This window comes from Lycorma delicatula, chromosome 5, assembly GCF_047948215.1.
Source record: "Lycorma delicatula isolate Av1 chromosome 5, ASM4794821v1, whole genome shotgun sequence".
NCBI lineage: Eukaryota > Metazoa > Arthropoda > Insecta > Hemiptera > Fulgoridae > Lycorma > Lycorma delicatula.
In genome coordinates, this window is record NC_134459.1 from 135,182,226 (window position 1) to 135,758,941 (window position 576,716).

Below are 576,716 nucleotides of genomic sequence, written 5' to 3' on the forward strand. Positions count from 1 at the left end.
GACATGCATTCTCACCGTATACCTTAAAAATTCGGCGATGAATTTCATAACAATTGTAATTTTTGCCCACAAAAATCGGACTACTGAACGCACTACTATGCTGGACGAAACCTCTTGAGGACACACCATATTGACAACGACTACACACGTACTGAATTTCGTATAGAATTGCTGCTGGGGGGATCGTGAAGACAACAACACAACCAGTGCTGCCACCACAAGACATTAGTATATTCCTTTCAGTTCAAGAACACGAAAAGAGTGTAATTTACTTTTTGATCCACCTCTCGTATTTACATTGATATATGTACTTAAATTGTTGAATAGTAATTCTGTGATTAAAATGTTTTATTTTTATTCTCAGCTTCAACCCTTCAGCACACAATTTCGTATTAAAATAGGTCTTTAAAGGAATTTTTTTAATACATAAATTAAGGGCCAAAGTATTATGTCATAAAATAAAATATTACGTTCTTTTTTATTTGCCGATAGTTTTTAACCATTTGGGAATGTGAAAATCAAAATAAAATTGTTATGTCAGACACCGGTTGATTCCTGTCCCATGTGACACATCATGTTACACGTAAAATGTCAAATCATATCTCTCTTTACTGTCTTTGTATTTGCACGTTTTTTTTTTCAACTAAACAATATTTTGTACGAAGAAAATAATATTAATGTATTTCGTTGAAAAAAAATCTTAATTATCAATTTTAACTTTATTTTATTCTAAATAATAAAGAATAAAAAGAAAATATATTTCAAGATTTTTTTTGTGCTTTTAAAACAAAGGTTATACAAAGTTGTGTATTATCATTCTATTACATTAATTAATTTCAAATATTTTTTTAATGGGAAATTTTTAAAGAAAAGAGCAGTTTAATTGTAATATTTCAATTTTACTCTAATTGCCACTATAGAAAAATTATCTATCAGAAACGTATTACTTTTATGTTTTATCATTTTTTTCAAACAAGTATTTCTCTATATTGTTGTGACAAACTTATAATTATTTTTCACTTGTATATTACAATTATAATGAAATGTACAGAACTTTTCTTTTGACACAACAACAACAAAAAAGAAAAGCATCATTTCACTATTGAATAGAATAAGGAAGACCCTTATTGATACTTCTTTTTTTCCCCTTTTATTTTCAATTATATTTTTCCGACGTTGTGCTTCCAAAAGAGAACATAGAAAGAGAAGTTTTTCTTTTTTCTTTATTTTTTGTTGAATAAATGACTAAATGAGCACTGGCTGATTCATGAGTAACATATTGAAAAGCTTTTTTTCATTATTCAATTCTGGTATCTATTAGCACAATGATGTTCAATTAATTCAGAGTCCTTGAAACATCTCCCATCGTTGCTGAAGAAGCACGTTTTGCAGTGAAATAAATTCCAAAAGGTTTCTAAGTTAAACAATTAGTTTAAATGATCAATTAACATCGTTTTCTGTTAAACTGTTTAAGAATAAAAAATTTTTTATTTTCTTCATTAAATAAATAAAACAGGATGGATAACTATAATTTTATTAAAAATTGAAAATTTTTTAATTATTAAATTAAATATTATACATACCAATAATATGTAATAAAATAATTATAATAAAATGTTAACATAATAAGAAGATTAGTATTTTAATAGTATTTTATATAATAACTATTTATAATTATTAATGAATCTTGATTTTGCTCAATTTCATTAGCATTATAAAATGGAACTATTATCAAATCAAGGCTTATTCAAAAGAAAATTAGTTATTTTCTGAAGGAGTAATACTTATTTATAAAAAAAACTTCACCAAGTAGATGAAAAACAAAGGGCTTACGTCAAACGAACATACAACTACTGATTAATTATTAATATCTAATTGTTTAAATAAGGTTAAGTAAATTTGTAGTTATTACATGAGTGCCAAAATACAAATATAAACTGCTGCCTTTTAATCTGGTTAGATATGAACAAGATTTAAAAAAAAACTACATGAAAGAGTAACGTATTCTATCTATTTTGTTAAATTAATTAAAATTCAGTTAAAACTAAAGCATTACTCAAAAAATACGCCCAAATAGGATACAGAATTATCAGAACTTAATTATTGCCTTTATAAAGTGAAAACCATAATTTTTCTTTTTAAAGAAAAAATTGTACAGATCACTAAGAGAAATTAAGTTAAAAAATATATCTATTTTTGGCTGTTTTTTTCTTATATACCGAAGAAAAAATACGGTCGTTGAAGTGATATATTTATATATATATATATATATATATATATATATATATATATATATATATGTATGTATAAAACATAAATATTAAACTTTTAAAAACTTTTATTGATATCTAATCTGTTAATGAAAGTGCATTTACTACCATGGATCTTGAAAATTTTCATTTAAAATGCATGATGTAAGGTAAAATTCAAGAAATTTATCTATGAAATACTTTATTAAAAATTGGTTGTATTAAAAAAATAATTATTCCAAGTCAATTAATACAATAAAATTATTTTTACGACTATATTTGAATTACGCAGCTGAACCTGTTTTATAATGAGTCATTATGAAATAGATTTTCATTTGATTCAGCTGTTCAACCAATCAAAAGCCTATTCTTTTCAATTACTGACCAATCAGAAGGAAGTATTGTTTAATGTATAGCTTTTTTTTGTTTTTTTAATTTGATTCTAATCTGAAATCGTAAAAAGCAAGCAGAGGTTAATTTGAAAGAATACTACTATGTAATTAAGTTTCTATATTATATTACACTGATTATTTTTTTTTTTTTTTAATGACGTCGGATTCTGAGGAAGAAATGTCTTTAACATCGATCAATATTAAAGATATTGCAGAACTAATTAATAATATAACCTATTGCTACAGAATTTTCTCAGCCGTAAAAATAATTCGGTATGAAAATATAATGGCCATTAATTCACTCTCGCGAATTTTACGACGCTCGTCAAGGCTCGTGTCGTAACTTACTTCGCATTCGTGCATTAATGGTTATTATTATAGGCTCGTTTAATGATGTATTATTATTATTATTATTATTATTAATGCTTTTATAACGATAAATACAATTTTAATTTATTTTATTTTAATTATTATCTTTGTTCTATAATTCCAATTTCGGAAATAAGTAATAAGTAATAATACTTATTACTTATTATAGTATTATTACTATAAAGTAATAAGTTTAAGTATTAAGTAGTAATATCAGTTTATAATTAATAATGACTCATGATGATATGTTTGTGTATTTAAATAGTTGCATAGGTTAAAAGAGATTTTTTGTACAAATTTATTAAAAAGAATATCACGGTTCTTTACTGAGATAGGTAAAATAAATTTAGTTTTACAAGGAAATTTACACATTAAGAATTATAAAGGAAGAAATACAGAGACTAGAATACAATAAGCAGATAAGATATTTATATAAATAATATAGCATGTATCACATATGTTGAGATTAAAAGAATTGTACTTAACAAACGGAAATGAAGAAATCCAATAAAAACAGGATAATTGAAATTGACAGTAGTAAGAGTTTTCTAATAAATAATTGATAACAAATATTATCATGACATTTTACAATTTAATAAAGAATTTTCTTTTAAATCATTAGTGTTATTCTTATTAATAAAATTTAAAAAAAATTTAATTGTATGGACATGGAAATTTTAATACCCACAACAATAAAAAAACGTTCAGTTTATTTTGAAATATTCTGTATGTAAAAATGGAATACTACTGATAATATTAAATAATTAGAAAAAAATATGAGTTTCAATTGTGAAAGTTTCAGGCCTGGTTAGGGGCTGTCTATTAATTATATAAGTAATGGAGAGGAATTTAACACAATCGTAATTTTATGTTTGGGAAAAAGTTTTAAAATACTTTTAAACATGATCTCTAATAAGAATTTGTAAAAATCGAATTAAATAAAATTATTTTTAAATAATTTTATTGAAAATCTCAAATTCTAAAAAAAATAAAGATAACTAAAAGGTCAAAATACTTACATTTTTATCGTTTGAATTAATTACTGACTACTAGGGAAGGCAAGAAAGTAATTTCGGTTTTGTAGTATGGAATAAAACTCTATTTTTTTATAGAAAGAATGAACTTTAATCAGTTACATATTTTTAATTTTTTCTCATTCTATTTTTCCATCTTTCTGGGTATTTCATAATTTTACACTCATAGAACTTCTGGTCATTGTTAGAAAAAAATTGAACCAAGTACGAGTTTAGGTTATCATCATTAGTAATAGTTTTACCATTCAAAGTTTTGCAGACTTTCAAATTAATGGTAATTTTATGGTACAAGATGAGGGCTGTATGGGGTGATGAGACGGCATTTTCCAAACAAGCTCCAACAATTTTCCACGAATTACCAAATTTGTGTGAGGCCGTGCATTGTACTGAACTTCATCAAAAAAAGATCACCCTGTCAGTTCGGTAGGATTACAAAGGTGCTGGTATTTTTAGCTGCTTCTAAGAAACCAAACGATTAATTCCTATGTTTACTGTCAATAACTAATGAAACTGGAGGTACAATACTGATAATAAGGTACAATAATGATACTGGAGGTACTGGCTAATGCCGAGGTTGTACACGATTCCTTTGCGATTTTCCACTTCTGGCCGTTTTTCATTTATTACATCCTCCAGTTTCATTAGTTATTGACAGTAAACATAGGAATTAATCGTTTGGTTTCTTAGAAGCAGCTAAAAATACCAGCACCTTTGTAATCCTACCGAACTGACAGGGTGATCTTTTTTTGATGAAGTTCAGATTTCGATGGGGCTTATGCTGATTCATTTCTCTTGGACTATGATCGTTTTCGATTATTTTTATTATAAATGATCCACTTTTCATTTCAACAAAGGGTTGATTTCATTGCGTTGGAGATGCATATCGCAAATATTTATTAGTTGCGGTAAGTGAATTTCTTTTAATTCATGCAGGACCCAAATGTTAAAATTCTTAACTAATTCAAGATATTTTATGTGATTTCAATACTTGTATGTGACTCATTTAACCTCGCTGCAATCTCCCTCATAGTTATATAACGGTCAGGTTGAATTATGGCTTTGATTTGGTCTTCATTAATTTCAGTAGATTTACCAGAACGTTCTGTCAAGCAATCAACACCAAAATTTTCATGTCTCTCTTTGTGAGTATGAAGAGCTTCTTGCCTTTACGGAAATAAAAAAATAAAATATGTCGAAAATATTCGTTTTTCGAATATTTTTTTTAACCATAATAACAGTAACTTAATCAACTATTTAAAAAAATGAATATATTTAGGGTAATACCTACATTACTTATCTCGAATAAGGTTGTAAAATACGTTCTCTTACAACCTAATGGTTCCTTACACTTGAAATGCCTCAGTAAGTAGCACTGTATGATCATTGGGGCTGTTAACTAAGGAAAATTGCTGGCTCGATGTCTCCTAGTTACGTGCAAAGTTTAAATTAATACTATATTCCAAGGAACGCAAGAGAAAAATCTGTCGCCACTAGCAAATCCTGTGTTTTTAGGGTAGGATAAGGATATACGTAAAACGAAATTTCGATACTGGTTAAAAAGGTCTAAAAACCATAATTTTACTTTTAGTTAAATTATTACCCTCACAGTGTAGAATGCTTAAATATTATTGTAATGGGTAAGAGAAATTAAAAAAAAATGATATATTAAGTCATCCATTTTTAACAGAGAATTTAAAACATATGCACGAGGCACGAGATAGACAATTTTTAGTTTTATTATGTATATTCATATAGTCATTCTAATGATTAAAACTTGTTGTCCCAAGTATTCCAGACTGTTGAAATACGAATTAATTTAGTTACATTAATGTATTGTGCTGTAGTAATGTATGTATTATGACATTGAGGGTCACCGATATCGACCGATCAATTTCATTACAAAAAAAAAAGAAAAAACTTTAATTTGGTAAATTTTATCAACTTTTCCTAGAATTTTTCTTCACATCCCACAAAGTAACTAAAACATTAGGAATTTTCAATATTTAATAGATTAAACCCTTTTAAATTAATTTATGATTTGATTTTAATGCATTAAAAAAGTGAAAAAAATCATTCAATAAACAATAAAAAATGAAACACCATTGGTATTTTATATGGAAACATAATTATATCCCAGAAGTGTTCAGCAGAAATTACAACGTAATAACACTAGAGAATAAAAGTATATACTGTTTGTATCTGTCACGTACGTAACATTGCTATTTATTGTACATGGATTACGAATCGATGTGGTAAAACGACGAAATGTCAGAAATACCAATCTAGAGCTAATGTTCTACAATGTACCTAAACTATTTTACTTCATATAACCTGGAATGTACAAAATCAAAGGATGTGTTTAGTACTGATTTCAATTATAATACCTTTGATTCATTACAGTATAACTGATCAGCAAAGGAAAGCCTCTAAGCAAATTTACTAAATTATTTACTTATGTATGTTACTTTACGTATGTTAAACTTAAGATATTTCAGCCAGTTTCAAAATTATTCTGTTATTTAGTTAACTTTTAATCTCGAGAAAGAGTTTTATGGTAAATTTGTTATTACTGGTTAGAAATTTTCAATTCCCTAATAATGAAGATGGATGATTGACAAGGAATATTAATAATGAAAGTAAGGTAATTCCTCTCTACTAAAGGGAATTTGTTTGTGTCTGTCTGTGTGTGAGTCCGTCCCCCGTAGATTAGCACCGGAATGTACCAATCACTAACGGAAAATCGCAAATCGTTAGTACATATCTCGTGGTGGTCTGGTGTAGTATACTTGTTATATTTATATATATATATATATATATATATATATATATATATATATATTAATAATTTTTTTTTTGTGACTTTGTTTTAATAAAATAATGAATTAAAACCAAAAAGTAGGCACCGGAATGTACCGATCACTAGCGGAAATTCCCGATTCATTAGTATCAATTTCTAGAGTTAAATTCCTAATTTAACTTTCGTTTTATCATTTTCATCATACAAAAAAAAATTTTTACACAAGAGATAATCAAATTTGGACACACACACACACACACACACACACATATATATATATATACACATACAGATTAAATGAACACAATTGAAAGTTTGATAAAACATTAACAAAATGAACATTACAGAACATCACAAAATTTCACCTTTCCCGTTCCCTTCACCCTTTTCCTTTCCCCTTCCCCCATTTTCCTTTTTAAAACTTTCCCTTTCTTCGTTACCATTTACTTTTCCATCATTTCCACCTTCCAATTCCTTCCCCATTTCTCTTTCCCTATTTCCCTTTCCCTTTACATTTTATTTTCTCATTTTCCCCTTTTTTATTTTTTTTATTTTCCCCTTCTTCCATTTTTAAGTTCTTCCCTTTTACCTTTTTCGATTTTTCCCTTTCTTCTTTATTCCCCGTGCGTAAATCGGTCCAGTAGTTTTTTAGTCTATAACGGAGACTCACATCAGAAAAATTGATTGGAATTGTAAAATTTTTAATATAGCGTGTGTTGGTTTTATATCCAACAGATAGCACGCTGTTTTTCAAAAAATAATATTTTTACTTGTCACAGTTGTGACATCTATATAATAGCACTAACTAACTATTTATGTACCAATAGTAGGTATACAAAAACACGCGAGAATTCGAATGCAACGTTGTGTCAAAAATTCAAAGCAATCGGTGAAGAACTTTCGGGGATTTTTACATTTTTAATAATATAGATTCACGCATTTTAGTTTTTATTTTATTTGTATTGTTATTTTTTTTTATTGAGTACAGTTACTTAGCTTTCTTAGATCATTGTACTAGTGAGTACAGTCAGTTTTGAAAATTGAGAGTATCCGAAACGCGTTAATAATTGATGTAATTACGATTAAGCTGAGAAAGGTAGATAATATTGTACTCAAAACAGAAGTTAGGACTATCGTAACAGAAAATATATATTAATAATAATTTTATGTTATTGCAACTTTATTATAGTATTATATTATGAATATTAATTGTTTATAATTTATTTAGTCGCCGATGCTACCTGAATATTCATTTAATAAAAAAAATCTTTAATAGATTTATATTAAGAAAGAAATTATTGATATAAATTCTAAGGAAAAATTCAACAATATTTAAAATGTTTTTATTTAGGTGAGTAAATTTATACTCTATGACAGTTTTGCTGTTAGCAAAACGAGCGAGTTATGTAGGTCGATGGGCCATCTCTTTTCTGGTATCACAATTTGACTTCCTAGTCACGTACGGCCTCCTAATGCAAAATGTCTACTGGAAGTCGTTTAGGCGTATGTTTTTTCGCTACATCTATTTTTTATTTCATTTTATTTTTTTAAGAATTGCTTGTAACAATTGGAAAAGGAGAAAAAACATTTATGATTCAATTATTATTTTTTTATGCTCATTTTATTAATATTTGTGTGCAATTAAAAAGATAAATTACTTTTATTTTTGAAAGTTATGCAATTAATTAAAACCAAAAAATGAATTAAACTTAGAAATTATCGTTATTTTTGTGTATTATTTCTTGTAAAATTATGCAAATTAAATAATAATTGGTTTTTTTCCACTAGTTTAAAAAAAAATAAAATCCCATGGTTACTACAAAAAAAAAATTAAACAAAATAAGCTAACATTTCCTAAAATGTATATTTTGTATGTCATTCGTAATTAACATATATTATTACATTGTATTTAAAACAAAAATAAAAATATTTTATTTTCATAAATTGCTTGTTTGGTGCACTTAATAAACTGCTTCGAACATCAGTTTTTGTACCTCCTTGTAGTTGGTGAATTTTTACTTATTAATTCATTTGCATCATGTATTCTAATATTTGTATGGATTTCTGTAATGATTTTTAACTGTCATAAATAAAAATAGAAACTTTCTGTTTGACCCATATGCTATTTATTTTTTTGTTCCAATACTTATTTTACACCAGACGGACAAATTTCAATATTTTTATTTTTTATAAAAGAGTTCCTCTGCTGAATCCGTTATCCCCGTATAACTTAAGTGGTAGATTTTTCAAGCGAAAAATTTGTTTTCCTCCATCGATAATTTTTTCACTTCACTCAAAATCATAGCTCACCCTCATTAGTATTTTTTTTAAGTCATCCTTCTATTATTTTTATCAAGACGCATTTTTTTTGGACTTTCTGTGATTCTGTCAACAGTTATTTTTCACTTGGAAACCGATTTTTAACTGTATAACTATATTTTAAATATCGTACAAAATATATAATATATAACTTATTTCAAAATATCCCGTTAAAAATGATTATTTTTAAAGAGAAATTTTGTTTAGTTATTTAAGTTAGACGTTTTGAATATGGCGCCAAACTAACTTTATATATATGGTATTTAGTTTCACGCAGGTTACTCGAGTTGAAATTTAAAGAATTATGAAAGGGTCGTTTATGTGTTTTAAGTCGGCTTTATTTTTTTAACCTTTTTTTTATTGCCTTGTACAGATCTAGTTCTTTCAAATATTACATTTACATAAGGATCTATATTTATGATCATCTAACAAATTTTTCTTATGACTATTTTCCAATAGAAACAAAAAGGATTAATAAGATACATGTTTAATGAAACGTTATGTATTGAATTGTAGGTTATATTGATTTCCTCAAAGATATTACGGTTGGTAATTTTTTTCAAATTCCGTCTTCATTAACTTTAAAAAGTCATATATGATTTATCATTGTTAAAGTTTGTTTATAAGACACCATGAGAAAAATGAAATTAAAATATTTTTCATGTTTCTTACTTTTTATATTATTTTTTTTTAATGAATTTACCCTTCTTTCACATTCAGATTAAGGGAAATCTAAAAAATAAAACAAAAAATCAAGATTAAATAAAGAAATAAATATAGCCTAATAATTTCATATTTTTTTATACCTCATTGAAAAGCAGTAAGGACAGTTTTTTCAGCCTTTTTATATTTCAATATTGTTTAGTGAAAAAATAAGATATAAGATATAAGGTATAAGGTAAGGTAAGGTAATAAGGTATATTCTACGGTGAAATATCTTCCTCTATTATCCGATCATTCCTAATTCGCATTATTTTTCTATTTGTTTACATTATTTATTTGACTGAAAATATTTTCATCGTCGTTGTCTTCTTTTCGATGGTCAGCTGTCAAGAATTTTTACTTTCTAATACAGGTATTCGAAAATGTAAACAATTATTCAATATCTGTTCATATTGGTTCTTTTGTTAAACATTCTATGCAGAACATCGTGGTATAATATCAAGAGGTATAAGTTGGCGTAAGTATCTCTTCTTGTTGAAACCGGTACAAGGCCAAATCCAGAATTTGAGAAAGACATAACCAAGAGTTTTTCGTCCATCATTGTCTAAAAAAATATAAAAAAAACTTAATTCTTTAGCGTACTGATTGTATTCTTGATACCTTTCTTATTCCGAAAAACGTCGACTGTAATTTTTTTTGTTTCTTTTCTGTTGTAAACTTTTGTGACGCTCCCACAAATGTAAGAGAAAGGAATCGTTTAGTCGTTGTCTTTTTTTACAACTAAAGCTACAGTGCCTTCTTTATATTAAATATTTTTATAATTATATTTTCCATTACCAATAATCATTAATAGTAACTATGTTTATATTAATGTTCAAGTCGTTTCGGAGATTGTTACACCATCCTCGGGAACAATGATATAATATACATTATAAATATTTACTTCATATATCAATAATTATAATAAAATAAATTTTAAAATAAATATAACAATTGATCGTCAAAAAGGTAAAATAAAGTCAACGTTATCCGTCAAGTTTGTATGAAGGTCTCAATTGTTATGCAATAAAAATAAGTTCTTTATATTGCATAATAGAATATTTCACCCTAGAGAAATTTTATGACTGCTTTCGTCATAATCATAGCGACGAATGACAAGCAAGATTTATATCAGTTCCTACGAAGGAAGCAGCATTCTTCGTGGACTAAGCCACTGAATGGATACTAGTATTACAAATAGCTGCATACAGGACAATAGCACGGAAAATCGTGTACGGAGGTAGAATTGTATCGAATTATATTACTCTAGAATGTTCAATAAATTAAATAGTAGATTTTCTGGTAATTTTATAATATATGTAGATTTTGTTTTTAGAATATGATGGAAATTATCATCTCTATTTTGTTTATTTTTCATAGAAAACAAATAAATATTTTTCCTTTGAACATATTTTCTTTTCTCAGAGTGGAAAAGAAACAATAATAATTAAAAATAATAAAAAGTTCTGTTTTAGTTATTTTTCTTTTGAGTTATATTTTCTATAATTAAAACATACCAGATATTTGTGTCCTTTAATCAATAGCCCCTGGTAAAAAATTATAAGGTAAGCAAATGTTTTCTCTCGTAATAAACTTCATTTTTAATGCTTATACTTAATTACATTCAATAATAAGGAAAAATTTTCATTATATTTTAATGATATAGAAAAATACAGTTTTAATTTCTTTAAGGCTTACATTTTTCATCATATTGTAAAATATGTATATCAATTCTTAGATTGGTTTGTCTATAAAGTATGCAATTGTATGTGTGTGTAATGTAAAATAGAAGCAATCAGTTAAATATATGTTACGTAACCATCAGTTATTCATAGAAATAACGTAGCCTTCGAAGACTAACAATTAGGAATTCCAAAGTATGCTTACGATTGAAGTGAGAAACAAACTCAGTTCTCTTCATTCTTATCCACGAGTTGAATATAATCCAATTTTGAATATCATAATTTTAAAACCTCTGAAATCCAAGTAATATTAACTGCATAACCATTCACTCTGTATAATTAGTTTTCTCTGTTCAGTACAGTGTTGTTATATAATTAAAACTCTTCACTTATGCCGTATATACTTCTGATGGTTTATATGACATTTAAATAAATTTAAAAAAATACATATATTTAGTTAAGTGATAAACTAATTTTTAATTTTTGTGGAAAATAGTGCATTATCTACTTTCTCCAGTAGTTGTAAGAGAGTATAAGAATTAAATGAATTTGAATAATATTATGAAAAAGTAAGGTGTGGAGTTAAAATTCTTTGTATTAAATTTCTTGCTAAATCCAGCTTCATTTTGTTAATCAGTTTTATGTTTATGAAAGTGCGTATAACAAGAAAACAACCGGTTATGATTCTTATACCTATATGGTTAGCTAAATTTCTTCATTTAAGTCCTTTTAATTTATTTTTATTTGATAATCCAAACAAATTGATTCAGACGAATGTTCTATTATTCTAATATATGAAGGAAGGATTATTTTAATATTTTTAGTGCAAAAGTCCTCCTAAAAAAAAAAAAACGTTTAAAAAATTTATTATTCGAAATATCAGATGCATATTTTATATTTTAGATTTTCCTGTTGGATATAATTCGTAACTAAATAAAAAATTTTTAAACTTATTTACTTATGAACACTACTTGAAAATTCTTAGAAACAAACCTTCTACAAAAATAAAAAAATAAAAGTTATTTGATATTTCCAAAAAAATAAAAAAAATAATCTCATTTCCCTCGACTCTCGAGTTTTATTTTAAAGTATATTTGCACTATCTACAATCTAAAATCGCTTCTTTTAAAATACATATTAGATAAGCAGTAAAATAAATTCGTATACATGATAATAGTTTTATTTAGAACTTTTGAATTACAAAAGGGTAATATGTATAATGAATAAATAAAAGTAAAAACAACATTATAATATTTTATCGACAATTTATTTGAAACAATTGGTAATATATACAAGATATATAAAATGTTTTTAATTCTATTATATACAGCTTTCTTGTATGCGATGCGATGCGGTAACCACTTCAGGCCCTACCTTATGGTTGTGCGTTGGCCGAACTACTACAGCATTGGTTGATACACCTTTATGAGCCCTCAATGTGCCACAATTACCTACCTGCATAAATTAACGACCATTGGAAATTAATGTAAATTGTTATTTATAATAATAATAAATAAATATATATATATATCTACAAACAGCAATAACAAAATTATTTAACATATAATATGTATGAAAAGATTAAAGAAAAAGTAAATGGCTTTAAAATAAGCCAAACTTTATAAACTTTAATAAAGTTTTTATTAATTATATTTAACTTCATCCTAATTAAAATTAAAATGATAGAAATGGTTATTTTTAGCTCTATATTTAAAAACGATTTCTTGAAGTAAAATAATAATGTAGTAATAACGAATAAAACAAGAAACAATATAATAGAATAAAACAAAAATTTTGTGGTATAGCTATAAACCAAAACTGTATTTATTTAATATAAATTTATTTTTAAATATATATGTGTTTGAAATATAATCTGTTTCATAAGTTATACAAAAAAAAAAATAATAACTAAGCATATGAAGTTAAATTATTTCTGGAAAAACCTTTCTGTTAAAAATTGATGGTTATTGAGATATTGAACACTTATTGAGATGGATATTTCTTACTTTGTATCCCACTGAGTCAGTCAATGAATTATTTTGTTAACTTGTAAAGTATATTTTTCTAAGCTTAAAGAAATTATGAATTAAATCAATTTTCAATTGTAGATTTAGGAATTAGTATGAAATTTTAAAAAGTGTTTCTAAGAGTATAGGGCTTTATGATAATAGTCAAATACGACCATATTTAGTAAAAGCTTTAAAATCTAGTATAACAGAAAAAAATTGAAAGTTACGTGATTTTATTTAGAAAAAAACAATAGATTTGTGAGTTAAAAATTAATGCAAACAGTTAGTAATTCTGCTGGTAAAAAATATAATTATAAGGGAGAATAAAATTAGCATATAATAAAATAATAATAAATTTAATAAATATGCTATAAATGTGAAGGTAAAAAATTAGCTCATAATAGAAAAATGAGCAAGTGCAATGTAATTGCAAATAGTTGATAGAAAAAATTAAATTAAACAATTGCAATTTAAGTTAAAAAAAAAACAAAAACAAAAGCATATATTTAAAGTGTACTGTTAATAAAAAACTATTTTAAAAGATACTACAAAAGAACTGAAATAAGTATGCCCATAAAAGTCACTAAAAAATTAAGTTCTTTTTCATAAATTATCATTTTATTTACGAGTATATTCAAAATAAATTTAAATGGGAATAGAAATAAATATTATTATTCATTAGCTTTCTGCCTTAGATGCTAATGGATTTAATAACAAGAATACATCTTCTTAATCAAAATCAAAGAATAATACATTAATTTATATAATTAATTAAAACAATCGGAGAAGAAGAAGAAGAAAAAGAAGTGAAATAATTTAAATAGGGTAAAAAATACTAGAAACGTTATTTAATTTGATATCGAATACTGTTTATTTTTAACTTAATTGTTAATAGTAAAACAAAATTATAAAATGGTTGCTAATAATTAAAATAAATAATAATAATATTTATTTGTAATTCTTTTTTAATGAAATCAAATATTAAAAGTTGGTAATATTATATAAAAAAGTAGAATTATATTATAGAAAATTCATTTTAATTTCCTTTTCCGATGATTTATATTTTTCTGGGATGTAAAATGAGATGTAAATCCGTATATTTATGAATGAAGAAAACTGTTTGAATGTTATAGAGCGAGTATAATGATAAAAATAAATTCCTAAAAGCATTCTTTAATAAAGTTATAAAAAAAAATTTTATTAGAAAAAATAAAAAATATATATACTGTAAGGTATGAAAAAGGACAATAAACATTCAGATAAGAATCTAAAATACTAACATTATTTGTCTGATTGTGTGGTATAACGGCGTCTTTGGCAGAATTTAGATGGTTTTTTTGAGTTTCCTCACCATCTCCTTCGTCTGATAAATCTCCTTCCAAATCTCCTTCACTAGAACATTCATCCTTTTTCCGGCGCCTTTGAGGTGGCGTTTTGTACATTTTCATAAATCCTTTAAGCGGTCGACGTTCTGAAAAAGAAAATATCAATAAAGAACTCTTTTATTATTATCGTAATGTTGATAATATATGAATATTATGGAGCAATTTAAAAACTAATATAAAAGAGAAAATAAAAAAAAAACATTTTATGAAATAAGTTACTATTTTATTAATAATTTTATGGTTTAAGATATTATTTAATTTGAAAAAAAAAATCATAATATTTTTCAAATACGTAATAATGTTTGTAATATATGAATATAATAGAGTAATTTAAAAACTAATAAAAAGAGAAAATAAAAAAAAAAACTTTTTATGAAATAAATTACTATGCTATTAATATGACTTCATGGTTAACAATACTGTTTCATCTGAAAAAAAATCAAATATTTTTTTCAAAACGAAGTGTGAGAATACTGTTTAAAGATTTTAAAAAAACATTTAGGAGACGATAAATTTTATATTTTTATTTATTAATTAAATTTCAGTTTAAGAAATTTACAAGTTTTTTATTTTCTTTCCCGGGATAAAATTTGAATTATATGTTATTGATTTGTTTGGACACATATAATTGTATATTTCTACGAAATAAATACAATTTTCGTTTTTCGTTAAGTCTATATTTATTAGGAAAACTAAGAAGACATGTATAATAATTTTTCTGTTTTATTTTATAGAAACAATTACATAATTTTAATAATACAGGAGGAAAATATTTGAATAAAAACCAATAGTAAAGTAATTGTTTTATTTTTAATAGGAAAAAACTGCAAAAACACGTTGAATACAAACTAGTTTTTCAAAGTTGACTATGAAAAACTAGATTAATGTACTAGATTAACGTAATATATATTAATTTATTTAACTTTGTAGACGGTGGTAATTGTTTCAACTATTATAATGAATGCTTTTTATGTGGATAGTATTCATGAAATTATTAAAAAAAAAATCTTATCTTATAAGAAATACCAGCAAATACTTAATGTAGAAATAATTGCACTCTAATTTCATGCATATAAATTACAAATAAGGATAGATAAAAATTATTAAATAACGGGTAGGTAAGCAATTTTAGATTCAATGAAAGAAAAAATATTAAAATATAAAAAAAATATTTAAATAATTTACACAAATATCAGATAGCTGTAATAAATAATAAAAAAATGAAGAAAGGATTTAGACATGGGTACCGACTTCTTTAAATCCCAATTTCTTTGATTTCTTTTGAGTGTAATATTAAAAAATTTCAGAGGTAGTTGTAATAATAGTCCAGTGATAAAGAAATTATCAGTGTGAAGAATTATTATCATTTTGGTAATGTGACTAAAACTAGAGATGAGTTAAAAGAAGTATTCAATTGTGTGGATAAGAAACAAAGATTTTGAATTATAGAATAGAATAAAGTTAATGAAATGTGGTAGAAAGTAGAATGATGGTATATGAAAATAAAACAAAATAACTTTGTTATTTAGGTAGTAAAATTGCAAACAGGGAGTGAACGATGTAAAGAAAACATCAGAAGCAGGTTTTCACATGATAAAAGTAGAGATTTTACATACAGAAAAGAGATCTGCTGTCATAAAATAATATTTTACTTTATATTAATAATCTCTATCTCTATATTAGTGAGCTGAATTAGAAATAAATTTAACAAAATATCTTTGGAAGTGAAACACTTTGATATAGAGGTATATGGGTAAAAGGAAAATCAATAAAATCTTTTGATATAGTTGAGAAAAAAAAATTGAAAATTCTCTTGTTTCCCGAATATAAAATTTAACGAAAGATTGATGTAAAGAGATATTAATAAGAACTGGAGAAGAGAAATGTTTTAGGTAGAATATTGTAAATTTAAGAACAAAGCAGATGAATCATGGTCATTGAATTTAGTTGCATGATGTATTGACGGGTTTTATTTTTGAAATCAATAAAAAAAGACAAAGAACCATTTATATTACACAGAAAATTGAGAATGTAAGAGAGATGCTGAGTCAAAGAGACCGATACAGAATGTAAAAAGTTAACGATTTTTATAAATAGAATGTTTGAAGTAATTGATTAAAACAAAAGCAATAGAGCCATAAGAAATTAATTAAAGCTGAAATTCTTATTTAGTTACAATAAGCTTCTGCTATGAAGATATAAGTTATCCCTATGACTGACCATCACTTGAAAGAGAACCATCTAACAACAATCCACAAAAGCAAAGAATAGCATAACAAACAATAGTACAACATAAATAATCCAACATTTGATAGTGGCTTTGAATGATCATTAGAATGTCCAGTCAACATTAACATTAAAACAACAAAATAAATAACAACTTTAAGTAGAACAATAAACGAATCGGTAACATTTAAACAGTCAAGAAACAATAAACGGGAACATTAAGCAGCCAAACCGGATCATCATAACGGGCGATCATCAAGATCAAGCACATGCAGCCTTTTTACTCTCCTAACGTCCTCGCTGTTGTCTAACAGATTCAAAGCCAGATGATTAATATATTTATCCAACCTATTATTCAATAATTTTCATCTATCCTAATTAGTAATTTATAATCATGAAATGTTGAAATTAGAGTGCAATTATTTCTACATTAAATTTTTGCTGGTATTTTTAATAAGATAAGAATTTTTTTAAATAATTTCATGACTACTATCCACATAAAAAGCACTCATTATAATATTTGAAATGATTACCACCGTCTACAAAGATAATAGATTAATATACATTACTATTAATGTTGAATACAGAACAAGAAATAATTGCTTTTATAAAAATAAATGCAGTAATTCTTATTTCATAAGTATTTATAAATTACAGTTAGATTTTCAATATATCAAACTAGCTTATGAAAAGGTGCCATGCCTGACCGGGATTCGAATCCGGGATCTTCGCATGAAATGCCGAGGAGCTACTTAAGCAGCCACAGAATAAATAACATATTATTTTTCGAAATATGATTATAAACATATTGAGAATCACATATGATCTTTAATAATAATTAAAATTCTTAATTTTATTTTTTTCTCTAATGTTAAATGAACCAAAGTTAAATACGTTTTTGTAAAATATATGTACATATATTTATGTATGTAAAAATACATAGGCCTACAGTATAAATTATATACTTTACAAATTCAAAACATAAACCTTTTCATAATAACAAAATTAGATGTAATTAATTTTTTCATGCTCTTAAATTTTGTAATTAAATCTCACGTAATAAATACATTTTTTAATAACAATGTGTATTAAATTAAAATCATATTTTGTAAACAAAAAAAAATTTTCAAGTTAAAAACTAGTGTATTAAATTACAAATTTATAAGGAAAATTTTAATAAAGTGGAAATATAATGCGTAATTTAAATTAAATATAGTAAATGAAATTATTATTATTAATATTTTTTGACAAGAGTTTTCAGTTAATAATAATTAGCAAAGTCTTAAAAGTCAAGTGAAGTTTTTTAGATTCTTTTCTTTATTATGTCCTATGTAATAAAATAATATATTATAGTGAGAGATATTTAAATATATACAACTTAATTAACAGTATACAATTTTAATTAAGTTTTAATCGTTTTTTAACCAATCAATTATAATATTTTCAAATATTTATTTTTATTAAGTCAATCAACCAATCAAATTAAATTTTTAATAATTTATGTTTGAATTTATTAATAATATTTATAATTAAAATAAAATGGAGTTAGATATCATGCAGATTATTATTATTCATTTCATTTTGAAAAATCGAATTAATTAACACTACAGTGAATAACCGCTTGATTTTTAACACTTAGCTAATAATTATTATATTATTAGTATTATTAGCTGTGATCTCTGTCCAAATTGTTATTTAATATTTTAGCTATGTTGTTATGGATCAGAAAAATTTATAAATGTTATGTGTATTTCTATTTAAATTTACTAACAAACAGTTATAGACGTTCTGATGATATTAGAAAAAAATACCAATGCCATCTTTAAGAAAAACAAACTAATTATACCCAGTCCTTATTAAGCAAATTTGAAATTGAAGTAATATTCTACTCTTTAATTTATTAGTTTCTTTTACCGTTACATTATTATTTCAACAACTAAATAAATATTCATTTATATTATCAGTAACAACGTTATTCTATTAAAAACAAAGTGTGGTGGTTATTTATTTAAAATTCTTACTCTCAGAGAAATAAAATATGAGTAACTTGTAGTTCATCCGGTGCTTTGCGTTTATTGCAGCTATGATAAAGACTGAATAAGATATTGTAATATAAAAAAAAATTGAATTAAAATGTTAAATTAAAACTATATAGCATATCGAATAATTATATATTGATATGAAAAATGTATATAGAAAGTAGAACTGTAATCAAAAGGGATATTAATTATATATTTAAACTTTGATTGATTTATTGGATAGCAAATTTAATGGGGCTTAAAATGATTTATCTAATTGCAATAAAGGAAGATATAACTGTGATAATAAATTTAGTAATGAACATGTACAGATAATTATATTAATTTAAATAGTATTGGATCTAACACTATTAAAAATGTAATAGGTTCTGTTTTTAACTGCTTTCAGTTATTTTATATTTGTTTGGTAGAAAAAAATTTTGAAGTGAAATATTCCTATAGGTTTTGAAAATACGAAAAGGTTACAAAAAGGTAAAGAAGAATTTAAATAAAAAATTCCTTTCGGCTCGCTCAAAGGAGGCGGTAGATTTCACCGGGGCAAAATAGGGGTAGGCGAACTCGGATTGTACGAGCTTGTATCAAACATTACTTTCCGTATTTTACAGTCACTACGTTTTCTCATTAGACTACAAGCTACTGCTAAATTTATCCAGACTTCCTTATTATTTTTCCTGAACTGCTTGACAGCACACCTATTTGAGGATTAGTGGATGATTCTAGGTTTGTCTCTTTGTATTAATAAAAAAATTAAATGCTTTCAGAAAGTTTTATTTAATAACATGTGTAAATGTAACAACAGTGATGTTGAGAAGATGATTTGAAAGTAAAATAGGTCTACATTACCCACATAAAGTAATGTCACTTGCAAAAATTAAAATATACATAGTACTAAGACACGGCAGTTTAAATGCGTTCACTTCAAATTCACTGAATACGACAATGGTTTCATATGTAAACAAGTTTCACATATTTAGCATATGGGAAGCCTCTTCTTCTTACAATTCTAACAATATTTTGGTCATCCCTTGTCGTAAAGGTTGGTCATATCAAAAATCGTTTCAGACAAATTTTTAGGTAATATTTAGAGAACTAACATGACCACTTTAAACGGATTCAATCCTGCACCTATTAAGGGAGCTATGTTTTTTGTCCTTGAAACCCTTTTAATTTCACCCCTTGGCCCTTAACCAAATAATAGTCGGAGCATTAAATAAATTCGATGCTTTACTTAGTAATAAAGTTATAGCGATTTTTTTTTTTTTAAATGCCTCCCATTTTCCACCCACATGGTCCGGTTAACGCTCATTAACGAACTCGACCGAGATTTTGTGTTGTTATATATGAAAGCAAAATTACGGCAGTTATCGCGTCCACAAGAAAGTGAAATATAAATATATAACTGATGGTCCTTTTGGGGTCTGGGGAATGTGAAACGCGAAGATATGTTGAAAATATTTTGGAAGTCGAATCGTGGTACCCATTACAATAGGTAGCTTTCTTATGAAATCTACCTAATATGTAAGTGTACATAATCTTTTAATTATTCTTAATCCTATTTATTTCTAATATTTTACGTAATTTATGAATTTTTAACACATATTACGTTTTATTATTAATTAAAAAGTAATGTATAAAACAGTGAGAAACTTCCTAATAAATATTTTAAGAGCATTAGTATAATAGAATATATTCAATGGGTATTAGAGTATATTAATATAATTTAATTTATAATAATAATTTAAATTCTAGTAGTATTATTATTATAAATTTATTTTAAAAAAGAATTTAAAAAATTCACCGTTGTTGTAATAGCGTTTTGGATTAAATATATTTAATTTATATTTTAATTATATATAATTATTTATATTACAAATATTTATTTTATAAAGCAATATATTTCATCTGCTGCAAACAGTCATATATGAAACTAGACGTGTATCCCTCGTGGTCCAGGTTGAAGCAGACGAGTCCCGGGCCAAACCGAAGAGCCCCCACGACAAGCCCCGGAGCTATTAGGCTCTTGGGCCACGGGACCGACCTCAGGGTTGCACATCCCTGCAGTCTTGGTTACTCTCATGGTTATGAGAATAATACTGATAAATAAAAAAGTATTCAGGCTTTATAGAAACCTGAAAAAGAAACTAGATTAACAAAAGACAGAACTATGAAAACTAAAGTAAACAGACCTTTGGCGAGGAAAATTGCATAACTTATTTACGTTGCAATAGTGACAGAAATTAACTTAATTTTTAATTATTAATTTTTATTCTTTAATGAATTTTTTTAATTGAAAACTTTACCACCAACGGGACTATGGCTTAAAACGTTTACTGAAACAACAGGAATGTGTCCTGCAAATATGAAAGGGGTCGGACGAGTTGGTTCTCTCGTGATGATGATATAAACGAATAGGCAGAAAAACTTTCGGTATTAAGGTATTCGATAAAATTATTTAATAATATTACTTTTTTTTCACTATGAATATATATCTATTTTATATATTTATATTTAACGTAATATATTTTATCATAAAATATAAATGAATGGCAATATTGTCCTTGAAACGCCATTTTTCCACCCCTTGGCCCTTATCCAATCAAAAGTAGGAACTTTAAACGAATTCTATATTTTACTTAATAAGAAAGTTGTATCGATACTTTCTTTTTTGGAAAAAGCCCCCTAACAAAGAAAACTTATAGGGTTTCCTTTCATTTCATTATAGCTCGGTAAATAGACATTATATGCTCTTTGAATTCATGAGAAAATTATTCTAGTATTAACACGAAAAATAACATTTTCTTTAACCATGATGAACATTTTTCTAATAATATATAAACAAAATTTAAAACAATAGCGACAATTCCAAAAAAAAATCGTAAGTAATAATTGATGACTAAATTTTAAAGTAAATATATTTGGGAACTTTGTTTACTGTTATCTCACAACCTGATGGTCATATAACAACATTGAGATCGTATAGAGAAGCAATACAAAATTTACCAGTATTATTATAGTATTATGGGATAAAAAAAAATAAATCAAAAACCCCATAAATCAGAAATAAAAACAGGGAATTAAGGTTTTAAAAAATTTCGAAAAATCAAGGCAATAGTATTCAGATAAAATAGTTTGTTTATATTAGTAAAAATATTTGTAAAGTATATATTATTAGCATTTAAGAAATCTCGGTGAGACATGGCATCTTTTCACACGCTACTAATTTCCACCGGGCTAATAATCATAGCTGTTGATGCCCGCTCTTTCATAGCAATGAGAAAAGGGGGAAAACTACCACTTAATTACGAAACACTATGTACAATTGAAATTTATTTATATTTATAACGTTAAGCGAATGTATAAGTTAGATTTCAACTTAATTGTTTGTGCTGATAGTGATGAATGTTTTTTTTCTTTCTTTTAACCTATCTCTATGTTTAACGTTTAAAGTTGTTCATTCTCTTCTGTTTCCTTGTAATTAATTATAAAATCCAATTTACTCCAACTGTAATATATTGACATCGATCTATCTTCTTTCCGATCTCTATCTTTCATACAGGCTTCATAATGTGATCTATATAATTCATCTCTAACAAATAAATTATCATTCATTATTTAAGAGATATGTAAAACAGATTTCCATTTGTTTGATACTAACTATTCGTAAAAATCTTTAAATGCGATATTTTTCTAAACATTTCTTTTTTTTACGTAAAATTATCATATAAAAATTCTTTCAATGTTTTTTTCTCATTAATAGTTGCACCGTGAATCGACGTAATCATTACAGTAAATCTAAGTTTTGGAAGCAAAGTACAGTTTAAATGCGGGTGATTGAAGTAAACTGTTGAGCGGTTGATTGGGGCGATACACACACGCGAACGCGCACACACACGCACTTCGGATTGATAGACGATTGAACATAGTGTTACACCGTAACGTTATTTTTCCTTCTCATCATTTACACTCCCACTATACCCTCTTACCACAAAAATACAACACCAGATGAAACCAAATGAGGTACTCCAAATCAACCATCTACGCTAACAAAATATACTTAAAGTACATTTGTAATGTAAAGGTGAAACAATCGGGAGAAATTTCAGTTCTGATCAGTGGGATTGAATATGCGTAATAATGTTCACTTCACCATCTGTATCATATAAGAATTTATTTTTATTCATTTTTTGATCTTCACTTACTTCAACTCTAGTTCTTAAAATAATTACTATTACTGCTGGAAGAGTTCTATTAAAAGTTTAGCAAATCTAGTAAAAATTTGGATACCCAATTCCAACGGTACACTCGGTTGAAGAGGAGATTTTCATAGGGGGCTGAGAACTATGCTTTCGGTTATCTCACAAAAAGAAATAACAACAACCTGATAGTCATATATCACCATTGAGATCATATAGAGAAGCAATAGAAAATTTTGAAATAAGGGTCAGTTGGGTAGATAAGCTAGCCAACTTATCAGTTAAAAAAGACTGTGCAAGTCAAATCCCTACAAACACTTCATTTATCTGATTATGAAAACAAAATTGGGGGAAATGTATTCATGGAAAATAAACTGAAACTGTCTAAATATAATTGAATTAAAGTTTGTTTCATAGTATCTGTTAAACTTCCGTAGAATAAGAGCTCTATTCCTTGCGCTTGAGGAGAGAATGGAGGTAGACCGCGAGTTATATAGCTCGATGAGGCGGAAAGAAAATGGAAAGAAATCTGGGATTGAAGAAATGGAGAGTAATAACCCCGAGCTTGTGAAGGCTGGCGAAGACTTGGGATGCCGGCCAAAACTTATTTTACTGTGATAAGTAAGATTAAAAAAAAAAAAACAATTTATTAGAGGGACATATGTTTTCTTAAGATGATATATAATCTTTATATTTCAGGACAATAATTTATTATTTTTTATTCAGTTATGTTTTTTCATTCGTTTTGCTTACTTAATGTTATTTTTCTGTACCTTCTAAGACAGATGATATGTAAATAAACAAAAACAATAAAAATTTGACAAAAAAAAAAATTACCGTATTTATTAGGAATGATATCTGGATCAGTGTCATCAGCTGGAGAACGATGACCAGGTGGAGGAGGTGTAGTAGTGGAAGCTATAAGGACGGCGCCATGTGAAGAATCTTCAGCATCAACTGCTTCCAATTTGAGTCGTGGTCGGCGTGCTTGTCGACGACGACATAAGGAAACAATAACTCCACACACCACAACTAAAAGAGCTATAGCTATTGCTGCCAATCCTGTTAATACAGGTGTCAAAGACATCACAGTAGAATTACCTGCAAACAAATTTAATTATAATTAAACAAAAATTAGTCTCGTAAATGATTAACATAAATGTTGTGTATCGATTAGTAGTTAAAGCGACTTCCGACAAGTGGAATTTAACCTTTGTTTATAATAGAACACATACAAAAATATACTATTATGTTACTTATTATTTTATTAATTTGGTAATTAGTAGCTGAATACAGCTGAATACTCAACTAGCTAATAATTGGAAAGTAATTTCAATGGCATTTCTCCCAGTTTCTCTTCTCTGAATCACCTAAACTAAATCATCAGAATTTAAATAAAAATTTAATTAAATTTTTAATTTAAATAAAAAAATAAAAATAAAAATTTAATTTAATTTTTAATTTAAATAAAAAAATAAAAATAAAAATTTAATTTAATTTTTAATTTAAATTAAATAAATCAGATTTAGTTTATTCCTAGAAACTCTACTCAGTATTAAAATTAAGTAGTAATCAAGTATTATATAAAATTATTTTCCAAGGTAAACTAAAATTAGTAGCTTAGAAATGTTTGTGGACTTTGAGAAACTGGTTATTTCAGGGTGTACCAACCAAGACTTGATTTTCCTGTATCATTTTTATAAATTATACCTCGTCTTAAAGACGGATATATTTCAATTTTATTGCTCCACCTACCTGACCAATTCAAATAAAGCGATTTGCTCTCTATCTGTAATTTTAGGTGTAATATAGGCTTAATTAGGTAATCATAAGGAAAGACTAAGATAGTTAATGTTTAGTAATAGAAGCTCTGTAAGATTACAAAGCACTAGAACGAGAAAGTTAACCCACAACTTAACCCCTTGGACTTTACTTTGTGATGGACTTTTGCAAGTTAAATTATGATTTTTTTTGTTAAAGAGCGGAACAGTTTGTAAGATAATTTCTGTTTAAACCTTGAAGAGATTCAGTAACAAAGAAACAAGAAATATTTCATTTCACTCTAAACAGGAAACAGTGACTGATGTTTTCATCAGAATTGCTGATGTTTTCTACCTATGTCAGGATAAATTCTTTATGCCAAACCCTTTAATCTACTTTTTTGATTTTGAATAAGACCCAAATTTTGGCAAGCGGGATCTTTAGTTTAACATTGTTTTGTATGCTTTCTTAACCATAATTTCCTTTTTCTCATTACCTAATTTCTAAGTTAGACGGATAATTTTAATTTGTAAAATTCTTTTTAAACCGGTGTAAAACGAAATAAAAAGTTTGTTATTATTATAAAAATATTTATGTTAAATTTATATTAAAATATTAATTAAATTTTAATTATTAATTTAAAAATTACAAAAGTTTTTAGAAAAAATGTTTTTCTACAATTTCTTCTTTTTGAATATTTTTCTATTTATTTTGTCTCAAATAGAACCAAGATTTACTTTTCCTGAGTTAAATTTTTCAAATGAAAACTCATTAGCTTTTATAAAGAATGAAGGTAGTGTATATTTTATTTTAAAAAATCTTTTATGTAATAACCTTTTGGAGAAAATAATCAGAATTGATTTAACAAGAAAAAGTAAAATATTTCAGGTTTGGTGAATGTAATTTTATACTATTTTTTCTTTTAATATAAAAAAAATTATTAAACCCTTTTTTTTTTTTTTAAAAATATTGAAAATATGATATTTAAAATAATACCACCCTGGCTGGTCGTTAGATATATATATATATATATATATATATATATATATATATATACATAATTAGGTGAAGTATCACTGAATGTTGTGTCAACGTTTTAATTATCATCAGTATAATCATTCACAAAAACATTATCGTTAATTGTTATTATGTATATGTAATACAATGAGGCTGCTGAATTCACTATAATATTCGGATACTTTTAGGAGGAATTAAAAATAAAAAGTTAATAGAAAAATTTGAGGTAGAGAAGAAATGTAATAATAATAATAATAATAATAACTCTGAGGGCTTATCTGTACCCCATCGAGCGCGTCCCTAGGTGGAGGACTGGGGAACGTTCCACAGATATTTGTAATAGGTGAGAAGTAAGATATCACCCACTTACAAAAACAGAGACCAAATCCGGATACGTCTGTTCTCTTAACGGGAAGCGTTTCGGTCAGCGTCTGTACCCGTAGCGGATGGCTGCACTTGTGTTGTCGGAGCCCGTTCTAGGGGATTATCCTGAGTATCTATTTATTTTATGATGGATAAATATGTACAAGGAAAATGACTGGGGCGGTAGGGTGCTGTGGGCTGTCACGTTTCAGAACCGTCAAGAAGTTTAACATGAAATAGAGAATATTAGAGCGAGTAGCGGCGCTCTACAAGACGGCACTACAAGACCGGACATCATAGTTTTCACCTAGACCAAGGTAAGATAGCTGAAAGAAGTGGGCAGCCACTGTTATTTAAACATCGCAGGACATAAGAATGAAATCTCACTAGGTGAAATTGTTTCTGGAATTTTGTACCGGCCCATTCAAACTGGTAAACCCAGATAACGCAAGAAATGGACAAGAGAAATTCACTGTCATGACTGTTGTGTACACTGCAACCAAATTGGAAACAATCCGCACAGGATATCAACCAGAGATCTAAAGACTATTCACCGAAAATACCCGTAATTGATAAACACCGTTACTCCATAAAAACTAGCTGATCAAAAAAGAATTATTCCAGAAGAAATTAGATCTCCTATATTCACGCCAATATATAGAAAGTCATAATTCTAAATAAAACTACAGTAATCAGGAAGTTTCTAAAATAGAAGAACGTGTGACTTGGTACATACCAGTCACATGATCTGAATAACTATAACGTTGAAAGTGAATAATATGAAATGATAATGTGAAATGATAATGTGAAATAATAATATAACGGATATTTTAATAACAGGGAAAATATTCATTCATTCCAGAAAAACTTAATTGAAACTCAGTTATATTTACTTTATACAGTTTTTCTATATTCCTTTTCTTATTTAAGGAGAAATACACACGTGTTTAGGTATTTTGTCTGTAAAGGTATTTTGTCTACAAACCGTTTTTTTTTCAAACGGGTGATCGCATTTTTATGTTAGATTAGCTTCAAAGAAATTAAATAAAGAAATAATAACAATAAAATAATTATAAAAATAACAATAACTGATATCAAACAAATTAAAAAAAAAATAAGTACTACTACTACTACTCAATTATTCTATAAAATTAGACTTTATGTAATCGAAATTTAATTAAACGTTTTTACCTATTTGATTATACTACGGTGCATACTATAGAAAAATTAAAATTGACAAAAGAATAGATAATTAAACAAAAATATGTTTTAAACGTAAATCGAAGTTTTTTTGAAAAATGTTACTATTTTTCGTAATTTTTACATAACAGAAGACGAAAAAAATCAAAGAAACAGAAAAGTAACTATAGAAAATATTACTAATTAACTAGTAATATGATGCAGCATATTTACTAGTATAATTAAACAATTTACTGTAGTATTGTTTTGTTTTACGTTTGCTTATATTTTCTTTCACACTCGCTTATATCTTAAAATTATTCATAAAATTAACTTCTATATTTTTTCTAAAGAATTTCAAACTAAATTTTCAGACAAATTTACACCAAATAAAATGAAATATAAAAATCAAGTATTAAAACTCCAATCATATTTTATATGCTATCATCATTTTCTTTATGCAACTAGAATTACACGACTGTAATTACATTAAGATATGAGGTAAACGAGTAGAAGAGCTAAGGCGTTAAATACGTGCAGAAATCACAACTTCTCTTGGAAATCATAACATTTGAATTAAATCTCTGATAAACTTCGTATTTGACATAACTGCAATCTTGCTTGGCTGAGCTTGCGTGCTGCTTTGATAACTATCTTCTCAATTAACGTTTTGCTGGTCCTTTACTAGTAGCGAAATGGAGGATTAGTAGGTTTAATAAATTCAATCTTCTTCAAAGACACACTAACTAATGCAGTTTCTTGCAATATATTATAGGTTAATTTAAAAAAATATGTTTTATATATATAAAATGTTAATGAATGATAGTAAAGCATTATTTATTTTTACACAAATTAAAATATATTTTTTTAGGGTAATATTTCATATTTTATGAGTTGTTATTACTGCAATAATTACTATTAAGGATCAGAGCCTAACTATTTTTAACATCCTCTTTTTACATAAATCAACTTTCAAGATTCATAAAATAATAAAATAACCTAATAAAAAACATTTTACTTTATTCCTTATTAATTTGGCTTAGTTCCCTGATAAATTTATACTAAATAAAAATGCTAAACGATAAATCATCTACAAAGTTTTTAATAAGATATTTTTATACAAAAACAAAAAAAAACCACTAAAAACATTCAAGAAAAATTGTATATAGAAACTGGACTCACTATTCATATTATTAAAAATATATTTAGAAGTGAAAAAAATTCCCTTAAAATATTTTGTAAAGAATATTGTTTTATATAAGCCAAACAAAAAACTGGAAAAGCAAAAAATTAGAGGCTTTAAATTTGAGGTGATTGTATATTTCCAGATATTAATCAATAAATATTGACAAAATACTGCGGCAGAGTTTTAAATAAAAAAATATTATCTGTAACAGTTTAAGACACACAGAGTTAATTTGTAGGTAGATGGTAAAGAATAAAAATCGATTATGTAAGGTAAAAATTGTTATGTGAGAAGCAGGAAATCAAAATAATACACTTTTGACTCTCTTGGAAACTCAATCAGCAGCGTCCCCGACTGCTAAACTGAAAGTTCTGGGTTTGATTCTTGGCAAGGTTCGGAAAACTACATTTTGAGGTCTCTCTAACAGTAGAAGAAATACGTTTTAAATATATATTTAAAGTGGAACAAACTAATGTAATAAGGAATTGGTAAAAAAATAATATACAACTATTTTTAAATTTCAACCAAAGCATAAAGGGTGGAGTCAGATTCAAAATTTAAAAAATAAAGTAAATTAATTCAGTTGCTCATACTATTAACACCTAATTGTAGTTTGTATAAAATCAATAAGAAAAATTAATTTATAAAAATATAATATTAAAATTTGATTTTTCAAAACCAAAGATCTTAATATTTTTACTTGTTTATAATGCCCATAAACGCCAAATTTTTTTTTTCACAAAATGTTAAGGATTGATTTCAAATATTTTGATAAAAAGTCGCTTCATAATAATGGTATCCGCTTTTTACATGCTTGTACAAAGAAGTATTGTAATCGCGAATAATCTCGGTTTTTAGATTTCAACGGAAATATCCATTTTGACCATACATGATTACATTTTGAGTAGTTTCGGCATGGCGTATTTCCGTATGTACATATACATATTTATCTCGCATAACTCAAAAACGATTAACCATAGAATGTTGAAATTTTGGATTTATGCCTTGTAACATCTAGTTGTTTACGTCCCCTTTTGATTGCAAGCGACTGGAACAAAAGTGTCCAAAAAAGCCAGAAAATCTGGATTCTGGACTTTTTCTTAACTACAGTAGTAAGCTCTCATTGAGAGATTTTCAATGATATATGTAGTACTTATTTTCAATCGTTTTAGAATTGGAGCAAAAAAAAATTTAATTAATGAAATATTTGGCTCATACAAGGGGAAGGCACATCGGTTCGAATGCTACTTCATTTTTTCTTTTTTGTTTTCATTTAAACATATTGATTTATTTATAATAATTAACCTCTGATTGTAAAACGCGTTTTGCAATAAGTAATAATAACAAAAAAAAAAAAAATGTCTAATAAAAAATATACATTTTTTATCGGCTCCGAGTAAATTCCTCGGATGTATAACTTTATTGACCTGTCTCCATCTTCAATTCAACAGACGGATTGGATTTTTCGGCTACCTGCAGGATATGAACAATTAATTGATTTGGAAGTGGACACATACCAAACTTAGAGCTGGCGATGTGGCGGCCAGGGTCAATGTTATTGCAGGTGTAAAGGAGACCCTTCCGTTGTCCACATGCCCCCTGCGATGGCAAGCATGTAGCAATGGTGCCCATGTATGTCGGTGCGTGAGCTCTGAAAGCTTCGGTGAGTAGGAGCCTAGAGTCAGTGCAGAGACTGCGCATCCGCTCTCTGCCAGGACATATGCCGGTTCCACCGGAGTACCGGATCGGACCTCCAAGGTTAGTAGCCCTGGAGTGGGGGTGTACCCCGGCGGCTAGCCTTTCTACAGAAGGGATCAATGTTCATGAATATTGAACAAACTAACGGGGCAGAGGGTGCACGTAAACACCCTCGTTTAGAAACCTCCGATTTGCCACAAGCGAAGAGGAAAAAGAGTAAGGAGTCAGATAAAATCAAGAGAGATACTGACAAAATCAGTAGGGAATTGAGAAAGTCGTTGTTTGGAAACAATGCTCACAAACCAAGATTTTTAATTATTACAAAGGAGAATGGAAACTTTCAAAAAGTTAGTCCATTTTAAATCGCAAGAGAAATAACAAATTGTGCTGGTGGATTGTAAAGCTACCAACTCACGTAAAAATTAAAAATCTTGACTTATCTGATAAAGAGAAACAGATCACTCCGTCGTGTAGTCACAAACCTAAAGAAATTGTTACAAGAATATCCGAGTCTACCGAAATGGAGGTGCAAGTTGTTATTGAAAAAGCACCAGACGCAGATGATATAAAAACTGCAACAATGGAGCCTCCAAAAGCTCAAAGAACAGCTTCGGTGAGAGCATATATTTCAGCTGGACCCAGCACTGCAATAGAGATAGAATCCAGCTCATCAGCCGCCGAAAGTGCATCACTTGCTAGTTTAGATTCAATCGCAACGATGCTTACAGCACCAATGAAGCTTTTATCACCTGATGTAAGCCGGCGAACATCATTGGCATCAGAAAGAGAAGACGATGGGATGCCATGTCCGAAGCCTCAGACACATTGTCATCGGAAGTTGAGGCCGTTCGCAGAATGACAAAACGCAAGAAAGGATGGCCGAAAGGAAAGCCTAAGAAGTAATTTTTTTGGATTCGAAGTTATAGAAAAATGTAATTTTTGACCTTTTTTGATTCATGAGAATGTGAATCTTTGAACTTTTTTTATTTTATTTTTTTTGAAGTGGGATGGGGCTAATGACCAAAGTAGTCGATGCCCCTAAAAACCTCAAAAAAAAAAAATATATATATAAATATATTTAAAAAAAATTGTGTAAATTAATTGGCGTACAAGGAAATTATTTGGTGTACACATCAGATATTTTTTTTAAGTTGACGGACTTCATATTGATATAAGTTAAACAAATGATATAACCCTTCATAATACATGTTTTTAGTACAGCAAAAATTCTTACAAATTAGAGATTTTCAAAATTGATTTTTATGATAATGTTTTATACATAATAAAAACTTGAAAAAAAATGGACATAAATATTGATTAACTACTACGCTTTGTAGAAGGTTCCGGATCACTGAAAATAATGATTATTTTTTTAAAAATTGGTTTCACTTTATGTGATCCCAATAATAAAATGAATTTTTGTATCTATATATATATATATATATATATTATATGTATCTTAAATCTAGCATAAAATCTAATTATTTAATATTAAACTAAGAAGAATGTTGTTTTGAAACATTGTTCCTTATTATATTTTTCATAAAATAATGAAATATAATTAGAAAATTAGAAAAATTATCCAAATAAAAGGCTACAATTTTATCCTTTAAGAAACGCTGACAGGTTACATAACCTATAAATCATACGAAGTTAATTTTTCGGTTTTACTATTGTTCTTTTGATAGATAAACAACAAATTAGAGTATAATATTATTATCATGAAACAATATATCTAGACGAAAATATATAATTATATTATGTTCGTGTTTGGTGTTATTAATGGATAGAAAACAAGATGTTGCTGAACTAACGAATGAATACATGCTGCGTAAATTCTCACACTTCAGGAAATAGTTTTTGACACGCATCCTTCTATAGAGCAGGGTGTTTAATAAACCATAGGCTACAGTTCAAAATTTTCACTTTATTTAAAAATTATACTTTTAGTTTTTTTTTTTATTGTAATTTATGTTGGATTTTTCCCGTATTAAAATAAACTTTCTTTTAAATTATTTTTTATTTATTCTTAATGAACTATGTAAAATTTTAACACGTATTATTAAAAATAAAAAGTAATTAATTTTATTTATACAGTCAAAATAATAAAAGAAATTCTTGTGCAAGTGAATTTATCCTAACCAAAAAAAAAAAACCCTGAAGTTTCTGTCTACAGCAAGCTTATTACAAATCCTACTGACAGCACGAACGAACGTGTTTTGCATTCCAACAATAGAAAGTATAAGAAAAACGAATATTAAAAAAAAAATGTACGTACTGTTATTAAATAAAACCAACCGTACTAATACAAGAAAAGCTTATAAAGTAAGTTTTAAGGTACAATTTTACATCCTCAATAAAGTATAATTTTAATATTTACAAATTAAGATACCTACAGAAGAAAAAAAAAATAATTTTCTAATAACATAATAAAAGATTAAATATTTCATAATCGCAATAATTTTTCCATATCTCATTACATCATATTATAACCTTCTAAAAAGTTAAAAATGTAGAGAAAGGCAAACTACAAAGCAAAAAGAATTGAGAAAATGGCCCCCATTGTTAATTTTAGTTCTTTATAAAATAACAATAAAGGAAAAAAATAAAATAAAGCAAAAGAAAAAGACAATTAAAATTCTAAGATTTATTTTTGGAATTTCTTTTGACTTTTAATAACAAAGGGAGTTAAAAGAATTCATTTATAAAAAAAATTAACAGGAAAATAAGAATGCAACAAAATATTAATGAGATTTAACTGAAAACGTAAAAATAATAATAATATAATAATAGTAACAATAACTTGAAGTCAATAATTGTTTTTATTCATTACTTTTATCTGGACGCAAAAAGAAATACTCTTTTGTACTGTATCTTTTGTTACTACTATTTATTATATTATTGTTTTTATTTTATTATATTTGTATTATCTATTTTTAGTTTATTATCTATTTATTTTTTTTAGCTTTGTTTTTAAATTTTGCTTCTCTTCTGTATGTATTGATTACGATTAACAATCAAAATGAAATTCACCTTAGTTTTAAATAAATGACATAACATTACATTACATGATGTATAAATTTTGTTTTTGCTTCTTTTTTTAATAAAGAATTAAATCTTAAAAATATAAAACTTATATCCAATAATCTAAAAAATAACAGAAATTAAAAAAAAAAAAAAAACATCTTAATATTAAGCAACAAAAATATTAAAAAGAAACCCAAAATAACTCAAAAAGAAAATGGAAATCTAAAACTGAATTTACATTTGAATTGTGAACCAATAAAAAATGTTATAAAAATATTTTATATTACTTATTTAAAAAAAAAAAAACTTAAATATTGACAATCTAAGTTGAAAGAAAAAGGTTATTTACCAAAACTGTCAAAAACATTTTCTATACGGATAAGCCGGGTTTTATTTACAGTAAACTTTTGAAAAAAATTAAAGTAATAGCTAAACGTAGTAACAAAAATAATACAGACAAATAAACGAGCGAATAATTCTTAAAAAAATATTTTTTTTTACCGGAACCTATACAGCAACTTGTTCTAACATACTGTCTGACTGATTCATTAACACCTAGCAAAACCTACTGAAGATAAATTGATGAAAATATATACGTGTTCTCCTTACGGTGTAAGTGCACATTAAGAAAATGTTTTGAAATTCCTAGTTAAAACTGTTAAAATTGAGTAACAATGAAATTTATATTACTTAATTTACAGGTAACAAATGGAGAGATATTAACTTAATTTTTGGTGTATGTAATTTTCATATAAATATCTAAAAACCAATTTCTATATTTTCATAATTCGACCTTGAAAGAGATGAAGAAAAGTAAAATTCCAATTCCGGCAATTTTAAACGAGATATTCGCTAGATTAGGGCTTGCAAATATTGTTCAGATAAATATCTAAAAATAATTTTCGGATTTTGAATTTCGATTTTTTAAAGGGTGCGACGGTGTACGGCGCGGCGGCTCAACCTAAACAGCCACTGTTATTGTATGTGTGTCTGATTGCACGTGTCTCCAGGTTACTTAACTAAAAAAAAATTAAATAAAAGTAATTAAACAATTTTTAAAAATGAGAAATGAAAAAAGTATAATCACCTTCTAGTGATATTTGTCGGGTAACTCTAACAACCGGGAAAAATACATTTTTAATCGTAATATTTTTAAGATGGAAACCCACTGTTTTGAAACCCACATTCTTAGATCACTCAAAGTTTCGGGTCATGTTCTGACCAAACTATTGCTCTGAAGAAATTACAACACACTAATATCTTTCATTTATCATTATTATTCTCACAAGCACAAATTTAATGAACACAGAAGGTTCTAAGGGGCAGTGCTCTCTGGCAATATAGTAGAGGGAACTATTCCGTATAGGTTTACAAGACTCCATTAAGTTTCACCCGAATCTGTTAAGATTTTCTTACGGTAAAGAGGATGAAAACATCTTATACATATGCATATAAACATGACCGGGCGCAGTACTGATTTACAAATTTTTTCTAAATCCGCTAAAACATCGGGACCCGTATCTAAGAAATTTAAAAAAACTAATTTCAGAACAATATAAAATAATTATTTTAAAATATTGTGTTCTAATCAAGAAATTGTTCATAAAAACACCAGAATTTGATTAACTTTACCATATTAAACCTACAATTACATCCTTAAAAATACTTATTTAACATAGTTAAAATAATTTATAAATAAAAAATGGATTTATTTTACCCAAATATAATTTCTACTATACATCTGGAAATGTAAAGATTGTTAAGAACCTTTATTCATATCAATCAAGAAACTTGCCCACAACACAACTGAAACAACACAATCTTCTTGATTACATTGTTCGAAACGGTTAGACTTCGTCTGTAAACATTAATCACTCAGAGTGCTGTACAGACAGTTAGGCAAGTAGTTTGTATAAATAAAATAAATAAGTATAGTCCTACTTTAGATTAAGATACACTTAGAAATTTATATTAGATTATCTACAAACAAGAGAATATTCCTAAAATAAATATATCTGCTAATAACAGATATATTTATTTTAGGAATTTATTAGAAATTAGTAAAAAACATGCTTTTAATTACATTTCTTCTAATTATTGTGTTTAAGAAAGTAGTTCGAGAGGAATTTAAAAAATTATGACTTAAGTTAAAAATAAAAAAAATTTGAGACCTGAAGTATATCGAAGTCTCATATAAAAATAATTTACTGTTCATAAGTATTGGGATTATAAGAAAAAGAGTAAGAAAATGTGTGACAAATAATTGCTAAACATATAGAATTGATCATTTTCTGATTGGTATATGTTTATTCACAATGATCCATATTTAAAAGTTAGATATAATACCTCTCCATCCAAACTGTATTTTTAATGACACCTTTAATTCTACAAATCATGTTTTTAAACTTAATTTTTCCATGTTGGTAACTCAGCTTAGATAATATTTTAAATGCTTAAAAAGATTGCATTTTTACTGCATTTTTTCTTTTCTATGATAAAATGAAGTCACTATTTTTAACAAAAAATTTCTACACCTTCAATATATTTCCTCACATGTCCTCATCTGTACACTCTGTTCATGTACTTTGAAATTTATCTTTTCTATTTACTTTAACTTTGTATCACATTCAATCTTTTCTATCATGCAGATTCAATGAGCTAGACTCCCAAATAAAATTTTATGACAACTCTTACTAGTATCTTACACTTTCCCAAAACTCTTTTCATTTTCTTGTCTATAGTACAACAAACTAGATGTCTTTTCCGTTCCACCTGAATTTAATATTATGTATGATTTTCTCTTCCAGTCGTTCAATCTTTACTTTCTGGGAACACAGAAACCGAGTTATTTGAAAGCTTCTAGATTTTTCAACTGTTTTCTGTACAATATCATATTAAGTTGTAGATCTAGGACTCAATATCTTAGTATCAGGGAAAATATCTCTCTCTTTGAGAAACATCTACCAATGTCTGCCTTTCGTATATGAGAATTAATTAAATGAATTAAATACTCATTTAATTTAATAATATATCATCTTTACATCTGTATGGAATTATATTTAATTTAATTTAAATTACATAAAATTAAATTTACTTTTAACTCAAGGAAGAAATATTGTTGACATATATTATCTTTAAATGCTATTTATCTTTGTTGTTAGTTTTCTTCCATCGAATCACATTTCTCACTGTTTTACAAGTGTCTAATTTTACGTTTTCTTTTCTTTACCCCTTGTCTACAAGGCAAAACACAAAAATCTCATTTCCGTTTATTTTTCTGACTATTCTGACAGAATTCCTAGACAGTTATATGGTGAGCGCCATGTATTTAAAGCTAAAATATCTGAATACCGTTTCAGCTAATCTGTCTTTCCTTTATTTATGTTGTAAAAAAAGTATATTTGTTTACTTTAGAATCATTTTCAGTAGATCATGGGCTATTCTATGAATGATTTTGTCTGTATGCAAGTGTGTGTGTGTGTGTGTGCGGACGCGTGTATATGTGAAGGCTTGCGATTTTATATAAAATTATAAACTGTAAACTATGTAATCGGTCATAAATAATGTATTAAATAATTTTTTTCCAAATATGACAGTTTGAACCTCATATCAATTCATTAATAATCTAAATTACGTTTTTAGAGAACTGCAATTCTTGATACTGGTTTGTCTTTAATGTCAAAATGTCATTTTTTAGTTATCTATTTAAATACCCTCTATGAATTAAATAATTATACGTACCTAATAGTGACTTTTGAAACTTTAAATGTTTAATGTTTATGTTATAATATTACAAAAGTTTTCTTTTTATTATTTTTTTGAATTAACCCTAATCAAAATATTGCCTAAGAATATGATCTCTGTACGTTATATCATATATATATTATTTAAAATCATTGTATTAAACAAATTATTATTGTTTACAAAAACTTGACTACATTGTAAAACTCCCAGTTCTTACATAGTATTTAAAATAAATTATCCACAGATTTTTTTTATGTTAATCAATTTAGTAACTTCCCAAAAACGACAAACGAGAGAGTTAGAAAGAATACAATTTTTAAAACAATGAGAAATATCTTAATGAACAATTGACATTTAATAAAAATAATATATTACATTATCGTTTTTATAAACTCTTTACGTATATCAATATTTTAGTATTTACAGTCTGCATAAAAGAAAATTACAATTTTCATTTCGTGAGTTCATTTCACCTCAGTAATGGAGGCAACATTAAACTAATTCATTCCTGATTTTCTTTAGAAAGTCTAGCATGGAATTCATTTTATTCGCAGATATGGCTAAGTGGTTCTCTACGATAGTGGCATCTACGTAGAATCTCAGGTATTTTACTTTTTTTGTGACATATTTTCTTCATTCAATCACTGAAAAAATTTATCTTTAAAGAAAATGTGGCAATTAAGAAAACTGTGACTCGCGATTGTATTACTTTTCCTTTTTTAAATTAGATTTGTAATCTATTTAATTCTTCCTTAATTTTGTCTGCAGTCAGATTGGGATTTCCGAGTACCTGGTCATTATTACTGTCCTTTCTGCTTGACGAACATATTTTTACGTATATTTTCTTATAGTTTATACAATACGAATGTAAATTTGTACAACTAATGGTTTAGAATAGTGATTCACAAATTGTGCGCCACGTCCTCTTCACAAGGGCGCCGCGAAATATTGTAAAAGCTTCATAATTAATTGAACCAAGACATTTATAATTATTAATTTAATGTTAATAAAGTAAAAAAAATAATGAAGATACCCAAGTTTTATTTCTTTTTATCTCTTATTTACGAGTAATCATAGTTTTACTTAGGGTAGGGCGCCATGGAAAAAGTTTAATTGAAAAAAAAGTGCCGCGACTTGGAAAAGTTTGGGAACTACTGGTTTAGAATTTTATAACTTTTCTTCTTTGAAAAAAAAACACAGAAGATCAAGATTATTTAAAAAATAAAAATATTTAATACAGTTATGACATTTAATTGTGACTTGTATCAGGATGCTTACAATCATTTTATTTGTAAGAACTTAACACTGTGTAAATATTATAAGCCTTTAACAAATATAACAATCATGATCAATGTTGTTTTTTTTATTTGCATTGATTATTTGGAAAATAATGGTTATAAGCTTTAAATAATAAAAAAGACAGTTTTATGAAAATTGTTTTATTCATAGAAAGAAAATGAACGGAAAGATTTGAAAGATTATTAGCCTAGAGGATATTTACTTAATTAAATATTTTAAAAAACACAAGAGAATACGAAATATTTAGGATATATAAACCAGAGAAAAGTTTAAATCTGACAAAATATAAAAATAAATTTGAATATTCAAAATTCTTAACGCGACGAATTTAAGTTTAATTTTTTAACTATGATAATATTACAAAACTGTAAAGAAAATAATTTTTAAATAAGCTGCAAAAAATTCAGTAAATGAAAAATTAATGTAGCAAAATGTAATGAATTATAAATAATAAACAAATATTAAAATCAAAACAGAAGAAATACAAGTTAAATATTTCTATTCCAACGACACTTATTTTGTGACTGAAACAACCAAAACACAACGAGTACTTTACGTGTTAGAGAAGAGCAGTAGTAAATTTGCAAGTCTAAAGTCGTGGTGCCTCTGTAAACATCTATGACTTTGCATAAACAGCATACATAAAAGATAACAATCCTTCCGCCTCTATTCCTGTGTACCATAATCTCATCCGCAAAACACTACCTAAGACAATTCTGATGGCATTATGCTTATGCAATTTAAAATAGTTGCAAATTTATATAATATGATACAATATTCTGAAACATATTTCATATTTTCTTTAAGGTAAAAAAGGAAAATATTAAAATAACTTAACTATATAAATTTAAATTTCTGATATAACACAAATATTTTTAAATAAAAATTTATCTTCCTTCCCACATTCTCTCTTTCCCTCAATAAATAAATAAATAAATATATATATACATATATGTAAACTGTATAAAGCGTATAAATGCTGATAACATACTTTGGATAACATTTATATGTTATCATATTTCTTAAAAAATAAAATAATTAGGTTTAATAAATCCGAAATCCTTGAGGTGTAATTAAAAGAAAATTAAGAATCAGTATTCTTTTATACATAAACCGTTAGATTACAAGGATATAAAGTAATATTTAAGTATAATTGCAATTTTAAAAATTTCAGTATTATTTTAAATTATTTAGATAAAATTTAATAAAACTAATCAATATGTGGTGTATAAATACATAAATAAATAATAAACATCAAAAGATTAGCAAAAGAGTGTTTTCTGTTATGCATCCCGCCCACTACTTTTTGTTATTTCTAGCGAATTTATATAGATTTATGAAGTAATTTCATTTAAATTATTATACAGAGTGTCCCATATAAAACGCAACCCAACCTTATATTGGTAGGTATTGAAATAATAAAAAGGCATGTGTAAATGTAAATGTAATTTTTATTATTACCATCCATTACCTTACATTTAGAGTAAATGTTGGAAGTGGCCGCCATCTTCTTGAATACAAGCTTCAATTCTTTTTACAGCGTTTCTTGCAACTTTTTTTCAAAGTTTGTGTCTGGATATTTAATACAGCTTGTTCATTATTGACTTTCAATTTTTCAAGTGTTCGTGGTTTGTTGATGTAGGCTTTTTCTTTGGGGTAACCCCGTAGAAAAAAATCGACCGCAGTCAAATCTGGAGATCTTGGTGGCCACAAGCCTCGACCGATAACACGATTACCGAAGAATTCCTCGACGAAATCAGAAGTTGAACCTGCATAGTGCGATGTCGCACCGTCATGTTGTAGCCAGCAGTGTCTGTCTTCCTCTTCCAAAAGTGCAATGAACTGAAATAAAATATCAGGATATTTTATTTATCGTTCGGCATTATTTATCAGATATCGTTCTGCATCAATGGTGTACTCGAAAAAAATAGGACCGATTATTTTCTTCCGCGATATCGCGCACCACACGCCCAACTTCTGTGGGTGTAATTATTTTTCGTGATAAAACGTTGGTATTTTCAGCACTCCAAATTCTACTGTTTTGGCTGTTTACGTAGCCATCCAAATGAAACCGTGCTTCGTCTGTGAAAAATAACGAATCCATAACATTAATTCCCTCACGCAGAAATCGACGGAACCGTTGACAATATTGTAGCCGTTTTTTTTTGTCGGGCTCAAGAAGTTGATGAACCGTTTGAATGCGATAAGGTCCTAATTGTAATTGTTTGGTCGTCCGATGAACAGTTGATTTAGACAAATTAATTTCAGCAGACAAACGTCTGATCGATTTATTTGGCGAGGCGAGTAATCGGTCTTTGATTTCAGCGACTGTATCTGTATTCAACACTGACGCAGATCTTTTGTGTTCCTTGTTATTAATAGAACCGGTCTCTCTAAATTTTGTGACTAACCTTAATACTGATGTTTTGTTAGGAGCTGGTTTATCTGAGTACTTATGGCGAAACAAATCTTGCACGACAACCACAGATTTCGTACTGAAGTACGACTCAACAATGATAACACGTTCATCTAGCGAAAACACCATCTTGTCTCTAGCAATACAATGAACGTTATGATTGCATTGTTGTTACTATCGGTAGTGTTCTAGTGCGTCGCCGCGAAGTTCAGATGGACAAGTCCATTTCAGTAACGAGTAGGGGAGTAAGCTTGACTTTTGAAATTTCATGGATGAGTAGTTTATGGGTTGCGTTTTATTTGGGACACTCTGTATAAAATGATTACCTAATATTCTAGATAAATACGAGTAGTTTTGTAAAACTGTTACCTGTGATGGCGTGTAGGCTTAAAAATAAGATAACGATATAATATTATCTTTTTGTACGCAATGTTAATATCTTTTTGTTCTGTGCACACAAATTAATGTGCCTGCGTCATAATTTTTCGTTATTCAAAGTATTGTTTTGTTTGGTTTAATTGAGTTAAGTATGTAAAATATGTGAGTTGAGTGTATAGGATAGTTTTTAAAAATAATTTATAGGTTGCTTTTCTCCATATGGCAAGTCTGGTTTTGAATGACCTAATTACAAAATGGAAGTGAAAGTTTGCATTTTATTAATATTCTACTATTGTATGATTCTCTGTAAAGTTAAGGTGAAGTTTCGTTAGTTCCCTATTAAAGGACAATAGTAAAACGTTATTGAAAAGCATTGTTACGGGTGACACTACTATATAAGCTAAAATTTGCCGTGCTTTACTGAAATTCGTAGTGGTGTTGTGTTGCTGAAATTGCTTACTGAAATTGCTGGTCTCGTGTTCGGATGGTCGAAAGTTGCAAACTTCTCCCGTTCTCCCCTCTTTTAAAAATGAGTCATAATAGAATAAACGGAACAAAATATATTAAAATAATATAATTCTTGGTGAAATAATGATGCAGAATTTAATCTAAATATTTTTAATTCATTTTTGTGTAAATGATTTTACGTATATGTGTTACGTATGATATTCAGACTTTACTACTTTTATTTTTGTAAATATTTAACAATCTATTTTCATGGAAAATGTGGTTAATGTAATACTTTTAGAATTTACGCAGAGCGAGATCCGTTGGGAGCTCATTTCCTTCAGATTATACTTGGTATGCACAACTTTTTTTATAGCTTTCGTACCAGTATTACCTATCAGTAAAAAAAGATTCAATACTAAAACCTTCGGGAAAATTACCTGACATATATACCCCTTGACCTTCCTTCTATTTACCACCCTTTTGAAATGCCGGCTCTAAACTTTAAACTGCATCAATTACTCAAATGTTCATATCACCATGCCAAACTTAAACATTCTTGATTCAGCCAAATAAGCTAACATAAATCCCTTGTTGTATCATGTTATAAACCCGAATTAATGCACTAAACACACACACTCACATAGATACACACATACAAGCCGCGACAGGTGTTGCGGCTTCGCACATGAAAATCTAAATGAGTAATTGTATAGATTGATTGAATTGAACAACTAATTGACTCATCAATATTAAGCAATGTTTGTCGGGTTTGTTTAAAAAAATAAATGCAATTCACATAATTCGTTTTTAAATATTTAGATGAGAAAAATATTTACCGAAAATCAAGTTGATTTCTCAAATTTTTCCGCAAACATTCGAAAAAAAGTCGAAATTCAATTTTACCCGTTAGAAATCGAATTTCGTAGAACCCAGAAATTGGTTTTTAAATATTAATCTCAGCAATATTTATGAACTAGAACCAACTGAATACATCATTTTTTTTTTTTAGAAGATGTGGACGACTTTTTAAAATTTCCGTTCCATCTCATTTCACCCCTTTTTACGTTTTAAATGAAAGTTATCGATAAACGCAGAAATACATTTTTATATGTTTTTATAGGGAATATTTTAACACAGATATCAAATTGATATCTTTTTTGGAAGCTAAAAATATCGAAAAAAAAGCGCAAAACATCATTTTACCCTATTTAACCCCATTAAAATAAAAATATTGCAAAATTTCTTTCTTAGCACATCTCTACTATATAAAACAAACATGCCTCAAAATTTCCTGTCTTTTACTTTAAGAGTTTATGCTGGACATTGATGAGTGAAGTAATCAGACAAGAAATCTTCCTTTATAGGCGTTTATCGGTATAAATAAGTACATATATATTTAATACATTGAGAAAAAAATTTCAATACATAGACATTTATTCTATATTAAGCTTTTAGTTTAATATACGTTTCAAGCAGATTTGCGACAGTAATATTAAGGCAAAAAATTAAAATGAATTTTATAGTAAAACCATCTTTTACTAGCTTTTCTTTTTATTAAATACATGATCTTACTAAAAATAAAAACTTAGATTTTTGCTAATTAATACGTTTATCAAAAAATTACTAATGAACATAATTTATCATCCGGTGGAATTCTGTATTCAAAATTTAACAATATTTTTCTCTACTTATTGCAAATGTTATGTAATATTATAATTCAAATTTTAGTTATACATCTGAAAGAATACAATCTTTTAAAAAAGGAGCGTCAATTAAATAAAAGTTTTAAAGACAATGTTTCGTACAAAACTTAAAAATTTACCATTTGTCCTACCTTTAGTTAAACGGAAAATCTTAGTTCGTTATGTGTTCAATTTTCAACACGTTGTACAGCAGGTAAATCAGTTGGTATTTTTTACTTTATTTATAAAATACTTTGTAACCCCGTTTGATTTCATCTTTACATAAATAAAGGTTATTATTGTTAATTTTTTGTGACATTATTCATAACCGAATAAATTTAAAAAAAACCAATATTTTTCTGAGGTAGTTAGTTCTCATACGTATTTTATGTTGAGTAATCATTTACATTTCAGTTAGAATAAAGATGAACATATCCAATATTTTTTTTTTTAAATCAATTTTTTCCGTTCTAGCGTTATGTGAAAAAACAAACATAATAAATTTGGGTACATTTTTCTGTAACAAATTTTTCTTAGCTCGAAAAAACAATGAAAAGAATGCGATTTTAAGAATTAATAAAAAAAATATATTTAATTTATTTATTAAGTACTTTCTTTATTAGTATGGATTCATGACGGTATAAAGTATAAATTAATTTCAAATAGAAAAGGGATTTAGAAATAACATTCTATTCAAGCCAAACATAGGAAAAAAATAAAATAAAGAAAAGAATTATTAAAAAAAATATATATAAAAAGGAAATAGGATTTATAAGTATAAGATCTATGATCTGATGTTAACGACGCGCCTTTCCTTCGATAAAGAAGTCGAATACTATACTAGCTAGACAGACATGCTAGCAGACATGCGGTCTGCTGGTAGGCAAGCGGTAATGTGTTACGGTGGAGGGGAGTAAACGATGACAATGATGCGTAGAAAACCTGTTCAGTCCTGCTACTCGCACTGGCTGTGTAAGTCTTTTTAATGTCTTGTTGTGTTATGTAGTGTCATTTTATTCGGATAATCGTGTTTTACTAGTTTAAGTATTATATTATACTGTAAGTACACAAATAATATTTAAAATTTATATTAATCTCTTAAGTTTAATTATTAAGTCTACATGCACTATTACGCACGTACAGATAAACAATTTTTGTTCTAGTAAATGTTAAAAATATGCAATTTATTTGAATGCTTTCACTATTTAACAGCGTATTTTTTTCCTGAATTTTAAAGACTATTTACTGAGTATATCAGGAAACTTATCATACCGATATCTACTCTTTTGTACTCCTGTTTGATTATAAATAACATAAAATAAACAACAATCGAATAACAAAAGAACATTCAATATCCGTCTAGCAATTTGATAATCTGATTTTTTAGAACCGATCGATAGAAATCAACAGTTTTCTAAAGGCACAATTTAAAAAAAGGGTGTACTCCCCTTTACAAAGGATAGTTATTTTACTGAAGTTGTAATTTGTTCTTACAGTAATTTTTTTTTTATTCCCTCAAACATTAATAAATATTATTACTTCAAATAATATAATATTCCATTTTTAAAGGAAATTTTTAAACACAATTTAATATTTACGTCTTTTAAATAGATCGTAATTCTATTTTTATCGTCACTCACTTTGTTAACACGAAGGCTAATTATTAATTTCTATCTAATATTTCTATTATGGTCAAGAGCTGTAGGCAATTTTAGATTTTGCTTTCAAATTAGATACTAGGTAAGAAATTAATAATATTTATTCACGGGGATGAACGAAGCGAGTGACGACGATTAGTAATATTTTGATCCTCTAAAAAGTACTTAAGAAAAATAACAAAAGAACAAACCACTACTGCTATGTAGCCAGGTATTTTCAGTAATAATGTAGTTATTTAAACCACTTTTAGAACATAAATTTTCATTAAGTAATTCATTGAATGAATAATGTGATTTAAATTGAGGTGCTTGTGTTAATAACAAATACTAAATACATCCTACATTGTTGTGAACCAACTCTTGCGGTAATTATTACAATGAAATCATGTGTAACAAACAGTTAACTTAGAATGTAACAATTCTCCGTATCTAATTTCGTATATAATTAATTACAAATCATTGTCTCGTTTAAGTAGCTACATTATGAAACCCTTCAGTAATTCTATTGAACTAAACTTAATACTAATTTTGATACGATATGATGACATGACATGTAAACACTAAAAACGTCTATTTTCTCTATTTTTGCGTAAAACATAAATTCATTTTAAAATTTAACTTTAAATAATGATGTAAATTATTGGTCATCTAAGGGGTTGAAGAGGATCATCTACACTAAAATTTTCGGGTCGATTCCTGTCAAGAGTTTAAAAAATGTATAGTCACTCCTAATTTTTCATATTACCACAATCACCGATTGCTTTAAAAGTAAATGCGACATAAATAAAACCCTTTTGTGATTGTGTATAAATTTACAATTAATATTTTTATTTACTTTTAGTATTATTCGGCTCGGAAATAAAACCTTTGCATGAAGTTTTATAAATTACGAATAGCTCTAATCGGAATAAGAATAAATTATTCTTATCGGTATATTTAAATTATTCAAGTATGCTAAAGAACAGTTTTATCTTACCAAATATTGGAAAAATATCTGCTGATTTTAACTATTTAGCTTGGAAAATGTTTCCTGAAATATGTCCTTTACGAACATTCCGGGGTGTATATAATGTAATAATTGCCATTATGAATGGAATACAAGAACGGTTGTGATGTAAAAATTGGATTGCGATTAAGATTTGTAGGAATCTGAACCATCTGTTAAAGACTTTAGGGCCGGCCTCCATGGCGCTAGTGGTAGCGTCTCGGCCTTTCATCCGGAGGTCCCGGGTTCGATTCCCGGTCAGGAATGGAATTTTTCACACATGCTACAAATCGTTCATCTCATCATCTGAAGCGATACCTAACAATGGTCCCGGATGTTAAAAAAAATACACTTTCGAGTGTTTCACAATTCTGTACCAAAAACTAAAAGTTGTGTACAACGTTCTAAAAGGCAAGTCGTATTCCTTTCTCCGTCCCGTTGTTAATTTATATCATGAAACGGTGTATGTATCTTAGCAGTTAAAACAATAGTTCTAAACAAAAAAAAAATGTTCTGTGTTTGTAATTAGAAGAAATAACAATATTTAAATGGTCTGTATGTTGATAAAGACAAGTGGAAAAAACGTTTAAATACTTAAATTTCATGAAAACATTAATTTATTGTATATTTAAAGATTTTTCAAATTATCTCTTAAAAAAGTTATTTTGTAATCTCTTAAACAAGCATGCCTCTGTACATACGTAACTTCAACTATTTGAAATGTTGTCTAAACTGTATTATTAAGAAATCTAAATCAACTTGATCAGTTTGGTTGTAAGATAGAATAATAATAATTAGAGTTTGTAATATTTAAGTGAAAATAAAACTATTTATATTAAGCGTTAAAATTATGCTATTACGACATAAGCAAAAATATGTTCTTTTTATTTCCTTATAAGAAGTAAAGGAAATAATGCGATCGCGAAAAATTTCGGTTTCACATTTCAACGGAAATATCTATTTTGACCACCCTTGAATCCATTTTGCCTAGTTTCGGCGGACGTATTGCGTACTCAAAAACGATTAGCCGTAATGGTGAAATTTTGGATTAAGGACTGTTGTAACACCTAGTTGTGCACCTTCCTTTTGATTGCAATGTACTGGACCAAAATCCAATTATTTTTGATTTTTTCTTAACTACAGTAATAAGCTGTCACAAAGAACTTTTAAAAAGTATATCATAAGTGTTACTTACTTTCATTGGTTCCAGAAATAGCCAGATAAAATATTAATTAATGAAATAATTGGATCTTACAAGGAGAAGGCCCATCGGTTCGAATCCGACTTAATCTCTTTTTTTAAACTTTTTTTTAATTTAAATATATTGATTTATTAATTATTAACCTATTTTTTTTTAGTCTTTTTTAATCACACCAGGGTAACCGGTAGTGGCCTAAAAGACGTTGCCTCGGTCGGCCTGATGTGACGCGGCGTTAACTAACCACCACCCTTCAGCACTGTCCACCCACTGGACCTTCCCGTTGGGGTCCCAGCTGGCTCATTGAAGCTGCACGACCACCGCTTCTGGATGCCGTGCAGACCCTCCCCAGTTGGGCTATCATTCCCGTTCCTACCTCTAATCGGGGTCCGAGTATGCACCACGCATACTCTTTCCCCGACACTCGCGCGCCCTCCCCACAAACCTCGAGGGTCCTACATGCGTCATCGAAATGCCCCGACCCAATCGTACTTGCGTGTGATCGGACCAAGTCATCCTCAGCATGAAGGCTTGCCTCCCAGGCCCTACACGGTTCCGCGTTTCGATCCCCTGGCGACTTCATTTTTTTGTCAGCTCGCTTGTTTTTTATTAATTATTAACCTATGATTGTAAAACTGTTTACAGTAAATAATAACCCAATAATCACAATAGAAAAAAAAATTAATATCAGAAGTTATTAATAAAATAAAATTTTATGTATTTGGGGAATCTTGGAGAGCTGCATCAAACCAGTCAAATGACTGAAGACAAAAAAAAAAAAATGTATTTGTCATTTTAAAAAGATATGTACATTTAATTTAATAGACGTACAAGGAAGTCGTGTGGTGTCCAAATTAATTTTTTTTATAACTCAAAATACATCCTTATTTTTGGAATAACCTTTAATTCTTAATGACAACGACGGATAAAAAAGGAAATAAATGTGTAACATAAGTTTTCCTGATCAAATCATTTTTAAGATAAAACCTAATCAACTTTAAAATAAAACTTATCTTTAAGACAAGCTTTTTCTATCACTGCTCATATTATACAGTAATAGTTATGTAGTTACACATTTTATATAGTTATAATATTTTAATTCTTTATTCTATAAAATACTAGAATATATTTAATATTTGACTAGTAATATCAGTGTTTACTTAGCTAATACATAAATACGTAGAATACCTTGGTAAACGTGGTTTATTTTATCGTAAAATCTCTTCTTAAATACACAATTTATTATCGTCTTGAACTATTTTTATTATTGCATTTTTATGGTTATAGGTTATAAAAAAGAACTCGTTAAAGTAGCTTATATTTTTAGAAAGATTTAAAATAAATTCTGTTGGTATTAGGAAAACTCATCTAAGGGTTTATTAAAACAAATAGAAACCACTTGTTTTAGCTTAGCTTTTATTTAAGTTTAAAGTTTTCAAAGATTATCTTTATTTCTCGCTTTAATCTCTAGCTTTATCTTGATTTGATATTTTCATAAAAATTATTTCCCATTGCTTAATCCTCTGAATATATTCCCAAGGGTTTTTTCATACATTTTTCTTATTCTTTAAATTACCATTTTTACTTTTCATTAAACTATCAAAATTGATTCTATATTTACGTATTAATTCGAAAATTTCAATTCTCATTAATCACAGTAGTTCTCAAGTTGAAAGTAAATTTATATTTCAGTAGAAATGGATGTACATTTTAATTTACCTTATTTTATTTATTACGGTACGCATTTTTTAAACTTATAAAATTAGAAAAACAAAGAAGTAGTTATTAAAGAAGTGAAAAAAATATGTTTAACCTCAAATTATCAATGGTCGGGTGGGAATTCCCTTGCAGATGCCATTGGGAGGGAATGCGTGACCGTAGTCCCTCCGGGGGTTCTCCATTAGTGGCAGGGCGTCAAGACCGGTGTCCAGGCGGGGGAATCCCTTGGGGTTATCCAAGCAGAGGCATGGCATGTAAAACAAGACCAAGTCCCAGCTACCTGAGTGATGCCTAGTTTAAGGTGAAAGCACCCTTCGAAGCTGAGTTAATGCGTAATTGTGAATCCGGCTCCGCTGAGCGGGGAAATTACGGACGGAAAAAATCCTCAAATTATATTTATAATCAAAACCTAAGTTACTCATTTTTACGTCTCTAGGCTTTTCTTTAATAGGCTGCAGCTTTTGTAGTCTTATCAATATTTTAAACAAAAATAAAACTAGAAAATTACAGTTAAAATAAATTAAAAAAAATAAAATCAATTTTGAAGTACTAAACGATGATAAATTAAAAAAAAAAATTTAATAACCCTTATTTTTAAGACAGTTTTAGAAAATCAAATTTCATAAAAAAAACTGTTACATATTTATTTTTCAATACCATTTTATTTTTAAAGTTGTTTTATTATTTTTAATAATAATATTAATTCCTGTTTATTATTTATTTTTTTCGTAATTTTGTTTACTAAAAGTTTTACCATTAGGATGAATCTGCTCATAGATAGATTTTAATTGTACTGATGTCTCCGTAACCATGTTTTTTGCATCTCTTATCATCTCATCGTATTTTCTTCCTCGTTCTTGTAGCCTTTTCTCAGTATTCTGTACTTTCTTCTTTCTTATCATCTTCTTCCGTTGATCATTCGTTATATTTTTACGCTCTTCAAGTAATCCCTCTACAAGATGAGTTCAACCCAACTAGCTTTCCTTTTATTTATTTCCTTTTAAAAAAATTACCTTCTTCCCAAAATTCTTGTCAGCTTCTACTCACTGCAACACCTCTTATTACTTTATATTCTTACCTTAGACCGGATTAATTGCGCGAAATTTTATTAAAATTTCTCTTTTAGTTTGAGTAAACTTTGTATTTTGCATTCATATAACAATATTAACATGTTAAATATGTGACCCAAAGAACAAAGGCTGTCAGGACCTCACTATACCCAGTACTGAACAGTGCCAGCCCATACCCACTGGGGGGGAGGGGGAATTGCTCATTTTTCGGCTATACGTCCTACCGATTCTAACATATGCTTACTCGGCATGGAGAGCTTTGTTAAACTCCACGCTTCAAAAGAAATTTGAAGCGGTCTAAACGATAGCATTGCGGACGATATTTGGAGCACCGTGGTTCGTTAGAAACGTCACTCTTCGCTACGATGCGGGACTACACACCGTATCCGAGGTGGGGGTGGCGCAGGCACGCAGACTGTTCGGGAGAGCGGCCGTGTCCAAACACGGCCATCTCCGGGACATCTGCCGAGAGGACTGTACTCCAGATTGCATAAGAAAACGGCCTTATGCCGTATTAAACGAACCACCGTGAAGAGGTGGTACGAGAGTCAAAAAACCAGAGAGTGACAAACCAGGCTTAGGAGCCTCTATATCGCGTAACCTATAAATGGAAACCGCGCGAAAATTCCGGCAGCGAAAGCGACCGTTTTCGCAATTAAATTTTGTTAAAACTATAAATACCCCACACCGTCCCACGAAGAGACCACAATTTCAATTAGTGAGCATATGCGACTCCCTCCGGTGAACAGGGCACATTTCTCCCTTCAAATAACTAGGGCTCCACTCCTTAGGCGCACTCCTGCTAGCCCATAGGTGCTGGTACCGAAAGGACTTCAGCGGATGGACTGAAGGGGAATCACGCCGGGATTACTAAGCTCAAAAGCTTAGTCTCTCACGGTTAGAACCGGTAAACAAATTTCCCGATAGTCCATACGGAGGGGAACGCAAAATTGCCAAATCCGTCCATAAATTAAACTTAAAATTTATAACCTCTATTAAATAACCGATGAAATCCGCCCGATAATAGAAATATACAGCAGCAAGGGACATTGTCCAGGCTCTGCGATCTGTAGGGAGAAATATTGAAACTCCCGCCATTCTTACGTTCCGTTCCGTTCCATATAACAATATTAAGAATAAATAATCATTGTTTTCTATAGATATGTCTTTATGCGTTGTTATGAACAGCGAACTAACTGGTCATGTGTAATTAAGATTTTTCAAGACTTCGCTTAATTTAGAGCCTTCATGAATCTTACCGTAAGATAATTGATAGCAGTTGTGATTATTTAAGATTTACGTATCATTACTGAAATATTTTTTGAAAAATACAACTTGCTTTACGATTTAATATGATACTTTTAAATTTTCAGTGGCAGAATTCTGGTATTTTTTTTGTCATTTTCTGCTGATTTTCTACGTTATGCCAATTGTTAATACCAGTTGTAATTCTGTTGTAGTTATTTAAATAACAACCCAAAATTAGCAACGTAATAATTGATTTCGTCTGTCTCTTTCCTTAAATAGATAAACGTAAAAGTTATCGAAATACCTTGAGTACTTACTTACTACCTAAACTAGAATAGTGTATGGTAACACCATTCTTTTTTGACAGATTTTATTTAAGAGTACTGATTTTTTTTTGTGATGAAAGTATTTTCATTGTAAGCTCGTTTTGACGTATACTTTTTAAAAAAATCGACCTTAATTAATTAATTTATTGATAGCATAGTAATACTTAAATCGTTTTCCAAGGTTTAAAACTCTTTAAAGTGGTTCAAACTTCCTCTTGCTGTGGTGTTATATAAGACGTTTTTGGAAAGAAGAGAATTTTTGGAAAGCTAAACAAAATACAGGAATTTTAACAGAATATAGGAATAAATATCAATTGTTTCTGTTTATTTATAAACCAAATTCACAATTCCTGTGGTCTTAATTAAACAAAACCTTCATGAATAACTTAAATTGGAATTTAGAATTCATTAACAACGCTAAACGCTAATAATTAATTAATTCTATGTATCCTTGACTAAAATCTTATTAATGCAGATTAAAATAATTTATTTAAAACAGTTTTTAGCCATTCTTCTTTGCCTAATTTCATTAAATAGTACTGATTTTTTTCTTTAGTTATTTTTCACTACATAATTTTTAAGGTTAAATCGGTTTTAAGTGTCCTTTTTTAAAATAATCAACCTTAACTTGGTTAATTACTTTAATAGAATTTAAATAATTTTCCAAGATAATTATCTTTCAACAAATACGGTTTACAAAACTTATTTATTTTAATTTTTTATAACGTTTGAAATTAGGTGAAGTGAGAACAATAACATAATTTTGTTTTCATTTGTTTAATTATAATCAAGGTTACTGATATACACAGTTGTTTTGACCAAAGCGTTTATTGAATTGATTACCGAGCCGATACATCATTAATTTTTGGAATACACGAAACGGTTGTGTTTACTGACATACCCAGCGGTGAACGCCACGCCGCCTAGCGGTTTTCTAACAGACTGCTCTAATCGGTTCTCACTGCAAGGAATTCGTGGTTACGTTGTAGGTTAATAATGTCGCACGTTACATTTTTTTAGAATATTTATTATTTTGGTTTATTTCTTTATATTATTCATTTTATTTTTTATTTCTATTTTGATTACATTCTTTAGCTAAATTTAACCATATTAGTTATTTAAATGAAGAAAAAAATTAAAGTAAATTTAATTCACTCATTCCCATTGGTGTGTTTTTCGTTGCTAATTTTCCTTTTATAATCATAATAACAAACGAAAAAATAGTGTTGACAGAAATAGTTTTATTTTTCAAAAGGGGCTTTTGAGTAAAATTTTTAAATTTTCTTCGTCTTATTTCCGAGAATAAATTAGAAAAAATGAATTTTCTCTGGTATAATCTCCAGAATTCGATGTACCCACATTCCTCGTAATAGCCTTTTTTTCCAAATAATTCATCAATTTATTTTCCTTTTGCACTGTTATATATTTTTATATTTTTTCTCGTATGCTAGCATAATTTTTTCTTCCACCATCAGACTGGCATTGTAACCCACGTTAAACGTGATTATAAACAATAAATTTTTTGCTGCTGTTACAGAAATACTCGATAAACGATTCAGTCAAAGCAGTAATGAGTGCCTACAACCTAAAATTAATATCGAAACACAAGAAACTCTTTTAGCATTAAATATTTTATCAAGTAAAAAAAAGATTAAAAAAAAAGTTTTACGTGTAAGGAATTGTATTTTAAAAATAATATACTCTACTTTAATTAACTATATTTTACAGCTATTTTCAATAAATCTGCAACAGCTACTGAAAATGAAATGACTTTAAGAAGCTTTCATTCTGTAAAAAAAATAAAGTTAAACAAAAAAAAAAAATGCATGAATTACTAAAGAAATTACGGTACTTATGTATTAACGCCACCGCAGCTACAGCTTTATTTAAAAACAAACTAGTCAATTGGATTTCGATGGAAAATGGGGGGATATAGAGTTTAACATAAATAAATAAATATTTATATTATAAATATAATTTAACCAAACTTAATCTACGCTCGCTTCGCTCGCTAACCTTGACTAATTAACACCGTAATTTTTTGAGTATTTATTTAATAAATTCAGTAATTATTGCTATTTGATTATTTAAATAATTGCTGCAATAATTACTGAATTTATAAAATAAATACTCAAAAAATTACGGTGATAATTAGTCAAGGATAGCGAGCGTAGGTTAAGTTTGGTTAAATTATATTTATAAAATAAATAAATATAAATAACCATTTATATTCTGTTTTGAAACTGTTTCGGCCCATTTTCCACCGAAATCCGATTGATTACTTTATTTTTAAATAAAGCTGTAGCTGCGGTGTCGTTAATACGTAAGTACCGAAATTACAAAATTTAGCTCTACGCTAAGAAAATTTTGTGAATTATCCTATTGTAATTTATCTGATAATTTCCAGAATTATTTGAAAAATTAAAAATGAATTTACGCTAAAGTAATTCATACTGCTAAAATGTTATGTTATGATAATTTAATATATATTTCAAATAACTTTAAAATCGTGTGGGCATTTATCAAAAGTGAAAGCGGGTTTGAAAACAAAACAGGTCAGATACGAATAACTTCACCAAAAATACAAAAACTCAATTTATGTTATCTCATAATCTATTAAGGTAGAATAGAGACTTAATAATTTCTTTTCCGGTATCCCAAACAACAATTATATTGATCCGTTTTAAATAAAACCATATACCCTGAATATCATTGTTTGAATCAGTATTTTTATACAAAAGAAGTTCTTCTTCCTCTTCTTCTTTCAAGGCATAGGCGAATCGCCTGTTCCGTTCTCAGAGAATATTCTATCGACAATTTGAATCACCAACGTGTTCTTGGTAATCCAACATCTCACAGCTCCCGCTGGTTTATACTCCCACATCTTTCTTGGCATTCTTTCTAGATGCACCTTTCCTTATTATTTAGTATCCTGATATCTAGTTTAAAACTACCTCCTTCCGGATGTCTTCATTAAAAATTTTATTTAGTCTTGAACACACCTTCACTGACCTCAGGAAACGCAACTCCGATGTTTGAATACTGTTTAAATGTCTTCTACTAGCAACCCATACATAAGTGTCTTCTCCTAACCATACAATAAAACAGGTAAAGCCATAGTTTTTTACCATTCCAATCTCTTTCCTTGTTTTCTTAGTCAATTGTTTGTGTCGATTGTTTCACAAATTAACTGAAACGTATGTAATTTCTGATCAATATCTTGATTAATGTCATACATTAAGTTATATCCAAGATAATGTAAATGAGAAATCTGTTCTAATGTCTTATTATCTAAAACTATCTTAGTGCGAACTGAATATTTTCCCAGAAAGCCATTGTTTGTGTTTTCTGTATTGAGAACTTCATATTATACTCCGAACAAAAATATTACAGTTTAAACACAGACCGTACTCTGCAGTTGAATTTTGTACTCATTCTGCTTAATTATGATTTGATCAGCAATCAATATTTTATTTAAAAAATTACCAACAATCTCAAACTATGAAATTACAGTTCATTTTGATACGTTCATCAAGTACAAATTCTGAAAATTGGTAAGGGTTTTTCTTAGATATTTCTCAGCCTGGTCTCAATTGTCTCTATAATATTTAAAAGTAAAGTAATTCGATTAGGTTATATTTTGAGCTATGTAGCCAGCAAAATCGCTAATCAATACATCGCTTCCATTCGTAGGAAAATTGTAATCATGCACATGTACCTGCCAGGTTGAAAAACCGCTAGATAGAGGAAAGCGAGGGAGTCAATGAGTGAGAGATAGAAAACAATAGAGTACATTTCTCAAAATAATCTCCGATGAACAGTAATACTAATTTATGTAAAAGCAACAGCTTACTACATTGGAAACTCAGTACGCTTAAAAAGTAATTCTTTATTCCATTTCTTAGAGATGAAAAACATAAATAGATCTTTGCAACTCATATATATATATATATATATATATATATGTACATTAAATATTTTAGGAGATACACTGAAGCCCCTTGACGCTCTCCCTGATAAATATAAATTTCTTCAGTCAGTGGCAAGCCTCAGGTACAGGCAGATAGCAAATGGCCCTCAAATATGGGAGGTAGCTGTGAATAAGGCTAAGCACATTTGAATAAATTTTTTAAATCTTTCTTCGTCTTATTTCCAAGAATAAATTAGAAAAATGACTTTTCTTTGATATCGTCTCCACAAGTAATGTACCCGCAGTTCTCGTAATAGCCTTTTTTCCAGGTAATTCAGTAATTAAATTCCTTCTGCATTGTAGTACATTTTTATATTTTTTCTCGTATGCTAACATAACATTTTTCTTCTTCCGTAATCAGACTGAAATTGTAAACCACGTTAAACGTGATTATAAACAATAGATTTATTGCTACTATTATAGAACTTATTGATAAACGCTTCAGTCAAAGCAGTAATGAGTGTCTATAACCTAACATGAATATCGAATACCTAAATGAATATTTAATACATATTTAAAGAAATGAAATAGTGTAGTACAATATATTACGTATTCTAATCCGTTTGGGATAGATTTAATTCTTTAATCAACTCCTAATCATTTATAATTGTACTACTCGTATGTCTGTGAATAATACAAATTGAATACTTACTAACATCGTCAACGAACGTGAAATTTGAGTTGAAATTAGAAATCGGTTGAATATTGTATAATCCCTAACAATGTGAACAGTATTCTGTAGAAATGGAGATTAATGTTAACCAGTTACAACACACTAAAATGCAGTAAACTGATCTACATCACTGCATATACAGGTTACCATGGAACAACTACACATATTCTCAACAGTACCGCTACAGATTTATTATTCGTTTACTCACTTGCACTGCTACCATTGTTAAAATTTGTATGATATTTACTAATCGTAAATGTAAAAGACTTTTTGTTTTATTAAACAATGTTGAATATCTTTACAATACTGAATTGAATCTGTGGTCATACAGACGCAATATTAATATTTATGTTGACGTCTCCAGGCCGATCTAAGTAATTAGAGGTTTCAAATTTATTTCAAATTAATTGATTCAGAATTGTTTATATATTGCTAAGAATTAGTTAATATTTAACACGATGCTTTGTGCTTCATTTAAAAGGATTGTTGGACTGAAACAATAATGTGATTCATTAGTTTAAGTTCAGTCAGTAACAAAATATATATGATATTTTAGATTCTGTTAAAGTTTAATTATATTATTATTATTTATGAGCAATATCACTTTTAGAACACCTTCTAATTAGTGGTTTTCTCCTAAAAATCAATTACTTTTCCACATTTTTCGTTTATTTATTTATTTTTTTTTTTACTTATGCTATTTATTAAAAGTTAATGTAGTGTTTATTTAAGACAATTTATTAAAGTTCCCTTTTGCATCTAATAGTTTAATAATTTTTCTTTTATTTTTATCATCTAGTGCAGTAAATTGTTTGAATATATTACAGTTCATTTAGATACGTCTATCAACTACAAAATTTTGAAAATTTTTAAAGGTTTTCCTTAGGTATTTCTCAGCCTGGTCTTAATTGTCTCTATAGTATTTAAAGGTAAAGCAATTCGATTAGGTTTCATTTTGAGCCAGGTGGTCAGCAAAATCGCTATTCAACAATATACCGCTTCCATTCGAAGGAAAATTGTAATCAGGCTCATGTACCTGCGATGTTGAAAAAACGCTAAATAGAAGAAAGAGAGAGAGTCAATGAGTGAGAGATAGAAAAAAATAGAGTACATTTTTCAAAATCTCCGTTGAATAGTAATACCATTTATGTAAAAGCAATATCTAGAGAGTCCACTTAAAATGTAACTCTTTATTCCATTTCTTAGACACGAAAAACATAAACAGATCTTTCGTGCAAACATTAAACTGAACTTAGGTATGTGGGAGAAGGTGAGATATCTATAAAGTAGTTTAGTAATAGTATGTTGATCCCAGCTGACTCATTCGTCAACTGGGATCAACACATTTCAGGATTGGTTGACTTGATACTGTACAAAACTACACTTCATTTACATTCATACTGAATAATTCCAGTATTCCTCTGAAGTAATACCTTACGGTGGTTCCGGAAGCTAGAGAGAGAGTTGACGAGCGGGTACATCTATACCTCGATCTCCAGAAATAATTATGAGGAGTAAGCACACACTAACTGAATGTTCCTCCTTGAAAAATTGTTTTGGATGGGTTTTTTGTCTCTCTTCGAGGACGAAGTGTAGATAAATAACTTTTTTGCTACCAATACCTTTGTCCCGAGTCAGAAATAAAAACAATATCTCGTCATCCCTCCTAACGTGCAAATAAATTTTTTTAAAGTAAATTAATATACATATAAGTATCCTACTTTAAGTTTTGAGCTTATAAAAATTTGTATTTATTTTGAACTTATCAAAATACATAATCATGTAGCATGTTTGAAAGTAGTATCTTTAAACTTTCTGGAAAGTAAATTATACATGTTTTTCAGTGACAGTCTGATCATTCTTCTTTCTGGCAATTATTGATCGCTAAAATGCACGTTGACTGTCATCTAATAGTAATGAAATTTCCATTCTGGGCAGAAGATAATTTTTTTAATTAAAAATGACAAGCCTGTCTAGACCGGAACACTAGACCCTGTTGCGTTCTTATACTCATGGTTGTGAGAAAAATACTGACTGATAAGAGTTAAAATATACAGACTTCACAATTACCTGAAAAGAGACTAAATTAGGAAAGACTGAACAGTTGTAATTATTGTAATTTAAATACACAGATTTTTGACGAGGAAGACATCACAACTTCACCCTCAAGGGAGGAAAGGGCCAGAATCTATTGCTTAAAACCTTCCCTTGGATTACACGTGTATCCTGAAAATTTAAAATCCATCGGTCGATTGGTTCTCGTGTGTTGCTGTTGCAAACGAACAGAGAGAAACCGCCACAAACTTTCGCATTTATGTATTAGATTTAAATACCATTATTTTTTGCAGTTATTATTTAATCTACGAGTATTTTTATAGCGTGCTTTTTACTTAAAATTGTATGATAGATTTAAGTGTCACATGAAGTCAAAGATTGCCTCTTTAGTTGCAGGATATGTGACTATTTAAAATTATACAATGAATTTAATGGTATATAGTAAAAACAAAATATTCTTGATAAAACGTTGTAATTAAATTAATGTAAAAAAACTAAAATAAAGTACAAGTTAAGTACTGTAAGTTAACCTATTATAACCAAATTATACAAACTATTTTTATAAAGTAATACAAACCTACTCCTTAAATACCTATATGATAATAAAATTAACTTTTAAATGTAATGAAAATATTTATTTTTTTAATTTTGTCTAAATGTTATTGATAATTACTATAATATAAAATAAAGCTAAAATATAATAATAAAAAAGTAATATTTATAATTTGTAAAAAATGGAAGTATATGCTTTTATTAATGAATGAAAACATTCATAAAATCGAAAAAGTTACATGCACTGTTCTGAACTATTCTCACAGCCCACGCCTTTCAAAAAAACGATATAGTAATATAATGCACAGTTTTAATACCAAAAACAGAAAAAAAATTATTGCTTTCAATTTAGGATGCGAGAAATGTGTTTTATTGTAATAGACGTACCAAAATTTTATTTTTTATACACATACTCTTTTAATAGTCGAAAGTGGGAGTGTTAAAAACTGTCAGCTTTTTTTATTATTTTCAAATGATTTTTATCATCGTAAAATTAATTAATTTTACGCATTTTTATCTACGTACTCGTATATAAAAAAGGAGTTAATTTCATTGAAATGCAAGGGTAAGGACACCATGGGTATACAAAAAAATCTATTTCTACAAAACGTTTTTATTTATTGCAAGGGTGGTTTTTATGTTTTTCTTTTATACACTCGAATATCCAGTTGTCTGGTCATCCGATCATTCTCTTATTCCGAAATTCAGTTACATCTACGACATAGTATGACCGATTTCAAAAATTAAAACAGCTTATTTTTTACCATTTGAGTGCTAACGTTTTCATAAAAAAGATATTCACTGTGTCATTTGGTTATCCGGTTATTCGGCTATTATTTTTCTAAAACAATAACAGTGAATCCGTTATTTTTCTGAAATTTACTTTTTTTTCTACTCCGCTAGGTCGAACCTCTAGTCGAGTATAACTCAGCCCAGGGGAGTGTGCTTTAAACTTTAACGAGCTTTCACACCTACCGGCAGTACGTCCGACATGTCAGATAGGTTCGCCGGTCGGATCTTCCTTGCTTGCCTGCCTTTAACCACCGGGGCGGGTAGCAAGGACCAGCTACGCCATTTCTGGATCCCATCCTGGCAGCTGGGACTCTGTCTTGATGCCCATGCCTCAAACAGGAGGACCCCAGGAGGGGCACTCCCGCCGGGACTCGGTTTTTTCGACATAGAGGCTAGAGAAGTAATTCTGAAACGCCAACAGAATATCGATATAGATATTCATAGAATAGATAAACGATTAATCTAAGTCGCTAACTAGTTTTGCATATGTAAAGATTTCAAAAAACCAAAAATTGAAAAATATTTTAATAAAAATAAACTAACAATTCATTTCAAAAAAGAATTTCTAGAGCCAGAAAGTTTTTTCATTTCAATCACTTAAGCTCTGTTTGTACCGTGATGAAAAAATAATTTCTTTTTATTAAAAAACAGTAACCAAAATTACGAATTTTTTCACATTTGTATCTAAACATATTTATTTCCAACTTTATGATAATTAAATAAATAAATACAACAATATTGATTATTTCTGTAATTTTGAATGATTTATTGAAAGTTGAACAGTGGAACTATTGTTTTGTGTTTTGAAAAATGAAATTTTTTTTATTTTTGGGTCTCCTACACCTGAAAGAAAAGAATTTGGGTAAGATTAATTTATAAGAAGATAATCTTATTCTATGTGGTGATATAAATTTAAAAAATAACATTTAAAATTGTTTAAAAAAAACAAAGGTGCAGCCATAATTGTAAATAAACACAGTAGTAATTTTCTCGGAAAGGATTGAAAACTTTTTTTGTTTTTTTAAGAAATTCTAAACAGTAAGAGCTATTAAAAAATTAAATTTTAGATTTTAAATGCAATGGGTAACATGTGAACTAGATTTAAATTTAAAATAAATTTTGTAAAATATTCTATGTTCCCATACACCATTGAAGTGGGATGGAGAAAACCATTTTTATTGTCGTTTGAAAGCCTACTGATGTAGAAAAAAAATAGATGTAAAACCTCCCACAATCTCCTTCTCTAAAACTTTAAATACCTAAAAAAAGAAAAAAATATTTAGTAATTTTTGTGGTGAGGAGGGTGAATTAAATAAATATATTTGATAATTTCTGATCTTGATTAAAAAAGAACTAAGAAATCTTGATTGACTAAGAAATCCACGCCACCCGTACCAAACAGTGACACAGTCCTCTTAAAGACGCTGGACGTATATATGCTTAACTACTTCGAACTGTGAAAGACTCAGTGATCGTTGAGGAGGTGAACGATGTGTTATCGCTACAGAAAGGAGCCTACAGATCAGGGTGAAGGGACCCGTAAAAACGGCTGAGCTCAGGTGTACACTAAAGAGTAAAGCTTCCGACCACCAAGTAGAACTGAGGTGTCGTACCCACTTCACAAAGTTTTGTACGTCATACATTAACGGGCTTTTTTACCCTAATTTATTGGTTTGCACCACAGATTTTTCAAAAAAATACGGCAGATATATTTCTACGTTCTATTTTATTCGATTTTTCAAGTGAAAAGCCATCAGAAATCACTAATTTTGCCTCTTAATTAACGTCCTAAAACTTTCAATACGATCTCATTTCATCGGGGTAGCTGAAGTCAGAGCGAAATATTTTACCAGCCTTAACTCGAAAACGAAGTATTTTAGGACATATGCCTATACGAATTTTTTCCATTGTTTCACGAGTAGGTAGGTTATGAAAGTCCCGAGAGAACTCCGTGATACTATCTGTTTAAAATTTTATTTTTATTTATTAAAAAAATAATATATATATTTATATATTATTGTAAGCTTTTTATATTTAAATATTGTTTTCTTCTCATTTACCCTTTTCTGTTATACTTTTATTAATTTTTAATTACATCGATTTCATTTCAGAAACAATAAATTTACGCTAATTTAAACATGTTTATGTTTAGCTAATCACGTAACGTTGAAAAAAATAAAACAAAATAAAAATTATTGAGCAGTTTTATAATTTCAATTTTATAAAATGAGATTGTATTAATATGAAAAAAATTCATATAATTCAACTCAAATGTAAATTTTGCGTAACATATTTTCTTTTTAAAATATTTTATTTTTGCAAAGTGCTCTTGGATATCTTACGGATGGTGTATACTGTGCCATATCTGATCCCTTCATATTTCCATATTTTATACTAACTCATGTTTAATTCAGTCTTAGTTCCTCACTCCACAGAATGTGTGCATGTATGTCTATGTACGTATACATATACTTGCGCCTGTGTGTTTGAATATGTACACAATTGTGTGTGGGTGTGTATACTACAGGACCGACCCGGCCTGTCTAACTCCAACCGTTGCTCAATTTCGCATCCACTCAGGGCAAGCACCTCAGCTCGTTTGTATACGTAGGAAAGTTTTTTCCTTCCAGTAGCTCATGTCCATCTGATACTACTAAAATTTCAGATATTTTTGCTTTGCCAATAACATAAAACGACTTGTTTGAGTTATTTTTCAATATGTCACATTGTTTTCAAATGTTTCACTCACCTATCGTAAAACAAATGTTTGTGTTGTTAGAATACCTTTCTGCCAAATTTAAATGTCAAATTACAGTCCAAAATATTTTGTTTTCAGTTTAAACCGTCACATCTTATTTTAGAAATAAATAGAAACTTTTTCATGTAAGTTGAATGGATAGCATTAACGAATATTATACGAGTATGTACGCAATATAATTACAAGTCAGTTGAAAAATGCAGTTATTCATACATTACACTCTGTCGTTAATTTTTTATCTGTGTACTTCAATAAATTATTTTTGTGGAAATGTGAATCAGTTTTTTGTTTGAGGTTTTACTTAACGTAAAACTTATTTTTTTTTTAAATTTAACTGATGATGACGTCGGAATATTTTTCAATTAATTAACTGGAAAATTTATTATAATTTGATTACAGTAACGTAATCGTATGTATATTTATGATATCTTGTAATGTAGAAAGTATTTTTAGGTTGAAATTTTAAAAATTAGTATGAAAACATAATGAAAAACTAGTCCATATTCCTAATTTCAAAGAGCTTAACGTACAAGGCTGTTTACTTTTCCTGTTTACTTTTTTATCAAAATTCAGGTTTCGTTTCTTAACTAAGCCTATTTTTTCATGCGGTCAATGGTCTTTTGTTGACCTACCAATATTTTACTTTAAAAAATAACATTGACTATACCAATTAATACTTCTTCAATATTCTTTTTCAAATTTTAATCTCTTGAAATCGCCAAGATTATTTTTTTTAATTGAATATAATCTTAAAAGTAAGCGGTTTAAAAAATTAATGGAAAAGATCATTTTTATAAATATTTTTTAATTTTTTTTTTGTAAATGGTATTTATTTTATTATTTATAAAGTTATAATTTTCTGTCGGTTTCTCCATATATCTTCAGAAATTTATGAATGTGAAATAATAAATGTAGTGTGATGTTAATTTAAATTTCATGTTTCGTTATGTTTAAAACTTTATGATCATATTTTGAATAAAATAATCTGCTTGCATGCAATGACTAAACCCATTTCCGTATTATTTTTTTAATCAAATATTTTATTGGATTTGTCGTTTAGATATTCCGTTTTGATTATTTTACGACAAATCCATTAAAAATCAATTAATCGAGTATTATGCTAATGTATTTTTTCATATTTTCAGAAATAGATCTTTTCAGTAATCTTGTGAAAATATGAACAGTTGAGTGTAAAATTACATTTTTGTAAATATTTGCCGTATTATTTTAGAAAATAATTTTGGACATTTTGTTTTAGCTTTTAAACAACATTGTTTTTAGGCTTCTGTTGTTGAAGTGATCCAATTTGAGGATAAAATAATACAAATTATGTTTTATGTTTTACTTTCGTTTGTTTAGTAATACAATATTTTTATCAAACGTAATCAGAGTTAATTTTTTTTTTGTTCTAATTCGTTAAATACACTAATTTTTGGTCCATTAGGTTACATAAATTTGTAATATGAATATACAATAATTTTTCATACATTTACTAAAAATTAACCCTAAATCTGTGCATAATCCCCACCAACGCAAGGGATTTGTTTTATCGATCTATAGCTTCAAAATATTCTCGTAAACTTTTGCCACTTTCTTCATAGTTTATTTCATTCAATTCGTCATCATTGGTTAATTGCTTGCCATCCAAAATTTCCTTCACTCTTATTAATGAATCTGAAATTCATAATGCAAAATCAAAAGTGATGACAACGATTTTATTAATTTTATTATTCAAAAGCTTCTTCAGTCGTTGGTATTGATCGACTATCGTTAGGAATGTTACTCGTCACATAGATTAGTTCTATCGTTTGAAAATATTTCCCACTATTTTTATATAAATATTTTTTACGTATTTTCACAGTATATAGTTGCACAGTATAGCAACCAGTTGTCTATCAGTTCTAGCTGGTATAATATTTGAATATCCAAAAAACTATACCGCCATCTACATTTTAATTTTGACAGCAGTTTAGATTGTTTCTCTTATTAAAGAAAGAAAAAAAAAACTATAAAAATCACTCATAAATGACAGCTGAAGCCGCAAAAAGTAGTAGACTTAAGCAAACATTGTCAAAAGATTTTCGACCTTAAATCCTGTGGGATTTAACACAAATTTAAAATAACAGATTTAAGGTCGAGTTATTTAAAATAATTTGGTGATTATTAACGTATGTGGCTTGTTTCTATAGTGATTGTAAGCTTACATTCTTACTTTATTGTAATTGTATAATGTAATCTACTGATATTTATTTCAGTTATTGAAATTAATTTCTACAATTTTGGGTTGCGTTTATCAGAAATTGTTATTTTTTAGTAGAGTATGAGTTGATCTTTGTACCAGATAATTTTTGTAGTAAAAATGACAATATTTTGTGCTCCTATTAGTATTAATTTTTACAGATACTTAGTATCTGAAAAGTTTACTTTTTTTACATTTTATTAAGGGATTGTTTAAATAAATATAAATTTTTACTATTTCTATTAAAATATTGTACATTGTAATAGAAAATTAAATTTTTGTGCAATATACCAACAGTTAAAATTACGAAATTAAAAATGAATTTTTAAACAGCGAAATATTTCAATAAATAGAATCTAAGACTATTTATATTAATGTTCCAATTATCTTAAAGCTGCTTGTACAGTAAATTTCATTGTACTTAGAAATTTTGTATCAAGTTAATATTTATGTTCCGTTTTGTCAACCATTACAAGTTATTACAATATTGATAATGCCAAGTTCTTTTTTATTAAGGAAAATAAATGGAGAAAGTAACTTTAAGCTAGAAAACAAGGATGCGAGAAGAAGATCTGTCGTCATGGTAACCGGGTTCTCTGGAGGACTTAATTTCCCGTGGGAATTGAAACACAATAGATGTAAATATAGAATTTTTCTTATGATAAAAATATATTCGCTAACTGTGTAAAAAGAAAATGTATTGTTCTGTAGAAGTTAACTTCTTATATCAATTTTTAGAAGATACCTTCGTAAATGTGTAATGTAAGTGAAAAAATAAATTAAAGTATGTTTAAAATAAATTAATTTTTTTGTGATATTTAGCAAGCGAAAAATAAATTTATTTTTCATAATAAAATTTAAAAATTCATTTTACACATTCATGGTTATTTTTTATGAAAATATGTTTTAATTTTTTTTTTATATGAATATTTTAATAACTTTACGTTTATAGACAACGCATGAAGTTTATTAACTGAAACATTTGAAAATAAATAAAAGAAATCGTTTGAAGGAAAAAAAAACAATTTTCACATCATTGCTATTTTTCATTCTTTTATTCTCAGTCAGTGCCAGAAAAGAAGTTTTCCGATGTTTTAAAAATATAAATACGACATTCAAGATGTCCTTGGTCCAATTTTATATAATAGAAAAAAGGCTTTAATAATCTATACTGTTTGAATTTGAATGTTTTGTCCCAGAATTTAAAACGGTTCTTACGGAAATTATTCATTCTAAAATTAAATACGTTTATCTATTTGATGAATAAATAAAAAAAAAATGAAATTTTAAAAATTAATTTTATATATATTATATATATTTGTAAACCTAGCCGTTCTGTTTTTCTAACCGGCACGGCATAACGAATGAAGAGGTTGTCAGTTCAACCTTTTCACTTTTATTTTATTTATTTAAGTAATTTTTTGTTGTGCACATTCCCAGTGTTATTTCCAGAAACATGTTTTTTAGACTACAGTATCCGTCTACAGATTACGTAACCGATCAGAGTAAGTTTTGATTGTTGCAAAATATACGGTTAATCATTGACTCCAGTTTTTCAAAAAATTCAGGCAATGGACCTAAAAATTCTGGTTAGCATTTATCTTCATTCATTTCCATAACATCTAATTTTTTTAATATTTCAGATATAAATGTATAATTGTTATTACTAAAATATGACAATGAGATATTTCTAATACACAGTATAATACCGTAATATTTTTCATCTAAAACGAGTAGGCCCTAAATTCGGCCATAATTATTATTCTTTTTGTAATATATATTTTCAAAACTTACTTTTTATAAAATAGACAGACTTCAATCATTCCTAATTCAATCATTTCATAAAGTAAGGTTTTCTGGTAATAACTTCTATTACTTTTCAACAAAATTTAAATAGTAAATTTATTTTTTAAATGAAAATTATATTTTTTACTTGAAAATTCATCATCATTATTGATTAGTATTACATTGTTCTATCGTTCGAGTATTACATTGTTAGAGTATAATAATATTTAAAATTTGTTGTCATTGCGATAAAAATATTTTCACGCAAATTTTATTGAAAATTAGTTTGAAAACATACAGTAATAAAAACGTGTTTCCCAAACCTTACAGAGCCTTATCTCATGCACGTAACTACTCTCTTATGTGGTTTCTATGCATTCCTTTGTTTTTATTTTTTGAAGACGCAGGTTTTCTTCCTTTATGTATTTATTTAAGTAACACTACTTAATAGTTATTTGGGCAGGATGATTTGTACACGTAATCGTATTTTAAATAAAAATAAGATTTAACTATTTAACATAAAATCTTTAACATAAATTTAATAAATGTATTTATATAAAATCATACTCAAAACTAAAAATATTATAATTTTAAAATTCCAGTTTACAAAAGTTCACCAAAAAATTTAAGGATAATTGTTTTTAATTTCGTGATAACTACTATCCAGTTACAAATTTTAAAAAAATACTGAAAAATACATATTTCTTACATCGGTAAGAAATGCCCAAAAAGGAGTGTAAGGTATTTAGTGTGTATGTATGTATGTTTGTTCCACTATAGCAGCTCAACGGCTGAACCAATTTAGATGCATTATCCCGCGTTGAAATCCTTACGTTACCAGGAGTGTCACAGACTATATAAATATATATATATGTTTCATTAGATTTTAAAAAAATTGAAAAAATTATACTATATAATAATAATGAAAACAAAATTCTCCCCGCACGATCTTTAATTAACCTAAGTTATAATTATCCTATATTAAACAGCAATGTTTTTTTTTTTTTTTAATATTTATCTCTTGTTAAACTTTATTTTGTTGGAAAAACCAAATAACCAGGATTTTAGCCTGGTTTAATTAATTCCACTTTTGATTAAAAAATAGTAGCATTCAACCTTCTAATTAAAGTCAGGAAATGTTAAATTTAAAGGAACATTCTGATTAACGTAAATAATCCTTTTTTGTTTTTGTTTTTTATTTTTTATTTCTTAATTTTTCACAAAGTTATGTAAAAACGAGTGAAAATATAAATTACAAACTGTAATTTTCTTTCAATCTTAATAATTCGTTTTTTTCTTAAAAAAAGAAAAGTAGTAAAAATCAAATATATAATAATTAATTTATAATATTTTCTCTTACTTAATTAAAAGACGTAGACGATATTTCATGTTATTTTCAATGCGCGATGTCAAGTCGTCCTATATTTGATTCAGACAATACTGGTATTCTTTTAGCAATCAAAACTCAAAACTTTTTAATTATCTGAATTTTATCTCCAATTTAAGACAGCTGTTTTGTTATTAATAATTAAAATTTAAATAAACCTAAATATTTTTTTGAAAATAAATTTATCTCGCATTGAATTCTTACTAAATATTTATTTATCTGATCCAAATTATAAATCTGTTCAAAGGCCCTTTGACTCATTATTTATAACACAGTATTATTTAGATCACGGAATTTATTGTCAAGTTTAAATGAAATCTCCTTCCACTCACACCTTCTTCAATTATGAAAATATGCTTCTTAGACTCAGTACATGACCTCTTCCAAACATAATACCACTATCTCAGCGTGATGCTTTTCATCGTAGCCTATTCATACAGTACTTTCTATTTTTGTTTTGTGTTCTTGTGACTGCGTAATCGTATACAAATGACCGCTGCTGATTAAATGAGATTTGGTGAAATTAGTTACGTTGATGTTTATTATTTATTCACTTAAGATTTATTTTATTATAATTCCTAAATAGAATAGTTTATTAATAAATAAGGATGTGTAACTACACAATGTAGGGTAAAGATATTTGTGTTTAAAGCAAGTCAATGGATCACGAGTATTAAAAGTTTGGGTTCCATTAACAGCATTTAATTAAGAAAAATCTCATTAACTTAGTTCTAAAACTAAAGTAAGGAAAATTTAACAATCTCAACATTTTAAATAACAAAGAATATTTAGTTTCTTATGTTAAAACCTTTTCATAAAATCTCTTGTTAAAAACTTTATTTTAATTAGAGAGGAAACTCTCACAAACTAAAATTTGATGTCTATAATAAAAATTGATATCTATAACAGTTAAAATATTTAACTACAAGTGTAGTTAAATATCTTATTTATTCGGTCTTACTGATTATTCAGAAAGCCGTAATTGCTTAAATTTTATTCTATTTCATATTACTTTGTATTCTTAAGTAAAGCCTTATAAGATAAATTATAGCATTAAAGCGTATGTTTTTCCCAGTTTCAGTAAGTTGAATAATTAAAATGTAAACGTCATTTTAAAAATATTTATTTCATCTTTTTTTTATTTTTTATCAAAACAAGTAAATATAATTCTATATATATTTAATAAAGTTATTTAAATTAATATATCTGCTTATAAATGCCTATTTACTAATATTGTCTAATTCTTCTCGACTAATTTGTTTTTTTTTTTTTTTTTTTTTTTTGTTCATTTTGGAATAAAAACAGCCCACCAGGCTAATGTAGTTGTTAACTCATCCTCGCAAATCAGTTGTTTAACAACTGATTTTCGAAGTCGAAAGTCCTGAGGTTAATAACATAGTAAAATTGATTATATTTATAGGAATTTAAATCCTAGACAGTGGATACCTATGTAATTTAGTGGTTAGGGTTCAATTAATCACACGTCTCAAAATACTCGGCCTAAGCTTCTACAAGACTACAACTCATTTCCATGTTACTCACATCATCCTCATCTCATTGAGCCATGAGGAGGAGGAGGAGGTTGCTTATGGTTCACTAGTTGGAGATTCCAATCTACACATTAGGAAAAATAAAGGAAGACCAATTTCAGTTAGGAAAAATTATTTTAAATTATAAAAAAACCTATATAATTTTCATAAGCTTGATAAGAAAATCCATAGAGGATTTAAAAGTATTGTTATTTAAAAAAGCGGCAAGATTTTTTTAAAAATCTTTTAAAATAATTGCTACATTAAATGTAGCAGAGAATATTGTAACAATCAACTTATAGCACATCTTTATAATTACTTTTTAGACTGTAGCTTTTAAGACAAGGCGCCTACTATCATTTTTACGTGAAAAATTACTATAAATCGCTTGTTCTGGAACGAAATATTTAATTACATTTTTACTTTGAAATATTACTTCATCTGTGAAATAACATGGTTGTTTTTAATTAATATACGAGTAGATAGATATATGCTTACTGGTGTTATAAAAGTAAGTTTATTTGGTCTTTTGTGTTTTTATTTTTTTACTTATCTATTCCTGTCTGTTTTGAAAATAATGATGGACAATAAACTGAAACGTCGAGGGGACAAAAATGATCAAATTAAGCAAATACAATAAGATTACTTATTAGGAAATTAACAGGGTATAATTTTATTTTTTTTGCTGTAACAGTGGGTAACGTCCAGTTAGGTAATATTAATTTCAAAAATACGAGCTCTTAACTTTCTTTGTTTTGCTTCAGTTAAAACAATTAAATTAAAGGTTAAAAGAAAAGTTATTAAGGAATAAATAAAATAGCCGTTGACTTTTTAACGGTTATTTTTAATCATGTTATCTCAAAACGTTGTAACGTAATACTTTAAGATCTTAATTTACGTCAAAGATATAATGCTACAAGTATAAGCGAGGTACTCAAATTTATTAATCTTTGGTATTTCTTCTTCTTCTGCCTTCATGTATTAGGTGGTGCTTCCTGTTCCTGTACCCACATTTTCTTTGGCCATTCAATATTTGGCCTTTCTTATTCCCCTAGGTGTTTACTTTCTGGTTAGGACCGGTTCTTTTGTCATTCTATTAAAATGTTAACTCCATTTAAAACTATATTCTATAAATCACTCACTGAGGAAAATATCTGCAACTCTAGCCAAACATTCTCGTTTTTTAATCAATCGAATTAAGTGCACCCCTTTAACGGTAAGAAAAATTTAATTTTCTGTGTAGCTCGTTTTTCTTTTTTTCTATTTATCTAAGACTCGGCTACCATACATCAAAGTGGGAAACATCGCTATTTTATAGGATCTTGTTTGTCAGTTCCAATGAATCGTTAATTCTGGGATAAAATTAGAAAAATACTCAGATATCAAAATATATACATTCGTCTTAGTTGGAAATATAAACATTGCTCCCTGTAAATTATCTTCACTTTCTAGAAGCAAAACCGTAACGTCTGCGTAAATTATTCCACTTAGATATTCCTCTTTACTCAGTCTAATTTCTAATCTATACCTTTCTTTCCACTTACTAAATACATCATCTATATACGTATTAAATAATTTAGGTGACAAAGGACAACCTTGTCGTACACCCTTATTCATCTTGATATAGGTAAGCAAATTACCATACGCGGCAATATTGAATTGACACAATGAAAAGTATAACTGATTATTTGCTTATAAAATAAATAAAAGTTTTCAGAAAGGGGAAAACTTATATGGATACTGATTTCAGTTTGAAATATTAATAAAAAAGGGAATTTAATCTTGCGACTCATTTATCTTTCTAAAAACTAAAAACGCGTTTGATTATTTTAATAGATCTAGATAGTGAGAGATTTTAAGGTTAAAAGATTAACTTTTGATTAATTTCCTTTAGAAACTTTTTAAGAACACTACTTTAAAAATTAGTGTGAAAGGTATCTATGATATTTAAAATACTAAATTTATTTTATTTTGTATCATTTCAATTGCTTACTGAGCTGATTATGATGACTCTATGATTGAAGAAACAATAAAAAAATATGAAATTTATTCACCGTTTACATAATTTTCGAAAAATAATGTTCGTCTCAAAACATAATTTTTTCAGGAAAATTAATTTATTATATTTAATCTACCTATTATTCTTAAAATTAGAAACTAGCTTAAACTGTGAAAGCACATTTATTTTTTACAGCATATCCAAAATTAAATCAAAATTCTAACTTTCTTAATATCAAGTTTACTTTATGCTCCAATTATATTTGCTTAACATTTTGCTATAGACACAATCTGGCTTCTCATATTATAAGTTAATGAGTTGAAAAGATTGTGATTGAACCAAAAGAAAAGAAATTTTGGTTTTTTAATTCAATGTTACATTTTTGTCTACATGAATCATCCTCAGAATGTAATTATACTTTTACAACTCACTTTAAAGTATAAAAAATTATGTCGTATAATGTGGGAGTTTTCTAAAACCAAACAGTTTTAAAAACGGAAAGATTTTTATTACAGTATTAGATTTCTTCATAATTTATTTTATAAATGCATAAAAATATTTTTGGATTCTCCGTACAAGAATAGCGGCGACTTAAAAATGAAAATTTTCTTAGAATAATTCAGTTAAAACAATATTTCTTGATCTTTAATCAACTTAATTTGAATGCATTAAAATATCTACTAGTACCTCTTCAATAAATCTACCCATAGTCATCTCTTCAATGGTATGTGATTTTAAAAAAAAACAAAACTGTATACAAAAATTTATATCATAATTTTCGTCATTTTTAGGTTTCATTACATCATTGGGTGGTTTGAAAATCATTAAAATTTACTCAGAAAATATCAATAATTTAATAAATTCCACAAAATTTCATGAATATTAACTAGAGGGACATATTTTCTGTAAACTGATGAAATTATATTTCATCTGTTGCATTAATTACTTATAAAAACAGATATCCTTACTTCTGTAAAATAATATTTTGTTTTCACATAACATTTTGTTCTGCTTAACCTTTTTGTGAGGAATTATAAAAAATGTATTTTAACTAAGGAAAATAAGTACTTTTCTTTTTTTTTTTTAAATAAATTGTATTTTGTATTTCATTTATAGTGTGTAGGCTTTTTTAATACAATTTCTATAGATATCATTTTGTCGTAAAAGCTTGTCACCTTTAAAACCGAATGAAAAGTGTTCTTGCCTGCGCTCAGTTGGGAAAATCCAATATCGACGGGAAAACTCATTTTAACAATCCTATCAACGTCCATTAGAAAAGCTGAGTGGAATGAAAGCTTGAAACGTGCTGTAGATTCTGTCTTGTACCAGCTACCGTACAAACGACACTGGCTAGTAACAGTCTATGATGCCAGGGGCTTTTCACTACCAGAAATACGTACTTTAACTCAAATCAGAAGGAAATGTCTATACTAATCTGTCATCTTACGCTACTTTTAGATAATTTTTTTTTCCGTGAAATATAAATTTATAATTTTTATTAAAGTAGACAATTTTCCAAATAACACAAATAAATTTTACGTTTAATAATAATAATTAGGTAAGAAATTCCAGTTGTAATATCTATCGTAACTGATTAAAAAGTGTTATTAAATATCTGTTTAATGTAATTTACTTCGTTTATCGAATAGGGAAAAATTTAATCATTGTATAAAATATCAATAACAAAGTAAATACAACACCGTCGTTTCAAATTAAAAATTTAATTTAATCACGTTTTCATGGTAGAATATTATGAACAGATTTCATCTTGATGCGGAATTGTTTTTGTAGTAACACTGTATACGTGTATCATTCAAAATATTGGAAAAATAATTGAAAAAAGTTAATTTTTTCATACAAAAATAGGTAAATTCATTTTTATCCGAAAATAATATTTTTTTAAAATTATTTTTATAATTTGAAGAAAATTGTAAAAGGAAAACAGGCTGATAATTTTTTGTTTATTAAAATCTGAAGATCCAAAAAGTAATAAATAAGAATAAAGCAAAATTAGTATTAATAATATTATTTTTTTTTTACATCTGTTTATATAAATTATTAAATTTTCTTATTTTTTAATATAGATGATGTCCCACAAAGAAACAAGAAGCATTCAGGAAAAGTTCCACTGATGAAAGTAAGGGAAAAAATCAATAAATATAGGTGGAGAACCCTTTTGTTTTAGAATTACGGCTACTGAAATTTTTCGCCCGGATTTCAGCTCTTCTAATAAAAAATTATGTAATTAAAATTATGTAATTATGGTTTCTTATGTAATTTAAGCAGGGAGGTAGTACATAAAATTTTCCAGAACTGTAACTCCAGTAGGTTTTATCATATCCGAAGTAAAATGCAAAGTTCGGTCGTCGAAAAAAGTTTTTTTTTTAGATTTGTAGTGCAATATCTTATTTAAATCACTAATAAATGCGAAATATTTAGTAACAAAACTTGTAGAAAATTTAATTCTGAGAATACTAATCTAAATAAAGTTAATAAAACGTAAATAAAAACTTTTAAAATCGACGTTTTATTGAAGCAAAACAGACGAAAAAATCCTATTATTCTGTATCTAATAAACATTATTCTTAAAACCGCAAAACAAAAAAAAAAAATGAATTGGTAAATAGTAATAGAACAACAAATCTATTACAATAATTGTTCGAAATTCCCTCTTACATAATGTATACAGCACTCTGCCCGACATAAAATATTTACGGAAAGCCACCGTATAAAATTTCTTTTTCGTATTTTAATGAGTAACTCTTTATTAGTTTTAACTTTTTATTATCTACTATCGTTTTCATATGAACCAAAATGAAGTAATCTAGTGGCGTTATGCCACAGGTAATCGTTGTGGCCAGTCGATTGGTCCACGATATCCAATCCAGTTTAAGAAAGTAGAATTCAACTGATTTCTAGCTACTGAAAAAAAAAAAAATGTAAAAAATTATGTATTTCTTTTAAAATTATTTTCAGTAATTAGCGTTTTTGTTTTAAAAATAATATTTATTAGGTACAAAAAGAACAATACGATTTTCTGTCTTTTTTCATCAGCTTTGTTTCATAAAAAAAACCTATTTTTAAAAGTTTTTATTGGGTCTATTTACATTAGTATTCTCAGAATTAAATTCTCTACAAGTTTTGTTAGTAAATATTTCACATTTATTAGTCATTTAACAAAGGTATTGTATTACAAATCTAAAAAAAAATTGTTTTCCGACTATGAATTTTGTGTTTTACTTCGTATAAGTTAAAAACACGGGAGTTTACTGGAACCTGTTTTATCCTATTTTCCAGCTTATATCATACAAGAAACCATCAACTTTACTCCTTAATTTGGGTCACAAAAATCACAATAGGGCTTCTTTTTATTAGAAGAGCTGATATCCGAACGAAATATTTTCTTAGCCGTAACTCGAAAACAATGCCTTTCCAGACCTATGTTTATATGAATTTTTTAATTAATTTCACCAGTGGAAGATGTTCTGAAAGTTTATTCGTTCCTTCGTGGGACACTCGTATAAGACTGGTCAGTAATTGTTAAAATTAGGTTGCCTGTGATGCCAAAAATTTTGTCAGATGCTTCTTTGATTTTTGTTTTTTTCCAGTTACTTTAGTTTACTACTTTAAAGTTTTTAATTTTTTATGAAACATGACACGAATTTAAATTTTCTGGAAAATTCGGCTTGATTATATATATGAATATTTTTGCAGCTTCTTTTTAATAAAATGTTCTTTATATTTTTCTATGATTCATGAAACTAATATTAGTGTGTCTTCGGAATGGATAAAGTTAAACAAATTTTAAAAAAAATTATAAAAATTATTTATTCCTGAAATAAACGTCCAGTTGATTTTTTTAAAACACCTACAATTATACTAAATAAAATTTTGTTTGACTGTAGCCTTTTTGTTGTTAGGAAGAAAAAATTTATCATCGAATTAACGTTCCAATCTAAGATTATAGTTGTCTTTCAATAACATATAATTTCTATAATAATTTGATTTTTATTATCATTGTTATTTTAACGATTCTAACTATTACTTAATTTTCTTGGTGATCAAGTTCTCTAAATATTTTATTTACTTGAAAAAATAAAAATTTTACACTAGAAGAAATACACGAACTCATATTTTCTTTTTCTTTTTCGTTTTGTCTTCTTTTTGTACCCGATTAGTTCGGAAACTAAGTTGTTAGAAAGGGAAAGTTCTTTTGATTACTCTGTGAATCGTGATGTACATTTTTTTTAACTTTTGATCCGGTAGTTATTTTTCTTTAATTCTTCAGTTTTTATCAAATCATGAATTTTTTAGATTTCTTTCTTTCTGTTCCGTAATGTGGTGTTATTGTAATTACTTAAACATGTAATTTACTAACTGATTTTTTTATAAAGTTTACTGATCAGCTAATAATATTTGTAGCAAAGACTAACCGAATACCATCTTCAAATTTATCTTCACAAGAAAATTTTTGAATTATAATTTTTTTTCTAATGTATAATAAATATTAAAGAGACACTTTTCTACATATTATTTGATTTTGGGTTTGATTTGTAAAAATTGAACATATCATGATTCTGTTCAATTACGATTATTACATAATTTTCTGTTCATGATTTATCATTTATTTTCTATTCAATTATGATAACTGACGTTAATTGTAATATTTGGTTACACTACATAACGTTAATAACTTACAAACTTTTTTAAAAAAAACAGTAAATTTTCAGTAAAATAAAATTAAAAGCAAATCATTAATTATTTTTTACGTATGTGTCAGTAATCAAGTAACAAGTGTTTCTTGAAAAAGATTGAACTTATACTTTGATGGATCTTTGATACTCGAAGATATAGTAATTTGTGGCAAAATTTATTTAAGATGGTCGTTGCAAGGTAGTTTATGAGTAAAGAAGAAAGTGCATAACTAGATGTTGCAACAATCCTAAATTCAAAATTTCAACATCCTACGGCTAACCGTTTTTGAGTTATGAGAGATACATACGTACAGAGGTCACGTCGAAACTAGTAAAAATGAATTCAGGGATGGTCAAAATGGATATTTCAATTGAAAGCAGAAAACCGAAATTTTTCGCGGTCACAATACTTCTTTTACTTCGTACAAGGAAGTAACGATTATGTTGCAGCTTTATTGCAGTTACTATATATTTTTAGTCAGTGAAACGATAATAATATTTGTTTTCGTAGTACGTTGCTTGGACAATATTTTTATGGTAGAATCTAACAACAAATTAATTATTTATCAAATGTCATAATTTATGTTTTACACGTAACCTATCTATTATTTTTTTTTTTTTTGTGGGTATATTAAGAGCATGTAGATTTATCGTTATGCAGTATCATATTAACTCTCGATAATGCAATAAAATTTATTTTTTTTTTCATTTAAAGAGTCTATATTTACCTACTAAGAGCGACTGAAAATGTTGAAAATATATACAAATTTATATATGTATGTGTATATATATATATATTTTACCTTCGTTAATTATAACAGATACGTCCTAATCATTTATTTAATAACAGAACCATAAACCGTTCATACAAATTCCCGTTGGATGGTAAATTAATCTTATATGAGCTTTGATGTGTTTAAATAATACACCATTATAATAATAATTTTTTTATTTATTAAACAGCTGACCTCCGTGAGGTCTTATCATTTTATCCGCAAGGTCTCGCTTTTTAATTCCACTCAGATTACCATAATTTATACGCTAAAAAATTCCCATTTTTTTATTACAACGAGCATAAATTTTGAGTTTATATAATTAATTAATAATATAAAATCATTTATGTATGTTTCAAGAACCTAACCAACATACTACAGTTTATTATTTTTAAATTTAATTGTTTTCATTTATATTATTTTTTATGATTGTAGATTCTTATTTCAGTTAATAAAAAAATAATTATATTGTTTTGAAAAGTTTTTAATATAATACTAGGCTGAAGTATTTAATTAAAATTTGACCTCGGGGAATTCCATAATACTCTCTTTAAAATTTGTTTTTTTTTTGTTTTGTATAATAAGTTTAGAAAATTAGTGTGTCTATCAAAAGTTTCTTATTAGAAAATTAAAAATAATATCACTGTCTACTTAATTTCTCTTTAGAGAAGAATATAAAAGAAGTTGTATGGTAACAGGGAATAACCCACCGGGTTGGTGTGGTGGTGGACTCGTCATCGCAAATCAGTTGATTTCGACGTCTAGAGTTCTAAGGTTCAAATCCTAGTAAAGAGAGTAAATTTTATATAAATTTGAGTAAAAGATCGTGGATACCGTTATTCTTTGGTGGTTGGGTTACTATTAACTACACATCTCAGGAATAGTCGACTTGAGACTAGAAGACTATACTTCATTTATATTCGTACATCCTCATTCAATCTACCTTACGGTGGTTACGGTAGTTAAAAAAAAGGAAAAAAAAAAAAAGAAAAGGGGGTTATAAAATACACCACTGATATTACGATCTACAGCATAGTATAAGGCTAAGGGATATATGCTAGTATTTCTATTTTGTTTATTAAATAATTTTTGAGAGAGGACAAATTAGCAATTTTACGTGATTTTTATGGAAATATAAATAACTTATTCCATTAATTCTTTGTAATCGTTAATAATTTTATGATAGATAATAATTTAATGGTCTTTCCTTTTTACATAAAAATAAACTTATAATGCTTTTATAATCAGGAAAGTTTCATATAATATATATGCATAGAAATTTAATTTAATTGGATGACCGATTAAACCATTATATACAATTTTATGTAAATCTTTTATTACAAAATTTATTAATGTTTTCTTGGTTTTCACAGTCACGGATGATATAAACCGACCTTCGTTCTTTTAATATATTACTGTTGAAGTATTTTCCCATGAGAATGCACTTTTAGACACGATAACAATTTTTATTAACTTTATAAATGTATACGGAAATTAAATTTTTAAATTATATGTGAGTAATACATAAAAATGTTGTTATATACGATATTGGATATATACGACTCTAAAGGGAATTTTTTCATACAAATTGATTTAATATTACAACATTACTTCTACATTTTCTGTTTTTGATCTTTACTGAAATGAATTATTTACGAGATAAATTGTGTATGGTCTTTCAGTCACCTAATTACAATAAATATTTGTATTGTGTGATTGTCGTTTTAGTACCACGTTAAATCAGTTGGCTACTCATATAGAAAGTCAACAAATCAAGGCCAGGTTATTATATTTAAATTTTAACATTATCGTTATCTGTGTTCTGTGACCCGTTTATTATTTTTGTTTGATTGTAATCAACAAAATTTATTTTCTCCATAGTAAAACACTATATTTATAAACTGTAACTTTACGAAAGGCGTATAATCATACTTATTTATTATTTATTAGGGCCCGAAGGTGTTTAAAATTTATTAATTTCTCTTTTTTTCTTTGAAACATGTTAAAACCTCTTCGTTTCAAAATTTATCAATCCATTTAATTTTCTACATTAAGGGGGATGCTACCGCTGGAAAATCTTACAAAAAAATAAAAAATAAATAAAAAGTCATCTATTGATTACTACCGTGTTGTATTGAAAACTTTATCGATTATCTTCTCTACCAATACAACGTTTTATAGTATGAGGAAGGGCCGTATTATATTTCCGTTGATATTTTTAATTTATTTATTTTCTGATATCGATATGTAGCATTTATTGAAACAATTGTTTTTTTATTATCTACCTGCAGTATCATGAAAAATCAGCAGAAGCACGTTTGAACGTTGTTTATTAATTCTGTATGTTTTAAATTAGATTATTTTATGCAAATAAAATTAGGTCTATATTACTTATTCTGTCTTTATCAGTGAATAATTGTGTACAGATATAGTATTTCTTAGCCCAGTAGACAAAACTAATCTAAAAAAAAATGTAATAAACAATATATATGAATTATTTTCAGAAGTAAAAATAAACTTTAAAAAATGAAAAAGTAAACTACTAAAAAATTGAAAATTTTTATAAAGGCAAATTAAAATTCACATTATTCTTAACCCAGTTATTTATTCGGTACAAATTTAAATGATTTTAGTTAGTCCGTTTTGTTAAATTCTAGTGGAATTAATTTTGTGTAAACGGTGAATGCCTGTCTGCTATTTAAATTAAGTTTAGTTAGCGAACTATTAAAATTTAAGATGAAGACTCCCGTTTGTTTTATGAGGTTTGTTTATGCTAAAGAAATCTAAGTTTGAATTTATGTGCATTAATTTTTTAATTGAAAATTGCCTAACCGCCAAAGTGTTAAAATTCAAGAAGAGCTTCCTACTTGACCAGGTTGATTTTTGGACGGTTTTTGCCCTTATTTATTGTTTTTTTTTAAGATTAAATAAATTTTTAAGGGGTTATTTGAATTCCCTTCTTATACCAATATACGGTATTTCTTCATTTGTTTATCAAAAGCAAAATTATTATTGTAATCGTCTGTTAGTCATTCATTTTGTTTACTTTGAAAGATTTATAGAGTAGGTGTTTGGTTTTTGAATATAAGTGTTAATTTAGCGGTATTTGGTTTTGAACAGTAAATTTCGAACATAAGTAAGTTCACTTAATATGAAGTTACAAATTCGCAACCAAACATTGGATTTCATCTACTCTTTCAATTGTTAAACGTTTAAAAGGAAATTGATTTGACTCGTCACATCAGAGAATATGAAATAAGGGGAATTTGATCTCTCATATCGGAAGAAAATGCTGTGTATTTTGTTTTAGAGTGATTTAATGTTAATCAGTGATCATGAAGCCACGAGAAGAGCACTTTGGATTCCTCACCTGCACGATAAAGTATTGGTCCGAGTATCATTAGTAAAATTTAATATCGTATCATCTGAAAATTAAAATATATTACAATTTTTAAATGAAAAAAAAGTCCAGAAAAAGACTGGAGCAGTTACTTTTTTTTCAACTGTGGGTTAGCACGTCAATTACTCCAAACAAGATCTATAATGTATACATATATATATATATATATAATGTAATTATGTTAGTAATTTATTTATTCATTTATTATCATGCATGCATTTTTGATTATTTTCTCATAAAAAAATAAGTTCACACACATAATTTCTTAAGTTCGGAAAGTGCTATGGATCTAGATTTTGTTTTTACTTAACTTGAGTTTTGCTAATTTTATTTAATTGAAATATCTCGAAATTAAATTCTGAATAAATAAATAAACAGTAATATTATTTACTGTTTTATTAATAAAACTTCATCTTCTGTTTGATTTTATGTATGATTAAAAAGTATAACTTTCTGGATGGAAATTTTATTTGTTTTGCGTTTCTTAAAATCCGGATTTTGTTACTCTCTGAATTTTATTCTTAACAAAAATACTCCTTACCATTGATAATAAATTAAAAATTAATTATATTTTTTTTTATATGACTTTATCAGTTTTTCCGCCACTTCATATGTAAATTTTTTGTTCGTTATTTACACATGATGGTAGTTGACCATTGATGGTAGTGGTTATACCTTTATCAATTTTGGAAATTGCTTTGCAATTAAAAATATCTGTTACGCATATAAATACTGATTTTCCTTTAATGAATTAGATATTAATTAAGTAAAATTTTACCAGTTATATTTTATTTAAAGATTTAAAAGGGTTCGAAGGATAATTTTCCGTAAAAAAACACAATATAATAGATGAACTGAGTTGTGCGTAATATTCGGTTAGTAGCTCTTAACGAAAGTAACCGATTGAATGGTCACTGGAGGGTTGTGATATCATCTTAAGTGATGATATTTCATTCTTTATACAGAGAATTGTCTTAGAATATACCGCTATTTTTTTATCCCAGTTATAAAAATTTCCTCATAAAATTCATTTGATAATGTTTTTTTATTTTTTTTATTTTATATTTTATAGCTTGAATTTACTCTTATTTTTGTTTTTAAAATTGTAAAATAATGGAGATTATAAGAATATAAAATCAAGTTTATAAAATAAATTTGGGATATATATAAATTTTAAAATAATAACAGAAAATTGTAATTTATATATGTATATATACACAGGCACACACACCCATTCTTTTTTTTTGAGTTCATCAGATTTTATCCCACCTCCCTGGATACAGACATGAAACCAAGCTTGAACACAGTTCCTGGGGGTGCCGTCGCCTCAGACTGTCTAGTCGAGAACTGACGTTCCTCCCAGACAACCGGTCTTTAATTAGTCGCCATGCCTCTAATGAGGGGACCTCGTAGAGAACCTCCCACCGGGACTCCGGTCTTGACGCCACGCCTCAAATGAGGAATCCTAAAGGGATCCCTTACCGGGACAGCGGCCTTACTTTGTCCCCGACATCGAACTCCGATCAGAACACCAAGGAAGTTCCTGTCCAATCACCGGCAGCGGGACACCTAAACGGACCACCCCCTCCTGAACAGGGCTATTCCAACTCAGGTTTTCCCCAAAACACGGGAAAAGCACTTCATTGTTTGGTCTTGGTCCTGCAGTCGTATCCCTCCAGAATTATAAAGGGTACATTTGTCCTCCGTTGACACCCATTACATTATTACACTACTTGTATTTTTTAAACACGTAAAAATATTACAGGAAACATATTTTTTTTAATAAAATTTGTTATTGTTAATTTTTAATTAAATATATTATTGATTAATTAAAAATGAGGACTAGAGACTGCCCATGGGTCTACCTTAACGGCATTTTAATCCCGCATACTGAAAATATAAGATGCCGGGGTCCCCAACTGGGTTGTAATTTGCCGTAAAAGTTTCATTTGAGGGAGAAGAGAAAACAACTTTTATTTTAAATAAGACTAATTGAGTTTATACTTGAGGTAATTTTTGAGTTTGTATTCAAATTTATGAATGTTTATGTCTATTTGTATTTTTGTATCAATATCTCATTTATTCATTTTAATTATCTATACTTATCTTAGTGATACTTATAAATTGATATCCATAATTAATTTCGACATTAATTAATTACAACTATAGTTATTATCTGATAAATTATACTCGAAGCTTCCCCTATGTGTAATTGGACCTAGATGGTGGATCCTTTGGTGAACAAGATAAGACACTCGAATTGGATGATTTCAAGTTAACGATCATGTGTGTCTACTATGACTATAAGAGATTTCATTACTAAATCGATAATACGTGTAACAATATATTTGCTGAGATATTATTTAACATTTGATATTACTTAACATTTACTGCTTTATTTATCGATGGTTTAGATGTTCAGTTGTTACACATTTTATAGTGTTAAAATTATTATTTACTCTTAATCAATAATTACATTCACCAATTATGTAGTGTATTTTCCAGTTAATTCGTAATATCTTACTTATTTTCACTTATTTGATAATATTTGTAATTGTGGTACTCGATGAGGATTATCGATGGATTCTCCTCTTTCATTTAATAGTCAAAAATACGATTTACTTATGGTACCACTTGGAAAACTAATCGCAAAATAAATAACTACGCAAAAAAAGACTAATTTATTTGAAAGAATCCTCAAAAGAAAAATCATTTCATTCCACCATTTTCTATTTATATTCTATTTGAATATTAGCGTGAATAGATGAGGGAAATAGAGTGTTACTATCTGATCTGTAAAAAATCTGGGTCGTTTTATCTAATGTAACTGCCATATATAAAGATTTTTGTTATTTTTACAACTGAATTAATTTTATATCTTTTTTTATTTCTTTCTATAAATTATATACAGAGTTCCATTTGGTTCCTCTACTGGGAAATTTATTTCTTAAAATTGAGAGATGTAAATAAATGTCTAAAAAATTATATTTATCATAAGATAATAAAATCTTTATCAACTTTTATATTATTTAATTAATGTAATAAAAATTTATTGTTGAAAATAAAACAATTTTAGCAAAACTTCTCAATAATTCAAATTTCATTTTCTAGGTTGTTTGTAGTAATTTTATAAATTATAAAAATAATTTATACATTTATTTTTTAGTTACATGGCTTAACTTCAGTTTTATATTTTTAACCATATTTTTTAATAAAAAATCGAAACAGGAAATTTAATTATGTTTAAAGAAGTTTATTTTTTTCTTTTCTAAATGTAATTGACAGATTTAAAAAAAAAAAAAACATAAATACGTGAATAATAATCAGTTTTTGTTGCGTGTATGTATGTTAAAATTTTTTAACAATTTTATCAGCTATTCAAAATTTCACTCGAGAAATCTCAATTTTAGTTAATTAAGAAAATTTAAATCTTAAAATCAATATCGTAATATAATATAAGTATAAAAACAAAAATACTTATTTTTGAATAGCACAAATTCAATCATAAAATATGGATAACAATTACATTTGATTCATCGAAAGCTGAAAAGTGGTAATTGAGATGTTTTTTTGAACCAGGAATCGAAAACAGTGCTTTCTACTTCATAAATTGGTGAATTAACATTTATTTTCGCCAAAATTAATCTTGTATTTGAATAGTAAATGGCTGTTCAAAGGAAAATTTATATTTTTTCCGATCCATGCTTCTCGAATGAGACCATGGAATTTTCCTTAATGCTGCATGTAAAAAGAACCGTATCCCATATGATACGAACAAGTAACAATTTTTTATTTCATTATCTAAAAGGCATATAAGTCCTTTTATTCCAATAAAAATATAAACAGACTGTTTATAGAATCAGTTTACAAACAGTTTACATCTAAGCGTCTAAAATTTGTATTTAAAAAATTAATTTCCTCTAATTCATGAAAATTTAAAAATATTTTTATTATAATTTATAAAAAATATTACTCATCACTGATGATTATGAAGCTCAATCTTGGTATGATTTGGACACGACGGTATTACATGAAAATAAAATTTCATCTGATGAGATTACTCTTAATCTCGTCTGTGCACGCGCTAATACATATTTTTAAATTTTAATCAAAAAAATCTTTGTTATTTATATTTAAATTATAATTAAATTTTAATCTATAATAGAAAGTATGTGGTGTTTCTGATTTTTAAATATGTTATTGTGCTCATTTCTCTTTGTAGTGATTAAATCACATGCATAAACTTCGTCAAAAGTAGTTAAAAGTTATTTGGGGATTGAACAAATACTTCGCAGTTGAGTGAAATTTTACTCATAATTTAATTAGCATTTTAATGATGTTAGCTTTTCTTTTTATTAAGATAAAAGTTTAATATTAACCTATAAGTTTTAAACCGTTTGTTTTTTAATACATTTCTAGCAAAGATAAGTAATTTTTATTTAATGTAAAAAATCTTACCTAATTAAAAAAAATTAATTAATTTATAGGAGTAAAATCACACTTTCTAGAAAAAAAATGTGTTTAGTTAATTTTGTTTCTAGTTTTAGATTCCATTGAATTAAGTAAGCATAAAATTATGGTTTATGACTAGCGTAAGGTTTTGTGGATTTTGAAGACGATAAAGCTCACCAATAAACAGTAATGTAATATATAATTCAGTAATAAAATTAGAAATCATGTTAAAAGAGTATTTTTTAAAAAAAAGGTTTAAAAAGGTTGTTTTTTAAAAAAAAGATATTTTTTACTTTTTGGCATATCATGTAGAAATTTTTGAATGAATCCAAAAAAAATCAAATTCTTATAAATTATTGATTAATTATTTCTGAAAGAAAATAGCAAAATAGAAAAAATTGTCTTTCTTCTTTATTTACTTCTGCTACGTAATTAGACCTTCTAGCCGAATAGCTGAAGAAATGAAAAATATAGGTCAATCAAACGAAATCCACTCAAAAGACATTCGCTATGAGAAGAGGTGACTGCCGAGAAATCAATTAAGATGGAGATTACATCCTGGGAGGTAAGAGTGTTCGGTATTTTAGGTGTTCACCTAGATTGTCCAAAATGGAAGGTTCACGTAAAAGAAAAATATAATAAACAGCTAGACATCAAATTTAAGGACTTATACTGGTTATTTGGTAGGAAATCACAACTATCTAACAAGTTACTTTTGCTCAAAGTGATTCTAAAACAGGTTTGGACACACGGAATCTACCTCTGAGGTATTGCTAGTATAATAATATAAAGATTATTCAGCTTTTACAGAATCAATTTTTGAGATGCAGTACACAGGCGTTATGCTTTGTATGGAACAACGAAATTCACGACTACTTAGGGGTACCGTGTGTAACTGATGTGTTTCTGTTGATTTTCTTATTATGTTGCGATTGGACTATGACGTATGAGTGTGTGCGTGGTTTGTAACCCCCTTCCAGAAGGAATGCTTCGTTAACGGTTCCAGAAAGTGTGGTAGCCAGGGGTGGCGGTTAAGTCGGTTGTGCGCAGGTGTACATACGCATATTAATAACATCTTTCGGCACCTGTTAGCGAGCCCGACACTGCTTAGACGTCCGTAAATGGGATTCCGCACCTCTTTAACGAAAAAAACGGGTGTTCCGTGTGTTCAAGAGAAAGTTTATCGATTTGCAATTAAGTACAAAACAAGACTTAACGACACGAAAATTAACCAGCTGTTAATATCTTAAACAATGGGAAAGATGTAAGGCAATAAAATCGGGTAAATATATTGGACCTAAGAACCTAATAGTAATACTCAGGAGGAGGCCTCTCTTCTTAAGTTGTGCATCATCAAAGTATTTACATTTATGTTTATGAACATTTATGTCTCTAATGTTATTGGTTCCTATGTTACAATTTTTAGGTAGATTTCATAAGAAAGTTATCTATTGTAATGGGTACCATGATTCGACTTTCGACATATCTTCGCGTTTCACATTCCCCAAACCCCAAAACCACCGTTAGTTTAAACGTTTATATATATATATTTCACTTTCTTGTAAACGCGATAGCTACCGTAATTTTCCTTCAATCACTTTCAGATTGATACATAAAATATAACGACCCAAAATCTTGGTAGAGTTCATTAATGGGCAAAATAGGGCCATTGAGGTGGAAAAGGGAGGGCTTTACCGAAAAAAATATATTGCTATAACTTTCTTATTAAATAAAATATCGAATTCGTTTAAAGTTCCTACTATTCTTTCAATAAGGGCCTAAAACTTATCTAAGTAAAGTTTTTTGATATAACCAATCATTGGCACAGGGGTTGGAAAAAATTCATACCTCCCTTAATAGGCACAGTATCGAATCGGTTTAAAGTGGTCGTTAGTCCTCTAAAACATTACCCAAAACCTTTGTCTGTAATAATTTTTGATACGACTAACCCTTAAGCCAAGGGTTGACCAAAAGTTTGCTCGAATTGTAAAAAGATGTGGCTTGTCGTATGCTAAAGATGTGAAACTTTTATCACATGAAAGCATTGTCGTATTGAATAAATTTAAAGTTTTTTTTTAACTTTATGGTGGAAACTTTTTTATCTCCTACTTAGCATCGGTGAAATCTACCTCCGTCTTCTGGCGTGCCGAAAGGAATTTTTTTTTTTTTTGTTTTAACGTTGTGATTTTATTCATTTTACTGGACATTATTTTGATTTCTAGTTCATTACTGACTGGACTTTATTATTGGTTATGCTTCCTTTGTTTTACTATTGATATCTAGAACGTATTTAATTAAGGTGTTTTAAAGGAAATTCCTTTATAACTTGATGTATTGATGAATTTTGCTTATAGTTTCTAATCTACGAAACAGATAGTAAATATAATTTGAGATACAAAAAAAGCAATTTATTTTTTTTATTTAAGTAAAATAAAACGTAAAATATAATATGCAAAATTATATATATATATATAAATAGCCTATACTGGAAATTAACAAATTACCAACCGTATTACTGTCAATATCTATTAATTTATCATAAATTTAAAAAAAACTTACTAATACAACGATTTTATTATAGTTATTGATTTACTTTTAAATAAGAAAGCTAAAACTTACAACTTTTTTATCACATTTTATAAACCATTTATATCTATTTAAAATTCAGCGTTTTATTCGGAAAAATTCACTTGAGATTTAACTGTTAATTATAGTATTGTAATAGCCTTCATTCTGAATAACTTTAATGACTTGGATCGGGAGAAGTAACATTCTATGTGTGTGTACTTTCCTAATTAAATTTTGGTTCCATTGAAATACAGACACACATGCAAGTAGAATTTCCAACTTTATGGTCTTTTTTCAGCTTACGAGTGCGTAATTATAATTTTGTTCTTCAGCAGTTAAAAGTACGACCTCAGCAGTCCTTACTTCAACTATTGCCATTTCAAATTCAACTATTCCCAATAAATATTTATTTATTTGATATATATATATATCGTATATATTTTTTAGCTTATTAATAACACTAATGGGAAGATCACTGTTAGTAATTCTTATACATTTTTGTTTTAAAGGGAAAATAAAAAAATATCATCATTCTTAACGTAAAGATTTCTCAAACCTTTGGTATTAAACCAGTTTACCTGCCTGAACTTATTAATTTTTTCTATTTTTTACGAGGGTGGTAATAGTTTTGAACATTTTTCCCGAAGTTAAGCTGAATTTGTAAATGTTATGGAAAGGAGTTTTATTTTTGTATATTATTTTTGGACTGTAAATAACAAAAAAAAAAATATGTATTTTAAGTGTTTTTGTACTTCATACTATAAATTTACCGGTACAATTAAATTAAACTGATAAGTCGCTAATGACTTACTGTTGATGTGACTATAAATATAAGTATATAAAAAATGTTAAAATAGTGAAATTCAAATTTTACTGCACTATAAAAGAATAATTAAAATTAAAAACAATGTGAAAAAAATATATAACTCAAGTTGGCGAATCCTTTGTTGAACTTTTATGACCCAAGATAAATATGAACTCCACAACATTCATTAATATTTCAGGGACAGAAAATGCTGCAATATTTACAGAAAAGATTACAACTTTACATAAGTATAGTTTCGATAAATGTCTTACCGGATTAAGTAATGGAAACTGAATTCGGATGTACCCCGCTAAATTTAAAAGTCATTTAGGTGAACGTTTTGATGTAATATGGTATAGAATTGATTAATGCGTTTCAGTATATTCTCATATATATATATATACAGTATAAATATATACCCAATAAAATCGATTATTATCGTAAATTATAGAGTTTTATAGCTTTCTCCAAAATACTTTACGATAATAATTAATGCCTTATAAATATGCAAATTAACTGCAAAAATATTAGCTACGTTATCCTTGTGTCGCAGTTACCTCCTTTATAATGTGCTGAATAACATTTTCTTATGTAAAGCACGTAAAAGTTAAATTATTTTTTAATAATTTTTCAATAAAAATCATTAAAAAATGTTAATTGATTACTTTTAGCACAACTTTAACTTTGATAATAATTACATAAAAAAGAAATTGATGAACGTTGGAGCAAAGTAACTGATATTTCTTGTAAAAATAAGTTACACTAAATTTAAAATGATGTTTAAGAACAGAAAGAGCCATCTTAAAAGTGACAAAGTAAAAATATTATTTTCAATTAATTATTATAGAAAAGAGAAAGAATAAATTATTAAATATTAATTCACACGATCACTTATTACAGATTTGAATAGTATTTTTAAATAATACATACTTTTCAAAAAGATGAATTATATTTAAAGAATTATTAGTTAGTCACTAAATTGAAAGTTACTTATTAAGAATCTTAATCAATTAGCATTGTAGAAATATCTTAGAAGATGTATTCATTTTATGTTTAAAATTACATTTCATATATATATATATATATATATATATACATAAGTATTTCTTAGTTTATATATAAGATGTTAAAAACGCTGCAGATTTAATAAGATTTTTTTAATTAAATGCATAACTAGAGAAAATTACTATTGTAATCTACAAATGAATATTAATAATCTACAGTGATTATGATTATCCCAATATGTGATAAATAATCCATTATTAAATAATCCCATTATCCCTGATTCATTTTTATCCCAATATGTGTATAAATAAAAATTTCCTAAGAAGCTGGAATGTGTGGAGTTGACACTAATTTACCTACTGTAGCACCATTTTACATGTATAAAGTTTACAACGAATTTTGAGGGGTTTAAAGGAGTTCATTTCTCATGTAAGTCCAATCAGTCAATCTTAATTTGACCAAAATAAAAAAAAATGTAAATTTTATTGTAAAATCCTATCATCAGAAATCATATACTTTCTTTTTATTTGTCTTTTTAAGTAAAATGAAAAGTATTTTTTCTCTTTTTTGTACATGTTTTATCACAATTTTAGTAGTTTAATTAATTATAGTATGAAGTTTTGTAATCACGGATCTATAGTTCATTTTAACATCTTCCAATGAAAAATTGAATTAGTTTTCTTATCACTTTTTAAATATTTTTGATTTAATAAAAAGAAACAAATATAAGTTAACTTCAATTTATTACAAATAAATACGAAAATTACAGTTCGTTTGTATATTACTGTATATAATCATTTTTTTTGTAATTTTTTTTGTGTTATCAGTCGATTTGAATTTTTATGAACTTTTCAATCGCCAGTCTCCTAGATTCAATATATCTCTTATAATTTCAACTATATGTATAAATTAATTTATATTTTTATCTTTGTTTTTTATGCTCACGTTTTTTTACTTTTAGAATTAGATTTTCTAATGTTGGACATTTTATTATAACTCATCAACTATCTTTTCTGCATTTATAAATTTTAACCTGAGTTTCAACACTAATAAATTGTGGTCAAAATCAATGTCTGCTTTTACATATAATTTGGTTTCGAAATATTTAAACAAGTTTAATAGGATTAAATAAATATTTTATAAAGTATCTGATTAGCGGGTGTTTTACTGATCTCAACAATATTTATGATATTCTTTTATAATTTTTTAAAAGGGTACTAGCCATTTTAAATGCGTACTGGTATAAAATTATGAAACTGGAAATTATAACTGGTATAAAATTATGAACAGTTTAGTTCCTGTTCTGTTTCCTTCGGTTTTAATTGAAAAAGGATTCTTCCTTATTATCCTTCTACTACAGCATTTGAGTTCCCGATTATTCTTATTAGAATTGTATAATTTTATCGTTGACAAAATAATCTATTGTTTTTTCTATTTGTATTTAATTGTTTTTGTCTTTTTACTTCTTTATCTTTGGCGGAAAAGATAGAGAAAAAATCTACACTATTATTATAAGCTTACGCTTTGAATCTGCTGTGAGTAAAATTATTCTTTCACTATAGTGTTTATATTAACATACCTGTTTTTCTACTTTGTTATTTATTATAATTCATACAACTCTATATTTGTAATCTGATTCTGTGTTAATTATTGTATAGTCACGTAAAAAATAAAATGTTTTCTTTTATAATACTAACTGTTACTAAATTTTGTAACTATGATATTATTTCTACTCCAAACAAAAACCCAATTAGAATTAGTCTGGTCAGGTATCGGAAATAATTTTATAAAAAACTTTTTAAGAAGTGAAGGACTGATATTTAAAATCTATAATAATGTTAGTTACATGAGGCAAGAGATTTATGTAAATAATCATAACAGTACAGACATGGATCAGTTATTCGTAGATTTAAGTTAAACGTGGTTAAATGGGGTAACCCGTTGTTTTGACAGTATAATTACTAACCTTTTTGATAAATTGTCACATCCGCTTAAAAATCATTTTAAATTAAATGTGAATGAATGGTTAAAGGATTTATTCAAAACAATAACATCTTGCAAGATTTATTATTTTAATTTGAAAATTATAATGAATATATAAAACAATAAAAAACCAAATGTTGTTTTATTTTATAAATTAGAAATGTAATTTATAGTTTAACGTATAATTAAATTTTTAGTATAATTATGTTTATTTGTATATATGTTCTTTGTTTACTTTGGAGAAATATATAGTCTAGTAATAAATAATTGAACACAATTTATATTAATTTATAGTTGATTAATGTATATTGATAACGATGATCTCTATTCGGAATTTTACATCAGTTAAAGAATAAATTATAAACTGATATTATTATTAATTTGGAACACATTTATTTCATTAAAATTTTGATAATTTTTCTTTCAAATTGTAAAATTGGAAATTTTATGAAAGTGAAAATTATTGTTTATAATATAAAAAAAGATTTCTTTTCAAGGAAAGCCAGCAGCATTATCGGCTTTATTTTTTTTCCTGTTTAGCCTCCGGTAATTAACGTTCAAATAATACTTTGACCATTACTGAGATGTGTGGTTAATAGGAAAGAACCCAACCACCAAAGAACACCGGTATCCACGATCTATTATTTAAATCCGTGTAAAAATAACTGACTTTACTAGGAATTCAACGTTGAAGCTCTCGACTTCCAAATCAGCTGATTTGGGAAGACGCGCTCACCATTAGACCAACCCGGTGGGTTTATTTTTCTTTATTACACCTGGTATTTTTGTTACTCCACAAATTCGAAATATTTTAGACTTAATAGTTTGTTTTTATTTTAATTTAAAATTTTTTGAAACACTTTGTTTTAGTTAACAATTACTTTGTAAATTTTTTTAATTTTTGTAAAATATCTGTTTTTTTTTTCTTTTTTGATAATAATTTTATTCTAGTGTACTATATCTTAATTATTCCACTAATAATTTCCAATCAATTTATGTATTAATTATGGGAAAATTATTTTAATAGTAGTGTTGAATGATTTACATATCTCTGGATTTTCGCAGTTATTTATATGATGAATAAATATGTGTGTAAATATTTTCCTTAAGATATAAAGTTATTTCTCTATTTGTCATAATAATGTATTTATTATATAATAAAAAGGAATTGATGTATTGTTTAAAAGGTGAATCGAAAAGATGGAAGAGTTTTCTCTACCTTTTATTCTATTTTTCCATTCATTTCTTTTTTTCAGTTTAACCTTCTCGCTACTTCTACCCCCTAACAATCCTCTTGTTGTTGAATAAAAGTCTAGTTTTACACGGAGAAAACTTTTTCATTGCCTCTGGCTTTATACATTTTTTCGTCTATATTGTTTTTCGATGAGTAATAATTATATTTTTTTTAAAGCTAAGTTTTACTTATCTTTTTCTCATGAGAAAATTAAATTTTTAATAACAGATCAATTTTAGATGTTGTCCTTTATTCCCTTTATAATGGATATACAAGTAATGCAACATTTTTTACATTTTATATAGAATTCTAAGATTTTATCGAAAATTTTATTTTGTCTTTAAAATCAATTAATGAAATGATGCACCGGCTCGTTTATTTGAAAAAAATAAGCCAAATACTTTATTCATTTCCAATAACCAAGAACTAATTAAAAATATTTCTAAAAATCTTCTTTTTTCGATTGATTCCTTAAAGGTTTAATTGGGTTGATATTTCTTTTTGGGCCTTTTATAATGTTATAAGCCGATGTTTACTAACTTCTTTGAAATTTAACTATTTTTTTTTTTTTGCTCATTACATTTGTCGATCGATGAGATTATTAGAAAAATATAAACTTAAGGTAATATATTTTTATCTTTATTCTTTTTAATTTATAAACAGACGGAATATATTTTATTAACTTACTTCCGAACGTTTTCAGACCTTTTATTACTATCTTCAATGACTCCTGTTCACGCATTGAAATTACTTATTATAACTTCTGATAACTTTTTTAAACAGAAAGTATGGTATAAAAGTATATCACATTTGAATTGTCTCGGTTCAGTTGGTGTATTGAAAATTTTCTCTCATTTAATACCTAGTAAAAATCTTCAATATTTTGAAGGTTTTTTTATAAAATTTGAATTTCTTACTTTTACATTTAGTTTTTTTTAGGTTTATACATAATCATTTACTTAGAATCAAATTCTGTAAAGATTTATAAAAACTTTTACATTATTTTTTTAATAATGTTTTTATTATTTAACAATGAAATTTTACGCCGAACATAAAATAGTGTATTTTTTACAATAATCTTTTGCTTTATCCCGAATTTTTTGTTAAAGACTACTAAAAATACAGTTTTAGGAAATATATTTTTTTCAATTTTTCAGGTTATGTTTCATATAAAACCACTATATTTATCCCTTAGTTTGGGTCCCAAGAATTACAGTCTGGCTTAATTTTTACTGAAGGTCCAGAAATCAGGGCGAAATCTTTCGCCAGCTAAATCTGGGTAACGAAGTTTTTTCGAATCTATGTTTATGTGAAAGTTTTTCTTTATTTTCACCAGAGAACTTGCCTGAAATTTTGTGTTACATTCTTCGTGAATCACCTCTTTACTCCTCATATTCAGTTTTTAAAAAGTGTTCCTATTGATATATATTTTTTTAAGATTTATTTCAATTGTGATTAGTTTTTGATATATGGTCATTTCTTTTATAAATAATATTGAAATGTTTTATAAGTAATATGCTGTTAAATAAATCCTTATGCTGATGTTTTATAACAGTACCAACTTCCAATAAATATATGTTGCTTAAACATGACTTCTATTTTTAAATAAAGTAGTCACATAATTTAAGCTTTACAATTTCAAATAGACTTATTTAAAAGCCTATTTGATTTGATATATATATATATATATATATATATATATATATATATATATAAAAGCCTATTTGGATTTTGATGGATAATGGATGATATAAAAAGTTTATAGATTAATTGCAATAAATTGTAAAATAACGTTGTATAAAGAAAATCTATAAAATTAAAGAGAACATATATTCATCATTTTTTCAATATTTAAAGAACATATAAACATTTCTGTTTTTAATAAAGTCCTCTAAACTGGTATATTATATAATTACCTGTATATTTAGCGACTCCTTTAAATGTAACTTCCAAAGCAACAGGATCACTTCTTCCTTTTGCATTTACTGCATATAAATTAACACGGTAGGAAGCTCCTGGCTGGATTCCATAAAGTTCAAAAGAAGGCGGACCTCGAGGCAATGAAACATTGAATCGTGAAATTAAATCTGGCATTTGTAATAATTCCATTAGGAAGCTCTGTGGAAGTCCGCCATCATAATTTTCAAGGCAGTCAACATGAACAGAATCAGCAGTGTGGTTGCTTATGGAACAGTTTACCAGGGGAAATGGCCGTCCTGTAAAATAAATAAACAACATCACAATTATAATGTACCAATTACGTTGTTTTTGATATATATCAGTAAATTTTAATTACGTAGAATTAAAATTAGTTTTATTCTTACCTTTTTATACCTTTAAAAAATCTAATTCATTAAGAAATTTATTTTTATAATATAATGTGCATCACCAGTATTGATGTATTGTTTTTATAATTTCTAAAATGCTGTTGTTATACTAGATTAATAAACATCGAATATTTTTTTTTATAATAACGAATTTAAAGTACTAAAAAAAAAAATAAAATATGTAATTAGATAGATTTACTTTTAAATATTTTTGTATTATAAAGTTACAATATGCGATAATTTTTCTTGGATTACTGGTGAACTGAAGAACTAGCGGCGTTCTTCGCTTTTTATTTTTGAAGACGTAGAAAATTAATAACATTTTATTTCTTGAAAACTCCTACCTTATATGAACTCATCCAAACCTTCGCAGTATTACTCTCTCAGATTATTTTCACATTATTAACCAATGTCTTTTTGTTTCTGACAAGTGCCCAATTAATGTTATGTTTTCTTTTAATTTTTCGTTATTATTTTTTTTAACGTTTTCTATACCACTTGCTTCATTTATTTACAAAAATTACACTAAATTTTGTTAAATAGTCATTTTTTTCTCTCAGATAGTAAAAAAATCAATGGTTGACATCAAATGTTACAAATGCATTTATTAAATAAGGTGTTGTGTTAGGTCAAGGGGTTTGACTAAAACTCTCCCCTGCAGAAAAAAGATGCCATGACAGCTAATAATCTTTAAGGAAAAATAGTTTGTACTGTCTATTACAAGATTAGCTTATCCGAGTTACATTAGTTAAACTGCTAAAAAATAAAAAATCTGATTGAATGTAATTTTGTATGATGATGAGCGTGATCGATTGTCACCAAACAGCTATTCCAAGATACTACAGAATTGTAGGTAATATTCTAGTAAACGTATTTTAGTTACTATTATTAAGGTATAGCTTGTCCAAGCCGAATTGCCATTAGATCTAGGATTAGATCTAGGCGATGGTTGCCTAGCAAGCGCCAGGCTATAATATTCTATTCGTGGAAGACAGTATACATACGGTATAATAAATTTTACGGTATACATACGGTATAAATTTTTGTTTATTTTATAGTAATAATTTAATTTAACTAATTTTTTATTCTAATTTACAGTATTTTTTTTTTAATATTTTTTTTATACCATTGCTTATTCCAATCAATAAACACTTCACATCATAAATTTTAAAATTATTTTTAGTCTTATATTTATATAAAAAAATAAATAAATTCATAACCGAATAAAACAATACAAAAATATTTAGCTAACTTATTTTTATTATCACTCTTATATTAACTCGCTCTTGGACTAAGTATATGAGATTCATGTTACGAAACCTTGCAGTCAAACTTTTAATCAGTTCCACTTATCCATTCGCGCTGAAATTGGCATACAGATTTGTTCCTTATGACAACACATTTTAGCAACATTATCAAGTCGCTAAGATGCCCCTAAGTTGCTAAGTGAAAAAGATGACCTCTGAATTTATGCAACCTCGTTTACATGCATATTTTCTTAGCGAAAGAAATTTTAAGCGAGATATATAGTGTATACAATTGTTAATAGAAATCCTGTTAGTAGCGACCGAAGTTTTGAGAGAATTTAGTACTTTTTAACCGGATAGGAATTTTCGGACGAAAATCGCAAATCTCTCAAAAAACGGTCGATCCTAGAGCTCTGAAAACGTTTTTTGACCCCGTCTCGACGATACCTCATCCGCTGTCAGTGTATCTGTCAGATGATAATATTTGAAAGTGCCCCCGAGGCGCCGTTCGGAAATTGACGAGAGGGGTGCGATGGGGTTCCACCGTAATATCTCGGCAACCGCTCGTCCGATTTTTATGATCAAAACGGCATATGTATCAGCAGGTCAAGCGCTACCTGTTTAATTCATTGAGTACACTCTTGATCGACCGGATCTTGGTTATCCGGGAATTAAATCGTTTAGCCCTATGTTTTGATTGCACTCACCCGTCATAAAACGTACCGCTTCGATCTTTCGTTAAATACGCTGAAACGTGTGCGCTAGCTCAGTTGTAAAGTATAAATTTATTTAGAATAAAAAGCGGAAAAAAATATATTAAAAAATCTTTTTAAAAACCGCTCTTACAAGTTCACTAAAACGTAAAAAATAAAACATATGTAAAAAAAAATGTTTAAAACATCACTCTTAAATTAAACGAATTAATAGGTGAAAAATAATTTTATGACGGTATCTCAGAATGGATTTGTTAACAAGCTTTGATGGTGATATGTAAGATTATGTGAAAGTCATAGCTTCAAATTACAAATTTGATGTTTTTGCCACTTTTTTCATATGCATGATGTGTGGCCTAAAGAGTGGGGTGTAAACATGAACTTTTTTCAAAAATTATTTTACCAGTAATTCGTTAAATTGTTCTTTTTGAGAATCCTGTGGCAGACGCAACACGTTCTACAAGTTTTTTTTTTTTTGGGGGGGGTCACTAACAAACATTCAAACTGCAGTTTCTCCTGTCATGTAATTAAAAACATTGTGTATAATTTCTCTCCCTTAGCGGTAAATGAATTTACCACGTAAATTAGACATAATATGCAAAATAATAAAATCAATTTACTACCATAACAATAGAGCCGAAAAAAATTTAGTCATTTAACGCGAATAAATTACTTTTAAAATTTCACTTAAGACTTCAACTACTCTCAAGAATTGAAACTCGAAGAACGCTACCATCGGATGATAACTTTTTTATTCTTTGGATACACTCAATTAAATGGACAAGTTTTAACTGCAAATGCAATATAAATTAGAATGGAATTATCTACAAAAACAAGGTAGTCTTTCAATGAATCAGGAACGGTTTATATAGATACAGATTTAATGTTTCATTTTTTCATTTGAATACTTAGAATGACTCTTCGTTCGGTTATTATTTAAAACAACCTGAATAAATAAATTTTTCTTACGTATGATTCAAAGGACTCCGCCCTTTGTTCGCCCTCCCAGAACAAAGGCCGGAGATCGTAGCAAAAACAGTAGACATCAATCTTGTTCGTGTTTGGCTTGGATATTTGTACAAACATAAAACTATAAATAAATATATTTAAGTATAAACACTAATCAGTAACAGCCGATTAGTCTGCGCGATATTGCATAACATATCAATTCAGTATTTAATAAAGAAATTAATCATTAATTTAATAATATATAAACTTAGGATTAAATAAGAAACTAATAAACATAAGACGTGCATTTGTTCATTTATTGGAATAAACAATACTAGTACCGTATACATACAGACTCTAATCGAGCAGTATTAATAAGCCCGTGCGCGTTAGGCAGCAAGGTATACAGGTATGCTGTTCATCATATCAGTACCAACTCGGCTTGGACAAGCTATACTTTACTATTACTTATATTATTAAATATAACTCGATGTAAAAGCTTACTATTTTATCACCAAACATGTCTGTTAAAGATGATTCGCTAATTAATACAATGTAAGGGCTTAGCTTTGGTCCACTTCCCAGAAAGGGTTTACAATTTCTTCTCCAATCAATTCATTCATTTCATCCTCCTCGTCAAAATGCATACAAAGCACATCCAAGATCGTAAATGTATGAAATTTGAGGTTCGATTAATGGCTCTGCCTTGATTTAGTTGCTAGTTTGAGACGAAAAAAAACCTGATTTCTATAATTTAAATTCCGGTAGCTGAATTTTGGACATTTTTTATTTAAAAAAAGAAGTGTATATAAATATAATTAAGTAAACAATACTTAATATATAGAAACTAAATATCTAAGGGCAACGTTTATTACGTATTTTAATATTAATCAAAATAAAAAGAGAACAATTTTTCAATTAAAGCAGTTCCTTTTTTTGTTTTTATATTTTGATATTATGTTTATATAGAGGTGTATTGACGCATGAAGTATGGTCATAATTAGTAGAAAAAAAGAATTATTCTCTTTTAATGCCTTCCGTAACGGTATTATGACAGGCGGAACTGGGTTTTATTGTTTGTTTACATTATCAAGCGTTCCAATGTGATATTATGCGATTCTGAACCTATATAATCTGTGAGATAGTACGAGAAGGGGTTTTTAAAAGAGATAGAAATATGAAGAATGAGTATTAAAAAGAGAGAAAACGGCGAGAGAGTAAGGCTGAACTGCTGATACTGCTGCAGGGACTGCGACAGCCTCATTTGTTCGTGATTAATCGTTTCCTCTGTACAATGGACTAAAATTGGGTTGTGGTCAACAAAAGTAAGGGGAGAAGTACTGGGGGATTTTTGTACGATTATAATTCTCATAGGGAGGCGTTGTTGACATGCTGAGTTGTGTTGAGAACGACCAGCTGTATGACCAAAGCCGACCGATGCTGTCACTAACAAAATTGAAATCTCCGTTTTTCCGTTTTATTCAGGCTGTATGCAACTGATATCCGTCGTCCCTCCAATATAATTTACATCACACACACGTAAACTTTATTATCCGTAGATTAATTTACATATGCATTATTTTAAATTACATTGTCAAACCCTTGCTTTCTATATTTAATTAATTTCATTTCACTGATAATATTTTTGTTCATAACAAAATATTTATCTTCATCGTACTGCCTACCGTATCAATGTTAAAGAATTACCAATATACTGATAAATATATTCATAACTATAAACGATCTCATATTATATCAATTAAAAAAAGCTGACAATAAATTTCCGATCGTTTGTACTGAGCATAATTTAACACCTTTCCGTTTCATAAAATTAAATTTACTTTCCAATTTTTAACTTTTTTATGTTTATTTATCGATTTGTTAATTTTCAGTACTGTTCAAATCTATTTCTTTTTTATGTACGTTTAATCCTTTCTGTACATTAGGTTAACAAATGCAATAATCCACTTTTTATTTGGCATTGGAAATTCCTCTAATTTTCATTCAATAGATTTGTTCAAGGTAATTTAAGATAACAATATTTAACATGGAAAATAATAAGATTTTAACAATTATGTATAATTTTTTTATTTTACTTTTTTTATTTTCATCACACTTCGTACATCAATTTTATATCGCAGTAATATGTAGGCTGATGTTATTGAAGTATTAAAATTATTTCCATTTGAAATTAAAAAAAAAACTTTATATGATAATTGAAAAAAAAAAATGGTCATTATTCTATATTTATACATTTCAAAGAGAAACTTAACTAAGCATGGCATTAGTTTTTATCCACATACCTTCGGTGAATACCTTTTCTTACTTTAATCGATATTCTCTTTTATGCACAATCTTAATTCGTATAGATGACTTATCTTTTAATTATATCTTCATTTTAAATAATAGTAAAAAGTTAAAGATGAAATAACTATGTTAAATTATCCATTTACTCATAAAATAGCCACAATAGACCAACGTAAAATAGTAGATTTGATGAATGATAATGAAATTTTTAATGAAAAAAAATTGTAATGTTTAATCGATATTCCAACCCGAAACCACCAGATGAAAGACAAAAGATCCTACTACCACTTCACCATAGAGATCAACATTATAAAACTGACTAATTTAAAAAAAAACACATTGTATATTTATTCAATTCTTAAATTTCTGCAGTTTTAAATCGGATTGGTGAAATTAATTAATAAAAGCAATTAAATATGTTCTATCTATAATACGTTTGTGTAATTTGTTGTATTTATCAAATTTAGTTTGTTTGAAAATTGCGTGTTTTTGAACAATGAAGAAACAAACACTACAAAAATTAAATACTGTGTATATTTCTGAATTACATATTTTAAAGGATTTTTTTAATCCTTGCAAGACAAGTGCGATTAATAACTGTAGAAACGGTAACTGCTCTGAAAAAGGTGCTTATAATTAAGTTAATAAGAACATGTTTCATTAATCTGAAAGTAATTTGTTAATATTTTTTATCATTTTAAAATGTTACATTGTTTTACCATACTATTGGTGAGTTAATCTGTTTAATTATTATTAAAAAGAAAAACTAATCTACATCCGGTAAAACAATCTTGTGTTAAAAAATTGGGACAGATGTATCATCAGCTGTCATCGGCCAAAAACTTGAGTCTACTCTGAAAATTTCTCGAAAATCTTCATTTATTACTTAATTGATGAATTTTTGGAGATTATTACTCACAGTATAATCACTTTGAACCTCTGTCGATGGTTGATGACACATCTGCAGGGCATTCCGTACAGAATAGAAAAGAATCAGCCCGATCCGTTCAGTAGGAGGTCTGGACGGACTGGAAATAGGTTTTAATTATGTACAAGGGTAGGAAAGGAAAGAGTAATATAAGGGGGTTTGGGAGTGAGACGTGCTGTAAATGGAAAAGATTTAAAACCGATTTTATAAAAATACATAACATTACTTTGTAATAATAACGCAGCAAGGGACCAATAGTTATTTCTAGTTGTTTCTTTATTGTAAATATATTGTATGGATTGTTAAAATCATCTTTTGTCCTAAATGTTTTTTTGTATTATTATATTTTCTACGAGATTTATGAATTATATTAATTTAAGAGAATAATGTTTAACCTCTATTTTACGTATTAAGCATTGAACCGTTAAATTTATATTTGGATAACCAAAGTATCAGAAATAATACTTACAGCAATAATAATAAAATATTAATTGCCCTAAAAATGTTTGGGGAATTGTTGCATTAACTTAGAGAAGATTACTTTTTTCGAAAAAATTAAATTTCTCCAGGGAAATCATCATTTCGGTTTTAACAATCATTATACGTTATATAAAGTAACAATGGATTTAATGGGAAATTCGATAGAGAAAAAATTACATTTGATTTTATTGGCATCCCTTATAAATAGCTTTAAGAGTATTGTAAAACGATATAAAAGTTTAATTTATTAATCCCTATATCCCATATAAAATATTCTGAGTTCGAAAACATAGTACAAAAGAAATGTAAAATATTATTCCTCCATTATGTGCTAATGCTTTTATAGCTTTATAAATTTTTATATACGAGGGTTTTATTAAAACCATTATATATTTCTTTTTTCTGCTTTAAACGTTAATACCACGGTTACACATATAAAACGTTTTTTTCTTTTTTTTCTGTAATCTAATAGAATATTACAAATATTACAGTAGCCAATAATCCATAAAAATATAAATTTTATAAAATTCCTGTTTTAATCTTTTAATTATTAAAAAAAAAACACAGTTTTTTCCTCAAACGCATTTATTTTGAATTCATTTTAGAATGATGTAGAAACTATTCCAATTAGAATAAAAAAATAAAACATTTGTAAACATCAATAAAAATAAGATAATTATATGCATTAGAAAAATTATTTTTCAATTAGAAAAGAAGTTCGAGTATAATAATTATAAAATGAGAAGTCTTAATTAAAAATTGTTCCTTGTTAACTATCATTAAATCTTATGAATAAAGTACGATGAAGTCTCAAATGAATTACCCAACGTTTTTGAAATATAAATAACTTTGTAATAGTGTAAAAGTAGTCTTTACTTGGTAGAAATTCTTGATATGTTATTAAGGTAATAAATAAAAGAAATGTTATTCTTAGTACGCCATTTTATTTGCTGATTAGTTTCAAAGTTAATAAATTACTTCATAATAAAATTCAGACCTCGTAGAGGAAAACATCCACCTTGTGGAGATCCCAAACGCCTCATCTCCGCCTCCGTTCCTACCTGTGATGGGCTGTACCGCAGGTCGTCTTTTACACCCTCTAAACTAGATAACACAACAGTTATCAGTTTGGCCACTGTCAGAATTCATCGATGCAAATACCTCGGCAGACACTTCTATCAGTGTATTTATACAATCTACTACTATCGCCTTCGTATGGGCTTAATAATAATAGTAAAATTCATTCATTTTTGTTATATTTTTAATGCTACACTTTTATATTAACCTATACAACCTCATTATAACTTTTTTTTTGTCGCAGTGTTTAATTTACAATCGTTTGCACTTTACCGAAATCGTAAGTTAATTTGAATATAAAAAAAAAAATGAAATGCAGAGAGGAGTTTCCATTGGAATCCTTCATATATATATATATATATATATATATATATATATATATATACACATAGATACATATAAAAAACTTAAATAAATATATATAAAGATGAATCAAAAGAATATTGATCAAGTTCAGAACGTAAAAACAAAAAAACACCAAAATAACGTCTTATCAATCACATAATGAATAAATAATCAACTAAGAAATCGTGAAACAAATCAAAGAACCACAAAAGTAAATGGCGAAACGAAATGAAGAATTTTGACAATTCACATCCTAGGGTAACTGATTCATCTCAAATTTCGGAGAACTTAAGAGATCTAAATGGAGTCGTTTTAAGTGACTAACGTGCTCCTGTTATCCAGGACGTTAAGCGCGAACAAGTTCACATGTTTGTTCAGTTTCATTATGTATATTGTACCAAATATCCGTATCTCCTCTCGAACGGTTGGCAATTCTAGATAATCGTATATATATATTTTTTTTCAAACCACGGTACTTCTCTTATAATTCTCTATAGTTTCCTCTGAAATCTCTGTACGACTTTGATATTACTCTCGCTTGTCCTACGATTTGGATTCTGTAGATCCAAATCGGTTTAAGGATCCGTGAGTACAAAAATTACTTGTCAGATAATGACAGTTCCCAACCCCTGCCTAGCAACCAGTACATCTCCCTTAACTTAATCTTAAGCTGCTTCATTTTCTCCCTGATATGACTTTTCCATGTCAGACGGTGATGCAGATGCAGTTCTCGGTATCGCACACTGTCAGTATTCGGGATGAAAACGCTATTAAGTTGAATTCGCACACATTACAATACTAGATTGAAACAAAGCAAGTAAGTTTTTGTTTTAACCTTGATTTAAATCAGTTTAAAGCTCGAAAAAAAGCGCGCTAATAATTCTAAAAGTTTGTCCTATAAACTATTCTTTATTCATTGTTCCTGTTTGATAATGATGACCCAGCAAATTATCTTCTAAGCAGCGATTTAAAATATATATACATATATATATATATTTGTGGTGTGAAAAATAATTTTTCTTCTTTGCATAACTTATGAAAAGCGTTTTTTTTCGAATATTCTTAGCATGAATATTTTTTTAAACAATTTTTCATTCAACAACAAATATTTTTTTTTTTATTCAACTTTCAAAATGAATTAAATATATGATTTGATTTTTAATAAATCTGATATGAACCTTATGTTGCAAAAATAAAATGATTGTAAAGAAAAAAAATTAAATATAACCACGCGATAGTTAAATGTTTGAAAAAAGTTCAAAATTCTCTTTTTTAAATGTTTTATTTTCGTAGAAATAATTTCTTCTCATTTAACTGAAATAAAGTGCTAGATGATATATGCTTCATTCAGCCAATACTAATATTTTACTATTTTTAAGTTTTGCAGGATTATTTTGTTTATTACGATCCGACTACAGTTTCAGATTTTGAGACTGAAAAAATATAAACAACTATATTTGTTTTCGAATAAGTACTCTTTTCAATGTTAGTGTATTTTGACTTTTCATATTCAAAAACACAAGAATTCTCATAATACTGTAAATAATAGAAAACACTACGACGGTTCTTAATTTTCTTTTAATTTTACCAATAAAAGAACCTTTAAAATTGCTAAAGGTTTTTACAAATAATTTTTTTTTTTTTTAATTATTTAGAATATATCTGTCAACATATTGACCCAGTATGTTTTTAAAAATCTATGGTATTCATTTTAATCTGAATGAATATATATGATTATATATAAACAATATTTAGGTATGATATAGAATATATTAAAATATGTAATCTTTATGTGTATATTCATGGATAAAAAAAATATAAATAATGTAACTGATATTATTTGAAAAAAAAAACTAGGCTTTGGAAAAGATTACTTATTTAACAAACGTTAATAAAGATATGCGTAATAAAAACGAGGGATTTATTTTGAAACAGACATTAATATATAAAATTTCTTACAATCCGTAATTTTTAAACGAAAAGGTAATATTTAGTCATTTCATTATTTTTTGAATTGTTCTTCAACCTATCAGAAACAATCTGTAACCTACTTTTGGTATAACATTAGAATTTGAATTCAAATTCCGGATGCCAGTTTGTTAACTTCTTTTCTCTGTCCCTAGGAATTTAAATGTTTATGCATTTGAACTGTTCTGTATAAATTATTACAGTTAGATTATTTATCAGTAGGACTAAAAACAATGATCTTAGGATTTATTTCGTAAATTTTATCCGGTTTATTAATTACGGTTAAAATAATTTAATGGAAATATTCAATCCTTTCATTATCCCTTCGTGGTCTGTTGGACTTATGTTTTTTAAACCAGGAACATTTTCTAGTAAAAACAATGGTCCACACATAAGGAAAACACAGGTAACAATAAAAATGTAATATAAAATAAATTTATTAAAGAAAACCCCCAAAAAAGGCCGCACTAAAGACTGAAATGTTATATTGTTTTTCATTTCTTTGACTTTTTCATGTTCATTTTTTTTTTTTACTTTGTATATTGTTTTTTGAAGTCAGTGCCTATTTCAGTTTTGAAAAAAAATATTGGTAGTTATTTTTTATTTTTGTGTTGATTTTAAAAGTGGAAATTTACAAAACTATATCAAAAGTGTATTTTACTTTCACTTTAAATAAAATTAACATCTAGTGAAATCAGTTCTATTTTTCATTTTTTTTTTTAAGTTTTCTTACAATTTTTAAAACCTTTCAATTTTATTTACCTCTTAACAAAATGTTATTAAAATATTTCAACTTTTTTAATGAAAAATTGTACTTATCTCGAAAAAAAATTAAATCAACTTATAACTTTTTAGACCCCCTCTCTCTCTCTCTCTCCATATATATATATATATATATATATATATATATATATATATATATATATATTTACTTACTTATTTATAAAATATAAAGTCAAGAACATGCAAAAGAGAATTTCAAAGCGTTCCTTCTACTCAGAAAATTAGTTTATAACAAGGTTATTTAAAATTCGGTAGAATTTGTGTATGAAGTTTGACATAGGTATTTTTTACAGAAAATGTTCTCTGATGTAAAACAGTTTAGCTGCTTTACATGAAAATATATGTTGGATTAAGTTTTGTATTCTGGGTGAATCTAATAAAACATTAAGGTGTATACATACATATATATATATATATATATATATATATATATATATATAGGTTGTAAATGATCATACGTTATGAGGTTCTAAATATTAAGTGTGTAACTTTACCTATGTATGCCAAGCATAAACTTTCAGCTTTAAGTTTCTAGAATGTAGAGTGCACAAAACTTACAAAATGTTGCATTAGAGAACAACTCACTGCGCTTTTCTTAATTACTTGTATATACGGATATATATATATACATACAGAGTGATCCACGAAGAGGTATATGGTTTCGATTTATCACTCGTCTATTCCTCTATTGATTCTATTGAAACTTTACAGACCTTCTAACTAACGTTCTAAAACTTTTCTGTGAAAATTTCAACCTTCTAGAATTTATAGAAACAAAATGGCGGCTTTCAAACAAAAATATCAATTTCAGATAAACCACATTTTTTATTCATTACAAATAGCTGGTAAAACTGATTAAAACAGATGACGTATGTTAAAAAGCTATTCAGATTGAATTAAACAAGTTAATAATTATTCATAACCATGAATATTTATCTAACTGTTTTCAATGATTCTACTTCTAATTATAATCTATTTTTACTCATTTTTACCGGCTATCTTGCTATAAATAAAAAATATGGTTTATCTGAAATTGATGTTTTTGTTTTAAAGCCGCCATTTTGTTTCTATAAATTGTAGAAGCTTGAAATTTTTATTGGAAATTTTAGAACCTTATCTTACTTAATTTACGTCTGTAAAGTTTCAATAGAATCATTGGTGGAGTAGGCGAATTATACTAAATCAAAACCGTATACCTCTTCGTGGGACACAATGTGTAATATATAATGGCCTACTATTTTATATTTATTATTTCACGCACTGAATTTGAATATTTTGTAATATATACAGAGATCAATACTTAAATAAATGAAATAAATTTTAAAGAAATTTCAAAATCATGTTTAATACTACTGTATAAAAGAACGCTTGACTGAATATTATTTCTTATTGATACAAAAGAATTATATATACTTTTAGCTAATTATTATTAATATTATTGTTTGATCTGTAAAGGTCTGACAACTAATAATGCAAATTAAAATATGAAACCAATAATTAATTAATTCATTCTAATAAGCTTGTTTAAAAAGGGGGGGGGAATATATATATATATATATATATATATATATTTATTTTCGTTTCATAAAGAAGTACATTTTCAGCTGCTATTTTCATTTATTTAGCTTTATGGTCTAATCGATTAACTTATTCTTTAAATCACATAGCAGAGTTTTAGAATTTCTAGATTCCAAGGAAGCCGCTCTCATTCAAGAAGATGATTTATTGTCATTACGTTATCTGAAAATATTCTCTTCTTTGTAAAAAAAAGAATAATGAAATCTACGTGCTACGTTTTTACAATGTTTTTGTTTTATAATAATAGATATAGATAAAAATAGATTAGATGGTAACCTGATTTATAATAATCAGTTTTTTTCTGAATGCAAAATTTTGTTCGTTTAAGTTAAATGGTGAATTTAAAAAAAAAAAAACTGTTCTTTTGATAAAATTTTAATCAATTTATTGTTATGAATATTAAATACATTTCATAAATTTTTACTATCACAAATAATAGTAAAAAAAACCTGTTGATCACAAGCAAAAATTATTTCTTAACAATCCTTAAAAATTTTGTTATTTCAAATTTCATTGTTTTAGAAAGAAAGTTTCAAATTTGGTTTTACTAGGAAGGATTCAGTTAGAATGATAATTATTTTCCTATTTTATTTTAAATGTTTTCACATTTTTGCATTTTCTTTCTTGAAACGCATAGTTATTCAAATTTAATTAAGTTTTTACATATAATTTTCATAAATTTTTAACGAAAATTGTTTGAACTACTATATTATAAATATTATTCTAAGAGAATTCGTATTAAGCAATGTCAAGGGCTTATAAATCTTTAAAAAAAATAAATAACAAATAAGGATTTTACATACAGAATGTATCACGTAGTTCATCCGGTACTTTTATAACCTATTCTACTCGTCAATCTACTTTTACGTCAGCAAAAGAACAGAGATAACTCGTATCTCTTTTCCTGTGTCGATATCACTTCAATGGAAAACCGATCATGTTCCAACTAAAATTCACAGAAAGGTTTAGCTAACGACAGCACAGTTCTCAGTACTCTATGTACTGAATGTAACTTACAGAATGATTTAAACATTAATAGAGCATTGTTATTGTAGATCAGTTGTTATAATTTTATTACCAACACCGAAAAAACTTTTCAAATAATTTATTGTATTTGTCAATACAAAAATTTATTCAGTTAAGTAATTTCCAGTTTTTTTAACAACAATTTTCAACAATGAATTTGTTTTAACAAATTTATCACATCAGTAAAACAGAATTTGGTTTTTGTTTATATTAAATAAGTACTTTTTCTGAACACTGTAGTAATGTACTGTTTCTAAATAGAATTTGAATTTTTCTAATTTTTTTTATTTTATTTTAAATTTTTATATCTTCAAATTTATCCAATATATCCAGAATTAAATTCTCTAGAAATTTTTTTTTAAAGAGTATTATGTATTTATCATTCATTTAACAAAGTTTTTGTACGTAATCCATAAAAAAAGGGTTTTTATCTCAATTTATTGATTTTCTCCCCAGATTTCTGAAAACCTACGTCAGATATGGTTCTGGGACCTATTTTATTCGATTTTTCTGGTCAAAAATCATAAATAATTTATTCTGCTCTTTAATTAACATACAATGACCTTAATTAACAATTTCAATATGACCTCGTTCACCGAGATAGCTGAAATCCAAGCGAAATCTTTCACTAGCTGTAACTTTTTCACTAAAGTAAAATCTTACATTAAAGTAAAGTAGTTTAGTGAAATCTTTCATTAGCTGTAAACGAAGCATTTTAAGACATGTTTATATGATTTTTTCGATTATTTTCACAAACAAAATATGTATGAAAGTCCCAGGAGAACTTCGTTGTACACTCTATCAATATATTACCATGCACTGCCGAATCTTCCTTCGAACAGACTTTTCGAAATCAAGAGAATACAACAATCGAGCAATGACAATTAAATAGCAAGAGTTAAACAGTAAAGATTCAAAAACATGACTGCCGAAAAAAACATAGCTGACAAATACTGCTCTTTAATATAGGATAATTAAAGAGCGCGAGGGTGAAAATTTTGTGTGTGTATATATATATATATATTTTATTTTTTTTATTTTTTTTTTTAATTATTTAAACATTTATATTTATATAGCCTATGATACTCCCGGTAAAGTAAGAATTTCAACGCATGGTCATACATCTAAGTCGGTTCCACAACTGTTACCTGCCAGGTAAGAAGGGATGCCTGACACAGGCATCCCCATCATCGATGATGGGGATGTGTCAGATGAACAAAGAGGTGTTTCCCCATCGTTCTCCACGGACCGCCGTAAAACTTGTCCGACCCGCCAATCTTGTACATTCTTGTGGGCCACAAAAGCACACTTGCCAATCTTGTACATTCTCCAACACCCGTGGGATGGACCTGCAAATAGCATAGGCCACCTCACGATCCCTCGCCGCAGAATTGATGACCAGAGAGTAATCAGTCTGCCCAAGTTCGACCTCTTCGGAACTGCTATTCTCTTCGAAGAGGTCCCGAGTAGGTGACATGATAGAGAATTATCTTATCCGTATGTTGCACGCAATAAGTATAAAATATTATTTGTTAACCCAATTGACATCCATTTATGATTCAGTATTTACGTATATACAACCCGATGTAAACATATATTTTATGATTTCAATTAATTATGTGGAAGGACGTATCTCTTTAAATCTAGTCCTTTTTGACAAATACAAAAAAAATGACTTTAGCTGATTAGTTTGCACAATAGAAATGTAAATTTGACGTAATTTTTCTGCATAATATTTAACACTGGAGAATGTAGGAAAGGTAATTTATTTTTGAATTGAGAATTAAGTGTACAAAGTTATAGTTCATTTCACATATTTGTTTTACGTGTCGATAACAGCTAACGGCAAATAGGGCTTTTTAACATGAATTTTTGTTCATTGAAGAAGTTGGCTGATACACGAGGTCATGTCACGAAAAAGTAAATGTAATAGATTTTAGACAATGATACGTCGCAGTGTTTAGTTTTCAATAAAGAATCGCAATACGTACGAAATAGAACCTAGAAATTTTTCATTCAAGCCGGAACCCAGCTCGACCTTGTGATTTCTAGTCTCAGTATGTTCATAAAAAAGGTTCAAAAAAATTGAGTTGTATAATCGGCCTGGGTCAGAATCTTCTTACAAAATTTGCTTGATACCATTTTGATAATAGGTTCCGGTTTTCGTAAATGAAGTTTTAATTTATGATTTTGTTTAGAAATGTGTGAATGTAAATCTGTATTCGAATACTAGTTTCCGTTTTGTCATTGATTAAGAAATTAAAATATATTTTTGTTAGATAAATTGATATTGTAGTAAATAAGTGAATGTTGTTTTTTTTTTCGCGGTAAAAAATTTAAATTCAATTTATATTTTTTATGGGTATCGAATTTATTAGTCACCTTATTTTTTTGCAATTTCCCGTTTTTTATTCCAAGAATATCATGCTATAGTACAACATTCATTCTCTGTTTATGTTCTACTGTATCCTACTTAGACCAGATACCTGAATAATTTATTAGCTTAACGCATGAAAATTGTTTAATAGAGATTTTTTGAAGGAATTAGACACATCGCAGACAATTTAAGGAACTTAAGGAAAGCTCTCTGCATGCACTTACAGACAGTATACAAAAAGTTAGTTATATTTATATATAATTATATAAGGACTATTATTTTCTTATTCATCACTCATTGAAATCTTTTTAAATACAGAATAACTAAATCATAAATTTTTATATAGAAAAAACAAATTACTTTGCAATTGTTATGGCTTCACATTCAATTAAATGTGATATCAAATTGGACGATTGTTCATCATAATCTGAAATAAATTGGTGTAATTTTTTTTTCATTTATTTTTGAAATGTATTTACGTATATTACTTGTCTGTGTTAGTAATTCTTTTTAGCGATATATCTATATAAATAAAAAAAGGTAATATTAATTTTGTATATCCTAATAACTCAAAATCTATTTAACGGATTTCGCTGATAATTTCACAATTTATTATTATTTTTCCGGAGTTTTGTTTCATGTTATTAGTTCCATAATATTTTATAATTTAACTACGTAATATCTAATAACATGTTATTTGTCTGAAAAATCAATATTGACATACACAACTATCAATATAGACGATATCTCTCGATATATACAACAAAATTAAATTTGGTAAAAGTGGTTTTAGATGTTTTTTGTATACTTTTTTATATATTTATATACTAGTGAGATTGGTGAGATTTGAACTGTGGTAAACAGTTCGGGGCTTAAAGAAAAAAGGAAGAAAATAATTAGTGAAGTAACATTCTACAATTTATTGTTTTCGTAATATTGTCTGTTTAATTGTTTTAGTAAGCTGAAAACAATAAAAAAATATACATATTCATGTAGAAAATAAAAACTTTTATAATTTATAAATAACAATGTGTCAAAACAACAAAATATTGGTTGACATACAAGTAACCATATGCAAACATATCGTGCGAGCGAAGCCGCCACGGAAATGCTAGTTACCGAATATTATAAGAATAAAAAAATTGTTCCATAATTTTTAGGATAACAATATAAAAATTCAGGATTGGTCATTCAAAGAAATTTTCACAGATTATAAGAAATTTTAAAATCAACCCAAATGTGGATTATGTATTCAAATCCACAAAACGTAGAAGGTAACATCAGTTATTATTAAAAATAATAAAGAATCGCAAATAAACTTTTACGTCATAATCTTATGAAAATGTAAAAATATTAAAACACGATAATGGTATGGGTAGTCCCGAATGAACTAAATATTTAAGAGGATATTCTGGAATCACCACTTTCATAAAGTAATACGCTTTTGCTAGAACGTTGTAAAATAAATATTTCTTTACACCTGCAGAATTTTTCTTCTATTCAAAATTAACACAGTTAATAAAAAATCATTTTGTTTTTGATAAAACTAAAGTATATTGTTTTTACTTATTTTATTTAAAAATAAACAAGTAACATACCTGCTGCCACGACCTGGAAGACGCATGGAGTTTTTTGTTTTCCAACAGAATTAGTTCCCCAACAAGATAAAGTACCGTAATCCATATCTGAAACCGGTGTATAATTCAATCTTGATATTGTTGCAGTGCTTGAATACCGATTTGGTGGTACCTCAGTTAAATCACCAGAGTTATTAAATGTCCAATGAAATGTAACTTTTGGTGGATTTGCTTCGACTTCACATTTTAATGCAACTGTTTCATGTTTTAGTGCTCCGTATAATTCTTCTCTATCTTCTTTACATATAGGAACAACTGTAACAAAAAGATAAAACTGCTTAGATTTATATTAATATTAACTACACTATTTTATTTTATTTTTTATTTTTTTTTGTATATTTTATTTCCTAACATTTATATTTGACCCAATTAATTATCAACTTAAAGTTACTTTTTTTATTAAAGTAATTAATTTTCGTGGTATGTATATGCCGTCTACGAAGTTTATATGGGTGAATTTTTTAATTTTATCTGATATGTTTTAAGAAATTGGCAATTTTCTTCTTCAGTGATCGACCATATAAGACTCAGTAAATAACCGAGTTCGTGCATGTATTGTAACGAACGTGACGATGTAGAGCATACTTTCCTGAATTGCCAAAAATGGCAAATGCTAAGATACAATGCTGGTATTGACGGAAAGACTCCGAGAGAGATAATAGATCATATGCTCAGTAGGATAGAGAATTGGAGAAAGCTTGTAGAGTTCATAACGTCAATCCTTAAAAAAAAATTATAGATGAAAGGAATATGGGTTTTTAGAGGACAGCCTCAGCGGTGAGAGCCAGCATGCTGAGGTGTGCTGGTTTCGTTGAGCCGCTGAGGATTCCTTGGGTTGACTGTTAGGTTTTCTTAACTAAGTTAAAAAAAAATCTCAAAAGAGCCAACCGGTAGGCCTGACCTGCCATGCCGGTATACAGCCGGTAGGTGGAGAGGGCCTATTAGAGTAACGGACACTCCCCTGGGTGGCGTAATACCATCAAGTCGGTCCAGCCCAGGGGAGTAGAGAAGTTAAAAAAAAAGAAAAAAAAAAGATAACCGAGTTAAAAATACACCATGCTACTTTTGCAATTGGTCAAACTAGTTTTGATTAAAATGTTTATGTAAAATTTTGATATTTATTTGTGTTGGTCTTGTTCCACAGACTTGAATTCTATAGGTCTAATTATGATTTAGTATCGCAATTTTTACATCAAAAAGAGGGGAGATAAGAAGAAAATTTTATATTTTCCTTAAGTATTAATAGAAATTGTAATTTAATTTTAAATGCCAACTACTTTTATGTTCTCAACATTTGCATTTCTTTTTTATTAAAAAAATCATATTTAAAAATATGTATTACCGAAGTTTTAGATAAGATTTTACCAGTAAGAAGAGATAATTAAACATCGATTATTAAGAAAATTAGATATTTTAAAAAGGCGTTATATTTTCTCCATTTACGTACTTTTCCGATTGATTAGCTTTTTTAATATGGAAGGAACTAATACAGATAAATTCATTACTACGTTTGAACTGTTGATTAAGAAGAGAATTTCTGAAAATAAATAAGCTAACAAAATCCATTTTTCTATGACTAAAAATCTCACAAGATTTTGCAGTGAAAAAACTATGCCTACTTTTTTTACATTATCAATCACGGTGTTAAAAATACAAATAAAGCTAATTATTAAAAAATCCCATTTATGAATTAGATATATGAATAATAATAATATATGAAAAAATAACAAATTAATCAAACAAAAAATAAAAAACAACACTAAAATCTCAATAAAACATGATTTCAGATGGCTTAGTTTTTTTGAAAATATTATTATATTATATATAATAATATAATAATATATCTTTATATATATATTTCTTGTGTGCGTGTGTATGAAAGTGAACTCTACTAAACGGCTGGACTGATTTTGATGAAATTTTGTGTGTGTGTTCAAGGGGATTCGAGAATGATTTAGATTTACAATTTGGTCCACTGGATAATGGTTTTTTAATTAATTTTTTATTTATAAGTAGTTGTTGATTTTGGAATGTTTTACATTGGATCCGGCAGACTGCACTACCATCGCAGTACCAAATATTCAATAATATTCTATTTTAATTTTAGTTTGTCCCGACAGTTGGTGCTGCGATCAAATTGAGAAAAATATTTCGTAATTTTGTGTTACAAAAAATCGCGAGAAAAGAGATTTTTTAATAAATAAGAGGCTAATACATCAGATGGAAATGTAACCCAAGGAAAACAAATCAGATCAATGCAAGATGGCCGCTGTCAAACACAACGACCAATCACAAAGAGCCCGTATGGCCGTTGCCAATGTAAACAAAATCACAACTGATTTAGTAACAAGTAGGCACTGCGATCGCGTTTAGAATTGTGCGCGTATTGAGAAATATATTATTATTTATTGAAATAACGTTTTAAAGTGTAATTAAAAAATATACATTGTGCAAATCTGTAAGGTACATTATTGAAGTGAAAATGTTTTTTTAATTTATTTATCTGTTTTAATTTATTATGTGATCTTGGGATGGTTAAGGTCCACAATTGGGTCCGGGCGTGTGGGTCCGGTAGGCAGAACTGCGATCGCGTTTTAGGAGTTTTTTTTTAATTTTTGGTTTATCAGTCAAACCCGATAGTTGGTGCTGCGATCGGATTCTAGGAATTTTGTTTATTTTGTTGCTTTTTCGCATATCAGTTACTTGCGTCGTAGCTTAGTGTTGTTCATTAAAATTCGTATTTAGAGAATAGTTTGAATTAAATCCGATAGGTAGTGCTGTTCTGACAATTGGATTTATTTACATTCTGAATTTTATAAAGTTAAAGGTGAAATTTTATAAGGTTCCGTAATGTTTTGTAAGTTTCTTAATGTTCAGTATTAATTGTAATGATTTTGCAGCCACAACACTTTTCGTTAAAAAATTATTTTCCACTGAATACTGTGATTAGAGAGTGGTGTGAATTAAATCCGTTAGGTATTGCTGTTGTTTTGCCATTTGGATTTATTTACATTGTGACTTTTATAAAGTGAAAGGTTAAATTGCTAATGTTCAGTTTTTTAAGGTTTTATGAAACTTTCAATTGTTGTCATTTAATTTATATGTATACTCAGATCTAGCAATAGCGAAGCATTGCCGAGTCTGCTAGAATTGCGCGCTTATTGAGAATGTTATAATATTATTTATTGAAATACCGTTTTAAAGTTTAATTAAAAAATATGCATTGTGCAAATTTATAAGGTGCAGTATTGAAGTGATTATTTTACATGATTTTTCATGAATTTTAATGATGTATACACGTGCATTCAATAACAATCAACTTAACCTACAAATTTAAATTGTCATTTCTCATTTGATTCTATGCAACTTATGAAGTATTGAACGGCTCTTTGAAAATAAAAATTTAAGTTTGTAAAGTAAATTATAACATTTATAAAATTAAAATATAAGTTACTTATAATATAGTTTAAAGTATATTTAAAAAATTGAATTTATAATGTTTTAGCTGATTAATTTTATAAAAAGTTTTCTAAAATTATTTTTAATTTACAATTATATAAAATTTGGTAAAATAGATGTTAAAATAAAGAATGATAAAAATGATAAAAATTTCTACTAAAGTTTTAACTACGTTGCTTTTTACAGTGCTTTAATTTTTTTTATTAATTGATTAATTAAGCTGTTACATGGTTATGAAACATCAAAATTATTAAATAAAAAAAAATATGTAGGAGGTACTTTTTTAGAATGATGTTAAGTGAAAATTAGTAGTAATGTGAATGAAAATTTATTAATTACACTAATTATTAATTTTACGACGTTTCGATTTTTTAATTCAATTTTCATCGGACATCTCAATATTTGGTGAAAATAAATATTAACCATACTACACATAATTAATCAATAAACCTATTACAATAATACAACAATCACAAACTGATAATATACTAATAGTCATTTTAATTAAATTTAGAACACATTCCTGCTAATTTTAACTTAAGTTACTTATATATTTATGTGTGTGCATTTATTACAGAATAATGCCGCGTCAGGACAACGTCTGTCGGGTCCGCTAGTATATATATATATATATATATTTTTTTTTTTTTCAAGGAAAGGTTATATAGAAACTGTTTATTTATACACTTTATAAACAGAGAGAGATAGAACGAAAGGGGGATTTTAAATAAAAACCAAATAACATATTAAAATCTAAAAAAAAGCTGACTTTCCTGGCATTGATTATTTATTTTTATATAGTGAAAACATAATTTTACATGAAAAAGTTACCTAAGATCTCTTTTTTCGGGTTACTCCTACCTGAATTTTCAATAAAATAATGTTTTATTATAACATTTTGATTATATGTTTAAATAAACTAAAAACTTTTTTTAATTTAAAAAAAAAATCGGTATTTTTTCAGCTCTTCCCCTCGAAAATCACCTTCCCAGAAGAGTTTTTGATTTTTCTTGTTTAGTATGTTAAATGGAAGAAACTAAAAAAAATTCTACTAAAAATATATAACAAAATAAGTTCCTGAAATTTTATTTTTTTTGCAGTGGAGGGGGTGAATAATAATGAAATCTTATTTTAATACTATTCTAAAATTTTATTATTTAAACTTTTAATGATATTAAGAGTTTAATAAACCAAAAAAATTTGAAAAAATTAAGAAAATCGATATTCTTAAACTTTGATCCGTTATATTGCCTACCCGTTATATTGTCCAAAAATATTTTCTTTGGGTCATTTGCACTGCTACTATGTATAGGAATACATGAAAAAAATTCGATTAAAAAATACTCAATAAATCAATAAATAAACGATAGGTTTTTAATTTTTTTGGGAAGAGGGAATTTTGGGAAAACAAAATTTTTTTGAATGATAAGATTTTTTATTTATTTCGTTGCGTGTATGCTTATCTTACCATTTTTTTAAATGGTACTGAGCTTAATATAAAGTGCGGTTATACAAAATTTTGAGAAAATTGACTCTCGAAAATCACTTTCCACCCACTAGAGTTATTGACCTTAAAATTATACCAAAAAATTGGCCCGAGTCTTTATACAAAATTTCATGAAAATTTATTCAGTCAAAAGTTACTTCAAACATGTCAATAAACGTACATACGGATACACGTACATACATATGTACATATGAAAATTATCCCCTTTTTTGTTTTTTGGCGTCCCTGGGTCATGAAACATCGAGGAAAGAAAAAACTACCCCATTTTTTTGTTGATGCTATACTTTCCTTCTTTCTGCATAGTTAGAGCTACGATGCCTATTCAGGCCTAAGTAGGTAGAATAGCTCCTGCTTGAAGATACAGTAACACTACCGATCATGGAAAAAATTTTATTTATTAATATAAATTTCTATTCTGGTAAACTAGTAAGAGTCTTTCTCTTTTGCTATATAGTTTCCGTGCAAGAATACCGATTAGGAATAGAATTATTAGTATAATAATTTTTGTACCAAATTTTTTGGTGTAGATCTTTTGTCACAAAAAATTTCGAAAAAAATCTCTCTAAATCTGATTCATAAAAATCCTACAAAAACTAAGAAAAATGTACGTTATATTAAATATTATATGAATTTAATTTTAGTTGCATGATCCCAAAATTTACCTGTCAAAATTTATTTTAGTATTTTTTCTTTAATATTTCCATTATTACTTTTTAAAAAATATTTATTGTACTTTTTATAGACTAATTTTTACGCAGAATATTATAATGAAGTTTTAAAATAGGGTTTTTTTTTAAACTTTATTTGCAAAACTAAACAATTTAATAGTAAACAAATTGTGTACATTTAAAAAACTTTTATATCACTATTTTAGGGTTTTCAAATCGTCACTAGAATCATTAACACGAATTATTTGATATCTGATAAAAATTTGCACAATTATCTTTCTAACGTTCAATTACGTAAAAATAAACACACTGCAGAATTTCTCTTTCTGCAGCAAAGACGAGTTATAAACTCAAAAACTTACAACAAACAAATTCTAAGCAGTATCATGTACTGAAACAGTTACATAAGTTAGTTTAAAAGAAAAATCGTGAAAATAGAATTCAGCTTACTATAGAGGTACGTATTTTTCATAAAAGATAAAAAGCCCTGGTTCACTAGGGATTTTTTTTTTTAAATGGCTACAAAGACTTAAGCTCCTGTAATTATAGTTGAGTTTGATTAATTACACTTAATTTGAAAGAAAGATTTATATGCTGGTTACAGCTGTTTCTTAATAATACCACAACGAGGTATTCGTTAAATCAGATAAATCATTAAGAAAAATAAATTATTTTATTTTTTAAATTCTTTATTTTGCCTGGTTTATTTATATTGATTGGTTAGTAAATCAATCATCAATAAATATCAATAAAAATATCTTTTTATTATGGTTAGTTACTTGTAGTTACAAGTTACTTGTATAAAATATTTTTGTTATTTTTCAATAATAATTTTAACAAACAAAAAATCTAAATATTACATGAAAATAACGATGAAAACCAATTCCGTTCTCATCACATAGTTAAAAATTGATTTCTCAACTTTTGGCTTATCTTTATCTTTATTTAATATACAAACGTATTAGTTTATTTACAATTGATTTATTCTTAATCGAAAACTTTGGCAGTTTTCAAGACACAATTATGAAGATAGAATGCGTTCGGAAAGACGCTTTGTAGTATGCTTTAGAATTATATGGTATAAAGAACGGTATTCTTTCATGGTTAGGTTGGTTGCTGTATGGTTTGTTGGGCGTTGCCCAGTATCAAACCAAGACCTCAGTTATTTAGTTGTGATTGGACGTGCTTCGTTTCGTTTCGCGTTATTTCGTTTATCAGAATCAATAGTTGCGAGAAACGTAATGGTTATTTAGGTAGAGTAAACGCATTTTCTCGTTGAACACGTTTTTCGTGAATGAGACATTATTACTGATTTAGTGAAACACAAATTTTCTGAAAAGTTTCCGTATATTCCAGTTCCTCATTGCAGTGCAGTTCGAAATTTTTCTTATCAAAAAATGTCGATCAATTGGCTCTGATCAAGTCGCTGATCGAAGTGGATGGCCACCTAAACGAACAGAAGCTGAAGAACTCGAAAGTCCTTCAAGTTCAATGCGTAAGTTACCACAGCAAGTGATCGAACTTGTTACCGCACTTAAAGCTGTAAGAAAATAACTGACACTTTTCACGTACAAAGTAACATGTGTTCAACAACAAAAACCTACAAATCATCCTAAAAGTTTAAATTATTGTCAATGATTTAAAGGTTTTATTGAACTAGATTCCATAGATATCCTTGACATTACGTTTTTTTACAAATGAAACGTGGTTTTATCTGGGAGGGTTTATTAATTCACAAAATACACGACTCTAGTGGACAATTAACTCCTATGAATTACATGAACAATCTTTACACTAAGCGAAACTTGGAGAAGCCAGGGTCGGTGTGAGTAGTCGGTGTTATAGTTATTGTGCTGTTTAACAAATTTTCATTAGTCAGTTAACAGAAGTGGAAATTAATCACAATTGTTTCCAATATAGCGCAACAGCGCACACAGCTAACAGGTCAATGATTTTTTTATGAAATGTCTTTGGTAAAAGAATGATTTCTAGGGGTTTGCGGCCTGCACGATAGCTCGATCTGACTCCCCCAGATTACTTACTATTACGACAATAAAACAAGATCACCCACAACAGATAACACATCGTAACAGATCACCCACGATTGACAAACTGAAAACTGCAGTAACGGTATACATACGAGACATTCTAGTACAACAGCTGGTTAAAGTGTTTGAAAACAAATTGAAACGTATGCAGTGTTGTATTTATATTGGAAGAGGTCATTTTCAACATCTTTTATTCTATTCCAGTTATTGTATTATCGTTTCTATAAAATAGATATACAAAGTAATAATTATGAAAGTTTCGTGATTACACTTCCATAATTCCAGTGCGTAGCAACTTTTCGAAAGAAATGTTTCTTTCCGAAACATTGTACGAAAAGCCCTACTTTTCAGAGGATGTATTTAGTGTATGCTTTAGTACTACCTCTTCCACTTCGAATCATTAATAATTGATTAAAACACTAATGTATTTATTTTTATTTGCTTTAATTACTACCATGTGTAAGATGAGGTTAAATAATTATACGTTTATTATTACTTATTATAAGAAATTAAACTTTTTAATTATTGAATTACATTTTAAAATATCTTTTGGAGTAATTCCTTATTTAAAACGTGCATTTTATATCAGTCCACAGAAACTCGAATGGGAATTGCGTTTAATGGTAAAATGGTTATTTTTCTCATTTCAATTTTATATTAACTCAAAAATCATGGGTTGATTTATACCTGCTTCTCGTTTGTATTCTTACAAGAATAAACTTGTTAGTATCCTTTTAAACCTCAAAGTTATGCAGATATCTTTCTGAAGGTTTTGAAAGTTATTTTCTTAATTTTTGTAGATACGTGAACCCCAACTACTGTAACCACTTGTTTAGAGCATTAAATTTCTTGAATCACAAATTATAATTAGTTTTCTTAAGTACTATTAACATTACTTAGTTTTTAACATTACTATCCCATATTATTTGTTCTGGTGCGTTCTTTAGTATGGTATGAAAATTTGTAACGTAGACTACGTCAGATATAAAACTTTTATCGTAATTCAGAAAGGTGATTGTATTAAAAAAAAAGAGTATTTATTGATGATTTTTTCAGTATATTTAGTTGAAAGGATATATTTTTACTATATTTAAAATACTGAAATATCAAGAGTTTTATTTATCAAGAGAAAAGAACAACTGCATAATATTATTTTAATAGAGTTTTAGAATTCTCAGTTATAACAGAAATTTATGCTCGCAGTATAGGAATCATCAAAATGTTTTGCCTTGCAGCAAGGTTACTTGTTGTAACACGTTAGTTTCCATTCTCATTCCAGATTAAACTTAGGAGTTTCTGATATCTCTTTTAGTCTATTGAGACTATTTGTTTTTATCTTCTTTTTATTACACTATCTATTATTCCTTATAGCACTCTTAAATCAACCGTTCTCTCTTATGATATATCTCAACCAATTTAGTTATTCTACACTGAATTCTTTAAAAAAAAGTTTCTACAATTATTGTACACCCTTTTTTTTACTTCATTTTTCAACTGGTTTTTTACTTAATTTTCATAAATCCTCTTCACTCCTATTTTTCTAATCCTTCCAATATTTTTTTTTGTGTCTTTTACTTAGTTTTAATGTTTTTACCAATCACTTAAAAACCTTTAATTAAGTGAATACTTCTAACAGTTAAATGAAAATTATTAACAATTTTTTTTTTGTTTAGTGAGTAATTTTTTACTTACATATTATTTCAAATTTTTTTCCTAATGTGTATGTTGAAATATGCTTTAATGAAAAACTAGTGAAAAATAAGCAACCCAATGAGGTGAGAATGATATGAATGAATGATATTTAAGTAAGGTGTAGCCTTGTTCAGATTCAAACCAACCATTCCTAGGATGTGTGGTTGATTAAACCCCAACCTCCAAAATACACCCATATCCATATATAATATTCAAATCCGTATAAAAGAAATTAACTTTTACTGAGATTTGAAATTCAGAACCTTCGATTTCAAAAATCAGCTGTTAAACAAGTGGCTTTGCGACTAGTAGTTTGCCAATAGACCAGCCCGGTGAGCTAATACACATTTAAAAAAGTTATTTCTGTTTAAATTAAAATATAGAGTATAACATTGCTAAAATAAAGGCGTTTTGAAGATACGTAAAAGTGAGAAACATACGTCTGGAAAAAAATAGAAAATGAACTTCAGTCGAGCTTAAACAAACTTGGAATGGATTTGAATATTTTCATAAAAATCCTTTTAAGTCTTATGATAAACATTTATACACTTCATTTTCCTATTGGTACTAATGATAGCGTCCAAAAATAAAGAGTAAACTTTGAATTGTATATGTAATTAAATGTTGCAATCGGGCTTCATTTATCTGAAAAAATCTATGTGACATTTTTCCCACTAAGAATCTCTACAACAAAAAAAAATTATCAAAACTCGTCAATATTTAAAGAGCATTGACTGAATATCCATTAAAAAAACATATGCGTAGATTGAACACCTATTCCTTCTTTTTTGGAATCGATTAAAAGTAGTAAAATACTACAGTAAAAATTTTACTCTTACATTTTTTTTAATAATTGGCAAAGTATTTAAAAATAATCTGGAATATAATATCGAATATATACAAGTTAATAATGTTTGTGGTGTATTAAATTCAATTTTACATATAAGTATTTATTTAATAACATTCTTCCGGAAACTTTCTATACCTTACGTGTATGTGTTGGTATGTGAAAGTAATAAAACTTGGTATTATTTAAAATGACCGTTACTGTGGTTTGTTAATGTTACACATTAGGTTTAAACTGCTTTTACTTCGTAGTCTGATACGCAATGCAGTGGGAAGTTTTAATGTTTAGTTCTTAAGCTAGAATTGTTTTTTAACTGCGCTATAAATTGTTGTAAACAAGAAAAATAAAACACATGTGTTACATAAATAATAGTGCTATTTCATGTTGTGTATATATGTATAATTATGTACAGAACGGGGGAATAAGAATACATTTATTTGTTTCATAAATATTGTTATTAGAATAAAGATATTATGAACTTCCGGAATAATAATAATATTAATAATATTTCGTGAGTACAAAAATATTATATAAATAAACAGTTTTTAATTTTTATCCAACCTTTATCTTTTATTATTATATTTTTTTCGTTTTCAGTGATATCTTATGGTGTCAACTATACACATTCAGTCAGGATCCCATGTTAACGTATAGTACTTTTATTGCATGTTCGGGTCCACTTACCGGCGTATTTTTTGTTTTTCTTTTGTTCTACTCCCCTGGGTCGGATCGGCATTCAAACAATACTCAACCCAGGGGGGCGGATCTTATATTCACCTCATTCGCCTGCCTCAAATCACTGAGGCGGAGTAACCGGGCCCGGCTATGCCGTTCCCCGGCCCCGCCACATTAACCGGGACTCGGTCTTGCCTCTTGCCTGCTTCAGGCCACCAGGGAGGGAAACCAAGTCCGCCTATGTCGTTCCCAGATCCCCCCTAGTAGCCGGGTCTCGGTTTTTCTCTTCCATTTTTTTATACTTGCAATTCCCTATATCAGCGTATAGTTTGGAAAACTTATCCTAATCCATACGATGTAAGCTTCCACGGTAGTTTATATTTTGAGTATTTACTAAAAATGTAAACTGCGATTGAATTCTATCAGATCTAGCATTTGTTTTTAGAAAATGACGAGGAAATGGATCCAAACAAATAAACAAATCTTTGAGAAACTGTACAACATGAAAAGCAAATCAAATTACATCAAACAGATAAAAGTAAAAAAACCTCCAAAAAAGAACCTCCAAAGGAGATAGGCTTGAAAGAAGAGGACTATTGCGATAGAGATAACTTTGAAAAAATTTCATTTATAATGGTTTTTAAGACAAAAAAAAGACAAGAAAAAATCGACAAATGGGGAAAAAACGTGCCGAGAAAATGAGAACGCATGGAAGGAAGGAAGGTAGAAATAACTGATATTTGCAAGTTCCTAAGTTGACCTTTTTGCTTAAAAAAGAAAAAAAAAGAAGCTCATCATTATACTTGCCTGTTTATCTGGCGGGTATTTAATTATAATCGCGGTTATCTATTTTCGTTAGGAAATAGGGGTTTCAATCCTTTTTAGGTCGTGTTATGATGTATTTCACTTGTTATTCCTTGGAAGATTAGCAAAACATTTGCGTTTTTCTACCGACGCGATTCCAATTCAGTCCATTCATTAAAGGCTTTTCAGTCCAGTTGGAATCCGCTAACGAAAATGAGGGTCTAAAATGGAGGTCCAGTTTTTAGGGTCTAGTTTTGGAGGGTCCAATACACTACCTCTCGGGAGGATGTCGTTTGTTGTGTTAGTATTAAGTAGCCCAGAATCGGGATTAATTTTTGTCGAGAAAAACCTTTATCTTTATTTAACTATTTTTCGAAAAAAAAACAGTATTACTGTGCTAAATTCGATCTCGTTTATGTAAATATAATATTGCAGTTTTAAATAAAACCTAAAACTAGATATTTAGACATGTCGATTCCATGGCTAGATTATGTAGCGGTTCGACAAAGATATTGAGAGACTAACAAACGTAAACATATTTTATGAATACGATTTGTTACACCAAAAATATATAAAAAAATAATTAAATAATAATAATAATGAATATATATAACATAAAAAATAGAAATTCAAATAAAAAACAAAAATTATTTAATGACAATTAAATTATAAATAAAAAAATACATTCTGATTTATGAAAAACTGTATAATGAACAAGAGAAAGTAATAATAAATAACAACATTTTATGAATCAACTATTCATAAAATTCACTTTCTGCAAGTATTTTACTTTTACTATTTACAAATGACAACCCTACAATTTACAAAAGCATAAAATACTGTCACTTTCAATCCTGTTTGTAAATATTTCACCGAACAGCTTCTTGTTTTCAACCACTATCTAAAATCGAATACGCGCGACGCACCCATTCAGTTGTTATTACACGCTTAAGAGTTACCACTTTTATCACACGCTGTATCAAATTCGGGTTTACAAAACTAATTATACAAAACTATTATATATAATAATACAAAACTAATTTCTGTCACTCTGCTGATCATCGGCAGTATTTATATCTCCTGATCTACTGAACCAGTAGCATTTTCATTGTTCAAGCATAATAATTTTCATTATCCTCGCGTTTACTATGAGCTCTTTTTTCAGTCCGGTTTTCTTCTGGTCGAACAGGAGCTTTTGGAGGTGCCGCCGTCTGTATTGTTTTTTTTGAAAAGTCGAAGGAACCCAATTTACGGGCAGAGCGTCCGACTCCCGAGAGTTTCCGCAAGATATTGTTTAAGTGCGTATGTGTACCTTCACTCTACCAAATAAACCTCCTATCTCACTACTTCCCCTACCGAGACCGAACGGGCAATCAAGCATTACTCAGCCTCGGGAGGTGCCTTCAACCTCAGAAGATCCAGAGTCTCCGTGCTTCATCGCCGATGCCCATCCACGCAAGCGTGGACGAACGGCTACTCCACAGGAGTCTGTCCTTTACCCCATCGCTTTCCAGTCCATTTCTCCACTTGTTACACAGGGCTTTGTTTAGGTAATCTATTCGGCTAGAAACTCCTACTCCTTTTCTCTGCCTAATTAGCCCGAAGTGTCGCCCTAGCGAATTACTCAACTGCTCTCCAGTTGTCCTCGGAGTTTAGAAGATACACCGTCAGAGCTTCCAGCTCTAAGCCACTGATGCCAGCGTGTCCGCGGTGTTCTTCCCTTTCCGGACAGCGGAACAGCGTATGCTCTATTGTGTCTCGGGCACGACAATACATGCACTCGGGTGACTCCCGCCTGCCAATACCATACAAGTATGACTCAAAATCACCGTGACCCGTCATCAACTGTTTAATATGATAACTCATGTTACCATATTTTCTCTTTTCCCATACTACCAACGTCAGGTATTAATCTTTTTGTCCAGGCTGTTTTTTCTCTCATTCCCCATCGTTCTTGCCAGACACGCAAGGCAGTCGATCTACCCTCGGCTTTACTCCTACCACCGTATCTGCTGATTCGTTCTTTCACCAAAAGACCGATGGGAGGGACTCCTGCGAGTACGCACACGGCCTCATAAGATGTGGTCCTGTATGCAGCAATTACACCTAACAGAGATTTTCGGTGTACTCTCTTTAAACATAGCAGATTTCTTTTAATATTTACGGCAGCTTCCTAAACTGGGGCTGCATACAACAGAATGGATGTTACTGATGCTGTGATGTCCTTACGACCTCGGAGCCGCGTGTGAGGACATTAATCGACTCAATGCAGATAAGGTTCTTTCAGCCCTGTCACAGATCGCGAGCACATGTTTGCTAAACTTAAAAGATTTATCTATGGTGAGCGCTAAGTATTTCACCTTGTTCATGGATTGAATACGACGGTCCCCTACTTTCAACTCAATTGGCTCAATCCTCTTACTGCCTGTCATGGTGATATTCTGCCATTTTCCGGATGATAGCTCCAAGCCATACCGTCTCAACCACTCCTCTACCAAAGCGAGGGCCGAGTTGTCCCGGTCCTGGATCTCCTGTTCAGTCCTTCCAAACCAGTACTGCCAGGTTATCCGCTTAGGCGATGGTCTCGTCTGCAGTGGCAACCAGACATCCAAAATTCCGTCGAAAACGATTTTCCAAAGGAGGGGGGCCCTACACTGACCTCTGTGGAACCCCCGCAAACATTTGGAAACGGACACCACCCTCCAGCGTCTCAGCAATAACCCATCTGTTTTTCAGATATTCGCTGAACTTTCGCAATAGGTAACTGCTTCTGGTCCTTATTCCTCAGGGATGTCAAAATAGTATTCCACGGTACTGAGCGAAATGCATTTTGGACGTCCAGTAGCACAAGCGTTGGAATGCTCCACTTCTGGCCTTAGCTGCCCAGCTCACAATCCTAGAGATGATCTGTTTGGTTGACCTACCCTTAACAAATTCGTATTGATTCGCGTGAATGCCAATTCCAGTGCTTAACTCTTCTAAAATACGGACCTGCAGCATTCTGTATTACAACAAATTCTGAACCGGCTTCCGGTTCAAAATAATGAACCCGATGTTTTTATCACTATGCGATATAATAAACATCTTTACCTTCAGCTAAATCAGTTTTTTAATTTGTATACTAATATGAACTCGGGTATCTTTTAAAGTTTAAATCGACGGTCTCGGAAGCAGACTTGAATAAGTTGAGGCAATTAAGCTTATCGTAGATTATGAAATGTACAGTACATTATAAATTTCAACAATCTCCCGTATTTTTATGCATCATCCTTTCAAATAACATCATTAAAGCAAAATTTTCAAAGCGTCAGGTGGAGCTTCCATCTGTTTTCCGCAACCGGTGATAAATATTCTGCTTGATTTAAGCTGTTAAGTTTCTTAAGCGTTAATTGAACGTCTATTTGATATGACGTACTGTATTTCTTGATGTTGCTGTGTCCAATATATTTTATTATTTATGTTTGTATTAACCACTAATCTTTTACTTAATTAAAGTTTAACATTTAAGTTTTAATTATTTTATTTTGTTAAAAATTATTAATGGTAAAAAAAATGTAAGTCCTTTCCTGTACAGAATTTTTAGAAATTTTCTACAAAAGGGTTACTGGGTTAATGAACTATCATAAATATAACGGCCTTATAAAATTAAACTGATTTCGGTTGAAATTACGTAATGAGTAGTAACACAAACTCTATTTCATTTCACCTGCTAGTGTCAGTCATTATAGTTTTAATAATACAATATATATTTGAATAAGATCTGAAAAGAAGGTGAAAAAAAATAATTGGTGATAATTCTTATGACCACAACATTTACAAATTATTTTAAGTAACATTTATAAGGTCGTTAAGTTTTATAATTTTCAGGTGATTAGTAAATATGAAGTTCTTAAAATGTTTTTTTTTTTAAAGATGTAATAAATAAATAAACATTATTATGTAAGAATCTCTTATGATGAATTTGTTCACGAATAGTTACATAATTGTACGTGATTTTTACTCTTAGTTAACGCAAACTTCTAAGTGAATTGGCTTATCTTCATTAATACAGAACTTGTTCTGGATTATGAAAAACAGCAGTACTTACTAAAATATTGTTATACAGTGCATTATTCGCGCTAAATTTGTTTTAAAATCATATACTTTCCAATACATAACTCCAGTCCTGTTTGGATGTCATGTTTTTCTTCACTTTTCACTCCCATAATGATTCAGTGGTGTTGTCCTATAGTTTACTTGAAAACTCATTAAAATTTAAAAAAAAAAAAACAGTAAAATTTAATCCGTAATTAAATATTTGAATTTACAGCAGTCAATCAGAATTACGTAAGATCCAAACGTCGTTTTCAACAATATGAAGAGCACTTAAACACTCGATTACCACCAGTTACGAAAATTCTTTCATATTCTTAACATAAGGAAATTTTTCCTGTATTCCTTGAAATAAGAATTTCTTAATATCTCAACGATAATTTTATTTAAATTTATTTATTGTTTATTTTTTATTCTAAGGTACACTAGCTTAGTATTCTGTGAATAACAAGTAACCATCTACTTTTCGAAGACCACATCTTTACAATAGTTTTCCCAGAAAGTTGGAGGTATTGCTGAGATGGATATATTCCTTTCACTTTGTTTTGACAGCTGTCATATCTTTCATTAACCGATGATATATATTCTAATCTTTTTCATATACCTCCGCCCGTTATTTCTTCATACATTTTTTTAAATTTCTTTATCCTTAACTGTTATCTTCAAACATTACTATTGAGTTAAAAGAAAAATAGCAACGATTTATATTTTTTCTATTCCTTTAATCGAATAAAATTTTCAGAAAGATTTTTAATATAATAAAACTAATGAAAATATGTATTTTCATTAATTGGATTTTGAGACCAAAACTAAAACATAAATAATTTCATGATTAGGCTAAAAATTGATTGCACTGAGGAACATTTTACTGTAAAATTACTGTGTAAGTAAATGCATTAATAATTGCAAGACACATTTAATTTTTACGTAATGGAAATGATTAATTAAATGGAAATATACGTTAAGTTTTCTCTTTGAAAATATATAAATAATTGGTTGAAAATTACCAGGGTAAAATGTTTCACTGAGTAATAGGTTATACGAATATATATATAAATAAGCAAATAAATAATTTTTCGTCTCTCTCTCAACGGCGTATATTAATTATATACCCCAAACACTAATAAAGGAGAAAGGGGCTAATTAAACATAGAAACCAGAATTTTAATGAATGCTGGAAAACAAGTACTAGTGCAGTACGGATTTTAAACCTTTTCCGTTACAGTGAAATCTGTCCTAATTAATTATTCTTGTGATATGAATGAGTATTTACAGATCTAACGCGTGCATCTATACCACGTATATTAATGATGTAACGATACATAGAGGATATCCGCCCGGTATTTGGATAATCCCTATTGTTTATAGAATTTTTTGATATCGAAAAATTAATTCTCGATTTGTGTGAAAATTAAACTTCGCTTCCTGCATCTGTTCCGGATTAAAAAGAGAATGAACTTATTTTTTAACTTGTTAACATCAAATTCAGGTTTTATATTTATACTTAATACCACCACGAACTGATCTAAAGCATTATATTTTAAAGGATAGTGTGGCATTATTTCGCAAAAAAGGGCTATATTAATTTTTTTTCAAAGTATCTGTACTAATTTTTCTTGTGGCTGATTACATGTAAAGTCCCTGAGAGACTAAAACAGGATAACTTTCTCTGATATTAATGAATTTTTCTGTTTCAGTTCTTGTGGGGAGTAGAATTAAAGCTTCCTTTGTAGACGTGATGGGCTTATTCATATCAAGTTACCTATGAGAACTATATTTGTGGCACAACGTAGAATAGACATTTTAAACTAATTTCAATATAATCAAATATTTAATTAATTAGAATTTAATATGGTCGGTTAGTTTATCGGATTCTTTTAATTTACAAATTATCAGATTATAAGTCGTTGCTAGGCACATAACAATCGTTTCATAATAATCCTAGTTTTTCATTCAGTTCAATGAAACACTATTATTCTGTAAAACTTCTGCTTTATAATTCTGTGTAAAATTTTCCCTTTTAAAAAAATGTTTGATTATATCTTTTTGGGCGGATCACTTTGAACTATCTGTATAAATTATCATATTTTAAATCTTCATTTCCGTATGCCAATAACTAGTCTTTACCGTATTCATCAAATAATTAAGATAAATAAATGTGCCAGTTTGCTACACTTCTTATCTCATCACGATTTTTATCGACAAATAAGCAATTTTAATGTTACATTAAATCTGTTACGTTAAATCTGTTTTTGACTTATCTATGAAATAGATTATTGAAATTATACTTTTTTTAGCGCGTTAGGAGAAACTGATCAGAGTATATATTCAGCAAGTTACGGAAGTTGCGCGCGGCAATGTAACAACACATGAAGTTAGTTTTTAGTGAGAGTTTATTTTTTTGAAGTTATAATTTTTTTGGCGCGTTGATCAGAATGTATTTTCAGCAACTTTCGGAAGTTCACCTATGTAACACACCATGAAGATTTGCACAGGCCCAATTGGATCAGTTTACACGCACATGCGTGTAGTGTCTATTCAGTTAGTCGTTCAATGCAAATAAGTGATTAGCACGTGTTGTAAATATAGCAGATATCGAGTCGTAATAAATATATATTTATATATACGGATTTCTGATGACAGATATTTTAAACTGTGAATATTGTTAATTTCATATTCATAAAACTTTATTTATATTACAGCGTGTATGTATATATTTTTTTGTGAAAATTGTTTATCAAGATTTGAGGTTATATTTATGTAAGTATTATTTTTTATGAGTAAAATTATATTTTTTAATGACACAGAAAAAAGCACACATCAGTTAAATACTTGATTTTGCATAAATAATTTTACCAAAAACAAAACGTTTGATAAAATATCATATTATAAAGTATTTTTATCCTATTCTTCATATCATTAGCCACTGATAACCCTCATGCTTACTGAATCGTCATCCGAAGAATGAATGGAAATAAACTAATCGAAATATATTCGATGGACTGTGTTTTATATGATACGAATATTTCAATACTTTTTAAACTGTATAAAATAAACTCAGTTGAAATTTGTTTGAATGAGTAAAAATTTTTTTTTATTCATGCCAAAGAAGTCTAACTTCTTATGTGCGTATATAAGTACACACGAGATTTATTTTCTTTTTAATATAATAAAAGGATTAAATTATTTTCTTTCAAGTATTTCAAAACAATTTTGTTGTCTTCATGTAAATAAATTATGTATCCTTGCTAATCACTCACAGTAATTTTTTTAGGATTCTCAGCATTTCAGTTTTAACAACAATAATTTTTTAATTAATTTCCTCCAAAATTTTTTTTTTTTAAAAAAGCAGTTTATTTTTTTTAAAATGATAATTTAGCATAACTTATTCTCAATTGTAAACGAAAACCAATAATTATAAAATAATAATCTGAATTATATAACAGGCTACTATAAAATGAAAATCATTGATATAAAGTACATGCAAGCTACAATGCTGTTAGGAATGAAGTTTAAACAATGTTACTGGTCTCAAAACCCATATGAAGAAATAGAAGCATGGCAACGTAGTGACTTTTTTCTCGCATTAAATCAAGCTGAAAATATTCAATCACAAACTGGTCATGTGATATTTTAATAAATCAAACGTTTTATCACGATAATGTAAGCGTATAAGACACTGCATTCCTACAGTTAAATTTATTTTTTTCTTTCCTCTTGTGACTTACTCATGAAAAACTATAAACTGTAAAATTTAACGTTCAAAATGATAAACTATTTTCTTTGGAAAAAATAACACGTTCCAAAAACAATTAATAAAAAAATTACATAAAAACCTTACCCTAGATCACCCTTTTAATTGTTAAACAATCATCATCAGTAAACATTGGAGAATAAGGAAATTCAAAAATCTTTTCCTATAATTAGGAAAGAATTAGAAAATAGTTACTTAACTATTACTATGATCGTGAAGCATTTTTTGTAATTGTAATCGTTTTATAATCATCATTAACAGTTTGAGACCAATCTGGAAACTACTCTTTTATATAAAATGGTATAACATTTTCATAAATAAAATTTATATTTTTATGTAACATCTATTTTAAGTTTTTCGAACATGGCACTGTTGGTAAAATAACTTTCATACATAATTTTAAGACCAGCTTACCAAAATTCATTTGACTTCAATAAGTTGGCTAAACTGATTCCACAATCTATACATTTCATAACAATTGTGATACTCTTATAAAACAGACATAGTTATGACTTTAACATTACAAAGTGACGATAAATTGTTATGCATTTAATTTTATTATATGAATTTTACATTTTTATACATTTTAATTCCTCTTGAAGATGGCAGAATAGCCGAAAGCACTTGAGGAAGTCAAATGAATTTTGGTAAGCTGTTCTTAAAATTATGTATAACACTTATTTTGTCTTATCAATTGTCCGAAAAAATATTGTAAAATTCGTGAATATTCCAGAGTATACATTTTTATTTGCATTCAGCCTTTGATCGAATTTACATTACAAGTTATTTTCCGGTGAAAATAATCATAATCTTTTTTTTTTACAATTCGGGATTTTTGTGTTGATAATCGTTGTTCAGATATTTTCTACGAGATGTTTGGCTGTTATTCCATATATATATACACACACACACGTTTTAGACCAAGATAAACCAACTTATCATACCTAACTTTATTACATAATATATATTTATGCATTTAAAATTTATTAACTATTAAATCAAAGATTAAAAAAAAAGTGGATCGTTAGGTTTTAAAAACAATACATAATTTATTTATCGATTTTGAGAAGAGTTTTAATTAATTTTGACTATTTATAAACCTCGTTTTAAACTAGACTATTTACAAAAACAATATAACTCATATTACAATCCAGTTTTCTAATTTTACTACTTTATTTTGTATTTCCTACATGAATGTTAGTTTAACAAATTCGTTTCTATGTAAATAATAAAATCTATAATCAGTTTTTTCTGTATTAATCAATATATAATTCAGTTTACAGTAATTAAAATTTTGTTTATTATTACTTTTTTTACTTTTTGTTTTTATTTTTACAATTGAGAGAATATACTTGTTCTTTAATGTAAAAGTTACACAAATATATCAGGCTTTTTATTCACCATGTAGAAGTTTTTTTAAATATATTTTCCCCCTTTAATTAGCAGGAAAGCAAAACCTAATTAAATATTGAAACTCGAAATTTCAACAAAAAACTGTATCAACTAGGGCTAAATACCATTAAAAAAAATAATAACTCGTGTATTTTAGTCTAGTTTAAAATAAAAATGCAAAGTATTGTTTTAATGGAAAGTTTGACTTTCTGCGTATTTAACATCATAATTAAACATTTTTAACTCGTAACTTTTTGTTTACGTAACTTATTATTAATAAGTTCTATTTTGTTTTTAAAAATATTTTTCTCTTAATTTTTTTTTCAACTTTATTTAATGTTCTAAATAAATTTCTCAGTTTAATTCATTTTAATTGAATAGTCACTAAAAATTACGTAAACTAGGAGATCAAACATGATTCTTGATCATTTCTGAAATAATTTAGCTAAAATGATATAAATTGCATTATTTATACTTTCTAGAACTTTTTGTCGTTTAGTAAACGCTGAGTACTACTTACTTCTACTTTCAACGGTCAGTACTACTTTCTAATTCCTTGTACTCAGAATCCTACAGGCTCTAGCCGTATGGGATATCTGGATACCTCCGGAATAACAGAAAAATAAAAAATAATTTATCACTTTCTTTCCTTTCTTAATTTCATCTGTGGGTTTTTTGCCTGAATGCTTATTTGGTCTTAGCTAGGGTTTCAAATAATTGCGAAATTTTTTTCATCCTTATAGTATTGGGGTATTATTGAGGGTTGCTTTTCATCAGTATCTGGACAAAAACTCAGCAGAGGATTTGCTTGATTATGTGGTGAAGTTGGAATTCTAATGCCTCCTGATATAAAAAAAAAAACGTAATGTATGCATGAACTTTTTATGTATACACATAAACTGAAATATTTTCCCTCTTATTTGGACTGGTTATCAAGGAGCTCATGAATATTAATTACCCATTCTCCAATCAAAACCTATCGAAACTGCCTAATTATGGTTTAGTGATATAACTATCAGTTTTAAGTTTTAGTAAAGTGGGGAAAAATGAGCAGTGTGTTGTTTGATCCATAAGTTAACGAAAAAACATAAGTAGAAAAAACAATAAATACAAACAATATACGAATAAATAAGCCGGTTTTATTTTCACATTTAAAATTATAGAGAAAGCTCAAAGACAGGTAAGGAAATGATATAGAGCCACCTGAGAAGAGGCTCTCAATTCATCTTAATTGATTTTAATTGAATTTATTGATTAAGAAGATTTCTTAATCAATATTCTTGCATTTTTTTTTTTAAATTACGTGACATTCTTATATATCTTACTAATCTCTTCAGAACTCATTCTCTGGAGTCTTTAAGGCAAGCAGACGTAAACAGATATAAATCCGATTGTATTTATTATTATATTTATATTATTATTCAGTCAGTAATATCAGGAACGAAAAATATATTCTATCTGATGATCAGATTAATTTTTATTTGTTTTTCTAATCATATATTTCTTAGTTTTGATGGATATAAAGTAATTTTAAATTATGTTTAGTAGTAATCAGTTTTTAAAATCATCTTGCAAATACAACACTATTTTAAAGTTTTAATGTAAATGTAAACTTTTCAGTATTTTATATTGTAACGTATCATGGTAGTATTATTTCTTTGAATTAAAAATATATTAACAAATTCTTTTGAAGCTGCTTTGAAATATTTGGCTTGCAGCATCTTTGATTTTATTAAGTGATAAGTGGAAAGCACTTAATTAATTTAATCATGGACAACTTAAATTAATTAATTGATGTTTCTTTTCTTAATTTATACTAGTTGAAGATATTTTCTTGTACACCTCAATCCTTGTTGTCCTTTGTTTATCCTTTGATGTCTCATTTATTGTAACAAAAATTTAAACACAGATTATTTTTTTAATTTTATTACTAACTTCCAGAAAAATATTTCTCAAAAATAAAAAAAAAAACAGTCTGTGTCAACCAATACTGAAAGTTTTGATGATTTTATTATTATTATTATTATTTTTTTAAATAGGTTCCATTCCCGATATCTGTTACAGTATACATAAGTAAAACCATTATAGTTTTTTTGCCTTTTTTACAGATATCATACATTTATTTCAAGTATTTCAATAAAATAAAATTCGATTTCAAATACTATAAAATACTTACCACATATAAATGCCTAAATTTGTGCATTCATTAAAAGCCAACAAAAAAAATTAAAATTAAACAAAAATAACATAGCAAAAGCAAATCATATTATTTATCGTACAAATACAAAGACTTGAGAAAACAACTAAAATATTTTTTTTTTAATTTTGAATCAATGTAGCCTTCGGAACAAAAATAAATAAACAAAATCATTACACAGAAATCCATCCACAATCACAAAATAATACAATCTTCAAATGCTAAATTAAACTATTCGGATTGTACAATAGTCTACGTCGGTAGAATGGGATGAAGTTTTAACAGGTATACAATAGACAAAAAAATCCTACACATTCAATATTTATTAACCATCTCATGGATAAAAAACCAAAATTCATCGACATTGGCTACATCTCTATATTCCACACCCGAAAATAAACATACAAAAATACACAAAATCGATATATAAATAAACTAACATAATTTACATAAAATTTTCGATTAAATTTGTAATACCTGTCTGCCTAATAAAAAAAACCGCCCGCAATAACATTAGCTAACGGCAATGCGATAATAAAAACTCTAATTGATGGTCGTAAAGACAGAAAACTTTTTAAAGCAAGTTTACTAAAAGCTTCTTTTTTATTTACACCTTCGTTCTCTGAGTTGTAAGAAAAGTAAAAACATGGAAAACTGATTTTTATTTTAAATTTTATTTACAAGATATTAAAACTATATTTTTAATTAGAATTCTAATAATTAATAAAATATTTATAATTATTATAAAATCGAGAGTATAAAACTACCTTGTAAATTTTTTTTGTACCAAAATCTACCTTTAATTTTTCATGTTGATATTTCTTTACTGAATAAGTTATTACACATGAACCGTAACAATAAGAAAGTTTTACAAGATTAATAAATTTGGATGCATCAGAACACAACTAACAGAATTCTAAAACGGCATAGTTAAGTATTATTGTTCTATATTGTATCGTATTTCGGTATCTGATAGGTAGAATAGAGGTGCGGTTATGACCATTATTCAAGGGATGAGAGGTTTTAGCCTCTATCTGGGTCGATGGGCACCAGGACACCAAGCAACCTCTCCCGCATTTTCTCCTCCTGCTTCTTACCACACCGCCTTCTACGTGTTCTTCTTCTTCTTCTTTTTACCCACACTCGATCCTCTTTATTCCTTACCAAGTTGTATCCTTTCAAATGATATACCACAAACCGTCTAACACTACCGGTGGCTTCACATTTCTTTAAACCTTTACCCAAACTTTTTTTTTTATTTTCATAGAATATATATTTCTGGAAAACTTCCCTTTTAAAATATAGCATCACTTTTAATATTACAAGTTATTTCGATCTTTTATGGTCTTTCAGCGGCTATTATACTTTCAAGTATTTTATATATTTTTATTTATAAGTTTCTGAGAATCTTTTACGTTACGGTGTTCTTTTATTCACTTAAATAACTGAAGATTAATATTAAATTATTTATTATTTTCTTAAAGAGGAATCTCTTCCTTTAAAAAAGTAAATTAATTTCCTGATGGAAGTAATTTTGAATTTTTTGGAAAAATAATAATAGTACTTGCTATTTATTTTGGATATTGATTTAGAGTTTATTTATTTATTTTCATTTCTTATAGATTTATTATTTCCATAAAATTTAATTATTTCACTAAAAAAAAAAAAAAATTAAATTTGTTTTTCATGGAAAATATAATTATTTGGTATTATGTTCCAGATACACAGATCATAATTTTACGTTAAAAAAGGATTCTCTCATTAAATGCGCTCATTAACTAAAGATTAATTTTAATAAACCTCATTTTAATTAATTTTATTAAACTTAGAGGTTTATTAAAATTTAAAATGAAATGCCTTTAAATTAATATATGTATGTTTAAAAAACATGTAATCTGTTCCTTGGTGCGAGAAGTTGTGTGATTTCATGAAGCACATAATCGTACGGGCATAATAACAATGCTTATCAGTGATAAGGCCATTGAATAAGAAATTGTTTTATGAAGGAGGAAACAACATTTTTATTATTTCGTTGAGAGCGATAAGGAGTAATTCGGCGGGACTACGGAACTTAGATAACTTATATTGAACTTCTATTACTTACCTAAAAAAAAAAAAAAAAAAAAAAAAAAATGGGAAATTAAAAGCATTATTTTCAACGAAATCTTTTTTTATATCCTTTCTATTCTTTTTAATATAATTACTTTCTATAGCTAAGCTAAAGATATATAGTTTCTTACTTGTATTTTTATTGAAAAATACCCCAGAGAAGATGAAATAGGGAAGTGAAATTTCATAAATTTTGTTACCACATATATGTCTAATTTAATATTGACAGCCGCATACGTTATAGCAACTCAGATGCCAACTGAAGCACAGTACACAGACGTGCTGGTACAAGTATCACTCCCACCGTGCAGTTCTCCCACCATAGCGGCGCTGCAGCCCCCCCACTCTCAGGCTCCAATAAAAGAGCCTGTGCACAAGAGCGAACTGGCTGTCATCGGAAGAAGAAGACCAAGAAGATCGAAGACCGTCTACGCGACCCAACGTCCGGACGGGAGTCCGGGAAAGAGCCCAGCAGAGATGCGTCCTGAAGGGGTGCCAACAAAGCTGTGGATGAAGACCTTCTACTTAACCTTTTCCTACACAACTTACAATTAAATCAAATTAAATCAGCAATTGCGACTTCCTCCGGAGAAGGGGGCGCATTGCTCCCTCCAAATAACCAATGCCTCCTTGTGGCGTGTTCCTGCTAGCCATTAAAGCGTTAGCACCGAAACGACTTCAGTGATCGGACTGAAGGGGAATCACGTCGGGAGCACGGGTTTTAAAAGCCTAGCCTTCTGCGGTCTGACCCATAATTGGGTGTGATAACGCTGGACACGAATGGACACAGAACCCTATACGAAATCTGTCCATAAAACTAAAAGAAACCATTAAAATCATTCCCGACTTTAAAATAAACCCATAAACATGCCCGAATAATAGATAGATACAGCAGCAAGGGACATTGTCCAGGCTCTGCGTTTTCGAAGGGAGAAATGAAACTCCCGCCACCTTTGCGTTCCGTTCCGTTGCGAACTCTCTATTCATCGTCGACCACCACCTGGGGAAGACAAAGAAGAAGAAGTTGGAAGAAGACAGAAGAAGTTCCCTGGCCGATTCAACGTGGGAGCTCCCGGCGGATGCCAACATCCCCACCGAAGCAGCAGGCCTGGCCTGCTAGACACGGACGCTACCTTCCCGCTCCAGCTACAGCTCGCCGGGCTGCAATCGCCCTGGCCAGCAGACTCGGCAGCAGTAACGGCCCAGCGTGGGATCGCTCGGCCGCGCCGGCGAAGGACGACCGACGCTGACTCGACACTGTGGGGCTCTGGGGGATACCACTGCCACGCTGTAGTGGGGATTCAACTGCCGCTGAGGGAAAGCCCGGTCGGGCTTCAATGGATGAGCGGCAACTCCCCGACTTCTCCGGAGACCAGGTTCCGGACCCAACAGCTCTTCTCAGAACTATCGAAAAATCGGCCCTTTTCAGGGCCACCATAAGGTTATGAAATACGAACCCTCGAAGCCATTCGACGACAACAGCCCTTATCAGGGGTATCATAAAGTTAGCAATTACAACGAGCTGTAAAGGGAACCGGCGAGAAAAACGGCACTTTTCAGAGCCACCATAAGGTTAGTAAGTACCACATGCCATCGAAGCCATTCGGCGACAATTTAAATGAAAAATTAAATAATTTTAAAAAAGAATTGGATAGGCAATATATAATAAAAATTATGAAGATATAATAAAAAAAATTAGCAAATTTTTTTTAGGAAAGTATTAAAATTTGAATAATACGAATATAAACAGTAAATATATTATTACTAATATAAAAAGTAAGAAGGTTATGTTAGAAAGGATTAAAAGCTCAGAGATCACACCAGTAGGTTTATTCCTACATCTGCAGGAAAATTTATCGGTATAAAAAAATTATGAAGATTATGGATGATCTAATCAGATACATTAACGATGTAAAGAGTATAAGGTATACAATGTGAAGAGTATGAACTAAAATGCTTTAAAAAGAGACTGATTGAAAGGTAACGTAGAAAGTGAAAGCTACATAAAAAAAAAATCTATCGGAGTAAAGAAATGATCAAGGGGTAAAATATCGACTGAAAATGTATTTTTTAAAAGACATGAAGGCAGAGTTGAAGGCAAGAGGTAAGGGAAGATATCAATTAATCTTAAGATTTTTAAGCTAGTCAGAGATATTCATTCAAATATTTTAAATTCTAAACATTTTATGCAAATTCTAATTTAATCTACTTTAAATTTCACCAGTTTAACAATGTTTACTTCAATAAAACTTTTCGTTTCTGAATTCACAAAAATCTGTAAAAGAATTTTTTTTTAAATAATTTTTTTTATGGAAGAAATAAACCATTCAGCAGGAACACCCGTGGGGTAAATGTTCTTTAACAAATCGCAGGTACTAACTTACAAATAGAACTCTTAAAATAGTATAACTGTGCAGTATTACTCAGCTGGAAAATATATACTTATTTTGAATTTCAACGGTGAAACGATTACAAAGAAAGTTTATTTTTACTTTTTATTTTAAAATTTCTAATTATAATGTTTTTAGGATCTGAAAGATAAATATTTATTCAAGCAGCACAATTTTATAAAATGAAAAAAAAAATTAGTATATGAATGCGACCAACAGATGAAAATAATTTAATTTAATTCTTGCTTATTATGTCAAGTAAAATATACGTAGTTTGTGTATTATAAATGTATATCAGATAATATCTGAGGGATAATAATATCTGCAGGGTAATACAACATCAGATTATATAAGATTTATATTTCAAACTAAATATGACGAGGTGATCGGATTTTTTTAACTACATTTTAATTTTTTTATTTTTCAGACTAAGTTTGTTACTTTTTAATAGTAAAAAAAAAATCATAAATTTCCCCGAATAATATACTCGTAATATGAAAAGTGTAACAAATTATAATGTATTAAAGTTTTAATATGAAAAAATTTGTCAAAATATTACATAAAAAAAAAAACTTGGTGTAAAATGATTTTCAGTCCATTTAAGTAAAATGAGTAAAAAAATCGGAAATTACTTCGGTGTGGTATACTGTAAATTGTTGGAGTAAAGATAGAGTGGGTCGCTTTAAAGGAAAACCCATTCCAAAAGAAAAAAAAGAGTTCAATTCAACTGCAGATGTCGCTGCTCACTTTGTCTTTTAGGTTTTTTCTCATTTTATATTTAATGGGATAAACTATTATGGAGATGCTTTCTTTAAGCGCGTGATTTATTGAGTGGTTTTAAGATTTTATTTATAGAAACGTTACATATTCATTATTATCATACATATACTTACATTTTATATGTCATTATTATAATTTAATTGAATTTGGAATTTACTTCTTGAGTATATCTTCAATGTACTCGTATTTATATTACCTTTTGGATAATCCATTATAACAAATGTTTGTTAAAATAATTTATCGATTTGTTACAGAATTTAATATTTGATTTAATACACTATTAAATCAAGTTATTTAATGACAATTTTAGAAATTTATTCAATATTATATTTTGTGAAAATCCAATGTTTATGGTTATTGTTATAATTTAATATAACGGAATTGCATAGTAAATTGCTCATTTAGTAGAAATAAGGAAATACATTTTTTGAATATATTTTTATTTTACAGCCTCTTGGTGATAATTGAGCAACTGTCCGACTAATTCAATTGCTCATTTACAATTATAATTGTTTTTTCCAGACATCTTACCACTTCGGAACTATTACTTATACTTTTCTGTTGCATGCTAATTATTTAAATTCAATATATGTAATATGTCCTACATCCAAACTTAATTGCTTTATGCATTCCAATGTTTGTCTTAAAATTTTCCTTTTATAGATAAATCGAACTGATACCAAATAAACTAATATTCTTTCTTAATACGGCCAGTAAATTTAGTTTGCCTCTTTATAAAATTCTGCTGTAAATTTATTTCCTTTTTTATTTATGTTAGGATCTTGATTTGTACATTATAAATCAACCGGTTTTCAAAGTTTTTCTGTTAAACAGTTAAAACGTTAATCTTTGCTCCTTTATTCTCCTGCTGTCTATGTGTCGCAAACATAAAATACTACATATTTCTCAAATACATTGAAGAATATTTTTCTAGTTTTTAAATCTGTATTTGATAAAAAGAAACTTCCATTCTTCAAAAGATCTCTTTGCTTGTGCTTCAGTATACTTTTCATCTCTATATTTAAATGGTAATTTTATTGTTTAACAGAAATTGTAGTCAAGTTGCTCCATGTAACACCGTTAAAAGATTTTATTTTTCATTTAAAAGCAATTTTTTTCATGAATGATTTTTTGATCATAATTTTTTTTTGTTTCAAAAAATCTGTAAATAAAGCTACAGACACACACACACACACACACACACACACACACACACACACAAATAATATGAATATATAAATACTTATTTTCATTGATTATCTAAGTTTTTTAAAAATTTAATGATACGATATGCTCTTTTGTTTTTTTTCTACGAAGAAACGAAAAAAATATTAATTAATTTTTACAAATCATGTACTACATATGTACTACATATTAAACAATATGTAGCTAATTTAAAGATACCAATTTATATGCCACTTTATATTAAGTTTAGTACATGCGTGCTTGCTTATCTCACTGGTTTAAAAAGAACTTTGCTGCCAAATTATTCCTCTTTCCCAAAATTCAAAAAAAAAATACTCTTTTAGCGTATATTTAACCGAAATATTTCATGTCTTCCTAGCCACAGTAGTAATGGAAATTATCCAAAAAATACTTCGGGGATAATATTTAGGGAAGCCGATCAAAATTTTAAAATATCGATTTATGGATTTATTTTTTTTATTATTTAAACTTTTAATAACAATATTACAATAAAATTTCATTAAAATTCACATCCACCCTTAAAAAATAAATTTTAGGTAACTTTTTTTGGTTATAGATTTTTCAGTGGAATTATTTTTAGTTTCTATAATTGAAAAATAATTACAAACAATTGAATAATACTTCTTGTAATAATTTTGGTGGTGGAGAGCAGAAAAAAATCGGTTATTGAATTTTTTAAAGTTTTTTCATATTTCATTATATTTCCACTGTACACGAGTAAATAACCAACGCCAGAAAAGTATAACTTTTTTGTCAGCTTTCTTGAATTCCCTAATCTGTTCATAAATTGAAAAAATTGTTTAACATTAGAAATATTCGTACTTTCCTTTTTATTGATTCAGAAATATGTAGGATTGAATGATATTAAGGGGTTTTTCAGGTTCTTCCCGTTTCGTTATCCTGTATAAAAAAATTATACCTGATGATTAAATTATTTAAATGGAAAATAAAGATAAAAATTAACAAAAAATAAAAATAATTTCAAATATATATAGTTTTAAATTTAAATTAAAATTGATAACAGTAAATTTTATGGGATTAAACTATTTATAATTTAAAAAAAAAAATTATATACTCGAAAAACTTAATTAAAACAACAGTCTAATAAGGTATTTTTGAGGTCGATGGGATTTTTTTTCTTTAGATAACACAAGAAAAAAGGGTGAGTGTGCGACCCTAAAACCCAAGTATAAGTTATCTGTTCTACTCTTTTTTTTATTTTCTCACTTATTTTATAAAGCTCAACTGTATCTGCAATTTCATTTTACAAATTGCTTTAGACCTACAAATGTCCTTTTTTTATTCTAGTTTAACAAAATAAAAATATAAACCAAAAAAGGTTTTTTTTAATTTGAAATATAGTTTTTCTATTTTTATATTGTTAAAAATTGTTTTTATATCATATAAATTACTGGAAGGAATATGAGCAAAAATAAATTTCATGTCAATATTATAACGATTTTTTATGTATTTAATTTTTTTAAATTATAAAACAATTAAAATTATTTTACCGTGTTTAGTTTGTCATGAAAAAATTTCTAATAACGTTTCGCATAATGCTAATAACATTTCACATCATTAAAAAATCATATTAGATTTCCTTAAATAATATTTAAACGATGTACTTGAATGAGTTTTAATGATTGAAAAAACCAAGAATAAAAATATTTTGTTTTACAAAAATTAGTCATAGTTGTATATAAATCAAACAAAGTATAATTTACAATCGATATATATATATATATATATATATATATATATATATATATATATATATATATATATATATATATATAATTTTAGGGTAAATTACAAGCAACAGATTAAAGGTATAATTAATTGAATAATAGTCTTTGTAAGCAAACGTAGCAAAATTAAAAAAAAAATATTTCGCTGCAGCAAAAGAAATTTTCACTCATTTTCTGTGTATGTGTATCATAAATATTTATTTATTTTTTATTAAACACAGAACAAGAAAAATAATTAAACCGTTAACCAATAATCTTTTAATTAGAAAGTTACAAATACATTTTCTTGACAACAGAATTTATAAATGTTATGCATAATTCTTTTTTTTCTTGTCTTCAGTCATTTGACTAGTTTGATGCAGCTCTCCAAGATTCCCTATCTAGTGCTAGTCGTTTCATTTCAGTATACCCTCTACATCCTACATCCCTAACAATTTGTTTTACATATTCCAAACGTGGCCTGCTTACACAGTTTTTCCCTTCTACCTGTCCTTCCAATATTAAAGCGACTATTCCAGGATGCCTTAGTATGTGGCCTATAAGTTCTTCTTTTAAGTTCTATAAGTTCTCTTCTTTTAACTATATTTTTCCAAATGCTTCTTTCTTCATCTATTTGCCGAAATACCTCTTCATTTGTCACTTTGTACACCCATCTGATTTTTAACATTCTCCTACAGCACCACATTTCAAAAGCTTCTAATCTTTTCTTCTCAGATATTCCGATTGTCCAAGTTTCACTTCCATATAAAGCGACACTCCAAACATACACTTTCAAAAATCTTTTCCTGACATTTAAATTCATTTTTGATGTAAACAAATTATATTTCTTACTGAAGGCTCGTTTAGCTTGTACTATTCGGCATTTTATATCGCTCCTGCTTCGTCCATCTTTAGTAATTCTACTTCCCAAATAACAAAATTCTTCTACCTCCATAATCTTTTCTCCTCCTATTTTCACATTCAGTGGTCCATCTTTGTTATTTCTACTACATTTCATTACTTTTGTTTTGTTCTTGTTTATTTTCATGCGATAGTTCTTGCGTAGGACTTCATCTATGCCGTTCTTTGTTTCTTCTAAATCCTTTTTACTTTCGGCTAGAATTACTATATCATCAGCAAATCGTAGCATCTTTATCTTTTCACCTTGTACTGTTACTCCGAATCTAAATTGTTCTTTAACATCATTAACTGCTAGTTCCATGTAAAGATTAAAAAGTAACGGAGATAGGGAACATCCTTGTCGGACTCCCTTTCTTATTAATGCGTTATTCATCAACTAAAATTCATCACTTAAAAACCTAAGTTTCAAATAGTTAAAACAGTAGTAGAGTTAAAACCTAATTAAAACAAAAATAAACATCCAGCTTCCAAATTTCAAATTTTAAGCTATTATAACAAATATAATATATTGGTTCTGTGACCGGATCAACTATATTACTAAGTTGTATTATACTAATATGTGTATTATTTTAGCTTTAAAACTCATTGAAGTACATCAGGATAACTTAAGGTAATAAAGTAATTCGAAAAACGTTTCACCTACCCTCAAACGATCAATAGTACGACAAACGAATTACATATTAGTGTAAATAACCCTTTAGTATTCAGTCAAGCTACTTGCTGTTTACTTGACCCTTACGTTACAAATGATCATTTTGCATAATTTTCTGTGAGTCACGGGAGAAGACTTATGCTGTCCATCCTCTGGCATTTTCAAATCTGAATACTGGATAAAGGTTCTTCATAACTGAGCAGGAGAGGAAGATGTTTTTGACAGGAGTATTCCTAGGCTGCTGAGAACCACTGACTTCGGCTAAAAGCAAACCTAACTTTGCCTTGTTACCTTGCGGCTAGCCTGTAGCCAAGCCTTATCGCGAGACAGAACCTCTCTATCGATAAGTAAATAACCTAGGAACTAACCTAGAACTGTGCTTAAACTGAACGATAAGGAACATCACTACACTTCTTTCAAAGCAGCGGAAAGGATAAAAACTGTTCAGCGTACCATAACCTCTGATCACAAAATGCACAGAAATCTACAACCAATCGTACAGCAAGACTGCGGTTTCTCAAATCAAATTACAACCTAAATGGGAGTAACGGAAACAAGGAGTCATTAAAATTGTTAAATTTCTACTGTAATATGTTAAATGTTCTTTTATTGATTATGCAAAGTACTGAATCGAAAGAGTCTATACGAGACAATTTAAAATAACCAAATCGTAGAATAATTAATTTTATACTTTTACTGCGTCAAATTACCTATTTTTTTACTATCTGTTAAAAATGAAAATGAAGCTGTATGAAAAGTTCACATAGCTAATATATTTCCAGATATCTGAAACCAGGTAAAATTCAAGCGATAAGAACCATGATTCAATTCTTAGCATAAAAAGTTATGTCTCAAAGGAACTTAACCTAATGGTCTGAATACTAAAACTTTATGATGGCTGAAAGTAGAATAATTGTATATCATTTTGTCAGTTGTTAGGTTTTCTAGATATTTTGGTTGGGCATCAGGATTCAGGTTTTATAACTGTTATGTCCAAGAAGTTTATGCTTTTTACTTATTTAACTGTTTCTCGTTACAGTTTAAAATTTTCAACAATAAATATTTCGGGATTACTTCATTTGAATACATATACAAATTTATATATATATATCTACATTTAGCCTTTATAGGTCATCTTTTAAAGTTATTCCTATAATTTATTTTCACAATCATTGGCAAAATTGATTGTATTCACAATATGTATTACTTTGTTTTAAACATTTATTTATACCTTTTATTGAAAATAATTTTCACGAATAAGCTCAATAATACTGTATTGTTTGATTAATAATATATATGAAAGAAAATTTATGAATTTTAATTTAAATTTATTATTTTTATACTTTAGTTCCACTATAACTATTGATGAAATCAATGATAATAATAAGAGTTCCTTCGTTTATTTTTAATTTTCATTCATATAAAACTTTCATTAATACATATATATATATATATATATATATATATATATATATATATATATATTTAGCCTTTATAGGTCATCTTTCAAAATTATTAACGATTGTAATCAGAATAGGTATTACTTTTGTTTTAAATATTTTTTTATCCCTTTTTGTTCGTAGTGGATATTGTTTTTTCCCATTAAATTGGATTATATTACTTTTGTATGTTAGTTATTTGATAAAATTATTATTTAAAAAAAAATAAAACAAAAAAAAATGTTGAATTTAAACTTTTTCCTTTATTATTAAATTTCATAGCGAGTTTAGATTTCATAGTCGCGTAATTTATTGGAGTAATATTATATATTCAAAACAGTAATATTTGGCTAGGTACATTAGCATAACTAACGTTTTGTTCTGTGTTAGAACTGATATATTTGTAGTTACATCATGTAGCATAATATAAATTATGTAACAGTTGGTTTTAAACGTTCTCAAAGCTGAGGAGTAATTTAGATTTCTCATTTATAAGAGTCCCAAAGTTATTAGCCTTCCTGTAGTTTGGGATGATTTGCATATAGATAGTTTATTGGATTGTCCACAGAATTTAACCTTTCACCTATTACGTGTTATCTAGCTATGTTTTTCTAATGAAAACCTTTCATCATTACTGACAATATCATTTAAATAATTTATTTTCTAAAGTTTTAATCAAAATTTATAACTGTTTACTCTTAATAAATATGGATAACGGAAAGTCAAATGAAATATTAGGCTAATAAAAAATATTTAAAAGAAAAATTGAACCTTTAAAATGCATTCGATTCTCGTTAAAATTTTGTCTTCTTGATTTCACCGTCAAGTTAATGGTCAATAAGCTGTTGATATGTGATTTTAATTAAGCGGCGACTCCTAAGTTAAATAAAAATTAAAAAATTATTCTTTTTTTTTTCTTTTTTTTTTATACGGTTTTTGTGAAATTGTATTAAACAATTTAAATTTATTTTAGGGGTTCCAAAATTTATCCGGAGTTTCATGGCCAATGAAATTAAATACTCTGTTTTTCTTGTTGTAAAGACAGCATGTCATACCGTGTATTTTTTTTTGTTTTTGTACCTATCTAAATGTTTCCCCCTGAAATAATTTTATTGTTTTCTTTTTAATTTTTTTAATATGCCTCTATTCTTGACTAATAGTATTACGATATGTATTTTATTGAATTACAGAAGATGTTAACACGTTTCATATTATATGGCATCCACTTAGTATTTCATCACCTCGTTCTCTGAGAACTTCGTTGACTACAAAACAGTGACGCTAACTGGTCACGCGGCCAATCATGATGATGACCAATCATAGATGATATAAATTTGATCCATGTCATAAAAAAAGAAACATTAAAAAATAAATAAATAAAATATTAATAAATCTAAAAATAAAAAGGTGACGGTGATTTGTAAAACCTTATCAGATATATCTATAAGGAAAATATTTTATAAAATTCTAGCTTTGTGTTTATTTATTGCTAAAGAAGCAGTAACAATTAAGATCATTAAGAATAAAAAACTGTCGTAATGAGCACTGATGTTTTATAATATTTCCAGACTCAACTCAGGAATAAAACCGAAGAATTCTTATGTAATATCCAAGCGTTTTTTATTTTAGCTTATATTCTTTTAAATTTATTAAACCAAAAAAAATCATTACAATATTTATTTACTTCTATGTACGAAGAAAAAAAAGTATTGTGATCGCGAAAAATTTCGGTTTTTAGATTTTCAACGGAAATATCCATTTTGATATCCCTGAACCCATCTTGACTAGTTTCGGCGTGACGTCAGTAAGTAAATATGTATGAAAACTGCATATATATATATATATATATATATATATATGCATGTATGTCCGTACGTATCTGGCATAACTCAAAACGATTAGCCGTAAGATGATGAAATTTTTGATTTACGACTGTTGTATCCTGTTGCAACATCTAGTTGTGCACCTCTCCTTTTGATTGCAGTCAAAAAAGCCCAAAATCCAAAAAAAAATTGGATTTTGGTTTTTTCGTAACTGGAAAAATAAGCCCTCATTGAGAACTTTTCAACGATATGTCATTAGTGGTATTTTTTTTTTGATTGGTTCCAGAATTATAGCGAAAAAAAAATTTGTATCTTAGAAGAAGAAGGCACGTCGGTTCGAAACAGACTTCATTTCCTTTTTTTTAACTTTTTTTTCAATTTAAATACATTGATTTATTAATTAACCTCTGAATGCAAAAACAGATTTACGATAAATAATAATTTAATAATAAGGGTAATCTATTTGAAGTGCCCCAAAAAAACATAAACTGGTTGCTTGAACAATTCAAAAATATTAAAACTTAGCCACTTGTTTTCTATTTATTTTGGACGTTAAAACTATTTTTTTTAAATTTTTTATTTTTGTTACGGTGCGCAGACCTATTTTTGTGATTGTAAGGGCTTACGGAAAAAATCATAACTAAAAACTATTGGTTCTTGAAGGATGAAACAAAAAGCAATATATTCACAATTTCTCAAGTCAAAAGAGTTTTTCAGTAGTTTATTTATCTATCTTCTTTCTATGAGAAAATTACCAATTAATTTGAACGTGAAAAACGGTAAAATTTAACTTTTGGTAATTTTTTTTCAAGAGTCAGGGATGTCATATACAGTTTGAATTTTGAATTATTGTTTTTTTATATGTAGGTATATGTTAACAGTTTTACCATAAATAATATTAATGGTGATATATATATATATATCCCTAAGTTTTAAAATTAATTAAAATAATAAAAAATAAAATTTTGGCTTCAAATAACTCTGATGGGGCTGGTGATAAAAAGCTCAAATTTGCACAGCTTACAATGTTTTTGTAGATATTTATTGCAAAAAAAGTTTTTTTGTGTATTGTACTTATAAAAAAGTTATACCTCTCAAATATCATGAAAAACTCTTAAAAACGATACCATTTTGACTCACTAAATAGTGTTCCAAGGGGGTTTCTTATCTTCTTTGCATTTTACATTTTTTATATTTAGCCCCTATGTTGACCCGTTCTGCAATTGCATAGCCCCTATGCAACTATGTATTTAGCCCCTGTGAAGCTGACTTTTTTAATATATTTTAAAATTATTAATGATAGGTGGTAATTTAATGATAACTTAACCAATACCACTAACCTAATACAATTTTGATTCAAAAATGGTTGTAAAACTTACCCAAACTGAGATTTCAATGAGTAGCCTACATCTTTTTTTAAGAGTTAATTTTTTTTTTTTATATTGGTTTATTTTTGAAAACACAATTGAATGAAAAAAAGTTGTAGCAAAATTTTAATTATTCTTCAATGAAAAAGCCTGTTTTTTTAGCAATGAAAGTTTATTATTTAGTGTGGTTAACCAACAGCCGTGATATCTCTTATGATAATTCTCTTTAAATTGTATAAGAACGACCCGTCACTCTAGTTAGTTCAAGCGGTGTCGACTTTCTCAAGACTTTGGAGATCGGTACCCACACTTTGTCTTGAGAAGACTTTTGAAATGATGTACGTGGTCTAGAGTGTTGAAAAAATGAACCTGCACATCATCATTTTCGAAGCTAATACCTACTACTAGTTCTCCTAACTGATACTGATCACCATACATACAAGTGTCATAAGTGAAAGTGGTACAATACGTAACATAAAAAATACCTTCTAAAACATAAAAATGCCTTCTGACACAGGAACATACTTATGGTAGCTTCTAGTACCAACAACTCTTTCACAGTAGTCAAAACGTTTGAAGAGTTTCTGAAATCTTTGCTATCTCATCCGATTTAATTAGAAAATACTTGATGTTTTTCAGCTTGTTACAAAATGAATACACTTCATCAACATTTAGTATCTGACTGTTTAATGGCCTTTGCAAGTTTGCCTTTGCCATCTCTCGTTTTGTTGTTCCTGCCACATCATCACAGGCTTTTTTCCCATAAAATGATTCAAAGAAGTGCCATTCGGCTTCCAGGACGAAGTCTTTTTTGTGACTGCATAAATTAGCAAAATTATTTTATTATTATACTGACTTGAATCATCATCAGTAAAATAGATGAGTATTATAATGTTCTGATGTACTTTTTTGATGTGATGGTCTGTTAAATGTTTTTGAAAGCAATAAAATGTTGCTATATCTTGCTTAAAGTGATCACTTAAAAAAACAAACACTTTTGTGTTGCAATATATTATTTTCCTTGAAATAGAAACATAAAAGTGTGAACTGTGTCTTGGCTGTTGACCCAATGGAAGCTTTGTATCTCATTTTGGACATTGAGAAATGAAAAGTTTTCTGCTAAGTGTGCCAGTACCAAACATTCTTCTTCACCTAATTCTGATTTTTTCTTCTTGAGATTTTGACACGAAATGGTGAGTTTTCAATTATTCTACTAATGATTCGAAAACGCAACTTTGATCTGAAGAACTGTAATCATCTCTGCCCTATCAGCTCTTACCCACTTTTTGTACATTATTGTATCTGGCAACACATCATACTGTTCGGAAAATTTGAGCATGCGAAACACTGCCTGCTTACCTGAACATTTGATGCACACATTCAACATACAGCTGTAGTTATCTTTGTCACAAACAAGATGTGAACAGTCCACTGATTAATTTTAGACTGACCAGTCTGTAACTGCAAAGCTAAATAATTCAACAAGCATAAATGAGCATGTTGCAACATGAATTTTCCTGAAAACTGGAAATGACTTAAAGCGCCTGACATAACATGAAAACTGCAGTTGAACGGTTCAAACAAGTATATTTCAACTATAGTAATAAGTATAAAAATATTGAAGTACCAAGAAGACAAGAAACCTCCTTGGAGCACTTATTTAATGAGTCAAAATGGTATCGCTTTTAGCAGGTTTTTTATGATTTTTGAGAGGTTATAACGTTTTTAATACTACAATACACAAAAAAGACTTTTTTATTTGCTACAAACATCTACGAAAACACTGTAAGTTGCGCATATTGAAGATTTTATCACAGCCCCATCAGAGTTATTTGAAGCCAAAATTTTATTTTATTTTTTTAATTAGTTTTAAAAATTCACAAAAACTTATTGATAAATATATCCCTACTAATATTATTTACGGTAAAACTATTAAAATATACCTACATATAAAAAAATAATTAAAAATTCAAACTGTGTATGCCATCCCTGGCTCTTGAAAAAAAATACCAATAGTGAAATTTCACCATTTGCAAAGTACTGTTGCATTAATAATGCCGCGTAAAATTCCAACAAAATAATTATTAAGAGAAATCCAATGAATTAAAGATAGTCCTAAATTATAGAAGTTGGTACAGCTTCTTTTATAGTATTATTCGTAGTCTCACTTTATGACTGAAAAACTTGGGCACAGGAAAAGCAGAAAGGATGAAGTTAGAAGCCTTTGAAATGTGCTGTTACAGGAAAAAGATGTTAGAAATTTATGACGGTTGATAAAATCCGAAATGTTCTCGTTGAAGAAGTCATGAAGAATATGAAATTGTAAATTCACCCTAAATCTTTATAAGAATATCACCATAGAATATATTTTTTTGAATATTATTATCTAGTAGTAGTAATAAAATTCTGATGCAGGGATAGTTTGAAATTTTTATCTGGAACAAAAGAAAGATCTTTGTTGTTCGTAATTCAAATAATTTTCTTCACTGGCACACATTTTTTCAAATATATTTTAGTCAGAATCTTTTGAGTTGTTAATGTGTGTAAAATCTTTACTTGTGTATGTTTTTTCTCTATTATTTATGCTTATTGTTTTACTAAGATTTTTAAATTATGTTTATGTACATGTGAATTGCTTCAATAAGTTTCTATAGACAATTGGTTCATTGACAAAAAATATTTTTCTGTTTTTTATAACATTTTGAAAGTTTGAAGTCTTCTTTTGTAACATAGATTGTAATACATAGAAGATTAGACGAGTCAAATTATTAAAAACCATTTAACTTAAATAACATTTTTTTTATCGCTAAAACTTTATGATGTTTGAAATTAGAATAGTTATATATAATTATGTCAATTTTTTAGGTTTTTTAGATATTTATGTTGGGCGTCTTGATTCAAATTTGATGACTGTTATGTCCACGTAGTTTATGCTTTTTATTTATTTAACTGTTTCTCGTTACAGATTAAAATTTTCATCTATAAATAATTCTGAATTATTTAATTTGAATACATATGCAAATTTATTTATATATATATTTAGCCTTTATAGGTCATCTTTTAAAATTATTCCTATAATTCACTTTCACAATCATTTGCAAAATCGATTGTATTCAGAATATGTATTACTTTTGTTTTAAATATTTATTTATACCTTTTATTGAAAATAATTTTCACGAATAAGCTCAATAATTCTATATTGTTTGATAAATATATATGAAAAATATGAAAATATATATGATAAATATATATTGTTTAATATATATGAAATAAAATTTATGAATTTTAATTTAAATTTATTATTTTTATATTTTACTTCCAGTATAACTATTGATGAAATCAATGATAATAACGAGAGTTCCTTCGTTTATTTTTAATTTTCATTCATACAAAACTTTCATTAATATGCTTCGTTGTTTAATAATATTATTTTAAACTGAATAAAGAATTTATTACCTTGGTTTTAAATATTCCTATGTTTTTAACAGTATTATTTTCATTACATCATATTAATCTATACATACAGGGATAATAATTAATCTAATATGGGTATAATTAATCTATACGGGGATAAGTAATCTATGATCATTACAATAGAAAAATATGTTTCTTTTACAAAATAGAATAAAATACACTAAAGTTATGGATACTGTTACTTATATGTTTAAGAAAGTAAAAATCACACTTTAGAAGTTAAAGTAGCTTACAATGTACAAAATTCATAAGTTTTCTTAAAATATATATATATATATATATATATATACATATACACACACACACACACACGATATCAAAGGGTTAATAATGATAATTTTATACTATCCATCAAAGTATGGTCTTATTTGTATATACATGCCAACCCAAAATATATGGTGCTTGTACTTTTATGCAAAAATATTAAAATATTATTTTTAAAAGTAGCAGTAATTTGTTGGTTTTATAATACTACAATATTTTTTGGGGTTTTTATAACACTGCACCTGAATTTCCGCTATACTTTTATGTCTGAGGGCATATAAAAGTATACTTTTTTACTTTATGAAGGATTTAATATGAGTTACAAACTCCGGTCGCTAATTAAGAACCTCTGCTTATTTAATATTATCTACTGGTAAGATATACTTCTTTAATATTAGTAAAAATATTCCAAATCCAAAAAAAAAAGACATGTGTGAATGTAAAACAGTAGTTGATATAATTGGATGTAGAATGTTTTGGTTATTTTCAGTTTTAATTACAATCTTTTTAATGTAAAATAATGTTCAGTTAATAAAATTTAATCATACACTGAAAATATTTGTGGTTTATAATTTAATAATGCCTGTGACTACTTAAAAATTTGGTATAATTTAATCAATATATTGAATTTAACTCTTTTTACTAAAATTCATACCAAGTATAAATTTCACTACCTCTGTCAGTAGCTACAATCATATCATAAAGTATTTGCTCTAAGACAGCTTCCTCGTACCATGTTCATCACCATTCTATTTCTATTTAAACTTGTGAATTTTTAATGGCTCTCATTTCTCTTTTAAATAATTTAGATTTCTAATTTGTCTTTTTACTTCCTTGTACAAAGTAAAGGCAGTATTGTGATCGCAAAAATTTCGCTTTTGAGACTTCAACGGAAATATGCATCGGTTCGAATCCGACTTCATCTCCCTTTTTTTAACTTTTTTTTTAATTTAAATATATTGATTTATTAATAATTATTAACGATTTAAAACGTTCTTTTACAATCAGAGGTTTCTGATTGTAAAAAAAGTTTTACAATAAATAATAATTCAATAATTAGAATGAAAAAAATCAGAAATTATTAATAAAATAAAATTTTATGTACTTTTCATTTAAAAAAATATGTGTGTATGTAATTTAATAGGCATACAAGGAAGTTATGTGGTATCCACATTACATTTCTTTATTTGTAATTTGTAATTTGTAATTTTAAATATTAATTTGTAAACACGGTAGGTTTCTCGATTTTTTTTTTAACTTCATTTTATCTTTCTACTCCTGTTTTAGTTTTATTTAATCCTTCTCTCGTATGAACCATCTACTATTAGCTTTCCTATTTTGAATTTTTCTGAATAATCTTCTATTCTTGTTTACTCTCATCTGATTTAACAGCGATAGTTAATTTTGTTTGATAACTGATCTGTGGAATAGTATTTTTTTAATATTACTAAAATAGTTCTATACTTAATTACTGTGAGGTTAAGATTTGTAAGCGTAGATTTTTTAAGATTGGAACACAGTGAGGGACAGGTGTTGCTGCGTCAGAGTGGGTGAAATAGGCACTTGTGATGGAAGGCTTAATATTATCTTTTACTGAACAACCGTTAATTTCCCTCACCATCTTATATACTGCCACTATAACCGCTCACCGAAAGCCAACACATACCCAGATGCAAGCAAAATGAACTACTGCCCATCAACCAACAACACTTTTAAAATTTACTGCACATTACTATTATCTTTTTTAAAAGGTTATCGTAAAGGCTGGTCAACAATGAAAATTGTGTACTTTGTTTGAATGTGTTGTGATAAATTATCATACAGATAAGTGTAGTGGGATAAAGAGTAGTGTTATCATATCGTATTGTAAAGATACCGATTCAATTTTCTAACGAGGAATATGCAGATGTAATTTTGTTTATGAATTTTGTAACGCAAATTCTGAAGCTGCTCGAGAAGAATATCAGAAGAGATTTCCTGGAAGGCGGATACCAAATACGAAAACTTTTTCTTCGGTGTATCAGCATTTACGAACGAGAGGGTAATTTCTAACGTGTTTGTTTTCTGTTGAACGCCAAATAAATCATCGTGTTAGTAATGAACATCGTGTGATTCAGCATATTAGCGTAGCCCAGGCACTAGTACAAGGCGAATTTCATGTCGCACAGTTTTTCAAAAAAAACAAAGTGACATCCTACTGAAATAAAATCGTTATCCTTTCCGCCTGCAGAAGTTTCAACATTTTTGGCAACCTGTAAAATATGTCCTGAAAGTTTTCCGTTTCTTCGTGGAATACCTTAGATTATTTTCGTTTTGTGTAATAGAGTAGTATTAATTGAAAGATAATGACTTAATAACATAACTTACATAATGTATTCATGTAATCGTAAACTACTATAGTATTATAATACTTTAATGAATTAGAATCCTTATACAAATCAATCAATTTCTTGTTTGTTAAAAAATTTATCGGATGCAATGTTTCTCTTTTATTCCATCTTACAGAAATTGTACAGGTTAACAGTAAAATCAAAATTGCAGAAAGATTAATGTAGCGATAAACATATTTTTAAAAAAAAATAAAATATCATAATTCTTAACTGGAATAATACTTATAAAAGAAAAGCAATATTTAATCTATGGCAATCCAATTTAACTATTGGACCATCAAAGAGAAATTTGATTGTTTGCTTAAAAGAATTTTGAGAATTTAAAGAATTAAAACACAGTTTAGCAGTATGAAATATGCTGTTAGATGCCGTAATCAAGTGTTTTAGGTCAGTCGGCGACATAAGATTAAATCAGTCTTAAAACAAATTTACTATTTTCAGTATAACAAGCACGTTATATCACTCTTTCAAATGAAATTGAGGAATAAAGTGCTTTTCCCTTGCCTTATTCACTGAACCGAATATGTATATCGATATTATGTTAAATCGGTATGTATATCGGTATATGTATATCGATACATATCGGTATGTTAAATCCACCCAAAATTAGAAAATTTTGTTTAGATAAACAAGTAATACTTTCACTCTGATTACCAATGGTAATGGATTAAAATTAATACTTTCAGAAGAAGGAAAAATTAGTGCTACTTATGGTTCTAATGTTTTACATGCATCACAGCCATTAGAAAGATAGACAGATAAAGTAAAGCAACAAATTAGTAATGTACTTATTCTGTTGTAGAAGTAATGCATTATATTCGACCGTAATCTACTAAGTAGGAAATAGACTATTATAAAATTTAAAAAAAAAAACCGTATTTGTTTCTTTTCCGGTATATTTAACTGCGTAAATATGTTAAAGTCGTATTTAAATTTTCATGGTATGTTTAATATACAACACATAAATAAAACTGGTACTCGTAGTAGAGCAAGAGGCAACTTCGTGATTCAGATACACTATTGCTTAGTAAACATCGCTGAACTCAGCAAATACGGAAACTAATATAAGACACTGTGAAAATACGGTTTAATCGCGCGTTAACGTAGATTAGGTCGCGGTTCGTTTTCAAGTGTTAGAAAGAGCAAAACCTTCGGCTATAAACCTCAGTAGAATTTGAATTTTCAATGGGATCTGTGATTGGATGGTGTAGTAAGGTAGTCGAAGAGTATGCCTGTAAAAGAGGGGGGGAAGTAGGAGGTTCTACTAAAGTGACATGGGAGTTTGAAGTACGGTGGCGAAGGAGGAGGAAGTGGTAGGGTTCGTTGGATGGTGCAGGATCGCTTTGTATGCAAGTTATCTGGGTGGGCGACCCGTACTAGACGACATCTTCTCACAAATAAACTGCTTTTGTCCTTACAATTACCCATCCTTTCCATATAACCTAATATAAACCATCTATTCCTATAACCAAACACAATATAATGTATGTAACCTGTCTCAAGTTAATTAATTTTCTTACTCGGAAAGCAGTATATAAATAATTTATGTTGACATTCGAAATACAAAAATAATAATAATAAAACACATACATTACTAAAAATAGTACAGACACTCTTACCGGCCCGATTTCATTTATTAAACAACAAATAATCATAAGAACTGTATTATTTCTGTAAATGTGATATGTATTATATAAATAAAATCTATTTTTTTCTTATTATATGGAACGCTTAAACATTTTTTATTATCTATTATTGTATATCTATTTTCAATTAGATATATTTAAGTTGTATTTATTTAGACACTTCTAAATTAATAATAGATTTTGATAATGCAAATGTAGAGTCTTATCTTTTTTGATATCAGTATTGTTTTGTTAAAAGCAGTTTTATTCATACTACAGAAGTTTTGTTTTTTGAACGGAAGAAATGATATTTGCGTGCGAGACTCTAACCGTACGGTTTAAAATATCATTTTAATTTTTTGGGATATTACTGCATTTTGTTAGATTATTCTTTTTATGAATTACTGATTGTTGTCTTATGGATTTATTATTAAAATAATAATAATTGCCTTTCTAGAACAAACATATTGAATTTCACGGCCAATTTTTTTTTGTTGATAGTCATATCATTCACTTCATACCATATTTTTTCTTTTTTAATATACTAGTGTAATGACCTTTAACCTACCATGTTGGTCTAGTGGTGAACGCGCCTTCCCAAATCAGTTCATTTAGAAGTCGAGAGTTTCAGCGTTCAAGTCCTAGTAAAGACAGTTTTTATACGGATTTAAATACTAGATCATGGACACCGGTGTTCTTTGGTGGTTGGGTTTCAATTAACCACACATCTCAGGAATAGTCGAACTGAGACTATACAAGACTACATTTACACTCATACATATCATCCTCATTCATTCCTCTGAAGTAATATCTGAACGGTAATTTCCGGAGGCTAAACAGAAAAAGAAAGAAAGTATAATGACCTTTCTGAATCGAAGATCTGTGATGTAATACTGCACTTATTACTTTGTAAATGTAACCCTCGATTTTTTATCGTTAAATTCGATTTTACCAATCGAATTTATTTCTGTTTTATATATTCCTTTTTTTAATAAAACTAGTATAATATCTTGTAAACTAATACTTTTTTTTTTTTAAAGAAGTGATGCGAATTAAAAAAATTGTTTCATCCACAGTATTTTCATTTACATAAGAGCATTTACTACGAAAACAAGATGTAGTATATTTTCTTTAAATTTTATTATTTCAAGTATATTATCAAGTTTTTGTACGCTACTTGGTACTATTAAGTACTGCTATCTAATAACAAATTTACACATATTACCTTTGCACGTTATCTTTATAATTTTTTACCTTAGAGAAATATACCATGCAATTAGCTGCACGGAAGTCTCTTGGAAGAAGGGCTACTCAGCTCACAATAGGCCGTAATAGACACGCAAAATTTTCACATAACGAAAGTTCAGGATTATCCGAAAGTATTTTAATCTGAATTATGGTCTGGTCCTGTCAAACTCGGATACGTGGATGTGTTTGGTACAGTAGTTATTCTTCAGACATCTAATATTATTTTTGGGAGTAACTTATAACTCACATTGTAACGCATAACCATTTTATTTTTTTTGCTTTTGAGAAACAGCACGTTAGATAAAATTAAATAACAATAGTTAAGATGATTTACTTTTAACAGTTACTTTGAAAAAATTGTAACATTTTTCGTAGAAGTTTATGTGAGTAGTGTATTGTTTTATACATTATTATATAAAATTACACCTCTTTAACAAGAATTTAAAATTTTCAAGAAATATTTAAATATTTCTGACAGTAAATTTCATATTTATATTTACTATCTCTATTAACTGGGGAAATTCCTTTTACAACTTTATTAAAATATTATTTTTAATTAAAAAATCGTCTGTCCTGAAATATTAGCCTATTATAAAACCTACTTCATTACGTTTAATTTTGAAAAAAATGTTTTTTTAAGATTACTTCAATTAATTTTTCACCGGGAAAAGAATAATATACATTATACGTATGTACTCTATTTATTTAAAATTATGAATTGATCTTTTATAATATGAAGAAATTTTTAATTTATTTTTATTTTTTTTTCATTTTGATAAAAATATAATTACATGGTCGCTGTCATAACAAACAAAAAACCGAGATCAAAATCTCGAATATCAATGTATGTATATATAAATATAAGGAGATATTTTAACGTAAAAAGAAAATTTGAAAAGGAAAGAAGAGCTGTTTATGAAATGAAAAATAATATTTTATCCACGATATTGGATATCTAAATGAAGGAGAGAAAAATATCAGCTAAGCTGCCGGCAAAAGATTTTTGGTGGAGTGGGTTACGAATACAGATTTGCCACCTAAAGGCTTGTAATACCTTAGTATATTGGTCTGTATTCTGCTTTACTATTTTCAAATCCAGATTAGATATTCCCATTTCCTACTTATATTCAGATTGCTTTCTAAACATTTACAACGAACTACTTTTATAAATTCACTTCTTTTATTTAGGAAAGACATGCTTAGAAGTTCTTTTTTTATACGAATTCGATATCCAAGAAAAATCTACGAATTATTTGTAAAATTTCTTTTTAAATATATATAATCATATTTAGTAAATAAAAGTAATCATACTTAACAAATCAACTGAAATAAATCGTAAATTATAATTAATAACAGTAAAATCGATTTTTTTAAAACGTAAGGTCATTTTCATTTTATGATGCACAAATACTGAATAATTTACTTAGCGGTGCACCAGGTGAGATAAAAAGTTCAACGTAATTTTTTTTTATACCTCTTTCCTTTAACACATTTTAAAATCCCTATAATTATTTAAGTATTTACTTTTATAAGGGGTATAATAAAGACCGTTTTGTGACATATTATCAAAAAAATTGGTAAACTTCTACACAGTCAATAAAATTGTCGTATTTATTACCGTCATACAGTTTTCACCAAATTCACCCGCTTAATTTTGCATTTATGAAACCTCGTAATGATTATGATGTAGATGAAACCAGAAAATAGCTGAGGACAAACCCAGAGAAAGTAATTAAGTTTTGGCAAAGTGCTTCGCTGTTTGGTTCTCATTTATTAATGTTACACATATATGAAAAGCAATAATAGGATTAAAAAGAAACAGGGATCTGGCCAGTGAGCCTAAGGGTTTTTAGAGGATAAAGACTTTCTACCTTCTGCTAGCACCGACATAGCCATTAAACAGCTAACATCAACAGCACAAAACTCCGGTGAATTTTTTATAACTTTGACATCAATTATTATCATCTCAACATTCAAGGCATTCACCAGCATGTTATGTTTGGAACAGTGAAATTATTATCAATACTCCAGAGAATTCGACCATAGTCCTAACAGACAAATCAGTTAGAATCATTGATCTCAGCGCAACTTTCCAGTTTAGAACAAAAGATATTATTGTTGTTCCACAATCTGAACAATAACAAAAAAGTAATACTTACCAAAAGAAAGGAAAGGCAGAAATTTAACTACTTCCCCTTATAAACTCGAACTTAAAACTGAAATAGAAAAGGCCAAAATGAAGAAAGAGCTAAAAAAAGATTACGATTCAAAATAGCATACAACAAATCAGTTAGGCCTGCTCAAAAGACAACAACACCGAAAAAGAAAATAAATATAAAAAACCCATATAAGAAATTACTAGCAACTCAGATGATAATGAAGATAACACCGATTGTTTCTACTGTTCCGAACTGTATGTTTGTCGCAAGGAAGGGTATAGATGCCTTTTTTGGTGTTCGTAGAGTCATACATTCCGATTGGGGGTTGAATTATCGTACCATGCGTTTTCTTTACAAAGGTGTCTGCGAGGCCATAATGTAGTACGCTGCGTCCACCTAGGCTCATCGTTTACAATTCTAATGTTATAGGAACATTTTATTGCGAGTCTTCTATTGCTAACTGTTGTCGGAGACTACAGCACTGTCTCGAGCAAAACAGTCTCTGTAATCGTCGTCATAAAACCAATTGTCATTTTAGCTACGGAACGTAGCAAGCGGTATGTTTCTAATAAGGGAGACCTTCTTACTTCTGGGCGTATGCGAGAAATTGAAGACCAAGGTTTTCACTCTTGGCAAGTTAGGTAGAACGACTCTTCTACTCGTCGATACACGCATGGTATATTTCCAAATGTTAGGGAGCTGCGAGCAATTAGGTGGGTCTCCGCCAATCGGTAAACAACTCAATTCCTTTCAGGACATTGTGATTTTAGAAACAGTTTGGCTAGGTTTGGTTTGCCTGATTCGGGATTGTGCCCAGACTGTAGGATCGATGACACTGCGGACCATGTCCTTTATGTTTGTCCCCGGTACGAGGTTGAACGTACAGGAGTTGTTAGGGAGCTCGAGATTGTAAATTCCTTTCTTGATCTGCGAGTCAACTGGAAGACTCGCGGAGAATGGACTATCGTGACTGGCTTCCTATATTTCCTCGCCCTGAGGAGAACGACTGAAGGGGTATAAGTAGAGTAGCATCCCGGATGGCTAGGGACCGCCTGGACAATTGATTGGCCGGTGGTAGGCGTGTTGGCATCGAGCCACGGTTAGTCAGAAAAGTAACGGTGATTATTGTTGAAATGTTAGCTGTCGGTAGAACAACGACTGCCCTGCTGAGGGTATGGGTAACTATACAGTCGTGAGGTGTAGCGTCGTTTTGACGAGGGCTGTTTTTGAATGAGCAAGCATCACTGTCGGCGGGATGGCGACTGCACTCCCATGGCCATGGATATCCATGCAACCGTGAGGTGTAGAGCCATCTTGACGATGATAGTAAGTAAAAGTAAATGTCACGCGTGACTCTGCGATGAAGCTGAGTGAGAACAGGAGATCTGTCCGCCTCTCCCTGGTAGACCAGACTGGACTCCATAAAGAAAACAAGTCAGGGGTATGAACTGAAGTTCAGTTCACTAAGGGAACTAGGAATAAATTTCGTTTTTGCGAACAGCATTTTTGGTGGTATGTTATTTATTTAGTTGCCTAGAAATTTATGAGAAATTTACACGGAAATTGGCTTAGTAAAATTTAGAACTAGGCGCGGGATTCATGCTTCCGCGAACTCGGTTAGCTAGTTCAGAGGGCAACAATGTAAAACGTTCAAGATATACGGATGAGGCTTGCAGCGAAGGCAAAAGCTTAGTTTAAAAATCACCGATGTAAATGCGAGGCATTTACATCGGTGGTAAATGCCCCAACGAGGCCTGGCTTATTACTAAGCGATGTAAAAATTTAGAGGGCGAAAGACGAGTCCCATTAAAGCTCATCATGGCTAAGAGTGAGGGTGGTGGTATGGCGACCGGAAGCGTCACAAGGCGGGTGTCTTCCCCTACGGGGTTGGGGATGTTCCGAACTGTATTCCAATTCTCATGAAGGGTAGATATTTTACCAAAACTTTTTGAAATGAGCCCATAACTCATGTAGCCATTATCATCTATATATATTGCAGTTTATTGTTATTATTAATTTTTTAAGATAATTTTAATTCAAGTATTTTATTACAAAATATCATTTTTATAATAATTTAATAATAATCTTAAGGATAAAACAATGCAAGATAAATTTAAAAAAATACATTTGTAAACTTCTATATTATTTTTAATTTAATTTTTATCTTTTTAAATAAGTGATGACCATAGTGCACAACATAATATAAATATGGTATCAAAATTTAGGACTCTGTCAGTAAAAATAATATTGTTCAATTATTATCTTCTCAGTTCAAAGTTGAATAACTCGTGATCTCTCAGACCAATAACTTATGCTACTAAATATGGATGAAATTAAGCAAGTTTGAATTTGAGAATACCTTACGTAAATAATTCTAACTGAATATTGCTAGTGAGTTATTTATTATTTTAAATCATTACAGGAATGAAATTATATTTTATTTACATATAGTTAAGGGATGAATTTTGTTTCGTGTAATAAATGCCAGGATTCAATACAAAATTTTATTATTAAAAAATTTATATTATTTTATTTCAGGCCGAAACGTAACCTCATCTACAAAAGTAATAGAGTGATAACACAGGAAACAAAATAAACTTAAAAACTAATTCGTAAACAAATTTCACTGTTATTATAATTTTAGCAATCACATTTCAACTGAGAATAACATGAAATGGAGAACAATTAAACAAATTTTTAAAAATTTTTAATGCCAAAGTAATGAATAAAAGTTCCATTGCTAAGTAGTCTGCTAATACACGTAAATCCGAATAGGTTTTATTTTTTTATTACTACTCTCCTCGATTGAAGTTTAATAATTTTATACATCACTTTAAAAAAATTATATTAAATATATATGCACTCATTATGAACTAATGTACATATTACGTGAGACATATTCGATAATTTGATAATGAATTGAGGAAAATATTGATTTAAAAAAATGCAAATTTTCTTAGAAAAATGAAAGAATATTTGACAATATTCAGTTTAAGGAGCTTGCTTATAAAAAATATTTTAATGAAAATGTTTAGCATAGAATAAAATTTCTTATTCAACAGAACAAAACGATTGCGAAGTAAAATAAACCCACCAAGAATGTCTTTTTTTTATCAAGTGTCAATCTCAAATATAAAGTTTTAACTCAGAATAATAAGTACAGCTTATTTTTTAATATTAACGTACATATTCAGTATTCAGTAATATTATTAATAGGTATATGTTACAATAGAAACAAGTATATCATATAGTTACATAAGCTCGGTACGTCAATCAGAGTGTTAGTACAGCCGTTCGTATGGTACCATGGTACCATATTCTGTTTATTGTGTTTTGGTTCTATATTACTTAGTATTATAGATAGTATGATCTATCATGTTATGTCATAACTTAATCCATATATTGTGCTTAATATATATCAAACAATCCACATTATGATAACATCATACACAAACATATTTTTACAATCTATAATCTATATGACGTATTTGCAAATATCAGATATTCTGTCTTTTTTTGAAAATTATTCGTTTTTTGTGTTTTATTTTATTTAGTGAAAATTTTTTCTTCAGTATCATGATTATAATTTATATTATCTCAAAAAAAAAATTGAAATATTCACACGATCTTGGTAGACTATGTCGTGTATTTTAACCGTAAAATAGCTTTTCATAAGGAAGACTGAGCGAGAAAGAATATTCATGGCTTACTAATTTTAGTTCAGTAGATGATATAATATATATATTAATTCTTTCAACCCAAGTACAGAATTAATAAAATAAAATAAAATAGGATGACACCTACCTTATTCCATAATCCAAGCAAGAGCGCTTTCGCGAGTACCTCGCATCATCAGTTGATCTATAATTTTTCAAATCTTTCGTTGCAAATTACACATTAAAATTAAAATTGTTCGTTGCAAATTGTACATTAAAATTTAGATTTAAAATTCTTAAAAGATCCTTTTCCAGTTAAATCAAAACAGAAATAAAACTAATTTTTTTTTGTATTTAAAATTTTAAATTGTAAATTAAAAATGAATATAAAAGTTGCATATATACAAAATATGGAGTCATTAAAAAAAAATTAAATTAAAAGTCAAAATTAAAATTAATAATAAAAATAAAATAGAAATTCACGTAGACTAGCTAGCCAAATTTGTGTTAATTTTAATTTACAATTTATAATTTTGAATATAATAAAAAAATTAGTTTTATTTTTGTTTTATTTAATTGGAAAAGGATCTTTTAACAATTTTAAATCTCAATTTTAATTTTAATATAAAATTTACAACGTAAAATTTTAATTTTAGTGTGTAATTTGCAACGAAAAATTTGAAAAAGTATAGAGCAATTGATGATGCAAAGTACTCGCGAAAGCGCTCTTGCTTGGATTATGGAATAAGGTAGGTGACATTCTATTTTATTTTATTAATTCTATACTTGAGTTGATCAGATTAATATAATTTGTGTAGTGCAGAGAAATATTATTTCGGAAAGGTTCAATTAAAAAAAAATATATATATATGTATATCAATCTAATGTAACGAAAGCGAATTCCCGAAATCAGTAAAAACACTTTTTATTCGTGTATTTCATTTAAAGTTTTTAAAAATAGAAAATCATGTATCTCGAGAACTGATTGAGAACTATTTTAGTGTAATTTGGCAAATAATTTTACACTAATATTTTTTTTTTTATAATAAATAAATATGAAATTCTTTTGTTCATAAATTTCAAAATGGTGGTCATATTATTTTGTTTAACAGAATTATTTTGTATTTTTAAGTAACTAGTACATTTTTCTTTTCAATAATAATTAAACACATACCTTGGTATAGATTATTTTTTAAACATTCCTTAAGTACTAATGTTTGATCAATATTTGCTACAAAAGTGTTATTGATTAACATATATCCATCTTGATTCATTACATCTTCATCTATGTAATGTTAACAAAACGGACAGGAAATTATATTTTTATGATAGACTCAGATTAATATTTAATTGTATAATAGGGATGTTTTAAGTTTTATTTGAATAAAACAAGAAATTAATTTATTCACAATGAACCGCTTAAACCTTTATCTGATCAGTTTACTTTTCATACTTGTTCTTTGAATTTTAGTGGAGTGAAAAATTAAGATGGATTTTTTTTAAATTTACTATCGTAATATCTCGATATATATTTATTTATTTCATACAGAATAATAGTTTATAAAGGTTTGCCAAATTTAATTACTGCACAGCGATTCCAGCCCCGGTATAATACGTTGGTTGTTGTAATAGCAGACACTAAGTAATTGCCGGATAAATACACTATGAATAATTTACACTTGTTATTTATCTTTAAATTTACATTGTACACAATACATTAAATCACAATAATTTCATACTTTATATAAATACACATTTTTCAACATATGTTAAACATACTGTCTAGCTAGAACAGATCAAATTAGTAATGTTGTTTAATTCACATTTTAAAGGAAAGTGAAGTCATACGTTATTAATTACTTAATAATACTTAAGCTCATCTGATTCATTATTAAAAAATAAGAAAATGATAGGCTATGTTTACATTTATCAAGAGTATCAAGATAACACATGAATAAGAACAATTACTATTTTGATCGCTTCTGGAAATATAAATTTCTATAGAAAAAAAAACACAAAGTAAATGACAAAAGGGCGTTTGCGGCTTATATAAAGTAATATTTACCGGCGATAGAAACTCACTACTGAAATATTCTACAATTTTTTATAAACTTACCCCAATAAATAAGAAAATATACATTTTCAATCATTAATTTAGGATATTAAGTTCGATGAATAGCAAAGGTAAAAATATAACAGCTTTTCAAGGGGCGAGAATAACGTATATAACTTCAAGAAAAAAGTGAAGGCACAAAAATTTGTAATTAGAAATGTGTGTAAAATGTAAAGTGAATAAATGAAAGATAAGTATGAAAAAAGTATAAATCACAAGTACTTGTGTATGAATATTAAGCATACGGCTTATTTACACCCGGCTTACTTCAGTGAATGCGTAATGATTACGCTTCCACCTTTAAAAAGGTAATTAGAATTACACAAAAACTTCAAATAAAATTCCACACAAGGGTAAACATATACTACGTTAACTCTTTCCTAGAAAGAAAAACCTAAAGTAAAACTTGTGATTTTTAAAAAATAAAATACTTAAAAAAAAGTAAAATTAAAATCCTAATAATGATTGCGTTATCTATGTCATCAAAAGATGTTTTCTAATTTCTTATTATTGCGACATAGTTTTTTTATTTTTAATGAGATGTGTGGACATCGACTGCTGTTATCATTTACCTCAAATGGAAATTTGTAGCATATTAAAAATGCCATTTTTAATAAATGCCTGACCGCGAATCGAACTCAGGAGCTTTTATTTTATAGTTATATAAATAATAACACATTCTTTCTGTACTTTCTTACCCATGCAGAAAATTATATTTTCTAATGTTTATTTAAGTGTGAATTTTGGAGTTAATTTTATTTATAATATTTAAGATGTAATGAATCAAGAAGGATATATGTTAATCAATTTAACTTATGTAGCTGATATTGATCAAACATTAGTACTTCAGGAATGTTTCAAAAATAATCTATACCAAGGTATGTGTTTAATTATTATTGTAAAGAAAAATGTACTAGTTACGTAAAAATACAAAATAATTGTGTTAAAAAAAATAATATGACCACCATTTTGAAATTTATGAACAAAAGAATTTCATATTTATTTATTTGTAAAAAAATATTAGTGTAAAATTATTTGCCAAATTACATTAAAATAGTTCTCAATCAGTTCTCGAGATACGTGATTTTCTATTTTTAAAAACTTTAAAATGAAATACACGAATAAAAAGTAAAATCAAAATCCTAATAATGATTGCGTTATCTATGTCATCAAATATGTTTTCTAATTTCTTATTATTGCGACATAGTTTTTTCTTTTAAATGAGCTGTGTGGCCATCGACTGCTGTTATAATTTACCTCAAATGGAAATTTGTAGCATTTTAAAAATGCCATGCCTGACCGCACTCAGGAGCTTTGGGTGAAAGCAAGAGACGCTGCTACTCGCACCACGGTGGCCGGCATCAGATTGTTAATTTGTCTTAAAAAATTCAATATAATTGTTTACTACAAAGATTAACACAATATATTCAGTTGTTAATTTGTCTTAAAAAATTGAATATATTGGGTTAATTTATGAAGTAAACAAAGATTAAATCTGAAAAATCATTACAATTTATTGACGTTTTACTACATTTGATTTTAATTTTTTAATTTTAATTTTCCTTTAGTTACAGAAAAGTAAGTAATATTTTATAGTTATATAAATAATAACACATTCTTTCTGTACTTTCTTACCCATGCAGAAAATTATATTTTCTGATGTTTATTTAAGTGTGAATTTTAGAGTTAATTTCATTTATAATATTTAATTCCATTACCAAAATTTACATGTTCCATCAAATAAGCTGACAGCAAATTTTTTGAAAAATTAATTTTTTATTTGAAACATTATTAACTTTATTTACGGGTGTGAGTTTTCTTAAAATCAACTAGTACCTTACAAAATCGGATAAAAAAAAAGAGGGTATAAAGTGACCATTAGTAAATTAAAACCTGAAAATTATTGATTTAAATTTATTTTTCAACTCATTATATTTTGGCTTCTGATATTACAGATGTTAAGTTTTATAGGTTTTTATCAATCACATACACATCTGTTATTCATGAGGTATTTATTTCTTTTAAATTTATTGATTGTTTTATAAAATTAATAAGGACGAATATAGGTTAATTGGGTACTTACGTATTAGTCCGTCGACCATAACCATTAACATATTTTACGTATTAAAAATAAGAGCATTACTACTTATCATTATAGATATAAATTAACCAAACTTAACCTACGCTCGCTTCGCTTGCTAGCCTTTATTAATTAATAGCGATGTATTGATTATTTAAATAATAAATAGATTACTATTTAAACAATAAATTCCACACAAACCGTAATAAAAATTTAAAAATAACCGTTTTTCAATCACTTTTTTACTTCCTTGTACGAAGTAAAGGAATTTTTGTGATCGCGAAGAATTTCAGTTTTCAGCTTTCAACGGAATTATTCATTTTGACCATCCCTGAATCCATTTTGACTAATATAAGCGAGATGTATGTACGTACGTACGTATGTATGTATGTATGTGCGTACGTATATATCTCGCAGAACTCAAAAACGATTAGCCGTAAGATGTTAAAATTTTGGATTTAGGACCGTTGTAACACCTAGTTTTATACCTTCCCTTTTGAATGCAATCAACTGGACCAAAAGTGTCCAAACAAGCCCAAAATCCAAAAAATTGGATTTTAGACTTTTTCGTAACAGCAGTAATAAACCTTCATTGAGAGCTTTTCAACGATATATCATAAGTGATACTTATTATTCATTGGTTCCAGTGTTATGTCCCAGTAACATTCTAATTAATTAAATGTTTTAATCTTGCAAGGGGAAAGCACATCGGTTCAAATCCGACTTCGTGTCCTTTTTTAACCGTTTTTATTAAATTTAAATCTATTAATTTATTAATAATTGTTAACCTCTGCTTTTAAAAATGTTTTACTAAAAATAATTATTCAATAATAACAATATATATATATATATATATATATATTTAAATATCAGAATTTATTAATGAAAAAAAATTTTATGTACTTTTCATTTCAAAAATAATGTGTATATGTAATTTATTAGGTGTACAAGCAAGTCATATGGTCTCCACATCAGATTTTTTGATTTTTATAAGTGATGTGGTTGGCCACTACATAAAAAAAAACAAGCAGTCCTCAAGCCCATCTTTATTTTTAACTTCAAAAACTTGAAATTTTAAGGATTAAATAAAATGTTATTTTTTATCATTTAATGTGGCTTTTATGAAGTCAGTTTTAATTTGATATAATTATTTTATTTTATACTTTTAGTTTTATTAAAGTATGTAAAGGTCTATTGAGATACAGATTTGAGAAGTAGCCGTTTACCAGAACAGTAATTGTGAAACACCCACGTGGTGATGAAATCAAAAAAAGAATGCGAACATCGAAATGAGACTTCAACCAAGAATCATAAAATATGTATTACTGTTTATTCTTAATTTTTCATATAATTTTCTTAAGATTTCGCGCGAAGATACTTAGAATATCAGAATTACTTCAGTTTACATATCGCTAAGTTGTAACAACGCAATACTATGAAACGATAATAAAAAGAAAAAAATATCTTCAGTTTATTTTTTTTAGTAACGTAAAAAAGTATTTAAAATGATACCATCGGAAGAACGTTTTATACAAAATAAATGGATGATGAGAATCAGTCCCTGTTTGATAGGAAAGGTTTGAACAAAGTAAATGTTTGAAGCAAAAAAAAACATTCAATACGGTCAAATGCACAGCCTCCTTCCTTTTTGATTGTTTGGAATAGTCAATACTATGTCAAACAGTCATTTAAAATACGTACTAATTTTAATTCCTTATCTTAACTGTAGCAGTTATATTCTTGAATCTTGTAGATTATAAAAAGTAAAATTACTGAAATTAAAAAAATAATAATACTATTATTCCATCCACAATTTTGTTTACTTTTGGTGTTAATTGGTTATTTATTATTTGTAAAAATATTTGAATCATTATATAAAATCTCGTAAGCTTTTTTTCCAAATTGTTATTTCCAAATCTTCTAAATTGAAGCTTCCTTTCTGTGTTTATTTTTAGGTATCCGCGAGCGCATTTATGTTTATACTTTTGTTCACAGATTTGACTGAATAAAATAATGAACAAGTATATCAAAGTTCATTATTACTATTTTTTTTTTTCATTATTTTAATTATCGAATTGAATCTAGGCAATATACTAATTAATATTTCTTTAGCCAACATTCGAATATCCTAGAAAAATTCAGGATACATATTTAACATATGAAGAAGAAAATTTTAGAAGAATCGAGCCGTTTGCTGATTGGCTGCCGATCTGTAGGAGGATTTTTTTTTGTCCCGAGAAATGGGTAATATCTACGCTGAGCCCAAGGCACAGATAACAACAGAAAGTCATAACATAGGTTCTGTCGCATCAGTTACTGATCGTTAAAATTTACGTAATAATAAATTGTTTATTGATTAATATTAAAGCAAAGTTAAAAATTTATTAAAAAATATTAAATTAAAAATTTATAATTACTGATATCGGGACAGATTTTATGTAGGCGAACAAGAGAAAAAGGAACGCTGTTCTAGATCCTTTCACGAAACTGTTATAAAAACAACGATCAATTTCAGAACTCGCGGCGTATATTTTGTGAAATACTAGGGAAAACCTTTATTTATGTATTGGTATGTATTTTTATTCATATCTTAGGAGCATTTTAACCTGTAAGCGTGGAATTTTTTGAGATAGCATATGTGTTGGAAGGAATGATTCGATTTAAAACAAAAATAGTTTTAGAAGACTTATGTATTGGTATCATATCTCATAAATAATATTTTCATAAACATTTTATTTTTTCATGGTTTTATCCTTATGAAATATTATTATTGGAATTACTGCCGTTAAAATTTAGTGACATTTTTCTTGTTATTCATTATAATTAGTAATAATAAAAATTTATTTTATATCTCTGATTAAACGTATCGATTTACTTTTTTTTTATATTAAGATGATTCAAGATGATTTATATGCAGATCATTCAAGTGCAGTCTTGAATGATTAATGTATAAGGAAATAGTAACGCATCCCAACACTAAACGATAAAAATTATCTATATTTTTTCTTTTTTTCTTTTTTTTCTTTTGAATGAGTAATTGGCCATACAAGCTGCGAAGTTTGTGCATGGAAATATGAAACGTAAAATGGTAGCGTTTGAAAAATGCTATGTTTGAACGGGACCGAACTTGGACTTCCAGATGAGATAATAATAGTTTTCAACCCTTAACCATTTAGTGAATTAATCTAGAACATAGATTATAAAACATAACAATATAAACTTTGAAAAAATATATCTAAACTTTATTACTGGGGTAGGGTTGTATGTTAAAAGCTCTGTAGAAAATCTTAACTATAATTAATTTATTTAAACTATGAAAATTTAAACTATATCATAGGATTTATTTTTTTACTCTACTCGTGATTATTACTTCTGTTATTTCAACATTTGTGGTTATTATTTATTAAACGCTTTATTAATTTATTTATGTTTTTTTTTAATACGATAAAATTTTTGCCCATTGCTAATAGTGGATAAATTAGTTAATGATTATTAATTCTCCGTATCTGTACGTTAGTAACTATTTTTTTCTATTTAAGAAATTTTGTAGACATGCATTTGCTTAAACTTCCATTAATGTAGACAATTTTAAAATAATGTTCCTAATAGGCCATGAACATATTAAGAACGAAGAATAACGTGAATCATGATAGTTCAGTTAAACTCAGAAGGAAGGTAGCTGAATGTTAGAAAAGAAGGATTCTTTATTTGAAGAAGTGTGTTTGTGTGAGGAAGTGGGTGGCAGATAGGTTACTTTATAGCAGCAGAGAGTTACTCCTTGTAACGCTTTGGCCGTTTGTCACGCAGTCTAGGCTGTGTATCGACTGCAATATATATAAACTCCATCACAGCTGAGTCGGCCCTTGTACTTGTCGTAGCTAAGAGCTTCTCTCTAAGCTCCATGCTCTAAGTTCAGAGATTCATGCTATCAAGTTCACTTATATCATCCAATACAAATGTAACTTTCTATTCCGTTTTTCTTATAAACATTAGAAATATCGTGTAGCTTTTTTTTTGTTTTAGAAATGAAGTATACTTTTAATCTTCCGGGAAAAAATGTCTACTATTAAGAAATTATGTTAAAATAAATGATTTTTTATGATTCTTTTTTATTACAAAATAAAATGTCCTGACTTTTTTAAATTAAGTTCACGTCTTAAAATATAAATGGAAATAATGTAATAAAAAATGATTTATTTTACAATGTTTTAAAATTACTTAGAACTAAACTGTTTCATACATAAAATTTTAAACAGGAAAGCCAAAAACAATAAAAAAATATAATGAAGAAATATAAAAAAATCTCAGATCAGTTATGTATTTCGATTATTGAACAAATCATAATCAGAAACAAATGATGTTATCAAAACTAAATATAAATAAAGATTACAAGATAAAGATGTACTAATGATGAAAAGAAAATTATATATATTTATATGCATATATATATATATATATATACTTTTTAACAAATATGCTAGACTGTCAATGTTCGCTTTACTCGCCCTTCCCGTCTACCCGCGAGTTTGTTCGATAACCTCATGGTTGTGAGAATAATACTGTTAAACAACAATTAAAGTCTGAAAACCTCTCTTTCCACCAACATTTCCCTCGTTTGTTGGTTTTCAAGCTCCTATTTTAGACGAATATATTCCTTTAGGTTCCCCATTCATTACCCTAAAATACCCTATTATTTTGGGAAGAGGTCAAGGTAGAGAGCTGAAAATAGGATATGTTATAAAAAGCATAGTCTATTATTTTTGTATCGATAAACAAAATTAAAAATGGTATTAGGTCTTCGTTCAAAAGAAAAAAATTTCGGCCAATGACGCAAAAGCGTTTTAATCCCTTCAATAAAAAATCAAAACTTCACTCCAAGGGGGCTAGGACCTCAATCTGTGGCTTCCCTTGAACAACACAATTCCTGAAAGTTTTTAAAACAATCGATCGCTTGGTTCTCGCGTTATATTGTTGCAAATGAACAAAACTCCCACAGACTTGCGCATTTATAAATTATATATGCATCAGTTTTATTTTTTGAACATTAAAAGCGAGTTTATCTTTTTTTTAATGGAAAAAAAGCATAAATAAATAAAACATACGCTCCGATAACATTTCCTGAAATGTTCCTGTAATGTATTTACATTACCATTGTGGATTGTAAAGAAAAATTTAGTTTGTGAGTTTAAGCAGGGTCTCAGAAATCCTACTCGACAACAATAATATTGACAATCTAATGAATATAATTACGAGGACGAGTCCAAAATTATCTACACTTTCGCCATAATACACCTTCAATCTTGTCATACTCCCTTCTTTGTATGCGTACTTAGAGTGCGACACCGCAGTCGTAGCAAATCAAAATTTAATCCCGATTGCAACTTTTGCTTCCAACCACTACAGTATAAATATGTTCGCTCCACTAGCAGTTTACAACAAGGAAGAACAACGAACAATGATCTGATTTCTCTGACCGGAGGTATGAAAGAAACTGAAAATAATTGAAGACTTTTATCATAGTACGAGGATAGTGATCTACCACGTAAAAGTTTTTTTTCTTAGATCAAGAAGTTTAAAACTGGCCGGACGAGTGTGACCACCGTTCAGACTATCAAAAAATGTAATTTTGATGTACTGGAACACCCTTCCTAAAGATGTTGTTCCCTCCAACTTTCATATACTTGGGCCGCTCAAAGATGCTTTGCAAAGGAGCAAAAGTGGATTCGCGATCAACCGAAAACGTCCTTCTTGGAAGGAGTACGGAAGCTTGTAGACCGCTGGACTAAGGGCATTGATGGATTGATTAGAGACGTGACTATGTAGAAAAATGATTTACGTGTTGAACCACTACATTTGTGCAAGTAAATTGTACAACGAACAAATGTAGGTATATTTTGGTAACTTATATACTCATACTGGTAACTTAAAATTAATCTTAAAACGGCAAAAGATATTTTAGATATACAGAAATTTCCATTCTTGGTCGATTTTTCACCTGCATTCTACCGTATCGATTGGCATTTGTTATTTTATAAGCTCTTCAGATACGAAATATCTAAATTTACACTTTAAAACATTTATATACTGTTTCGATAGCTGCAGTCTAGAATTTTTTTAAACTTGTCCGATTGGTTCAGGATTTTTACTACCATTAAACAGTGGCGATTTCTTTTTTCTCCTTGATTATCAACGATATAGAAGAATGTTTCGTTAATATTATTGAACTAATTAGCCAATATAGTCGATATTTTTCTACACACATATCTGGTAGACTCTTAGGTAAATCTTCGGTAAACTTTGAGAAAAATCAAAAATCTTATTGTTTAAAAATGTTGGCCGACCTGCTTAATCCAAAAGTTGATGGATTTGAATAGATATTTTTTTTTTTAATTTTAGTAAACAAGTACAAATACCAAGGAAAACTTGTGATTCAACATTCGTAACATAAAATTAAGTTTAAAACGGCAAAATATATTTTAGATATACAGAAATTTGCATTCTTGGTCGACTTTTCACCTGCATTTTACCGTATTATATTATGTACATTGTATGTTATTGACTGAAAATTTTCAGGAAGAAGCTGCGAAATTACGTTTGCCCTAAACGTTTTTAATTATATAGTGTTAAAAAGTAGCAAACCGTTCAAAATTAAACTCAGAATATTTAGTACGATCTTGAGGTCAATTGTGTGGTATGGGGCTTAAGTGTGGGTCGTATGACACAATGAAGTCGTGCAGCGTTTGTTTATAAAAAAAAAATGTTCGATACCAAAATATATTCTTACATTTTGAGAAAAAAATATTTCTACAATTATGCAGTGGCAGAAATTACATCTGTAATACATTAAAAAATTTCATAATTTGACATCGAATATATTTCCAAAAATATGTTTTTAAAAAAGTATCAATAGGACAATTTATTTTAATAAGAAAGAAGATAATATAAGTCTTTTTTTCGCTTTACCCCGCTTTACCAGGAGATATTCATCATATTTACCAGGAGATATTCAGACAATATTTTTCTCTATGCCAAAAGTAATTTGTAACGTAATTTTAAGTTTAAAATGAAAAAAATAGATAAACTCGGGTTAGGAATTATTTTTTGTTTTACGAATTATACTTGTAGTGATTGGCACTTTTAAACTGATAAGCTGGTTTTTAAAGCACTTATAGACTTGATGTATTTTAATAAATACGAATTTCCTGGTAATAGTACAATGAATTCATTATATAACACGTTTTTTAAGAGCAAAATGTGAAATATTTTATTACAAGATGCCCGGTTTTTCCAAATTTTAGATTTAAATCTAAAAAAAAAGATATTCTTACTGCCGGTGAATGAAGACTTGTTTGGAGGGCGATAACTGGGCAAATATAAATAGTTACTGTAAGCCAGCATGGAAGTTAGGTTTATCTTAGTGAAGGGATTTATTATTTTTAATCAATTAAATAAATATCTATTAATATAAGTATTATATATATATATATATATATATATATATATATATATATATATATATATTATGTACATATTATATTAAATTATTATAAATGTATAATAATATAAATTGAATAAATATAATTAACTATCTTAAGTGAAGTTCTCAGGTGTATTTTAAGTACAAATTTTATAAAATACTGATTTGTTTCTCTCTCTTTACAAATACGCCTACATTAAAGTCTGTTTGTTCTATGTAATAGTGAGTATATGCGTTGTAAATTGCTTCCTCAGTCACAAACGTTTTTTTTTATGTTTTTTTTTTTAAATATATAAATTTATTTTGTTTATACGTAGTTTCATTTTTTTAAATTATTTTTACATAGGTTTATTACTGTTGTAGTTGGAATAATTATAATATGATATAAACTAAGAAGTCTTTTCTTTTTTGTTCTTCATTGGATAGTAGGTTTATATATTTCCTGTCGTGGTTATAATTTTTTTTTTTTTTTAATTCTCGTATATGGTTATTGTAAAATATAGTATGTATATTGTAAAATGCTATTTTTTTGTGCATACATTGTTTTTATTTCTTTATTTTTTCCTCACAACGTGTACTATTTTCATAACTGCCATATATATGGAAAGATAAGAGTGTATGAAATCAATTCCTTTACTCCAAATTAGAGTATCTATATACGCTCTCTGTTTTAATTTTGATTGGTTTTCTTGGTTTTAATTTTTTACTCTAAAGATAGTTATCAACTATTACATCAGTAATATATTTTGGTCGGCCATCTCTTAGACCTGTAATTCGCAAACTCTGCGCCAGGGTGCCCTGGGGAGACGAGAAAGCCGCGAAATATTGTAAAAGTTTCATAATTAATTGAACCAAGACATTTATAATTATTAATTTAATGTTAATAAAGTAAAAATGTCATGAAGGTACACGAGTTTTATTTATTTTTATTTCTTACTTACGAGTAGTCATACTTTTACTTGGGGTAGGGCGCCATGGAAAAAATTTAATTGTAAAATAGCGCCGCGACTCGGAAAACTTTGTGAAAACTTAGACTATTTTTAACTATGAATATTGCGTAACTGTAATAATTTGTCTTTTAAGTTTGTAAATATTTAGTTTATAATTCAGTAAGGAAGGATTATTATTAATATTATTGTTATTCTCTAAATCTTTCAAGAAAAACAAAATCTCATTTACATAAAGTTTATGAATATTGAGTTTTTTAAAAGCTGTAGGATCCTGCACAGAAAAGATAATCTATGTAAAATCTTTAATTAAAGAGAAAAAGCTTAAGATAAAGGGATACGTAATAATATTTTTAAATTTTAATGAAGCATACAATTGATCCGGACTCGTTATCCAGTTTTTCTTTACTGAGAAGGAAATTGACACAAAAATAAAAGCATAATTAAACAGGCTTGTTCAAAACTCTTTCAAAAATTTAATTGATTGCAGTAAAATTATACCTTTTTTAAAATAAATACTGGAGTAAGACAGAGAAATGGTCTGTCTCCAATAATCTTCATTTGATTTTAGGCAATATTGCCGATAAAAGGTAAAGTAGAAGAAACAGCTGGATTGTATATAAGATAAATTGAAAGTAGATAGTTTAGCCTGTGCAGGTAATTTTTCATAATTGCAAATGATTTAAATATAACTTAAATAAGATTACAAAAGCTTAAAGAAAACAGCAGAAAAAATGTCTTCAAATATTGTTCAAAAAACAGAATGCATGACCAACATAAAAAAATATGCATAGAAATTTACCAATAAGGTATGGTAAAAGATAAATAGTTAAACACCAAGTAAAAAATATTAAAAAAACAGCGTTATGGAGAAACTAAATCCAAAGGTAAATAAAATAAAATGGGATTAGCATATCAATTGAAAATAAAAATAAAAATCGGTATCTTTTAATGTAAAATTTTAGCTTTATAAATCAACAATTAAACCTAAATGTTTTTATTCAGCACAGATAATGACGCTAGCAGATAAATAAAAAATTACAATTTAAAAAGAAAGAATATATTGTGCCCAGTAAGAGCTGAACTACAAATATAAAAAATTACAGCCTGAATATGGAAATTATACTTCTTTGAATTTAAAAAATACTAAGTATAATAAAAAAAATATCTAATTCTTAATATTTAATAACAAATCAAATTGGTTTAAAGAAATGGAAGAAAAACTAAACGAAATAGTCATAAAAGAACAAAAAAAATTAATAGAGAAATATTTAGCAAATACAAAATTTACAAAGTTTCCAGGAAAAACTAAAATCAAAAAAGCAAACCTAGACAGAAGAATAAGAACAAATTTAAAGAGAAAGAGTGAAAATACATTTATTGGCAAAACATCAAAGCAAAGAAAAAAGAAAAGAAAATGCGAATTGAAGTTGTGTTTACGTCCATAGAAGACGGGAATAAAAAGAACAGTTGGCTACAATTTTGTATAACATAACTTTAAACAGTTCAAGTCCAGAGTGAAAAGTTTACAGTGTAAATATATCAAACTCTTCAGTAAGACTAAGACAGGAAGAGACTGAAATAAAGGGATGGAATATTGCTTTATTGAGTAAGATAAGATAATATTTTTGTATTACGAAAGATCGCCTGAACATTGACTTACTCGTACAGTTAAATATCTTCTGTATAAAAAAGTGATATTTATAAGAAGACGAAAATTTTTTTTTTTTTTTTCATGTAAGTCTTCAAAATTCATTACAATTTCTTTCTCCATATTTCTAAAATTTCTAATTCTAATTAAACTGAACACTTTGAGATGTATTTTATTTGTTGGTTTCAAACTGTTCAACAATTGAACAAAAATTCCTCATAAATATTAGTAAAGCAAATTTACCATTTGCTTTATTCCGTTTTACGGAAAATGAGGCTTATATTTACTTTAAAAAATTTTTTAATTAAATTTTTCTTTTTGAAAATTTTTTGAAAATGTTTTTAAAATCTATTTTGTAATTTTATTTCATCTTTTTTATTATTTTTCACTATTTATATTTTTTCCGGCCTACAAGAAATAATTACTTAAAAATTGAATTTCTCAAATAAATTGTTCGTTTTTTTGTTTTTAAATTGATTGTTGTTTCTTTGTAATAAATGTTCCTCGTGGCATTTTAGGATAAGTTACAAAGTTAACATAACCATCAATTTAGCGTAACAAAATTACTCAAAAATATTTGTTAACAGAATAAAACAAAAAAAAATAATTTACGAGTAAAAGAACCACGAACTCAAACAAAAGAAGCCCTTTCTACACGCCAGAAGGTGGAGGTAGATTTCACCGGTCCTAAGTAGGGGATAAAAAAGGTTTCCACTTTATAACTAAGAAAAACTTCAAATTTAGTCAGTTCAACAATGGTTGGATGTGAAAAAACTTTCACTTGTTTACCATTCGACAAGCCCCATCTTACAATTCCAGCAATATTTTGGTCATTCCTTGCTGTAAGGTTAGACATATCAAAAATTGTTTCAAAGGTTTTAGGTAATGTTTAGAGGTCTAACGACCACTTTTTTAAGCGATGCGATTCTGTGCCAATTAAGGGAGATATGATTTTTTTGTTTTCAAAACCCCATCTTTTCCACCCCTTGAACCAATGGTTGATGATATAAAAAAAATTTACTAACTTACATTTTACGTCTTTATCCATAGAATAGTAGGAACTTTAAACAAATTCGATATTTTACTTGATAAAAAAGTTATAGCAATATTTTGTTTTTTTCAAAAGCCACCCCATTTCCATCCTCGTGGTCCGATTTTGGCCGTTAACAAACTCGACCGAGATTTTCGGACGAGTTATTTTTAAAGAACAATTTGAAAATGATTGGCGCAAAATTACGGCAGTTGTCGTGTCCACAAGAAAGTGAAATATATATATATATATATATATATATTTATATCATTTTAAGGTGACGGTGGTTTTAGGGTCTGGGGGATGTGAAATGCGGAGATGTGGAAATTTTCCGGAAGTTGAATCATGGTACCCATTACAATAGGTAGGTTTCTTATGAAATGTACCTTAAACATTAGATTGTCCAAAAATATAATGAAATAAACAATTTTGTAATTTGGGGGGTTTTACCCATTTACAACTCCTAAAAACTGGATAATTCATTTAGATTAAAAAATAAATATTTTACATAATTAACATTAATTTATTTTTAATTATTAAAGATCTTTTACTGATTTTGAATAAAAGTTCATTTAAAACCATGACGTCATTTATATTAAACATTGGACCTTTAATTATTAAATATCACGTCGTTATTTTCAAGTGATTTAAATATAAAGTGATGCGTTGATATTAAAGTGTAAGCTGCCCTATCCTATTCGTATTGTTTTGTAATATAATATTAAATTTAAATATGGTTTTTTGTATTATAATTAATGATAAGCGTTTCATTACAGGTGTATTATTCGTACTTCTTTTATAAATTTTGATTTTATAAGATAAAAGAGATAATTTACTTTTTAAAAAGCAAATGTAATAATATTTTTTATTACTTTAGACCGGAACACTCGTTTATAATTCTGTTTTGTAATATGTCGACATTAGAATATAAACAACATATATATAAGTTACATTTTACTTCAGAATTATTATCTATTTTTTCTGTTTAGCCTCCGGAACTACCTACCGTAAGGTATTACTTCAAAGGATGAATGAGTATGAATGTAAATGAAGTGTAGTCTTGTAAAGTCTCAAGTCGACCATTCCTGAGATGTGGGGTTAATTGAATCCCAACCAGCAAAGAACACTGGTATCCACTATCTAGTATTCAAATCCGTAAAAACGTTATTCTTGCCTTTGCTAGGATTTGAACCTTAGAACTCTCAACTTTGAACTCAGCTGATTTGCAATGACAAGTTAACCACAAGAGCAACCCGATAGATTTACCAATTAACCCTGCTACTCTTCAAGATCTGCGAAGTCGAATTGTTACAGCAGTGAATTCAATAATCAGGGACCAGTTAGAAATAAAAATAATTTGGGGCCAATCAAAATGAATAACTTTTATTTATACATATCGATTTTTACATCCTTGTACGAAGTAAAGGAAGTATTGCGATCGCGAAAAATTTCGGTTTTCAGATTTCAACGGAAATTTCCATTTGGTATTTCCTTGAATCCATTTTGACTATTTTCGGCACCTCCCCTTTTGATTGCAATCGAGTTGACCAAAAATGTCAAAAAAGCCTAAAATCCAAAATATTTGGATTTTGGAGTTTTTCTTACTGCAGTAATAAGCCCTCATTGAGAGCCTTTCAACAATATATAATAAGTGGTATTTATTGTCATTTGTTCCAGAGTTATAACCAAATAAAATTTTTATTAGTGAAATATTTGGCTCATATTAGGGGAAGGTACTTCGGTTCGAATCCAACTTTATTTCCATTTCTTTTTAAATGAAAAGTACATAAAATTTTATTTCATATGTTTTTTTATTGTTATTGTAGAATTATTATTTATTGTAAAACTTTTTTTACAATCAGAGGTTAATAATTATTAATAAATCAATATAATTAAATTAAAAAAAAAAAAAGTTGAAAATAAAGATTTCACCGGTGCTAAGGAGGGTATAAGAAACAAATCCACCTTAAATTTAAGAAAAACTTCAAATTTACTGAATACGACAGTGGTTGCATGTGAAAAAATTTCACATGTTTAGCATACGACAAGCCCCATCTTACAATTCCAGGAATATTTTCGTCATCCCTTGCCGTAAGGGTCGGTTATATCAAAACTTGTTTCAGAAAAAATTGTTAGGTACTGTTTAGAGGACTTACGATCACTTTAAACCGATGCGATACTGTGTTTATTAAGGGAGATATGATTTTTTTGTCTTTCAAACCTCACTTTTTCTACCTCCTTAGCCAGTGGTTGATATCAAAAAAATTTACTTACATAAGTTTTAGACGTTTATCTATAGAATCGTAGGAACTTTAAACGAATTCGATATTTTACTTAATAAAGAAGTTATAACAATATAATTATTTTTTTCGAAAAAGCCATTTTATTTTTATCTTTGTGGTACGATTTTGGCCGTTAACGAACTCGACTGAGATTTTGGGTCGAGGTTTTTAGGGAACAAACTGAAAATGATTGGCGCAAAATTACGGCAGTTATCGTGTCCACAAATAAGTGAACATCTATATATACATATATCTGTATATATACATATATATATATATATCTGTATATATATATATATATATATATATATATATATATATATATATATATATTTGTATATATAGATATAAACGTTTTAGCTGACGGTGCTTTTGGGGTCTGGGGGATGTGAAACGTGAAGATATGTCGAAATTTTCCGGAACTCGATTCATGGTACAATAACCATAGGTAGATTTCTTGGATTTCATACGAAATTTTTTCTTTTGTTTTTTGTTTAACCTCCGGGACCACCGCGTTAGGTATTCCTTCAGAGGATGAGATGAATGATTTGTAGCGTATGTGAAAATGCCATGCCTGATCGGGATTCGAACCCGCGATTTTCGGATGGAAGGCCTAGAAGCTAGCATTCGCGCCACCGAGGCCGGCTCTTATGAAATCTACCTAAAATGCACATAACGAAATATTTCAATACCAATATTTAACTTTCAACCTCATGTTATTTAACCGCCATGTAAAAAACCAGAAACTATATCATCCAATTGAATATATATAACAAAAATACGTAAATAATTGTTTGGTAAACAATAAATCGAGATTCAGTCATCTTTTAAAATTTTTACGATTAAACATAGTAATATTTGGAAAAATGTCTAGTTTTTTAATGATTTGATTAAAAGACACTTCTTGAGCATTAATGAAATTAGACTTACCAGTAGGCATCGAGACTGGGATTATTGTTATTAATAATGTAATAATATATTTTAATTCATTAGGAGCACGGATCAAGTATCAAAATTCTTTCAATGAAAGTTCAATCAGCAACTATTTTTTTCACCAGGTGAGAGTATAATGGTTATTTAAAATTCCAATAATGGTAAGAATGAAAAAAATAATATTTAATAAACCTTGTAAAGAAGTAATATGAATAGTTACTTCTAAGTATTCGTAGTTTTTTTATCGTATAAAAACTTTATGTGTATTCTATTTGTGAGAAAACACTTTTCCATCTTGAAATAATATTGAAAAGATTTCTTATGTTATTTACAAATTACTTACGTTTTAAATATCACAAAAACTAATTTTCATAATTTATTTTAGGAAACAATATTAAAATTGTATTAATTATTGATTTTATTTTTGTAATTATTTTGAAAATGACTGTGCTCTTATCGATAAATACAGTTTTTATATTATATACTAGACATGAGCCACTCTCAATAATATCGTAACCATTCTAAATAATTACAAACTTAGCTGGCATAGAAGGGAGAATGAGGTTCTTATTTTCCATTCCTTCGTTAATTGATCCTAAAACACATGTTGAATGTAGAATGGAAAACCCATCAAGATGTAGACAAAATTCACCCTTACTAGTTATACGTTGATTCTGTTCGTCAAAGGGCTTGTTATGAAACCCAGTAGGTTCATATACATGTACAGTAACGCTTCGTAATACCTAATTTGAAATTTAAATAATGTAAAGCAATTTTAAAACGATACTTTGGACCATCAGTCAGTCGGTTTAAAATTCTGACACCCTTTGTCATTTGGAAAAAAAAATAGATAATTAACCAACATGCCATAAATAGAATTGTATAAATTTAATTAATTCTATGATAATTAATCTAATGTGTTATGAATAAATATAATACGAATCTAGAGATAAAAGTAATAAAAAATTAAACGAAAACATAGTATTGACTTTTTGTATGCAACATACTGCTATTTACTTAATAGTAATGAAAAACTAAATTAAACCAATAAAAACGAGTGTTTCCCATCAATCTATTGGTAAAGGAACGGACGGACAGGCGTGTCAAAAATGTCTACCTTTACAAAAAGGTAGACATTTTTTTTTAATATAAAAAGAGAAGTTTTTTAACAATTGATAGTTTTTACGCGACTGTCCATAAAGAGTGCAATGTTTTACGGGTATATGTATCTTTGTTCCACCGTAGCAGCTGAACGTTCGAACTGTTTTATATGTATGACGCCGCGTTACGGGGAGTGTCATAGGCTATATAAATATGTATGCATGTATGTTTAATTGTAACTACAAAGCCAAAAAATCATATATACGATTCTCAATGGATAATCGGTAGTATTTTTAGTTTCGATTTATTTGTATCGAAAATAGTTGTTTTAAGATCTGCTTCGATACTGAATGAATGAATTACGGAAGTAAAATTTATTATTATTTTTTTTTATAATTATTATTACTGTTGTTATTTATTGTTTATAAACGTTTAAGAAAAAAATTTATGGTTTTTTTTTGACGGTTAGTATGTTCGATCATGTAAACATGTTCTTAATTGCTAAATATGAACTAATAATCCATTTCTTTTATTTTATTAATAAAATTAATTAAATAAATAAAATTATTAAATACGTAAATAAAAATACAAGTATAAAATTTAAATAAAAATAATCTTCACTTAGAAATTAAATAAAATAATCTGTAAATAAATTGACAACGGACTGCTTATATCATGAAAATATCGTTGAAATAGCCGTGTGTAGCCGCTCAGCATATCACCATTGGTCCGCTTTGCGTCAAAATTTTTTCTACACGACTGTCCAAAAAGGAGTGCAATGTATTTAGCATATGTGTATGTTTGTTTCACCGTAGTAATCACTGTTCCACCGTAGTTTCTTCCGGCCGAACTGATTTAGAGGCATGGCTCCACATTGGAATCCTTACGTTAACGGGAGTTTAATAGGCTTTATAAATATATATATACGAGATGCGACAATAAAGCAATGCGACTGATTTTTCTTTGCAAGATGTGGCAACCCTGCAGCTTGCGTAGGCACACTATCTTTGACCTTGGTCTATAAGCTACTTCTAGTGCAAGCGGCACATTGATGCAACTGCTCAGTCGTGAGTTGTGCTGTAATAAGTGAACACGTGTTCGTGTCTCTCGTCGCAAAACATTGCACAACGGTATGCCATTTCTTTTTGCGTTAAATTGGGTGAAAACGCGACTAAAACTTATGGTAAGCTTCAGAAGGCTTTTGGAGAGGAGGTTATGTCAAGAGCTCAAGTTTTTCTTTGGCATAAAACTTTTAGTGAAGGCAGAACAAATGTTGAAGATGAAGACCGCAGTGGTTGACCATCAACCTCACGGACAGATATCAACTTGACCATGGTGCGTGAAATCGTACGATCTGATCGAAGATTATCCGTGAAAATGATTGCAGAAGAACTCAACATCAATCGAGAAACGGTTCGTCTAATATTAACTGAAGATCTTGGTATGAGAAAGATTTGTGCAAAAATGGTTCCCAAAAATCTCACACAACAACAGCGAGAAACAAGGAAAAATGTGGCAGCCGATCTGTTAGAGCAAACGGAAGTCAATCCAGATTTCAGATTTGTTGAGCCGTGTTATCACTGGTGATGAAGGTTGTTTTTTTCAATACGATCCAGAAACAAAACACCAATGTTCGCAATGGTGCTCAAAGGGATCACCCAGACCAAAAAAGGTCGCATGTCAAAGTCAAAAGTGAAATGCATGCTTGTGTGCTTCTACGATTCCAAGGGAATTGTTCGTAAAGAGTGGGTGCCTCCTGGACAAACAGTTAACCAATATTTCTACAAAGAAATTTTAGAAAGACTTCGTAAACGAGTTCTTCGTGTCCGTGCCAACATTGCTGATAGTTGGATTCTGCATCACGATAATGCGCCATCCCATACTGCTCTGTCATTACAGCAATTTTTAACCTCAAAACAAATTTCAGTACTACCACAGCCACCTTATTCACCAGATATCGCTCCGTGTGACTTTTTTCTATTTCCAAGAGTCAAAATGGCGGTCAAGGACACCATTTTCAAACAACACAAGATGTCCAAACAGCTGTGACGAGTCTTGGAGGATATTACTGAAGATGAGTTCCAGAAATGTTACCATCAATGGCAAAAGCGCTGGAATAAGTGTGTGCAATCAGAGGGGAACTACTTTGAAGGAGACAACACTAAACATGACTAAAACGGTAAGCAACATTTTTTTTCCACATCAGTCTCATTACTTTATTGTCGCACCTCGTATATATATTTACATAAATATTATATATTTATACAGTATAAACGTATAACAAAAAAATTATAATGAAATTATAAACCGTACGGTAAGAGTCTAGTAGATATCATTTCTTCCATTCAAAAAACAAACATTTCTGTAATATCAATAAAACTTTTTTTAACAAAACAATACTGTTATCAAAAAGGTAAGACACTACATCTCTATTATCAAAATATTTTATTAATTTAAAATTTTCTTTAAAAAAAATACATGATAAATATATGTAATAGACATTAGATATGCAATAATAGATAATAAACAATGTTTAAGCGTTCCATATAATAAGCAAAAAAAATTGTTACAAAACTCTTACCGGCCCGATTTCATTTATTAAACGAATAATCATAGGAATTGTATTATTTCTGTAACTGTGATATGTATTACATATAAATATTGGGGGCAAAAAATCTGGTATAATGACCTTTACGAATCGAATATCCGTGATGTGTTATTGCACTTTTACTTTGTAAGAGTACTCTCGATTTTTATCGTTTAATCCTTTTTATTTCATTTTTAATAAAACTGGTATAATTTCTTGTAAACTAATAAATTTATTTTTTTTTTTAAAGAAGTGATGGGAATTAAAAAAAATTTTATCTTCAGTACTTTCATTTACATAACGGCATTTACTATTTAAACAAGCTGTAGTATATTTTCTTTTAAATTTTATTATTCCAAGTACATCTTTAAGTTTTTATAGGCCGCCTAGTACTATCAAGTACTGCTATTTAGTGGCGCGATTCGGAAAGGTACATTAAAAAAATGAACAAAATGACATATTTGAGTCCCGCGGTTCACCAGATGGAAAAAAAAGTTGTCTAACAAAATTCGAGGTATTTTTTGAAAGAATTCTTTATTACTAATCTAAATGAACTGAAATATAATGTTTTCACGCTTATTTTTTCCCCAGTTTCATTTCACTGTTAGATCATGTTTAGAACTATAAATGTAGTTCGGTGACTTCGTCGCCTCTTATCGACGAAGTTCTAACGAACTCCGTGATATGTAGTAGTGGAAATTTGCCGGTTGAAGCACAAACTTTAATGAATTGAATTAATGATCTGTGAAGTGTGAGCCTCTATTACTGTGTAAGTTGGGTTTGAATTGAATGATTCGAACAAATCGAATGAATTTTAATTACAAAAATAATACAATTAAATTTACATTAAATAAAATAAACAATTATTAAATAAATTAAAAATAAAGGTCTATTTAATAATGATTTCTATTCAATAACAATGGGATTCCCATGGGAAACTGAGTACGAGGCTAGAGTGGTGAGGTGAGGCAAACAGCTTGTGCCAGGCTAGACAAATCATCACCATCAGTTGGTAACAAACGGGGTGCTCCTGGGGCGTTGTTTTGGGAGATGCAATGGGGTGCTCTTATAATGTCTCTGTAAACAATCGTCCGATTTTAAAAATTCAAATGTGTTTGAATTGAAAATTCAAATTCAAATGTTGTCCGATTTTAAAATACTTTTTAGTAAGTTAAAGGCTACATTCTGCAAACGTCAGGTACACTTTCGGTCTAACAAATGACGGTTTTTCGAAAATATTATATCTTTGCTACCAATCTTTTGATTTTCAAAATTCAAACGCGGTATTTGCTAGTATACAAAATCATGATGCAACCAAACCGAACAAAAAGAGGAATATTTTTTCATCAGTCGTGTTTTTTAATTTTTAATATTTATCACTTGTTATTGCATTTTCTAGCATCTAAAATGCTGTTATTTAAAGTTCATACGATTTATTAACATAATAGTTTTGGAAATATTTTTGGTATCTTTTTTAAGTTAATTTTTTTGAATATTTACTACCGTTTCTAATAACTTGAGTTTGCATATTAATTATTCTACATAGCAATTTGTATAATTGTACAGTAAATTTAAGTGACCTATTATAAAGAAATCTAAATCCTATAACCCCCGTGCAATTGTAGGTTATCAGTCTATAAGTACAGAACTGATTTTACGGAGCTAAGCAGAAATGCATAACTTAAATGAAAGTCTTTGAAAAGTACATTCATAGTAAAAAATATTTCAAATTAATAAAAAATGATAAAATGACAATTAGTATGATTCGACTCACTTTAATGGATAAACAAGTGTGAAAAAATCCTGAATTAAAATAAATTTATGATTTGTTGTTTATTTAATCGAATGACATTTGTGATGGCTAGGTATCTAGTGTAACTTTCTTGTTTTTGGATAACTAGGAAGCTTCGTCAAATTCTAGTAGATGAAGGCTTAATTAATTTGTTCTAACCATGGACCAGAAACAGAATTGTTTCTGATGATAGATTAAGGAACCATTAATAATATAATGGACTTCAATACATTTGACTGGGCCTCGAATTTTCAAGCGTCTTCACAGAACTGTTAAAATAATCATCCACGCCATTCCGACTCGTACAAATTATAATCACAGATTGTCAATAAGTTAAGCCTTTATGAATTTATTAAAATATTTGGTGGTTCAAATATTTACAATTTACGTTACACCATTTACAATTTACGTTAACTATACAAAAACCAAAAGTCTATGTTTAAGAAACTTTTTCAAATAATATCACTGTAATAATATCAATTACCGCGTGTATTAGTTATCCACGTTCAATATTGCTTTATTTACAGTGGAAACCTTGTAACTTATAATACATAATATCCTTCAGAATCATTCGGCGTACTTATTTAAACGTTATTTTATAATTAAATATTTTACGGTTCTATATAAATTCGCTTAACAGTGTATAAACACAACTTTTAAACAACATATCTACGCTGTGAGTAACGTTGTAGGTTTCAGTAAGGTTTTAGATCAAATACCTGCACCGCTTTTTGCTAAACCCACAAAAATGATTTGTTATACATTTTTAGGCTTCCGCTCACATAAGAACAGTAATGGATTTCTGGCTCACTTATGTAATACTCTAAAAATAAAATAATAGCATAAAATTAAGATAACTAGGGCTAAATTAAATATTTTTTTTTTTTTAAACTAAACTTAATTACCTTTATTTTGAAGTACTAAATTATAACCCATTTTAAGCCTCTATTGTTAAATGAATAAGACTGTAATTTCTTTGTTTTTAGTATCGTAAAGATTTTTCAAAATTATTTCAAATTCTGATTGCTTCCACGTAAAGGACCAGACGATAAAAAAAAAATATACATTAGTAATAATGACTTTGTTCTATAAGTTCTGTAAATAGTTTACTTATTAATGAACGAATGCGTTAATGGAAATGTTTAGCCATTTATTAAAATTATTTATGTGCGCAACACAACTAGTATTTCAGAATATAGGCTATAATATAATCACTGCTTTAAAGCTTTTCTGCTTTGTTAAACATCTATATAATTATCTCTACAGAAATGCTTTTTATAATAAAACTAAGAATAGTAGATTCAATGGTGGTAATGAAATATATTTAACTTACACATAACTTTCAAAGTAACTGGATTGCTTGTGCCTTTTCCTTCTGTATTTGCTGCTAAACATGTAAAATCACCTGCTGTATGCCTTGTTACCCCTTGAAGTACTAAGCTGTGATCGCTTAGAATTACTCCCGCAGTTACATTGTGATGCATTTCTTCTCCCTGTGCATAAATATACATAAAAGCATGAGTATATATATATATATATATATATTTATATATATTTGTGTGTGTGTGTGTAAATATTCATTATAACTTCAAGTTCAAATACTTGACTCTATTTTTTATATTCTATACAAAGGATTTTATTTCTGTTAAACTTAAAAAAAAAATCTCCATAAAGTGATATTACTTAAAATAAAATATAAAAATAGACTGATTAATATTAGATAATATTAAAATAGATGGTTAATATTTTTGTTTTAAATTATAACAAACAAGATCTATCTATAAATAGGTATCATTTTTCTTCTTTGGGGTTAATAAAAAGAGTTAAAGTACAGTTTTATATTTAATATTTATATTTAAAATAAGGTACATGTTATATATATATATATATATATATATAATTATAATAATAATAATAATAATAAATGGACGTATAATCGTACATTATACTGCGTCATAACAGGCAGTTAAATCCAATAAAGTTTTTAACTATTGTTCTTGATGTTCACTCTCAGACCAACTACAAAACCTTACTTGGCTTGTTTATTGATAACAGCCAATTCAAACCGGTAAAATTCTATTCAAATCCAGCTAAAAGTAACTTTCCTTTCAAATGGATTTATACTTTTAAAGAGGTTTTCAATTTGATAAGGAAAAGTCAGGTAATTTAAGATTGTATTCTAACTTTTATTTAGTGTATATATAAATACGTAAATAAAAAACGGTCAGCGTAGCTCACTGACAGAGTAATGTTATTTCAAACCTGTTGTTGCATGTTTAGAACCACATCTTTTTCTACAGAATAACTCTTTTAAGTAATCCAGTTTAGATATTAATTTTCCTCCAATTAGTAAAATTTAAAAACGGTTTCTACTAGTAAAATCTTATATCTAAGTTACTTTTCTCCTTTTTTTTTTTTTGTTAATTTACCTTTTCACATATCTTATCAATTGCGTTTAATTTATTTACCACTATTTTTTTAATTTATTTTTTTTTTTTTTACATTAAGATATAAAACCTCATATAATGAAACATAATTGAAATAGTTGTACATTAAAAGAAATAAAAATTTTAATCAAAGAAATAATGTGTCATATGAATAAAATGATGCTCAAAAAGTATTTAATGTATCGATTCATACCATCTTGGATAAATAAAAGTTAAAACGTCAGATACTGCATCTATGTATTTGTAAGGCAATACGGGTGCGAGGGTATTTAATAACAACCTGTTTTAGAGGGTGTACTTACATGCCTATTGTGATGGCATAAATTTTATTCCCTTTCCACCATTTAATAAGGTCCAGTGTTTATAGGTTTGATAATTGTAAAATGGAAATGACGTCTTTCAGAGAACGAAATACCTATACTTTACCCGTAAATTCTGGTTCTGAATGTACGATTGTATTTTGAATATATGCTGCCTCAGAATTTACGTTTAATAGATTTAATTGTTTTAGAACTAAAACGCTTAAATTACACAAGGTCGGTTTAATAGTTTAGTCCAGCCGAATTCTACCCTTTTCACTTTTGACTTATAGGCTACTGATCAAGTAGGCTAATTTCCAGTATGAGCAGTACTAAACTTTTAAAACTGTTAAATTCCGTTTACTGTTGTCAATATTTTTCGTCATGGATTAAAGAAACTACAAACCTGTTTATTTTATTTTACTTTAGTATTTTTTAATGAAAGTAGTTAGGTATAAAATATTTTAATTACCGCCTTTTTTTTAAGTCGATAAAACTTATCTTCCAAGTAATGCTTAATTTTAAGTGTACCTGTACAAACACTTTTGTAACAAAGAACAGAAGCGCTAATAAAAAAAAATATTTTTGGGGGGATGGATCACGTATCGCTTTTATATTTTACAAGTCAAAAGTTGCTGGTTAATTTACATGTATCTGATTAATATCTAGCTAATTAGAAGAAAAGTATGAAGAAATACAATGTGTGTGTGTACGCACGTGCCTGTGTGTATTTTGAATGTTTAAAAAATGAAAATAAACATTATACTACTGTAAGAAATAAAAAGTGCATGATTTTTATCTATTTTACTGAGAAATAAAATTTCTTCAATTTCTATATTTTTAAAATTATTTATTGTAAAGATAATGAAGAAAATAAAAAGTATTTCAAGGATGAGTTCATCTCAATTTAAAATAATATTTACGAGCAATTTATAGGTTAACAAGTTAATTATATTATATATAGAATTTTGAATTACATGTAGAAAAAACACATTCTAGTATACAGTAAACTCCGTAATACACAAAAATACAAACATTTCAGTAATTCATAAAGAAATTAAACAGTTCAGCGTAACGGAAGATTAAAAAAAAAAATAACGATAATATGGAAGATAACGCCTTTTTGAGCATTGTAAAACATCTAGAAGACTGAAACGAGTACGTTTTAACTATAATTTATCGTCAATCATTGATATATAACTATTAGTGAGGTACCAGTGGACATAACCACTCAATCATACAAAAACAAAAAAAAACACCTTTTAAGCCTCTATTTATTGTTTTATAGACTATAGTATTATTAAAGTGTCACACACACACATATATATAACCGCGAACTGCGTCGTATTGCTGTATTTTTATTATACCTTAAAAAAATCCCTTTAATGTAATTTTTTATTATTATTTTATTCGAAAAGAAGTTTTTATGAAAGGAAATTCAATTACTGATGCGTATAAAACAAGAAAAAATTAATATAATGTATAATAATTAACATAAATTATCAAAACTGCTAATGAGGCTATTAAATTTTTAAATTAGGAATTTGTAATTACGTAATGGATGTTATATAATTTAATCAATTACGTTATGCAACCGTTTTTATTTTTAATATTAATTTAAATTAAATTTTATAATTCCGTTATTTCTACTATAATTTAAAATGTAAAAATAATAATAATACTTACGTTATGAAACCAAGCTAGTTTATATGCTTTTGGATTCGCTCGAATATTACATTCAAAATAAACATCATCTCCCTCTTTAATATCATCTGGGTTAAGACTTGAACCCATTTTTAGTGACACTACTGGCATATCTGTAACAAAGAGAAAAGAAATAAACAAAATTACCCTTTTCTACTAAAATATTAAACATTTTTTTTATTTTATGATTATATTATCAGCGGACTAATCAGAATTTCAATTATTAATAAAAATATTTGATTTTTTTAAAAGTACATAATAATATAAATAGTAATAATACTAATTATTATTACTATTATTATTTTCATTATTATTATTATTGTTCTCTTGGGCAAGCGCAGTAAAAAGCATCCTGGCCGGCCCAAAGGCAAGGCGCAGGAGCTATAACTATTGTTGTGACATGCGTTGTATGTGGTAACATGAACTGTTGAATACTATGGGAAAGATATATGAATGAAAGACAAAATACCAGACATGAAAATATATGAACTGCCAGATGTTAACGGCCATTGCCTCCCGCCTGCAGCTCTACCTGATCGCCCACCTCAATAACAGGCGTTATCTTATCGCTCAAACTTGTGACGTACCGATGGACCAAGCGGTATGTATCCAGCAACACAGCCTTCTGCATGGTCGGAATAGATTTGCTGGTGCTCCAACGGATCTTAATGAATCATGCAGGGAACGTGGAATCTCTCCCATCGCGCCCAAAACCACCGGCCTACTATTACGCTCTCCTGGTCCCAAATCTCCTTGACTTGATCTGCAAGATCCCTATACTTCACTATTTTTTCCGTGTACTTCCTCACTATGTTGGTGTACAATGGAATTGTGACATCAATCAGGAAGGTGATCTTCTCCTGCTTCTTGGTCAGAACGATGTTTCCACTGTCCTGTCCGTCAGAACATTACGATCGTAGTACAGTCTATACCGATCGTCCTCTAATACAGACTGAGGAGCATACTTAAAATACGGGACTGAAACGGCAAGGACACCTAGGTCCAAAGCGAGCCTCTGGTGAAGCATCTTCGCCACGTTGTTATGTCGGACCGTATATTCCCTTGGAGCTAAAAACTGACACCCGCTAACGATATGTTCGATGGACTCATTGATTTATCCACAAAGACAGAACAGGTCAGTGGTTACAGCAGAATCCTTAACGACATGCTTTCTGTAGCTGAGTGTGCTGACGACCCTATCCTGTATAGCAAATACAAGGCCCTCCGTCTCAGCAAACAACTCGGCAAACTCCAGCTAGGCTACAGACGCATCTCGATCGACTGCTTCATCCATAAGCGCCGCACAGTATCTCCCATGCAACTTACTCGAACGCCACCTATCCATCACACTGATCTCGGAGAAGGTATATTCAAGGGGCTGGAATTTTCTCATCACTGAGGCGTAGTGGGGTTAGATTATTGTCAATTTTTACTATAACCCGGTGGAGTAAACTGGACTGGCTATTCTCTAAGATGTATTTCCGGAGATTCAGCAACTGTTTTGCATGAACCTCCCGCCACTTCCTCCTCTATTCCTGAACAGGTGAAACATCTCGACGGAGCTGCGCGGGTGATGGGAGCGGTGTCGCGTGAACGATACACGCATCATTCTATTAAGCCCTTCAAGGTCTCTCCACGTCCAATTTATCACGTCAAAGCTATAGGAAATCAACGGAACGGCAAATATGTTGATGGCCTTTACCTTATTAGAACCACTCAACTGGGAACTCATGACCGCTCGTACTTTACTCTTGAAGCCAGATGAAGGGCCTCTTTCGCTCGACTATGGCTAATTCCAATATCCTGCATGTATTATTATTATTAATTATATAAAGACACTGCGTGAGTATTTTAAAATGTATAAGACTAGGTAATAAAGATATTTGCTAAACACAATGCATACTCATACAAAAATGTAATAATATAAGAGCAAACATCGATGCTTTTAAATTTCGTGAGTGCAGTACAAGAGTCAAGGGTAAACCATTAATACACAAAATTTCCTGTTTTTTCCCAGCGTAACCTTACTTTTATTGATTTCAAAGTAGTATAAAAAAACCGTTGTTTCTTGATGATATCGTCACATAAGCTTGAAGCTTGTACATGGGATATGAAACGTAGTATGAAAAATGTCATGCCTAACCGGGATTCGAACCCATGACCTCCGGATAAAAGGCAGAGGCGTGACGCTATCGCTCGCGCCACGGAGGCTGGCATAATCTGACGATCAAGCTGACCAAGAAAAGGAAAAATTAATTAAGGGTAAAACTGCAAACATGAAAATAAGATATTAGCATTTACTTGTGTCAAATTTACCATTATCAATATAGGTGTAATAGAAACAAAATTGTCACAATGTTAATATAATATTATTGGCAATAAAATATTTGCAAAAGTAAAACCCGGCATAATCAACCGGCTTACTAAGGAAGGTGATGAATGCAGAAGTTAACGATTCCTTTTGGTGAGCTAAATAAAATCTGCATCATTATGTTGTCATCTAAATATTTAGCCCTACAAGTGACACTTGTTCTCTCTCTCTCTCTTCAACACAGTATAACGTAAACTATTACCCTCACATAAAGCAATTTTAAAATTATCCGCTTCTACATCATAGCTTTACTTTAAAAAATAAGTATTTCCATATTAACAAAATAAAAATGTTGACGATGTCAATGAACTTTCCAGGGTTTGTTTAAAGCGTAAAATTAGCCATTATTAGTAGTAAAGTTGATCCGTGACGATCTTAATAACAAATAGAAAAAAAATTAGTTTACATAACTTAGTTGTAAATTATTTAAAAATTCAAACCTGTAAAGAAAACATTTTTAATTAAAATACAATGTCATTTAAAAAAAAAAAAATTAATTTCTTCTATTTTAAAGAAAAGAGCAGAAAATTAATCCAACCAGTAAAGACTGTTTTAGAATAAAAATATGTTCCTAATCGATAAGTTAAAACAGTATTAAGTTAAATTATTTATAGATGTATTATTTTCAGAGTGAAAGTATATTACCTCCCTTTCCCGTAATAAAGATTAAATCTTTTCCCATACAGTTAACGCTATAAATAAATATTATATTTAAATTAGTTTCTAATTATACGAATCCCGTCATATATTTGAAGGTGTGATGTTCTCTGATATTAAAAAAGAACTCCCCTAATATTCTCTTAAACGGTTAAGAAAAACCTTGATCAGAACAGTGTCAAAAAATATGCTAAATAAAAATTACGTATGGGTCAATAATTAAAATTGAGTAAATGTAAAAAAAAATTTGCAGTTCAAATATTTGAAATCGATAAATTGATACTCTTATAAATTTTAAATACTATAAAATTTGCGGTTAGCAGTGTTTATTTTTCAGTATTTTACGACATTTGTAGTAATATAAAACATCTATTAATTTATAATTTACAATTTACTTCATTAAAATATAAAAGCTAAAAAATAAGTATGAATAAAATTTCTATAAAATTCCGATCTCTTCAGAACGCACTGTCTGAATAATTTAGATTTATAAACATAAAAAAGGTGTTTTAAAACCTGATGGACTAATAATTAAATATATTGACCAAATTAGGAAGTCCTTATTCTTTGTTAGGAGGTAACCGAATGATAAAAATCAGAGATAGATAAACTACTATCCTCAAAAAATCGATTGAATATTTAAAAATAAAAATAGTCTAAATTACATAGCACCGAATATCAAATTATTAATGCAAATACGATCGAAACATCGCTGTATATCAAATATTACACTAATCTGGAACATATCAGGTCACATCATTATTGAGATAGGTTTGAAATTTTAGTTAAAACTACTGAAAATCATGTTAGTTCGCTCTGGTACGTATTCAGTACCGTAATACACAAAGCCATTGACTATTAGTCTGATAGTATGGGATGACATTAATCATATCAGCATCACTTATGAGAGAAGATTAAAAAAAATAAGAAAATCGAGCATCTATAATAATCTTGATAATCAAGAAACAGAATACTGAAACGATTAAATTCTGCAGAATTATTTTATCATTTTTTAATAACTATTAACTGATATATATTTAAGGAATAAAAACTGATATTTTCTTAATCATTCAGTATGTTTATTTTTTGTTTATCAGCAAATTTTAGATATTTATTAGGGTGTAAAAAAAACCTTTAAAGATCAGAAGACTTCTTATGGAAGCTCTAAAATATTACGATTAATCATGTAGAACTCAACTGATTTTAAAAGAAACTGGTATAAAATTAAGTAGAATAAATTTTGTTATTTAACAATATGAAGAATGTATAATAATGTATTTATATTGCAGACACAAAAAATACATTTTAACGAAAATTGAATACAAGAAGAAAATTGATTCCTTTTATTTTCTATGGTAACTTACACTATGAAACGAAATCATGCAACTATAAAGGAATTGCAGTATGCAGTCAATGAAAAGGAATGCTGATAACTTTTACGGAGTGGGATGTATTGCATTACGAACGATGGATAGATAGCCGTTTCAATAGAAATTGTTTTTTACATAATATTCATTCTTCAGTTTCATACGAGCATTTTAATAAAACTTAATATAATTCTACGTACTAGAACATTTTCATCTATAAAATACAATTTAAGATATTTCTCATGTGAAGTAGAGTTAAAAAATAATATTTTAACGAATAAATGTTTTATTTCCATTTAATTATAAGTTATCCTTATACTAGTATATTGATACTTCTTTCTTTTTTCTGCTTAGCCTCCGGGAATTACCGTTTAGATATTTCTTCAGAGAATGAATGAGGATGATATGCATGAGTAAATGAAATACAAGACTACAGTCTCAGTTCGACCATTCCTGAGATGTCTGGTTAATGATAACCCCAACCATCAAAGAACACCGGTATTCAGGATCTAATATTCAAATCCGTATAAAAGTAATTGCCTTTACTAAGACTAGAACGCTGGAACTCTCGACTTCAAAATCAGGTAATTAGGGAAGACGCGTTTACCGCTAGACCAGTCTATCGGGTTTGTATATTTATACTAATTTTAATTAAGTATTTTTATTAGTTTTAATTCATGGGTAATATTGTTATTTTTTGTTGCTTTTTTTTAGATGAAAGATAAAGATGCTACTACTTCAAGTACATATAGTAGTGTGGTTATTAATCGCTAATTTATTAATAGAATCTGCATGCTTTAACAGGTTAATCACATTTTTTCGATTTGTTGAAATATGTTAATTGAAAAATATGACTTTAGCTGTCCAGATTTCATGATTACTTGATTACATGATTTCATGATTACCTTTCAGTTTTCCAGGATAAAATCTAAAATAAATTTTTTTTATTGACCTCTTTGATTTATGCTACGTTTATTTCATTTATTCATACCACATTCGTGATAAATTATTAATTTTTGTCAATAAGCGTGAGAGTATATTAATTCAATCTTATGTGTCTTTTCAATTAAAAAATAGGAAGAAAGGAAAGATTTATGTTTAATAATTAAATATATATAAGAAAAAAGATGAATTGGCTATAATACTGATCTGCTGAAGACTTCAAATGAGAGAAGAATAGCGTAGAAAAGAAAAGAAGAAGAAGTAGGTATCAGATGATAGATTCCATTTAAATCGAAGGAAAAATGATAACGATAAGTGACTAGCACAGAATTGTGAAACATGGAAGACTATAAAGTAAGGATCTACTAGAAGGCAATACACACAAGATTGATTGATAGTTGTTTGTCTGATTCTTCTTCTTTAATGAAATTATCTATTGACAGGTATTAAGAAACAACATTCTCCATGATGGTCCGTCCTGAGTTTTTTCTTTCAAATTATAGTATATTTGTCTCCCTTCTTACCTTATCATCCTTCTTACTCTTCCTCTTAAAACCGCAATCTTTCCTTCAAATATTATTTTTTGAATACAATCATGTCAGGATATCACCTATCCAATTATCAATTCTTCTTTGTATTTTCTTAATCATAATCCTACTCTCTTTTATATTAGTAAAAACCCGATTACCAGTTACTCTCTCTCTTACTACTTGATACCTAGAATTTCCTCTACAGCCATTTTTCAAAACTTTTCATATATAGAGTTTCTCTTTTCTTTATACTACATATTTCTGCTCAATAAAATACCACACTCCAAACAAAACATTTTGCAAATCTCTTTTTTTTATTGTAAGCAGATTTCTAACTTTGCTAAATCCAGTTTACCATTCGAAATTCTGCTTCTACTTTCGTCAGTGCAATTTCCACCAAACTTTATTGTGCTTCCAAGATATTTAAAACTTCCAACCTGTTCTCATTGTTTCTCCTCAATAGTAATCTTTGTTGAACCATATTTTCTTGATATTCTCATTACTTAGGACTTATCAGCTTTTGTCTGATTATTAAATCACAATACAATGTGTTTCTTAAGACACAAGGTGGATACTTTACTGACTTTCGGTAGATTATTGATTTTCTGTAATATTAAATTTTGCAAAAGTATTAAAAATTATATCTCAATGTAAAATACAAACCTTTGAGACTATATTTGCATACTTTTCTCTGTAATCTTCTGTAGAATTATTACAAATATTCATGCTACGATAACCTACACTGACAAAAATTGTAACGTTAGTAGAAAAGAAATTCTAATTGTTTAAAACTGAATCTTTTATAACTTAAAAGTGTTATGAAGTTTCTGTGTTCTGTTTTACATTCGGTAGAATAAAATTATATCGGTTTGTGTTTCCATCATACGAGCCTAATGTCATAATGACGTATTCTGCCTTTTTAAATAGGAGTAATTATTGCCCTATGCATAATATTACTGCATTATATATATATATTATATACTCCATTATATGTATGAACGTAAAACTTGGACGATCGGAGTATCTGAGAAGAAAAGATTAGAAGCTTTTGAAATGTGGTGCTATAAGAGAATATTAAAAATCAGATGGGTAGATAAAGTTACAAATGAAGAGGTGTTGCGGCAAATAGAAGAAGAAAAATATAGCTAAAAGAATAGATAGACTTATAAGCCACATATTAAGGAATCCTGGAATAGTCGCTTTAATATTGGAGGGACAAGTAGAAGGAAAAAAATGTGTAGGCAAGCAACGTTTGGAATATGTAAAGAAAATTGTTAGGGATGTAGGATGTAGGGGGTATACCGAAATGAAACTAGCACTAGATAGGGAATCTTGGAGAGCTGCATCAAACCAGTCAAGTGACTGAAGACAAAATATATAAATAAAACCTAATATATATATTTATTTATTGCAAATATTACTGAGAGTTCTACTATCCTCACAGATAACAATATCCTTTGATATAATAATGAATGAATTAGGCAAATAACAATTTGAGAAAAATTTGTACCTTTGCAAATAAGGCTACTAAATAATTACATCTAAACTATCAACTTTTTGAACGTTATACCAAATCAAATGTATTTAATATTAAACTTTTAAATTCATGTCGGAACGCTTTAACTCGCTGTTACGGTTATTTTCATTAACTAATGATGTTTTTTTCATTTTGCCAACAACTGATGTTATTTCTTGCAGTTTTTTTAATTTTTGCTCAGTTCGTGAAGACTATTTTAGAATTCAGTTAAAAAATCTGATAATTTTAATTTATGTTTATTGATGTAATTTATCGTTGTTATTTAGATGTTTATCTAATTTTATAACAGTTATTTTATTTCACCTCATTTTAAAAACACATATAAATGTTGGAAAATATTATTCATTTTACCAAATAAAAGCAATTATAATTAAGAATTTTTTACCGAATTTTGGACGAAAACTACGGTATTATTTTCCTTTGCACAGTTGGATTGAGGGATGAAATTGAAATTTCTTTACTTTTTGAGGTATGATGTGTACACTTAAAATGTCATTTTCTTACCATACCCTACTAAAGGCGTTTGTATGTGTGTCTGTCTGTCTGTGTGTTTATCCATCTCCCTTAGTATACCATCAGAATGTATCGATCACTAGCGGAAAATTCCGATTCATTAGTACATGTCTCGTGGTGGTCAGGTGTGTACTTATTATATTATTATATATCGGTATATTACACATATATCAATATAAATGCGCAGTTTCTAGAGTTAAATTTCTAATTTAACTTTCGTTATATCAATTTTCATCATTCAACAAAAACATTTTTACACAAGAATAATCAATTAGGACAACAAATAATCCCATTCCGAGACGCCGCTCGCCAGGGCAACCCGCCTGGAGGGCGTGCCTTATGAACGCCTCCGCAGCTAGTATATGTGTATGTGTATATATATTGTTGGTTAAAGTTAATAAAAAACACACAGCTAGTATTTGCCAAAAGAAATTGGACTTTATTGAAAGTGTAACAAATGAACTTATGTTATAATCATAATCTTAAAACATAACAGGAAATTATGGAATTAACATAACTTAATAATACTTAACATATCAGCTGAATCAACAAATGAATAATGATGTTAAATACGGAAATACATGAATAAACATTTTTTAAATACACAATGTAACAGAGCCTGAAAATAAGAGAACATAAAACACCTTAATTTCAAATTAGATACTTAAGACATAACATCAATAGAAAGTGGAACTGGAAAACAGTTGCACTACTAACATATACTGTACTATGAAGATTAGCAATGAACAGATTTCATTAGGTTAGGAAACATTAGTTACAATAATTTCAGTATAGAAGGCGTTAAATTACAATATAATCACATAAAATAAATAATAATATAAATGGAGTTTATTTTGATAGATGAGCATTCTTGAGAATACAAAAATCACAAAGTCCTAAAACATACCAGCACATCAGGAGTAATTTGCTTTAGGTTAATTGACGAGAAGTATGATGAATACAGTACATAAGTAACAAAGAATTAATCTCGGCGATCAACAAGTTGCAGAAATAAATTATAGAGTTAATTACAATAACAAATCGTAATAATTAAACATGTAAAATAGGTAAGCCACCTATCATGAATGCATTTAAGTGAATAAATGGTTTTCTTTTAACTAAACTTGAAATCGTAAGGCATGAGGTATGATGAACTGAATGTTCCACAAATTTCAATGATAAAGTCACTGTTTAACGTAATAATGAAAATTGAACTTGCCTGTAGCACACAAATATCAAGAGACGAACTCGTGAATGCAGATACATGAATACATACAGTAATCCTGGGCGTAGTCCGCACTGGTGTATCAGGAATACAGAGGTGTGATGATCTCAGATGTGTAGTGACGAGTTTGGAGATTGTGTTTGGATGAGAATATTATCGCCAAGTTTGTAGGAGAATATGGCCATAGGCGACTGTACTGGTGAAATGTTGGATCTACTCTGCCGAAAAGATGGCGTGAAAGAAAAAGGAGGAAACCATATCCAGATAGTGGACAGGAGAGAGTGTGTGTAAAAAACAAGAGATGTGTGCATGTATTAGTATGGGAACGAATGAATAACGGGTGTATTAAAAGGGTAGTCAAAAATAATTCGATAAGAAGAATGGACGCGGTCACTAAGGATGACGGAGGAAGTGTCGAACACGAGAACAAATAATAAAACTGGTATAAATGACAAGCCCAAAAATACGAAACAAAGTGAAATTTAACATTCCTGTAACAAAACAACAGGACCCAACCCTAGCTTGGAATTCATTGAAAATAACGGAAACTTTACGCCAGACGGCGTAAACATATATATATATATATATATATATATATATATATAATACACATCAATTTCATCTAAATTTACACACACTGTTGTAGTGTATATGAAATTGTGTATGTGAAAATTTTATGAAGATTGTTTGAATTGTTCCCGATTTACATTCTATTTGAGGTTGGCAACAGAGAACATAACCTAAATTTCACGTATTTTTTCGGTCACACGGTGGGATTTAGGGTAAAAGTGAATCGTCATTACGTTTTAATGGATGAAGATAACAAAAATCCATTCATGTATAATTTTGTGTAAATTTAAGGTCGACAATCTCAAATTGAGGTTATGTTGATTTTTTATTTACATACACGTTTATGCAGTGAATCACAGTAATGTGTGAATTTAAACTTGATGCTTGTGTGGAAGTTCTATATGTTATTTTTAATTACTTCATCAAATTACAGTTATAATAATTTAATTATCTTATTAACAGAAAGTATATTTTAATATTAAATAAAAAATATCTCGTAATTATTTCATGTTGTATATTTATATATATTTCTTTTGCAACAATTTATACAAAATAATTATATAAAAAACATTATGAGAAACAAAATACGAAGTGTACAAATTTTATTATTATTATTATTATTATTATTAACGATTAGAAGTAAATAAGAAAGGACAAAACAAAGAAATTAGTAAAATAAAAATAAAAATCTACTAATTACGTATTATTCGAAATTATGTTATTCTAAATAAGATATTTTAATAAATTTCTTTACTTTTATTAAACTATAGAATCTATTAAAAATGAAATCAATGGGTAAAGTACAACCACTTTGTTTCAGATATTGATATATACCATGCACAATATTGGCGTGTTCCGATAAAAAGGAAAACTTAAATAGTATACTAATCGTTAACGTTTCCGTTTTCAGCTTTTAAATCTAAAACCAGCTCATCATTATTCCAATACCCATAAATATTAATAAAGTACGGTTTGGTATCAATTCCATTTCGGTCTGACTCACTTTTCTTATTGTTTCATGAAACAATAGTATGTGGATTGTTTGATTTGCTATTTTAACGTTTTTCATTTCAGTTAAAAAAATAAAAAAAATCCTTTTCATCAGTTCATTTACAACGAATCGTGAAATAAAAGCACTTTTTATCTTTCCTAAAAAGAATTTGTCGTAATTTAAAATTTTATAGAATTATTTTTTTTCTGATGAATACTGTTTAATTTTCATGTTAACAAGTGAATATAATAATAATAATTATACTTACTGGAATAATAATAATACTTATTTAAACTCAATACATATATGGGTCGAAATAAATTTATTTTTATTTTAGATAAATACGGAATGCAAACTAAGCGGATCAAGGTTTATGTGCCTTACTATCTTAAATAGAAACGAAAAACTCATATGAATGATTCATGTTGCCCAGTGAATTAATATGTAATGTATTTATACCCCTTCTCTTTTTTTTCTTTTTCTGTTTATCCTACGGAACCACTGTAAGGTATTACTTCACAGGGTGATATGTACGAATGTAAATAAAATCGAATCTTAAATATTCTCAGGTGAACATTCTTGAGATGTGTGTAGTTAATTGAAAACCAACCACCAAAGAACACCGGAAACACAATCCAGAATTCAAATCCGTATAAAAGTAACTGCTTTTACTAGGATTTGAACTTTAGAACTATATTTCGAAATCAGCTGATTTACTAAGACAAGTTAATTTCTTCAACCCCTGCTAACGTGAAGGAATCGCAGATTGATCCGGTAAACATAGAGAGGAATATGAACGGTACTAGGTAGTAAATCCAAGTAGAAAATTGCCAATTAAATGAAGTATAAACCTTTGTAAAAATTTAATAACTAGCTCAAAATCTTTTCTTAATAAATAGACCATAAAAATAACTATTTGATATCATTCAGTGCTTTTCCGTTATTTATTATTTAATAATTTATTAAACATTACTTCTGTTATTATTTCAGCAACATTATGTAATTATTTTGTCATAAATAATTTTTTATTGTTATTTAATTTTCAAAACTGCATTATTTTAAAGTAGATATAATACACGTACAAATAAAGATTATTATCTCATAAATATTATGAGATGATGTTAAATAAATAAATATTGATTTTATTTTTTTGTAGCATGTGACGTATAATAATGAATAATCATAATTTTATCGGAGTAATATCGACTGTACCACTCTTTATAACAATTACCTGTCTTATAACATAATCGAAATTGCGTCTCATTCCGAACTATTTACTTCGCTTTTTTAGGTTGTAATTAACTATTATTTATTATACACAAAAGTTATAGGGAATCATAGCCTACAATCTTTTTTTTTTTGAAGTCTTTGGGGCATCAACTGCTATGGCCATTAGCCCCTTACACATCAAAAAATAAATAAAAAAGTAGACTTAATTATTTATATTTCAGATGAAACTAAATACTCTTAATTAATTCTTAATTATACACTCAAACAAATACAGAAATACATCACGAAAATGCATGGTTCTTGAACAAGTTTTGGTTTACATCTTAGGCTTTCCTTTCGGTCATCCTTTCTTACATCATTTCGTCATTCTCCTTACGGCCTCTACTTCTAATGACAATGTGTCTGAGGCTTCGGATATGGAATCTTCCTCCAAAAATGTCGTTGGCCGACATAAGTGCAGGTACCAAAGTACCATTTCGTTGCCCACCCCGGACGTATGCGTAGATGTATGTGGACGTATTCGTAGATCAGTTGACATTCACAAATAAGTGGAATCAATATTCTTTCTTATATGTGAATTAGCAAACAGGATAAATTTATTAGGAATCGGCTGAGGTGTCCTATTAACGTAGTTTTAGTGTATGAAATGTTTACAATCAAATCCTTTCTCCTTAACTACCTGTAATTTCACACTTACACACACACACACACACACACACACACACACACACAGAGAGAGAGAGAGAGAGACACACATACACACACACACATTTAATTTTACTAATACAGTAAGTGCGTTATCATTTTTATTAAGCCAAATCAAAAGAAAAATAGTCCCCATAAAGTGTTTCAAAGATTTATTTAACCCTGTTATAAGTAGAATTAAAGGTAATCTTAATAAACAGTTTAAAACAATAAACATTAATGAGTGAAAATTATATATCTTGTCTTCCTGTAAACAAAATTTCTTGAGATTTAATTATATAGAATTTTAGAATTATTAAATTACAGCAAGTTTTTTTTTTTTTAAAGAAATATATCATTACCTGAGAATGAAAAATATATTGCAGCGTTTTAAAATTTTTCTTTTTAAATAAACTTTTATGCGTAATTTTCCTGTAATCCATCAAAAAGGTGAGTACGACAAACGGAAATAGTCATTAAATTTCCGTTTTTGTAGTCGTGTTTTTAATATATCTCTTACATACAACACTGTTGCATTATCTTATCTGTTCGTAAAATGGAGACTGCTGGGAACGGGATGGCTCGTGGCGTTACGATAAGAAGGTCCGCTAAGACAATGTACCATGATAAGACGTTTCAAACCCCTCTAGTCCTATTGTACATAGATAAGGGAATTGAATCCCACGGGATTCTACTGCTGTTGCTTGCTCCCTTACTCGTTCGCTACGAACAGGTGCGGCGTGTCCCACTCATCCCTTTCTCGTTTGCTTCATTCACTTCCATTACTCGCCCTGCTTTAAGCATTTATCCTAAATCGGAGGTTCTTCTCTAGCCTCTTACACTTAGGTAATCACTTCTGATTGATAAGGTGTTTCATCTATGCTAATGAAAGCATTGATTATTATCTCTCCCACCCTTTTCTAATATTATTATACCTCTAATTCTACAGTATCAACTCCTTCTCCTGATATTAGTCGTGTAACGACGCTGTAAGAAATAAAGACTGTAAATTGATTATTGAACTGCAATCAGAAGTGCTTTGTTAAAACAATTAATATACAAAACCTTTATTAAATGAGAGTACTATTGTATGAAAATGCCCGCACAATATAATTTTTCAATCACTCAGATGCACGCTGATAGTCCTTCATTCAACAACGTTGAATAATTGTTTTCTGTATTTATATTTTTTAATTAATTTATTTATTTCTTGATTACAGTTGAGATAATGTGATCGTTATATTCAATACGTGTAAATATACATAATTTTATTTAAATAATTATTATAATTTTTTCTGAGATTAATCTTGAGTTAATTAGTTACAACAAATTTGAAAAATTGTTATATGAAATGTATACTGTGCATTGTCATAGGAGCAAAGTGTATATTAACAGCAGCCATATTTAACATCTCCCAACCCGGATGACTTAAGATAATGATCTGAATGCATAGTCTAATTTTAAGTTAACTATAGGAAGAGTTTTGTGTGAAATCTTCGGTGTTAGACGAAGGTGAGGGGATCACGCTTCTGCGAATCGGTTAATTTTGTAGATGAGGTCGTAAGTTATGCTAGTTTGTTGTGGTTAGAAGAGGCCATACGAAGTAGGTTGTACAGATCACTGATGTAAATGGTCCGTTGCAAGTAATAATAACGTAATTCCAGTAAAAAGAATTCTTATTCGCGACATATATTATTTATATATGAGTTATCACTTGAGTTTTATATATATATTTATTAAAATGACAGTAAAAATAATTTTATTCTACCGAGTTAAAGCCCTGTATCTAATATAACACATTTTTACATAATAAAAAAGGGAACATTAATTTTTGTTACTTTAATATATGTCTATTATGTTGGTTTTGCTTGGGGAATAGCTGAGGTACAAAGGGCACCACTCAGACTGGGTTTCCTCTGAAAGTAATGATGTACAATATTCAGCAGTTCCTATGATAAATAAAGTGAAGTCTAAAGTTTAGTGCTAAACAATATCTGAATTTTTATGTGTTTAGTATACTGATATCTTACAGTATATTTCGAATAAGGAAGGAAGATTAGAGGATGTGACTTCACTCCTCACCTTTCCTAAAAATCTGGCATAAAAGTCTTGTAATATTTGACTTTTAACTTGTGACTCACGTCAGGTCACATACAAATTAGCTTACAAGTTTGGCAGATTTAAAAAAAAAATTTAACGTGGAATAAACATAACAAGATTACCGGTAAAACAATAATTCACATTACATTCCTAGAATTAAACTATTTTTTTTTTACGATGAAATATTTGGATGAATTTTTATTAGGTGTGACATTGTTGAAATGTTGTTATGAAAAGTTTTCCTGTTATTTATTATATAACTTAATTTACATTTTCTGTGCAAAGATTTTATTTTTTAGATAATAAGATTAAAATATGTTAATTTTATTAATTTGATAGTGATTTATAAGTTTTCTTTTTGTAATAGAAAGAAGAAAGTTAAGGAAATTTAATAAAATCTTAATTTTATGAGTAAAATTCAAATTACTTACTTTTGAAAAATATTTATTAAACATGATTTTAAACATTCCCTTACAGAAAATATTATTCATTACCTGATGATGACTGCGAATTGAAACTGGTAATATGTGTATATAACACGAAAAATGAAACGGAAAAGAAACAAAAGTATAAGTAAATATATATATAAATGTAAATATATATATATATATATATATATATGTAAAATAGCAAAAATAATAAATTTTTGTATGTATTCTTTTGTACGAGTAAACATTTACTTTTGTATGAAAATAAAAATTGGTCACGTTCAAAACACACGCTGTATTATGCAACTCAATGCACTGTTGTAATTTTTATTATTCTATATTGCTACAACCGGTGTAATAATGTCAGTCTGTGATACGCAGCAATGGGTAGGTTAGGGGATGGTATGGTGGAAAGGGTAACAAAGGGGTTTATTTCGAACCAGAATCACGTAGGTTCGCGGTGGACAAACACTGGCAGTACAATCCGTACGTGTGTAATAATATAGAACTACCCAAACACCAAAACTGTATAATATTGCTTATACCACGTTACTATTAAGGCTACAATGATTTTAAGTTAGATTATTTTAACTGTTACTTTATATACATTATATTCCATTAAATGTTATAGGATTGTTTTTCAATAACTATGAAACTTTATTATTGAATAATATGATCTTAAGTATATATTTAACCTCTTTAAATAAAGTTTAATGATGCAGTTAATAATAAAATATAAAATCTTAAAGGAAGTGATAAATTTGTTTGCTAAAAATCTCATTCAAAACAAAATATTAAAATAGAAGAAGATGCAAAAATTTTACTGAACTTTGTGAAGATTTATGTACGGTTTATTTTAACCCCTCCACAAGTTATAAATTTAAAATTATTTCATAACCTAATGATCTTCACCTACTTTCTTATCCATTTACTTATTTATTATTGTAATATCTAAAGAAATACTAATAATTATCTAGAATGATTTGTTACAATAATTAAGCAGTAGTCATTATAAAAATTGACAAATTCAATCCTGTTTTTAAAAAAAAAATTTTAAATCTCTAATATTTGGTTTGTTTGAACAAATAAAGTTTTAAAGAGAAATTAAGAATCTGATTCCTTTTAATTTAATGAGAATTGAAAATTATTTTTATCCTACACTACAGGGTTATCTTTTCCTAAACAAGTTATCCCTCATAATAAAAATTAATCAATTTTTAATTAAATCAAAAAAATTTATTAAGAAAATGTATAAAAATCTGATGTTTAATATGAGAATTTTATTCCAGTGATGTTTTAGTATTCTTTCTAATATTATTTTTAATGAAATTTCTTTTATTTCCTGGAATTTATATTTAGATTATTTTTTTTTTGTTATCGAAACCGCCGGTCAATGTTTGTTTATTACAGTGTTTAAAGCTTTTAAATCATTTCGTATTATTTTTATGATTTAAATTTTTAAAATGACGCAAAAACTGACTTCAGATTCCACATGAGGAAGAAGAGAGAATCCAAAGAACAAAAATTTAGTCTTAAAGCCACTTCATGTCTATGAAAAAGTGGCTAACAATTTTATTAAATTGTTCATATAATCTTTGCAAAATGGAATAGTTTATAAAGAACACCATACTTTTTAAATGAGTTCTTAAAATAATAGCTTTTTGTAAAAGTATAATATTCCGAAGACTTATCTCTTCATCCATCTAATTTCTGTTAGAAAAATATCTATTATGGTTCTTTTTGTTACTGATTGGGTTTACCGAAGTAAATATATCATTTCGAAAAACTAATATTTCGTTTGTGTTTAGATTAAAAAATATGTTAACTTTAGGTTATTTTAATTTAAGATGCGACCAACATATTATGAAGTTTTTGCTTCATTTTTGGTCAGTTTATCCAAAAACTGTCAAAATCTAAACGGTTGACATATCCTAGTAAATTTTATTTAATTTCTTACGGCTCGCATATCCAAAGTAAATCTGCCTATATTATTGAATTATAAAAGGCCTATTAATATGTTTTATCATCCCCACAACAGAAGGTAATTAAATTGAACTATGTTAATTGCCGCAAGTGCTGCATTAGTAAAAAAAATATCAATGTGTATTTGTGGTCTCTATCGACATATCCAAAACCCAGGTAAAAGCCGGCACACTAAGAGTTGGAATTATGTAGATTGGATTTAAGTGTTTCAAATACTTAAGCTTAGTATTTGACAAATTTATTAAATTTTTACTAAAATTAAAAATTTAATTATAATTTTTTTTTCTAAATTCAAGATGCCTGTGATCTTTGAAAAAAATTCTAACTTCTGCATGCTATTAATGTAAAATTATCTAAATAAAACACCAAATAGATTGTTTTTAACCTTCGGGACCACCGTTAGATATTGCTTCAGAGGATGAGATGAATGTTTTGTGACGTGTGAAAAATGCAGTGGCTGATCGGGATTCGACCCGGGAGCTCAGGATGAAAGGTCGAGACGCTACCACTCTGGCCATGGAGGCCGGAAAATAGATTTTTGCTTATGTTTTGGTTAACTTACTTTAGTTATGCCTTTGAAGGAATTACAATATAAAGAACTTTGTGGGTATGCGTCACGCTGTAATATTTAAATGTATTATTATTTGGTATAGCTATCTTTATTTATTTGGAAAAATGACCATTATTAAAATAATCCTCTCTTTCTCTAATACCCTGAACAAAATATTCAATATAATCTCAATCTACCATCAGCAAAAATAAAAAAAAATGAAGTAAAAACTACAAGTTTAATACTCGTAATCTTACTTGTAGATTTAAAAAATAAACCAATTCTCTTTTAAGTCTGCCAGCTCCAAAATATCCCTTTCTGTTTACCAATTTTTTCCAAAGAATATATAGATCTCCCTAATACATAATTTATAAAACAAATTCTATCACTTTAGGTTTTAACGTCCCTGAAATACATTTCATACAGAAACGTTTTACTAAACTTTTCAAACTTAGGGACACATCGAAGCAGATGAAAATTTTCTCTTTATTATGTATAAACTGAGAAAGTAAAACTATGCGCCAAAGTGTAAAATTATACATGATTAGTAATATTTTAATTCATTATTACTTAATTAAAATAAATTTTAAAACTTTATTTATTCCATAGAATATTTTATTTTACGACCTACATGAACTTTTGACAGATACTAGATTAATAGTACATTTTTATTCTTATTTGCCTTGAGGGTAGGTGTGTTTTTCTTTCTTTTCCTGTTTTACCTCCGGGAATTACTATCAGGTATTACATCAGAGGATGAATGAGGATGGCATGTATGTGTGTAAGTCTTCATTTACACACATCATTTCTGAGATGGACAGGACACCATTTCTGAGATGGTGGTTAATTGAAACCCAACCCCAGCAAAGAACACCTAGTATCTAGACCAAAGAACACCACGATCTAGTATTCAAATCCTTATAAAAGTAACTAACTGCCTTTACTAGGACTTGAACGCTGGAACCCTCACTTCCAAATCAGCTGATTTGCGAAGACGCGGTCACCACTACAACAACCCGGTGAGTTAAGGTTAGGTGTGTCTAAAACCAGGTTAGAAACTTTTCTGTCATAAAAAAGAAATCATATCAATTCCTACCCCATTAACTTCTGTTTACTACTATTATCATTTCTTCTACTAAATTTCATTTTTATTTTGAAATCGTTTTTAGTTATTTTGAAAATAGGTATTACCTCTTACTTCTACTTATTTTAGTTCCGCTAAAAGTTTAGGTAATCGTAAGCTACCGTTAATATGTTGGTATATTTTTAAACATATTACGTAGAGATTCTGGCTTCACTACTCCATTATGTGATATTAAGAAATATCTCTTTCTTTTTAGTAATTCTTTTTAGATATCTTATCAGAATACCTTATTATAAGATAAAAATGAAGACTTTTTTCTGTTATCCTTTTAATTCGTAATAATTAATTTTTTTAATTCTTAAAAATTATTATTCAGTAGTATCAACACGCAGTGTTATTACTTATCACAATTATTTATTATAACCAATAAAACTTGCATCTATCTAACATTTATAAAAAAAAAAAATTAATTTGCAGTACGATTAGCTGTAACAGTTCATTCAATACAATTTCCTTAGCAACTTTATTTTATCCTGTAAAAATACACTTTTTTTTATTTATATAATTTTTCTAACAAGCTAAAAACCAATTACAGTTTCATAACAATAGTGAACTTTTCACTATATATAACGTTTCACTGAATAATAGTTAATCGGGATTCAAACCCAGAACCTTTCGGATGAATTTCAGATAAGCTACTAATCCGCCGTGGTAGTCAATATGTTTGGTTTTTATCGAAACATTATTCCATTTTTTTAATAATTATATAGAGAAATATTAGTAAATAATAATTCTTTTTTATTGATTTTAGTTTAAATAGTTAAAAAAAAGAAAAGAAATTATAAAAGAGTAAAATTTTTCTTCATACATAAATTAAGATTTTAAAAAAGGATTAAATATTTACCTTTTCTTAAAAGAAAAAAAATTAAATCAAAAATTGAGGTAAATAAAGTAAAAGATACTTAAAAATGATATCCATACAGAATATTCAATTTAAAAAATATTTTTTTCTTTTCAGTTCTTCAAATACCGACTTTTGAAATTACTCAAACTGAAAATAACCGTCATATCTTATTTTGGCACCGAATTTAAAACTCACCATTTTATTGTAGTTTTATTAAAATCAATTTTAATAATAATTTTTAAAGTATATATTTTATCGTTCTCCATATTAGAGTCTCATCTTTCACCCGGTGTTAACGGGTTCAAATACTTCTCAAAGCTTCTGTGGTGAAATAATTCATTAACAAAAAGAATATTTTTGTTTCATCTGAATTAAAAATATAAATAGGCTCACAAAAACTCTTCCTGCTTAAAAAGAGCGGTTTGTAAGAAATACCAAAAAGAGAAAAAATACGATACTGAGCATGGAATAGAAGAAAAAACATTTAATTGTTTTACACTATTTTTTATTTTCTTGTGAAATTGCATTTCATATAAGAATGAAATTAGGCAACATATCACTACAAAAATAAGTTAATAAAAATTAATCACTAATGTCGGCAAGAACAAAATTTTTTAGTTCATTTTGACAAATTTTTTGTTAGAAATTCTGTCACTTAAATTAGTTATAATTCAAAAACATAAGAACGAGATGTAAAGCAGAATTTAATTTCTTGTATAAAATTAAAACAAAAATTATCGAAAGCATTCAATTTGGTGAAAATAAATGACATATTTAAAAAATAAATAAATAAAAATTTAAAAAAATAATAATTAATAAATAAATAAAATAAATACTCGTGAGAACCTTCTCCTTTTCCAAATTTGGTGTATCGGTTTATCGGTAATAAAGGCGTTTATCTGTTGCGTAATTTTGGAACCACAACAATTAAGTTTTAGCTGACACATTCCCCGTTGGACACCAGCTGCGTTAAACTGTTATACCGACCAACCTCTTATGAGCCCGGGTTTCAGTACTTTGCCAGAAGAGGAAGCGGCGGATGTGCACTAGTATGCAGAAACATAATTAGTGACTTTCATACAAAGAAATTACGCACGCGTCTATCGTAGAATTTCAACTGACAAAAGCATGCGTAAGTGTTGTAAACGTTTTTGGAAATTGGAAGCGTTTTTTAAAGGAAGCGTTTTTTGGAAACGTAAGCCGAAAATACAGAAAGAATTAGTTCATATTTTCAATGAAGTTCAAATCGTTCAGTTCGCAGTGTTAGACGTCCACTAAAGATTTCTATAAGCACTGTCTATGATGTTCACAAACGACTGATATTTTGAGCTTAAAAGTTGCAGTTACTCCATGAAATTAAACATAACTATAAACTACAAACAGATCAATTTGTAGTTATAACAATAACATTACACTTCATTTTTTCTGATGAAAATACTGTAGCGGATTTTTATGCCTGATGAAGCAATATTTTATGTTCATGAAGTAGTAAATTGTCTTAAGTGTCGATTATGAGATTTAGAAAATCCTCACGAATTGATAGGTTTCTTCAACTGTCCGAAAGGTAATGTGTGGTATGGTATCATCTACAATTGAAGTTTTGAGCAATGAGCACAATGTTACAAGCACATATAATCGGACTTGTTTCAGAAAAACGTTTTGTTTTCGGAGATTAAAAATATGGTGGACCTAATTTTTCAACTGGATGAAGCCTCTCTATTTCATAAAAAATAAGTTATTTTTTTACGTGCGCAGAAGTTGGCCGACAAGTGAAAACTTGTCGTTGCTTTTATCTAACTTTCTTCTCAGAAAGCTAGATAAACGCAGAGAAGCTCCCATGTCCCTGCCCGGTGAGGTCCCGATTTGAAGCCGATGGATTTTTTCTTTTGAGTTTACGTAAAAAAAAACCTTACCAAGAAAATATCCAGTCACTGGATCACCTACCCGCTAATAACAGCAACGGAAGCGATTTCTGTAGATGTGCTCACCAGAATGTTAAATAAGGTGGTTTGACGTCTGCAGACTGTAATCGGTGCTCATATTGAGTTTCATTAACAGATAAAAAACAATTTTTATTAGACTTTGTCCATTTATGTAATTATATGGATACATTTTAAATACAAACTGTAATAGAATATGTTTAATTTAAAACCTTGGACTTCTGTTTTAGATAACCGGAATATAAATTCTGACATTATTGCTTATTATTAGATTTCATTTTTTGAACATAATCTAGAATCATGCATTTTGTGTTTAAACGAAAAAGGTTTTGTAAAAAACACAAAAAAAAAAAAAAAAATGTTTTGATAAAAACGAGGCAAGTAATACAGAGAAACGATGTAGCTACAACAAGAGACGTGTAGATACAAGTATCGATTAAACACTCAACAATGAGGGAACGTATAGTTTTTTTTGGAAAACCTAAGAGTGTACAAAAATTACACACTCCCTCATTGTTGAGAGTTTAACAGATACTTGTATATACAATGTTCCTCTGTATTCCTTATCTCTGTTTAATCAAAAGCTTTTTTTTTGTTTTTGTGATTCTAGTAAATAATTTTTGTTATCTGAGGGGTTTTTCACTATAAGGATTAATAAACAAAATCAAAGTTAAAAAAAAATTAATAAAATAAAATAGAATTTAAAATGTTAAAAACAACTTAAAAAATAAACGATAAAAACTTTTTAAGGTTTTTTAAGTATCGTGAAATTAATAGTTAGTTGGTTGAATAATAAGTGATCATTATCTTTTAATTTCTTGTTGACATAAAAAAATCTAAATTTGAGAAAGAATTGAAAATCTAATATTTTTAACGATTTTTGTATTTTTTTTTTTTTTTTAATTTATAATGGAATCTTTTATTTAGCAACTTTATTTTATTAAATTAGGTAGCTATTTCAATTAAAAATTATTCAAATAAGGAAACATAATAAAGTTAAAAAATAAGATTCAGATAAGTTTTACCGGTTTTATTTCAGTCGCAAGGTTCTAACCCGGGTTCTTTTTTTCATTACAGTTTTATTCTTTCTGAAAAAAGGTTAATATTCAGTACTTCCTTATTCGCTTACTGGAAGCCCGTTTAAGGTTATATTGTTGTCATCTAAAATATATTTTAAAATGTTTCCTAATTATTTACATAGCTTTACTTTTATCCATTTCTTTTAATTGAATAAATAAATCATTGAGGTTTTGCATTTCCGTTAACGTGTTAAAAAAAATGTTCAAGTAATTTTCATTAGCGCCATTGTGTTGTATTTTTTATTTTCTATTCTTATTGTCTTTATTATATCTAACAAAATTTCCAAATATATTTTGCCAATTTATTATTTTTCATCATTATTATAAACTATTTCACTACATACATTTCTATTTTTTATTTTATAATTTAACTATATAATTTTTTTATGCTATATTTTCGCCGTTTTACCAATTTTCGTTCATTCCCATACTGTTAATTAAGCATATTTTCTCCAACCAGTTTTGGTATTATTTTTAATTTTTAATTACGTATTTTTTTTTTTTTTGTTGATAAGATATTACATCCATAAAATATAATATTCAATAGAGAGTATTTTGTAAATATTTTCCTTAATTACATGTATATTATGTTTATTTTTGTAACACGTGTGAAGAAAATTAATACGTTTTTGAAAATAATATTTTCTTTTAATTTCGTCAATGTATACAATTTATATTCGAATCGAAGGTGAAATTTAAAAAAAAATGTAAAAATTTTAATGTAAGTGTGACTAACAACATCGAATAAATTCTGTTAAATTTATCCCTTGTGTGTAACATATTAGTAGACTGTTAAATTATTTTACATTTTACATCCGATAACTTTTTTACAATAGAATAAAAAAATATTTTTATTAGTAAAAATAAAACTCTTTATCAGTAGCCAAAATATAAAATTAAAAATATTATTTTTGTAATTTACCCTAGGACTATATATATATATATATATATCCATAAATTATTTTTATATACTTAATTGAAAAGTATTTGCAAACCCAAAACTACGGAATATCTCCTTAAGTATAGTTGGGATTGGGATTGGGATTGGAAAAAATAGCAATCATTGTTAAATTTTTTTTTTAACTTTCTTCATTCATTTTCAAGTTCGAATTTCAAAAATCAAAAATTGTTTTTTTCACATGAAGATTACACTTGCCAACAATTAGGTTGATATGTTCATTTTTTTACAGAGAAATTAAAAATATGGTAAATTTCATTATTACTCTATTTTACCCCTATAAACACGGAATTTAAAAAATCCTTTCTTAGTGTGTACTTACACCGTAAGAAGAAATTTTATACAAATTTTTATAAATTAATCTTCCGTAGTTTTGCTTGGCTTTGATTATGAATCACTCACAATATTTTGTGTTCAATTTCAATAAGACTTCTATTGAAAATATCTGTATTGAAAAATATCTTGGGAGCGGCTCGCTATCAGAAAGGAGCTTCAGAATTTTGCTGCTCGCCACTTAGCGGCCCGAATGAGAAGTTCAGAACCGTAACAGATTATTTATTATTTACACTGTTTAACAAATAATTTTTCATCTTAATATAGACTATGACATTCCGGATTACATAATGAAGCTATTGTTAAATTTGGTACTATTAGTTTAGCGGTTCTTGAGATTTTTGCTAACATACAAACAAACGTTTCCTTTTTATATAATATATATATATATATATAAAATTTATTGTTATTATTATTATGAAATGCATAACAATCATGATTACTATTGATATGTTAATACTTTATTAATACAAATAAAATCAATATAAATGATAAGATATGTGGTTGAATAAATATAATATTAATTTACATAAAGAGAGATAATGTAGAGTGGCTAATTACAAGGTGTTTGTATAACATTTACGAGTTCCTCTTGCCGCCTTCAGATCGTTTGGTTTGTGGTCTTGCTTAGTTGTACGAACAACAGAGATCACGATTTGCAAGGAAGGATGCTCTCTACGTACGTATATATATGTATGTACACCAAATGTATATACATGAAAGGGGAAGAGAAGGGAAACGTGTGTATCCATTGCATGTGAGGTTGGATAATAGAGTAAAGCTCCTTTCATATGTAGGTCAAGTGGAATTAGTTAATTTATAATTGTATCCATATCATGTATTAATATTATCCACGATAATTTTCGAGATTTAACTTGTTTACTTAGGTAAAAAATGTTTGATATGGTTATTTTTTTTTTTAATTTAAATTAATGTTTAAATTATAACATTTTAACAAAACTTTTTAATATATTCAATTATATATATATATATTTAAAAGTATACGTATATATATATTAGCGTTTAAGAATTTCATAAATTTTGAATTAATGAATAAAATAACATTCAGAAATATATTGTAGTATAAAATTTTATTATAAATATATTTATTTATTCATTTATTACCGATAAATAAATATCTTAATTATAATTTTTTGCCCACCAGGCTGGTCTAGTGATTAACTTGTCACAAATAAATTGTTTAGCAGCTGATTTTCGAAGTCAAAGGTTTTGAGGTTCAAATCCTAGTAAAAGCTAATTGCTTTTATATATACGATATGAAAACTAGACAGTAGATACCGGTGTAATTTAGTGGTTGGGGTTAAATTAACCACACGTCGTAGTAAAGTCGGCCTGAGTCTGTAAAAGGCTACACCTTATTTACATATCATGCATATCATCCTCATTTCATAGGGGTGTAGGGAGGTTGCTTGATATTCACTAGCTAGCGGATTTTCACGTACACATTAGGAAAATAAAAATGTATTTTTAATAATTAAAAAACTTTCAGAAAAGGCTGCCTATTTATCTTGTAAATATATAATAAGAGTACTAACGTATTAACGCCACCGCAGCTACAGCTTTATTTAAAAACAAAGTAGTCAATCGGATTTTGGTGGAAAATGGGCCGATATAGAATTTAACATAGATTCAAAACACTCTTTATTAATTTTAATAAATATTGAATAAATATAATTTAACCAAACTTAACCTACGCTCGCTTCGCTCACTAACCTTGCCCAATTAACAGGAGTGTTTTGATTATTTAAATAATAAATAATTACTGAATTTATTAAATAAATACTCAAAAAATTACGGTGTCAATTAGTCAAGGTTAGCGAGCGAAGCGAGCGTAGGTTAAGTTTGGTTAAATTATATTTATAAATATAAATAACCATTTATTAAAATTAATAGAGACTGTTCATTTTCCACCGAAATCCGATTGACTACTTTGTTTTTAAATAAAGCTGTAGCTGCGGTGGCGTTAATATGTAACTACCATTCTTAGTCTTGTAAGGTGAATAAATTTTTACAAGACTACCATGTAATATTTTATTTGCCTTGACGTTATTAGGTAATCAATTTTCTACGTAATAAAATTATTTCAGATGTTTATTTAACATGTTACTTTGTGCAAAATTTACTGTATTTGTTAATTTCGTATCGGTTATGTGTCTTTGCGTATTTTGAATACAATTTCTATATCTTGGTTAATATATTTGCACATATGTTTAGGTTCTATCAGGTTATTAGCATAATTCTGTTTATCTGTATATGAATGAACGTCCTGTCAACCCTATTTAATATTTATTCCAGTCACTGTGGTTTAATTTATTTACTTCTGGGTCAATTGATATGATTTTGTAGATTATTATACAATAGTCAGATATATTTTTAAATAAATAATTTAGATTATCATTATCATAATTTAAATAATGAATCTTATTTGTTGCCAATACTTTAATAAATTATTATTACGTAATTATTTAGTAAATTATTAGTATCTTTTCTACCCTTTTTCGTATTAAGTTGTTCTATTGAATAAGATGTGTACATTTTATATTTTAAACGCTGTAACGTTTTATTTTGTGGATATGTATTTACTTTTTGTGTGTTAAAATAATGGACTAGATCATATAGAATGAACAAGAAACGTTTTCAAATTCTTGTTAACTGACAACAGTAGGATAATAAAAATATTGTATCGAAATTCAATAACTTTTTTTTACTGAAAATTTAGTTATATTTGAATTTAAAAGATTTTTTTCATTCAAATTATATCAAAAATGACCCAACTGTGTAGTGACATATACAGCAAGAAATCCATTCGATAAACATCAGAAAAAAAAACATTATTCCTTAATAATTGAACTGGAAAGCCTGAATTTTGTAGATTGCGTATCCTGAAAGATAAATTTCTTCTAGAAGTACTGGAAAAGAAGCAAAGGAAAATAAATGCGTAGAAAGATCCTAGCCCAAAAAAAAATCAGAAAGAATATACATTAAGATCAAGTGAATAGTTTTAGAAAATAGAAACTATTCTCTATTTTATAAAACTATTCACCTAAAACAATAGAAAATAGAGAAAAGAATTCTGAAATTTATAAAAAATATAGACAAACAAACAGGTACCTTGAAACCAGTTTTAAATGAAACGAAAGAACACATCATAAAATCGAAAGTGATCAACAGTAGACAAGAATACAAAAAAATGATTGAAATATCAGAAAAAATGAGAATATCAGAGCATTGCTAGACTGCATAAAGAGAAAGAAAACAGAACTAAACATGTCGTCACTTTTTACCGAAGGGTAAAAGCCCAACCAAATAGAGGATGAGAAAGTACTGGGAATAGAAGGAAAAATGGTTGAAAAAAAAATAAAAAAAACCTATACTAAGCGTAGTCCATAACAGACCGCTACGAATAAAGAAAAAAGTACTATAATAATTAAACTTTATGAAAGGTAATTTTATTTTATACCAACACAATGTTTCTAATTTTTTTTATTAATTGACGTGGTTTAATGTTAAAAGTATTCTAGTTTAGTTGTTACATTTATATAATTTCCATATGAACTGAATTCCAACCTAACCATAGGTTTACCACAATTGTACCGCTACAAAAGACGCAAATATTTTAAAAATTATATTGATACTGATTTTTTTAAATATTTATTTGTATTGAAAGAAATGGTTTTAAATGTTTCGTATAAAAATAGAAAACATTACAAATTTCATTTGTTTTAAATTCTTTACGTTCATCTAAGAAGTTATTTTGGTATTTGAAAAATGCGATGTAGAAAATAGACGACGCCTTAATGCAGCATTTTGGATCCGGAACGATAAAAATCCACCTCTCTACTTGTCACCTACATGAAATGAGCCTATTTATTATGATCATCTAAAAGGCGGCGTAGTAAGCCTAACAGCAGGTGTTATGGGTTGATGATCCTAAGCTACGGTGCTCTGTTTTATATTACCACCAACTGCTTGGTTGATATTGTTTGCTCTTGCTCCCTATATAATCTTTAAAAAAAATTTTCGTTTCTTTTTACATCATTTTTAGGGAGAGTGTAACTAATAAATATCATCACTTAATACATCCATATTTATTTAAATAATTATTTTTATAATTGTAAAATTAAATATGCATATGTACAGAAAATACATACATTATAAATATACAATATTAGGAAAATATAGAAAACAAAGTAATGCATAAAATAATATATGAAATATTCATTTTATATGGAAAAAATACATTATTAATAGGGTAGAATTTGCACTTGGAAAAATATTACAGTAAAAAATTATATAAAAAAAAGTTAATATGCTTGATACGACTGGAATCGTAATAGAGTTAATTCAAATTTCTCAGTTCATGAACCCCGGGGAATCAATTTTTAACTCTCTCAAGGAAGGAAAAATATCAGTCAAAGTTTTCACAAATTTTTCCTGTAGAAGTTATTTAAATTATTATTTCATTAAACTGAGTAGTTTGTCTTTCTCATACCAAAAGAGTTTTTTCATCATGTTTTTTTTTTTTTTTTTTAATTTATTTTAAATGAAATATTTCAATTGTATTATTTTTAGTTTAATACAGCTACATTTTAGATAATGGCTCCCGCGCGCGCACTTCAAAGCCCTCAAGGAAGGAATGAAAATAAATGTTTGAAAAAATAAAGTAATGGAAATAAACTGCAAAGAAATAAGGATAAGTGAAGAAAGAATTAAAAATGAAAAACATAAACATGCTTGGGGACTTTGGCAACAGAAAATTGAAAGAGCGCATTGGAAATAGAAGGAAAAATAGTAACAGTAAAAAAGCCTTGAAAGAGGAAATTACTACGTAGTAAAATTCTGGATTTAGAGTTAAGGAAAAGGTTAGCCAAATGCTATACATTGAATGTTTTGATGTGTGGAAGTGAAGTATGGATGATGAGAAAGAAAGAGAGGGACTTCGTTGAGGTTTTTTTAGATGTGGATTTGAGAAAGATGTAGAAATTAAAATGGACAGGAAAATTGAGGAATCAGGTCTATCAAAACGTAATGATCAGGATTAAAGAAGTCAAATCATTTACACAGCAAATACACAAAAAGAAAGGAAACTGGGAAAAGAACATGTGGTTAGAGGAAATGGAATATTGACGAAAGTATTGAGAGGTCAGTAAAAGAAGAAAGAATGAGAGAAAGAAGGATGAAGTTAACAGATGTGAGGAAGAATGTAAATTACAACGAAACGAAGGAGAAGGCTGGATAGAAATGGAAGGAGATAGAAGTGGTATAAGTGACTTGCCACCAGATAGAACACCAGGTGATGATGGTTAGTTATATTTATTTTTAACAAAAAAGAAATAAATAATTTAACTTTTAATTTTTTTTTAAAATTTAAGTTTCATAATTTGACAAAAGAAAAAGTATAAAAGGTAAAAGAGTAAAATGAAAAAGCTAGAATGAAAGAAAATCTATGAATTTTCGTTGAATGTTAAATGATTTTATGTGGATATTACTGTAATGAATGTATAAATCTATGTATAAACTACCATATGTTATAATACTGTGTACTAAGTGAAATAATTTTTACTTGCAAGCTTCACGTGCAAGAACGTTCACGTGCTTGCACGAGTGGGCGGTAGTGATGAGGCAAGGGGAATGTCGCACCCCCGAGCGAAAAAGTCCGAATCCCGGCGGGGATGCCCCACTCGAGGTGTCCCCGTTAGACGCATTCGCATAAAGACCGAGTCCCGGCTCCCGGAGTGAAGACCCAGAGACGGCATAGCTGGACCTGGTGGATTTTATTTGGGAGTTTGAGGCGGGCGCAAAGTAAGATCCGACCGGTGGGCCGAGACGTGGAGGCCCGTTAGAGTAAAGAACACCTCCTTGCCTGCGTAATACTTAACTGCAGGATCCGGCCCGGCGGAGAAGAGGGAAAAAAAGAAAATTATTTGTAATTTTATTCTTTGAATCAGCTCCTTCATAATCTACTGTTGTCATTTATTTCAGAAGTACTCGAAAACATATAAAAATAAAACTTATACATTTTCTTGAATCAAATAGAATTTTTAGTTAAAATCAGTATGGTTTTCGTAAAGGACGTAGCTCAAAAAAAGCAATCACTAGACTACACCCGGTTATAAATAAAGTAAAAGAATAAAATAAATAGAATAAAAAAAATAAAATAAACAGCAATGAGACAGCCTCTTCTTAGGTAGGCAACACTCTGCCGACTTGTGCGAAGCCTCGCCGCAGTTTAGGCGTTAGTCTGCTCGTTCAGTATCCCTACAGGACAGTTCTGTTTGACCAGATTTGAAACACCGGTAGCACCTGGGCACGAGTTTAGAGATCACCCTGCAATTGACCAATTCTATCTTGACTCTTCCTCTCTGTGTTATGAGAGAAGCCAACGTGACGCCACTCTGTCTATGAGCGACCTCGTATCACCATAAATCGTCCTCAGAGCCACTAGTTGAAAGCCCTTCAGGTTTTCTCCCAGTGCAATTCCTAAACCCTCCTCGGTATCCATTCGGAGATCAAGAATCCTTAAAGATGATAGCCTCATTCTGGGCGATACCGTAGCACCTTTAATAGTAGCACTTTTTCTAAAACTTTCCACCTTTTTCTTGCCCTCGCGGATCTCCTGATCTTCAGCTTTTCACCTGTAGTCTTTCGAATGGACAAGATGTACATCGTGGTTCCGGACACGGCCTCAACAGACTTTACTGATTTTAGTTGGTTGGCGTAAGTAGCCTTATCTTTATTAGTATCTCTGATTCAGGCCTCTCAGTACCTAGGGTAGCACCTATCGTGGCAAGAAGAGATCGTCGCCCGGGAAGCATATGTGATGCCTCGTGTCGTTTTTCCTTCCTTCGTATTCCAATATCTTGCGTACAGAAGAAGCGGGAGCAGGACCGTAGATTTCTACAAAAAAAACGCCTATATGCCTTATTGTCCCTTAATTCCAGAGGTAGCCCCAACTAAATTTTGTTCCAATCCTACAACCTCTCAGAAGCCTTTGTAGATATTATGAGTCTTCCTGAAAGAGTTTGTTACTTTGAGCATGTCTTCGCCAATTAATTCGGCTCTAAGGGTAGTTAATATAATAATTCTTCATCTCAGTCCCGCTCAGTAATAAGGCCACCTGGGGATGCCAACACGCCAGAATATCAAATACTTGCTCATGAGCCGATTACTTGAGATCTATGAGAGCAACCGTGTCCATTCTTCCCCGTTTCTTGTAGACTTTGTCAACAATAGTGTATTTGAAGCCTGGAGCAACAGTTATGCCATTTCTGGAGCAACAGTCCTGTGAATTCCTTGTTGATTAATGTGCTGGTTAGTCGTCTATGGATATTTTCTTGCCTTCGTAAATCCTGATATCCAGGTTATCACTAGGTGCCTTTCAGTTGGACAGGATCTCCGTCGTGGACGGAGATCACCTGACTTAACTGATATCAAGTCGGAATCCGTTTGCGAGCGGAATCCATCTGGCGGCACTGCCTAATGCTCTGACGATAACTGCTTCCAATTATTTACTAATCTGGTTGGTTATAATGGATAACTCAGACTCAGCGTTAATACGGATAATTCGGGTACAGAGAGAGTCGAGTGACTTATGGTGTGTGACTAATACGTGCGAAATGGTACTGCTGAGACAATGCGCTGGCAGGTCAGATGCTCCAGTTTATAAGTGGAACGAAGACGTATGTCTTCAGAGACAGGAATGCCATAAGATTCGGGATCTATGAAAAAAAGTCATACTGACATAGCAAGGCGCACAACCCTATACAGGACAGCTAGGAAAACTGAACTCGCTAGTCAAAAATAGCAAAGATAGCAAAAAATAGCAAAGATCTCATGGAGTAAGTTAATTAAAGTAAGTTAATCCATGGGAAACTATTTGGTAAGATCACTTGGCCGATGCCTATTGGTCTTCTCGTAGAACTCAGGAGGAATTTATGCAAAGTAATAGGGTCACCCAAAGACCATCGCCTTGAAGCTGGGCGGCTGAGGGTCTCCCTCATTACCGAATGGCAGAGACGACTGGATGGTTGCGGTGAAGGGACGTTGGACCATGCAACTCATTAGCAACGTTGACGTATGGTTATCTAGGAAACAGAAAAATGAGATATCCCCAATCCAGTTTTTATTTGTCACGTAGGATTCATAGTCTAACTCATTACATTCGGGTTGGACAACATAACCTCTATCCCAGCTGTGTGCAAATAAAAGAGATGGTATTGCACGTATTTTTTTGAGTGCCCTCGTTTGCCATCTCTGAAAGGAATTCACTGTTAGCTACACTTAGACTGGCAAGAATGTTCGCACCGGATTAACTGGTAGGTGTAATGGTAGCAAATGCTATAAATTGGCAGGCAGTTGCTTACTGAGCTGAAGTGATTATGACCAAACTAGGAGTCCTAGAAGACACCAGGAAGAGAGGGGCTATTGATGTGGTACCGGGTCAGTTTCTTTTTCGACTATTTATATCTGATTATATTTCAGTCATCTCCTCATCTGTTCAGAATTTTTTTTTTTTTTAATTTTATCCTACCATATTATCTCTTCCTTTTTCTCTACATCCACAATTTCAGCAAATTCTTTTTTCTTTTTTTTCTTTTTTTTTAATAACCTATCAGCAGAACGTCTTCAATAATCCTGTTACTCAGTTGTTTTATATGTATTCACTTTATTTTTCTTTTCATGTCTCATTCATATTAGTATTTTATTCTTATTTTCAAGACTACTTTTAGTTTTCTGTATGTTTGCTCTCATTCGTACTCTACACATTTTATATTTACTTACTCTAGTCTTTTATTTTCTTCCCTTTTACTTTCTACTCCCATTACATGCTGTCATTATTAAAGTATGTACGTTCAGTTTTTCTTGCAACTACTATTTTTTTTTTGCATCAAAGTTTTCATTGAGAATTTTATAAAATTACTAAACTTCGCTGGTGACCAAAAGTATCTATTTTTCTACCACATTCACATTTCTCACATATGTTATTTCCAATTCTTACTATTAAATTATGATTTCGCTAAAGATTGTTCATGATTTTACTTTCTTTCCAATTTACATTATTTTCTTTGAATATCCATACGCTTATCACTTTCTTTACTCTGTTAAAATTCTTTTTAAATTCAACAATATACATTTCAAATTATTTACTAACTAATACTTTTGTTTATAAAATTAAAATATTCGTAAATGTTTAACGTATTGATACAATGTAACGAGTAGCCTATTAGCCGTTAATGTACTTCAGAAATCTATTATTTTAGGTATAAATAAAATTATTATTCTAGCGTATTATTTTTTTTATTAAAGAAATGTTTAATAGAAACGGATTTTTGGTTTTAATTATTTTTTTAAGTATTTTCCTTGAATATAACATGGAAATGATAATTTGGGCAATAAATACTATTATATATATATATATATATATATATATATATATATATATATATATATATATATATATATATATATATATATAATAGTTAACTTATATGTAATTTATTTAAGTTTATTTTCTTCCTCTTGGCTGGATAGAATTAAATATAATAAAAAGACATATTTTACTTAAAAATATTACCATTATTAATTTCTTGGGTTAACCAATCAATTATAGAAAAAAAAAAATTATAAATTAAATACTCAACGTTTCAAAATTCTCTTACATACAGTAAATAAGAATTTTGTATGTGTGTATGAATGTGTATTGTAACCTGAGAAAGCTTAGAGAATTCTAAGTGAAAATTGTGTATTTAATTTATAAGTTTGGTTGATTGGTTAACCTAAGAAATTAATAAAGATAATATTTTCAACTAAAATATGTCTTTTTATAATTGTCTGTCTGTCGGCGAGTGTGAGCATATATATATACATATATATGTGTGTGGTGTGGTGTGTGTGTGTGTGTGTGTGTGTGTGTGTGTGTGTGTGTGTGTGTGTGTGTGTGTGTGTGTGTGTGTGTGTGTGTGTGTGTGTGTGTGTGTGTGTGTGTGTGTGAATGTCTGGCGGATATTTGAACTTAGCGTGTACAATTTTTTGAAGAAAAAAAAATTAAACATAATAAAATATTTATAAATCATAACAATTTTGAAAGGTATATCTTTGCTCACGGTAAGAACTGACGCTATTGTAAACTCTTGGGAAATACCACCTAAGGTTGACGTATCTACAGAGAAGTTATGACATACGTATGTATGGTAAAAGCTAGATTGGTTGAGACAATGTAAAACATATTTCAAAATGTTTCTCCCTCTAAATCCTGTGTGATTCTAGTTACTCCGGTAAATTTATCTGTAAATGTAATTCACATGGATATAAAACGTATATAACATTTATACGATATTACACAGCAGAACATGAACAAAATACGTTTTCCTTAATACTCGTACAATTATTTTATAATCTATATTTATGTTATTATTTTTTTCTTTAAACTCTTATTACTCGTACATTTACAACTTCAACTATAACAAAATTTCCCTTTTTTATATTTTACGCTTAAAATATTTGACATATTTATGGTAATTTTTAATAAATTCGTAAAAAAATTAACATCATTAGGTATTTATTTGTACTTAGACGCTCCTTTCAGTTAGAGTAAAAAATAGATAAAAAAACCTTTCAAGTTAAAAATTTTTGGAAAATGTACAGTTTTATCACGTACAAGATATTAAGGCACAAATGAAAATATTTATTTATTTTCTTATAAACTACAGATATTACCACAAATAAAGTTATCGTTAATTGTAACGTGTAACGTTATAGCAACTTTACAATCTGTTCAGTGAGAGAATTGAACAATAATAAATAAGATTTATTTAGACCAACATAAAGTAGCCACAGACCCAGTGGTTTGTGACTTAATAATAATAACGAAATAAAAGAAATGAAATCCGTAAGGCCGGAATATAAAGTCACCTAATTGAAACAATAAATCAAATCAAGCTTATTGTTTCTAATCAATCTTGAAAAATCACAGATTGTGTTATGCAGTAAATTAACTACTATATAATTTGGGTGCCAATTTAAATGATTTTGATGTAGGCTGGCCAGAGAGACATTTCCTGATGAACGGTTCGCAATTTAAGATCATTATATATGAAGTAATTGCTTATGTACCAGGGTATGTTTAGCATTTTTCGCAGTGTTTTTGTCTGGTAGCGTTCAAGTATGTCAATATTGTTATTTATCATTAATGATAAGAAATAAATTTCAAAAAATAAAGTTTTAAAAGTCAAACCTGACCAAAATTTAAAACACAATTTTCTGAATTAAATTCAGAGATACTACAATACTCTGCTATGCAATACTTACCATAATAGTTCACTTTATAAGAAGAAAATTATATTTCTTTTAATTAATTGTTGTTTACAAAATATATATTTAAAAAAATCAAAATTTTAAAAGTAAGAATAACCTTTTTAAGTCTTTAGGTATTGACTTTCAGAAATCATAATTTTAAAATTTTAAATATTTACCAGTAATTTACAAATCCTTATTCAATCCAGAATATCAAATATATATATTTCTCTCTCTTTCTCTCTCTCTCTCTCTCTGTGTGTGTGTGTGTATGTATGTATATATATATATATATATATATATATATATATATATATGTATGTATGTATGTGTGTGTGTGTGTGTGTGTGTGTGTGTGTGTGGGTGTGTGTGTGTGTGTGTGTGTGTGTGTGTGTGTGTGTGTGTGTGTGTGTGTGTGTGCAAGAACTTAAAAAGAAATATTTCCGTTTTTAATTGTAAAAATGTTAAATTAAAAAAACAATTAAATTTTTTTTTATATTAAAATTTTAATAATTTACATTTTTATTTTTAATCAAAACAATGTAAAGTTCTAAAAAATATGTAGTTAAATGAAAATAAATCACTCAAAAAATTCAAAAACGAAAAACTATGAATGCAAAAAATTACGTAAAGAGACTTTAAAGAGAACTTAAATGAAAAGAGAATCGTAAAGAAAATTTTTTAAATATAATAATATGAATTATTTTTTTATAAATTTTCTTAAGTATTCTAGTTAAAATAACTTTGAATATCAAAATGATATCAAGTTTTTTAACCCTATCTAATCTAATAATAGTCAATCATTTCGTCATAAAATGAGAACTTCTGCAGATATATAAAGAAAAATGTAATTTAAAATTTAAAAAAAAATAATTTTAAATTTAATCACCAAAAAACGTGAAATTAGATTGCCAAAAATCTTCCTACTTATGCTAAGTATGAAAAAATTATTAAAGCCATTTAGCGAGCCATTTAGTGAAGTTTAAATTTTGAACAGTCTCACAAAAATCAGAAAAAAGGACTATTTTGTAAACTGGATGTTCCTTGATATTTTATATGAAGAGACCATTATTTTATATATATATATATATATGTATTACTCATTTGCACATATAATAATGATGACTATAATAATTGTTTTATTTATTTGTACAGTAACAACAAGCTACTCATTATAGTTACCTATGAATGATAATGCATTTTGTAGCGTGTGAAAAATGCAAATAATAATAATAAAGTTTGTGTGTATAGGTGTTATGTAAGAATCTATATTTATATACATACTGTATATATATTATATAGTATGAATATATATTTATATATGTCGCACTATATATATATATATATAGTGTATGTGAGAGAGAGAAAGAGAGAGTCATAATATTTTATTTCTATCGCTGACTGTTTGCTCTGAGCGGTTTTGATGCATGCAATACCAATATAATTCTACATTTTGATACATCTATCAGTACTCTCCGGAAATTGCTGGCATCGGACATGTATTGTAAACCAAATGTACGAGTAACGCGATAATGCATTGTAGTTTTACAAATGAAATTTATATTTACACACGGTAGATAACAGAAAATATCAGATATGTAAAATAAACACACCCCAATTCATATTAATTAATTATAAAATATTAAACAAACTAATTAGTTCTTTATAAAAAATTACAATAATTTTTTTACTCTACTTACTTTAATCAACCCATTTAATTATATTTACAGTATCATTTTTATAATAGATGTACAAAAATAATTATCAGGAAACTTTTTAATTACCTAATTCTTAATGAAATTTAAACAGCAGAATATAATATATATATATATATATATATATATATATATATATTTACTCACATACATCTTACCTAAAATTTTCCGGTTTTTTTTTTGCGTTTTTAATTAAAATTACTTCTTCTAACGAACTGTTAAAATATTTAACTGTCTATTTCCTGTCTAAATATTTAAATTTCTAATTGAATTATTATTTTTTTCTTTTATAGTATAACAAACAAAATATTAATTATTTATTATTTTTCTTATGTAAACTGTAGAATTCAAAAATGTATATAAAATACACTTGAATGCAATTAGCTATATTTGTAATAGCGACAATAATGGCCCTTCAAGTAGTTGTTTAAAAAAATTGTAAAACAATAAAAAATAATATTTACGAAACAAAATAAAAATAACACACATATGATTGGAAAATTATCATGGTTATAAAGAGAAAAGAAAAAACTATTGAAGAATGAATGATATCATAACAGCAATCATTTTAGTAATAACAATAAAAAAATACATTATTTTATTATTATTATTATAACTGCAAAGCAACTTTACAATCTGTCCAGCAAGATAGTTAAAAAATAAGTAAATAAGTTCTATTTGAACTAACATTAAGTAGTCACAGACCCAGCAACTGGTGACTTAACGATAACAACGAATCGAAAGTAACGAAATAGAGCATTCCATAAAGCCAGACCATAAAGTCACCTAATTGAAACGATAAAGCAAGCCAAGAATATTGTTTCTCAGCAATATTGAAAAATATTGCCGTGCTATCCAACAAATTGACCGCCAAATAATTCGTCTGCCTATACAAACGATTTTGATAACGTAGGCTGACCAGATAGATATCCTGCCAAACGGTTCGCAACTTAAGATCATTATACATAAGGCTATAGCTTTTGTACCATGGTATGTATAGCATTCATTTGTCGCAGTGTTTTTGTCAGGTAGCGTTCAAGTATGTCAGTACTGGAATTTCACGCCGTACTCCACAATTCAAGCCCGTAAGTCCAAACAGGTTTCAAAACTGATTTATAAATCAATAATTTACTTTCCACTGAAAGGTAAGATTTATGTCCTATCAGCCAGTAAATGTTTTTGAACTTTAAATCCAAATGCAATCTCAAATTTAAAGTTTAATGGAAAAGTTTCAATTAAACTTTAAATTTGAGATAAAAAAATAAAATTGAATATTAGGTGTTCTTTAAAATACATTAACTCTCAAACAACAAATAAATTTTAAATACATAAATAAAGTAACAAAATCACTATTAATGAAATTCCAGCTTTATTAAAATTTTAAAATATTTGTATAAAATATTATGACCAGATTTTGAGTTAATTAACTTAGATCGTATCAAATTTCCAACACACCCAAGATATAAGCAAAAGAAAATTGTTCATTGCGAAAATTTTAAGTCTTTTTAGAATGAAATACGAAAATTGACTTTCATTAATATACGTTGATTAGCTCAACTAATCTATTTCATTTCGTTTATTTATCCTTTGTTCGGCTTACCTAAAAGACAGTATGTATCTATATATACATAGTTATCAACTCATCATGGCCACCGTTGGGGTCTCACAAACTACGAAATGTTAAACGGGGAATCTTCCCTAGATTTTTCCCTACATTAAAAATACAATAATTTACCATTTTTGAAATATTCATCCTTTTTACAATATGGTAGAAAACTTCATTTTCAAATAGAAACTTCATGTTTTTATTGTATTTTTGGGTAGAGTATAGTATTTTAAGACATTCTTAACCTTGGGTATTTTTCTCTAAACGCAGCCGTTGCAGAAGTATGAGCTGACAATTGTAAACTTCCAAAAACAATAAGTCCAATTTTAATGCTAAATAATCAGCTGTTTTTGAAAAGTTGAAAAATTTTAGAATTTATAATATGTAACCAACAGATTGATGGTTAATGTGTCGCTCTTATTCTTTAATTCTTTGATTTGTTGTCAAAATCTCAATAAATACTTAAGTTTTTGCTACTTTTTATTTGTATAAGTTTCTTTTTTGAAGTGTCTATTTATCAGTTGTATTATAATCAGTTTTATTTTTATAATGCAGTTTGATATTAACGAAAAAATAGATATGCAAGAAATTTATTTTTTAAGAAACAGGAATTCAAAATTTCAAATTGGAAATCTACGAAGTTATTAGGTTATTTCAGAAAAAAATATTACCAAACCAAACCAATTTTTTTACCCACGTTGAACAGAAATTGATGAAACCAATTTCTCCAAATATGGAATGAACAATCAAAAAAATAACATTATTGGTCATAAGAAAATCCATTAATTTTCATAGAAGGGCATAATCATGTGAGATTTTCCATGAACTGCTGGTGCTTCATCACCAACAATCAAATTTGGACGTGCTTTTCTATCAATGAAATCTTACTGAAGCTTGATACCGTCAATTGCTGAAAGATGTTTTACTGCCATCTGTTCATGACTTATCTTTAGATTTGCGGATGCAAATGTAGTTTGATGTAGCACTAGCATACAGATATGATGAGGTAAATGGATTTTTAAATGATAATTTCCAAAACAGTTTGATTGCAAACCAAGATGCTATTGGTTGACGAAGATTAAAAATACAACCTGATTATAGAATTTCGTATTTATTGACCATAGAGTACAGATGCAAAATTAGATTTTTTCTGGCCACTAACGACTCTGAAGAGATCAAAAAATGAATTGCAGTTCACTTATCGCAATTCATTATTATTGAGAATTTTGAATTTCAATAAATTTTTATTTTGTTTTTAGTTTTTAGTTTTATATGGTTTAATATGGAAGATACTGACGTTATATTTAAAATACTAAATATTGATTAAAACTACCAAGACAATAAAAAAAATCGTAAAATCACCTAGATAGGGTATTTGCTGTTACATCATCCTCTGTATAGTATTTGTTGCACAGAACTTAACAATAGTATCTGCATAGTACTATTGTTAATTCATCATAATTAAATACTGTTGGTTTGTTAGCTCATACCTAAATGCATATAAAATACTGTTTATGAAATACTTTTCTAAAGAATTATTTCTCTGCTTATCTGAATTATAACTACAATTTTCATATTATCTTTTATCGTAATTGTTTTGTGTTTCTTTTCACTACTCTGTGATTAGGTGTGCTTGAAAATTTGTCAAATGATTTTTGTGAAAAAAATTTTTTAATGATCTTTTATTTAATAGTTTTTCTCTGTACATCATATTACAATTACTAAATTTTATTTTATTAAAAATAAAATTACATATATAAATTTTATTTTATATATCCCTCATAAATTATATCACCTCTTTTATTTTCTACTGAATATTTTTTTTAAATTTTGAAATATTACTTTTAAGTTTTAAAATATCTTTGAAATTTATCTTATTACAATTTCTTAATTGTTTATTTTTATGAGTTATATAATTATTTACAGATAAATATTACTATTTTTATCCTGTTTAATTATTTATTGTAAATTATATATGTATGAGGTTAAACGTTTTTCTTAAAAAATGCTAATAACTATTCAGTTTATACATTTATGGTTATATACATTTTTTTTTAAATGATCTATTTAATTTAATGTTCATTAACAGAATAATTATAAGCTTTTTGCATAATAATTTTTATATCTGTTTGTCCATAAATGGTTAAAATTAATATTTATGTTAATTTTATTTACTGCATATGATTGTTAGATTTTCAATATATTTAGGTACAAAACATTTATTTTATTATTATTTTCATTTCAAATGTGTTAATTCATAATAATTTGCTTAATATTATTTAGTATTAACTTTTGGTTGACATATTATTAATTTGTAAACTTATTTGTATAGATTCAATTAGTCTAGAAGAAAATAGGATTTTAACGAGATTACTTCATATTACATTTAATCATGTATAAATGTTAGATTTAATCCTGTAGAATCCATTTAGATTAAATTAAAATAATATATGCACGAGTATATTTTATATTAGAAGTATTGTTAAATATTATGAATCGTGTTTAGTAAGATTCAAACATTACGCATTTTCAGTGTACAACAATATATTTCAGCAATAATGCACCATAGTACTATTGTAATTGTGCAATAAATTTTAATTAGATTGTAATAATTCATGCATTAAAATCTGTGAGTAGTAGTAATTCAGTAGAATAGTTAACGGTAATAATACATTTGCATCTGGTTTACATAGTGTCAGCAGGGAGTTAGTTAGAAAGCGCTGTTTATCGACTGTTTACATGCCAATTTATCATCTGTACGATATTTCTACGTCATCACTTAGTTTTAATTATTATAAATCTATCCATTTTTATTTATTTACCTTATCCTTCTTATTGCTTATATATGATGTAATTAATTATATAATGCTAAATAATAATAATATTTTAAGCTTTCTGTTTTAATCTTTATAGATCATTTTATCGAAAAGATTATAAAATAAACCTAATTATAATTTGTGTAAATTACATATTATAACCACATGGTTGTCAGCAACATGGCTTAAAAAACAGCCATTCATAAAAAAAAATATTATATTTATTTTCGGGGATAATATACGTATCATGACAGGTTAAGTAGAGTAAGTAAAAAGAGTTGTATAAATTAAATTTCCACTTACTATCAATTTAAAAAGTGTAAATATTAGTATTTTCGGAGCTGTTACTCAATCTTCAGGGATTTTCTAAAAGATGTTAATTTAAATTCAAGTTAAAAATCGTTTTTAAATTAAACTGTTATGTTCATAATAATCGGTCGTCAAGAATAAAATTAATTCGTACGTCAGTAAGACAGTAAGATCATGTATGTATGATATTTGTGACTATTAAATGCTTAGTAGTTTATAAATGCTTAAAAAGAGAATTGGTTTCCATTCTTTCTTTAATAAGCCAAATATATTATTTTATATTATCCTTTAAAATCCATCGAAATAAAAATAATTCCATTAGTAAAACCTGCACTACATAAATTAATTGAATAATAAACATAATTACCTTCAGAGAAAACAAATTTCTCTAATGTCACATATAGTTGAATTACTTTACATGCGTTCAGTCATAAGTAAGCGTGAGAAAGATTCTTTTAAGCAACAAATAAATATATATCTTTCTATGTTAATAATTAGTTTTATAAACCATTGCTATTTAGAAGAGAATAATAGGACAACTTGATAATTCTTAAATTTTGGTAATAAAATCAACAGTGTGTGATACTATCTACCCTTTTAGGTTAATGTAACAGAATTTTAAATTCTTTTATAATTTATTTATATACCTACATGCTTTATGGATAGAAAACTTGGAATTTTCTTGATAAATTATTCAAGCAAGCACCTACCTGTGAAATCAAATATACAAAGAAATATTTGGGGTAAATCATAAAGAGCTAGAATATAGTATTGTTGATTTATATAATTGAATGAAAAGAACTGAAAAGTTACGGATATATAATCAGAACGGGATAAATCTAGGACAGATCTGGGGTTAAACAGAAATAGGAAAATTGTAGACAAATTATAATCCGCTAAATTAATTTGCACCTATAAGTATAATGTTGTTGGTTTTATGAGTTCCGGATGAAATTTCTCAACCAATCTTATTATACGATTATTGGTATGATTAATGTATCTTCATACTTAATTCTTTTAATTTATTTGAAGTATTTATGGCAAGCAAACACATATCTTTAGAAACTAAAAATTTAAATCATTTGACCAGAGTACTTATTGTATCAAATAATGCAGTTTATTAGGACAATAATTACCTTTAATCGCACGAATATTTAACGATATATATCTGAGAATATTTTTATTAAGTAATAGTTACTTTTTCTTATAATTAATTCTTAATACTTAATATTAAAACGTAATCTTAATGAATCCATATAATTAACTTTTTATTACTGTTTGTAGTAATTACTATTTGAAGTTTAAATTATGTTGGAACAACTTCAATCATTTAGCAAAATAAATAAAAAAATATTATTCAGTATCCTAGCTCCTCAGTGGTTAGTGATATTGTTTACTCTGGTTCGATTGTTAGAACGATTGTTTTTTATTGCATTTATCAGTTTTGTTTTATTATATGTATAATTTGTATTATTATTATTATATTTTATTGTATTTTAAACAAAAAAATAATATCTGAAATTCTTAATACATCAGATAAAATTTTGGTTTTATTTTTACCCGATACTTAAAATACACTAATATGCGACGAGTTCCATAATTAAAGAATAAGTAACAAAAACTCAGTACCTCGTATAAAATAAATTAACAGAAATACAAAAGGTCTTGATAGCAATGAAATACCAAGGAAATATTATTATATTTCCGTAAAGTATAGTGATCTTTTGATCACTATACTTTACGGAATTATTTTAACGATTAAATTGCCACAACTAATTACTCGTAAATACATAAATTTTAAGAAGAAAACATTTGTTATTATTAAGATAATAATAATTATTATATTTTCTGCTAATTTTGTAGAGTACGCAAAAGTGCCATGCCTAACCGGGATTCGAACCCGGAACCCCAGGATGAAACACCGACCACTTCTCCACGGAGATCGGCGAAGTGGCGCTTTCATAAATAACATTTTACGCTATTTTATCTTTGTGCGTTTTAACTCTGTCATACCGTTTACCTTTCTTAGCTTCATTTATTAATCAACATATAATAAAATAATGAAGCTAAGAAAGATAAACAGTACTCAACATTGAAAACGAAAACATTTGTTACCTTCTCAATGAAACACGAAATTTTTTCAAAGTATATGTTTATTATTGACAATGATAGAACAAATTCACGTGCGCGTACGCGTACACACACCCCAAAAAATAAACAAACACATATATATATATATATATCACCAAGTTCTTCCTGAACTTTCATAACCTATTCTACTTGTGACAATAATGAAAAAAGTACATATAAACATACGTCCTAAAATGCTTCGTTTACGAGTTTACCGCTGGTGAAGATATCGCTCGGATTCAGCTACTCTGGTGAAATGAAGTCATAATGAAATTTCTAGAATTTATTTAAGGGGTAGAATTAGTGATTTCTTATAGTTTTTGATCTAAAAAATCGAATAAAGTAGCTTCCAACACTGTTTCTGCAGTAGGTTTTGGGGAATCTGGGGGTTTAAACCAATAAATTGGGGTACAAAAACGTCTTTTTCATGTTCAAAAGGTAATAACCACATAAAACCTTAAACAAAACTGATATAGAATTTAATTTTGAACAAAACTGTGTAAAATAAGTTGAAGACTACAGATACGGTTCTGGGATTTATTTTGTTTGAAGTTTCAAATCAAAAACCATAAGAAATCACTAACTCTGCTACTAAATTAAGGTTCTAAAAATTTCAGTACTACCTCATTTCACCTAGGGTAGCTCAAATCCGAGCGAAACTTTCATTAGCCGTAACTGCAAATGAAGCACTTTAGGACATATGTTTATGTGAGCTTTTCAGTTTTTTTTTTTTCATTAGTAGAATAGATTAATATAGTTACGGCAGAAATTCATGATATATAATCAGTATAAATATATATATATATGTGTGTGTGTGTGTGTATATATATATATATATATATCATATGTAATAAAAAATAAAAATATTAATATCATGATAAAAAAATAAAAATATTTTTAAGCTACTCTAGAGAAAAACTGTTCAATGGTTTTATCATCTATCATCTAAGTTAAAATTTACTCATACAATGAATGTCTTGAAAGAAATCTTTTCAGTGATTTTAAGTTAAAAAGGGGTGAAATATAAAGCAAAATATCAGATTAACAATTTCATTTTATGCATTTTAAAAACTTTTATATGTACTTAATCAAGTTTAAAACTAAACTCTCAAATAAATCTACATTTTGAACTGACTTAATCAGAAAAAAAATCATCTGATTTTTTTCATTTTTCTAAATAATAATAGTTATATACTCTTGCTTGGATTTTAATATTATACTTTATTTTTATTTGTTGTAATTATTTATTGCTTTATTTTTGTTATAGAAATTATTAATTTATTCAAAATTTGAAAATTATAAGTTTAATAATAAAAAATAAGTATTATTTTTTAAAAACGTTTGTTACATTATATTTCTGTCTGGTTAGATTTGTAGCAATAATATTCAATTGTATAAATGAATACAATGATTTATAAAATTATTATCAATAAATGAAACTTTACTTCAGTTCTGAGTACGTAGTTACGATTAATTACGTGAAGTAAAAAATAAAATTTAGTAGTAAAATAAGAAATGTATACATTTATGTATTCTTACGTAACAAATTTACATAACTGCTCACAAATAAAATACTCTGTTACACGTGCGTTCAGTAACGCACCCTGAATATACAAAAACATACACACACTAAGAAGAACCACGGGTGGACAACATTAAAACTAAGGGATAGACAGATAGAATGTTACATGGCTGGGAAGGAGAAACAAAACTCTAATCAATGGAATTTAATTTGGCCAAATGACTGAGTTAAAGGGATGGTGGGTAAAGGGGATCTATGGTACGGTCAGGGGGCAAAGAATTAATCCAGTTTAGGTCGTGTCCATTCCACATCCCTTGGGTTTGTCTTGATTAACTCTTATCCACAAACACTTCACTACTGGTCTCACTGGTTTCATCCCATTTTGTGTCCTGAACCGCTTGCCATTGGACTGACGAGTCACAAGCTGGTGCACTAATTTCCATACGTTTCCTTTTCGTAATACTGCTTTCAAAATATACGAATATTTCTGTCTCTTTCCAACCTTCTCTCTCTTTACTTATATATATATATATATATATATATATATATTTACAGCTCTCCTTTTCACTTATTTATCCCGGTTGTCTGTTATTTTCCTAAATTAACTTTTACCGTAGTCAAAGTTTTTATTTATAATTAACTCTACTTTAATTTTTAAACTACTTGAAAAAAATTACCAAGCTTTACTTCTTAATTTCCATTACTTTCCCTCTTTTGATCAATGTTGTTACATCAAGGCTTTGTGAACCTTTTTCACTGCTTTTAAAATTTAGCTACTTTATTTGTTTATGTGATAAAAATAAGATTTTATACCATATTTAAATTATTTTTCCGTACTCTTACTTATTTATCATTTAGATAATTTTCATTTCATAAACTTCAGTTATTTACTATAAAGATTATTATTAATTTCAGAAAATCTTCATGTTTAAATCGAATAATATTCCGTATTTTGTTGGAAAAATAATACATTATAGAAAATGTATACTAAACATCAGTTAGAAAAGAAAAAGTAAAATTTGTGTTAAATTAACACAAAGATGATAAAATTAACTAATATTTGTAATATATTATTTCTGAATTGACAATAACCTAATTAAATCACTATTATTTTAGACTTCATTAATATAATATTTTAATATATGTTATTACTTACAATGAACGTTAAGTCGCCAGCGATCTTCCAATGCAGAGTCGGATATTGCTGGGTTTTCTGCTCTGCATGTCAAATATTTACCATCATCGTCAATTACCGGAACAAACGATAAGATGCTTACACTTTGGTTACCGTCTTGTGCGTGCTGAAACAGTACAAAAGTATTCATTTAAACAATTTTCAGTTAATTAAAACAGTATTTTATATTACAATAGGAGTTAGAAAAATTAATGTTAATTAATAAAATAATCAATACCTTTCTTTAAATATTTATAAGTCGAAAACAGCTGGCAAAGATTTAAGGAGATAATTTAGCGTAATCTCTCCATAAAATCAATATACAAATGAAGAAAAGTAGTTTTTGATTAATTTTTGTTTTTATTAATTTAATCTAACTTCAATTACCTTAAGACAGGGAATTATCTGTACGTGTGTTTTTATAAAGTAGATTTCTTCCAACAATTGTGATTAAATTAACGCTAAATCTTAGTTTATACCTCTATCAGGTTCTCTTGAATTCTGGCTTAGTTTTATAAATATATTTTTTTATTGGTATAACAAAATAATTTACAAGCGAAATAATTTAAAATTACTTTTAAAAAAAGAAATAGCCATACTCAATCAAAATGAATAACAATTTCATGCCATTTTTACTCAAAGAAAGACAGTTTTCATTCTTTTCGAATTTTTTATTGCTGTATATAAGCGTGTCAAGCCCAAAGAATGCCGGTGTCATTCAACGCTAAGATAGTTTCTTTCATTTTATCACAGGAAGTAATTATATAGTGAAAATTATTAGGCTTACTCAAATAAAAGTGTTGTTGATTTAGTTCACCTCTCTTGTATCTTAAGTGCGTTGCATGCGTTTCATATATTAAACTGGAATGAATAGTTAAGAAATTTTTCCCTCATTCACCCACTCGCTCTCTCTCTCTCTCTCTCTATATATATATATATATATATATATATATATATATATATACACAAATATTTTATGATATTATTATTACTTTTTTCATAAAACATTATTTTTGTTTGCAGATAAGTCAAGAATATTAGAAGAATAATTAATTATATTTGAACTAAGTTACCAATCTATTTCACTAACAAAGAAAAAAATCAACGTAATTGATTCAATGGTTTTTAAATTAGCAATAATAAAAAAATGATAAATAAGTTATTATTTTATGATATTTTGTGTATTTCACATTTTGGTCATCCAAACTCCGTAGGGAAAGATATCTGCCTTATGACGATTCCAGTCGCCACATCCCTTCCCATTCGTAGCCCTAATGGACTTTAACAGGAGTCGTCTTTCGTCCTCTAACGTTGTACATCTAATAGTAATAAGCCAGTTTTTTTTGGGATACCACCGATGTAAATGCCTTGGTAGACATTTACATCAGTGATTTATAACTCAGCTTTTGCCTTCGCTGCAGGTCTTATCCGGACATCTTGAATGTCCTACATCGTCGTCCTCTGAACTAGCTAAGCACGAACCCCGCACCTAGTTCTACACTTTACAGAGCCAATAGTGCGTAAATGTCTCATAATATTTGAGGCAATTGAAAAAGTAATATAACACCAAAAATGTTGTTCGCAACAACGAAATTTATTCCTAGTTCCCTTAATGAACTTAACTTTCAGTTCATACCCCTGACTTGGTTTTATTATCATATTTTGGTCAGTATCTTTTTATGTCAGATCTCCTTGTTTAAAAAATAAAAAACTAAGTATGGTTGGGTTTAAAAAAGTTACATTGAAAATAGCCTTTTAAAATTACATGGATTTTTATGTTTTATACATGATATTGTAAAATACAATAGTATATTTTGAAATGTAGAAAATAACAGCATTGTACTGAAAAGTATTTAACCATTAAAAAATCAAAAAAATACGTAGAATCACTTAAAATATCAACTTTTTTTTATATCAAGCTTTTTTAGGTGTTTCTTATGAAGATTGTAATGGAAAAGTTATTATTACATTACGAAAAGATTAAATATATTTAACTTAAATAACGAGAAATATTTTTTGATTGTAGTAAAATGAATTATATAAATGATTATACAAAATGAATTACATCGCTTTTTTTTCGTTCGATAATTAATCCTCATTGACGTAATTAAAATTTTTATTTAAACCTCATCATAGCAATATATTAACCGATCGATTTATTTCTGCTCTTGTTGCTAACAAGTAACCCAGTAAGTTACTAAAGTAGTTTAGTTGTTAGGTTAGAGTGTTTAGTGTTCTGTTTATCCTATGAATAATGTACAAACCAGACCAATGATGGAGAGCAGGGTTGTTAAGAAGAGCAGGAAAGCCGGGACCATTTAATTACACAGTACAATCCTGGCGACAGGAAAAAGCCGGCGTGACGAATGAGTAGTCTATCCATTGTCCCGTAGTGTACGTACTTTATTGCGGTTAATACATGCATATTGCTTTCTCCTGCGTATCCGTCCACGTTGTGGAATTGTACCTTCCCCGTTAAACTTCCCAGCAAATTAGAGAACACGATTTTTTTCATGTCATAGAAAATGGAGATTTACGAAGTTTAGAGTTTTAATTTTTTTCAACTCTGTAAAACTTTGCAAAATATACGATGACCTCCCTCCATCTACAAACTTTATGTACATAAAAGTAAGGTAACTAAAAATCAAAGGATTAGATGAAAATTATATGAATATTTTTTAAAGGCATAATCTTATTCAAGAACTTAAATATCTTAAATAAAGAATTATAATTGAGTATTAATTAGTTAGAAGACAGTTTACTTACCGTTTTATTATATTTAACAAGGCTTTATAAAAACAAGTTAACGAATTAGTAAAATAACGTCTGATTAATCTTTATCTACATTTTTGCGCTGGTGAATGTATCTTTTTTCAGAAAAAATGTTTTTTAAGAGCAAACTGAGATCATGAAATGTGTGTATTTTTTTAAAACTAAATATCATTCATCATAAGTAACAATAACAACATTTTATTGGTCTACATCAGTGAATTCCAAAATACTTCGATCGCATACCTATAAGACGAATATAATTATCAGTTGTACCCCACATAATATATTTAGTATAATGTAACATGTGGTTGTAAGTGTGTGCGTGTGTGTGTGTGTGTGTTCGCGTGCGCGTGAGGGCGATTAGTCGAAAATCAAATAATTTATTATTTATCTATTTTAAACAATATACATACATTTAAATTAAATTACAATTTAAATACAATTATAATACAATTTATTCCAATTTTTTTTAGTAATATCGGAAAAACCTGGTTTAGTGCCCTCTGTTAATATAATTCGAAGATCTTGTTCTAACGCTAATTTATTTCGTATTTGCTTTTAATTGCTGTCATTGCAGAAAACACTACTTCACACAAGTATGTAGAACCAAACTGTAAGATTGTATTCATCTCTATGCTTACCAAATCTGAATATTCGGTTTTCAATCTCATTCACCATTTATGAAGAGATTTTTCCTTTAAATTCGGACTGTTACGTTGTACTTTCACTCATCTCAATCAACTGTTCTTGATCTGAAATCGAAAGATAATCTATTTTTACATTTTCAGCATATTGGTTCATGACCCGTTGAAACTCTGTTTTAATAGTAGGAAAATCCGTAAAAAGGTTAAAAAAATTCGTTACCAAATTTTTTTAATGTGTAGATATAAGACTTTTATTTGTTTCACATTTACTTATTTTCAGAAGCATCATAATCACACAATGTTGAAAACATTTCCTGTTGAAAACATGTTGAAAAGATCCCTTTTCTAAATTTTCCCTCCACATCACGATTTTCTTTCAAAATAGTTTCTCAGTCATTATTAAAACGCCAGCTTTTCCTTGAAGAGACTACTTGAGCGTATTTACTTTTCTAAAATATCAGCTAAGTTAACATACTACCAACAACTACTTATCACTGAAAAAGCAGGCAAACTTTAAACCCTTATCTCTGTCAAAAAGAAAAATGTGTAATTCATTTTTCAGTCCACAACTCTTTTTAGCACTTTTCCGTAAGAAGTACGCATGCGCATCTCGTGAGGTGTGCATGCGCTTTAATTCTGGTGCATTTATGATGTTGAGTTCCATAGGCGCTAGTGAAACCAGACACAGCGACCAATGAGAGAATCTCGCACTCATGAGACACACGATCATATACTGCCATGTAATCATGACCATACTTCTTTGAAGAAACCACTGGTCTATATAAATTCTGCTAAATTTATTTTTTTGACTTCTTAATTGGAACTAAATACTACCAGCTCAAAACATTATATGGTTCTAGTTACTGTTCACCAATCATGATCCCAAAACGTCAACTGAACCCTATAAAACATAAAACAAAGGATATATAAACATTCAAAACTGGTTAAAAGTAGAAATATAAAACTGAATTAAATTAATGTCTTACTTCATCCCAGAACAGGTTTAATTTCAGTAAATTATTGGCAATTTTTCCCACGATTTTAAGGTTCATGCGATCTCAAATCTTTCTCATTATAAATCTTTATTTTATTCTACCTTATATATAAGGAGTACCCTAGTCACGTTGGGAAATCTAATGGACGTTTCTATGGTTTAGATGTTTTTAATTCAAATTATTTTCTATTTGAATTGCCTAAAACGAGATCTATTGATTCATTTAAACGTTTTTTTAGAAGAACTTTGTAAAAAATAAATATTGTACTCTTTTATAATTAGTACATATTTGTTAGTTAATATATATTTTCGTTAGTATATACTGATAATTGTATTACTGAATAATCGAAATCACCCTGTGTGAATTCTATGAAAAACTTTTGTATACAATTCTTTAACATAATCTGGTTGTCCAATTAACGATGATATTTAAATAAAGTTTTACTACCATATATTCCTATTTATTTTTTAATATTTTATTTCAAATTTGAATATTAATTTGAAAACTGCATTAAAACAATAATTTATTAAACAAAATGAATTTATTATTACAAAAAGAAAAATATTACAATCGAATACGTCATAAAATTTGTTTACATTGAGAGCTGTTAAAAGTTTTAAACTACTGTCTTGGGAGTACACCATTAATGTTGAAGTATATATTTTTTACATGAAACTAATTTTTTTTAATGTTACAGATATTTAAATTTTTTTGTAAATATATAAATATACATAAAAAGTTTCTGTCAATATTACATTTTTCTAAATTATCGAAGTAATAAAAAAGTAGATACAAAATAAAAATACATTTGTAAATATAAGCATTTGAAATGGTTTTTGGAGTAAAATTAAAATAATTAATTTAAAAAGTTGAAAATATTATCGTAAAACTTTATATCTGAAAAACCTATTTTTTTCAACTACGTATTGATAAGCTATAAAATTTAGGCCCATACAGAAACATTAAGTATTTTAGCATATTTATCGACCAAAATTTTAAGTTTTGTATGAAATAAGTATCATTTGCGGATCAAAAAAACAGAATTATTAGAATTAAAGTTGGTTCTAACTTATAATTAAATTAGTCCTTACAAATTTTGTTTAATATAATTATGTAAATTAAGTTTATAAGTATATGTTAACGGAGGGTTTATTTGTTTTCCTAACTTCAACTGTGCCTGTATTTGATTATAAAGTCAATTTATTTATTTATAATCATTGCTGGTGAAATTGAAGCGAGGCTTAATGATCCTAACTTTGCCTTTGTAAATTCGTAAATCCATTCGTTAACTTTTCTCATATTCACTTACCCACACTCTCTCTACAATTTCTGCCACCACAACATGTTGTATTTTAATACAACTGTAAATAAATTATTTGACAGCAAATATATTTCTTAAAAATTTTTAATTTATTAACAAAAACATTAATAAAAAAAAAAAATACATTTTTATCTATAATTTTTGGTTTATATGCTTTTATCAAAATTTGTACGTTGTGATGTCACTGAGGACAGAAATTTGATAGTAAGATCATTTTTGATGTAAGTGGCTTAGAGTAATAAATAATATTATTAATTCGTTTCAGTCAACTGTACATAAAGTAAAATTCTGTAAGTTCTAAATTATAAAAACCTCATACATTTCAATTTTCAACAGGTTCAAATATGTGGTATTTGCATATTCAAATATTAATTTCATTATTAAAGGAATTATCATTTAACATGAACAAACAACTTTCATTTCCTTTAATTTTTAATAATTTCTTCTTTATTAAATTTTCCGAAAAATGCTATTATTTTTCATAAACGGTTTCTTACTTTTTGTTCAGAAATATTTTTATTTTTTTTTTTTTCCTTATGAATTAATACGCAGAACTTGCGTAATTTATAAGTAGAATATGAAAATGCCATGTCTGACTGGGATTCGATCTCGAGATCTCTTGCTGAAAAGTCAAGACGCTACCACTTAACCACGGATATCCGAAATTTCTTTTAGCGACTTTTTGAAGAAATGTACATTATTACTTTTGGTCGCACGGTAGGATTGGCGGGTGAAATTTTTTCTGTTTTGAAAAATGATGAATATGAAAATACCAATCACTGAAAAAGTAATTTCACTTAAAATTTAATTTATAAAGTTTGTGGCTTAAAAATTTCCAGAAATACTTCCTAAATTTCATTGAAATTTAGATTATGCTGTAGTAGTGTATTTGAAGTTGTGAAAGTGAAAATTTCATGAGGATTAATTGAGTAGTTACCGAGTTGCACTAAATTTAAGGGGGACAACAAACAATATAACCTCAATTTTAAGTATTTTTTACGGTCGTGCAGTGAGACTGGGCGGTGAAAATGATTTTTTATTACGTTTTGAAATATGAAAGTAACGAAATTACCATTCATGTATAATTTTTTGGCTCAAGTATCCCAAAAAGTAACATTCATGTATAATTTTTGTAGCTCAAACATTTCCAAACTATTAGATCAACTCGACCGGGAATTTACATATGCTGTAGTATGTGTGTCTGAAGTTGTGCATGTGAACATTTGATAAAGATTGGTTGAGTCATTCTTGGGTTATGCTCAATTGTTCTAAAATTATAAATATTGTGGCACTAAAAATCTCCAAAAATACTAAATAAATTTCATTTAAATTTAGATATATTATATTATTCCCTCTGAAGTTGTGCATATGAACATTTTATGAACATTGGTTGAGTCATTATTCGAGTTAAGCACAATTTCAGGTTGTCAACCTATCATTACGTTGGCTCTGTATTTTTGTATTTTTCATATGCAGTGGTGGGTGAGTTTAAACTTGATGCTTGGGTGTAGAGTCTACTCGTAATTTTTGATTATTTCATAAAATTATGGTTATGATAATTTAATTTTCTTATTAACAGAAAATTTATTTTAATATTAAATAAAAATATATATATATACCTGTTTACTTTTCTCATTGAATTTATGTTTAATGTATTTCTTCCGCAAAAAAATTATACAAAAACAAATATTTTAATGTATTTAGTCGAACGTATATAGTGCGTTATACTAAAACATATTTAACAGCTCATTTATGAAAAAATCACCTTCAGAAAATCTCCATTTTTTTCCCACTAATTTTTAACTAGCTGATATTTCCGTTCTCTGCGCGGACAAATACAGAATTTTCAATTTTTTTAATATATATTTTTTTCAATTTTTGAGCTAAAAATATTTCTACATACCAATCAACATTAAATGATTGATTAAACAACATGTTTGGTGTTAAAACAAACTTTACTCACTATTTTAGTAATTTTGTACAAAGTTTAGGAAGCGCCTCCGCAGCTAAGCGATTGATTTTAACTGTAAAATTACAACCAGTATAGCGATAAACCTGCCTAATTTTAGGGTAATTCTTTATCAAAATGTACTCATCATTTCCTGTTTATGTGAATTTAGTTTTATCTTAAAATTTCACTTTTAGTCTGAAAATGCGTTGGAAAATATTTTATTTCGACAATAAATACAAGCTGGATAGCGCTGATAAAAAGTTTTATATTTTTTTTTTTTTATTTTGCAAATTGCACGAATAAAATTAACAAGTAAAGTAAAATGAAGACCGTTTGTATCGACTATAAAAATAATTTCATGGACAGGTAAGAGAATTCGAAAACAAATCGATGTCCTTTGAACACTGGAGATTTAAAAAGTTAGTAACTCACATACATAAAAACTTTCTCACTATAAAGTTTGGAGAAATTTTTTTGACTGCTAAAAGAATGTTAGAATGTTTTGCTTGTTGGAGTAAAATTATTTTTACTCAAGATATACGACTGCAGTTTTTAAAAATTATTATTTAATATAATTATATTATTATTTTAAAATAAAATTTATTTTATCTTAAATCAAAATGTTTAAAACGAATCCATAAGCTGCTAGTTTTTAATGTTATTAAACGGTAATTTTTGCAAAGTGTTTCATTATCAATCACAGCAGTCATACAACAACTCGCTGCTGTGAAAGTGAAGATAGCCAGAAGAGAGTCACTGCGTACTGCCAACGAAGATATGGTCCGGGAGTGGCAGCAACGGTGGGATGCATCCAACAAGGGTCGCTGGACACACCGGTTCATTCACCATATAGAGCCCTGGTAGGAAGAGGATTCGGGGAGCTGAATTACTGGCTTACCCAATTCCTGACTGGGCACGGAGCATTTCGGTCGTACCTGGGAGACGAAGAAAAGATAATGCCGACTGTCCAAACTACTTTGCCTATGATTCCACTGAGCATGTAGTTTTTGAGTGTCGACGATGGGTGGCGGAGAGAAGTATTTGTGAATGAATTCGGGTATTTTTACTGCGGACAACGTCGTCGGAAAAATGCTCTTCGGGGAGGAACAGAGCAAGTGCATCCAGAGCAAGGGTGATCCAGCTCAAATATGGGGAAGCAAAGGGGGTAAAAGACAGCCGATTGTAGAGCCTCTGTTTATCCGTGCTTGCGATGATGAGCGGAAGTGATGAGACATAAGGACTCCGGGCCCCCTGAGCTAAGAAGACCAAGTCCCGGTGGGGGTGTCCCCGTTTGAAACAACGGCATAGACCGAAACCCGGCTTCCGGGGTAGGGCCCAGGAACGACAAAGTCGGGTCTGGTTACCCCGCCCTAGAAGTTAGAGGGTAGGGATGAAGAAAAGATTTGATGGGCAGGCCTACCTGTCATGCCGGACGATCAGCCGGTAAACGGGGAGGCCCGTTAGAGTTTTGGACGCTCTAGAACCATTGCCTGAGAACAATGGGGAAGAAAAAGATCCTATCGGCTCGCATGACCAGTGAGTCGCTGTCATGCTAGGAGGCACCTCCCGGGCTGTGTTATGCTTAATTACGGTTCCAGAGGGGAGTTGTGAGCCGGCCTCGGAGGGGTGTTTGTGAGGTGGAGGTTTAATTGGTAAGGCGCAAGTATATATACGCACATTAGATATATCTTGCGGAACCTGTTAACGAGTCAAGTATTGTCCGTAAATGGGATTCCTCCCCTCACAAGGAAACACAACAAAATAAAAAAAACGCACAAAAGTTATATAACGGGAAATAACAAAAAAATATTAAGAGTACAGAATATAATTAAAATTTTTAACATAATTATTATTATGTATTTGAATACGTCTTAATGTAGATGCTAAACCGAATTTTAGAGAATTTACCTTTATCTATTTATCATTATTTAAAACTGATCCACACGTACATCGTGATTGTTTCTGTAAATAAAAGTTTTTAAATTTAATTTAATTTTCAATAAGTTGGTCAGAAATACCTTTGCAATTTATTTAAAATTAGAAAAAGTGAAGCATAATGAAATCTCTTTGCAAATCAAAGAATTATGTGTGTAACGAAAAATTGTTCTGTTCCTGAAATTCAACACAAAAGAATATTATTTTTTAAATAAATTTATTTACTTATAAATAATTTTTCAAGTGTTTTTTCCTTCATAAATGAAAACAAAATATTTAATTTCATAAAAGAATCAGTTTACGTGTTTTATTAGTTTATAAAACAACTGTTTTATAAATTCCCAGATTGTAAACATGTCTTAATATAATACATTTTTAAACAAATTTTTAGCATTTATAAAATTTCTCGTAAAATCGTTTTAAAAATAATTTCCTCGAGTATTTATTTTTAATATTGTTTTTATTTATAGTCCTATCAACAAAAAGTCATAGCGGCTTATAAATTTAATGCAACTGTACCTCCAAATGTGTAGTCTTGAACAAACTCAGTCTGACAATTTATGAGACGTGTGGTTAAATGAAATCCAACCAACCAACCCAAAAGGTAGATGAGCAATATGTGTGGCCCAAGGACAGCGAAGAGAAAGCTACTGTCCAGTAAATACTATTCATTAGTGCTCAATGGGGCGTCTGTTTGGGTTGGTGCTCATAGGGCACGCAACAGGAGACGGTTCTTGAACTAACAACGACGGCTCAATCTGCGGGTTATCAAAAGGTACCGCACGATAGGTATAGAAGCGGCGTCAGTCATAGCTGGTGTGCCACCGATTGATCTGCAGTTTGGATGAAACATTCTGTTGCTTCAGTGAGTAAGAGGAAAGTGGCTGAGATGTTCAGAGCCTGGAACGACAGGTGGAATGCGGCGAAGACTGGACGGTGGACACACTGGCTCATCAGTGACGTCAGGAGCTGGATAGTGCGGAAGCACGATGATATTAATTTTGAGCTCACCCAGTTTCTATTAGGGCACGGGTGCCTTAAAAATTACATGTACCGTATGAGTAGGAGTACTACGAGATGTACTATGATTGTGTGGAGCAGGATACGGCAGAATACGTAGTGTTTTCAGGCACTAGGAGGAGAGACTTGAGGGCTGCTATGATGAGCCACGGCGCAGTAAAGGTGGATAATGAAATAAGTGTGATGGTGGGTGACAGAGATGTTTGGACGAGAGTGACGAATGAGGTGTCAGCCATAATTAGAAACAAGGCAGCGGTGGAGAGGGGCAGGCAGACTGGAAGACTGCAGTTGACCTGAGCTGGAGAGACCGATAATGAAATAAGTGTGATGGTGGGTGACAGAGATGCTTGGACGAGAGTGACGACTGCGGTGTCAGCCATAAATAGAAACAAGGCAGTGGTGGAGAGGGGCAGGCAGACTGGAAGACTGCAGTTGACCTGAGCTGGAGAGACCGATGCCAGACGGCTATGGTGGCCAGACTTAGCGGGTGGGCGGCGGGGGCTCCTCGGAGTCGTCGTTCGCCGATGATCCCCTGGGGACGTCGCTGTGGTCATTCTAATTTGGTGACAAGAGCGTCCTGGAGGTTGCGCAGGAGATGTGTGCATACCATGTGGATTAGATCTGTCTCTTGCGTAACTAGAGGGGGAGGTTTTTTAGCGGGTGAGAGCCCCGCACTTGCCGTCAGAGCGGGCCTGGTGGCGGCTGGAAGAGTTTTTTCCTCCTCCTACGGAAAAAAAAAAAACAAAGAACCACGGTATCCACGATCTAAAACTTTATTAGGATTTAAACCTGACAATTCTTGACTTCGAAATCAGATGATTAACGATGACGCGTTTACTACTAGATCAACACGGTGGGCGAATTAAATGTCAATTTACTTATTTTCATATATCTTTCTATGTAGGTTATATCTGATACAACATGACATGATAATCATGGCATAATAAATAATACAACGATGATGACAACTTCCTTTAACATAGAAGGTTAAGACTAAAAAAAAATAAAGGCTGAAACGTTCAATTTATTGTGGCAGCTCCATAGGGAAATACTTCTTCTTAGCGACCTCTTTCAACCCCTTTTATACACAGAAATTGTCCACATAAACATATTTGCCATTGTCGTTCTTTCTACGGTTTTACGAGAAAAACTTTTACCCATTCCGTAGGCCCGTAAAAATAAGTAGCTACATCTTGCACCATTTCTTTGAATATAGTTAAAAACACGGTATGCATATTTCACACAGGTTTTACATTTTTTATGTATTTTAATGTAACGTAAACTGATTTTAACAAAAATATTACATTTTTGTTTGTTTTCTTTGTAACACTAATCTGCAAATATAATCACAACAGATAGGGCAAGAATAATTTTAAACTTAAAGATAAAATTATTATTGTTATTAAAACAATATTTATATGTGTCAGTTTATTATTTTTAACCAACTTGAATAAAAGTAAGAGATACTCAATACAACTCTCAATGATATTTTATTACGTCCAAACCTTACTGTTACTCAAATGAACACATTTATACTGATTCTGACATTGTGGAGAAGTAATTGAAGGAATTTTCGTTTAAGGAAAAATTTTATAATGGTGAAAGTACGCCGGACAATATTGGTTGTGGCATTAAGCAACAAGGATGCCGCAAATTAGCCGTTAACAATTTTTGAAAATTATATAATTGATCAGATTTTGTCATTGAAGGGTGCAATAATTATTATTTTTTTCCTGATATGTGTCTTGCAATATTTTTAACTAGTGAATATTAAGCAACCACCTTTTGTTCAATGAGATAAAGATGATATGTATAACATGTAAATGACGCCTTTACAAACTCAGATCATTCCTGAGACGTGTAATTGAACCCCGACCATCAAAGTACAATGGTATCCACTGCCTAGTAATCAAATCCGTATAAGGATTCAAACCTCACAACCTCTAATATTTAATTTAATATGTTTGATCACCTCTGTTCATCTCATTTAATTTTTTTTTTCAAATTTATTGCAAAATTTTTAACAGAAAAAATTTGTTCGTTTTCATACACTGCAAATATATTTGTGATCTTTGTCATGATTGCTTAGAATCTCGTTGTAATAATATAACTGAGTACACCGTAATGATATTATGTTTTTTTTTAAATATGCTTGAAAACGTGAAGTAAATAAGCAATACTTTATTCCAAAAAATATTATTTCCATCTTGATATCAATTTTCTTACTATATTCCTCAGTATTTTCATCTAGGTTTAAGCCTTCCCTTTTGCATTTTTTGCATACTGCTATTTTTCGTAAAATTATTTTTGTTGGCCTGTAATAAACATTATTATTTCATAATATTTAGTATTATTATGAAATAGTATCAAAATAAGTTAATAAAGTAAAGGAAAAAGCCTTATTTACCAATTTTTAGGTTAACTTGCAGCAAGTTGCTGTTATTTTTATTAAACAATTTTAATGTTCAATTATTAAATCCTACAAAATGATAAGTAGTAAATACCCCTTAGAAAACGTATACAACGTTACGACTTTCCTCATTACAATACATCGAGAAGAATATGCATCAGAGTGAAATAGTTGAGCTAGCTATTAATATACATGGCAAAAAGAAAACACAAATTTCTTAACAAATATAGATTAAGATAAAAAAATTAAACATTATAGGTTCTGAGGTAAAAAATCGTAGTAAAAGTTAGTTGTTTTTATAGGGATTTGAATACTATGCAGTAGATACCATAGTATTTTGTTAGTTTGGTTCAGTTAACCACACGTCTCAGGAATGGTCAGCCTGAGTCTGTCACGTACACATGTTAAATGACATGTAAATATTTACGAGTACATAAATCATTAAAAAATACAGGAATTTCTTTTAAAAAAACTAAATAGAATATTGGGCTAATATCAACTAAATCCAAAATAATATATTATTTTTTTAGTAGTTGTAAGTATATTGTACTTTACTTACATGACGTATATATCATCTTCATCTCATTGGGCCGTGGAGGGGTTGCTTATTATTCGCTAGTTTAACATATTGCAACGAACTCATTAGAAAAATATAATTAATAAATAAATAAAAAAATGAATATAATTGTTGCGTTTTCAATAACAGAATTTGATCTAGTTTTATGATTTTCTAAAAATGTTGACTAATTTACGATAACTTAGTTTCTTAACGCAACAACATATAGAGTCCAGCGTACTTTACACCATTATAACATTTTGCTTCTAATGAAAGTTTCTTTAATAAATAAATAATTATATAAAATAAATTATGCATAAAATGGTCTATAAACTTTTAAAGTTTAGCCTAAATTGTACTCGTAAAGTATTCAGGAGTTGTAAGAATGCAACGATGCTAAGTTAAATTTATCCTTATAAGCTAGTAAGGTTAACGGTTTCATTTGTTTTTTTTAACAAGTGTTTTTTTAGCCACTATTTCAAGGAATTAAAAGGGTTTTAGAAATAATTAAAATAATTAAACAAAAGCAATTATTAGGATAATTTGTCTTCTTCTACTTCCAAAATAAAAGTAAGAATAATACATTTATCAATTATATGTGAATTTACGATTGATTTCCTTTCCTAAATAATACTGCATATAATTAAAAAGAAAAACATCTTTGAAAATTTGTGTTTTTCCTTATTCTAATAGCTCAAGTAAACCAAAAAAAAAATAAAAAAATAAAAAATTATTAATAATAATAAATTTAAGGAAAAACAATTCATCACTTTAGATGTTTTGATTTTTGTTTTCAATTAAATAAACCAGTGTATTATCGGAAGTGTAATTTCAACTTCTTCTGTTTATCATTCATGTAAAATAGTAAGTTTTAATAAATATTTTCGATTTATTTCTGTAATTTCAACATTTTGATAGATCGATTGTTTCATTGTGTACTGACAAATGTGTAACATTTTTCTTTTTTGTTTAACCTCCAGGTCCAACGTTAGGTATTGCATCAGAAAATGAGATGAATGATTTTTAGCGTGTGTAAAATCGCCATGGCTGAGCGGGATTCAAACCCGGGATCTCCGGATAAAAGGCCGAGACGCTACCACTCGCGCCACGGAGGCCGGAAAATTTGTAACCTTGGACAATTTCTAAATTTAAAAAAAAATTATCTAAAATGTAAAATTTTATAAAAAATTTAGTAAAAAAATAGTAAATTTCTACCGGGTTAATCTTTAATTATTTTATTTATATGACACAATTTTTAAACGTTAAAATATTGGTTTGCGAAAACATCTATTAAAAAGTCGTATCCAACGAAAAATAATTGCGATAGAATTACTATAAGTCAAATCTAACTCTACACTATTTATGTACCACTAAAGTTTTAAGTTAAAATCCAGCTTTAGGAAGTAAAAATACGTAATATAATTCATGATTTTAAAAAAAAGTAATCATCTGAACTGGGAATTATCACACTTTTTTCTAATAAAAATTTTAAATGTTGTACTAATAAAACATTATTTTTGAAGTTAACTTTTTTTTCTGGTGGAATAAACTTCGTCTAGTTAACGTTTCGTTATAAAATAGAATATTTACAACTACTATAAAATATCCGTATAAAATATTTACAATTGTTGCCGATTTAATATGTATTAAGATATTTTTTTTCAAGCATACTTGTCGAATATAATGATGTTAATAATGTAAGTAAACCATTAAAAATGATACATTGAATGATATTGAATTACAATTATTGTAATTATATCATTCTGTACTAAACGATTGTAGCTGAAAAAACCGGAAACTCATTAAAATTCTTATTCATAATTATTTTGCAATGAAGGGAATATTGTTGTTTTTAAGATCACAATGTATTTATTACTAAGTAATAAAAAAAAATGTTATTTTGGCTTTAGTTGATAGAAGCCCATTATTTTATTTAAACAAGGTTTTTTTAAAATAAATTCCTCTATTTTCCAATGATTTATATACTCATTTAGTAAAACACAACTTTTTCCATATTATTTAATTTTTTATTATTCTCTCCAGTTGTCTGCACTTAAAGCCAATGTCTAAATATCAACATTAATATTACATTATAACCTGAATTAGTTGTCGGATACAAATACTATTGTCGGATAGTTTGACTTTATTGTTTTAATAATTTTATCCTTATAGTTTTACTGCGACTTCATTAATTATTTTTTAGATAACTTAACAATATGTCCCAAACAACCTGCGGTTTTTCATTACAAAGATCAACTCATCTGTTTATTTTCAAGAACGTTTTATTTCTAAAAAAACAATAGGTTATGATTTTTTATTTTTTTTAAACTCTTATTTAAGAAGATCGTATAAGAAAATACTTATATTTTGTATTATAATGATGCAGCATTCCTTACAATTATTCTAAAAACATTTTACAATTTCTAAATTTATATTTTCTTTAAGATGATATGTTTATCCAAAAATCTCTTCTAATATGCTTCAAATTTCTTTCTTTTTCAACTTGTTTCTAACATTCTTGCAATTTTACGTATTATAATCGCAATAAATTTCGGTTTTAAGATTTCATAGAAAATATCCATTTTTGACCATCCCTGAATCCATTTTGACCAGTTTCGGCGTGATGTCTGTATATACGTACGTACGTAAGTATCTCGCATGACTCAAAAACGATTATCCGTAGAATGTTGAAATTTCTGATTGAGGACTGTTTTAACATCAAGTTGTGTTGGATTTTGAATTTTTCTTAACTGAAGTAATAAGCCCTCGTTGAATGCTTTTCAACGATATAAGTGATACTTACTTACATTGGTTCCAGATTTATAGCCAAATAAGATTTTAATTAATGAAATATTTGGATCTTACAAGGGGAAGATACTTCGGTTCGAATCAGACTTCATCTCCTTTTTTTTGTGTATCTTTTTTTTAATTTAAATATATTGATTTATTAATAATTATTAACTTCTGATTGTAAAAAATACTTTTACGATAAACAATAATCAATAAAAACCATAAAAAATATATGAAAAAATATCAGAAGTTATTAATGAAATAAAAGTTTCTGTATTTTTCATTTAAAAAAAATATGTATATATTTAATTTAATAAGCGTACATGGAAGTCATGTGGTGTTCACATCAGATGTTTTAACTATAAAGATTTTCAATTGCATACATATTAGCTTTTTTATTCGATTTCGATATTAAGTACTCATTATCTTAATTTGTATGCTTTCCATTACATTTAATAGTGTGATTAATAGTAGTAGAATAGTAATTAGAAATTAAAAAGTCAAAAAAAAAATAAAAATAAAATGAAATAAAACAATTTAAAAAAGAAAATAAAGAAATTTTAAAAACTTTTTTAAAAATTTAATTTTTTTTAAATTTTCTAATATAATGACAACAGGGGTTTTATCAAAGCAAAAGTAGAAATATTGATACAAATTCAGAAGCAAACAACAATAGATAAAAATAAGAAGAATAAAATAAAATTGATAGAGCAAAGAGGAAGAGAACACAGCAAAAGGTTGAAAAACTATTAGGAAAAAAGAAAACAATAAAACGTGAAGTAGTTTTGTTTATGCGAACCTCTCTCAACAACCTTATACCCAAAAGAAAAAAAAAATGTTATTAGATTACACTTTTAAATATAAAAATGATTATATCAATATTTTCTTTTAAATAAATTGTATAATACTTACATTTTTAGCAATCCTTTTCATCTGTCTACTGCCTTTCCACCACGTAATAACTGCTTCAGGTCTGGAACCAAATGCCTTGCATTCCACATCGTATCTTTTGTCAGCTGATATAGCTTGTTCCTTTGTAACGATTTGTACCGACAACGGTTTTACTGTAACAAAAACCAAAATAACAATAATAATAAACGTTATGTATTAGATGTCATAATACAACTAATAAAGTTAGCTTAGTTTAAAAAATAAGATTTTTAAATTATAAAAAGTTTCTGAAAGGAGTGAACTTTCCTTTTAAAGCAGGTCTGTTTAATTGCTTCATATCAGTGACTGTCTTAATATATCTGATAACAAAAGAGTTTAATCGTTTTACTTAGCTTAAAAACAGTGCGGACCTCATACATCCCAATGAAATGTTTTTGCACTGGAGCACTGTGAAGTGACTGTATCTTTCTCTAAGAGAAGGAAAAGATTGTCTAAAATTTAATGGAATTTTTCTTTGCTTTACAACCCTTCTTCAGTCTTTAATTAATTCACATTGAAAATATTTACGTATTATCTTTATTAAACTCTTAAGTAGGATATATTTGCAGAGAAGTAACCTCAACAGTACCCATTCATTTTTAGCTTATTAAATCTGTTTATTATAAGATTATTTTTATGTGTTTTCACATAAAATCCCCAGAGAAAATATAATTACTCTAGCGATGGTAAATATATGTTGATCGTAAATAGATCCTCATACCATAGGCAGGTATAAAAATGAACAAGGATGGATCAATAAAGGATCGACATTAATAGAAAAATATACCACTAATTACTTCCTTTTTTTGTATTTAATTCTCCAGTTTGTATTAGTACCTCTACTACACGTGTGTGCGCGTGCACACACTCCCAAAATATATATATATATATATATATATATATATATATATATACGTGTGTGTATCTGTTTTAAGTAAGATAAAATAACTGAAATTATTTTCAATAATTATTCTGGAATATATATATAACAAATAATCTGAAAAGCGTTCAAAACAGATAATTATTTGCACCGTTTAAACCTATACTCCATCTCATACGCAGTAAATGGATTCATTATTTTGTACTTAATGGAAATCAAGTAAATTAATTATTATATCATTTTGATTGTACAGCAGTAATTTATCTGTTTCAATAATTTCTTAATTGCTAATTCATAGATACTCGAATTTAATTGAATAAAATATATTTTCAATTTTAGGTAGATTTCATAAGAAAGCAACCTATTGTAACGGAAATGTGATTCGACTTTCGGAAAATTTCGGCATATCTTCTGTGTTTCACATTCCCCAGACTTTAAAACCACCGTCAGTTGTAAAGTTTATATATGTATATTTCACTTTCTTGTGGCTACGATAACCGCCGTAATTTTCCGCCGATCACTTTCAAATTTATACATAAAATATAAAGATCCAAAATCTCAGTCGAGTTCATTAATGGGAAAAATTGGACAAGGGGGTGGAAATGGGGTGGCTTTTGTGAAAAAACAAAATATTGCTATAACTTTCCTATTAAGTAAAATATCGAATAAGTTTAAAGTTTCTACTATTCTTTGGATAAGGGTCTAAAATTTATTTAAGTAAAATTGTTTAATATCACCAACCATTGGCCTAGGGAGTGGAAAAAACGGGATTTCGGAGACAAAAACTTATACCCCCCGTAATAGGCACAAAATCAAATCGGTTTAAAGTGGTCGTTAGTCCTGTAAACATTATCTAAAACTCTTGCTTGAAACAAAAAATTTATATGATCAACCCTAAGGCAAGGGATGATCAAAATATTGCTGGAATTGTATGATTTTTCCTATTAAGTAAAATATGTAATTCGTTTAAAGGTCCTACTATTCTTTGGATAAGGGCCTAAAACTTATCTAAGTAAAGTTTTTTGAAATCACCAATCATTAGCCCAGGGGGTGGAAAAATAGGGTTTCGAAGACAGAAACCCATATCATATCTCCTTTAATAGCCACAGAATCTAATCGGTTTAAGTGGTCTTCTCTGAACTCCTCTAAACATAAACATTTGTTTGAAACAAGTTTTGTTTGGTATGACCAAGCCTTACGGCAAGGGATGACCCAAATGTTACTGGAATTATAAGAGGATGGGGCTTTTTGTATGCTAAACATATGAAACGTTTTACACATGCAACCTTTGTTGTATTGAGTAAATTTAAAGTTTTTCTTAACTTTAAGTTGCAGATTTTTTTATTTCCTTCTTAGCAACCGTTAAATCTACCACCGCCTTCCGGCGTGCCGAAAGGTATATTTGAAATAAGTGATGATGTATATATATATATTTTAGTAATTACATGTTCAACAAACCACCAGTAAGTTCAAAGTACCAGTAAGTTCAAAAAGATTGTACTTAATTTCAATTCATTTCCGTACTTTAGTTGAGGGTTGCTTACAGAATATTTTGTACCGGCTTTTGAAAATATCATCTTGATTACGCTAATTCTATTCCACTACTTTGACGGTGTGATAATTCAGTTAAACCGTTGTACCAATGGTTTAATAAGTAATATAAGAAATAAGTAATTTTTTATTTATTTTTTTAGATCTTTCATGTTAAAGACTGTTTTTTTTAATTTTAATTTTATTTTTTAAGTTTTTAAAATAATACAGCGCTTTTAAGTACAGCATGTGTTTAATTGCTCAGTTTAAAATGAAAATGTATTTTGTTATGTTAGAAAGAGCGGGAAGTTAAAGAAAGAAAGAGAGAGAAATAACTTCTGCTCCATATAATGCAATTTAAAATCATTATTAAATTTTGCTGGGACGCTAACGAAGGTTTTGCGAAAGAGCTTAGCAATATTGCGTTGCATTATGGAAATTCTGAGCGGAAGGAAAGCAGTGTAGTATAGCATTGTAGGTAACAAGGTAGGGAACGGTATATTTAAGGTAACACAGTTGTGGATGTGGATTTACAAACAAACTACAGACCTGGTTGGCTAATGAGAAGGTTGGGCCCCCTAACGAGAGCCCAATCTAATAACACTTGCCGCGAGGTGCTAATTGCTAGTACTTTGTCCCTCGGTTCAAAAAAAAAAAAGAAATATAAAAAAAAGAAAAGTAGACGCTTATCCCGCGGGAACACTAGTTGCACTGTTGTCGACTCGGTTTTACTCTACTCAACGTTTTTACTGTGGCTGTAGCACACGCGATCACATGTAATTAGCTTTGTTTTACACTTTGATGTTAAAGTACGACGCGATGAACATGTGTCTTTTTTCATTCAACCCGAAGAATGAGACGAGAGTTTTCTACCGTATAATTTACTAAGTGCTTTCAACATTACATTAAATTAAACTTAATTAAAACGAAGTCTAATTTTATTGATGAGTTGTAAAGTTTACAAATATCTGTAAGTATCTTATATAATTTACTTCTAAATTTGTTTGCAGAAAACAGTTCATTTTATATTATATATATATTTTTTTATAAATAAAAGTTATTTAGACCGTATATTGAATAATTTTTTGAAGAAGTTATTTATAATCTGAAATCATTATTCTTCTCAAAAGACCGTTTACAAAAAATAAAAAAAAAATCATCAGTCAAAACTTCTGAAGTCATTATTTTTAAAAAATTTAAATTTTAAATGAAGATAAAAACTAAAAATTAACAATAAATAGTTTTGATTTAACCCAAAAAAAAGATAGAAAGTAATCTTCAATCTCAATTGAAACCTCCAATTCTGATTGACAACAACGACTTAGTAGTGCATGCCTCTTCATAGGTTGCATAGATACAACTAATCTCAAGAAAGAAATTAATATTAACTTTAAAACAATGATAGAAACATTCCAACCGTGAAAAGGTTTTACCGAATTAAAATTTTTGCATAAAATTGTTTAACTAATTTAAAATTCAAACAGGTTATTGTATATTTCTCCATATTATTATTCAACAATGAAATTTCCCTATTTTAGTATTCCATGGATTTCCTTGATATGAGGCTGTTTGATTGCAGAGAGATCTATAAAAATATACACACGTAAAGAAAGAGAATATTTTTTCAGATTATATAAAATTTTAAAATTGATAAAACTGACGAGTTTGTTGAAATGATGCCCAACATTCAGTGATGGTGACAAGGAACGTGTTGTAAACATCGCCGCCTGACGCAGCCAACGCCGATCGCCAACTATTTTCCACCAAATATGATTCCAAGTGATAACGGGCTGTTCCCCTGTGTTTTTTTATTACGCTCTTTAGCCGATCCACCACATGCATTCAACTTATTTAGTATTAGCCGCAGATTTTGGATCGAGAAAGTTGAATTTATGATGTACAGTGAAATGTGCAAACCCCGTTTTTTTTTAATTCGTCTGACTGGTAATTTTCCAGGAATCTAATGTAAAGGTACTACACGGTATGATGTGCAGTTTTGTTTATTTCAAGAAAGTTTTCGCACTTCTGTCAGGTACTTTCCACTAAGAAACGGACGCCTGTTTCGTAGCACAATCCATCGAGAATACCCACTGTTGTAGTACAGTTTGCTCGGCACTGCTTTTACGTTTTGAAAATTGCCTTTCTATTTCTACGAATTAGAAAGATACACCTCTAATTTTTTCCACTCTTTTTTTCAACTGAAAAAAACACATTTCTTGGACGTAAATTTTCCAGTCTAAAGGAGTTTTATTATATATATATATATATATATATATATATATAATTGTTTTGCACACCATTTAACCGAACTCAATTCTTCACATCAACAATTAAAAAAGCACTCTACCTTAGTTAATGATATTTTGGTGTCTTTAAACCAAATTCCAACCCAGAGACATATTTTTTCCGACATGATTTAACGTTACATTTCCAAAATGGGATTTCCTTATCAAAATACAAACACACTACGTACTTGTTAATCGCATTGCTTAGTGCCGGAAATAAATGTTTTACTTATAGCAAAGTGACAGCTTCTTCTTCCGTTTCGGGCAAATCCCATATCAACAGTATGTAGCTCATCATAACAAAACAATGGAAATACAACATCAAATTGAACATTAAATCACACAACCGAGTTAGATAGGCACGAGACTGACGACAGTTAGAAAATGCAGGGCGCTGACTGTGCTACGTTGGTCGAAAGGGAGAGATTTACCGGGAAGCAACATTATTCATGTCAATGGTGTTCGAGAACATGCAAAAAGAAGAAAGTTCTTGAAATTTTAATCATAAGAAATTGAACCTTTGTTAACTTTAAAAACAAAAACAACGTAAAAACTAGATAGTACTTACAATATTAAAATACCAAAATGTTTGCTTTATTAATGATAAAGTAATTTTCTGAAGTAGTTAATTCCTCGTAAATTTTTTTAAAAACATCTTTTATAATACATTCATTCTGTGATCAGTACCCAAGCAATGATGGGAAATAGTCGATTTTCTGGTTTCTATACTCAAAACGAGCAAAAAGCATTTTTATTCTAGTTTCGATCTTTCTATCAATTGGCCGTATGTACCCTGTGCTGTAATAATTGTCTTTCAAAATCAATCTTATAAATAGTTATTCTCTAGAATCTTTGTTGTACCGTTTTAAGGACAAAGGTCAATTTCACGACGTAGCCACGTAAGGTGGGTACGTCGGGGAAGAATATGAAAAAGTTGTGGTTTTTTATAATATAATTTTCTTCCGGCTGAACAGAGGGAAAATTAAATTTTTACTAATTTTCCTAAGCATATGTATAAAATTTGCAATATAAAATATGCAGTGGTCATTATTTTCATTATTTGAATGTATTGAGTGATTTAAAACTGCCTAGCATAATATCGGGAGATGATTTAGGGCACTAATCTTCACATAGACCACAAAATACTGGTCCTGAAATGCTTTGTTTTTGAGGTACAGTTGGTAAAATATTTAGCAATATATTCTGTTTCAAAGGTAAAATGAAGCCGTACTGAAATTCTTGGGTCTCAGCTTAAGGAAAACTTTTGGCGTTTAAATAAACATAAAATTAATTAAAACTAATTACAGAACTACAATTCTAGCGGTTTCTGAAAAAAACTGTTGCAAAATCTAAAAAAAAATTTGATTCGACAAAACTACATTGTGATTTGTTGCAAATTAAGATTTTTTAAAATCGCCATTACAAAATAAAAATTGTTAAGTTTATTACTGAAAAAAATAACCTAAATAAAATCAATAAAAGAATTCAAAAATACAAAAATTAGAATTTAATTCAAAGCAAAACAGATCAGTGTTGCAGAAAACGTGGAAATTTTAAATAAAATCTTTCTTCATAATACTAAAATAATTAAAAATAGACTCAGCTAAGATTGTTATTTCAAATATTTTATGATAAATTATGACAAATTATCTTAATTTAACATTAAACTTGTAATATATATTTTTTTTTTTAGTTCTCCCGCTCCCTTGGGTCGGCTCAACAATGAAGTATTTCTCAGCCAAGGGGATTGTCCTTGCGACTGTAATGAGCCTCCTTGCCTACCGGCAGTACGTCCAGCATGGCAGGTAGGCTCACCGGTACCGGATCTTTTCCTTATTTTCACCTTGCATATGCCTCTAACCGCTAAGGTCAGGGATACCGGGCCTGGCTATGCTGTTCCCGGGCCCTGCTCCAGCAGCCGGGTCTCGGTCTTATGTTTTTTTTTCTAAAAGTAACTCCTCCCACTTCTTGTAATCCACTTCCTTTGCTCGTACAACCTCACCCACGAATCTCTCTATTGTCAGCCATTCCTCTTTACCTCTCAGCATATACTTTGTTGTAGTTTCCGGGGTAATCTCTTGTATGTTATATCTCCCAACGTGCACATTCAAAAACGGTGTGGTAAGGTCCTCTTGACCGCAGTACTTACAATTTGGGAGCTCCCTTCTTCTAAACCTGTGTAAGTATACACCAAATCCTCCGTGACCAGAAAGGAATTGAGTCAGGTAGTACCCCGTGTCGCGGCGTCGTGTTTTCTCCCCAGCCTCGGTCCTATCTCAGGAATACCACGCCCTAGTTGCAGCGGCGTTCCAGTTCTCTTGCCATTCTTGTAGCAAGAGATTAGCGGCATCTTGTACAGACAAGATGTATGTACAAATGTTACCCAAATGTGCTACCCAAATTTGAGGGCACGGACAGCCCTCACATTTGGGTAGCCCGTAACTGGATCGGCGGTACGTCGGCAAGGACTCCTGCCGATACCGTTCGGTACGCCGCCACGATTCTTAAATTCATTCGTCTCTGCAGTGATATCATCTTCATATTCCTCTTGTTGTTTAGTGCCGAAAACCAGACAGGCACTGCATACAATACTATATATATATATATATATATATATATATATTTTATTTTTTAACTTGTTTAAAAAATTTGTAATAAAAAATGTTAATCTTATTTTCTTAACTTACATATGCAGGATCGCACATAATCCTGCAATTATATAATAATAATTTACGGAATAATTTTACGTAACGCTGGTTTGTTATGTTTAAGTAAAGTAATCTATATTTTTTAATTACATCTACTAGATGTATATTTAAGCATACATGCTGGAAGAAACTTGAGGTGTGAGTGGAAATAATTCTCTTGATTAAGTTATTAAGTTGATTGTAATATAAAATTTTAGTTTTATTTATAATGCCGAACATTAGTTTTAAGAGTTGAGTTTTAAGAAACCTTTAAAATTACTAAATTTTAAATAACTTCTTTATTCTTGTAATTATTTTTAAATTATAAATAAAATACAGAAGTAATTGTGAAACATTAATAATATTCTTATATTTAACAATTATTATTTAACAAAACCATCAATAATATACAATTCTGTAAATATAACATATTTTCAACAAACTCATAAATAAAGTTTATTATTTCATTTTCATTATGTTTTAAATCTGAGACTAATCTTTTGAAGATAAATATCACGTGTTTTAACTATTTAAAGCTGGTAGTACCAAAAGCATGGTGTGAAGCTATGGGGACCATCATGCGGTATTTCCTTGAGGCGAGCTGTTAGTTAATAATTCATCAAAGTTCTGAGCTCAGCAAATCTTACTCAACTTTCTAACAATGCTTGTATTAACTGAATTACCAACCCTAAAGACTGAATAACCAACCCTAAAGACATATATGATATAAAAATTTAAATTTTATATGTTTATAAAAATTTACCTTTTTTATAATTACCATCTAGTTTAAAGCTTTATTATTAATATATCTCTGTCCATTATTGTTACATAGTTTTTGTTTGATACTTTTACTAACAGAATCTGAGGGTTCTTATATTCTAAGAACGTAGTATGAAAGACCTTTTCGATACATTATTAATTGTAGCGACTGGCAATTTTTACAGCAACCTTTATAAATTTAATTAATTAATTACATATTTTTAATTCACCAGAAAATTAAAAATCGAGAAGGAATCAATTAAATCAGTAAAACTTAAATTTATACATATAAAATAAACTGTTTGCAATATTTTGATTTTAAGATTTATACTCCAATAAGAAAATGCTCGTAAATTAAAAAAAAAACCTTATATTTCATTTGAAATATTCTAGATATAAAATAAGTTCCTGATATTTTAGCAGCTGCCTACGATATAAAGTAAAAGATTCATGCTGGGAACGCTGGCAGTTCTGATTTTCTGTATATTTATGTTTTAAATAAAAGTAAATTCGTCAGAAACAAATTCAGTTATACCAACAAAGTTTGGTACTCAATTTTAAATAATCTCCCAACTTAATATTAAATAAAATTTCGAAAACTTATTATTATTACAGTAATATTATTTTTTATCCAACTTGGTACAAAGAAGTGGTAATATATTTAACTGTTATGTATGTTTGTTTCCTTCTATTTCTTCACATATCCAACAAATTACAACCAACTTTTGGGTAGAAATAGGTCTGGTCTAGAAGTTACACAGTCTATCTTAAATTGTCTTACGTACAAGTAGTAGAAGGGTGGCGGTACACTGAAGGAAAAATTTTAAACATTACGTTATTTTTAATAATGATGGAATTTGATAAACCAATATAAAAGGAATACTTTTTGCCTCTTGCGATTTTTTCGAAAAATTCATCATTCTCTAAATATAAGCGAAAAATGTGCTCAGCAAAAGTAAGAATTAATACGTCGTGGCTAGCACATACATGCGTGCAACGCATGTACATTATCATTCAGTAACATTTAAATTTTTATTTAAGTAGCACAGCATTTGTAAAAAATAAAACAATATATACCAGTATCGTATCGAGATGATCAGTATATTCAATGGTTAAGTTGTGGAAACAACAATAAAGCGCTAAATAAAATAATTATTAAAAAACAGAAAACCGACTACTAATTGTATACATCACCCTAGAATAATAATGAAAAAGGACAAAAAATAGTTAAATAAGATTTCTTTCTTTTCATACATTTTTTTCAAAATATAACATGTTTAAAATTAAAATAAAACTTTCACAAAATAGAGCATGTTTAAAACAAGTGGGTCAGCGATATGAAATTTAATATTACTTGCACGTTTTAAGTTGCAGTCAAGTGCCTGAGTAAACTAAATGAGATGGTGACTTTAATGGAATCAACTTTTTAAGACTAACAGGCACCCGAGTACAAAATAAAATGTAGAAGTAACATTAAATTTCACATTACTGTCTAACTTACTGTTCGGACCACGGTGCTTTTTGGGATAGGTTGGCTCGCTTCGGCCTGGCTGATTCGGGTGTGTGTCCGTGGTGTGTGGCATATTAGATAATATTAGGGTGTGTGTCCGTGGTGTGTGGCATATTCATGATTTATATATCTATCATTGGCATGATGAAAAACGATTAGAGGTAGTGAGGCAGCTTGGAGATATTTTAGATTTTTTTGTCTATTTTAGATTTAAATGTTAATTAGAAATTTCGGGCCGAATGTTCAACTGGGGAGAACTTCATGAAATATTTGGTTCTTCGCGAGTTGCTTAGGGTGCGTAGGCTGGGGAGTTCGAGTTATTCCGGTGGTTAAGGATCTGTTGGGCGTTCTCTTGTCTTCAAGATAGACGCGCCCTACTTTTGTTTATGTTCTGTTATTCGTGAGGTTCGTTTTATTTCGTTGATAATGCTACAAGTCAAAATTTTAAAATTTAATTTCTGCTCAGATCTGTTCGTTTGAGTATTTTGTTTTGTGTTTGTTGACTGTACGTTCTTACGCCGATGGAAATGCCATTCGTGGCATTGACATCGGTGGCATCGTGACGTAGGCCGAACTATTAACTGAGAGATGTTATTCAGTCTGTATGTTCGGAAGATGACCTCCGTTAAAGTCCATCAGGGATACGGTACGTTGGGGAGGGCTTGGAATCGTCATATGGCGGGATGTTCCCCTTCGGGGGTCAGTATCCTGAGAAAAAGCCTGTAAGAAAAGAAAGAAAAATTTGTAACTAATTTGTGTACGATTTTATAATTTTTATAGGTAGATATCTATAATGAGTAGATTCTACCGTATCGGACGCATAGGGCTGTGAATGTCATCACCAAGTGGGTGGAAGAAAAGAGGTTCTGCTCGGCGGCCTTTTTGGATGTTCAGCAGGTTTTGAGAAGGTCTGATTGGACTTCTCCATGAACTAAAACACAGCACTCCTGAACCTTTTTTCAGGTCTAGACGTGTTCGGCAGGTGGCTAATTGTTTTGTTTTTACTTTTCTTTGACTTGTAATAATACTTGACTTTTTTATTTTTTTGTTACGGATTTTCGTACTTTTTATGAATTGAATCTGTGCAGTGCATTTATAGAAGTGAACTATTGTCTTATATTTATATCATATTTGAACTATGGTATTACGTAAGTATGTTTTATTGGAAATTCCTAATAAAGCGCTTTTTGTAATTTTCTATTTACTTATGCTTCCTCTTTGAACCGATTGTAAATAAACGAATTGTGATAAAAAAGTAAATAGCTAAAAAAAATTATTATTATTTTACTTCAGATTTCGTGAAGACTGTTGTTTAATGATTTATAAATATATTTGTAATTATTTTAGTAAAGTTTTATTTATTAGCTAAATTCCTAAGCATTTAACAAAATTAATTTTCCTTTTTTTTAAATACGACTTTCAAATCAATGTATGTGCGATTTATAATAATTAGAAATCTATAACATTGTACTAATAAAATAATTCAATGATTAGTTTGAATGACACTGTATGGTTTGTAGAACTACGTGTGAGTGACGCAATTTGGTTTAACCTTTATTTTACAAAAAAATTTTATATAAAATGAAAAGGAAAATAACTTAAAAACTCATTGTGATAAGGAAACAAATTTTTAAGCCCTATTCCAATGCCGGAAAATTTTAATTACATTTTTGTCAACTACTCTTTAATGTTTAAAACCAACTCAAAAGACATCGTTTTGTAAAAAGTATTTTATCTTTTTTTTGGTGGAAAGTTTTGGTAAAATTCTATGAAATTATATCATAATGCATAGTTTTTTCTAATCTGAATTACGGTACTCTTCCATAATACAAAATGTATTAAAATATGACATAAAAGCATTCTATAAAATATTTTACCCCAGAATAGATGATCTATCAGATTATAGTAAGAACGACGAAATTTAGCACAGATGAATTTGAAAACATTGTCGATGGAGAATAAACTCAAGAGGGTTCAAAATATGTATTTTAAAACTCTACCTTTGTTTAAAAACATGGATCGATGTTAACCTTAAAATTTAATGAAAAAAACCTCATTCATGAAGTATGTAGGTTTTATTAAATATTGATATTTCAGTTAAACATTGTGTAACTTTCATTTCGTAAAACGAAATAACAGAATTAAAATCAATATTTTCATACGTACTTTCAATTCAATGATTTTTTTTTACGATCTTTAATTACTTTAAAAAAATGAGTAACAAATTTTCCGTAGTAATAATATAGAAAATTTCTAAACAGAATAATTTCTTTTATAAACCATGACGTTTATATACTGGTTAAAAAAATCCACAATCGTAATGTTTATAAAAAACTAGAAATGAATATTACAGGTTCTTCTTCAAAAAAGACCTTCCTTCGCTTTGCCTTCAGTAATTAATGATGTATATATTCTACTTTCAATAATTTTTTTAAAGATAATTTTTATATAACCTAGTAATAAATTTTATCAGAATTTTTTTTTTAGCATAATTTATCATTTACTTAAATTAAGACTGATCCGTAAAGTGTTTAGCATTACCTTGGTTTGACTTGAGAGTTCTGGTTAAGATTTGTCTAAGAAGAAATTTCTTATTTACATTTGTTAGTTTATATTTGTTTTGTGTATATGTAATGTTTCCTTATACTTTAAGCTCATTTTTAAGTCACTGATTGAACGAAAAGTAGCAGTATTAACATAATTTTTTTATGCGTGTTACTGTAATTAAGGTGCGGGTTCGTGTAAAACCAACACTAAAAGCTGATGTTTTTCTTTTCTAAATAAAGTTTCAGTCGATATAAAGATTAATTTTGGAAGAAACTTTATTACTCATATATTTATATATATATATATATATATATATATATATATATATATATAATAGATATATATATATATATATATATATGAAAGATTTTACCAATCGAATTTAACGATAAAAATCGAGAGTTACACTTACAAAGTAATAAGTGCAATATTACATCACGGATTTTTGATTGTTAAAGGTCATTATACTAGTTTTATTAGAAAGGAAAAATATTGTTTGAAGTGAATGATATGACTAGAAAAAAAAATTTAATTTGAAATACAATTACAAAACTATTACAGGCCCGATTTTATTTATATATGTAATACATATCACATTTACAGAAATAATACAATTCTTATGACTATTCGTTGTTTGATAAATGAAGAAAAACCGGTAAGATTTTTGTAACAAATTAAATTTTTTTTTGCTTATTATATGGAACGCTTAAACCCTTTATTTATTATTGTATGTCTACCATCTTTACATCTGTTTAATAAGATTTTTGAAGTGAAAACTTCTTTAGGCGCGTTGTGTCAGAATTTTTTGTACATACGAATTACATGTGAACATGGGAAAAAAATCGCTAACTCGTAATCAAAATCTGTAACGTAACGCAAGACGCTAAGTATATATATGATAGAGAAAAAGACATAGGTCGAGAATATATATGAGTGTATAGTATAATATGTAGTAGCAGAGGATGGTGGGAGGTGGAAGAACTAACTGCCGGTGATTCACTCTAATTCTCTCTCTTTATCGCTGATAATAATAAAAAAAAATAATAATTTTTTTTAATTTACTGTAAATGACACATATTATAACATTTTTTATTGATTTTGGATAGCATATGTGAAGATTTTCAACACCTAATTTTATCCATTAAAAAAAATCATTAACCTTGAAAATATTGTCGGTAAAGATTGCTGAAAAAATACTTAATACGAAATATTTTAGTCCTGTAATTCTGTGGCGGCGAATTTCGCTCGCGCTATTATCTCAATAACGGTGGCCGCTAAACGCATGGGACTAGAAATTATCGTTCCGGGTGATCTCAAAGCATCCGTTTGGGTTAAACCTTTCAAAATCGTGTTAAAAATGGCCTAGGACACGCAGTTTTCGAGATACGCCCTTTTTTTATTTAACGAAAGATATGTCTGAGAAATCCCATTTCATATGTAAAATATAAATAAAATAACATCAGTTATAATAATAACTGAATAATTAGCTATCAGAACTATAAAAAATTCAAAATCAGTAACACCCGCTTTCGCTGAAATTAATTATGACTGATTGATGCATAACATCATTGTAAATTTACATCAATAACTGAGTAGCTGTTAGATTATGAAAACCAACAATAATTTTGAAGTTTGAATCGTAAATAATGATGAATGCATATAATAAATAATGATCAATAATATACACACACATCGCTGAAAGTAATGATGACCTACATCGTCATCATAAATTTAAAATTAATCATGCTGTTTGTAGTTATATGTTTTACTATGAATTTTTCAGTAAATCAACTGTTTCAACATATGAACACTCATTCTTCATTGAAAGTAGCCGTTCCTTAATGTATTCTAATAAACCCGTGAAAAGAGACGTGGAGGTTCAATAGCCAATTTCTTTGTTGGTTCTTTGTTGTAATTTTGGAGCATCTTAAACCCGTGCTTTATTACCTATTTTGCTGTAAATCCACTGTTTTAGCGTGAAAATTTAACTCCAAACAGGGGATAATCTTGGAAAACACACGTTCAAATTGTGCGTCAAATTGGTTCTAGGAGTCGAAGGTTAAAGTGGCTATTAAATGCAAACATTATGTGCTATATATTAATTCGAAACGATTGCAATCCCATACAAGTTTTCACTTCGGCCGTGTGATCTTAAGCACACATATTTTTTTGTTATTGTTATTATTATTATTAAAGTAACTAGCCAAATGAAGAGAAACAAGTAATTTGTCTACATGTGATGAAGTTACAAAAGTTAACATTAAAAAGTCTTAATTCTTATTCTTCAGTTTAGGTGTTTTTTATCTATCCTTTCAAATCTTTCCATTAAATCCATCTCAAGCCAGGCACTTTTTATGTTTTTAAAATGTATTAATAAACTGTTCATTAACAGTTCATACTTTGGAATGATCACATGTGTGGTATTCACCACAGCTGCTAATGACTTTAATTGTTGATCCGGCTATAAATAAAACGATATGTGTGGTGTTCAGTAAGGTAAATTATCTACATAAAAACACTGTGACATTTTGCACCTTTTTATGAACTTTACAGTCTACGATACAATTAAGTTTAACAATGTTTGAAGTAGAAAAATTGCTTTTGCAATATTTATTATAGTTAATTTTTCTGTTAATTATCGATTTCTAAAAAACAAATTCAATAAAAAATAGTTTATAAATATATAAAAGAAAAAAGTGATAGTTTTTACGTGAGTTTTTACATAAAAGTTTAATCACTTTTAAATAGTATGAAAAAAGCTTTTATTATGTCACAAATTAATTTACTACTACATTCAAAACTATAATAATAATTACTGTGAAAATATTAAATTTTGTATTATAAAATCAAAAAGAAAAATATTTTAAATAATTATTTTTCAATTTAAAATTCTTAAAAACTTTTTAATTTAAAAAATCGTTCTCCCTCTAATAAAAGTTAAATTAACCTATCGTTTGTTAGAGAAAAAAATAAACAGTGTATAGAAAAAATTATACTGCTTTGAATTAATAAAAAAACAGAGGTAGTTAACTTATTACAACTATAGAGCATCAGTGAAAATATGGAAGTAAAAATAAGGTTAAAACATTGTGAAGTGAGGCTTTAAAATTAAAATGTTAAACATTAAAACATAAAATTAAATAGTATGAAACATAAATTAAAAAAAGAAACGGGTAAGGATATCAGTTTTAAAGTAAAATAAAATTATCATTCGAAAAACAAGAATAACTTGATTCAAATAAAAGTACTCGACAAAAACAAAGTTAAACAAGAATCATAATAATAAATTAAATCTTGTTTAAAAAACATTAATAAAAACTATAATTTAAAATATCACATAACCCAAAAGGATTTTGATTAGAAAAATTCATAGAAAATAGACATACGCGTAATGTCAAAATTTATTTTTCATGCCAAATTAAAACCACTTGTCCACCATGTTTAAAGTCGTATTAAGAAAAGAATTTCGTCGATAGTTATACAATCAGTTCACATTTATTTATATTTAAATATGGGATAAGACAGATCAAAGACAACCAAATCTGTGCATTGCTGTTCTTACAATAGTTATTTTCAAGCTGCACGTCACGGCATCCAAGAACCGCCAAAACTATTCAAGAATTCATGCCGTTAAGATTAACCTCTGTTTTTTAGAATTGCTGAACTACATCAGTTTTTTTTTTATACATCCTGACTGAATTTTTCCACGAAATTAGTATTTCTCCTTTTCCAGTTTAACGTTTAAATTATATTTTAATTCCTGAGTATGATTTCAGGTATAATGAAAAATAATGGAAGTAGCGTAATCCATTATACTAAGGCACTTACTTACCACCCTCAACTTCACACTTAGCACTCTATTTTTAGAAACACATTATCTACAAAAAAAAGATTCCCCCCTACAGATCGCTTAGCCGATAAATGTACAACTTCATTATTCTTTAGAGTATTCCGGCCAAGAACTTTTCAGAATATTCGGATATTACATATAAAACTAACGACTACCTTGTCACTTTCATTCACTTTAATAATGACAACCAATAGAGAACTATTAAATATTTATTTATTCATTTAAATTTATTATATAAATTGTGGAAATTATACAACGATTTCAGAACAAAGTAGCGAGGGTAATTGCCGAAGCTCGGTGGTTCACGCGGAATGATGAGATTCAGGATTATTTGGAGCTCCCATAGGTTCGTGAGATTGCACATCAGCGCAATGTCAAATACCTGCAGAGGCTTGAGAATCGTGTAAACCACTTTGCAATTAATCTACTCGATAACAGCAGAGACGTCCGACGATTGAAACGAGCCCATGTACTCGACTTAGGATCTGCGTAACATTTTGGAATCTAACACCGTCCAGTTTAGTGGTGTCGAATCTAATTTCTTGTTACTTCTCTTTCTTTTTCTTTTTTATTTGTTATTAATGTTTGTTTTGTGGACTATATAGTGCTGAAATTAATGGTTTGTAATTTATGACTGAGCTTGAAATTTCATATTTGACTTTAAGTTTGCTTGCAACTGTTTATTGTGTATTATTTATTTTGGGGGTTCCTTAAGGACCTTCTTATCACGTGTTTTTGTCAGGAAACTTACTTAAGACTCCGGAGTAAAGCCAATTGTAATTAAAATTGTTATTGAGCAAAAAAAAAAAATTATTATATATAATACCTACGTTAAAGATATTACTAAATTCTCTGTATATACACATAGTAGAACGCAATTATGTAGTGGAATATTTACAGAACCTCTTATGTTAAAGTTTGGAAAAAATACAGTAGAATGAGATTGATTTATATATTCAGAAAATAACGAACTTTATACAATATTTAATAATAATATATTTCATACTAACAGTAATTTAACGAAGTGAAGCCCTTATATATAACATGACAACGAAAAATAAATGGGAAACTGTAATAACATGTCGTTTAGGGATAGACTGGAACGTGTTTTATGTACATAATAATCCCTATTATCTGCTTTGGTTTGTTATACATGGATTTGTATGTAACGCTAATGAATAGTACCACCATTTAAATCGTTTAAAACGTTTTACTGTTTCTAACGAAAAGATGGAATTCTTTTTCACATTTTTACAATTAAAAGAAAATATGCGGTAATAATTTTATTAAATATATTCGTTAAACTTAATGATTAAACATATTAGTATTTCAGAATTAATAAATTTTAAACGATTCGCTATCAAATTACCGAGAATATTTCTTGCTGAGCAAAAGATCTTTCTGAGGTAACTAGTAGTACCTACTGAAGTGTTATAGGTAGAATTTATCTGTAAATAATTCAATTGAATCTATTCCTGGTAATTAGTTCCAAATAATGTTTTCAAAGAAAAATTTCGAATATTTTCGTTGGTTCGTTTAATATTCAATAATTTATCGGTTATAAAATTTAGAAATTTTTGGTTAAAAAATTTAAGTTATATTAAAATTAAAAATCATACATTGAATTTAAATAGAATGTGGGAATTATTTACTAATGCTCACATTATAATAAGCAATCGCAATAGATATTATAATATCTATTGCGTAATGAGAGAACAATTTAAATAAATAAAAGCAAATTAATAAAAGTAATAGTTATAAAATCAAATTTACAAATTTACTTAAATAAAACTTAAGAGGTTGTACTCATTCTATTTAAAAAATTAATGTTGTTAGGTCATTGCAATAATCTGATGGAAAGAAGAAATACTAATCAGAGTTTAAATATAAAGTAGTAATTTCTTAATATTTGAAGCACAAGTTAAAAATTCGTGAATCTGTATGTTGGTGGAACAGATTTTGCTTTTTGTAAATGTAACTAAGTATTCCTAAAATTAAGAATACATCGTATCGTAATCGTATTGTATGATAAAAAATTTTACATTACGATATTTCTAGTGTTTTCGTGTATTTTATCTTTATTTTTAATAAATATTAGTTATTATTAAATAATTATTAATACATTTTTTCAATATAACTTAAATTATTTTGCTTTAATTTCTTTTTTACAATATCTTATGGTTATTCTCCAACACATTCGTAAAATAATACAACAAATTTTGAGATTTACGAATGAGAATTTTCATTACAACGATGATTTGATGAAAAATATCGTAATTTTTCCCATTTTTATAACTAAAAGGAAAATTATTTTTCTAAACCCTTTTTTAAATAATCTTACTTAGTCATTAGAAGTCTTATTACTCGTTTTAAATGAAATAGTTTTCTTTATCATAGAATATTTATTATTTTAAAGCAGAAATTGTAATAGAGTTGATTGTAGACAAATGTGTATAATCAAGAATAATTTATTAGGCGTGTGTATAATACGGCTATATCATATGCAAGTTTTTAATTAGATTCAAGATAGCTGAATTATTCCTTCAATAAATGCTAAGAATATTCGAAGAAAAATAGAATGAAACACAAAAAAAGGAAGAATTTGGAATACGCATGTAATTTTATAAATCTTCTACTTAATTTAATTACATTTGCATATTATTTCCTTACAGACTTACTTAGCTAAGAATTAATATCGTTCTTCTGAGATTGTGAGTTTGCTAAGTAAGATAACAATTTAATGTCATCAATTTTCTTTATTAAACAATTTTTAAAAAAAATAGAACGTTATTAATATATGATAGTGAAGAAAATCTTATTTACATCTATATAAATTTGAGTTGAAAGAATTCCTAAGTTGAAGTCCACTTTTGATTTACTTAAATTAATTTTTCTTTAATTTATTTTTCGTTTACTTAATTTTTCTTTTAGAATTAATTATTTTTTTTTTTTAGTTAATTTCGTTTCAATATTGTTATTACCCTTATGGCTGGCTGGCCCTCATCAGTCATAGGGAGTGCCTGCACCGGACGAAAAGTGTTTCACTCCTGTGGTGGGGCGAAACTCCACTAAGAAAAGGTTTTCTAGGGTTCAGGTGAGAGAAGTCCTATCGGGCAGTAATGGCTGTGACAGCTTGGCGGAAACGGTGATGGAAGAACTTCGACGCGCGGTTCGGTTGTTGACGAGGCGCAAAGGGAAGAAGACTGGAGAAGGTGATTCGGAGACAGCAGAGGGCTATCGGTCCAATTGCGCCGACGAGCAGGAATGTCGAGGAGGAATTTTTGGCTCTTTCGGTCCGGTTGGACGACGTCATAGATGGCGGGAAGTATCCTTTGAAACCTTCGGGGAAGCGAAGGCTTAGTAGTTCCCCACCAGGAGGTGAGGAGAAGTCAAAACCAAGTTCCGGGATTTCCTTATATTTTCCGGAGGAAGTTTCAGCTCTAGAGTGGTCTGCATCTCTTATGGACGTTTCATCTATAGGAGAACATGTGCCAGAAGAAGTGAAGCGTATAGGTCAAATGGAAAATAGCCTTCAGTCACGGAAGGAATGTTTTGTACGTAATATGACTGTTTTTCTGCATAAAATTAGGGAGTTAAGCTTACTGGTCCGACTGCATACTACCACTGAAGATGAGAGAAAAGAGCGTTCCGAGCGTATGAACAGTCATGTTCGTATATTGGAGGAGTTTGCATATGTTTTGGATGAGATACCTTTGGATCCTCAGAAGAGATCCTCTACTCGGCTGTGCACAGCGGATGAGGCTACACAAACGTATTTTATCATCACTGATAAAATATGACATTTAGCGATTAGTACTTAGAGGCTGGCCTCAAGAGGTCTTCCTATATTCAACTCTACTGAAGGACACCTCTGAGTTGCAAGAGGAAGTTGGGTCTGCTTGGATTATAGACATGTCGTTGGGAGTAACACCCGCAACATGCACCCGTGTTCCGTAAGGCTGCATGCATTCGAGCCTGGTCCGAGCGAGCAAATTGAAGGCGGGCCAGGTCCTTGTGGAGCAGTCCACCGCAAGAAATCTATCCGGAGGGATCAATGGATGTAAAATTGATGTAAGCCGGATTGAGTGTGTTTTAGTGGTTGATTCGGCAGTTGGGGACTGCTAGCTGGCTTCGGTCCTTTGCAAGTCCGTACCGCGAGTGATAAAAAATAGACAGGATCGACTAATCTGATTTTGTGGACCCTCGGGTCGGCTTGGGCAGATTCTATGGCGTACCATAGAGCACACGTGTAGGTGGGTGGAGAAGACACATTATGTTTGTCTTTCACGAGTACCATCGGCATCTACGTTAAAGAGTAAGAAACCACCTGTGGGTCCGCAACAACGATAGAGGTTAGGGCAGAAGGTAAGATCTCCTTCGGCTGATCTCCTTCGATCCATCCAGGGAGCAGTGTCACTGGGTGAGGTCGGGGTCCTCTTCGCACGAAAGGTGCAGAGGGAAGACATCTCCGGGTGCGAGCCGATAATGGTACAGCTGAACAACTGAGCAAGGACATCGCCGAAAAGGTAGAAGGTGTCACTACGGCTCTGACGGGCGAATTTGAATTGGGTGGGTAGCTTGCCGCCGGGTGGTGAGGCGCACCTTTGGTGACCTACATTTTGGTGCTGGAAGCCAGGCCAGAGGGCCAAATTGTGTCTTGGACCAGATCACAGCGGCTACTGTTTTACCTGTGGCGAGTCTGGCCACTTGCCAAAAGACTGCAGTGTGCGGGAGTCTCGGTGTCTCACATGCTAATTGCATGGACATGCGCTTGAGGGCCATGGATGTAAGACGACTTCGCCCATATCATGAATCCGCTGGAGTTTGCACAACGAAGCTGCGGTGTTTGTAGGGAACAGCCCTATCCGGGAGGGATGGAAGGCTCCGCCATCCCAAAACCAATGATTGGGTGAGGACTCCCTTGCAAATGCTATATACAGCATAGTTTGATCTGAAAGCAACCCCCAGTGCTTAGTTTATGCTTAATTGCGGAATCGTCTCCGGTGGTGGGGGGGGGGAAATTATAGAAGAAAAAAGTATATATATAAGTAAATAAATAACGTAAACAAAACAAGTAAATAACCTATATTAATATTTGGCTTATTTGTTTTTAAGGAGCGTTTTATAGAACAGAATTAGTTAATAACGACAAGATTCTTTTAATTATTAATAAAATATAATAAAAAAATATTTTTTCATTAAAATCCCTATAAAAATTTCAACTTTAAAATAATAATATATATAAAAAAATGATAGTAATAAATTTATTAACTATGTTCAGACTCCTATAAATTAACAGTCTCATAACGCATACTCGTTTCTAAATACTTTCCCTAAGAAAATACGAATTATTTACAATTTCTAGTGTAAAACTGAACATAAATATCAGTTATTGCAAAGAAGGAAGATATTAATATAATTCTTTCCAAAATTACTTTTTAATTCTGCTTTATCTATTTTGATATTAATATTTAAATCTGTTTCCAAATAATTTTTATGAAAACATTTTTGTTCTATTTAAATTTTGCAATCTTTTCATAATACATTTTGGCCTGCTTTAATTAGAAAATTAAGGTTAAGTTCAAAAAAAAATTCTTTTTTTAAAGTTATTTTATTTGTTTATTGGTAATTTAAAAAAAGTTAATTTACAGAAACTTATAGAAGCACTTTTCATATTTAATCTTTTGCACTTTACAATAATTTTCTTAAATTCATATGAAATAAAGTACTAGAGATTATTTTTACTGAAGGTATTTAGATCAATAAATGAAAAACCAAAATTTTACTCCTAATTTTTATTTAAGAAAGTCAGCACGGATTAATTTTACTTGAAAACAGCGTTTTTAGAAATGTTTTAGAAAATTCCTTGCTTAAATTAATTTCTCAAATCAGCTCCAGTCTGACATACCATATTTTGAATTACTTTGTATAATCAATGTAGATATACGGAAGATAAACCAATGAAACACATATCCATTATTAAATACCGCAGGATAAACTGAAAATGCACCGCCACGTTCTAGATTACTTCTGTAACTAACCTATCACAATATGAATGCGATAAAAATTAATTAAATTTTTTTTTTTTTTTTTTTAATTTCCTAATTCTATTAAATTTCAAAATTTTTTTTTCAACAAACTAATTTTAGAATTTTACTGTTATATTTATTTTTACCGGATAATTGCCGAATTCTGTTTCTAATAACATACTTTATTACCCGATATTAAGCTTTACTTGATTTTTAACAATCCGATCAATCAATCTGTGTTTTAAATATCCCATTCTTCAGTCGATTACCCGACCACAAATCATATGGTGTATCGACTTGCGAATAACTAATAACTATTATTAATTGGACATTTCCATAAAAAATTTGCAAATTAAATATCTTTGTACATTTCTAAAAACGTTAATACAATTTTCTGAAGAAAAAAGTAATAATAAAGTGGTCTTCTTTTGACATGTTTCTTATTATTACTATTTTTATTTTCACTTTTCTCATAGTACTTCAACAACATATCCACTTATTCATTTCTAGAGCTTTATAAAACTGATATTGTGGTTTTTCCATTCCCCACTTTTTATTATATCTAAACGTTGCAATCTTAAATGTCCATATTATATTTTTGCAGTAAAATATACTTTTAATTCTGTATATCGTACTATGTAATGAACTCCTTCCACATTAAATGTGGAAAATTTTTGAAAAATTTTTCATATTTAATTAAATAATTTACTGTGTTCGTGATATATGAATTTCTAACTACAAAGTTTTAATAGATCAAGTTTTTATTAGATTTTATCATGTAATAAACCGATTATATAGAATTAAATTATAAATTTTATGTTCTACATTAATACATACATACGTAACATGTATATATACATATATAAATACATACATAAATACATAAATTTTTATGTATTACTGTTCGGAAAAAAAAGAATAGATTGCGTAAGTATTCTTAATGGTAACAAGAAATTCGTAACTTTTTTACTGATTTAGTGTAACAATAAATTATTATGGTTATTTCTTGAATAAATAACTTCTTATCTTTTATTAAATAACAAAGGAATAATTTTAAGTTGTCATCAGGTTACATTCACAATGCGCATCAAAATATAACATTTGGTTATTTTCTCGTCTGAGAATTGTAATTGTGTAAAACAAACTGTATTTATCGGGAGAGAATTATTCATACATGTTAAAGTATATTTAATTTTTAATCTCTACTGTAAATTATTATAGTTCTAACAATTTAAATGTAACAACTTGAGTCAGAATTTATAGTTTAATCAATATTTCGTTTGCACTTTTCTAAATTACTTTTTTTTTAATATAATTTAATCATACTACCAATTCGAAAGGAGAAATAGTTAAGTAACTATCCCTAAGATTTTGTATGTTTTTTTTTTGACCAGGAGGTCTTCTAACAAAGGTACTTACGGTAAATAATTTTATATATCAGAAATTGGGTTGTGGCCAGCGTTCAGAAAAACTTATGGAAATTTTTACATCAATCCTGAGTAAATCTCTGAGTGGTTATTCAAGTCCATTAATGTTATAAAATTTAGTGTTTACTTTCTTATTTAATATTTCTACAGTAATAAATATGTTCCCAATAATATCTGTTGAGAAGAAGTGAAATTTTCATTAGTTAGTTTGTTTTTTTTAGAATAAAATTTAGATCGATGTTTTATTTGGAACTGAAACCTAATAGAGACTTATAAGTGATATCTCGTGCAAAAATTTGGTTCCGTATTTATTGGAACCATTTTAATAAATAAACATGCAAAATCTGTTAAAGAAATTCAGTCATATAGTAAATGATTATATCTTAATTTAGGTTTAACTTCTTTCATTTCCCTGAAGTAGTAATCAAAGTAATATTATAAATAATAATTATTTTCTCTTCAGATATAATAAAGAAAATTTTATATCCCTAAGGTAAAATTCGTATAAAAGTGACTAATGCTGTAATTCTGTTTTCATTTCATTTCCAATCTCCTACAGATAAATAATCTGGAAAAATTTTAGTTTTCTAAGTATTCAGGAATTGGAAGAGAATTATTGACAAGAGCTTTCACATTTATTTATACATAAATCTATCCTAGATTTTACAATTCTAAATGTAGTATTAAATTAAAAAGAAACTATTATAATAAATGCAATACAATAAAAAAAAAAAAAATACAATACAAATACTTACAGTTTATGTTGAGTACAACGACTTTAGATGTAGGTGATGCTAAGTTGGTATTTGTAGCTTGGCATATGAGTCGTGCATTTAAATGTTGACGACCCACTTTTGGAAAAGTCATTGGATTTATAGTTAAGTCAGGATCACGATGTTCAAAAGTTTCATCTATCACCATATTTTCTAGATACCAAATTACACGAGGTTTAGGTCTTCCTAAAACAGGAAACAAAAAACAAACAAAAATTAGAATATAATTCGTTTTTATTCTAAATTCAAAATTTTGCTTTAATTTACCAATATTAAAATTGCTAAAATTCAAATAAAATTATTTATTTTGATAAAAAACAACAGTTTAGAAAGTCGTATTCCTGTAAAAAATAGTTATTTTAAGTCTAGTGTGCATTGTTACATGGTGATTTTTATAATTCCTGGCAGAGAGATATTGGAAGAGACAGTTTGAGAAGAAAGGAAATCGTTCTTAATAAGGATTCTTTTATAGATTTCTAAGCTATGATGTATACAATAAAGCTATAGGTATAGTATTAATCTGACTGTCAGAGTAAATGAACAAGGCTAAAACTGTCAATATTTTTAACGTTTAAAGTGGCGAACGTAAGAGGATCTCTCATTCAACTTCATCGTAGCTCTCAATAAGTGACTTTTAAGTAAGCTTTGAGTAAAACTGATAATAAATTTTTAATAAAATATAAAGTTAAAAAGTGGAATGAACGTGACAGTTACGTTGAAAAAAGTATATGTTGTCATTCAGCGATGATTACGTATGTATTTTAAAACGTAATAAATAATTACAACATTCTTTTACTTCAGAGTATCATTAATTAATGAGCATAAAATATTTCTAGAATAGGTAGCAGCTATAAGTTTGTACTATTTTTATTTATTTATTCATTTACAATCAGTTATATATTTTTAGAAATCTTAAGTAAAATATATCTTATACTCACGTTAAAAAGGAACCCCCTTTGAAACTCCTTAAAAGTATAAGTAGTACTCTACAGAACTGCTGAGGGTAGAACGTGCACAAGAATATTTTGAAAAACTGTACTATCAGTAGTACAGTAGAATACAATAACAAGAATCATAGAAATAGCAGGTGATAAAATATTCAGAAAAGATAAAGTAAATCAATAAAAAGGAAACGAATTAAAAATGAAAGTGAAAACAGAAACAGATAAGAAGATAATGAATGATAGATTTATGCACAAAATTCAGCGTGCGTGTAATTACATTATAGAGTTTCTGAGATCAGAACGAGCTTTGGTTTTCTAACATTCTGATCGCTGTCTAAGAGGTTTATGACGAAAAATTATTTAGCCAAGTTCATATTTCAAACTTATACATTGTATTTCTTCGTTGACTTAACGTAGATCCAAATATTTGTAGATTAACTGTTTTTAGTAAACTACTGCGCCTCAGCTACACACATTGCTACTTTTTCTGCAACCGCTGTGTGATTTTTACATTTATCTTGCTTGCCGCGTCCATAGTTGGACGTCAAATGTCAATATTGGTTTAAAAATTGCTGAGTATTAACGTAGCTTATTAAACAAAGATAACTCAGAACTCTCGCCCAGCAACCAGTGAATTTTCTTCATCTTCACGTTAAGTTGTTATATCTTCTTCCTCAAATGAATCTTCCACGTCAAAATACGATCTAGTGTAAAACCCAAGTACCTTACACTACCAATACGCATGATTAAAATATCATCAAGGTGGAACCAAGGACAGCCTCCTCTCTTCATTGCGAACGTGATATGGCTCAAATTAGCTTGATTAACCGCCTTACCTTCCATGTACACAGCCTTTCAATTCACAGCCACGAATTTTTTAATTCGGATTGTAGATTAGTTTTGGTCAAATTTGGTTGTCATTAAAAGCCAGAATAGTCGTGTCATCGGTAAGAAGCGACAGTGACTCCATTTTCAACCGGAAAGCTCGTCACTGAAGATTCTGTATAAGGTACGATATATTTTTTACAGAAAAACTTCAAAAATAAATTGCTAATTATACCAAATTAAAAATTCTTAACTACAGTGGAACTAAGTATAAAATAAAAAACCAAAATCTCAGAAATAATCAGAAAGTGATTATCTGTATAAAAATAAATATTTTGCCAAACTCCATTCGTCTTTATGGACTGTTTATCGTCAAGAAGTAGCAGTTAAATAATAACTCGTAGCATATTTATCAATACGATAAAAATATAAATACTAAAAAAAATGCACGTTAAAAAATATACATCAAGTATGCTTCAAGGAATAATACGGTTCACATAACGTCAAATAATAGAAAAATATTTGTATTTACCGAAATAAATATCTCCATTAAAATTATTTTACTTCAATTTCCAAGAAAAAGGTTCATTATTTTCTTTAAACTTTATTACTTTCTTCTTGTTAAGAACGTCTAGATTGGACGTCTTATGATCGCTGATTTAACTTAAAACATCTTTTTTTATAAAACATCTTTTTTTCTATAATATTTTCTTCTAATTTTTTTTTTTTTATAGTAACAGTACAGCTTAAACAATAAATTAAATATTTCTCACTTTTTAAAAATATCCTTATAATATCTACTCGATAATTGTGTATCATTTTCATGTCTTTTTTGAATGATTTCATTCTCTTTCGTTTAATGATTTATTACACAATTATTTTTTCTTTTACCAGTTTCTTTGGGATACGTCTATGTTTGTGTGTCGTATGTGTTTGTGTAAGTGTGTGTATGAGTTCTGTCTGGTAAAAAATTCACAATACCTAAATATATGTTAAAGCGATTATTTATATAATTGGAAAGGAAGTATTAAACAATTAATTATACTTGTTGTTGGTTTTTATTTTAAAACCTTTTTGTTTTAGTGACTTATACAATTATTTTTCTTACACAAGGAATTCTTATTTTAGGAAATTTAATATCCTTTTAAAAATTAATATGTGATATTAATTTTATGTGCCATTTTAGGTTAATATAATGCTTATGTTGAAATAAAATGTTACGTAACGAAATACTTTCTTATTATCTCATTAACTATAACATAATTTTTGAAATGATCTTTTTCTATTTAGATTAACCGGAACTAGATCGTACCAATTCCACGTCATAGTTTATTGGAGATTAATGAACTCTCTCAGTGATTTGAGGCAGGCGAATGAGGTGAAAAAAGATCCGCCTCCTTGGGTTGAGTATTGCTGAATGCCGACCCGACTCAGGGGAACAGGAAAAAAAAGATAAGAACAGGTATCAGGGGTATGTGTGTGTGTGTGTGTGTGTGTGAATAAGGATTTTTTTAGAAAGCCTGAGGATCTCCTTAGGCGGTTCAAAAACAGGAGATCAAATTTTATTCAGCATATATATTTAAACTGTACTACTTGAATGCAGGATTAAAATGTGCTACTCTCATACTGGGTAAAGATACCCCGACGGCACAAGAAATTGTGGATTGTCATCCAGGCAGCAGGTAGTGAATGTCCACTGCCTGTATAAGGCTTGAGATATTTCTGTAGTGGTAGGGGTTCTCCTTTTCTAACGGTCGTTTTTTAATCCTATAATCACTCTTCGGGTCTTTATCGTGTTTTTGTTATTATCTTACTTGGTTTTGTTTTTAACGCTGCTGGTTTATGTAAAACAGTTTGAAGTTCGATGAGTTTCTTGGTATTCTCAGGTTTACGGTTCAGGTTACGGTTCTATACCTGTCCAGAAAATCTTTATCATACCAGGTAGTGATACGGCACAAAAAGCACGAATGGAACTTAATTGTTTAACCGATAAATCCGGAAATCCTAATCTTCAGTAATATAACAACACCCAAACAGTTAATACTTTAGTTCTGTTTCATAAAAAAAAAAAATATATATATATATATATATATATATATATATATACATATTTTACTTCACTTCATTTAAACTTATTTCATTTGAAAGTGTGATACGATCCTCCAATTCTTTAATCATGTGGACAGTTACACAAGTGATGAAATATTGGTTTTAATTAACATCAAATATTTATACAGTTATTAATTCCACAATCTTAAATGAAATATTAGGATAGAGTAAAAGTCCCTATTTCTTGTACTAGTAGATCAGTATTATTCGTATCTTCGTGAGTTGCTGATTAACAAAAGTTTCAGATTTCTGGTGTGTTTTATAAATAAAAATTAATAATAATTAAACTATTCCGTTTAATGAACTCCTGTACACTGGTTACAGATGTTAATTTCGGCATTACTTTGTGAAATATTCAGTCACTATTATTAGATTATTTGGTGAATAATCAAAATTTAAAAAAAGAAACAATTATACAGGAAAAATAAAAATGATACGATGAAATACATCTCAAAAAAACGACTAGAAGATGAATATGAAGAGGAAAAAGATGTTAAGAACAAGGGAAGAATAAAAAAAATTAAGGGAAGATGATGAATATAAAGAGAGAGAAAACTTCTCACTTTCACAAAACATTCTGAGTTAACTTTAATGTAAATAAAATTAAACAGAAATTAAACTAGAAAATCCAAAAATAATACGATTTTAAATTACAATTTTCAATTAATATTAAATAATCAGATGTTTCAGCAAATCTATTGCATATGCGTATATGAAATTATGCTTATTAAGTTACTAATACACATTTTTAAAGTACATAGCATTTTATTTCACTAATAACTTCGGATTTCTTTTCATATTTTTTTTTATTGAATAATTTATTATTAAATTTTTTTTTACAATCACGGGATAATAATTATGAATAAATCAATAATTTAAATTAAAAAAATTTTAACTAAATTAAAAAAAGAAAAGGAGATAAATTCTGATTCGAACCGATGTGCCTTCCCTTTTATAAGACCCAAATATTTTATTAATTAAATTTTCATTTGGCTGTAACTCTGGAACCAATGAAAGGAAGTACTCCTTATGATATATAGTTGAATAGATCTCAATGAGGGCTTATTACTGCAGTTAAGAAAAATCCAAAATACATTAAAAAGAAAAAATTATCAAAAAAAAAAGAAAGAAAAACTTTTTTTAAATTTTTTTCTTTTGGAAAAAAAATAAAAAATCCAAAATCTATTTTTTATTTTTATTTTGGGCTTTTTTGTACACTTTTGGTTCAGTCGATTGCAATCAGAAAGGGAGGTCACAACTAGATGTTACAGCAGTCCTAAATCCAAAACTTCAACATCCTATGGCTAACCGTTTTTGAGTTATGCGAGATACATTAGTACGTACGTACATACATACACACGTACTTACAGACGTCACGCCCAAACTAGTCAAAATGGTTTTAAATGTGGTCAAAATGGATATTTCCCTTTTGGAAATCTGAATACCGAAATTTTTCGTGATTTTACTTCGCACAAGGAAGTAAAAAAACACAACGGTAAATTTGAATTCGATTTTTTTTTTCTTTAATTACATTACGTATCATTAAACAGTAAAAATATATCGAAATTATTAATGTTTAAAAACATTATGTAAATTAATACCCGTTTAGTTTTTTGTAATATTATCTAGCGCGTATCTGATTTATGTATAATTAGTCAACACTTTCCGATGTTTTTCCGACCACTAGATTATTTATTACTCACAAGAGAACCCATCGTCAATAAAAAGAATAAAATTTTACGATAATTTTTTCAAATTGTGTTTTCTTTAATTTTTGTGCAGCAAATACGAAATCTCATACAAAAACGATTTTATGGGTTTCATGCTGTAACAAAAAAGTTTTTTTTTTGCTAATTTTTAATAATATATAAAGTTTACATGAAAATAAAACACAATAACCTATAATTTGTTGATTTAACTGAAATTATACATACATTTCACAAACTTCTGTTTAAAAAAATTTACGTCGCCCGGTTACCTACATAAAAGTGGTATGATAAATTTTTTTATTAAATAACTTAAAAATAGAAACAAATTATTTGATTTTAATAAATTAAAAAGAAAAAAGTAAATTCTTTTCTTTAAAATTTTAATAACTGAAGTACATACTATACCACATCAGTTCTAGAGCCGTGTCGCCTGGTGTAATTGTTGTGGAGGGGAATACCAGTTTTATCTGTAAATATTTTCTGTTTCAGTTTTTACCCATTCGCGTATCTATTACTTTTTATAATTCGTGACTGTAAACAACCTGCAATTTAACTGTATTCAGGCATCTTATAATCATATTTTTTTTAAAAAGTAATCCATAAATAAATGACGGATAGGTAAAGAAGTAGACAAATAATTTTAATTATATTATTTTTTAAGCATAGTAAATTTGTTTAATCAAACTTTAGAATATTTTATACTTTTTCTTACTGTACAATAATTTAAAATACTTTCAGAAAAAATGAAGTATGTAAAAACAAAACGTAACTCGTCAAGTAGGTCTAGTGGTAAACTCGTCGTCGTAAATCAGCTGATTTCGAATTCAGAGTCAAATCCAGGTAGTTCAAATCCTAATAAAGATAGTTACTTTTATTCGGATTTGAATTCTATATCGTAGATACCGGTGTTCTTTCGTGGTTGGGTTTCAATTAACCACACGTCTGAGGAGTAGTTGACCTGTTTTTTTTTTTCAAGAGGACAACTTTACCGGTACAATTTCATTATATTCATAAGTCGCTAATGACTTTTATTATTGATGCGACTATAAATAATATTATTAAAAAAATACATAATTATTTTTAGAAGAAATAATATAATAACATGTAGTAAACCTTTTTTTTTTTTTTTTAATTAAGATAAAACCGAAGTGTTTAGGTTTCCCATTGTGAAATTCATGATGTCACACTTTCCTCACAGGACTTGTGAAATATGGGCGGGGAAGTAATCGTTTCTTGCTAATCTACTGGATATGATTTAGTCAATATGTTACTACACGAAAATTTCACTGTAATATATGACAAGCTCTTTTTCAACTTTTACTGCTCACCAAAAATTAATTCATATAAATAAATTTACATCTAAACCACAGTTAAGATGTGACAAAAATCATTATAATAGTAAAAAAAAACATTGTCCAGATTGCGTCAGCAGTCTGTGAATTTTAGAACAACCTTTGTATAACATACAAGCACGTAAACTGATATTCAAATTTATTTAAAAGGTATATAAACTACTTTTAAACATTTTTGCAGATCTAATTTAGAGATTTTTTTTTAAATTAAACTTTTCGTTTTTATCAATTGTACTTTTATTCTCTTTGTATTCTTTAATATAAACAAAACAATAGACGTACCCTATATCTGTTTGTCTCTCTTGATTTATCTGTGCAGGTATATGAATGTATAAGTGTAACCCTACGCATGTTTTCCCCGTTTAAAAACGAATTTTATGTATTTAGAAACGAAAGGTTTTCTAAACCCGCATGTATGTAAATTGGTTGATGCCTACCAAACTATGTTTGCAAAATATCTTCCTACTAAGGTTCATTCAAATAATTTTGTAAATTTCTGCTCGTTTGTGTTGTAAAAGTGTGTTTATATGTGCACAAGAGTATGTATATACATATATATATAGATTCTATATACAGTTTCACATGTGTTTAAACGCGCTTTGAATTTGGACCATAAATAATCCGTTTGTGATATTTCAAAAGCAGTAACTAAAATTAAACTCTTTTATTATTGAAGTCGATCCTACAACGATTTGTTTATAATAAACGTTCTACCAATGTTACCGTAAATCAAAATAAATTGATGATGTTTTGTCGATTTTTAAAATTTATTAGAAATGCAATTTAATCATACTTATGAATAATTATTATCAGACGTACAGTTTTATCATTGCCTGAGATATTCTTCACTAATAACTAATCAATTTGTAAATATTTTTAATTGTATGAATATATGAAGAACAATTTTGATTAGATTTGGTCATTATTACATTTATTCGTAGATTTTTGCGATAATAAATTACTCGAAGATTTAAATATAAAATAAAATTACCTCTGATATTGCACGATTTCCAAGAAAGTCATATGTCCTTTCTTAAAAACAAAATAACGAAAAATATATATTTTTTTGTGTTTACCGTAGGTTTAACATATTAAAATCTCTGGTTAAAAAGAGTTTGATAATCTATATAAAGAACTTTCTTTTTATCATTTTTTTTTTTTTTCACTTGCCTTGTATTTTTATTGAGGTACAGTTTATTTTAATTTATCATATTTAAAGTAAGAACATATGAGAAAATAAACATTATTACTTACGAGAAAACAATCATCAGACTGAAAAATAGTTAAAGGAAGGTAGACTTAAAAATAGTAAGGAAGATTTTTTACGATTCCTTTGCAATATGATTGAAATAAAAAAAATAACTATTTCTGTACTTACTTTTAAATTGAGAAAATATTAATAATAGACTTAGTAAAAAACAAAGTCTGTAAAGGATTTAGACCTAACCCTTCTATAAACAGGAAATTTATTTTGTATATCCAATATGTTTATTATTATCTAGAATATTTATTCAATTAAAATTTTATTTAAACTCTTTTACAATTTATTTTTAATGAGTATTTCTTGATTTAAATTCTTGTAATAATTTAGTTTCAAACTAATTAAGAACTTAAAAAATAAAAGTGTAAAGTTAGGTAAATCAAAGAATTTAAAAAAATGAATTTGGATGTTATTATATTGAATAGAAATAACGAGAAAGTTGAGACTAAAGAGAAGGTAAACTCAATATAATAAACACGTACTATCAATATTTCTTCATGAAAATTCTATTTTACTCGTCATACTATTTACTAATTCTTCTAAAGATCAAAATTTGTAACTTTTATTAACAATTTTAAGATTTGAAAAGTTTAGTTAAATAAACTGACTGGTTATTCTAAACTATTTTTTGTAGCTTAAAAAAAATTAAAAAGAAATTTATAAGTTTATAAAATATGTAATTTATTGAAGAAATGGGGGTTTTTATAACTAAAAGTTTCAGAGAATTTTTCCAAGTTGTGTCCACGGGAGCTCTTATTTTTTATGGTGCTTAACTCTGCCATACTGATTATTTTCTTTAATTTCAATGCCATACATTTTTTTTTTTTTGATTAGATTTTTCAAATTAAATATTTAAATCTTTATCTATTATTTCCCTTTACGAAGTTATATTATATTTAACATAATCCGAAATTATCCGTATTCAAATTTAGGCTTGATATTTCAGCTTTACCTATTATTTCTATACGAATAAACTTTCAAACTTTATGTAAAATTAAATAATCACAAAAAGACAAATATTTTTATAGTAGTACCTTCAAAAAGTGGCCTTGAAAATGTTTAGTTGGAATACACAAAAGAACCACTTGAATTTTGACCTTGAGCCAAGTTTTAGAGGAATATTTAAACGTCATTTTTTAAATATCGTATAAGGATTAGCAAAAGAGTTAATAATCTAAAGAAGGTAATTAAATCCTATTAGTCAAATAAAAATGAATAGCTGATTATTTATTTAACCGTTTCGCTGAAACTTATTGTTGTTTTAAAAGCAGTGTAATAAGCAATGACAAATTTTAAGCGTACGATAGCTTACGACATAAACAAAATTATCTTACACGACGAGATCTGTTTGTATATTAATTAATAAGTTAAATTAAATATTTAAATTATGTTTTGTTAGAAGTTTACAAAATTAGTCCCCTACCCTTTTTTGAATAAATACAACATAAAATAATACTATTCAAACTAAACTTTCTTATTGTTATCAACGGAAAGTTTAAAAATGATAATTTCCTTTAAAATACTTTAACTGTTATGAAGTGACTTATGAACAGAAAAATAACGTCATGTAGAAAAGTCGGAAAGTAAGAGAGTTAGAGAAAAATGGTGTGAAAGTGAAAAAGAAAGAGAAATGAGTAGAAAAGAGGAAAACAAGAACGGAGTGGAAAAATGAGGCTTCCCTAGCAGGGCTCGTTATTTCTCATACTTCAACTGTTTCTCCTACTACCTTACAAGAGAACACTTCCAGTGTTCTCTTGTACTTTCATCAGCTCCCACTTTCTTGGCGACATAACTTTATCCATGAAATAAATTAAATTGCGCTTCTCTTTGAGCGAATGTAGCATCATTGTCGGAATTCCTGTTCAGCAATGAAAGTCCAATTAAGTTTATAATTGCTTACAGTAAAAACTAAACTTTCTGTTGACTTTTCTATCGTATTCGAAGCGAATCGTAACTTGTTAGATAACACTGATTGTTTTACAGTTTTCTTTCTTCAACTGTAATTGAAGAATATAATTTTTTTATTTATTTCAATGAGAAGAAATCATTATATTACATAATAACCGTTATAAAAAAAAAAAAATTGTAATGATGTTCGTTAGCGATTATTTAAACGAGTACCTTTCAATTTTCAAATTAGTAGTTTTACAACTTTAGCTGGGTGAGTAATAATTATCATACAAAACTCCATGTAACAATCTAAAACAATTAAAAATTCTTTAATTTTGCAATTTATTACAACAGCTAAAAGTTGTTCGTTGGTTTCTTTTTATTTTATATATATATATTTTGTTTTTTTTAATTTCCTTGAATAAATAACCGTATTGTAAGTTCGGTATAAATTAATTGTAAATTGTAACTAAATAATGTTTACAGCTTTCAGACTATCAATTAATAGTGCACACTTTATCGACCGTATATCTTTTATCATTCTCTCTCTCACTCTCTCTCTCTCTCTCTCTCTCTCTCTCTCTCTTTTCTACGTAAAAATGTAATTTACTAATCCACTACAAATTTTACTTTGGAAGACGTGTCTTTATCCGTTAGGGTACACGAATATAAGAAATCAAATTTTAGTCAAAAAAAATATAGAGATTATATAAAATTCACTACCATTAAAATAAATATTAATTTTTTTTTTAAATAAAAAAGTTTATTCAAGAAATTTTACCACATACACATTTTCGTCCTAAAATCCAATAAGGAACTAATCAGAAAGTTATTATGGAATTTTGAATAATTAATCAATATATACAAAAAAACTACATTGAAATTAAAAAAAAAAAAATTATATTTATAAAAACGAAAAAAAATGTCTAAGAAATGTTTTTATGTAAAGATAATTTATTTTTGTTATTAATTTCTTATTCTATACACATAAAAAAACATACATATATTCTGGTATTTAAAATATCGCTGAACTAATTTCGATAGAAGTTGATTTCTAATAACCTTGGTGTAAGTGGTCAATACAATACCATTTCTAACTTAAATAATTAAAAATATTTTTTAAATCATAAAATTATACTTCAAATAATTTTTACGAAAAACCAACTAAAATTTCTATCTCAAGTAGATATTATATACGCTAGCCGTACCGTCAAGCCTGGACCCTCAATGTCCAGGCCAATTTCGGAGACAACTCAGTAGTGCCAGGGGATTTATCCCAGAGCGATAGAGCTCACTTCGCTCGCCATTCCCGTGTAGCCAAGACGGCTCTGCCGACTGGATCCCCGTACAATTTGTTATCCTCGTGGCTGAGAGAATAATACTTATAAATAACAATTAAAGTATTCAGGCTTTATAGAAATCTGAAAACGTAATTATTTATTTAATATAATTACATAATCTTTGTAATTACATGTTTATGTAATTTTATAATAAATTACAAAAGGTAGAATAGAAGTAACTATGGTAACTGAAGTACAAACACGTTTAACGACGAAAAATTTGTACATATTTCTTTGTCATTATGGCAAAATTATAATAATGAACTAAAAGGAAAAATCTTTTTTTTCCTTGATGAATATCTTTTTTCACAACTACTTCCTCATTGAGGATAAGAAATAATGAATACTTTCCATTTCTTAACCTTCAAGGGAGCTAGAGCCTCGATCTATTGCTTAAAATCTTCCCTGAGATGACACAAATACATCGTGAAGATTTGAAAGCAATCGGATCAGTCGTAGGATGCGTTCTCGTATGATGCGAAAACAAATAAACAGAGAAACTTTATATATACACAAACACCAATATCCTGTTTGAAGTTTGAAAATCTGGAGATTGTTTGTGAAAATGTAACATTTCCGAATAACCGCGTGATCTGTTAGATCGAGAGTGTATCTGAAACGTGCAAAAGTTAGCCTTCAAACTGCTAATAAATACCCCGTTTGAATTTTTAAAATCGGACGATTGTTTGCAGAGATATTATAAGCACACCTCATTGTACCTCCCAAAACAACGGCCCAGGAACAACCTGTTTGTTACCAGTTGATGGTGATAATTGTTCTAGCCTCCCACAAGGTGCTTGCATATCGCACCCCTCTTGTCACACATGCAGACCCCACGAGAAGCCCGTTATTGTTATACATTTTTTTTTTAGTTTATTTAATATTTTATTTAATGTAAATTGAATTCTACTATTTTTGTAATATTATTCATTCGATTGATTCGAATCATTTAGTTTTCAAATCCAGCTCACACAGTAGTGATAGAGACTCACGGTTCACGGAGAGTCAATTCAAATAGTTCATAAATTCGATTCATTAAAGTTTGTGTTCAACAGGCAAATCTCCACTACTATATATATATACGTATACATTTACTTATATTTTTTTTCGAAATTTTCAACATGAAATATATCTTAAAACTTTCTCAGTTATGCCAAGAAACATGGATAAAAATTTGGTTACGACTGATCGAGTAGTTTTTTGTTACATACTTAAAAAAAAAAAAAAAATAGTGAAATTTCTCTTTTAACTCTTAATTAATATAATTTTAATACTACTCTTTACATCTGATTGGGAGTTTGCCCAATCATATAAATTTTGCATGCATCTGTTTTGATTTATTTATCAAAGAGAGATGATTTCATTATCAGGTGACGGCTCTTTTGTATTTAGTATGTATTTATAATTATTCTTATTAATTTTATAGATATTACTATTCTAAAATATAAAACATAATAATATATTTACCAGTAGTTCACTATAGATATGATTTTCAATTTTGTAATAGAACAAAAACCAATGACAATGAACTTAAACATAACGAAAATAGTTTGAAATCATGATATTAGTACGATATTAAATTTAATGGTAAATGTAACCCAGTTTCATAGTTTTCCTTAAAAACAATGAACCTCTATATTAATTAGTTTATTGGAGCATAAAGATAATATGTAGTGAAATAATTAACTCCTATCAACTTCCTTTTGTTTACAGGATTTACAGTATAGATTGACATAATTTTATAACAATACGTATTGATTTTTAACTGCAGACTAATTTCGTTCCAAAAAGTAATTAACATTATTGCATATGGTTATTATTCTAATGTATTTTTATAAAAATTTATGTTGCTAATATAAGAAGTATAACACATCCTCAATAAGTAATTTATGTAACAAATTGTTATTACTTGTTCATACAGTAATAGAAAATTTTATTCATTTTTCCATTAATAAAATACAAATTATATAAATAATTATATAACAAACAAGCAGAATGTTAATTAATTAAGCAAAGACCTTATTATTTTCGATTTCCAGTAAATTACTTTTGTATTATAAGATATAAAAGGTACGATATTACGATACAATTCTCTAGTAGAGAAGTGAATATAAGAGCTTTGCAAATACGATAAAATATTTTAAATGTTCTTTAAATGTGTTTGTCAAATTGAAATATACCCACCTAAAGAGTGTTAGTAAACGTAATAAAATAACTTGACATATTACTCATGAAAATTCGAACTTCTTTAAATTATATGTAAAATCGTGATTTGAAAACAATTTTCTTTGCTATTTTTAAAGATTTTCGGGAAGTCATAATAAATATTTACTGGTAAAGTGTATAGTGATAACTTTAATATATATATATATGAAGGATGCTGTCGAATTATAGAACTGAAATTCCTATGGTTAATGATATTTAAAATTAAACCAAAAATATTAATTAATAAATAAAAACATACTCATGGTTCTAATTTTGGTAGCTATTTTGATTTATTTTTATATTATTTATTTTTTATATTGTGAGTGGCCTAACATCGCTAACCATTTATATATATATTAGTACTTTTATTTATAGCATGAACGATTATAGTCATTAGCGACTTAAATATAACTACATTATCATAAATAATAAACAATAAACACTAAAAACAAGACACAATAAACACAAACTAGAGCAAGAATAATAAATGGGTAATAAATATTGAAACATCACCACTATTCACTTTACACTGCGCATACAGTATTCCGTAAGGGATCTCACGTAAGCAAAACCGCTAAATTTCGTTCTTCATCCCACTATCAGAAAGAAACTGCTACAGTCTTCTTATGCATTTCTTCCGGTTTAATAAAAAGTTCACATCTGAACTCAGATATAATTTTTGTCGAACAGATCCGAACATTGGGCAATCTATGAACAAATGGTTTATAGACCATTTTACATTATACGCCTCACAGTTCTGCTGAGAAGAGCCAAATAGATGAGCGTGGGTTAGCCTCGCTCATAAACTACACTTTTTATACATTACGTTTTATTCATTAACTGGTAAGAATGATTAAAAACAGATTATAATTAGAAATAGATTAATGAAAAGTTAATAGTAGTAACATAATTAATTAGTCATGGTAATGACTGATTTTTAACTTGTTAAATTCAATTTGAACAGTTGTTTAACAACCCATCACCTGTTTTTAATCATTTTTACCAGCTATTTGGTAATGAATAAAATTATAATTTATCTGAAATTGATGTCTTTATTTGAAAGCCCCCGTTTTTTTTCCATACATCCTAAAAGTTGAAATTTTTACAGAATATTTTTAGAACCTTTATTAAACTATCTGTAAAGTTTCAATAGAATTGGTAGGGAAATCAGCGAGTGATACTAAATCAAATGCGTATACCTCTTCGAGGAACACACTATATATCAAGAGTCAAAGCTAACAAATATAGGTGATATTTGGCTCTTTTACAATAAATATCACGCCTTTTATAGAAAGCAACTTTGATTAATTCTGATTTATAATTCTGATACTTAATGTGCTTAACAACTATAAGATATAAGATTAATTAGATAGGAATTTTTAAGAAAGTATCTTTAGGACGATTCGATGGTTGTAAAATATACTCGTGGAAATGTCTGCATTACATATTTCAATACGTCATGATAAAACTGTTCTAAAGAAACTGAAGGCGTATAACCTAGCTACAACACAAATCTAAGAAGATTAATTATGTAAAGCTATCATTATTAAACGCCCAATCGATTTATTAAAACTAAAATCAAAACTATTCATTTCTTATGTATTCAACAGTGAACAAATAAATTGACAAATTGTGTAAACTTTTAAACGGGAAAAATTTTTCTATATATAAAACCATACAGGCTGATAGTTAAGGATAATAAGGCTGATAGTAAGGATAATTATTAACCCTTAAAAATTCATATAAAATATTGTACTCATAAAAAAAAAAATTATTATTAATAATAAAGTCGAATTCTTATTAAAAACTACTTCAAAATTTTTTTGGTCGAAATATCTAAAATAATTTTTGATTTAAATTATGCAGATGAATAAAAAAGGTTGCCAATTTATACTTGTGTATATCCTTTTATGAAATTAAATTTCTCATTTATTAGTAAATAACTTATGTTTTAATTTAATTTCTAAAAGATATATCATTTATATATATATATACTATTTTGATAGAAGATCGTTTTCGAATACCTGTTGTTTGTTAATTAATTTATTAATTTAATATGTAATATATAATTATATAATGACATTAAACATTGTATTTTTCCATTAATTATTTTAATGAAGAGTGTTGGAAACGTTTTGTAACGAAAATATACATTTGTTTTATATTAAAACATCTTCCTGCTTTCTATTATTCTGGTAATCATGTAGAATTCCATAGTTTTCAACCTTAACATATTTTTTTACTTGTAATTACTCCAGTAATTATTATAGTTATTGTTATTATTATTATTTTTAATTTTAGATTAATTCTACTGTTTGATAAAATATAAGTTGTAATCATTATTCGTATCTCTCGTTTGAAATAAACGTAACATTTTCAGTAATTTATATAAAAATTGCATTAGCGTTAACTTTCAATATCTCACAGCTAAACGTTTATAATATAAATTCAAGTGGAATAACCTGTAAAGTATGAAACATTCTAATATAACAAATAGGTTATACAGGTTATACGCTATAAAAGAAAAAGACACGTATTTGTGATGTATCTGAAATTGAGTTAATTTGACTAACAAGATATTCTTACTCAACAACCGTTATTTCATCAGATTAAAGGAATAATAATGTTCAGATAAAAAGCAACAATTTATTTTTAATTAAAATAGTTTTTGTTTTTTTGTCTATTCAGAATTAATTTTTATTGTTTATAATTTAATTATGAATCTAATTCTTGTTTATTAATTAAAATAATATTACAAGTTTTAATTTAGTTACTACTGCTACTATATTGTTTAATATCGTTTTCATGTTAGTATTGAGACACAGCTCCTGACGATTTACTCGGCTCCAAAAAAAAAATATATATGTCGAGATAATATCCGCCTTGATGTAGTGTCTTGGTTAGGGTAATTACTCTATGTATTTACCGCTGGTTCAAACAATAAATAAATATAGACATGTATCACTTCGTAATTAGATATGCTCCTGTAACATTTGAATGAATAATAAAGGATTATGAGTAACTGTATATGAATGCCTTTTAATGATTTCGTACGTGATACATTGTTAAAGAATATATATTATATTATATTTTGTAAGTTTGTACGTTGAGTCCATGAAGAAAAACATAATAATGTTTAGGGCTTTTTTTACATCTAACAATCAAAACCTGTATGCATAGTTCCCAAGTAACGGTTTTATCTATTAATAAAGCTAAAAAGTTTACATTATGTTTATATTGAATTGAATGGTCATCGTCGGTCAAAATGGGACTACGATTAGAAGTTATTTTCCTACAGAAGTGTACACAGTACGCTTTCTCTGGTAAAAATTTAAGTCGTCATTCTTTGCAATGTCGTTGAGGGAGTTTATCATCACTAGTTGCAATTTATATTTCATTACAACTGTATTGTTATTGGCATATAGGATTGCCAGATAATTGACGTAAACGCTTTTGCTAAATTCTTCTGGAATAGCTAATATCAGTTTACTGATAGCGATGGTAAACAAGGTACTATTCAATCGCGAGCCTTGTGTGGTATGCATTTTTCATTCTTTTATCTGACGAGTATTCATTATAAATTCGTACTATCATTTATTATTATACTAGACAGATTTATTTATTTATTATACTAGCTTCGTTCGCCTGATCGTCTAGCCAGAGGGCACTACCCCTGGGACCCTCGATGCGTTCGCAGCCCCTTTACTTTACTAGAATATTAAGTATTTTAAAGATATCCATTAATAAAAGAAATATTAATGTGTAGAAACCATTTTCTGAATATTTTGGTGTTTTTACATTTAAAATCGCCTTAAGGAGTGAATAGATACAGAATTTAATATTTGTAGCAGAAGTATAATACTTGACCCTAGCCATACTGATAACAGGGAGTTGGCTTGAGGACTTCGTCTTCTTCTTTTAGTCCTTGTGTGTGTTCGTGTGAGGTTGTGTTAGTTGCCGGGCCAGATGATGCTCGTTACTTTGCTGCTATTGGCGCAGAGCGGACCACTTGATGTGCGGGCAGCTGAGCGCACTCACCCGTTCCCTGTTCATTTCTAGTCTTTCTTTTCCACAGACATTTGTAACGTACTTTTAATTCATTAAATAAAGAATCTGTGCTTTACTTCTAAATATTAACTAATAATCCCTTTCTTTTATTGTTGAATAATAATTTTGTAAATAATTAATTTAAATATATATAAGAGTTGTAAACATTTAATTAAATTTCATAATAAGGTATAAATTTAAAACGGGAAGGATGGGTGATATCAGAGGAATTAAGAAAGAGAAGATCTGACAGTATGGAGAAATACTGGGAGAACAGGAAACTGAAACACCCTCTCAAAACTTGACTAAAGTTATCCCTTGGAGAACGTAATAGTAAAAAAATTATAAATTTATTTATTATACAGTTGTTAGTTCAATGTTTTCCGCTAGATGGTAGCGTTTCATCCAAAATAAAAATCTAAGGACATACATCAAACAAACCAACGCACCAAAATGTGAGCACATACACCAAACCCCAACTCACCAAGATTTCATTTTCTATGTAATTATTATTGATTATACTATTTACTATTTATACTAATTATACTATGAGATATCATTTTCTATGTAATTATTATTTATGAATTTTCGAAAAGTGTTAATTTTATTTAACAAGAATTTTAATTTTCTTTATCTCTAATATAGATTTAATTCTCTGAGAAACTGGTTCATCAGTTGAGGGACTTTATAAAATTCTAATTAGCTTTGTTTTAAGAAATAGGTCAATCACTACAGAAACACAATGTTATTCTTTACGGAAAAATTAATTGAAAATTTTGTATGGTACGTAACCAATATTACTTTTATTTTTAATTATTAAAATTATTTATTATTATTAATAAGTGGTTTGAAGAAGTAAATATACTTTTAAATTAAATCTGGCTATGTTAAAAAATACTTAATGAAATTTTAAACAAAAAAATGCAGAAAATCATTTTAAACAATTTTAATCTTAACATATTAATTTATCAAATTTTTTTTCTATTACAGTAATAAAATATTTTTTTACTCTAAAATTTCAGTATTTTTACTTCATGGATTTGTTTTGCACTATTTTATAATCTAGTGAATTATTGTTCATATATTATATCTCTAAAAGTGTACAAATTATATTAAATAGTAACAGCGAATAAAACGGTACATGCTAAGATTGATATAAATGGTATGAAATGTTCCATTAGTAATTACAACATCGAGATATTTATACGTTAGTTGAATACCAAATACAATTTGTGATGTAATTATATAAGTTGAATTTAACGTAATCGGTACTTTTAGATTAGCATCCTAGGTTATGTTGATATGGTGTTGGATGGGACGTTGACCGACAAATACCGACCAACAATACTAATTATATATCGGTTTCCTGGAAATGTTGTGGAAATCGTAATAAGTTCTTGTTACGTTTTAGTTTAGACGGGAGTACATAGGAGTTAGGGCGATCAAATATTCATTTGTGAAAAGTATGGCAGATGATGTCCTCTTTACGAGTGATTCTAATTGTGCCCTTTAATGTGATTTTTAACTGATACCTTTGAACGATATTTAGCGGGTAATAATTAAGCATTCTTAAGCGGGACTGTCACAAGTTCAAATTTTGATTAATATTGAATTTTTAATATTCTGAATACCATGAGTTGAAGGTGCAAGGGAATTGTTTGTTATTTGTGTTACCGAATTTTTATAGCGTAATGATGCATAGTCTTTTCAACATTAAAATTTCATACTTTCCTTTCAACTTTTCTGCGTAGATTTGAGGAAAAATTTAGTGAAACTAGGTAAAAACTTACGTAAAAAAATATACTTATTTCCGCACTGAACATCTACGCTTATTTTTATTTCATTTTCAATATTTTGGTTTCTCACCTCTACATTTTCACAATCGGCTTTTTTCCCAGTGAACAATTTTTTCAATATGTTTTGTTTTTAGGATGTCTATTTTCATGTTTTTTCTTCAACGATGTTTCCCGATAACGTTTACATAGAATATTAGAACGAATTTTTAAATAACGAAATACATTTTTTTTTTCATATCAATAAATTACGTTTGTTTTTAAAAAATAATAATAAAACATTTGCATCTAAATATTTTATTTTTTAAATTTGTCAAAATATCTAATCTTTCAGTTAGGTTAGAAGTGATCATTATTAAACTCGATACAAAATTTACAGTTTTTATTTCAAATAAAAATAGAATATTTATTTAGTTTTGTAAGAATCCAGACCCCTATTAAGGTAAGAGAAAGTTTTAAAGTATTTGTTATAAAAGTTTCAACCAGCTACTAAATTATACCGAATAGAAGGAAATCTGCTAAATTTATTCTTTTTACTAAACAAAAATAAAAGTTATGTTGAAATAACGTATAAGATTTGGTAATCCTCTGGTGAATTATTAAACGAAAGTGTTCTTCATTGTCATATTTCTTGCTAACTCAACAAAACTAAGGTCTTTGAGTGGAACATGTAAATAAAAAATCCACTGTAAAATTTATCAGTTTATATTTATTTATTAATAGTATAGTGTATTGTAATCTTAATTTAAACAAAAAATAAATTATAAAATTGAAATAATAAAGTGTTGGTAAATCGAAAACCAAGCAGCTTTAACAATATTCTGTAGCTGTCATTAAATCTATAATCTGATGACAGAAGTTACACCTGATATCTGTTTTATTTCTCCTCTTCCTGCGTAGAATTATTCTTGGCTTCAACTCTACCACTATTTTGTAATGTATTGATTAGACAAAACATCATCGTTGTAATTAACTTAAGAAAATAAAACATTTCTTTTATCATATTATTTATCTACACGTGTATATTCTTTCTTATTATAGTATAAAAAATAAAAATAATAGCAATGGGAATCTAATATGGGTTAGATTGAATCATCCATCCAGCAGGTGAGAAATTTTCTGTACTGCAAAAGTAATTAAATTAAAATTTTCTTTCAAAGGATGTAACGTGCTGTAAACGTCCTATTGAAAATTAATATTTTAATAACGATATGGTTTTAAATTCTTGCCTGTTTATTTAATGCAAAAAGTATTTAAAATTTTTAATTGTAACTGATTTTTATATATTTAACAAAACTGATACTCACCGGGTTGCTCTAGTGATAAATCTCGTCGTCATTAATCAGCTGATTTTGAATTCGAGAGATCTCAGGTTCAAAAAATAATAAAGTTAGTTGTTATTATTCAGATTTGAATACAAGATCGTGGATACTGGTGTTCTTTAGTATTTGGGTTTCAGTTAATCACTTGACTCAGGAATTGTCGACCTGACTTTTTTCAATACAACACATTTACCGGTATAGTTACATTAATTACATTAAAATCGCTACGGACTTTAATTGTTGATGCAACTATAAATAAAAATATTAAAAAAAGACTAAATGAAGAAGAAAGGCCGATCAGTTTTTCTATGAACACTTTATTACGAGGTAAAAAAATTATTTATTGGCATTTGTAAAACCAATCGAATTTTTAAATATTTTATAAATCAGTAAAAGTTGTTCACATTTTTGTCTATTTACAATTTTTATGAGCTTCTTTCAGCGCAGCTTAATTATAATTTTAAATAATCGTCAAACAATGTAAAAAATTGTTTACTTGTACAGTTTTCAAGTTGATACAATACTTTGGTTACCTTGTTTTTTTATATTTTCATATGTAATGATAATGTATAGTCATGTAATATACAATTGTTGTACGTAACGTAACAAAATTGTTAAATTTTACTTAACTGCATGAACAAGTGTCAACATTACAGTAACAAGGCCTAACAGAGTATATCATAATTCTAAACCTACATCCGCAAAAAAAAAAAAACCAAGCACGTGAACATACAAAAGAACTTGCTATATATTTTTATGTAAAAAAACTCGGTAATGGTGTTTCCGAACGATTCTTAAGTCTGAAAGCATATTTATCAATGTTCCTCGACACGGAACACAACCGTTTCATAAAGCAGCTGCAAGTAACGCCTTTATCTTTAGTTACAATGATAAACTTTGTAACGTGAATACATTATTAAAACGCAACTATATTTTTCATTAAAAATTACTTCTTACGCAGATTACAAAAACCATATTTATTGTTGTGTCTTTAATTTAAGAATTTCAAGATCGGTTGAATTTTTAATATGCTACAAATGTTTATTATCATAATCCTACGCGTAAGACATTAATAATCTAACAAAAAAATTATTATTTTTCATAAATATTTCATAATAGATTATTTAACGATATAAAAAATTCGTCGATACTAACAATTAAGTGTAGTACGTTTTGTGGTATTTATAATTATTTGATGATTAAAGTTGCGTCAAAAATACTCATTGCAACCCCGTAGAGGAAGACACACACCTTGTAGCAATTCCGGTCGCTACACCACCCCTTCCATTCCGACCCCTGAGGGGCATTATCGGAGGTCGTCTTCAACCCTCTAACTGATTACATCTCAAAGTCATCAACCAGGCCTCAGTCGGGATGTCACTGATGCAAATGCCTCGGCAGACCTTTAAATTGGCAGACATTTAAAAATTATTATCTGTCAACACAGTTTTAGTCTTCTTTTGGACATCTTTACTCTTTTTTTCCTACAATGTCACCCTTTGAACTAGCTAACCGAGTCGGTGGAAGCGCGTATCCCGCGCATAGTACGATTTTAATACCAATGCTTTTGACTGTAAATGCCTCAATCATCAACTAAGTAACGAGTCAATACAATGCTAAACTCATACTGTTCAAAATGTGTTATACGTAAAAATGAAATTCGGATCTACATCCCATCCCATCAGGTATGATGTTTATAGTGGGATCTACATCCCACTATAAACATCATACCTGAAGACTGCCCTTGGCTATACAGTACCACACCTTACGGATGTATGGAATACCATGCCCTCGGTAGCACAGTCATCCCCCCGTACAGTTCTCTAACTAGTCTGATAGGTTCAGCCTTGTACCGGAGACAGACATGGAGGAAGTGGTCCACCGTGTCATCAACTCCGCTATTAGGGCATAGACCTGAATATACTGAACGAAACCTAACCAATCTGTCCCGAAAAGCACCATGGCCGGAAAGGAATTCCGTAATATAATGGAATTAGGTGGATAATGCGTGGTTAGGTGGATTGGAGAAATCCACCTAAACGCGCCCAAGTCAGACACAAATGGAAACATGCCATGCGTGTAACAACCAGCAGGGGAGTCATTCCACCTGGCCTGCCAATATATAAAATCCTGGTCTTCAATTTCCCGCATACGTTCCGAAGTAAGAAAACCATCCTGTTTGGAAATATAACGTTCCTTACATCCTACGGGAAGAATATCTATCGGGTTAATGCCAATAATAACACAGACTGCCTCCGACGACACAGTCTTGTAACCGCCGACAACAGCTAACAGAAGGAGATGCTGGGCTCTCAAAAGAATGTTCCTATAACACCTAAAGATGATGCGATAAGCCCAGATAGGCGCAGCTTATACGAAAGAGCCTCACTTATATCCTTGTAGAGGATACGCATGGTACGGAAATTCAACTTCCAATCGGGATTCCCGTAGGGGAAGAAATCTGCCTTGTTACGCTTCCGATCACCCCCCCCCCCATGATCTATCCCTGATGGGCTTTAACGAGAGTCGTCATTCGCCCTCTAACATTTTACATCTCATAATAATAAGCCAGACCTCGTTAGTATCAAAGATACTCAATTAAAATTCAACAAAAAAAATCAATGTTACCCTGCTAGCAGCCAACATATACTTAATAATAATTCAGTGTTTCAAATTGCAGGAACCGTTGAAAGATTCTTAAGTACAGATGTCTACTATTAATCAAAAGTGTCAAATATCATTTACATTTTTAGGAAGGAGTTACCGTTTTCATTTACTCACAGTTGTTACGTAAATATGATAACAGGTATTCCTGTTTACAGAGATATTTTTCGTTGATTATCTTTGGTAATTTTGTTCATCCTTTTGCTTTTCGTAAGTAAATTTTTACGTATCTGTATCAACCTTACTAAAGTGCAATAAAGTATCTATAATGTTATCTAAATTGTTTGCTATAGTGTCTGTGTTACGTATATTGCTGTATCCTAAGCTGTGGCTTTCACGACCCTTGACGCATAAAATTATATAATACATTTTTTTATTTATTATAGATTTTAGGACTTACTGATTTTATATGTAGTAATTTCTCTTTCAAACCAGTATGCTTTCCTTTATTTGATATTAAGGTTATCTTATGGTTACTTAACATGCACATTCAATGCAGTCGAGATGGAGACCATCGTTAGAACGATGTTATGCAGTTCGGTGGACATCGATTCTATGACGGATTTTATGTCGGGAATACTGCAAATGAAAGATCGGGAAGCGAGGGAGTGAGGAACAGCTCCGTACGAAACTGCCGTTCGCCCGTGTTTGCACGGGCGGTCGGTGGAGATGATGTGCGGGGACTCTCGAGCCCCTAGCTAAAACACTGAGTCCCGATAGGACCGTCCTTTCGGGGATGTCCCCATTAGAGGTGAAGCACCAAGGACTGAGTCCCGATTGCTGGATCAGCAGAAAATATATTATAATCTGATATTTACTGCATTTTTATAATTATATAAAACGAAGGTGGTTTATAAACTTTTATTTAATTATACGTAATGTTCAACAGTTTTTAGATATTTAAAAAAAGTAATAAGTTGAAAAAACTGGTTATTGTGCTGTTTTACAATATGCTTATAACCAATTTTTGTTGACTAACCATGAGTTCCCACTATCTTACAGAATTATAAAAAAGGGATTACATACGCTACGATTATCTAAGCCAGCGGATTATTTATGCTGACGACTGATTAGTGGGTGATTTGCGTGAAACAGGAGGCCAGCCAGTCATATATAAGTAAAATTTATGCTGTTAGAAATGGCAAGCCGGCGTTTTCCAAAGTCCAAGTGCCGGCCTCAGTGGTACGGTTGGTAGCGTCTCGGCCTTTCATCCGGAGTTTCCGGGTTCAAATCCCGGACAGTCACGGCATTTTCACATGTTAAAAAATGATCAACTCATCTCATTCTCCGAAGCAATACACAACGATGGTCTAGGGAGCTAAAGAAAAAAGACTCCAAGTAAAAGAAAACGTCTCTAGTATCAGTTGAGGTGTATTTTTTAACTTTTCTTGTTTTGAAAAAGATATCATAATAATCTCTTAAAAGCTCATGACTCTTTTGTACATTCCTTCATTTTTTGATGCAAATCTCATTTTTTATTATTTTATGGATGAAAGAAAAATTCAGGTTATAAAAAAAATATTTTTTAATTTAATTATGTAACATTTTACATAAAATGATTCAACCACGTCATCATCTGTATGATTTTATTGGACTAAGACTCCCGCTGTTTAAAAGAGCGTACCCTCAAGAGTTGCTTGAGCTCAGAGTACATTTTCACGTGTGGTCTAAAATTAGCAGTTGAGCCACTCACATGAGTGTTTTTTTGTCTCACAAAAACTTCTACTAATAAATTTCCTTGACTTACAAGAAAACAATATACTCGTATTTAATTACTTTGTATTTCTGAACCAGTTTTCTAAATTTAATTTTCAGGTGTATCCGAATGTGATACATACATCAGTGATATATACATCATTTAAAAGAGTGTCCATTCATAATCATCGCTTTATTTAAATATTTGTTCTGTTTCAATACACTAATATAAATACTTGTAAACTATACGCCATATGGACGGCCATACATCACAGTTAGATAGGTACTACATATTCCAATGTTGTGTGTTTAAGTAAATCCATTTCCAAATCTATTAAACATATTTATTACAGAAAAATAGATACCAAATATGCACACTTCTGTTTCTATTCTCAGATACTGCAAAACATGATTTAGGTTAGATTAGGATCTTAAATGTGTAGGATTTTCAAGTGAATTAGCTGCTAAAGAAGCAAGCAGTAGTGAAGGTTCTAATCCGTTTCGTTTGTACCTACTTTCTACAATGATGAATAAGGAAGTTTGGCAGGGAGAACAATAGGCCACTTTTAAAAATAACTTGCATTAAATAAAGATATTCTAATAAATAGAAAAGCAAATCAATTAATTGTAAAAACATTTTAGTATGTATTTATTAGTGAAAAATTTTATTATTGAAACATAAATTATTTATCAAATAACTATTTAGTTGACTTACCTCCAGACACTTCGCAGATAAGATTTATATCACTTCCTTCGTTGTACGGTTCTAATAGTTTTGTTCTGTCTCGTCGCTTGATGTCAAATATTACTGGTCTATCAGGAGGAACTGCAAATAAAAATAAATAAATATTTTAAATTAATATAATTTTTTTGTAATGTTAAACAAATAGTTATAATTCAAAATTATTACGATTTTAAACATGGCAATTTGATTAAAAAAAGTTATTTAAACAGTACGAATTAAAATACCCTTAAGAAATTATGTTTCAGATGATCTTTAAGGAACTACCAGCCGGCTAATTTTCTGAAATATTAGCTCCCAAACGTATTCTAAAAGAAAATTCTTTAATTTTTAAAGTGGATGTTTTACAATTTGTTTTTTTTTTTTTTACTTCCTTGTAAGAAGTAAAGGAAGTGTTGTGATCGCGAAAAATTTCGGTTTTAGGATTTCAACGGAAATATCCATTTTGAGCATCCCTGAATCCATTTTGACTAGTTTCGGCGTGACCTCTGTAAGTTCTTTATGTATGTACGTACGAATGTATGTATCCCGCATAACTCAAAAACGATTATCCGTAGGATGTTGAAAGTTTGGATTTAGGACTACTGTAACATCTAGTTGTGTACCTCCCTTTAAGACTGCAATCGACTGAACCAGAAGTGTACAAAAAAAGCCCAAAATATAAAAAAAATGGATTTTGGAAATTTTCTTAATTATAGTAATAAGCCCTCATTGAGACGGTATATCATAAGAGGTACTTCTTTCTTTAGTTCCAGATTTATAGCCAAATTAAATTTTAATTAATGAAATATTTGGGTTTTAGAACGGGAAGGCACTTCGGATCGAATAAGACTTCATCTCTTTTTTTAACTTTTTTTTTATTGCAATATATTGATTTATTAATTATTACTAACCTATGATTGTAAAAAAAAAATTATGATAAATAATAATTCAATAATAATAAAAAAATATCAGAAGTTATTAATGAAATAAAATTTTATGTACTTTTCATTTTAAAAAAAATTATATATGTAAAATTGGTGTTTAAGGGATGTCATGTGCTGCCCACATCAGATTTTTATTATATGAATAATAATTTTATAACTTTCACAAAAAAAAACTTCGTATAAATCTATGATAGAAAACTGACAGGTACACTGTAATGATACTTTCTATCTTTCAGCAAAATTTTACTAAATAATTTGATAAGAAATTTATGGAAATTGCTTTATGATAATCCAACAGCTCCGAGATTCAACTTTTTTTTTTATAAATAAACATATACTGTTCTCAATTACTAAGAAATATTGATTTGATTCTATTGATCTTTTCTATACTCAAAAAATAAATTATTAAGGATTAAAGAAATTTACTAAGTATATTTTTAATATTTCCTAACGAATGATGGAATTACCTATTATGATTCTGCATGCGTCTAGCAGCGGAATCCACACGTAGCCAACCGCATTTCCATTCCTGTTACTAATCCCGATTTTATTAATTCTATTAAACATACTCTTCGAAGAAGGTGGGAAGGTGACTATTACAATAAATAATGGTAAATAAACTACAGTATATCAAGGATGCGGTGTTGCCATGGAGCTTTGCAATCCGGAATAACCGTCGAGAGGAATTTATTATTTGCCGTTTACGAATAGGGCATACTAATGTTACATTTAAACGATTAGTTTTAAAAAAATCTAGCACATGAACGATTAATGAATCAGACAGTTCAAAATTATTACAGACCGTACGAAATTATTCTACTGGAATTCGCAACTTTCAGCCGATTTACAAAATAAGAATTTCTCAATTTATTTTTCATAACTATTTCTAAATAAGGTTTTTTCTTTTGTTAATATTTTTAACACACTGAGATTAAATTTAATTGCTATTAAATTTTAATCTTATTTCATTTTTCTTATTAATTAATTGATTTTTTTATTTCTAATAATCGTATTTGTTAATATTAGTTGAAGCCAAGACTCGTTTTTGTTCGCTGCAAATGACAAATAACGATACACCACATCCTTGTAGACTGTGGTGCTACGCTTCATTGTATCGTAAATTTAAATTAGGAGCTAACATCCAACATATTTTAAGAAAAAATTCAATGATTCTATCGAATATCTTGTCTTTAAGGCTGTGCATTTGTACGCGACAATTTAATAATTATTAAAGTACTTTTTTGTAATATTGTATTATGTTTGTTCCGGGCGATGATAACGCAAAAGTGTTTTTCGTCCCTCCAAAAAAAAAAATTATAATTCTTACCCAGAAAAAAGCATATAAATTTACTGAAAAGAGAGACACATGCTTATGTACTTTCTCTGTGGTGTAAAAAGCATAATAGTTAATGTCTTTTTTAAACAGTTTGTTCCAGTATTTTTATGACTTATTAAAATAAACGGCTTGGGTTTCAGTAATTATTTTTACTCTTGATTTCTCTGAGAGTTATGGTACTCGTTGAAAATCAGACTTCTATTGAAATAAATGAAGATTCCACTACCTGAATGTCATGTGGATTAAACGTATGGATTGAAATTATATTATAGAGCACTGGATTAGAGTCACAAAAGAAAATTGTAGGAAACTGCTTTACCTTCCGTTTACTTTTATAAACCTGCAGTCGTTCAGTCAGAAAACAAGACTGTTTTAAATTTTTTGTCTCTTGTATAGAAATTAATAAAAATAGCAAATGTTTGAAGCAGTTACAAAAAAATGTGTAAAAAATAATAAAATAAAAATATAATTTTTTTTTAATTTTGTTTAATTATATGTTTTAATATTATTGGTTTTATTTATTACTTTATTTCATTTTCAATTTTTTAACGTTACTGTTTTGTTTGATTTTCGATGTTGATATACTATATCTACTGAATTAAATCAGCGTATTTAGACACGCTTTTATTTTATATGATGTGTAAATTGGAAATGTCATAATCAGCTGACAACCTGTCAATATAAATTTATGTATTAAAAAAAATAATCTTTATTTGAATTGCCCCATACTCTTTGACTGAAAATGGACGAATTCCTTAACATTCAAATTTCCAGTATATTTTATTGAAATAAAAATGTATTACTGACTTTTATATTTATAACCATTAAAAAACTTTTCATTCTAACAAATTAAAAAAGAAATTACGTAATACAAATCAGACGTTAATACTTGGTAAAATAAGATTAATGTTTTGACTTTTCTTTGAAGAAAGACCTATTCTAATTTATTTTTAATGTATTTATTTATTTATTTATTTTTTTTTTAATTTATATTTGTATTTTTGTATTTAATGTATTTATTTTTAATATAAATTAATATTAAAAAAAATGTTTTTCTTTAAGCATGAATCAGTAAAATTAGTCTTTCACATTTTATAGGAATACTTTATATTACTAACGTTTTATTATTCTTAGAATAATAAATCATGGAGCATTAAATATTCTTAGAATAATAAAATATTTCATCATTAATTTTACCTTACCTGTGATAGATTACCCCAGATATATAACGAGAAAAATTACTTAGCATCTTATTAGCTTTCAATATCGCTGGTAATATGTATTTTCTTTTTTCTTTTTCACAATTATGTAGTCCCTGTAAGATCAGTGGTATTTAATGCGCTCATTAGATCGTATGTTCCCAGTTAGATTATTATTAATTAAAATAATTTCTAACAGTACGTGTTTAGAACACCGGCGCAACCCCTTGCCACTTTCAAATCGATGGATTTCTCAAAAGATGCTCTTTATTCATTGTTTTTTTCCGGACTACTTGATTATTTCAACTTAAAGAACTTACTGGAAAATTTACTTACTGACGGACACATGGTGACGTCTAGCACCAGGTATCTGTTATTCCATCGAGCATTTTCTGAAACGGGTTTCTTATCACTTATCATGCGACGCCGCATGTGTTCGGCTAAATAGGATCCCATGTAATTCTTGACAGTTCCCCTATGTTTTTTATTCTGCTATTTCAGCAATCCCAATAAATGTTCAATGGTTTGAGTATGAGCATCGCTGTGAGGATCAAAGAAATGGTACCGATGATTTACAATATAATGGTGGCGAAACCCTTACATTCTAGTGTATCGGTTTGTATACACGCTAGGAATCCGAATACAATACGCTCCCTCACCAACGTTGTCTGATAGCATTCAGCCGGATTTGAATTAATCTGTCAGTAATTTTTACAACGAGACACTGACCGTTTGCACGACTAACTTCACCAAAAACCCATTGTTATATTCAGCGAAAATTGGAAAAAACAATGGGTTGTTTTTTCAGTTGCCAAAAAGTCGCGCCAGTATGATTTTTGCGTCTCGAGAACATCTCATCGATTTCGACGGTCATGTCCTTTTCCCCAAATCTTTCCTTCCCTGTACTGTTCAGTATAGTTGACGCCTACTTCTTTAGTTAAATTATTCCCACTGACTACTGTATTCTGACCCGTACCCTAATCAGCAACAACACTTGATAGTTGGAACGCCCAATTATATACAAAACCTACGACGGTTACGAAGTTGAGATTCAAATTTTTTAGCCACATGAAGAGATGAATATTGATTTTTGACAGGCAATTACCTTTGTGATAGACCCATACAACAATGTCGGTTTTGTAAGGACGCATAGCGTTTACATTGCGATATGTTGTGATTCTCGGTAGAATGCTATACAGGAGCCGTAACTAAATGGAATATGTTCATTAATCAGCGAATTCCAAATTTTCATGTAAAAAGTCGGTAGTAAACTTAAACTGGGACGATAAAGGTACAGAACGAACTGGTGTTAACAGGTTGCAATATATTAGATACAGATACCCACTTGAATTTACGTAATTGCGGTAAGGAAAGTACTTTATCTTGAATTTCGGTTGGAAGCATTTATTCAAGTAGCATTTCTATATTGTTAAAAATAAATCCAGTATTTTAAGAAATAGTCATTGAGCCGGTACTCCATAAACTTTTAAATTTCATTGGAAACTTTATTGTATCTCAGGGTATTTATATGCTATTGTTTTATTCCGGATACTTTGAGTGACGATGCTTTACAGTATCTAAACGTAATCAAAACATATTTGATATTATTTATATGATATTTTTATTTTCTAGTTTCATAAACTATTCGAATTGTAATTAATAAAAATGTATTGTTATTGATTGCATGTGTATAGATCGGTTGACAAATGACCAGGCAGACTGAAAGGATACATTATAGTAACAATTACACAAGATTAAAATCTTAAAGAAACTATATTTTCTTTACGTGTTTTATCAAAAGCCATATTAATATAGAATTAATATGGTTTTTGTTGAAAAAACAGATTTATACGAGAATAATGAAAAACTATTAAGGTAAGGCGTCGTTGATTTCAGTGGATTGGTTATAGAAATTGTTTGAAGTTTTTTTTAAAAATACGCTAGTCCAAATTATGTGTGATTTTTATCAATCATTTAATTTCTACGATTTTTTTTGTAGATTGTAGAAGTAATTTTTTTATGAATATAGAAGTAATGTAAAGTAAAAACGGTGTTGCCAAATATTGAATTAATAATTAAATCATTAAGAAATATTTTCAAATTCAAAACAAAAGATTTTTCCATTTAGAACTATTTTTATTATTTCTAGAAGTTCTTTAAACGAAGCAGTTATAATTATTGTAATTGACATATATTAAAAATCTATATTTAGTTTTTATTTTATCATATTTAATAGGTATACGTATATATACAGAAATGCTTTACCTTATTTACTTTCTAAACTACTTTTAATTTTACGTGAAATTTACTGAATATTCTCGATATATAGGCAAGCCTGTGTAATAACAATTCTGCATGCTCGGACAATCGATTTCAACTCAGCCTAACCTGTAGGTGAATTCTGGATGAATATATAAAATAATGTCGGTAATTTCTTATTTTGTGTACAACTACCATAAATATATGCGTATATGTTTTTATATGTTGTATTTTGGAAAATAGGATTTATTGATTTTCTCGACATATGCTCAGCGTTGACGTAATATCTTAGAAGTATCTTTACATATATTTCTGTCTATACAAACACAAAGTTACACAAACACATACAAGAGCGCGCACGCGCATACACTAACTTGTGTAAGTGTATATATAAACATATTTATCAATTTAATATTAATGTACAAGACCGGGTACTATTATATATGTATTTCTCTATATTAATCTAGGATGTAGCACAGCGGAATGCATTAATCACTTCGTTTTCTCGAGTGGAATAAATGTTGATTGATGCAAATGAGTACAGTTAACTTTAGCTATCTTTCGTATACGTTGTATTTATAATAACTGTGCAAATATAATTAACGTTTAAATAGTTATAATTACTAACTAAATCATTAGTAATTATATATTTTATCAAATTTACAATTTTACCGTTTGTTCGGGCATTACATTTAACCGTCTTATATATTTTTAAAAAAGTATTTTTTTTGTTTAATAGCCTTAAATTCAAACTAAGGCTTTACAATTTTTCAAAAAATATACTGGTACTATGAACCAGAGTACCCTCTTCTTCAGCGTAAATACTTTTATGCTTTTTTTTTTCTCTTAAATATCATTTGAATAAATCTAATGTAATTTTCGTAGAATTTTTTATCAGCTTTAACTAAAAAAATTTTGAATATATTTTACATCTTCCAATGTTTTTATTCTGCGTACAACAGAGGGTTGCAAAATCGCTTTCACCTTACCATCTTCTATTATTCCGTTAAATTAGTATTATGTTAAAAAATTTATAGTATTTTAGGTGGTTCAGTTTTATTTTATATTCATTTAAGCCAGTAATTCTGTTGTTTAATCATTTGATATAAATTTTTGTATTGGTCCACAGGCTGCTTTTTCTCCAGATCTCATTAAGAATGCAGTGGTATTTTCTGATTGTAATATCATTAGCGTTGACTAATATCCTTTGTACCAATAGTGATGGTGAAACTAGTATTAAAGGTTCTTTAACACAATTACTTGGATTACAACCTCCAACTTTAACAATTTTAATTTAGTGATTAGGATTTACTTATGTAAATCTGGTGTATCCAGAATGTCATTACGAGCTAGATTAGATCAAAGTTTCTAATTCTTTTTTCATTATTATTTTTTATTTAATTATAGCCTGTTGTGATGCACTATAATTCTTATAAAAACAACTTAAGTGCTGTAACAAAATTCTAAAAATCTAACTGATCTCAGGAGTATTTGTTTAGTGGTATTAATTTTAACCTCTTTTTTAACTTTTATATGTCAATAGTAATATATTTTGAACCACCAATGTTTTCTTTTGTATAAAACTTAAATATAAAAGTTTTTTTTCAAATATATATATGTACTAAATAAACACTGTTTTAATAAGAAAAAGATATATAAATCGATTAATAATAGGTTATGAAATTGATGGTACATTTACTCAATGATTTAACGCAAAGCTGGGTGAAAATATTAAGTAATAAATCAAAAGACACTCCAGTAAAATTGGTAGTGGAAATTATACGAAAAGATAAAACTGTTTTGTATTGTTTAATGCCAAATGCAACATGTGATTATGTGGAATATAGTCATCAAGAATTGCTTAGTCATGGTGAGGAGATGTTGGACTTGCGCCCGAAGTACAGCACTTAACTCTACAAGTGATAAGCTCAGCTATTACAAGTGAAACCCCTCTAAATTGGCTACATTTTAGCCAACTATCGTTACCATCTGGTTCAGTGTGATCAACATTTTTAAATTTATTGAATCTCGATACCATTTTTTCCTTTACATTTTTTTGGCAATGAATATCTTTTTGATTAAATTTATTAATATTTTTTTTTTTTTTTTTAAGTAATAACAGTGTTTCAGTTGTAGCAATCTGTTTTATTCACCAAACATATTTTAAAAAAAAATGGGTTAAAAGTTATTTAATTCACCAAAATGATGTATGATGATAGTGATTGTTACAAACGGTAACAATCGATGTTATTTTCAAAAGATACAGTAACATATTATTTCTGAATTTTCATGAAAAATATATTCCAATTAAGTTCCAATAAAGAGCATAATTAAAGTGTATTTAACTATAAACTACTATAAAGGTAAAATAAAAACAGATATAAAGGAAAAGTAAACTTAACAGTACACAAAAATTATAGAAAGAAAATCGTACTATAGAATATTGTATTTAGATTCTTCAATTTTTATTGCCTCAAAGTTTATATACAATCAGTTCCACATATACAGAAACGATATATAAATTGAATCACAAAACAGTGACATGAAGAGAAGTTTCCATTGAAATTCCTCAAAGGAATAGATATGAGTTGTCGAAAACATTACATTTATGGTAAATTAAAAAACAGAACTAAGAATAACATATTAAAAAATTGTAAAAAAAATAGAAAAATGTAATAAAAAAAACAAACATAATCACTGATTGCTAAATAAAACGAGATGAAGCACGATTATACTTTAGAGAAGTTCCACTACAAATATCACGCAGTATCTCCCAGTTCCAATACATGGAATCGTTTCAACCATGTCCTCATTGTTGTCCAATAGGTTCCCGACCAGTGGTTTACGTGATTGTTTAGATGTAATTTGAATTCTTAACTAAATCGTTCAACCTCATGAACGTATGGTAATTCTAGATTGTGATGGATGTCACTGTTTTTTCACAAGCCACAGTGCTTCCATTGTGTTACTGGTTAATTTGTTCTGGAACCGCTAGATAATATCAATGTTGTTTCTACATGCCGATCCCCAGAATTAGATGCATATTGTATTTTTTTTTTATAACTTTGAATAAACATTTTAATTTATAAAAAAAATAGAATGTTATTTTAACGTACTAAATATCTTTTATTAATCTTTCATCTAAAATATTTTTGTTTTATAAATAGCCAAATTTATTGTTTCATTAATCGTATCTTTTTTCTAAGTAGAAAAAAATGAATTCTTGTAAAAAATATTATAAATTTAATTTATCAAAACAAAGACTTTAATCCAACATTTCCACTACAAAATAATTTTATTAAAATGTTACATATTATTCAGAAAACTACTCGGAAGAGTACTTAATTTTTTATCCCACTGTATTAATTATAAAAAACAAAAAAAATATATATTGCTATTCATACCGAAATTTTTCTAGTTCTCAACTCTTTTTTTTTTAATAATAATAAAAGCTTTTACTTCAATAATAGTGATACTCCTATTATTTACTCCTGCAATAGTGATTATTAAACCAAGATTTAAAAGAATTTCAAAGATAAATACAAAATAAAGTGACCAGCTTTCTTGTTTATAAATCGGTCGATCAAATTGATCGATCGAGATAAGAATTCCTCACATTTGAATTAAAATGGATTAGATAGAATGACTTCCAGGCTGTACGCTTAATTTTTTTTTTTTATAGTTACTGCTTATTATAAAAAGCGTTCTCTTTATCAGAAAGTAGGCAAATGGACTTCAATGATAGTCCAAATTTTGCTAAATTTATTTAAATATAAGAAAACTTATAAACATTCTAAAAATAAATTTTCCATTTTTTATAAAACTGGTACATTTCCTTTAAAGGTAAGTCAAACTAACGTACGTTTTGTATATATATAAACATATATTTTATTTTATATTTTTTCGTTACTTTTTTTCCTTTTTTTGTTAGACTTAGTCTTAAACATTAATGGAATTCATCAGGAAAATTTGAATAATCCTATTACTAAAGCGTTGATAGAATACCAAGCATGATTATGAGGTAGTGAATATTTACCTTTACTGAGCGTTTCTTCGTCATTCATATTTTTGTTCTTTTATACAAACAAAAGAATATGAAAAATATTTATAATATTTACAATTTAAAAAAAAAATAGGTTGTAAATATATTATTTTCTGCATTTTAAAAATTCTACAAATTCTTTTCATTTTACATTGTCTGACTGCAGTAAACAATACAGATCAAAGGATACAACACTAAATTGGTGTCATTTTCAAAACGAATTTAAATCTTTTACATAGAATGATTTCAATTTTCCACGCTTCCACAAAATCACATTAAGTTACTGTCTTTTATTGATGTGGATTAATATTTAAGAAAAATTTAATTTAAAAATAAGGTAGATGAAAACAAAGTTTATGGAATACATTAGTAAAAATAATTAACACAAGTTTGACATTGCGATCACACGTAAAAATTAAATTCCCATATTGACGCTGTAAAATTATGAATGCTACGTAATTATGAAAATAATATAACTAACATTGAATCAATTCTGCAGAAGTATCAAATTATAACTTTCTTGATTTGGCAAAAATAGATAACTACACCCTTTATTCAGGTAATGAGCGTACCTGATTAGATTTTTATACTCATGGATCACTAGGCCAGGATGTTAATTAAAACTAAAAAAAAAAATTGACCGAATACATTTTCGAGAAATCTTAGGTTTAAATATAATAAAATATTTGTTTATATTTACAACCGAACCAGTCACTGATTGAATTATCCTTTAAACTATCAACCTCTTTCACGGAAATTTGGTATAACCGATTTGCGCTATTACAAAACACCACGATTTGAAAATTATATTATTACAATGCTCAAAGCACAGCTTTTTCTAGTATAACCACTAAAATTGATAATTAAAACAGTACATGAAAAGTGGAATTTTATAAAAGAAAAAGTTACAAATTTAAAAAAAAATTCAAAGAGGGAAAGATTTAAGACTTTTGAAACGTATTAAACAGAAAAATGTTTTAAAGAATGATTTTTTTATCTAGTCCCTGAGATAAACAAAGCATAGGTATTTTATTTATATACTGTATATCATCTGATTTTATATGAATTTTTAAGTACTTGGCATGTCGATATAAAATAATACATTCGATTTAGCTAAGCAGTTAACGGAAGTTTAAGGATTGCAATTCTAAAACTAGATAATTTTGGAGTAAAAGGTAACATAAAATGTAAAATGCATTTGAAGAAAGATTTATTATACAGAAAATAATTGAAGGTATTAGTTATAAGACGGGTGATGAAATAACATGATTAATTAAGAATAGAAAGGATTGGAAACACGTCTATTAAATCAGTTAAATTGTTCATCTTCATTTTCATATGAGGAAAACGACAAAATTGATCTTACTATCTCACTTAAAAAAACTAGATTGGTGAATCATTTACTATTACATTAACGGTTTGAAAATTTATATTTAAACATAGGGAAGACATTAGAAAAATAAAGCAAATTTAAAACTAATAAACAAAATACAAACAAATGAAAATTAACTATGTGCTAAACATATTTTGAGATATTTTTATTAACACAGATTACACCGAAAACTTTTTAATGAGTATATTATATAATTAACAAAAATAAATTATTTTGTGTTTTAATAATAATTATTATACATTACATTAAATATGTACGTTATTCATAAAATAATAAGTTTGTAATCTACAAATGAAAGCGGAGATAAATCTCCTGAAGATCATTTAATTAATTAAAAACGATTGTTATAAAATAAAAAAGTTAATTGTTGTTAATTTGAAATTCTAAAATACCTAATTTTAAAGAGTTTCGAATTTTGTAAATACCCTAAATTCCCTAACTAAAACTGACGTTGCTAAGTAATGTGGGATAATTTATATAAGTTAAGTTACACTTAAAAAAACACATAATATTTTAGTCGTATATCATTCTATTTTATTGTTGGCTTTACATTTCATTAATAACTGTATAACCTATAAACTGTTATAATTTGTTTTTTTTCTTCATATTTTTGGTAATTCATAATACATAATATTTAGGATAAATAAGGAAATCAAATACAATAAAATCTTGAATGAAATTACAGTAATTTATTGTCATTTATTTAAATTATGTAAAAGTAAAACTATACCAAATTCAATAGCTCTGAAGTTAGTTTCATTCAAACTAACTTCTTATCGCACCAACTATTCAACTAACTAACTGGAATTGTCTGTTTTATGTATTAGTCTGTATCTATAAATTATTAAACTGTCAACTTCAGACTAAAACTGGATAGTTTATGTTATGATAAATTATTAAAACTGTTAAAAAAAAATTTGATTTAATCAGAGATGTTAATTTATGAAATATGTGTACACTTCTTCAAAATTTCCATTATTCATTTATTTCACGTTTTTTATGACCAATAAAACTACTAAATACAAATATAAATATACAAATAAACACTATTAAATAAAAAATATTTTTATAGGACTTAGAGCGAAAAACAAACATTACGTTAGATATGTTTTAGTTAATGATGACTGAAAGATGCATAAAATGAGGATTAAACTAAAGAATAATTTTTTTTTTTCTAATCACGTTTTGCTGACAAAGAAAATGTTTTAATTCAGTACATCTATAATAAAACTATATCGGAGTAATTTAATGCTCTCCACTTTAAGTTTTCTTCTTATTTGTAAAATTAAATTTAGATTTAATCCACCGCGTTGGTCTAGTAAAACTCACGCAGTTGAGTGTTCTTAGGTTCAAATCCTTGTAAAAATAGATGCTCTTACTCGGATTTGAATATTAGGTCGTGGATACCGCTGTTCTTTGGTGGTTGGTGTTCAATTAACCACATGTCTTAGGAATGGTCGGCCTCATTCTGTTGAAGACAAAAAGTTTACCGGTAAATTTACAGTTACACTCCAATCGCTAATGACTTTAATTGTTGATGTGACTATAAATAAAAAGACTTAAAATAAAATTGTACATTTATGCAAATAATTTTATTTTTATGTATAATCATTTTGTTTTTCCCCAAAAATAAAGAAATGGAAAGTAGTGGAAAAAAATATTTAATGCATTTTTTTAAAACTATACGGACTAATTTTTAGCAATCGTATAATATATAAATTATTTATGATCTATTTTTCTGTACACAATTAGTCATTTTTCATTGAAAACATTTGGCCATAAATCGAACTACAATAAACCTATTGATAAAATAGCGACTTCAATAAAGTCACGCTGGTTCGTAGATGATAATCTTTCCTTTTTAAAACATAATATCTGTTTTTCAGAGAGGAAAATAAGTTTTATTTTCTATTTTTTGTTGTTTAATTTATACAAAAGTAGAAGTGAAAAATTCATAAATTGACAAACGATCTTTTTCAAGAAATATATACTTTAAACAGTAAAGTATACTCAAATCAAAATATCGGGTAAATTATAACAGAATATTAAACAATTTATCAAATGATCTTTTGTTTACTGCATTGAAATTAAGAATAAAAAAAAGACTGTTGTGTTTCTTGTAACTTATAAATTGTATAGTTATATAATTAACATCTCTTACATGATTGGTAATTTTAAATTCATGTAATGAATTTTCGTAAGGGACTATTATTTCTGTTAGATTATTGATTATTGTTATGTTAGGGATCATTTCTGTTAGATATTTTGATCTTCTGTAAGTTTCAGTGTAATCCAGTTTTAATATCCAGTATTTATGTTTAGAATTTAATTTTCAGTTTACATAAATTTTAATTCCGGTTTGTATAGTCATCAATCTATATAAATAAAAATGTAAATGTTCGTTTGTGAAATTTTGACACAACGTTGCATTCGAATACACTGGTTTTACATACCTACTATTTATATATCTAAGATTTCACACCTGTGACAGGTAAAAACATGCTTTTTTTAAAAACAGTACTATCTGTTGGACGTAAAAGCAGCCACACGTTATAGTAAATATTTTACAATTCCATTTCAATGTTTCCGATATGTGTGTTCGTTATAGACTAAAAAACTACTGGACCCATTTACACGCGGAGAAAAGGGCAAAAAATCGGAAAAGGGAAAAATCAAAAAAAAGAAAAGGAAAGAACGTAAAAAGGGAAGAAGGAAAAAAGAAAAAAATGGGAAACGGAGAAAAGGAGATGAAATGAGGGATAGGGAAGTGGGAAGTTGTGGAAAGAGAAATGGAATATGGTAAAAATGAAAATGGGAAAAGGGAAAATGAGGAAAAGAAGGAAAGAAAGAGAAAGGGAAAAGGGAAAAAGGAAATGCTAAATTTTTTGAAGTTCTGTAATGTTCATTTTGTTAATGTTTTATCAAACTGTCCATTGCATTCATTTAATCTATATATATATATATATATGTGTGTGTGTGTACTCAAATCTAGCAACATGGAAGTATAAACGGGTCTGCTAATAATAAATAAAAATAATATTTATACGGATAAATTAAAACTTGCCAGGTAATTGAAATATCAGTTGTGAATTAATACTTAATATTAAACACAATGACAAATGTTATTCTTATCCAGAGTAATTGTAAATCCGAGCCAACATTTAAAAAAAATAAATAAAAAAATAAATGAACTAAAAAAATTATACTAAAAGCTAAATAATATTATCCTTTTTTTTTGTTTTATTTCGACTTTATAAAATTTATTCCAAATTTAAGAATTATCCTACCAACATCGTTTTATTTTCTTACTTGAAACCAACTTTAAATTGTCAAGTTAAATAATTAAAGAGAGCAATATTCATTTCATTTTATTCTACATCATTAATGTATATTTTTATTTAACATACGAATAAGCCTATAAAAACACTGTCGAAACATAATAAACGTGATACAGAAATGTGACTATGAAGACTTTTTAAAGAGCATGAAAATGCATTATTTTTTAATGTATCACAGTAGAAAAAAAAAATTAGAAACGTTATGAAAAAAGCCTGGACTCGGAATGATTGTAATTCGGGAATATATATTACAGTCTATTACAATCAGATATTAATCATTCATGGTGACAAAACATTAATAATGTATTAAAATATTTTTGTGTGTATATATATATATATATTGATTATTCAATCAGATGATTGGTTAGATAATATTCTCCACACCTTCCAATCTCATGGAAATCCTTTAGCCTCAACATATTTATTACTCCGAAATCCGCAACTGACATTTTGAAATCATTGCTTTCTTCTTCAATTTTTATATTTTACACATCTATCATCATAATAATAAATTTTAGATCATCTAATACTTGATGCACCCACCTAGTTAGTCTCTACAAGATTCTGCTATAAATTTCAATTTTCGCCCATCTTTATTAAGACCTTTTCATTTCAAATTTTATTAGTCCACTTTTCTTTTTTTTTTTAACCTCCGGGACCACCGTTAGGTATTGCTTCAGAGAATGAGATGAATAGCAAGTGTAACGTATGAAAATGTAGTGCTTGACCGGGATTCGAATCCGGACCTCCGGTTGAAAGGCCGAGACGCTACCACTCGTACCACACAGGCTGGCTTATTAATCCACCTAACTTTAATTATACAACTTTAATACTATGTTTTACGCTAATAATTTCATTTTCCAACTGAAAAATCTGAAACATGAGTTGGTTCTGAAAATATTTTACAACAGGATCTTCTTAGAAGGAATCAAAAAAAAAAGTATATAATTATTAAAATTTGTTTATGTGGGGTCATTAAGATTAAAATTATATAAAAATTCGATTAGAATTGAAAGCTCATTCTTTTCTTGAATTCAGTTATAAATAGAAATAAAACCTAACATTCCCAAAACAAAATACATATTTTTGTCTAACTATTTTACTTTTTTTATTTTGTATATATTTTTTTATGTAACTATATAACTATTTTACATAACAGTTATTTTTATATAACTGTATTATGCTAATTTTCTAAGTTCCTAGCCATAACTATAAGTTTGTGGTTGTTTTTATTTTACTTGAATTTTTTTTTTAATTCATGTAGTTGGCCAAGATCATCATGTTTTTTCTTAAATATAATTTAAAAAAAAAAAAAAACAATAAAATATTCTTTAAAATCTGTCAATTACAATCCACCATCAATCACTTGATCGGTTACATTCTCCCTTTCCTCTTTGTTCTCAATTTTTTTTTTTTAACCAGTCTATTACATGCCACATATTGTTTATTTGCTCCACCTTCTTGTTATTACATAATAACTTCCCGTAAACGTATTAACTACGACATCATCTTCATTTCGGATTTGTTTTAAATAATCTGGAATGATTTCGAATCACTCGTTTAGATCGGGTTGTTTAGTTTCATATTCTGTTTGTAAGTAGATCTTTTTTTATCGCTAACGATCTGTTTGCTTAATCTTTGATTGATTTATTCCCTCTTGTTTTCCTGATTTTGTTAGGTATCTACTAGATCTGTGTTAAAAACGAAATCAAATTTAGAGATTCTAAACTCTTCCTTTAATATTTGTGATTTGGTGGAATGTTTTGGGGACTCTTTGTTCTAAATATGGATCTATCCAATCCAACTGCGAGACCTGCTTTCAAACTAGTGACTTGCAAAAACCGAACGTCAAACTGAGGAGCTTACAGAATAAAATCATAAATTATAATATTAATTCTATGCATGTTAATAATAGGATTACATTTTATCTAAAACGAAAATCATTAGGTGGAATATGTATGTATATTAATGTAATGAAAAACACTTTATCAGCTCTTCAAATAAATAAACTGATGTAGGCTTATATAAGTAAAGTAATTCAGACAAAGTAACTGAATAATTGAACACAATTTGCAACTTTATTACGCAGCAACCTGTTGAAACATTAATTTTTTATCAGATAGATTGTAATATTGTATTTAATTTTGATAGTTCTTACTGCATAACACTTTATGTCTCAGCATAATATCCCATAGTAGTACGAGTATAACGTCTCGTATAATGTCTTAATTTACACTATTCGCTAGTTTAGTGTCAATAATTTAATTAGTAATATAAATCTATTTTAAAATATTCGGGAGATAATGTAGAGATTTATAATTTTTTTGTATTAATATAGGTTTTTCAATTTTTTTCGAAGGAAAGAAACCATAATTTGTAAATAACAAAATATTAGTTTAACATTAACAGGAAAAATTGAAATATTTAAGCATATTCAGAGGATTTTCATTTTGAAAAGGTAATGAAAAATCTTTTCGTATTGTTAGGTTGTGATTTTTTAATTACGAAATTATATTTATTAGAATATTATTTTTTATAAAAATATCTAAATTATGATTTTAATTATCGACAACTAGTGATCAAAAGTAAAATGATATTTAAGTTAATTTAGAAACTGTTTGACAGATTTTTTTTACATTTTATAAAACATGATCACAGTCATTTATAAATAAAAATATGAAAATTAACAACATATTTGCAAATAAAAAAGTATTTCTAAAGAAAAATATATTAATTAATTTTATTTTAAACTGGGAAACTTAAAAGTATCTTACGTTTGATGTTTATGTTTCAAGGAAGTCTAAGTTTTATGTAGTTAATAAATAAAAGATATGGGAATATAGAGTTTTTCATTTTAAAATTTTAGTTCTTTATATTTACAATAAATATTGTACCGCTAAAATATATTCTGTAATATAAAATTTTCTAGAAAAACCTAGCAGGCTATAAAGGAGAAATACATAGAACTGAAATATGTCTTTCATAATATTTCCATCTAAATGAAATATTACTTCTATAAAAAGAAAGAATTTTTTTCTTCTATTAACAGTGAATGTTTTTTATTTTTATTTTTTTTAAATTATTAATCTAATGATCCTTTACTGAAATTTCAGCAAAGTTTATTTAATATCGCTTACTAATTATAATAAATATATACCATTCTTTTAAGAGTTTTCAAAGTTGTACATATTTTAATAACTTTTCTGTAAGACACATTCGGTGAAAAAACTCTGAAATTTGTTCTCAATTTTATAATAAATAATTTCAGTACGAAAGGTCTAATACAGAGCTTTTTTATATTATATTTTAAATTATTAAATTTAAAGTATTAAATAAAATGATACTTTTATTTAATTTTCGTCAGAACGTGACCAGATATATTACTCCTGAATTTGATTCTGATTTGCTATAACCGATTTAAATAAATTTTAAGTTGTTATGAATAATTGAAAAATTATAAATTTGCCTTGTTCTTTTTTTACTTTCCTATTTTGTACCCTGCAGTCTGACTAGTGATCAATAAGCAATTCTCCCACGGCCCAATGGGATGAGGTTGATATGATATAAGAAAAAAATTATAAATTGTATAATAATATTATATTAAAATACGATAAAATATTAACATACTACAATGCGTTATAGTTGTTACTTCTAATTATTTTTCTTAAAAAATTTGATTATCGGGTTTAGTCGCTAAATGAGAATGTATTATAATCGTAGCAAATAAATAACAATTCCTCACTCTTCGAACCATAAGATTTAAAATATAGGTACGCATATGATTTAATTTTCACTGTACAGTTATTCCAGCTATTTAAACTTATAATATTTTCACAGGTTTATTTTCTTGATCCCTTATTTGCTTCCACTAATTACAAAGGTTTTATAATTCGCTAAACCCAGAAATGATATTAATGCTTAATTAGGTTGATGCTTCAAACTAATCTATTATTTTAAAGCAAAATTATTATTACTACTATTGATTAACAGGCATTTACGGTTTTGCTAATGATTAAAAAAATTATATTTTGGGTGTAATCCTGAACAAAAAAAATAATAATTTTTTTTATACCTTTACATCGTAAATTACACATTACAATACACTGGTCTTAGCAAAACAGAAATAAATGTACCTATACATTGTAAATTGATATAGCCTATAAAAAACATATTTACATTGAAATGTGATTTCCGTAAAAGGTAGAAAGAAACTCATATAAACAGCGTAAGTAACTTAAGCAAACAGGTCATAGCTCTTTAAAATGTAATTAAGCATTTTGCATATAATAATAAATGGTTTCTGTTTTAATTTGTGTATAATTTTTCCTGTATGTTTCTACTTTCTTTTTCTAAATCGAATAAAATAATAATTTCTTTTTCTAATGAATTCCAATAAATTAAATATGAAAATTATAAATAATTATTACAGTAAATTATAAATGAAAATTGTGAGGACTTCAACAACAATAATGACTGTGTAAAATTTAGTATTTTTTTCTTATTTGCTGAATTCTTTTATTTACAATCAGCTTCCACATTGAAGCTATGTAAGTCGTATGACTGACTATAACTTGAATAAGATCATCCACTGATAATCCTCCCTGAGTACTAAAAAAATTAATATGAATAAATACTAGTAGCTATGAATATCTCGATAATATTTGATATTGTATGTGAATATAGTTAAATATTTAAAAATACAACATTAAAAAAGTCTGGTCGTAAATAGAACGGCAATAAATGAAACATTAACTTCAAGATAACCATAGATAAATAATAAACGTAGGCATCCTAAATTTGAATAACCAAGTATAAAACAAACATAATTACAAGAAGTGATATCTCCAACACCGGATCATCATAACAGTCAATCAACCAGATCAAGCACATGGAGCCTTTTCAGCCTTCTGACATCCTCAGGTGTTGTCAAGTAAATTCAAAGTTAGATGATTAACATGCTTCACCAACTTGGACACGTCTCGAAACTAGGCGTTCTACTTTTTCTCGAGCGTATGGAATTCCCATGTAATCGTGGATCTCATTATTCCACGCCAACCACGACGCATGTATTACGTTCCGTAGTATTTAATTCTGGAACCGTTGAATGATCTCCACATTGCCGTTACTGGTTTTGCCTCAGAGTTCTATTTCGTAAGTCCATACAAGTTTCAAGAAAGTCTCGTAAAGCAGAATCTTGTTGGATAAAGAAAGTTGAGATCGCTTTCCTAATAGTAAATCCTTTTAGATTTAATATTGAACAACCTTCTTTTCTACCTTACATGATCTCTACAAATTAAACGGTGATCAAATTAAAACAGTTTGTTTGCCCAGTATGTTATTATAATTAGTTTTATTATTATTATGCTCTAATTTGATTATAGATTTATTATTTACTCTATCCATGATACAATTATATTACTTGGTATAATAAGATTAAATGATTGTTACATATATTACGGTATAATATACAATACACACACTCGCGCGCGCTCAGATAGATAGATAGAGAGAGAGAGAGAGAGAGAGAGAGAGAGAGAGAGAGAGAGTGAGAATGAGGAGAATGAGAAAATGAAAAAGTGCATGTTGAATTCATCATTCAGTAGTTTCTTCTCTCGATAAACATAAATAAAAAAAAAATTATGGAACATAAATATTGATGTTGAAATTGGTAAGCACTGGAGATTTCTTTCATTTTACATGATACAGATTTATGAAATCCCCAGAATATTATAATTCTTATAAATAATATACATATAAAATTATACACATGAAGTTCAAGGATCGATTCCCTCTGAAGATAGGTATTTTTTTATTTATTATTTTTGCAAACTCACCGGTAATTTTTTTAAATTATTTTACAAAAGATATGTGGTATTTTAATGATTCCAACCATCTTACAAATAAATATATATTGAAATAGATAATGTCTTCATTATGTATTATTATAATTATAATGAAGAATAAATTTTATAAATTATTTGTTATTATTATAGCTTACATTCAACACATTTATCCGTATTTCAAGCTGAATTCAAGCTCGATATTATTTTCAAAGTATTTATACACGTCTGTAATTACAAATAATTTACTATAACGTCTGGAAAATGAATGCTTGATGTGTTACGTACTTTGAAATTCTGTATTATATTAAGGTAGTTCATAGGAAGAGTTATATTGAAGGGAGTTTTCTATCGCTATTATTATTATTGCTATTACTTATTGTAGTACAAACTAAATTCATGTTAGTAGCATTCTCCAATTTACACAGGATATTATTAACTATTGTGCTTCCTCTGCAAGTTTTACAACTATAATTGATTCCTTCCTCCCGTTCTGGTTTCAGTAAATTTATACAAATATTATTGCATAATAATTATGCTGAGGATTTCAATATCGTAATTAAACAGAGTTTCCGATATTTTTAATATTTAAAAAATTATTCTATTTCTATCACGAAAGTCATTATAGTACCGATATTTAAAAAAATATGTTCAGACTGTTGTGATTTTATTATTACTATTTACTTTGTAATATTTTTTGATAAAATTGTTCTTTAGGTTAAAAAAGGTTCGGTTTAGAATAATACAAAATATTTTATTTTCCTAGCATCATAGCTCTAAAGCTAGGCTGAATGAAGGAAATTATGGTAATCAGTAAGAAAATGAGGTATGGGTGTTTGTCATTTCTCGACGTTTCATGACCCAGGATTTCCAAATAAAAAAAAAAACAAAAAAGGGATGTAAATGTTCGTACACAAGGATGTACGTGTATTGGCGTGTTTGAAGCTTAATGACGTTTTCTAGATGAGCCGATTTTAATAAAATATTGTACAGAGATTCGTGTAAATGGAACAATTTGCTGGTATAATTTTGGAGTTGATATATCCAGCGAGTGGAGTAGATAGTTTTTGGGGTCAGTTTTCTCAAAAATTTTACAACATAACCCCACTTTATATTAAGCTCAGTGCATGTATGAGCGCTTATCTTAACGTGTTTAAAAAATGTTTTCTCAAAATTCTCTTCTCCTCCAAAAATCTATTAAAAGTTATCTTTTTATTTATTTCATATATTTTAACAAAAATTCTTTTGTCTTCCTAAGATTAGTAGTAGTGCAAGTGACTCAATAAAAAAAATACTTTGGGGGCGCTATTGAGATGTTTAAAAATATACATTTTTTGTTTTGAATTGTAAAAAAAAAAATTGTTTATTTTCGTGTAGTATCATTTTTCCACTGTATAAGAATAAATAAGCAATGCCAGGAAATTATTACAAGTTTTTTGTCACCTTTTTTTGTTGTAACAGTAGAAACTTTTTGATATTTTCATGTATTTAAATAGTTAAATTTATTGTTGTGTGTTCGTAGCAGTAATGGTATAAGTTTTGACTTTCCTCGTTCAAAGACTAAACTTACGAGTATTAGTCAAATTTTAATGATGTATCTTCCAATTTCATGTTTAACAAGTATTTATTCACAGACTATATTTCACAACATACCTTAGTCCAGGTAAACCTACCTTGTTATACAGTTTTATTCAAACTATCAATTTACGAAAAAGGGTAAATTGTTATCTGTAAGTCTCGATTAAGTAAAGTTTCTTTTACCAAATATTCATGAAACTTCTGGATTATAAAGGATTCATTTCTTTATTATTTTGTAAAATGAATATTTTTCAATCGTAATGAACACTGTTATCTAACCTTTCCAGTATGAAAACAGTTAAATTATTAAGGAATAATTATATTATTAAAGGTTGCTTTACTGGATTTCCCTTATTTTAAAAGCATATCCTGAACAACAGTAACTTTTTTTTGCCACTCCGTACTGTTAAGAACTAAATACAGGCTAATAAAGAGTTAAGATTAAAATTAATCCTAAACTTTTAATCAATGTATTAGAAGGTGGAAGAAATTATTCAAAGGAAATATTTTACAATTAAATACTCATTTAACTCTTTTATAAAAGGTTTTATATTATCATAAGTACTGTTATCGTACGATAATTTCTCAGTGAACTATGTCTGGCTCTAATGGATGGGTTTCAATAAAATAAAATTCTATAAATTTCCAAAAATCTAATTGTGTGTTAAAAATCTAATCTAATATTTATGTTAGAATTATTTGGCTAAATTTAATTTAATTTAATTACTGGTTGATTGTAATTGATTATTGTTTAATAATTAAGTACTGAAAGAACTATGATTAATTGTAAATCTTTTAAAAAATTGCTTAACAGATTAATTTTCTTTATTACTTCTATTTAATTAAAAAAACCTAAAAACCTTTCTCTACCTACTCCTCTGTACCTAAAAAATTCTTTCTTATTATTATTTTTTTTTTTAATGATTAAAATATTAAAATAATATTGAGTGTTATAATATAGAGATTATCAATCCATGATAAAATGCTGTTACCACTTCATATTCTTACCACATTCACTGCTGGCTTTTCATCGGTGTATTAACCCTCCGTGCTGAATTATTATTATTTTTTAACTCACTTAAGCGTACTAGTTGTTCAACAATTATATATTACTTGGAGTATTGAATTTGAAAAACCCTAAAAACACGACCACGCGCTAGCGCGTGGTGCGCACGGCTGACGAAAAAAACAATGGATTTGTACCGTCCGTGTTCAACAACACTCGCGCGTAGTTGAGCGTATGCGCAAACTTCTTTCTTATTCAGGCTGGCAATTTATGTTAATTAACTTTCTGTTTCTTTAATTAGATAAAAATAATTTATTTCTTCTTTTTATGAGAAAAGTAAACACCTAAATTTGTAGATTTTTACTTATTAAAAGTCTATGTTAAATTTTCGTGCAATAAATGGTCAATTTATTTCGTATGTCAATATTTGATTTATAACTTTTTATTTTACTTTTGTATCAGTTACATTAATTTAAAATTTATTTTCATCTGATTTCATTTAACATCTGACTTGATTTATGTTGTGAAAATTAGTTTTTACTATTCCCCTGAACGTTTTAGAATACATCTGACAAACAAGTAAAGTAACTATATATACACATATGTATATATATTATAAGTTATATTACTGAGAATAGATGAAGAGTTGCATTCCATATGTCACGTGTGTTGCCTATCGCTAGATTCCAGGAAATCCAACGTGTAAAAGAATGCAATGAAATCCTTCGTGTCTTTATGTTAATTTTAATAATAATTAGTTCTGCATTCGCTTCGTTACAATGAACATTGTAACTTAAAAAGGTCATGTACGGTATTCGTCCGATGCACATCATCATCGTCCTATTATTCTAAAGTTAGCATTTAAGCAAAACTTACATTGTATTATATGATTTACTAATCATATAATATAGTATTTGCGTGTATATCAAAGAAAATTGTATAATATTAAGTGTTTATTAAAAATACACGTTATTTTTAAAAAAAACATTACCCTTGTGTTTCAACATAATTTTCATATATATTAATATCTTAAACACTTAATGAATTAATACAAGGTATATTTTAATGTTTTGTTTGAAAGAATTTTTTTTTTATTGTAACGTCATAACATCTTTAGTAAGATAACATCTGTTCAGTAAGTATCCAGTCTTCATCAGAGAAAGATAGAAGAACGCCGGAAATTACACGCGTATGGCAGAGAACTCGTTACCCAGCTGATAAGGGAAGGTTTAAAGGGCTTCTCAAGAGCTAAAAAGATTAATTCAAACCTTTAAGAACACTACGTTTCAATCTTACATTGAGAATATTTTTCATAGGCAGGCTGCTGAATACACTTTATGGAAAGGTACAAAGTTGTCCAAGGACCCCTTCAGTCTATTCATCCTCTCCGTAAAATTAACGGAACATGGGCGAGAAATTTTCAAGAGAAAGCGAACTTATTTGCTGAACACTTTTCCAACGTATTCCAGCCCAATAATATCGAGACGGTTCCAGATGAAATAAGAGAAATCTCCGAATATTTGACATCCCCTTTTCAAATGTCTTACCAATTGAATATTTTACAATCTATGAGGTCTCTTCAGTTATTGACAATGAAATACAGCCAACAAAGGCGCCGGGATATGATTTGATCACCGTTCGGGTTCTCCAGGCATTACCTCGACATGCAATACGTGTAGTTACTTTAATTTTTAGTGTTATTATTCGAATTGGTCATTTTCTTGGTCCGTATAAAATATCATACTAATAATTTTGGCAACAAAACAGGGTAAAGAACGAACAAATCTTATTGGCCTATCAGCCTGATTCCCGTGCTTTCTAGAGTGTTTGAAAAGATCCTTTTAAAAATACTGTTCTTAAACAATAAATTTCCAAATCACCAATTTGGGTTTAGTGAGAAGCATGCTACTGTGGAGTAAGCAAACAGGATTTTTAACGTTATAAATCATGTTCTAGACAAGAAAAATACTGTTCAGCAGTTTTCCTTTTTGTCAGTCAAGCTTTTTACAAAGTTTGGCATGTATGGTTGCTTTATAGACTGAAAAAGGTTTTACCGCATGTTTTCTATGTAGTGCTAAATCTTACCTAGAATACAGATACTTTCAAGTTAACCATGAATAGGTTTTAACGGATTTGTTCCACATACAATCATTGGTACCTCAAGGAAGAGTTCCCGGATCCACCTTGTATGTTCTGTTTACAGCCGACTTGCCAATTACAACTGATACTAAAGTTGCAACGTTTTCTGACGATATTGCAATTCTTGCTGTCCACAAAAATCCCACTATATTCAAGATTATATCACTCTCCTTGAATCCTGGGTTACAGGTTGGAAAATAAAAATAAACGAAGCAAAGTCGAAGCACGTCACGTTCATCCTTCGAAAGGAACAAAGTCCAACTGTTTCTATTTTCAATACTGACTACTTCCAAGTACTCAATATTTAGGTTTCCATCTTGACCGACGACTTATCTGGGCAAAACATATAAAATCTAAGCGGATACAGTTGGACCTCACGTTTAAAAACATGTACTGGCTAAAAGGGCATAGATCTCGGCTTTCAGTAGAAAATAAGTTATTAATTTATAAACCCATTTTGAAGCCTATCTGTACTTACGGACTTGAATTGTGGGATACAGCAAGCAATTCCAATATTGACATACTTGAACGCTACCAGACATAAACACTGTGAAAAATGCAAAACATACCCTGGTACATAAGCAATAACCTCATATATAATGATTTTAAATTGCAAACCGTTCGACAGGAAATCTCTCTGGCCAGCCTACGATATCAAAATCGTTTGGATCGGCACCCAAATTATATGGTAGTCAAGTAATTGAATAACAGAATCAGTGATTTTTCAAGATTGCTGAGGAACAATATTCTTGATTTGATTTATCGTTTCAATTAGGTGACTTTATTGTCAGGCCTTACGGAGAGCTCTTCTGTTTCATTTATTTCGTTATTATTATTATTATTATTATTATTATTATTATTATTATTATTATTATTATTATTATTATTATTATTATTATTATTATTATTATTATTATTATTATTATTATTATTATTATTATTATTATTATTATTATTATTATTATTATTATTATTATTATTATTATTATTATTATTATTATTATTATTATTATTATTATTATTATTATTATTATTATTATTATTATTATTATTATTATTATTATTATTATTATTATTATTATTATTATTATTATTATTATTATTATTATTATTATTATTATTATTATTATTATTATTATTATTATTATTATTATTATTATTATTATTATTATTATTATTATTATTATTATTATTATTATTATTATTATTATTATTATTATTATTATTATTATTATTATTATTATTATTATTATTATTATTATTATTATTATTATTATTATTATTATTATTATTATTATTATTATTATTATTATTATTATTATTATTATTATTATTATTATTATTATTATTATTATTATTATTATTATTATTATTATTATTATTATTATTATTATTATTATTATTATTATTATTATTATTATTATTATTATTATTATTATTATTATTATTATTATTATTATTATTATTATTATTATTATTATTATTATTATTATTATTATTATTATTATTATTATTATTATTATTATTATTATTATTATTATTATTATTATTATTATTATTATTATTATTATTATTATTATTATTATTATTATCGTGTCACAAACCACTGCGTCTGTCGTTACTTATTGTTGGTTCAAAAAAATAATTACATTTAAAAATATTTATGTAACGTACATTTTATTAAAGGATAATTAATAATCACCAAAAAGTATTTATTTAAAATGAAAATAATAGTATCAATATATAATTATAAAATAAAAGAAAGCATAATTGTCTAATCAATATTAACAGTAATACAAACAATTTATAAAATAAATCTGTTTTCTACAAATCTACCTTCTTTCAAAAGTAATGAAATTTTACGCAAATCTAATTTGTTTATTTCACCTCTTCTTACATTTTCCTGAATATTTTATTCTCATTTAATCCTTAATTATTGGATTCCTTTTATTACGTATCGAAAGTAATAATAGTTTCTGAAAATCTTCTTTCGTTCTCCGAACACTTTTTAAGATTTATTTTTTCCATAGTTGTAGAACTAGAATTTTTTATCTGAGAACGTCATTACTATTCATTTAAAAATTTCATTAAATAAAACCTCATTATATCTGTAGATAACAATGACTCAGTGCTTACTACATTAAAAGTATATCACATAAATAAAATATAAATACAAAAAAATATATTTAAAAATAAGTTAGTTTCGTATTTTACAAAACTGTTTGCAAAGTTTATAAACATTGTACATTGCAAATAAAGTAAAAATTCTACATGCTATTTTCCTTTAAATTTTAATGATATATTTCTTGGTCTTTGAATAATTTTTTTTTAATAAAATAATTTTAAAAAACGCAGATTATAAAAATGTCTTATCTCATCACAGTTACAAACAGCACAATTTCAGGTGTCTATTCAGTAATTCACATTGCAGCTAATTTAATTATGATGGATAGGCGGTAATATAAATGAATTTTGAAATTGATTATGCTTTTCTAGAGTATCTTTTACTTGATTTTTCTGAAGCTCTTCGTAAAGATCTTGAACTTTTTACTTTAATTTGAACACGTAGATTGATGTTACAATGAAATTAACATATTACAAAAACTACATAGAAAAAATGGAGAGACGACACTTAATAAGAGATTGAATATGCAGAGAGCAGCATATAGAGAACAGATAAATAGATAGTTGAAAGAAGGAAGAAATTAAAAGAATTTCATGGGCTGAAGTTTCAAAAAGATCGAAAGCCAATATTAAACACTGGCTCAAATCTCAACCGTTTTCATTTGAAAACCGCAAGAGTAATACCAAAAAATTACATTAATAAAAAATATCTCCATAAACGCATTGACAACCAACAATTTTATAATCATAACAATAGTTTTATAGGTTAAAACATGTTTATAATAGGTTTTTTTTTTATAAATTTAACAAGCATTACCTCAGATATAAAAAATGATTCGTTATTATTTGTAGGTTTTATAAAATTTTTAGTGCAGATTAGTGAGATTTTGTAAATGTGTACTTTTCAGAATTTATGTAGTTTATATTTATCCTAAATTTGATTGTAAATAAGCCGTTAGTATAATAATAATTATACATTCCTAAATTCGATCAGTTGGTAAGTAGTAGGGTATTATTAATTAAAATAAAGGACTACACATTTTATTTATTGTAACTCCTCTTCATTGGAAGTAAAATCCAACTTTTATAAATGAAATTTATTTCTTCATTAAAAGTACAATAATTAACTTAACAATGAATGACTAATAACTTATAAGACTAACCTAATTTTTTCTGATAGTTACGTGCTTTATTTGAATATTTAATGAACAGTAAAAAAAAAAAAAGCTAATTACTTTAACCAAGATTTTTATCGTTCCGCAAAAAAAAAAAATAACCAGTAGCTTAATAAAGAATAACGGATCAGGGTTTCTGTGCCGTGATAATTTTGAAGTTTATAAATTAATTGCTTATTTATTAAAAAAATAATAATTTGTAAATTAGTTGCATGAAGAGTATAATCTGTTACCAATATTATTACTACTATAAATCAGCACTGAGGTGTAAAAATAAAATTGTTTTCTTGCTAAAAAGTATAAAATAACAAACTAGATTTAAGGTTTAAAATTAAAAAATTATTTTAGGTATTATATATCCGCCGGCCTCCGTGGCGCGAGTGGTAGCGTCTCGGCCTTTCGTCCAGATATCCCGGGTTCGAATCCCGGTCAGGCATGGAATTTTCACATACGCTACAAATAGCTCATTTTATCCTCTGAAACAATGCCTAACGGTGGTCCCAGAGGATAAACAAGAAAAGAAATAAGTATTATATACCCAAATCTATTTAAAATCGTTTTTAAATAGAAAAAAAGAGGAGCTATATTAAACGATTATTTGAAAAATTGACGAAAATAAATCAGTAAAATCCCGTTTACGAAGAAATTTAAATAAGCTACTACTACTGGATGACCATTTCTATTGTTGAACAATCAGTATATAATATGTATAATGATACTGAAAATAAAGTGAAATATAAATAAAATTTTACTAATTATTTAAAATTTATAACAGTTAAAGATTTAAAAATAATTAATATTAATTGTAAAAAATTTGCCGATCTCCGTGGCGGAGTTGTAGCGTCTCGGCCTTTCATCTGGAAGTCTCGGATTGTCAGATATAATATTTTTGCAATATTTCATATTTCTGATAGGATTATCATAATCAATTTGATTGTTATTTTCTGCCCTTCCTAATTATCACTAACATTCTGGTTAACGCGTTTCGTAGTAACTCCATTCTTAAAACTATTTTTAGCAATCCCTCAGAGTGAATCTGTTAGGACAGTGCGATGAATGAATCTGAGTGACAATGCTAGGACGGGAGAAAATAACTATCAAATCAATAATATTCCTCATAACTGTAAATTTCCACATTCGTATTCTTATGTACGGGTTTTCTTGTAAGCTTCTGTGGTGAATTATATCATCAGCAAAAAAGAAAGAACTTTCAAAGTATTTAAAACAAGTATTTCAAACAAAAACCATTGTCATTTTAGGCAACCCTTAACAGAAGTATAAATTTAGCTTTAAAATTAAAGTTAAATTAAGCTTTTTATTTTAAAAATTGAAAGTTTAATTAAATTAAATGTTAAATTTTTTTAACAAATTTAATTTATGTTGTCTTTTCATAATTTACTATTTAGAATGGGGTTTCTTGCAATAGTTGATATTTTTACTTGTAGTTAAAAAAAAAAACTATTAGTAATCAAAAATTCTTGATTTTAACAAAACTGATATTTAAGAATCTTTTTTATTTTTAACTTAATATTAGTTTTCTTTTAAAATTTATTTATTAATATTTAATATTTCATCCGTGTATCTTCAGGATCTAACAATTTTAACAATTGAAATGGCAATCAAGTTTTTAATTTTACATGAATTTGTATAGAATAGTTTTTGAGTGTTTTATTGTATTCTAATTTTTCGACTGATACAGTACATTTCATAATAAAGTACTGGTTAACTTAATATTATTAAATCAAATTTTATTTAATAAGATTATCAATCCTGTTATGTGAATTTAATCAGTATGAATTATTATTGTCTTTTTAATTTTGAACGAACATATTTATAATAAAAATTGCTAGTCCAAATATAACTTTAATTAAATATCAAATTAAAGAATATATTCTGATTATTCTTTTAATTTTATCATATTTAAAAAATAAAATTATTAGATAAGGTTTTTTTTACGAAGAAGCGTAAGGTTACATTGGTGTCATCATATAATATTCTAGAAAATATGAAAGTTTTTTTTTTATTTCGCTGGAGCTGAAATAGGGAGGTAAAATACAGTTTGGAGACCAGAAATACCCGGAAGCGGCACATCCAGTAGGAATGGAAAGGGTTTTGTAAAGGGTAGTTTATGGCAATACGCAATTTCCATTTCGCTTCGTATTCCCTATCCCTCTTTGGCTGACTACTCTAGCTAAGCTTTATGTCATACAGTTTTACCTCGTCTCCTCTTATAGCTCTGATTCATTCACTCTCGGCGTCGTCAGGCCTGGACGTCAGTGGTCCTAACCACTCCTACTGTCTTTTCCACCAAATTACAGTCGTCATACTTACCGCCAAATTACAACCGTGAATTAATTTACATCTGCTTTTGACTAGTACTTATTTTAACCGCATGAACTTTACTGGCTTAATATTATAACTTGTCAAAACTTTAATTTGATGTTAAATAATCCTTTTAAATTATTAAAGGAAATGTTCAAAAATTTATCTTATTTTATTTAATTTTTACAAAATATATATTAACCCTACTTATAAATTTACTTTAAAAATCATATAAATAATAAACTTTTATATTAAGCTAACACTACATTTTGTAAGTTATTATTGCTAATTGAAAAAAAAGGTTCAAATAAAAAAAATTCCATTTAAGCGTAAAAAAATTACTTCATTAAATTAATTGGTCATTTTACTTAGTTATATTTCTGTTGCCTTGGTGTCAGAGATATAATGATGTAAATGAATTATTTTTTGTTTCATTAATGATTATATTTAATATCTTAACCCTGTAAGGGGGTAGGACTTCGATTTATAACTTAAATCATCCCTGATATAAGGTAAATGTAACCTGAAAATTTTATTGCAATCATTCGGTTAGTTCTTGCATGATGCTGTTCTAGACAAACAAACAAACGCCAAAACTTTCGGATTTATATATAAAATTTAACTGATCACTTATTATTAAACGTGGAAACTAAATTTAGAAAAAATTTATACTACTAGAAGTTATATCAAAGAAAGAATTTTTGGTTAAAATATGGGTCAAAAGTACACCTTATATTTTAACTAAATAGAAGTGAATAGAATCGACCACATAATTCAAACGGATTGGGGTACAATTCATTTCACTTTTCAGTTCTCAATTTAGATAATTCTCAATTTATAATGCCATTTGCATTAAGTTAAATAATTTACTAATGTATACAACAAGTTGAATGAAAGTTTAATTGTGAATTCCTTTAACTGATTTTGATTCGAAAAATATATTTTGAGTTTGATTTAAATTATCTCGTCTAGATAGCCATAATGAAATTACAAATATTGAAAATAAATTTGTCATCTTATTTCTTTTTTCTAATTGTACTAGTTTACAAGCAGAGCTGTAATTTGGATAGTTTATTTGATATTTGCGTAAAATGTAGTATGAGGTTGAATTTAGATGTAAAAAATAACTGGTTAACCTTAATTTTTAAGTTCAAATTCTTTATTTTATACGGCTATAAAAACAGATAAGTTAACATGTAATGGACCTGGTTTTTCATTTTATTACCAATTATATTTGTCGGTTTTTTCACTTTTCTTACCACTTCTCCGTTTTATTTTAATAAAAGAATTAATATTCAAAGAACCGAAAATGTATTTAGTCAAATTCAACCTTTTACATCACGATTTTAATTAATTAATCAAAAAAAAATATGGATAAATTAATTATCTTATTCAACACCATATCATTTCTGCATTAAAAATAACAATTTTTATGTAGTGAAGGGAATTTTAGAAATCAAATTTTCCACTGCAAATGGAGTCATAAGAACTTTAATTGGACTCATGACTGACTTAGTTCCGTTACCTTATATTTCATTTATGAACAACATAAAATAAATAAATCAACATAATTTAAGCAAAAAGGAAATAATAATCAAAACAATAAGGAAATAACCAAGCCTAAAAATTCCCAAATAACCTATCATAATTTATTTTCGTTGATTGCGTGTAAAGTTTGAAACACAATATTTGGAACATGACCAAAAATAGTTAAAAGATTTAAGTTTATATAGAAGAAGAAGATTAATTAATTAATTAAATTTTGAAAGCGAGTAAAATGGTATAATGTAGAAACTCGTAAATGTCCTTATATCATATTTTTTGTGTCACAGTGGATAAAAAATAACTTATTTTTTATTGATTTACTGAATATTTTTAATGTAAATTACACAAGTTTTGGAATTTGTTTGTAGAGCTTTAATATTTGAATATTAGCAAAATTCCATATGACTGCTTATCACATAAAATCCTGTAAGAATCTTATACAATAGTATATATATACTTATATATATATATATATATATATATATATATATATATATATATATATATATATATACTATATAAATATAGTCAGCTAACAACTAGCACTAACTAATATGAGAGAATAGTATATTTTCACTAAGAGATGGAATGATAGAAAATATTTACAAAAATTTATATTTCAATTTAATCCCATCGGTTCTAAATAAAAATAAAAAAAAACAGTTTATGATCTATGCACTACTTCCTCGAATCAGGAAACTTGTAAAAATCTATTTTAACGCTGTACATGCATTTTAAGTTCATTACTATAATGATTTTCCTCGCCTGGACACAGGAACAGGACAGTTGGATGTTAACAAGTAAGTGGAGTCTGTAATTGAACAACAATATCGAAGAGCCAGTAGTAATAAAAAACAACTAGTCTCCCAAATTCAAAATATCACCATGGCGTTATCGTGATGAAAAACGAATTTAGTACAATGGAAAAACAGAGAATCATGCGATTAACCCCGAGTTCAATTATCTAAAATTTAGATAAAAAATATGTATTATTTTATGATTTTAACTGATTGAATTTTGTTATTTAAGAAAATATGTAGAAATTTTCTACGTAGTACTATAAGAATTTACGAATCGGAAATTCCATTTGTTAACTACAATCTCTTACTAGACATTCTACTTTTGATTAAATTATATGGAAAAATTTATTCCAAGAACTATACAAACAAAGCTAACAACTTTAATTTTTTTACTGAATTTTTTTTATGTCTCTCTCTTGAACAATGATGTACTGTATATTATTTTTATGGCCTCAAACAAATATAGGAGGTACAGTGTAGGATTGGAGTAAATAAAATTAATTTTCGATTGGCCGAGTTCTGTTGTCTTATATAACATTTGTATAACAAATTTATTTTCTGCATTATATATTCATTATCTATATTATAATAATAAATTTATTTACCTGTAAACAGATAATTAAATTTACTGAAAATTCAGAATGGTGGACTCTTTTCTTATTCATAGTTTGATTACCCAATTTAGGCATATGATCTAATTGCTTATCAATTACAATTCTATAAAGTATCTCAAATTAAACCGGTTAATGACTTGAAAAGTTGATTTTAAAATACAAAAAAAATAAATCAGTTAATTACTTAATAAAAACTAACAAAAATTATAGTATTATGTTATTTATTTTCTTTATAAAAGTAATTATATAAGTAATTTATTTGATTATGTCTAATTATTAGAGAGAAGAATTACATTCAAAAAAAGGATTATTATGTAAAAGAATTATCTTGACTTTTATTCGACTAAATTTCTGTATGTCACTTTTCTATAAAACCAATGATAACGTTACCGTGAATTCAAATTCGATTACAACATTCTGTAGTAAAGCAAAGCACACGTTTATACATTTTTCTTGTAACATTCATTGAATATAGCTTTACGTATAGCATAACGATTTATGAAATCTATTATAACTGTACTATCCCTTTAAGGGATTTCACCGATTTCAAACATCCCTAGTAGAAATGATATAACTGCAACTTCATTGAATACATTTTTTTTTTATAGAAAATCTTTTCCAATAGTGGAAGTTTATCATTACACTGTTTAATACCCGTGCAATTTATTTTATTTAAAGATTGCTATCTTTATAATTATAATTTTAATAAAAAATGTAAATATTTATGGTATTAAGTAACTATATGTAGAAGATTAATGAATTTATATGTTATGTATAATGGCTAAGGAGAGGAAATATCAAAATATAGAATATTTTATAAAAGGTTTAAATCTCCGATTAGTTAAGAAGAAAAATTTAAAGTTGTAATATCTAAGAGGTATTGTTTATTTATTCTTACATATTTAAAAATAGTTATACCTGAGATTATAGTAAAAAAGTAACTTCAGTCTTTTTTTTTTGGCGTGGGAGTAATTTATGGTGAAATTTTATTGTAAAATTATCATTATATGATTATATAAACTAAAAAGAGTAAAAAATTTTTTAAATCTGTATGTTTTTATATTTTCTGCTCCCGCACCTCCAAAATCACTCACAAGAAAGTTTTTTAATTTCTCTACGTTTACTATGTTAAAGGGAAAAAAATAATAATTTCCACTAAAAATGTACAACCAATAAATAGTAACCTAGAATTTATCTTTTTGTGAATTATGATGAAATTTGTTTATAATATTATTTGAAACTGGTTATCAGGATACTGTTTAATATTTTACTACTATTAAAAACTTAAATAAATCGAAAAAGTTTTTGAAAATTAAAAAAAATTGTTATTTTTAAATTTTGATATGCTCCCCACCTACACACAATATTGCCCACAAAAGATTTTTTTGGGTCGCTTGCACAACTATTATGTCTAGGAAAAAATATGTAATAAATAAAATGATCGCTTTTTTCGAACTTGGGTAAAGGAAATTTTGGTGGAATTTTTTTTTTTAAAATACTAAAATAACCATGCACGCATGTACTTAGCTTATTATAAAGTGGGGTTACGTTTGCAAAATTTTGAGGAAATCTTCCAAACTACCCCTGGAGATATTCACCCCAAAATGTTTAACAAAAACTTTCCCTTACCCGTGAATTTGCACAAAATTTCATCAAAATTGGTTTACCCAATAAAAAGTTATTAAGCTTCAAACACACCAACGCACGTACAAACAGTAACTCCTCACTATTTTTTGTTTTTGGCGTCTCTGGGTCTAGAAACGTCGAGAAATGCAAAATAATGCATACTTGATTTTTTGACAGATTACAATTATGATGCCTTATTCCTTTTCCTTCTTGTAGGTCTTCTCTGGGTATTACTCAATACCCAGTACCTATTAGTATTATGTAATAAAATAATGTATTTTCCTAAAGATACATTTTTTATCACTTAAATAGTTTAATACTGATGTGTTTTTAAGACAGTATTATGTGTGTGTTCGCGCGCGCGCGTAAAAGATAAACTAGGAATAGTGCACAGAATAGGGTAAGTATCTAAACTTTGAAATATATTTGTTACAAATAAATATTACAACTATCTGTAATCTCTAGTGTGTATCCGGGGAAATAGCTTGTAGTTCACTTGGATAATTCCATCCAGCACGTAATTCTGAGGATGAGTAAGAGCCATACTTAAAGGAACTTGAGCCAGTTCTCAGGTGGCTCTTTACTATCTAGTAGAAAGTTTTGTTTCAGCATATATTTTAACAATCTATAATCCACAAAGTGATTATTCAGTACAGTACTATTTGTACTTTGAATGAAGATCTTACGAGGAGCTGAGAGCTGGACGATATGAACTACTTGGAGAAAGCAATGAAGTACTCTTTAGAAGGTTTCGTTTGTCTTGTTATTTATGCTAGGGATAGATAATATCTTTCTCACTATCCATTCCTTTCCCTTATTTTTAATCTCTTGAACACTGGTTGGTATTTTTATGGCCTAGGGTCCTATTTGAAGATTCTATCTTCAGACTGATAGTAGTAAAAGAAGTTCAATTTGTATTTCCGTAAAATTAGACATTCTAATACCTTCTAACAAGTATTACAACTCACTCTAAAGAATAAATAATCAAATTAAAATTAATTAAAGTATAAGATTTGAAAATAATTGTTTTAATATTTTTATCACATTTCGGTATAAAGAACGGCAAGTGTTAATTGCACTGGCGGAAACTAACATAAATAACTAAACTGGAATGATTTTTCATAAAAATATTAGAAATAAATGGAAAATGTTCCAAAATTTTTTTCGTACTGAAATGTTATTAGCATGAATAATTTTAAACAAAGTTGAAAGCAGAATTTTAGCTTGAAAACATTCTACTTTGACTGTTTTAAGCAATAGCTTTTATCTTATCCTGCTTTGACTAGGATAATATAAACACAATATGCTACAATATATTTATCTATCTATCTATATATATATAAATATATATTTATTATTAATATATTGATTGTTGTGTATATTATTATTAAAAATAACTGCTGCTTATGTATTTACAAAAAGTACAATATTACATAAAATATCAATACCAAATTTAATAATAATCGTTAAATAATGTTAAATTAGAAAATAAGTCACAACATTTAAACACAAAATAAAAACTCACCTATATAATTTAGGTAAAGAGCATTTTTAAATAGAAGAGAAAAAATTCACGAGAAAATTTTGAATAAACAAGACTTGATCAATAAGAAAAAATCTTCTTAATTATAAGATGAAAAATTTAATTCAAAACAACAAGTTATTACTTTTGATGACAAACTCCTTTAAAAAATAAAGCGAAAAATTAAGTGGAATATTTATACATCATATTTTTGAAAAGATAAAAAATTAATTTAATAATTACTTAAAACTAAAAAAGTTTTACAATCAAAACACTTATTATAAAATAGAATTTAATAATGTAAATATATGTTAAAATATTTACAAATTACGAGAATTTTGTTGGATAGAGTGACTACGTAGCAGGAGGGTATAGCCCATAATAGTTTTTAGAAAAAGATAGTTTAAATAGCAAAAGAAAGCAATTTCTGATTTAATATTTAAAAAAAATAAAAACAGGGAAAGGTAAGTTTATTTTATAAAATTTAAAATAACTATCCAAGGCTGCTGATGTACAGGCCCTATAAAAAAAAAAGGGTATTAATGTACGAAAAGTTTTTTTTAATGTTAAGGCCTAAACATATATTCATAATCGTTAATATATTTTATTTTCTTTGTGTTTTTTTATTACGACCAAATTCTATTAAAATTATTAAAGAACGAAAATTAGTAGTAAAATATAAAACAACAAAATTAGTTTAAATGTAGTGAATGAGGTTCAAAGAAAATTTTTACTTTACTTAAATTTTTAACTGTAGGGAATAAAATAAATTAAGATTAACGGAATAAATTGCGAAAATAATTTCTGAATATTTAACGTATATATTTAAGAAATATGTAAACAATAATGACGTATTTAATCTAATGTAATATTGCTCCAAGGAGCAATACTTCCATAAAATGTTTCCTCTCCCACCAAAATAAAATGCAATTTACAGTAACTCCGATTTGAAAAATTATAAGAAATATTTTCATTCGTTACCATTGAAAGGGAATAAATGGATTTACTCATGGAAAAGAAATTAAAAGAAAATGCCATTTTATTTTTGTCAGTAACGAGTCCCTGGAAACCCGGTTTAAATTTTATTTTCATTTACTTTATTTTATTTCCACAAAGATAATTGAAAAACTGAAATAAATAACCCTGAGATAACTAAAACTTTAAAATGATTGGACTAATATTATTGAAATTACTTTCCTGTAAAAGCCATTAGCTGTGTTTAAGAAAGGAAGAATAAATGGGTACACATTAATATAAAATTCTTATTAAAGAGAAACAAAAGCGTTTTAAATCTCATATCCTAAGTAAAATAATATTTAATTTATTATTATTGTTTTTTTTTTTAATAATAAATATAATATTATTATTATAATATTAATTCTAACGCGGAACAATTTTTTTTTACAAATTTATCCTACCGGTTTATCTTCACACGAACGTAAATGATCGCCTAAATCGTGGGTACCTGTAGGATGGATGAATCATTATTATATTTCGAGTCATAACAGATCCGTAGTTAAATTTTAAGAATAAAGATTATATTTCTATTATAATTAACTTACAACATGTAAATTTTATAATACTGTTATAATTTATTTATTATTGCGTGTACATTTATATTACATAATTTATTGTTTCTATTGACAAAGTAACGGTGATTTTACAGACGATAATTATAAACACAATATTCATTTTTTATAACGATTTTTCCTCTAACCACATGTATCCATCGTAAATAGTATAACAAAATAATCTTACGCAATCCTTCTCAAGAAGAAATACTATTCGATATTTTATTTTGTAAAACCACCATCATTCATTTTAATCTAAAAATTACAAAAATAAAAAAAAACCTTTGATCAATATAAAATAATTACTTGTCAAATAAGCACTAAATCGAGAAAAAAAAACAATCAATAAAACATCCCACATCCCCCAGACCCCAAAACCACCGTCAGCTCAAAATTTTATGTATATATATATATATATATATATATATATATATATATATATAAACTTTGAATATATATATTAATTATATATTACATATATTAAAAAAGTGAAATATATATATTTTACTTTCTTGTGGACATGTTAACTGTTGTAATTTTGCGCCAATCAATTTCAAATTGTTCCTTAAAAATAACTCAAAAATTTCAGCCGAATTTGTTAACGGCCAAAATTGGACCATTTGGTTGGAAATTGGGGGGCTTTATCGAAAAATTAATATCGCTATAACTTTCTTAATAAGTAAAATATGGTACTCGTTTAACTACATTTTTTTTGATAAGGGCCTAAAACGTATGTAAGTAAAGTTTATTGATATCACCAACCACTGGCCCAAAAGGTTGGAAAAGATTGGGTTTTGAAGGCAAAAAAATTATACCTCCCTTAATCGGCACAGTATCGAGTCGGATTAGTCCTCTAAACATTACCAAAAACTTTTCTCTGAAACAATTTTTGATATGATCAACCCTTACGGCAAGAGATGACGAAAATTTTGCTGGATTTGTAAGATGGTGGTTTGTCGTATGCTAAACATGTGAAACTTTTTTCACATGCAACCATTGTCGTATTGAGTAGATTTGAAGTTTTTCTTAACTTGAAGGTAGAATTCTTTTTTATCATCTACTGAGCACCTGTGAAATCTATCTCCCCTTCTGGCATGCCAAAAGGGATTTTTTTGAATTTCAGTTTTATATTATCTTGAAAATTAATAAACTTGATTTTAATCCATAAGTTGCAAAAGTCGTCTGCAGACTTATTTGTGGTTAAAGAAAACCGTTACCTAAATAGTCATGTAAACACTAAGAAAAACAGCACATGTAACTGTTCTTGTTGGAGAATTAATTTTGGTAAGTACCTTCAGAAGTGTATTTTGTTAAATATTAAATCTATGTTCAGAGTTATGATAGTATTTTGACTTTCTCTTAAATTTATTGTAATTTTCCTGATAATGAAAATAAGTAAAAATTTGTAAGAGCAAAAAAAAAGGATTAAATTGTTGAATTAGATAGAATTTTATATAAATACATGTATTTTTTAAATGAATATAATTTAAATACTAAAGTCATCTCAAACAGAACCTTTCTTTTAATGATGTTAAAGTATAAAAATTTTGTTTACCTGTAAATAATCCTAGGAAAATGTTCTGAGATAGCATCTTTTATACACCATACCTCTCCATACAATATATATTCATACATAAATATATAAATATATTTATGTAGATGTTAGAATATAGTTAAAGAATTCATAAAAAAATTATGCACAATTTTCGGTAGATGGCTGTAAGGAAAAATATAAATATAAAATATAAAAAAAGGATAAATTATTCAGTTTTAATGGAAAAAACAAAAGTTTTCACAGAATAATGAAGAATTTTCAGAGTGAGAATGTGTAGTAATATTAGATATTAGTGAAAGAAAATTGTCTCTTAATAAACTGTAGAATGAATATAATTATCACACGAAAAAAACAAAATTACAAGAGAATAAATAGTTTTAGTACGACACTTTATGAATATAATGGAAAAAATGTTCGTTTATTTTGAAATCAAAATAGTAAAAGATAACATTTAAAAATAAAACCGAACTAAGTTAATAAACTCGTTAAAACCATAAATTTTAAACAAACTATTTTAAGGCACAGTCAGTTGATTATAAATTTTAAACATCACATTATGTTAATAATGTATTAACAAAGTAAAATTGCAAAGATTCTAAGTTTATTTAGAAAAATTAAATGTATGATTTTTACCAATCTATAAATACTATTTTAAATTGTCGTTCATCATTCTAAATTAGTAATATATAAAGGTATTTTTACTTCGCAATCGTGCTTTGGGGAAAATTTCATTATCATAATTTACATCACAAATTATTTTACGTCTTTTTACCCGACTACGTCCGTAGAAAGAGTTACTACACTTAACTGCAATTGTGTTTGTTTATTCCCTTCTGCAGCTTCACAAATCCAAACAGTTACAACCAACTTTTAGATAGTAACATGTCTTCAATGTTCAATAACTTAGGCTATCTTAAATTGTGCTACTCAGAAGGGGAGATAACAGTGAGGGAAAATTTTTTAAAAAATATGCTATTCTCAAATTTTAAGATGGTATTTATTTGATAAAATAATAAAAAAAACATGTTTTGGATTTTTGATTATTTCGAAAAATTAATCGTTCTTGAGATATAAGCGAAAAATATGCTCTACTAAAGGAAGCAGGAATGCATCGCACCTAGCATATGCACGGGTTACATTATTACTGTTTACATTCAAATCTACATGTACATTATCATTTATTTACTTTAAAATTTCTATTTAGATAGCACAAAGTGTTTAAACAAAAAATAGTTATACCGTTATTGCATGTAGATAATAATTATATTCAATAATAGAATTACAAAAACAGCAATAAAGCATTAAATAAAATAATTATTAAAACACAAAAAAAAACCGACTACTAATCGTACATATTTACCTAGAATAATTTCGCAAAACGAATAAAAATAGTTGAAAACGTTTTTCTTTCTTTTCTTACAAGCAATTTTCAGGATGTAGTAAGCTAAATCAGTGATCTGAAATTAAATATTTTTTTCAACATTTTATGGTTGTAACATTATATGGTAACTTTAATATCAGCCATTTTTTTTTAAGACTCGAATACCAGATAAAATGTAGAATTAATGTTAATTTTACATCCCTGAAAATTTACTGTATCCTGAAAAAATGCCTACAAGAAAAGAAAAATCGTAACTATTTTTTGTTCGATTTTCATAATTATTCTTGGTAGATATCTGGAATTAGTAGTGGTTTTTTTGTTTTCTAATAATAATTTTATCCTATCTCCTATTCTGCAGACAATTTTTCAGATTAAAAAACCACTTAACTTCTACAGAAAACATTGTTTTACTTTTTCCTGGCCTGATTTCAAGTAAAATTATTTACAGTACTTTGTTCCTTGCCAGGTTTTAATAAGAATACGGAGTCAGGCAGATTTTCATATTATTTATTATTGTTGAATGTATATTTTGTTAATTTATTTCTTTATTTGTTTATGCACAGATATAAAAATATAATTATACATTCAAAATTTTATGAAATATTATTATTACATTAAAAATCTTCTTAATCTTTTATTCACTTATTTTGTATAAAAATTTATTCAAATTAATTTACTAATATTATCCAAGTAATTAATTATATATTGATTTATATCTTCAATAGATGATATAAATAAACGAAAAAAGTTGATGTCTCTTCATTATAAAACTTTTTCTTCCATTACTTTTAAAAACTAAAATTATTTTTATAGCATATTTATTATTTCTGTTGCTTTAAAATATATTTCATGCTTTAAGTAAATTCGTGTTTTTTTCGTAACTTTAATTTATGTAATTTTATTATTATACTATAAATAGTAATCACGTGTAGCACAAATGAAAATTATATCTTATTTAAAACTCTTTCCCAGAAAAAAATTATTTTTATTGTTTTCAAACTTGTTTGAGGCTATTTACATAAACATTCATAAACTATTTTCTATAAAGTACTATTTTAAACTTACTATTAAACTTACTATTTTCATAAACATGATAGGTGTTTTCAGCGAAACTCATCAAATATTACGCACTAGCATAATAAAAGCCCTTATGCCAAGCACATATAATTAACAATAATGAATGATACCCAACACCACTAGACAATAGACTGCGAAATAAGATATCATAATAACTAGAAGTAAAAAAAAAAAAAAAAAATGATGAGTCAGTTTAAAGAAAAAAAGTAGGAGTATATATTACAAATTTGAGGTTAAGAATGGAATAAGTAATGCACAAAGACACTTTAAACACTTTAAGACAAGGACTTAAGGTTTAGAACTTGCAGCCGGTTAAACCTTCTAATGTCATCCTCGTTGTTTAGGTCCACTTCCAAGTGGTTTATAAGCCGAAGTTCCTAATTTGAATTGAGGAAATACTATAAGTAATTGATAAAATTATAATTTAAATTAAATTTTAGTAATATTTTCGGTAATTTTTTTATTTAAGTAGGAACAACCTTTAATAATGTTTACACATCAATAAATTGACCAAGGTAGAAGGGACTAAACTTTAAATAAGATATGTAGAGAGATAACACCATACTAATGTACACTATATATTACGTTATCTTTTGTACATGGTTTAGTGAGATCAAACCTTAAAAATCCTACCAAATTCAATTTGACTAATCTTGTCAAAAAGGTTTGTTATGACATATGTATTACGTATTGCATTTCCTCCCCCATTGACCGTAATCGTAAATTATTACGGAACTCATTTTCCTTGTTAACCAAGGTTCCTCTATTATACACTTCGGTAGCTAATACTGAAACCGCTGTAAGATGTCAATATTGCTTCTGCTCGCCAGGACTCATAGTTCGATCCCATACATTCAAATAGCTCTTATAATTGTTGAGCATATCAACAGCTTATTAAGCAAGATCAAACGAGAACTTCTGCCTAGAAATCATAAAATTTCGTTGAACTTTATCTAGTGTTGCCCTCTCTTCTCTCTTGAATTTTCCACGTTAGTCGACGATCGGGATGTAGATCTAGGTACTTGAGACTTTCAGTTTTGGGAATTACAACGCCATCAAAGTGGACCCGTGGGCAGTCACCTCTTAATCTCGTAAAACCGAGTAAAAATTTATATATAGATTAGATTCATGATACTCTATGGAAAAATCAAGATATTCTGAAAAGATTAATTTTTGGATAATAAAAGATAACTTTTCTGAAAATTGGTTAGGATATTTTGAAATGAAAATACTCTTATATAAGTTTGAGAAAAGTGAATGTAGTAACACAGAATTTTATTTTTATTTTTTTTTTGTATTTAAGTTTTAGAATTCAAGTTTTTGTAGAAGAAATTTAAAAAGTAGAAGGTTTAGGAGGATAAAATACCAGTACATACAATTAAAAAATGATATGGAATAAAAAAATAATTGAAAGTTAAAGCAAACGTTTCGTATCAGTACGTTAACATGTATCTTAACAATCTTTATTCCAGTGCGATTTCGTGCGGTAACTAACATTGTGACACACTCCAACGCAAAGCCAGTGAAGATGGAGCGGTGAGAACTTGAGGGAAAGCTCCCTGGGGAGCTGCCGTTCTTATGTGCTTGCACGGCAGCAGTGATGAGGCACTGGGACTCCCTCATCCCTTTGTGAAAAAGACCGTGACCCGGTGTGAGTGCCTTACATAGGTGCTCTCACAAGAGGCATTGGCGTCAAGACCGTGGCCTGGCTTCTGGGGTGGGGTCCAGGAACGATATAATTGGGCTTGGATACCCCGTTCTAGTAGTTAGAGGCAGGTAATGAAAAGATTTAACCGGCGGGCTGACCTGTCGGACTATACTTATGGCCAGCGGACGGGAAGGCCCCTTTGAGTAGACAACCCCCCTGGGCTGTGCTTTGCTTTGTTATGGATCCGGCTCGAGGGGTAGGATTATAAAAAAAAAAAATCTTTTATTCAGGGTTAATAAAATTAAATTTGGTGGGACCTTTGCGGTTAATCTCACTCAACAAATTACAGAGGATACGTGTAATCGTGTAAATAAATATGCGATCAGATGATTATATATTTTAAATAAGATATATAGATAGATTTCTATATACGCATGTTTCCCTTTGGATAAGATTTGTAGACAGATATATACACATTTAAAGTTAAGCAGCATCTATTTTTATGAGTTTTATGATATGTAAACACTATTAAATGCATTCATTACTAGTTAAAGAAAAAATTACCGAAAATAATTACGTAAATTCGATTTCATACACGTTTTTTATAAATTACTTTTTGTAAAAATGAAGAAATTCATTTGGCATTTGAGATAATGGTTTTGCTTTTAATATATAAATAAACTGAGTTTATTGACGTTTAATCAAATAAAATATTCAGCTGATAGGAACTAGTTGCTTTAATTTAAATAAACCATTGTTATAGGCCTATATATCAACTAATCAAACGACAAATAAATTCTTCTAAACAAAATATTATAATTAATAAAGTAAGGTGGGTAGATATTTTAAACAAAATTTTTCCTAAAAATATATGAATTTTAATCAACCATTCCTGTATATACACAGAGTCAACTGTTTTTGTAATATCAGGGATAAAAGAAGTTTAGCGATAAGTTTACTGTATTGTTTTTTATTACTTTTTATCGACTTACAGCATTTACTTACATTTTATTTAACTCCTTTCTTCGACTGTTTATATACTATAAAAGCATTTTGTAATGTATTTATCAATATACATTATGAAATTTTGTTCGTGGCAATTTTTAGCATCATTTATTTATAAGCGTTCAAGTAAAATACTTAACTATAAATAAAATGAGATAGTGACTGATTGACGTTATGAAGGAAGAAATATTGTTAATTACTTGACATTAAAACTTTGATAATTACGTTAAAACTTTTAAATATTTTCACTTTGTATACATTGAGTACAATGTAATACCTTATAAGTAATAAGGTATTAAATATAGTTATCAATAATAAATAAATTATCCCTTTCTCGAACTTTTTTTTTATATTTGTAAAATATATTTTTAATTTAATAAATAACTTTTCACAGCATAAGTAAAAACAATTTTTGCACAGTTCTGTACAAGAACATCTTTCCATTAATTTATTTTATATAATTTGTAACGCAAAAATTATACAGAACATAGATTAAATGAGAAAATAAGAAGTGTCTTTTTTTGTTTAATATTCAAATATATTTTCTGTTTACAAGAATATTAAATTATTGTAACCGTAATTAGATTGTATTAGTTAAAAATAAAAACTAGATCTTACACATGAGAATCAAGTTTAAATTCACTCACCATTGTAACCGCGTATGAAAAATATACCAAAGTAACATTGGAGGTTATGTTGTCTGTTATAGACTTTAAATTGATCGTAACTGAGGAATGATTCAACCAGTCTTCATCAAATTTTTACGTGCCCAACTTTAAATTTACTACTACAGTATATCTAAATTTCAATCAAATTAAATTTGTTTTGAATGAATTTTGAGCTACAAAATGTAATACATGAATTTTCGTAATTCTTATATTTCAAAATGTAAAAAAGTTCATTTTCACTCCCACCATCGACCAAAAACATATCTCAAATTGAAGTTGTTATCTGAGCGTAACTCACGAACGACCCAACCAATCTTCATCGAATTATCGTATGCAAAACTTGGGATACTCTACTACAGAATATCTAAATTTCAGTGAAATTAATGTAGTATTTTTGTAATCTTTCGAGCAAACGTTTATTCATAAGCCTCTACATATGTATAAGGAAATTAAATTTTACATGAACGGCATTTTCGTACTCTTCATACCTTAAAACATATAGAAAAATCAATTTCACTCCTAAACTGCACCGTGTGACTGAAAGTAATACAGTGCTTTTCATCGAAAAGTCACTAAAAATTAAAATTATTTCTATCAAAAATATATTCCATAAATAATTAAAATATTTTTTTATGTATAGTCTCCATAGGAGGCAAATTTACTTAAAAACGAGTTAATAATGTAAATTAAGTAAAGAGCCTCCTTCTGTTTCTTTTATTGTTATTTAATCCTTATTTATCTGGATTTTATTTTTAAAAAATTATTTTGCAAGTGATTCAGTATATATGATACTAAACTTCTGAAATTATGTGTGTGGTTTAATCTGTTTTTCACGACATTTTTTTAAAAAAATATTTCTTCTTTTTATTTCTCATTTTAAATGAAGTTTTTTTTGGTTGTTTGAAGATTTTATTTTAACGATTTAAATTTGCAATACAAATAAATAAAAAAAAAAAAAATATTAATTAAAGCAAAATACTACGTGTTAATTTTTTATATTTTTGAGCTATATATGAAATTACGTATGCAGCATTAATCAATAAAGTTTTTGACTAGTTTGTAATTTCCTTTCTTCTTTTTTAATTATAAACCATAATAACTAGCTGATTTCTCTACTATAGATTTTTTTTGTGTCGAATGTTATTTTGAGCATTTAGAAAAAAAAAATTGGAATTTAAATTTTAAAAAAATTGGAATATAAAATATTAAAATTATAGAATCATACAAACTGGGTTCTATATGACCAAAATGTTCCCAATTATAGTTCAGAAGTAATCATTATTTATGTTGGTGTTATTTTTTTACTTTTAACCAGCTGTTTCATTCGTTTCGTCTCTAAAATATTTTAATTCAAACTTTACTTAGCATCAAATGTATGTAGGCAAAGGGGTTTAATTCATACAAAACTTTAACTTTGCTTCATTATTTATCATTAAATATAGTTTAGATCAAGAGATTTTGTAATGCTTACAAATAGTAGGACGAAAAGATCTAAAAAAAATGAAAAGTGTTGATCAGGACAAAGAAAAATAAAGGAATATAAGTTGAAACCTGTCAAAAATTATAATAGAAAGTAAGCAGAACGAACTTAATATTAAAGGTTAACCAAGGATTTTATCGTGAGTAATATATCGAGTCTACAAATGTATGTAAATTATTGCATGGAAGTACAACATCAAAGACTTTAAAAAGTCTACGTTTTATACTCTTAATTTAAAACAAAATGCCCACCATTTTAAGCCTTGCATAGGTGAAACGATAAATCATCCATCTCATTACACACTCTGGCGAGCAAACCTACAGGAATACTTCCTCGGCTACTGTTATTCTTTACCGTAGGTGATCCAGCGATTGGATTTTTCTTGGTATGCTATTCCTTTTACATATGCTTAAAACAAGGTATCCATCGGCATCAAATCAGGACTACGCAATAACCTAGCGATTGGAACCTTCTGGGAACTTGTTGAGCACAGTCCCCATTACGTAGATGGTCTGCCCCTGTTGGAAAATTAGACCCTCCATATTCTTAATTTGCACATACACAAAAATTTTCTTATTTATCCAAATGCAATAGGCCTAAATAGTTCGCACGTGAAAAAAATTGGTCAAAAATTCAATTATGCATGATACCACACCAGACATTCACATTTGGAAAAATGCGAACGAATTGTCCGAAGTTGTTTAAAATTGGTAGTTACAAATTAAATTCTTTGTGGTTTATCGTTAGGTTTAATTTCATGGAGTAGCTGCAATTTATAAACACGAAGCGAAGCCTGAACTCATAACAGCTTGGCCTGAGCAATAGTCTAACACAGCTAATATCTGACGGAGAATGTGTAAGCTAAAAGTTAATTATTGTTGCTTCATGATTACGCGCAAAACAATGTTGAGTGCTGGAAAAAATTCGTTCATGAAACCCTGGAGTGCTTTTTCGGACACCCGGTGTAACAAACTTGTAAAATAACCATGATCACAACAGTTTCTCGTCACGCAAGCTTCTACACCCTCACCTCATATATCAGTGCTGGCACAAATCTAAAATTAAGGATTAATTAGAAGGAACTCTTAGCAGCAGAGTACACTAATTTATGAAGAAATAAAAAATGTATTTTAGAAGTAAATTAAAAATAATAATTTACCAGTTATTTACTCATATTCTCCATTATGTAGTAACAATACAAAAATAAATATATTTTAATTAATTTAATACTTAAAGTTTGTGTATAAACGTAGTACTTACTAAATATTGGAAGGAAAATTATACAACAGTACTAGGTGGATGGGAATTATAACTTTTCGAAAAGGATAGTTTTTCGTAGACTCTGACCCAGATAGCTTGAAATTTCATAATTGTCATAACAAATGGTCCACTTATCATTTGCAGGTTGCAAAATATAGTCAACCTTTTAATTACTACAACTATACAATTACTTTTTTAATGTCACAGAGAGAGAGAGGTGTGCTTGGTTTAATTTTTTTATAAAGAATCTATTAATAATCTTGTTCCAGTATCGTCAATTACTTTTACAATTTTTTTTAACAAGAAAATAATTAATTATTTACTCTTATCAATAAATCATCCTATTAATTTGTTTCTGAAAATTTAATTTCTTAAAATATGCATTAAAACACACTATAAAAAAGTTGTGTGTTTAATTCTAATTTATTTATCTTTAAAATCTGAAGGAAATGTGATTTATCAAATAAATTAATAAAACTTATGTTTAATAAACAGTTATTAATTAACTGGAAATTTGAGAGTATTCACTTTGAATGTGGAAGGATTAATTTTATTTTAAATACACCTCTTAAAACCTTATTAAGCTTGCTGGAAGAATACAAACTAGCTTCAAATTATGTATGCGTATCTATATTAGAACTTTTTTTTAATAGTTAATCATATTTTCCCAATATTTATAAATAATAATTTTTTTTTTAGTACATCATTGGTTTATCTCCCCCCTCCCCATCGAGGTGCTGGATTCGCAATTAAGAATTTATTCAGCCCCAAGGGGTGCCATCGTCTCAAACTACCTCGTCGGAAACTAAAGTTTCTCCAAGGTAGCGGGTTTTTTAAGTATTTGTTATGCCTTTAATGAGGGGTCCCCGAGGGATTCCCGCCACTGGAACACCTGTCTTGACGCCACGCCTCAAATGGGACCCCAAGGAGATCCCCCACCGGGACTACGGTCTTACTTTTCAACCGCACCCGCTAATTCACCCATATTGCGTGAGCAGTCCTTGATCTCCGTCTTTGTGTTCGTATTTTTACAAACTAACTCACTCAATTCTTTAACATGTCTAAAAAGACAGGACACATTGAACGCAAGCTATTTCCTCCTGCTCGTCCACCTGGCCAGTGGATCAACTGTACTGGAGACCGTTTTTGTTACCTCCTCCATCAGTCCACTAGAATCCCGGCCAAGCCTCCCAAATACGGAAGAGCCTACAATTGCCACCCTAGGCTTCTCTACACTCAGGAGGGGGAAACCCGCAGCCGCCTTTTTTTATGTTTTCCCCACTGGTAGACTTCTCGACAGTAGAAACAGCAGGAAGAGGAGAAAAGTCAATCTCACACTCATTCAGGGCATCACCGTCATCACTAAGTTCTATGTATTAGGCCGCAGCTCGTTGCTGGCGACGCTCAAACACATCCACATGCACCGTTTTCCTTCTAGCAGTCTCTAGATACCTAGCAACTGACCACCGATGAAATTCACGGTCGGTGCTAGCTGCACTTTGTAGTATTACTATCCCCCATGATCGATCGGGTTCGGTCTTAGTTCAACACAACCAAATAACAAATAACGAAACTATATAAAATAATTTAATCTCAAACTAATCAAGATACGAGTCGATCGACTTTAGAACTTCTATACCACGAATTTAAACAATAAAATTAACAGTATTATAGCTCTGTTACTAAGGTAAATTGTCTTTAATAACCGTAGGCTAAGTTATAAAAAAATAAATTAAAAATAAACACCGTAATTAGCTTAAACAACAACAAAACGTTAATAAACGCAAACAAAGCGTTAAACAATAATATAATATAATATATATATATATATATATATATATATATATATATATATATATACACACATGTTAATTCTTTTTATTGTCAATATTTATTATTATTATAAATTATTTTGATATTCTTTAATAAAAAATTCGGCTAATTAAAAACTACGTTGTTTTGTGAAAGTAATAAAAAAAAGTTACATTTACGGATGTTCCAAACGCTCTAAATCCTTTGCAAAATTACGAGTATAAAAAGCAAATAGCATCTGTTGAGTGCGCTCTATAATACCATAAGAGAGATTAAAAAATATAAAATTGTAGCTGTCCGCACATCCAGTAGTGTACGTATAAAGGGTAAATTTTTAGGACGAGGGGATAAAGAGCGGTAACATTTTCTTACTATATTATGTATTATGCGGTATACGGTTTTGTGAATGTGTGCAAATGTATATTTTTTTATGCAGATGTGGACTTCGTGTAATCTGGAAAGGATCAAGGAACATGGTGTAGTCAAAAAAAATTCTAGAATTCCAAACCAAAACTCACTCATCCTTTTCTTCCTATCTAAAGTAGAACAGACGCTACTTACTGACATACCCTTTTTCTGTGCTGGATTAAAGTGGCTTCTGTTGTAAACAGTTTTTGCGAGATTCAACAAACCAAGCAAAACAAGAATTCTTTCATTTGATTTTCAAGATTTTTTTTTTAAACTACAAATATTATCTTGATAAATACACAACTAATTTATATTTAGTTCATTTCTTCCATTAAATTTTATTTTAATTTGTAAATATTGGAAAATATTAAATTAATTTTCGTTACAATTTTAATAAATATTTTTCTTTAGTAATCAATACACAAATTTAATTTCTTGTTGAGTAAAAATACACAACATATTTTTATTTGTAACTTAAACATAGAAAAATGCTCGTAATAACAAAGCACAGACATGAAAATAAAAAATGATATGTGAAAACTTTGCTTCCCACTTTTATATTCTAAATTAATGTAAAAACAAAATAAAACAATATGATTTAAAATTCGTAAAACATTTGTAATACCAGGAAGTAAAAATGTTTCAGGACAAAATTTTTAATGTGTAATAAGTTACTGTAATAAGCTTCCCAAAAATTTTATCTTTTTGATTAAAATGCCATGTCCTATTAAGACAAAAAATACTTCAAATATTAATATTTCCGGTAACGTAAACAAACAATATTTTATAAATTATACCCTTAAAACAGTTCAAAATTAAAAATATATTTATGCTGATAATATCTTTACATTTTTTTTTTAATCCATCAGTTTTTATTCCCTCCCTGGAGCCAGACTCGAAACCAAGGATGAACTCCAGAGGATGCCATCGCCTCAAACTGCCTACCCCCCCAGACAACCGGGACTCGGTCTTTAATTAATCGCCATGCCTCTAATGAGGAGACGTCTTAAAGATCCCCCACCGGGACACCGGTCTTGACGCCACACCTCAAATGAGGAACCCCAAAGGATCCCTCAGCGGAACAACGATCTTTCTTTGCCCCCTCATCGATGTTCGATCGGAACACTAAGGGAGTCCCTGTTCAATCACCGGTAGCTGGACACCTAAGCGGCCCACTCCTCCTGGACAGAGCTATTTCAACCCAGGTCTTCCCCCAAACACAGGAAAAGCACCTCATTATTTGGTCTTAATCCTGCAGCCGCTTCGCTCGAGAATTACAAATGGCCTCTGTTGGGCAATCCTCACGTAGATGTCCCGTAATCCCACAGTTGAAGCAATGTCCTCACCTATCAGGACCGCCGCAGGACCCAGCTCGGTGCCCAATCCCCCAACATCTATAGCAACGCTCTTCAGCTGACCTCCTTGAATCCGGGCAAGACCCATACCCAACGCGGATGCAGCCATCCTTCAGAAATTTATCCGCGAGCAGAGGCGGATCCGCCAACGTCGCCACTTTTGTATCCCCAAACAAGAGCCACAGGGAGAGGGCATCTATCGTCACTGAGTCTCCAGCCGTCTTGCGGATATCACGCACTAAACTCACCTCAGAGGTAAGGGCGTTTACGTCCTTTATGAACAAGTGAAAACGTCGAAGGCCTCTACCGGGCGTAACTGTCGTGCCCTCCACCACGTCCAAGATTTACCGGTGTAGCTGCTCAGCAATATCTCCAGTGTCCGTAACTCTGATGTGAAGGTCCTCTTCCTGACCTCGACGCGCCGAGAGTATACTTGCTTCACCCGGCATCATGAAGTCCTTTAAAGTACGAAGGAGATCCGCATATGTGCAGCCTGCCGCTTCAAAACCACTGTCGCGACTGGAGGCCCTGACGGTTTCTTCACCGAGACCTTACCCAGTGTGGTACTCAGTAATGATATATCTGTGTACGCCTGGAGCTTACAAAAGCGCCTCCGAGCCACATACTCAGTCACTCGATTCAAAAGAAGCCCCACTCTTCCATAAAAACAGGCATTGGCATTGTCACCCTACATTAACCGAGGTGATTCCATCAAGCGATTGACTACACGTTCCTCACTCTCCGATGAGTCCACTATCACCAAATAATTTAGTCCGCCTACGTCTAGTGACCCATCGGTGAAATCCATCGCACGGGTATTGCCAGCAACAACATAACCAGCCCGTAGTGAACCTGATCGAAGCATCAGGCTCGCCGTGGTGGCCCAATAATCTGCTCCCGGTGCCAGATCGACTAGCCACGCGAGGCCATCAGCTTCACTGAGATTCTCCATTACCACAGCGGACGAAAATACTTCCTTGGACCACCTCTGAAGGATCAGCAGGAGTAATTCGCTGTCAACTACCCCACTCTCCAGTGCTTCCAGGAGTACCTCCATCCGTTGTTTGAGTGGCCGCATCAGAAACAATGAAATAAGTTTGCGTAGCTTCATCCAATAGATCCAACTGAGTCGACCGTGCCCTCTTTGGCTCCTCAGATGTATTCTCCAACATGTCTCGAAACAGTTCCACCATCCGAGCAATACCATCCGTATTACCATATTATGGAAGCACTCCCTAATCTGCACTCGTATCTACATGTTGGCTAAAAGAGAACTAAGCTGCCTTACATAACGGAGAAAAATAGCCGTAAAAATTAGCTAGACACCAGCTCCGCTTGCCAGGATCAGAAGTCACACCACGCGTCACCCTCTCATTCTTGAGCTCACCCTCTTCCAATGGCGACGCATACTCCTGATCCAGATCCGAGGCCTCCTCCCATGAGGAAAAGAACTTGTACTGCCCACCTTTGATTTCTTTTTCTCCTCGGTAGCTGGGGAAGAAAGAGGCAGTCGTAATTTCCCGGTTGACTTCAAAATTTCAGATCAACGCCCACAACAGCAAGAGTACCCGCTGCAGGAGGCTGAATATCCCTCTTAAGAGGTTTGGCACCAACATCGCCTCCAGAGACGAAACCGGCACAGTATGCCGCTTATAACTATAATGTAACTACAAAAGTTAAAATATTCATATTTTCATACAACTTAAGGAAAACATTTATGAGAAGTTATATTAAAATAATATATAATTAGAAAATTTATAAAACTCAATTAATATGCAGAGAATAAGATTTTTTCGCGACCCCACCCACTTTGAAATGAAGCATTTCTTTAGTACCAGTTTATCCTGTAATCTAATTATTTTGATATACTTAATACAATCAAATTTACTACTACACAATCAATTTTGTCCGACTACCGTTTAAAAAATATTTTGTTAGACTATGATTAAAGACTAAAATAAATAACACACTAGAAACAGAAATACAGATCCACTGATAAATCCATACAAGTTTTTGTAATTTTTTTATTCCTTTAATTTGAAAAATATGGAACTATAACGTTTTATTTGATAACAGTAAGCAACATTTTCACTAAATTATATCCAAAAACAAAAGAAAAAAACTAAGTAAAAATCTTAACAGTTTTATATAAATTTTATATATATATATATATATATATATATATATGTGTGTGTGTGTGTGTGTGTGTGTGTGTGTGTGTGTGTGTGTGTAAATTAAGTATACAGAAGTAAACATGTAATTATCAGTTTAATCGTTTGATACAACAAAGTTAGTTTCAAAGTATATATAGGAAAAAATAAAAATTAAAAAAATGTCATGAAACTAAATTCTGAGGAAATATTAGAAAAATATTAGTGTGGCACAGAAAATTTGTCATACAAACTAACTAAAGCAAAATATTTTGTTTTATTTTTATGCATAATAAATTGAAATTTTAAGATTATTTATATTATTATATATACATTAATACATTTTTATATTGTTACGCTAACTATACATATCTACATGAAAAGCATAATAAAAATAGTAACGATAATGGGAGTTTCAAAATAATATCTAATTAACATTCTTTTGTACATGTGAGATATTGTTAAAATTAATTAATTAAAACGGATTTTTATTGAAATAAAAATGTTTTTTAATGTGTGGTATACAAGTAAATTTTATATAGTTACAACATTTATCGCTGTGTGTATCGAATCGAATTAAATACCTATTATCATTTTCATTAGTTAAATTAAAAGCTAATAGTTTTGCTGTGGATAAGAATATGTTGGTAATACAGTGTTATTGTTTGTTTCTAATAGATATATGCTAATAGGTTACTTAATAAAATGTCTTGTTTTGTAGTACTAATAAAAGTTTATCTATCAATTAAATTTAAAGTGAATATTTTTGTGTATATTTTAGTGTAAAATTTCTCTGAGTTAATTTCACAATGTTAAACAAAATAACAATTTTTAAATATTATATTAGTTAAATTGAAAACAGGATAAATATTTTTAAACCATAAACATTAGATTCAAAATCTTTAGTTTCGTACAACCAAATCATTTTGCAAGTGACCCATGAAAAACAGATAGTAATTCTTAAGAATATCTATTATCCATCCTAGGTTTATACAAGAAAATGAGGAATTAGCTACATTGCCTTCAATTTCTTCCAATTGTGGAATGGCATTTCTATTGCCTTCATTAAATCAATTAACTGTTTGTAGTATGTCAAATTGTTCAGTATGCCAAATTCACTGAAACTGAGATAATGTACAACTATACATCAATACGATCCCAGTTGTTACCAGAAACTGGATTTATTAGAAACTTATTACTAAAAATGTAAAAAGTTAATTCCTTATCTCATAGAAAGCAACTCTGGTGCCTCTTGTACAACAATTATTTTTAGTACTAGTAAAAGGCAGACACTGTAATGAAAAATTTTAGTTAATTTTCTCTTTAATTAATTCATTTCAGTCTGATTTCCCTTTTTTTGCATATATTTATAATTGACGTATTTAAGAATAGGCGCGTTGATGTTTAGCTATGAATTCGTTTATTTCATAAGCTTAATCAAAACATATAAGAACCAGGTTTTTGAATTTATATGGTTTTAAAAACAATAGATTTGCAATCATATTTAAAAGTGTTTTAACGATAATTAAAAAACAGTAGACTAAATTTCATTAAAGTGGTTTCTCGAGGATCGTCTAATATACTAATCTGAAGTATTACCGATTTCGTTATTATTAAAAATTGTTATTATTATTAAAAGCATGATCAACATCAAGATGTAAATGAACATGTTTTCAAATGTAGGTGAAAGTAAATAATGTACACCTTCTACCTATCCAATTTTTTCAAATACAATATAGAATAATTCTAGTTTAAACATGCACAAAGTCCTTTCCGTTACTGCATTCTTACTTCATCTATCCTACCAAATTCAAAAAATACGAAGCCTAATCATACTTATAATTCTGTGCCGAGTGTGTGAGTGGTTAATAATTGAGATTAATATGATAACAATAATAAGAGTTTCATATTACATTGAGTTAACACTTATTTCAAAATAATATTTTCTATGATTTATAATTTCAGAAGTTGGAGATAAATGAAATAAAAATATTTTGTTGCGTTCTGTAATAAGAAAATTTGAGAAGTTGAGAAAATACACATTCGAGCAGAATAAAACAATGTAACACGTGAGGAAAACTACAACTTAGAAATTGGATAAGTTTTCAGTTTATGTGTAACTAATTTAAAACTATTGTAAGTACCAAGACGGTTTATTATGGTTACTTCTGTAATTGCACCTATAATATCAGTAAATATAAGCAGTTTAAAAAAATTGTACGTTAACAATTTGATAAATATTGAATTTTTAATTAAATATAAATTATTTTTCTTATGTTTCAGGTAATTTTCAACTACTTTACTGTGTTAAACTGTTGGGGACTGAATATAAATAAGATATGTATTGTAATTACAATATTATTAATACTGTACTGGCAGGTACAGTATTAATAATGACTCGACAAAGGGGGCATGGACAAAGAGACTGATCCCTAATTTAGATCTATGGATTCGGGAGGGGGCTTGGTGAGGTGAATTTCCATCTCACCCATTTCCCATCCGTTCATGGTGAATTCTCGGCGTACTTATACCGATTCAAACGAAGAGAATTACCCGGTACAGGTTCTGTAGTTGATACGCCTGAATACACATTTTATGTCTGCCACAGATGGGATGTAAGAAGAAGATATCGAGGCCTAGATTGGCTCTCCCGAAAATACAGTGCTTAGGGGCTTGAAAGACTGGGAGGCAGTATCCAAATCGGTATAGGACATCTGAAGGTTAACGAGAAGGAATACAAAGAATGTCAGGCAGACAGGAAGACTCAAATGAATTTAGACCGAAAGAGAATACCTCCAATATCTGTGGTGAAGAAAAAGGATCATTGAGTGAGGGGATGATGGGCAGCCTCCTGCGGAGCCATCGTTAGTCCGCATTGTGCGGTCGGGCGATGGTGATGAAGCACGAAAATCCTGGATCCCCCGCACTCGAAGGCACGTGCCACAGCTTTTTTTTTCTTTTTTCTCTACTCTCCCCGACCGGATATCCAATTAAGTCTACTCTGTCGGGAAGAGTGTCCTTTTACTCTCAAAGGAGGCGTCCCCCACCCGCCGGCTATACGTCCGGCACGGCAGGTTGGCCTCCCCGGTCTCGGATCTTTTGTTTTACATTGCCTGCCTCTAATCCCCCGCTTTAGAGCCAAGGTCCGGCTATGCCGTCCCCCAGCGCCTCAGCAGGGAACCGGAACTCGGTCTTTACGCCTTTGGCCTCTAATCTACAGCGCCGACCCCACAAAGAGCCTGGGCTCCCGCAGGGACGTCCCCGCCGACCGGGACTTGGTCTTTTACTCAAACTCCCCTGGAGTTCACCCCCTTCTCAGGTACCCGCACACCAAGGCGTACAGGCCCTCCATGGAGTGACTGTCCGCCCTACCCTACTGTTTATACTCCCATTCTTCTGTCTTCATCCTCTTTGGCCCGCAGGACCTCCCCGGCGAACCTGCGGAACCATTCCTAGTTCTCATTGTTGTACCCCAACCAGTTTATGAGATTTTCTGGTGTAAGACCATTAATTACTATTTGACCTCTGTTAACGGCCCATCTTGGACATATGAACAACGTATGTTCGGCATCGTCGTTCTCTGGACAATAGATGCACTGCGGGGTGGTTCTCTTCCCGATCCTATACAGATACTGACCGAAAGAGCCGTGCCCCGACAGTAACTGTGTCATGTAAAAATTGACATCTCCGAGTCTATTGTTATTCCAGGTTTTAATATTAGGGATTAGGCGTCTGGTCCATTCTCCCACTCTGGACCCTGCCCACTCTTCTTGCCATTCTTGTTCTATAATCCCTTCCATCTCTTCTTTCGACATACCGCTGTGTCTGAGGGTTCTGGCTTTTATCTGAAGGTCTATGGGTAGGACCCCGGTCAGTACGCACAGCGCGTAATACGATACCGTACAGTAACTAGCAGCTACACGCAGCAATGCCAGTCTATGGACACTTCTCAACTTCTTTTTATTTCGCTGTATGTACCTGCCAGAGCTGCGTAATGCTTAACTGAACGTCCGGCTTCAGGATGGGAGTTGGTGAGGTGGATATTTAGTCGGTAGTGTATATAAAGGCACTTTCACTACATCTAGCCAAATCTGTTAGCGAGTTCGACACTCAGTGCTTAAATAGCGTTCCTCCCCTCACCAGGAAGAAAAAAAGTATTATTAATAATAATAATAATTATAATAATAGTAATAATAATAGTAAGAGAGCATTAGTTTCTTAGTTTTATATGAATAAATAATTTGAAAATACTTTAGAAATTAAAATTAAATATCTTAACAAATATTTTTTTTATTACATTTGAAATCTTATATACTTTTGCTGACGGGAAGCAAATACAAGACACGGGGCTTCTCATATATTTCTCAATATTTTTTTGTGGAATTGCTGTATGACTTTGATGCAACTCTTACTTGTCATGTCCCGTAATTAGATTCCATAAGTACAAATAGATTTCACGAACACTAAAAGCAACAATTGTTTGTTAGGTAAAGTAGGTAATAATAATTGCGACTTCCTGCCTAACAACCAGTACGTCACCCGAATATGTTTCCGTTTCTTTCTGACATGTAGCCTCCATTTAATATGGCGATGCAGTCTTAGGTATAGTATGGAGTTAGCATTCGGGATGAAAACGCATTAATTTGAACATCGCAAACATATGTAGACATAGCTAGAATAAACTTCATCTTCCGTATATCTACGCATTCGTTATTTAGGTCGAATACTGTTTGCAGTTTAGAAAAATCTACGATAGGGTCAGCATCCACAGCCGGGATCACTATGTCATCTGCAAACGATACAACAGGCATGTTCTTTGGAGTCGGGAGATCCGCTGTGAAGTCCGAGTATAGAACCGGCCTCAGAAATGAGCCCTAAGGAACTAACGACTCAGTATCAAAGGATTAAGATAAGGCTTGATTGTACCTTACTTGAGAAAGCATCGTTTTAGGTAGCCATGTAGGATCGTCAATTAATGCGGTTGAAGAAGTCTGCTTTTCAATTTATAGAGTAGGTCAGGAACTCAAATCTTATCAAAGGATTGCTGGACATCTAGAAAAAAACAGCCGAGTAATACATCTTTTCTAGGCACTTGCTGATAACATTGACAATCCAGTGTGTTTGTTCGATTGTTAAGTAACCACGTCTGAAACCAAACTAGTGATCAAGAATAAATAACACGTACTTTCTCCAAAATCGGTCATAGTCTCTGAAGTAATCCTTCAATTAACTTCAATGGTATTATAGGTAACAGGTTTATCGGCCTGTATGAAGTTACATCATGTGTCGGTTTACCCGGTTTCGAGACAAGTACCATCTGCGACATCTTCAATTTCGGGAAGCTCGTTGATCAAAGAATGCCTTTAAAGATGTCTGTTATGTAATGGATGACTTTGGATGGAAGCATAAAAAGCCTTTTATTCGATATCAAGTCGTACCCGTGAGCTTTCTTTGAATTCCCTCCTCTCTTGATTACTCGCAGAACCTCTACTGATGAAAAAGATTTCACTGGAAAAAATCATAGGAATTGGGATGCTCAGGAATTCGATTATTTCTTCTCACCTCTCCATTGTACGTCAAAAGGCTGAAAGCCTTCTTAAAGTGCCTTGCGAATACGTCAGCTTTTTCACTGTTACTTCGAGCCCAAGGCTCATCCGACGTTTTCAAAGATGGCAACGATGGTGTTGGAATCCTTTCTGACTTCCGTTTTAAGTAATCATCCTTTTGCAAATGGAAGAGATTCTCAAGAAAGTCTAAACGTCTTGTTTTCAATAGACTTCAACAGCCGATTTCATCTATGAGCTGCCCTGTACAAAGATATTTTACCGTCAGGCCTTCTGTAATATTGCCATCTTCTTCTAAGTCTACTCTTGGTAGAAATAAGATCTATAACCTCCCTCCTATAGGTCGTGCCTTCTTGTCATCCATATCTCCTCTGGTGTCGACCACCAAATTGCCCTCTACAGGTTGCGGTGAAATAATGCCTTGAATTATCAATATTAGCACTACTTTTCAAACGAAAAAACGTGATGTTCTAAGCATTTTTTAGCGTTTTGATCAGCATTTCTTTCAGATACCATTTCATAGGATAATGCTTATTTTCCTCAGTTATTTTTAATTACAAAATATCATTTATTTATGAGAAGAATCATTTATTACTTCGCGTATTAATGGTTGTTTATAAACAAAAATTTTACTAAATTTTTTATTTTAATCCAAGCAGTATACACGATAACACATGTAAAACTATTGATTACCTGGTGGAATGTGTTATATGTAGCATGCAATAATACAAAATAGCAGTAAATTATGAAAAAGTTACAATAGTACTTTCAAGTACTTATTCTATGTTGTTACAGTATTTTTTTGTTTTGCATGCTTTTAATGAAGTAATTATTTTAAAACATTTTTTCTCAACTACCAACTAAGCCCATTTCAGAATCCTAATACTAAATAAGATTCATTTGTTATTCTATTTACTTCGTTACAAGAAAAACACGGATTAATAAAATTTTGAATATTAATAAAATAATATTTATTGAAAAAAAAAATGGTTTTTATACTTCACTTTATAACTGAAATAATACTTGGTGTAAAAAAAGCTAAAATTGCACGAGGAGAGTGAGAAAAGATGAGTTATTCAACAGTTAGCAAAATTATTTTTAATTTTTTTTTTTATTTTATTTATTTCACGTTAGTATAAAATTTTTGTTTGGTTGAAAATAAATTTAAAAAAAATTATTTTGCTTAAGTTTATCTTTACTTTTCCAAAGCAATAATATTTCATGCGTTAAAAGAATTGATAAAGAAATAAAATAGAAATCTGGATATTTAACTGTTACATTAAGCTTATTTATATACATAAAACTGATCAATAAAGATTTATCGAGAATTGCATAATGATGAACCCTTGTGGATCATCAGCGGTCTTTAAAAATATTGATGTGGAACTAAAAAACAGGAAAAATTTATTTAATTAACTAATTTTCGTTTACTTTAGTAATTGTGAGAAACAAAATTCACTAAAATGCAAGAGTCCTCAAATCTTTGGTTCGCTAATAATGGTTAATAAATATTTCTCAATGTTTAGATATTTCAGTTAAAACATTATTTTTTCACGCACCTTTTTCATTTTTTTTTTTTTTTTTTAATAACTACAATACTGAAACAGTCTAGATAACGACGTGTACAGCTGGTACTGAAAAGTTGTGTCAGTCAAAAATAAACTGTTAGTGGTAAACGTCACGTTGGAAATGAGTAAAACTGTTTGCGAGTGTTTTATAACACATCATGATATTTTACCTTAACGTGTGTGTTTGGAATTAAAGGTTTAGTAAACTTTGTTTATTAGAGAAAAATGAATGCTGTTAGAATGTATGTAGTTGAACACAATAAACAAATATAAATTTATTTTTCATTTTTATTTTTTCAAATTATTTAAGTTTTTTTAATAAATTTTTGTTGTTTTTTTTCTTTTAAATTCTACACTTATTTTTAATTTTCACTTTTTCATTTTTTTATTCTTGATACAAATTACTATTTTTACAAATATGTAATTAGAACTAGGTTGCCATGGAGTTTTCTAAATTTAAAACGTAATAAAAAATTGTTAGTATTATCCGTTACTGACTGTTTTCTTTTTTGATTTATAGAAAACATAATATTCCTACAAAAACATGTAAAATTATTAAAAAGCAGTAATGGAGAACGTAATTTGAAAACCTATTACAATATAATCTAAAAGATAATTTATTAAATAGCATGGAAACAAATTAAATTAAAACTAATAATGGTAGATATGTCATTTAAGTTAATTAATTCTATAATGAAAATCAAACAAAAACATACTTAAAATAATTAAAATTTTAATTGTTTTTGTAATGTGAGTGTTTAAATGTTTTTTATTTCGATCAATATACTTTCATGATTATGAAAAGATATCAAAAGAAATACTGGATGGCAAAAATGTACTTGTAATAAATTCATTTTTAATAATTTCATCTATCGGTTTTATGTTGCATTGATGACAAAAAGAATCACCCACTTCAAAAAGTGGAATTGAAAGAATCATAATACGGAGTGTAGAGGCACGCCAGGAGCCTGGAGAATATGAATATTGTCGCATGTTCGCGGCTCGATCAGGATATTGAGAGATTGACAATTGAAAATGTTTAAATAATTACAATTTATTAGTATAAAAACAGCAGTAAAATAGAATAAATCAATAATAACAGTGATTAAAAGATAATAACAAATAATGACAGCAGTAATAATAATAATAATAATAATAATAATAATAATAATAATAATAATAATAATAATAATAGAAAAATAATACAATAACAACAAACAATAATAATAAACAATGATTACATACATAATGTAATTTAATGTAATTGTCAGGATTTATTTACAGGTAGTTAAATATTTAAAACTAGAATTCAGTCCCATTAACAAAATACATTAAACTGACCGCTAATCTTAACACTTTTAACAACTAGTCTTTTATAACCAACATTAGTACTATAAATAAGAAAAGTATAAAGTTTTTTCACTACGAATACCTTTGCTGTTATACATATATAACTACCCTAACAATTTATGAATGAAATTTAGTACATTGTCTCTTTCACTTATAGTCTAACAGTAACTCACCGAACCATTTCTTTTTTTCATGTACTGACCACAATGGAATTACTTGTGACGTCACCTTAATCGTGTAGAAACTGTACGCACTATAAATTCGCTCCTTCACTGACTCGCATATTATTAACTCCTCGCAAGACACCCTCGCCTCAATCTTATCTCGAAAAACTCTATTGTAACATTCTCTCGCTGACTCTCCTTGCAGACTGATTGACAACTAGTGTTCCCCGGAATATTTGTATTCCTATCCTTTTTACCTGCAGGACCAGACCGAACTCGAAGCATAATAATGATCGTCTGTCTTCATATTTTCCAATGAGATTCTTACCCTGGTCCGGTAACCCCTTTTCTCTGAACAATATTTAGGTGTGTCAGCGGGCAGTATTACAAAGAACAATTGTTAAAAGGACCTGTTAACTATACTAAAAGGGTTTCTTTTAGCCCCTTTCTGCATTCCTCCCATTGTTATATTTTCTACGACTTTCTTCTTAATTGGTAGGAATCAATTACTTAGGTCCATTGTACCGATCTTGTTACAACATAAATATTTATAATTAAATATTGTTAAAATGAATATTGCTTTTTATTGGTTTTTGATTGGTGTTCAATTGAGTTAATATATATATATATATATATATATATAGACCTTATAAGGTCATTATACGATATATAACGTCATATATTCCTTGGTTAGTAGCATATAATGATGCTTAATCTCAAATGTTACACTTGTTGAAAATAGTGTTTAATAAATAATATCATTGTTGTTTTCTGTGAATATGTGTGTAAGTATAGAGGAATTTGATGGTTGATATGGTATGTTAAATAAATACATATTAAGCTAATTTAAAAATTTTATTCTCTTTTGAGTGAGTAAATAATAAATGTTGTAATAATAAATGTTGTCTTTGAATAATAAATGTTGCAGAAAGGACAATTTTCGTAAATCTATTGCATGCAGCCTACACTTTTACTTATTGACAATACGTTTTTTAACATAATTCTTGATTAAAGAAAATATATCTTACTATTCTTTGATTATTTATTAATACACAATTTGTCATGCATTTCAACAGCCTTCAATTAAGAATATAGTAGGTCACGCATTTTTTAACATTGATGACAGCTGGTTTTGAATATTGAATTATATTTGTTCAAAGTATTGAATTCAATCAATTTCTTTTGTCAAAAAATAAACATTGTATTTTATATTATTATATTTTTATTTGTTATCGTATTATATAATTGAAAGGCCACTCCATTTTTAACCGTTCAATCCTCTCTAGAACATGGGTTTTTATTATTTGTTGATGAGATAATAATAGGAATTGAATGAAAGGAAAATTTCGTTAAATAATTGTGTAATAAATGGTTGAAATAAGTTAAAAGAAAGAAATTAAAGTAAGCTTGTACTAAAGGAAGGGTAAACCATAATGACCTTTTGATTAGTGACCAGTTTGAAAATACTTTTCTAATCGATACCTAAACACATCAGGTCTTAAAATATAGTACTGTTGATTAGTATGTCTTTACATTTTAATACCATGAAACAAACAAAAGCATTATTTAACAAATTCTTAAAATTTATAAATTTTTTTTTCAACAAACCTATAAATGTTGTTTAAAAAAATAATATGTTAATTTGTTTTATAGAGTTAACAATTTTCAAATTGTTTAGGACTACGAACAAATGAATCGCTACTTAAAAGTGATTTTTAGGTATCACAGGAACTAAAACTCTTTTAATTATAAATGTAATTATTATTAATACGTATATATAAGTCTCTATAATCGAAACGGTTGCAGATAACATTAATTAATTACTAATTTTTTCCAAAAACTGTATAGCCATTCTTAACAAAAACCAGCATCCCATATAAGGTTTTCAAAGAAAAGTGTAGAGTGTAATTGTTTTTGAATGCCTTCCTTACGAAGCCGAATAACTGTATCATATCAACAATCTTATTCATCTAAACGCAGGTGATATTTAAACAAGTCATAAATACAGTGTTTTTATTGCAGGAATTCGTTGTAAAGTACACGTCATTACTCTCAGAGTAAGAAATGTTGGTTAGTTCCTTTGTACCTTAGGTAATTTATATGCATTCCAATTATAAAAAAGACTGGGGTAAATACAGTAAAACAACAACTTAATTTACCTTTGTGAAGCACACGTTTTATATACGTATTACTCCAACACAGGAAGAGATTATTGATACATCCATTAATTTACGTTTTAAATAAACTACGCATGATGACACACTAATGAATGATATTAATGCGTTTTCTTTACATTATAAGCTGGTTGAAAGATGTTTTGTTGGATCGATTATCTGTTTGTTACGAATATACTTCAACGCAATACAACTGAGAATCCTGTATAACAACTATAGTAACAGTGAAGTAGTACTAAAATGGAAAATAGTATATGTTTATTCCTTGATCAGCGTTGGCGGAGCACGGTAAACTGAAAGTCAACAAAAGAAATATGAAAAAAGAGGCTTTTGAATTGCAAAAAAATAAGTTTTTAGTTAGAAAAAAAGAAGATTGATAGATTATTAGTAAGTCATCTACCTGTAAGGAATTTTGTTTTAGAAAAAATGTGGAGGACATATAAATATTATGGGATAATATTTAAGTTTATAATTCATATTATAAAACATATAATTGCGAATGTGGAATATATAATATATATTGGTGGAATTGAATTGTTTCTATCAGAATAGATAGTATGTAAAAGTGCATCAAACCAATCAAACGATTTACCAAAACAATGTAGATAAATAAGTACTTTGAACTAATAAAACAAAAAATTTCGTACCTAAAATATTTTTGTGAAATGATAACATAAGCCTATATTTTTTTTTTTTTACAATTAAAATTCAATAATTAGCTCAAGTCTTACTGATAAAAGTTTAAATTTTATAAGTCAGTATAAAAGTTATTAAGATATATATATATATATATATATATGAAAGATTTTACTGCTTTGTCTGAAATCTTATAAAAATTATCTATTTTAATATTCTTTGAGATGAATGACGGAATAAGATTATATGTTTTAAAAAAATCTAAGATAACCTTTTAAGCACACTGTAGAATCTAAAAATTAAGTTTTAAAAATTTTTTGGCAAAACTTTATAAATACGAGTATGTAAGGTTCAGGTTTTACGTACAGTATGTAGACTATTATATGCAAATTTAATTAATTTATTTTTTAATTAAAATAATATATTATACTTACCTTTAAATAAAGTTGAAATATAAATATCTCAAGAAAAACTTTTAGGCTGTAATATTAGTATCTATTATTTATAACAAGATTAGTTCATGAAATGTTTGTAAGGCATGATTAAATGCTAACGGAATAATTGGTTGTTATCAATTTACAAAATTATCTACAGAAGAAAATTGTTTCAAATTAAGTTTGGATTAATTTTTAACTAATTATTAAAGATATTATATACATAAATATTTTATTTCAAGGTAAAGTGAGTATAAACGCGACATTTTCAATAATGAAGTTACTAATAAATAAGTAAACAACAATAATTATGTCCTTAGTTTCTTTACAACCATAAAAAGCGAATCAAATTTAAATCCAGTATTAAATTACACTCGTCAACACAGAATTTATATCCAACATGTTACAGAAGTTTTCTCACTGTAATTTCGGTGATGATTTCAAATATGTTTTTGAAATTGTATTACCAACTAAAGGTTTTACGTAAATCGTAAATTTGTAAACATTTTTTATAATAAACTCATTTTGATCAACTAACTACTGGTTACAATTGAGAATAGTTATTTTATTGCGCACTTGGAGATCAAGATAAAATTTGAGCGCCTCATGTTATTTGCATATCGTACACAGTAACGCTAACTGATGAAGGGGAATGACGAGCCATGGCATTTGCTGTACCGATAAGTTGGCGTGAACCTAAGGACCGCTTCACTGACTAGTAATTTTGTATGAAAAATAGAAATTCTATTCAAAAATAGAAACTTCATGAAATATTCAGGTGTATCCTCAGCTCTAAAGCTGGTACCACGCGAGAGGAGTTACCTGTACCTGTACCACCATCTAATCCGACATTGCTAGAAGAACAGTCTGAAAATGAAGCAGATGATGTTAAGGCATTTCTTCCTGTATCTGATGAGAAATCTCCTAATCTAATTCAAAAACATGAACTGAATGATTTGGTTTGCGATTGGTAACTTGACATTCATGCTAACTTTAGAAGTTAGCATGAAATTAATTTTATTGCATAATGGTAACAAGGAACTAGCAGTTAATGATGCTAAAGAACAATTTAGATTCGGGGTAACAGTACAAGGTGAAAAGATAAAGATTATACGAGTTGCTGATATAGTAATTCTAGCTGAGAATAAAAAGGATTTAGAAGAAACAATGAATGGCATGAATGAAGTCCTACACAAGAACTACTGCATGAAAATAAACAAGAACAAAACGAAAGTAATAAAATGTAATAGAAATAACAAAGATGGACCACTGAATGTGAAAATAGGAGGAAAAAAATTATGGAGAGAGAAGAATTTTGTTATTTGGTAAGTAGAATTACTAAAGATGAACGAAGCAGGAGCTATATAAAAATGCAGAATAGCACAGGCAAAACGAACCTTCAGTCAGATATATAATTTGATTATATAAAAAATTAATTTAAATGTCAGGAAAATATTTTTGAAAGTATATGTTTGGAGTGTCGCTTTATATGGAAGTGAAACTTGGACTTTCGGAGTATCTGAGAAGAAAAGATTAGAAGCTGTTGAAATGTGGTGCTATAGGAGAATGTTAAAAATCAGATGGGTGGTTAAAGTGACAAATGAAGAGGTGTTGCGGCAAATAGATGAAGAAAGAAGCATTTGGAAAAATATAGCTAAAAGAAGAGACAGACTTATAGGCCACATATTAAGGTATCATGGAATAATCGCGTTAATATTGGAGGGAGAGGTAGAAGGAAAAAACTGTGTCGGCAGGCCACGTTTGGAATATGTGAAACAAATTGTTAGGGGTGTAGGATGTAGGGGGTATACCGAAATGAAACGACTAGTACTAGATAGGGAATCTTGGAGAGCTGCATCAAACCAGTCAAATGACTGAAGACAAAAAAAAAAGTGGTGACAAATAACCAACCGTTCCATTAACTCATGCAGTCGAAATGAAAGAAATGAGACTATAGCATCAACATTAGACGCAATAAAATACAGAGAGTATATTTGGCAAGTTTGCAGTGATATGAATGTTTCGGTACTTCTTGGATTACAAGGTGAATTTACAAAATATTGTTGTTTTCTTTGTCTTTGGGGTAGTAGTAATACAAGAAGTGTCATTACCAAATAAAGAACTGGCCATTGTTGCAGAACTTTATGCCTGATAAAAAAAATTTTTAAAGAATTTATTTTTGATTGAGAGTGGTAAAATCATACTACCGCCATACATTAAACTCGGACTCATGAACAATTTTGTAAAAGCATTAGACAAAGATGGACCAGGATTTAATCATTTAAAAATAACTTTTTCTAAATTGAATGATGATGAGCTCAAGGAGGGTATATTCATCGGTCCGTAAATTAAGAAACTGCTCAAGTTTTGACGATAAACTTGGTAAATATGAAAAAGCTCCTTCAAAGACGTTGTTCATGGTTTGTTAGGCAACAGAAAAGATGAAAACTATGTTTTTTTTGGTTATAGCTAACACCAGGTTGTCTAGTGGTGAACTCGTCATCGCAAATCAGCTGATGTCGAAGTCAAAAATTTTAAGGTTCAAGTCCTATTTAAGGCAGTTACTTTTATACGGATTTAAATACTAGATCGTGGATACCGATGTTTTTTTGGTGGCTTGTAAGGTAATACGATGGGTTGTATTTATCGTGATTTATTAGAAGTTTTACAAATAATTATCTTGAGTTTTCCCTCGTAAATAAGTAAAAATATTATTAAAATATGGTACACATCATTACGCTGTAAAACTGTTAAGCAGTAATAATGACAAAATAAAGAAAAATATCTTGAAATCCTCAAAATACATAATCTTATTTTTTGTTTAAAATAAATGGAGTATAATTAAGTAGTTCTAAAAAGTTAACAATGGACCTCACAGCAATATTCTTCTAATTAAAAAAAAAAAATTAACTGAAAAAATATTTCTTCATTCAAAGAAAAATACGAAATAAATTAGGTCTACTTGCAACAATGATATAGTAATAGGAAAATTCAAAATTGTTAAAATATCAGGAATCTTTAAAAAATTTACATAGAAAATAATTTTTTTTTTTTTAATAATTTATTGATACATTTTTAAAAGGAAGGAATTTTTAATAATTTATTGATACATTTTCATTCGTAAAAGGAAGACATTCGTCTTCCTTTTACGAATGAATAAATGCGCTTGTTTAATCAGATGTAATAAAGCGTAGTAATATTATTGAAGTTGAATAACATTTTATCAAATGTCTTAATTTGGCTTCATTTTTACTTAAATATTACATAAGATTATATTAGTATTAAAAATGAAAGAGTACTTTTGAAGATAATCCTGCATGCTCATTTCCTAGGAAATAATGACTTATTTCCTGGGAAATGTTGACACATAACTCGACTTAGAATAGGATACGCTAACTTCAGACTTCAGCCCCGTACATCAGACTTCAGCCCCGTATATTGAAAAAGCACCGAAATCTGCATGCATATTCCGGATTTTAACTATCAGTAAAACACATTATTACCGACTATCCGCACTACCAAACGGAAAAAATGAAAATCTTCAACATATAGAAAATTGCTTATGTAGAGTGGACAAACTGTGAGAAAACTCTGAATTATCTGAAGGACTTGAATTTTTAGCATTATATATAAGTGTAATTATATAGATTTGATCCACTGCGTGACGCTAATGACCAATAATAAGGTTGATAACAACAATAAATGAATAAAAAAAGTGTATTATAAAAGCATGTTATTTAAACAATTATATTAGTACTTCTCAGTAAGCTGTAGAACTGAGTTTTTTTTAATGCTATTAATATTTTTTTAGTTTTAGTTGAGAAAGAATTAAAGAAGATAATTTCATTATTTAAGTACATTTGTCTGCATTTTTTGAATCATTGTATCTCAAGATTAAACATTATCTAAAATTTAAATGAAATCTTTTTTAATCTTTTAATACTAGTTAACGAAATAAAATGCGATAATCTTTGAAAATTGAAATTTTTTTATTTAACTAACCTACGCACAGGTAAAAAAAAAAAGCATTCTTAGCTTGTATAGTACAGGAATATTTGGCTCAAATGGTTATTAAAATATCCTTATGAGAATAAATATTATTTTTTTATTTTATTCATTATTACAAAATAAAAATGAGATAATCCATTGTTTTTCTATTGTAGGGACACACCGAAATGCATTAGTCGTAGTTTCTTTCGAACAGTGTTCATTAATATATAATACTGTAATCCATCAATACAGAGAACAGAATTAAGGTTTCATTTACAGAGTTCAAAATGCATTTAGTTGGAAAGACATGTTTATGTTTGGTTCAGTTAAGATGCAAAAAGAGAAACCAATTCATTCCTCACTTTTCTTTATAAGACTGGAATTATTTTGAATTTATTATTTATTTATACTATTTATTATTTTAAAAATGAACACGTCAGTTTCAAAAATTTTTTTTCTCATTACACCTATCATTTATAACTCAAGAACACTGGCATTACATGATAATTTTCAATATGATTACTATATACAGGTGCAAGTATAAATTATATTTATAAAAGTGTTCTACATTTGCTGAAATTGTACAATAATTAACCATTAAGATTCATTAAAATATTACAAAACAATACATTAAATGTTTATGTTTAAATATTGAGTTTTAATTAAAAATTAATTAACATATTAAATTTTAATTCGTCCGATACGTAACCTGTGTACACTGGCTTCAAAACGGGAACAAAATTTATATTTTAATTTCGATAATTTCTAATTAAATCGTGCCCTTTGCAATCAATACTCTTCATTTAATTTGTTCGTTTAGGTATCAATTTTTAATGCATGAAATATTCAATATTTTATTTTGTATTCATTTACATTTTATTTAACATTAATATTATCCGTACGCTTACTTTTGTATTTGTTCTAGTTAATTAAAATTTGAAACGTAGAGTTTTGTAATGGAAAAAAATTACTATGGACTACTTTAATAGGTTTATTTATATATATATAATTTCTAGTTTTTCTCATTAAACAATTAATGGCGTTTGTATATGGGGATTCTTTTGGTTCTATTATGTATGTGTTTCTACCAAAATCCTTGTTTTTACTCATGGTTCATATTTTCTAATTTTAGTACATTTTTTTATTTTTTTGAAATATTTTATCAGGCATTCATTCTGTCGGGCAATCATAATCTGAAATATTGTATTTCATTAATGATTCTTACTTCCGTTACTTCATATCGATTTTTCTTTCATTTATTATCTTTAATGCTGTAATTAATTACGAATTAAATAAAACCACAAAAAGAAATAGAAATTTATTTCGGTAATAAATTTTTTCCTTATTTTAAGTCCACACTTTTGAGCAATATTACATTTTTCTCCCCTTATTTTTTCTCTGCATTATTTTCGTAACTATGTGTATCCTAAGTGAAAGTTAACTAGAATAAACAATTTAAGACATTTAAAGAAATTCTCAATCATTTGAAGCTTTAGATTTTATTTAAAAACAGAAATATTGAACCAAGAATATTGAAATAAGAAAATAGTGGGGGTCTGCTGAGTGAGATCAGCTAATTCGTATTCAAAGTTATTTTAAAATGAAGATCAGTATACATCGGAATGCATGAATATATACATAAATGATTTCAGCTAGTAAATTATTTTTAGGTCAAAACATTACACAGTAATTTTATTTGTTTTTTATTGTTTCTAGGTTGTAGACATATTACAATGATAAAATGCATTTAGGACTACAATCAGGCATACTTCTTTTAAATTATTTGAAAAGTATTTAGAGTTAAATGATGTTTAGAAATGTGGTTCTGTTTTCCTAGGAAGCCTTGCTTGATTTGGAATTTTTTAATATATTTAAACGCCAACTAAAAATAACTAATCAATTATGTACCATAATTATTATTTTTTATTTATTAAATAAAATCAAAATTAAAAATGTAAGATTTTTGATTTTTTAAGTTTTATTTTATTTTTATAATTCATTTTGCTCTTCATTCGGACTTTGCTGAGGTTAAGTAAGAGGATTTTTATGAAAAATTATTTATCCTAACTAATCATTCCCGAAAATTACTTAACTTCTCTGTTTATCCAAAATCGGTAAAACATTTATTAACATTCATGGATCCTTCATTGGACGTCTTAGTTAATTCTTTTAATCTTGGGTTTGTTTTAATAATCTTGGATTTTTTGATACCTACATACATACACTGCATAAAAATATATTGAATTTTTCAATTTTCTAGGAAACTGAAAAATATATTAAAAAAGATGAATCAAAAATCTGTTTTTTTTTCTCTTTTTACGTTATTACGTTATTTTTCCTACTATATCAGTATAATGAAAAACAATAAACATTTTAAAAATAAGAATGAGTTTTTTTTCTGCGAATTCGGTTTTAATTCATACTTATTTTGGAAAGAAAAGAGGTTCTCAAATTCGAACCATGTAAACATTTTTTTTAAAAGTAGGTTCAAGACTAATTCTCAACTAAATAGGCTGATTTCTATGAATCTTACTAATAATATAAAACAAAAAAATTGCAAAGTATTATTTCTCATTTTCTTAGAAACCTTTTTCTGTATTAATGGAAGATTTTGAACTAAATATTATGTTGTAAAAATAGAAGATTTTTATTTTTTTTCACCATTTCAACGAAATGATATAAAGCCCGATATCATTGTATTCAGAGAGATTTTAACAAAAATTCATGAAAACGTTTTAAATATCGAGAAAACTTCGAACAAAAATATATTGCCATTATGATGTAAAATTCGTAGGTACTTAACTGTCTTTGCATTTTTGTTTTTTACAAGATCAAATTTTTTTCATTTTAATTTATTTCGAACTGTTTTTTCACATTTTCTGCAGTTATTTTTTTTTACCTAAATACACATTAAAAAAATAGTGTTTAAATACACTTATACAGTATCTTTTTCTTCATCTTGATCGTCATCTAACGTGGAAGGTTCATGTAAGAGAAAAGAGAAAGCAAGTGGATATTAAGTTTAGTAAATGTACGGTTGTTGAGCAAAAGATTACAGCTTTTACTATTTAACAAACAGTTATTGCACATGACAATTGGACCATTAGATTGGACAATTAGATTCAACTTTGGAGTAGATCAACCAGCGCCAACGTCGAAATTATACAGCGATTCCAAAACAAAAGCATCAAGTATCACAGAGGCGCCTTGGTTCGTAAGAAACAGTGTAACCCACGAATATCTGAGTTTACCGTATGTTCGAGAAGAAATACAGCAGTTGTTTACAAAATATTTTGCAGCTAAACAACCACATGCACCATTTATCTATGTACTAACCTTGTAGACAATAGTGAAGACATTAGAAGTGTAAAAAAACTCCACCTGTTGGACCTTGGTGACTTTATGTGATGTGAGGTCGAACTGCATCAACTTAACCCGTCAACCCAACCCGTCATATCGTTATATCACTTTCTTCGATTTTAGTTATTATTCTTTCAATATAAATTATAGATTTATTTTTCTAATTTTTCTGTTTGGATTCCTATGATAGTTGTTATTTTGAATTAAACTACCAGTGGCACTGTTCTTTGATCTAATTTTATGCGTGTGCATACATTAAATAAATATTAAAATGTAATTTTTGGGCTTCGATGTAAGTCAGTCTATGTACAAGTTATTGTATGTAACCATATTTACTTATGGTTTCTGTAATACTGTACCCGATTTTAAATTTTACTTTGTTAATTTTACAGAAAAGTAGTCCTATAAAAAAAAATAGAATGAGAATAAATACAATAAAATTTTTATAATTCTTTGAAGTCGGGTTCAAATTATGGGTTTAATTTGTTAGGTTTTTTGGTAAGCTGCTACATTTAAAAATACACTAATACTTTTTTGTACTATATAATAATATAATTTAAAATTGGAGAGTAAATAATTTAAACTTACCAATCACAGTCAGATTAATTTTAGAGTTTCTCGTCGGAGAATTGCGAAAATCAACTCTACATCTGTACAGGCCTTCATCTGATAACTTTAGATCATCGACCAGGAGTTGTGCCGGATTAGTTGCAGTCCTAAAAAAGGCACGTGTCCCAAATGCTGCTGCAGATGACCATAATTTTGCTGAACCATATTGTCTGCCACGGACATCAAAACTGAAATAAATAAAAAATGCCTTTAATACAAACTAGTAGAATTCGTACAATTATAAAATTAATTTTTAATATCTTTAGAAATACCTTTTGTTAAGGTTATAAATAACCTTATATGAGTATTCGTGTAATTTTTCTTCTTCTTAATAAAATGACATGATCCTATAATTTACTCTTCACTATCCTGAAGATCTTAACTGAAAAATATTTTCATACACAAAAATATTCCATAAAAATGAATAATACAAATAATTTAACAATTTTTTAACAAATTTTAGAAACTAACTAAATTTTATTACACATTAGAATTTAAAGATATTGAATTTCATACTCTAACATCTTGTTCGGTTATATTTTATCAGTTTTGTTCATTTTATATTTCTTTAATTAGATTTTGGTTATAAAGTACGTATTTTTTTTTTATTGTGTGTTTGAAGATATTTCTCAATAAAAATATTTTTCTATAAAAAATAACAGATAAACTAGTTTTTTTACTTAAAATATATGTTTGTAAATTAAAATTATATAAGTATCGATAAAAGTTTTAACATGGAAATTCTTGTGCCTTAGGGAATTACAAGAATCTTACTCAAGTATTAACTAGTTTGTATCAATATTTTATAGCCGTGAGGAATATTATTTTAAGACGTTTCATAGATTATCTAATATTTAATGAATAATATTTAAAAAAACTCTTCTAAAAATAAATCCCTCGCTACTAAATTTCTAGTAAAATTTTGTTGGTAAAATTTAATTTTAGTCGTACAGTATCACTAGAATTCGATACCTTTTTACCAAAAATACCATAAATTAAACGTATTAATAGTTTAAATATTAAGTTTTGCTTTACACTTAAATAAATTATGACAAAATTTACCGATATCACTTACATGAAATGTAAATAATTTTTCAGAGAATATATTTTTTGTACAATTAAAACAAATATTACGTACTTATAAAACATATTCAAAAGTGTTAAATAGAAATAAGGATGTAATTATGATTTTATATGTACGGGATCTTTGACTCATAAATAATACCTGCGTATCTACGTTATACATATGTAAAATTATTTCAAACGTGTTTTATAAATATAAGTACGTTTAATTAAAATTAATATAAATTAGGCGAGTTTTGTTATCTAAACACATTTGATATTATATCTCTAATGGGCAATATTTGGATCTGCTTCATTCAATTTGGATTTGACAGGTTTTAAAATGTCCTTTACACATTTCCTCACCACACACACAAACACCCTTAAGTTACAAAAAAAATGGTTGACAAGATAGTCAGTGCCAATGAAAAGTACCTAAAAGTGTAAAAGTGTACCTAAAAAAGTGTAAAAGTACCTAAAAGTGTAATAGTAAACTTACTTAGAAGACTTGGTTGAGAACATAAAACTGATATATTGCCAGAACTCGGTTAAAACCGCAAGAAACAGAAAACCTATTTTATTTTTCTTAATAAAAGATTTATTTAACTTTATGTATGTAAGATTTGAAATCTAAATAACGTACTTTTCAATTTTTTAATTATTCCAAGTAAATAGTTAACAAATTTTGGTGTAGTATAGAAGTTCCTGTTACTGATTGAAAATGAGAGAAAAGAATTTTTCTCCTCAAACAAAAAGATAATAAAATAAAAAGTATAACGTCAATAGTATTATTACAACGTAGGTGTATAGTGTGGATGTTGAATGGGTGAAGAGGTAAGAGGTAAGGCTTATATGTTAGCTGATCTCAAATTCGAATCCCGACAGTTTTCTGTTATTAATTAACTTAACAATATTTTCATTGACTTTATCTTCTACAGTAAAATACATGTGTAGATTGTCATGATGATATAAAAATAAAATATAAAATGTAATATAAATAAAAGCAGTTATCAAACCATCGTTTTTATTATATAAAGCAAAAGCTTGAGTTTTACAGTTGTCTTTAATAGTATTTTTTTACGTATTGCTATATTTATTTTTAGCAAGAATATGTTTAACAAATAGATTGTATAATTACATTTAAGGCTATTGTTTTCACTGGGTCGACAGTTTATCCTGGCTTCTAGATGAATTTGCCTCGATTTCGATTATTAAATATGTCAGTTAAACGTGAAAAGATTCGTTGATAGTCATCATCGAATCTTTTCACGTTTAATTTTCCCCATCTTGTTTTCTTGTTAAAACATGTTGCCTAAATCACTACCCAAATTTATAATAATAAGAATAACTAACAATTTTTTTTTTTCAGTTTCTTAGGTATGGAACGGCTTGCTCACTCAAGCTAATAAGCTTCATTAATTGTTTCAATGAAAAACAACACAACGCTTTCAAAGAAATCATTTTATTTTTGTTTTGTTTCAATACATATGTAATGGAAGAGATCCTCTTTTTCAACATGTTACAATATTTTAACCTTACTGAAACGTAATGAAGAATGTTGCAACCCAAGAATTAAATATTTTTACCGAAAAACTTTGATAAATCATTTCGAAAAATATGTAAAAACACTTAGAATATCAGACTGTTTCAGTTATTTATCATAGCAGATATTATTTTCGTTGATAAAAACGAGTAAAAGATGTACCATATTCTAAGTTGTTCAGATAACCCTAAGAAATTATTATTATTATTATTATTACTACTACATTTCATTCCGTTTTTATGAGACTTCACGTTAGGACTGCATTAGATTATATATATATTGAGAGGGGCGGACTCGATAGACAACTCAGAAAGGCTTTTGATCAACCACTAGGTCTTGGATAGTTTGATTGACAAAAAAAATAAATGAAGTTCGCTACCCTATTAACCGCAATAGAGAAGCGGCTGACCTGGACAGCAACTACCTGACGTCACAAATGGAACTACGATAATAAGCTGACCCAATTCTTTTGGTATTCCCCAAAATAAAAATGAATAGAGAAAAGGGTTAGGAGAGGGAAGATAATGCAAAAGATTAACCCACCGAGGGTTTGTTTCTGATTAGGTTAGTTTTTCTGATTTTCTGATTTTTTTTTTTTTTTACCACTTGAGTGCAACCGGTAACAGCCTAGAAGACGTTAATTTGGTAGGTCCCAAGTGACGTGGCTGAAGAATAGCCCCCCCCCCTTAGTACAGATTGAAGCTGATCTCTCAACAGGGTCCCTCTTGGATCATTGGGACATCACGATATCTCTCCCGATTGCCATGATGACTCTCCCCAATCACCTTCCCTATCACCAACCTTCCCTATCACCTACTTTGGGTCCGGGTATGCACCCCATGCATACCCCCCTGAATCTTATGCCCACCTCACAAACCTCGAGGGCCCTCAATGCGTCATCAGAACGTCCGGATCCAGCCATCTGCTGGACCCGAATGCCCTCAGCAAACAAGCTGCCTCCCTGGCCCTGCACGTATTCCCGATTCGACCCCTGGCGATAGAATCTTTTTCGCAAGTTCCCACCGAAAAAAAATATTTCGGTGGGAACTTGCGAAAAAGATTTTTCCCCGTCGGGAGATCAGCATCAAGCTGTTCTAAGGGGGGAGGGGGCTAGTCTTCAGTCACGTCACTTGGGATCGACTAAAGTGTAACGTCTTCTAGGCGGGTACCGGCTGCTCTCAAGTGATCAAAAAAATAAAAAAAAGGTTTCTTTTTTCTATTGCTTCACAAGGAAGGTATATGTATGAAAAAATTATTGCGGGCTTTGGATGATATGGATTTGAATACAAGATCGTGGATTGGTATCCAGGAACACACCAGTGTTCTTGGTGGTTGGGATTCAATTAACAAAACATTTCAGGAATAGATTAAACCTGATACTGTACAAAACTACACTTCATTTACATTCATACATATCATATCATCCTTATTCATCCTCTGAAGTATTACCTTAGGGTGGTTCCGAAGGCTAAACAGAAAAAGAGAGGACTTTGACTGAATGATGGATGTAACCTTAAAGTATATTGAAATAATTAAAATTTTCTATGATATTAATTAAAATCTTTGACTCACATAAATTATTCGATTTTACAGAATATTCCTAGAAGACAATGCTATAAAACAGTAAATTAACATTTAATACATTTAATATGTTAATACTCGTATTACACAATTTACCGATTATAAAAATATATATAATTTATACTCGTGTAAATATATTTATAAAATATTAAATTGTTTTGAAGTTTATTTAAAAATTAAATATGTATCAAACTATTATATGAAATGTGTAGGGAAAATGTTCATAAGAAATACAACGGATGTTTGGCGGAGCAGTTTGTAATTTCGACAGAACCACGTAAAGCCAATATCCATTGGAACGTGAACTGAATGGAAACAGCAGCACTTTTTTCTTCATTAACCCTTTACAGGTTATATCATTAAAAAAAAAGAAAAGAGTCAAATCTATTCTGCATTATCGATAAGAAAGTACACTTTGGATATTTTATATAGTAATAGAATAGAAATCTATATTATTATTTCATTTAGGTATACATTATTATTTATGTTATTACTCTATTTCTTTTATGCTATATTTACAACCATTTCTTCTTCGAAATGTATTTTAAATGTTGTTATTATTATTTAGTAATTTTAACAAGAAATGATAACAAAAAATATTTGTTTTTTTTTTTTTATTTATTTAATCAATATATTTAACTGTTCGAAAAATTATTTTTTAGTTATCTACTTCCATTACTTACTATAAAACAAAAAAAGGAAATACCACTTACGTTACTATATATTTTACATATAAATGATTTCAGCATATTACAAAAAGTAATTAAATATTAATATATATGTGCTTGTAAAATATTCAACAAAAGAAGTACACCGCTAAAACCATGATTATTTATTAAAAATATGAGAAACTGCGCTGCAATATTAACATGAAAACTTTCAGTAGATATTTATTTATTTATTTTGATCAGAATTGTATAGAAAAGCTGTTAAAAAAGAATATATTTACAGGGCTTGACGACTGTCATGTGTTCATATCTTATTTGCAATAGCATAAAAGGACTTAACAGCTTGACAATTTATAAGCTGAACTATTTCCTGTTTAAATTAGTAAAATCGTATTTTATTTATTAAAGAATACTTTATATAGTTATTAAAATACTAATTATTATAATTAAGCATAAATAATATGCGTTCACTTCATCCACATACTAGCCCAGTCATGGGTACATAAAAAAAAGTGATAAAACATCAGTATATTTAAAAGTCCCTAATTTGGTGACCTAAATACTTTTGTTCCAAAGTTCCCTTATGAGTTAACCTTACTTTCAGAAAGAAAAGATTTAGAGACCTTTTTTGTTCTCCACCACCCAAAATTTATGAAAAAATGATAAAATTTGATGGTTAATTTTCTCAGAGGACAGCCCTAACAGATACTTTTGGAAAATAGATAGAGATCCTCGAATTGAAAATTGATGAGAACCCTATATTTTTGGACATGATAGAAAATAAAAGAAAAACTGAAGGTTTAACTAGCTAGAAAGCGCTGGTCTAAATAAAATCATTGTAATAATAACGTCATTTATTTTATCTTAGTATTTTAAGAGTAATATGATAAGATAATAAAGCTCATTTAACTGGATATTATAGAATACATAGAGGTTCAAACAAAAAAAAACTTTTTGGGTTTACTTGAAATTTTTCATCAATAAGCCCCTAAAGTGGGCTGCACCTTTGCCTCAATAAAATCCCAGAAAGCATTTCATTTTTTCAAGAAATTTTGCAATAATACGAAAACACGTGCTCAAGACCACTTACAGAAAAAAACTTACAGGCAAAATTATTGTAGGTCAACCTATTAAACCGGAAATTATAGCACTAAAAGTTTTTTGTCAGTTCCTGTTGATATTTCGAAGTGAGAATTCTAAAATTCAAATCCTATTAAACGTACTTATTTTTATACGGATTTGAATATTAAATCGTGGATACCGGTGTTCTTTGGTGGTTGGATTTCAATGAACAAACATCTCTGGAATGGTCGAATGAGACTGTACAAGACTACATTTGTACTCGTAGTATCATTCCCATTCATCCTCTCAAGTAATACCTTCCGGTGGGTCCAGAGGTAAATAGAAAAATGAGAGAGAGAGAGTACACACTGCGATACAACGTTTTTATGTAAGCAATGCCTACAATAATTTTCTTCTCGACTAACCGAAACTTATTTAATTTTTACTAATATTGATTTTTGTTTTAATTAAATAACTGATTGATCCAACAAACGTAAAAAATAGTTTATTAATATCCTATATTTTTTTTTATTTAACTTATAAAAATTAAAATATAAAAGTTAAAATTTTAATTTTTCAAATTAAAATTAAAAAAAAAAATTGATGTAGAAACCAAATGATTTTCCTGTACGCCTGTTAAAGTTCTAGAGAAATGCATTAGATTTCAAAGCGAGGGTGGGCTGTATTTTTGTTGTTAGATGATGATAATAATAAAATAAAACAACGCCTTGTTGTTGATGAATCGTTTTGTTTAATTTCTTTTTACGCATAAATTTACTTGAACATTATCAAGAATTACAGCCAATATATACCAGTATATTTGAATATTATTCAAATATGAATATTATTCAAGTAACACTAAGCCTAAGCGTCCATCCGGACTGAAACGAAAAACATGACCGTACGGTATTATAACTCCGAATGAAAGTCACATAGACCATCATAACCGCCCTCGCGGTATTCTGACGTAGACGATCATATGATCCTAGCTTGCCAGTGAGCTCTAGTACCCACTAGATAGCAGCACCCGACGGCTAGAAATGGAACGTAACAATTCATGTACATTTTTGCTGCCCTTCATTTAAACTTATTTCATTTGAAAGTGAGACATGATCCTCTAATTCTTTAATAAAAGTGGACATTAACACAACTCGTAAAATATTATTTTTTATTCACATGAAATATTTATAGAATTATTAATTCAACAATCCTATCTGAAATATTAGGTTAGAGTAAAAGTCCCTTTATTATTCTTTAAATAAATGGAAGTCTTATATGTATCTAATACTATGATTTTTAAATTACTATTATATAACCATCAACAAAATTAAAACAAAAACGAAACAGGAGATGGTTATTATAAATTTGACAGCAATATTTATTGCCAAGTAGACTGAAACAAATATATAAATAAAAATAATCAGATGTCTCACAAGATTTGATGTGGAACCACCATGTGCCTTCCTTGAATGCCTATTAAATTACACATACCCATTTTTAAAAGTAAATAAAATTGTATTTCACTAATACCTTCGGATCTGTTTTATATATATTTTTTTTATTGTTATTATTGAATTATTGTTTATTGTAGAAGTTTTTTTACAATCAGAGGTTAATAATTATTAATAAATCAATATATTTAAATAAAAGAAAAAAGTTTCAAAAAAGGAAACGAAGTCACATTCGAACCCATATGCCTTCCCCTTGTAAAATCCAAATATTTCATTAATTAAAATTGTATTTGGCTATAACTCTGGAACCAATGAAATTAAATACAACTTATATCGTTGAGAAGCTCTCAATGAGGGCTGATTATTGCAGTTAAGAAAAAAGTAAAAAATCCAAATTGTGGCCTTTTTTGACACATTTATCCAGCGGATTGTAATCAAAAGGGAAGGTGCACAATTAAAAGTTACAACAGTCCTAAATCCAAAATTTCAACATTTTACGGCTAGTCGTTTTTGAGTTATGCGAGATACATACGTACGTATAGAGGTCACGCCGTAACTAATTGAGCGATGGTAAAAATGGATATTTCCGTTAAAATCTGAAAAACAATATTTTTCGCGATCACAATACTGCCTTTACTTCGTAAAATAAATAAAAAAATAGCTGTTATTTGTTTTTAATGGATACTCTATTCCTAGTGAAATTTATTTTTTATTTAATTTCAGAGTGGAATTGAGGATATATCTTGTACTATATAATAAACCATTTTACCTTCTCTGTTGAAATTAATTTTTAATACAAAGTCTTCTTTACGAAGAAAACGCGTGTCTTTAGCTTATTCTACAAGGAATCCAAGGAACGTGTTATTCGACGCAAACGGATCAGGTATAGGACCGTTGACAATATGTGTGGAATTTCAGGGGGTGAAAATAAATCTGAGTCGATATTATACCTTCGTACCGTGACTCCTGATTGGCAGACGATTCCTGTTTTACGCACACTAAAGGTGTCGCCAGATGATGTTAGCGACAAATTACCCTCAACTAATCGTTACGAGTACCTACCGATAAAAGAGTCTTCCGTTGAACAGGAAGAACATGTTATACCTCCTTCTACCGCGCTGTATGAATTACTGATACCACAAAGTTATATGAATCTTTGGAATCCATACTGACAAAAGCTGATTTCAATGTGCGAGTTATAAATAGCAAACAGCTACGGCTTTTCTCTAACGACATCGAAGGCTATAAAAAATCAATCGGGTATTACTAGAAAATAATCTTAAATGTCACACATTCACGAGAGGAGATGAGAGAGCATTCAGAGTGGTCTCTTAGAGAAACGTTCACCATTCTGTTCCTTTGACCGTAATAAAAGAGGACATTCAGAGTAAAGGTCATAAAGATAGGAATATTCTCAATGCCCGCCATAGAACTACCAGAGAATCTCTACCACATTCTTTGTGAATTAAGAACCCAAAAACAACAACAAAGATTAATTTGAAATAAAGTATTAGCTAATAGCTAATTGTTACGCAAAATTTGAAACCCCCAAAAAGACTTCTGGGATCGTACATTGTATACGATGCCAAAAGGATGTCCATACTAAAAATTAGTGTGTGCGACCGGTGCTTATGCTAGCGGACTTGTGTATTTGAGCAGCCTGCTTTTGCTTATCAAGATTGAAACTATCTACCCCATAATTAATAATAAATTATTTGTTTTCTTGTTACAAACTTTGCTTTTCATGATTGAAACTCTCTACCCCATAATTAATAAAATATTTGTTTTCTTGTTACAAACAGTCCAAGGAACTTTAAAAATATCACATCTAGTAGAATGGGTTGGCAAACGCTTGGTCTTACTAAACTAATAAATTATATTTTCTTCGTTTAATTACGTTATGTAATCTTTTATTCGGTAGTACAATGTTAGGTGGAAAAAAATGTATGTAAGTTTATATTAAAAATATTTTATTATTACTATTTATTACCTAAAACTAAAATTGTTTTTATTAAAAAGATACATTACATATATTCCAAAAACATTACTACTCTCAAATCGAATTAATTACCTAATTAGTTTGTGAGTTTTAGTTCCTTCTGCCCTTTAAAACTATTTTTTCTCACTTTTTGCATGTTTGACGCACATATATACATTACTGCAGTTTACATTGTATCATACTTTTTTTGCAAAAAGCATTTGAATACACATGTGTACGGTTACTGTACAGACGCAAATTCACCAGATTATTTTTCACAATCTCATTTCCTGTTCCGAGCTTTTATAACTTTTATAAAACTTCTTTATTCTCTGTAACTTCTCGGTCTGAATTACCTTTATCCCTCGAGTATTAACTACCTCGATTCACAGATCATAACCGTATAATTTAAATTACAAAGTTGAAAATTCACTTTTCTTCTAATTTTTCTACATATTCTGGCCATAATATAAAATTTTATTTATACATTATTTCAGTTATTGTGTCCTTTTTATTACATGTTGGTTCATTGTCAATTAATATATTTTTCTTATAATTTTAGTAAGTTTTTAATAAATTTTGAGTTTCAGTTGACTTTATTTTGGCTAGTTTTTTTTTTTTTTTTTACTTGGGTATTTTATTTAATCAACAACTATACATATATTTTTTGAATCATTCTATCCCCATAATTTAATGAAATTTTGAGAATGGACGCTAAACAATTTTTGATTACGACCAACACAATTATTTAAAACGTGCTTTTTTAATTGCTTCAATAAGCACAATAAAAGAAATAGATATTTCAAGTATTAGCTATTGATTGTTTGATTTTAAATATTTCAAAAGGTTAACTTCATAACGAAGTATAATATACATTAATTTGGAATTTTTTTGCGTTTCTACAAATTTTATGCTGAGTAGAGATATATTTTTACAACAGCAATCATGAATTTAAAGAATCGGAAATACAAGGGGAACTAGTCATATTTGCTTTCTCTTAAAGTAATGATATCCGTTATATAGCAAGTTACTTTGAACAAAGTAAGAGTTATCTTTAGAATAGAATTGGTATAACAAAATATATTCTCTACTTTAGCGAGTTTATTGAGTTTTTCATGTCAATATGCAACAATATGTTTGTCTCAATGAAAGAAACAACCCAAAAACATAACACATCTCATTTCCTTACTAAGTTAAAAATGGGATGCTTAATATCTCTTGAATAGGGAGAATATTCCCCCTTTGGGAGTAATTTGTATCTCGTATTGGGTCACTGATAACATAATGGTTTTGGCACAGATCCTCTCAGTTACTTAAGCCGTTAACATAATAAAACACTTAATAATCATTCCATATCGAAGTAGAAATAAAACGGGTTTTTAGATATTTAGGGGTTAAAGGATAATTATATGGCTAATACTATGGTAAAAAACATGCAAAGAACACCGTTTCAGGTGTATTAGAAGCAAACCAGTTTGTAAAGTAGAATAATGACTACCAAATCATCTGTTAAACAAATGGATCTTAAAATAATTTTGTAAATATATCTTTTAGCGTTACTGGTTTTTCACTGAAGATTCAGTAAAAATAACACCAAATCTCTATTTAGATTACACGAGAATTTCTTTTTTATTCTTGTTTTCAAGTATTAGTCATAAGCCTATTAAGCTATCCTTTCATAAAAATTTGCTTCCATCACTTACTTTCTTACCTTCCCACTCTTCTACTACCTCTAAATCAGGAAATTCTTTCAGGATCGATATGCTGTAATGATTATACTATTTTCCCTGTATTCCTCTATTCTGTCGTTCAAAGGTTAGAAATTCAGTTCACTTCTGATGTTTACATTCAGTTTCGTAACTGATTATGAGTAATCTGCACCTTACATTAGGAGCCTCATTCCGTCACACTGTATTCTTTGTTATATATCAATATCATCCATTACTAATTGTCATATAAACAAGTGGGAACTGACATAACTAAAAGATTTCAATAGTGTTTATGGCCTAACTTAATTCGTTAATAATTACTATCTTTAAATAAGGCCATTTAATCTATTAAAACGGTCAATCTTTTAAAATAAGTCGATTTCACTAAATTATATTATGTTTCATTCAAGAAATTGAAAGATGAAATTTATTCTATTATTATGTCTTTTCTTTAATAACTATCTTTGAACGTACATGAAATTGATCAAAGGAGCTTTAGATTTTTTACTGAAGATTATTAAATCATAATTCCTAACTCATATATTTTGAAGTACGCCTATTGAACGCTGTAAACTTTCTTCTTTATCAGATATAACAACCTGATTGTCGGAAAATAACAAATTTTATGCTTCCCGTAATTTCAAAGTGGCAGGTCTAAAGTGGTATCTATTTAATCCATTCACATAGAGCGTTGTGTGTATAGAAACGTATCAGAAAAAGGCTTCATTTCTTTCTTAAACTTCTTTATAAATTTTTCAGTTTCTTATTATTTCCTGTTTTCCATATTCTTCAGTCTTTATACCTAAATTTAATCACTATACCCAGAAAAACATGCGCACACGCAATGTTTTAAACCTGAAGTACAGACCTTATATTAATGACATTTGCTATTCTTACTTGCTCTAGGAACATGAGATACTTAAAAATCGTGTGAACGTAAATTTTAATTTCTTTCTCTCCTAAATAAAGATTCCGATTTGGCAGGATTTGAATTCCGATTCTCCGTCTTTTTAAGGAAGTAGGACTGGGTTAGAAGAGAATATTATTATAAAAAAAATCCTTTTAGGGAGAATTTTTAAAGCGTACCCTTTACCTTTTTATAAAGCAAATAAAGCATTCGTCATAAACCGGTAGGAAACATGACGTTTACTATTCACGATTTTAGTCTTATTTAATAAAAACTGTTTTATTCTTATATTATAATAACCTGTGAATATTAAATCGCTTTAAAAACTATTGGTGAACATATTTTTATTTTATTTTATTTTTGATGCAGTGTTTAATTTACAATCGGTTTCAGTTTATTGGAACCACAAATAAATTTGAATAACAAAACAAAAAAATAACATGAAGAGAGGGGTTTCTATTGAAATCCTTCAAAAAACATCATTTGTATTCGTATGTGAAAATTTTACGTAGTATATCGAAATACACACTAAACGTAAATAAGTACATACAAAAATGAGTCCAAAAAACTTTGATCAAAGTTCCAACTTCAGAATATAAAAAGCACAAAAACATAAAAAAATAGTCTTGAAATTCACACAAAGAATAACTAATCAATCCACGAAATTTTGTAATTTCTTCTTGATTTAAGGTAACATTTGTTTACAACGTAAACAAGTATGAATGAAATAATATTTCTGAATAAATGATTCACAACATTTTTGATTGAAAAATAAATTATTTAGCTCGGACATACTAATCAGCGATATTCATTTTCTCAGTTTTAATATTGTACTGGGAAATAAAAGCCAATTCGAAATTTTTAAAGCCAAAAATTTGTCCATAGAATATTTTTAACTTCTAAGAAATAGTGTGACAGGACGCGACAACTGAAGTTACTTTTTTCATTTCCAAAAAAAAGCAACCATTTTTTCCTTTTTTTATCATTCAACGTTTATATTTTTCTTTCATTCCGATAATCGGTAAGAATTTTGATTGGAATAACGAACGTAATAAATTGTTTATATATTTGGATCTTATTAATCTTTGTACTTTGTGTAGAAGCAATATTATCTAACTTAAAGTAACGTATATATTTTCTCGTAGAAAGCAAATTTTAGGATTCAAAGGATTCTCTATGTCTGAAAGACTTTACTAACTGCCGTGTGTGGTAATCGTTTCATGTTGAGGTTGGCTATAAGGGCATCTGTTAACCGTGTTGGGGACAGCTTAATTTGGATTAAAGGTAGAACCGACACGTATCCCTTGGCTTGCTACCTACTTTCCTTAATCTGCTGACCGATGTTACTCCTCAAGGGAATACCCTAAAGTTCAATGTAACTCTACACACTTGGGTGAACATTTTACTCTCAGTAAACCTTACATTTCTAGTCTGACTGAAATTGTTTGAAAGAAATCATTTATTTATATCAAATATTCAGGGGCTACAAAAAGAAGTGAATTTTATAAAGATCATTAAGAAAAAGATTTATGAATATTTTTATATTTTATAAATTGTTACATTGTTATAATAAAATATATATGTCGTAAGTACAATCACAAAAAGTAGTACTAAAAAAATGGATAATTCGAAATATTTACATGCAAATTTAAAAAAAAAAATTTCTATTTTATATATAAATATATATATTACAAAACTTCTACCAGTTTTATAAAATAAAAATTAACCCAACCGTTTATTAAAAACGTGAGAGATAAAGGACTATCGTATTAAACACTTCCAATTAAAAAGAGTAAAGTTAGTAAAGGTTTAACTGCAAAACCACATATTTTTTAAATAAATTTAATGTTCTAAAAAGCTGTTAGTTATTGATTTACAGTTACCGTTTTATAATGTAATTTTCCCAATATTACTGCTGGTAGTACGGCATATAATCGTCAATTATTTAATCTCTGCTAACTATGGACATTTTTTAATAACTTTCTACTAAAGTTACCAAACTCCAGGAAATCTACGGCAGTAGTCTATATCACTGGTTTCTATGTTTATATTAAGGCAAATTTTCCTTTATTCTAATTTTAGTCTTTCTATTAGTTTGCCCTCACTATTTTTAATTGTCATTTTTGCCTTTAAAAAAAAATTATATTTATTAATATCCGCTCTTTCGGCGGGTTTAGCTGTATTATTCTTGTTTTCAAGAACAGGCAACAATTTCCTAAATGTAACGTTAAGTTTGTGATTTTAAAAATAGTAATAATTTTTACGTAGGTGATTTATAAAGTGTAAAGTATATACAATTTTTCTTCATTCTTTGTTATATATTGTTTTTTTTTTTAATTATTCTAAAAGTTTTTATATTCTATTTAATTTTTTTTTTGTAAATTCTTTTCTATATCCTTAAAATTGTTTTCCTGCTTAAAAATAGTAAGTTCGATTGTATCTTTAATAAATTTAATTTATTTTGAATAACCTTGAAGACCAAATAAAAACTGAATATTTTAATAAAACTGGATATTTTAGTAAAAACTGCCATATCACGTAATATAATATGAAAGCCGGCTATCGTGGCGCAAGTTGTAACATCTCGGCCTTTCATCGGGATGTCCCGGGTTCGAATCCTGGTTATGCATGTCATTTTTTACACACGCTACAAATCACTCATCTCATCTTCTGAAGCAGATACATAACGGTGCTCCCGGAGGTTAACAAAAAAAAGAAATATTAAGATAAAAGTAATCACTCTATGATTATATTTATTAATACGTATATTCTCTGTTAAATACCAAACTGATTTTATTGTATTTTATGATTAATTTTAACAGAAAATCGTAAAAGGTTTTTAGTTAAACTTTCTTAGTTAACTTTTATTAATTAGTTTCATTTTTCAACAAAATTTTAAATGTGATGAGTTGTGTAACACAGAAAAAAGATCATTCACCTCCTGAATCAAAGCTACTTGAAAGATTTAGATTTCATTTCTGGGTTATCAGTGAAAAGATTAGCTAGGAATCCAGACATTGTTATTTTGTGTGTGTGTATGGATGTGTGTGTGTGTGTGTGTGTGCGTGTATCAATAACCTATTATTAAATCTCTTTCCTTACACTGTCTACAAACAAATATGTTTAATGGGGATTTAGGAAAGTACAGTAGGATTATCAAGAATCAGAACAATTCTGATGGAACTGAAAAAACATTTTTCAGATATTTCTTCTGTAGAAAAATATGTTGTTATAATTCTTGAAAAATCCGATACTGAAATAGAACTACGAGTATTTGGATAGCCTGCAAATTTAATTGAAAGAAAGCATAGAAAAAGTAAAATAAATCGAATGAAGAGAAATGAGGAACTAAAATTTGGTGAGGATAATGTAAAAACAAAAACCTTCTTGGTTGGTGATACCAACCAAAGGGATTATTTATAGCTGATAACCATAAACAGTAAAGTAGAATAAAAAAAATTAAATAAGGCTAACAGGAGTAAAAAATGGAAGAGTTTTAGAATCTGTAGAAACAGAAAATACCTGCTTCCAACCTTTTCAAAATTTATCTTAAAAGAAGAAATCATTTGGGTTTTGAAAAAGTTAGAAACTTTTACAGTTAAATAATTTTATTTTCTTGTTCGATCTTTTACTTCAGCACGCACTATTTTTAAACAAAGTAAAAGAATATAATACTCTATTTGCAAAATCTACTTAATCTGCAAAACAATCACCAGCGCGAGGTATTCCCCGGTTTATTTTACTCTTCATCCACTGTAGATTAATTTTAACTCTTACTCTTCCGATAGATAGTGCACTCAAAATGAGAAACAGTGAAAATTATTTAGTTACTCTCTAGTAAAATTAATGTGGTGAAAACAGTATACTCGTAGTTATTCAATTCGTTTTGATAAAATAATACATAAAAATGTTGTTTCTTTCATTAAATTGAATTTTGTATATAAAAATTAAGTTTTATAATACCGTCGATGTAATAAAAACTCAGTTACGCAACTACTATTTTTTTAAAATAAAAAATGCAATATAGCAAAAATAAATTTAAAAAGTTACTATAAAAACCAATAACAACAAAAGCAATAAAAGTTTTACAATTCGTAATACGTCCTTGAAATTGTTTTTTTTTATTCTTTATAGTAAGAAAATAATTATACATGAAAATAAAAAAAGAAAATTAAAATAATCAATATTTTTAAGCTTTGATCTGTTCCACCATACCCAATTTTCCCCAAAGTAGTTTTTGAATCACTTGCATTTCTACTTTCTTTTTTTGTTTAGCCTGCCGAACGTCTACTATGCTTAGGAAGACAAAAAAATTTCGGATAGAAAATATGCAATAAATAGAAAGATAGGTTTTTCAATTTTTGGGGAAGGGGGAATTTTGGAGCAATTTTTTTTTTAATCGTAAGATAAGCATTCACACATGTACTGAGCTTAATATAAAGTGGGGTTATGTTTACAAAATTTTGAGAAAATTACTACCTACTCCCACCCACTGGAGATATTAAGTGCAAACTTTTACCAACACATTGGCCCGTATCCACGATTGTCTGTACAAAATTTCATCAAAATCTATCTATCCAGAAAAAAGTTATTAATTTTCAAACACGTCAACACACTTACATACATATGTACGAAAATTATCCACTAATATATGTATATATATTTTGGTCTTCCCAGATCAGGAAGTGTCGAGAAATATAATTTCATTTTTTTAACTGATTATCATACTTTTCCTTCTTGTAGCGTAGCTCTAGAGCTATAATGCAAGGAAAATAAGAAATAAAGAGGATAAATACGAAAAATTAAAGTTACTAAACATGAATACATAAAGATTATTCAGCAGAAAATTGTATTTTTGAATATTGTATGACGATTAATTTTATGAATTCCAAGAGATACCACTTTAGTGATTCAAAAGTTTCCTGTTCATGGAATCACATAAAAATTAAGTAAATAATCCGTAATGTTTTTCAAACAAAACTCTTAAATTAAAATTAACTAGTAACAGTACAATATTATAACTTTAACTATAGCCGTTCGTTCATCTTTTCTGGTAAATAAAAAAACATATATATATTTTATGCTTTATTTTTTCTAAATTTGAAGAAAACACTTATAAGTTAACCTTTTAATAGAAGCTACAAGAATTATTGGATTATTAGTTTATAGACGTCGTATCTTACAGGAAAATATAGGACTTTTATGATAGTAGAAGAGATAGGTTGTCAATTACGAGAGAATTAGACAAAGGGAATCGCAATTGCATATGGAAATCCTGTTGAACGAACTAGCCTAAGGATACGTACATGAAACACCAGAGGCTGAATTAGATATAATGCTAAATAATAATTTATTTGTAAATATTTTATTTTAGTGACTGATACTTCATTTAACCTGGATCTTACGTAACTAAGGATTTATTATTTTTTGTTGATTACAGTTGCTATGTCATCGCTGAAAGTAAAAATTATAATTTTATCATTCACTTTTGGTTTAAAATTTTTCTTGCTGTAAATTTTTATTTTCACTATCGGTATAAATGTCTTAACCACCGGAACGGAGAAGGTATATGCGATTGCGGTAAGAGGTTGTGTATGTCTGTTTGTGATATGTCTGTTACCATTTTTCTCAAAAATTACTGACCGATTTCGATGCGATTTTTTTCATTACATAGGTATCACAGGTTCTTAGATTAGTTTTACGGTCATAAGACGCAAGGATGTGCTGAAGTAGATATGTTTCTTCAAAACGGCTTTTGAATAGTTTTAAGTCTTTCTAACTCCAGCAAGGCTACATTATTGTGCGGATTATTAAATAATTTCCGCTGGTTAAGTATATTAAGTTTTCATCATCATCATCGGCATAAAATCGTCCCACTGTTGGGCACAGGCCTACTCATCCTTATAAGTAAAAAGATTAAACATTTTAAAAAAGCCACGACGAAAACATTAAATAATGTAAAATTATTAAATAACAGTATTTTTATCTTATCCTCTGTGACATTGTGATATTGTTTTTAAGGCAATAAAATTTAAGATTTTGATTGACCGTCATGCGTGATCCGTAGACTGCATAGATAAAGTTTTGTTATCATCATAATCACGTACGTAAAAATACATTTAGTAAATTATTTCACGTTTTTTTAAGATCTTTCATCATGGGTTTTTTACAATTTAAAATTTTATTTTTTATACTAAATTTAATAACGATATATACATCGAAAGACAAATTATACATAAATTTTCATTCCCTATATCGATCGTTGTTTATATCAACATCCACAAACAGTTAATTACATGAGTAAATATTAAATTATTACAATATTATGGAAATAATAACATGTAAACACTCCCGGGAAAAATACTAATAAAAAGTAAAATTTTCAGCGAAATAAGTTAAGTAGTGTTTCAGTAATTAGGGCACACAAAACGAAGAGTATATTTTATTTATGTAGATCGCATATTATTATTAAATAGTATTAAAGGTAAACAATGTTTGATCTTTTTTTATTATTTCCCGCCTTGTAATTCAAAACCTTTTTATAACAAATTTTCTTTTTATTTAAATAAATAATTAGAATAAAATAGAATAAAACCAGGGAAGTGGTGTAAATTGATGAATAAAAATAAGACTTTCTATTAATGAGATATTTTTTTTTATTAGAAAGCACAAATTATGCTACTTATATATTTATAATAATAATATTAACATTAATAATAAACGCATTGTGAAATGCACCATAAAACTAGTGCTTCAAAATCAGTCATAAGTATTCGCTTTTCTAACCACATTAGAAATGAAACCTTTCAAATTTTATTACATTATTTCTAATAAAAAGTTATTTTATTGGTCATCTAAAACTTTTCTTAAAATATACAAATATTTTAAGTGATTGATACATTTATAATAAAGGTTATTAAGCAAACTAAATGGTTAATTAAATTCCACGTTATTTGTATTACGCCTTTGGTGACAACAATGATAGTTGCAGAGTAAGCTGGTTGGTGACATTGGTACTGTTGTGGTAAAGTCGCCTTAGGGTTTCATTCAATTCACGAGTTTCTGTGACAAGTGAGGAGAATAACGCCATACTAAATCTGTATTACAATATCCAGCTTGGTCATCCCTTTCTCTCTGCCGATTCACTTACTTTAATACCAGGACAGGATGTTTAAGCACCATCCATTTAACTGGTCATTTCCAAAAAGCTTCATTTTAACTTTGTGTGAACACCAACTGAAATGTCATTGTAACAGATTCATTCCGTTCGTTCAAAAAAAAAAGTAATATAAAAATTTAACCATTATTTATATGCCTGAAGTTTGTTATTTATAATCTATAAATAAATGCGAATATTTTTTTTAATTTTTCCCATAAACAAAATAAAAATATTTTTCTTTTATTGCTTATTTATTTCACTAAAAATAACACAATATCAAAACATTTATTAATATAGATTAAAATATTATACAGAACGTTTACCCTAAAATATTTCCTTTTAAAATAATCTGTAATTTTTTTTAATTCATAAGGTAATTTTTATTTCAAAACAATAAAAATAGAAGATTTAAATTAAATTTAATTTGCAGTGAGGGTATATCAGGGTATTTTCTCTTAAATATTAGAAGAATCTGAAAAAAGGGGGAATGATATTACAGAATATTATACTTTGATCAGAACATTGGGGGTATTGATAAGTTTTCCATGTAATTGTATAACCTTATTGATATCACTAATTACTTTGAAAAATGAATCTATTGTAAATTAAAATATGGATAAAATTTATTAAAAAAAAAAAAACGCCCATCTATATTAAGATTATTTTTGTAAATTTTTCCCCACTTTTTTTTAGTATTCCAACTTTATTTTCTAAATGAGGCGTTAATCTGGTTGAGAATTTCTCTGATAAGAGGATGAAAAATAAACAAAGAATACATAAAACACCACTGAATTTGCGCGCGCGGCACACACATCTACAATAATATGAAATTGTACGTATAATATAGTAAAATAACACACTTGAGCAACACAACATATATTAAAAAATTCATAAAGAATGTAGTATTCCAAATGATTATTATTGAAGAACAAGTTAAATAATAAATATATATATATAATTTAACTTCCATATATATATATATATATATATATATATATGTGTGTGTGTGTGTGTGTGTGTGTGTTTTATTTGAAGATATTAACAAAAGTATTCTTAAAGCCTTATCTTATTATCAGCAATACAGCTAAATTCACGACGCTCCTAGCGGTAGCAGTCCCTGAAGAAACTAGGTCTATAGTAAAATCTAACCAGATGCTAATTAAAATGTAGTAAAATTTACCTTGTGGGAAAGCGGGCCACAAAAGGCAGCAAAGTCCTGATCAGTTGATCTATGCCCTGTGTGGTTTGGGACATAGGCTCAGAAATAACGTCTATAAAGTTAGGAAATGAGGATGCTACAAATCAACTTCAACTGGAGCCGCGTATCTGTAGATGCTTGTTGGGTGGTGGCCATCAGAATAGATCTGGAATTGGTATCGGTGTCTGAACTCAACGTCTACATAACGAAGGGCGGGTATTGATTAAGCGACGCGCGGAAGGTTGCCGTCATCCATATAATCAGGGCTGCTCGTCCAACGTGTGTGCTGCTAACTTCGGTGATCAGAAGGTGTTGGGACCGTATGGTTGGGGTCATTGAGATTTCAATCCTATAATTAGAACTTCGGGTGGTTCGGTGTAGATTGGATCCTATCGCCTTCTAGTTGCAGAGTGTATCTGTCATGAGGTCGCTCAGTTTCGCGGGTGTGCAGTGTCCTTGGAGATTACCGATCCTGAACTGTGTCAAGTTTTCACCAGTTTAGGTAGAGGCAAGGCCCCAGGCATCGATGGAATAACAGCAGAGCCCCTTGTTCGCTCGATTGGGGATAGTGTGAAAACAATCACACGCTTGTTTAACAAATTACTGTTTGGTGGCTATTTCCCAATATGTTGGAAGAGTATTGTTAAATTGTTGTATAAAGGAGGCGACAACGATCCCGTTGTTACTACGTCGTATAGGCCCTTGATGTTGCTGCCAGTTATTGGTAAGATCTTTAAAAAGATTCTGTACCTGTGTATAAATGAGAGGCTGATCTCAAAACCTTATTGATGGAAAATCAGTACGGGTTTCGCCTCATAATGGGAACCGAGGACGCCATACTCTGCGTGATGTGTGTGGTAAGAGCCAGCGAAGAGGAATACGTTCTGGGAATTCTCCTGGACATCTCTGATAATTATAAAAACCTGTGGTGTGCTGCACTATGAGGGAGATCATGATGTAGGAAAGACGCTGTCCAAGGGCTGTTCTCAGTAGAGCGTGTTGGTTCCATTGTTGTGAGTAGTGAAGTTTGAGTTCCTTCTGCTGCGAGGTTGCCCGAAGAGTGTCTCACCGTGGGATATGCCGACGATGGGCTCTTGCTGGTCGAAGGAACTTCGCGGATGGAGGTTGAGTTCCAAGCCACCTAGGCATGCAGGATAATTGTGGCACCCAGGCATGCAGGCATGCAGGAGTTGTGGGGTCATGTATATAACATGACGTTCAGCCTGGAGAAGACTACAATGATGCTTCTTAAAGGCCGCTTGGCAGTGAGGCGCCAGTTCTTGTTTTGATGACAGGCGTTCGTATTAAATATGTTCAAGTTCAAAAGTACCTCTGGGTGATTCTTGACGAGAAATTTCAGTTAAAGAAGCACCTAAATTACGTCACGTAGAAGGCTTGTGTGCCTTCTTTGATATTTGACGAGTGGTCAATCCTGATTTGGATCTTAATTTAAAGACTAAGAGAATCCTGTGTAAGAGCGTGTGTGAGGCAATTATGCTATATGCGAGTTATTATGTTTGGGCAGATAGGCTAAAATTTAAAAGATATCGGGGTATATATTAAGAGCTCAACGCCTTATATTATTAAAGGTAACGGGAGGTTACCGTACTATTCCACGGAAGGCAATCTTAATTCTTGATGATTGCAGGCGTAAAACCGATAGATTTTTTGCATTTGAATAGTAGCAGCGTTATGTCACAAAGAAGTCAGGTGAATTGACTTCAAATTGACTTCGGTCAGGTGAATTGAGAAAAAAATTACCGAATTAGGACGGCATGGCAATAATTTGTGGCAGGCCAGATGGGAATAGGCAGGGATGGGCGTTATAAGCATGATATCTTCCCAGAAGTTGTTGGTTTGCTAGGTGCCCCATGGGTCTCCACCCTATCAAGTGTGTGACGCAATTTATTTCTGGTCATGGCGCCTTCCGAGATAGACTCCAGCGGTTTGGCTTGGTGGATTCAGTTGTGTGTCCAGATTGTGGACAACTAGATGACGCATACCATCTAATTTACGAGTGCGCAAAATACAAACTTATGCGCACGGAGACTATTTGCCGGCTCGACATTTTCCAAGAATTGGAGAAACCGGACCGAATGGGTAATCGTTGAAAATTTCATCGGATACCTGGCAAGTGAACGGATTGCCGAAAGAATTTAGGGTTCCACCTGGTCCTTCCTGTTTTTTGGTTGTGTTGTACTTGTGTTATAAGGTTTGATGTTTTTGTAGTGTTTTGTTTATTTAGTTTTATTTTTATTTCTTGTTTTGTATTATGTTATAGTTGCGCGTTGAACTCAACTTTTAAACTATCTTGTAGGTAGTTGCGTTTTTAATTTCTGTTTATCACTCAGTCTTTTTAATGACTCGACATAGCTGTATATTTTTTTTTAAATTCATTTCCTAGTAGTTTACCGATGGAATATCACATTTAGTATTCGCATTGGTGGCATCCTGACTAAGGCAAGGAAAGGCTGATAGATGCCTTTTACCGAGGTTCTTAAGATGAACTCCGGTAAAGCCCATAAGTGCTAAGTACGAAGGAGGTGGCTTGGTGACCGAAACCCTTATATTGTGGATGTCTTCCCCTACGGGGTCAGGATGTATTTCAGGAAACGTTGATGAAGTATCTCAGAGTATGGCTGGAAGGAAAGCGTTCCTTTTCGAGTCGTATATCTGAAGCAGCGTGAGGGTAGAGAAGATGTTGACCGCGCTCAGCAATGTTCGTGGTCCTAGGTCATCTAAATGGCATTTTTATTCGAGCGTCATAAATTCAGTAATCCTTACTGAGCCAGCCTGACCATAGAGCGGGTTCAGAGAAATATGTCTCTGAGAGTCTGCTCAGGGTACAGGACTATTTCGTCCGAGGTGGCGCTCATTATTGCCGGTACTCCGATCGCCACATTCAGGGATGATTGCTATCGTGAGTAGGACAGAACCATGTTTTTACGATATTCTTCTTAATTGGTGGCAGACTAGGAGGGAGACATCAGCAAAGGGTAAGAGGATATCCAGATTAATTGATCGTGTCATACCGTGGTTCAGTCGGGGTTTTAGGAAGTAAATTATCTCTTAACCCAGTTTCTCTCGGGTCATGGTTGCTTCAAGTCGTATCTGTTTGCAAGTGGGTATAGCGAGGACTGATTTATGTCCGTATTGCGGCACCCCTGATGATGTTGAGCACGTAATTTTTGTGTGCGATAAATGGATGGATATAAGAGTACGATTTGGGTGCGTTTCGTCTGCTTCTGTTGCGAATGGCCGTTTCTCCGTTAATCCCGTAGGATTTCAATGTTTTGCGTCTCCTGCATGTTTTGCGTCTTCTGGTAGTCGATCCTGCAAGTCCAACCGAGACTCTATTATGCTTCTTGGCGGGTCCGGACTTTGCGTGTTGCTGAGGCGTAAGGGTTTTAGTCAATGAGAGCCCGAAACTACCGTCTGTGCTGGCGGTCGCTGACTTGTAGAGCTTTGGCTAAGGAACGTGTTGAGAATTATAGGCTGCGGAAAGCGGGCAATAATAATCGTGCTCAGGTATCAGCAGTGGAGTCAGAAGGCTATGATGAATGGCAGAGGCGTTGGGATACTTCAGTCATGGGTAGATATACGTATGGAATTTTTCCTGACGTACGTGTACGTTCTAACGTGAAAAGGAAAAAGCTGGATTTTTAGGTTACTCAATTTCTAACCGGTCATGATGATTTTTGATCAAAGTTATTTGGCTTCGGTCTTATAGAGGATGTCCGATGTGAGTCTTTTCAAGTGTTAGAGGCAGTGGACCACGTATTACATGACTTTATTAATTATGAGTTGGAGCGTGACAAATAGCGACGGGACCTTGGGGAGTTAGGAATGCAGTTTTATGTAAGCAGCATCTTATCCACTGATCGTAACTATCGAATGCTGACAGATTTCATAAAAGGCATATAGGCGATAGGCGTAGGTAGTTACGAGCCCGGGTTGGCAAGAGGTGTGGAGCCCCTCGGGGTCGTGCTCCTTGTTTAACGTCAGTCCGGAGTCCGTTTAGGGTTGGGCAGTCCGTAATTGAAGATTTGAGCTACTCAAGTTAGTATACAATACTAAGTTTGTATACAGCACTGTATGCCCTGCATGCAATACAGGGCATACAGTCGATGATCCGTAAGCAGGACGGCGTAAGAAACTATGGATGGCAATTTCACTAGAATAAGCTTCCAGGTCAACATTCATGAGTTTGCCTGAGAATACACCCTTGATGAGACCGGAGGTTTTGGCCGAGGATGGCTGAGTGGGGGAACATCTGAGCCCGGTAAATGCTTCTGGCACGTTAGTGGACCAAGGGCATCTTGAGGACCGCGGGTAAAGGCTTTGGCCTCGGAACTGCGGAGGTGGTGGACTACCGGAATAGCCCAAGGTGGGTACCTCTTAAACAAAATGCAGATGGTAGAGTTTTCCCCTCCTACGACGTAAAATAAATAACATTTACCTTACACCAAATTATCCTGTGACAACCTAAAATCTGATACTCTAATCTTTTGAATTGAAAGGTGAATAAAAAAATATTTGTTTTTAAAATAATTCCCTTTATGAATGAAAATAAGTAAAAAAAATAATTTAACAATAAGTTAGGGTTTTTGCTGTTTAATACAGTCTCATTTTAATTTTTCATTAAAAAGTTTGTTGTGTTTTTTTTTTTTTTGTAACAGAACCTTCGGATAGTTTAAATTTATGTTATTTATTTTTTTTATATATTTGGCTATAAAACTTGGTAGAATCCGGCGACTTGATTATCCGGACCGGAGTACGATAAAACGTTGGTTGTAGGTTTCATAGCGAGTATGAACTGTAGATGCATTGGTGGTGAATTGAATCAACGCCTTGTTGCTTATTGAATTGTTATTTAATTTCTTGTCGTCTTGATATTTCGATAACATATAAGCTAACATCTAATATATAACGTAACACACATAATTGAACTTAATAACATATAAGTATACAAATAAAATAAGCGTTCATCCGAACATGAGTATGCGTGTCCATCCCGACTAAATGTACAACACGACCGCTCTGGGTCAGATTCTGGCGCCGAATGAATAGAAGTCGCTACATCATAATGACCACTCCTTGCGGTATTATGACGTAGGACAGCGTATTATCATAATATGACCATTGCTTACCGAGGATCTGTAGCCTTCTCTAGGTAACAGCACCCGACGGCAAAAGTGGAACGTAACAAAACGCTTTTAAGAACTGACAGATTTGAAACTTCTATCATGTCTAATTTATTGTAGGTTATTATATGTATTAATTACTGCTGTTATTGTAGTAAAGCATTATAATTATACATGTTCTCATTGTAATATATAACTTTGTTGAAAAGTTTACGTTTCTTAACTTCTTTCATTAATATTATTATATATTTTCATTAATTATTATTTTTAGATAGTATATATAATCGATCATGGATTGGTAATAAGATATCAATTATGACCATATGGTTAATTCACACGATATGACCCTGGAGCGCAGTTATTCCAGATATGCATTTAGTTAACTAGACACCCGCACATATACACGTGTGCAAACGCACACACGCGTTCGCGTGTGTTGCTGTGTGAGTGTGTATAGAAATATAAAAAAAAATTGTAAGTAAAGAACTATTGCGTATAATAAATTATAAGTAATGGTTTCCCTTATTTAATTATTTATGTTTATTAGATACATTATCTCTTTCAATTATTGATTTAATTATAAATAAAACGTCTAATATATAAATAATTCAGAACAATTAATAAATCTTACAGTTTTGTTTCATTTCTAGTAAAGTGTCTGCTGCAAGGGAATATGTTAAAAAACAATTTTTTTAATGAAATTATTAATTTATGAATTCACGGTTTTATAAGATACAAATGATTTACGATAAACAGTTAAAATCTAATTAATGGTTTTATTTTATTGATTTATTCCCAATAACAGTACGCTGGCACTCAATTAAATTTTGTGATAGGAAATGGAAAATTTTTTGGAGTTTGAAAAAATACCAAGCCCGACCAAAGTTTTAATCGGAACCTTTCTAATGAGAGGTAAATATATTATTCAAACAATAAAAGAAATAAATAATTACTTATTTAATCTTTTGTTTGTTTGGATAGCTTTGTAAATCTTATTACTTTTACTTATTAGATAATTACAACAAATTATTGATTCTTAATTTGTTAAATTGCATTTCATACTGTCTTATAAAAATACAAAACCAAGTTATCTTGAAAAACCAAATATTAACAGATCTGTAGCATGCAAACAGTAAAAAAAGATAGGAAGTTTTATTTTTCTGGTCTATTGAAAAGTAAAACTGTTTGGAGATATAATAATGCATATTATAAGATGTTTTAATCAAAAGGTTATTACTATGCTCTATATTATATTACTGTGTCTATATTACTATGCTCTAAGAAATTATTTTATTTTTACATATTACTTTTATCCACTCTATCAGAACATAGTAAATAATGTAGATAGTTCAGTTGAGATTTTATTGCAATGTATTAAATAAAACAATACCAACTGTGTAAATTAAATATTGGGAGAACCTACAATAGAAAAATATTGTTCTATTATCATCCACTCCAATGAAATATAAATGTTCAAAAAAAAGGGTAAAATTATTTATTACTAACTAAATATGAGTTTATATTACAAGATATTTCAAAACATTTTTATGTTGTTATATTTGATTAAGTATTTGAAAAAACCTTTTATAAAATCCAGTGAAAAATAAGGATATTTCTAGGAAAACCTAGTAAATTCTTATTTAATTCCCATCTTCTGAGATTTTCATAGAGATTATTTGAATATATAATAACTCGAACGTCGAAAAAATTTCAAGACGTTCATGTGAATCATTCATTACTTATTATTTTTGTGGTCTGATGGCTGCCAGACAACTTGTTTCAGTAACGATCGAAAGTTTGTGCATAATGAATATAAAATTAATAGGGTATTGGTTTCATGTATCTGTGATTAACGAAGGGAAGAAAATCGTTGATCGTCCATGTTACAGCCTATAACCCCTAAATTGAAACAGAGAATGTTCTGAAAACCTCTTTTTAAAACAAACCAGAGAATTTATTTTTAACGGTAAACAATACATAAAAAGTTAAACGTTGGAAACTTGGAAAAAAATTTTTTTTTTTTTTTTTTTCAAAAAAAAAATTTGCACGCTTCGCAGCGTCTGGTCCACCCTTTTACGCGACTGCCCGAAAAGAAATGTAATGTATTAAGGGTGTTAAGTATGTATGTAGGTATGTTTGTTTCATCGTAGCAGCTCAAAGACTGAACTGATTTAGATTTATGACTCCGCGTTGGATTCTTACGTTATCAGGAGTGTCATAGTCTATATAATATGTGTATCTATATATACATACTAATATGTATGTATACATTTATACATATTTATATATGTATAAATATGTTTATATATATATATATATATATATATATATATAAGTTTAAAAAATAAAATAAATTTTAAGAGTTTGAAAATAAAATTATACTATATAAAAAATTGTTGAGCACGCTCTAGTTATCCTATATTGGTAATTACGCTATATTAAAGAGCAATTTTTTTTTTGTAGTCGTGTTTTTTCAACTTTTTAATATTTATCTCTTGTTCAGTTAAAATAAAATTAAATAAAATTCAGTATTTTTGTATGAAGTTGGAACTCCATTAAACATAAAAAAAACCTACATTTGTTATTAACAATAAATTTTATTTTTTTATTTTTTGCCGCAGTATTTAATTTACAATTGGTTGCAGTTTACCGGATCCATAGCTAAATTTGAATTCAAAAAAAAAATGGAAATGATATGCAAATAGGGGGTTCCATTTAAACAGCACTAAATTTCCAGATTATAAAACAAATGCTGAGTTTAAATTAATTATTTTGGGTTGTCAATAAAAATGAAGTGTTCTTTCATCGAAATTGTAATTAATTAAGCTGTTCTTTCCCAGATATTTAGTTTAATCCTTGTTTTTTAATTTTAATATATAATAGTTACATAAATAATTTATTGTTTTACATTTGTATAAATATACTTTGTTTAAATTGTCATCTTTCTTAGAATTATAACTTTTTTAATGATTAATCCTGTTTTTGTGAGTTAAGTAAATTATATATTTTATGTTTCTTGGGTTGAAATTATTTTAAGTTAATGAAATGCAATTTTTATAAATATTCAGATATTACAGAATTTCTTTTATTTTTATAACTTAAAAAAAAAAAAATTTAAATATTTTTTATTTGTCTGTAATTTAAATACAAATCATAAAAAAATAACGATTTATTCATTATTACCTCCATGGGAATTATTTCAGTTTGTAAACATGTTTTATAATGTTCTTTTTTTTTACTTTTTTGCACGAAGTAAGAGAAGTATTGTATCGGAAAAATTTCGGTTTTCAGATTTTAACGGAAATATCCATTTTGACGATCCCTCAATCTATTTTGACTAATTTCTGCATGAAGTGTGTACGAACGTATGTACGTATATAACTCAAAAACGATTAGCCGTATAGAATGTTAAAATTTTTGAATTAAGGACAGTTGTAACATCTAGTTATAACACCATCCGTTTTGATTGCAATCGACTGGACCAAAAGTGTCCAAAAAAGCTCAAAATAAAAAAAAATGGATTTAAGACTTTTTATTAACTGCAGTAATAAGCCCTCATTGAGAGATTTTAAATGATATTTCATAAATTGTAATTATTTTTATTGGTTCCAGAGAGCCAAATAACATTTTGATTAATGAAATATTTTGATCTTACAAGGGGATGGCACATCGGTTCCAATCTGACGTCATATACATTTATTTTTTTATTTTTCAATTTAAATATATTGATTTTTTAATAATTACAAGTATTAACCACAGATTGTAAAAATATTTTACAATAAATAATAATTCAATAACAACAATATAATACAAAACATATGAAAAAATATCAGAAGTTATTAATGAAATAAAATTTTATGTACTTTTTATTTAAAAAATAAATATATATATATATATATATATATATATATATGTGTGTAATTTAATAAGCGTACGAAAATGTCATGTGTTGTCCACATCAGATATTTTCATTTTAATGTACAGTATACGTAAATACATTTATTACATATGAAAAATAAAATAGTATTTTATATATATATATATATATATACATACATATATATGTATATATATATATATAAAACTTACGATTGTAACTAAATCTAACAATAAATAAAATATATTAACTAATGTTTTTCTTCCTTAAAATATGTTTCATAATTATTCCATAGTGTGAAAAAACAAACATTGAATTTGGACGGCAAAGCGGGAAACTTTATGCCCGAAATATAGAAAGTTTCCATTTATTTTTAATTCAATAATTTTAATTTCTGTAACTCTTTAATTCTTCAATAACCAATATTATGAAATTTTTTTATTACATTCTTACGTAAAACATTTATTTCTAATTTTATTATACGTAGTTAAATAAATGGATTCTTTAATTTTATTTTCCTAATGTCTACAGTCTTTTCAACTAGCAAAAATTAAGCAATCTCTCCACAGCCCAATGAGATGATGCGGCGGCTAGCAGAGATTTTTCCTTTCTATATGGAAAACCAAAAAAAAAAAAAAACCACCAAAGTCACTGGTATCAGCCGTCAAGTATTTAAATCCGTTTAAACCAACTAACTATTACTAGGATTTAAAACTGATAACATTCGACATCAAAAATCAGCTGTTAAACAAGTGATTCGACTATGAGTTAACCACTGCAACAGCCCAGTGGATGAATAAAAAAAATAAAATAAAAAACTGATTATTTCTACACTTATGGAGTACTTAATGAAATTTGAACGGTGGAACTGTTGTTTTGCGTTCTTGTTCCTTTCCAAATGTATACAATAACTAAAAATACAGCGAATGAATACAAAACTAAAAATTTTCATTTAGCGGGCTTAGATATTTCTTCTTCGACGTATTGAAAAAAGCCGACAACACAGTTGCAGGACTTCCCGTCACGCTGCTTCACATGCACACAACTTAACACGTCGTGCTACACTAGCGCTCCTTGTGGTGACAGGGAGTACTATTGACGCAGCTACCCATTTACCCACTAGTTCAGAACATACTTTTGTGATAGGGGTGCGATTTTGCAAAACTTTGTTTTGGAAATATTATTTTTTAATAGTTAAAAAATGTACCTAATAAAATAAGATCTTAATTAGGTAAAATCTCGAGATACTGAGGGTAACCTTGTTCTACAGCCTCAACACCCTTGATTTTATAAGTTATATATTGTATGGTATCAATGCCCCAAATTTAAAAGTAATCTGATCAGATTGTTCTGGAGATATAGATATAGTTCAAGGCGATGTAGAGTGTGACACCGAACACACACACGTACATACGAACATCCGGAAAATTTGATATCCAGTTTTTTGGGTTTCTTAGGTGTCAAAACGTCAAGAAGTGAAAACCGCTTTTACCCAAATTTTACCGATTACAATAGTTTATCTTCTAAAGCTACAGCGCTAGATGGGAAAGTAAAATGATGTATTGCAATAATATAAATAAATTTTAATGTTATTGATTCATTTTTTTGTTTTTTTTACACAAAATCTAAACTTGTTATATTAAGTATTTAAATCATTTAATTTTAATTTTTAAATCCAAGATGCTCAACAAAATAAAGCAATAAACAAATTTTTTAATATTATTTTCATCACAATTTCAAAAATACGAGCATGTATCAGATTTTTTTGAAATTTGTAAGCTCGTGAAGTAGGAGGTATTTTCTTAATAATATAACCACTAAAATTGATTTTGAATAAGTTATAATAAAGATGTAAATAAGATTTTACGATTTAAGGAAGAGTATTACGTTATTTAAGTGACTATATTGTTTAAAAAATACATTTCGAGCATCACAAATTAGAAAATGTGAAAAAACATTTTTTTTTTAATTTTGGATTGTTAATACTCAAGCGGAACCATTCTGGTAAAATTATGTTTTAAGAAAATAATCCCTAAGTGATGATAATAAATTTAAAAAACCTTTCTAGAATTATATAAAAAATATAAAATACAGCCATAATTCTGGATATTGAAAGTTGTAATTTTTCAGGAAAAATATGAAACTTTTTAGTAATTTTATCTTTTCCAAGAAATAGTAAAGAGTAAGAACTATCAAAAGATGAGATTAATTATAATTTCAATTTTATTTAAAAGAATATCTTTAATACAAAAAAAAAAAATCTTACTTTAGTCCATTAGAGAGGGATGGACAAAAGGTGTTTGCCTATTTTAAAGGACTTTTAGTGTAGAAAATATTAACGGAAAGATCTCCCAATAACTCTGAAGTAGATTTAATTAAAAAAACATATGTATAGCCTTTTTTAGGGAGGGTGTAACTACTAAAACAAGTTTTTCGTAATTTTTGATCTTGATAAAAAAAACTTCAATGTTTACAAGAAAATGTTTTTCTGAAGTGCCCCAGTAAAGATTTGAAATTCTATTTCTCCCAAAACACAAATGTTTTCAAAAATTTATTACCATTCTTTCCCCCTGAAGATAGTACTTGCCTGCCAGGTTTGATGAACGGACAGCGGGGATCAGAATTATAAGATCAAATACAGTCCAACATATATACAATGCATGTACTCGAACACATAAACACATATATACATAAACGTCCGCATAGCAAAAATAGATTTTTTGGACTTGGAGCATTGGAATAAAACCTTTTTTTCGCAGATTATTTACGATATAATTAAATCTTTTTGTATGTTGATCTTTTTTTTTAATAAAACCTAATTTTATGTTTAAAATATTGTACACAAGTATGAGAACTTAAAAAAAATACTAATTATTTTACATTATTTTTTAACCCATGTATATACTTTCCCGTTATCGTCATAACAGCATATACATATCGCTACAATCAAGAAAAGTAAAAATAAATGAATAAATTTGCTTATCTAATGAAGATTAAATATAAATAATATATATTTGACTGAAATCTCTAAAGCAGGTTATAAGTTTGTATATTTTTATGTTTTTTTTTTTTATAAGCTTATTTATACTAAGCAAAAACATGTTTATATAAATCGATTTTATTATAATTACAGCACTGGATAAAAATATTTATGATTATTTTGTATTCTATAGAGTCGTAACAGTAAAATAACAGTAAAACGTACATGAAGTTTAAAAGGTTATTTATAAAAATGAAATACGGATATATTGTATACTGTTTTAAAATAAAAGAAAAAGAAAATTTCTTATTATTTCTCCAGTGCCTAGTATATTCATAAATATGGTAGACTCAATGTACTGCAAACTATTTAGAAACTAGGTCATAACAACTCGACCAGCTATCTAGCGATATCCATATAGCAATTTTTTAAGACGCAATTTTATCGTTATGTTTCTTTAGATATGTTTTGTACATTTAGCCATATAATATGAAATTTCTATGGATTTTCAAATAAAACTAAGTATTATTTTTTTATGATATCCAATAAAAAAAACCAAAAAAAACACTCCAACAAACTAGTTAAATTATCGAATACTAAATCGATGCATTAGGTAGCAATCATTTTATATGAAACAATAGGATTATATTCAATTGTATATAATATTAAATTTCGCATAATATCTAGTGGTAATTTATTATTATTAAAGAGAAATATATATATATATATATATATATATATATATATATATATATATATTGTTATAAATACTTTTATTCATATCCACATCAACAATTAAAGTCTTTAGCGACTTATAAGTGTAATGCAACTGTATAGTAAATTTGTAGTCTTGAACCAACTCAGGTCGACTACTCCTGAGGCGTGTGATTAATTGAAAAATCCAACCACCAGAGAACTCCGATATTTACGATTTAGTATTCAAATCTGTGAAAACTTAACTACATTTATTAGGATTTGTACCTGAGAACTTCGACTACAAAATCAGGTGATTAACGACGAAAAGTTTACCACTAGGCCTACCAGAATATTTATACATTTATTTTTAAATATTAATATTTATTTATACATATAAATAAGAATATAAATAAAAAATTAGGGAAGATTAAGGAAATTAATGCGTGTAGTTCATTTAAAATAAAACAATAGCATTTTTCATCATTTTATCAATTTTTTTTTATAAATGATGAATATCATTGAAATTATTAATGATCTTTAATCATTTAGAATTTTAAAATATCTATCCTCCGTTTTTCTGCGTTACAAATATTTTCATATGTTGAATCTTATTTCAGTAAAATAAATAAAATTTAATCGTTTATACAGATAATTTTAGTATTTTACAGTTAAAGGAAAATTATTTTGTCTGCTAAATTCACGTGGCAGCACAATTAACACCTTGCATGTCACGATCAACACTAACTTTTTTGACCGTATAGTTTATAGAAGGACCTTTATAGAAGGAAAACTATTTCACTTTTATTTTACAAAAAAAAGAAGAAAATTACAAATGCTATACCTTTCAACTTTTAATAGCTGCTCACTAATTTAGGAAATATTTATATTCACTAAGTAAGTTTTGGAAACGATTAGACAAATGATCAGAAATAGGCGTTTTTATAAAAATTTTGTGAAAAGAAATATATATATCTATATTATTTATTTAACCTGTTTATTATGAATATACTCTATGTTATCTTGTAAAGTGCAGTTTACCGTGAAACATACAAATTACTGACTGATAAGGAAATCTGTTATCATATTTCTTTCAAAGACAATCTAAATCATAAATAATTCAATACCGACACCCAAAACTATTACAGTACGGAATTGTTTCCAAAAATTCAAATAATTAGTAACATAGCATTTTATTTCTGTGTCAGTATTTGTAAAATATTTAATACTTAGTCAAATATAAGTTTAAAAACACATTTAATAAATAACAAATTATTAAAATACCATACGATCATAATATAATTTTTATCTTAATATGCCTAAGTAATTGGTTTTCGGCCGCTTGACCCAAGATATTGATTAAACTTTAAAATGTATAAGAAAATTAAGTACAACCTAGTAGACGTATTATAAGACTAACGACTTAAAATGGTTGCTGATTACCTATTTTACATTTTTTTTTTTTATTTTTTAAATGTACTTTACATTAATCTTTTTTTTGTGTGTATTGATTTATTTACAATCAGTTTCCTGAAAATGAAACTATAAGTAAATTATACAGGGTAATAATGACATGAAAGGAAGACATCTAGGGGTACCTTCCAATACAATATAAAGGCTTAACCAATACAATATAAAGGCTTTGATTAAGCCTTTACAGTACAATAAAAAGAATAACGAATAAAAATATAACTAAGCATAACAAAGTACAAAAAATTCGAAAGTTAATTGTTAAGAACATAAAAAGGTTATATGGTAAAAAAACACAGGTGTAAAGAACAGTAAAAGTAAATGATTAACAAAAGATATAGTATAAAAAAAGTATACATAATAAAAATATATTGGAGTACAGATATAAAAAAAACATATGTTACAAGTCATATATAAAAAAAAAGATGTATAAAAATTAACCATGGTCACATATTAGAAACAAAGACGATAAAAAAACAATGCATAAAAAAACAAAACAAAAGAACTCATTTTACTAAATTAAAAAAAAATCATAAATAGTATCGGAAAAATTTCAGTAACAAAAGGATGACATTCAACCCACAACAGCCTACAGATACAATACATGCAGCCTCTTTAGTCGTCTCACATCTTCACTATTATCCAAAAGGTTAACAGGCAAATGGTTTTCGTGCGCGGTAAGTTAAGTACATACTTAAGCTTAACTTATAAAAGTATGGGAATCGTAAAAATCCAGAGACCTTTAGTGCAGCAACTATCGTTATTAAAGCTGTTTAACATGTCTATGATTGGATCTTGTCGATTAAAATAAAAAACCATATTAAAGTAATCAGCGAAGAAATATTCTTTCAATTATCCAAAAAGCATACGGTTTATCGATTTATACATTATCTGAATATTCCTAAATATTAGATAATTATAGAGTAGGAAAAGGTTTCCTTAAAGAATGTTGTTGCTATTTTTAAGTGTCTCTCCTACATCAGGAAAACTCTATTGTTCTTAGTATTCATAAAGTACGATTTCAAAATTATTATCAGTAATGTTTATTTACCGTAAAGATATCACTATCTAACCAGGAATTTTTTTTGGGAGAATAGATGATCTATACTGCTTGGAGAATGGTTTAGAGCATTCCTGTACATAAATTTGTTTGTTTTGTTTCCTGCAATCCTTGTTGACAGAATGCCATTTTAATATCATATTTTTCTTTATCGTTAATACAATTTTCACCCTTATTGATTACGGGAAATAAAATAGCCTATTGTATCATTGTTACAACCTGTTTCAATTGGAATCGGTCGAACAAAATATCAAAACTTATATGATGTTGAGGTATACTTCAATCCCCTATATTTTGCTGATAAAACAAACATATGTTCATTTTCTTTACAGATGAAGGAAAAGATATCAATAAAAATAAAATCAGACCATTTTCTTCATTAATTTTGTACAAAGAAAAATATTGAAAACCAAACTTTGCAGAAATTATATTGTTCATATTTTACTTAATTTTTTAATTGTAACGGATAATCTCTAATAAGGAATATAGTTAAACGGGTTAAAAAAATGTTTTTTTTTTTTTTTTTTAATTTCTTTATGATTAAACCAAATTTTTTTCAATATTTCATAAGTATCGACATGAAAATTAGTTTATTTTATAAGAAAAATAATATGTACAAAATTTCAAATTAAATAGATTGACTTTATTAGCCTGACATCGTAATACAATGATTACCTTTGTTACCGATGCTAGACTATATTTTCACTTTGTTTATCAACATTATAGACAAACAAAGTACGAATGCTTTTGTAGGTATACTGTATACTGATATATCTATGAAAGTGATATATTTTCTACAGAAGTTCTAATATCACAAACGGGGCATACGTCAAATACAAACATTCCTAGAATATTGTTAGGGAATTAAACGTATTTCAATATTATAATCAGTTTGCATAGCAATAGAATAACTAACATAGGAAAATACTTTGAGGCATATTATCGTAGGGTAACAATGACAATAATCAATTACGATAATATGTAGTCTAAATTGATAACGTACATTTTTAGAAACCTGCAATGGTAAGTTTTATATGTAGCGCATTGAATTATGCGAGTGGGTTATTATTTTGAGCGTACGTGAATTTTTGGTTATGATATGCCGGCGTTTAGTAAAGTTTAGTTATTAACTGTATATTAAACTACTTTTCTTCTTATAAATTAAAGGTGGAAGTAAGATTAATAAAATTAATTTACTTGAGAGAGCATAAATCTCTTATTTATGAGATAAAACTTATGCACCATTCTACTGACCATCGATTTCTATACTAATATATATATTTTATTAATATTATTATGAATGGAGAGTTCTGTTTAGCTCCATTATTTTTTAAAGTATTTAATATTTTCATTTCAAATTGAAACTAACTAAAACATTTCTGTATCAAACAAAAGATGTTTTGGAAGTAATTTTTTATAATAATATATTATAAAAAGAATTATAAACAATAACATAAAAGGCTTAATAGAATATTCCCGGTAAAAAATCAGTGATATATAAAACACTTCTGAAATAACAGTTTTAAAACAGGTTTATGATTTGACATAGTTTTCACAATTTTTCAATAATGTAAAATAATTTATTAACATTTAAGAAAAATTTAATGAAAAAAATCTTAGGTGTTATTGTGAAGAGACAAACTTGTTTTACGAATATGATCTATCTGAATCTAGATACATTTAATTCCTGATCACTCTAAGGTAACAAAACTTACTTCAAGTTATAGTTCGAGTTATGGAATAAACTCCAGTCTTAATTTACTATATTTTAGTTTAGTCTTAATTTTTTGATTTACAGAGCATATAAATAATTTTGAGATACAGAAATGTAAATGAGCAGTCTTGGAGATAGAGGTAAACTCTTTTGCGCTGTACTGTATACTCTTATAGCAACAACTCAACTATACACTTTTCAATATTAGAAAACTTAGCTTCTCTTTTTCGCTTACATTGCAAATTACCTTCATTGATTCGTTTCAGAATTTCTACTTCATACTTCAAAACTTTAGATAAAGTGCTAGATTTAATGTTAAACTCGTTTTCATTTCCCCTGCGTTTACTGCTTGGATAATTTTAAATTTATCTCCGATACTTAAACTGTTCACATTTCTTTCAGCACTCATTGCACTATACTTAACTTTACAGTGTGCACTTTACCAAAATAGGGATTCAAATTAGCCAGGCTTCACGGCAATAACTTCGAGATATAGAAGCAACGTTCAAATAAAACAGAGGTAACGCTTGAAAACTATGGATGATAGAAAAACTCTGTCAACATTTTTAAATTCAATGGGAAAAATTCATATAGAAACCAACGTCCACCTGCTATACCAAGTGACAAACTTGTATACCACTGTTATCATAATCTATCTCATTAATTATCATTATCTGTAGAGTAATAACATACCGTAACTGAGGTTGTAAACTAAATTAATTGATGATAATGATAATAAATTAAATAAAAGTAATGGTTCTGAGTTTTCCAGACCCAAACAGCAAACTAACACAGAATTACTCCAGCTAACCTCATAACATATACCTTATCTTGCCTATATATGAAAATTATGTATTGAACCTACCAAAGTGTTAAGAAGAATGAAGCTAATTTTTTCTCATATTGATAATCTAAAATAAAATGAAGGAAAAATCTGCATAGATTCTAATTATGATTTTTGGTATTGCTGCTTACCATACATTAATTAAATAATTCAAGTTACTTCAAAATGAATCCATTCTCACTCACATATAATAACATACGCGCGCGCGCAATTTTCTTTTTTCTTTTTAGTTTTCTCTTTTATGTCTTCCCTCCCGCTTAATAATTTGCCACATGTGAATATGAAACTCATCTTTATGAAATATATAGATTTGAACTGATTTTATTTAGATCTGCGAGTTTTTTTTTTAGAAATTTATTTTATTTTTTATACACTTTTTGTTACGTGAAATATTTTACAGAGTAAAACTGATATTTCAATTAAATTATTATTTTTGCAGTTTCACTTGAATTGATATTGAACAATTAAAATTTATATAGCAATTCAGTTCACCAGGGACGGATGATGGCTATTCCTATGGTTTGGAAATGAGAGGAACAACCGAGGGGAGAATTTAGAGCGATTAGTCGTCCTGCGAGGCAATTATTCCCAATTCCATTAGAACGCCCAGCCCGTCACCTCGAACCAAAGATTTATATACTCAGAACCGCCAATAATTATTCGAAGCTTAATGTTTTGCCTTTAACAAATCCGAGGTACTTCTGTTACCATCCCAGCTATTTATAGCATCCATTTCAAGATGGAGACCTAATAAACTGAATTCTAATTTTTAATTACTTTTTTTAATGTTGCCGTTGATCAATCGTACAAATTTTATATGTTCTAAATTTTAGTTAAGACTGAAAATTAAATAATGTTTTAACATGTTGTATTTGTTATCTGCAACTATATGTAGCTAAACACATCGGAGGTAACAGTATTTTAAAATTGCTCGGAACTATTCAAATAATCTTTGAAAAGGCAAAACTCATTACTTCAGATTAAGCAGAGGTCTATGCTAAGTTCTCTTTAAAATAATTACAAAATACAGAAAAACCTGCACAAATTTACATCCATTCCACGTACATAAATACAAAAGTAGAAAAGGGGGATAATCTGTAATAATTTTAGAATAAGAATTATAAAAATGTCGTTCAAATCAATAACAAAGTTTTTTATTGTAATAATTTATTCGGAAAAGATTGATGAATGAAAGTCATACTATTACTTCTTCCATCTTAAATTCACCTTAAACTTTTAGTACAACTAATTTCGATAATATATTCAATTAAAGTGAAAATTATTTTATGCAGAACATAAAGATTGTATTATTTATAAAATAAACTATCACGCTAAAGAATATAATTTTTATTTTTATTTTATTAATACATTCTTTCAGATAGCTTTATAAAATTAATAACCTTATTATTATTATATTTCACCTAATTATTATTCACCTTATATCACCGTATTATTATTATACTTCACTTAATACCTAATTATTATTCATAGGTTTTTTATATATATATTTTTTTTAATTTAGTTTTTGTATAACATTAATAGTGCTGTCTACGTTATAAGAGAAAACGTAAATCTATCTGTTTTAAAATTTGAAATATAAATATAAAATTTTATGCAATATAATTATGTAAATTATTATATTTAGACTTTCATTGCAATAAATTTGTAGGTTAAAATAAAATCTCATAAAAAGTGTTACTGTAAAATAATTTACGTTACGAAAATTTAAACAACTTTGTTTGAAATGGGAATGGGACTTAAACAAGACAAAAATTCCTGTTTGAAAACGTATATATAAAAAATGTATATACTATTCTATAAAAGAAAAAATTTCAACGAGTAAAACTCTTTTTACTTTCAGATGAATTGCAAAACGATGAATATTACGACAAAATACTCTCAAAAGTTATCTTAAATGATTCGATATTTTGGTCAAAGATTGCATATTTTTGTTCAATTATAAATTAAACAAAAATAAAAAGCAAAATAAATTTTGTTTGTTACGCATTAGTTTTTTTTAAATATTTGTTGCTAAAAATAACTTTAAAGACATTAAAAAAATTTAATTATTACTTACAAAGTGGAGAATAAAAATAAATTACAATAAATCGAGACGTATTACGTTTGCGTTAGGGAAAAGTGACTGACCCACCTGGTTAGTCTAGTGGTGAACGCATCATTGCAAATCACCTGATTTCGTAGTCAAGAGTTCCAACGTTCAAATCCTAGTAAAGGCAGTTAGTTACTTTTATACGGATTTGAATACTAGATCGTGGATATCGGTGTTCTTTGATGGTTGAGTTTCAATTAACCACACATCACAGAAATGGACAACCTGAGACTGTAGAAGACTACAGTTTACTTACTTTCATACAAATCATCCTCATTCATCCTCTGAAGTAATAACTGACGGTGATTCCTGGAGGCTGGAAAAAAATGAGGGAAGGGTGACTGTACCGGGTCAGCTTAAACGGCGTTTTCATCCAAGTAAGTATTCGACCAAAGCATTCTGACCGAGTAATACCTGAGATTCTGCTTGTTCTTCACTTGACATCGATCAGCCACGAGAAAAAGAGAAAACAGTTAAAAATCAGGTTTAAGGAGTTTTATTGGTTACTAAGCAGGAATTTGCATTTATCGCTGGCCAACAAACTCTTAATACACAAGATCATTCTGAAATCCATTCGGACGTATGATATACAGCTATGGGTACGACAAGCAAGACGTTCTAGAAGGTTACACAACGCTTCTAGAATAGGTTGACCAGAATCATTACAGAGGTGCCGTGGTTTGTACGGAAAAAAATAAATTCATAACTATCCGGAATTGTCTTATATCTCAAAAAAAAAAACCAAGCGATTTGGATTAAGTTATAAACAACGGCTGGCGCTGAATCTCCTAGACAACAGTGAGGATGCCCGGCGACTCAAACGCCTGCCGTTGCAGGACCTGGGGTAGTCTGAGTGACTCTAGGGCTGATTCGACATCTTTTATGTTATGAGCATATTTTCTATGCCAGATGAAGGTCCTGTGCAAGTATACTTACGTAAATGAACTATTGCCTTATGTATTTACACATTGCCGTATATTTATATTATATTTGAAATACTGTCTTATGCAAGTATGTTTTACTGATGGGATTCTTTAAAAACCCCTCATCAATCGCTTATTGTAATTCTATTTATGGCCCTTCTTGAAACAGATTGTAAATAAATGAATCGTGATATGAAAAAAAAATTGGAGGACTATTTAAATAAGTATAATATAATTATATAATATATATAACTAAATATTGTATTAAAATTTCAATATTTTCTTATAAAATTATATCAGTATTACTCAAACAAATATTATCAGTAAAGATATATCAAACATCAGGTTTATCTTAGTAAAAGCAGTTACTTTTATACGGATTTAAATATTAGATCGTGAATACCAGTGTTCTTTGGTGGTTGGGTTTCACTTAACCACACATCTCAAGAATGGTCGACCTGAGGCTGTACAAGACTACACTTTATTTACATGCATACATGTCATCCCCATTCATCCTCTCTAAAAGTAATACTTTTCGGTGATTTCAAAGGCTGAACAGAAAAAAGAGACAGAGTATTATTCAAACATGGATGTTTGGAACTATTACAAAAAGGATTTACCTTGCATTTAATCGTATAAATTTTACGATTTCTACCCTTAAAGTTATAATTACCATAGATTTATGATAAATTACAGATGCAGTCGTTGCCGATGGTACGACCTCTCCATGTACCTTCCGTTTCAACCTTAATCTCTTCACATTGCATTTATATTTTGGCTACAATCATAACGGTAATGTTTGTACGTGACTCGTCGACATAAGTCACTCCAAGTACGGTAGACCGGGTTTGAATCCCGGTCAGGCATGGCATTTTCACACATCATTGTTCATCTCATCCTGTGAAGCATGCCTAACGGTAGAACCGGAGGTTAAATAAAAAAAAATAAAAATACGATAGACCATTTATCAATGATAAATGAATCCCATGTCAGGCTTACTAAGAGAGGTAATGAAAGAAATAGTTTTTCACTGATTTTTTCAGTGAATCGGTAAACTTCATATCAAGCTCTCAGGTGATATTCTGCATTAATATTTTTTTTATAAATTTAGCATACGACAATGTTATTTTAAGTAAAAATTCGTTTTTACCTTCCATAATTTCTCGTATAGAGTCGGTCAGACGGAAACTTCTGTATAATCAATCCAGTTTCTTTTTCTCCATTTTATAATTTTGCATTATTCTTTTTCCATATACTCTCTTTTTAAGTTCATCCTTCCTTATGTTTTGATAAACTAAGAATGTAGTAAAAATTTAAGGATTAATGTTTTTTTTATCAGTAAACACATTGTGTGGAAATATTTATTGACAATATGTATATTAATTTGTCATCTTCAGTGTGTGTATCTATCGTTAATTGACAGAAAAAATTGTAATGATAAACGATCTGCATAAGAGGGATTTAAATTGAACTTTATTTAATTAAACTCAATAAATTAAATGAGTTTAAATTTTTTATAAAAAAAACTTAAGCAATAAAACATATGCTGACTATTTCTCAAATATCTCTGGAAATTGAGAAAAGAAAATTTTTTAATAAAAAAAAAAATATATAAATCAGTTTGAACTAATATTAAAGGCCAAATTTGAAATTTCTGTTTACTGCATTTTCTCAAATTACCACTATTATGTTTAAGGTTGAAGTAAATGATTAGATTTTTTTTAATATAAATATATTTCAAAAAGATCTTGAATCCTTCTAGTCCTTGAGATAAAATAAAGTAAATAATTATATCCATTTTAAAGGAATATTTTGATTAACGAACGTTATTTATTTATACAGGGTTTTTTCTAACAACCATAAAAATGTTATTTGCAAGGTTTCGCATTGTGGCAGTTTCACTGCTTCCAAGGCAGCAATTTTTCAACGTCGCCCACCGTATCCCAATTCCCTCCATCGCATTCTCGCAACCCCTCTTTGCACCACAATCATCCAATGTGCGGACGCGGTCTCTATCTCACAAAACACAATTTCTGTAGGTTTGCATGTTTGTAAAATAGAATAGTATTACATTTCAGGCAGACATTCACTTTTTTCTACTTCTATATTTGAATAAAATATTACGTTTATAAATATACCTAATGTAAAACAATAATGTTTTTTTTTTTGTTTACGGATACGTTTCAACAACTTTAAAAGCCATACGTTTTAAACGGCGACGAATATTTTAAAAATAAAAGTTTATTATAAAATGTTAAATAAATAGTAATGCATGTTTATACTTCAGTTTAATTTTTTTTTTCATTTTGCTAACAGCAGTGTTAACAACAACGTGAAAACAATAGGGATAACGTAAAATTAATTACTCTGCATTTTTATACTTACATCTCTACATATATGTATTTCTAATCATTAATTCAAAACATTTTAATGTATTTTAGAATATTTTTAGACTCCCAACCGGATATTCTTTGTAAGGAAAAAATGTTATTTTTCATTAATATTTCTGACGAAGTATTTTAAGTATATTTACAAATCATATAAGAAAATCCTTTGTATTAAATATTATTTTCTCAACACTCAATTATAAAAAAAATATTTTCTTTTAAATAAGTAACAATTTTTTTATAAATTTTCGTCTTCGTTTTGATAATAATTTACATTTGAGGATATAAATTTATTAAAGCTAATTGTAACATAAAAATCGGTGGTTTAGTTTCTTAGATAAATAAAAATTATTAAAGTATTTTTATTATTAAAATACAGTTGCAATTAAATTTCTCTCACTAATCCTCAGATAAAACTTCTATAATATTATTAATATCATAAGCTTTAAATTTTAGTCTAACGTGTACACATCAAATCGCAAATGATTACGCTATGAAATGTTGTGGGATCTGTAATACTATAAGAGAAGTCTATCTTTCAGGAGTAAATGTTGAATAAACAGTATTGTATATTCAAGAGTATTGTATTTTGTATTTTCATATCCAGCTGCTGATCATGATGTGTATTATTATAACTGTGATTAGAATAAATCTGTACTGACCTCAATTGTCATAAGCATTAAGGCACGATAACTTTTTTGTTTTACTTGTAAATTTTATTCTTTTACTTGTAAATTTTAAGGTGTGTGATTAAAGTTTTACTCTTCATTTATTTTGATTTCTTTTTTCTGTAAAAAAAGTCTTTACTTCTGTAATGACATTACGATAAAAGTATTTCTCAATTTTTGTCTTCTGTGAAATATAAAAATCTTACATTTTTTGTTTTATTTGTAAAATACCGTTTTTTTACATGCCTACAGGATCCGCCGTTTAAAATTTCTTAATGATCATAGAGTTTATCATCCCAGTCACTGTTTAATAGACCCGATCTTCCGTCTATTCTTCAAAAACTCCTTTATCTTGTTCGTGACCTCCCGCTTTTCGTTGTATTTTTTACATGACATCCTCTCATTCGGGATTTTACCAGTATTCTCAACCTAATCGACCTGTGATTTAGTTAGTCTGTGTTTGTATGTATAATTTTTTTTATTAACTCATTCCTTTTATTTTTTTTATTACATATTATATCCATATTCTATATATATTCTTTTTTCATTCCTTTGATTCCATTTATACATACTCTTTTTCTTCCATTTATGCTTACTCTTTCTATAGTTTGTCTCCTAAGCCTATCATAATACTCCAACAATCATTTCAACATGTACTTACATCGTGTCTACTCCCATCTGTTGATCCTTTATTTTCTAAAAACAATAGATAATTACAATAAAAATCCTCAACCAAAATACCCCCATACATCCTCATCTTTTAAATTTCTGTAACAGCTTATTCAAAAAAATTTTGAAAAGCCAACAACTTTGTCTCAAACAATTTGAACACCCAAAAATTCGACTTTTATCCAATCATGACCCGGTTACACATTATACTACTTTCAGTGTATTTATGTATGAATTAGGCGAATTGAAAAAACCAGAATTATTGTAAAGAGCGCCGTCATTTTGCAATGCGCCCGGTAAAATGGAAAATTACCTAGCAATTTCTAATCAGCCTGATATTTTTCAGGCTTATTGTAATGACACCGTACAACTTTAAGCTTAGATAGCTTAGAAATTGATTGCTTATTGTTTAATAAACTGTCCAGTTTATTAAAGAATTGGAGGATCGTATCTCACTTTCAAATGAAGTGCAGCAAAAAATGTGTATATGTAATTTAATAGGCGTACAAAGAAGTCATGTTTAATCCACATCAGATTGTTTCCCAGTTGACTCTCCATCACGAAGCCTGCGTTAAGAAGTTTCACTCAGTAAAATAATAAATTTAATAATTTTATTTATTTTTTTATTAAATTTAATAGACAAATTTATTTTATAATTATAAATAATGTATATTCGTTTTTATTTAGATAATTAGGAATTATTGGACATTTTAAAATAAATTTGAATGTTTAATAAAATGAATATTATTGTAGGTAGACGTAGTGGTCCATTATTAGTACTAATTTTTACGTACACAGCAAATCCTCAAAAATAAATTATTTATGTTGGCTAAATTCATGCACAAATTCAACAGAAACGAGCGTGCTAGTTGAAACCCGCGGAAGAGACACAAACCCACATATTAATTTTACATATATTCGTTTACATATATGTTCTACTTTAATATTATTGAAAGCATTTTTAATGGAGGCTTTTAGTTTGGTTTTAAGTAAATTATTTATTTGGTCGGTGTTTTGAATAAATGGGTTGTTTTATTTCAAAAAATAAATCGGTAAACAAATTGGAACGAATTCATATATTTGTATTTAGTAATGAAACCTTATTTTATCTATAATAATGTTTATAGTAATGTAAATCATAGTTCGTTATAAGCCCAATTAAGGAGATAAAGTAATGATCAATATAAAGTCAATAAACCTGTTAAAAGGTAATAGATTAAACACAATTTTTAAAATTTAAATTTTATAAACTATATAATAAACAGGTAAACTGTAAAAAGTATCTGGTGATTGTTCTTATATATTTTTTTGTATTTTTAAGAGTTTTATCCTATTTGAATTTTTTAGATTATTTTATAACCACTAAATTAAAGTTTAAAAACTTATTTTAATCAGTCAACCACAAATACCTTCAATTTAACTAGCGGTATCATTATTACCCATACATTCAAATCCAAATTAACTTTCCTTAAAAATATATCTTTATCTAAATTTAGTATCATAAAAACAAATGACCAATCTACAGAAAATCAACCATTCTGTCACCGCATTTTTTTTTCAGAATTTGATATTATCTCCATTTTTCTGTCTTCAGTCATTTGACTGGTTTGATGCAACTCTCCAGGATTTTCTATCTAGTGTCATTTCATTTCTGTATACTTCCTACATACTACATCCTAAAAATTTGTTTTACATTTTCCAAAAAATCACCTGTCTGTACAAATTTTCCCATTTACCTCTCCCTGCAGTATCAAAGCGGCTATTCCGGGATGCCTTAAGTTGGGGCCTATAAGTCTGTCTCTTCTTTTAACTATATTTTTCCAAATGCTTCTTTCTTCATCAATTTTCTGCAATACCTCTGATATTCTTTAATGTTTCTAATGTTCTAAGCTTCTAATGTTTTATTCTCAGGAATTCCGATCGTTCAAGTTTCAATTCTATATAAAGCTACGCTTCAAACATACACTTTCAAATATGTTTTCCTAACATTTTAATTAATTTTTTAAGTAAGCAAATTTTTTTTGTGACTAAAAGCTCGTTTCGCCTGTGCTATTCAGTATTTTATATCACTCCTCACTTCGTCCATTTTCAGTAAATCTATTTCCCAAATAACAGAATTCTTGTACTTCTATAATCTTTTCTCTTCCTATTTTTAATTCAGTGATCCATCTACATTATTTCTTCTTCATTTCATTATTTTCGTTTTGTTCTTGTTTATTTTCATGCGGTAATTCTTGCGTAGGACTTCATCCATGCCATTCATTGTTTCTTCTAAATCTTTTTACTCTCAGATTCAGAAGAATTCAGAATTCAGAATAATTCAGATTCAGATTTAGAATTACTATATCCTCAGCAAATCGTAGCATCTTCATCTTTTCGCACTGTTACTCTGGAACGAAATTGTTCTTTAATATCATTAACTGCTAGTTTTGTGTAAAGATTAAAAAGTAACGGGGATAGGGAGCATCCTTGTCGGAGTCCCTTTTTTTATTACAGCTTCTTATGTTCTTGGATTATTTCTGTTGCAATTTGGTTCCTGTAAATGTTAGCAATTAATTTTCCTTTATCTCTATACTTGAACCCTAATTTTTTTTAAAATGCTGAACATTTTATTCCAGTCTACGTTACCAAATGCCTTTTCTAAGTCTATAAATGCCATTTCTATTTGTTTGATTTCCTTTAGTCTTCCTTCTACTAATAATCTGTGCGCTAATTTTGGTTTCCTTCTTCCTATACCTTTCCTGAAAACAAATTTTGGTCTTCTTCTGACACCTCTTCCATTCCCCTCTCAATTCTTCTGCACGGAATTCTAATTAAGATTTTTGATGCGTGAGCAGTTAAGATTATTGTTATGTATTCTTCAAATTTATCTGCTCCTTCTTTCTTTGATATCATGTCAATAACATTCTTTTTGAAGTCTGACAGAACTTCCAATTTTTCGTAAATATTACTCACCAAATTGTAAAATCTATCTATCGCTTCCTCACCTGCACTGCAGAACTTTAAAAAGCGAAGTCGAATTAATTAACTTCTACAGTCAAATTTTAAGAAACAATCACAATTGCCAACTGCCAAGGCAGAGTAATCCTTTCTTTGGTTCGATACAGAGGCAATATAATTGCCTATGCCTAATAATGAATTACCTATAATTCATTATTATCCAGATTAATTTTTACCTGATCTTTGATTCTGAAAAAAATAACAAATAAATTTGTATCTATTCCGGTATTCTTTTTTTAAAATAATAAATAAAAGAAACAATTGTAATGGGTAAACAGCCTGAATCTTAATAAATAAACTTTGAATAAGTAATAGCGTCATTGTGTTTTGTAACAGTTTTCGTATATAAACAAGAGGTTTGTCTGCAGTGGACGTTAAGCCGTAGTGTTCCCTTCCATCCCTTTTTTATTTTGTTGCGACCCGATTCCTTCATTTTCGTTCCATCTGCTAAGAAATTTAATAGTCTTTACTTCTTGATCTGATGGAAAAATGAAAACATTTATTTTTTTGTTATTTCTAATTGGAATTGAAAAAAATCCTGCACCATTATTTTAATGCTCTAAAAAATAATAAATTAGATAAGAAAATATTAAAATATTATGTATCTGTGACCTATTAACTCCAAAACTCACACAAAACGGGTACATCTTTTGCTAAAGGATGCACATGAAATGCGTTCAGTAAATTCATTATAAAGTTTCATAAGATGAAAAGTGTAAGGTAAAAATTTTTACCTTACACTTACCTTTTACTTTGTAAAAAATTTACATTTTGTATATTCTACTTTGGATATTAATCTAGAATATTTTTTTAAAATTTAATCTTTTCTCTTTCATGCAAAGTATTTTCTTATTTTAACTTAAGTTGTTTTTTTTAATTTTTTTTTATTAGATGTATAACTTAATTATGTAATGGAGAAGGTATTTTTGGACATCCAAATATTTAAATATTAATTTAACATTTATTAAAAAATAGATGTTACATATATCATCTAATAGGGGATTTATTTTTTTATCTTTTCTATGAAATCATTACCTCAATTTTATATCTGTTCTTAATATTTTGTTTGATAGATAAGCTTACTTGTGTCATGAGTGTAATTTGCAAGCCAGACCGTGATTCAAATCTAAAAGGCCCAGATCAAAGTAGAAACATGTTAAAACAGAGATGCTGCAATATTTCACTCCAATAAAAATTTGCCTTTTATGTAGATAGGATGTTGGCAAGGTTTTGCCAACATCCTACCATAACTGCTGTGACGGTGAGTTTAGTCTTAAAATAATCCTTCATGATTTAAGTTTTAAGTGATAGAAGAACAAAGATTTCTATTGATTGAAAGGTCGGGTATTCAATATGGCAGATGGTCTTTCTTTAGGAATATAAATCAAAATTAAAGAAGGCAGGACAGTAGTTATATCAATTGAAATCCATAAAAACCAAAATATATTCACATCATACATTCAGAAGTGTTCAGAAAACACTCATTAATAAAGAAAATTATTCAGTATCTTGAGAATCCAATCTTTGAATTTCGTTACCTACTTTTAAACGGTTTCAGTGAATAATACGACACTTTGTGGCTGAATGGTTTCATTTAAAATGTCTAAGTAAGAATATATTCGTTATTCATCCTCGGGAGATCACCATGAAGAAACAGACTTTTATAGTATTTCAAGGTGGGCAATAAAAAGGATGATATGAAATTCCAGGATAGGTTTTTAGCATTATATAGTAGAGCAATCTACCACATTGGTGCTGAAAAAAATGAGCCTGTGTTAAAGATTGAATCTTTCAAATTCATTTAAGTATGAGTCAAACAAATGAGTAGATAATATACTTAATACTTTCTTAAACTAGATGCACAGTCTTAAGTGATAAACCCACTATCGTCATATAAACCCTTTATCACTGTTTTTAACCAGTATTAAATATCACGTTGATGCTCATAATATTTCGTTTAATAGACACGTAGAAGTGCTAGTATCCGAAATAACAAATTTATATACAGTTATGTAAGTAATATAAGTGCAAATTCATTAGAATTATACTTGATCTGAAGTAAGTCGGAATGAGATTGACTTCCTAAGATAAAATTTGTTTACTCCGAAACAAATGACAATTCAGAAATTTTTAACAACAAAGTAACTTCTATCGGTGTATGTATTTTTACTTACTCCCTCTGAAAACGTCTTATATTACTATGTGCAATAAGCGATTAACTTCCATCCTAATTAAAATTATTAACAATATATATAAAATGAAAAATTCCTTTCGGCACGCCGGAAGACGGAGGTTATTTCACCGGTGCTAAGTAGGGGACAAAAGATATTACCTTAAATTTAAGAAAAACTTCAAATTTTATTCAATACGACAGTGGTTGCATGTGAAAAATGTTTCACATATTTAGTATACGACAAGCCCCCATCTTCTTACAATTCCAGCAAACTTGTTGTCATTCCTTGCCGTAAGGGTTGGTCATACCAAAATTATTTCATACTAATGTTTTAGGTAATGTTTAAGGGACTAACGACCACTTTTAACCGATTCGATACGCTGCCTATTAAGAGAGATATGAATTTTTTTTTGTCTTCGAAACCTCATTTTTTCCACCCCCTGAGCCAATGGTTGGTGATATAAAAAAAATTTACTTATATAAGTTTTAGGCCCTATCCGAAGAATAGTAGGAACTTTAAACGAATTCGATATTTTACTTAATAAGAAGGTTTTAGCGATATTTTGTTTTTTTTCGAAAAAGACCCCTCCATTACCACCTCAATAGTTCGATTCTGGCCGATAACAAACAGGACCAAGATTTTTGGACGAGTTATTTTTAAAGAACAATTTAAAAGTGATTGACGCAAAATTACGGCAGTTATCGTGTCCACAAGGAAGTGAAATATTTAGATATATATTATACAAATGTTTATATGGACTTTTGAGCTGATGCTGGTTTTGGTGTCTGGGGATGTGAAACGCGAAGATATTTTGAAATTTTCCGGAATTCGAATCATGGTACCCATTAAAATAGGTAACTTTCTTATGAACTCTACCTAAAACACATTTATTTACCAGTTTCATTAACTTTCCTAACGTTATGAAACATCTCAGTATTCGTTGTTCAGTAGAGATATGAATGCATTCATAATTAAAAACTTAATTTAAGTACAAAAATAACACATTAAATTTGATGCTAATTAACTTTTACATTTTTCTTAATAACTATATCACTTTAAATTATTACCGTACATCTAGAATTTGATTAATTATGACTGATAAATTATTTTTCCAAAAGTTATTTTTATTTTATTATTATATATATATATATATATATATATATAATTAACTGTATGGAATATATTATATTAAACATATATTTTATACCTTTGTAGTATTCTTAAATAAAAGGATGAACATTGTCGTGTAGCATTTTCTGTAGTTTTGAATCCAATTTTAGAACAGAGTGTATGTATGAAAACAAATATTCCGTCACAGTGCTTCAAATGAGAAAACCAACCTACAAATAAATTTATCTCAAGAGATTTCTCTACATCCATTACAGTTCATATAGTTTTCCATAATTGAATGAATGAGTTTAGAAAAGTAATTTATAAAATAATGTCATTTCTGTCGTAAACAATGAAGGCATCATTTAAAATTGATTATCGTAAAAGAATTTTGGTAACCTTTTCTAACATGAGTAAACCCTCAAATTTTTTGAGGTATATTGCAATAAAACTAATGTTGGTTTTTAGTATTACAATAAAATTTTCCGTAATTAATGCTGTTTCTTATAAGTTTTTTGAAACCTTTGTGGTTGAATAATAATGAAGTAAATTAAATAGAATACAAAAATTACAATTTGCCTTCAAGGAGTTTTGGAAAACCATCAATATAGTAATGTATTACAATTAGTATGTGACGTCTAGAAGCAGTAATCTGTATAAAACCAGCAGTAATGTATTGGAAGTAGCATAGAATACATTGATATTAAAAGATATGAATTGATGTTTCGAAAATAGTATCTTAAGTCTTACAAACAGTGAATTCTAATATCTAGTAGTAGATTAAAATTAACTAAATATTAGAGTTATATCTCAAATGTTAACGAATTATAACTAGAAAACAAGCCTTAATACAAATGATTAATATTTACCTTAATTATAATTTGTTGAAAGGGGCAGATAGAGTTTCAGTATTGTATGTTATAGATACCCTTAACTTATTTTTTTGTTAACATTTAGTCTGTAGATTTGAAATTTAGGTTACAAATTTAGTTTTTCGGACATGGCACCGTTTGTTATAATAATAATTATATATAATTTAAAAAAAAATAAAAAATAGTTTTTAAAGAAAAAAAGCAACAGAAACTGATCCACAATTTACAGAGCTCATAACAACTGAGAAACTATTACGATATACTTAGTCACTTAGACTTAAACTTTAACTTTGACGAATAATAAAACGAAAAACAATTGTTATATATATAATTCAATTATGGTAGTTTTAACATTTTAATCATAATTATATTCTTTTTGAAGATGGTAGAATGGCCGAAAGCGCTCGAGGAAATCAAATTGGAGTGTGGTAAGCTGTTTTTTTTTAAATTGAATGTAATAATTAAGTTAAAAATTATAGTTAACGTAAAAATATTGACGTGAACATAATTCCTTCGTTTTCTTATGACACTATTTTCGTATTCAATTTCGTAATTAATTTCGTTTACTGATAAAATAGGTTGACGTTTCATTGCCCTCATAGTAAAAGAAGAAAGTTCTTTTTTATATCTACTTTTATTTTGCAGATTGCTTATACCTGTTTACTTATTTTTTCTATGTATATTAATCATATTACATTTAATAATAGGTTACAATAAAATTTAATAATAGTAAAGAAATATAGAAGAAAATAAAAAAAACGTTTCAAGGTTAACATCAGTTTTGTTTTAAATTGTAACTTCCGTACCGTTTTTATTATTCTGTTATTTATTTTTTGTGTAATGATTCTTTTTTCATAACAGTAGCCAATTTAATGATTGTTGTAAAAATTTAATATATGCTATATTTTAATAACTAATCAGGTTGGAAGTTAGTCCCTTACGTGCCACTGGGCGTAGTAATACATGTGCATTGAGAGTAGTAATATATATACCGAAGAACCGTTTCGTTGAAAATAGATATCCGTATATCTATATTATTATATGTAGAGGAAGAGGGTTTTCTTTTGTTCGAGATATACAAAAGCTTGTATATACAAAAGCTTGATCAACAGCAACCAAATTTTTACCCATGTTCCTTGGCATAATTGAGAAGGATTTTAGATGTACTTCATCCCAAAATATATATATATATATATATATATATATATATATATATATATATATATATATATATATATTTATATACATAGTGTTCCGGGACGTATTCTCCAAACTTCAGATACTGATTGAGGACACCAAAAACAGCAAAAAATTTCATATCTACATAAGTCCTATATTGCTTTGTTTTCCTTCCGGACGCCATTTTGTGTATTTCAACAAAAAAATACTTCTCAGAAACGGGTAAACCTATATTTATTAAATTTTGCAAATCTAGTGTCTTATTCTATAAAATAAACAAATTAGAAAACGTCACCTTCAAAAATTTCAAAATAATAACCTACTTAAATTTCTAATTTTCAATATCTTTGTAATTATTTGTTTAACCAATTTTAAACTTACTACAACATTTATTAAGCATTTTATTTTGAAAAAAATTACCTCATTTGTAAAAATCCGTTGACAACAATCGAGTTATAGCAGACAATCAACTCGGCAGTACGCTTGCGCACAGAAATGCAAGTTAATGTTAGAATGAAAAATTATTTATTAATATGTGTAAAAAATAAATAATCCGTTACTGTGCTGCAATTTTCATTCGGGCCCCTATGTGGCAGGCCGCTAAATTCTCAACCTCCTTTCTTACAGCGAGCCACTTACAAGATATTTTTCAGTAAAGATATTTTCAATATAGGTCTTATTGAAATTGAAGACAACATTATCATGAATGATTCATAATCAACGCCAAGCGAAAACTACTGAAGAGAAATTGATGAAAATTTGTATACGAGTACATGTTCCGCATATTAACAAAGGATTTTTTTGGAGATTCCGAGTTTATAGATGTAAAATGGAGTAACAATGAAATTTACTCTTTTTAATACCGCGGTAACAAATGTAGATAATTAGCTTGATTTTTAGTGTGTGTAATCTTAAAGTGAATATCTGAAAACCAATTTTTAGATATTTGAAATTCGATCTTAAAAGGCGGTGAAGAAAGGTAAAAAGATTTCGAATAATGATTGTAAACTTTCAAAATTCCGACTATACTAACCGAGTTATTCCGTAGATTTGGACTTGCAAATACTGTCAGATAGATATTTAAAAACAATTTTCGGGTTTCTTGAATTTCTTTTGTTTTAACAGGTATACGGCGCTGAGGCCAACCAACAAATCTATTGTCATCGTTACTGTACGTGTTTACTGGTATTGGTTGTTCCTATTTCCATTTACTTCACTAAGAAACATAAAAAAAATATATTAGCTGCTACGGGTAACCCAATTAATCATATAGCGCAGGCAAAGCTGTGACGGGGAGCTAGTGTATAATCTATATTTTTGTTTCTGTAATTGAAATTATTATAAAACTTAGAATTTTAATTTTAGATTGTAGAGTTCCCATCTACATTCATATAAAAAATATTATTCTATTAAGTTAAATTTAACTGATTGTCAATCATATTTGATTCTATCAATCAAGTATCAGTTAATGATCAGTCTTCATTAATTTGGAGATTGATCTGATCTTGAATAATATTATCAGTTTTTGTTTGAAGACCAGAACCATTTCCTATTTAGTGTTCACACCAAAACTTATAGGATATATTAGCTAAACAGTTACAGTTAAAATCAGTAACAGTCACATTAAGTAGAAAAAATATAATTAAAATGGTTAAAATGAAAACGGTTAGTAACGAATCAGTAAAATGTATAAAAATTATACCGATTCATACCTCATTTTATAGTTTCTTATCTTAATTTAATAATGTGCAACAATCGTAATAAATTATTAATCAAGCTGCTTTTTAAGATGTTTCATGTATGTCAAACTTTTAGATCATTTAGCAATGTAATCTCATAAAAAAAAATTTCACACATTCATTTAGTACGTTAGGAAGTTTTCAGTCTTAATGAGCAAGAAATATGGAATTTGAGAAGGTTTAAAATATTAATTATTTCTGATCCGAGGTACATAGCAAACAACAAAGAAAACAAAAAAAAACTTAACGAAATTATAGAGCATTTAAAGTTCTTCGTATTTGAATACTAAATAATAATTCCTCTAATGCGCTGGAGGATTGGTCATGGATGTCTTAATTATTTGTATCATATAAAAAATAAATTAAGTAGTAAACGTTATAACTTTAAATTCTAACATTTAAGATAATCATGTAGGCCTCTATAATTAAAATTTATTTTTTCTACGCTTTTCGTTTGAGGTTAACGGTAGATAAAAATCTCTCGATCTTTTCCTTTACCACATCTAAGTCGCCACGCTTTATATCATTGTATCATCCCATACATCTCTCTAGCTGTCTTCTCTGCATCGCCTTTTCCACCCCGTTATTCACTCTCTTTTATGACCCTTTCGTTTTCTTCTTTCATCGAGCATCTAGCAGTGCTATATCCTTTCTTTGACCATTTCTCATCTGACATCCGTTGCACATGACCATGACATTTCAAACAGACACTTTTTATTGTTTGATATATATCAATACTTATACTCCATTGGTTTTTTGTGTGCTCTTAACGGTAACATTATTTAACCCAGTCGTATTGAAAGTTGTAATAATATTTATAAAATACATTTTTTTTGAAATTTTTCCAACATATTTTAACTTTTCAATTAGCATTATTTTTTTCTTTAAATTACGTATAATAAAAAGATAATAATTACTAAAGTATAAAAAAGCTTTTCTTATAATATAATGTATATTAAATGTATAAGTAATGGGTTTTTTTAAGTAACTAATCTTTTTTTTTTCAGAAATAGTTTATTTACGATCTGTGCTTACACTGTGAAACTAAATAAATAATCATCAACAAAATAATAAATAGAAATAAACAAATAATAAAATAAATAAGAATAAACACGTTTGTACACACGTACAAAAGTAAGCTTAACAAATGCCGATAATGAGAAAATAGACACATAATGTAGTTAATAACAAGAACAATGTAACAAATAACAATCACCAGAGTATTGAAGTAAACGAAAATAATAGTAATAACAGTATCGGTGTTTTGGCTCACTGTTTTTACATAGTAAGCTGGTTGAACCATGAATGCGGGTTAGATTTTTGGGATTGTGGTTTGACCAACGACTAACGTGAGTAGCACATTTAAAGGTGCTTAAGGTAAAGTGTTTAAAAATTCTGGGCATGGTGAGAGTTCTATGTAATACTCGTTGGGTAGCTGATCGTATATGCAAGTTGCGCTTCTATCGAGATCCGGACCGTTTCCTCTTTAACTACGGCTGCGTGGCTTATTCGTCCGCACAGGCTACCGCTCTAATTTTATTACATTTACTGGCAGAAGAATCATCGAGCGGCTAAATATCAAGGTCAATGAACAATTAATAGCAGAAACAGATAGATTAAAGTACTTGGGGGTCACCTTTCAGAGAAATGGTGCATTTACGGAACACATACACGAGGTTTGCAATAGGGCTGATAAGATGACTAAACCTCTTAATATTATTATGACTTCTCAAAGAGCACCTAAAGCGTCTAAAAGGAGGGTTGTTGGGTCCTCGGTTATGTCGTCAATATTATATGCTGTCCCGGTATGGTGGCCTTCAGTACGGATAAAGAAGAACTTGGCACGCTTAGTTAGGACCCATAGGAAACTGTTGCTTGGCGTGGTTTCCGCGTACAGGACAGTCTCCTATGATGCGTTATGCGTTTTATCAGGAGTGCCTCAAATCGACCTTATGGCTCATTTCAGAGTCGAAAGAGATCAAGGTGTTGAAGTTCATGAAGCGAGGCATAAGCTACTAGAGAGATGGCAGGATAGATGGAGCAAAGCAGGCCCTGGAGACAGGACCAGAAGGTTAATCCCCAATCTAAGGAACTGGATACATAGAAAACACGGTGAAATAAACTTTTACACGTCACAGTATTTTACAGGACACGGTAGTTTTAATTACTATCTGCATATACTTGGTAGAAGGGAAACTGCAGCCTGTATGTACTGTGACTGTGATGATGATGTCGAACATACTTTCACTGTATGTCATAAATGGAGGGACGAGACAGACGGTATTGACCTATCATCTGATGAAACTGGGAGACTAATCAATAGCATGTTAAACAATGAAGAAACTTGGAAAAAAGTTGAGTTGGTCATCAAAAGAATACTTATGCAGAAAAACAACGATGAGAGGAGACTAGGGTTTTAAACTTTAGCATAGGGCAGGGTGGACAGCCTCAGTGGTGAGGGTTAACATGCCGAGGTGTGTTGGTTCCGATGATCCACTGGGGACTCCTAAGAGACCTGAAAAGACGTGGTATTGACGTGGCGATATATGGATGGGTAAAAGAACTCAAAAGAACTGACCGGTGGGCCGACCTGCCATGCCGGACTTATAGCCGGTAGGTGGGAAGGTCCATTAGAGTAGAACAGGCACTCCCCTGGGTGGCGCAATACCAACCAGTCGGACCGGACCAGGGGAGTAGAGTTCAAAAAAAAAAAAAAAGAAGGCTAACCCTCTAAAGATACTCGATACATTCCATTATTCATTTATCCGTCATGATACATGTGGGTTTCGTTCAAGCCCAGTGGAAAGTCTACTAATGGACAGTGGTGAGCCATCTCTTTGGAATAGATAAAACCAAATAATGTGCTCTTACATAGCTCGCATTAAAGCACAACCACATCCTCTTACTTTTAACTCTTTTATTAATAAATTAATTCTTCAGTTTGTATGTTAATGATATAAGGAGGGGCCAAGATCTACTTCTCCGCTAGTCTTCAGAGCTCATCGCCTTTTTTATCTCTAAATATGCAGTTGCATCCACTATCTCTTGTTACTCAACGTTATTACCCCCCTTGATGGCCTTCTCTCGTGAATTCTTGCTTCGGTCTATACAAAAAATGGTGCTCGATCCTGTTATCTTACTAGAAACATTTTTTAATATTGTAAACAGCGTGAATCCTGATGTCGTTTATCCCTGATGTAACTACGTGATGTGGTTTGACGGCTCTAAAAACGAGAATTCTGTGGGTTGTGCTTTTTTGGCAATAAAACATTCATGTTTGGTCTTCCTAGCATCGCCAGTGTATTGGAATAAATATATTTATTCCAGTACTTCGACACGTACTTGTCTGTTTAGATTTCATTAGTGCCTTGCATGCCATTAGTACTACAACTCAAGACACCCTGTTGTCTATGATATACAGTTTTTTATCTCTGAAATTAATCAGTGTAAAACAACTGTAAGCTTCTGCTGGATCTCTAGTCAGATTGAAATTTCAGGCAATGAGCGCCGCGTTAATCGAGCGACAAGAGAGGCGTTTATGCAACCTCCTTTCACTGATTGAATTGTTTCGAACGATCTTGTCTGTTTTCTGAAGAGGGTGGTTCGTGATATTTGATAAACCGAATGTAATGCTACCATCAACAATAAACTTTGCCCAGTTAAGAACACTGAGTCACTGTGGAGCTTCTGATGCAGGAATAACCATCAAGAGGAGGTTAATATTTGCCGTTTGCGTATAGGGTGCACTAAACTTACTCATGAATCAGACTGCTGCACCTGTCTGTGCTAGTTGCAATTACAAACTATCGGTACATCACATGCTTGTAATCTGTGTCTGTTATTCAGAATCGCTTCGGAAGTTTAGCCTAGTGGCTAACATCGAAAATATCTTAGGCAACATAGTATCGATGTTATCGAAAATCTTACGATTTCTTAGGACTGTGCATCTGGTTTCTAAAATGTAATTATTCATATCTTTTTTCGTTTATTCATTTTTTTCGTGTATGTATTCTATACGGCATATACTACTATTATACTACATGATAATTTTGTTCTTCTAACTTAAATTTTTAATGATATATTTCATCGTGGTTTTATTTCGATTTTTTTTTCGTCATAGGTGTTTCCCGTCGATGCTGTGTTTTTATATTACTGTTTTTTAGATTTTAAGTAAATTTCTATTATTTGTTTGTTTACTGTATAAATATTGTGATCGGGCGCTGATGATGACACTTCGTTGTGAGCCCTGGAAAAAAATTCGAAATAGTTTATCAACTATTTCCAATAGTTTAAAATTGAAAATTGCAATAGTTTTATAAAAATTGGAAAGATATTGAAACGAAAATTAAATAAAATATCGAATAATTTCTTCAAGAGAAACGCAGTTAATAATTTTAAATAAATGTTTTGCATCCAAAACAATAAAATAAAATAAAAAAATAGTTTTATTTTTTGGAGGTTTTAAATAATTTATATATATATATATATATATATATGAGATAGATAGATAGGGAGAGCGTGAAAAGGTGGAGTTTTATATATTTTATCTGTATAAGCACTAAAGGTTTGAAATGATCAGGTAGATTTTTTTAAGAGTTTGGACTTAAGTATTTGGGTTTCAACTGCATATTGAGTATATTATAGACCAAGTACTTATACGTTAGGCAATGCTATTTTTACAAAGAATTATTCCGTAGGATTTGTTAAGTTTTCCTTAGCCTGCAGAAAGAATAGTATTGTTCAAGAGGCAGAACATTTAAGAAAGAATGTTTGGAAGCAGTTTATACCTCCTTTATAGTCCTTTCTGGTCGTTTTTAAACCTATTCAGAGATCGGAAAACGTTGCTTTAAAATTCAGCACATCACCAGATAAAAAACGTAAGCCAATCTTACTCCTTACCGTTAAAAAACCTGTAATAGGCTTTAGTACAATGGTAAAAACTTTTTAAAATATAGTAAATTTGTGTTTTAGAATTTTTTTTAGGGATTTTAAAAATTAAAATAAATCTAAAAAAAATTTTTTTTGTTCATGTTAGAAAATTTAAAAAAATATGTTTTTTTGACTTCACTTTTATCTGCGTCAGGAAGTAAGTTTAAAACAAGTAAGTTTATCTGCGTCAGCGAATTATTTAAATCTATGAATTAATGTTATTTTAAATAACTCTTTAATCAAAAACAAATTTAGCACGTATTGTTTTGGAGCATTAACAGCCAGATAAAGATGTGAATCAATTCGCAAAATAGGAGTCTTGCTATGACAAGTAAAAGATTATGTTTTTATTTTTTTATATTAAAAAAAAATATATTATTTATAAGATATAAGAAGTGATATTTAAGAGAAATTGAGGTTCTTGCTATTTTGTTTGTATATGTTTTGGGTTTACAAATAAAGTAAATATTTAGCTACCATTCTTGAAAATATAACAGCTCATTAAACAATAATAATAATAAAAACAATTTATTAATAATAATTATTTATTTTTGTTATTATTATTATTATTATTATTATTATATTCCTGTTTCGCCAAGAAACTGAATAACTACAAAAGAATTTTTAGCAACTAAAAAATTTGTCTAGTCTCAGGGTTGGACAGATTATAAATTCTGTTAACAAACAAAATTTCATTTTCTTGTCTAGCACAAATACTATTAAATCAAAGAAATGACCACCATATTCAAATAAAATAATTTTTAATGTAATGTTTGTAAATAATAAAATAATCTCGTTTTTTCCTTTATCCAAGCTATAACTTTTCATATTGTAAATCTAATGATTATCAAACAAAATAATACCTTAGAAATTCTCATTTTTATGTGTTTATTTTATTTGGAATCAATGCAATTTGTTACGAAAATTTTAAAACGTAATTTGTTTTTACTTTTTGTGCTATAATAGAATAGATAAATAACAAAATCGTTATGATCTCTATTGAAATAATAACAGTGTTTAGCATTATTACTCTTTTAGTTCAAAAATTGTTAAATTATGACACTTAATACTCCAGTTATAATAAGTAAATTTGCTCACAAAGAAATTGCGTGTGAGTTTTAACATATTCATGCTTAAAATACGATTTTCGTATAATAGACTAACCAGGAAAAGTTAAACCAGAGTTAATAAGATTCTTATTTATCTAACTTTGAAAAGTTAATGACGTATTGTTTTACAGTCAATAAATTAAGGTAACGTGTCATTTAAACACAAGTATACATGACTAGATATTTTTAAGCGGAAGTTGTTAGGCGATTGGCAAAATGCAGTTAGTTCGAAGCTTTCGTTTTACTACCGTAGAAATTATTTCCTTCTTTATACGTCACCAATAGCAGACACGTTACAAGCGCGTAAACATAGTGTAAGTGCAATTTTATAAAATTTTGAAAAAGCAACATCGCACAGTTTGTGTACTATTGTTAAGAAATACATTTCGACCACTTATCAATCCATCACCCGCACGACAACCATTTTAATTTATTTTTACTTTTGAATTTTCCTTTGTATCCTAATAATGAGGGTACTATCAATTAATGGTGGGAATTTTTGGTGATTTACGAGTATAGCTCCTAATCCGCAGATGATTTTAGAAATTCACTGATTTCATATCTATACTAGTTTTTGGTAGTAAAACGCGAAAATTTTCAAACATTTATTAAAATCGGAACAGTTATTGGGACTTTATTTTACGTGCAATATTAATACTTACAAATAAAGTGATTTTAATGACTTTACCTGTATAAGGGTTCGCCATCTGCTTCTTTGAACCATAGCACCATATAAACGGCGTCATCTTTTGAAGAGGCTTCGATATCACACGGTAAGGCAGTTTTCTTTCCAAGTACTCCTTCCACATGAGATATTGGAACTGAAAAAAATTGAAAAAATATTAAGAAAAGTTGTAAAATATGTTTTATATTTATTTAATATTTTTATGAAGAGCATTCATTAATTTAGTTAATAAAATTTTGTTGTACCAAATGTCAACATTCAACAAAAAGTAAAACTCTTTGTTAACAAATAAAATTAACAAAAACAAAACGCTTTAACAAAAAAGAAGTACATAATTGAACTTTTCAAAAGACTCAGCAATAAAACAGCAAAGAAAGGCTTTTACTTTCACTTAACTGCAACGGGCTGTTTTTGTTGTTTTTCTCAAGGAAGTTTTTTAACTACAGTTCTAAACAATTAAACTGATTCATTGTAATTAATTTATATACAATCATGAAAATAAGATTTTTGTTATTATTTATTGTCCTCTTTCTTGTTTGAAAATTATTCACTTTACAATTTAGATAAAAGCAAAAATTATTGAATATTATTAAAAAAATGTTATTAAAAGTATATAAGTCTGTTATATTCAAATTATTATATGCAAAAGTAAAAAGAAATTATTATTATTTTTATTATTAGTAAATATTAGAATATTTGTGGATGTGTTTTAAAAATCAAGTATATTTAAGAAAAGATTTTAAGTATTTGTTTATTTTGTGTTCAATGTTGTCATAAAATAATGTAATCAAATTATGATATTATTAGTTCAAAAATTATATAATATTTATTTAAATCAGTTTAAAAGGTATATTTTTATATTATCAATATATTATCTCTTATCATGTGAAAAAACCAACATAACTTTTATTTTGTACTTAAGAATCACAGTAACTTACTGAAGTCTATCTGGGAACTTTGAATAACACTTCACAAAATGTATTTTAATATAGTTAAAAAATATTTTTCTCAATAAAAAACGTTTTTCCGTGTACATTTGGAAAACATGGAAAAAACAGTTTCATTTTACTTGAAACAAAATCAGAATGTACGGATATTTTTCTTTAATACAAATAATTCATATAAAAATATGAATATGCTATAAAAATAAGTGTTAGTAAAAAAAAGATATGATTTTTAAAACGTTTTCAAAACAATGTTCAATAGCATTGATTTATGGGTTTTAATTGTAATATTCATGTGAGAAATTTCTGTGATTGTTCTATTTTAATGTATGTGAGACGGAGAGACATAACGTTGAATAAATCAAGACTGCTTTTCTTTCGGATAATTACATACTGCAGTTAAAACCTAGCTTGAAAAACGTACTCACAAGTCAACTGTACTGAAACGGTTTGCGATGTATGTTGTATTCGAAAAGTCTGGAAATTTGGGTAACTTAGACAATATTTTTTTTTTAATGTATATCTTCGTTATTTTCAAAATAATTTCATTTCGTTTGGGTTATGTAATTTTTTAAGCGTGTCTTGTACGGTTAATTAATTTATGCGTAAAATTAAAGAAATCCGGAAAAATATGTTAAGATTTTTATTTTTCTTCAACCAAGGAACAATTTTAACTGAAGTTTTATATATATATATAATTTTTTTTTTTATTTTTTGTAAAAATAATTGAATGAATAAAATTACTACGAGTTATTTAAGTAGAAATCTAAAAAAAATATTTTGCATTAATTTGCTATCTCTAGAACTACTTGCTTATCATTTACAGAATACGTATTCATTTAATTACAAAAATATATTTTCCCTCTCCAGCTTGTTTTTCTGGGTCGTATTGGAAGAGAAGATATATTAGAATTATATAATACATTTTATTTATATTTAATAAAATAGCATTGGTTTATACCGTTAGATAACTTATGTTAGTTAACAGTTCATGGCATACACCAATGGTTCACAAATTTTTCCGAGTCGCGGCGCCCTTTTTCGGTTAAAATTTTTCCATAGCGCCCTACCCTAAGTAAAAGTATGACTACTTGTTAGTAAGCGATAAAATTAAATAAAACTCTTGTATCTTCATTATTTAACTTTTTATTTTTACTTTATTAACGTTACATTAATAATTATAATAGTCTTGGTTCAATTAATTATGAGGTTTTTACAATATTTCGCAGCGCCCTGTGAAGAGGCCGTGGCGTACAGTTTGGGAATCACCAACGTATACAATACAAAGGCAAAATATTAGAAATACCCCACCATAAAATATGGTTTTCCCACTCAAGATTCTACGGTCCGCTACACATGAGGCAATAAACCACGCACAAAATTTAGATTTTTTTTTTTTTGATTTTTTTTATTTACATTTATTAATTTATTTGTCTATATATTTGTAGTTGGTAACAGAAAGTTAAAAACAGCCAAATTTATAAAAACAGGAAAAAAATTGCTTAGATTCTTAGGTTATATATATATATATATATATGTGTATATATAAAACCTATAAGATTAACCTAATTAATTAGGAATATATAACTTTAGGTTATAAATATATACAGAAAATCAGTGTCCCTGATTCACTACTATTTTGTGAGCGCACTATTACCATTTAAAGATTCGATTAATTATTTACGAAAACAATCTAAGTCTTCATTTATTCCAATAAACATATCTAATCAATAAAAGCGTAGAAAAGGACGTGGGTTATAAAATGTTTTGATCTGGAACAGAAAAAATATTTCTAGAAGTTTTCGAAAGGAACTTGAATTTTGTTAGTTTAATTATGGAAGAAAAATATAACGGATTATTGAAAATAATGTAATTTACAAAATAACAGAAAACCTTCCTCCTATTCAGCAGCAAATTGACGGGAGTTATTCCTCAAGTAATCCATTGAATGAATAGCTCCAAGGACAGGGTGCAGAAAATATTTTAAGTGTAGATAAGTTAAAAATGTATTTTAAATAATCGTAATTTCATGAATATATTTTTGATAATAAAGACTGTGTAACTGCCATGTTTTCTAGTGCATCCTGACTCGCATTGTATAATTTTATTGTGATATCTTTATGGGAGAACATTTTAGTATTCTTAATAAAATCAATTAATAAAAATAAATGTGTTCTTTCATAAAATCAAGATTTCTATCAGTCTTTGGTAATAAATATGTTTCTTGTACGTAAGTCAGAGATGAAGGAGTTTTTCAAGCTCTTTTATCTCTACTACTTCAAGGTATATTTTTGCATTAATAATAATAATATTATTATATAATAATAAAATAATTTTTTCACCGCCATCGGCAAACATTAAACATTTAGATTTATTAACTTATGAAGAAAATCATTAAGAAATGTCGATTCCCATTGCTTCCCTACAGTACTCTTGAGCTGCTAATAAATCGTCTAGATACTTCATTCTTGAAGGAACGCCCGTTAAAAAACGTTCAAAGACTATAAGATTGTTTAAAAATCCAACCATATAACGCTAAGAGACTAACTATTTGCAGGACGTAATAATTCATCTTGTTAAACAGCTTTTTAAAACCAACATGGATAGATAGCATGTTAGATAGATAGATAGATAGCATTGTAAGGGAATTAATATCGAATTCCTATGACACATCATGGTTAAAAAGAGGAAGGTTCGTCACAATTCGAAAGCGCATAAATTCATGCCAGTGCCAGTACAGGCACTTCATGCCGTCAAAAATCTTACTACTAGAATAAATTACACGGATGAATATGTTTTTTAAAGATATAATAGTATAAATCAGCCTGTAGTTACAAATCTCTCGTGAGTTTTTCTACTTAGGTAATACTTCGGGCTTACTCCCGAACATTTTCCATTTTCAAGGGAATATTTTTACTTTAAGAATAATAAGTAAATAAAAACAGATGTGGATCCAAGTAGAATTCTGTGGGTCCTTGAATAACGTAGAACTGCTAGGAAGGAGGATTTTTTAACGGATTAGAATAATCAATGAAGTAATAATATTTTATTTACATTAAATTAAATTAATTTATAATAGAGCATACGAAGAATAAATACATTTGGGTTTTTTTTTTATTATGAGTAATTACTGTGCTAAACAGTGAGGAGTGAATAAAATTAATAGAATGACGCTAGTCATGTATCAATAATAATCTCTCAAATAGGGTGTTTTTGTCTTGACTCATAGCCAAAAATTCAGAAATGCAAATAATGAATGGTTTTTTGTAATATGTCCTTTTTTTGTGGAAATAACTATCCATCATTAATACATCTCTTCCCTGATGGAATCACTTTCAGAATTCTACCTAGAAGTAATAGATTATGATCATATTGGGCTAGCAATTAATTGTCATTCTTATATCAACATGTATAAATACATTCTATTTTTTATGGCGTTGCAAAAGTACTATTAAAAAAATTATCTGTTCAATTAATTGAAGATAATTAATAAAATATTTAGCTGAAAATAAATAATTAACCTAATGAATAAATAGAAATCATTAATTAATAAATACGATTTTAATAAATCATAAATGTGAAAATATTTCTCCTAAATGTTGAAACTCGTTTTAATACCATTTACTCATTTTATTTTATTTTTTTTCTACCAGAGGGAGTTATTATTTCAGATATAGTATAATTTTCAGTTTATTTATTCGCTTCTATTTCATCTCTGATATTTTTATTTGTTTTGTAATTTTACTTGGTTAGTAAAAATTCTATTTTATTGCTTAGCTGGTTTTGGGTCAGCAAAAGATTTAATTACATGTTGAACTTTTAGTTTGGTTCATACTCCACGTATATTTGTTTCCCGGGATGATAATTTTCTGGCACAGGTGCCAACATCGATTATTGCTGCTTTAGTTCAATGAGATTTTCACCTAAATGGAATGTCTGGCCACATTGCTTCCAATTAAAAGTAACAGGATACACAAACAACAAACAAGCATTCACACGCGTGCGCACGAAAGCATTCACTCTTTCAACTCATAACATGTTAAATTTTTGTGACATACTACACCTCCATTATTTGGTGTCACGACAGTGTTTCATTAATGAAAAATATTATTGCTGTACAGTCAATTTCAAAATTTTTTGCCTTTGAATAACTACTGAACTCTCTTTTTATGGGACTTTCAACTTTGTTACTAAAACGTTTTCAAATTATTTTCATTATAGTTGACTGATTTTTTGGAGAATTCCGGTCGTTGATCGGATTTTTGTAACCTCACCCTAATATGAAATTACTATACTGTACAAATTAACAAGTCAAGTTAAAATATTTTATGAATGAATGTTATAAAATACGTTTTATCTATGAAAATAACACAGTAATACGCATTTTATAAATAAGTCTTATAATATTTGTCACTAAATTTCTTTGAAAACAACTTCGTGTGTAAATCAAATCATTAGTCGACGATATATTAAAAAATTACTTTTTCATTGTATGAGTTAGACATAATAAAACACGTTATTGCATATTATTATTAATAACAAAACTAAATATATCATGAATGGATGAAGGTTTTAATTTAAAAGATTTCCTCCAAATCGGTCTGTAAGATATAAGATTTTGAAACACTTTAGTCAGTATATTTTTTCACTGTTATAAAAATGATTTTCTGCTAACAAATTTAGGTATTTTTCCACTCTTTTTTACATTATAGACTAACAAATTTTATTTTTTCTCTTATTCTAGGGATTCTAAAATTTCCATGAAGTTTGCCTTTATACAAAGATAATTTACTGAAACCACTGTATTATCTGACGAATCTAACAATAGTTGAATCTTTTTCAGACTGGATTCTGTTTTATATAGAAACACACTATTTACAAAACGTAATTATAAAACCTACCAAAAATTCCTAAAATTTCGTCTGTTTAATTTTTTTATTTAACCATTAGTCCGTGTTTCTTCTATGTTTCTCAAATTTATCTCTAATTGTTTAACACACTAAGATTGCGCTATCATATTGCCGCTTAAAATTACTGTTAGGAACTTCTTCTATTTTGTGATAAAAGTTGTGTTTTAAAAGTTTCATTCAGTTTTAATTGACTGCACCAATAATGGTATCTTATGGTGCTATCTTAATCTAGCTTACATTAATTTTACTTATTTACGGAAATTTTGGACAGTATATTGTTTTTTAAGAATTTTAGTTTAATTTTTAAAAAAATTATCTATATAAACCCGGTACCGGATTTTTAAATTTTAAGGAACTTTCTAAAAAACGATTATATTTCAGTTTGAGTAATAAGTGTGTGTGTGTGTGTGTGTGTGTGTGTGATTTATTCTACAAAATCATATCATAAAATGTTTACTTCTTAATATTTATTCTCGTAATTAACATATATATTACTATGAAATAGCATTAATGTGACTCTTTCTTTACCGTATTTTTAAAACAAAATAAAGTAGATTGAACAAAACAAGAAGAATTATTAATTCCTGTTTTTGTTTTGGATGGAGAAATCTTAGAAATTAGGTACTTCACATTATTACTTAATATAGTTTAGAATACTATGGTACATTCAGTTCTGCTTAATTTCTAATAGAGGGATGAGTAAGAATTTTTCCAGGCTGTATTATTAGGGGCAGTAGCCTTTACTTCCAAAGAGATGCATGAAGTTTACTTCCAAAGAGAAAAAAACTTTCAGCGAGTAATTAACTTTCAGATCCAATAAGAAAGTAAATATGTATTTTATTCAGCTAAGTAATAGCTTCGGAAGATTATTTTTGTTTTTTTATAAGTACACAATACGCTTTATCATTTCGTCTTCGGTATTTATGCAACCAATACCTACATTGAAAAACAAAAAAATATATAATTTTTGATAAATCATGAATAAATATTTCTAAAAATATTTTTTTGAATTATGAAGAATAAATAAACTTTAATTAGTTCTTAATAGAGAAAAAAATAAAGATAAACTTTCATGTAACCTTTCCTTGATTATCATCTGTTCAAGATAAATTACTTGAGAAAGATTTATTGCAGTAGCTTTAAAAATAACTTTTTGATGTTCAAATTGTATTCACGATTATCTGGAGCTCCGATTGGTTCGTGAGATTGCACGACAGCGCAATGTCAAATACCTGCAGAGGCTTGAGAATCATGTAAACCACTTTGCAATTAATCTACTCGATAACAGCAGAGACGTCCGACGGTTGAAAGGAGCCCATGTACTCGACTTAAGGTCTGCGTAACGGTTTGGAATCTAACACCGTCAAGTTTAGTGGTGTAGTATCTAATTTCTTGTTACTTCTCTTTCTTTTTTATTCTTTATTAATGTTTGTTTTGTGGACTATATGGTGCTGAAATTAATGGTTTGTGATTTATGACTTAGCTTGAAATTTCATATTTGACTTTAAGTTTGCTTGCTACTATTTATTGTGTATTATTTATTTTGGGGATTCCTTAAGGACCTTCTTATCACGTGCTTTTGTCAGGAAAATTACTTATGGCTCCGCAGGAGAGCCGATTGTAATTATAATTGTAATTGAGCAAAAACAATTTTATTTCTAATTAATGGCGTATTTACTCGCCTGATAAAATTTTACATATTTCTTGACTTCCTAGTAATATGAAAAGGAACCATTATTTTTTAAATGTCATTATTCTAGAATTATTAATAATGAATTATTTATATTCTGGAATTCCTTTTTTCAGAATATAAATAATTTGGAAATCAATGTTATTCAATATATTTTAAGTAACCTTAATAAAACTTTACATGAAAAGATTATAAATTGTTATTAAATGTACAACAGATCAATCATTGTGTTTAATATTAATCTTTATATAACTGGTATATAATTTTAGCATCATTTAAATTCATCTTCAGTACTCCCATATGAATTGGCAGTGATTTCATGATCGAGATATTTTTACTGATTATTTAGTTTAAGTTTCGTCTGTAAATACACACACTCAGTGTTTTGTAGAAAACATCTATTTAAAAAAACATACACTACATACTGTAAAATCATACATAAAAAACATACTGTATTTAAATACAGTATCTAATCGTTTATTCCACTTTATAATCCTGTAATTTCTTATTCGTATAATCCTGATACCTTTCTTGTAAAGTAACAGTAACTAATTTTAATATGGCTTTAATTTATATCACAAATTTCTTTTCTTATGAAATACGTTTCTAAAAGTCGCAGATTTTACTCTTGTTACTAAATTTTACCAAAACTTAAAGTTTCTAGACCGAATTTTAAATTAAAATAAACTAAAGTTTTATTAAATTACTTTTTTTTCCATAGGAATTTCTAAAAACATTATTAACATTTTGTTACTAATTTAAAACAGAATTCAGACATTAACAAACTTTGTTAATTTATCACGATAAAACTCTTGTAAATTGTTGACAAGATTTTCCAAACAAAAAAAAAGAAAAAATGCACAAAACCTTTTCCACTCTGATAATTAGACTACTAACTGTTTATAACATTCTTTAAAATAGACATATTACAAAATTTAACTGAAAGTTTGATTTAAATCTATAAACTTTGTTTATCGCCCATGTCTTACCTTAAGCTAAAGTGCTCGACCTCTCTTTTGGAGTCCTTCGTGTTTTCAGGAGGTCCATACCAACTTGGTGAGTAGTTGATATCAATTACATTATCCTCTGTTTTTTATATATATATATATAAAATTTTCTCATTCTATTCTATAACTTCAACTGCTTTTGGTTCAGGCTTCTTCTTGGCTTTCCCTTTATTTCCCTTCACATTAAAACTGGTCGAAGGCTGATTCCTAGGTGAAGAAGAAATCTTTCTTTAATGACATATTTTACCGTCTTTACCGGTTTTGGACTGGGTTATCTAATTGATAGACTTTTCAGTTTGTCACTTATGACGCGTTCGATCATGTTGGCTAGAACTGATGCTAGTTCAGAGATTACGTCATTTGGTTTAAAGGAAGTTGCAAAGTTGCAAGAGACGCAGCAACCTGAGAATAAAACATAACATTTGGCGAATGAATTACTTAATACAATTCTCTCAGCTTCAAAGTAGTTGACCTTTTGTATGGCTCTTTCTCCTGGATTGCTATTTCCTTCTAAAACTGTACTGTTTCGCAATCATGCAGAGTGATGCCCATAGAAATTGACAAATCCCTATATGAGCCATCCGAATACAATGGGTTGCCACAAACACAGACTTGTTTCTTCGTGCATCGCGCCGCTTTATGTCCAAATTTCTAACTTCAAAATCACCACAATGGAGTCAGAATGAAAGGGCTAATATCCAATCTATGAAAACCAGCCTTTATTTCTTTGGGTCACTTGGGTTTGTTAAATGTCAGGACATGTGCCGCGGAGGGTACAACTTCTCCGTTGTCTCATGTGTTCAACTGTCGACATTCATAATCTCCTTTTTCATGACGTTCGTCAGCAATTTCCTGTCCTATACAATTCAGCAAGTTCCTGTACACAACTACTCCTTTTGAATACCAGGGGGTGCAACCGTAATGGCGCTGGTTCTGATTCTCTTGGCTTTAACTAGCCGTAATGATTGTACGTCGTTGACGGTTTTGACAAACAGTCCTGTGGATTTTGCTTCTTTTATTTCCTTCTGCAGCTTCCGTAATGCCTCAAGCTATCACAGAAGGGCTGATTGTAATATAACCTTCTTTTCTCTTTAATCATCAAATATTTAGGAACAGCTGCCCTAACGTTTAATGGAAACATGGAACTATCCATTCTTTCTACTTTCGTAGAGTCAACGCTTTTACTTCGCTTTGCTTGTAAAGACAAAGGCTCTCCAACACGAGGGTTTTTTATGTGGACCTTTTGCCACAGAAATTGTGGAAGTAGACGTTTTCATAAAAAAAAGTAACGCCAGTCAATATTTTCCAGGAGCGAGCGAAAAGGCGGTTGGGCATGCCCGGATCACTGATCTTGCCTGGGTTTCCCTATCAGCCATCTCTCATAAATTTGGCCAGGGCCGAGTAGTCAAGTAGTGCCTGACTCATGCTTTCCCAGGGCTCGCAAGTAACAGTGAGGAATCTGATACCTTCACTCATGAGAAAACCTTTGCCAAGGGCTGAAGGGACTGACTCGCGTTGAAAGGTGCAAGACTTCGGCAGAGTTAGCTCACCATCAGCTTTAGTCCCCAAACCCGATTTTACTCCGGGAAGGGAAAATCCCTGTCCGCACTCCGCCGGCAAAAACAGATCATAGTCACGCCTCCCGCACCGGCTGCATGCTGCAGAACCGTGAAGCACAACCGCCACCAACTTATACAACTCGGGACCACCAATCCGGTGCTCTACAGGGAACTCCTGAGTAATAAAGTTGTCCCGTTGGCCAACATAAGTGAAAGTACTATGTCATTGCCCGCCTCGGACGTGTGCGTAGATGTAAACGCATGGTCGTGGGTTTGGATTTTGACCAGTGCACAATTATTATTATTATAAAAAAAATTAAATCCTGTGTAGTTGAACTTTCGAAATAAGTTTTAAAAAATTTCAGAAAAAGCCATATGTCCTTGATTCAGATATTTATAGACGTTGAAAATTCCTTTTCTTCGATATCAAAATCTTTAACAAAAAAAATTTAGTAGTTAATTTTTTTTTTTAAATTCTAACCTCAAACTTTTAAAGTTATTTGTTATATAACTTTATAAACTAATTTTTTTTAATTTACTTATTAAAAAATATGAATACGTAGCTGTGTGAATAGAACTGTACGAATGTTTTCAAAGAATCGTAAATTATTAATTTTTCATTTGTATGTTATGTAAATAAAGAATTTTGTTTTTATTTACAAATCGTTTTATCGTAGAGTTATGATAGAATTTCTTTCTATGATGCCCAGTATCTTATATTAGTATTTTAGTTTAAATTAGGTGAATTTTTTCAAATGTGGCTAAAAGAAAAGATTGCTTAAAACGTTTTTTATATCATTAAGTTCTTTTTTTTTCATGCTAATTATAATAGTTATTTTTGTATTAGTATTTAACAAATACCGACAGTAAACAAGGTTTAACTAAATATAAGCTCTTCATTTAGCAATAAAATGTTTAATTCTGATAAGCCGGTAACAAAACAGGTCATACTGTTTGTTATACTACGTAAATGGGCAGCTGTTGTGTGGTATAAGGGGTTTAAAGGAAGAGAAGGGATGGCCGGGTCCATGGTGGTTAAAGAAGAGATTTTGAACTCGTTGGAGAATGGCCAGTCTTTATTCCCAGTCATACTATATTTTCCTCTATTACCAAACAAAGGTGCATCCTATTTAAATACAAAAGCCCTCTCTTTCTTTCTTTGTATCACTGTTTCTCTCACTTTCTCTCATTCCATGCTGTACTTCTCTAAACATTCTCTTTGGGTTTTAAATTGCAATAACAGTCATCTTGAATAGTACTATTACAGGGAACTGTATATTTTACTCCATCTCTGTTTCATTCAATTTTATCTCTATTATGATCTTTTACAGCTCATAATGATCTTATGTACTATTCTGTTATATAAAGGAAACTATTTTATGCATTTTTATTACTACTATTATGTAAAAAATATTGTACTGGTACATTATTTACTTTAATATACGTAATCTAGTTATATAATGTATATTATTATAAATAAATATTATTTAGATACGTAAGTTCATTATTCATGAATGTGTGTTAATATGCATTTACGGTGGAGGTACAATATAGAAGACTACAATATCAGTTACACGTGGAAGGACAGACAGTGAGTAAAAGGAAAAAAGAGAAAACTTCTGCAAATAATTTTTTTTTGGATGGCTGTTTTAAAAAAATAATAATTAATAAATTTCCTTAGCACTTTATTATCGTAGAAGATTTTGGTTGGGATGAATGAATAACTTGGAGGTGCCTTAGAGCACTGCTTGGAGTGGGCTTACTTGTCTTGTTTCGCAGTCCCTCTTTGAATCGGTCTCATCCCTTTCTCATTATTCAATCCTTTATTTTATTTCTGATCCTCTCTTCGTTAGTAGTATGAATTTTGGCTCTTGGCCAACTGGATCTAGTTAAGGTTTTGGGGACCCATAAGGGTATTGCGGGACAGCTCTCATCTATGAATCTATCTGGAGAACTCTTTTTCCTATTTTATGGCTATATAAAAGGTCTAACCTGCGGTAGAGATGCTTATAGGATAAACGCTAACCTATTAACCTTTGTTTTAATATATAGTCTCTTCATTTATAAGTATTTTTATAACGATTAAAACGCCTGTTAGTGACGTAAAAGAAAGATTTACTTTACGGATTAATAATATTGTCAGTGGAGAAGACAAACCTTCTTGACTATTACAAAGATTTAGACTACATTTTTCCTTATGAAAATTATGTAATACTTTTTTCTTTCTATATACCTCCCTAACTCTCTCACTCCCTCTCTCTCTCTCTCTCTCTCTGTCTTCTTCTCTCTGTTATCCTTTCTGTAACTGTAATTTTTGATAAAAGATATAATTTAACGTTTAAAGAATAAGGTTTCATGGTTTTATGTTTTCCTCAAAAACAACAAAATACCCTGCGCCGCAATTAATACAGCATTACGTAAAATTACCAAACTTCGTGATACTGATTATGGATGAATTATCATTAAATAAGATTTTTATTTAAAAAATATTAAAAATATTTATGCTTTTCTAAACTTTTAATCAATACTAAATACTTATTATGCAAATGTACATTTCAGTCAAAATATATTTCTAGCTTTTGAATCTTCCAAGAGATGAATATCATGTCTTGGAACTCCGTCAAAATCCATAATGAATTAGCGAGATAAAAATATGACGTCTGATGATTGTTTGATACCCATAAATCAGAATTATATTATAGATCGATATTTAGTAAATAAATATCGTTAAATAAACTCAATATTTATTTATAAATGACCTTCCTTTTTCCTGTTTAGCCTCCGGTAACTACCGTTTAGATAATACTTCAGAAAATGATATGTATGAGTGTAAATGAAGTGTAGTCTTTCTTGAGATGTGTGATTAATTGAAACCCAACCACCAAAGAACACCGGTATCCACGATCTAGTATTCAAATCTGTGTAAAAATAAGTGGCTTTTATTGGGACTTGAACGCTGGAACTTTCGACTTCCAAATCAGCTGATTTGGTATTTATAAATGACCAACCTTTGCAGAAAAAAATGTTAATCTTAAATTAATAGCAGCAGTACACATTTCTATTAAACCAGACAACAGAATTGCTCTCATATAGCTTAACACAATATACAAGAAAAATCGTAACGTTTCTGTTGCTATTTTCATTAAATTATGACTCATTACAAAATCGTCCTAGTTCATTAAAACAAAATTAAAATATTTCATTGTTCAAAACTAATAATACTCTATCGATGAAGTTTTTAATAACACTAATTAAAAATACTTTATGAAATTCTGACTTTTTTTACCTATTGATATATTTATATAAATGTGTCTCAAATAATTGTCATTAACACGTTCTGAACTATTATTTATTTTATATATTTATCTTCTTCATATATTTTATTTATTTATTATTTTTAATAATTGTTACAAACTTGAATCGTTTCAATGTTTTTTTTTTGTTGTAATTTTGTATTTTATGACGCACTCTAATCAAGGTTTTATAAGCCGGGAAGGCTTATAAAATCTTATACCCCGGCCAGTACTGTGGTAATTTCGTTTTTTTTTTGTCCGAGAATTAGCATACCTATCCATTTTGGACATGACTGTAAAATATATTATTATGTACCAATCAAATTAAAATTTTTTTTTACGAATTAATATATAACAAATACTTAATTTAATAAGTGTACAACTGATTCCAATATGTAAAAGTTTATTTTTTGGAAAAAAATTTGTGCTTATTGACTGTATATTTTTCTATAGTTATTTTATATGAGACACTGAAAAACATGATGGAATGACTTAAAGTTAATGAAAAACATTCATAAGAAACCGTACCAGTAAAAATTATAACCGGATTTTTTTTCCGGTACTTTTTTGTGAATTAAACCAATGTAGGGCTAAGCTTACTAAAACACAAACATCATTTAACCCCATAAAAAAGTGCCATCTTTATTCAAACCCATGAACTTATACAATGAACATCATTTCTCTCAGGGAAAGTGCATTGTATATGTCTCAGTTGTTAGAATAAATATTTGTCAATACGTTAATTAACTACTTTTTAGAAAAAGTTTAAAACTCTTCTTAGTAATTTTTTCTCCTCGTTTAGAAACTACGTAATTTGTAAGTATCTCTTTGAGTAGGGTCAATGATAATTATTCATAATATGCTACCTATTTTTTTTTTATGTTTTATCGTAGTTAAAAATTAGATTAATACTGTTACAAGACATTTAATTAATGAATACGGTAATTTCAAACATAAATTAATATAATTAAAAAGTAATAAATACATGAAACATTTTATTTGAAGTTAGTAACATACTTTTAAGTTAATTAAGAAGTACCTAGTTTACGAAAGAGATATAGTTATAATAAAAACTGCTCGTTATAAATTTGTATTTTAATTTCTTTCTTAATTAGTTTTAAAATCATTTTAGCGAAAGTCATTTCGTTGAGAGAACAATCACTTAAGCTTCAAAATATTAGGTTCAGTAGTAATGAGGAAATATCTGTTTTAGGAGAAGATAGAAATACGTTTCTAATGAGATATTTCACGATTTACTTTCAGCTTTTAGTCTCATTTATTTCTCTTTCTATTTTCTTCAGCGACCTCTAAATTACATCACCCAGTTTAATTTCTGCACACTGAGTATAAACTTAATTTCCTTACCTTTGAAATACTATTTTAATTTATTTAATTAATGTATTCAAATGTATTCTTTTCTTTATAAAAAAAAATCAATATTAGTAAAACTCGTTATATTAATTGATTTTCTGAAATGTTTTGAATACGGAAAGAAATTTAAAATATCTAATTATATGAAATAAAAAGTTTAATAAAGTGCCGGGGTATTAATCCATCCAAATTAGGTGAGAACAACTTTCATTGTATTCACTAATGGTGTGCGATCTAGAATGAACAGAATTGCACTTGAATTAAAGATATGCAATTACAAAAAAAAAGGAAATCGGGGTGCTCAGTACTTTTCCATATTAGAACTAAACTTGCGCCGGCGCCGTGGGCTGAGAGGAAATTTGGCGAACTAGGATTCTGGCTGACACAATTCCTAACCGGCCATGGGGTCTTTCGTTCATAACTGTGCGGACAAAAAAGAGCTGAAGACCCCTTCTGCCCCTTACTGTCGGGAGTTAGATACGCCGGAATACGAGATATTCCAGTGCCCGTGGTGGGACGAGGAACCCCGCGACTGTACTGCCGTAACTGGACATCTCGAGTTGGGGACCATCGTTGGAAAGATGTTACGAAGTTCGGTGAACTGCGACACTGTGACGGGGTTTGGGTGGGCAATAATTATTATATGATGAATTTCCGGAGCAATTGAAATATCGGCAAGCGAGGGGGTGAGGGATAGCTCCGTACGGAGCTGTAGTTCACCCGTGCTTGCACGGATGGATGGTGGTGATGCGGGGACTCTCGACCCTGGGGATGGAAGTGCGGGGACTCTTGACCCCCTGAGATAAAAGACTGAGTCCCGGGGGGGGCCATCCCTTCGGGGGTGTCCTCGTTAGAGGCGAAGCACAAAGTACCGAGTCCCGGTTGGTGGGTGATGGAGGCCGGGAACGGTATAACTGGGTCTGGTATTTCCCTCGTCTGGCGACTAGAGGCAAAGGCACCTCCCGGAACGGTGTTCATGCTTAATTGGGGATCTGGTTCCGGGAGGCAGGGGGAAAACTACACTTGCTAATATACAGAGAGATCGAGTGACACAAGTGAAATAAATTCATATTTAATAATTGATTGAAATATCTATAATGCGGTACAGAGAACAGGGAACAGAATCTAGGTATAGAACGAAGTCAATTAATTTTATAGAAACGTCTAGAGCAGAAGAAGATACTCTATGAATAACTTATTGAACAGATCCATTCCAGAAAACTGATCTAAAAACTAAAACATGACAACCACCACAACTGGAAAATAACATCTTCTTTATGCCTTTTCTTTTCATTTACGTCTTTAGTTTAGGCCAATAGTTAAATCTTCTCACTGACACTTCGTATACTGAATCAATCTGCGAAGCATAAGACCTATCCTTATGTCCTATTTTACATGATTTTTTTAACCAATAGAGTAATATTTTTTCTTTGAGATTTAAACGCTAATTCATCACATAGACGGCGATAATTTTTAGCGAGATTTATAAAAGTACGATTTATTTTTTTACAAGTCTGCAGCAGAAAAAGTCGGAGTAAACAAATGAGCGATGGTAGTCGCATGAAAACCAGAACAAAAATCTTTCTCTTAACTGTGTTATTCCGTTAAAAATAAAGATTAAAATGATTATATCAATTATTTTATCATTTATAAAGGTTCATATTTAAATCATATTCAAATATGTTCATATTTAAATATTACTACGATAAATTCATTTTCCTAGAAAGTAATGAGTCATAGTAAATATTTTAGTATCGATGTCATCCTGTAATATTATACCATACAAGTACACTCGTCACTCCTCCAAATTATTCTGATATATTTATAAATATGGTTATTTATAAATATTTTCAGATATTCATATTTCATTGTTAATATAAACATTGACTAAGAACAAATCTAAAGTATTTTAGTCTTAACAGAAGAAATAAATAGTTTTGGCAACTTTAATATTTTACGAGTGACAATTACAGGAAATGAACATCTTAGGACAAATTATATGGTATATTTGTAATCACTGTGAAAAAAATACGTTTAGAAAAGCCAAAATTATCTGTAACTTATAACAAAACTCGTATAGACCAGTTTAATTTAACCTTTTCGATTCTTTCTACACATCCTACACTTAATTATTGAAGACAATTTTTATTTATTTTAAAACAGAATTTCAGAATTTGAGTATGAATAGTTTAGGTAAAAGGTATGTTAATATTATATTCAAATATCATAATATGGATAAAACAATTTTAAAATACCACAGCGCAGATGCTCTATACTAAGCGTAACAAAAATAACTTTTTATTAACTAAAACGCAAGTAAAAAATTAGGCAATTTTTAAACAAGTAGTTTTATATTGTATATATTTTTTAAAATTTATTTATTACATTTTTTAGCAAACATCAAATACTAGAAGGTTCTATCATTTTGTTATTATATATTTTTTTTAAATCTTACTCTTTCCCAAATGGACAAATTTAGACGTTAATTTTTATTCTTTAGTGAAAATTTCCCCGGTGGTGAGGTTGTGTATCTTTTGATGTAATTTACGTAACAGATAGTTAAAACGATAAACTGCTCGGTCTGCGTAGAAGAGTTACAGATATTAAACTTTGTTTTTTGTTTATACCATTTCTTATTTTGTATTGTTTGTTATAATATATGTATACCCGAATGCCACTTCCGTTTAAATCAGCTCACATTCACTAGCAATCCCATTACATCATTTTTCTGCATTCTTTTTCTTTTTTTTTAATCAAGATGAGGGTCCTTCACGTTTGCATTCGTTATAATCGGGGTTTTTCCTTCGGTAGAGGGATTGTATAATACTAGTATATTAAAAAAAATATAGAAATAAATTTTTTTAATCAGCAAAATCTTTAATAAAAAAAGTTAGCGTATAAAAATTAATTTCAATAAAAAAATTATAAATATAATTTTTGCAATTTTTGATAGTTGAAGTCGGTGTCAAATACAGTTATCGGTAATTATTTTTATTTAACGCTGAGTTCTTTTAAAATTTAAATTAAAAGATAAGTTGAAAAAATATTACGTTCTTTATTTTGAAATTAGTTTTATTATATTATAAAGCTTATTTTACTACTCTATTTCACACTGTAATATTCTATTTTTATAATCAAGTATCTTAAAAGATCGATATCTATGATGAATTGTGCTTTATAATTTTGTTCTTTAGAAATTCTTTTTTACAAATTAATTAATTTTTTAAACAATTTTGTTTCATTTTCGTTTAAAAATAAGTGTTTATTTAAACATTTTTGTGTTCAAATTGTTTACCAGTATAAAAATTCAATTTACTGCTTAGTATTGAGTGAAACACACACTCACTGCTTAGTATTGAGTGTGTGTTTCACTCAATACTAAGTAGTGCCTTGTACGGCCGTACTTTCCATACAGCCTTGTACGGAAGTAATGTAATCGCGATAAATTTCGTTTTTCAGATTTCAACGGAAATATCCATTTTGACCATTCCTGAAACCATTTTGACTAGTTTCTGCATGACGTCCAATGTATCTCCCATAACTCAAAAACGATTAGCCGTAGAATTTTGAAATTTTGGGTTTAGGAGTCTTTGCTGGAAAAGGGGAGTTGTACATCTAGTTGTACACCTCTCCTTTTGATTGCAATCGACTGGTCATAAAGTTTCCAAAATCCAAAAAATAGGATTTTGAATTTAATTTAATTTAAATAAACCTTTATTTAATAATTTTAAATAATTCTATTTAAAATAAACATCGTAAAAAAATTAAGAAATTAAAATTGAAAAAAAAAACATTTCTTAAAAAGATAAAAACTTAAATATCATTATTCTCACACCAAAACTAGGATAAATTAAATAGAGTTTTCTTGAAATATTAGAAGAAAATTAATTTAGTTAAAGCCATCATAAAAAAAAAACATGCGAAACTTAACAGTAAACTGAATTTTATCATAATATTATTTACCCGCGGGGGTTGATCTAGTGGTAAAACTCGTCATCATAAATCAGCTCTTTCTAAGTCGAGTGTTCTACGGTTTAAATCCTAATAAAGGTACTTGCTTTTATTCGCATTTGAATACTTGATCGTGGATACCAGTGTTCTCTGATGGTTGGATTTTCAATTAACCACACGTCTCAAGAATTGTCGGCCTAAGTCCATTCAAGACTACACGTTTTCCGATAAATTCACAAAGATATTGCTAATTCACTAATGACTTATTGTTTATGTGACTAAATAAAATATGTATAAATTATTAGGTGTATATTATATTAATTTTTATGAAAATTTGATAATATATATTACTGGAAATATATACTTTGTCAGATTAAAAGAAAATAAACTTTCAAATTTTTTTTCTGTCTTATAAATCTAAATTTTAAACAGAAATATATATTTATTTTTTCAGTCTGAATTTTATTTCATACTGTTTAAAAAAATACATAACTTTTTTAATATTTCATTTATTTGCTACATATAAAATAATTTATTTCAAATCAGTTACAATGTACAGGATGGAATACAAAAGTAACTTACAAAATAAAATTCAAAATTATGGTAAGATTTAAAATTTATGATCAATGAGTATTACAACTGTTAGTTCTTTTGAATTAAAAATAAATTAGTACAACTGCATCATATAAAGTAAAGGTTCTAAATATTAGCTACGCTAAGAATTATCTTTCTTCCTTAGATATTTTGTTCTGTAACCACAGAAAAGATTTTGTAACATCACTCGTTACACGAAATTTAAATAAATATTTAAATACTGCATATAAATTATTTTTTGTTCCATTTACATACTTTTTTATAGACTACTTTTTATATGTATTTTTTGTTCTCTGATTTATAACTATATTTTTTACATGCAATTTGTAAAAAAAAGTATATTTTTCAATAACTTGGAGGGAGAAATTTTGGGTTGGTAATTTAAAAAATAATTTTCACAGATTTATTCCACAGATTATGATTATTTCAAATTGTTTAAGAAGTAATATCACGTAATTTTATATTTATTTTTGTTGGACTGAAATTTAAAAAACGTACTACCCCAAATGGTTTTTTGCACTTACCGAGCGAAGGAGTAGGCGGATTTTAATTTTATTTTCACCAAAATTCATTATTTTTTTCGGGTTATCAATTAATGTAATTAAATGTAACCATTGCCATTTAAGATTTTTGTGTTAGGGTTGAGCGGAGAGGGTGGGTTCATCCTCTTTGAAAATAATTTTATAAAGGTTCTCTCAGAGAATGGTGTACAAGCCTACAAACAAAAATACGATGGGACTGATATCTGTTGAATAATAAATGTGGTAACTTTTCAAATCATCACCGGTATATGTACTCAATATAAGCTATTAATAAAACGTGATGTTTAAGATTTATTAACATGAAAATTCCCAATTTTGGAAACCTATGGGAAAATATTAGACATTTTTCGTTATAATTTATATAATTGACAATATAAAATTTTTAATATTCTTCTACATCTCGGTATTCTTTCACGCATATTTTACTGGAAATTTGAAAAAAATTTATTTGTTAATTTTAGTAAATTTAAATTTTTTAACTAGGGTGTTTTATGTTGTTTGAAATATTTCCACGTTAAAAAAAAATGCCAGTGAACTTCGTTTAAAATTGTTCTAATTAGTCGAGAAAAAAAAATAAAGAAAGAACAAATGTTGGAAGAACAATTAAAGAATTAACAGACGCGGGTATAATTATGATGGGAGGAGGTTAATAAATCATACAAGAGTCTTTCTTTAATTTTTATGGAGGGACGAATGGAAGAGACTGAAGCTAAGCTATTGGTCGATAAGCCGCTAGACAAGTCTCTTGCTGTAGACTTTCAACGCCCTCTTTGATTTATTACTCAGACATTGTGTTGGACTTCTTCATACTTTCTTTCATTCAGTTACAACAATATACATTACTAAAAAAATTTTATCATTTATTTTTAAGCAGTATAATATTGTATACGGCTGTAGAAATATTTCTACAGCAGTATACTATTTTATTCGGCTGTAGAAATATTTCTAAACTTATTATCTCTATTAGTTAAAAGAATAAATACGTAGTCGGTAAAAGATTAACATTTACGTGTGGTGATGTTTTATGTTATGGAGGAGAAGGGTTTTTAGATCTTATATTTCTACATGATTTCCCATCAGATATTACACGATTTTCCTTCATATTAATCTAATTTAACATACTAACTTAATAATGTTCAATTTAGAACTAAAAATTCGGTAGCGAAGAGCAAAAAATATTTTTAAAGAAAAATTATAATTATCATTTTCAACTTTTATTGTAACATAAATATTAGTTACTTTTTAATTTTTTTTCATTATTTTCATTTTGAATTAATTAATTAAAATCTGTAAATATGTTAAAAAATGATTTTCTGTATGCTAATTTTGGACGTAAATAATATAAAACTACCATTAATGTTGTCTGTTACGTAAAACATTACCATTAAATGACGTTATGTGCCAGTATAAAATGATAATGTATATAGAAGTTATTTTTGGTTGTTCTGCAGGGAGCTTGTTACAACTAGTAGTATTCTTCAATTTTATAATTACATTAAACAAAAACATAACTTTTAATGTAGAGGTTAAACGAAATATTTTTTTTTGTCTTTTTTGATTTGAATGTTATTTAAAATCAATAAATTGGATATTACCGTACATCAAAAATTCTCACACATTGATGCTGTCTTTCATCGAAAATCACTATATTCATTTGCACAAAAATTATCGGTTTTTTATAATTATATTCATAGATTGTTAAATGTTCCGAAATCAACTGATAATTTTGAGAGAAAACCTAATATTGTAAGACAATCAGCGATGAATAATGAATGGTTAAAAAACGAGTCTAATTCAGAATAAATTATATAAAATTGCAATTAGTAAAGGTTTTCCTTCATAAAGTAATCCTTTCAACAAAATAAATGTCACATACTCACATGGATAAACCCAAATAGAAAAATAGAATTTTTTTTTATAAACAAAGATGTTGATATGGCTTTCAAATATGATAATTCTCTAAGTAAATTTATTAAGAACAACAAATATAAAACTGACAAACTTAAAAAAGGTCAGGAGTTTATAAAAATTAAATGAGGTATTTGTGATAAAGTTTATATTGGACAGATTAGTAGGTCTTTTGAAAACCGTTAAGGGTCCAAAAATCAAGTTTTTCCAATAATAAGAGGGTTTCTAATTATACTTATCATTTAAATGATGAGAATCGTGTTTTTAATGTTAATTTCAAAGTACTTCATTTTGAGAACAAAGGTTTGAAACTGAACCTTTTATAGCCATTGGAAGTAGTTAACTTAAAAATTCTAATTTCCTTTTGAATTATCAGTTAGATATGAATAGTTCGCCGTTGTTGAACTTATGGATATGAGATTAGCTTTTTATCTTTTTTTATAAATATCGCCCCTTTTTCTTTATTAACCAATATTGTTAAATTTGTTATTACTGATGTGTATACACCCCTACTGTTTCTCTTTATCAGTTGGCATTTTATCTCTTTTGGTTTTTGTATTTACCTTTTACAGTTTTAAGCAATTTTGGTTTAGTATTTTGTTTGTAAGGTACACAGTACCTTCCTCAGATATTACGACAGCTTTTGTAATTTAAAAATTATTTTGTGAAATCAAATAACATATTTATTTTCTTTTGTTATAATGACAATGACTTTTTATTAACAAAATATATTATATTTAAATAAATATTACTCCTTCCATATAATATTAGTATATTTATTACTTTTAGGTCGTTAAAATTAATAATTTTATTTTTAATTAAAAATCTTTCATTTGTTAATATTAAAAACAAAACGCTTAATTGATTTTTATGTTTTCATCATTATTCATAAAGTTATAAATTCTGGTAGAATCAAATATGTTACTCACTTTATGTAAAACTAAAAACCACATCAAACGGAGTGATTTTTATACCAATTCATAGCTACTTTAATATATGGCAAAATTTAGCAATATTTTATTATAAAACTGAATTTTTTTTAAATTTAAAAACATGTTATTTTTGATCCGATTATTGCTTGTAAAAAATGGATAACTTAACTTTTATACCAGCAAACTTATGTAAGAATATTTTATTATTGTCCTTCATGAAATAAGACTCGGTAACATAAAGTAAATTTTTATTAAATCTTTATCCTTCAAAATTACTCGAATAACGGACGGCTACAAACTTTTATGCAGCAATGAATAACCCTAATCATTTTTAAGTAACTAAAGAATTTTTTGATTTTGTAAATAAATTATTTAAAAAGTATTTGGCAACTATTAAAAACAGAAGGTTAACATGTACATGCACACACAATATAATATATGTATAATGATTACGTAAATAATTAGAAAAACTCTTTATTGTACTAATAAAATGTTGGCTATTTATATATATTCTTCTTTAGTTTATTTATTTTAGCCCCAATCACTATTCTTCACAGATAACTTAAAGAAAAAAAATATTAAAGGGCGATTAATTTTATTTACTGCAATTAAAAACAGTAAATAACATCTATCTCTAGATTTCATACTTATTTACCGTTGTTTATTGTTAAAAAAATGCAAATTAAGTTATTTGTAATAACTTATATAGCACATATAAGTTTTACATTCTATTATTTTGTTAGAATATATAACTAATATAAATATACAATGTATATATATATATATATATATATATATTTATTTTTTTTATAGTATAAATTTACTTATTCATGTTGTTTTTTTTTTATTACAGAAATTAGTGGAAAAATATATAAAGTTTAAAAAATAGCCTAGAGTAAATTGCTTCATTAAGAATTTATGTATTAATACAGAGATACTCACATCAACTTTCTTTTAGTACTTAAGTATTAATTACATTCAAATGTTTTCTTTTCTTTTATTAGACAATTTTTAAGAATTTTTGTTGTGATGCAACTAAATAATGTGGTTATATCGACAAGTTATAACAACATTATCATTCCTAATAACATTAGATTTGTATGTTATATGGGTAAATAATTTTGGATATTTCCAAGATTTTTTAACATTTTGGAAGGAGCGATTTTTTAACAAAACAATTAATAGGTGATAAAAATGTAATCAAAGAATTTTTGTTAGTAATTTGAATAAGTAAGTAATTAACTACTGTATAATTTCGTGGGGGTTAGTGAATTGACGGGAAAGATGATTGAACATATATTTTAACAATCTATCAAGAATTTGTTGCCTCAGATATAGAAAATTAATATTTTTAAGGAATATCGTATTTAATTGATTTCAGTATCTTAGAAATATTTAATTAAAATAGTTGTGTAAAATATCTGGAATTATCAGGATTTAATAACAGATAAGGAAAAAATAAAAAATCATATGATTATGATCGAAGTAAATGTGGGATTGAATAGTAACTTTAATGATTTCAGTAGAAGTATTATAACATTAAAAATAATTGAGAATTATGTACTACTTTAGGAATCACGTAAATAAAGGGATTTTTTAACTAAAAAATCCCTTTCAGCACGCCGGAAGGCGGAGGTAGATTTCACCGGTGCTAAGTAAAGGATAAAAAAGATTTTCACTTTAACGTTAAGAAAATCTTCAAATTTACTCAATACGATAATGGTTGCATGTGAAAAAATGTTTCACATATTTAACATAAAAGCCCCATCTTCTTACAATTCCAGAAATATTCTAGTCATTCCTTGCCGTAAGGGTTGGTTATATCAAAAGTTGTTTCAGACAAACATTTTAGGTAAAGTAGAGGACTAAAACCGATTCGAAAATTAATAAAAAGCAATTTTTTATGATTAGTATGAAATTAAGAATTTTTTTTTATTATGAACTTGTTATATAATCTAAAAGAATATGTAGAATGTCAATGAATCGTAAAAAAAATGTGATACAATAGTTATCTAATCACTTTCCTTTTTTTTTACGATGTCTGGATTTCATTAATTATTAAGCACTTTAAACCGATTCTATGTTGAGCCTATTAAGGGAGGTATGATATTGTTTGTCTTCAAACCCCCAATTTTTGCACCCTCTGGGCCAATGGTATGTAATGTAAAAAGACGTTACTTAGATAAGTTATAGGCCGTTATTGAAAGAATAGTAGAAACTTTAAACGAATTCGATAATTTACTTAAGATAGTTATAGCGATATTTTTGTTTTTTTTTCGAAAAAGCCGCTCCCCATTTCGATCCCTATGGTCCGTTTTTGCTCATTAACGAACTCGACCGATTTTTTGGGCTTATATTTTATGTATCAAAAATTACTAAAGTTATCGCGTCCACAAAAAAGTGAAATGTATATATATAACTTTGGAACTGACGGTGGTTTTGGTGTCAGGGGGTTGGGAAACGCAAAGATATGTCGAAATTTTTCGGAAGTCGAATCATGGTACCCAATACAATAGGAGCTTTCTTATGAAATCTGCCTAAAATTATTATTCACTTGCGACAATTTGGATAATACAACAATTTGATTACCTTCAGAAACTATTCAACAAAATTAAATGTCAATCATGTGACAGCAACAACAATTATATTATGAATTTTCATTCAATATCTCGAGCCTTAAGTTTATTCAGAAACAAATAGTTTAATCGGAATATTTCTCATTGTAACAGATATAATGGAATAATATGAAGTATAAAGCAGTATAATGAACATAGTATTGCCAACTTAATTATAATTCATGAGGCCTATGCAAAAATTAATAAAAAGCAATTTTTTATGATAGTATGAAATTTAGAAAAATTATTTTATTATGAACTTGTTATATAATCTAAAAGGATATCTAGACTGTCAATTAATCGTGAAAAAAATATGATACAATAGTTATCTAATCTTTATATTTCCTTTTTTTTACGATGTCTGGATTTCATTAATTATTAATAAAAAATATTATTCGGTCAATTCTTCGTTATAAGACTCTTATTTTTAAAAGTAATAAAGTTGTTTTAATTTCGGGTCTTTGTAATACTATCGGGTCTTACAACCGTACGATGAAATTGTATTTAAAAATTGAAATATTTCTTTCTATGAGAAAATTATTAAGTTTTTCTGATATATCTTAAACCAGTAAAAACTTTTCTTTTAATACTACATAAATTATTGTTTTTATAAGAAATAATTCATGTCTTAATCCTATTAAAAAATCATCCTATGTAATTAAAAACATTACGCTGACGTGATAAAAAGAATATATGACAGTAAAAATATAACCTGATGTCTGTATGATCCGATTTATATATTCACTGAACAGACACAGAGAAACAAGATTTCTTATGATGAATATGCTAAGGAAGATGGTGTACAGAAGAGCAAGCAAGTACAAGCAAGTTACGCTCTGTTTGTTGCTTCTGTTTCATACAGAGTTCAACTTTAAACAAGAATAAAATATTTTTAAAATAATGTGGGTAGACCGCAGCAAAAACACGGCCCGGTGAACATTTATGGGGTGTATAAAACGGGTAGATAGAAGGTACTTGGTGTATACGGTACAGGCAGGAATCTTTTACACAAATACAACTGCTGCGCTTGATTCTTCACTTCTTGGTTCTGTTTCTGGCTTTTGCATAATGTAGAAAAATGTTTATTTTCCTCTTTTTTCTGATTATACATTACGTAAAGAAAAGAAAAGTTGAAAAAAAAAATCCTCATGTAAACTAAAATTATACAGTTTTACAGGTTCCCATCAGGTTTAACATATTTAACTCTACTAAATTAGAACACATAAAATTATATGTATGCTTGCATTTAGAAACAAAACTGTTACAAGAGTTCGGTGGAAAATAGATCTAATTTTATTTTTTATTCCAAAAACTAATATGCATGTTTGAGACGTTTATAGTCTTTAGACTTACATAAATCATTTTCCGTAATACTAGCATCATCCAAAACCCTCTTTTATTTAGTTTCTTTCATCTCAAAATTCTAACTCTACTTCAATCTTCCTTCCCCTTATCTTTCCAGTTGGTAGCTTCCACTCCTATATCTTTGAAGTAATCGATGAGAGTTCACGCTACACATTTGCAAATTACTATAAAAGCTGCTTCTTTAAAATCTACTTTAGCGATAATCAGTCTTCCTTTACTGTACCCTAAATTATTTAATTTAAATCCAATCATGTGACTTTGTTCCTTGCAACACTAATCTGAATGAATTATTTCAACTATATCCATTAACCTCGTTTTAAAAGAGTGATTTCTACACAAACTAATACGTTTTTAAAGTAACTTAATGTAAATCTGTCACTGGAAGATAGTTCAAAGTAAATTTTATTTATTTCTTTTCGAATTTTTTATGTTCTACTTACGGCTAGAAAAAGGTATAAGAAATACAGTAGATTCTAACATTTTTTTTTATTTCTTACGTTAGTATATATTACATAAAATATGTAGATATAATTTTATACGTAATTTATAGATGTATTACAGAACGATAAATTACAAGTATTATACAAAAAAGTCGTAAAAATTATGTTTACCGCTTTTTTTACAGAACGTAAGCGTCACGTTTAACGTCATTTAAATAAGTTATTTATAACTACAGAACGGAAGAAGCTTTGATTTAGTACGTACTGATTTTTTCTATTGTTTATTGAAAAAATTACTGCTGTTTAAATTCAAATTAATTCTTTATTTGCTAGACTGTAATACTCATTAATGAAGTTCAAAAAATTATTATTATAATTTTTTTTTTTGTATTATTTACAAACTTTTAACAGAATAATAAAATCACATTAAGAAAAATTCCGGCCACTGTGGCCCAAATGGTAGTGTCTCATCCTTTTACCCTGCAGGGCGAAAGGGTGAGAATCCTGGGTTTGAATCCCGGTCAGGCATGGCATTTTTCATACGGATTTCCATTTCGGCTAAATGATTATAGAAGTCGATGGCCGCACATCGCATTAAATAAAAAAAAGTAAAAATAAGAAAAGTTACAACAGAAAATAAAATATTTTAACGTGAAGTATTACACAAAAATTGTTCAATTTTCTGATTTATTAGAGATGTATACCATTACTTTTTTCCAGGAAATGACCATAGTTTAAAAAATTTAGTAAATGTAATACATTTTTATAGGAAAATAGGAATTTTTAATTTACTAAATATTAGTCTACACTGTTCGTATACCTAAACAATAATAAGACACGCCACTTTTGTTTCATGAAAACTTGTTCTGACGTTTACAAACAGCCCAATGAAACTATATTATATTGGAAAAAAGTACATGTTTATATAAGTGTACTAGTTATTTAATATCAATTACATAGTGATTTATTGAGTTGACGGAAAGTGAATTAATATGGTTTCATTTTGTTAAAAACCAACACCAAAACCAGTAGGTAAAATCAATAATGTAGTCATCCGATGAGAGTTTATAACTCTAATCAACATAGCCAGAAATTTTACACTATGGACACTATAGATACATTAGAGTGGATACTATACTCGCAATTAGCTTGAGATTACGTTTACCTGAGAAGCACAATATAAGTATTTTATACTTACTTTAAGGATTTACAAAACCGACAATAGATCATTTTTACTACTTGTCCTAATTTTCCCAGATTGACAAATAAAGACTAACTTGGATAATTATATGTTCTCCTGTAATTCTGGGCTAAGAAAAACTGCTATTTAAGCTAGTTTAAGTAACCTCAAACCGAAAAGGCTTAATTTGATAAGTACTATATTATTTAATCCATTTGATTAAAAAATGTTAATAATCCCAATATCACGTTCCTTCTTTCTTATTCCAGGTTGTAATTTTTTATTTGCATTCGATGAAAACATTGTAATTTGCATAAAACTTTATAAATTGAATAAAACTTGTAATTTTAATAAGTTTGTAAACTGCTACCTACTAAAAATCAAATAAACTTCCATTATTTATTTTAAAATCTTTAAATATAATTTTTAATACTATAAAAATATTTCTTTCATGCTATTAAATCAACTGTAACCAGAAAAGGAGATATTTTATCAAATTAGCTCTGAAAATATTAGAGCAGTAACAGAACTACAAGCAGGTGCTTGGAATCTACAAGTACTAGGTAAATCTGGCTGGTATCTCAAAAAACTCTGTACCTTGAAGGTATTTTAGTTCCGTTTCTGGTCGATTGCATTGTATGATTTTTGAGGTGGAGTCCTTCGCAATGTCTGCTTTACTATATCTAGATTTTAGTTTGCAGTGAAGAATTGTTATTTAAATAATTAATTAATTAATAATTAGACATTTCAACGTTACAATAACACTGCAATGATACAAATTAATGTAAAATAATCTCTTGAGTAAGTATGATGAAAAGAAATTTTTTAAAGTGAAATTTATCAGATTTGGTCGCATTATGTTACGAGCTAATATTTTAAACAACGTGTGGAAAGTGCTGTAACAAGTCGTTTGTGAAACTATAATGATGTGTTGAGTTGTACTGCGCAACGTATGACAGACGACTCTGAGACAACTGACTAATATCACTGGGCTTTTAGTTAGGGGATGAGAGGTTCATTAAAGAGCACCGGTCTGTGGTAGAATGACTGAAGCAAATGTCTCCAACAGGCATTAATCTCTTCGGATCTCTCTCTCTTTCAGCTGTGTCATGCGTTAAATTTAAATTGCTAGATAAAGACAATGCAATCAATTAAATCCATTTCACTAATTAATTACTTACAGAACGTACTTGACTGCATTAAGTAGATTAAAATATCTCAACTCATTTATTTCTAACTCAAGATGTCTTTTTTTGGGGGGGAGGGTTTTATTTTATATTTTATTGGATTTTCATAAATGTTGTCCTTTTGTAAAAAAAGGAAATCATCTTCGGAATTAAAAGTTGTAATTCTGTTACTCTAACGACTCGGTAGAAACGAATTGCGTTATGAATTAATGTACTAATTTATTAAACATGATTTTGATTATAGTAAAATTTCAACAAAAAAAAGGTTCTATATTTTATTGAAATTAGAGAAATACATATTTTTTGATATAATTTTATAATAAAAATCTTTGCTCATTTTATATTATTTGATATATATTATTTTCAATAAAAATTAAAGAGAAACTTTTAAAAATATTTACCTCATCAGAACATATGTTTCAGTAAAAAGTACTATTTTTTATTTCTTTTAATGGTTTTATGGATGTAACACGCAATAGTAGAAGGACACTACTTCATCTAATTAGATAGAATAATAATATTAATTACATCTAATTTTTAACAAAAAATTTCTGTTTATTTAAACAAAGGCACTAGGAAAAATATCCTGGACATTTTTTTCCGGTTTATAAATCATAGGAATCATTTATGAAAAGTTTATGAATGCTGATGTTAATAAAAATTACTGTAATCTTTCTTGGTTCTACGTTAAATTGACAGAAGTTTTAATTTATTCTTTTAGCTCATTTATCATACGTTTATTTACCATCAAAAAGATAATTTAATGATCATAATTCTGATTAGAATATCTTCATAAACGTTTAATTTTAATCATTAGGTGGTATAATTTAAAAATTAAATGTAAAGTCGTTATTCTTCCATATGAAAGGAGATCCATATACATTGAGATCTCGCCAAGATTGTAAAATTTTTCAAGTTATACTTCTTTTAGCGCGTTAGGAGAAACTGATCAGAGTGTATTTCCAAAGTTACCGAAGTTGCGCGCGCCGATGTAACACACCATGAAGATTTTCGCAGGCCCAAGTGGATCAGTTTGCACGCACTTGCGTGTAGTGTCTAATTCAGTCAGTTGTTCAATGCAACTAAGTGATTATCACGTGTTGTAAACATAAGAAATATTGGATTTTAAAAAATATATATTTATATACACGGATTTCTGAAGACGGATATTTTAAACTGTGAATATTGTTGTTCATAGTCATAAGACTTTATTTATATTGCAGTGCATATTTATTTATTTATTTTTTTTTTGTGAAAATTGTGTATTAAGATTTGAGGATATATTTATGTAAGTATTATTTATTATGAGTAAAATTATATTTTTTAATGACAGAAAATAGTACACATCAGATAAACTCTTGATTTTGCATAAATAATTTTAAATTTACAAAAACAAAATGTTTGATAAAATACACTATTATAAAATAAAACTACTTGTATCATATTTTTCATATCATAAGCCGCTGATAACCCTTATGCCTATTTAATCGTCATCCGAAGAATTAATCGAACTGAACTAATCGAAATATATTCCATGAACTTTGTTTTATATGACAACGAATACTTCAATACTTTTTAAACTGTATAAAATAAATATTATTTAATTTATGCGTTATTTATTCAAACTTTTATTCATGGTATTTAATGTCGTCTCTGGATTGTTTGACTCAGTTCAAATTTGTTTGAATGCGTAAAAAATTATTTTTTTATTCGAAGTATAAGTATGACTTCTTACGTGCGTACATCAGTACACATGAAATATTTTTATTTTATCGATTAGTCGGCCTAGGTTATTGGAATGTCTTATTTATTTTGATAAACATTAACATCCTGGTATAGCTAACCTTAGCTACTTATAATCCACTTACATTGTACCTTTGTGGTAAAAGAACACAGTAACTTATGAGATCGAAATCAGTATTAAACTAGAAGTATTTGCGATTCGGTTTGTTATACACCTCCCTAAAAATTTATATTTTTAGTTGAGTGATACACAATTAATATAGGATTCCTTAATTGAAGAATAATATACTTGTCCAATATACCAAGCCAAAATTTTTTATCATTTTCTTCACGAAAACTTCTAGTAAATTCCTTAGCAATATATTTCAAACAGAATGGAAATAGCTTCAAAATTAACAAAATATTAAATCCATAAAAAATTCTTCCATTTATCCATTAAATAATATTACAAGTATATATAAAATGAAATATATTTTCTTTTTCTAATTATATATTCGTCAAACTGGAAGATTAGTACAAAACTGATATCAAAAACAGATAAAAAATTCACTTATCGTTATATAAGATCATATTACGCGAATTATCAACAAATAAAGGTCCATACGTGCACGGGTACCGATTTATTCTAATAGTTCACAAAAGTTACGAACTTCTAGAATTTAACTTAGAAAACCTAAGATAAAAATATGTACATTAATTTACAACCAAATAGATTCCTATATAATCGAATCTAGTCGTAACATTTTCTATTCCAATAAAAAAACACAATTAGAAAATTTGATCGCTAACTTCAGAAAACTTGTCTTCTACTCTGAGTGTTTCTATTAAAAATATCAATACATTAAGCAAAATTTATTGATACAGGAAACACGGTTTAATACTCAACAGCAAAGAAATCGGGGTATTTACCTTTTAAGCAGTGAAATCTATTTTTACATTACTTTTCTCTTCTACTAGTAAAATGAAATCAAGTACAAAATCCAAAATTAAAAAAACACAATAAAAAATGGAAACAAAATATATAAAACTTAGACAATAACAAAAGAAGAAAATACAACTACTAGTTATATTAATTTTACTAGTTGAACGTTTGATTTTTGTTTTGTTTAATACCAATTTGAAAATGCTAATTCAAATTTTAAAATTTTACAAGAGCTTATATTATCGATCTCAATAAGTTTTTTGTAAAGCTGTTAAATGTAAACACATCTGTTAAAAAAAAATAGTTTTTTCGATATTTTTATCCCAACTACAAAAAGATTAGGGTGGATAGGTTTTGTTTATTTATAATAGTACCTACTTGCTTGTATCTGTAATTCTAGAATTTCAATTCTAATTTTTATAGAATAGATATCAAAGAATTTATCTTAATCATTCAGACATAAACGATTGAAAAAAATATTTAAATAACGAACGGAATAGCAACTTTTTTCTTAAAACGTTATTAAAATTTCTTAAATTTTTTTTATATGGTGCCCTGTTTTGATTAAATAGATAAGTACTATGTATTATTCAAACACAATAAGTTTAGGAGAACTTTACGTACATATATGTAAATCATACGACTGTAAGTTAACATTTAGAAATGTTTGCTAACACGCAGTATAAAAGACAGATTGACAGATATGCTAGAATTTAATGCTAATTTGTCTACTAAAGGGTTTGATATCTGATATATATGTGACATATTTAGACTCCCGTTTTCACTGAGCTTTAACTTTCGTCAAGTAACATACATTTATAAGAAGAGAAGTATGAGTGTGTAATTCACTAACGACTTAACATCGATGTAATAAATAAATAATATATCGTTTAAGCTATTTTGAAATCAGTTGCTTTTTGTGTAAATTAATATAGTGACAATTCTGTTTAGTTTATTAGATATTAAAGACAATAAAATAAAATAAAACTCTCTTTTCTTGTATACCTGGTAAATCTGCATGAAAATAAAAAAAAAAAAAATTATCAAAAAGTATATCCTAATTTTAGTAAACAATTTCTAATTAAGTAAGTAAATTTTTTTACCACTTATATATTATTAGCAGCCACTGCCTATTGCAATAATAGATAAATAAATAAATTAAAAACTTAGATAAAGACTGAAATTTCTAATGAAGTTAAATAAAAAGTATTAATCCAAATCAAACTTAATAAGAAAAATATTTGTAATCTTGTTTTATATTTTATATTAAATTCTACGCGTATTTTAATAACTTATTTCAGCTAACTGAAATATTATTTTTATAAGAATTCTATAGTTAATATATAAGAACATTTTAAATAAACTGCATTAATAATATAGACTAGCCCCTCAGGGCTCTCTTCGCTCGCACAACCGTCTAGACAGCGGGCTTCGCCCCCTGGACTCCGACGCATTCGTTATTCTCATGGTTGTTAGAATATTAAATATTTTACAAATATTCATTAAAGAAAATAATCATTTTAATTCATTATAATTCTGCTGCCATGTTGCCAAATATAATAAAGTAAAAGGATACTTTTTCTTTAATGAATATTTTAAATTCGAAATTCACTTCCCAGGAGGTTAGGGTCTCGATCTATGGGTTAAAACCTTCCGTGGGATAACGCAAATGTATCCTGAAAATTTGAAAGCAATCAGTTGGTTGGTTCTTGCGTGATGCTATTGCAAATAGACAAACTTTCGCTTTGTCCCTTCTTTCCACAGCTCATGTAGCTTCTACACCCACATTCAATCTAGAAATTCTGCCATAAAAAAAATTGTGATCTTTTTTTCTTACACATTTTTGTAACACAACATTAACCACAATTTTTATTCAATAAACATATCATATTTATATATATTATCTTAGGATTTTCTTTTTTTCATAAATAAAGTATTTTAAAACACCGTAACTGACAATTTGAAGAATATTTTAATCCATCCTTAGTAACCAGTAAGTAATGAATACTTTGTTGTGATACAGAAAAGTTCCATCTAAAGGGTTGTGTATATTATAAGTTTATAGATGCTTTTATGTAAATTAAAAAAAAAGAACTTATTTAAGCTCTGTTTCATGTAAATAGTTCACTACTATTAATGTTACGTAAATCAGTATCAATAATTAACCAAATACTCCGTACGACAAAATATTGTCGGGTAAATGTCCATACGTACTTTAAAGTCGTTTAATTATCGACGCCAAACAATGTTACATAATATAGATTATGTTTGGTTTACCAGTAACTAACATCAATCAGTTTACTCCAATTATTAGATTTCATAAAATGTATTACGTTATGATTATAATTATTATTATTTTTTTTTTAAATTTAAACGTTAATTGAAATAATGTTGACATTTATGCGAAAATAAAAACAGTTCGATTCCCAATATTCAAAGAGAGAAAATTGTATTGAAACAAAATAATTTGGTTATTATAAATAATATTAAGTCGTTAATATTTATATAACAAACACAAAAGACAATTTAATAAAAAAAAAATTATAATAATCATAATTACGCCGTTGTTTTGAAAAATATTTTTAAATTGAATTTATATGTACTTAAACATTATTTTTGGCTGTATTTACGTTTTAATTGTGCGGCTGGTACCTGTATCATAAGAGGGTCATTATAAAAAAAGATTTTCGTTATGAAACAGGTGTTTAACCAGTCAAAAACATATTCTATTCAAACACTGACCAATCAGAAGCGGGTATTGTTAATATATCAGCTGTTTTTACTTCCTTGTACGAAGTAAAGGAAGGATTGTGGTACCGAAAAATTTCGGTTTCCAGATTTCAATGGAAATATACATTTTGACCATCCCTGAATCCATTTTGACTAGTTTCGGCGTGATTTCTGTACGTACGTATGTATCTCGCATAACTCAAAATCGATTAACCATAGGATGTAGCAAATTTGGATTTAGGACTCCGTTAACTTCTAGTTGTGCATCTCTTCTTTTGATTGCTATCGACTGGATCAAAAATGTCCAAAAAAGCCCAAAATAAAAAAAATGGATTTTGGACTTTTTCTTAACTTTAATAATAAGCTCTCATTGACAGCTTATCAACGATGTATCATAACTGATACTTATTTTCATTGGTTCCAGAGTTACACCCAAATATATTTGGAATTAATGAAATATTTGGATCTTACAAGGGGAAGGCACATCGGTTCGAATCCGACTATACACATATATATATATATATATGTTGTTTACATCTTTTTTTAATTTAAACATATCGATTTATTAATAATTACTAACCTGTGATTGTAAAAAAAAAAATAAAAATAGATATTTCAATAATAACAATAAAAATAAATGTATGAAAAAATATCAGAAGTTATTAGTGAAATAACATTTTATGTACTTCTCATTTTAATTCAAAAAATTTTTCAAAGGTTAATAATTATTAATAAATCAATAAATTTAAAAAATAAAAGTTAAAAAATATATATGTGTATGACGTCGGATTCGAACCTGGTTGGGAACCGACACATTCTTACTTAACCACATAACTATTTGACCGACGTGAAACAAAATTAATATATAAACTAATGAAATATATTGATACGGACACTACAAAAAATTCGAAGAAATGTGGTGTTCACCACAATTCACTTGTTTAACTGTCCACTTTATTAAAGAATTGGAGGATCGCATCTCACTTTCAAATGAAATTGGATTAAATGAAGTGCAACAAAAAATGTGTAGATGTAATTTAATAGACGTACAAGGAAGTCATGTGGGGTCCACATCAGATTTTTTTACTTTAATTTATATCAGATTTAGTAGTTTGGAAGCAGATATTAATTTGAAAGTACAATAAGTAACTAAATTTCTTTATCCTTTTGTTAATTACGTGGGAGACATGTTTTTAACACCAATCGTTATTAAAGAAATGTCTTATGATTAATTATCTACTACTACATAAATGTATTGTTTATTGTATTTTTCGAATAAATTTTAAAAAATCCGAAAACCATGTATTATATCATTGATTTAAATCAATATTTCCAACATTTCTCAGCTGTAGATGAATACAGTATGCAGCTCTCAACAATGGTAATTAACGCACTCTTGCTAAGTTTACGGCACTCGCCAAGGGTCATTATGGGCTCGTAGCATAATGTACTACTTTTTATTTTTCCTGTTTAGCCTCAGGGAATTACCGTTCAGGTGTGAAATCACAGGATAAATGAGGAAGATATGTATGATTGTAAATGAAATGTAGTCTTGTACAGTCTCAGTTCAACCATTCCTGAGATGTGTGGTTAATTGAATCCCAACCACCAAAAACACCTTTATCCCCAATCTAGTATTCAAATCCGTATAAAAGTAACTGCTAGCATAACGCACTATTATTTGAGTCTTTCATTACGTAACATTTTTACCTTGTATTTTTTGCTCGTTCGTATTTTACTCTACTATTTGTTTTCCCCGCTACTTCTTTTTTAATATTAAAACTGATTACAATTTCATATAAATTTTAATTTTGGTAATATTAAGTCAAGCTTGTTTAAGCGATTGTTTGGTTGATTGATTGGTTGGCTGGATTTTTATTTAATCAGATACCTCAATACAATTTTTTTCACATATTCACAATAATAACTCTTCTTTTTTCAGTTCTGTCAAATGTAAACTTTCTAGAGCTTTATGTTAATTTTAAAACAACTGTTTATGAGTGTAATCTTACAAAATACTACACTTATATTTTGAATTTTTTTTTTTTTTTATAAACTTAACCTACATAATTTGACCCATACATGAAATTTAAATATATCACTTACTTCCGAAAGCGGTATTACGTGAAAATAAAAGTTTAAAATAAAATAATTATAGAAGACAACTTTTGTGAACACAAATAATGAAGTAAATAATAAAATATAACAAGGAAATGGAGTAATTCTTAATTAAAAGTCTTTCTTATTATTTATAAAAGTTTTTCTGCTGTTAATTGTTCAGGATTACACAACATTTCCTGAAATATAATATAAAGTGTGACCCATTTAAAGGGAAAAGTAATAAACCTTTGTTTGCAGACATGATCCTTAATTAAGTCTCAGCGGTGAAAGGATATTTTCATCCTTTTTCTCTCTTGCAGGATCTGAATTTTAAGCAATTTAGGTTTTTATTTTAGTTATATTTCTTTTGTTTTAACAAGTAAAATTATGTATTTACGTTGTTCATCCTTTATATCCGGCAGCATTGTTCTTTTTTTCGCACATTACCTAATCTTCTTAAAATACGTACCATACGCAAAAAGGTGAAATTTACTTTATATATTTTTATATTAAAGCTTATAACTCGTTCCTTTGCCTTGTTAATATTTATTTTAATTTTTTTTATTTATGCTTGTATAATTTTTTTATATTATTTTCTTTGATTATTATATTACATACTCTACTTTTATTAACGTATTGATAATCTTAGTCCATAACTAATGGAAAAACGAAACAAACAATTACATGTCCTAAAGTATAATTCAACATATCCTGAGCTGTACGTTGTAAACTTATCCATTAATATTATTTTCATCAGTTTGGAATTATAAATTGATGCAGTAACTATGGGTATGTTTATTTAAATGTGATATGAAGTTTGTAAATACTATTTACTCATAATATTATTACATTATTACGATTATTACTTTGTAATATATAATGTTATTTATTATTTACCATGTGTTAAATTTCAAAATTAATTGGTTTGTTGATCTGATTATAGTTTAATTGTTAAATTTATTCAGTCTCTTGCTGAATAATCTTTATTTTCTTTTTGTTCATGATTTTTCACGATTAAACTTACTATAATGTAGAAACATCCAGTTAGTAAATCATATAATTTTTTTTATGATAAATATTTAAACCAATATATTTTTTTTTGAGGCTTTTATACTGAACAAACATGTTATTTTATTTATTAAAAATTGTGTAATAGAGCATAGTATTCATTAAAATTAACTAAAACTAGAGTAAGTTATACAATATTATTTGCATAACTAACAAAATCGGCAGTTTTCCATCTTTTTCTACGTATCATCATTAGAAAAATATAAAAATATATGATAATGAAACATTTTATATGATATAATATTAATGTGAACAAATATAAATGTATAATGATTTCTTTGATGTTAAATTTTTGTATACATGCAGTTAAAATATTGAGTTATATTTTTTTAACAAACTAATTTAGATTTGCATTCATATTCTTAACGAAATGTTGAATGAGCTTCTAGTTTTTTTAAGTGCTAAAAACAAATTACCATACGTGAACGTAAGTGGATTAAAATTGGAGTTAAAATTTCGTTATTTATTTTGTATAAACAACCGTAAATAAAACACGAAATTTAGAACAGAAAACTTATATCTGTTTAAGATAAGTTGATTTTATTTAACAATGAGTCAGATCTCCATTGGACCGAACGAGTTTCAATAATGATTTCTATAAAAGCAATTTAGAAAAAATCAAAAGTAGAGAACTCGAACAACGTAATAATCGAACTGTTTAAATGTTGTTTGTCTCATGTTTACTGTTTATGACTGCCATGTAAACCATTTGTAAAAAACATCTCCTACGTAGAGAACTTCATCCGTTTGTTATTTTGGTATGCATCAAGACTCATAACTCTAATTTTAATGACAAATAGATGTAAAAAGATTTTATTCTGTTAACTTTATTTTATTTTATTTATATATATATATATATATATATATATATTTTTTTTTTTGTTTGTTTTTTATTTTATTTTTATGTAGATGCATACCTACATATTGATTAGGTATGCATAATCAGGTATGCACCTGATGATTAGGAATTGAAGATTGTTGTAAAAACTTAGTGCTCTCGCCATTGTTAGGAACATAATTTAGATTATCACCAGTGAGTAAAATTATAAAGGTAGGGGATATCGGTGGGGGATAATAAATAACATTAGGAAAAAGGCTTGTGGCACTCCACCAAACTTTGGTTTTCATTTAAATATTTGGCTCCTTGTTGAATTACAAGATAATGTTTCCTGCAAAAAAAAAGGTACAGAATGCCTAAAACAAACTATTGTTTTTGCAAGCATATGTTATTTATAAATAAATGTAATAATACCATTAATCCTTTTATTACACGTCAAAAAAGAAAAATAATTACTGCATATCTCATTTTTAAGAAATTACCATAAGTTTTTAAGCAAGAAATTTCTCATAAATCTGGAGAGAATTAATCATATATTTGTATATATTTGAACTCAATATTATATCGCATTATTCCGCAATATTCCCTTGCATTGATTTTCTTTAAAGAAGAAGTTAAAAATTTCTAGTATATTACGAGTACAATGCCTCATGTAAAAACGTTATCACAAAATCAACTGGCTTTTAGCCAAAATCCACAGTATATTTTTCTAGAAGAAAGGATTAAATATTAGAAAAGAAATGTATTCTAAAAAATGAACTATCTACACTCACAGACCGAAATATCAGATCAACTATCTAACCCACCTTTCCAATCATATCACACAGTACAGTAGTAGACATCCATCCTGTCCACAATATTTCTAGAAATCAGAATATCTTTAGCTAAAGTGAGAGCACCAGTTTAGTAATAAACTGATGAACAATTTGACATCGATCAATTCAACACACACACACAAAATACATATATATATATATTTGTACTGCAGTAAAATATTATATTCTTAACTGAATATTCTTAAGCTAAACTGAAAAAAGAAAAAAACATCAATCTAAGAACAAGTTCAGGCTTTGTTAACCAAAATAATTTTCCCAAATTTTGAATTATGTGAAAGTATTTATTTGAAATACAAGTATTTTAGCCAAATATATAATAGAGAATAATTTCATGTAATTTCCTAATTAAGAATTTTAAATATTATGTTTCAGAAAAAAATTTGGGATTTTAGACTACCTCTCATTACTAATTCTACGTGTGGAAAGTGTTTAGGTAGATTCAAGACGTAACCAAACTAGATGTATTCTGACAACTTCTGTACTTTAATTTTGTGAATTACATTAACATGTGAAACACATTAGGTATGTCTTTAACTGGTTTATTGTATTTTTGCTAATTTTATGCGTGGAAAGATATATTCTCTTATAAATGATACTGGATATATATCAATAATATGAATCGGAGATCTAAATCTCTTCTTTAGTATAAATATTCCATCAATAAAGACTGTACATAAAATAAAATATCTATAAAATTTAAATATGTCATTTATTGAACTAATATTATGAAAACATCAGCAACTTCATTAGTTTTTTAGATTTGTTATAAATACATTTCTTTCATTTTAAAACATTAATTAGCAAACATCTTTTCAAATTTACAAATTATTAATTTTTTCTTAATTTATATAAACGTCCAACAATTGATCTAAATATAATATTTATGATTAACAAATAATTTATCAGCAAACATATCCAACAGCAAACTAGGTAAATGAAATATTTTAATTAAACGCTATCGAAAGTATTACATGTTTCATCAGGAACCTGTCATTTCATTTTGTCTTTTAATCTACTGAGCTGGAAAGGCGAAGTTGTCACGTCTAGAGTAGGACGCACTTAGGGAACGACAAACGTGACCCTCGTTTCCTAACCATCATTCAATTAAAGATGTCCTGAGTGGTAGTTTTTACTTTATTTCAGTAGAATTTTATACTGTTAAATAAGGGTGTATTATAAAAAAATAATTCACTGTGTAACTTTAGTCTAGTAATTTAATTGTAATGGTTATAAAACGATAATGTACCCTATAATATTATTGTATGAACCTCACTTAACGAACTTGTTAATGATGTAATTTTTGTTTTAAAAAAATGTATGACGTTTAATTTCATTCTAATGAGATTAAATCAAATAAATTTAGTTTTGTTTATGAAAGTTAATTTTCAGTTTCCGTTGTGTATGTGTGTGTGTGTGTCTCTCTCTCTCTCTCTCTCTCTCTCTCTCTCACTCTCTCTCTCTCTCTCTCTCTCTCTCTCTATCTCTCTCTCTCTCTCTCTCTCTCTCTCTGTGTGTGTGTGTGTGTGTGTGTGTGTGTGTGTGTGTGTGTGTGTGTGAAAACATCGCGTTCATTCGTGTATATATATATATATATATATATATATATATATAAGTTATCCGTGTCATATATTCTGATAATCCTTCTTTTTATTACATAAAATATTTTAATACGTATGTATATTTTTAAATATATAGTATCGGTGATACAACAACATGTAACTTTAATCCCCAGTAGAAACGCATTTTTTGGTTTTCAATCACAGTTATAATATTAATGCATAAAAACTTCTGAAATACAAGATGCACTAATCGAAATTATATTGACTGAATCCAATGACGTTCACTAAAAAGCAATTCCCTGTTATGAATACAGTGTAGGTGTAACTTGTGAAATGCTCTCCTGCATTTCAGTAGGCTTGTCATAAGCGTCAGTAGATTTGATTCAATTAAAAATTGTAGGAAAAACATTTTATTTCTAATTTTCTAGATAACCCTTACATATAATGTTTATTACATTGAGAATGCCTTTCCGATATGACTTGTATACCGTGAAACGTCATACATATATACAGTTGTCTTTTATAAAAAATCATTCTTTTATATAACGAAAGGAAGTATTTATTAAAACACCAAGATAACACACATATTTGCACGCAAATACGTGTATAAAATTTGCACGCAAATATCCTTACTATGTTTATATCCGTAATATGTGTGCGTGTTAACCTTACAAAAAAAAGATTCTATATTTAAAATTCGCTTATATTTAATTAAAAATTAATATAGTAAAGTGTGAATTTAGCCTTACTCTTCGTGTAAGTAGAATATTAAATATTATTGACGTCGATAATTTTCTTAAAGCAATTATTCTAAATCTGGCGAAGCAACTGACATTTGCTTTTCATTAGGAGAGAACTGAAAACTGCACCGTTATGTAATATTACTAAAAGCAGAAACTCAGATAAGTACGAAAACTACATGTACTAATGTATTTTTAGTTACAGAAACTACGAATGGCATTATTGTAATATTATAATTGAAGCAAATGTTAGCCAATCAAAAGTAGGATGATTGAAAGTTTAGGTTGGAATTAATTAAGCCTCTGGAGTTTAAGCCACAATAACTAACCAGATGGAAAATAATCATTAATTCATTCTAGCTCACTAAATCAGCATTTAAACATTGATTTTTAATTTTACCACTAACGAAAACATATCAAAGTACACTTGATACCTTAAATTAATATAAAATAAGTTCTACTGAGAACTTTTGAAATAAAAAATATTTAAACAAGGATACAAACACACAACAACACATCACAATAAAGATTTGATAAAAAAACGTTATACATCTGTACTAAAGGTAATTCAAATGAAAGAAAAAAAAATCATTAATACATTTTTCTTCATTTAAATGCTTTGCTAAACTACATTTTTAAGGTATAAGACATAATCAACCACTGTTTCGCTAAGAACAGATAGAAATTTTAAATTTAAAATTGTGAAATTTTTTTTCAATTATTAAAATAAAAAGCAATTTCAAAAGGTTGAAGCTGTAAACAAAATTTCAAAAAATTGTATGGGTTATTATTTTTTAACTATTTTTTTCTTTTACCAAGAAAATACTGAAAAATACAAATATTTTTTCTTAGGATAGAAGCGAGATCCTGATTTTATTTTTCTTTAATTTACGATAATTGGGTCGTACTTGTAAATTGTTAAAATAATTTTAACCAAAAAATTTTATTAAAAAAATCAATTCAACCGTTTTTATCAGATAATCGGAAAAACAGACAAATAAATAAAAATTAAAATAAGTTTGGTTCACTTTCTATTATTAAGAGTAATGTAATGATTATAAATGATTGATATTGCATTAACTGTTCACTGTTTAAAAATTCCTTCTTGGTTTGAAATAGCCATACTATAACAAAAATCTTAATAAAAATAAAAAGTGTTAGATATTATTTGAATTAGGATGGCGCAAAATTAAAATCAAATGAAAAATTACTTTTTGAGATTATAAGTAGAATGAAAATTAATCTTTTGTGACTTTCAACAAGAAGTCTTTTCCCAAAAAATCATGTAAAAGATGAATTTGTTAGAAAAAAAAAGATAACAGTTGGTAATATTTCATCGCAATTGAGGACAAAGCAGTGTGCATGACTAACACGACCGATTGAACTAAGTTCAACCAACTATTGACATTTTTTTGGGAGCTCACCTCAAAGAGAAAAATTCTTTGTAAAACTGCAGAATTAATGACATCCATTCCCGGACGTGTTTTTATTTTCCAAACTCTCGAAGTATTCATTGATCAACTCTTTCAAATTTAAATAAAATTAATCTGTAATAAATAGATGACAAATAAAAAAAAGATAGAAAGAACAAATATTACTTTCATTTGTTTCTAGATGTAAATAACGTAATATGAAATAGCTGAAGAGTTTTAGAATTGTATAGTTTTAAAAAATGTAAACAATAAATAAATAAGATATACCGAATTTTTTATCTATAATTATGAAACAGAAAACTTTAATTCACGTGCATAGAATATAATAATAACCATAGTGATAGAAAAGATTAGTGTTTAAAAATTCTAACAAACACATATATAGAGGTTTTTTGTAAAAGTACGAGTAGTCTAACAAAATGATTTACATATAAATATATTTAGCCTGTATTTTGTGGAAAGCTTTTAATAAATGCACATCACACGTGAGCGCATGTAACACAATTAAATATAGCATCATGTATAGCTTATAAAAAAATCTAAACATAATTTGTTCATTTGCTATTTTGTATTTATTTCCTTCTGATTTTTTATATATATATATATATTTATGTTACCACTACGAATTTAATATATGTAATATTAAAAAAAGAGAAGATCATTAAAATGATAAAATTCATTTGTAAAATACAAACACTAAAAAAAATATATTTTATATATAGAAATAAAAAAAGTAGAATATTAATATTAAGAACATATTAGATCAACATATTCATGTATTACAACTGAGTATATTATTACAATTTTTACATCTAATAAATTATTCAGATAGGTAAACATCGATATATGTTTAAAAAGTGTCTTAAAAATAGGGACGATGTTTTAAGTTCAATACTCATCTATATGATTATAATGCTATACTCAGTTAGATTATTAAATTCACTTCATAAACTTTAAAATTGGTCATGAAAAAATGTAATGGAAATTCTATATCGTATAAAAAGTAATTTTCATGACAAACATTCGAACCCGGGGTCTTGTTGATGATATAGTAGTAGTATATTATGCAGCAGAAGTTAACGGATTACTTTTATTTTATAGAAAAATATTCTTGGTGTAGTTCCATTAATTAAGTTTTTCCAGGTAATAAACAAGAAAAGTGTTTATTCGCAAAATTACATTTCCTAAATAGAAAATATTAAGATATATTTTATAACTTTTTTTCATTGGTTATCATATTATTAAAGCACCATTATGGTATATATTAATGTAGTGCGATATGAATGTATTATTCAAAATATTTTTCCTTGATAATTTGAAAAATTAAACTAGATAATTTGTGGTAAAATATGGAACATATTTTCTCATTCAAGAGATCTTATGTGTAAGAGCTAAACGTCGCTATTGTCTCTCTGTATTATTTCATTATACCTTTATAAAGAACCAGGATTCTGCATTTGCGTTTTTATGCTAACGGTTACATTTTATAAGTAATTTTTGTATATTCCTATTCACAATTAAATAATAAAAAATTAAATATGAGATTTAATTAAAACTGGCTTAAAAATGAATAATAAAAATAAATAAATAAACAAGTAAACATTAATAAATTTGAAATATTTTATTTGAAATTAAGTTAAGAATTAGTCAATTTAAACAAGCGTTTTTCCATTTAAAGCCAACTCAAAAATAAATTTGAAAATTTAAAGAATTGAGAAGATCATTTTCCTACTTTTTGTTACTTTAATACAATTTTCACTAATAATAAATAAATACATACACACAAACGATAAAAGGAGAAAAGTAATACAAGATAGATCCATAAGAAACTGTTTTAAACAAATCCGAATGATAGTAGTATTTCCTTCTTTTTTTTAGAAAAAGGAAAACATAAACTTAATTGCCCCAGTACTAAATGTGATATTTTTATTTTTTTATTTGATTTCGAAAAAGTATATGTAAAATAAAGACATATGATTGATTACCTTTATATTGGTAAAATAATAATTGACAGTATTATATTTAATTCTCTTGTAGTTAATGTAATATATGCTGGAAGTAATATTTTATGTTTGTATTTCATCCACTTAAAAGTTATACAGAGTACTAGTACGACCGGGACAGTTATGACTATTTTTAAATTTTAACTATGATTTTTTAAAGTAACTCCAGATTGTGGCTTCCATGTAAGCTGAAAGATCTGGTGTGCATATAAACCTGCTTGTAAGGCGGATTACTTAATTGTTAATTTATTTATTTACCTTACTTTGTAAATAAATTAAGTTATTGAAATTCCTTACTGTTTACATTAGGTGATACAATATGGTACAATAAAACTAAAATTAAATTAAAAAGGAAATTACTCAGTAATATTCCACCAAACCATCTCTAATTCTTCCATCAGAAATTACATGATCTTTGCAGTCACTATCTCTGCACTGCTTTGCACTAAATTATTAACAACATATATTTTCTCTCTCTCATGGTTTAAAAAAGTATATATATATATAGTTTTTATTTTGAATCAAATAGAATTTTTTATATATTCGTATTTGTACACCAATGTAGTATTTGAACTCAAGTTCATATATTATGTTTGTATACGTAAATTACTAGGGAATAAATCCATATATTTATTTATTTAAATAATATATGAACTGTGTCTGTGTGTGTGTGTGTGTGTGTGTGTGTGTGTGTGTGTGTGTGTGTGTGTGTGTGTGTGTGTGTATGACGTAGAGAGAGTGAAAGAGAAAAAGAGAGAGATTTTAAATATATTTTATATTTAATGTAAAAGATCAAAGGTCAGAATTCACGTATAAATGTAACTTATATCAATTCAACATGGTTTAACTTAAAACGAAAGTTAAAGAAAATCAAACAGACTTGAGAAAACTTTTAATATTTACTGAGCTCAGCAAAAATAGGTAAAAAAGTATAATATGTAGATCTATCTAAATATATATGTATACACACGGGCGCGCGTGTGTGTGTCCGCGCTTTTGGAAGTAGTATTGGCCAGTGAATACAAAGAAATTTATTTCTCTTTTTTTCAATCATTAAATCAATTTTCAACAAAAAATATTGGAAAATGGAGGCGGCATTGTTTGCCAACTCCAAAAAAGAGGATGTACTCTAAGTTATGCAAAGTTACTTCAGTCATCGAATTGTGATGCTCCGCGAGGGCAGCCATGAGGTTGGCAAGACGCTGTCTAAGAGTTGCCCCAGGGTCCTTTACTGTGGATAATGAAGTTGCATTCTCTCCTGCGGCTGATGTTGCCCAGCGGGTGTTGCATCGTGGCTTATGCTGACGATGGCTCCTGTCAGTCGAAGGAAGCTCGTGGAGGGAAATTGAACTCCAAGCCACTCCAGCTTGCCGGATGCTTGATCTGTGGTTCATGAACACAAGATGACGTTTAGCCCGAAAAAGATCACAATGATGTTCCTCAAAGGCCGTTTGGCAGTGAGTCGGTGAGTCCGTGTTTCGATGGAAGGCCAGCGTATAAAGTATGTTCAGGTTAAACAATACGTCGGGATGTTTCTTGATGAGTAACTGCAACTTAAGAATCACCTTCAATACGTCACGGAGAATGCCTGCAATGCATTATTCGGTATTAGACGTGTGGTCAATCCTGATTGGGATCTTAATTTTAACACCAAAAGCACCCTGTACAAAGGCGTGTTCGAGGCTATTATGCTATACGCAGCGCCTGTTTGAGTGGGTAGGCTAAAATATAAAAGTTATCGGGACATATTATTAAGGGCTCAATGTCTAATGTTGTTAACGCTAACGGGTGGTTACCGTACTATTTCACACCAGGCGGTCTTAGTGATTGCAGGATTCATTATTATCACACAAATTGTTTGTCTTTTACTGATTCATTTTTCTTCAAAACAACATTATTCGAGTCGATAATATTATTGTATGACAAAACGCCATAGTCAGAAATTTCATTAATAATACAAAAAAAGGTAATACTTGACAATCAAAATTAAACAAAACTGAAGCACCTTTAATCAGGCAAATAATCCTCTTACCTTAATGAATTACGATTTTATTATTAACACCAAGCATTTCATTTTCTTACCATTCATTCGTCTATTTCGACTTTATTTCGTATTGAGGAATTATGAATTTTCATGTGGATGTTTGGAACAGGTCACTGCATATTTCATCTTGATTTATAAGTTAGGACTTTCAGTTTTAAATTATTGAATATTCAGAATAAAAAATATCAAAAAATAACTAAAATTATATCAATATAATTAATTTTTTTTCTGGTTTCTGTTTAATTATTCGAAGCTTGAGCTATGAAAAGACAAGTAATTTTTGTAAGTGGTTTTTTATCATCGTTTTCTCTAGTTAATTTCTCACAACGAAATAGCTTTTAAAACTATATTGAATTCTACATCCTGAAAAACTACAAATTTTTAATAATTATTAATTTTTTTCTTTATAATAAATCTTTTTTTCTAGATTAAATAATTATTGTTAAAACAAGATGATTCTGTTTTTTTTTAGATGTAGTTATGGTTACAGTTATCTATCTTTAAATTTTTCAATGCCCAAGTTTGATTGTTTAAAGAATTTTGCTCAAACATTCTCACCAATTTACTTTAAAAAATTGATTCTACAAGATAAAGCTGGATTTCAATAGTAAACCCATAACTTCATCGACGGTAAAAAATTCAGCGCGTTTCAAGTTTTTTTTTCTTTGGAAAGGATTTAAAAGTTCAGTGTCATTTTAAGTAACCCTGTAATAAATAGATAGAAAGTGATAGAAAAAACTAAAAGTTTTTTATAAGATAGGTTTTGACTTTCAGAACCTTTAGAAAAATAATGGTAAATTGTATCTGAGTTCCGTGTTTTAGTAAAGGTGGTTATTATAAAGAACAAACGAGCAAACCTTTTCAAGCGTTACGACAAAAGAAAATATTGACATTAAATTTAAAAAAAACAATTAAATAAAACAATAATAAAGGGACTAATAAAAAAAATAAAATTCTGTAAAAGCCAGAACATAGAACAAAAAAATATTAAATTTTTTTGTTTTTTATTTTTTTTTTTATTTAATTTAATTTTGGTTGTTGCTTTTTTTTACTTTTATAGCTTATTTTACTTAGTCGTTCTAGAATTACATTTTTGAAAGTTATTTTTTTATTAAATATTTTTGTTTTTTTGTTTTCTAGATTATATAATTATTGTTAAAAGAAAATTCTCCTAATAAAATAAAGGATTAGGCGACCCTTTTTTTGTTTTAATATAGACGATTTTTAATCGGTAGTTTTTTAACGATAAGTCGTTTTTTTACAAAGAATTTGTAATTTTGATAATTTTTTTATAGTTTTTGTAGGAATAACACTATTTATTTTTATTTCTTTTATTTAGTAAGGTCTGTTTCAAAAAATATAATCAAACGTCAAACATTAAAATAAAACTATTTTTCTATTAGTTATTACCGTTGTAATAATCGTATTTCTTAGATATTTATGATCTTAATACTAGAACTATGACAAGCGTATAAATAACTATATATAATTTATTAATGATCTTACTTACACACGCGCGCGCGCGCGCACACGCATACACAAATTCAATGAATATATTACATACAGTTTCTTTTAACTCCGTAAATCGAAGTAGAACAATGTTACTTGTATATATTATAAGTTAAATAAATTCATGTCGTAAATTCATAGCTTCACCGATGTTATTCATCATTTTATGTCATTAATTTGGTAAGAATGTCGTTATACCTCATAAATGTAGACATGTAGGTAAAATGAAGACATCTTATATCTTAAAATCCTTGAATACGAACAAGCATCAAATTCTAGAATTAATAAAATATATTTAATAATTCAATTTTAATCTTAAACGACTAAGAATTAGATTCTTCATGTACAAACAAAGCAATTGTTAGATAATGGTTATATTATTTTACAAGTGTAACAACCTTTCACAAAAAAAGTCACAAAAAAATAACCTATAGTTAATACGAAAACTTGTATTATTTACCAGTGATTGGATACATAACATTTAAAATTAGTGTACTATTATATTACTCGCTAAAATGCATAGATTATAATTTAAAAATCAAAATTCTTTATGCAGTTATATCAAAGTTAAATAAAAAAGTTAATAAGCATTAGTTTAATAAGTTTTATCATCAAATAGAGATACATTATCGCAGTAAATAATTTATTTTGATTGGTCTTTTAATATACTTTAACGGGGTATTTTAGTTTATTGCAATTCAAAATAAGCATAAATGTTCAATTTAAGCAATTAATAATAATATAGTGACTGGAAAGCATTATACAATCTTCAGATATTAATTTGACATATAAGTGACAACAACAGGTGAATAAAGGGAGGAAAGTACCCTCTAAACTTGAAACTCACTAGAAGAAATAAATCCTATTTGATCTGTGATAGATGACATTAGACCAAACCAACTTAACTTGACTTCTAGTTGCAGATTTTTCGTTAACAAGACGTGTGACTTAACTTGACACCCTTGACACCATCTTGTTTTCAAGATTGAAATGAAATACGACACCAAACAAAGTTAATTTTTTTATTCCGTTTTACTTCGAGGTATAATTTTAATACATAATGAGTAACAATTTTATTTATAAATAGGTTTATATTTTATTTTATTTGGAACTTAAACAAACATGTAATAAGCATATAAAAACATACTACTAATTAATTTTATACATAACATGATCTTATAAAGACTTCACACTTTTGAAACGAATTATTTAATAATATTTCTTTATTTAAAATAGAGAACAACGCAAAACTGCGTATTATCTTTCTAGCTGACACCCAAGTAGAATATAAAGAGGATTAGATATAAAAAGAAAATCTCCAAGAAATATATACATGGGAGAGAAGAAAAATAGAATGAGATAAAAAATCTAAAAAGGAGCGAATGATAGCAACAAAAATGTTTTCTATTTTTTTTATGGTTTACCCTAAAGCTATAATTTACCACAGATTTCCTCGTTGAGAATGACGTTCAAATGAGATACGTGCCGCAGTTTCAATGGTAATAAATTTATTTCTTTTCCATTTGAATCAGTTAGATCGAGTATTTCTAGGTTTTTTCTAAGAAAAGTCGGTAAAAATACGAAATGTGCAATCTATATTATTTTGGAAGCAAACGTATTAAGAATTTAAAGTAAAATTTACAAATTAAATATTTAAAATATGTGTAATATTATTATTATTATTATTATCATTATTATTATTATGAATTATAAACTTGCATAGAAGGAATTTTATAGAGGAAAGTCGTGTTGCATTTAATAAAACTCCGACTTGCCTTTAAGAAAAATTTTGTATTAAATATTTCAGGGTTTGATTAGTAGTATACTAAAGATTAATTCTATAAATAAAAGAAATATATATTTAAAAAATAAAAAATTAAACTTCTTTAAATTTATTATATTTTATAATATTTACCTTTATTTTTATAAATTTTAAACATTGATTTATTTAAACCTTTATCTAGGTATGTTATATTAAACGAAATAATGTTCTTCAAACAAAAATTTGTACAAATTGTTATTTTATACTCAGATGATTTTTTGCAACTATTTTGATAAAAATTAATAATGAAGCAAAAATTCAAATTCTTCCGTTTTTATTTTGTTTTTTTTTTTAATTTATTAAATAACATAAAATAAAAATATTTGATACTGAAAAAGAAAAAATGCAAATAATTATTACAAAAAAATTAAATAAATCAATAAATCGCTCCAAACATTGAAAACATAAAAATTCTTTCAAAAATATAGACCTGCTAGAGTTGACACCAAATTAATATCAACCAGTATAAAATTATTAATTCTTAATTTAATGCTGGTTTCAATAAAGTTGAAATTTAAACAAAGATTTAAAAAGTAATATTTCAGAAATTTTAGCGTGTTATTTTAAATTCGATTACTTTTTTATTAATTTAAATTCATTTCATTTTTTATTTTTATTTTAAATTCAGTTAAGTGTACAAAATACGCTGTCCATATGTAAGAAATACATTTTTATGAAACGTCTAAAAGTAATAAATTTTCATCTTAAAAAGAAAATGAATGCAGGGAACTGTGTAAAAGAAATGTTGGTACCGAGCGTTAACTAAGATTTCCTGGAATACTGGAATAATAAATTGTCTTTTATTTTTTTATACTTCAATATTTTCAACCTTTTTCTCTTAAAAATACTTTGAAAATCAGAAAACATCATAGCTATGTTTTGAACTATGTGATGCTAAGTAATGAGGTTAAAAAAGAAAAGTGAAAAATACTTCAAATCAGTTGTGCAAACAATGTTATAAAGTGTTCTATAATTTCTCACTTAAGTTACCTAGAAAAAATTATAACGAAACCACCAGAGGAAGTACTTCTACAAAGCAAAAAATCGTCTTTGAAATAAGTTCGTTTGGTGAAGACTACGGTTTGAACACAAAAGTATCCAACTGAGATCCAGGTATCTTTTTATCGATCAGGTTCTGTACTTTGCTAACAAAAAAATTTAACTTAAAAGGTAGAGTCATATTCCCTATGTATATGTAAATAAATTTAATCATTTATTAGTAAATAATTTTTTTACTTGATTGCTAATCGACTGACTTGTTGCCGAACATACGGTAACTGTTAATAATTCATGAATTTCGGAGTTCCAAACGAACCATGACGCCTGCCTGCGTTATCCATCTCGCAACTTTATACCGGAAGCGCTGAATAGTCTTCATATTACTAGTACTTGGTGTATCGGAAAGTTGAATTGCATATGTCCAAATCGGTTTTCGGATCACATTGTACAACTGTAGATTGTTAGATACGGACAATTGCGATTTCCTTCCATTAAAAGTACAGCTCCTTAAATTTTATACCTAGCTGCTTCTACTTTTCTTATTATGAACCTTCCATGTTAGACGATGATCTAGGTGAATATCTAAATACCATCAACTCCAAAAAAAATAGCCTTTCGAATATCTTGAACGTAGGTAATATGCTTGTTGACCTATACGAAAACACGTCATACACTTACTTGCCTGCCTTAGAGGCCATCATTATTTGTGGTATTCTACTTTGACGAGTAGCACAACGTTCTAAGAAACCACTAAACAATTGAGTCACATAAGTTACAGCCTTAGGTGGAAGAAAAGCGAGTATTTTTTTTGTAATTAAGTCAATGTCAGGCGTTTTCTGTGAGTTTCGCTCCTTCTCAATCGGTTCTCTAGATGAGAAAGGCTTAAGAGGAAGACTCATTGCAATGGGGATATAATACATACTTAAATTACAAAATATTTATATATGATTATATCATATCAATATCATGTATTATATGATATTTTAATTATTTTTAGCGTTTTCCTATAATCTGGATTAAAATTTTCATTATTTCTTCACTATTACGGTTCATTTAGCGTCACTTTTGCAGCAATAATTATCCTGCAACAGGTCAATTATGAATTACTAATATAAGTTACAAAATCGTAGATTTAATAAAAAAATTACACTTTGCAAAAAAGACTTATTAGTAAATAAAAAATTAATTCAACATGAGTAAAAAAATGGCTGAAGTAGTCAGCTTCCAAATTCCATTTTATATCAAATAGCATGGTTAAAATATTCAGATTTTTTTTTTTTTGAAAGAGAAACAACATAATTTTTTTTTTGTATAATACGTAAAGGGTGAAATAATGTATAGAACTTACCTGCGCATCGTACGTCAGCAGGCAAGCACAGTTTTCTCAGCACAATATGCTCTGACAATTCAAATTCAAAAAGGTATCGAGACTTTACGAGAATAGCTTACAAATTAATCAATCATTGTTGTTTAAAAATTCAAAATTGAAGGAAAAAATACGTTTTGTACTCCATTATGTCATTAAAAAAGGAGCATTACAAATTTTAAATATTAAAAAAATATTAGTTGGCGTAAAATTTGCGTTATATATGTGAATCTAATAACATCAAAACCTTTAACATAACCTTATATATTTCAGTTTTAGCCTATCTTGAAAATTAACATTGTGGAATTGGAGGTTAAGTTAGATTTTTCTAGTCTAGATATTATTTTACCCAACGGGATGGTTTAGTAGTGAACGCGTCTTCCCAAATCAGCTGATCTAGAAGTCGAGAGTTCCAGCGTTCAAGTCCTACAAAAGGCAGTTAATTTAATAGAGATTTGAATACTAGATCGTGGATACCGGTGATCTTTGGTGGTTGGATTTCAATTAACCAAACATCTCAGGAATGGTTGAACTGAAACTGTACAAGACTATACTTCATTTACACTCATACATATCATCCTCATTCATCCTCTGAAGTAATACCTGAACGATAATTCCCGAAGACTATGTAGGAAAAGTAAAAAGTCCAGATATTATAATCTCATATGTAAGAATGTAAATGAAGTGAAGTCATGTACAGTCTCAGGTCGAACATTCCTGAGATGTGTAGTTAATTGAAACCAACCACCAAAGAACATCGGTATAGATTTTTTTTTTTTGAATACTTTATATCTATCTAGACTACATAGATATAAAATATTCAAAAGAAAAATATTTTTCTTTATTACGGCCTGGAAACTGCAAGTAACTGCATAATAATTGCATTTCATTTTGATGCAGTTCATAATAAAATGGTTTTACGCAACAAAAACCTTTTAAAATGGATTTTTCTGAGAAATAAAACTATAAAACCTTGTATTATTTTCTTATAATTAAACTTTGTTTCTCGTAATAATTTTAGCCTCACACATTATCTGTCTATAAAACATGATTTATGACAGGTTATGTTATATACCACTTAGAAACGTAGAAAAACGTTTGCTAGTCTAGTTACCAACAGGGGTTAAGCAGGTTAAATTCAGTAAAAATATCTATGTAACTTCTGTCACCTTCACAATAGTTTTAAAATGTTTACGTTTAGTGGTTATGCATAAAAATGTCTGCTAAAAATATATTGGATGACAGGAAGATATTAAATTTAAAGTAATTTTAATAATGCTATAAAATAGTTATATTTGGAAATTATATATTAGCTATCTGATTTAGAAAGATATTTTTATATTTGCTCGAAGTTATTTTTATTTATAAAATTTACTATGTAAGAATGGAAAAACAGTCATTTGTCTGATAGGAAATGTATGTCTTACTTCGTAATCAAATAAAATATGACGCTTTCAACTATTCTTTAACAATTGTACTTTTTGTAATATTGTCAGTGTTGTTACTGAATTGAAAAGTAATATAATGTGACTGAAGATATTTGTTAGAGCTATTCAAGCGTAAGATGAAAGAAAATTGTAATTTTGTAGTAAATATTGTAATTGTAATCGTACATTTTTGTAGTAAATATGCTTAGCTTGTCAATGAAAACTTGTTAGCCTGTTAAGTTTAACCAAAACCATCATAAACAATAGCATTGAACATTTCAGTATCTTAAAAAAATTTCTTGTATTTATTTAATACTTGAGGGAGAAAAACGACCAATTATTTTGCGTCATCTTACTTAATGATATATAGATTTAAAAAAATCATAGATAGATAAATATTACATGTTTTTGTGAAGTTACGTTACACTGTAAAAATTTTGAAAATTATAAATATGAATAAAGATCTTTTACGATATACCGAAAATTTGTGTTTAAATATTATAAAAAGAGATTTATTACGATGATGGACCGTGTTATGATGGTAAATAAATGGTGTATAATTAATTTAACAATGGAAGAAATTTCGTAGCTGAAAATACTTTATTTAAAAAACAGATTAGAATATAACGTTATTAGGAATATAATCGTTGACAGTGTAGTAAATATTTGGATAATTAAGTGCATATTAAAAACAAAGGAATTCTAGAATCAACTGCACTGTTAAATGTCTGTAGGTTAAAGAAAACCTAAATTTATTTTAAAAAACTATTTTTTTTTATAATAATAATTTATATTAGTTCCTACATAGGAATGTAAATTAATGACAAAGGTTGCGTGATATCTGCATTTAATGTTACGTTTTAAAACCGCATGACATGTATTAATTAAAGTATTATTCTTTTACAACAAAAAACAATGTTCTTTGCTTATTAAATATTCCATTTGTTTAGGTCAGCTTATGTAAAGATAATATTGAATATTTATGACAAACATTATTTAATGAAAGAAGTCATTTGATCAGACGCAATGTGGGGTCCCCATATCCGCATGTATAAGAAAGGACATTACCGACACTTTAATTATACTTATACCACACAGAAGGGTAATAATTAAATCATATTTACATTGTAAGATGATTTGTTAATTGAAGTAATAAGGGGTTGTAATTGCAAGCTTAATGAAGTTGGAATTATGCATGTCCACGTGTGAGGCCACCCGTTAATAGAGTCAAATGGCCAGACCCGGAGTTGACGTCGATACTATTATGAATATTCTAACCTCATCTAGGACAACGTCGTGAATAATTATGAAAAATAAACGTTGCCTGCAGTAGCCTTCATTTTTATACAATCTTACTATTAAAATAAATTGTTTGACATCAACTTATTTATTTTATTCTAGAATATATTTTTCACATAAATATTTTAAGAAAATTTCATCCATCTAATTAGATAAAAATGTTTGATTTAATTCTAAAAATTATTACAATACCAAATATTTAATTGGATTAAAGAATAATGCTTTGTCTCCTTAGACATTGTTAGTTTGCTTAACCCGTTACGTTTTTTTTTTGAAATTTGTTTTTTTTTTAAATTTAAATAGTTGTCGACTGTCTTTTTTATTTTCATGTTTTTATTACCCATGTTGTAATACAACACTGCACCAGATAATTATTATTATTTTTTTTTATCTTTCGTTGAAACAGTTTTTCTTTAGCGACGCGTTTTCTCCGGACGTTCATTCTTAGCATCCTCATCTAGCTCAAGAAAACTTTCTCTCTTTCTTATATAATACGATAATTTTCTTCCATTACTTTCCGTCACCTAAAATTTTATACTTTCTTAACTTCGTAAACCAAATTCAACACGTATGTAATTCAATTCATTTCTTCCTTATTTTTAAAATGGATTTACAACCATTTTTTAAATATATCTTTTATTTTCAAGTACATCCATGAAAGAATGGATATACATTATATCTTTATGTATACCCGTAGACGCAAATTTTTTTAGTTTAAAACTTATTCAATATTGATAAACCTTAAAAATAATTTTTACGTCATGTTAACTAAGTTTTCGTATTGTGGGTAAAATGAGTCGAAGTTTACAGTTGCAGTACGCTCACCAAGTGTATTTGCAACTTGCATGATTTCTATAAGTGATGCCTCAATTAATTTTTTAAAATTAGTTTGTCGACCATTAACTTATTTTTGCGGTTAGGCCAACTATAAACACGTAAGTATAACTTCTGTTTATTTTATTTTCACCCAATATTCTTTCAGTATTTCCGCTTGTTTGTCCTTTCCCTCTTCCGACCATTTAACCTTGGTGTGGTTTTTTCCTTCCTCACTGTTTCAAACTCAATTCTGTTTGAGTAGCTTTGAATTCTGTTTGAGTAGCTTTCTATCTTTCATTTCCTGTTCTTGGATACCTAGATTCTGTAATTCTTACTGCATTTGTTTTATGTAGCCAAGCTTGTTCTTTTGCTCTTAGAATTTCATGCATATTTTTTACTTAATTTCTGTTCATCAATTCAATACACAATCTCTTCCTTCTTCAAATTCCTTCTTCTTATCGCTTTTTCAACATACTCTATTTTTTCATAGAGTTTTAGGTAAATTTCAAAAGAAAACTACCTATTGCAATGAGTACTATGATACAACTTCCGGAAAATTTCGACATATCTTTACATTTACATCCCCCAGACACCAAAACCACTGTCAGTTCAAAAGTATATATATATATATATATATATTTCACTTTGTTGTGGACACGATAACTGCCGTAATGTTGCGCCAATCACTTTCAAATTGATACATGAAATATAACGATCCAAAAACTGGGTCAAGTTCGTAATGGGCAAAAAAATCGGACCATAGGGGATTTTTCAAAAAAAAATTATCGCTATAACTTTCTTATTAAGTATAATATCGAATTAGTTTAAACTTTCAACTATTCTTTGGATAAGGGCCTAAAACCTATCTAAGTAAAGTTGTTTGATATCATCAAACATTAGCCCAGGGGGTGGAAAAAATGGGGTTTTGAAGACGAACAATCATACCTCCCTTAATAGGAACAGTATTGAATCGGTTGTAAATGGTTATTATTTCTCTAAACATTATCTATAACTTTTGTCGGAAACCATTTTTAATATGATTAACTCTTACGGCAAGGGATCACAAAAATATAGCTGGAATTGTAAGAAGATGGGGGGCTTGTGATATGCTAAACATGTGAAACTGTTTTCCACGTGTAACTATTGTCGTACTGAGTAAATTTGAAGTTTTTCTTAACTTTAAGGTGGAAATATTTTTTATCCCCTTCTTTCTTTTTAAACCCTGCCACCCGGAACCAGACACCCAATTAACCATGAGCACGGTTCCGGGAGATGCCTTCAACTCTAGCCGCCAGATGAGGGAAACGCCAGGCCCATCTATGCCATTCCCGCGCTCCATCACCCAGCAACCGTGGCTCGGTCCTTTGTGCTTCGCCTATAACGGGGACACCCCCGAAGGGCCACGCCGGGACTGAATATTTTAATATTCGTTAAAAAAACACACACACATATATATATATATATACTCGTATTTACTGTAGTAGAAAATATTTAACTAACATTTGATATGCTTTTTAATTATATAAACCAATACAGAATTAAAATTAAGGTAACTAGTCCAATTAAATATCAGTTCTGACTTATTTTGTTGAAATGTTAGCCCAGCAAGTGTTGGTGTGGTTTTTCCTATGTTTGGAATTTGGTCTCTTTCTTTAGAGCACAATAGTGCACAATGTTCATCTGTTCACATTTTCTTACAGCTTTTTATTTCAAAGCAAGCCACCTCAACTTTTATTTGCATAGATATAATTAAACAATATTAATAATATATAATTAATCAAATAATGATCATCTCCCAAGAAAACAGTTATTATTGATCGTACTCGCCATATTATTTTGTTACTGAACTATTTTCAAATTGTTTTTACATCTGTTCTTAGAATAAAAAAGGAAAAGAAACTATCTTAAATGAACAAATTTTACATTAAATTTTGTATTCATACAAAAATACATAATACACTCAATCTCTGTATTATATAAAGTAGCAGCAATTCCTCATTAATATTTATTTCATATTATTTTTACTTAAATAATTATATGTTCTGGTTAAATCTATTTGTAAAGACAGCCGTTTTAATCCCTTAAAAAAACTACTTTTATTAAATTTATTATTTTTCTTTTACTAATAGAAATATTATTAATTTTTATAGGTATGTTTTAAAAACAGGAGGAAATTTCAAATTATTATTAAATGTTTTCTTAAAATATAAAAAATAAGATTAAAAATTTCAATAAATATATTTTATAAACATTATTTTAAAAATCTACTCACCAGTACATGCTATGATGTAGAATTTTATATACTCCTATTAAAAATGTATTACCGAAGAAAATTTGTTCATAATAACTTCTGTAGATCTACCTCTTAGAATTTAAAATTCAGTATAGCCTAAGTCTCCGCCTTCAAACCAGAAACTTATTTAACTTTTTTCTTTTTTTTAACTTTTTTTCCTTTAAACATAGGTAAGATGTCAAGAGTTATAAAAAATGAAAAATTTAATTACAATTTTATACAAGCTTCTGACATTCACAACTCTTTAATATTCAAGATAAAATAGACTTTCTCTTAAAAAAAATATATTAAATTTATTCTGATAGAAAATTTTATACATTTATACTTCAAAAAATATTAAAATTATTTTAATACTTAAAAAAAAGGTTTTGGCATTGAAATACCATAAAGTATTCTAATAGTATACCACCATTTATCAAGAAGAAATAAGGATGTGTGAATTTGTTCCACACACTACATTTAAAAAAATTAAATTTTTATTGTTTATATATATTTAATTAATGTAATTGCACACAAAACGTCTTACAAGAGAATATAATAATAAATAAGGTTTTAATTTACATAAACAAGTAGGTCGAGGCTGCGCCCCCTGGACCCGCGACATCATGGTTTGAGAAATGCTATATTTTTTAAAGATAGTCCTTAAAGAAAATAGATTAATCCTTTTACTCGATCTAATTTTTGTTTGCTTGCTGACAGAAATATAATAATGAAGTAAAAGGATAAATTTCTTCACTTTTATTGAATTTTTTTTAATATCTTAACTCCCAGTTAGATCCTTCTCTGGAGATAACACGAATATGTCTTGAAAATTTGAAACCAATCGGAGGTTTGGTTCTCGTTGATGCTGTTTGCATTTATGTACACGATTACTAAACACTGACTGAATTTATTTTCTTATATACACATGAAATTCATGAACGAAATTTTACTAAACGTGAAATTGTTATTAGAGAATTATAAATTCAGAGATTGAAAAGGAAATGAACTACAAAACTTATTAAAATGACACCTTAATCTTTATATTTTTTAGAATCAATATGGATAATCTATTTCGATGTTGCTCAATACGATTTCAACTCTAATTACAGCCATGGTTCTACTGATACTTTTAAACTATAATTAGAATGCCCTACCAATATGTTTACAATCCTTCAACATCAATCTCCTGTAACTGGATACCTATTGAATTATAATTGGGTTCATATCTTGTAATTAATGAGTACAATTTCTATCGATTTTTTCGTTTACTTCCATTTCCACGACGTCAATCTTTCAAATGAACAAAAAAGCTTCGTTCGAAACAAATTAACTTAGAAAGTTTTAAAAAAGTAGCTGAATATCTAAAAAAAATGTTTTTCAGTAATAAAGTTTAAGATGTTATAAATCACAAAACAACGTTCTAATTTAGACAAAAAGGCACATACTTAAGATTAGAAATGAAATAGGAGTCACTGTGTAAAATAGTCGTCTTTTTGATGATATAGTAAGTGAAAAAGAGGAAGTACAGTGAGAAAGAGAAGAAGTGAGTGTTGGATCTTCATATACCCTCAGCAACCCCTTCTAATAACTAAAACAAACCCTTAAAGTAGGGTTAAGAAACCACTCTCCCTACTCACAGCTTCATTACAGGAGCTAGCAAACTCATAACCTTGTAACAGCTTTATCTTAATGCACTGACTGAACACCGCAACACGTCACTAGTTTATTTTACTCTTTCACTACTTTGTGTACCGCACACTCTAGATTTACTCAAACTTTAAACCTACGTGAGATGTAAGTCGTATTTTCAGGAAAGATGTAATCAACTTTTTCTTCGCTATAATTTTACATTTTTATTTTTCAAAACTCAATGCTTTTTTAAAATATTATTTGCTACTACTTTTTCATTGTCTTCAAACGTAAATCTTGCACACTGGATCCTTGTCTTTATATAAAATGTCATGCCAATTAGTGAATCTTTCCCGTTAGTTGAAAAATGACTTCCATATCAAATTATGATTACAATTTGAGGTCATAAATAAATTACAAGTATGTTTATTTTTAAGATAGTTATTTAGTAATATAATATCCAAAATTTAAATAAAAAAAAAAAAAAAAAACGGTGTTGTTTGAAAGATTATATTAAGTATATGAAAAAAAAAGTATTATTAATTAATAGCAGTTTTTCTGAAAGCTAAATATAAAAATAAATTATAAATAAATATAAATCAGTATTTTGTTATGAGTGTAAATATTACTATTCATCAAATTAAAATAGTAATATGATTTTTGTATCAAAAATAATAAAATATGACTTCAGTCGTTCAGTTATAAAATGTAACACGTTTAGGTTATAAAATATAACCTGCCCCGGAGGTATTACGAAGGAGTCCCCTCCAATCATTGATGGTGGGAATTTTGTTTCTGGGGGTTTATTAGGGTTTTTAAGGTGACCAAGTTCAATTTTGGAACCACCGCCTTCCCTGGACAGGTCACGAGCAGATTACTGTACAACAAGGACTTGGCCCGCCGTCAATTTATCCAAACCAGCCAGGTCCCCAATCCATTGTGCTTTACGAAATACCGGAGTGTGATTTGAATGGTCAACCCCAACCGCCAGATCAATTATCTATGCAAATCCTTCTACCCTTCTATACAAAACCTTCTTCTACCCCAGCGTTGCCCTTCACCAGGGCTGAAGATTGGAAAACAACCTCAGACCAGTCCCGAAAGAACAATCACCCAAGGTCTTCGTCAGCACCATCATCAATCATTCGATGGAGCTATGCATCTGACCAGAACGCTGTCCTGTCAAGACCCGCGGTTGAAGTCTGCCTGTTCCACCATATCCGGCCGAGCTGATTGTCCCTTCTGAGGCTCTACGATTACTTCATCAAGAATATCTTGAAACATCTTCATCAAACAAACAGAGGCATCCATACATTCGAAACACTCCATGATTACGAACACTTTTGTGTTCGTATGCTGCCGCACAAGTGAACTTAACTTTTGTCTAACGTGGTTAAACAAAAAAGACATGTTATTTATAAAACATCTCTTCCGGTTTTTAAGAATCTTTGCACCACTACTCCTCTTCTCCTACGGGAGGAGCCTTACCTCCTCCCGTACCTCCCCGTCCATAACCTCCTCCAGTGCCTTTCTTTCAGTTCGTTTAGTCGGCTTCCCAGATGTCTTTCAGATTACCCACCCCACTTCCATATCATCGTTAGAACTTACTGGACGAATAGGGAAGTCCTCCTCAAGGCCGCCACCACCTGCGAAAACCGCAGCGGCTAAAATCGGCGAGCAACAGCCTGTTCCGCCACCAAGCCGACATGCCGTACTTCTCGATTTTTCTCTCTGTCTTTCCAATAGTCGGTTCTCAAACCGAAATACCACTATCTCCATTTCCGCCGCACTATCAGTTCCGCTGCTGTCCGAGGGAACCTCACGAATCAAAACCCGAGAAGCATTAAGAAGAAGGTATTATTGTGATTGTGATTTCTATGGTTGTAATTTACTATGATTTTTTTATTCACTATTTTTCAATAATTGTTTTATTATTGTTCTTTTAATCTGATCAATAGGATTTGTATTTCTATTTGCAACTAGAGCATTAACAGGAGTAATTTTAGCTAATTCATCAATTGACATAATACCGTTGTCATTAATATTGATTTTTCTTGTTTTACTTATGTTTTTAAACCAATAAACTGTAATTATATAAACATTCTAAATTTTCAGTCTTTCAATATCCTGATCGAGCCAAATAGAGCCGATAAAATATGATTCTACTTAAATAATTAATAATATTATTTTAATTATTAATTCTACTTAAATAATTCTACAATTCATAATTAAAACTATGTTACATTTTGATTTGAATAATTTGCTTAACTGATTTCAAAAAAGTTGAATAATTTCAATTCAAACATTTTTTTTAAAAATTAGTATTTTAAGCATTACATTTCACCAAAATGCTGGGTTTTGAGGAATCTTTCTTTTACTGAAAAGCTAAGAAAATTTACTAGGAAGATTTCATTTTTTTCTCTTTAATTAAATGAAATATGTTTTAAGGATTTATAATAAATATTCTTCGCATGAATATTAGATTATTTTGGTTAACATTATTTTTTAATTATTCTGTAACGTACATAATCTGAATCCATTCTGAATACAGTGTATTTTCACGCGAAAAGTCAAGAAAATTTTCGCATAGAAAGGAAAACATTGGCTAAATAAAGTATTACTGTTTTTTTTGCATTTTAAAAGTTTTAGTTCATACATGGCTTTTATCTTTCTTGGCTTTTACTTTTTTTATACTTACTAGGACGTTCGTCTTTGTGTTTCTTGCACACGGTTTTTTTTAATGGATAGGTTTTGGTAGACCTGTTCGTACAAAAAGTACCAACTAAAACGTGTAAACTATGTTTTAAATAAACTTATAATCTAAAAATTTTTATACTTTTTAACATTTTGGTCATCAGAGTCTTTGCCAAATTTTAATCAGCTAGTAGGTGATAGTTGTTTCTAATTTAGAGTCAACATTTAAAGGTAGTAAATTTTGAGAATAAAGTATATACATTTTTGCGCTGTCGGTTGTAACTTTAAAAGTAGTTTATTAATATATTATTTAATATTAAAATACATTACTTTTTCATAACTTAGTTTTTATTTTTATTTTATATTGCATTTTATTGATATTTTAATAATTTAAACATAAAATCTCTGCGCTTAATAACGTTTTATAATGTAATATTACTTAAAAGATCAAATAACGGTAGGTAAATATAATGCGAAGATGGGGTTTTTCTATCTAAAACCTGGAACATAATTTAATTTTATAGTGAGTTTTTATTGTATTTTTGCTGAACAAAGTATCATTAAGTTGGTTATTCTAGAAAACGAGCAGACTTAAATAAGTGTAGTTATGGATAATGTCCAGTATATGGTTCATAGAAGAGAACATGGTATTGTAATTAGCGTTTCGAGAAAAGGTAGAAGTTTTTTTATTACTCTTAAAATTAGTAAAGTTTTAGGGTTAAAGGCTCGTTACAACATACAAACCACCTCTTTTTTCCATTAAAATATTTGATTGAATACCATTAATTATCTCTTGTTGAGAAAGCTGAATAGAATAGCAGTGTATAAAAATAAAAGAAAATGGAACGAGAATAAAACTTGAAGAATAGAAACTAAGTTTAATATTCTCTCTTGCTCTCTCTCTCTCTCTCTCACTCCTTATCTTTCTACCAAATAACTCTTTTCTATAAAAAAATGTGCATTAAAATATCATATAGTAAAATAGGATTTTTTATTTCAAAGCTGGTTGTTTTTATTTGATTATTCATCGTACATTTATACTTAGATAGAATGATTTTTACAGAATCGGTAAAATAATTATATATCAAATTTGAATTATATTTCAATTATATATATATATATATACGTGCGCGCGTGCGCGTGGGTTGTCTCTCTCTCTCACTCTCTCTCTCTCTCTCACTCTCTCTCTCTCTCTCTCGCTCTATCTATCTATCTATCTATTTCTCTCACTCTCTCTCTCTCGTTCTGTGTGTGTGTATACACTCATTTAATATAATACGAAAAAGATAAAAGATCAAATAAATATATAAAATGCAGAAAAAAAAAATATATATATTACTATTCATTTTTGAATTCAAAATTACCAAAAATTGTTTTATGGAAACATGAACGCTTTTTTTTAAATTATTTCTAAAGATATTAGAACACATTTTACAAGAAAAAAAAATCCGATTATCTAAAAAACTTCATTTCTGTTAAATTGAAAAATGTGCCAGAGATAAATATTGGCGAGACAAGGGTGGTGGAATCTCATGCCCATCTTCACAGATTTAATTCGTTTTTTTTTCTTATAATGGACCAAATTTAGATAAAAAGAGTTTAAATTCATTTTTTGTAAATTGAGGAATGCTAACAGTATATCAGTCCTTTGAGGGGCATCAAGAAGGCGTGAACATCTCTCATGATTTTAAAATTGTTTTGAGGTAGATTATATTTTTTAATAAAATGTGAAAATCGCATTATATCATTTTTTTTTTAATTTATATGGCTTAGGGGGTAGAAACTATGAGAATCAAGGGCAATATATCCATTTCCTATTGATATTTTTACGTTTTAGGAAGGGAAAAAATATTTTAATTAAGGCAATTTTGAAAATCGTATTGTTTAACATTTTTCCTGGTGTAATTAGGATAAACAGGATGTCCATTTAAATTTTGAGATAATTTACTTCTGGTTAAATAGAATCAAATTCCAATATCGATGGGTGCAGGATAAACGGTTTTCTATCAGAATTTATTTTTTTGTTTATATATTATAAATCTTATTATCATGAAGGGGATGAAATTGGAGATTATATGAAAGGTTAGGTAATTAATATATAGCATATTATAATCGAGAAAAAGTAAGCTATAAAATACTGAAGGATTTTTCATATCGGTTCATAGTTGGTGACATTATTGCAGATAAACAAACGTAAAACTGTTGTTTTTATAAAATAATAGAGATGATTGTAACCAGATTTTTTAAATATTCTTCATAGCTCACTGCTTATGGACAAAAATCACGTTGATCCATTATTTCAATTAAATGTATGATTTAAGTTAATATTACTATCGGGTTAATCATGTTGGAAAATTAATAGTCGTAAATTAAAACTATGCTTAACTTATATTTGGTTTTCACTGCCTTACCAAAGAATATTTTCATTTTGGATAGAAAATTAATATTGAGTTTTACTATTTGGCATTTGTTATTTCCCTTTTTTTAATGTAATTCACATTCAAATTTCACATGTAGACAATCGTTAGGCACTTTACAAATATTCAAATAATGTATGCCTTCTGTTTTTTTACAGTTATTCATTTTTCTCAGAAAAAGTATTTCTTTTTCGTCGAATTTTATACTTCATTATCATATACAATGTGATTCATGAAGAATGTAAACTTGTTTAACTGGTGAAATTAAAGAAGAAAATCTATATAATCAAGTAAAATATTTGGAAACGCTTTGTTAGCGACTGTCGACTGGCAAAATACTTCTCTGATTTCTGCGCTTGTTTAAATTAAATCGGAGTGTAATTCTTGGGACCAAAATTAAGGGATAAATGTAATTGTGTGATATGAAATCTGACGTAAATAATTGACAAAGATAGTAGAAGGAACTATATTTTTTAGTAGTTTTTCAGAGTCTGGGGAAAAAATATTGGGACAGAATATGAGTAAAATGCTATGAATAAAGTTCACAGGAACTATAAAGAAAAGTAAGGATTTAAAAATGTATTAAAATCAAAATAATTCAAAATGAAATTCTCAACAGAATTTTTTATTTATTTATTAACCATTTATCAAAGTTATTTTATGTTAGTGTAAAATAGTGTGTTTTCCAACCTCCAGTCTTTTGTCTTTTACTCAGCGTTCTCAATAACTACTAAAAATACAGTTCTGTGACATACTACTTTAAATTTTTCAGGTCAGATTTCAAATAAAACCACTAAATTTATTACTTAATTTCTAAGAATTACAGTTTGACTTAATTTTAACGAAAGTGCAGAGATCAGAACGAAATCTTTTTCCAGCCGAGACTCGCTAATGAAGTGTTTCCGAACCTACATTTTCATAAACTCTCTTCTTTATTTTCCATCAGTAGAACATATCATGAAATTTTGTTACATTCTTTGTAAATCACTCAGTAGAAATATTAGAATAATAAATTATGCACAAATAAATTCTATGTTCTATCTATATATTTTTTTGAAAAAAAGTTTTAAATGAAAATAATATAGAATTGCTTCTCTAAGTCTATTTTTTCAATTTTCGTATATGATATACCATCATAGTAACTTAAAACGGTTAATTGTTTTACAGATATAACACAAATCAGTAATGAGTATCATTAATGAATGCAATAAAAACATATTTTAATTAAATTAAAAGGAAATATTCCGTTAGATAAAAATATATATACACAATTTCAAAACGAAAGACGGAGTTGTATTTATTTATTATTTAAGCATTTATACAATTGAAGTTTTCCAACCACTCATGTTCAACGTATCAGAGTATACATTTAATTACAGGTTTGTAAGATAATATGATGCAGTAAGAAGAGAGTTAGTGCTAATTTGTACTGGCTTTCTCGATATTCTGCCCTCTTTACTAATGTTTCACATTAATATCCCTGAAAACGAAGTTACAGATCCAAGAGCACATTACTGAAATAGAAATAAATGACAATATTAATCTTATTATATCAGCAAACGTACAATATATAATAAATTCGAATTTTAAACGGAAAAGATACATGAAATTACGTATGCAATTGAACAATTGAGCAATGTTTACATTTTTTCTTCAGACATAAAAAAATAAAAATTTGTTTTCTTTTGAAAAACCAAATTGAATTATTCTTTCATTTACTGTGCTCACTAGAAAATAATTATCCGTTACGTGCTATCTTTGAGAGTAGTATCATAATCAGGAAGTTATTTGTAGAATACGTCAAATACGAAAGGTATTGCCGAGGAATTTCAATGAGCAATAATAGGGAAGAAGTTTTTTTAATAATGAAAGGAATTATCAAATTAATATATGATATTTAATTTAACGTCAGCGTTAAACATTTTTAACAAAGTTTCATTTAGACATTTCACACTAATATATATTTTTTTAATGTCACAGCCATGAAAATTTTATATTATATAAATTAAATAAAAAGTATGTATAACTAAATCTGGATATTTTCTATTATTGGCGTCATAACAATTGTTTCTTGAACACAATCAATCACAACAAAAAAGCAGCATGCTACGTCTTTTATATATTGTTATATAGTATAAGAATTTAACGTTACAAAATACATTATTATTATTATTATTATTGTTGTTAATGTTATTATTATTTTACTGTTTTCATCTGTAAGTGTGAGTGACTCACTAGATAGAAATTGTTCGTAATTATAAAATGTTGAAATATGATGACGTAATGTATGATGTCGTTTTATTTGATAAAATTTTTATATAATATTATCGTATTTTGACTACCTGGATAACACTTAAAAAACTGGATTTTAACCATAAGTATCTTATTAGTTCAAACTATAACTTATAAAAAAAAATTAAAGTTTAAATTACGAAACAGTGGTACTTTTATTATTTGAATTTAATTGATAATTAAGATTTATTAAATTTACTATGATTGTATTTTTTCGATGTACTGTTTGTTACGCAGTTTTTTTGGATGCATTTTCATTCAAGACTCCTTCTTATTAGTGTCACATGTTGACTTTATTATTTATATATATATATATATATATATATATATATATATATTTTATTCTGTACAATATAATTTATAATTTAATAAATAATATAATTTAATTTAATTTATTTTATTTTATAATTTAATTATATAATTTGTAATTTAAACAGTAAAATATTTCAAATGATTTCTTTCATAAAACTACAAAAATTGCGTAATTTTTCTTTATTAATAGCTATGAAAATTAAATTCGATTATTTGTCTGCCTCCTGATATTAAATTTAAAAAAAAATATTCAAACATTCTAATGTAAATTCTTTTTGTAAAGCACCGGATGCGTGTAAGCTGCGTTTACTTTTACAGCTCGAAAAAGGAAGTGTTCTAGTAAGAGTAGATAACACGTGTTACACCTAACTTTTGTCATTACTGAGATTTTTCTTGGTAGTCTTGTTATTAAGTAACCATTTAGATGGTGAAAGTTTAACTTATTTACTTTCAGGTACTTTTTAACTGGAACTAAGAACGAAGATAGTAGATCTAGAAGTTTTGCCAAGGTAAACTTCTACGTTTCAACTTTCAGTGAGGTCCGCAACTTTCCTCTTAGCCCACTATTGATTGCAGTCTTCACTGTGCAATCTACTTCCATTCTGAGTAGGTTCGGATCGATCCTTTCCAGTGAGGTAAGGGCAGTAGGGTAGTAGTCGCTATTAAATTGTTAAAGGGGGTCGTGTTACATGGTGCAGATATGTTTCCATGCAATTAGCAGGAGAGAGAGTAGCCCTATCGCACTTAGCCTCTCAGGATGTTGCCCATAATGCGAGCAAACACTCCTTTTCTAACGTAACTAATACATACTGCCCAGAAGCTTCCAAAAGCTCTTACACAGGCTAAAACACCCTTCTTGTAGTCCTTTAGTTTGTATAAAACTCCTAAAATATCCACATAAAAGAAGTTTTTAAGCACCCTTTCATCAGATTTTCTTCTTTACTACGTTACTCATTACTGACTACGTTGTTCTCTATAAAAGGTATAATAAATTTTTTTATTTATGTGGTAAATGGTATGAGGTATGTAAAAATAATATAATTTTAAAAGAAATAGATTTAAAAAATAAGTATTATGTCATATTTAAAAAATCCGAGTTTTGTGTTTAAATTTAAAAGATTAAGGAATCAAATTTCTGACAGGCATGCTAATGTTCACATTGTAAAAATTTTCATACCTCATTACGTCAAATAGATATGGATTAGGATAAAATTTAATCGTAAAAAAATTGAAAATTGCCTAATCCTTTCTTCCACTTAACCTTAAAAGAAATCTATAAAAAAGATATAATTTTGCTATATAATTAAAAAATAAATTCTTTGGATTTATAAACCTAATCGTTTTAATTTTAAATTATTTTCTCTACATTAAAAGAAAATGTAAAATTTTTTATTCAAATTTAATATTTAACTATTCAATTTATTTTTGATAAATAAAAATATATCCAATTCATTACATTATTTATAATATTAATATTTACAAAACATTTCTCTCATTTTCCGTCAAGTTATAACTCGTTATTTTACTTTCAGTTGTTAGTATTAGAGGTAATTTATGAAGGTAATTATAAGACCAACTATAGTGGCATAATATATAATATTTCAGCCGTTTTTTAAAGTTTGTAATGCAGACAAAACAATTACCATATTAACAATTTTTCAACTTTTTTTTAATACTTATTCTTCTCTCACGACTCATTTTTTTATCTCACTTTATCTCTATTCTTCAATACTCAGTTTGGATGAATACTTATGATTACCCAGGTAATCAAATAATAAAGAAAAACTAACAATAAATCAGCTACATCGGTGATGGATGCCACCTGAAATCGGATTTCTATATATGTATATATAATATATGTATATATATCAAATTGATTACGTTTTACGAGTAGGACATAAATCCAAAATTTTCGTTTTTAAATATCTTAATCAGTCAGTGCGCCGGTCATTATTATTAAAATATATAATACCTAATTAATTACTCTTATTTAAAATGTTATATTATACTCTGCGTCTGTTTTAAAAATCTGAATAAATGATTAGAATACAAAAATAAACACTTAACCCTTTTGCTCATAAAGAATAAATATAATTCACATATCTATTTATAGTAAAATAATTCTAGCATTTTCATTTATTTATAATCACGGAAAAAAGCAAATCTGTGTTAAACTACGTAATATTTCAGCCTACTTTCTTTTACTACCACTGCTGCATATGTATAAAAAAATTGTAAAAATTATACTAATGTACAAAATTCTTGATTTTCCCACCAAATAATTTAAAATTAACTTTCCTTTTTTTTCTAAAAAATATATATATTTCTTTCATTTTAATATCTTAAATTACGTTATTAAATATTATTTATATAATTAAAACCTTCAAAATAGTTTCTGGCTATCAGTTTAACACATTAAATATCTCTAATCAATAGTGTTAGATATAGCTAACGTTGGTGAACGCGTCTCCGCAAATCAGCCGATTTCGAAGTCGAGAGTTCCAGCGTTCAAATCTTAGTAAAGGCAGTTACTTTTATACGGAGTTGATTACTAGATCGTGGATACCGGTGTTCTTTGATAGTTGGGTTTCAATTAACCACACATCTCAGACGACCTGAGACTATACAAGAGTACACTTTTACAACTTTTAAGAGTATACTCATACACATCATCCTCTGAAGTAATACCTGACGGTGATTCCAGAAGACTAAACAGGGGAAAAAAGAGCGCAATTTTTTAATATTTAAGAACCTATATATATATATATATATATATATATATATATATATATATCGGGTGATATTTATGCATGGAAACAGCTTTATACTGCATATCTGAGAGTTATTTGGAGGCAGAAAGAACTGGGATGCAACATACTTAAAAAAAAATCTGCATTATCGAGATTTGTTAATTTTTGTCCATCATGTTGGATCCGAAATATTGAATCAAACTTAATTTTTTTTATATGAGAAAATGGACGTATGACACATGATTTCGAATTAAAATTTTAAAAGAAAAATCCGTTTTTCTGTTAATGCCTTCATTATCGAGTTATAAGCATTAAAATTTGCAATGACGGAAAAATCGTGTTAAAAATAAAACGCGCTGTATGAAGAATTTTACATTTTATATTTGTAAAGGATATAATATCGAACTTTAAAGAGTACTATAATGTCGATAATAGTAAACAATAACTAATAATTAACAACACAACGGCAAATTTAACGGTTATATCAACTGATATTATTTTCTATATAAAATGTAACCTGTAGTGTTAATATAAGATGCTTTTCGTTACTTATCGTAAATGAAATAAATCAGATAGTAACCCTTACTTAAAAAATGAATTACAAATTTAGCTGAGTAAACCAGGAATACAAACAATGCAATTTGTATTACGTTGAAACAATGCAACTTCTTAACTCCTTATTTCACTTATTTACTTGAATGTAATTACAATGGTAAAATTTAATAGTACAAGTAAAAATTAAATTGTATGCCTAGCGATTCAAATTTGTTTTTGGTAAAAATTGTATTATAAATTTCCTTGTTGATTTATTTAGTTTTATTAAATATTAAATTTTCAAATAACAGTGCCTTCTTTAATCGAAACCGCAAGAATAACTCTGTTGATGATATACGGGCATGGTGACACAGTACGGACTTTGCAAGAGGTTAATAATAAATTTATTTAATAATAAATTTCCAAACAGAGAACCAATAAGTAAATCGAATGTGACCAAGAAAATAAAGCGATTTGAAAAAACCGCTACTGTAAAAATTGTCCTCGCACCGGAAGATAGTCACCAGTAGATCGCACTGTCACAACTGATGCTGTCAGATGTATTGCAGACTTCACTGAAGATCCTTCTCATTGGTAAAGCTGTTTTCCAACATAACCAATTATTTTTCGATTCAATAAATTCTTAAAATAAATAAATTTCTCCCTTATAAGCTACACCCGGTGCAAAAACTTTCGGGAGATGATTTTCACCGCCGAGTTGAGTATCGTGACATAATGCAGAAATTAGACATACATGCAAATTTTTCTAATTCAATAATATTTATGATGAAACAACTTTTATGTTAAATGGACATGTGAATAAGCAAGAAAAACTGTCGATACTGAAGCGATAACAATCCCAGTTAAATGTTGGTAACTTATTTACAGCACCTTTAGAAAGTGAAGGTTTGGGCGAGAATCATTGGTCATTGTATTGTAGGGTCTTTTATTTTAGATGAAAATCTTAAAGGAGTGCTTACTGCAACTTGTTAGCTGATAGGATTTTTAAAAAAATCCGGGAAAACTTAGGACAAGAATTAAATAATAACGTATGATTTCAGCAAGATGAGGCACTGCCTCATTATTATCTAAAGGGCTGACAAATTATAAATGAACAATTTCAAAATCGCTGGACAGGTCGTAGAGGAGCCATAGAATGGCCTGCCAGATCCACAGACCTGTCTTATTTGAATTACTCCTTTTGGGGGTTTCCTGAAACATGTCTACAAAACACAACAAAATCTGCAGACATTGACGAATTGAAAAGAAGAATAATTGAAGAATCTGTTCGTGATACCACCAGACATGATACAGTGATTACAAATGGATATTACTCTAGGTTAGTACAATGCCAAGCTGTAGAAGGGAAGCATTTTGAATATTTATGGTAGAATGGTAAGCTTACAAAATTTATTTCATTAGTAATTTACGATCGACGACGACATTATTTAAAATTTTTAAATAAATATTACGATATTTAAAGTAAATAATATTAATTGATATAGCCATTTAGTTTGTTGTGTTGTTAATTATTATTAGTTATTGTTTATTATTAACAATATTGTAACTGTTAAAAGTTCGTTATTATAAGCTTTATGAATGTAAAATGAAATAAAGTTGTTAATTCAGTGCGTTTTACCTCGTTTTATTGTTAACAAAGGCATTAACAGAAAAATTGGTTTCACCTTTGTTTTTCTGGTAAAATTTTAAATCGAAATCATAAATCATTTACCTTCCTGTTTAAAAAAAATAAGTTTGATTCAATATGGCAAACAAAATTTAAAAACCCACCATAATGCAGATTTCTTTTTAACTATGTAAAACCCCATTTCTTTCTTCCTCCAAAAGGATATGCAGTATAAAGCTCTATCCATACTTAAATATCACCTAGTATATTTGTTTATATATGTATATATATATATATAAATATATATATATGTAATAAAATGTATGTGTGTGTAATATAATGTATATATATATATATATATATATATATATATATATATATATATATATATATTCATATAAGATACAGCACTACCGGATTCCATTCATTAATATAAATTTAATAGTTCATAATTATCCTTTCATAAGCTTTTTCTAGTGTCCATCATTATTCCATGCATTTGCAAGAATACTTCATTTTTGTATCCGTGAATAGGAAGAAAAACTATCATTTTGCTGCGGTCTATTGAATACATAATTATATTTTAATATGAAAAAAATTTTTTTTTTTTTATTTCTAAACTTTCCCTAGTTGTAAAAATTCAAGGTGTATTTTTCATTATACACCTAAAAGTACTGCTATTAAAAAATCGAATGTTTATCGGATTCTTAAAGACCAACGTAGCAAAATAAATTAATATATTTAATATAAATATATATTAATTTTCAAACAATAAAAAAAATTAAAAGATAACACTTTATTATAAAGTAGATAGAAAAAAGTACGTAAAAAGTTATAGTTCATTGAGTTTATTACTAGGAACCCTTGAATAATTTTCCAGTTTATTGTTTCGTTTGATGTCAAGAAAAATAACATCTTTACTCTCCTGCAGTTGAGAGAAAGAAGAATCTAGGAAAGTAAAGTATATTTTTTTGAAGAATTTGAAACAGCGTTTATCGATGTTAATTGACAAATTTAATTAGCGAATTCATGGAATTTATAAGAAAAAAAAGTAAGTGTTTTAGTAGAATAATAATCAGAAATAGTACACCATATATAATTAATTTCCATATATAATTAGGACAATTATATTTAATAGTCAGGTAATTAGCTACTTTCATTGTTCGTGAAATAACAGTGTTACTTCTACTACACCCCCGTGGTTCGTATTGTCCAAATTTAATGTTAATTATTATCCGACAAATATATTGTTTTAGAGATGAAATGACTTATCGATAACATTAAAACTAGAACAATTAAACCTCGATCTGTTGACCTACTATAGAAGACGTTTAACTTTTCAATAGTCATATAAACTTACAAAACTATTTTAGAGTAAAAATAGTCTGAGAAAGTAGTGCAACCCACATAAGTTAAAGAAAATACAGTATATGAATTCTGTTACTGGTGAGATTCGGAAGACTGTATGTACAATTGTAATAGTTATACTTGCGTCTAACGTTGCACTAATTCACAGTAAACATCCACGACAAGAAAGGCTTTAAAATTGACATTGCTTGCTTACAAATATAAAACATAACTGTATGTTAATTTTTTAAAAATAGGTAAAATGTATTATAAAGAGATATATATTTCACTCAGGTCCGTACAGCTTTTCCTGCTGCGTCCACAAGTAGCTAGTACTTTTTTAGAAATTATTTTTTAACGTATTGTTTAATTTACGTTTATTACATAGACAATTTTCTTTAATGTAAACAGTAAGAAAATCAAACATGTTTTCCCTACGAGTATTCGCAACTTAAAGGTATTTTAAAATTAATATAAAGGGTATAACTGTAGGCGTAGTAGAGTTTAAATATTCATCCGTGTTATAATAATAAAGGTTATAAAACGATTTTATTTATTAAAAATCTGATTTGTAACCGTGTTTTCAATTGCTATTAAAATACTTACCAAGTACTGTACATGTTATCATGAACAGTCCTCCCGAAGAGAAAACGTTTAATAATCAAATTTAATGAAAAGTTTAATCTCATATTGCAGAAATCATATTCCTAGATTTTTTAATAAAAAAAACCGTATTTAATTTATTTTGATAATAATTTTTATTTATCTCGATCTGACAGTATTTACATTTTTTTAAAATTACTTATAATTGAATAAAAATTACTGCTCTAATATCGAGGTATAAATTATTTTTAAATATACGTCAAAATTAGGAAAATTTGACAGGGTATTACATATTATTAAAACACTGATCAGCAAAATGATAAGATTATATTTCATATAATTGTATCTAAAATTCAACTGAAAACCAATATTTACTCGAAAAATTGAATAATGTAATTATTTAAAATTCTTCACGTATATTTCCATCCTCCATCAAGTTTTTATTGGACGTTTATAGGCATTTTCTTTAAAAAATATATCCGACTATCACAACAAAACTCAAAGTTCCCAAAAGCAAAATAATCACAATATTCGTCAATAATATTCATTACTTAACTAAAATCGAAGTATTTTTTATCAGTATCTTGGATAAAATTCAAGAAATGCACTTTTTTTAACAACTATAGAAAAAACTTATTGGTTTTAATTCCTTTCAAATCTCACCACAAATAATAAGTGTACTTTGGTAGGCAGTTTTCATAAATGTTACCGTTTGTTACCCGAAGATTATTTTCCTTTATTTTCTCTGAAATCATTTACAGCTTAATAATAATAATCTACTTGTTTATTTTAACAATATTGATGATGTTTAATTACTGTTAAAATGTACAGTTTCTTTCGGAGATTACTCAAACTTTCTATCAAGTGCTAAAAGTGTCCTCCATTCTGCTGACTACATAGCTAAAGCGTTATTCATTATTATTGCTGTTTGATGAAATTTGTCTTGTAAATACCGTTGATTTCGCGCGTAATGTTCTGTTTTGAGGCGTCTAAGATTACAGGGCGTGTAGCGTGTACTCTTCCCTTCAGATAACCCTAAAGAAAAACACCTGAGAGTATAAACTGCGGATCTCAATCGCCATAAATTACCGAAGATGATGTAGTCGTTATTGAAGCAAATAAAAACTATGCGTTTCATTGACGTATGAGATATGGTCCGTCTGGTTTAAAGTATCCTAGGCGTAGATGAATTTCATTCAGTTGTTGAATAAAATCTATGAAAAAGGTATTCTGCGGTGTTCATAAAACTTCTTAAAAATTTGAACCAACTATTCTCTCTACTGATACTATTCACCAAACTGCGTCTTTCAATGGTTCTTCTTGAATGGCATGTGATGTTGTGCGGTCCAAATGTGTTTGTTATGAAAATTGACATAGCCAGACAATTTTAATTAGGCTTCATTTATGAAATATGCCAGGATAAGAATGTGTGCTAAAATTCACAACGATCACCTAGAACGAAAGATAGTCCTTTTAGTCTTACCCGGTTTCAGCAGTTCCTGAAAAGCTGTCATTCTATAACGCATTAAATTAGTTCTTTTCAGAGCTTTTTTAAATATTGTGTACAAGAGTCCACTCTCGTGAGAAAGATTTTTTAATGAATTACCAGGTGACCGAAGCAATCGAACCTGAACAACCACAGTAATTTCCGATAGTTTAAACGGACAGTGCATTGCGGTTTCACTCAGAAGATTGTCAGTTGTATCCCAACTTGGAAACCAAACCTAGTACTCTTCTATGGGGAATTTTTCATTGCTTATTAAAAATTTTACAAATATTTCTTTAAAAACGGTGCTATTCAATCAATTTTTATGAAATAAAAACAAAACATTTGAAATTCTGATCTGTGAATGCGAATTTAATTAAATTAAGGTAAATGGGTATAAAATGTTGAAAAGGCATAGTCTCTTCGATTTTTAATACAGGTTTTTAATTATTTCTGTGTTTATAAGAAATAAAACAATCATGGGAATATAAATAAAAATTCAAAAGTATAAGTTATATAAAATTACAGAAATAAAATAGAACCGTATAAATAAATTTATTTAACATTTTGAAGATTAAAATTATCCGCAAAAATTTCATGTTTTAAATAAATTATCAATTTTTATCTATTGTTACGTGTTTGATTGATTGATGATTTAAATATCATCATAAAATCTTGATTATCAAACATAAAAAGAATTTCCCATCCACACTATTCATCCTCACCTTCAAGTTATTACTTTTTAAAATTTAAATTTATTTTAAATATGCAGTATGAATGATGTAGCTATATTCAAATTACATCTAATAATAATTCCTGTTTGGTAGCCGCAAGGGTTATGTTGATATTCTCCTTCCCTGGATAAAACAACATCCCGTTCCCTATAAGTTATAGGCATCCGGCACCCTGTGAATTATGCAGTCCTCATCCTGCTGCAGTTTCTAGTAAAGGGATCGGAGAGAAGGGTATCAGGGAATACATGGAACGAGGTTCCACTGGTGGGGGTAAATCATAACTAGCTGTGATGCCGTTTTGGCTTCTCCCTTGTGTATACACAAGTCTTCCCTTGACACTACTATTTCGGTCCATCAACCGACTGCATTGCCTCCTGTCCTATATCTGGCAGCATGACGTTCGTCCAGATGTTGTCCTTACAGATATCGACAAACCATTTACAGTAAATAACATGTTAATACAAGATAATTTGACATATTGTTCCATAACAACGCGATGCAATCACTTAAAAAAAAAAACAAACAAACAAACAAAATCAACATCTATAAAGAAATTAATTTTAATTTAAACCATTTTCTGCTGAATAATAATGTTATTAACTGCAATAAAAAAAAATATCGGAAATTAATAAATATATGTTTTTACAATAAAATTTAAATACATCAATATTTTATAATTAGTTAATTTTCCACGATCATATAATCTTTGTTTTTTAATAATGTTCCACAGCCAATTAACTAATACTAATTAATTCCGGCAACTAATTAATACTTTACTAACTTTTTAATATTCTTCTATTTTGTGTAAAAAATATATATGAATGATTCTTATTAAAAATAATAATAATTATTTTTCTATTACTATTTTTTTCTAGAAGTACAAAACGAAAAGTTAAGTTATAATATTCTGCAAAGAAAAGAAAATTTGTTGTAATTTCATTAGAATATTATTGTAATGGAAATAACTGAAAGAAAATGAAAACAAAATAAAAGCAACAGGAAAAGATAAATCGAAAGAAACCGCAAAAAGTAACTATTTATCTACATCATATTTTTTTCTAACAGTAAAGCAATAAGCAGGAAAGAGCAATAAACAGAAAAAGGAAGGAATAACTAAGAAAGGTTTATTTTATTTTATTATTTTTAAGAAAACAAGGCGATTCTTTTAAATTTAGCATATTACTGTTTTATTTTTAAGCCTGCATTTTAACAGATAATTAAATAAACATACATTTGTGTGTATATATATATATATTTTATATATGTCATCAAATCATATGAGAATATAACATTTGTTTTAGCACATAAAAATATATCATAAATTGTACTTCTTTCTACCACCAGAGAAAATCGAAATAAACTTTTCTCAGAATTTAAATCTTAAATCTTTACAGAGTTTTATTCTTTAATATAGGTGAGGAGCAGTGTGGTTTGACAAATTTGATTTTTCTTTAACATGGCAGCACCATTTTTACTGTGGATAAAAGATAGAAGAAATGAGATTTTTAACAATTTAAGATACTTTTTTTAAGTCACTTTTGTAATTGGAGTCAAGCGACTGAATGTACTAAGCTGGTTGACCCCAAATACCTTGGTGGTATACATGCTCCAGAATCGGAGGCAGTGGGCTGAATTTGCGTCACTAACCTCACAGATGCTGCAGACTAAAGGCAGGGAGAAGCACTCTGGGGCGTAGAGTAATATGTTGGACAGAACAAAGGAATTATGAAACAGGGTCACCCAATCTACCAGGGTTGGAGCTGCATCCGGCCTTAAGCGTAATAAGCTTAGTTATTATATTAAGGTTCTTAGTAATTAGTGCATTTTGAATTGTAATTGTTTAAGTTATTATGTTGTTTTTGTCTTCTTTTATATTTGATGCATTTGTCTGTGATTTCAAAAAAAAATATAGGAACTCGGAACGAAACGTGGCGACGTCTAGGGCCAGGTAAGCAGCCTCCTTGCCAAGAACACCTTGGTTCGCCCGCACACAAGAGCGGGGAAGTTGAGGTGCATGCTATGATGGCACGGAGGACCCTGTAGTATGAAAAGAGGGCGCGTTAAGGGGAAAGGTATTCAAAATGCATGCCTGGAACCTAGTAGGTTAGGGCCGAGAAGAGCAGCTCCTCTGAAGGGGCATCTCGGCTATCCAGAAGCGAAAGTCGGGTTGTTCCTATGATCCAGGGGAGACCTCGGTGGGGGCCTTTGGGAAGGCGAAATCAGGGTGGGGTAATCTGCTGCCACGACACTCCGGAGCGATCGAGGTAATACTTTAAGGCTGTACCGGTCGCTCTGGGAGTGACCAAAAAAAAAAAATTCAATTGTGCAAAGAGTTTAAGAATAATGTGTTTTTTCTGCAGGTAATTTATCAAACTACTGGTCTTCAAGTATTTTATAACATTTATGCTACCTCTAATGTTTACTTTCTCGTTTTGAATAATATTAAACTTTTATTTTCATCTATCAAACATTACTTGTTCAGAATTTTTTTTTAGATTTTATTTAATAAGTTAGCTTATTGTTAGTTACAGATTGTAAAGTTCATTTGTTGTCTCCATATTTTATAATTTAATTGTTTTTTTAATCAACTGTCTATTAGCCACAAACAATTATGTGTTGGTTATTTTGTCTTATTTAAGTTAAGTTAATTGTGTGGACAACACTTGAGACCACCAAATTGACAGGACGTTTACGTTGACAAATTTTAAAACATATGACGACCATCTGTTATGTTTTAAGTAAATATCACGAATTTTTTTGTAATTTTACATGTGAATTTTAATTAAAATTATAAATAGGACGAATATGAGAGTTCTTGAAGGTGGAATTTAATTCCGAAAGTGCTTGAACACGTGAATTCAATTGTTGATAGGCGACTTTTTGAATATTAACTATAATTATTTGTAAAATATACCTCAGATTTTCTACCATTATAATAGTTAAGTGAAATCACTGAACTGTGAATTAAATGAAAATTTCTATAATATTATTAATCTACACTGCTGCTCTCATTGTAATACGAATATAGCAAGTTTTATTGTAATAATTATTATACGGTTGAGTTAATCTAAACTATTCTAGTCTAGTCTAGTCTAGTCTAGTTTAGTTTTGTCTTATTTTTATTCTCTTGTAAATAATTGCTAATTACTATATGAATAATTTTTAGTTATTCGATAAAAATTATTGATTGAAATTCCGTTTTTTAATGTCAATGAATTAACAATGAATTTATTTAAATCCATTTTCGTGTTTTCAATTTCTATTACATTGTGTATAATAATTATGCAATGTAGTTTCTTTTACAGATTTGAGAGTATCCTTTTACAACTCTTCAAAGATTTTCCTTGCACACCTATACTCAAATTCTTTTGTATTAAAGGTTTTTACTCAGTATCTGTTATTTTTTTATATTGTTGTTAAACATTTGAATAATTTCCTTTAAAGAACAAATAACAATTAATACAAATTATCAGTACGTTTTTACCACTGCTCAAGTCAATTTCTCAATTCTTCCCTAGTTATATTTTTCCAGGTTTCGGCTGCTTTTGTTCCATAGACCCTAACTTGAAAAATCTCTTTTTCTTGAGCTCTCTTTACATTCCTGGAAATAAATATAAACCACAAGTTGCCAGATCGGGCGAATACCGAGGATAGGGCTAGGAGAACATACGATGTTTGTCAAAAACTGTTCACAGTGCATCCACGCAAGTGTGTGAGAGGGTGTTGTAATTGAAAAACCAATTACCTATTCGCCACAATTCTGGTCATTTTTCCGAATAGAAACACAATATTTTGAGAACTTCAGGTAAAATTGTTGGTTCCTTTATGGCTTCACGAAGTTTTTCGAGATTTTCTTCAGTTCGAAAGTTTGTAGGACGGCCAGATTCCTGTTGGTCTTCAATCAATATTTTTCCACGTTTTTAACGGAATAATCACACGTAAACGCGTGTTTTTCTCATCACAGGTTCATTGTTTGCTTTCTGGATCATTTAACAGATTTCTGCAGAATTTTTTCCTATAAGAAAACGAGGCTTGATAGATGCGAGTAGCTCATGATATTCAGCTATCACTTCTTCACCGAAATCAGAGAATAATAAGTCGGCATTAAATGTTCACTAAGCTTTCGTAGCATCTCTCGGGACAGCGTCATCTCGCATTCTAATTGGGAAGAATTCTCGTAGACTTTTCCAGCGATAAAAACGCGAACTACGATCTTGCTTCCCCCCACAATGCAATTCCGTAATTTCTGGGTTTTCTCTCTAATTTTAAGTAATACATAACTTTAATAAATACATTTAAAAGTATTACCTTTCATTGAATCATTTTAGATAAATTTAAAAAATGTAGAATAATTAAATACTAAGATAATGTGAAATTCCTTATTAACGGAAATAAAATCAAATGAACGTTGTTACTAGCATCAAAACGAAAATTAAATTGGTACTTTAAAAAACTTTCAATAGTGAAAAAGTATTTTTATAAAAAATTAAATACACACAGGTGCGTGCGCGTGCACACACACACACACAAACACATATATATATATATATAAACTGATATTCCGGTCATGGCTATTTAGATATTCACAGGAAGATTTCACACACCAAAAATCAAGTTGATATCTTCATTTGTTACAGAGAAATTGAAAATAAATAGCCGTGTCTCCAAAAAGAACTCAAAAATTAATTTTATCCCTTTAAGTTCGGAATTTAAAAAAAAATCCAGAACTCAGTTTTTAAATATTCACATGAAGGTAACCCACAAAAAATTAGGTTCATATCTTCATTGGTTACCGAGAAATTAAAGAAATAACTGAATTTCAAAAAAATATCAAAAATCCATTTATTTTATCTCTTTAAACAGGGAATTCCAATAAATCTATTAATTTGTTTTTAGATATTTTCATGAAGAATACGCCTACCAAAAATCAAGTGGGTGTCTCAATTTTTTACCGTGAGATTAACAAAATAGTAAATTTCATTGTTAGTCCATTTTAACCCTTTAAACTTGGACTTTCAAGAAATTCTTTCGTAGTGTACCCTAAAGAAGAATGTGCATACAAATTTTCATCAATTTATTTTCGGTAGTTGTGCTGAGCGTTGATTACTAATCATTCACGAAATGTGTTTTTATATAGATGTGCGCGCGCGTGTATATACATACACGAATAATTGTCTAAAATACTCTCCAAAACTGAAAATTATTTAACAATGCTTACTCTACCAAGTTATAAAATTAAATAAATACATAATTTTTTAAATTTAGAATTACAATTGAATGAAAAAAAAATTATTACCATTATCTTGCTATTTAAAACTTTCTGGTAAATTTAAGTAAAATACTAAAATAAAAAAAGGCAAATCTTCAACTAGATTCAGTAACGTAGAAAACGATTTTGTAATGTTGTATTTAATATATAGTCGAATCGATAGAAATGATTTTAAGCGAAATTGAAATGTTCATTTCACTGAACTAAAGAACAACTTCCGATATTTTATTTTCTAGTTATGAAAGTAAAACTAAAAATATCGTTACTTTATAAAACGTATTTCTCTCGATACATTTATTTTTACAACTTTTTTTCACAAAATTGTTTTTTTCGGTAGTAATTTTACGATTAGAAAATATTACTTTCGAAAAAAAATATTTAAAGGAAGTCAAGGATAAAAATTAATTTTAAAAGTTTGAAAAGAATTTATTATTCAGATATAATGTTCTTATTGCATAATACGATGTGCGATCTAAAGAATATATTTAACAGTTCAATGTTAGTAAAACAAACAATTCGTTCATGAAACCTAAATTATATTATGAGTAATAATCAGTTATTCACTTACGCAGCATTTGTTCTTATTATATGTATGTACACTAAAAAAATTAGTAGTGTTGTCGTCACCGGGGCAGTTTAAATGAAAAATATGATATAGGCACCACATGACTTCTTTGTACGCCTATTAAATTACATATACTTATTTTTTTCTGCCATTCATTTAAACTTGTTTCATTTGAAAGTGAGATACAATCCTCCAATTCTTTAATAAAGTGGACAGTTGCACAACTGCATTGAGTTGGACACCACATACATCACACTTTTGTGGTGTCCTTATCAGCATTTTATATTAGTTTATATATTAGTTTTGTTTCACGGCGCTGAAGTATTTATGTGGTGTAAGTGTGAACGTGTCGGATCCATAACCGTGAACATATCGGTGCGAAACCAACTTCGTATACATATATTTAATTTTGTTTTTTTTTTAATTTAAATATATTGATTAATTAATAATTATTAACCCCCTGTAAAAATCTAAAAATATTTTAATTAAAATGAAAAGTACATAAAATTTTATTTCACTAATAACATCTGATTTTTTTCTTCTTATTATTTTTTTATTGTTGTTATTGAATTATTATATATTGTAATGACCTTTTTACAGTCAGAGGTTAATAATTATTATTAAATCAATAATATATTTAAATTTTTAAAAAATGTTTTAAAAAAAAGGATTGAAGTGGAATTCGACCGATATACCTTCCCATTATAAGATTAAAATATTTCATGAATTAAAATTTTACTTGGCTATAACTCTGGAACCAATGAAAGAAAATAAGTACCACTTATGATATATCGTTGAAAACCTCTTAATGAGGGCTTATTACTGCAGTTAAGAAAAAGTCCAACATCCAAATGTTTTGGATTTTGAGCTTTTTTAGACACGTTTGGTCCAGTCGATTGAAATCAAAGGGAAGGTGTAAAACTAGATGTTACCACAGTCTTAAATCCAAAACTTCAACATCCTACGGCTAATCGTTTTTGAGTTATACGAGATACATACGTACGTATGTACGTATAGATGTCACGCCGAAACTAGTCAAAATGGATTTAGGGATGGTCAAAATGTATATTTCCGATGAAATCTGAAAACCTAAATTTTTCGCGATCACAATACTTTCTTTACTTCGTACAAGGAAGTAAAAAATGAACACAATTAATCATACTTCTACGACAATCTAAAATGTACATAATTGCTTTTTAAGGAACATGAAGAGACTTGATAATCCTTAAAATTTCTATTGACTCGCTTTCAAATTTCCAGAAAATCTTCCATTCTGAGTTAACTTTTGCAGTTAATTTTGTGGCTCATTCTTGACTGAAGTTAAAGATGACACTTGTGAAATTGAAACTCCTTTTAAAATGTGTTAACAGACGTCTTGAAAATGGACGCAAAATAATGTACTTGTTCTATTCAGTATTTTTTCGTTTCTATGATACTTTATTTTCCAAGTTTATTATTCAAGGATATTATTACTTCAATTTTTTATGTGCTGTGTGCATAAGTTGTTTGATGTGAATATATTTGTATGTGCTCTTTCTCTGTGATAATTTACAAAGATTGATTCGTTTGTTTTCTAAAGTTTTTATATATACTGTAGCCGCCACGTAAAGGCGAGCTTGGATGATCAACCCGTGCGTCATTGCTATGTTATTGTTCTTTGAAACATTGGTACACTTTGATTAGAAGTAATTAGTAATAGATAATATTTTGTCGTCTGTTATTACGTTTTACAATATACAATACAGAATTAACCGAGTTTATTTCATTTCAAAATTTTTGCATTCATTTGTTAAAAATAGAACAATTTTTTGGTAAGGGATAGTACTGAGCGCAAGGAACATGTTTTTACATTGAGTAGTAATCATTGCCACTCCAAGGTCACCGTAAGTTGTCGACACTGAACTTTTGTTTTTGTTAGTGAATGTGGGTCTTGTCCGTCCGATGTAATATTTAATACAAATATTACACTCTTGTCCCGGGACGTTTTATTACTGTACTCGTATTTATTAATTTTAAATCATATACTTTGTTTTGTGAAATGATTTTTGATTTAACAATCAAATTTATAATATAATAATTGATTCCCGTAACCTATTAAGATTGTTAATTCCATCCCTCATACGTCAAATTCCTGGTAACATTGCTGGAAGATAAAATTTTTCATTTTGTATAATTAAAAACATAAATACAATCGAGCCTCACTTAATCGAAGTAATGAGCGGTATTGCCGGCTCGGATAACGGAATCCGCGGTTAACACAGAATTTAAGTTTCGTACTCGAATTCGGGTAAAAAACCATATTAATATCGAGTTGGTAGCAGAATATGCCACGAATTAAAAATTATTATAACAATTTTATTATTTATAATTTTATTTTACTTTATTTATTGTAATAAAATCAATAGTCACTAATCACTATCGCATTGACTCATATAAACTTATATTTTATACGAAAAAATTTTTGTCATTTTCTTTTGTCTTAATTGAGTAACACGGCCCGTAGCACCGCGATCACACGACAGTTTTGGACTACCATTAAGTCAAGGAAAGGAGCATCGTTTCTTGTCTATTAAAACGTTACTAATTTAAAAGCTTGCTATTTACTAATTTTAAAGCCGGGCGCAGAAACTTCTTCCCTTGACGCTAGTGTTTTGTTTTCGATGACAGCATTCTAAGATTTAATCCTGTCTCACCTGAGCTATATACTTATTCTGGCCGCTGATTTTATGACTGAACAAGAGCAGAAAATATTTTGATAAAATTAGCAGCGTTGTCAAGTTAATTTTTCCCCTGGTTAGGCTAATTGTCTTATGCCGTGATTTCTAAATTTTTCGAGCCAGCCTTTACTGGCAGAAAATGTACCTGGACCGTACAATTTTTTGTTCAGTTGAATAACCTTTTCTTGCAAAATAGGTTATTGGTATCCCAAAGGTTCTCTGTTACCTGGACAAGCTTCTTCAGCATAGATCGTTTTTTTAAAGTTTTTCAGGGACTTTTGAATAGTATTTTCAATTTGTTTTTTGTTCCATTTCCAATCATCGACGGTTGCTTGTCCGACACCAAACTCATAAGTAATTTTTGAAATCGACTCTCCGGAGTTTAATTTTTTAATTGCTTCTTATTTTTTGTCCATTGTGACTACCACGTTTACGTTTTGTATAATAATAATGTTGCTACAGCTAGTCATTATAATACAATAACATTATAAACAATTGTAATATTATAACACAATAACCACAGTACAGTACATAAAAGTAAACAATACAACCCGATACAGCTACTACACTGTATTACAATACAGCAGATACACGCTTACAAAATGTAGACCGAAAATATGTGTACGTACAAAATATATGTATGAATACTTAATAGTAATTACGTTAAACGAATAATCTTCAGTAATAAGATATAATAAAATTCGTACATGAAGTAAACGGCATCTCGGTTATATATATTTTTTTTTTTTTTTTTTTTAGTTTTAATGTATCCACTTTTTTGTACCTGTGAATAATTATGAATTTAATGAATAATTTGTAGCATAGTGAAAAGATGCCATGCCTGAGCGGGATTCAAACCCGCGACCACCGGATCAAAGGCCGGGACGCTCCGCTCAGTCAAGGGGCCGATCATCTCCGTTAAGAGAAACCTCGGTTTAGAGAGGATCGGTTAAGGGAGGCCATACTGTATATTCCTTTCTTTTTTTTTTATTTACCTGAAGGGTTGATATTTGTTTTTAACGGTATTGTAAAATTTACATTTATCATTTCAACAAACAGATTTAGAAAAAAGTTTTAATAAAAATTTATTATTTTTAAAAATATGTAAATTTTAAAATGTAAAGTTTTAGGAAGAACTTCTTTAAAAAATAATAATGAAAAAATTTATTCTGTAATCAGTGAACCGAGAATATTTCTTGTACATCATACTCATTTCTTCTTTCAAATATAACATTGCTACGTAATAAAAGCAAAGGTTTTATTTCCTGTCTGGAGGGATTATGAATTTTTATCTGGTAGTGAACATTTTCCATTATTTTTTTTGTGTTGTTGAAATTACTTCCGAACGAGTGCTTGTATAAATAAAAAAATATATATATTTATATTAAAATAAAATTTAATTTAAATTAATTCAACTGTTTTTTATGATAAAACAATATTTTCATGATAAAATAAATTTATGTATGGACATTTTCATACATTATTCCTATTTTTCGTATTGTCTTACTTACGTATACATTTTTATATAAATATAAAAATGTTTGTCTTTTATATCAAAGCAAAATCTTTTGTTTTCAGAATAAAAAACCTTTTAGTACAATAATTTTAATCTATTTTTTTCAAAATAAATTCAAATTTTAAATAAAACGTGCAGTCTTTTATTTTTAACTACAGCGATGAAAAGGTATCTTTTTATCTTCAGTGGTCTAGTGGTTGACTCGTCGTCGCAAATCAATTCTGAGGTTCAAATCCTAGTAAAAGTTAGTTGCTTTTATTCGGATTTGAATACGGGATAGTGGATACCGATGTACTTTGGTGGTTGGGATTCAATTCACTATACCTCTCAGGAATGCTCAGTCTGAGTACAAGACTACACCTAATTTACATTTTATACATATCCTCATTTAATGTGGCTGTGGATGGTTGCTTATTGTACATAGTTCAAAAAACAGATTGCAAAGTACACATTAGGAAAAAAATGCTTCTTCATCATAACTTACGCAGTAGTTTAACTTACTTTAAAACTTTAACTTACTAACTTACTTTAACTTACTCTTAATATTTAACCTCAAAATACCAAATAATTGATAACCTACATGTTTATTGGTTTTATATACATTTGCATTGTTCTAATTAAAGCAATCATAAAATTCTATGGTTTGACGTGTAGCTAGTTTATACTAAAAATTAATCATCAAAATATCTAAAACAAAATTCAGGGACTAATTTATGTTTACTAAAAATCCTCCCTAATTAATTCTAGTAGCTAATAACCACTCAGCTAATTAGAAATTGTATGTCCAAAAATTAAAAAAAAATGTTAAGCAAATAAATGAAAATGTTTATAGATATTTTATTGTTCCATATCTTCAAAACTTTGATAAATTTTATAAAAGTTATAGATATTTTCTTACATCCTAACTTTTCTTCAACATAATTTGAAAATTATTAACTGGATTAATTATGAAATAAATTTTTTCAAAATAATTTTTACACACATATCATTGGAAAAAAAATTGAATGTAAACCTTATTAAAGCGTGGTTTATTTTGCGTTATTCTTAAGATTTCTTTTTTTATTGAACATGAGCTTATGTGAATTACGGTTAATACCCATATCAAAGCACCTCTCTTTTAACAGTAATAAAATTTTAACGTTTTCTATTTCATTAAATATTAATAGAAGAATTGAATTTATCGTTGTTTTATAAGTTGGTTATTTGAAAGTTATTTGTTTAATTTTTCCATAGTTGGTTCATTACGGTAGCTATTTAAAGATATTAAAAAGCATATAAATAAATAATAATAATAGTGATAATAATAATAATAATATATCAGAGAAAAAGTCAAGGTTTATTTAATTTTTAGAGGATTAATTTTTTAAGAGAAAAGTTACTACTTACTTTTTCCATTATGATAACTCTTCATTGCTGAAGAGTCATGAAAGGAAAGGACCTTTCCTTTCATGACGAATGCTACCATACAATCTAATTTTTAGTTTGCTCAAAGAAAATTTACCAATAATATTAATTCCAGTTAAAAAATGTTGTTTACTTCCATTACAGTTATTGTAAAAATTTAAATTTGATTTCCATTATTGTATCAGAAATACCAGTCTACAATTTGTGTCTAACTTGACACGATAAATTTTTTTTTTTTTGCGTAAAAATCAACAATTTCAATGATATTTCTTCGTGCACTTTTTCTTGTGATGAATTGGTGAATGTCAGAACAGAGTGGTTTATCGTCTCTATTTACACATATATTCTCTTTTAATATATTATAAATGAAGGTTAAAGATCATTCATTGCCTTATAACTACTAGCCATGCACTCAATAGGGAAAGTTTAAACGTAACTAACTACATGTTGACTAACATGTTAACTAACTGCATACATGTTCATAGGAAGAGCGAAATGGGACAAGATAGTAATCTAGCAAAATTTATCTTGAAAACTAAAGCGAGAGAAGTTAGAGAATGGGATAGGGCCTGATTTAGTACCCAGATCAGTAAGAGGACTGAAGATCACCCAGCAAGGAATCAGAGTTGCATATAAAAGACCTGAGACTCAGGCGAAGAAAGTGATTTGATGCTGAAGGGGTGAAGGACAGCCCCCTGTGGGGCCATCGTGCGTCTGCACTTGTGCGGATGGGCGAGAGTGATGAAAAACGGAAACTCTGGACCCCTGGACCCTAAAGCTCCTCCTGGGCCCACGCAAAGCTTTAACTGCAGGATCGACCCCGGAGAAGAAGAAACAGTGAGATAGAAGTTTTATTCGGTAGGGTGCGGGTGTACATATAGCCTCTTAACATCTAGCCGGACTCGCACGACTACCTAGTCGGTAGGGTGCGTAAATGGCATTTCTCAGACTCACCTATAACAAAACAAATACCGTAACTAATGTATATACTTTTATAAGTAGATTCTATTTATTTTTAACTATTTTTTCTAATTTTAAAATTGTAAAATGTGAACTAGGAATTAAGGATAATAATCTCAAAATCAATTGGTTGGCCTTTGCAGATGATCTGACAATTTTGTTCCCGGATATAAAACTGCAGAAATTAGAATTAATCTTTTAAAATTGTTGGCTGAAAAAACAGTTTACAAATTTCTTTTCAAAAAACTGAATTTATGATGAATATTAAAAATGTTCAAAAGACTTTAAAAATTGAATATGAAAAAATTAATAAAGTGAATAAATATCTGGAGGAAAAATTAAACCCAATGTTTTAGAAAAAGAATTGACTTAAGTTATAGTTAATAAAATCGATCTTGCTCATCGCTTAACAAAGCACTTATGCAATAAAACATCAATTTCCAGAAAAAAAATTAGACATTATAATACAGTTATTACACCTAATTATTTCCTTTTTTTTCGGTTTAGCGAAATCACCTGAATATTTGCATACTTCGGAGTGTTTAAGTATGAATAATATAGGCGAGATTGAAGGACTAGGGAAGAAAAAGAGGAAAATATTAAGTAAAATTGAAGAGAATAAATGGAGGATTAGAAAAAATTAAGAGCTTTATGAATTTATTGACAGATTTTCAGATGTAATAGCAAAAAGTCCGCTGGTGTTTTTTGAACATCTTTTCAGAATGGAAGAAAGTAGACTGACTAAAAGAATTTGTAATTTTATTACAAATCAATAAACTAAAAACATTTGGTTTAATGAAGCTTACAAAATATGAGAGAATTAAACATTACGGAAAAAATCATCTTAATAGAATTAAGTTTAGAAGAATTATTTTAAAAAATAATAGTTTTCAGAAAAACTAAAAAGTCAAAAGAGAAAAAATATGATTAATATATTTTGCGGTGGTCCTAAGGTGGCCAATTCAAGTCGAAAATTGTTAAAACTTATTTTAATCTCCTAGAGGTTCTAGAAATTCTTAATTATTTTTATTATTGTTTTTGTTTTTTATATCCAATAACCCGAAATCGGTATAAAACCTTAGGAAATATTATTCGCATTGTATTAAAACAATAAGATGGACGATTTCTGGTTCTTTAATTTGTTTCTATTTTTTAACTTTATCAGATAAATTAGAACTGGCGCAATTATGGTTCATATAAAGAACTAACTTGCAAATTTATTAAAATCTGTTTTAGTTTTTTGATTTTAGAATTAAATAAAATATATATTTATTTTTTTTAATATCAAAGAAAAATTAAATAAAACAAAAACACATTTAAGGCTGATCAAAGAACATAAAAGTAGGAATATTTATTTAAATATTACAATTAGTTCTTGTTAAAAAAAAAAATAAATAAATAATGAACAAGTTGAACGAAATACTAAAGTAAAAAAAAAAATATATATATATTTAATAACAAACTGCATCAATCGATCTGAATATGCAAGTAAAATACATACATATTTACAAGAATTTATTCTGTATGCTGTTCGAAATATTTTTCATATTCTTTTTTTATTATTATTTTCTTGTCTTTAGTTTGATCCAAAGAACTTTTAAAGTTGTTCAGTAGATAAAACTGTCTGTAAGAAACCCATTGAATAATAAGAATGTGATGTTTTGTGTACTACTGCAAAGAGAATATTATTCATATTTAGAACATGATATTGATCTTCCCTAGCTATCGGATACAAAATTAAGACGTAACTATACAATGGTAGCGTTGATAGATCGACATATTATGATAGGAACACAAAAGGCTGTGGCGCAACCTTATCAATGATGTTCTCATTTGTCTTCCGGTGACGTCACGCTAAGCCCCTCCATCCCGATACTATAAACTAACAAATTGGAACTTTCCTTCCGTTATTATAACTAAACATATACTTGTTTATTTATTTAATTTTTGTAAATAATATCATACATCGATTTTATAGTTATAATATATTTTTAATTAAAATAATAATAATAATAAAATTAAACATAAATATTTTATTCATAAGAAAAGTAATTTAGTTGATTCTATAACTTCTTTTATTTAAATAATAAATAATACAGAATATTATTTAATTTATTATTCAATCAGATAATAATGAAAATGTTCCTATCCTGACTTAATGAAATAATTCACAAGTTACAATAAAAGATAAGAATTTACACAAGTTCCTTTATATAGGTCAGTTGTTAACTTTATCCGTCGTTAATAAAAATACATATGAAAAAATACACCCCAATTTTAAAACGAGTATTAATGTAGTAAAGGTCCCTTTCTCATATCATTTAATATAATAGAATGTAAAAGGAAACATTAAAAAAATGTAAATGAATTATTTCTCTGTTAAAAATGAAAAATAATATATTTATCTGACGTACAGTTTTAATATAAAAGACATGCACGTAAGATTGTAACAGTATTTAGTAAATTACTTTTTACTACGAGAAAAATAACAACAGAAATAAAATTCAAAAAATTAGCTCGATTAAAAAATAGATCTATTTAGCACGCGGAATGTTTAAATTTACTCGTAAATGTGACAATAATTTTTCATTATTACGTTTTACAAAACGTTTAACACGACAAATGAAAAATTACGTTTTATTTTTCCTTTAACTTTTGTCTGACAATTGTAACAAGTTTTTGGTTTTATATTTTCAGAAGATTTTTTAGCATAATAGGGCCCCCCCTCCAAAAAAAAAATACACATATATTTAAAATTATTTATATGTTTAAAAATTAAAATAAAATTAGAAATTAAACTTCACGTTTTATGATTTTCAAATTGGATCGGCAACTTAAAATAATGTATAGAAATTTCGTAAATTTAATTTGCTTTCAGGTTATTGCAGACAAATTCAAATATCTCAAATTATAATTTTTATAAAGTTATTCCGATTATGATGATACATATCACAAATCATTTTGGTAATAAATCTGAGTGTCTCGCATTATATTTCCAATCGAATAAAATTAACATTTTTGAGATCCCTAGTGCCAAAAATTAATTACAATTATTTCCTCACGCAATCCATGTTGAGTATTTAAAACATATAATCATTCTCATATAAAATCAAGACTATTTTCATTCAGTTTTTACCACCTATTTAAATTTTTTTTTTTTTTACCGCCCACTTTTCCCGTGATGTGGAGAGGAAGTGATTTGACAATATTACGGTTAAGCATTTTTTTGACGTTAATGTAGACGGATTGAACTGTAAAAGTTTATGTTGAATAAAAAATGATGAAACTGAACTTTTAACCATGATTAAAATACATTTGTATAATTCAGCCTCAAAATTTTAAGTAAAAGAAAAAAAAAACAAATAAATAAACCTAAAATTTGTAGTTAAAATTATTTCAGAATTTAGGTATGAACACAAAGTAAAACCAAAAAATATATATTTCGCAGGGAGATGATAAAAACCGAGATTTGATCAAATCGCTAAGCATCTACCTTAGCGATTTGATCAGGGAAATCACCCCACAGAATTGTAATTTTAACATCTTCTGTGAATTGATCATCTACCTTAGGGATTTGATCAAATCTCCATATTCATCATCTCCCTGTGACATATATACTTATATAAATTTACTAAGATAAATTGTCTAAATAATTCAGAAATTTAAAGATATTTTAATAACTTATAAGACGAATGTTTCGCTTAAAGGTGAACTTCGATTGTGAATCGTACAATTTGTGTTTGATGAAAAGTTTTAACTGAAGAGCATAAGAAATATTAGTAACTTTAATTGATATCACAGCTTTGAATGAATATTTTAATAGGGTTAAGAGGTCATTGGTTCAATTTCAACTCTTAACTTTTTAATTTCCTACAAATTTAAAAGTGATAAGTAAAAGAAATGAAAGTATTTTTAGCGAGGGTTGTTTCATAAAATGCACTCTGAATTAAAGTTTCTTCTTCCTTTGAAAATGAACTTACATTTTGTTTTATTTAAACAAAAATATTATTCCACCTTACAATGATTACTATTACAGCATAAAATATTTTAAAGTATAAAATATTTAAATGTTAGACTTTAAGAAAATTTATCCTATAATTTTGGAAAAATATACTAATTATAGTCCGATTTTTTTTTTGTTGCTATTAATCTTTTGTGCATTACTGTAGAGAATATTTGACGAATAATTTTTGGCCGGAAAACTTTTTGATGTACTGTACTTTTAACAAATATTTTCTGATAAAGGTGCATGATTATAAATGTTCAAGCACGTATAAAAATCAACTAGTTTTCATTATTAAAGTTATCTGATCAAAATCGGGGCTTATATTCAGATAAGACGGTTGACATCAACCATCATTAAAAAAAAGTCCTTATAAAACTCAATACATCAAATAAATAAGTTCAGTAATTTATTAGTTTATCACTGCGTAGAAAAAAATTTAATTTGATGAATTAAGATTTTAGTTTCCTGGCTTTAGAGTATATTCTGCTATAACTCTAACGGGAAAGGAGATAGACCAGTAAGATTCTAAAAAAAATGGTCTTTTTCTTTGCCTTAAGAATTAGTTTTACTCTAATTTTTATTATTTCTTTTACTTTGGCTTCCTTATTGCTTACATTTTTCTGCTATAAAATGATAAATTCAACATAAATCTACATTTATTTAAAATATCTTCATTCTTTTCACCTTTTTTTATAAATGGAACTAGTCTTCAAATACTAGACTTTCATTTCATGTTATATTCATCGTTAAATAAAATCTAGTTACTACTTACAAAACACAGTAATAATAATAATAATAATTTGAGATGGGGCTAATGACCAAAGTAGTCGATGCCCCAAAAAACCTCAAAAAAAAATATATAATAATAATAGGGTATGTTGTATTTCCGTATTATCTAAAATTATAATTTTTTTTTTTAAGTTACTGTTATAATTTCAAAAAAAACTTCTGTATTGTTTATTTTAATGTTTCTTGTATAACTTGAGAAATAATGATAGCGTATAAATTTTATATAAAAGAATATTCATTTCTCAAAAGTAAATATTTAAATGAAAATAAAATCACTGAGACATTTATCTTCTTTTTTTTTGTTCAAGGAATACTTTATAATCTTGCATTTACAAAAAGTGAAAATTTATTAAAAATGCTTAATTATAAAATAGCCTGTTGTCCCCTATGTGAACAGCTAATAGAAAATTCTTACTCGTATCCATTATTTGTGAGTAAATTTTTCATTCCCGTAAAAATTATTTAGAAATAATAATTATTTATTCTTTATACGAATATATATACTTATGGGTATTTATTTGTAGACTTAAATATAAAAGTTAATATGAATGTATAATCCCAAAATCATATCAGTATAAACCTCAGTGTTTGTGTTTTTAAAATGAATGATAAAATACGGTTTAAACTTATTAAAAATTTTAATAACGTTTTTCTTTACATTTAATACGTCAAAAGATTAATATTCAGCAATAAAAAAATTAATAATAAACATATTAGATCATTTTAAAAATCATAATGAACATTTTTTCTTTTATTTACTGAAAATATTTATTTACTTCATGTAAAAATGCTATGTTAATGAGAAATAAAACGTTAAGATAAAAAGTAATTTATATTTTCACATTCCAATGGGCTTTTAAGTCGTTCTCCATATCTTTTTTTCTTATTTTTATTGTGAGAAAAATTTCTCGCCTCTTTGCTTCTTATAGGTGGCTTTTGTGAGTTCTGTTTTATAGCCCTATTCATATTTAAGAAAAAATAAAACTAAATAATATTAAATAATTTACTTTTTAAAACAAAATTTCCCTTAAATATCTAAAAACATATATATTAAAAAAAAATATTTTACGGTTGTGACAAAGACAAAAGTAGGACAATCTTGTAAAATATTTTTGCAGGGCTAAAAATACAGTATTATACGTAAAAATAAACTAATAAAGTATATATACTAAACCTGTTTATTGAGAATTTTACTTTATCATTAAAAAGTAGTCGTTTTTGGATTCAATTCAGATTAAAAGGTATATTTCTTTTCTGACCGTTTAGTAGTAATTCACTTTAGACGTATACTGATGTACAAGAAATTATCGATGTAATGAAGATTTCTACAAAATTCCCAGCAACTAAATTTTACTAGATGTGGATAGATTTACGATATCTACGGGCCATAATAGAAATGTTATTAATTAATTATGTCGTGTTACTTTAATAAATTCTTTTCAAAGATATATTAAAACTTGTCATCATTATGTTAAATCTCATTAAAGTGTATGTTGTTGAATTAAATGGGTGTCAAGATTTAGTTGCTGTAGAATAAAAAAGAAAATATAACCTTTCATAAAGAAAGAAAATTGATTTCATGCAGTTAATTTTTAAATTAACAGAATAATATTAAATGTATACTACTGCTATCACCACCCCACATTTGAAGAAATATTTCATTACTGAACTGAAAGAGCGTCGAGTTGGTTGAGCGACATCATTTAATGGAGTAAAGCGGTTTAGAAATGTTTGCTGATGGTTATTAGCGTTTAACGTCGAGTATTTATCCACACGAAATGTCGAGACGAGACGAGAGGAGATGATGATGATGACTAGGATGATGCTGATGATGATGATGACTTATTGAGACCGGGGTTGTTAGAAAGCTTATTAAATGAGTTGTAACGAAAGAAAGACCTCGTAGACATATGTCAACAGATAAGAATATTTTTGAAATTTTCTAATATTTCTATAGAAGCAACGATTACTTCTCTTTTCCATCTCATACTTGTTTCACTTCATCTCATCTTTTTCTTCTTTTACAAGTTTTATTCTTTTCCCCTCACTTTCTCTCTCTTTTATACCCTCTCCTCCTCATCCTATCTTATCCGTTAGATTATGACAGCGTAATGAAAGATTTTCTTTCTCTTGTCAGCTACTGTCTCGTTCTCTCTTGTAACCATCTGGCAAAGCCCATTTATTAAAAAGCCTATTCTTTACTCATTCTCAAGAATATGAAGCTTTGCCTGGTAACTTATATCCCATTAATTTTTACGTCAAGATACTCTACTGCGAATTATTTTTATTATTTTTTTTTGTATGTTGTACTACTTTAATATAGCTAAATTCCTGAAAATTTCATATTGTGTTATATCTTAACAGCTATTAATTTAAAAGAAAATCTTTATAAAATTATGTAAAACTCACGATGAATTACCCTTATTCATTTATTACGTGGAGAATTTTACTAATTTAAATATTCACTTTTGAAAAATGAATATTCTTTGATATAAAATTTATACACTGCCCTTATTTCTCAGGTTATACAAGAAACATTAAAATCTACAAGACAGAAGTTTTTTTGAAATTATAGCAGTAACTAAATAAAGGAAATAGGTTTAGATAATACGGAAATACTTGCACTATTATTATTATCCCACACTTTCACAGATTTTACTTTTGCCGGTGAAATTCTATAAACTCGGAGTACTTTTCCAAAGAGATTAGGCTTGCTATTGTTGACTAAGTGCCTTCCGGGCAACATGGAAGGTGTCAATATCACGCTCCTTTGCATTAGCGCGTGGGTCTTCCACTGGATCTTCAGTTTTTCAAGACCGTTCTGCAAAGAAGATGGTATTATTCCCTCCGCAGATACAATTATCGGGATTATATAAACTTCTTTTTGATTCCACATTTCTTTAATTTCAAAAGCAAGATCTGTATATTTCTGCAGCTTCTCACTGTGTTTAGTGCTGATGTTGTTACTTGATGGGATGGCTATGTCTATTAGGTAAGTTAATTTTTCCATTTTATCAACTACTACTATATCTGGCTTATTACAGTTGATGGGTTTTGCTGTTACAATTCCCTGCTTCCAGAAAATTTTTGTGTTGCTGTTCTCCAAAAAGGAGGCTGGCTCAAGGTATAGTAGGGTCCTTTTTGAAACTCTAACTTGTATCCATTGCAGAGTTCTATCTGTACAATTTTTGCCACGTTGTTGTGCCTCCTGGTGTACTCCGTCGGAGCTAGAATCGGACAGCCGATTCTACGATTCAATGATATGGTCTATCGTTTCATTGTGTTACATACATAGCATACATTTGTTGTTGATATTTTCTCTAAGATTAACTCTCTTATTTATTATTATTATTAATAAATTACTACATAATTTACCATCTCTTGTATGTCGAAGAGAATACTTTGAGATACTGTTTTTCCATAAAGCATTACACGGGTGTAATTCTACGGAAAACGAAATACAGCTATTTAACGCAATATTAGAAACTTTTGTCCTCTTGCATACTCTACACAAGTTATATCACCCACAGAGAGATGCAAAAATAGACTTTTTCCAACCGAGGAAGAATTTTGTTTATGAACTGAGTAGGTTTTACTCCGGTATGATATAAATATTAAATATATATAAAGCTTTAATACTGGATTACTACAGAACTTTTCAGACCCTCTTCTGCTTGCCAATAGTTAACTGATAGTTAACAAAATTAAAACAATTTTCTATTAATAAATAAATATTTTAATAATTAAAATCAGTTAATATTGTATGACATGATGTAAATTTCTTTTTTGTCTACTTTTACCTGCACACACACACATATATATATATATATATATATATATATATATATATATATATACACAGTGTTGTATAAGTACCTGAAAATTTAATTAGATATAATTAGATGAAGGAGATAAGATGTAAATTTTTGAATTTATAACTATTGTTATTAAACTATATTATTTAAATTTGTTTTCTGAATTAAGTGTACATGTTTATCTGTAATCATGTATTTATGCAATGACATATAATAACATAATTGTGTAACATAATTAAAACCCCAGTATTACGCTTATTTTTATGAACTAATGATTATATGAACTAACGATTAAATTTAGTATTTTTAATTTATATTGAAATTTTTAATTTATATTTAATGTATTTATATATATATATTTTTTTTTTTTTTTTTTTTTTTTTAACTGAATTTTTACGGGCATCGACTGCTAAGGTATATATTTTTTTTATGTACTATTGTGTAATATACAAAGGCTATAGGTAGCTGTTCTATTGCACAAAAAATACAAATAATAAATAAAAATTATTTTTTTATTATTATTATTTTTTTTTAACTGAATTTTTACGGGCATCGACTGCTAAGGTCATTAGCCCTCGTCACATTCTTTAAAAGAAATTATTATCTCCATCAGGATCGTCATATGTAAGGGTGTAAAGGGCCCTTGCATTTTATTTAAAAACACAAACTTCACAATAAACATTAAAACATGAAAGACAAGGACAATCACAAACACTTACGGGGTGTAAAGTGCCCCAATATTAAAATTTGAGATAGGTTCTCAAAAGACCATAAAATTAAAATTAAAATTAAACTTATCAATACCATATCTTTCTTTCTTCTACGAAGTCTCATTTATAGTTTGTTTAAGCACCCTCGGGGCGACCAGAACCGCGTTGAGCAGTATATCAGTCGTGCCAGGGTGCCGTGGCAGTAGAATACTTCTTATATTAGGCCATAGGCATGCACGGCGTACACCCATAGCCTCGCGCCCTCAATCCACCCTTGAGGGTCCCTATGCCATCATCGGACACACCCCGACTCACTGCTCTTGAATGCAGGTGAGCCAAAATGGCCTAGGCAAGAGGGCTACCTCCCGTCACTATACGTGCCACGCTTCAAGGCTCCCTTATATGTATATATACCGCTTAGAGTATCTTTTACCACAGCTTTAAACTTCCATTTTATAGACTTTTAAGAAGTCCACTGGCGTGTAAAAATGCAACTATATTTTCTTCATTTCCATTATCCAGATCAGCACTAATATTATTTCTAAGACGGAACCTCTTTCTGAGGTCCTCATATATGGTACACTCTTCTATTAGATGCTTGATTGTCAGTGTTTTATTACAAACACCGCAAATTGGTCTCACTTCGCCGGTTAACATGTATAAATTTGTTAATCGCGTGTGACCGATTCTAAGTCTGGTCACCGCTACTTGTTCACGGCGAGTCAACTTAAAGTCGCTTTTCCATTTATAAGGAGAAGTTTTAACTGAGTTTAATTTTGTATTTAAAGTCCTCCATTCAGCGTTCCACTTGTTTTTTACTATGTTTGTTAGACGGTTTTTAACATCTGCCACTCTTACAGGAAATGTATCCAAATCATCGCAGACTGTTGCCTTTCTGGCAGCTTCGTCTGCGATTTCATTACCTGTAATACCAGCATGCCCTGGAGTCCATACAAATACGCATCGCTGTCCTCGTTGTTTTAGTACGTATAAAATGGACAGGATGTTTGCAATTAGGACATCCTTAATGTTCTTGTTCCGAATAGCGACGAGTGCACTTAATGAATCGGAACATATTAGCACTCTCTCTTCGCAATAGTGTTCAGTGTAGCGAAGAGCGTGCTAAATTGTAGTGAGTTCTGCCGTGTAGACACTGGCCACATCTGGCAGTCTCCAAAAGTGGGCTTCTTCATTTACATATATCGAGCATCCAACAACATGTTCGGTTTTAGAACCGTCAGTATAAATTCTAATATGTTCTTCGTAACTACTGAGAGATCCAAACTTGTATGCACCGCTGGCAAGAGCCATGGCGGTATTTCTCTAGTAGAAATTGCTAGTGTCTCTGGTATAGCAATTTAATGTTTTCTTCTTAATTCGTAGTACCTAATTCCGGTTGGTCTGGAATAGGTAGCACGATGTTCATATACTGCAGCCATAGGATGATTCGTAAACAATTTATTATTTATATGAGCAGGGAAAGCCCATACATTTGCTGCATATCTTAACAAAAGGATCTCTCTTCTATAATGTAGTGGCATTATTCCGGCTTCAGACATCAGACTAGCCGCCGGACTTGTGCGGAAAGAGCCTGTTGCATATCTTATTCCGCTATTATGAACTACGTCTAACTTTCTTAAGTGCGACTTTCTAGCGGATGAATATACGATACATCCGTAGTCTAGTTTAGATTGAACCAATGCTTTATACAATCTCAATAATGTCTCTTTGTCTGAGTCCCAATTTAAATTCGATAAACATTTTATAATGTTTAGGGCTCTTTTGCATCTATCATTCAAGTCCTGTATATGTAATCCCCATGTAAGGGATTTATCGAATACTAGTCCTAAATATCTTACGCTATCTTTATATTGTATTGGATTATCGTCAATTGTCAACGCAGGACTTTGATGAGGAATTCTCTTCCTACAAAAGTGTACACAGCACGTTTTCTCTGGTGAGAATTGGAATCCGATATTCCTTGCAACTTCATTTAGAGCATTGATCGCTCGTTGCAATGTGTACCTCACCATAGCAGTCTTGTTGCTGGCATACACAATTGCCAGATCATCAACATAGATGCTTTTGGTGATTTCTACTGGAATGGCTAGTATCAATTTATTAATGGCAATGGTAAACAAGGTACCGCTCAACGTCGAACCCTGCGGTATGCCATTTTCCAAGATTCTTTCACATGAATATTCATTGTTGACGCGTACTTGGAAGGTACGGTCATTCATATAGTTGCTGGGCAGTATAGGCAGATTGCCACGAATGCCCCATTCATGTATCTGGAGCATTATACCATGACGCCAGGTCATACCGTAAGCCTTCTGAAGATCAAGGAAGACTCCGACACAATGTTTCCTTTTAATAAAGCTGTTATATATAGTGTCCTCTAAGCTGATCATTTGATCAGTGGTAGTATGGTATTGCCGAAAACCTGCTTGATACGGTGATATCAGGTTTTCTTTTTCCAAAACCCAGACGAGTCGATTATTAATCATTTTTTCCAGTATTTTTCCCATAGCACACGTCAAAGAAATAGGACGATAGCTATTGGGGTCTGTTAAATTTTTATTTTTCTTTGGTACTGGAACAACATGAGCTTTTTTCCACTGCTGCGGGTACGTTCCATCCCGCCATATTTTATTATAAAGTTCTAATAATCTGCGTTTTGCAGTGGTATTCAGCTGCCTGATCATATTATAATGGATTTCATCCGGACCAGCAGCTGTGTTACCTGCTTTTTCCAACGCTTTCGCGAATTCTTCCATTTTAAATGGTACATTATATGAGTAATTATACTCAGTTCTAAAATTTAATAGACCTTCGAGTTCTTCTTTTTTGGTTCGAAAACCTTCCTCGTAGTTGGCCGTTCTGCTGGCCTTTTCGAAGTGATTGGATAACAGCTCTGCAATTTCATACGGAGTGTCTTTTATTTCATCTTCATCTTGAAGGCTAGTTATGGGAGCAAAATCATTACGCCCACAAATCGCCTTCACTTTCCTCCAAACATCTGATGCAGTAGTAGTTTTGTCGATGGATGACACGTATTGCTGCCAGGATCGTTTTTTCGAGTCTATCATAAGACGTTTTGCATACGCCCTGTATTTCTTAAAGGCAACAAGATTTTCTATGCTAGGACGCTTCTTAAAGGCGTTATACGCCCTTTTCTTTCTTTTTATAGCTTCACTTATTTCATCGTTCCACCATGGAACGGGTTTGTTCGTAAGTTTCCCAGATGTTTTGGGAATATATCACGATGCTGATTCAATTATTGCATTTGTATGGCGTCGACATCGTCTCCGATAACTCCAGTTGTTTCCGGGAGTATCGTTCTAGCTGTGAAGCTCGTCCAGTCTGCCTTTTCAAATAACCATATTTTAGGGATGGGATATATTGTTCTTGTAACATCAGTTACAATTTGCACCGTGAAATGATCGCTTCCATGCAGATCGTATATGACATGGAAACTGTACCACGGTGCTATCGATCCGCTTATAAGTGCAAGATCTATACAGGACGTTGATCCATCTCTGGCATTGAAAAAGGTTCCTGATCCGTCGTTTAAAATAATAAGTTCTGAATTCATCAGGAACCCTTCAAGTTCTCTTCCACGGGGATCTACTCGATCTGATCCCCAAAGAGAATTATGAGCATTAAAATCACCCACCAGTAAAAGAGATGGGGGAAGCTCGGAAATTAGTCTTGCTATGTCATCCTTATTCCAATCGTAATTCGGTAAGTATATGCTGCACACAGTGATCTTAAGCGGTCGCTTCATTCTAACGGCGACCGCTTGTAGGTTGGTGTTTAGAACAACCGCTTCGGTGGTAGCTCTAGTCGATGTTAATATAGCTACTCCACCTCTAACTCTTACATTTGGCGGTTGATCTCGCCGAAATATATCGAATCCTTTTAATTTAAAATTTTCATTTCGGCGGAAATGCGTTTCTTGCAGACATATACAAATCGGGTCTACGCCATGTACCAAGCGTTGGAGCTCATTGATGTTTGAAAAACATCCATTGATGTTCCATTGTACAATCGACTCGCTAATTTTTAATTAAATTATGTCCTAGGCTTTCCTTTCGGCCATCCTTTTTTTCTTTTCTTCTCCATATTGCGAACGGCATCATGTTCGCGGAGAACGTCGTCGCCGGTGTAGCTTCCGGTCTCCGAATCGGAGACCACGGAAGCCGCCGACGACGACGGGCATGGATCGGCGCCGGTTGCTGGCGCCGATTGAGAGGCGGCAACCTGGCCGCTCCCTAACACGGGGGGCGCACCGGTCACCGCCTGTGGGAGGGGGACACTCACCCCCCCTGTGTGATTTTTTGTGGCCTCTGACGCTTAGAGGCCACTTCAGTTGCAGGAGGCTTGGGAGCCTCCATAACAGTCTCTGTAGGTATTACCGTTTTATTGTCATCAAGAATCTCACTAAGACAGACTTGGCATTCTGCTTTGGCGTCCGTTTTCTTCAGAGCGAGAGCAGCTTTCGCTGTTTTATCTTCGGTAGGAGGCTGTACTAATATCTTTGGCTTTATTGGATCTTCAATACTGAAAGATTTCATTTTATTGTCAATAATTCTTTCAATCATGTTAGCCAAGGTCGGAGCAAGTTTACTAATGAGCTGACTTTCATCTAAAGCAATTGGAGCAGGAGCAGGAACAGTAGCCGCAGCTTGAGCATAACATGTTATTGCTCTGGGTTTGCGGGCGTTAACAATCTTTTTGGCTTCGATGTAGCTGACTTTCTGCAGAGTTTTAACTTCCTGCACAGCTACTTCTTCTTTGTAGACAGGACAATTCCTGGATCTACATGAATGCTGTCCCTTGCAATTGATGCATGTCTCTTTACACGGCTCTCCCTCATGCACCTCTTCGCCGCACACGCATATTTGCGTTCTCTCACATTTGATGGCGGTGTGGCCAAAACGTTGGCACTTGAAGCATCGCATTGGTTGCGGGATAAATGCCCGCACATCCAATCGATGTATCCCCGCTCTAACCTTCTCCGGCAAGGTAGGCCGGTTAAATGTGAGAACATGAGAGGCTGAAGGTAGGACTTCGCCATTCCTTCTCATGTTCAATCGGCGACACTCTATGACTCCCTGCGTTGACAACTCCTCAACAATTTCCTGCTCCGTGTAATTTAGAAAGAAATCAGGGGCAGATAAATGTGAAGAATACAGAACAATTAGTTTAACTAGTCATGCATCAAAAATCTTAACTAGAATTCTATACAGAAGAATTGAGAGGAGAGTGGAGGAAGTGTTAGGAGAAGACCAATTTGGTTTCAGGAAAAGTATAGGGACAAGGGAAGCAATCTTAGGCCTCAGATTAATAGTAGAAGGAAGATTAAAGAAAAACAAACCAACATACTTGGCGTTTATAGACCTAGAAAAGGCATTCGATAACGTAGACTGGAATAAAATGTTCAGCATTTTAAAAAAATTAGGGTTCAAATACAGAGATAGAAGAACAATTGCTAACATGTACAGGAACCAAACAGCAACAGTAGCAATTGAAGAACATAAGAAAGAAGCCATAATAAGAAAGGGAGTCCGACAAGGATGTTCTCTATCTCCGTTACTTTTTAATCTTTACATGGAACTAGCAGTTAATGATGTTAAAGAACAATTTAGATTCGGAGTAACAGTACAAGGTGAAAAGATAAAGATGCTACGATTTGCTGATGATATAGTAATTCTAGCTGAGAATAAAAAGGATTTAGAAGAAACAATGAACGGCATAGATGAAGTCCTACGCAAGAACTATCGCATGAAAATAAACAAGAACAAAACAAAAGTAATGAAATGTAGGAGAAATAACAAAGATGGACCACTGAATGTGAAAATAGGAGGAGAAAAGATTATGGAGGTAGAAGAATTTTGTTATTTGGGAAGTAGAATTACTAAAGATGGACGAAGCAGGAGCGATATAAAATGCCGAATAGCACAAGCTAAACGAGCCTTCAGTAAGAAATATAAGTTGTTTACATCAAAAATTAATTTAAATGTCAGGAAAAGATTTTTGAAAGTGTATGTTTGGAGTGTCGCTTTATATGGAAGTGAAACTTGGACAATCGGAGTATCCGAGAAGAAAAGGTTAGAAGCTTTTGAAATGTGGTGCTATAGGAGAATGTTAAAAATCAGATGGGTGGATAAAGTGACAAATGAGGAGGTATTGCGGCAAATAGATGAAGAAAGAAGCATTTGGAAAAATATAGTTAAAAGAAGAGACAGACTTATAGGCCACATACTAAGGCATCCTGGAATAGTCGCTTTAATTTTGGAAGGACAGGTAGAAGGGAAAAATTGTGTAGGCAGGCCACGTTTGGAATATGTAAAACAAATTGTTAGGGATGTAGGATGTAGAGGGTATACTGAAATGAAACGACTAGCACTAGATAGGGAATCTTGGAGAGCTGCATCAAACCAGTCAAATGACTGAAGACAAAAAAAAAAAAAAAAAAAAAAGTAATTTAGAAGATCCCGACAGACGACCACACCTCTTGAGGTGTTGAGCGTACCGTGGGGATCGACATGTACAGCCAGTTCTCCAATCTTTTTAAACCCTAAAATCTTTAGAGACTGGACATCATTTACAGTCTCAACATGAAGTCCCATGAAGGTCTTCATTATTTCTTTTACAGGGCCACCAGCGCATTTGGTTATCTCCCGAGCGATGAGAAAAGCACTCACCTTCGAAAAATTTCCATCCTCCTTGGTAATAACCAAATATTTAGGTTTCGGTGCATTATTGCTCTTGAAAAAAGCTTTTTGTAAGCTTTTTCTAGCCTCAATCTCTATCCTTTTAGTTTCCGCACTTTTTCTCCGTTTTGCCTCAGGCGAAACGGCTGGTTCTAAACGAGGGTGTTTGCGTGAACCCTCTGCCACGTTTAATTGTTCAGTTTGCATGAACAATAAATCCCTTCTGTAGTAAGGCTAGCCGCCGGGGTACACCCCCACTCCAGGGCTACCAACCCTGGAGGTCCGTTCCGGTACTCCGGTGGAACCGGCATATGTCCTGGCAGAGAGCGGATTTGCAGTCTCTGCACTGACTCCAGGCCCTTACACACCGAGGCTTTCAGGGCTCCCATGCTCCGAACAACATGGGCACCTTAACTATATGCTTGCCATCGCGTGGGGCATGTGGACAACGAAAGGTCTCCGTTACACCTGCAAATAACTTCGACCGTGGCCGCCACATCGCCAGCTCTAAGTTTGGTATATGTCCACTTCCTAATCAATAAATTGTTCATATCCTGCAGGTAGCCGAAAAATCCAATCCATGATGGGACCTGACGGTGGAAACAGGTCAAAAGAAAAGCATATCCGAGGAATTTACTCGGAGCCCCGTTAGCCAGCTATATGTATTGTACATAAGTACGGCTGTTACCGCCCTGGACCAGGAACGTAGATGTTGTGTTCCGGACGTGGGGATAACCTACCTCAGGGCATTATTATTATTACGTTTTATAAGTATATATTTATACTTTAATTAATGATGAATATAACATGAAATAAAAGTCTAGTAGTTAAAGATTAGTTCAAACTATAAAAAAGATTAAAAGAATGAAGGAATTTGATTTAAAAAAGATATTTTAAATAATATAGAATTTTTTTGAATTTACCGTTGTATATCAGAAAAGTTTAAGCAATAAAGAAGCCAAAGTGAAAGAAAGAATAAAAACCAAAGACTAAAAATGTTTAACAATTCAAAAAGCTAACCCATTGCCCCCAAAATAAAAATTTCCATGTATAAACATGTTATAAATTAAAATCACATATTTAAAAAGTAAGTTTAATAATAAATAATTTAAAATTGCTGATATGTATATCTGACCGTTTATATTATTGATTAACGAAGCTGTATATATTTTTCTGTAAGCGGATAACGTTCAGTTCAATGTACTTAGAACTACGGGTATGTAGAACGAGTTTTAATTTATAGTGGAATACAATAGGGAAATCAGAAATTCTAGTAGTCAAGGGATGGGAAATTATGGATACGAGAAGCGGTCGGTTAGAGTTTCATACCGAGCAACGTGACAGACAGTAACACGAATGGTTATTCTGTTGTCAGAATGGGAGATCGGGAATCAGACAGGGTGTGAATTTAATTATACGTTAAACCACATACAGGTGAATGTGTATACGTGTATTTTTAGACCTTTTTGTAAATGTATAGCTTACCAACTCACATTATGCTTATTGTTTTATCTCTCAGATAAAAATTTCTCACTATTAACGGAATAAATTAAAAACCAAAAAAACATTTGGTTTCTGTTTTATTCTAATAATTACCGTAAAAAACGTAATAACGTTTATTTTTACTATTATAATTAAGGTTTTACCCGAAAAATTCAACCAGTAATAAAATAACTTAAAATCCTCAGTAGTTATTAACAGAATACAGTTTAAATATTCGTATTTATAAATTGAGGAAGATTTCAACAATGACTGAACATTAAATATAATTAAAAAACATTTATTAAAGGAAATAAGCGTAAATTTTTCATAAAAAAAAGGAAGTAACTTTTTTTATTCGTTCCGACTATCTTTGATCACAAAATTCTAAAAAAATAGATGTTAGTACTCAAACGTAGAACTCAGTATGGAAAAATCCTCAATTTAAAAAAATAAAAGGAATATTAAAATATTAACTAAGCAATGGGGAATGTATATTTAAAAAAAAAACAAATACAATCACGCACATTTTTTTTAACATTCTTATGATAGCTCCCTAATCAGTAATCTTAACTAAAATTTAGTTATTTAATAAAAAAACAAGCCTTTTTAATAGTGTTTAATAAAATATCTATTAAAATTTCTAAAGTTAAAAAATCAGTTAAAAATTGTATTTATTAAAAATTATTACCATTAAAAATTATTTTAAAAGTAAATAAATAAATTTCAGGACTGAAATTCAATAAAAATAGAATTCAGTTTTTCAGTGAGATCATTTTATCGTGCTTATTATGATACTGTACACTTCAATTCCAATATGGACTGCAGTGCAGAAATACATTTGATTTGATTCATGGAATGGAATTATGCACAATTGGTAATTACAGAAAAAAATAATTGTCCACTTTTTTCCTGAAGGCATATCAGAACATTTTATATCATATTTTTTTTAGATGAATCCCATTAGCCCTGATGTCCATCAATAAATATGGTGCGAAGGCTTTGGACCTGCCTTGAGGAAAATGGTAAAAATTTCCAGCACTTGCTGTAAAACATTACCAGTTGTGCATAACTACATTCCATGACTTAAATAAAATGTGAATATATCTGTATTGTAGTCCATAATAGAATTATAATCTACAGAATCATGATAAGAATACCTTTCCGTATACGTTAATGTATTCCAAACGTAAAAATGTCTATATTAAGCTTTTTTTATTTTGCAATTTACGCTGTTTTACGAAAGAAAAAAAATTAAAAATATTTGTTTGTAAAAATAAGCGGGAAAGATAAACGTGGACAAGACAAACGTGGAAATAACAAAAACTTGGCGGAAATTTAATTTTAATATAATTCAAACACTTTTAAATATTTTGATATAAATCCGTTAAGCAACTTGTTTTATTGTGTCAGAACGAAGTGTTTCATCAAACAAAAATATTAAAGTGATTTAATTTTAGGTGTTTGTACATTTTTAAATCTATTTAAGCAACTTGGAAATCACTCAACGTACCCCCTCCAACAAACTAGTGCTCCACTAGCACATTACTGCATGATCGAAAAGTACTAGTACAGAAAGGCTTCCAGAAGACGGACTGAAGAGCAATTGTGTCAGGAAAATGACGTTGTACATTTGCAATTCTGTCAAACATAACCCCAGTATAACATTAAAGATCCATGATCTAAAAAGATCGGAACGCAATTAAAAATCCATCCACTTTAAAACAAATAAATCCAATAACACCTGCCAATTTAAATAAACTGCTTGCTACCTAATAAAAAAAATTCAATAGCAAGGGACTAATGTCCAGACTCTGCAAAATATTAGAGGAATAAATCTTCTCTGATATAGTTGCGTTCCGTTCCGTTAAAAACTAAAAATGAATGTAAACGAAGTACTTGATTAAGAAGCAAAATTAATAACGTCTACCAAGTTTATTTTAAATGTGATCTACTTATAAATAAAAATCAATGGTTTGTGATTCTGTAATTTTTTCACGCATAAATTATTTAATCGATTGAGATTATTTTCTGCAGGAACGTAGGTGTTACGATGGGAATAAACATAGAACTATTCTTTTACGTAATGTTTCACCGTTTCATGATGGTGACTGTTTTAACTGCTTGCGGTAACAACCGGATTATGTCCCATAGCAATATTCTACTTTTCTACTCCAAAATTGGTCAAATTGAATTCGGGAACCATGTGCAACAGTATTTGAGATTAAATTTTCGACAAAAAATGTCTCGCTTTTTGAATATTTATTTTTCTACATATTTCTAGGTTATTGAGAAATGTAGCTTTTTCGGTTATTTGACTAAAAACAATAAAAAAAGGTAGTACAAAATAAATAAAAAAGGGGAAACGATGTACGGTCACCTCTTCTTAATGTTTTTCGGATAACGCTAAAAACCACCGTAAAAAATACTTTTTTACTCGTACCAAGATGATTAACCAGCTATACCTACTACTTTTAATATGGAGACCGGTTATTCTGAAATACGCATACTTCATTACTGTGTTCAGATCACTAAAATTTTTGAGTCCTGTCCTGGGCAAAAGGTTGTCCTGAATAAAATAGCAATACGCTGATAGATTTTATAAATTCGAACAGGCTTTACTCATATTTATCAGTATTATTCTCACAAGTAATAGAATAATAAACATTGTAAGGGTCCAGAAAGTTGAGTTTTGTCCGGCTAGTTTTATCGTATATTAAACCATTTAATATTTTACCTGTATTGTATATTCGTATGTATAATATATAAACTTAAATATTTATACATGAATATATATTTATAAACAGAATTCTTATAAAAAGTTAATATTATCTTAAAAATTCGGGAACCAATTTTCAGGAGTTACTAGCAATATCGGAGTTATCGAAGTATATTTTGTGATTGGTTGAAAATTAGTAGAAAAGTTTACAAAATGAAAACCACGTTTTTTATAATTATTTTTATTGAAAAAGATCTTAGATTGTCCTTATAACTGTTTATTTATTCTTTAGATATTTATATTAGAAGAAGATTTTTCATGACTGCTGACCAAGAGTAGTACTGTACAACTATCAATGTCTTTTTGTAATTGCACCTTATGGTAATACTACAATTTAGTACAATCGAACAGGGTGGAGAATAATTTGTATAGAAAAATAACAATCCACTTACTCCATACCTTTACCTCATAAATAATTAAAGATGATAGTAATAAAAATTCTAATTTTGGTGGTGATAATAAAAAACAATTACTAGATGGACGAACAAATTTAGTTTACTAGATTTTAATATAAATGAGAAATAATATAAAAACACTCTTATTGCATATTGTAGTAGGTGCATTATATACTTATAAATATTTTGTTTGCACAGCCAACTGCTTGAAAAGTTTTACAATAAATTTCTCTCTAAGTGGTAATGATATTATAAAATATATATTTTATCGTCATCATTTTTTTTTTCTTTATATAGTTAACATTTTAAGATATTATTAATTTAAAAGTAATAAAATTTGATTAGATTCTTAACTATTTAATATGACTTAGTATTTTATTCAATGTATTTAAAAAATATGTACATGCATACGCTTGAAAACTCTGCAAACACCCACATACACATTAATAAACTGACGAAAATAGCAAGAAAGATGGAGAAAATAGTGTGGATTTGATTAAATTTTCTTATTAAACGAGAAGCAACATAATAGATTAAGTATTTCTTGAAAACGCTAACGACACCTCAGCGAATCATTTTGAAAATGTTGTCTGTGTTGCTTTTAAGTGCATGTTCACGGCGTGCTATCACACATTTAATTAAATTTGGTTCCCTGTTGTCACAATATGCAACCGAGCGTTCAACTTATTCGTACATTTGCACACTCTAACGGAAGTAGCTTGAATTATACTAATTATTTCAGAAGAAAATCACGTTGTAATATAAATATATATGGGTGTTGTGTGTTTGTGTGTGTGTGTGTGTGTTTTTCATATTCAATCCGTTAAGAACTTTGGTAAGTCAACAGCTAATCTTCACATGTCACAACAAATTGTGGTTGTAAATTAATTATAAAATACACATCATATGATTATATTAATTCCTTAAATAATGTTTAGCAGTTGAGATGGAAAATTGACATTTTGAACTTTTTTTTATTAAAAGAAATTTTTCCACATTTTTTTTCCTTAAATATCAAACTTATAATACAATTATTTATTTTTTGAACAGTTGTGATAATACCAATAGACGTATATTCAAGTTTCTTTTCCTTTCATTCTTATTCTATTAAGAGTTTTTTTCAATTTATAGCGAAATTTGTAATTAATTAATTAATAGTGATGATTAATAGATAGAATAAAGTACAACGTAGTTAGTGAACTTTAAAACAATTTTTTTTCTTTTAAATTAAAAGAAAAGGAAACATATTTTTCTTTATTGATCTCTAATTTATTAAACCACTTTTAATAAAACTGAAATTCATAATTTTAAAAAAGTAACATAATTGTATTATTTTTTTTTTCAGGAAACTGATTTTAAATAAAGGAATAAATAAAAAAGATTCCAATATATTAATTAATTTTGTTCTTTTAATTCTACTAACTTTTAACTGGTGAAGGAACATGTTTCAAAACGCTTATATATATATATATATATATATATATATATATAAGCGGTTTATATATATATATATATATATATATATATATATATATAATGTTTTGATAAGGTTTAATAAAATATTTCTGATATATCTGTAAAATGGTGTAACAAGAAAAAAAAAACAAGCAATTTAACATGTATGTATATTTTTTTTTACGTCCATTTGAAATATGAATGGACAAGGAACTCGGATTTCAAATCAGGGTAAATTTATAAAGAAAATTACATTATTAATACAAAATTGAAAGTTACCAACATCTTTTTCGTTTTTAATTAAAAAAGGAAAGAACAATAATTAGGAATGCATTAAAAATAAATTAAAATTTTTTAAATAAAATCGAGGAAACAATTAAATAAAGTAAGCTAACAAAACTTGAAAATAAATGTAAATATTATAAAAAAGACAAATACTACAACAAATTTGCTTTTAAATTTTACATATTTAATAAAATACAATAGTAAATACATTAATTTACAATTGTTATTTTTTGTTTTTTTTTTTAATAAACAATTAAATAACTGATAAATATAGGTTTTATTAAATTTATGTTTAACTTTTAATAAAAAGAGTGTTTTCATTTCATGTATTTTTTACTTAATATAAATTTTACATTAATTAGTTATAAATTAATTAAATTATATATAATACATTTAAAGCTCCTTTTTTAATAGTAGTTTTTACCGATGAAAGGTTTTTGAAGTTAAAACAGAATACATAGCTAATGCGGTTCATGTAAAATAGATTATCAGTATTTATTTTTCATTTATCCACCAATTTTTATGCTATAAATGAAATTGGTGAGTCGTTTACTACCCATGCAGTATTTTTATACCAATCAAGTAGTTAAATAAAAATTTACTGCGGAAAATAATTAAAATTTCAATCGTTAATCAGTCTGAAATTCAGTTTTAAAGCTTTTTATATACTGGCTTAAATGAATTCATTGTTTAAAGTGAATAAAATAACATTACGTTCTTTTATAAAACACATTATCTTGAATTATCCCTCAATTTGACGTAAATTAAAATGTTAAATAGATTCTTTTGGATTTCGTTACAGTTTACCAATTATTTTTTACACTTATATATATTAATCTGTTCTTATATACAATTACAACAGATGTGTATGAGAAATAATAAAAAACATGGCTAAAAAGCAAAGAAGCAGATCTCTGATCGGTATTACTTTCAATTATAATATAAATTATTATTTTATACTTATATAATTTTTTTATTAATGTATTACCCCTGTACACCATTATATTTTTTATACATTCTATCACGATTTCACTGCATGTAATCTTTGATTAACTTTTTTAACCTCAAGTTTTACGATGGAATCGCTGGTGATAACCTTTAATGTAATCAGCGATGCAGGTTATAAGTTTCGTTTCATATATATCTAGATGATTTTACAATTAGTCCGGCGGTTTGTCTCAGCTGGTTTCAAACGAATTATTAAAGGGTTTAGAGGATGTGGAAGTTTGGTAGGCGTTTAAACAGACTTCAATAAGCTTCGATAAATTTCAATAAGTTTGGGTAAAATCTTCTTTCAACTTTCAAATACCGATTCCCCAGATTTATGTGGTTATAAAATAGAATATTACAGTTGATTAGTTTGTTGTAATAACAATTGTAAAAATTAGATATTAAAACTATGCTAAATTCAAGCTCAATATCAAACAATTTAAAAAGAATTGATAATGAATATAATTCAATTTTACGATAAAAAAAAATAAATAACTTGCTCAAATAAGTAATATTTGTCTGTTTCTTGTAAATATTAGAAAATCTGTACTTTCTTCTACTTTTTGTTACTACTTATTATTTATATTAATAAAAAAACTGTTACAGCGACTAAAAGAATTTTATCGGTAACTACTACTGTAACAGAAATGACAAGAGTTTTCTTCCCGTTTTATTTATATTTCCTTCTTTACCACTATCATCTGATAGGGGTAAGAAAGATAGATATATGACTATCTATCTTTCTTATCTGTTAATCTATCTTTCTGTTATCTGTTATATCTATCTTTCTTTCTATTTTTCGAGCCTTAATCAATGCGTTATCGTGTGTATGTTTGTGTGTAATAATCTACAAACTAGGGTTTTAGTGGGAGTTAGTTACTTACCTTGGACACGATTGCAATATGAGTTGGGGAGACACGTAGCAATAATTGACTAACTTGGGGATTGCGTGACTTGGAGGTAGATATTGTGGGTCAACCTTTCAAGAAGTGTTTTCGTTTTGCTTTTTCAAGGAGTATAGATTTACAGTTATCGATAATAATCAAATGTAACTTACAATACTTTAATTTTTTTAATGATCTTTATACATGTTATTTTATAAGCATCACCGTATTGATACTTTTATTGTTAATGATATTAAATTAATTAGTTAACCGTATATGTGAAAGGCATTATTGGTGTTGGCTACTAACCTGTTGAACATTTTCTTTATTAACTGGTCTTTCTATTATTATTATTAGTACCTAATTTTTTGGGCGATGTAATAATTCATTTAATTCACCATAAAAGCTTTGAAGCTTGGTAGGTATATGGATGTGGACTTTTACTTTCCCGTCTAGGTAGCAGTTATTTGGTAAACCGTCAATTTAAAAGTTAAATTGTTCCAATTTGGGCATAAGCGGTTTTCATCAAATCTTGACGTTTTGATACATAAGTAACTCAAAAAACCGAATAGAAGTTATACATATTAATGTTCTACCACGTGTATTCAGTGTCTGCCTCTAAATCACCGCACATCTCCAGAATTACTGGACCGATTTTTACCAAACTTGGTCAGACTACTTCTGTATATGGGATATTAATGCCATTAAATTTTCAGTTTCAAAGGTCAAAAGAATGAGTCTGTAGAGCAAGGTCATCCTCAATATCTCGAGATTTCACCTAATTAAGTTCATATATTTCTTAGACACATTTGTTAACAATTAAAATATAACAATAATTGCAAAAACATTTTTTTGAAAAATTGCACCCAAACCCGAAAATGCTCTTGTAGGGCGTCTGTTATGTTGTGACGAGACAGATGAGCGGTAAAATTAAATATCTAGCTCAGTATAATACTTTTAATTTATAAAGTGTAAAATAACTGGAACTGGCTGGATCTCGAACTTGATCGCCTGGCTGACTCGGCATCTGGTGCGTTAAGTCTCACGACTAAACCAGTCTGTTGACCGTACAAGCGAAATTTGTTCTATGCAAATTATGAAGTTACATTAGTTTATATAGTACCGACTGTCGCCGCTAATACTGCCACAACGGCGCGAATTGAATAAAGCATGCGCCGTAAACAAAAAATATATTATATTTAAATAAAATTGTAAATATTTTAAATTAAGCTGTGTGTGTAAGTCATGCATAAAAACAACCCACAATTGTAGGATACGCGGCTAAAGCCGTGTTCGAGAAAAGTCTTTTAGGGTATGAAAAATTCCATGTCTAAACAGATTAGACCCGGAACCCCCAGGATGAAAGGCCAAGATGCTACCATTCACCAGGTAGGTCGTCAATTTTTGTGTTTGGTATGGAATTAATATTTTAGATTCAACAATCACATTGTTTTACTGTCAATTGTTTGCCATTTCAAACCGAATTTTTAATTAATAATTGCTTAAAAGTATTTAATGTATCCATTTCAGTTGATCCATATTGTGTAATATATTTTTTTGACTTAAAATTTGATTCTTCATATAATTTTATGATAATTTCATCATAATATTTATATATATATATATATATATATATATATATATATATATAGACATATGTATAGATTATATATTAAATTATAAATATAAATTATATACATATGTAGCTAATTATTATGGATATTTGAAATTTTTTTTCTTGGAATCCAAAAAAGTCGGTAATATTTCATACGATTTTGATAGCGGCTTATAGCGTAAAAAATATAAATTTTTGTTCTTTAATTTAAAACAACAAAAATTTATAAAATCTCAACAGGTTTCGTTTTTTGTTGATCACTATAAATTGCATACGTTTTAATATCATACAGTTAATCAATAGTGGACGTATTATACTACGGTAATTAAATAAAATATCAAATTTTGATGTTTACAATAGGATTTTATTTTATTAAGAAAATTAGCAATCTATAGTACATCAAATTAAATTAATTTTACGTTCTAATACTAATAAATGAGAATTTGTTTTTTTTTATTGCATAAGAAAAATTCGCTTTAATTTTTTTGTACACGCACAAGGTTTGTGCATCTTCATACATACTATATACCTATATAAAACATACGAAACCATATAATAAAACTTAGAACACGCACAAGAAAACTCACGTAGTCAAACAGAATAAAACTTTAGACAATTTTAACGTGTAACACAATTTTTATCACGCAAACACTGCGGAATTTTATGTTTTTACTCTCATTTTCTTAAAGTTGGTTAAGGCGATTTAAATATGTTATTCGTTAACATTTTTCATAGTTTTAAATAACAAAATGATAATAAATTTGAATACCGCAAATTTATTAATACACCAGTATACAAAATAAATAAAATTAAAAACAAATAAAATTAGTATTATTTTTATGCATGCCCAAATACTCAGAAAAAATAGCTTACAAATTTAAACTTTAGGAATAATATGGACTAAAAAAAATCACTTCAATCTTATCAAAAATACAATATCCTAAGAATAAATGTGCTAGATTGTTCCTAATGCACAATTTTTACATTGGTCGAACAGGAGGGAGTTTTAAAATAGATACAATTAATTAATAAAAGTCCTCTACAGCAATTTTTTTCCCTCTATTCAACCCGTCCACCCAAGGCCGGACACGCTTTCCAGCATAACTCAGTGCTGGAAGGAGCGTGCTAATGCCTCTAACCATTCGAGTGGCCACACTGGGCCTGGCTATGCTGTTCCCAGCACTACCAACCGGACGGTCGGGACTAGGTCTTCTTGCCTCGCTTCTAATAGGGGACCCTCCGAAGAGGTAACCCAACCGGGTCTATGGTCTTTTTCAATCACCTGCCCTGCCATATCACTCCTGTTCCCCTCCAGACTCTTTTCATCTACCATCTTTTTCGTATTGCAGTCCTTCAAAAGCCTTCGTCATTCATCTTAAATATACAGTCAAAATTCACAAGCATTGACAACGATTATATTATTTATACATGATCATAAAGTAGCATTACATCAGTTAATAAAGTCATACGGAATTGAATATAATATAATAATTTTTATTTAGTTTGATTTACCATCAACTACTTGCAACCAATCAAATTTATACTTGGAAGAACAAAAGGTATCAGGCAGGTATAGATAGGGTAAAGCAAACCGCATAAGGAAAGGTAAAATGGATTTTATGCAGTATTCATGAAGTAAGGAAATAAAACTCGGACAAATACGTTATTAAACAATAGTACGAATAGAATCAGATTTTTCTCTACGGGTATCAAAATCAATTTTAAAATAAAGCTTCCAGTTCTTATTAAAAGAGTTTCATTCTCCATAAAAAAAAAAAAAAAAAATTATATATATATATATATTTTTTTTACGGCTACATAAGTGCATATTTAAAACGATGAATCTGAACACTGATAAAAATTAAAATTGTATTAATTCCTTAGTAGATTTGCTGAATAATGAAACAGATCGGACTGCTTCGAAAATCTATTTAAATAGATTTTATTTTAGAAAACGGTAGCTTGAAATATAAACTCTATTTTTAAACAAACTAAGTTCAGTTTGAAGTATAAACTCTGTTTTCAAACAACGTAAGTTTAGTTCTTTTTTTTTCTAACGTTTTTAAGATCCTTTAATTCAAAATGCATCAAATAAAAAACTATTTTCATAAATTCAACAAGCGCGGTTATATAGACTAAATGATGTACTTCCTGTTATAATGTTATATCCTAGAATACTTCTAATAAAATCTGTTTACAACAGAAAGCAATTACTGATATTTCTAGAACCGTTGTCATTACTAGTATGAATTTTTAACAATATTTTCAAAACGGTTAATGAAGAATATTTTAGAAACTAAACAATATGACATAGCCGTAAAATAAATTATTGAAAAATAAGTAAAAATTTGACAAATTTTAGTTTTAGGGAATATTTTAAAAAAGGAATATTATATAATTTTATATTTAAAAAAAAACGGAACAAATTATGACTTAAGAAATAACTAAATTAATAATTACGAAAAAAAAACATAAAACTTTTTTATTACAGTAGACTTTCCTCCACTAATTAAAACATTAGTAAACAAAACGATATTAATATTGTAATATAAAAGTTTTATGTTTTTTTTCGTAATTATTAATTTAGTTATTTCTTAAGTCATAATTTGTTTTATTGCAATAAAACAATTAAAAATTACATAGTACAACCAGAGTTTGATATTCCTTATGAAAAGATTATAGCAATTTGACTAGGATTAAATCTAACGATTCTTTGATTCGCGATTTTTGTTTTTTCTCTTTTTTTCAGTAAATTAAACCAAACTATATAGAATCATAAAATTTTATTATAACGTTTACTGATTTTAAATAATTTCGATTTGATCATAATAATAAATTTCTTATCTTTGTGAAACTATGTAGGCAGAATTCCAATAATAATAATAATATAAAAAGTTTAGACAAGACTGTTTACTGTTATATGTAGAATCATCAGCACAAGGTATCTTCTAGTGTTTTTAACCGTATCAGGAAAATTCAGTTTAGATAACTTAGCACAGATTGTCAAAAACAAGTAGCCAAGGATATTTAGCAGACTTACTTTCAGAATGCTTAGTTTCTATTTAAAAAAAACATGTCGTTTTTCTTGTTAATTTAAATACTATTTATGTACTTCATATTTAACATAATAATAACATATTTTTATTGTATTTACATAGTAATTCAGTGATGGAGAAAAGTCAGACCCCTCTCATATCGGTTTATGTCAAAAAATGAGATGTACAAAATTATCATAAATATCAATATGAGTAGAATTACAGATGTCGTACGCAGCCGTCGTATTAACATTTAACTCTTTTTTTGATATAAATTAATTTTTATTTTCATTGTTAAATCAGAACCTTTTTTATAAAATAAAATCTTATTTAAGGCACTGCAGTGGGACACGCCTTTATTGATAGATTGAATAGCCTGTACCTGATTGAATTTTAATATCAACAATGCAATAAAATTGTAAATCTGTGGAAACGTTTTTCCAATAATATGTTATGATAAAAAAAAATATAATACGTTTACACAAACAACTATAAAATCTCAGGAAGTAGCAGCCTTCAATCTCGTTTGTTATGAAGAAGGGAAAATGGATAGCCGGTGTATCGGAATTAATATTGGTTTCAATATGATAAAATTCCGAGGAAAGCAAGGGTAAAATTTGGTTACTATTACAAAATCTTATTCTTTTAGGTTAGGGTAAGGGTGAAATTCCGATCATCAAAACGGGAACTTGTTGGCTAAGAAAAGGAAATTCCGTCAGAAACTTCTGACCCTCAGGTTTGAGCCAGCGGTACCTCCTATAAAAAAATAACGCTGTGAATCCAAAAAATGAGCTTAAAGCAAATTATGAAGAAGACCATGACCCTGGAACTGCAGTCCAGTAGTGCCAGGATTACTCAGTAAGATTTTAAAATAATATTATCATTATATTTTTATCTGTCCTGCTGCAGAACCGCTCTGTCCTGCTATTTTCTCTTTTTGAGTATATGATACCAATCCCTTTTACATTGTTTGAATTTTTTCCCTTTTTTGCACCTTCCAATGAAAAGATTTTTCTGATCAAAATTATATATTCATTAACAATCCTTATTATTTAATTTTTTTTTTGTCAGTTAATTTGATCTTCGTCAAACTCCTCCATGCTCACTTTCTAATACTTCTAGTCTTTACGTAAAGGCTTTTAGATTTAAGTATCCATTTTCAGATTCTTACCGAAGTCTCCACCAAATATTACATTTCGCACGATATTTCTTCATGTCTCAAACGTATTACTAAAAAAACGCTTTACAATCGATTCTTGTAAATTAAAACCTGCTTTTAATACCTTTTGTCTGCTTCCTTTCTGTTTAAACAAAAAGTCCCCTTACAACTTAAGAAGCTTTCTTTTTCATATTTTAGCATCATTTAAAAAAAACATAAAATAAGACTGTTTGAATAAATCTGAAAGTTTATCTTTGCAACAAAACACGAATTAATATTTGATACGAAAAAATATAATTTAAATGAAAAATAACATTAAAAAAAAAAAAAAAAAAAATAGCAATTTCAAGCTAGCAATTGTATTTTTGAACTCTTCTAAGAATTCAAACTAAAAGGCGTGCTATCGTTTTTAGGGATAGAAAATTCTCGCCTATTAATGGAAAAGATCTTTCATCACGAAAGAAATTAGATAATCAGTTTAGAATATTTAAAAAACAGCTCAGTATAAAATTTAACCCCAAAGGTTAATATGAATACATAAAATATTATTGCAAAATATCTTGATATTTTTACTACAGTTTATAGTATTTAATCATAATTTGTAACGAATTTAGATATATTTAAAGTATAAAAAGAAAATTAACTTAGTAACTCCAAGATTAGGTAAAAAAATTATGTGTTTCTATACACGGCCTCATAAATATTGGATATAAAGAAAATTATTATATTGCGTGTTTTAAATTATATGCATTAATATAATTACTTAAAGAACGCCCTGTGGTCAGTTCACGTGGAAACTTTTAACATTTTTGATAATAAAAAATAAATAAATGATGTTATGAATTATAATAAATTCATTGTTATTAACAAAGTATTTTAAAAAGATTAGTAGTAGAATATTTATAAAATATATAAAGCTTATTTAGTCAAGATATTTAAATCCTGAATAAGTATTTTTACACTTAATGACACTTAGCAAATTTAATACGCCACACGTAGCGACAAATAATAAATCATTATCCAGTATTTTTATATGTAAAATATACTATTAATATTATTTAACCCTTACACAAACATTTTTTTATAAAATAATAAACTAGATTTCTATTTTATTTTTTATGTAATTAAAATACTTATATCAAATAAACTTCAACTTTATTTGATATTAAAAAATAACAATAAATTCTTTATAAGATTGTATGAATAAAATTCAATAACAAAGAAAACAAACCGTAAATTATAAATTTCTCGTATATCCACTAAGAAATTTTTCGAAAGTCATTCTTTCTTTTATAATTACTGCAGTGTTCCCTAGGGACAAAGAATAATGATTTTACTTGTCACTGACTTCTTCATAACTTTTTTAACTAATCAAAGTAAAAATATTAATAAAATTAAACGATAGCTACATTTCACAGAATGTGAAATAATGAAATTTTTTAGACAAAGCGAAAAAGTGAAGTTTATGAGAGTTGGTGTAGATAGCTTGTAAATAGTTAAATAAAGGGCGCATGTCACAAAATCCAGGGTTAGTTAATTTAGTTTTAGAAAGAATATTAACTATAGACATTGGAAAGGAAGATAAAATTATTATATAGAGAATAGTTAAATGTCGATTGCATGTTGAGATCAAGAGACATACTCTACGTAGCATTGTTGAAAGGAAGACATCGAATTTGTTACAAAAAAAATTACAAAAGTTGAGCCACCCTATTATGAAAATCGTGCTAACAGCAACATTCAATAATTTCAAAAGTTTTAAAAGTTTCACATTTAAATGTAAAGAAACACGTAAATGTAATTTCAGTAGAAACAATTTTGTCAAGTGTACCTTTTAATATTTATTTATGCTTCATAATAATTGTTTTAATTATGTACCGTTCATATTGAAGTTCCACTGATGGTTAATTTTAACTTTTCTGTACGAAAGGTTAATATTTCGATGTCCTTAGCGGTTATAATTTAATATTAATGATTCCTCAACTTTCTTCTTAGACACCAATCTGGTTTTGGGTTTTAATTAAAAACATAGCCTGACTTGGTCTACAGATTTTACTATCTATTGAGTGTGTTCACTAATCAAATAAACAATTATAACAATTCTCTAAGGAATTCTAAATCGATAAAGCTAAGCTAGATAACTAAAAACATCTGGCATATCATACTAATCGATAAGTTACTTGAGAAGGATTAAATACTCCAAAGTATATCTATATTTTCCTGGAAAAATATTGTATGCTGAAATACTTTTATTTATCAAATTTATGTCTTGTATACAACCTTTATAGAACGTCTGACACTCACACACACACATGTTTATATATATATATATATATATATATATATATATATAGTAATAGTATTAATTATTTCATGTGCTGTGGAATTTTTTTAACATAAATAAAATATTGCCTGTTAAATCCTTTCATCAATCAAAATTATTACGCATGCGTTCACGCTTGTACAAACAAACTTCCACGTAGGTTTGCATCTTTAGTAAGCTGAAGTGAGATCGAAAAGATGGTATGAGATGTAAACCAAAATTGACTGATTCATCGTCATTATTTAGTAGAAGACTAAGTTAAGCTTCAGTCAGCCTCCTCTTCCTCTTTACCGTAGCAGAAAATGATTGATTGACTGACTAGGTACTTCATTTCAGGTGGTGGCAGTCTGTAGATCAGGTGATCGTTTCTACTGCGTATGCAGTTATAAAAGTAGGGGAGGGAAATATTTAATTTATGGAAAAAAATGCTTACTATTAAATATAAATCTGATTATTTTTCAAACTTTTATTTTCCTTAAAAACTGTTTTTTTCTTGTCTTAAAAAATGAAAACTTAAGTAATCGCTTTTCCAAACTTAAATAACGCAAAGACATTTACTTACACCTGGTAATAAAATACAATGCAAAATCAAACACGAGCAAACCTATAGAAACTTGGTGCTTTCACATCTACACTTCATCCTACTATTATCAGATAAAAAACACTCTTTCTTCTACGACGTGCAGAGTATTAACAGTTTGTCTTCAATAAATATATCATTACTACTGAAAAGTTTTATTTTTCGTTTTCAATGAGCACTTATTGGTAGTCATGAATGTATATTTGGTTACGTTCGAAAATATGATTTGATAAAATGGTAGAAGTTATAAAAAAAAGCAACTAAAATTTTTTGAGATAATATATTTATCAAAGTTAGGTAATATAAAAGTTTTCTTCTTTAAAGATAATAACTTGACATTAATTAATTATAAAGATACTTTCTGTCGATCCTACTACTTTCAATATTAATACTGTGCCGTTAATTATATAATTATAAAGATACTTTCTGTCAATCATAATACTTTCAATGTGCCGCAAATTCTCACAAAGAAAGCAATTATAATTTCGAAACATAAAATCTTACTTTAACATAATAATATTATTACAAAGATCAAATTAATAGGATAAATAATTTAAAAGACGTGCTTTATTGAAAAAAAAGAAAAAAGTTAAATAATTTGGTAAGATTGCATTATTAAGCAATGAAGTTTAGCTGATATTTGAATGATTTTAACCAACCAATTATTTTTTTTTAAAGAAAATACTAAAACCAGTTTTATAAAACACAAGCATGCTTAGTCAGAATTATAAAGAGAAGTGAGACTTCACACCGACTCGAATATATTGTTATACTCGTATATTAGAATGTCAATTTCACTCAAAATAAAGATATATATATAACTATTTGATTGTGGTAACTGTAACTACCACTAATTATAAAAAAAGAGTAGTCTCTTCAATTTGGAAGTATTGTCATAACAAATTCATGTGTTGTATTTTCTTTATTTTATTATGATGGACAAATGGGGATGTGATAACGATCCAGTGAGATAATGGAAAAATATAAAACTTTCATACAAGTTTTTATTAAAACAAAAAACTATTATCATGTTAGTTACATAGCAGAAGATCATATTTTGTAACTTATAGCAGCATAATACAATCATCAATCTAAAATGTTTCATGGTATTGTAACAGGACTAGTGTAACAGTCCAAGATTTCTTCAAATTAAGAAGAAAGAAAGAGGAAATAATAATGAAAAGAAGAATCCAAAAAGAATTAAAATAGATTTTTTTTTTTTTTGAGTCTGTTCTTTGTAATACAGACAATGGCATTTCCAAAAGCTGTTGTTCAATTAGAAGTGTTACCGGACCGGTATAAGAATTTATAGAAAACGTAAGGGCGCGGACGAAGAAAATTATTACGTTTCAACAATTAAAGGGATGAAGCGTACTGGTACCCGCTTCAGGTAAATACATGGAATATAATTATTAAAACGACTGATGAGTAATCACCGGAAACCAAGTCCCTCTAAGAGAAAACTGATACTCTCCGTAGCCATGTCAATAATATACTATGCTCTTTCTGCTTAGGCGGAGGCTTTTGATAAAAAACGAAACCTTCAACGGGTCACATCTTTACAGCGTAGGATGAATATAAGCATAATATCGGCTTACGAAACTGTTTCACAGAATGCACTCGAGGTGATTGAGGGAGTTCCTCCCGTACATCTTCGCGTCCTGATGTTTAAAAGGCTATGACATGGGGTGCCGCGCAAAGAAGCCCGAAATCAGATGTTCGAAGAATAGCAGACATACTGGTAAGCCTCAAATACCGGTTGCTGGACGAGAAGGATGATTCCACGAATTGACTCGTGGGTCTCCAGAAATCATGGGGAGGTGAGCTTCCATCTCTCTCAGTTGTTGACTGGGCGTGGAGGGTTTGGGGTTTACCTCCATCGCTGTGGCAGAAGGCCCGAACCGGTTTTCCAATACTGTGAAGAAATTGATACCGTGGAATACACGATATACTTGTGTCAACGGTGGAAAGAACTGAGACACAGATGGGCCATTCAAGGACTGACATGTGATAATAGCGTACAATACATGTTAAACGACATTGTGAATGGAACGCCATAGCAACCATAGTCACAAATATTATAAAGACTAAGGAACGAGACGCTGTTGAGTGAAACGGGGTTACCTGTAAGTAGGATCTTACAGAGGCAGCTCTGCTCATGAGAGGGTGGTTCGCTGAGGTAGACCACTCTTGATGACTGACCGGGGACCCCCTGAGTTCGTGGGTAATAAAAAAAAAACGAGACCCGGCTGGATCCCTCCTTAGGGAGGGGTTACGGTTAGAGGCAGACATATAAAAGACCCAGTTCCGGCCTACTGGGTGAACGACGGCATACCGAGACCCCGTGGGGTCTCGGTAGGTTAGAGGCAAAGGTAACCTCTGAGGGTGTGTAATGCATTAGCTGGTCCACCCTCCTAGATATGGAAGAACAAAAAAAAAATTAGTTCTGCGAGGCCGTGTTCGACGTAATCGTGACAACAGCAATAACAGTGGTAGTTTCGTAAGCCCGACTTCGACGCGGTGACGGCTATATTGCCAAGCGTGTGGTAACTACGAGTGAAAAGTACGTCACGAGTATTCTAGCGTGCAGTATTCTACGAATGCAGGAAGTCGTTATGAGTTCTTGGTAAACAGTATTGAAAGTGACAGTATTTTACTCATTCGTAAAATGTTGGGTAGTTTTATTATAAAACAATAAAAGTAATAACATTTGCAGAAAGTGAATTTTATGAATTTTAGGCTGTTCTATTTTTATCTTGTTAATGTAGTATTAGTCCCTAGCAGTCATTTTAACGTTTTTAGTTAATTGGTCCGTATCTTTGCCTTTTTATTCGAATACTGTTTTGTATGTAATATTTATTTTTTATTTTTTTAATATTACTATTAATGCTATTGCTATTATTATTATTATTTTTTTTTTATGTTTTTAGGGTAATAAATTGTTTTTATAAGAAATTTTTAATTTGATAGTCTCTCAATATCCTGGTCGAACCACAAACACTTGACAATTCTTTCCCATAGGTGCACTCTTGTTTGAAAAAGATTGTGTCATTTTTATGAGAAATAAGTTCTAATTCTATCCAGTATTGTTATTGAATATGCTTTTTTTTTAATTATATGTAATAAATTTTACTTTCATTTTTTTATAGATTTTTCTCAAGCTTAAGACATAAAGTAAAGTAACAAATTGATTTTTACATTTGAGACTTTTTGAATATTTATTTCAAACTAGCAACCTTAACTATTTAATCTTATGAAGTATTTAAGTAATAAAAAAGTATTTTTTAACTGTATATTTCATAGTTTCTACTACTATTCTTTGCAAATTTAAAACTAATTAATAATAAAGAAGTTATTGTAATATTACATATATATATATATATATATATATATATATATATATATATATATATATATATTTCACTAATGATTAATTTAAGTTTCTTCACTCAGAATATTCTGATTTTAATTAATTCAAAAATAATTTCTTTACAATCCATTGAACTACTTATGAATATCTTGTATTGTTGATAAAATGTAATAGTAAAGTATTAAAAATAATAAGCCTTTATCAGTACGTATCAATTATTTGGTTCTTTTGATGCTATTCTCTATTTCTTTCTGTTTTTTAACCGTAATATTCCATAATAATCTTTTAGCTTCAACAGAATTATTATATTGTACTTTCTCCGCTATCTGCTTAATTTATTTCAGTCTTTGATTTCCACTAAAACGTTCACTCTCTAACCATCCCACTATTCCTACATTAATTAAACCTGAATGTCTTAACAAATGATCACCATACCAGTTCTTCTCTTTGAAATAATCTGTATAGATATCCTTCTGTTACTGATCTTATACTTCTACATTTTCAAACTTTTCATAATCAAACTTTCTATATTTCAATATCCTTCTGTAAACAGGCATTTTACGGGCCTCTGGTGTAGTTTCATCTTTTTTATTTTTATACTTCGACACCATAAAAAGCTACATTTTATAGAAATATATTTTTCTAATTTTACTTAGTCTTCTTAATCAAAAATATTTTTCTAATTCTTAAATCTTTGAACACTACTTCTTTTTAGCACAGTAGGTAAATTCATTTTCTTAACCAGTTTACTAACTTTCTTTTTTCATCCTTTGAAATTTTACACCTACACAAAACGTTCAGAAATAAATGTATATTTATAATTATAATATGCTCTTGCGTATATTATCTTTCACATTTCAAGTTTCATGTTTATATGTAATTAGATGTATCAAAGAGAGTGCCTTCCAATCTTTTATTTTTATTTTTAAAACGACCAGATTTTTTTAGTTGCAAATAATTAATTTTAATTTAGATCATCAATTACCGTTTTTTTTATATATTATAGAAAAAATATACTACAATTCTTTAGTATATGTAAATATATATATTTTTTTTGAAATCAGTCATTTTTGAAAATTACGTTTAATTCAATAGTACCAATTACATGTATTATTGATATTATTAAATTAAAATGCATTCCTCTAGGAAAAATGATAATCTTTATGACAAAGTTGTCTGAATTTGTTTTAAGAATTATTAATGCAACCAAAAAAAAATTGTTATAAAATGTTTATTGATGGATATACTCAATAGCTTTCTAAACTGGTTGTGACTAACGTTAAATAATTTTTCCGTGGAATATATATATATATGTATACATAGTGATAAATTTAACAGGTAGTCTAAAACGTATTGAGCCTTTTGCGCTCGAGATAGCGTTAGCGTATTCTGACAAAAGTCGAGGAATACCGGCATGTAAGTCATGATATGTATACATTCTTTTCTTTCTATTTTACATAAAAAAAATTTGCATGACCGAGTTGATGGATGAACTTAGAAAATGCCAAATAAGGATGCATCATGATGAAAATGTTGTATGAAAAGGTAAAATCTTCCCCTCATTCACTCATTATATTACATCGGAAAAGTTATAGAAAACATCTCTACTATATTTCGAATTCAGATATTTCAACTTTTCTCTGTATCAAAAACGAAATGGTGAAAATAAAAAATAAGAAGTATACCTACCTTTCAATAAGTTTTAAAGTAGCGGAAGAAAAGCAGTACTTAAAGCTTAAAGTTTAAAATTGTACATTTAGTTGCAAACTTTGCTATCCATATCTGTATCTCTGTTTTATTTATGAAATGTTAATGAAAAGATAAACTTTATGAATAAAGATTTATGTAAATAATTAATCACGTTTAGAACATTAATATTGTTAATAAAACAAGCAGTATAAATGTTAATTTTTAATTAATATTTAAGTAAAGTTTGTGAGTTGAGGATTGACATTTTTAACCATTTTATATTTCATATTTGTAAAACAAGGGTAATAAATTCCAAAGAATAGAATGGACTAATGTCATCATTATTAAAAGGGAAATAACAATGTTTTCGTCGTTGTTTTAATTGGGTAGAATTAATCACTTTGTTCACCTTTAGAAGTAAAATAACTGGCAATATAATGAATATTAATATACCAAAAAATAACTTATTACTTCTACTATCAGATTTTGTTCCTTCAAAAAATATAAAGGAAACACTGATATATAAGTCAAATATTAAGATTAATATATAACATTTTGTTGTGAAATGACGTGTTACATACGAAGTCTACCGTTGCTCACTAGAGATACAACAAAATATTTAAAAAAATTCCTATTCAATCCTGCATATAAATCAATTACGCCTAAAATCATGTATCAAGATGTTTTATATATATATTTTTTCTTTCCTAATGTATACGTTGCAATTTATTCAACTAGTATTTTTTATTTTCTTATACATATTTTGGAATCTCCACAAATATACCACGCAGCTTTTTAGATTCGGGATCCTTAGGGAGCTGCATGTCTTGTTCTTGATATATGAGTAACGTGTAGTCTTGTACAGATTCAGGCTGATCTTACCTGAGATTTGTGGTTAATTGCAACCCAACTACCAAAGAACACCGTTATCCACTATCTAGTATTCAAATACCAATAAAAGCCTTTAAAAACCTTCATTAGGATTCAAGCCTGAGAACTCTCGACTTAGAAATCAGCTGATTTACGACAACGAGTTTTACCATTAATGACTAGTGATTCACTGTTCAACTAATGATTGTTTTATGTTAGATTTGTATTGTATGGCTATTTAAAATATATTTTAAAAATAAATAATAATAAAAAACAGAGTTATTTGCTGAAGTAGGATTGATTTAATCCATTCTTTTGTACTAAAGTAATTAAATACATAATTTTCTTTCTCTTTTATCTTACTGGCATTTCTCCTACCACAACTTCTGGGTGGTCGGAAAACCACCCAACACCAAAGACGGAATATATTCTATTCCTAATTATTGTCACTACTTTATATTTTTCTATCATTTATCTATTAAAAATTAATTACTAAAACCAAAGTAAATACAATGTAAAATGAATATCCTAAGAGGGTGAGTATGACTTACTCCATCGAAGTGTGTCATCAATACACGATCCTTACCTATTAATCAAAATATTAGAATTAGTATGACATTATTTAATTAAACAGAAATTTAAATAAAAAAATAAAAAAAGTTCCTCTAAATACTCGGCTCGGTTGCTTCTGTCCAAGTTTTTATTCATTTGATAACTTGTGCTTGTACCTTGTACACTATTATACTCATTAGTTTAGAATTTATCTTGTAACTTTGATTACTATTTATAGAGGAAGCAACGGTTCCTTCATTTTTAACAATTAAATTTAAAATTTCGTCAGTGCAATTCCACACAGTCTTGCAATGCGGATTGTGACACAAAAACTTGATTTTAATAAGAGACCAATTTTCCTTCTCACCTTCAGTATGATATGATTTCTACTTCCCTACGAGGTCAGTTGAACATTAGTAGTTTTTTCTAATTGGCCATCGCTGTGTTAGCATAGATGTTCAGCAGATTAGCTAAAATATGTAATTTTCTTGACGAAAGCACGTGATAAGGGGATCCTTAATGAACCCCCAAAATAAGTAACACACAATAAATAATTGCATATAAACTTAAAGTCCAATATGAAATTTCACGCTCAGTCATAAATCACAAAACATTAATTTCCGCACCGTATAGTCCACAGAAACAAACAATAAAAAGAAAGAGTAGTAACAAAGAAATAAAATACGACATCACTAAACTTGACGGTGTTAGACTCCAAACTGTTACAGAGCCAAAGTCAAGTACATGGGTACGTCTCTACCGTCGGACGTCTCTGCTGTTATCGAGTAGATTAATTGCAAAGTGCTTTACAAGATTCTCAAGCCTCTGCAGGTATTTGACACTGCACTGCTGTGCAATCTCACGAACCGATGGAAGCTCCAGATAATTGTGAATCTCATCATTCTGCGTGAACCATGGCGTTTCGGAAATTACCCTCGCTACTTTGTTCTGAAATCGTTGTATAATTTCCACATTACTAATACTAGCCGTTCTCAACAATTCTACACCGTACGTCCAGATTGGGCGCAGGATGTCCTTATAAATTAAGATCTTGTTAGATAACGTGAGGCCTGAGTTCCTCCGTAGCAGCCAATGAAGTTCCCTGTACCTTGCGTTTAGCTGTTTCCTCTTCATCCTCATGTGACACTTCTAGATTAAACGCCGATCCAGGTGAAGACACAGGTACCATATAAAGTAAAAATTATTCCCATATGTAATGTTATAGTAATTTTCCGTGTTTAGCAAACAGAGAAAGTAAATATTATAATATAAAACAGATTAACAAAGGTAACTTTTATAATTTAAAATTTACAAAAATCTCTTAGGAATTTAGATATCCACTTGAAAACGTTTTACTGAGTAATCTAAAATGTACGTTATTCTATTCAGATGATCGTCAATAATTGGTGCCTACCTCATCCTCATTATTAAAAGGCTTTATATTATCAACTATTATCACTTGATGATTTGAAAAGACAGTTCAAAAAATTCGTCGACATTACGTACAAGTCAATAGTTTTTGAGTTTGCTTCAACAAAATGTTCAGTGCACAAATTAATTAAATTAAATATAAAAATTTAAGTATTGTTTTATGTTATTTATGAATTCTGTCACTGTTAACTGTTCATTCATTTTAACTAAATATAGAATTCATTTTTTGAGATAATTATTAACATAAAAAGGGTGATGTAAATAGGCACTTTTTGCAGGAATTTTTTATTTTTCCCCTTTTTTGAAATAATAATCATTGCATAAATCAGTTAGAAACACATATGAACGTGAGATGGAAAGATTCTGTGAGAGCAAGGTAAAATGGTACTATACTTTTCACTGAAATTCGCCAAACGAAAGATAAATTCGTTTTCGAGAGCACTTTTTCACTAACGTTCACGTACGACGAACGGTGTGTGTGCGAAGCAATCAATATATACCGTACTTTGATAAAATAATAAATACAGGGGGAGAAGGTAGCTTTCAGGATGTGAAAAGAGGGGTTTAGTGTTAGGCCATATATGAGAGTTAAGGGGGGAAAGTACAGCTGAGGGACAAATGGGGACATGATAACGGCCCAGCAAGGTAATGGAGCCTCTCCTTCACAAGCGTAGCTTATTTATTAACACCAGTGGATGTTCATTATTCATCAGGCAACTCAATGCGTTTGCTGTTTTCTGCTTTGCTGTGTCCTTAATGTCTATATGTATCTAAGCATATGTTTTGAGATATCTCTTCAAATGAGTTTCCATATAGTAAGATATATACTCGTATAATCATTTAATTATTCACTCTCTATCTTATAATACTTCATATTCTAAATCTTATAATTCACATAAATTTTGTTATAATCTTTAATAGATAATTAAAAATATATTTTATTATGACAATTACTGTTTAAAATTTGTTTTACATAATAACGTTTATTTACTCACATTAGCGCCAAAAAAAAAAAAAAAAATACTATATCAATCCGTTAATTAAAATCGTACATATAAATTTTTTCGTATGGTTTTCTTACTGTTGATGAAAATAAGTTAAATGTAATTGAACTAAATGTAATTCCTTTTTATAAACTAATGTATAACATTATCTAGCCATAGCAGATAATATTATCAATATGTGTAAAATTTATCCTTTTTTTGTCTGTTTAACCTCCGGGTCCGCAGTCAAGCAATTCTTTCCGCAGAGGATGAGATGAGTGTTTTGTAGCGTGTGAAAACTGCCATGCCTGACCGGGATTCAAACCCAGGACCTCCGGGTGAAAGGCCGAGACGCTACAACTCGCGCCACGGAGGCCGGCGTATAATATTTATCTAACGTTTAACGCTAAAGATCTTCAGTATTTTAAATGAAATTATCTTATAATTATTTTGAATAATTTTAATACTACGAGTATTATTTACGCTGGTAAATCGATGTAAAAGAGAAATTAGTGATATTAGTGAAGGATACAGTACATTTCTTTTTGCCTAAACACAGAATTGCGTTAAATTGTTAGAAGAGAATTAATTCGATAGTTTGAAAATAAAAGTAAATAATAAAAATATTAATAGGTAGCTTCTAATTTGTGTTACCAGTGAAGACGTTAAAAATATCAAGAAAGAATGAAATAATTTCCAAATTCACATACCACAAGTGCATATAATAGTAGTAAACCACTTGATCTGATTGAAAATTATGATCTAATGCTTCGTCTGTAATTAAATCGTTCCATTTACTTATTAATATCATTTAATAGAGGTATACAAAAGTTAAAGTACTAATGAATTTGTCAACACAATAAAAATTCATATTTATATATTCATACTTGATATATCGACCTAGACCTATGGGAACTAACTTTGAGCTACTACAAGCAGCAGGAATATCGATATAATACAGCGATTTCAAAACAAACTACTGAAGAGCACTACAGAAGCGCCCTGGTTCGTAAGAAATAGTGAGATACATGAATGGTGGTTTTAACGTATGTTAGAAACGAAATACAGCCATACAGTTCAAAGTATAAACTGTGGCTAAACGACTATCAACTGAATGTTACCCGTCTATTCATTATTTCACTTCATTCAATTTAATTATTAATCTTTCGTTATTCATTTTAGTTTTAATTTTTTTTTTTCTCAGTGATTCATCGTTTCTCTTGTTAATAATTAAGCCTTTGATTGTTTTCGTTTTGTGTTTTCGTTGCGTTTTTGAGCCATCAATAACATTGGTGACTCTCTGACTTATCTTTATGTGTATACTTAACACTGAATATTCTGTATATGAATATTAGCATGTAATGTTTGAAGATATTCGATGGATGCCTCTCACCATGTGAAATTTTAAGTGTTTATTTTTAATTATGGTTTCTTCAGATTTATAATCAATTGTAAATATTATTTTAAGAACAAAAAAAAGTATTTGATATATGATTTTTTTAACCGATCAAGGTAAGCCCTAATAAACTTTTAACTAATTTACCTCCATAATGTTTCTTTTGCTGTTTAAAGAAAATAAGTTAGATATTTTCCTAATAATATTTCTCCTCTCAGTTTGCATTAATTGAAGTATTACCTCGAAGTGGTCTTCAGTCTTCAATATTAATTAAAAAATAAAAAACACCTTTAAAGACACTATAAAACGATGATTTGTATCAGCGTTTAAAGAAAAATAATTAAAAAAAAAAGAAGTAAATTACTGTTGTCGCTTTAAGCAACCCCAAATAAAAGCTTGAACTCACGTGAAAAATATCTAAACCAGTGACCTTTCAATGGAGATTGCTTCCATAATCTTTATAAAATCGAATAACATAGAAATCTGTTACAAAAAACGCATGAAATTTAAAACAGATGTCTTCTCCCATGAAGAATATCTGAGGAGCTAGACATTTAATATCCCTTCGTAAAACTTTACAGATGGTATCCTAACTTATATTTGAAATGAAAGACAAAGTAAAAAGAAATATTAAAACTAGAATAAAGGAGTATTTGTTTCATTATATAGTATGTAAAGTGAGAGAAGTTGGTGACCGTGTTTATACACTTCCTGGAACCTGGTCAAAAAATTATTTTACTGGGAACAAATTCTTAATAATGTCCATAATAAATAGGAATTAAACAATTAAGAAACTTATTTCATCAATAAAGATT

At 28.5% G+C, this 576,716-nt stretch overlaps 1 protein-coding gene across 1 annotated transcript; it reads right to left on the bottom strand.

The window, feature by feature from the left end:
* Positions 1 to 12,809: 12,809 nt before the first annotated feature.
* Positions 12,810 to 442,852, bottom strand: side-IV (sidestep IV transmembrane protein). Its single transcript, XM_075365383.1, has 13 exons — positions 442,723 to 442,852; positions 381,045 to 381,253; positions 307,036 to 307,146; positions 281,147 to 281,350; positions 256,870 to 257,021; positions 239,546 to 239,690; positions 192,985 to 193,115; positions 189,886 to 190,045; positions 112,156 to 112,449; positions 94,370 to 94,669; positions 24,234 to 24,497; positions 14,834 to 15,024; positions 12,810 to 12,999 (listed from the first exon to the last, which is right to left on the bottom strand). Exons 1-13 carry the CDS (start codon positions 442,764 to 442,766, stop codon positions 12,865 to 12,867), a joined length of 2,340 nt encoding a protein of 779 aa, XP_075221498.1. The 5' UTR covers positions 442,767 to 442,852; the 3' UTR covers positions 12,810 to 12,864.
* Between the last annotated feature and the right edge of the window lie 133,864 nt (positions 442,853 to 576,716).

Bases quoted from the DNA above. Each gene is read 5' to 3' on its own strand.
- side-IV (XM_075365383.1), bottom strand. From the start codon at position 442,766: ATGGTGCTATGGTTCAAAGAAGCAGATGGCGAACCCTTATACAG. The intron at 94,670-112,155 runs GTATGTTACTTG...TTTATTTTACAG, and splicing joins CTTCCAGGTCGTGGCAGCAG to GACGGCCATTTCCCCTGGTA. The intron at 13,000-14,833 runs GTTAGTATTTTA...TAATTTATGCAG, and splicing joins CACACAATCAGACAAATAAT to GTAGGTAATTGTGGCACATT.